Raw genomic sequence first — 576,716 nt, 5'->3', positions numbered from 1 at the left:
AGGGGCACCTGAGTCTCATCAGGGTCAGAATCTGGCTCTGTACACTGCGAGGACAATGTAGTGCTCTGAGTGAATGTACCAGCAGAATCATCCATCAGCGGCTGTGCATCAGTGCACTCCATGTCAGATTCATCTTGGCCTGGGTAATTCACCATTTCACTTGATAATCCAGGCATGGTATGTGAAAACAGCTCCATGGAGTAATCAGTAGTATGGCCTGCGTCATCCTTCAATCTTGGTTGGGGTGAAGGACACAAGGAAAGGTGTGGTTCATGAACATGAGCCTCCAATGACGACTCAGTGTTTTTACTTTTTACAACTGAAGAAGAGGAGGCGATAGAGCTGGAGGCTGAGTCAGCAATGTAAGACAAAACTTTTTCCTGATGCTCTGGCTTTAAAAGCGGTTTGCCAACTCCTAGAAAACTAAGCGTTCGAGGCCTTATGTAGCCAGACGATGACGCATGCTCAACACCTCCTGCATTCGGTCCTATTTTGCTCTTGCCACTACCATCAGATCCACCACCAACACCATCATTACCAGCTGCCAACCCCCGCCCAATTCCACGGCCTCTTCCACCAGCCTTCCTCATTTTTGGTAGAAATGTAGACAAAATCCAACAAACTATATAGTAATGTAAAACAAGGTACAAGGTGTCTATAGGACAGGGGAGATTTTGAATTTCTGCAGACACTTGTGGACACTGGACACTTTTGGATTGTGTGAGGCCCAATGAATATCTGAGCGCTATGTGACAGGCTCGATGGCACAGCTGTGACCAAAGTGACTAGAGGATAAGGGAGATTTTGAATCTCTGCACACACTTTTGGACACTGGACACTTTTGGATTGTGTGAGGCCCAATGAATATCTGAGCGCTATGTGACAGGCTCGATGGAACAGCTGTGACCAAAGTGTCTAGAGGATAAGGGAGATTTTGAATCTCTGCACACACTTTTGGACACTGGACACTTTTGGATTGTGTGAGGCCCAATGAATATCTGAGCGCTATGTGACAGGCTCGATGGCACAGCTGTGACCAAAGTGACAAGAGGATAAGGGAGATTTTGAATCTCTGCACACACTTTTGGACACTGGACACTTTTGGATTGTGTGAGGCCCAATGAATATCTGAGCGCTATGTGACAGGCTCGATGGCACAGCTGTGACCAAAGTGACTAGAGGATAAGGGAGATTTTGAATCTCTGCACACACTTTTGGACACTGGACACTTTTGGATTGTGTGAGGCCCAATGAATATCTGAGCGCTATGTGACAGTCTCGATGGCACAGCTGTGACCAAAGTGACTAGAGGATAAGGGAGATTTTGAATCTCTGCACACACTTTTGGACACTGGACACTTTTGGATTGTGTGAGGCCCAATGAATATCTGAGCGCTATGTGACAGGCTCGATGGCACAGCTGTGACCAAAGTGACTAGAGGATAAGGGAGATTTTGAATCTCTGCACACACTTTTGGACACTGGACACTTTTGGATTGTGTGAGGCCCAATGAATATCTGAGCGCTATGTGACAGGCTCGATGGCACAGCTGTGACCAAAGTGACTAGAGGATAAGGGAGATTTTGAATCTCTGCACACACTTTTGGACACTGGACACTTTTGGATTGTGTGAGGCCCAATGAATATCTGAGCGCTATGTGACAGGCTCGATGGCACAGCTGTGACCAAAGTGACTAGAGGATAAGGTAGATTTTGAATCTCTGCACACACTTTTGGACACTGGACACTTTTGGATTGTGTGAGGCCCAATGAATATCTGAGCGCTATGTGACAGGCTCGATGGCACAGCTGTGACCAAAGTGACTAGAGGATAAGGGAGATTTTGAATCTCTGCACACACTTTTGGACACTGGACACTTTTGGATTGTGTGAGGCCCAATGAATATCTGAGCGCTATGTGACAGGCTCGATGGCACAGCTGTGACCAAAGTGACTAGAGGATAAGGGAGATTTTGAATCTCTGCACACACTTTTGGACACTGGACACTTTTGGATTGTGTGAGGCCCAATGAATATCTGAGCGCTATGTGACAGGCTCGATGGCACAGCTGTGACCAAAGTGACTAGAGGATAAGGTAGATTTTGAATCTCTGCACACACTTTTGCACACTGGACACTTTTGGATTGTGTGAGGCCCAATGAATATCTGAGCGCTATGTGACAGGCTCGATGGCACAGCTGTGACCAAAGTGACTAGAGGATAAGGGAGATTTTGAATCTCTGCACACACTTTTGGACACTGGACACTTTTGGATTGTGTGAGGCCCAATGAATATCTGAGCGCTATGTGACAGGCTCGATGGCACAGCTGTGACCAAAGTGACTAGAGGATAAGGGAGATTTTGAATCTCTGCACACACTTTTGGACACTGGACACTTTTGGATTGTGTGAGGCCCAATGAATATCTGAGCGCTATGTGACAGGCTCGATGGCACAGCTGTGACCAAAGTGACTAGTGGATAAGGGAGATTTTGAATCTCTGCACACACTTTTGGACACTGGACACTTTTGGATTGTGTGAGGCCCAATGAATATCTGAGCGCTATGTGACAGGCTCGATGGCACAGCTGTGACCAAAGTGACTAGAGGATAAGGGAGATTTTGAATCTCTGCACACACTTTTGGACACTGGACACTTTTGGATTGTGTGAGGCCCAATGAATATCTGAGCGCTATGTGACAGGCTCGATGGCACAGCTGTGACCAAAGTGACTAGAGGATAAGGGAGATTTTGAATCTCTGCACACACTTTTGGACACTGGACACTTTTGGATTGTGTGAGGCCCAATGAATATCTGAGCGCTATGTGACAGGCTCGATGGCACAGCTGTGACAAAAGTGACTAGAGGATAAGGGAGATTGGATTGCTTTTAAAAAAGCAGTTTGCGGAGCAGTGGGTAAACAGCAATGCCAGCCTGTCAGGAAGCCTTAAAAGGCAGCCCAACAACCAACACCACTGATACACCACAATATAGCCTCCCCTTGCACTGCACACACAGTGACTGGTGTGTTGTGCAGGCCAAATTGCTAGCAGCAGAAGCAGTTTTTTTTTCTTCTCAGCAGGACAAAAAAAAAAAATTGGGATTGCTTTTAAAAAAGCAGTTTGCGGAGCAGTGGGTAAACAGCAATGCAGGAATGTCAGGAAGCCTTAGAAGGCAGCCCAACAACCAACACCACTGATACACCACTATATAGCCTCCCCTTGCACTGCACACACAGTGACTGGTGTGTTGTGCAGGCCAAATCGCTAGCAGCAGAAGCAGTTTTTTTGTCTTCTTCCCTGCCTAACGCTCTCCCTACGGAATCAGCAGCAACCTCTCCCTATACTGAGATCGGCAGAAGTAAGATGGCGGTCGGCGTGCACGCCCTTTTATACCCCCTGTGACGCCCACCAAAGCAAGCCAATCACTTGCATGCCCTTCTGAAAGATGGTGGTGACCCCTGCCTATGTCATCACGTTGCCCACAGTGTCCGTGGATCCTGATTGGCTGAAAAAGAGCGCAAAACAAACTTTTGAAACGCGACTTTGGCGCGTAAGTCGCCGACCTCGTGGCCGACCTCATCCTAGGGTCGGGTTTCGTTTCATGAAACCCGACTTTGCCAAAAGTTGGCGACTTTTGAAATTTTTCGACCCGTTTCGCTCAACTCTACTTGTAGATCAGTGTGGCACTGGTGCCTGCATGTGGTGGTGATAGCATAAGCTGCACTTGTAGATCAGTGTGGCACCGGTGCCTGCATGTGGTGGTGGCATAAGCTGCACTTGTAGATCAGTGTGGCACCAGTGCCTGCATTTGGTGGTGGCATAAGCTGCACTTGTAGATCAGTGAGGCACTAGTGTCTGCATATGGTGGTGGTGGCATAAGCTGCACTTGTAGATCAGTGTGGCACTAGTGTCTGCATGTGGTGGTGGTGGCATAAGCTGCACTTGTAGATCAGTGTGGCACTGGTACCTGCATGTGGTGGTGGCATAAGCTGCACTTGTAGATCAGTGTGGCACCGGTGCCTGCATGTGGTGGTGGTGGCATAAGCTGCACTTGTAGATCAGTGTGGCACTGGTGCCTGCATGTGGTGGTGGTGGCATAAGCTGCACTTGCAGGCACCAGTGCCACACTGATCTACATGTGGTGGTGGCATAAGCTGCACTTGTAGATCAGCGTGGCACCGGTGCCTGCATGTGGTGGTGGCATAAGCTGCACTTGTAGATCAGTGTGGCACCAGTGCCTGCATTTGATGGTGGCATAAGCTGCACTTGTAGATCAGTGAGGCACTAGTGTCTGCATATGGTGGTGGTGGCATAAGCTGCACTTGTAGATCAGTGTGGCACTAGTGTCTGCATGTGGTGGTGGCATAAGCTGCACTTGTAGATCAGTGTGGCACCGGTGCCTGCATGTGGTGGTGGCATAAGCTGCACTTGTAGATCAGTGTGGCACTGGTGCCTGTGTCAAGGGAGTTTCAGTCTTCCAATTAGAAATCGTCCAGACCTGAATAAGTAAAATGCTTCTTTATTGGACATGCCGGCATGGAGAGAGAATGACGACCACACAAGATGTGAGGAGTCCTCTGTCTCACTCAATACATATTCTTAAGAGTTTAAATAGCAAAGCCGAAAGGGTGTAGAAACATATTGCGTTTGCAAAAAAGAGTATATGGAATATGCTTAGCTTCTTAGAAATTCTTATCTACAGTTACCAGAGAAGTCACGCAAGATAAGGAAAGCCAGCTAACGTTCACAAAAAGTAACACTCAAAGGTAACACCCATGTATTACATCAGCTGAAAAGAGTGATTAGGGATAATAATGGCAGAATCATGTACGGTATATACTGTGCATATACACACACATACATTTATGTATATAGATATATAGATACATATATATATATATATATACATTTACACATGCACATAAAAGAACTTTATTACAATTATTATAACATTCCCTCATCTTGTAATAAAATCATCTATCTGTACACATTGGGGACAGATTTCTTTTTGTCAGATTTCACAGAAGATCTTCATATAATCTAGAGAGAGATTAATATGTTCAGTATATTTATCTTTAAGTCCCACAATTTTCATTCTTTCGTTGGATTCCAAGGTCTCCATTCCTTGATACATAGTTTTTGTTATGGCAGAGTCAATCAGTCTTTGAACAAGTCCTCTAAAGCATAGAATAGCACAGCGTCCACAAACAATCAGCACTCCAGCCACGATGGTAAGAGATGTCAACGCAGAAGTGAATAATCCGGACCATTTCCCAAACCATCCTTCAGTCCAGGAATATGTCGTCATATCCAGAGTTCTCTGCAATTCATTAGACAGGGCAGTCAGTCCATCAAGAGCTTTGGAGATACTTCCATCAAAATCTGTATTAAGGATAAAGGGTGCAACAAAAATCCTCCAAACATTTTATATACACCTCCCTTTTCTGCTAAGAGCTTGTCTAGTGCCATCCTATTCTACCAAGCCATGAGAGGAATTGGTCCTAATTGCTCAGCTATCCCTTTAACTGCATCTCGGGTATAATTAGCAAATCTCTGCTGGTTATAGTATAAGTAGTAGTATAGTATAAGTAGTTTATCCAATCTACATTCATTTTTATAATCACCCACCAAATTATGGATTCCCACCCGGCTGCTACCTGGTTCCTAGCCTTGTACTCGCTGGTCACTCCCCTGGGAACTCCAATGTCATCTCTGTAGATACTAGAATGGAAGGATCCTTGCAGAGTTTCACGCTTCTGTCTCTTCCACTACGTACCTTTTGCCATATCCCTGTTGACAACAGGTGGAATGGCATGATTGGCTGGACCACCGCATAATTCCCTCGGGAACCATGTGGTAGTCTGGCTCTTATGCTTTTATCACCGCATAACCACCATATATCCGCTCTCAGGGTAGTGTGATCTGACCATATGGCTGAGTATTTGGCCCTGTGGGAGACAATGATCCATTCTCTACAAGAGTCGCCTTGGAGCTCTCCGAAGTCGTGCCCATGCCCTGGAAGACTAAAACAAGTATAGTTACCAGGATTAGCAATCACCTGTTGTGGGACATCCGTTTTCTCAAGTGGAGCATATAAAAATGATAACATTTTACATTTACTTTCCCTTTCTGAGCAGTTGTAAGTTTTACTATACAACTTAATTTTTTAAACCTTTTTGCAATGTATTTAAGCCATTCTAACCATTCATTCTTCTCCTCACAGCCTCTCTCTAGAGCTAGTTTATCTTCATAAGTTAGGTTAGACAATCTAACTATGAGCCCTATGGACTCTGTTATGGTTCTCTCTGGCATACCTTCCTTGGGTCTATGTATGCTATTATTCTGAACTTCTATGTAGAAATATCCTATTGGCTCTAATTCTGACATATCAGCTCCTATAAACTTTGATCCCTCATCTTAGGGTTTTTTAAAAGTTCTCAGTAGCTGATTACAATTATTCTTATTTGTGTAAGGGGATCTCCTTTTTCCTAATGGAGAATCAGGCTTTAAATCTATGTAGCCATAAGGCTTATACCTATAGTCTCAGGCTACAATTGTCCATGCTGCTTTACTCCAGTCACACACATCCATCCCCTCTGCTATTAGAGCTCATAACACAAACACACTTATCAGACTCTGCTAGTTTCACAGCTTGTTCCCTATCTCTGTATCATTTATACAACAGACAGAAATCCACTAACATGGCGGCCTCCTGCCCGATTTCAAAAGTAAGATGTAAAGTCCTAAATCTGAAACCATTCTACCACCCTGGACTTTCCTCTCCTGCTGGGTCTATTACTCTCCAATCTCCCATCACTATGGTCACGAAGACCATACCTGTGACTAACCCTGATGTACACATCCTAGATCTGACCATCTTGTCCGGGTAGGGGGATGAATGGGAGACTTCACCAGTTTGAGACAAGCTTTCCCTTGTGGAAAACCTCCCTTTGTAGCTGGACTTTGACAAGCAAGTCAGATCCTACTCTGTCCCTACCTGTCTGACAAGTTTATAGTGTGAGAGATGGATCCAAGAATCTTGACTGCAGTAGGAGTCCACAGGACTTGGTAAGGACCTTCCCACTTAGGATGCTGCTGGTGTTTCTTCTTTATCACTTTCACAAGGACCCAGTCTGCAGGTTTCACGATCTCAGGTTTTGTTAGTGGGTTTCCTGGAACAAAACTACGAGTAGAAACTTCTTTGTGAGTTAATATCTTAGCCATATATTCTGCTAATGTACAATCACCTTCCTCATCTATCCTTCTAAAGGATTTTAGCTGAGGTAACAGAAAAGGTCTCCCATATATGACTTCAAAGGCTGTCAGCACTACCGATGTCCGTGTGACATACATATTTAGTACAACCAATAGGAGACAGTACAACCAATTTTTCCTGTTTCCTGCATGGTCTTTGTCAACCTCTTTTTCAAGCTCCCACTGTGTCTCTCAACCAGTCCGGCTGACTGAGGATGACGGGCACAGTGGTTTCCCAACTCAATTGACAATGTATTAGGTAATAATGACATTACTTAGTTTACTATATATTTTCTGGAACCCCAAATCTGGGTATGATTTCCTTTAGAAGGGCCTTCGGTACCATTAATGCACCAGGGTGGATGGCTTCAATCCACCTGCTGAAAGCATCCATAATAACAAGGCCGTACTTTTTCCCTCACACTTGTTCAATAAAATCCATACAAATGTGTTGGAATAAGTATTGAGGGTGAGGACATTGTCCTCTCTCTGGTCTCAGATTCCCTTAGGAATTATTTTTGCACAAGTAATGCAGATTAAACAAAAAATTTTAATAGTTAGTAAAGCCATACATCATAAATACGTAAGATATGATCTCTACCATCCCTCCTGTTGAGACATAGCTTATGCCATGGCTCAATACTGTGACATATCTTAGGAGGTCACTGGGCAGTTCATACATATAGGTCATCTATAAAGAAATAACCCAATTGGTTACCAATTTTTTTTTTTTCTTTTTTTTTTAAATGCCAATAGCATGTTATCCACATATAAGAGGATCTGGCTCCCTTCTGGTGACTCACATTGAGCTAGGTTAGCCAATTTTACCTGGAAAACAATAGTAGGTGATTCACAGTACCCTTGTGGGATCCTGGTGACTGTATACCTGCTCCCCTTATATGTGAATACAAACCAAACCTGGCTATCTGGATGTACCAGGATGCTGAAGAAGACATTACTGATATCACTGTAAAGACCTTATGTTCCGGCCTCCAGTCATTCAGCAGAGTATGGGGGTCTGGCCCTGTGGGGGCTCTTGTTATCACCGCCTTGTTTACAGATGTGGGCTCCCTCCCTACTGGAAACAAGGCTGTGTTACAAGGTGAGCTGGCACAGGGTACAATCACCCTATTATCAATCCCACATCTGCAGGTCATGAGAACCACAAAGATTCTGGGTATGTGGTCAATTCTTCCTCTAATTCTAGGAAAGGATCAGCATTTCGCACTCGTTCCCCTGCCTCGCTGCAGGTGGACACTGGGTTTAGAAATGGTGTTCCACTTTAGTACTTGTGAACATGCCTGCAGTCTGGCATTGTAAAATGAGCCATCACCCAAAACCTCCCATCGTTACTTTCCTTACACTCCAACAAAATCACCAAGGAATTTCCATGATCTACTTTACATCTGGAGAGGGAAATATGTGGCTTGGTGCCTTTAAAAAGCAAAAACAACAATTTAATTTGTTCTGACAGTTTACAACTGACGGCACAGTTCCCTTTATAATTCCAGTATATGGTGTGCAAAGAACAATCTAGAGCATGAAAATTCTCATATTTTACATCAGGACCCCTAAAATACCTGTAGTACATGGTGCAGTGTAGTTCTTCAGGTGTGTGAACATCTACATTTGTATACCTTTATCTATTGCTTCCTTGAGGAAGGACTCAGTAATAAAGGATGGTCCTGCAGTTATTAGATCTAGACTGTAATAATATCTAGATTCTCCATACCTCTGGAGCACCATTGTCTCAGCCATGGATTTCACCTATAGTCCTGCAGCAGTAGGAATTATTCCCAGGCTCAGGGCTTGCATCATATCCCTCCCACACAGCTGATAATATAATTTGTGTAATTACACTTTTACCTGTGCCGAGGGCCCGGTGTCTCCACAAGCATAGACAATGGCTCTCTGTGTCTTACCACTTGCTCCTTTTACCACTATGCAGGCAGCAGACAGTCCAATAGTCGGTATCTCTTCTGGATGTACTAAGGTTCTAGTGGCTCCTGAATCAACAAGAAAAGTGACCTCATGGCTTCCCACAAGGAGAGTTACTTCTGGAAATACAGTGTTCTATATACATTTCTACTTCATCCAAGTTAAATATTACTTCAGAAATCCCATTGTTTTCCTCTGGCAAAAAGGGATTTGATATTTGTGATGTGATGCTGTTTTTATCAGTTGCCTTTAGTCATTGGTTTTGTATATTTGGGGCGTATTGTCTATCTGGGCATTGTCGAATAAAGTGTCCAGTCTACCAACAATGCCAACAAGATAGTCTGTCTCCTGCTCTCTTACCTCTCCCTCTTCCTGTTCCTCTACCCCTGTCTCCTTGTCCTTTATTTGGATCTTTTTGGGCAACGAAGATCTCACACCTATCATCAACTAAAAATACTTGACCTTTTTTAACTTTTATTTTTATTTTTTTGTCTTTAAAGTACCGGTCTGCATGTCTGGCGTAATCTAAAACTTCAGTCAGTCGGGCTGTCTTATGTGTGACCATGTGTTTGGTAATATACACACTTATTTGGGACTGACAACCCTTTAAGAAGGCGTTTTTTAATTGCTGTTCATAGGGGGTATCATTCATCATATTAGCAGGTGGGGCTATGCCACTATGGATGTCAAATACCTCTTTAATTCTGTGATAATATCTATCAACATCCTCGTCATCCTGCTGTATAGTCGTATTAATTTCTGTCCAATTTGCTGTACCTGTGTACCTTGCCCTTACGCTATCCATTAAGTTCCCCATGTTCACAGCTTATCTTACAATCTCAAAAACTGTTAGTTTAGCTTGTACAGTACCTTCTACTGGTTATTCAAGATGAAAGGAACATCTGAATGTTCTATTTTCAAAGACACACAATTTTACTCTCTATATGGTGCAAAAGTTAGGCTTATAAGTCAATAAGCAAAAAGAACACATTGCACATTCGATCTGAAGACTGTTCTCTCTGGGCACCTGATGAAAAAGGACTATATCCAGTTTCAATCCAGGGATACCCTTTTGGTACAATCTTAATAACTTTCCAGCTTTCAGATGAAATGGAAAATAACAATTCTGCCTTACAATGAGGACAAGATATTAAAATATATCTGTGGGTCTACGTCCTGTAAGGATGTTACGTAAAATTCTTATACACAAGAAAAAGACAAACAACAAGATAAGGACTATACACAATATAAACCCTGGAGCACAATGGATTTCTACCCACTTATAAGAAGTTTGACAAATATCAATGGAATTAATATGTCAACAAGAAGATAAGAAACAATACAATTACTGCTACTAATATCCAGGATCTAAATAATCCTCACTGATTACACTATGTCCTAGATATTTACCAGCTTGTATCTCTATATCCTGCCATCTCCATCCAATGAAGGCCTATAAGGGGCGAGTGTGACAACACAGTGTAATAAACATGAAAGGTCCCCAAGAAATGGGGTCACGATGATAAATGTGGGAATCCATGCAAAGAGAAAAGGTCGCACTCATCGAGATGAAAGTTTCACTGATTTATTGACATATCATGAACATGTCAAGTCAGGGGAGTGACATAAGGAGTGCAAGGAAGGCTGACAACAGCCGTTTTGCGCTGCTCGAGTGCTTCAACGGGTCAAACAGTGGGGGGAAGTGCCGGGTTCATATGCAAATCACATCACTCCGTACCTCCTCCCTCCACAGCTGCTGTCTAAATGACATTGGTGAATTAAAAACATGCTGAGATGCATTACAACATACAAAAGCATAAATACAACTTACTGCACAAGCAGAAAAAATGGTTACATCGAGAGATAAATTACAATGCATATTCATATATCGAAGACTACTGTTATTTTCATATATCGAAAACTACTATTTTTTTCTTTTCTTTTTTCCTATGAAAAACATCTACAATCATATGTATTCAGAGACCAAACTGTCTCACTATTATTATAATGAACTATTAATATACTCACAGAAAAAAAAAAAAAAAATTTTCAAAAAAACTCTCCCAAAAAAATTTTTTTTCAAAAAAATTTTTCTTTTTTTATCTGAAATAAAAAATACAAATTGTGTGCAACTTAATATCTGTTTTTTCATAAACGACTATGTACATGCATAGCTGTGTCTTATTATGGATAAACACAAAAATGGACTATCAATGACAAATCTCAATCCTAGCGGACAGAAACCGCTGCATTGAAAACGCACAATGTATATGTGCACGTATATTAAACAAACAAGAAACAAGTCACTAAACGATTCAAATGTTACGGGAAAGAAAACCCACCAAATTCAAAAAGATGTCTATGCCTCAAATATGTGAAAGTTCATCAAACTACAATAAGAGACTCCAGAAAAAAGGTACCAGCTAGAAAAGCCACATGTATACATATGTGTCCTAATTCTCCTATCAACATCAAGGGAAATGAGGGAAAATATAAACTCCTTCATAAAAAAAACAGCCATGTCTATTCTATCATTAAAACCCAGCGGACCTGTCGCCTGTGTATTCATAATCCACCTGGATTCTCGTTTTAATAAGATTTTGTTTAAATGCCCTCCCTGCGGTGGTAAAACCACCTTCTCGATTCCTGCAAAGGAGAGAACATTAGGGTCATTTCCATGTGCATCTCTTGCATGGTTAATTAAACGTAGGACTCCTTTTCCCGTTCTAATGGACTTAAAATGCTCACGAAAACGAATGTATAGCGGACGTATGGTTTTACCTATGTAGAAAAACCGACATGTGCAAAAAATCACATAGACTACATGGTCTGTATTGCACGTGATCAAATCTGTTACTGTACGTGTGACCGCGCCCATATGTAATGTATGATCAGTACGATGAAATTTACAATAAGGACAATGGCCACACCTATAATTCCCTTGTAGTGTTCCTTTACTCAGCCAAGTGTCACGCTTAGTGACGATCCGATTTTTAACCAAAATATCTCTAATTCTTGTTCTCCGCTTACATGAGATAGGGGGCCCTCTAGATACTATGTCGCTTAAATCCCTATCTTGTTCCAAAATATGCCAATTTTTTCTAATTGCTGCTCTTATCTGACGATCCATGGGACTATATCGAAAACAAAAGGTAAATCTCTTATCATTTTCGACTCTTTTATTTTTTAGAGGCACACCTCCTCTAACATTATTACTGTGCTGAGATTTTACTTTTTCAAGTGTGGTATCTAATAGAACCTTAGGATATCCCCGTTGTCTGAACCTATTATACAACTCTTTAGATTGTGTTTCAAAGCCCTCCAAGGTATTATTTAAACGGTGGACTCTCAAAAATTGGCCATATGGCAATGAATTAATGGTATGTGATGGATGGAAACTATCATAACGCAATATGGAATTGGTAGCCAAAGGTTTCCTGTAAACTGACGTGCAGATTTCATTATCCTTTACTTCCAGCAAGACATCAAGAAATTCCAGCCGTGTCCCTCCAAAATTATGTGTGAACAGCATGTTCATCTGGTTCACCTCATTTAGGTGACTGACAAACTTGTCAAAAGAATCTCTGGTGCCATCCCAGACAATGAACACGTCGTCCACATACCTAAGATACAGTCTGATATGTTGAAAAAATTGTTTGGCATTGTAGACATATTTTTCTTCCAGGGCACCCAAAAAGAGATTGGCAAATGTACATGCTGCCGGGGTACCCATCGCGGTACCCACATTTTGACGGTACCACGTACAATCAAAAGTGAATGCATTGTGAGTAAGTATGAAATTCAAAGCTTCACAAACAAAATCCACAAAGCCCTGTTCTTTGCCTGTGGAGTTCAATATTTCTCTAATAGTATCCACACCCAACTTCTGGGGAATTCGTGTATATAAGCTCTCCACATCTATGGATGCCAGCATAAAGCCGGGTTGCCAAGCAAAGTCCCGTATCACATGCAGAAAAGCATTGGTGTCCTTTATATAGGACGGGATCTCTCCCAACAAAGGGCGCAGCAACCAATCAATATACTGGGACAGGGATTCCGTGACGGATCCTATCCCAGATACGATAGGGCGTCCTGCTTGACAAGAAGCAGACTTGAGGAATTTGGGTACGTGGTACCAGTGGGGGTGCGTGGGAAACTCCGGCAGCAATTTCTCTGCCTTTTTCTCAGAAATAACATCCATCATGACATATTTCCTGAGTAACGACCTTAATTCCCTGATGTACCTGGGAGTGGGATCAGTCTTCAATCTGGTATATGTTACTGTATCAGATAACTGTCGGTGTGCCTCAGAAAAATACATAACCCTGGGCAACAAAACCGTGTTGCCGCCTTTATCTGAGGGTCTCACTATGGTATCAGACCATTCTCTGATCTCCACCATGGCATTCCTTTCTGAGTCTGTCAGATTAGAAGGCACTACAGGATATACCAATGATTCAATGTCCTTTATAACTTGCATTTCAAACACATCAATAAGGTTACCTGGGGATATGGGAGGCATGTATTGTGAAGCAACCCCCCCCCCTGTAAACGGTCTATTGGTCAACTGTGATTCATTAATAGTTACCCTATCTGAGCCTGTGATACTGAGTAGTAAATTGGCATCTTCATGTAAATCAGCTAATGCTCCTGTGCCAGCCATGAAACCTAAAGGGCCCACCCTACATTGTGCTTCCCCAGATAATTTACTATCAATGGGGGGTTTTGCTGTAAAGTGTTTATGCAAATGAATCTTCCTGATAGACTTAAATAAATCAATTCTAAATTCAGTCATATCGAAAGGCTGTGGTATGCAAAAATTAAGACCTTTAGATAATAATGCAAAATGGGAATCATTCAAAACATGTCCTGTCAAATTGATCACTGAAAATGGTTGAGAGTCCGTTATTACTTCTGTCTCCACGAGACCTGTTTCCTCTTGCGGTACCGACCGAAAACTCTTCCTCCTTCCTCTTCTGACTCTCCGCCTAAAGGGACATTAGATCCAGCTCGGGCTAGTTCACATGCTGATTGCTGGTCGGATGAGGTAGTATTGTAACTGACCCCCTCCCCCACGCTGGAATCTGAATCTGTAGTGAGGTAATCTTTTTTTACTGGTGCCCGTTTCTGTTGGTGATAGAAACGTTTGTTTTTCCCTTTACCAAAATGCCCAAAGTTAGTATTAATATTGGATCGTTGTTTATTCCAATTAAAAATCTGACCACTGGCAAAATCATTTTTGTCCCGTAGAAATTTATCACGTTTTCTTGATTTAATTTCCGACTGTATCGGTAGAAGTTTACTGTCCATCTTTTTATTAAATAATGTCCACTGATTTTCTGTCAGTCTGGATTTTAATTCCTCTTGTGCTTTAACAAGATCATGTTTTACTGTCTCATAATTATGTAAATTTGTGGCCAAAACTAGTTGCAACAAATCCTGTGAGCATTTCAATAGAATCTTCTCCCATTCTGTACGGAACGAAGTGTTATCACTAGAGTTGAGCGACTTTTGGTTTTTTAGGGTCGAGTTTCGTTTCATGAAACCCGACTTTTCCAAGATCGGCCGATTATAGGGAAAAGTCGGGGTCGTCCCGAAACACGAAACCCAATGTAAGTCAATGGGGAATAAAAGTCGGCAGTGAGAGGAGGACAGGAAACACACCTACAGTGCCCATTTGAATGCCAAAAGCATCAATTCTTCTTACTTAAGCTTGTCAACCTTAATTAACTTCATAATACAAGTTACGCACTGAAAATGGGGGTTATTTGGCTAAAGTTGTGGGGGGTAGGGCTGGCTCCAGGTTTTCATGTGCCCTGGGCGAAAGAGCGCCCCTTTAACACATACCACAACTCATCATGCTCCGATACGGCAGAGAAATAGCGGTATAGTACAATGAAAAATACTTCACTTTTTACATCTCATGACGAGGCCCATCTATTTCTCCATACAGAATCATTGGTCCCATATAATGTTTGAAACAGTATATGATGAGCTCCACATAATGCTACAGTATATGTTGGTCCCCATGGATGAAGCTTCACTGTCTTATGGGCCCAAATAATGCTCCAAACATAATGGGCCCCATTTCTAATGCTCTAGTGTGTAATGGGCCCTGTAAATGCTGCTCCAGTGTCTGATGTCCACCTTTGGAATGTTCCAGTGTATGGTGGGCCCCATCTATCATTCTCAGATGGTGTTAGGCCCAGTATGGATTGCACGTGATTGCACAAAGGTTAGAAAGGGTACCGTATCCCCAGATAACATGTATGGATAGCGTACACATTCAAAATATATGTCTCAGGAGGCAGGCTCAGACGGTGTTAGGCCCAGTATGGATTGCACGTGATTGCACAAAGGTTAGAAAGGGTACCGTATCCCCGGATAACATGTATGGATAGCGTACACATTCAAAATATATGTCTCAGGAGGCAGGCTCAGACGGTGTTAGGCCCAGTATGGATTGCACGTGATTGCACAAAGGTTAGAAAGGGTACCGTATCCCCAGATAACATGTATGGATAGCGTACACATTCAAAATATATGTCTTAGGAGGCAGGCTCAGACGGTGTTAGGCCCAGTATGGATTGCACGTGATTGCACAAAGGTTAGAAAGGGTACCGTATCCCCAGATAACATGTATGGATAGCGTACACATTCAAAATATATGTCTCAGGAGGCAGGCTCAGACGGTGTTAGGCCCAGTATGGATTGCACGTGATTGCACAAAGGTTAGAAAGGGTACCGTATCCCCAGATAACATGTATGGATAGCGTACACATTCAAAATATATGTCTATACATCAGGAGGCAGGCTCAGACGGTGTCAGGCACAGTATGGATTTGACGGCCCAGATTACACAGCGGAGGAGCAGGGAGAGGTAAAGATTGCAAATGCTGGGGCCCTGCCCAAGCAAGGGGGGCCCACTCGTGGGCGTCGGTACTGGCACTGGGCCCCTCATAGTACAGCGGTGTGTCTGACGGCGGGTGTGCACCACCACCGTCAGAGACACTTGATTGCACTATGAGGGACCCTGTGCCAGTGCCCGCGCCCAAGAGTCGGCCTACCCACCTGTCCAGGGCAACGGCACTCGCACGGTGTCGTGTGCTAGGTGGTGACCCCGGCCATGGGGGGGGAGGCAGCACAGTTAGGGAGTTTTAGAAAGTGGCATATGTTGATGTTGGACATTCAGCTGATGCAAAAGGCGAAATAGGTGAAGTACCAGGAAGAGGTGGACCAAAGCAAGCCATTTTTCTGTCACCCTATGTGTCATCAGGGGAAGGTGGGACAAAATCCTTGGAAACCCATGCGTGGTTCATTTTAATGAAGGTTAGATCATCCACATTTTGGGTTGACAGACGGGTCCTTTTTTCTGTCAGGATTGATCCAGCTGCACTGAAGACTCTTTCCGATAGCACACTTGCAGCTGGGCAAGCGAGCTCCAGTAAGGCATATTGGGCCAATTCAGGCCAGGTGTCCAGTTTAGCGGCCCAATAGTCAAAGGGGAATGACCTGTGTGGGAGAACATCGATATGGGAGGAAAAGTAGTTTGTAACCATAGTTGACAACTGCTGTCTCCTGTCACTTTCCATCGATGCAGTATTACCAGTTGTGTGAGCGGTATTTGAAAACTCAGTCCACAACATTGTCATGAAACCCCTGTCTCCAACGCCACTTCTGCTGTGTGCACCACGAACACCTCTGCCAAGCTGCCCCCGGCCCGTACGGCTCGTGTGAGAACCATCACCGCTGCTGTGTGCTGGGAATGCCTCAAGCAACCGATTTACCAGAGTTGCTTGTTTATTAGCCAATATTAGGTCAAGGTTCTCCTGTGGCATGATGTTTTGTAATTTGCCTTTATAGCGTGGATCCAGGATGCTGGCCAACCAGTAGTCGTCATCGTTCATCATTTTGGCAATGCGGGGGTCCCTTTTTAGGATCCGCAAGGCATAATCTGACATGTGGGCCAATGTTCCCGGTGTAAATGATGCACTGCGAGTGCTGGGTGGAGGAGCACTTTCTGGCAAATCCACATCCCTCCAGTCACGCACAAACCCTTTACCAGACCTTGCCACGCCAACATTTTCACTTGCCCCACGAGATGCATCCTCCTCCCCTAAGTAATCATCCCCATCATCATCCTCCTCCTCCTCTTCTTCCTCCACCTCGTCCAGGAGAGGTCCCTGAGCAGACAATGGCCGAATGTCATCAAGGATTCCCTCCTCCTCTTCCTCCTCATCAACATTGGCTGGAGACGCCTGCTCCTTAAGGTGCGTCAAAGTTTGCATGAGCAGATGCATAAGTGGGATGCTCATGCTTAGGATGGCGTCGTCTGCGCTTACCAGCCGTGTGCATTCCTCAAAACACTGAAGGACTTTACAAAGGTCTTTCAGCTTCGACCACTGCACACCTGTCAACTCCATGTCTGCTCTCAAAGTGCCTGGCTGTGTATCCTCCCACAAATGCATTATGGCCTGCCTCTGCTCGCACAGCCGCTCCACCATGTGCAGGGTGGAGTTCCACCTTGTTGCAATGTCGATAATGAGGCGGTGGTTGGGAAGGTGGAGCAATCGCTGCAGCTTCTGCATACGAACGGAGTGTACAGGCGACCGGCGGATGTGCGCGCACAGTCTTCGCACCTTCTGGAGCAGGGCTGTTAACTCCGGATAATTTTTGAGGAAGCACTGCACCACCAGGTTCAAGGTGTGAGCCAAGCAAGGTATGTGGCTGAGTTTTGAAAGGGCTATGGCTGCCACAAAATTACGGCCGTTATCACTAACTACCTTGCCTGCCTCAAGATGTACACTGCCCAGCCATGACTCAGTTTGTCGCTTCAAGTACTCGGCCAGCACCTCGGCAGTGTGTCTGTCGCCCAAACACATCATCTGCAACACAGCCTGCTGGCGCTTTCCACTAGCTGCTCGATAGGGGGACACATCGTGTGCAACAGTGGCAGCTGCAGATGGAGTGCTCGTACGACTGCGCTCTGTGGACGAGCTTTGGCTTCTGGAGGAGGAGGAGGAGGAGGAGGGTCGAACGCCTACAGCCAACTGTTTCCTATACCGTGGGCTAGGCAGCACTGTCCCACCACCGCTGTCCCCTGTGGACCCTGCATCCACCACATTAACCCAGTGCGCAGTGATGGACACGTAACGGCCCTGGCCATGCCGACTGGACCATGCATCAGTTGTGAGGTGCACCTTTCCTCTCACTGACTGCTTGAGTGCATGGACAATGCGGTCTTTCACATGATGGTGGAGGGCTGGGATGGCTTTGCGAGAGAAGAAGTGGCGACTGGGTAGGTCATAGCGTGGTACTGCATAGGCCATGAGTTCGCGGAAAGCTGTGCTTTCCACCAACCGAAAGGGCATCATCTCAAACGAGATTAGTTTGGCAATGTGGGCGTTCAAACCCAGTGTACGCGGATGAGAGACTGAGTACTTTCTTGACCTACTCATAGTGTCTGGGAGGGTGAGCTGGACTTGAGAGCTGCATATGGTGGAAGTAGCGGTGGACAGGGCGGACTGAGAGAGGGTTGATGATGGTGATGGAGTTGGTGTTCTTTCTGATGGCCTAGAATCAGTCTTTCGTTGATATAACAGTGGGATTCCCTGACTGCTGTGGTCTTGCAACGACACCTCAACATTTGCTGCTTTGCTAACCGGTGGGCTTACAGTGGGGGAAACAATGTAGCGTTGCTGACTACCTTCATTGTGATCAGTTGCACATGTGGCACTTGAGGTTTGGTGTTGTGTCCACGCTTGCAAGTGCATGCTGGTTAAATGTCTAAGCATGCAACTGGTATTCAAATTTTTCAGATTTTTCCCTCGGCTAAAGGTCTTTGCGCACTTCTTACAGATAACCTTGGCCTGATCATGAGGATTTTGTTCAAAAAAGTGCCACACTGCACTCTTCCTACTTTGGCAGACATTTTGCGGCCTAGCACGCTGTGATCTTTTGACCCTCTGGACAAGCTGTCCAGCAACTCTTTTGATGTTTGGAACCTGTCTTTGGAGTGCTCCGGGCCTGCCAGATAACAGCTGTTGCGATGTCGATGTCTGCTGTGGATGCTCCTCATCTGAGCTATTGGAAGCAGCACCCTCTTCCCCCAATGGATGCCAATCTGGGTCAACAACTGGGTCATCCATCACCTCCTCTTCTATGTCATGTGCACCTTCCTCTGTGTCACCGTGTATGGTGGTATAGTGTGCGGGAAGGGGCACCTGAGTCTCATCAGGGTCAGAATCTGGCTCTGTACACTGCGAGGACAATGTAGTGCTCTGAGTGAATGTACCAGCAGAATCATCCATCAGCGGCTGTGCATCAGTGCACTCCATGTCAGATTCATCTTGGCCTGGGTAATTCACCATTTGACTTGATAATCCAGGCATGGTATGTGAAAACAGCTCCATGGAGTAATCAGTAGCATGGCCTGCGTCATCCTTCAATCTTGGTTGGGGTGAAGGACACAAGGAAAGGTGTGGTTCATGAACATGAGCCTCCAATGACGACTCAGTGCTTTTACTTTTTACAACTGAAGAAGAGGAGGCGATAGAGCTGGAGGCTGAGTCAGCAATGTAAGACAAAACTTTTTCCTGATGCTCTGGCTTTAAAAGCGGTTTGCCAACTCCTAGAAAACTAAGCGTTCGAGGCCTTATGTAGCCAGATGATGACGCAGGGTCAGCACCTCCTGCATTCGGTCCTATTTTGCTCTTGCCACTACCATCAGATCCACCACCAACACCATCATTACCAGCTGCCAACCCCCGCCCAATTCCACGGCCTCTTCCACCAGCATTCCTCATTTTTGGTAGAAATGTAGACAAAATCCAACAAACTATATAGTAATGTAAAACAAGGTACAAGGTGTCTATAGGACAGGGGAGATTTTGAATTTCTGCAGACACTTGTGGACACTGGACACTTTTGGATTGTGTGAGGCCCACTGATATCTGAGCGCTATGTGACAGGCTCGATGGCACAGCTGTGACCAAAGTGACTAGAGGATAAGGGAGATTTTGAATCTCTGCACACACTTTTGAACACTGGATGGACACTTTTGGATTGTGTGAGGCCCACTGATATCTGAGTGCTATGTGACAGGCTCGATGGCACAGCTGTGACCAAAGTGACTAGAGGATAAGGGAGATTTTGAATCTCTGCACACACTTTTGGACACTGGACACTTTTGGATTGTGTGAGGCCCAATGAATATCTGAGCGCTATGTGACAGGCTCGATGGCACAGCTGTGACAAAAGTGAATAGAGGATAAGGGAGATTTTGAATCTCTGCACACACTTTTGGACACTGGATGGACACTTTTGGATTGTGTGAGGCCCACTGATATCTGAGCGCTATGTGACAGGCTCGATGGCACAGCTGTGACCAAAGTGACTAGAGGATAAGGGAGATTTTGAATCTCTGCACACACTTTTGGACACTGGATGGACACTTTTGGATTGTGTGAGGCCCACTGATATCTGAGCGCTATGTGACAGGCTCGATGGCACAGCTGTGACCAAAGTGACTAGAGGATAAGGGAGATTTTGAATCTCTGCACACACTTTTGGACACTGGATGGACACTTTTGGATTGTGTGAGGCCCACTGATATCTGAGCGCTATGTGACAGGCTCGATGGCACAGCTGTGACCAAAGTGACTAGAGGATAAGGGAGATATTGAATCTCTGCACACACTTTTGGACACTGGACACTTTTGGATTGTGTGAGGCCCACTGATATCTGAGCGCTATGTGACAGGCTCGATGGCACAGCTGTGACCAAAGTGACTAGAGGATAAGGGAGATTTTGAATCTCTGAACACACTTTTGGACATTGGACACTTTTGGATTGTGTGAGGCCCAATGAATATCTGAGCGCTATGTGACAGGCTCGATGGCACAGCTGTGACAAAAGTGACTAGAGGATAAGGGAGATTTTGAATCTCTGCACACACTTTTGGACACTGGATGGACACTTTTGGATTGTGTGAGGCCCACTGATATCTGAGCGCTATGTGACAGGCTCGATGGCACAGCTGTGACCAAAGTGACTAGAGGATAAGGGAGATTTTGAATCTCTGCACACACATTTGGACACTGGATGGACACTTTTGGATTGTGTGAGGTCCACTGATATCTGAGCGCTATGTGACAGGCTCGATGGCACAGCTGTGACCAAAGTGACTAGAGGATAAGGGAGATTTTGAATCTCTGCACACACTTTTGGACACTGGATGGACACTTTTGGATTGTGTGAGGCCCAATGAATACCTGAGCGCTATGTGACAGGCTCGATGGCACAGCTGTGACAAAAGTGACTAGAGGATAAGGGAGATTTTGAATCTCTGCACACACTTTTGGACACTGGATGGACACTTTTGGATTGTGTGAGGCCCACTGATATCTGAGCGCTATGTGACAGGCTCGATGGCACAGCTGTGACCAAAGTGACTAGAGGATAAGGGAGATATTGAATCTCTGCACACACTTTTGGACACTGGACACTTTTGGATTGTGTGAGGCCCACTGATATTTGAGCGCTATGTGACAGGCTCGATGGCACAGCTGTAACCAAAGTGACTAGAGGATAAGGGAGATTTTGAATCTCTGCACACACTTTTGGACACTGGACACTTTTGGATTGTGTGAGGCCCAATGAATATCTGAGCGCTATGTGACAGGCTCGATGGCACAGCTGTGACAAAAGTGACTAGAGGATAAGGGAGATTTTGAATCTCTGCACACACTTTTGGACACTGGATGGACACTTTTGGATTGTGTGAGGCCCACTGATATCTGAGCGCTATGTGACAGGCTCGATGGCACAGCTGTGACCAAAGTGACTAGAGGATAAGGGAGATTTTGAATCTCTGCACACACTTTTGGACACTGGATGGACACTTTTGGATTGTGTGAGGCCCACTGATATCTGAGCGCTATGTGACAGGCTCGATGGCACAGCTGTGACCAAAGTGACTAGAGGATAAGGGAGATTTTGAATCTCTGCACACACTTTTGGACACTGGACACTTTTGGATTGTGTGAGGCCCAATGAATATCTGAGCGCTATGTGACAGGCTCGATGGCACAGCTGTGACAAAAGTGACTAGAGGATAAGGGAGATTTTGAATCTCTGCACACACTTTTGGACACTGGATGGACACTTTTGGATTGTGTGAGGCCCACTGATATCTGAGCGCTATGTGACAGGCTCGATGGCACAGCTGTGACCAAAGTGACTAGAGGATAAGGGAGATATTGAATTTCTGCACACACTTTTGGACACTGGATGGACACTTTTGGATTGTGTGAGGCCCAATGAATATCTGAGCGCTATGTGACAGGCTCGATGGCACAGCTGTGACAAAAGTGACTAGAGGATAAGGGAGATTTTGAATCTCTGCACACACTTTTGGACACTGGATGGACACTTTTGGATTGTGTGAGGCCCACTGATATCTGAGCGCTATGTGACAGGCTCGATGGCACAGCTGTGACCAAAGTGACTAGAGGATAAGGGAGATATTGAATCTCTGCACACACTTTTGGACACTGGACACTTTTGGATTGTGTGAGGCCCACTGATATTTGAGCGCTATGTGACAGGCTCGATGGCACAGCTGTAACCAAAGTGACTAGAGGATAAGGGAGATTTTGAATCTCTGCACACACTTTTGGACACTGGACACTTTTGGATTGTGTGAGGCCCAATGAATATCTGAGTGCTATGTGACAGGCTCGATGGCACAGCTGTGACAAAAGTGACTAGAGGATAAGGGAGATTTTGAATCTCTGCACACACTTTTGGACACTGGATGGACACTTTTGGATTGTGTGAGGCCCACTGATATCTGAGCGCTATGTGACAGGCTCGATGGCACAGCTGTGACCAAAGTGACTAGAGGATAAGGGAGATTTTGAATCTCTGCACACACTTTTGGACACTGGATGGACACTTTTGGATTGTGTGAGGCCCACTGATATCTGAGCGCTATGTGACAGGCTCGATGGCACAGCTGTGACCAAAGTGACTAGAGGATAAGGGAGATTTTGAATCTCTGCACACACTTTTGGACACTGGATGGACACTTTTGGATTGTGTGAGGCCCACTGATATCTGAGCGCTATGTGACAGGCTCGATGGCACAGCTGTGACCAAAGTGACTAGAGGATAAGGGAGATATTGAATCTCTGCACACACTTTTGGACACTGGACACTTTTGGATTGTGTGAGGCCCACTGATATCTGAGCGCTATGTGACAGGCTCGATGGCACAGCTGTGACCAAAGTGACTAGAGGATAAGGGAGATTTTGAATCTCTGAACACACTTTTGGACATTGGACACTTTTGGATTGTGTGAGGCCCAATGAATATCTGAGCGCTATGTGACAGGCTCGATGGCACAGCTGTGACAAAAGTGACTAGAGGATAAGGGAGATTTTGAATCTCTGCACACACTTTTGGACACTGGATGGACACTTTTGGATTGTGTGAGGCCCACTGATATCTGAGCGCTATGTGACAGGCTCGATGGCACAGCTGTGACCAAAGTGACTAGAGGATAAGGGAGATTTTGAATCTCTGCACACACATTTGGACACTGGATGGACACTTTTGGATTGTGTGAGGCCCACTGATATCTGAGCGCTATGTGACAGGCTCGATGGCACAGCTGTGACCAAAGTGACTAGAGGATAAGGGAGATTTTGAATCTCTGCACACACTTTTGGACACTGGATGGACACTTTTGGATTGTGTGAGGCCCAATGAATATCTGAGCGCTATGTGACAGGCTCGATGGCACAGCTGTGACAAAAGTGACTAGAGGATAAGGGAGATTTTGAATCTCTGCACACACTTTTGGACACTGGATGGACACTTTTGGATTGTGTGAGGCCCACTGATATCTGAGCGCTATGTGACAGGCTCGATGGCACAGCTGTGACCAAAGTGACTAGAGGATAAGGGAGATATTGAATCTCTGCACACACTTTTGGACACTGGACACTTTTGGATTGTGTGAGGCCCACTGATATTTGAGCGCTATGTGACAGGCTCGATGGCACAGCTGTAACCAAAGTGACTAGAGGATAAGGGAGATTTTGAATCTCTGCACACACTTTTGGACACTGGACACTTTTGGATTGTGTGAGGCCCAATGAATATCTGAGCGCTATGTGACAGGCTCGATGGCACAGCTGTGACAAAAGTGACTAGAGGATAAGGGAGATTTTGAATCTCTGCACACACTTTTGGACACTGGATGGACACTTTTGGATTGTGTGAGGCCCACTGATATCTGAGCGCTATGTGACAGGCTCGATGGCACAGCTGTGACCAAAGTGACTAGAGGATAAGGGAGATTTTGAATCTCTGCACACACTTTTGGACACTGGATGGACACTTTTGGATTGTGTGAGGCCCACTGATATCTGAGCGCTATGTGACAGGCTCGATGGCACAGCTGTGACCAAAGTGACTAGAGGATAAGGGAGATTTTGAATCTCTGCACACACTTTTGGACACTGGACACTTTTGGATTGTGTGAGGCCCAATGAATATCTGAGCGCTATGTGACAGGCTCGATGGCACAGCTGTGACAAAAGTGACTAGAGGATAAGGGAGATTTTGAATCTCTGCACACACTTTTGGACACTGGATGGACACTTTTGGATTGTGTGAGGCCCACTGATATCTGAGCGCTATGTGACAGGCTCGATGGCACAGCTGTGACCAAAGTGACTAGAGGATAAGGGAGATATTGAATCTCTGCACACACTTTTGGACACTGGACACTTTTGGATTGTGTGAGGCCCACTGATATCTGAGCGCTATGTGACAGGCTCGATGGCACAGCTGTGACCAAAGTGACTAGAGGATAAGGGAGATTTTGAATCTCTGCACACACTTTTGGACACTGGACACTTTTGGATTGTGTGAGGCCCAATGAATATCTGAGCGCTATGTGACAGGCTCGATGGCACAGCTGTGACCAAAGTGACTAGAGGATAAGGGAGATTTTGAATCTCTGCACACACTTTTGGACACTGGACACTTTTGAATTGTGTGAGGCCCAATGAATATCTGAGCGCTATGTGACAGGCTCGATGGCACAGCTGTGACAAAAGTGACTAGAGGATAAGGGAGATTTTGAATCTCTGCACACACTTTTGGACACTGGATGGACACTTTTGGATTGTGTGAGGCCCACTGATATCTGAGCGCTATGTGACAGGCTCGATGGCACAGCTGTGACCAAAGTGACTAGAGGATAAGGGAGATTTTGAATCTCTGCACACACTTTTGGACACTGGATGGACACTTTTGGATTGTGTGAGGCCCACTGATATCTGAGCGCTATGTGACAGGCTCGATGGCACAGCTGTGACCAAAGTGACTAGAGGATAAGGGAGATATTGAATCTCTGCACACACTTTTGGACACTGGACACTTTTGGATTGTGTGAGGCCCACTGATATTTGAGCGCTATGTGACAGGCTCGATGGCACAGCTGTAACCAAAGTGACTAGAGGATAAGGGAGATTTTGAATCTCTGCACACACTTTTGGACACTGGACACTTTTGGATTGTGTGAGGCCCAATGAATATCTGAGCGCTATGTGACAGGCTCGATGGCACAGCTGTGACAAAAGTGACTAGAGGATAAGGGAGATTTTGAATCTCTGCACACACTTTTGGACACTGGATGGACACTTTTGGATTGTGTGAGGCCCACTGATATCTGAGCGCTATGTGACAGGCTCGATGGCACAGCTGTGACCAAAGTGACTAGAGGATAAGGGAGATTTTGAATCTCTGCACACACTTTTGGACACTGGATGGACACTTTTGGATTGTGTGAGGCCCACTGATATCTGAGCGCTATGTGACAGGCTCGATGGCACAGCTGTGACCAAAGTGACTAGAGGATAAGGGAGATTTTGAATCTCTGCACACACTTTTGGACACTGGACACTTTTGGATTGTGTGAGGCCCAATGAATATCTGAGCGCTATGTGACAGGCTCGATGGCACAGCTGTGACAAAAGTGACTAGAGGATAAGGGAGATTTTGAATCTCTGCACACACTTTTGGACACTGGATGGACACTTTTGGATTGTGTGAGGCCCACTGATATCTGAGCGCTATGTGACAGGCTCGATGGCACAGCTGTGACCAAAGTGACTAGAGGATAAGGGAGATATTGAATCTCTGCACACACTTTTGGACACTGGACACTTTTGGATTGTGTGAGGCCCACTGATATCTGAGCGCTATGTGACAGGCTCGATGGCACAGCTGTGACCAAAGTGACTAGAGGATAAGGGAGATTTTGAATCTCTGCACACACTTTTGGACACTGGACACTTTTGGATTGTGTGAGGCCCACTGATATCTGAGCGCTATGTGACAGGCTCGATGGCACAGCTGTGACCAAAGTGACTAGAGGATAAGGGAGATTTTGAATCTCTGCACACACTTTTGGACACTGGATGGACACTTTTGGATTGTGTGAGGCCCAATTAATATCTGAGCGCTATGTGACAGGCTCGATGGCACAGCTGTGACAAAAGTGACTAGAGGATAAGGGAGATTGGATTGCTTTTAAAAAAGCAGTTTGCGGAGCAGTGGGTAAACAGCAATGCAGGAATGTCAGGAAGCCTTAGAAGGCAGCCCAACAACCAACACCACTGATACACCACTATATAGCATCCCCTTGCACTGCACACACAGTGACTGGTGTGTTGTGCAGGCCAAATTGCTAGCAGCAGAAGCAGTTTTTTTGTCTTCTCAGCAGGACAAAAAAAAAAAATTGGGATTGCTTTTAAAAAAGCAGTTTGCGGAGCAGTGGGTAAACAGCAATGCAGCTGTCAGGAAGCCTTAGAAGGCAGCCCAACCACCAACACCACTGATACACCACTATATAGCCTCCCCTTGCACTGCACACACAGTGACTGGTGTGTTGTGCAGGCAAAATCGCTAGCAGCAGAAGCAGTTTTTTTTTCTCCTTCCCTGCCTAACGCTCTCACTACAGAATCAGCAGCAGCAACCTCTCCCTATGCTAAGATCAGCAGAAGTAAGATGGCGGTCGGCGTGCACGCCCTTTTATAACCCCTGTGACGCCCACCAAAGCAAGCCAATCACTTGCATGCCCTTCTGAAAGATGGTGGTGACCCCTGCCTATGTCATCACGTTGCCCACAGTGTCCGTGGATCCTGATTGGCTGAAAAAGAGCGCAAAACAAACTTTTGAAACGCGACTTTGGTGCGTAAGTCGCCGACCTCGTGGCCGACCTCATCCTAGGGTCGGGTTTCGTTTCATGAAACCCGACTTTGCCAAAAGTCGGCGACTTTTGAAATTTTTCGACCCGTTTCGCTCAACTCTAGTTATCACTAAAATTAGAAATATCTTTCCATACTCGTAGTCCTCGTGGTACTCGATGAGTGCGATCTTTTCTCTTTGCATGGATTCCCAGGATTGACTGTTTCCAGGTCTGGCACCCGAGATTCCCAGCTGCTGGGCTTCTGTACGCCGCACATCATTTGAAGTCACACGGTAACAGCGGTGCCGTCCGCTTTTTATCTTGAGTTTTACGATGATAAATGTGGTCACTGATATGAACGAGATAAATATGCTCACATGGACTTCTAACTAACGTCACAGTGCAAACACACAACGTACAACAATCTTCACAGTTGGGGACTGGACAGACACGTACACAGAGACATAAGACAAGAGAGTAAAGTTCCCTCGTACTCCTAGACCTGAAGTGCTGAGATAAAGTCTAATGACACCGCCTCTTTATATCCAGTGACGTTCCCGTTCTTAAAATCAGGTATTCAGAGCACCACCGGCGCTGACTCTACTAACTCCTCAGTGATCGAGATAAGGTCCCATTTGACCGCCACAAATCTGACTTTGTGTTCACTTTTTAAACGAGGAGGGTTCAGGCACTCTGTGTTATTAAAAGAAAAACATACAACAAAACAACATAGAATATTCTCTATAGGGATCAGGTGGCATGTACCTAGGTGATTTATACCACTATAATAACCTATGATTTGTCTCCAGTCCACAGATGACTGTTGACCACGCCTACTGGACTCCCTTATACAGTCAGGATTTTATTTCAATCCTTATACATTCACTCGCGATAACATTCAAGGAGTCTTATGTGTAACATAAAACATATATTTATGGCGTTTTAGTTCTATGTAGTTTTAAAAGACAGACAAAACAGCACACTTAACAGAAAACAACATTCAACAAAGTACGGAAGACAAAACAATACCGGCAAAAATTCATCTTATACCGGATTCCTTAACCCCTTAGTAGCCCTTTTTAATAACAGCACCCCCTGACATATTGAAAACTTCTGTCAGATAGTTTATTAACCCTTCAGGTGATTTACAGGAATTAATGCAAAGTGGTATAGCAGGATACAGCAAGTTGTCAGCTATAGTAGACAGCCGACAGCTGCTGGATCGTCACCTGTGTGGGGAAGATATTCTCTTATATCTCAGGTCAGTAAAAAGACATATTGGCTGTCATTAAGGGGTTAATCTAACGAGAATCTCCCTCGATTCTCCCATCTAGATCAATTTAACGTGCACACGGAGTTTTTTATTCCACAGTAGCCTTCTCACACTGGCTTTGTACCCATTCAAAAATAAAGATAAAATAAATAGAGATTATTGTTATTTAGCGGAATATCTTAAAAGAACAAACAAACCCCAATTCTTTGGAGCTAAAATTGCATGTAAACTTCCAATTTACAGGAGCCTCTCACAAACCCCAATTGGAAAAGTCTACCAGTTCCCTATTCAATTCCTAAAATAACATTCATCCCATTCAAAAATAAAAATAAAGAAAAAAAATAAAGATTACTATTATTCTTCGGAATATTTTACAAGAACCACAAACCCCATTCCTATGGAGCTTAGCAACTTACAGGAGTTTCTCACAAACTCCAATTGCATGTAAACTTCCAACGTAGAGGAGCCTCTCACAAACCCCAATTGGAAAAGTCTACCATCACAGTTCCCATTCAATTCCAAGAATAACATTCATACTGGATTAACAAGGTTACAGAATATAATGAAAATTATTAAATGTTCTTACCTGTGTTCAGATACAGACGATTCCCAGAGATCCTTAGACTATACGAAATCCGTCACTTTCCCTCAGACCGGGATAACTGATTAATGCCCCTAGTGACGCCTAATGTCAAGGCGGAGGACTTACTTAAGGAGTCCCAGACTCCCCCGTGCATGGTTTACAGTACTCACCGGTGAGGGAAAGGTGTTGGATTCCCGGCCAACGCACCAAAATGTCAAGGGAGTTTCAGTCTTCCAATTAGAAATCGTCCAGACCTGAATAAGTAAGATGTTTCTTTATTGGACATGCCGGCATGGAGAGAGAATGACGACCACACAAGATGTGAGGAGTCCTCTGTCTCACTCAATACATATTCTTAAGAGTTTAAATAGCAAAGCCGAAATGGTGTAGAAACATATTGCGTTTGCAAAAAAGAGTATATGGAATATGCTTAGCTTGTTAGAAATTCTTATCTACAGTTACCAGACAAGTCATGCAAGATAAGGAAAGCCAGCTAACGTTCACAAAAAGTAACACTCAAAGGTAACACCCATGTATTACATCAGCTGAAAAAAGTGACTAGGGATAATAATGGCAGAATCATGTACGGTATATACTGTGTATATACACACACATACACATATGTATATAGATATATAGATACATACATACAGTGTGTGTATATATATATATATATATATATATATATATACATTTACACATGCACATAAAAGAACTTTATTACAATTATTATAACATTCCCTCATCTTGTAATAAAATCATCTATCTGTACACATTGGGGACAGATTTCTTTTTGTCAGATTTCACAGAAGATCTTCATATAATCTAGAGGGAGATTAATATGTTCAGTATATTTATCATTAAGTCCCACAATTTTCATTCTTTCGTTGGATTCCAAGGTCTCCATTCCTTGATACATAGTTTTTGTTATGGCAGAGTCAATCAGTCTTTGAACAAGTCCTCTAATGCATAGAATAGCACAGCGTCCACAAACAATCAGCACTCCAGCCACGATGGTAAGAGATGTCAACGCAGACCATTTCCCAAACCATCCTTCAGTCCAGGAATATGTTGTCATATCCAGAGTTCTCTGCTAATTCATTAGACAGGGCAGTCAGTCCATCAAGAGCTTTGGAGATACTTCCATCAAAATCTGTATTAAGGATAAAGGGTGGTGGTGGCATAAGCCGCACTTGTAGATCAGTGTGGCACGGGTGCCTGCATGTGGTGGTGGCATAAGCTGCACTTATAGATCAGTGTGGCAATGGTGCCTGCATGTGGTGGTGGCATAAGCTGCACTTGTAGATCAGTGTGGCAACGGTGCCTATATGTGGTGGTGGCATAAGCTGCACTTGTAGATCAGTGTGGCACTAGTGTCTGCATGTGGTGGTGGTGGCATAAGCTGCACTTGTAGATCAGTGTGGCACTAGTGTCTGCATGTGGTGGTGTTGGCATAAGCTGCACTTGTAGATCAGTGTGGCACCGGTGCCTGCATGTGATGGTGGTGGCATAAGCTGCACTTGTAGATCAGTGTGGCACCGGTGCCTGCATGTGGTGGTGGTGGCATAAGCTGCACTTGTAGATCAGTGTGGCACTGGTGCCTGCATGTGGTGGTGGCATAAGCTGCACTTGTAGATCAGTGTGGCACTAGTGTCTGCATGTGGTGGCATAAGCTGCACTTGTAGATCAGTGTGGCACTAGTGTCTGCATGTGGTGGTGGTGGCATAAGCTGCACTTGTAGATCAGTGTGGCACTAGTGTCTGCATGTGGTGGTGGTGGCATAAGCTGCACTTGTAGATCAGTGTCGCACCGGTGCCTGCATGTGGTGGTGGTGGCATAAGCTGCACTTGTAGATCAGTGTTGCACTAGTGTCTGCATGTGGTGGTGGTGGCATAAGCTGCACATGTAGATCAGTGTGGCACTAGTGCCTGCATGTGGTGGTGGTGGTGGCATAAGCTGCACTTGCAGGCACCAGTGCCACACTGATCTACATGTGGTGGTGGCATAAGTTGCACTTGTAGATCAGTGTGGCACCGGTGCCTGCATGTGGTGGTGGAATAAGCTGCACTTGTAGATCAGTGTGGCACTGGTGCCTGCATGTGGTGGTGGCATAAGCTGCACTTGTAGATCAGTGTGGCACCGGTGCCTGCACGTGGTGGTGGCATAAGCCGCACTTGTAGATCAGTGTGGCACTGGTGCCTGCACGTGGTGGTGGCATAAGCTGCACTTGTAGATCAGTGTGGCACTAGTGTCTGCATGTGGTGGTGGTGGCATAAGCTGCACTTGTAGATCAGTGTGGCACCGGTGCCGGCATGTGGTGGTGGCATAAGCTGCACTTGTAGATCAGTGTGGTACCGATGCCTGCATGTGGTGGTGGCATAAGCTGCACTTGTAGATCAGTGTGGCACTAGTGTCTGCATGTGGTGGTGGTGGTATAAGTTGCACTTGTAGATCAGTGTGGCACTAGTGTGTGCATGTGGTGGTGGTGGCATAAGCTGCACTTGTAGATCAGTGTGGCACTGGTGCATGCATGTGGTGGTGGCATGTGCTGCACTTGTAGATCAGTGTGGCACCGGTGCCTGCATGTGGTGGTGGTGGCATAAGCTGCACTTGTAGATCAGTGTGGTACTAGTGTCTGCATGTGGTGGTGGTGGCATAAGCTGCACTTGTAGATCAGTGTGGCACCGGTGCCTGCATGTGGTGGTGGCATAAGCTGCACTTGTAGATCAGTGTGGCACTAGTGTCTGCATGTGGTGGTGGTGGCATAAGCTGCACTTGTAGATCAGTGTGGCACTAGTGTCTGCATGTGGTGGTGGCATAAGCTGCACTTGTAGATCAGTGTGGCACCGGTGCCTGCATGTGGTGGTGGTGGCATAAGGTGCACTTGTAGATCAGTGTGGCACTAGTGTCTGCATGTGGTGGTGGTGGCATAAGCTGCACATGTAGATCAGTGTGGCACTAGTGCCTGCATGTGGTGGCGGTGGCATAAGCTGCACTTGCAGGCACCAGTGCCACACTGATCTATATGTGGTGGTGGCATAAGCTGCACTTGTAGATCAGTGTGGCACCGGTGCCTGCATGTGGTGGTGGCATAAACTGCACTTGTAGATCAGTGTGGCACCGGTGCCTGCATGTGGTTGTGGCATAAGCTGCACTTGTAGATCAGTGTGGCACTGGTGCCTGCACGTGTTGGTGGCATAAGCTGCACTTGTAGATCAGTGTGGCACCGGTGCCTGCACGTGGTGGTGGCATAAGCCGCACTTGTAGATCAGTGTGGCACTGGTGCCTGCACGTGGTGGTGGCATAAGCCGCACTTGTAGATCAGTGTGGCACTGGTGCCTGCATGTGGTGGTGGCATAAGCAGCACTTGTAGATCAGTGTGGCACCGATGCCTGCATGTGGTGGTGGTGGCATAAGCAGCACTTGTAGATCAGTGTGGCACCGGTGCCTGCATGTGGTGGTGGCATAGGCAGCACTTGTAGATCAGTGTGGCACCGATGCCTGCATGTGGTGGAGGCATAAGCTGCACTTGTAGATCAGTGTGGCACCGGTGTCTGCGTGTGGTGGTGGTGGCATAAGCTGCACTTGTAGATCAGTGTGGAACCGGTGCCTGCATGTGGTGGTGGCATAAGCTGCACTTGTAGATCAGTGTGACACTAGTGTCTGCATGTGGTGGTGGTGGCATAAGCTGCACTTGTAGATCAGTGTGGCACCGGTGCCTGCATGTGGTGGTGGTAGCATAAGCTGCACTTGTAGATCAGTGTGAGCCACTAGTGTCTGCATGTGGTGGTGGTGGCATAAGCTGCACATGTAGATCAGTGTGGCACTAGTTCCTGCATGTGGTGGTGGTGGCATAAGCTGCACTTGCAGGCACCAGTGCCACACTGATCTACATGTGGTGGTGACATAAGTTGCACTTGTAGATCAGTGTGGCACTGGTGCCTGCATGTGGTGGTGGCATAAGCTGCACTTGTAGATCAGTGTGGCACTGGTGCCTGCATGTGTTGGTGGCATAAGCTGCACTTGTAGATCAGTGTTGCACCGGTGCCTGCACGTGGTGGTGGCGTAAGCCGCATTTGTGGATCAGTGTGGCACCGGTGCCTGCATGTGGTGATGGCATAAGCAGCACTTGTAGATCAGTGTGGCACAGATGCCTGCATGTGGTGGTGGCATAAGCTGCACTTGTAGATCAGTGTGGCACCGGTGCCTGCATGTGGTGGTGGTGGCATAAGCAGCACTTGTAGATCAGTGTGGCACCGGTGCCTGCATGTGGTTGTGGCATAAGCTGCACTTCTAGATCAGTGTGGCACCGGTGCCTGCATGTGATGGTGACATAAGCAGCACTTGTAGATCAGTGTGGCACCGATGCCTGCATGTGGTGGTGGCATAAGCTGCACTTGCAGGCACCAGTGCCACACTGATCTACATGTGGTGGTGACATAAGTTGCACTTTGTAGATCAGTGTGGCACTGGTGCCTGCATGTGGTGGTGGCATAAACTGCACTTGTAGATCAGTGTGGCACTGGTGCCTGCATGTGTTGGTGGCATAAGCTGCACTTGTAGATCAGTGTTGCACCGGTGCCTGCACGTGGTGGTGGCGTAAGCCACATTTGTGGATCAGTGTGGCACCGGTGCCTGCATGTGGTGATGGCATAAGCAGCACTTGTAGATCAGTGTGGCACCGATGCCTGCATGTGGTGGTGGCATAAGCTGCACTTGTAGATCAGTGTGGCACCGGTGCCTGCATGTGGTGGTGGTGGCATAAGCAGCACTTGTAGATCAGTGTGGCACCGGTGCCTGCATGTGGTTGTGGCATAAACTGCACTTGAAGATCAGTGTGGCACCGGTGCCTGTATGTGGTGGTGGCATAAGCTGCACTTGTAGATCAGTGTGGCCCCGATGCCTGTATGTGGTGGTGGCATAAGCTGCACTTGTAGATCAGTGTGGCACTGGTGCCTGCATGAGGTTGTGGCATAAGCTGTACTTGTAGATCAGTGTGGCACCGGTGCCTGCATGTGGTGGTGGCATAAGCTGCACTTGTAGATCAGTGTGGCACTAGTGCCTGCATGTGGTGGTGGCATAAGCTCCATTTGTAGATCAGTGTGGCACCGGTGCCTGCATGTGGTGGTGGCATAAGCTGCACTTGTAGATCAGTGTGGCACTGGTGCCTGCATGTGGTTGTGGCATAAGCTGCACTTGTAGATCAGTGTGGCACCGGTGCCTGTATGTGGTGGTGGCATAAGCTGCACTTGTAGATCAGTGTGGCACCGGTGCCTGCATGTGGTGATAGCATAAGCTGCACTTGTAGATCAGTGTGGCACTAGTGCCTGCATGGGGTGGTGGCATAAGCTGCACTTGTAGATCAGTATGGCACTGGTGCCTGCACGTGGTGGTGGCATAAGCCGCATTTGTAGATCAGTGTGGCACCGGTACCTGCATGTGGTGGTGGCATAAGCAGCACTTGTAGATCCGTGTGGCACCGATGCCTGCATGTGGTGGTGGCATAAGCTGCACTTATAGATCAGTGTGGCATCGGTGCCTGCATGTGGTGGTGGTGGCATAAGCAGCACTTGTAGATCAGTGTGGCACCGGTGCCTGCATGTGGTTGTGGCATAAGCTGCACTTGTAGATCAGTGTGGCACCGGTGCCTGCATGTGGTGATGGCATAAGCAGCACTTGTAGATCAGTGTGGCACCGATGCCTGCATGTGGTGGTGGCATAAGCTGCACTTGTAGATCAGTGTGGCACCGGTGCCTGCATGTGGTGATAGCATAAGCTGCACTTGTAGATCAGTGTGGCACTAGTGCCTGCAGGTGGTGGTGGCATAAGCTGCACTTGTAGATCAGTGTGGCACCGGTGCCTGCATGTGGTGATGGCATAAGCAGCACTTGTAGATCAGTGTGGCACCGATGCCTGCATGTGGTGGTGGCATAAGCTGCACTTGTAGATCAGTGTGGCACCGGTGCCTGCATGTGGTGATAGCATAAGCTGCACTTGTAGATCAGTGTGGCACTAGTGCCTGCAGGTGGTGGTGGCATAAGCTGCACTTGTAGATCAGTGTGGCACTGGTGCCTGCATGTGGTGGTGGCATAAGCTGCACTTGTAGATCAGTGTGGCACCGGTGCCTGCATGTGGTGGTGGCATAAGCAGCACTTGTAGATCAGTGTGGTACCGGTGCCTGCATGTGGTTGTGGTATAAGCTGCACTTGTAGATCAGTGTGGCACCGGTGCCTGCATGTGGTGGTGGCATAAGCTGCTGTAAAATAATGTGTATCCTTATAAAATACTCAGGACTAGTTACCAGATACGATATGACAATGCAAATGTTCTTATAAAAATATTGTAGTGGTTTATTTGGATTTTTCCATCAAAGAAAAGATTATTACAGAAAAACATAAAAATAGGAGAAAGAGAGATTGTCCATTAGTTCACATATAAGCTTGTAACCTTCTTTCCTGGAACTCTGAAAAGACATGTGTCTTGTAGTGCGTAGCTTCTCTGGAGGTGAGTTGGATTAACATACCAGGTGTTCAGTTATGTCCGTGCAGAGATGACATCTTGCGTTTGTGTCTCATGATGGTGAAGGAAGGAACGAGCGACCTCTACAGTTAGCCATGAATTATATATGTCTCTTAAAGCACGTGATCTCGATATATATGGAGTTTGACATTTACCTCAAGCTCAACTTAAATATGTAGTGGAGCTGACATTTACCACTTGCTAAAATAGCACATGCAGTGTCAGTGGAAAGCAATGTCCCGTACAGAACTGAATGTGATAAGAATACAACTCCATAACTAATTTATAAATCTATAACTAATATAAATCCATAACTAATAATATTTAACAATTCCCCCTTTTGAGGGAGACAGACATTAATTGGAACCCTCAAAATATAATGAGATCTTTTTTCTTCTTTTCTTCTTCTTTGACAAAATAATTTAATATCAATAACATCAGATTATTGTTATACGTACATAATTGATGTGAATTCATGTTATGGTAAGCCGTGAACAATATTCATATGCAATATGTATAATTATACTTCCCTAAGTCTAAATTGAAGCATCTCAGGTCCAGTCATCATCATCTGATGTCATCTGGTCTTCATTTTGATGTCTTCTGTCTTCTTCTTGGTTCTTTTAGAAACACAGTTTTTCTATAGCATATAGATGTTGTAGAAATCGTGTTGTGTATCAAATCAAAGTCCATAAATTCAAATGTTAATACGAAAACAAAGTCTATGGATGAAATGCAGCTTTAATATCTGTGCAGTGTCAGCTTTAAAAACCTGGGCTTACATTGGCTCGCCTTGGATATTCTGGAATCCTTCATCGGTACCGGTCTTTGAACAGGTGTGACGTCTTTGGTCAGCAAAGCAAGGGTTAAAATGACTCTTCCTTGCTAAACATAGCACCATAACCAGTCCTTGTCCTAATGCACAGGACATATGTCAGGGTTGTAGCTTCCTGACAATTACCTTCATTGTTCACCAGCCATCATCGAAGCTTTACAGGTGATTGGAAACCTCTGGAATTCGATAAGAGCGTGATAACACAGTTCATCTCAGCATCATAGGATCATCGTCCTCTGGTTGTCAGGTTAGACACTTTAATTGTGATTGTCAGTGGTGGATACTGCACTTGTAATTGACTCAGTCTATTACTCAGTAATCATAGCTTTGTTACCTTCTGGGACTTCTGGATAGTGGCATTCTTCTTCATGCAACTAGTAAGAATCAATAAAGTTTAGAAATATAAAAAGTCTTTATTAACGTAATTTCAGTATCTTGCTTGAAGTCTTCATTCCCTAGTCTATACCAAATCTGGTAATTTTCCTATCCTATAATATCACATCGTACCATAGTAATCAGTAATATCCATATAATTATTATCAGAATTTGAACCATATATGGATTTCAATGTTTGAAATAATAAACCAATAATAAGTGATAATACATTATTATCCATATTTTTTTTCATGTGATAGAACATTTTTTTATGTCATAGGTGTAATTACCTTTTTCAACCCATAGGTGTCAGTGTGTTTTATGTAACCAGTGTTTTCATCTTTATTAATAAGGAATATATTTATTATATCAATAATATGTAGGAATGTATAGCCATGAACCAAAATAAGAATATATGAGTGAGTAAATGAATGAATAAAAGAATTGTTGCATATAACTCAGAAGTGAAACATTTTCCTTTGTAATAGAACCATATCATCATGATGAAAGAAAAAATAAAAATTTAAGAATTAAAATAAAAATAGATTAAAAAATTGAAAATTAAAAATAAGAATAAGAATAAAAATAAAAATAAGGCCTTTATGTTGATGCAGAGTAGTTATGTCTTCAGTAACATATACCCTTAATATTTCCATGATCTGGATTATTTCATAATTGTCATAAACTTGTGTTACCAAAATATTCAAATTATGCAACTTTGCATATAATATTCTTCTTAGTGTAAAGAAATGACTCTTTATAATACTTAATGTTATTATACCCAATACTTTTACCATTGTACCTTATTAATATTTCTTTTTTATTAAAATGTGTGAAGAAGAGGTATTAATCAAATGTGATGATGTGGTCAGGATCAAAAACACTTTTTCCCCCTTAATACCGAAAAATATTGTTCTATGAAATAATTCATTTATCAAAACCAAAATTAAAAATAATTAATTTATAAATTGTGTAAATATTATACTTGCTTATACCATTATTTGTCTGAAGATGTGTAACCATTAAAATTAATTTGAATGTCATAAAATTATCCTTTGGAAAATTAATTTAAATGTAGATTTTCTTCATAAACCATTTTGATGTGCGATTGCACTTATCCACAATTAACTAAATCAAGAAATAATAATTACTATAGAAATATAGAAATATATGTTGTGTAGATAAAATTTCATTATATATCCTAATATTCTAATAATTTAACTGATCTGCATATTTCTCCTAAAGATAAAGGCTTTTGGTTTTTTTTTCTCTCTCTTGCATTCAGAATCCTGAGGCCTCACACATACAACAAACGTATCACATTACTCGCTCAGCAGCTGCTCATACACTCAGTCACTGTCACTCAGACTGTGTCACATATTTAAGTTTAAACCAAATACCTCACATACGAAGGTGTGATGAATACACGTATTTTAACCCTAATTATCAATGCATTGTAAACTATTTAAATTTAGTCTTAATATTTCTTTGAATATTCCCCAAATACACATGACATAAATATATGTTGTATAGCTATACTTGACATTTAGGCCTGGAAAAAAAAAATTCCATTGGTTTGCAAAAGTTGAGACCCCCTTAAAATTATTTTCCTAAAGAACAGGGATGTAGTATACTGATATACTTATTATTAGAACAAGGTTCAAATTTCACATGCTTTAGTACCCATTCATGCCATGCAGTAAAGGCATACACAGAACACATTTTAAAATGCAGTTAGTTATTTCCTTTTAAGTGTTAAATATAAAATCATGCAATTATTGCAACTTCCTGTGTAAATAAAGGCAGAAATCCTTGTAAGAGAATTTTTCCGATTAAGTCCTGCTTTGAAATAAAAATTCTAAGGAAAAATAAAAGATAAGGTTAATATCATATTCATAATTCTAAATATTATTACTCAGTCTCTACTTCTACAAACACTCTATATATACTGCATGAATATGTATCTATCCACAAACCATAGAACTACAGAATTATACTCTATAAAATAATTACATATAACTGACTAATTGTATAATTCTTTTACACTATATATATATAATTACTTTTTCTAGCCAATTCCTACACCCATACTTATTTCTCTGCAAAAAATATCCTGAAAGGTTCTTGCCATTTTGAAGCTGATAGATTCTTGGAGCAGAGTATTCAGTTTACAGGCCATGATGTCACTCACCACCTGCTTCTGTCTGTCAAATTCGGCCATCTTTGTTACAGAAAGAAGATCAAAACTCATCATTTTTCTTAATTCAATCTGTGTCTTTTTGGTGATCCTTTGCATCATTCCATATGGCTTAAAACAAACATGTGATTTTCTTCGTTCTTCATAGATTTGATTTTGGGGAAAACTCATTTTAGAAGGCTTTGCTAATACAGGCTTCTGATAAGATTTTACTCTGCCTGTCTTCACAAAATTAGCACAATTTACGTTCCTTTCACGATTCTCGTGTTTTCTGGCAAAATCAAGGGATTGTGCACATTCAAATAAAGAATCTTTTTGTGACGCAATAACACGAGATGCAGGATTTAAAAACCAAAATTTGCTTACAAAAGTCTTTATGAGGGACTGTGTTTTGACGTTCTCACTCAGCATTTTGTACAGACATTCATATATGGACATAAACGTAAAAGTACATTCCTTCCGACCAATCCTTAATTTTTGAAGAATATCAATATCTGGATGATTTTCATTTGATGAACAAAAAATAAGAAATTTGAATCTGTCTTTCTCAGTTAAATTCTCATGTTTTTCACCAGATAACTTTAAAGTCAATCTCCTAGCAAAGTTTACAGGGATCCACATTTTGAACAACTAATACTTCTCCTCGTTAGATAAATCAAATTTGTCAACACAGCTGTCAAAAACCTCAGAGTTTCTGCAAACATGGATTTTGTTATCATATGCAGGAATGATTTTGCATATTTTTATCAAACTTTTCCTTACTTTACTTCGGAGTTGGGCCTGTGAGTCGTCTATTTTTAGTGGTATGTCTTTCCCTTGTACGTCCTCGACATCAGTTCTGAAGTCTCCTCCTACTTCTCCATCTTGTTCCACGTCTACAAGGTCACCTTCAATAGCTGCTGCTACTTGTAACTGTTTCTCCACATTACAGTGAATCTCGGGAACATCACTATTTTCCTTCACACAATCATTTTTGGATTTCTCTGACACAGATCTATGATATATATCTACCATCTGTAGAATATTTTTTAATTTATCTCTTTCTCTGTTGAAAAACTTAGAATCTAACTTCTGATTCTCCAGTTCACACTCTGCATAGAAGCTAAGCCATAATACTTCTGAATTAGACTTGTCTACAGACTTAAATTTCAATTTACTCTGCTTAGCAAGAGAATTAATGACATCCATTTCTCTTACCTTGAAATGTCTCAGCTTGATTCTTTGATGGACAACGCTGGGCTCTTGTCTTCACACGTCTGGCTTCAGCACGTCTGGCACTTTGGCACTTGTAGTACTTCTCAATCTATCTGGCAATTCTTAGTCCTCATTTCTAGGTTCTGTCTGATTCTTGTGAGTAGTGGAGTTCCTGATAACTTGCACATATGACTGACGTTAGCAAAGTTCAATCCCCCTTTTGGGCAAGTTGAGGGAAATCCGCAAAAAAGTACAAAAATGCAGATCTGGCTGGCTCTCCAATATAAAATAATGCGTATTCTTATAAAATACTCAGGACTAGTTACTAGATGCGATATGACAATGCAAATGTTCTTATAAAAATATTGTAGTGGTTTATTTGGATTCTTCCATCAAAGAAAAGATTATTACAGAAAAACATAAAAATAGGAGAGAGATTGTCCATTAGTTCATAGCTAAGCTTGTAACCTTCTTTCCTGGAACTCTGAAAAGACATGTGTCCTGTAGTGCATAGCTTCTCTGGAGGTGAGTTGGATTAACATACCAGCTGTTCAGTTATGTCCATGCAGAGATGACATCTTGCGTCTGTGTCTCATGATGGTGAGGGAAGGAACGAACGACCTCTACAGTTAGCCATGAATTATATACGTCTCTTAAAGCACGTGATCTCAGTATATATGGAGTTTGACATTTACCTCAAGCTTAAAATATATAGTGGAGCTGACATTTACCAATTGCTAAAATAGCACATGCAGTGTTAGTGGAAGGCAATGTCCAGTACAGAACTGAGTGTGATAAGAATACAACTCCATAACTAATAATATTTAACAAAGGCGTATAGTTCGATTCTTAGAGCATAGAGACAGGCTAAATATTAAATCATTTATTTTCCGAAAGAGGACAGTGATTACAGATGAAAGTTGCTATAAAATTGAGACATAAAATATGTACAGTACAAATATAAAATAAAGGGATTAAAAACAGAGGTACACTCACGGTTGTTCATGACTCTTTAGGCAAACCCATGCGGCTGAGGGGGGTGGAGCCACATATCTCCACTCATCTGGAGTTCTTGTCAGCACAAGGACTGGAGCTCTTCTGGGCTGGTTTTGCCAAGGGAATGCCTTATAGACTTTGCTATGTGACATCATGGAGAGATGCATTCTGGGTTAATCCCACCTCTCTCATCCCAGTTATAATTTGGCTACAAAACATAGATTAGCTATAACTTTATGGGAGAAGCTGGTATGGACTCATCGGTGGTATCATGTTTCCCAGCGTAATGAGCCCATCAAGAAAACATCAAACATCTATGCGATATGACCGTTCATTTGGGAGCAAATCATATCTCAGGTTCTGGACATGGTAGAACTGCGGAAGTGACACTGTAGCGGAGCAGGGACCGCTCAGATTACCAAAATATGATTTTCATATCTCTACTTTGTACGGTTTTTGCAGGGCAGGCTCTTAAAGGTTTACTTCTAACTCCTGATTTCAGACAAAGAGTTTTTTTCCCGCACTTTTTTCTCTTTCAGTTGAGGCTGAGAGAAGCCAAATGGTGTCACAGGAAGTGTCCTAGCTAATTAACATTCCTGCTCTGCCAGAGGAAGTGGCAGGGTTGATAACACTTGGGGGGAAGGAATTCCTACTACTGACAGTTTATAATGTCATAGGATGGAGGATTTCTAGCACAGTCCAACAGAAAACATATTTTGCAGACATTGTATATCACACCTCCCCCCTTAAGAAGGCGCTAAGGAGGCATTACCTCTCGGTAATCGGCCATGCGCACCTCAGCGGATTCGCCCCGGCGGGACAACCCATCGGCATTGCCGTTTTCACTGCACTTCCTGTGTTTTACAGTAAAGTCGTACTGTTGAAGGGCAAGGCTCCAGCGGAGCAACCTTCCATTGGTTCCGGACACTGTGTGAAACCAGCTCAGAGGGTTGTGGTCGGTTACCACCATGAAGGCGTGCCCGTACAGGTAGGGCTGCAAACGTTGCAGTGCCCACACCATGGCCAGACACTCCTTCTCGATGGTCGAGTATGCCACTTCCCTCGGCAAAAGTTTCCGGCTCAGGTACAACACGGGGTGCTCTTGGTCCCCCGAGTCGACCTGGCTAAGCACAGCACCGAGGCCAAACTCGCTGGCATCGGTCTGTACCAGAAATGGGCGACTGCTGTCGACTGCTCTCAACACTGGAGAGTTGCACAGGGCTGCTTTCAAAGCTTGGAAAGCCGCCTCACAGTCATCTGTCCAGTTGACTGTTTGGGGTAGCCTCTGCTTGGTGAGGTCCGTCAAGGGTTTTGCAATGGTGCTATAGTCCTGTACGAATCGCCTATAGTACCCTGCAGTGCCAAAGAAGGACTTCACCTGTTTCTTGGTCCTGGGGGTGGGCCAGGACACGATTGCGTCCACTTTTTCTGGCTCTGGACTCATGAAACCCCCGCCTACCCGGTGCCCCAGGTAGTGGACCTTGTGCATGCCTATCTGGCACTTCCCCGGCTTGATGGTCAGGCCTGCCTGGTGAAGACGCTTGAGCACCTCCTGGATGTGCTGAAGGTGTTCCTCCCAGGTGGAACTGAAGACGGCAATATCGTCTAAGTACGCCACCGCGTACTCCTCCAGTCCCCAAAGCAGGTGGTTGACATCCGCTGGAAAGTGGCAGGGGCATTCTTCATGCCGAAGGGCATGACCGTGGACTCGTAAAGTCCAAAGGGAGTGATAAAGGCGGATTTCTCCTGCGCCTCAGGGCTCAGGGGAATCTGCCAGTATCCCCAACTCAAATCCATGATGGATATGTAGTTGGCGTTTGCCAACCGCTCGAGCAGATCCTCGATGCGCGGCATCGGGTGAGCATCAGAGGTTGTGATGGCGTTGAGCCCCCTGTAGTCCACGCAGAACCGGGTGGTTCGATCCTCTTTAGGCACGAGGACTACAGGTGAAGCCCACGCGCTTTTTGACTGTCGAATTACCCCCAGCCTTAACATCTCATCGATCTCTTGGCGCATGACTTGTTGCACCGTTTCAGAGATCCGATAAGGTGTTCGCCGTAATGGGGCGTGATTCCCGGTGTCCACCTCATGAACCGCTAACTCCGTCCTCCCCGGTTGGTGAACATGGCCCGGAAGGGTTCCAGGGTGGCCATCAACTGCAACCGCTGGGATACGGTTAGCGAACCACTTATCTCCATGTCCTCAATGGACCCATCAGCCTTGGCTTCGGCCAGCATGTCCAGGAGGGGATCTTCCTCCCCATCCTCTGGCAGATTGCAGACCGGTAGGATGCAAGCTTCACGTTCATAGTGCGCCTTCAGCATATTGACGTGAAAGGCCTTGCGCCTACCCCGAGCATGGTCAAGCGTGACCACGTAGGTGACCGGGTTGAGCTGTTGGTGGACGACGTACGGGCCTTCCCAGGCTGCCTGAAGCTTATCCGTTGGCACGGGGACCAGCACCCACACCTTTTGACCCACTTGGTAGGTCCGCTCCCGGGCGTTCTGGTCATACCAGTGCTTCTGGTCAGCCTGAGCCTGCGTCATGTTGTCATGCACCAACTGCGTCAAGGTCTGCATCTTGTCACGGAAGCGCATGACATAATCCACGATGGACACTTCTGTGGGGTTTGGCTCATCTTCCCAGGATTCTCTTATCAACCCAAGGGGTCCCCGGACTCGCCTGCCATACAGGAGCTCGAAGGGGGAGAACCCGGTCGAGGCCTGCGGAACTTCTCTGTAAGCGAACAGCAGGTGTGGGAGGTACCGCTCCCAGTCGCGCCCTTGGGTCTCAACCAGTATGCGGAGCATCTGTTTGAGGGTACCGTTGAAGCGTTCACACCAACCATTAGTCTGTGGGTGATATGGACTCGATACCAGGTGCGTCACCAGCATTTTCTCACAGAGAGCCTCCATTAGGCGAGACTTGAATTGGGGCCCTTGATCGGTAAGCATCTCCCTGGGAAATCCTACTCTTGAAAAGATGGTCACCAATGCGTCAGCCACCTTATCTGCCCTGGTTGAAGACAAAGCTACTGCCTCTGGGTACCGGGTAGCGTAGTCTACCACGGTGAGAATGTATCGCTTTCCGGAGCTGCTGGGGACGGACAGCGGTCCTACAATGTCCACCGCGATTCTCTGGAAAGGCTCCTCTATCACGGCAAAGGAATAAGGGGAGCCTTAAGAGCAGGCCCCGCCTTACCCACTTTTTGACAGGTGGCACAGGAGCGGCAGTAGTGTGTTACATCTGACCCCATCCTGGGCCAATAGAAGTGTTGAGACAGCCGTGCCTTTGTTTTGCTGATCCCCAAGTGTCCAGCGAGTGGAATCTCATGGGCAATCCGCAACAACTCAGTTCTGAACTGATAGGGGACGACCAGCTGTCTTTCCCTAAACCACTCCTTTTTAGGATCTCCGGGTACTGTCTCCCGGTACAACCTTCCTCGTTCCCAGAACACCTTCTTCTTATCAGACTCGGAGGTGGGCGTCTTGGTGAGACCTCTCAATTTCTCCAGGCTGGCATCTGAGTGCAGAGCAGCCTGGAACTCCATGCTGGAGGCTGCCAGAAGTGACGTCAGGGTCCCCTCTTTACTGGGACCCTCTGGAACAAGCTCTGGGTTCACCTCTGGTTCAGTTTCTCCTGTAGCAGCAGAGGGTCCAGAAGACAGTGCGTTACCTGCGATCTGGGCACTCTGACTGCGTGTGACAGCTGCTATGTATGCTGCCTCCCTGGGGATTTCTACAGACCCACCAGCCGGTGCTGCCCTGGGCTCTACCTCCCCATCCACCCCCAACACTTGAGGAGCAGTGCTACTTATGGGCCAGTTACCTTCCTCGGTGGCACTGGTCAGCTGCATGGCATTACCTTCCTCATGGTCCCCATGCACCTCCCCATTTCCTTGAGCACCGTTGCTTGCTCCTGCCAGGGGTTCCTCAGCCGTCTCACTCTGCAGAGTGACGGGGCTGAGCACCTCGGTATCTGTGGACACATCTACCATTTCAAAGAAAGGGTTAACGGGTTCAGTCGGCACAGATACATCAACATCATCATCATCCTTCCTAGGAAAAGAATGGTTATCAGTTTGCTTTGGTACATTCACATCAGCATCAGCATCATACCTGGGAAAAGAATGGTTGTTAGTTGCATCATTACTCATCAAGGCATTAGCAGGTAACACATTCAGTTTCCCATCATCATCATCATCAGGGTTAACGTTACCCTTATTATCAGTTTGGGGAAGGGTGTCAGGGACGTAGTATGCAACCATCCGCCCCAAGTCAGTCCCCAATAAAACATCAGTGGGCAAATTTTCAGACACTCTCACCTCCCTCAACCCACTCCCAGCACCCCAATCAAGATAAACCCGGGCAACTGGCAAGGGACAACGGGTGCCTCCAATCCCGGTGACAGTCAGGGTTTTCCCCTCGACAAACTCTTCAGGGGCCGCCAGTCCAGGACGGATGAGGGTTCGTTCAGCCCCGGTGTCCTTGAGGCCTGTAGCAAGACGGGCCCCCACCTGGACAGGTTGAACGTTGTCATCAGCCCTCCCAACCACACCTCCCACCAAAAGAACAGAGGCGTTGGGCCCGGAGGCCTTGGCTGGGGGACTCTTCGGCTTTTCCGGACAGGTGTACGAGAAGTGACCAGGCCGCTGGCAGTGGTGACACAGGCGCCTGTCAGTAGCCGGCCTGCTGTTGGCAACAGGGACTGGGCCTCTGGAGGGACGGCTAGCTGGGGCACTGGGGTTGGTTGCAGGCTTACCCCCTTTCCAGCTGGTGGCGACTGGCCTCCACATCTCGGGCTTCCGGTTGGCCTCGTAGTTGTCGGCGATCTGTGCCGCTTTGTCCGCGTTCGTTGGTTCGCGGTCCAGGATGAACTGTCGGACCTCAGCTGGGCAGAGATGCAGGAACTGGTCTTTGATCATCAGGTCCCGTAGCTGCTCAAAGGATTCAACGGACAGTCCATGGATCCACTGGTCAAAGTGGGTCCTGAGTCCTTGCACCACATCACTGTAGCTATCATGTGGGCCACGTTGGAGGTGTCGGAACTTCTTTCGGTATACCTCAGGTGTCAGCCGATATTGGGCGATCAGCGCCTCCTTTATGGCGCGATAGTCATCATCATGCGCTTGCAGAAGAGAAGCAAACGCCTCCAGAGCTTTGCCTTTTAGCCCTGGGGTCAAGTACCTGGCCCATTGGTCTTCGGGCAGTCGGTACTGTCTGCAGGCTTTCTCAAAGGCTCGCACAAACGTGTCCAAGTCCCCGTCCTTTTCCATCACGGGAAAATGCTCTGGCCGGGGTTTAGGAGTCTGGACGCTGCTGGGCTCACCGCTTCGGGCTGTGGGGGCATTCCACCCCCGCTGGAGCATCTCCAACTCATGGGCCCTCTGAGCATCTGCTTGGCGCTCACGTTCGGCTCGGGCCTCCTGCCGATATTGCTGGATCAGCCCCACCCGTCCATCACTGTCTTCGGCGGGGAGTTCGTCCAAGGCCATTTGCAGATAGGGGTCCACCCCGTTCTGGTTGAATGTGGGGCCAGCGCTCATGAGTGGAGCCTCTGCTGCAGCCCCATTGTTACTTGAGCCCGCTTCTGCGTTCGCTGGGCTCTGGTTGTTTTCCCGTTGCACCAGAGCCGCGATCAGTTGGGCTTTGTTTTTGTTCATGGTGTCGATCCGCCACACCCCGCAGAGGGCAATAAGAGATGCCTTGTTATGCTGCTTATACCACTCTGCTCCCATCGTAGCCATGGTTGCCAAATAAAAGACAGAAAAGAAAAATGGAGACAAAGGGAGGGAATACTTGCAAGTACACACTAATGTCTCAGGACTAATAACCACTGAGTCTGTTCTCCAAAACCTATGATGCAGGATTCCCGCAGGAACCATGTAGGTTTTTAGTGAGAGGAATGATTGCTCAAACCAAATCACTAATGCTCTAGGATTATCCCACCGCTCTGCCACCAATATGTGATGAACAGCGGTAGTTATCCCGCCGCTGCCACCAATATGTGACGAACAGCCCACCGCTGTTCGTCCAAATACGGGCGACTGACGGGGGTCCCGCTGCCACCAAAACACGACGGACAGCGGACCGTGTCACCACTATGTCACAGTCCCACCACTGACACGGGTGTATCAGCGGACGGAGGGACGAGACACACTGCCGGCACACGGCTATCACAGGCACAGTGGGGGCTTATCTTAGTTATCCCACCACTGGCACCATGTGACCAAAAATATCCAGCAAGCTAATCTCGCTCTACAATTTATCGCAAGGGGGGTATTTTGGGTGCCTCACCACTGCTATCAATCTTCCAAGTACTGCAGGGATTTATGTATATCCCACTTTCTCAGTTCCACTTTGGATCTCGCAGCTCTCCGGCGTCCCCCTTACCCTCAGGTCAGTCAGGAAACTGCACCTAGGATAATTGGTTGCCGGACGGGCTGCCTGTTGTGAACCGGCAATTAGGCTTCTGCAGTAAGGGAATTATCAATGCTGTGGCCGCAGCCCCTCATTCAGAAATATAAGACCCTTCGGTACTGCCCGCAAGCCGCAATCACCATACACAACGCGCTGCCACCTGTCACGGTTACTTAATTCACAGTGTTAAATTAAGAGGGTCCGTGGCAAACCCCTTGAATTAGTAGCGATTATCTATCAAAGGCGTATAGTTCGATTCTTAGAGCATGGAGACAGGCTAAATATTAAATCATTTATTTTCCGAAAGAGGACAGTGATTACAGATGAAAGTTGCTATAAAATTGAGACATAAAATATGTACAGTACAAATATAAAATAAAGGGATTAAAAACAGAGGTACATTCACGGTTGTTCATGACTCTTTAGGCAAACCCATGCGGCTGAGGGGGGTGGAGCCACATATCTCCACTCATCTGGAGTTCTTGTCAGCACAAGGACTGGAGCTCTTCTGGGCTGGTTTTGCCAAGGGAATGCCTTATAGACTTTGCTATGTGACATCACGGAGAGATGCATTCTGGGTTAATCCCACCTCTCTCATCCCAGTTATAATTTGGCTACAAAACTTAGATTAGCTATAACTTTATGGGAGAAGCTGGTATGGACTCATCGGTGGTATCATGTTTCCCAGCGTAATGAGCCCATCAAGAAAACATCAAACATCTATGCGATATGACTGTCCATTTGGGAGCAAATCATATCTCAGGTTCTGGACATGGTAGAACTGCGGAAGTGACACTGTAGCGGAGCTGGGACCGCTCAGATTACCAAAATATGATTTTCATATCTCTACTTTGTACGGTTTTCGCAGGGCAGGCTCTTAAAGGTTTACTTCTAACTCCTGATTTCAGACAAAGAGTTTTTTTTTCCCGCACTTTGTTCTCTTTCAGTTGAGGCTGAGAGAAGCCAAATGGTGTGACAGGAAGAGTCCTAGCTAATTAACATTCCTGCTCTGCCAGAGGAAGTGGCAGGGTTGATAACACTTGGGGGGAAGGAATTCCTACTACTGACAGGTTACAATGTCATAGGATGGAGGATTTCTAGCACAGTCCAACAGAAAACATATTTTGCAGACATTGTATATCACAGTGGCACCGGTGCCTGCATGTGGTGGTGGCATAAGCTGCACTTGTAGATCAGTGTGGCACTAGTGCCTGCAGGTGGTGGTGGCATAAGCTGCACTTGTAGATCAGTGTGGCACTAGTGCCTGCAGGTGGTGGTGGCATAAGCTGCACTTGTAGATCAGTGTGGCACTGGTGCCTGCATGTGGTGGTGGCATAAGCTGCACTTGTAGATCAGTGTGGCACCGGTGCCTGCATGTGGTGGTGGCATAAGCAGCACTTGTAGATCAGTGTGGCAGCGGTGCCTGCATGTGGTGGTGGCATAAGCAGCACTTGTAGATCAGTGTGGCACTGGTGCCTGCATGTGGTTGTGGCATAAGCTCCACTTGTAGATCAGTGTGGCACCGGTGCCTGCATGTGGTGGTGGCATAAGCTGCACTTGTAGATCAGTGTGGCACTGGTGCCTGCATGTGGTGGTGGCAAAGGTGCACTTGTAGATCAGTGTGGTGCCTGCATGTGGTGGTGGCATAAGCTGCACTTGTAGATCAGTGTGGCACCGGTGCCTGCATGTGGTTGTGGCATAAGCTGCACTTGTAGATCAGTGTGGCACTGGTGCCTGCATGTGGTTGTGGCATAAGCTGCACTTGTAGATCAGTGTGGCACTGGTGCCTGCATGTGGTGGTGGCATAAGCTGCACTTGTAGATCAGTGTGGCAGCAGTGCCTGCATGTGGTGGTGGCATAAGCAGCACTTGTAGATCAGTGTGGCACTGGTGCCTGCATGTGGTTGTGGCATAAGCTCCACTTGTAGATCAGTGTGGCACTAGTGCCTGCATGTGGTGGTGGCATAAGCTCCACTTGTAGATCAGTGTGGCACTATTGCCTGCATGTGGTGGTGGCATAAGCTCCACTTGTAGATCAGTGTGGCACCGGTGCCTGCATGTGGTTGTGGCATAAGCTGCACTTGTAGATCAGTGTGGCACTGGTGCCTGCATGTGGTTGTGGCATAAGTTGAACTTGTAGATCAGTGTGGCACTGGTGCCTGCATGTGGTGGTGGCATAAGCTGCACTTGTAGATCAGTGTGGCAGCGGAGCCTGCATGTGGTGGTAGCATAAGCAGCATTTGTAGATCAGTGTGGCACTGGTGCCTGCATGTGGTTGTGGCATAAGCTCCACTTGTAGATCAGTGTGGCAATGGTGCCTGCATGCGGTGGTGGCATAAGCTGCACTTGTAGATCAGTGTGGCACCGGTGCCTGCATGCGGTGGTAGCATAAGCTGCACTTGTAGATCAGTGTAGCACCAGTGCCTGCATGTGGTGGTGGCATAAGCTGCACTTGTAGATCAGTGTGGCACCGGTGCCTGCATGTGGTGGTGGCATAAGCTGCACTTGTAGATCAGTGTGGCACCGGTGCCTGCATGTGGTGGTGGCATAAGCTGCACTTGTAGATCAGTGTGGCACTGGTGCCTGCATGTGGTGGTGGCATAAGCTGCACTTGTAGATCAGTGTGGCAGCGGTGCCTGCATGTGGTGGTGGCATAAGCTGCACTTGTAGATCAGTGTGGCACTGGTGCCTGCATGTGGTTGTGGCATAAGCTCCACTCCTTGGTCCCTGGTGGGGCTGGAGCGTCCAGCGGGAGCCTGTGCTGAGCCATCTCCAGTCGGTGCCGGCGCTCCGCAGCTTCACGGCGTTCAGTATGCTCACGCTCCGCTGCTCTCTCGACCGCCGCTTGCTCACGCTCCACTGCTTTCTCTGCTGCCTCTAGGAGTCTGTCATGGGCGGCGTCGTTACCAGCCTCGAGCTGTGTCATAGCTGCTTGGAAAAGGGCCTCCGACCTGGACAGGCTGGGGTGGGCAGGTGGTGGGCAGTCCACTGCGGGACTGAGCACGGGGGTCTGGCTCCTTGGGGAGCCCTGGCTGAGCTCCCCCTCGCCTTCATTGGTATTGTCCTCCACCACCTCCTCATAGACCATAGCATTGGCCTCCCCCTTTGTCCTACTCCTGGTGCCTTCCGCCATCTTGGAACCTCTGGTTACTGACACAGCTGCAACCCTGGCCTCGCACACAACTTATTATATTTGCACTCTGACCGTCTAGTGCTGGGCTGACCTTAAGACCCCAGCAGTGAAAGTTACCGCTGGTAGTCTCTAGTGTCTGGGAGTAGGGGTCCCACGCACACTATTTGTGATGGACTCAGCTCCTGCTGAGCCCATTTTTTGAGTGGACCCTCTGGGTCATGGCGCCCACCCACCGAGGGCGAGCTTACCTTGTGAGAATCCACCCAATGTACAGGGAGTGTCAGGGGCAAGACCAAGGGGGTGAGCCACCACGACTGCTGGGACCAGACGGCCGGCTCAGGGGACACTAGACGAGTGTCTGACGACAAGGACGAGCAGGAAGCAAGACGAGACAAGACGTAGGTGCAAGGTAACTTCATTAGGATAACTCAGGATCACATACAGTGTAAACAAGCAAACGTGCAAGGTGCGCGCGTGGGCACACCAAGGTCCATAGCATGGTACGTGCCAGGTGGCATGCCTAGGTACAGGTATCGGCAGGATGGCATTGGACTCCGGACTGCTGGCAACGATCGACATCATCAAGGCATCAGGCTGCGGACATCAGCTCCGGACGTCAGGCCGCAGTCATCCAGCTCATGATCTCTGGCAGCGATCGGCAGGTTCCGGGCATCCGGCAGGCAAACCAGGTTTCAGGCAAGGAGGCACGACAGATATCCAGGCATGGTGCGTGTTAGGGAACACGCCGAGGTCCAAGGATAGGTGCAAAGCAAGGTGTGTGTGTAGAGGACACGCCAGGGTTCAAGGCTAGGTGCAAGGCAAGGTGCGTGTGTAGGGGACACGCCAGGGTTCAAGGCTAGGTGCGCATGTAGGGGACACGCCAAGGTTCACAGACGAGACAGGGTGCGTGTGTGGAGACACGCCAAGGCACAAGGTATGAGACAGAGTGCGTGTGTAGAGACACGCCAAGGCACAAGGTACGAGACAGAGTCCTGAGCGTGCAAAGGGCACACCAGGGTCAGGCGAGGCAGAGTCCTGCACGTGCAGAGAGGCACGCCAGGGACAGGCGAGGCAGAGTCCTGCGCGTGCGGAGAGGCACGCCAGGGACAGGCGAGGCAGAGTCCTGCGCGTGCGGAGAGGCACGCCAGGGACAGGGTTCAAGGACCAGGTTAGGACCTGTGCGTGCAAGAGGGCACGACAGGGTACATGGCCAAACCTGCGCGTACTATTATAGAAGCACGGGGAGGTATGCCATGGGCAGGCGAGGGCCTGCGCGTGCTTTAAGAGCACGCAGAGCACAGTGCGGAAACAGCGTGAAGTGCAAGGGAGCACAGAGGGCACGGCTGGGGCACTGGCTAGCTGATCGGGCTGCGGCACTGACAGACGGGCAAGACTCCAGCGAACCCGGCTGAGGCATGGCAGGCGACACAGCTGTCACTGACCGACGAGCACGGCTGAGGCACAAGCAGGCGGGCACGGCTAGGGCGCGCACGGCTGAGGCACAAACAGGAGGCTAGGAAGGCCAGGCGCATGCAAAGAGCATACGAAGAAACAGAGCAAGGGAAGACAAGACGAGAAACAAGGCAGGGCTTAAGCAGAGTACAGAACCAGGAACGGAAGCAGATCAGAGCAAGAACAGAGCAACTAACAGAATGGTTTTTAGCAACTAACAGAATGGTTTTTAACAGGGAGAAATGCAAAGTACTACATCTGGGCAATAAAAATGAAAAAAGCATATACAGAATGGGAGGAATAGGGCTAAGTGACAGCACATGTGAAAAAGACTTGGGTATACTAATAGATCACAGACTGAATATGAGTCAACAGTGTGATGCAGCAGCAAAAAAGGCAAATGCAATTCTAGGATGTATTAACAGAAGCATACAGTCTAGATCACGTGAAGTCATTATTTCCCTCTACTCCTCTTTGGTCAGACCTCATCTGGAATATTGTGTCCAGTTTTGGGCACCACATTTTAAAAAAGACATCAACAAACTGGAGCAAGTTCAGAAAAGAGCGACCAGAATGGTGACCGGTCTGCAAACCCTGTCTTATGAGGAAAGGTTGCAGGATTTGGGAATTTTTAGTTTGCAAAAGAGAAGACTGAGAGGAGACTTAATAGCTGTCTACAAATATCTAAAAGGCTGTCACATTGTAGAAGGATCAACTTTATTCTCATTTGCACAAGGAAAGACTAGAAGCAATGGGATGAAACTGAATGGAAGGAGACACAGATTAGATATTAGAAAAAACTTTTTGACAGTTAGAGTGATCAATGAGTGGAACAGGCTGCCACGAGAAGTGGTGAGTTCTCCTTCAATGGAAGTCTTCAAACAGAGGCTGGACAGACATCTGACTGGGATGATTTAGCGAATCCTGCTTTGAGCAGGGGGTTGGACCAGATGGCCCAGGAGGTCCCTTCCAACTCTACGATTCTATGATTTCTATAGAGCTAGCAGCGGAGCGTAGGCCGAAGCCCAGAGCCGGGCCAAGGGAGAACCTTGGGACTAGCCTAGAAACGTGCAAGAGAGCATAATAGGAAAGAGTCTAGCAGCGGAGCGTAGGCGAAGCCCAGAGCCGGGCCAAGGGAGAACCTTGGGACTAGACATGGAAAAGAGAGGAGGAAGGGTGCGTGTGCCAGGGAGCACAACAGAGCACCATAGGAGAGAGCGAGGCAGAGCAAGCAAAGACCATAGGGAGGAACAAGGCAGAGCAAGGCAAGGTACGGAACAAGGCATAGCGAAAACAGGCAAGGCAGAGAAACAGAAGGACTACAAGTCCAAGCAGGACAAAGACGAACATGGCACAACAGACAAACATAAGACAAGGCACGGGACAAGAGCTGGAGTACGAGCACGGAGCGTGTGCAGAGACGCATGACAGGGCAGAGTGCAAGGGCACAGAATAGAGGGCGCGCCCCACAGACCAAGCAGCCATGCAGGGACACCACACAATACTCAGGCCCTGAGCATAGGAAGGGGCGGCCTGATATAGGGCATAGCACCTCCTCTTCCAGGTCAGGACCAGGGGAGCACTTCCGGGTTAAGATCCACAGGATAACAGAGCACAGTCACATGATCAGAGTTCCAGACATGACGAGACGACTGCAGATCCAGTGCTGAAACCTAGACAGGTCACATGATCATAGTTCTAGACATGACGAGGTGATTACCGAACCAGACAGTGCAGGATCTTTAGGAAACGTCACATGATCAGCGTTCCAGACATGACGAGATGATTGCAGAACCAGACAGTGCAGGATCCAGGCAGGGACACATGATCAGGGACTCTAGACAAGACGAGAAGATCACAGAAGGCAGAGCAGAAACGCAGGCATCCTGCAGCTCAGACATGAGGTGAGTGTGCACACTGCTCTAGCGAACATGCAGGACAGCAGACAAGATATGCACATGCACATCGCTCCAGGAGTTCTTGAGACAAAACAGACATGACAAACATGGTGGACATGACACTATTACTCTGATCCCACCGCTGCCACCAAGTGTGGAGGAACGCACACAGACCCGTTCCTCCCATGTCACCACCGTGGCATAACTACACAGGCACAGCTCTCCGGCGCCCCCTTTGTCTCTCATGTCTGTAAGGGAACTGCACCTAGAGCAAATGGTCGCCAGGGAGGAGGTCCTGTTACCCGCTGGGGGTTCTAAGATTCGTGATCAGAGTAAAAGCATCAGCCCAAGATTAAGTTTATAGTTTAATTGCCTTAAGGGCGCACTAGATAATTACAGAAATATACAGTAAATTTGCAGTCAGAGAAAAGATATAATAATAAGGGTACAAGACTTAAGATATTAAGCTGGAGGTCAATTTACCAGATTGTAGGGTCATGGGGGTGCTGGGGAGCTCTGCAGTCCACAGGTACAAGAATCTTAGTTGCCGGACAGACCCCCAAAGCATGGGCCGCTGCTCCCCTCGGCAGGTCTGTACCCAAGTCCTTCTTAGATCGTTATCGTCCGGATCTTCTGTGTGAAAGATTGAATGTCTGCCAGGGGCTGCTAGTCCTTAAACACGCTAGGTTCCTCCCCCTGTGTCAGAGGGTGGGCTAATAATCCATGCTCCTAGGATGGAGCCAAAGCGTCTGGGACACACAAAGGACGTATATTTCTGCGTCTGCTAGCAGGTACATTCTAATTGAAGCCCTAGGCTTTTTCCAGCCCCCTGCTGGCACGGCTCCGTACCTGAGCTTTGAAGCTCTGTTTTGGGCCTATCCTCATTATCACACCAATGGCCCTGGCTATTTAGCATTGGAACACTAAATCCTGCTTGTATTCACTAAGTACACAGCACCTGGGGGTATAGAAGCCGTTAGCTGCCTTTAATTCCTGAACTTAGACCAAAATGGATGCCAAGCTCAGACATGTGGCCCCATATCTAAGATGGCGGCTTCTCCTTCATCACATTCCCTAAGAACACACTGATAGCCCCCACTCACCACAGACCCAGATTTACAATCCAAAACTGGATTATGAGCTTGCAACCAGGGAAAACCCAGAGCAATAGTATCATGCAAATTATGCATCACCAGAAATTTACAATTTTCTTGGTGGTCTGGGGCAACTCGCATTATCACCTGGGTCAAAAACTGAGGTTTATTCTCCGCCAAAGGAGTAGCATCAATACCCCTCAAAGGCATAGGCGTCCGCAGAGGCGTCATGGAAAAACCACAACGTTTAGCAAAGTCCAAATCCATCAGATTCAACGCTGCTCCAGAATCCACAAAAGCCTTAGTCGAAAACGTGGATAAGGAGCAGATCAGAGTAATTGCCAAAAGAAACGTATATTGTACACCACCTACAGCAAATGTGTGTGCAAAACGTTTCTCTCGTTTAGGGCAGACAGAAATAGTATGAGAGGCGTCTCCACAGAAAAAACACAGCTTATTACGCCTTCTAAACTCCTGACGTTGCGCCCTAGACAAAACACCATCACATTGCATAGGTTCAGACATTTGTTCAAAAGGTGGCAGCGCCTCACGTGTAGTTTTACATTCACGTAAACGCCGATCAACTTGAATGGCTAATGACATAGAATTATCCAGACCAGAGGGAACAGGAAATCCCACCATAACATATTTTACAGTCTCTAATAAACCCTTCCGAAAGAGAGCTGCCAATGCACTATCATTCCATGTAGTAAGGACCGCCCACTTTCGGAATTTTTGACAGTATAACTGCAGAATCCTGACCCTGGCTTAATGCCAACAGGGTTCTCTCAGCTTGATCAACAGCATTAGGTTCATCATACAACAACCACAAGGCTTGGAAAAAATCCACATTAGTCAAAATAGGATTTTCAGGTGTCAGAGAAAAAGCCCAATCCTGGGGATCGCCACGTAGCAAGGAGATGACAATTTTAACCTGCTGCACAGAGCTCCCCGATGAGTTAGGCTTCAAGGCAAGAAATAATTTACAATTATTCTTAAAAGTCAAAAATTTTGACCGATCCCCAGAAAACACATCAAGCGTGGAATCTTAGGTTCAGCAGCATGTGACTGAATGGGGTAAATGGAAATTCCCTGCACTTCAGCAGCAAGTTGCTCCACACGATCAGACAATTGCTTAATCTCCATTGGGAAAAAAAAAATCCTCCTACAGCTCCAGAAAAAAAAGAGGAAATTAAAAAAAAAAATTCTGACACTTTTTTTTCTCTTTTTCTTTTAAACAATTTTTCCCTGCTTTTGAGTACCCTAGAATCTGCGGTATGGCTTGTGATTCTTTTATGAATGGGTCACCGAAGAGGACAACAAAAAGCTAAGTCCCAGAAAACCAGAGCGGTTGGTAACTATGCAGATTGCAGATCCCTGATCCTAACCACAACAACTAGCAGTAGCAGTGGAGCATCCCTACGATTTTCCTAGACGCCTCGTCACTGCCGGAGGACTACATAAGCCTAAAGCAAGAAAAGGGAAAAGTAACTGGATAGTTCAGCAGGGGCCCATCCATGCTTTATGCTGGAAAGGTAATAGAGTACCTTTTGTGGTCCCTGGCTTCGTAACATGAGAGGTGCTGGGGAGGTGGGTGGAGTTAGTATAAAAGAAGGGGAAAGTGTAGGATTGAGATCAGTTCAGTTGAGAGCAGTTCAGTTCAGGATGAGCTGAGATCAATTGAAGGTCAGTCTGCAGAAGAGAGCAGGCGGAGTAGGAAGGACAGTCACTCGGTGAGGAGTGAGGATCCCTGGAAGAAGGGATGGAGGAAGGAGTGCTGCAGCTGCCTCAGTGACCTGAGCCAGCAGGCATGGGAAGGAAAGTAAGGAGAAGAGACGTAGACCTGAAACTACAGCTTCCATAGAAAGATAGCACAGAAGGACGGTGGGAAGTGGGTTTGAGAGATAGATAACCCTTCCAGTCCAAAGCGCAAGGCTGGGGCCCGGTCCCCGAGGTTGATCGGATCTTTCATATCCAGCAACAGACACCGGTGGAGTAGTGAGCCGCTAACGCCTTACTCCCATTATAGACTTGGGACACAACAGCACCTTAATAGTGAGCCGGGACGCTGGAGATAGAGATCCCTGATCAGGCTACAGCTGTCTGTCATACAAGTGAGGGTCGTAGGAACCCGAGACAAGAGGTACTCCAGGGAACCACGGTACTGGGGTACTTCACACTCAAAGGCGCATTAGGAGACGTTCAGGAAGGTACATGTTGGTGGAGTGTTGGAAGGGAGAATCCTATCTTGCCTGGAGGTTGGCTGAGGCCCTGACCTGGAGAACACGGCATGGAGGCAGGCACCTGTGTGAACTGCAGACTGAGTAAAGCTTTGGAACCGCACACTTTGGTGTCCTCCAGTTATTCCAGCACCGCTACACCTGGGTACCAGCATCCGCGCCTCCCTGCCATTACCACATCTACACTGCCCTGGGACCACAGCTCCACCTGTGGGGAGCTTTACCATCTATGCTGCATACACCATCAGTCCCAGTGGAGCTGCACGCAGCGTTGGCTTAACATCACACTTGCTAAACACCACAGGTGGCGTCACAAACTATTCTACCATTAACTACATCTCCCCATTACTTGGGCACCAGGGCCACGTACCGGGTCACCATCACCGCAGCACATCCCCCTGACACCGGCCCGGTACCAAGTACCCCACAGCCCTGGGACGGGGCATCCCATAACCACACACCAGACTGGTGTATGTGCAGACTAACAGCAAACATAAATACCTGGTGCACCTTTCCTGTCACTCCTACCTTGTGTATGAAAAAGCTCTGTCGTTAATACTGTTCAGGTATAGCTATTCGATAGCGCTATCCACGAAGAAAGTGCACTGGTAAAGCTATCCCATAGCTCTATTCCTAAAGGAAATGAACAGGTAGAGCTATCTGATAGCGCCATCCCTCAATGTTCCTGAGCGTAAGCTATTTCACATGGTTGAGCGCACTTGGGATCTGCCCCCAAGGCCCTGCCCATGCCCAATGTTTGGTCCGTAGACCGCGGCTAGGAGTTAGTCCCGCTTCTAAACAGGTCCAGCAGTGATGGTGGATCTGCTAGACTTCAGGGTGCTCGATGCTTAGGTTTCCTGTCTTTCAGATGGTTCTAGGGCAACAGTGACAACCTGCAAATACTCGAGCAGCCCTGGATAATCCGCGTCGGCAGGATGATAAGATCCGTCGGAAGATGGAACCTATGAGAAGAGAAGTAAATATAAAGTAAGTGATGGGACTCCATATGACATGATACTACTGTGTGGTCACTGTGGCCGGACGGCAGAGGAATATTATCACACAGAGGTCAGGGATCATTGTCAGCCATCATTCATGTGATAATCCCATCACTGACAGATGACATCTGCTCCACACGAATGATTCTCACTGACATCACACAACATGGGGCTGATACACTTACCTCGTCTCTTTTTCCGCTTTTCTTCATTTTCTGATTTTTCTTCTTTACTCAGATTTTTTGGAGAATTTTTTCTTTCCGTCTGAGCTGGAAATTCTGATCAGAAAGTTAAAAAAACCCTCATTAATGACATATCCTAATGGGATCTGCTTTGTCTCCTGTATATAGTAGGATTGTTCTAGTCCTGTCTCCTGTAGTCCTGATAATCTGGTTTTATATCATAATAGGGCAGAATAAGTCCTATATAATGTACATAATCCCGTCTGAGGTGCATTAGATGAGTCACTGATATAGAGCAGTAAGCGCCCTGTGTGCCGCCATGTGGTGCATCACTGATGAGCGATATTCTATCATAGAAGACAATGTCTTCTTATGATGATGTAGGTCATTGGACGTTACAACGTATCTCACAGAATCCATAAACAAATTTGTACAAAATTAGTGAAATAGGGATTCAGTATGGGCCCATGGGCAACGTAATTGGGATCCATGAAACATGGATAACATAGGACAGGGGTCCCCAACCGCCGGTCCGCGGCCTAGCACCGGGCCGCTGCAGTGCCCTTGCCGGTCCGCGGACACAAGGGGAGCCAGGGGCGGTCAGTGGCGTAGCGGGGGCTGGGGCGGCGCGCAGCAGTTCTAGCGGCGGCCAGGGAGCGATCCAAGCAGCTCCGCTGCCTGCAAGAGGGAATAGCAGGAGCGGAGCTGCAAGGACCCGTCCACTGCGTCCAGCTTCCTGCCCGCCGCCCGCGCTTCCTGTCTCTGACTGACACAGAGAGGAGCGCGGCTGCTGTGTCAGAGCGAGGAAGCGCGGGCGGCGGGCAGGTGAGAGGAGAGAGGTGGTGTCTGTGTGTGTATGTATAATGTGTGTGTGTATGTATGTCTGTCTGTGTGTGTGTGTGTGTATGTATGTATAATGTGTGTGTGTGTATGTCTGTCTGTCTGTCTGTGTGTGTGTATGTCTGTCTGTCTGTCTGTGTGTGTGTGTGTATGTGTGTGTATGTATGTCTGTCTGTCTGTGTGTGTGTGTGTATGTCTGTCTGTGTGTGTGTGTGTGTATGTCTGTCTGTGTGTGTGTGTATGTATAATGTGTGTGTGTGTGTGTGTGTGTATGTATGTCTGTCTGTCTGTCTGTGTGTGTGTGTATGTCTGTCTGTGTGTGTGTGTGTTGGTCTGTGTTTGTGTAGCCTGGCCCTGGAGGAGATGGGGACATGAGGAGAAGGCCATGAGGGCAGTGATGGAGAGACGGCAGTGATGGGGAGAGGGGAGTGATGGGGTGAAGGCAGTGATGGAGAGAAGGGAGTGATGGGGTGAAGGCAATGATGGGGAGAGGGGAGTGATGGGGTGAAGGCAATGATGGGGAGACAGCAGTGATGGGGTGAAGGCAATGATGGGGAGAGGGGAGTGATGCGGTGAAGGCAATGATGGGGAGAAGGGAGTGATGGGGTGAAGGCAATGATGGAGAGATGGCAGTGATGGGGTGAAGGCAATGATGGGGAGAGGGGAGTGATGGGGTGAAGGCAATGATGGGGAGAAGGGAGTGATGGGGTGAAGGCAATGATGGAGAGACAGCAGTGATGGGGTGAAGGCAATGATGGGGAGAAGGCAATGATGGGGAGAAGGCAATGATGGGGAGACAGCAGTGATGGGGTGAAGGCAATGATGGGGAGAAGGGAGTGATGGGGTGAAGGCAATGATGGGGAGAAGGGAGTGATGGGGTGAAGGCAATGATGGGGAGAAGGGAGTGATGGGGTGAAGGCAATGATGGGGAGAAGGGGGTGATGGAGCACTTATTCAAAACCTATGGTGAGTTGAGTCACATTATAAATGTTATGTAATTATAAGTATGCACTGCTACACTACAACCGTGTCCATAGCCCCGCCCCCTTATGACCAAAGCCCCGCCCCTGCCACACCTCCATCCCCGCCCTGCCGGGCCATGGAAGAATGGTCTTGCTTGAAACCGGTCCCTGGTGCAAAAAAGGTTGGGGACCACTGACATAGGAGACCTATTACAGAAAAAACCATGTAGAAATATTTGAGCCTTGACATCAACATTCCCATTATTGGTGCTGCAGACATGGACATACCTGATAGTGGGGACGAGGATGGCAAGATGGTAATAACGTCGTCTCTATCACGTTCGGGGACAGATTCTTTCTGCCTGTTTGGAAGAAGGAAAACATGTAAATCACAAGTAAACACAGTATAAAAGGAGTTGTCTCCCTATAAGAACACCGACTATAAGGCCTAATAGGACATTTGATTGCCATAGTGGGGAAGGTCTTCTGCTCAAAACTACGTTTTATAGAGCGGAGCGGAATTAAGTTACCAAGAATGTCTGGCATGTTATACTGCACCTCTCCTACAGTGTGGGCAACACTAAAGATGCATGACCGGCCGCAATCATGCGCTGTTATCACCAATGGTTTCTGAAGCCAAATATACAATCACCACTAATTATGGGGCGGGGGATGCTGAATTTGATAAAATGTTATTTCTGCCCTATATTTGGTGTTGTGCACATATATCAGCCTGGAGCTCCCAGTAATGACCCTGTAATCTACTTACTTTTCTGAGACGTTTGTGCTGGAGTTTGGTGCACACTCTGATGGGGACTTGGGATCCTCCTCATCCTCTGAGTCCAGATGTTTGTTGATATCAGAGTTATCTACAAGACATAGGTAATAAAGTGTTATTACAGATTGTCAGTATAACATAGTTACCATTTATACGTGAAACATGGAAAACATAGGAGACCTATTAAAGAAAAAATGTGGAAATATTTGAGCCTTGAAGTCAACATTCACAGAGGTGGTGCTGCAGACATGGACATACCTGATACTGGGGACGAGGATGGTAAGATGATAATATCGCTGCCTCTATCAGATACGGGGACAGATTCTTTCCGCCTGTTTGGAAGAAGAAATACACGTAAGTCACAAGGAAACGCAGTATAAAAGAGTTTGTTTCACTATAAGAACACCAACTATAGCGCCTAATAGGACATATGACTGTCATAATGGGGAAGGCCTTCTGCTCAAAACTAACTTTCATAGAGCCTAGTGGAAAACAACTATCAATAATGTCTGGCATGTTATACTACATCTCTCCTACAGTGTGGGAGGGCATCACTAAAAATGCATGACCGGCCGCAATCATGGGCTGTTATCACCAGCAGTTTCTGAAGCCAAAAGCACAATGACCGCTAACCATGGGGCTGTGGATGCTGCATGTGAGAATATGGTATTTATGTCCTATATTTGGTGTTGTCCACATATATCAGCCTGGAGCTCCCAGTAATGACTCCATAATCTACTCACATTTCGCAGATATTTGTGCTGTCGTTTGGTGCACACTCTGGAGGGGACTTGGGATCCTCCTCATCCTCTGAGTCCAGATGTTTGTCTATATCAGAGTGATCTACAAGACATAGGTAATGAAGTGTTATTAGAGGCTCTCAGTATTACACTGTCACAATTTATACATGAAAAATGGAAAACATAAAAATCATGTGGAAATATTTGAGCCTTGAAGTCAACATTCATATTGTTGGTGCTGCAGACATGGACATACCTGACAGTAGGGACGAGGCTGGCAAGATGGTAATATTATCACCTCTATCATATACAGAAACAGATTCTTTCTGCCTGTTTGGAAGAAGAAAAATGTGTAAATCACAATGAAACAGTATAAAAGGTGTTGTCTCACTATAAGAACACCGACTATAAGGCCTAATAGGACATATGACTGCCATAGAGGGAAAGTTTTTCCACTTAAAGCTAACGTTTATAGAGCAGAGTAGACAACAACTACCAAGAATGTCTGACACGTAATACTACATGTCTCCTACTGTGTGGGGGGCAGCACTAAAGATGCATGACCGGCATCGATCATGGATTGTTATTACCAGCACTTTCTAAGGACAAGAGCACAATGACCGCTAACCATGGAGCTGTGGATGCTGCATGTGATATTATGGTATTTATGTCCTATATTTGGTGTTGTGCACATATATCAGCCTGGAGCTCCCAGTAATGACCCCATAATCTACTCACATTTCGCAGATATTTGTGCTGTCGTTTGGTGCACACTCTTGAGGGGACTTGGGATCCTCCTCATCCTCTGAGTCCAGATGTTTGTTTATATCAGAGTGATCTACAAGACATAGGTAATGAAGTGTTATTAGAGGTTCTCAATATAATAGTCACTATTTATACATGAAAAATGGAAAACATAAAAACCATGTGGAAATATTTGAGCCTTGAAGTCAACATTCATATTGTTGGTGCTGCAGACATGGACATACCTGACAGTGGGGACGAGGATGGCAAGATAATAATAGCGTCGTCTCTATGAGTTATGGGGACAGATTCTTTCTGCCTGTTTGGAAGAAGAAAAATACATAAATCACAATGAAACAGTATAAAAGGTGTTGTCTTACTATAAGAACACTGACTATAAGGCCTAATAGTACTTAATGTGAAGTAAATTTATTGCTTGACAGTGAGGAAGCGACATCAAACGACGTTTCGGCCACATCGGCCTTTATCACAAAGTCGCTGTACTAAAATACATACATAAAAATATCAAAAAATTGTAAACTTTATACAAAATATATACACATAGTATCCAGAGAGCATGGAATATAAGCAGTAGAATTATTTAGAAAGATGTGGAGACATCAGACATCTCTTTATTTTTTATTTTTTATTTTTTACTTTTTATTTTTTATTTTTTACTTTTTACTTTTTATTTTTTGTTTATTTTTATTTTTATTTTTTATTTTCTACTATTCTCATTTTATATCTTTATTTTTCCCTTTATTATTTTTCCTTCTTTATTTTTCCTTTTTTGTAATCTTCATAATTCATTTGATTTGAGTTCATAACCTTCTCCATTCTCTCCCCTAGGTCTGACATCACTCTTTTCATTTCTTTTATTTTTTATGTTTGTTTAAGTTTGGACTCCTACGCAATTCAAATGCTGTACATTTACATGTATGATTTGCAATAATACTGTTCGTTTATATTTGTTTCCATATGTTAATTGCCCAGTCTCTTTATATATAGCACACTGCACCTCCCCCCCTGATGCGTGTGTCCCACTCAGAGCTACAGCAGTCTCTGCATGGCCTCATTAGGTTTTCTTTGATTGCGCTCTACTGCGCATGTGTGAACAGCCAGCGCCATCTTTTTGGTGGGGATCACTGTGAGACACTACGGCCGTGCTCCAATGCACACGCCCCGGCGTCTGATGTCACTTCCGGTCACATGACCGGACCAGACAGGATAAAAAGCACAGCCTGTGATCCAGCGCTCACTCACTGCTCTGGCACCATTGTGCAGACTTCACACTCCACTGAGCCACCAATAATAGTAAGTACTGTCCCATTGGGACCACTGCTGTACCACCAACCTTACCATGGTCCCTACCCAGGACCACCGCTGCATCACCAACTTTTGTATGGTCCCAATCCAGGACCACCAATCCTGCCACATCTCTAATGTACCCCCTTTTTCTTTGTTTAGCAGTGGCATATTTACCAGTCCACCACCTCTTCAAGGAACAGGATTTAGTGGCAACTTTGGTATATTTCTTTGTTTTCCCTAAATAGAATACAGCTTTTGTCTGGACAGCTAGATACCTGGGCATATTTTTACAGTCCCTCACTGTCTTTTTTGTATACAACTAGCTACGCCACTTATGCTGGTTAATCTGTTTTATCCATCTGTCCTCCAGACACCCAGTTCAGTACTTGATTTTTTTACTCTATTTTTTATTTTTCATTTTTTTATTTTTTTTCTTTGTCACCCTAATGATATGTTCATCTATCCCTACTTACAGAATATGCTATCAACTCATTTATGCCTAGCAGTGACACTATCGATTTGGTGAAAACAGACCCTACATTCAATTGAAAAGGGTATGACCACGCTCCTTCATGTTTCTTATCTACCGCGTTATCTCTCAGTTTCACGTGTTTGATGTCTCCACATCTTTCTAAATAATTCTAGTGCTTATATTCCATGCTCTCTGGATACTATGTGTGTATATATTTTGTATAAAGTTTACAATTTTTTTGATATTTTTATGTATGTATTTTATTACAGCGACTTTGATAAAGGCCGATGTGGCCGAAACGTCGTTTGATATCGCTTCCTCACTGTCAAGCAATAAATTTACTTCACATTAAGTACAATCAGCGTGTGCAGTGACTATACATTGTTTATGCGATTCTGGGACTATCCGTTCCTTCTCACTGGCACCGCGAACTCGAACCCTCTGGCCGAGTGCTAACCATCTGTATTACCTAGTATAAGGCCTAATAGGACATATGACTGCCATAGAGGGAAAGGTCTTCTGCTCAAAGCTAACTTTTATAGAGCGGAGTAGAAAACAACAACCAAGAAGGTCTGGCATGTAATACTACATCTCTCCTATAGTGTGGGCAGCACTAAAAATGCATGACCAGCTGCAATCATGATGGGTTGTTATCACAAGCACTTTCTAAGGGCAAAAGCACAATGACTGCTAAACATGGGGCGATGGATGTTGCATTTGATATAATGGTATTTATGTCCTATATTTGGTGTTGTGCACATATATCAGCCTGGAGTTCCCAGTAATGACCCCATAATGTACTCACGTTTCTGAGTTGTCAGTGTTGGATGTTGGGGTACACTCTGGAGGTGACTTGGGATCCTCATCGTTCATCATCCCATTAGTGGTGGTATAGAGCTACATGCGGAAACAACAAGATATGAAATCATTTTATGTTTAATTTTATGGGGCTTTTTTATACATATTTTGGATTTATTAATAGCATACTTACTTTAGAATGCCTTTCAGATGATGAAGTAAAATTTTGGAAGTCAAACAACTCATTGTCCTCTCTTGTGCTCCGCTCATCCTCTGAGTCCAAATGTTTGTTTATATCAGAGTGATCTACAAGACATAGATAATGAAGTGTTATTAGAGGTTGTCAGTATAACACAGTCACAATTTATCATTAATATTAATAGGAACCGATTATCACATAATATGGAAGGCGAGACAAGCATACACTTAATCTAGATGACGGCTTTTTCTACTTACTGATAAATAAACTGGTGTCCACATCTAATGTATGCTGAGGAACGTAGAATGGCTTTTGACTTAGAAGGTTACCAAAGTCTAAATCTCTAAGGAATGCATGACCCTTAACCTCAAATGCTCCTCCTGGATAAAGAAAAACAAAACAAGTCAGAGACAGCTCCACACCAACAAATTAAGGAAAGCGCTTAATCCAGTAGGCTGGGACCATCTCATGGTAACTGGGGATTCTGACCATAAATGGGGCATGTTTAAGGATATGCTACTAGAATCTTGTAGAAAATTTATACCCTCTGGTAATAAAATGTCCAGGAATAAAAAGAAACTATTATGGATAAATAAGAAGCTACAAAGTTTAATCAGACTAAAACAAAGGGCATTCAAAATCCTGAAAGCTGATAATACAAAAATAGCATTTCAGGAGTATAAAGATCTAAGCAAGAAATGTAAAAAAGAAATCAAGCTGGCAAAGTTATCCACAGAGAAACAAATTGCCAGTGACAATAAAATAAATCCCCCAAAATGTCATAAATACATCAATGCCAATAAGGAAAAAAAAAGATGGTATAGGTCCCTTAAAAGGTAATAATAGCAAGATAATAATAGAGGACAAAGAAAAGGCTGAGATATTAAACAGGCACTTTTCATCCGTGTTCACCAATGAACTAACGTCCACGGATCATTCAACAAGGCAAAAATCAAAGATCACCACCGGAAATAACACAAGAAGAAGTATGTCTGTGCAAATTAAACATTGACAAATCCCCTGGCCCAGATGGTATTCATCCACGGATACTGAGGGAATTGAGCTCAATAATTGATATAATGCTGTATCTTATATTCTTAGCCTCTCTTGTAACAAGAGTGGTGCCACAGGATATTTAAAAAAGGTAAGAAGGTGGGCAGGCAAATAGCATCCGGTAAACCTTACATCAGTAGTGTGCAAAATTCTTAAGGGTAGTATAAGAGATGGCCTGCAGAAATATATTGCAAAGAATAATATAATAACTGACAAACAGCACGGATTCATTAAAGATAGGCCGTGTCCAACTAACTTGTTGGGTTTCTATGAGGAGGTAAGTGCAGCTGGTTTGATTTATCTGGACTTTATAAAGGCATTTGATACTTTTCCACATAATATCCTTATACTGAAGCTCCATAAGCAGGGACTGGGGTAATTATATGCAGATGGATAAGGAATTGGCTAAATGACAGGAAACAAAGAGTCGTCATAAATGGTACATTCTCTAAATGGGATATAGTCAGAAGTGGGGACCACAGGGATGTGTACTGGGGCTGCAGGGATCTGTACTGGGAGCCGTGGAGTACCGCAGGGATCTGTGCTAGTGCCAAATCTTTTTAACCTCTTTATTAATGACCTATTGGATATGATTGGGAGTAAAGTGTCAGTCTTTACTGACGATACCAAACTATGTAGGATACTAAGATTTCACCTTGACATTACAAATTTGCAAAACAATCAGGATAAGACGTCTGAATGAGCAAACACTTGGCAGATGACGTTTAATGTAGATAAATGTAGAGTAATGCAGCTAGGACTGAGTAATCCTATTGCTGCATACACATTAAATGGGAGAATACTTAGGAGTACAGAACAGGAAAAGGACTTGGGTGTTCAGGTTACAAGTAAGCTGAGCAGCAGTACTCAATGTCAATCAGCAGCCGCAAAAGCAAAGATTTTAGGATGCATGAAAAGAGATAAAATCCCAATGAATTTTTAATTTATAAATCACTTGTGAGGCCACATCTAGAATATGGGATCCAGTTTTGGGCTTCACATTTAAAATAGGACGTTCAGAAGTTAGAGTCAGTTCAAAGGTTTTTATCTAGATTATTGCAAGGGATGGAAGGACTCTCATCGGATGAGAGGTTGGAAAAGTTTGGCTTGTTTTGCTTAGAAAAAAGACGCCTCAGAGGAGATCTCATTTATATGTATAAATATATGTGTGGTCAGTAGAGAGGACTGGCACATGTCTTATTCCTTCCAAGGACCATACTAAGAACCAGGGGGCACTCATTTCTGGTGGAAGAAAGGCGATTCCAGCAGTTAAACAGGAAAGGGTTCTTTACAGTAAGAGCAGTCAGGCTGTGGTATGGCCGACACTATGACAGCTTTTAAAAAAGAGCTGGAAGATTTCCTCACTGCACATACAGTGGGGAAAAAAAGTATTTAGTCAGTCAGCAATAGTGCAAGTTCCACCACTTAAAAAGATGAGAGGCGTCTGTAATTTACATCATAGGTAGACCTCAACTATGGGAGACAAAAAGAGAAAAAAAAAACAAGAAAATCACATTGTCTGTTTTTTTTTTTTTCATTTTATTTGCATATTATGGTGGAAAATAAGTATTTGGTCAGAAACAAAATTTCATCTCAATACTTTGTGATATATCCTTTGTTGGCAATGACAGAGGTCAAACGTTTTCTGTAAGTCTTCACAAGGTTGCCACACACTGTTGTTGGTATGTTGGTCCATTCCTCCATGCAGATCTCCTCTAGAGCAGTGATGTTTTTGGCTTTTCGCTTGGCAACACGGACTTTCAACTCCCTCCAAAGGTTTTCTATAGGGTTGAGATCTGGAGACTGGCTAGGCCACTCCAGGACCTTGAAATGCTTCTTACGAAGCCACTCCTTCGTTGCCCTGGCGGTGTGCTTTGGATCATTGTCATGTTGAAAGACCCAGCCACGTTTCATCTTCAATGCCCTTGCTGATGGAAGGAGGTTTGCACTCAAAATCTCACGATACATGGCCCCATTCATTCTTTCATGTACCCGGATCAGTCGTCCTGGCCCCTTTGCAGAGAAACAGCCCCAAAGCATGATGTTTCCACCACCATGCTTTACAGTAGGTATGGTGTTTGATGGATGCAACTCAGTATTCTTTTTCCTCCAAACACGACAAGTTGTGTTTCTACCAAACAGTTCCAGTTTGGTTTCATCAGACCATAGGACATTCTCCCAAAACTCGTCTGGATCATCCAAATGCTCTCTAGCAAACTTCAGACGGGCCCGGACATGTACAGGCTTAAGCAGTGGGACACGTCTGGCACTGCAGGATCTGAGTCCATGGTGGCGTAGTGTGTTACTTATGGTAGGCCTTGTTTCATTGGTCCCAGCTCTCTGCAGTTCATTCACTAGGTCCCCCCGCGTGGTTCTGGGATTTTTGCTCACCGTTCTTGTGATCATTCTGACCCCACGGGGTGAGATTTTGCGTGGAGCACCAGATCGAGGGAGATTATCAGTGGTCTTGTATGTCTTCCATTTTCTAATTATTGCTCCCACAGTTGATTTCTTCACTCCAAGCTGGTTGGCTATTGCAGATTCAGTCTTCCCAGCCTGGTGCAGGGCTACAATTTTGTTTCTGGTGTCCTTTGACAGCTCTTTGGTCTTCACCATAGTGGAGTTTGGAGTCAGACTGTTTGAGGGTGTGCACAGGTGTCTTTTTATACTGATAACAAGTTTAAACAGGTGCCATTACTACAGGTAATGAGTGGAGGAAAGAGGAGACTCTTAAAGAAGAAGTTACAGGTCTGTGAGAGCCAGAAATCTTGATTGCTTGTTTCTGACCAAATACTTATTTTCCACCATAATATGCAAATAAAATGAAAAAAAAACAGACAATGTGATTTTCTGGATTTTTTTTTCTCAGTTTGTCTCCCATAGTTGAGGTCTACCTATGATGTAAATTACGGACGCCTCTCATCTTTTTAAGTGGTGGAACTTGCACTATTGCTGACTGACTAAATACTTTTTTTCCCCACTGTAACATTGTGGGTTATAGGTAATTTAGTGACAAAATGAACAATTGGTGGAGAAAGGGAGAACTTAATGGTCCGAGGTCTTTTTTAAGTCTTTGTAACTATGTAACTATATCTGAACAGTTTATCTTAATCTGAACTAATTACACAACAAAGTAGGCATGTAGGAAATAGAGTGAAAATCTTAGTACTGAGAGCTATAAATGGAGAAGCTGATAGAGAAGAGCAGATCCTCATGGACATGAGCGATATGTTCTCGGTGTAATAAGGACATATTAATATTATATCCGTTACCTGTCCCAAGTCTATCCACGGGATTTGTTCTGAGCAGCTGAGTGATGAGATCCTGAGCATCGGGTGGAGGAGTGTTATCAGGATCCCATGTTATATCTCCTGTTATATAGAAAATTACAGAACATAAAACCTCTTTACTGGACTGTAAGATAAAGCAAAGGAAGGAACTAAACCAAGATAACCAATCAAGGCAATGATCACATTATTCTACTTACCAGTGATCGCTTTGTCAAAAATCTCCTCACTGGAATACCCATCAAATGGTTTATATCCCATGAGAAATTCATATAATATGATGCCCATTGACCACCAGTCAACAGGTCTTCCATAGCCTTCCATCAGGATGACCTCTGGGGCTATGTAACTCGGGGTGCCATACACCTGGAAACCAACAGAAGATAGAGATGAGAATCGATGAGACAATTATTATGACAAGTTCTTCACATAAAAACAGAATGACAGAGGATAACATATCAGTAAAAAAGCTCTCTAAAAATGAAGAATGTAGGGAAGAGAAAATAGAGTTATGAGATTTGTGCAGAGCAAGCCAAGTTCCTGTAGGTAATGCCAACCTCCTTGTCCAGGAACTCTCTGGAGATGTTCTCTGTTGATTGTTTGTAGATGTTGGTGTTTGGCATCATGACTCCAAGTTTTGAAAGTCCAAAGTCGGCAACTTTAATATGTCCAGCAGATGTTATCAGGAGGCTGTGAAAGAGAAGATGATTTTAGCTTCATAGACCGTGAGATAATAAAGGATAACTTTTCCCCTTTGTTTTGCTACAGGTATTCACTTACTTATCCGGCTTCAGGTCTCTGTGCACCACACCGTAACTATGCAGATATTCCACAGCAAGGACAGCTTCTGCAAAGTACAAGCGGGCCAACGGGACAGGTAAAGGACCCCTGGTCCTTAGAAGGGTCTTACAGTCTCCACCTATCGAAGAAAGGAAATATGACTGGTGAGGGGTTTATACAGCAGATCACCATGATGAGTGATGAGAAGTGAGCGGAAACATTGGGGCAGGAGACAATATATAAAGATATAAGGTACTGTATACTGCACAAATGAATTAGTCTGATGTCATGGTGAAATATAATCTATGTAACTAATGACATAAAGTGATGTCCCATCTCGTCTACAGCTGGAGATACTGACGTGCTCAGTGCGGACATACAGGGAGATCCCACACATCAATGATGTTCTGGACACCATGGTAAGAGATATCCTATACTAAATGCTGTGTGGGGATGTAACATCCGCGGGGACAAGTCTTAATGATGTGAGAGGTGATAAGATGTCAGCAGACACAGGCTGAATATAATACAATGTCCTACCTCCTACATACTCCATGACCATACACAGGTGAGATTTAGTTGAGAAGGAGCAGAGCGTGGAGACCACAAAGGGACAATCTGCGAATGTTAGGATGTCCCTCTCGATAAAGGCCAATTCTATTTTCTGTGGAGTATTCAGGAACCTCTTGGCCACTTTCTTCATAGCGAAAATCTGTTGTGATTCTTTATGGCGCACTAAGTGGACGGACATGGAGAGAAGGAGAATCCATGGTTTATAATGAACCCTTATTAACAGTCTGTATATACAAGTCATTACATGATCTTTTGTACTAATGTTTAATACCAGCAGTCCGGCCATAACTAGAAATCCATGAAATAACACTACATAGATCACCTATGGGGGTCTGCACAATGCCACGTCTGCCGGACCCTCACCCAGGTCACATTATAGATGAGAGAATCTACCGAAACTCATCTTGGGCTGATTCACTATAACCGACCAGTAGATACGATTCAGTCCAAATAAAAATTGGTCAAAATTGAAAATTCTCCAAATGTCGTAAGAAGATGTTTTTTAATCTTTCTCCACAGCCCAAGGCAGAATAAATGGAGGGGAGGGAAGAAGATAAAATATAATTAAACACATTACACCCCCTTGTCCTCGTCCCTCCCCGTCCATCACTGCAGTCCTCCGTCCTCTGCGCCCGTCTTTGGTTGTCCTCCCTTCTGCTGCTGAGGCCAGTGATCGGACTCACATGGTCATGGTGGAGGGTGGGGGTGCAGATGTCATTGGCGTCAGTATCGTGTCACCTCTCACGTGACCGTGTGAAGCCAATCACTATTATCAGCTCCATAATGGGGCCCCGAAAAATCCAAAGATCGGTGCGGAGGACGGGGAAGTGGTGGTGGAGGCGGCAGCATAAGAACAGATGAGGTCTAGGACCGGTGGGTGTAATGTATTATATCATCCCTTTCCTTACAGACTGATTTGTTACCAATCTGGTCGCTCAGCTGTATATAACTCAGCTGAATAGTGACATTGAGATGTGGACAGTGATGTGGACTCTGATCGTTTCCCTATGATAACACTGAATGGCAGAGCACAGAGGCAGAAGCATTGTTATAGGGAACCCTGAGAAACGGGGATTATGGGAACAGAAATCTCACCCAAAATGTCCCCTGCCGATCTGTATAGATGTCTCATAGTCGCTCATATGTGGCTCTCCTGCCGGGATCAATGATCTGATCACGTCCTAAAACAGAATAAGAAATAATACTAAGATATAGAAGCTGCAGGAAAACATCTCAGGATGTAAAATCTTCTCCTATATTATGTCCTAGCTGATTTACACTGATCTGATGTGGGGAATGATACAAGCCGGACGCTCCGCAGACACGGATGGAATATAAGGGGGGATCATCTGTATAACAGTGTTATTGTAATGTGCTGGATAATACGGGAGATCAGTAGGAGATTATCACTGGAGGACTATGTGTCCTGTGCCATGTAGTCTTATTGCTCTGTAAACGCTCCACCACCACTGAATAGCTGCTTTCTGCCTATGCACAGTGTACACGAAAAGCTGCCAATCAGTGGTGTGTGCGGGGTTATACAAGGCTCAGGATTCAGAGCTCTGCTAGATCTGCAGCACAAAAAACTGGGATTTTATCCCATCTGCTGGAATCAGGGTCTCTGTCCCTACATCATGCTCCTCTCAAATCAAATAGCATAAACCTGGTGACAAAGTCCATTTAATATAAATGCTTTTATCTAACAACTTATTGCCATACACATCCCATGGTAATATGGGGATAATACTGGAAGGGTCACTCACACCCCATGATCTGGTGATACACAGAAACCCCCTATATCTCCACAAGCCGACATTACTATACTGTACAAGGGACTTGTATGCACAATATTTCTGTAATGACGTCTATTATCTCAGCTGCAGCATTTACAAGTAGGAAGACTCTGATGGAGCGAGAAAGAGAGGAAAATACAGACTTCCCCCTGCTGAGCTGTGACTACATCAGCAGAATACAGACTGTCCTCATAGAGGAGGGAGCAGCACAGACAGGCGGTCATAAAAGCTCCTGTGCCTGCCGGGGACTGACAAGGAGGCCTGTAAGATCCAACACCAGATCTTCTGATCTCTGACTAGTGATCTGGAGAAGATCAGACAACAAGGACGTGTGATAGAGAAGATGATGGCTCCTTACCGGGCGTTCCGACGAGCGGGCCGGACGTTCTAGTACACACAGGACTATATCGGCCAAATCTTTAATATAATCCAAATCTTCTATTTGAGATCTTTTTTCAGCCTATAAAGAAGAAAAGAAACAAAAAGGAAAAATGTGAGATGAGAAAAGACATAATGGAGGCGGCCGTTGTATGTGACATCTGCTCCTCTCTGCAGATAGAATGACTCCATATCTGGGGACTCGTCGTGTTTTATATAGGAGGAAAGAAGAAGCTTCTCTCCCACCATTATTATCTATGACTAGCTGAAGAGCCCGGCGCTGCCCGGGCATAGTAACTAACTGTGGTTAGTTATAACAAATTAGAATTATCCTCCATCCCATAGTCCTGTGCCCATCATACATATCCATGATTCCATAGGCCCGTGCACATATACCCATCATACATATCCTCCATCCCATAGTCGAGTGCCCATATACCCATCACACATCCTCCATCCGATAGTCCCATGCCCATATACCCATCATACATATTCTCCATCCCATAGTCCAGTGCCCATATACCCATCATACATATCCGCGATCCCATAGGCCCGTGCCCATATACCCATCATACATATCCTCCATCCCATAGTCGAGTGCCCATATACCCATCACACATCCTCCATCCCATAGTTCCATGCCCATATACCCATCATACATATTCTCCATCCCATAGTCCCATGCCCATATACCCATCATACATATCCGCCATCCCATAGTCCAGTGCCCATATACCCATCACACATCCTTCATCTCATAGTTAAATGTCCATATACCCATCATACATATCCTCCATCCCATAGTCCCGTGCCCATATACCCGTCATACATATCCTCCATCCCATAGTCCCGTGCCCATATACCTGTTATACATATCCTCCATCCCATAGTCCAGTGCCCATATACCTGTTATACATATCCTCCATCCCATAGTCAACCATTATGACATCATAATGAGCGGCGGCAGGGCTTGCAACCTATGATGACATCAGCATCGCCATGGCAACCATTGTGACATCATAATGAGGGGTGGGGCTTGATACGCACACACTGCTTCCCCAGTATGCAAATAGGGGTATTATGACATCATAATGAGGGGCGGGGCTTGACACGCACACACTTCCCCCAGTATGTAGATAGGAGCAAAATTGTTTGGTGAATTGGAACGCGCGGGGTTAAAATTTCACCTCACAACATAGCTTAGGACGCTCTCGGGGTCCAGACGTGTGACTGTGCCAAACTTTGTGGCTGTAGCTGCGACGGTGTGGATGCCTATCCCGGACATACACATACACACACACACATACACATACACATACACACACATACATACACACACACTTTGAGCTTTATATATTAGATTATGGAAAAGTTTTGTGTGGAGCGTCCGCCATTTACCTGGTGTAGTAGTGTCCTGATGTTGTGACATAAATCCGTCAGATACTCTGACGTTAGTTGATCTTGTCTGTTTTTGTTCAGGCAATCCTTTACTAGCTCCACCACTAGCCGGTAAGTGAAGCAGAGGATGCCATCAGGTGGTAGAAACTCAATGTCAAGGTCATTGACGGTAAGAATCTCCAATAGTGCTTGTACCTGAAAATGGTGCAAACGTAATTCAGCCATAGTGAAAAATTGCAAATGCTCTCTGTCACTATAGAACCAAAAATGGCACCGATGATCCTGTGTACATTCTATAAGTAGTGACTGTGAGCTGTGATGTCACAATGGTCAAGAATCATCAGTGATGTCATAATGGCCGAGCATCACCAGTGATGTCATAATGGCCGAGCATCATCAGTGATGTCATCACGGAATCTTGTGATAGAATGTTGAAGGATCGCCTCTGCACAACTACAGTGGGGAAAATAAGTATTTGATACACTGACAACTTTGCAAGTTTTCCCACCCACAAAGAATGGAGAAATCTGTAATTTTTATCGTAGGTTCAGTTCAACTGTGAATCTAAAAATAAAACATTATCACATTATATGATTTTTAAATAATTAAATTGCATGACATAAGCATTTGATCACCTACCAACCAGCAAGAACTCTGGCTCTCACAGACCTGTTAGTTTTTCTTTAACCCCTTAGTGACAGAGCCAATTTGGTACTTAATGACCAAGCCAATTTATACAATTCTGATCACTGCCACTTTATGAGGTTATATCTTTGGAACGCTTCAACGGATCCCACTGACTCTGAGATTGTTTTTTTTGTGACATATTGTGCTTCATGTCAGTGGTAAAATTTGTTCAATATAGCTTGAATTTGGAAAGAAATTTTGGCGAGTCCCAAAAATAGATAAAATCCTCAAATTTATTTCACATATTTTAAAAGATCATATAGGTTGGGGATACATCTCAAGGCGTTTCTGGCAAAAGCCCTTATTCACTGAGATACAGATTCCTTATGATACATGGTAAAAAACAAATGGTAACCAACCATTGATCAATGAACACACATGTTAGCAACCAATCACATATTGAGAATTATTTGCATAATCACCAACCTAGATCCCCCCCCCAAAAAAAAACCTCCATAATCAAACCACCGGAACTTAATGTAGATAAAAAGTGTCATTTCTATAGTTCATACCATTGGGGCATTTTGTACAAAGTTTGATGATCCAAAATAGTTCTCTTAGGAGTTTTTCTTCCAATCACGGCCTCTAATAGGATTATCCACTCTTTCTATCCCATAGAATGAAAAATTAGTGAATTCCCCCTTGTGTCTCTCTACAAAGTGTTTGCATGTTCCTGAATAGGATGCATTTTTATTTTTGATGTTAGTAACATGTTCTGCCATCCTTTTCTTTAATTTACGTATTGTGCAACCAATGTATTTCATTTTACATTCTTTGCAAAATATGCAATATACAACATAGTTTGGCTGATAGCTTGAATTTATTTATGAAATAAATGGAAATATGGCAAAAAAATTTAAAATTTTGCCATTTTCAAACTTTTAATTTTTTCTACACTTAAATCAGATAGTGGCGTCACTCAAATAGTTAATATATAACATTTCCCACGTGTCTACTTTACATCAGCATAATTTTGGAAACAATTTTTTTTTGTTAGAACGTTATAAGGGTTAAAAGTTGACCAACGATTTCTAATTTTTCGAACAAAATTTGCAAAACCATTTTTTTAGGGGCCACCTCACATTTGAAGTGAGTTTGGGGGTCAATATAAGAGAAAATACCCCAAAGTGACAACATTCTAAAAACTGCACCCCTCAAGGTGCGCAAAACCACATTCAAGAAGTTTATTAACCCTTCAGGTGCTTCACAAGAACTAAAGCAATGTGGAAAGAAAAAATGAAAAATTTATTTTGGAAACAATTTTTTTATTTTCACAAGGGTATCACAAGAAAATAGACCACAAAATTTGTTGTGCAATTTCTTCTGAGTACGCTGATACCCCATATGTGGGGAAAAGCCACTGTTTGGGTGCATAGCAGTGCTCAGAAGGGAGGGAGCACCGTTTGACTTTTTGAATGCAAAATTGGCTGGAATCAATGGTGGTGCCATGTCGCGTTTGGAGACCCCCTGATGTACCAAAAGAGTGGAACCCCCCATTTCTAACTCCAAATCTAACCCCAACACACCCCTAACCCTAATCCCAACCCTAACCGCAACACAACCCTAACCATAATCCCAACCATAACCCTAACCACAAACCTAATCCTAACACAACCCTAACCCTAGTCTCAACCCTAACCCTAATCCCAATCCTAGCCCCAACCCCAACCCTAGCCCCAACACTAACTTTAACCTGAACCATAACTTTAGCCCCAACCCTATCCCTAACTTTAGCCCCTACCCTAACTTTAGCCCCCACCCTAACCCTACCTTTAGCCCTAACCCTAACTTTAGCCTCAACCCTAACCTAAACTTTAGCCCCAACCCTAACTTTAGCCCAACATTAACCCTAATGGGAAAATGGAAATAAATACTTTTTTATTTTATTATTTTCCCTAAGGGGGTAATAAAGGAGGGTTTGATTTACTATTTTTTTTTATTTTGATCAGTGTGATAGGGCCTATCACGGTGATCAAAATGAACCAATAAGAAAAATTTCCCATTGTTGCACGGTGCAGGATGGCAGATCTCAGAGGGCGCACTGCGCATGCGGCCACCATTTTCTTCTCGGAAGAAGACACCGACGACCGTGGGGGGGATGCAGGAGGGTCCAGGGACACCGGGAGGTTCTGGGGGAAATCGGGGATCCTATTTCTCTCTCTTCTGATGTGTGATCACATCAGAGGAGAGAGAAATTAAATGGAAAATCTGACTTTTATTTTTCCAGTCGCTGTTACACCGTTAATAATGGCGATCGCAACCCCAGGGTCAGTAAAAACCAACCTGAAACATGTTCTCTGGCATCTCAGCTACCCCCGGAAGTCGAGACCCTGGAGAAATTCTGACTTTGGTGGCACTATACCCTTATTCCTCAGCAACAGCACTGTGGTTTAAGTACGCTTAACTGCCGCCGTTGAAAGGCGATCCGGCGGTCGTTATAGGGTAAGAAGCCCTCCTACCCTGCACTCTGCACCTGTATTAATTGCTCCTGTTTGAATTTGTTAACTTAGTCACCAAATTTGTCCAGCAATAGTCAATATCCTATCACTTCTCAAATCTATACATCATCATTTATGTTGCAAAAAAAAATCAAAAGAATGGAAACAACAAGAAACATGTAATATTTTCATTAAAAGATATGAACTTTATTAGAACAAGTGAAAAAAGATATATACAAAAAGGTGCAATATAAAAAGGGACCAAAAACCAAGGCTGTGCTAAATAATACACGGACAGCGCTAACATGTAGATAGCACCAAAAATATAGAATGAGAAACCTGAGTTGTACACTCAAAGGGTAGCTATATAATGGTTTCTGCTATATAAATATGCTTGCCAAATACTATAACCTCCTACCCATAAAGCATAAAAAGAGTGCTTCCAAAATGACAGAAAAAATCCCAATATGAATCACCGGCTGTTAAACCAACATGCCCCCAGTAACATTGACCATAATGGGATATATAAAAGGGCTATACCTGTCACCAAAGGCGCCTGGCCTGGCACCAAAGACATGCAATGGAGTCCCTCTACATGTTAATGCTGTCCACAATGAAAATTCCCTATCGGTTTACTATCTGTTAGCCATGTAGATCTTTTTATATCAGCTGTAAATCTTTTCCTTATCAGTAGGTCGCCAATATTTTTCTTTCTTCTATAAGTAACTAACGGTTTATTCTGAGCTACAGTACTAAGGTCTCGCTCACTTTCCAATAAATGCCAGTTTTTTCTGATCGCAATCTTTATCAAACTCATATTTGGGTTATTTCTAAAAATAAAAAATAAATCTTTGTTTTCTATTAATCATATCAGTTCTTGGCTTTTTTATTAATTCTGTGTGCGTTTTTTCTTTAGGTCTATTTTGTGCCTCTTTTAGCTCTAAAGTTTTTTGTGAGTTTTATTGCTTGAGTTTCAAAACCTGCATCACTGCTGTTGATTCGTCTTAGGCCGCGGGGTCACACTTGCCAGTGCGATGCAAGAAACTTGCGCGAGTCTCTCAGGTCAATACCCGGCACTACCGCCGGCAATCAGGCCCGGAGTGTTGGGGCTGCATAGAAATACTCTCCTGTCCCGAGTGTCGGCGGCAATGCCGATGTCACAGGCCAGATTAACCCCCCCCACCCAGAATATACCCAGGGTTAAAGTGGCCTAGGCCAGATTATACCCCTCCGGGTCAGAATATACCCCTGCTTCTGTAGATCAGATTTTTCATGCTTTTGAGAAGCATTGAGTGATATACTCAACAACGGATCCCCAGGAAGCACACGGGGCTCCAGGCAGTGCACAAGAGGGCAGACACAGTGCACAGGGCCCCAGACATCGCACAGGTTTGAGTGATATACTCAAGAACGGGGCCACAGACAGCACACAGGGGGTCCCAGACAGCGCACAGGGGGGCAGAGACAGTGCACAGGGGGGCAGAGACAGCGCACAGGGGCCCTGAGTGCTGTCTTTTCCCCCTTGCTCACTGTCTCTGCCCTCCTGTGCGCTGTCTCTGCCCCCGTGCACGGTCTCTGCCCCCCTGTGTGCTGTGTCTGCCCACCTGTGTGATGTCTCTGCCCCCCTGTGCAATGTGTTTGCCCCCCTGTGCGCTGTCTGGGGCCCCGCTCTTGAGTATACCACTCAATACTGTGCGATGTTTGGGGCCCCTGTGCCATGTCTGGGGCCCCTGTGCATTGACTGGGGCCCCATTATTAAGTATATCACTCAATGGGTCTCAAAAGCGTGAAAAATCTGATCTAAACCAGGTGGGGTATATTCTGGCCCAGAGGGGTATAATCTGGCCTAGGCCACATTAACCCCGTGTATATTCTGGGTGGGGTGTTAATCTAGCATGTTACACTGAGTATTGATGCAAGAGACTCGCGCAAGTTTCTCACATCATACTCGTAAGTCTGACCCCGGCCTTAGTCTAAGGTACTGACTAAAAGGTCCCCCTTTTTTAGTATGACTGGAGTGTGCACTATTAGGGTATGTGCACACATTGTGGATTCTGGTGCGGATCCACAGCGGATTTGGCCCTGCGGATCCACAGCAGATTCTCATGCGGTATACAGTACCATTTTATCCAATGCAAATTTAAAAATGCTGTGCACGTGCTGCGGAAAATTCCATGTGGAAACGCAGCGGTTACTTTCCGCAGCATGTCAATTCTTTGTGCAGATTCCGCAGCGTTTTTACACCTTGTTCATTATAGGAATCCGCAAGTGTAAAAACGCAGGGCAAATCCACACAAAAAACTCCGAAAATCCGTAATGAATCCACAGGTAAAACACAGGTCATTTTACCTGCGGATTCTGCAGATTCTGCGCAGAAAAGTCCGCACAGAAATCCGCAGCGTGTGCACATACCCTTACTGTGCAATGATAACCTATGGAAAACAAATTGGCTATGCACATGCTGCAGAAAATTCTGCACGGAATCTGCAGCTGTTCACTTTCCACAATTGTCAATTCTTTGTGCGGATTCCGCAGCATTTTTACACCCATTCCATTATAGAAATCCGCAGGTATAAAGACGCAGACCAAATTCGCAAGAAATCTGCAGGAAATCTGCATAAAAACGAGTGGATTTTGACCTGCAGATTCTGCCAAGAGATGCAGATTCTGCATGAAATATTCCACACAACAATCAGCAACGTGTGCACATACCCTCATAGTGCCCATACAATAAATATATCATCCACATATCGATGATGCACGTGGATATATTTGATCTATGGGTTGCCAACACTGTAGATATAATCATTTTCAAAACTAGCCAAAAACAAATTTGCTGTACCCGTTACTTGCACATACCAATTATTGTAAAAGGTGAAGGCGTTATGAGATAATACAACATCTAGTCCTTCTGTCATGAATTTTATATTTAGTTCTGTATCCTGTGTTCATTCCAAAATCTTCGTAATAGAATCTATCCCCAATGATTGTGGGATCGTCGTATATAAACTTTCAACATCTATCGATGCAGTTTACAATCTTTTTGCCACTACAAATATGAAGGAATTTAAAAGAAAAACATTATTGTCTCTTATATATGCTGGTATTAATTTTAATAAAGGTGTTCTGTCCTCACTGAATAAGGCAGAACACTCCCCATCTGGCATCAACGGATGTCACTATTTCCTTCCTCTGAAGACAATAGGACCAGCTCAGTTACTGGTCTGAAAAATGTCTTAAGTTCATTCCCATGAAGTTAAGTTAAGTTCATTGGCCATCCTAAGTTCGACTTTGCAGATGTTGCCATTCTTACTTGGGAATGTTGCAGTCACTAGTCCAAGTGGCCACTGGTTTCAGTGGACTGGACAGTCTTTCACAAGGATGAGGTCACAAATCCTCAGATTAGGCCTAGTAGATTGCCACATTGTCCGTGGCTGCAGGGTAGACAAGTATTATTTGAACCACCTGTCCCAGAATGCATTGGCAAGACTTTGTACCTGTCTCCATTGGTGCTTGTAGAGGTCCTTGGCATCGAATCCTCCTGGAGGGGCACTGGATAGTCTTCTTTTCTGGGTGAGGAGAGTAGCTGGAGTCAATGTATGAAGTGTAGACACATGAGGTCAGATTTCAGCATCTGAGTCCTCTCCCACTAGTTCAAAGGTGTCTGGAAAATGTTCCTCAGTGTACAATAGTTTTGGTCCTGAGAGCCATGTTATGCTCCCTAGTTGACTTGCATCAACTGCTCTAGTTGAGTGATCAGCAGGATTTTGGTCCATGGGAATGTAATGCTGCTGTTTTGAATGAACTGATCTCCTAATTCGTAGCACTCTGTTGACATAAACATAGAATCATCTGGTTTCATTGTGGATGTATCCCAGGACTACCTTGCTGTCTGAGTAGAACTTGGCTTGTCAGGTCGATATCCATCTCGGATGCGATGAACTCAGCTAACTCGACTGCTAAGACTGCAGCACAAAGTTCCAACCTGGGTATAGTGTGCTCTGGCTGTGGAGCAAGTTTGACCTTCCCCATAATGAATCCAATGTGGCTCTGACATTTGGAGTTCACAGTTTTGAGATAGGCAACAGCGACAATTGCTTTGACAGAAGCATCTGCAAATACGTACAGTCTTTGGCTTTGAATTTCTGTAAACGGCACAGGGGTGTATGGTCTTCAAACATTCAGGTTGGAGAGGGCTACTAAAGAGTTCTTCCATACTTCCCACTGGATTCTCTTATCAGGTGGCAGAGGTGCATCCCAGTCAGATGTTTCCTTAGTTAAGTCTCTTAGTAAGGCTTTCCCTTGTATAGTAACAGGAGCTGCAAAACCCAAGGGATCGTACAGGCTGTTGATGGTAGACAGGACACCTCCGCGTGTGAAAGGCTTTTCTTCCTGGCTGACCTGAAAGGTAAAAGTGTCTGACTGTAGATTCCAGAGAAGCCCGAGGCTGCGTTGCATTGGTGTCGGGTCTGACCCCAGGTCCAAGTCTCTGAGACTGTTACATAAGTCTTGTGAAGGGAATGCTTCCATGAGTTTTTGGCTGTTTCAGGCTATTTTGTGAAGCCTGAGGTTAGAGCAAGCAAGCATCTCTTGGGCTCTCCTGAGAAGACTGATGGCAGTCTCATTTGAAGGCATGGCTTTCAGACAGTCATCAACGTAAAAGTCCTTTTCTATGAATTGTCTGACATCTGATCCGTATTCAGTTTCTCCTTCTTGAGCTGACCTTTTGAGTCCATAAATGGCGACTGCAGGTGAAGGACTATTGCCAAAGATGTGCACTCTCATGCAATACTCTGTGATCTCTTTAGTAGGATCATTGTCTCTGTACCAGAAGAATCTTAGGAAATTCCTGTCTCTCTCTCTCACAAGGAAACAATGGAACATTTGCTGGATGTTAGCAATGAAAGCAATGGAATCCTTACGGAAGAGCACAAGTACTCCAAGCAGTTTGTTAATAAGGTCTGTTCCTGTCAGTAGAACATCATTCAAGGAGATATCATCAAACTTAGCACTGGAGTCAAACACCACTCTAATTTGGCCTGGTTTCTTAGGGTGGTATACTCCAAACATGGGTAGGAACCAGCCTTCTTCAGAGTGTTTGAGAATGGGAGCTAGTTCTGCATGGCAGTTCTCAAAAATCTTTGACATGAAGGAGAAAAATTGATCTTTCATCTCTGGTTTCTTTTGCAGATTATGTTTGAGAGATGAGAAACGTTTTAATGCTTGTTTTCTGTTGTTCGGTAGACGTGGTCTGTGGGTTCTGAAGGGAAGAGGCGCAACCCAGCTGTTGGTCTCATCCTTTACAAGTCCCTTGTCCATTACCTCTAAGAACAGCTTGTCCTCTACCGACATTGCCACTTGGTTGTTTTGCTTAGTTTTCTGGAAGACTGTGCACCCTAACTGATCCTCATAGCTTCCTGACACAATACTGCTGTCATGAGTAAAGTCTATTAAATGATTAGACCGTTGGATGCTGTGTGGTAGTTCCTTGACATGGAACTCGTTGCAAGGTTGAAACAGAGATGGGCATACTTTCTCCAGTGTATTTGTTAGCATACTTGTCACAGAAGATGGGGCGTGCATATGTCCCAAGCATACGTTTCCTATTATGACCCATCCTAGGTCTAGCTTTTGGGCATAGGGAGCATTGTGGAGTCCATTGATATGACATCTCACTTTATGGACCTGTAGGATATCTCTTCCCAACAGCAGTATTATCTGAGCCTGATGGTCGAGTTACTGTATAAGGTGTACTATGCGTTTTAAGTGAGTGTGTTGGATTGCCATATCCGGCGTAGGTATTTCAGATATGTTGTCTGGGATCTGATTACACTCGATGATTGTAGGTAGTTGTAGGCAGAATTGTCCATCTAAGGACTCAATTTGGTAGTCAGTAGCTTTTCTAACTGCTGTTGTCACAGTACCTGCACATGTCTTTAATGAGTAGGGGGTGCTTGGCCCTTTGATGTTGAATAGGTCAAAGAATGCTGATCTGGCCAAGGATCGATTACTTTGATCATCCAAGATAGCATACAGTCTTACAGCTATGACCTTTTGGGTACACTCTGATAAGGCATATTTTTGAACAAGACCTACTGTTTGTTGTCCCTTTACAGTACATTATGAAGTGATCTCTGGCATAGCTGCATCAGTGTTCCTTTCCTTCCCGCCATGCTCACTGTGTCTGACTGGCATGTTTTGTGTACTCCATGGAGCTGGGCCAGGGTGTAGAGCAGTGTAATGATCTGTGGTGCCACATTCTGTGCATTTTACACTGACCTTACAATCCTTGGCGAGATGAGTTGCTTTTGCAATCTGGCATAGATTTTCCTCTGAAGGCTCTGCATTTCAGGAGAGGAAGAGGCTTTTGATGGAGCAGGCACTGCTTGTCAGCTTCTTGTACCTTTGTCTCTAATTGGGAGCATCCAGCAGACCTGTAATTGGAACTTGGAGAAGAAACATAAGTCTTGTGCACTGCCACAGATGTTCTGTGTGGGTTTACAGCTGGTGACGGTGTGGCACATGACATTGCAAAGTCAAAGCTGGGATCATTTCTGATTGTCGCTTGTTCGTGTATAAAGTCTACAAAAACGGAGAAGGGAGGTAATGGAACCCTTTTGTATTTGTACATGGAACCACATGTAAGCCACCTCTCATGTAGATTGTAGGGCAACTTTAGGACTATAGGGTAACACCTTTGGCTGTGTCAACAAATGCAAGTCCTTGCAGGTCACCTTCACATTTGGCAACTAGGACTTCCTTTAGCAGGTCACTTAGTTCTCTAAGTTTCTCGAGACCTTTGTTAGATATTTTAGGAAAGTCATTGATTCTTTTGAACAAGGCTCTTCTCCTAGGTATTTGACTAAGAGGTCTTTCTCTTCCCTGTGTTGTAGCCCCAAGTCTCTAGTGACATTTTGGAAGAATGCTTTTCAAGCTCTGTAACCTTCAGCGTGGTCAGTGAATTTCATGAGTCCCTAGGCAACCACATCACGTCGTGTGAAGAATTTAGCACAATTCTGTTGTGAACCGGTTGTCAGCAGAGTATACTGGTGATGGGTAACCCTGATAGTGATGTGAGGTGCGTTCATACTTGTTAGTATCCTCAGGGCAGCGTCATATTGCTTCAGTCTGACGTGCAGTGTGTCAGCAAGGTGATTCACGTTGGTTACTTGGTGAGGGGCAAGGTAGACATTAGCAGAGTTGTTTTGCTCCACGTTTTCCTGGAGCTGAGCCTCATGATGACTCTCACTCACTTCACTGGATGTGTCGTGTTCTTGGTTATAGTTTGGATCAGGAAGTTCATTTACATACTGAGATGTGTGTTGTGGTGAATCTTGCAGTGGCAATTTCAGACTTGACACACTGCTTCAGCAATGGAGCTCAGGGTTGTGCGCAGCTTCTAGTGACTCTGCTTTGTCTAGTGCTGCAGCAGCTTCTCTTTTTGCTGCTAAGCTCGCTAAGGCGGCATCCATGTGTGCCTTCTCTAACTGCGTGCTGCTCTCTAGGTCAGCTCTCTAATTTATGTTGCATCTCTTGATCAGCAAAGCTTGCTCGTATTTTGGCGGCCTCAGCATTTGCACGGGCAATGGCGCTGCTGATGGATACAGTCTTTGAGGAGACGGAAGTAACAGGTTTTGTCCTGTGTGATTTGTGGGGCATGGTGTCTTGGGGGAAAGCTTGGCTGTGCAGAGATTGCTGTAGCTGTAGTATGTCTCTAGGTAGCCAGTGACTTGAATCTCACTAGGTGGATTTCTGCAGTTTTACTAGTTCCTGCAGGATGGAAGGCAGTCTTTTCCCTGAATTCCCACTAGCTGGATGGCCGCTGTTTCACTGCGGTCCTGCAAGATGGAAGACTGTCTCTTCCCTGAATTCCCACAAGCTGGAGGGCCCCTGCTTCACTGCAGTCCTGCAAGATGGAAGACTGTCCTTTCTCTGAGTTCCCACTGGCTGGATGGCCGCTGTTTCACTGTTCTGTCCTCACTGAATTTATTTGCAGCTATACAGATCAGCTAAACCGCTATACCAGGGTCCAATAAGGAGACTGTAGGTTGAATCTGTGCTTTATTGAACGTGATGGTATATTGATGCGGTGAAACTACAATACAAACATATATACACTCTGTCAGTACGGGGTACATTGGAATACATATGTACATTATAAATCAAGATCTGCACTACTAGCTGAGCGGGGAAAACTAACTAAGCAGGCTAATATGGGACAGAAAATAGATACAGGAAGCAAGATTACATACCAGCGATGTGCTCACAAGGGGAGAAGAGAAATGAGATGCTTCCAGGATGCAGACTGAGGAAAAATGGTGGACTGGAGGGAAAATGGGGGCTGTACTAACCATAATCCTTTGCGAAAGCTTACCAGAATGCATTGCAACCTTACCAGAATACATTGCGATGGAGGGGAAAAAGAGATTCAGAAAGTGAAAGTAAAATAACACAATAACACTGCGGTTATGACTCTGGTCACTAGATGGAGCCAGAGACACTGAAAACATTAACAAGCAGGTAATAATGGATTATGAATTAAATGTCGAAGACAGAAAAAAAGGTTTTAATTTCCAATCTAGGGACTTGGAAAACGGTTCAGTAATAGATCCAACCTCTGAGATGATTGGACGTCCAGGGGAGCAGTCTTTATGGACTTTTGGTATTTCATACCAATGGGGTTTCAACGGGAACTCTGGAAATAATTTTTCTGCTATTTGTTTAGAAATTGCTCCCTCTTCTATGTAAGATCTTAAATGGCATTTGTAATTATTGATCGGATCCGACAATAATTTTTTGTAAGACAATTGTCTCAAAGCCTCTTGTTTGTGCAGTAGTAATCAGTTTTTAATAAGACGATATTACTGCCTTTGTCAGCTTTCCTTATAATTACACCTTTCCAACCTCTCAGATCGTTCAAAGCCTTTTGCTCAGCTGTAGTTAAATTCAGTGGCGTAACTACAAAGTTATGGGCCCCAGTGCAAACTTTGAAATGGGGCACCCCATGCCAAAATACACGCACATTTCAACTCCGTACACCTCATACACGCGCGGCTCCTCTCCGTACACCTCGCACACACCCGGCTCCACTCTGTACACTACGTAAACGCGCTTCTCCGCTCCGTACACCTGGTACACACGCAGCTCCTTTCCGTACACCTCGTACACATGCGGCTCTGCTCCGTACACCTCATACACAAGCGGCTCTGCTCCGTACACCTCGTACACAAGCGGCTCTGCTCCGTACACCTCATACACACGCGGCTCTGCTCCGTACACCTCATACACACGCGGCTCTGCTCCGTACACCTCATACACACGCGGCTCTGCTCCGTACACCTCGTACACACGTGGCTCTGTTCCGTACATCTCGTACACGCGACTGCTCTGTACACCTCGTACACATGCGGCTCTGCTCTATACACCTCGTACACACACTGCTCTGCTCCGTCCACCTAGTAGACACGCGGCTCAACTCACCTCGTACACACACGGCTCTGTTCCATACACCTCGTACACACGCGGCTCCACTCACCTTGTACACACAGGGCTGCACTCCGTACACCTCGTACACACATGGCTTCGCTCCGTACACCTTGTACATACACAGCTCTGCTACATCCACACTGTGAACCCCTTCTGACCCCACACAGAAAATGTACCTCATCCAGCACCATGACAACCAGCATAGCAGAGTCGTGCATACACTGAGACCCCTGATCACATGATCCCTGACTCCTCCCCTCCTGTGACCTCATCACAGGTCCTGTGCGCAAAGAAAAGAACAGCCTAGGACGTCATTGTAGGCTGTGGGGGGCAGTGGTAGGTCTATCTGGGAGGGTAATGATGGGGTGCATGGGGGGCGTGGCGGCTCAGTGCAGTGCAGGAAGACTAGACTCCCAGGTGGGACTTGGGTGGGGTCAAAAACGGGACTGTCCCACGAGAATTGGGACAGATGGGAGATATCATGGTCTGTGAGGTTTGACCTGCCAGGCCCCTGACTCCCCCCGGGCCCGGTCGCAGTGGCGACTGCTGCGACCGTGATAGTTGCGCCCCTGGTTAAATTCTTAGTAATGGTTTTATTCAGCAAACATTGCAGATCACCTCTCACTCTATCATAGAACAAGTCCACCACATTTCCCGGACTGATAGGGGGCATAAAGGTTGATTTACCCCTCCTGTGAATGGTAATGTTGGAGTTAATAAACTAAGTTCTTTATGTGCAGATTGCTCTTCATTCAGACTTAGTAGCAAATTGACATCTTCTGCTTCTGCCCTGTCCCCTGAGAATAAAGAAGAAAATCCTATAGGGTGTACTTTTGTAATTTCGGATCTTATGTCTTCTAGACTTGATGTTTTTGTATTCCCAAAGTTTTTATAGAAGTGAATTTTTCTAGTCGCTTTATATAGATCAATTTTGAAGTCTGTCATATTAAATTCTTCTGGTAAACAGTAATTTAGTCCTTGTTTAACACATTGAAATGATCAGAGTTCAGGATATGTGAACTTAAATTCAAAGCTTCATTATTAGAAGATTTTATTTCCTCCAAGACACATTATTATTATTATTATTATTATTATTATTATTACATCATTTATTCCATGGTTCTTTACAAGTGAAATGGGTTACCTAATGAAAACAAGTACAGTAATCTTAAACAATACAATTCAAGACTGGTACAGGAGGAGAGAGGACCCTGCCCGCGAGGGCTCACAATCTACAAGGGATGGGTGAGGATACAGTAGGCGAGGGTAGAGCTGGTCGTGCAGCGGTTTGGTGGATCGGTGGTTACTGATGGTTGTAGACTTGTCGGAAGAGGTAGGTCTTCAGGTTCTTTTTGAAGGTTTCGATGGTAGGCGAGAGTCTGATATGTTAATGCAGAGAGTTCCAGTGTAGGGGGGATGTGCAGGAGAAATTTTTGATGTGACTGTGGGAAGAGGAGATAAGAGGGGAGTAGAGAAGGAGATCTAGTGAAGATCGAGAGTGCGTGCAGGTAAGTATCGGGAGAAGAGGTCACAGATGTATGGAGGACACAGGTTGTGGATGGCTTTGTATGTCATGGTTAGGGTTTTGAACTGGAGTCTCTGGGTAATGGGGAGCCAGTGCAGGGATGGACAGTAGGCGTAACAACCGCTGCTGAGTAATGGCAGACTCGCTATATGGCGGTATACTGCGCTCGGGTTAAACGTCACCCGAGGTGCGCAGAGCGTACTCTGTTAATCTCACAGAGGCGCTTTAGTATAAATAAAGCATAAACGCCGAGCCTGTTAGCTTCACAGGTCTCAGCTGGCGTGCACACACGGTATATGGCCACAGGACACGGCCCAAGGCAGAGGTCGGTGTCCGTCTTGACCTACCGTGCGTGCTGCGTCGCTACCGAGGATGCCGGTAAGTGCTGCTAACTGCAGCGCAGCGGTAACTACTGCCGCTGTACGACAGTGCCGTGAGGCATAACACTATCGGACGCTAGTGTAGCAGTGCAGTATGCACTATGGCGTATGGCTTGCCACTGACTGGCGCTGACTATAACTCTAATTCCCTAACCGCATACGTAATATCAGAGGGAAGGGGTTTTATAAATAGTCAGTCACCAGAATCATACATCCTAGCAAAAAACAAGGAAACGGGCACCATCCATAAGAATCTATTAAAGTGGGATCACCATGTGCCTATAAATGGATAAACATTGAAACTCACAAGAAAAAAGTATATGCACAAAAGTAGGGATCACCAACAAGAAATATAGTCAAAAAATTCAACAATTTTTATTATAAATATAATGAACACAGCAGACAAAAACACTATGTTAAAAACAATTAAAAAGTCTGAACAATCAGACACAGATCACAAAACAAAGACAATGGGTCATATAATTGAATAGTGAAATACTATGAATCACAAGATTAGCCGTGGAATCAGTAAACCGCATATAATGACAAATATCTGTTAATTATCATTGCTCACATCACCTGCAATCACACTCATGATATCCTAGTGTTATTTATAATTAAACCTCTATAACCAGTGCTATGCAACAAACCTTATCGGTAAAGGCTGCAATTATAAAGCAATATACACAAACATTATGCCAAAATATAGCAGCTTATCAACATATTACCAGCGCTTTACCAGCAGACCAGATCCTGGGGGTTTAAGTGAAAAAACCTCCCTTCCCTAGCATAATACCAGCTGGTTCCCGGGAGTATACAGGCATACGGCTAAATTACATGTTACCCCTAAACACACGCGTATCGACACAGTGCTGTGTCTTTTTCAAGGTCAGTGTGGTAGTCTGCTATCGTCCTTAATATATATACACAAAAGATTGATAATTCTTACCAGCTGAGCTTTTTGTGGAGTCAAGACGGCGTCTTGCCGTTGGTAATGCGCAGGCGCCAGAAAATAATAACGGAAGTTCACTGAGTCACTCCTCACAAGACGTCATTTCTTAGTGCGCAGGCGCTTGTATATGGTGATGGGGATTCCCCAAATCTCCCCTAACAAGACGTCAGTTGTTAGTGCGCAAGCGCCTGGGTATGTCAGCGGAAGTTCTTCAGTTCTCCCCTCCAGGAGAACTAAAGCAAAGCAGTGTTAATGCGCACGCGCCAGGGATCTCTAAACGTTAGAAGTTACACTGCTAATGCAATGACATGTGTTTCCACCCTGACCATCAATGCGCAGGCGCTCAGACTTAGTAACCGATTTGGCTGCATTATCCTCCCAAAGACACTGCACTGCAACAGCACTCATGTAGGGGATATCACGCCGTCATGAGCCACTATGTAGGCACAGTCCCCAGTGCAACACATCAATGAAATAAGCATGAGAGCGCTTTGGAACTTTCAAGAGGCTATTCATATGCACATTTGTTGTATCACTGTGCAAACATACAGGGAACCCTGAAAAATCTATGCACAAACTGAAACAAAATTCAGCTAATATTCAGCTATTATGTGTCATATAATGATAGTACATAAATTTCTGTGTATATCAGTACAACTGTCCCATTATAAATAAAGGCATGCAACGCATATGCCTGAGTGATTATTCGCATATGAACCTTTGCTATTGCCATATGGATACATAATTATTTCTGTCAAATGGTCCTTATCATAGAGGCATCTAGCCAACATTTAGAAAGAGATTATGCTCATGTATATTGTCACACAATATGGCAATACTACAACTACCAAACATGATTTAATACATGAATTTCTTAATTTCTCCCATTATGGGTGAAATCTATTAGAATTACTACATACTGCAAGTAGTTCTGCGAAGGGGACCCCAAATAGAGTTACAGAGTATTACCATGCACATAGTCCATTTCTGTTTGTATTTAAAACATTGCTATTTAGACCATTTAGTGATCTCTCACTAAAGTCAGATGTTCTTTTGAATATCCTGGCATGCATGCACTCTTTCAGGGGTACCCCCATACAGCTCATCCATACAATATTCACCAATTTTCAATGAGAGACTTTCTCTCTCCCTGCCCGTTAGCACCCGATGCCTGTATGCTCCCTTATAGAACCTCCAAATTTTTGTTTTTTTATAAATGTATATATCATTCTGGAGGCTACATACTTATAGCCTATCTTTACCAGGCTGAGATGCCCAAGTGAAAGTTGACCCTCTACCAGGGGCAACTATACTCATCAGCAATTGATATATTTACAAATGGGACAATCCGAGAAAGTTTAGGCACTAAGAATGTTACAAATTTTATACATAAATATGAAAAGATATATACATCTCAGACCAAGAATAATTAGCAAAGTTCAAATGATGCATACATATCCAAAGTGTGGAACACTAGTAATTGCCACGTTGAAATCAGTTTCATTATCTCTTGTCTCTTAGAAAATAGTCTTCCAGCTTTATACCTTAATCCTAGAGTCCTAGGGACAAAAAGATGTGTGTGAGAAATGAGATAAAGGTGGAAGGGGAGGGGGGGGAGGAGAGGGGGAGGGGGGGAGAGAGAAAGGAACTCAACCAAATACTATTAGAGATCAACTGTAGACTGGTAAACAAAGGAATCAGAGAATTAATAAATCAAGTCTCTTTGTAAAACCCTGTGTGACGAACAGCCCACCGCCGTTCGCCACTTACGGACGACTAACGGGGGTCCCGCTGCCACCAAAACGCGACGGACAGTGGACCCTGTGTCACCACTTTGTCACAATCCCACCACTAACACCGGTGTATCAGCGGACGGAGGGACGTGACACAATGCCGGCACACGGCTATCACAGGCGCAGTGGGGGCTTATCTTAGTTATCCCACCACTGGCACCATGTGACCAAAAATATCCAGCAAGCTAATCTCGCTCTACAATTTGCCGCAGGGGGGCTTAATTTGGATGCCCCACCACTGCTATCAATCTTCCAAGTACTGCGGGGATTTATGTATATCCCACTTTCCCAGTTCCACTTTGGAACTCGCAGCTCTCCGGCGCCCCCCTTACCCTCAGGTCAGTCAGGGAACTGCACCTAGGATAATTAGTCGCCGGACGGGCTGCCTGTTGTGAACCGGCAATTAGGCTTCTGCAGTAAGGGAATTATCAATGCTGTGGCCGCAGCCCCTCATTCAGCAATATAAGACCCTTCTGGACTGCCAGCAAGCTGCAATAGCCGTACACAACGTGCTGCCACCAGTCACGGTTACTTAATTTACAGTGTTAAATTAAGAGGGTCCGTGGCAAACCCCTTGAATTAGTAGCAATTATCTATCAAAGGCATATAGTTCGATTCTTAGAGCATGGAGACAGGCTAAATATTAAATCATTTATTTTCCGAGAGGACAATGATTACAGATAAAAGTTGCTATAAAATTGAGACATAAAATATGTACAGTACAGATATAAGATAAAGGGATTAAAAACAGAGGTACACTCACGGTTGTTCATGACTCTTTAGGCAAACCCATGCGGCGGAGAAAGAAGGAGGAGCCACACATCTCCACTCATCTGGAGTTCTGGTCAGCACGAGGATTGGAGCTCTTCTGAGCTGGTTTTGCCAAGGGAATGCCTTATAGGCTTTGCTTTGTGACATCACGGAGAGATGCATTCTGGGTTGGTCCCACCTCTCTCATCCAAGTTATGTTTTGGCTACAAAACTTACATTAGCTATAACTTTATGGGAGAAGCTGGTATGGACTCATCAGTGGTATCATGTTTCCCAGCGTAATGAGCCCATCAAGAAAACCTCAAACATCTATGCGATATGACCGTCCATTTGGGTGCAAATCATATCTCAGGTTCTCGACAGGTTAGGACTTTGGAAGTGACACTATTCTGACTCATGGATATGTAGAACGTATGGTGCCTGAATAGACCTCTCTTTCTGGGCCCCTTCCGTATCGACCTGTACTCACGTTCATACCGATTAATCAGACAGCTTAACTCAGCCACGATCTCATGTAAGAAGACTCCAGGAAAAGAGGGATGCTTTAACTGAAATTCTTGTATTATGATGAAAGCAGCAGGTAAAAAGGAATATTCTTCAGAGGACATGCAACAGGATGCATACAGATGGAGGGACGATCACAAAATGGAGAATGAAGGAGGGAACAAACATACATCACAGGACTACAGGGAGAGTTAGAACAAAATACAGGGAAAGGCAAACTTCTGCCTAGCAACAGATGATGCAACACAAACAATGCAAATATTAAATGATTTCCCAAGTCGTGGGACATGACACTCCCCGTCTGAAATCCTTGGATTTCACGATGTCCTTAATTCTTTGAAGTCGTTCGAACCTGAAAAACAAGAGAAAAGAAAAACATGCATGCAATAATAAACATTTTTAAAGTCCAACTCGTTGTTGTTAACCCGTAGATCACACCGGAAGATAAGTCCAAGTCTATTAAACCCATCTTCGGATTGGGGAAGCCGCAAACATGCCAACTCTTCCACCAACCCAGCAATCCAATGGCAATGTTCAAAGTTCAATCCAATGGAAAATGTCAATGTTCAATAAAAAACTGGGGAATGAGGAGGAATGCTCCCCGCCGTGAGCAATGTCCAGGAGCAATGTTCAGTTCATGTGACGTCCTCCTTTGGTAGAAGCAGCACGAGATCGGTGACCGGACGGAGGAAGGTTCGGGTAGAGCCCCCTTTTGTCACCTTAATTTCTTTCTTACGAGTCTTTCCGTCCTCGCTGGGCATGACCTTGGTGATAAGACCCATTGGCCAGTCGTTACGATGAGCTTCTTTGTCTTTTAAGAGAACGAGGTCTCCTTCTTGGAGATTGGGACTGGGTGTCTGCCATTTGTGATGGTTTTGAAGCAGGTGCAAGTATTCGGTCTTCCAACGGTGCCAAAACACGTTGGCTATGTGTTGTACTTGCTTCCACTGACGTTTGTAAATGTCCTTGTTATCGAAATTCCCGGGAGGAACTGTAGCAGCTCCAATCTTCTGTGTAAGAAGTGTAGCTGGGGTAAGAATCATTGGAGAATAACAACGTGGGACTTGGAGTTGCTCTAAGAACTTCAAGGACTTCTTCCATGTCTCCCACCTTTGCTGTTTCTGAGTCGGAAGCGGGGTGTCCCAATCAGTGTTCTCGGCAGTGAGCTGTCTTAACAGTATCTTGCCTTGAATAGTGATGGATGCTACAAACCCGAGAGGATCGTAGATGCTGTTTATGACAGATAGGACTCCTCGTTTGGTAAAGGGTTTGTCACAGGGCGACACTTGGAAGGTGAAGGTGTCCTGTTTGATATCCCACAGTAGACCAAGGCTGCGCTGTGTGGGAGGAACATCAGAACCTAGGTTGAGGTCCTTTAGGTTCGTGGCATGGTCCTCAGATGGAAACGCGCTCATTACTTCTTGACTGTTAGATGATCTTGTGGAGTCTGAGGTTTGATGTGGATAGCATTTCCTGTGTCCTGGAGAGTAGGTCAATTGCCTCTTCACTTGTGGGCAAGGACTTGAGCCCGTCGTCTACGTAGAAGTTCTTCTCTACGAATTGACGAGCATCGGATCCGTACTCTCTCTCACCTTCCTGGGCTGTCCGTCTCAGTCCGTAGATCACCACAGCAGGTGAAGGACTGTTGCTGAAGACATGGACCTTCATCCGGTAGTCTATGACTTGATTGTTGACATTGTTGTCTTTGTGCCATAGGAACCTAAGATAGTTTCTGCTGTCTTCCTTCATGATGAAGCAATGAAACATCTGCTGGATGTCGGCCATTATAGCAACAGGTTCTTGTCTGAAGCGGATCAATACTCCAAGGAGGCTGTTGTTCAGGTTGGGTCCAGTTAGTAGCAGGTTGTTGAGAGAGAGGCCTTCATACTGAGCACTGGAGTCAAACACCACTCTGATCTGGTTAGGCTTGCGAGGGTGATAGACACCAAAGGATGGAAGGTACCAACATTCTTCTCCTTCCTTCAGTGGTGGCGCAGGTTCAGCATGATCTTTGTCAAAGATGTTCTGCATAAAGTCAATGAAATGCTTCTCCATCTCTGGTTTCCTCTTTAGGGTACGTTTTAAGGATGAGAACCTTGCAGTTGCTTGCTGCAGGTTGTTTGGCAACCTCGCTCTTGGGAAACGAAAGGGTAAAGGAGCTACCCAACTGTTGGAGTCATCTTGAACAAATTCTTTGTCCATAACCTTTATGAAATCTTTATCTTCCCTTATGGGTGCTAACTTGTTGTCTTCACTTGTGGAATCGAACACTGTTGACCCGAGGTTTTCGTCCCAGGGCTGGAGCATGTTCATGTTGTTGAAGGATTCCTGTTGCCTCTTGGTGTTGCTCACTTTCTCTTTCACCCAGTAATGATGTGGGCATGGCTGAAAATGAGTGCTGCGACCATTTGGCAAGATGTGTGTTTTGTAAGAGGAGATGTTATTAGGTCTCTTCATCTTGTGTATGCAAACATCGCCTATAATTACCCAGCCTAGATCAAAGCGTTGGGCAAATGGTGCGTCGTGTGGTCCGTTAATTTGCTGACGTACCTTGTGCAGCCGGAGAATGTCTCTGCCAAGCAGAATCAGGATATCTGCGCTGTTGTTGAGGGCTGGTATCTTGTTTGCTATCCCCTTGAGATGTGGGTGATGAAGAGCAGCCTCTGGCGTTGGGATCTCTTCTCGATTGGATGGAATCTGGTTGCACTCGACAAGTGTAGGTAAGGGTATCTCTACGGTGTTTTTGAGGAATGTCGCTATAAGACCACTGGCCCTTCTCCCAGAGACCTCTGTAACACCGCTGCAGGTACTTAAGGTGTAAGGGTAAGCATTTCCCTTTAAGTTAAACATATCAAAGAGTTCTGACCTTGCAAGTGATCGGTTGCTCTGATCATCCAAGAGGACGTACACCTTCACGGCTTTCTCTGGGTGACCATTGGGATATACGTTCACCAGACAAATCTTCGCACAGGACTTGTCCCAGAGACCTTCTCCGCAGACTTCTGTGCATGAAGAAGATATTGTGGTATGACTTGCAGTTTGAGCTGCGTCCTCCCCGCCATGGCTCGTGGTGGAGGAAGGAGTACGTGTAGAGTCAGGACGGTACGGGTGGAGTGCTTGTACGTGATCCTCGATGTCACACTCCATACACTTAATTGTAGTTTTACAGTCTTTAGTAAGGTGTTCAGTAGAAGCACAACATCTGTAGCATACCCCGAACTTCTTTAGAAGTTCCTTGCGTTCTTGGAGCGGTTTCTTCCTGAAGCCGATGCACTTTTTTAAGGGATGTGGCTTCTTGTGGATGGGACACTCACGATTTGGGTTCTCTATCTTTTCACCCTTGTTGCTCTTGCCTGGGGCTGATGTTGGTAAGGGAAGAATATCCGTCTTCTTCACTGAAACTGGACTCCTGCGGTTTCTGTCATTCAAGCGTGTGCTCACGTATTTAGAGGGAGGTGAAGCTGGGCCACTGGATTCTCCGTAGGAAAAGCTTGGGTCGTTCTTACGCTCTGCAATGTCTTTTATAAACTCACAGAAGTAGGAGAACGGAGGAAATGACACTTGATGGTCTTTCTTGTATTTTGACCCTATTGCAGTCCACTTCTCTTGTACATTGTATGGTAGCTTGGAGATAATGGGGTTTACTCCACGAGCAGTGTCCAGGTAGCTGAGGCCAGGTAGGTGGGTGTCTGCCTTGGCCAGCTGGAGCTCTAACAGCAGGTCACTGAGCTCTAGGAACTTTGAACTGTCCTTGCTTGATATCTTTGGAAAACTCTGTAGTCGCTTGAACAGTGCATCCTCTATGGCTTCTGGACTGCCAAAGTTTCTCTCTAGTCTTTCCCATGCAGCCATGAGACCAGCCGTTGGATTACTGATATGTACAGACCTGAGTCTCTTGACACGCTCTGTGGATTGTGGTCCTAACCATTTGATCAGCAGGTCCAGCTCTTCCGCAGCAGTGATGCCGAGGTCACCAGTTACGGTTCTAAAGGCACTTTTCCAACCTCTGTAATTTTCAGGTTGGTCGTCGAACCTTGTGAGACCGGTTTTAGTAAGTTCACGGCGAATCATGTACCTTGCGAAGTCGGACATGTCTGTTCTTTCTGACTTAGGATGCACAATTGTAGGCTGAGCGGTGTTGTACATAGAGGTGGAGACGTCTTGGCCTTGAAACATGGGGAAGTATGGAGTGGCATATGCATTTAGTCCAGCAACTGGTTTGGTGGGTATAGTTTCTGCTACATGTGGAGGTGGCACTGTGTGGTTGTCGAGGGTATAATGACCTGCCGGCATATTGGGTTGCATGTAGGTATTAGCCTGTGGAGTTTGGTGAGATGCAGGGTTTTGGCGCATACTGGAATATGAAGGAAGTTCAAGTTTGGAAGCATTGTACTGACCTTGAATGCAGGATTCTGTAAGTGGATCGGCATCCTGGTGCTCTGGAGAAGCGTCAACACCATCAGGAGTGTTAGTGATGATCTGCGGTTCGCCATCTTGGCTTAGCATGTAGTCTCTTGTGCGTTCGATAGGGTCTTCTGCCTCCATTTCACACAAACTGACGCTGTCTCTTTGACTCCCACTGATAGCCTGCTTGAGTACCTTTAATTCTGCCATGGCTGTTGCATGCTCACATTCCTTCTCTAGAGCTTCCATGCGTGCCGCTTCAGCATCCATTTCTGCTCTCTTTTGTGCAGCAGCTGCATCCATTTCTGCTCTCTTTTGTGCAAAGGCAGTTAGTACCTTAGTAGTTTCAGCCTTAGCACGTGCTCTTATAAGCTGCTCAGTAAGAGTAGAATATTTTGATGAACTTGACCTAGATGAACGTTTTGAGTGCTTACACGATTTGGATGTGCGAGTTGATGCATCTGGTGTTCGTGCGATTCTAGCCTCTATCTTGGCTTTAATGTCACGTACAGAGCAGTCTCTTTCAGAATTAAGCTGCTGGAAACCTTGCAATTCGTTTAAAGTCTCTGGGAGATTCAGTTTCTTCAGGAGAATAATATATTGGTCACTCTTCTCCATATACATTTGGTATGCTGTGCATAATTGTTCTAGGACTCCCTCTGGTGGTAACTCTTGAGAAGCAGGCCTTGATGCAGTGTCTATATGACTCAGCACTTTCTTCCATACTGAAGACACATCACTATATAATTCACATTTTGCAGTCTCTAAATTCTCCATGACTTTCCATGTGGGTTTGACTGTACGTTTTCCCCTTTCACTAGATGGTGGATGGGGGTCTGGGTCTCTTTCCTGTGCTTGTAAGTCTGGTAGGGACCTTGTATTCCTTGCTTCAGACATGATTAGATTGCAGGCAGGAAGAGTGGATGATGAGGGTTATACTTCTCACTGTTCAGCAACAGGAAATACACAGACTCTGCACAGAGTTGATACTTTGTATCTAATGCTGGAGCAGCTGCAGGGTCCTGTGTAATGATGGGAGTTATATTCCTCTCTGTTCAGCTGCAGTGTGGCTTCTATGCACTCTGGGGTCTGGCTGGAACTGGGTTACAGTCTAGTTACAGTCTATCTGGAAAATGTCCTTTTCCACTGAGATTCAGCACAGAACTTGAGTTACTGTCTCCGAAGGCAGGTCATTCCTTTTTACTATTCTGACTCATGGATATGTAGAACGTATGGTGCCTGGATAGACCTCTCTTTCTGGGCCCCTTCCGTATCGACCTGTACTCACGTTCATACCGATTAATCAGACAGCTTAACTCAGCCACGATCTCATGTAAGAAGACTCCAGGAAAAGAGGGATGCTTTAACTGAAATTCTTGTATTATGATGAAAGCAGCAGGTTGTCGGGATCCCTCAGATTACTCTTTCATCTGAAGGACCGATGTTCTTAGGTGTGAAGCACCATATGTCTCTAATCAATTGCTCCGTCGAGAAGGATAACACAGACACGGCTGTATGATACCACTCGGGATGCCTCCAAGACGCCTCTGGCTTATCAGTTAGGCTTCCGTCTTTTATAGTAAAGAATTTAAACATTTTACAGACATGCGCAGTACAAATGATTTTACAACTTGTTTTCGACAAAGAAAGTCATTTAGGCGAAAAAGCAGAGGTATTTGACCTTGGTTCACAAGGGAGATGTCTGAGACATCTCCTCGAAGAACAGATAAGGTTTTAAACAAGAGAATGCAACATAGACAGAACTCAATTTAACTCCTTCAGTTCCTATCATTCCCCCCTTTGACATCTTCATTTTCCACAATCTGGAACACTGGATCCTGCAACAACAGCGGATAGTGGCTCGTTCACCAGGTACTATCCCAGGCCGACGGGTTGCCCAAGGGAGACAGGTCTTCTACCTTCTCCATCCCCCAGATACTGAAGCCACGTCCATCATTGCAAGAGTACGCTCCTTCATGCCAGAAATGAGATGTCAATCTAGGACTCAAAGGAATAATAGTTAAATTCTTGTTGTTTACAGTCAAACTTCCTTATCTATTTCTACATCTTTTCTTGCATACAGAGATACACCAAAAAACAAGTTTCAATAGCACATATATTACGAAGATACAAACAACAATACGTAATAGACTTAGTATAATCCCAGTTATCCAGCCTCCAATACCCTTAAACCAATTAGCTGGATTAAGAAAGGAGAATGTATCTGACCACCAACTATCCTTAGTACGATCATTGTCTTTATCGTACTGATCTCTACGTTTTTGAACATCCTCTATTTTCAATTTTAACTTTATAATGCTGTTGGGATCTATATAATGACAGCAAGCTGGTCCGATGACTTGACACATACCTCCTTGCGCTGCAGTTAAATAATCTAATACTATGGTATGCTGATTAGTGGCTATGATGAGCTGATTTTGGACAGCAACGGTGGTGTTCAATATCTCCAATATATCCCATATTTGGTCATCTAAGTAATCTGTAGCCCTGACTAATTTATCCCACATTTGAGTAATCATAGGATAAATAAAAATAGAACTGACAATTTTATTAGCCACACTCATCTGCACTATATGTGGTCTCCCAGAGGGACGAGGTGTATTGTCAGCAGCTCTTTTGTACAACGTGTGTTTAGGTATGCTCTGAGTATTCAACTGGTCATTCGGAATAACAAAGGTAGCTGGAGTCAAACGACCCAGAGTACAAGCACCTTTTACCCCTACTGGCAACCATTTATATGCATTGTCTCCACATACCCAGTACATGTCACTAGGTAGGTCCCATAGGGCTGAATGTTGTAATACCAGTCTATGAACTAAATCTATGAACGCAGATACATTCTGAAGCATACACCAATTTGGAAGTTGTCCTAAAGGGCTACAGTACCCTACATCGGGATTTCCACAGGTGGGAGTTCCTTTCTCATATCCAGATGACTCGTTGCAAGGTATATTACTCTTATGCTCTGTTAATTCCTGTGGCTAGTTTGCAATGCGATGCGTGGATCCAGGTTGGTCGTCCTTCCAACTTAACAGAAGTAGGCGTTGTTAGGAGTACTTGGTAAGGTCCTTGATATCGGGGTTCAAGGGTCTTTCTGGAGTGTTTCTTGACATATACGTAATCACCAGGTTGTAGACAGTGAGTTCCTTCCACACTATCTGGATCTGGAATGGAAGAGAAAACTAGAGAATGCATTTGAGTTAAATGCTTTTGCAACTGGATTACATAACTTGTCAAATTATCCACATTGAGTGTTAAGACCTGTGGGTAGTACAACCCTGTGTTCGGTGGTCTTCCAAACAGTATCTCGAAGGGTGACAGTTTAGTTTTCCCCGTGGGTGTGTACCTTACTGAGAATAATGCTAATGGGAGACACTCTGGCCATGGTTTATGGGTTTGTTCCATGGTTTTCTGTATTTTCAATTTTAGTGTCCCGTTCATTCTCTCTACCTTCCCTGAACTCTGTGGGTGGTAGGGTGTATGAAATGCTTGTTCTACACCTATCATTTGCATTACATTTTGCATTACCTCAGCAGTAAAGTGTGTACCTCTGTCTGATTCAATTGTTTCAGGGACACCGAATCGTGGTACTAGTTCCATCACCAGTTTCTTTGCAGTGGCTCGAGCTGTAGCCGTTTTCACCGGGTAGGCCTCTGGCCATCCAGAGAAGAGATCTACACATACTAGGATATTTGCATACACTCCTACCTTGGTAGCTGTATGTCGTCAATCTGCCGTCTCTGAAACGGGTAGAGAGGCCTAGGTGTCGCTTTCTTAGGGACTTTTACTGTTTTACCTGGGTTGTGCTGTGCACAGATGAGGCATGATTGTACAAGTTTCGCGGCTGCGCAACTGAAGCCAGGAGCGATCCAGAAGGCATCTACCATGGCACACATGTGACTTTTTGAGGTGTGATTGGGGCCATGTGCTGCTTGCGCCATGATTGGGAACAGGGACTTTGGTGGGCACATTTTATCCTTATTCTCCCATACTCCATTTGAGTTCAGCTCAGCTCCCAGTCTCCCCCGGTGTACCTTCTCTGTTTGGGCAGCCTTTTGCTGGAGGGATTTCAGGACATCTAGACCCAATGTGGCTGGAATACGCTGACTCCCCGCCACCGTCCACTGCTCTCTCTAGGCCGCCTTGTGCTATTTTAGCAGCCTCGTTCGCCCTTCTATTGCCCTCTACCTCCACGGAGTCACCTTTGTGTGTGCTTTTACCTTGACAATGCCAACCAGGACTGGTAACATCAATGCCTCCATCAATTGTTTCACCAGCTCTGCATTTTTAATGGGCTTCGAATCTGTGAAAATATTAGCGACTTTACCTGCAGCGGCTCTACACGCCTCAGTGAGTGCCTTCAACTCTGCCTCCTGCGCCGACATGTGAGGAGAGAGTGGTTCCGCTCGGATTACCTCATGTGAGGATACTACTGCATATCCAGTGTAGAATCGTCCATCCTGGTGGTATCTGGGGCCATCTACAAAAAAGAAACTCAAAGTCTGCATTAGGAACAGGTTTTTCATGAATGTGTGCAAACCCAACTGTCTCCTGACTCATCAGTTCTATGCAGACATGTTCATGCGTCATGTCAAAGTATCCTTCCTCACTTGCCAATACGGTCACCAATTCCCCCTTTTCTGAATCCACAGGCAGGAGGGTGGCTGGATTCAGAACGTTACATCTTTTGAGGAGTGACATACTCAGGAATTAGTAGAGCACACTCAAGTCGGAGCTGTCTGGCCATAGACAGATGTTTTGGTTGAACTTGTAGGAGTATGGCATGGATGTCATGTGGGGAATAGATTGTCAAAAGAAACGTCAGTGTCATCTCACATGCCTTCCCTATTACGTCTCCACTTTTTTCCTTGTGCTCCAGCATACATGACAGGTCGTTTTATTGTCCTTGTTTGCTCAATTTCTTTAGCTACCTTAAGGAGGTCTTTCGGATCTACATGTCTCCATTCAGGTCTGGCTGTCTGTACTGCGTCTCGTAAGTCTTTGTTCATACCGTCAATGAATGCATTCACCAGTATTCTAACATCAAGTGGGTTTATGCAAATGTACCCCATGTCTGCCCATTTCAGCTGTAACCGTCCAAAGTACATCTCTACACTCTCTCCTCTTTGCTGTGTCACATTAGTCAGGAGTACAGACTGCTCTGATTGTTCCACTGCAGCCCATTGTCTTAGTGACTCACAGTACGTCTCCCCAGATCGTGCAGATTTATCATCCATGCCCCAAGCCTGATTCTTTGTCACATCTGTGTGTCTTAATTATATGATCTAGTGCGTCACCTGCCTTTAAACTCACCAACCTCTCTAGGTCTGACCAGGTACACTTATATGTCTGCTGTACTTCCTTTATGTGTCTGTAAAACGGGAATGGTTGGTCTTCAGGGGCAGGCAGCTGCTTCAGCAAAGCTAGCTGGTCAGAGGGGCTCCAGGGATAATACACCTGCATCTTTCTTATTCTAGTCACACTTCTAGGTCCTGATGGGGTTGGCCGTCTGATGTCTACTGTCAGCTTACTCCTCAAGGGCCAATGTCCCCACTACCCACTATCCACACTATTATGTCAGCTTCTTATGATCTTGTCTGGATAGGATTTAGTGCAATTCTCTTAGGTCAGTAGCACAGGTCACACAAGTAGCTATTCAGTCTGGGTTTGTCTGAGTCTGACCACAGTGTTTACAAGTCCATCTGTTTTGTCTGGGTCTCTGGTTACACTTTGTCAATCAAACATTCATAATACACCTTCCACACTGCTGCACATTCTCAAGCATCATTTATTCACTTGCTATTTTCTTCCCTTGTCTGTGCCTTTTTGTACATCCAAACATTCACACTCTGGTATTTTTGCCTTTTTCAATGTTTGTCCCACTTGTTTTACTGCTTCCTTCCTTCTCTGTCTCTTGTAATTTGACACAATTTGCTATACAAATCAATCACACAACTAGAAGCAGGTTCAAACACATTAATGACCAAGCAATCACTTACAATTCCCTTCTAAATTAGGCACCATATCTTACTTTTTAACTTCCAATCTTCAAATAAGTACTGTTGCTTTAAAATGCACAAATCTTTCAGCGCGTACCTTAAGGATAGAATTACAGAGAATTTTGAGCACAGCTCACACTCAGCAGAGATAAGAGCGAAGGGAGAAGAAAAACTACGCAGCGCCATCCTTCACCCCTCCCGTCAGAATGCAGCGTCGTCCTTCACAGAATTCTGTAGTTCTTTAGACTTATCAAAATCAATTTCTACAAAGAAACTCAAAATCACGGGATTTCACTGTAAGGGCAGATAGCTGTATAATGAGATTAACCATGCCTTGCCCTTTTTCTGGCCAAATGCATTCAGGAAACTTTACAATGTAATGCCACATATAACACGAACTATATCATTACTCAATTCATTCAGTCTCAGATGTAGATTTGAAATATCTATAACGCATCTGTCCGGGATTCCACCACAACTAGAAAGGTCACAAATCTCTTGACACAAAAACGATGTGTGATGATTCATTCATACGTGCTCATTCACTGATTTTTTTTTTTTTTTTTTTTTTACTCAATTACTCATCTCTCATCTTATTCAGAGGTTCTCATAGACATATATACAAGGATTCACACAGCCTGCCTATCTTGCACTTTGGATTTGATTAATACTTTTTCCAGGTTCTTTGCTGCACTACTTCCATATCTATCCTCAATTATATCACATAACCGGTCTCCTTCTTCAGGTGTCTTTCCCTGACTGTTCCCCATTTTATCTTTTATTCTTATCCTGTCTCTCTTGTTGTCTTCCTGTTAGTCCCCTGCCTTAGGTGGTGTATTGGGTAAGCTCAAGACTAGGCTCTACTATACCTCGTTACCTTCTTCCTAAGGTGCTAACAGGCTAAATGGAGTGTCTGTTCCTCGGTGTACTACGTGTTTCGTGTACTTATATGCTATGTAGCATCTGAACAGAAATACTCCCACAACACACAGGATTGTAAATAAAGTGTCCATCTACTGGGGTTCTTCAGTCATATCCTGTCACAGGCTCATTTCACGGTCCTGTGCTCATTCGGTCACACTCTTATCTGTCACAAGGTTTATTCGTAAAGGGTGTTGATTTAAGCTTAGGCGGTGACCTCCCCGAAAGGACGCTGTCACATGACCCAGTTAGGCAATATCACCACTCTTTGAACGAATACCTGCTGTGCAGCTTATTTGTCTACTTTTCACAGTCCTTCAAATCAAGGCAGTCACTCAACAACCTCCTCTATTCCTAGTGCGGAATCGTCTATTGTGAAAAACTTGTCCGTCCGGGCTGCGCAGTATGAACTGTTCACCCAGCCTTATATTCCATAATGTCAGACCTCTCCCATTTTGATTTGCACCAGCTCTTTTTCCAAAAATAGCTGTGCACAGACAGAACCTACAGTAACCTCTCATTCGAGCAGAAATTACATATGCGTGTCACACCCGATTTCCTCAGAGTTCTTATATGGACCTGATTTTACGGCCCCCTCCTCTACTAGATTCCCCTTTATACGGACCTTAGTTATAATGATAGATTATGAAGAGCAGAGAAGAGAAAAATTGATCTCTTACCTGGCCAGGTGTTTAGGTCTGCTGTTCACAATTTCATCAGTAACTGGAGTGGTCTGTAGATCGGGTAGTCTTGGAGAGGTGCCTATATCAGGTCCCTGTTCGGGCGCCAGGAAACTGTCGGGATCCCTCAGATTACTCTTTCATCTGAAGGACCGATGTTCTTAGGTGTGAAGCACCATATGTCTCTAATCAATTGCTCCGTCGAGAAGGATAACACAGACACGGCTGTATGATACCACTCGGGATGCCTCCAAGACGCCTCTGGCTTATCAGTTAGGCTTCCGTCTTTTATAGTAAAGAATTTAAACATTTTACAGACATGCGCAGTACAAATGATTTTACAACTTGTTTTCGACAAAGAAAGTCATTTAGGCGAAAAAGCAGAGGTATTTGACCTTGGTTCACAAGGGAGATGTCTGAGACATCTCCTCGAAGAACAGATAAGGTTTTAAACAAGAGAATGCAACATAGACAGAACTCAATTTAACTCCTTCAGTTCCTATCAAGGTAAAAAGGAATATTCTTCAGAGGACATGCAACAGGATGCATACAGATGGAGGGACGATCACAAAATGGAGAATGAAGGAGGGAACAAACATACATCACAGAACTACAGGGAGAGAGTTGGAACAAAATACAGGGAAAGGCAAACTTCTGCCTAGCAACAGATGATGCAACACAAACAATGCAAATATTAAATGATTTCCCAAGTCGTGGGACATGACAGACACTGTAGCGGAGCTGGGACCGCTCGGATCACCGAGATATGGTTATTATATCTCTATGTTATAGGGCTTTCGCAGGGCAGGCTCTTAAAGGTTTACTTCTATCTCCTGATTTCAAACAAAGAGTTTTTCCCGCACTTTTTCCTTTCAGTTGAGGCTGAGAGAAGCCAAATGGTGTAACAGCAGGGGGCCTCCTATTCCTAGTGTGAACACAGGCTGTAAAGGAGGGGGGGTGACACTGCTCTGTGTGTGTGAAGGGAGGAGGGGTGAAGCTGCAGAGCCAGCAGCCTGGATTGTCATATGAGCTGGATCTTTCTGGAAAGTTACAACAGAAAACATCATATTTTTGTAGGCAAAACCCCGTACCTCACAGACATTGTATATCACACCCTGTATACAGCAGTTCTTCGTTTAACCCCCCCCCCCAGGGCCAAGCTTTTAAGATAAAAGATCCATCTGGCCTCTTGTCTCAAAAGTTCACCCGTTTCTTTTTCCTCCCCTGATATTTGTGAGTACCCCTTATAATCCCAGGACCCTAAGGGTCCTGGGGCTGCTATTATGGAATTCCAAGAAATGCGCTGCTACAGACGTTATTTGTTTTCCTTTTGTTTTATCCACTCTAGCTGTAGCTATATTTGAAAGATGCTGTTGGACTCTCCTGCGCAGCTCCTGTGTGGTCTGACCCACAAATATCTTATTACACCCACAAATCAGTGCATAAACCAAATTGCGTGTACGACAATTGAAGTATGCCTTTGATTGAATTTGTGTGGCTAAACCAGGTATTGTGAGTCCATTACTTGAGATCATTAGTGGGCACACTGAGCAATTGCCACAAGGGAATGATCCCTTAATGGCATTTCCGCATCTTACTCTAGTTCTCGAACGTCTAAAGTGACTGTTTGTAAGATAGTCTTTCTGTCATGATCTGACAGTTTTAAATTGCACTGGGTGAATTTGTTTTACTTTGTAAAGTTCCAAGGTGTCTTGACTGTCCCCGGTGGTGGTTAGTGGTATTGCACTTTAGGTTTTTTGTGCACGTAATTATGGATCAGGTGTGACACCCTATAAAGGTGTGCTAGGGGTGTGCAATCACTGCCTGTGATATTGTGAGATTGTTTTCACTCTGAGTTGGAGAGCCAGGTGGAAGGATGGAGCTGGAGAGGAGTCCTGCGCAGCTTAGCCAGGGGGGACGTGTTTCAGCTATGGTGTCTGGACGAAGGGCTGGCATGGCGTGGTGGGGTCGCAGTGATGGTGTCGGCGGGAAGTGTCTGCATGGACTGGTGGAGTGGCGACTATGGAGAGTGGCACTCACCATGTGGGACTTGGCTGCTGAGCTGGACTCAAGCATGCTTGACTCCGTGGCAGAAGCTGGACTCATCTTGGGGACTCTGTTGCTAAGCAGCAGCAACTGGTGGTGGACTCTGCTCCAAGGCTGCACTAAGGTGAAGGATCCAGTTATGGTGATGGATCCGGGTGGAGGAGAAGATGCACACAGGTGGTGGGCTCTGTTGCTAGGAGCGTATGCAACAGAGCAAAGCTAAGTGGTGTTTCCCCTGTATTGTCTTCTTTCCTCATGTGTGTTGTTAGTGCAGTGGTGGGATTAGTCTCCGCACCGACCTATTCCCTAGTGAGGGTTTAGGGTCAGGGTGAGCAAGGGTTTTAAGGTACGCGTGCGGCGACAGGTGCGGAGCCTGTATAGGGAACGTAAGGAGTGCAGGGACACTGGCTCAGGAGAGCTTAGGAGGTCTCCACATCCCCCATTCCCTATCGCAGGGCCCACCATTGTTAAAGTTACCCAGGTTCCCCTTTATTATTTGATTATTGTATAACGTGTAATACCTAAATTCGCCAGGTGGAGGCGGCGTATCCACCTGCACATTTTATTATTTAAATGCGCCCCACTGGAGGCGGTGTATCCAGGGTCACGTGTGTTATGGGTTCACCTTGCGGTAACCGCTGTGTGCCCAGAGACATGTGACCATGACATTATCACAGGCCCTACAGTTTTTTTTTCTGGTGAGCCTTGGCCATGTGGAGACCTGTTAGTAATTGCTGCCGGGCCTCACTGAGGTGAGTGGGGAGCGGCATGGTGTGTTAGTGCCGCTGCAGCAGCAGTTATCAGGGTCTGGGGCCTCTGCTCAGCTAACCAGAAAATAAAAAAAAATGGCGGCTGCGGTCTGGCTAAAAGCCCCCTAGGGTCGCTGCTGGGGAGCGGGACTGGTTCATGCATGCGGGCGCACCCAGGCAGGTGGGAGGAATGGTGCCCCATGGAGCTGCCTGGTATTCCCCGAGGTGAAGGGGTACGCCCCTGTGGTGAGCTGACTGGTGTGATAGTCCACGGGGCTCATGCCAAATCTTCCATACTATCGAAGAAGCCGCCCCTCCTGGTCGTGTGGAGGCGACCAGCGAGTGTATATATTTTCCTCCATATTCCTGCGGCTCTGGTACTAAAGCCCCCTAGAGTCGCTGCTGGGGAGCGGGACTGGTTCATGCATGCGGGCGCACCCAGGCAGGTGGGAGGAATGGTGCCCCACGGAGCTGCCTGGTACTCCCCGAGGTGAAGGGGTTCACCCCTGTGGTGAGCTGACTGGTGTGATAGTCCGCGGGGTTTACGCCAAATCTTCAATACCATCGAAGAAGCCGCCCTCCTGGTTGTGTGGAGGCGACCAGCGAGTGTATATTTCTTCCATTTCCCGTCCCCTTCTCCTCCTGGTGTGTGCAGCAGGTGTGCTGCGGGGGAGTAGGGACAAATCTCAACCCTCGCCATTAACCAACCCGGGAGGCGCAGACCTCATGGTGAAAGGGTTGGAGGGTGGTGTCCCTTGGTGAATAGCGGGGGTGTGAGTGTGGTGACACAGGGGGACGCCTCTGTTGTCGAGTCCAGAATGGGTTCACCAAATTTATGACAAACGAATGTGTGCAATAAACGTTCAGGTCCGGACCTGCGTGTGAACGAGCATGTATGGGTGCCACCAAAAATCATCTTGTGGAAATGTGTTGTGGAGTCTGATCAGCTCTTAACAAACATACTTACATAAACTCGTTCCCCAGGTCGGCGCTGTGGAGATGAGTGGTGCCTCCAAAATGAACATTTATTGCCAATACCAGCGGTGCGTTTGTCATAAACCTGAAGTGTCAGGTAGTGGTGGGGTGAACTCAGGGTCTGGGCATCCCCGCTGTAGGTGTTTCCCTAATGAGGGGTGGTCTTGAGGGTCCAGAGGCCCCTCATTAAGGAGGGGGTACTGTCATGATCTGACAGTTTTAAATTGCACTGGGTGAATTTGTTTTACTTTGTAAAGTTCCAAGGTGTCTTGACTGTCCCCGGTGGTGGTTAGTGGTATTGCACTTTAGGTTTTTTGTACACGTAATTATGGATCAGGTGTGACACCCTATAAAGGTGTGCTAGGGGTGTGCAATCACTGCCTGTGATATTGTGAGATTGTGTTCACTCTGAGTTGGAGAGCCTGGTGGAAGGATGGAGCTGGAGAGGAGTCCTGCGCAGCTTAGCCGGGGGGGACGTGTTTCAGCTATGGTGTCTGGACGAAGGGCTGGCATGGCGTGGTGGTCGCAGTGATGGTGTCGGCGGGAAGTGTCTGCATGGACTGGTGGAGTGGTGACTATGGAGAGTGGCACTCACCATGTGGGACTTGGCTGCTGAGCTGGACTCAAGCATGCTTGACTCCGTGGCAGAAGCTGGACTCATCTTGGGGACTCTGTTGCTAAGCAGCAGCAACTGGTGGTGGACTCTGCTCCAAGGCTGCACTAAGGTGAAGGATCCAGTTATGGTGATGGATCCGGGTGGAGAAGATGCACACAGGTGGTGGGCTCTGATGCTAGGAGCGTACGCAACAGAGCAAAGCTAAGTGGTGTTTCCCCTGTATTGTCTTCTTTCCTCATGTGTGTTGTTAGTGCAGTGCTGGGATTAGTCTCCGCACCGACCTATTCCCTAGTGAGGGTTTAGGGTCAGGGTGAGCAAGGGTTTTAAGGTACGCGTGCGGCGACAGGTGCGGAGCCTGTATAGGGAACGTAAGGAGTGCAGGGACACTGGCTCAGGGAAGCTTAGGAGGTCTCCACGTCCCCCATTCCCTATCGCAGGGCCCACCATTGTTAAAGTTACCCAGGTTCCCCTTTATTATTTGATTATTGTATAACGTGTAATACCTAAATTCGCCGGGTGGAGGCAGCGTATCCACCTGCACGTTTTATTATTTAAATGCGCCCCACTGGAGGCGGTGTATCCAGGGTCACGTGTGTTATGGGTTCACCTTGCGGTAACCGCTGTGTGCCCAGAGACACGTGACCATGACACTTTCAAATTTGTCGCTCTCCTAGCTATCACTCTGGGTTTCTCAGTTATAAAATTTCTTAATTTACTCTCACTACGTAAAATATCCCAGTTGTTATTCAGTATTCTGTAAATATCTCTCCATTGATTATTGAAATTTGAATTATTAAATTATTTGAAGTTTGTTCTTACCCTTGGCTTCAGAACATCTTTTCTCATGCAACTCCTTGAATATTCATATGCTTTGGACACGATATTCCGCGGATAGCCGCGTTCCAAAAAACGATTTGTAAGTAGACGAGATTCTTTCTGAAAATCCTCCAGTCGACTGCAATTTCTCCTTAGTCGTAAGAACTGTCCCTTGGGGATGCCATTACGCAGGTGAGCTGGGTGAAAGCTCTTGTAGTGAAGGAAATTGTTCATTGCTGTACTTTTCCGATGAAGAGTGGTGCTTATCTTCTTATTTTCAAATCGAGGAAATCGAGGAAATGCAGCGAGCTGTTAGAAACACAGGAAGTCAAATGTATATTCCATTTATTATTATTAAGTTCTTTTACAAAGGATTCCAGTTCCATTTTTGAACCTGTCCATAGGATGAGGATATCATCGATAAAACGATACCATCTGTGCACATGGCACTTAAAGGCTGATTTCTCACGCACTTGGGTATCCTCCCACCACCCCATGTACAGGTTTGCATATGAGGGTGCACATCTGGCACCCATAGCTGTGCCCGAAACCTGTCTGTAAAAAACTCTGTCAAAAATGAAATAGTTTTTTTCCAATACTACCCTTAAGAGTTCAAGAATGAATGTATCATGACCTCTATGCCCTGTTGAGAACAAATCCAGAAAATATTCTACAGCTGAGATACCTGTATCATGCATTATGCTGGTGTAAAGAGCTTCAACATCTAGGGTTGCCAAGATAACATTATCCGGAAGCTCGAAAGTTTCCAAACACTGTATCAAGTGTGCCGAATCACGGATGTATGAGTCCAGTCTTTGTACAATGGGCTGTAGGAAGAAATCCACATAAACACAAGATCTTTCATAAAGTCCTCCTATACCCGATACTATGGGTCTCCCAGGTGGTGTTTGCAAGGACTTGTGGACTTTAGGTACCATGTAAAATGTTGGTACTACTGGATGCTTAACCGTCAAAAAATCCTTCTTTCTTTTGTCTATAATCCCATGATGATGTGCTCTAGAAAGCAATCTATCTAACTGGGACTTAAAAATCTCAGTAGGGTCAGAAGGTAGAGCCTGATAATGCCGAGTGTTGGTCAGTTGGCGTCTGGTCTCATTGATATACATATCCTTAGGCCATAGGACTAAATTTCCTCCCTCATTGGCCTGTTTGATCTCAAACGTATCATTATTTTTCAAGGCAGATAACGCTCTCCTCTCCTCCTTTGAGAAATTGTTATGTCCAAATTTATCAACTTTCAATTTTTGGATGTCTCTACTGGTTTTCTCAAAGAAGATTTGTATAGCTGGGAAGAGTGTAAATGATGGAGTTGCCTGAGATGGCAACCTACCTGTAAACTTGCGCCTACCTTGATTGCTTTCATTTTCTTCCAAGAGATCCAACAGATCCCGAAATACTTGTCTATCACTGTCGGGTACATCATTGATTATAGAAGGATTCTGATATAACAATTTGAAAGTCAATTGTCTACAAAAGAGAAAAAGATCTTTAGTTAACTCAAATTTATCTAGCGTATTCATTGGTGAAAATGAAAGTCCCTTATACAATACAGATAGCTCCACTGGTGATAACTTATATGAGGTAAGATTGATGATTCTTAACTCACCCAATTCTGTACTTTGTTCTGACGATTGTTGGTGATGATCTCCTATCAACGGCGGTTGTTGTACCGGGTTACTCTCTTGAAACTCGGTGACCACTCTCTGTAGCGTCCCATTTTCCTTTTGTGTCTTGACGTGCTTCCTCCTGCCCCGTCTGTGCCGCTTTCGTGGTCGCTCGTATCTGAAGACAAAAAATCGCTAGAGGCAGAGTTGGACTTCTCCACAGGTTCCTCCCTTTTCCTAGCTTGTTGGTTGGAACTGTTTCTATTCCGTTTATTTCCATGATGTGTCCATCTGTACGCTTTTTGATCTTCATAATCCGTTTTGTCTCTCTGAAATTTGGATTTTTTGCCCCGTATAATGTCTTTCTCAACTCTATCTATACTGAGTTTCAAACGTTCCTTGAAGGGATCAACCTTCTCTTTCTTATCATAAGTGGCAAGAGTATTTTCCTTAGTCCTAATCTCTTCCTTTAAGCGGGAGAGGAGAGCCCGGTCATGTTCAATCAGCATATCAATAAGTAAAAAAGAACATTTTTGAAGACCTTGTTCCCATCTTACCCTAAAATCTGGGGCTACCTCCCACGATGGAAAGATTTGCACTCTCAATCCACGAGGCACTAAGTTTAATTTTTTATACTCCTCTAGGGTTTTTACATTCCAAAAAGTCTTGGTCAAATTTTTATGCAAATTCATAATATCTGACGTTAAGCCTGAAAAACCATCATCATCTATTGCACTATTCCCCGAACCAGTATCTACTGGACCAAATATATCAGACAACTGTTTCCCCCAAGCTAGCTCCCTGGTACTCAAATCCATGATAAGTATAATGAATATAACAATCCAGGATCACTTAAACCCCCAAGATCTGGTCTGCTGGTAAAGCGCTGGTAATATGTTGATAAGCTGCTATATTTTGGCATAATGTTTGTCTATATTGCTTTATAATTGCAGCCTTTACCGCTAAGGTTTGTTGCATAGCACTGGTTATAGAGGTTTAATTATAAATAACACTAGGATATCATGAGTGTGATTGCAGGTGATGTGAGCAATGATAATTAACAGTTATTTGTCATTATATGCGGTTTACTGATTGCACGGCTAATCTTGTGACTCTTAGTATTTCACTATTCAATTATATGACCCAATGTCTTTGTTTTGTGATCTATGTCTGTTTGTTCAGACTTTTTAGTTGTTTTTAACATAGTGTTTTTGTCTGCTGTGTTCATTATATTTATAATAAAAATTGTTGAATTTTTTTACTATATTTCTTGTTGTTGATCCCTATTTTTGTGCATATACTTTTTTCTTGTGAGTTTCAACAGAATCATACATCCGTCACCATTCACACATAGCAAGTATAGTCTATACTAGCGCATGGCCGAGCGGCCATGCGGGCCTTTTATAGCCATGCGCTTCTGGGACCTTCCAGACCTCTGAGATGGGCCAATTAGATTAGGACAAGGACCTGAGCACATGACCCCCGATCTCCACTGGGAGATCGTCTTGTGGGCATGCCCAGTAGCGCGGCGAGAGGACTTAGCCTCTGGAGTGGTTTCCTGCAAAGCAGGTTGCGCTACCATTGCTGGTCCAGAGGTGGCAGCAACATCCAGACCCAGAGTGTTGGTCTGAGCAGGGCGCCTGGATCGCCGAGATTGCTGTGCAGGTCCCTGAGTGGTCGGAAAGGAATGGGAGACCGCTGGATGTATGGCTCTGGATTCCTGCTGTGCAGCTGCAGGAATCCGACGCCTAACATTACACCCCCTCCTAGGGCCCCCCTCTGAGCCTCGCTACGCTCAAAGGTTGCGATCAGAGGCGGAGCATGGATGTTCTCCACTGGCTCCCAGGTCAGGGCCTCTGGACCATGACCCTTCCAGTCTACCAAATAAGACTTTTTGCCACGCACAATCCTGCGTCCCACAATGACGTTAAACTCAAACTCGTCCGAAGACAAGTCTGATGACCCGGCAGATGACTCACAGAACCGGGCCATGTGAACAGGTTTGAGAAGGGAGACATGGAAAATGTCAGAAATGGCTAAATGTGGAGGAAGAGCCAGGCGGTATACCACTGAGCTGATTCGCTTGAGAATCTTAAAAGGTCCGATGGCGCGAACTTGGTGGACTCGGCCCGTAGCTTGATGTTTCGAGCAGAGAGCCACACCAAGTCGCCGGGGGAAAAGGTTGGAGCGGGTCGCCGATGTGTCGGTGGATGCCCTCATTCTTTAGAGGCACGAATAGCATCCTGAGTGCGATCCCAAATGTTGCGAGCCTCCACTGCCCAGTCTGCCACCCTGGAGTCAGCGGAGGACACTGGCATCGGGACAGGGACGCGCGGATGTTGGTTGTAATTTAGGAGTGGCGTCTGACCAGTGGAATCAGCTACTGCATTATTCAGGGCAAATTCAGCCCATGGTAGCAAGGATGCCCATTCATCCTGCCTGGCAGAGACGAAATGCCGCAGGCACGTGACCAAGGTTTGGTTGGCTCTCTCAACCAAGCCGTTCATCTCGGGATGGTAAGTGGAGGACAGGTTTAGCTCAATGCTGAGTAGGTTGCAGAGCTCCCTCCAAAACCGGGACACGAACTGGGGACCTCGATCACTAACAATTTTGTCCGGCATGCCATGCAGACGGAATACATGTTTTATGAACAGTGTGGCAAGACCACGAGCGGAAGGCAACCGTGCGAGTGGCACCAGATGCACCATTTTAGAAAAATGGTCGGTGACCACCCAGATGACCGTACTGCCACCAGACTTGGGCAGGCCAACCACAAAATCCATGCCAACCATCTCCCAAGGTCTATCCCCCACCGGCAGAGGATACAATAACCCAGCCGGCCTCTGCCTAGAGGATCTGTTCCGTGCACACGAGACGCATGCTTGTATGTGTTAGGAACGGCGGAACGCACCCCTCCTAGGGCCCCCTCCTCTCTGAGCCTTCCAATCCACTACCCTGTGCCCATCAGAGGCATAGGCCTCAGACTCGTCCGGAGGCAAGTCTGATGTCCCGGTAGGTGATACGGAAAACCGGGACACATGGAATGTATCAGAGGCGGCAAGATTTCCAGGTTTAAGAAGGGACACGTGGGAGACAACGGGCACGGCAAAACCGCCCGGAGCATAAATTGAAATGGAACGCCACAGTGTGACGGCGGACGTCTCCACTCTCTGCTTTTGGAGGCTAACCCGAGCACATGAGGCGCATGCCTGAATATATTTTTTAATGTCCCGAGCCCTGTGCAAGCACCAATACGCCATCGCCAGAAAATTTATCGGGCAACGGGAGGCGGGTAACTGTCGGCGCATGGGAGGACGTGGACATACGTGAAACCGCCTCTGCGATTGCCTGCACAGCAGCCTCCGAAGACTTCGCCGCTGCGATAACACTCTCAAGAGTAGCCAACCGGCCCTCTAGCTGGTGAATGCACTGAAGGAGTTGCTGCTGATCTGCCATTACTAGCCAGACCCTGGCGCTAGTATAATGTTAGGAACGGCAGAACACACTAAATAAAGATAAATAATAAAGTGCGTTCGCCGCTCGGGATCCACCGTGCGGTAGGTGTTACACCACTGCTAGGTAATGACAGAGGAGCAATATAGCGGTATGATGCGCATGGGTTCAACTTCACCCAGAGTGCACAGAGCGGGCTTTGTTCACACACAGAGGTGCCGCAACAAAAACATACAAAATGCTGAACCTGTTAGAGACACAGGCCTCAGGTAAATGCGCACACGGTATCTGGTCACAGGAGCAGAACCCAAGACAGAGGAGATGCGTCCCTCTAGACCTACCGTGTGTGCAGCGTCGCTTCTGCGAACGCCAAGAAGGGCTGCAACTGCAGCATGGCGTAGGACACTGCCGCTCGACGACAAAGCCAGAAAGCAAGCGCAATGTTGGACGCTAGCGTAGCGATGCGGTGTGCACAGTGGCTTAAGGCTTGCCACTGACTGGCGCTGACTGCTAAACTAATTCCCTATCCACATGTGTAATATCAGAGGGAAGGGGTTTTATAATGAGTCAGTCACCAGAACCATACATCCGTCACCATTCACACATAGCAAGTATAGTCTATACTAGCGAATGGCCGAACGGTCATGCGCGCTTTTTATAGCCGTGCGGGACCTTCCAGATCTCCGAGATGGACCAATGAGATCTGGAGCAGGACCTGGGCAAATGACTCTCGATCTCCAATGGGAGATCGTCTCGTGAGCATGCCCAGTAGGAGCACAGAGGAACTTAAGGTACTGTCACACTAAGCGATATCGCTAGCAATATCGCTATAACTTGTGACGTTATAGCGATATTGCTAGCGATATCGCTGTGTCTGATACTTCCCTACGACCCGCTCCCCCGCTGGTTATCGCTGATCGCGCGAGAACATCCAGAACCGTTTCTCGTCGTCAGCTTCCTCCGCCGCTTCCTGTGGAGAGACGAGCGTGGAGCCGGGCAGGAGGACGCAGGATCGCCTAGTGTGACAGGTAAGTAGCGACCCCCATCCCCAGCGATGTCGCTGGTGAGATCTGCCTGTGTGGCAGCTCACTAGCGACCACTTAGCGATGTACCAGCGACCCTGACCGCGTCATATCGCTGGTCGGGATCGCTGGTACATCGCTAAGTGTGACAGTACCTTTAGTCTCTGGAGCGGTCTGCTGGAAAGTAATCTTCTCTGCAGTAGATAGACAGCAGGAGACCGCGGAATGTGAGGCTCTGGATTCCTGCAGAGCAGACGCAGAAACCTGACGCCTAACAGTATGTATTCCTTAGTGTCTCGAGCCATGTGCGGCCACCAATGCGACCTTGACAAGAGTTCTGTGGTCCGCTTATTGCCAAAGAGACCACTCACCCTGGACGTGTGTGCCCAGGCGAGAACCTCCGGCCGTAGCTGAGGAGGCACAAAGGTCTTGCCCGGTTGCACTGACTAGAGAGCAACTGGAGCCATGGTCGTAAAGCTCTCTGAAGGGAGAATTAGCCATGGTTCAGCCTCCCCTTCCTCCACTGAGACCACTGAGCGCGAGAGAGCATCCGCACGGACGTTCTTCTCTCCAGAGAGATAGTGCAAGGTGAAGCGGAAGCGGGAAAAGAGCGACCACCTAGCTTGACGAGAGTTCAAGCGCTGGGCCGTTTGTAAATAGACCAGATTTTTATGGTCCGAATACACCTAGAAGGGAACCCGGGCTCCCTCCAGGAGATGTCTCCACTCGGAAAAGGCCAACTTCATTGCTAGCAGCTCCTTGTCCCCGATGGAGTAATTCTTCGCCGCCGGTGAGAGGGTCTTAGAGAAGAACAAGCAGGGATGCTTCCGACCTTGAGCATCCTTCTGGAAAAGGACTGCTCCTGCGCCGACGGAAGAGGCATCTACTTCCAGGATCAACGGTTTATCCACATCGGGACGGTGTAAGATGGGAGCGCCAGCAAAATGGGATTTTAGAGACGAGAAGGCCTTGGAGACCTGTTCAGACCAAGCGTTAGGATTAGCTCCTTTCTTTGTGAGAGCAACCAAAGGAGCTACCAGTGTGGAGAAGTGAGGTATGAACTGGCGGTAATAGTTGACGAACCCTAGGAAGTGCTGCACCGCTTTGAGTGTGGTTCCTGCCAGTCCATTACCGCTTGCAGTTTGGCCGAATCCATAGCCAATGCCTGGGCCGAGATGATGTAGCCCAGGAACGACAAGGACTCCTGCTCAAACTGGCACTTCTCCAGCTTGGCGAAAAGAGTTCGCCCTCAGACGGTCGAAGACCCTGCAGACGTCTCTCCGGTGGGAGGTCAAGTCTGGCGAGAAGATGAGGATGTCATCCAGTTAGACCACCACTGAGGTGGAGAGCATATCGCGGAGACGCCATTGATGAAATCCTGGAAGACAGCAGGCGCATTACAAAGGCCGAAGGGCATGACCAGATATTCGTAGTGGCCATCCCTAGTATTAAAGGCTGTCTTCCACTCGTCTCCTTCGTGAATGCGGATCAGGTTGTACGCCCCCCGTAGATCTAATTTCGTAAAGATCCGGGCCCCTCGCAACCTGTCAAATAGCTTAGAGATCAATGGGAGAGGGCATTTGTTTTTAACTGTTATGCGTTGAGACCTCTGTAGTCAATGCAGGGACGTAACTCTCCGCTCTTCTGCACGAAGAAGAACCCTGCACCAGCCGGTGACACCGACTTTCTGATAAAAACTCTAGCCAGGTTCTCCCGGATATATTGAGACATAGCCTCTGTCTCAGGGAGTGATAGCGGATACACATGTTGGGCCCCCAGGGGTATGGTTGCCATACTGGCTTTGCCTTCCTCCAGGGGAGGATAATGCCAGGCTTGGAGCCAATGATGGGTCTCTCTCGCAGTCAATCCATACATGCAACACAGTTCCACTCCAGGCCAGCAGGGGGAACTCTGAACCAGGATTAAGGGGAGGAGTGCTCTCTGAGGGCCAAGGGGAAGCAGTGGTCAGTTAGTCTGCGGAGGGTGAAGTGTGCAGACGTGGAGAAAGAAGCTGGAGGTTGAGCTAGGAAAGGAGAGCTCCCTCACAGTGAGTGCATGAACTGGAGTCTAGTCTCCACGGTAGTACGGATACTAACGGTCCTACAACAGATACCAGAGGGGTAGGAGGCTGTAAATGCCCTACTCTCATCTAAGACTTGAGGCACAACAGCAGTTTGGATAGAGAGCCAGTACTCAGAAGAGAGGAGCCCCTGAGATAGGCTACAACTGTCTGCCGTGCAAGTGAGGTTCTTGAAAACATCTGACAGGAGGAACTTCAGTGTAACTCCGTACTGGAGATCCCTTAAGTAAGCGCTAGGAAGGAGACCACACAGCCCATCTGCTGAGAGAGAATCCCTGAATTGCTTCCAGGCTAGCATGCTCCGTTACCATCTGTAATCAGGACCCTGGACTGCTGTTATCAAGTAAAGTTACAGAAATTGCACCCCGCTGTGTCTTGTCTGCTTCCTACCTGTCCGGCACTGCTACATCCCCGTGCCAACCGCATCTACACTGCCCTGGGATTACAGCTTCACCTGTGGGGAGCTTTTACATCTTTGCTGCGCCATACCACCAGTCCCAGCGGATCTGCATGCAGCATCGGCTTAACAACTCACTTGCCGAACACCACAGGTGGCGTCACGAACTATTCATCTAATTACATACCACCATTACATTCCCCTATTACTTGGGCGCTCAGGGCCACGGACCGGGTCACTGCTGCTGTGACACATCCCCCTGACACCGGCCCGGTACCGAGTACCCTACAGCCCTGGGAGGGCAGCCCAACTTGGCGTCATGAACAGGATTACGGAGCCCGGTACCCCCCGGGTCCTGTGTGCCATAGACTGTGTGTGAAATTGGCGCTAATTGCCACCATTGCCGCGCTGCTTGGCGCGTGCGGGAAGAAAGAGGGGCAGGCCTTCGTGGACGGAGCCTACCACAGAGCGCAAAGAGGTGCAGTGCCGCGTGGGAAGAGAGGACAGCGCGCGAGAAGGGGAGGAGCTGAGGCCTACAGCCCGGAGCTTTGGGCCTGTAAAGCGGCCGCCGGTGAGCTCACACAACCCCCGGCCCTGGCTAGCGTTAACTAGGGGGGAAGAGGATGTCCGCGCCACACGACAATGCAGCGGCGGACGCCGTAACCAACCCCGTAGCACCGCAAGGAGGAGCACCCACCGCAGCGGTCTCCATTATGCCGCTGTCCATGCCCTACATACCGGGAGCGGCCTGGCTACCGCAGTACTCGGGTGAGTCACATACCCTGAGTGAATTTAAAGAGAGACTGTGCAGTTTGTTTCAAGTATACCCTCTGTCTGAAATCCAGAAAGCGAATATCCTGATTGGACAGCTAACAGGTGCAGCACAGAGAGAGGTGAAAGCCTGGCAGGACACTGATAAAGAGACTGTTGCAAAGATCCTGGCCAAGCTGAGGAGCACCTTTGACACCCGCCCTGCAGCTGAAATCAAGATGAGGTTCTTTGGTTGTAAACAGAAAGTGCAGGACAGTATCAGGGCCTATGCTCTCAACCTGCAGGAGGCGCTGCGAGCAGTTAAGCAAGTTGATCCTGACAGTGTAAAGGAAGAAGATAAACTGTTAAAGGAGCAGTTCATTGAAGGGCTCCTGTCCAGTACCCACAGAGGACAGTTGCGTATCATAACCCTGCAAAACCCTGATCTGGACTTTGCTGATTTTAAGGACAGGGCTATTCGGGTACTGCAGGAATCCACTGACAGCCATCCAGCGCCCCCTAGGCGCCCAGCGATCACCTACCATCAGGAAGCAACATCTTTTACTTCCATCCCTGTGGAGGCTGATGCACAAACTCTGGATAAAGATCCAACGGAGGAGCTGCGGCTTCAGGTCCAGGAGTTGACCAAAGGAATGGCTGCACTTACTAAAACTGTGCAGTCCCTGCAGGTGTCCTCCAAAGAAAAGGTCCAGCTTGCTTCCAGTCCAGAGGATGTCCCGTGGCTCCAGAGGAGGAGAGCCCCGCCACTTCGAGGAAGGAACAACGATCGCTATGACCAGGACGGACGTCCCATCTGTCGTTGCTGCTACAAGGCAGGTCATCTTGCAAGATTTTGTCCTTTAAACGAGCAACCCCTGGGGCAGAGGGCCAACCCCCAGGAATAGGATCCCCAGGCCCAAGGAACTGGCGAGCCAAGTATGTGGGAGGGAGACCAATCCTTCCTGTGGTGATTGACGGCATCCCTATGAACGCTTTGCTGGACACCGGCTCCCAGGTGACCACTATGCCGTACATTCTTTACAAGAGGTATTGGGCTGATTCTGAATTTACCCGTGGCCCAACCGATGAACTGACAGTAGTTGCCAGTAATGGTCAGTCTTTGCCGCAGATTGGATGTAAAGAAATTACTGTTAAAGTGGGGCGGTTAGAACTAAAGTCTCAAGGTCTGATAGTTGTTGATATTGATCGACGTGAATGTAATCCCATGATGACTCTTGGTACAAATGTAATTGAAAACTGTCTGTCCGAGGTTATTGTCTTGTTGCAACAGGTGGCTGAGACTGCTGGTTCCGGAGAACAACGAGTCCTGCAGAAGGAGATCCGAGCCCTGGTGCAAAGACAACAGGTAGAACTCTCTGGTGGAGAGATTGGCAGCGTCAGAGTGAGTTATGCTTTCCCCATTGCAATACCCCCCCAGATGTGAAATGTTGGTTTGGTGTCGGGCAGCTATAGGTCTCCGAGGGAAGGATTACCAGGCATTGGTAGAGCCCGTATATTCTGATAGCAGGCCCACTGTCCTGACAGCCAGAGGGGTGGTTGATGTACGAAAAGGGAGAGTACCTGTCCGTCTTTTGAATTGTGGGGAGGAAGAGGCCACAATACCTCGGTACGCCACAGTTGCTAAGCTGCTCACCGTAATAACAACTCTTTGCAGGCAGCAGAGCCCTTGGTCTCATCCGAACAGGTGGAGGACAATGGCTCTGTGAAGCAGCCGGAGGAGTGGTGCCAGAAACTGCAGGTGGGGACTGACTCTACTCCCTCGTACCAGAAAAATGGGGTTTACAGAGTGACACAAGAGTATGAGCGGGTATTCAGCAAACACCCACTAGATTTTGGGCAGGCAAAAGGGGTTCAACATCATATCCCCACTGGAGACCATCCACCCATAAAGGAGAGGTACAGACCTATACCCCCAACACAATACCATTGTGCCAAGAGTATGTTGAGAGAGATGAAGGAAGCTGGGGTTATTAGAGACAATTGTAGCCCCTGAGCAGCTCCAATAGTTTTTGTAAAGAAAAAGGATGGTACCATGAGAATGTGTGTTGATTACAGGAAAATTAACAGCATTACACATAAAGATGCCTACCCATTACCTAGAATTGAGGAATCATTGGCTGCACTTAAAACTGCTAATTACTTTTCCACTTTGGATCTCATCAGTGGGTATTGGCAGGTTCCCGTGGCAGAGGCAGACAAGGAGAAAACGGCATTTATCACTCCAATGGGTCTCTGTGAGTTCAATTATATGCCATTTGGGCTCTGCACTGCCACAGGAACGTTTCAACGGCTGATGGAGTGCTGCCTGGGACACATGAACTTTGAAACGGTCCCGTTGTACCTGGATGATGTCATTGTTTTCTCCAAAACCTATGAAGATCATCTGGAACACCTGGCTGAAGCGTTTGAAGCTTTGTCCAATTTTGGCCTGAAGGTGAAGCCTTCCAAATGTCACCTCCTGATGCCCAAGGTACAGTACCTCGGTCATGTGGTCAGTGCAGAAGGTGTGGCTTCAGATCCTGACAAGGTCGCAGTCATCCGGGACTGGTCGCAGCCCAGCAACCTCCATGAAGTACGCCAATTCCTTGGACTGGTAGGCTACTGTCGAAGATTCTTCAAAGGCTCTACTGAAATAGCCACCCCTATGCAAAACCTTCTGGTGGGGCAGTCCAAGAAGACCAAACAGAAAAATTCCACCTTTGAATGGACTGAAGAGTTGGAGAAATCCTTCACTCGGCTGAAGATGGCTCTCACAGGTGACGAAGTTCTGGCCTACCCAGATTATGACAAACCCTTTGTGCTGTACACAGATGCCAGCAATGTGGGATTAGGAGCAGTACTGTCGCGGGTACAGAATGGAAAAGAAAAAGTGATCTCCTACGCCAGCAGGAAGTTGCGTCCCACCAAAAGGAACCCTGACAACTACAGTTCTTTCAAGCTGGAGTTCATTGCCATAGTCTGGGCTGTCACCGAAAGGTTCAAACATTACCTAGCCTCCCCCAAGTTCACTATCTTCACGGACAACAATCCGTTGACTCACTTGGACACTGCAAAACTAGGTGCACTGGAACAGCGATGGATGGCTCGGCTATCTAATTATGAGTTTACCATCAAGTACCGGGCAGGGCACAAGAATGCCACTGCTGATGCGCTGTCCAGGATGCCTAACCTACCAGATGCAGGAGAAGACCCGGAGGCTCTTGAAGAAATAGAATTGCCTCCCTTCCACCGGCCACTTGCGGCCCAACGTGCTCAAGGAGTGAGAAACAGACGGTTTGGCTTGAGGGAGGTCACCCTGAATCCATTGCTCCACCATGATTGGGCAGAAACGCAAGATAGTGACCCTGCAGTCCGCCTGGTGAAGGAGCTGCTGACACGAGCTGACTCACGTCCAAAGTCGGATGCTCCTGAAGAAACTCAGCAGTTGTGGAAAGAGAGAGGCCGGCTGTTCATGTATGAAGGGAAGCTGTGTCGGAGGAGTATCAATGCCCGCACTCATGAGCTGGTTTGGCAGGTGATAGTCTGAAAGAGAGAGGCGTCAATGGTCCTAGAAGCATACCACAATGGAGCTGGACACTTTGGATGGAAAAGTTGGAAGCATTGCTCTGAGAGAGGTTCTACTGGGCTGGTATGAGGAAAGCCATTGAGAGGTGGTGCCGGGAGGACAATGTAACCTGTGCAGAAAGGATCGGGACAGCCAGAGAGCTCCTCTGCAGCCAATCATCACCAAATAGCCCCTTGAGTTGGTAGCCCTGGACCATGTGAAGCTGGTACCAAGCCGGTCAGGCTACATCCATGCTCTTACCATTGTGGACCACTATTCAGGATTCCTGGTAGTTGTGCCTGTCAAAGATCAAACTGCCCGGACCGCAGGCAGAGCATTCCAGCAGCACTTCTGTAGACCACATGGGTATCCGGAGAGAGTGCTTACAGACCAAGGTCCAGCTTTCGAGGCAAAAGTGTTCCAAGAATTCTGTAACTTGTATGATTGTAAGAAGATCCGGACAACCCTGTACCACCCACAGACCAATGGCATGTGCGAGAAGATGAACCAGGTAGTGATTGACCTCCTGAAGACTTTGCCCTTGGAGGAGAGGAATCTGTGGCCAGAGAAGTTGCCCGACCTGGTAGACTTGTACAACCATATTCCAGTGAACTCCACAAACTGGACCCCAGCCTACTTAATGAGAGCAAGACCTGGTAAGCTGCCTATTACTTTGACATGGGAGTCCTGACACTTGAAGTAACGTCACCAGATGCTGACTGGGACACGGAGAGGCAGCAACAGTACAGGAGAGTTCAAGAATGTGTGGAGAAGAGTCTAGCCCAGGCAAGACAAAAGCAGGAGAAGCTTTACAATCAGAATGCACCTGCCGTTCCTTTGTTGCCGGGAGAGCAAGTCTTGAAAAGAAAGAGAAGATTGCACAAATTGGATGATCAGTGGGAAGCTGAACCTTATACCATTCTGCCCTCAAATTTTGATAATACTAAGGTATGCCTTGTGAGCAAAGATGGAGGAGAGACCTCAGCAGCGGTATCGAGAGATCATTTGAAGTAATACCCTGACCAGTTAAAAGAAAGGAAGAGGCGGATAACATCCAACCCATAGTGGAAGAAGAGGAGGTCAGCACAGTACTTGGGGAATTCCCTGCGAATTGGACTAAAGTAAACGATGCTATAGTGGTGCCAGTATTGATATTTCCCCAATTGGTAGCACAGGAGGACGTGACTCAAGAAAATCCTGAAGATCAGGAAAACCAGGCAGCAGATGCCACACCAGCAGTGGAGCCAGAGAACCCTCGCCCTGCCAGTGGTGAACCTGTGGTGCCCATGGTGAGTCTAAGAGTTCACAGACATTCTAGGATCCCTGTGCCATGCAGAACCCCCAGTAGTGTATCCAGTACATTACCCACTACACCAGTATTACGCAGGTCTACTCGCACCACACAAGGCATACCACCCATCAGATATCGTATCTAGATAAATAAATGTAAATGTTGAAATTGTACCTGTATATATGTAACTGTTTTCAAGTTTTGTGCCTACAGGTAACCTGTAAGAGTTTCCTTTGAATTTTCCAGTTTTTCCCTTGTTTTATGGACATTGTACAACAGGACTTGTGTGGACACCAATTTGTAAATAGTTTACCATTTGCCCAGGAAAGGACCATGGACATTGATGCTTGGACTTATCATCATAGGACCATTTTTGCAGCACTTGGTTTTTGTAACTTTTTCATTTTTAAATCTTGTACAATTATTATTGTTTAACTGTTTATATGTTTTCACGTTTTGTTCAGCCCAGGAGTGCTGACTTTCACTAGGGGGGAATGTGGCGCCCCCAGGGGTATGGTCGCCATACTGGCTTTGCCTTCCTCTAGGGGAGGATAATGCCAGACTTGGAGCCAATGATGGGTCTCTCTCGCAGTCAATCCATACATGCAACACAGTTCCACTCCAGGCCAGCAGGGGGAACTCTGAACCAGAATTAAGGGGAGGAGTGCTCTCTGAGGGCCAAGGGGAAGCAGTGGTCAGTTAGTCTGCGGAGGGTGAAGTGTGCAGACGTGGAGAGAGAAGCTGGAGGTTGAGCTAGGAAAGGAGAGCTCCCTCACAGTGAGCACATGAACTGGAGTCTGGTCTCCACAGTTGTACGGATACTAACGGTCCTACAACAGATACCAGAGGGGTAGGAGGCTGTAAATGCCCTACTCCCATCTAATACTTGAGGCTCAACAGCAGTTTGGATAGAGAGCCAGGACTCAGAAGAGAGGAGCCCCCGGGATAGGCTACAGCTGTCTGCCGTGCAAGTGAGGTTCTTGAGAACATCTGACAGGAGGAACTTCAGTGTAACTTCATACTGGAGATCCCTTAAGTAAGTGCTAGGAAGGAGACCGCACAGCCCATCTGCTGAGAGAGAATCCCTGAATTGCTTCCAGGCTAGCCTGCTTCGTTACCATCTGTAATCAGGACCCTGGACTGCAGTTATCAAGTAAAGGTACAGAAATTGCACCCCGCTGTGTCTTGTCTGCTTCCTACCTGTCCGGCACTGCTACATCCCCGTGCCAACCGCATCTACACTGCCCTGGGATTACAGCTTCACCTGTGGGGAGCTTTTACATCTTTGCTGTGCCATACCACCAGTCCCAGCGGATCTGCATGCAGCGTCGGCTTAATAACTCACTTGCCGAACACCACAGGTGGCGTCACAAACTATTCATCTAATTACATACCACCATTACATTCCCCTATTACTTGGGCGCCCAGGACCACGGACCGGGTCACTGCTGCTGTGATACATCCCCCTGACACTGGCCCGGTACCGAGTACCCAACAGCCCTGGGAGGGCAGCCCACACACAGCCTCTAGGAGGTTCCGTGCCTGGCAAAAGATCTATCGGGCAATCGTAAGAACGGTGTGGCGGGAGCGTCTCCGCAGATTTTTTAGAGAAGACGTCCACTTACTGGTGGTAAGGTTTAGGAAGCGTGGAGAGATCCGCGAGCACTTCAGTGGAAGCTAACTGAACACTGCCCCTCAGGCACCTTCCCTCACAGTCCTTGCTCCAACCCAGTATAATCCCTGAAGCCCAATCAAATATGATGGGAGTCACAATGGAGCCAGGGAACTCCGAGAAGCACCTGGTCGATGCCATCTGGCAAAATGAACAGGGACAGAATCTCACGATGAGAGGTTGAGATTGAGAGCCCAAGTGGGACTGTCTGGTGGGTCACCTGAGATGGTAAAGGTGCACCATTAACCACCCTGATGGTCAGAGGTTGGGGCAGTACCACCAGTGGAATAGCGTGTTTCTGGGCGAAGGTCGAGGACATAAAGTTCCCCTCAGCCCCGGAATCCATGGAAACCTCTACCTCCCAGGTGGAGGCCCCGCTATCTAAGGTCCCTCGGAATACCGTTTTGGGAGAAAAGGGTTTCATATTTATCTGACCACCACCTACGGCCACTGGACGTGATCGTTTTTCCAACCGCAGAGGACACGTGCTAGCCGAATGACCAAATTGCCGGCACTGGTAACAACGTGCGGAGCTTCGCACCGGATGTGGCTTGGGGCCAACACGAGACACCTCCATAGGTTCGGAGGATGTAGTGTTGTGAGTTCATTTTCCCCCCCCACCATTGAGGTCTGATGAACTCCCTCCTCTGGTGAAGGAAGGTAGTGAGGCTGATTATCAAACACCTGGGCAGCTAGATGATGACTGGGTGGCTGGAATTGAGGACTGGATATAAGGCTGCCGACGCCCTTCTTCCTGGCTGGTGATTTTCCTGCTGGATTCTTGGAGACCAGTCTGATTCCTGCATCTCAAAGCTAAGTTTTTCTGCTCTGCTTTGTACTCTTCAGTTTTGTTTTTGCTTTGCCTTGTTTTTTGGGAGTTCTGCCATCCCCGGCCGGGGGTGAGCTGAATTCCATTTTTGTCTCTGATCTGTTGATCTTTTGCTCTCTCTTCAGAATATACTTGAGTGCTGATATAGTCTTTTGAAGCCTAGCGACTTCAGGGCCTGTTTTTCCTATCAGTCGGTTGGCTCATTTTGATAGGGTTTTTGCGGATGGCAGACAGCAGCTTTCCTATCCTGTCCTATGTAGTTAGCTTGGGCCCCATCATTTGCTCAACCTATCTTTCTATCTGTGTTAGTGTTTTCATCTTGCTTCACCGTCATTATATGTTGGGGGCTGCCTATTGCTTTGGGGTCTGCATAGGGGCAGTTTAGTTTTTCCCCTTTCTGTCTTTAGGCTATGTAGTTCTCCGGCTGTGATCGAGGGGTCTAGGGCACCGTAGGAACCCCCCACGGCTACTGCTAGTTGTTGTGGATAGGTCCAGGGGTCTGCAATCCGATAGCTGCCAACCTCTCTGGTTTTTCTGGACTTAGCTGGTATTTTGTTTTTTCCTCCTTCGGTGACTCATCATAACAGAATCACCAGCCATACCGCAGATCCCAGGGTACTCAATATCAGGAGAGAATTGTAAAAAAAAAAAAAAAAGTGTCAGAATTTTTTTTTTGTGTGTGTGCATATTTTTTCCTCTATATCTCTGAGGCCGTAGGGGGAATTTTTCTCTCAATGGAGATGAAGCAATTGTCTGATCGTGTGGAGCAGCTCGCTGCTGAAGTGCGGGGAATTTCCGCCTATCTTGCTCATTCACATGCTGCTGAACCAAAGATTCCCACTCCTGATGTGTTTTTTGGGGATCGGTCTAAATTCTTGAATTTCAAGAATTGTAAATTATTTTTTGCCTTGAAGCCTAACTCGTCGGGGAACTCCGCGCAGCAGGTTAAAATTGTCATCTCTTTGCTGCGCGGCGATCCCCAGGATTGGGCGTTTTCTTTGAAACCTGATGATCCTATTCTGAATAATGTGAACGCATTTTTTCAAGCCTTGGGGTTGTTGTATGATGAACCTAATGCTATTGATCAGGCTGAAAAGACCCTGTTGGCATTAAGCCAGGGTCGGGATTCGGCAGAGTTGTACTGTCAAAAATTCCGAAAGTGGGCGGTCCTTACTACCTGGAATGATGGTGCCTTGGCAGCCCTCTTTCGGAAGGGTTTGTCAGAAACTGTAAAAGATACTATGGTGGGATTTCCTGTTCCCTCTGGTCTTGACGATTCTATGTCATTAGCCATTCAGGTGGATCGGCGTTTACGTGAACGCAAAACTACACGAGAGATGTTGCCACCTGTTGAACAAATGTCTGAACCTATGCAATGTGATAGAGTTTTGTCTAGGGCGCAACGTCAGGAGTTCAGAAGGCGTAATAAGCTGTGTTTTTTTTGTGGAGATGCCTCGCATATTATTTCTGTCTGCCCTAAACGAGAGAAATGTTGTGCACACACGTTTTCTGTGGGTGGTGTTCAACCTAAGTTTCTTCTGGCAATTACTCTGATCTGCTCCCTGTCCACATTTTCCGCCAAGGCTTTTGTGGATTCAGGAGCAGCTCTTAACCTGATGGACTTGGATTTTGCTAAACGTTGTGGATTTCCTATGACACCTCTGCGAACGCCTATCCCTTTGAGGGGTATTGATGCTACTCCTTTGGTGAAGAATAAACCTCAGTTTTGGACCCAGGTGGTAATGCGGGTCGCCCCAGACCATCAAGAAAATTGCAGATTTTTGGTGTTGCATAATTTGCATGATACCATTGTTCTGGGGTTTCCCTGGTTGCAAATCCATAATCCAGTTCTGGATTGGAAATCTTTGTCTGTGGTGAGTTGGGGTTGTCGGTGTGCCCTTAGTGATGCTCCTGTTTTCTCCACCTCTCCCCAGTCGCATGATGTTCCTGACTATTTGGCTGACTTTTATGATGTATTTAGTGAGAATGAGTCTGCGTCTTTGCCTCCTCATAGGAGTTCTGACTGTTCAATTGAGCTGAACCCGGGGTGTAAATTCCCCAAGGGTCGGCTTTTCAATTTATCTATACCCGAGCACGAGGCTATGCGATCCTATATTAAGGAGGCATTGGAGAAGGGTCATATTAGACCATACTCTTCACCCTTAGGTGCTGGGTTTTTTTTCGTGGCTAAAAAGGATGGTTCATTAAGGCCTTGTATTGACTATCGTTCCCTCAACAAAATTATTGTTAAATATCAGTATCCGTTACCCCTGATTTCTGATCTATTCTCCAGAGTTAAAGGTGCTTGCTGGTTTACCAAGCTTGACCTCAGGGGGGCGTATAATCTTATTCGCATTAAGCATGGGGATGAATGGAAGACGGCGTTTAATACTCCGGAGGGACATTTTGAGTACCTGGTGATGCCTTTTGGGCTCACTAATGCCCCTTCTGTCTTCCAGTGCTTCATGAACGATACTGTATATTCCGAGACTTTGTGGATAAATTTTTGATTATCTATCTGGATGATATTTTGATCTTCTCCAAGAATTGGGACTCTCATGTGGAACATGTTCGGACTGTGTTCCGGATTTTGAGGGAGAATTCCCTGTATGTCAAGGGATCGAAATGCCTTTTTGGGGTACAGAGGATTTCATTTTTGGGATTTATTTTGTCTCCGTCAACTATTGAAATGGACCCGGCCAAGGTACAGGCCATTTATGATTGGGTTCAGCCCACTTTTTTGAAGGCCCTCCAGAAGTTTTTGGGTTTTGCTAATTTTTATCTGAAATTTATAGCTAATTTTTCTGGTATTGCCAAGCCATTGACGGATTTGACTAGGAAGGGTGCTGATGTGCTGAATTGGTCTCCGGAGGCTGCTTCTTCCTTTCAGGAGCTGAAGCGAAGATTCACTTCTGCTCCGGTTTTGCGGCAACCTGATGTCTCACTCCCGTTTCAGGTGGAGGTGGACGCTTCTGAGATTGGTGCAGGAGCGGTGTTGTCCCAAAAAGATCCTGTGACATCTAAAATGAATCCTGGTGCTTCCTTTTCATGAAAGTTCTCCCCATCCGAACGTAACTATGATGTGGGGAATCGGGAACTGTTGGCCATGAAATGGGCATTTGAGGAGTGGAGACATTGGTTGGAGGGAGCCAAACACCAAGTCGTAGTCCATACTGACCACAAGAATTTGATTTACCTGGAGTCGGCCAAGCGCTTGAATCCTAGACAAGCTAGGTGGGCCTTGTTTTTCACACGTTTTGATTTTGTGGTCTCTTTTCTTCCGGGCACTAAGAATGTCAAGGCAGACGCCCTCTCTAGGAGTTTCCTTGGTGATTCTCCTGTTGTGACTAAGCCTGCTGCCATCTTAGGCGAGGGGGTAGTTCTTTCTGCCATTTCGCCCGATTTGAGACGTGCTCTGGAAGAGTTTCAGGAGGACAAACCTGAGCGTTGTCCCAGTGGAAAGTTGTATGTTCCTGACCAGTGGAGGAAGAGAGTGATGTCTGAAGTTCATTGCTCTGCATTGGCTGGTCATCCAGATATTTTTGGTACTAGAGATCTGGTGAGTCGGTCTTTTTGGTGGCCCGCCTTGTCTCATGATGTCAGGAATTTTGTGCAGTCCTGTAGGACTTGCTCCCGGTCTAAACCTTGTTCTCGCTCTAGTGGCTTGTTGATGCCTTTGCCGGTGCCCAGGAGGCCATGGACCCATATTTCAATGGATTTTATCTCTGATATGCCTGTCTCTCAGAGAATGACTGTTATTTGGGTGATTTGTGATAGATTCTCTAAGATGGTCCATCTTGTACCACTCCCTAAGTTGCCATCTTCCTCTGAGTTGGTGCCCTTGTTTTTGCAACAGGTGGTTCGCTTGCACGGGATTCCTGAGAACATTGTATCTGACAGAGGAGTTCAGTTTGTGTCTAGATTTTGGAGGACTTTCTGTTCCAAGCTGGGAATTCAGTTGTCCTTCTCCTCTGCGTTTCACCCTCAGACCAATGGGCAGACGGAGAGAACAAACCAGACTTTGGAGTCGTATTTGAGATGTTTTATTTCTGCCGATCAGGATGATTGGGTTTCATTTTTGCCCTTGGCCGAATTTGCTTTAAATAATAGAGCTAGTTCTGCCACTTTGATGTCACCTTTTTTTTGTAACTTTGGTTTTCACCCTCGATTTTCTTCAGGGCAGGTGGAGCCTTCTGCCTGCACAGGTGTTGACACTGTGGTGGAGAGAATGCACCAGATCTGGGACCAAGTAGTGGATAAGTTGTCTCTCTCGCAGGAAAAGGCCCAGCGGTTTTCCAACTGGCGTAGGACCGTTGGTCCCCAGTTTAAGGTGGGTGATATGGTTTGGTTGTCATCAAAAAATATCGCTATGAAGGTGGCTTCTCCTAAGTTTAAGCCTAGATTTATTGGACCATACAAGATTTTGGAGATTATTAATCCGGTCTCTTTTCAGTTGGCTCTTCCTGTCACATTTAAAATTCATAATGTGTTTCATAAGTCCTTGTTGAAGAGGTTTGTTGAACCAGTAGTTCCTGTGGTGGCACCTCCTGACCCTATATTGGTTGAAGGTAACATGGAATATGAGGTAGAGAAGATACTGGATTCCCGTCTGGCTAGACGGAGACTCCAGTATTTGGTTAAGTGGAAGGGTTATGGTCAGGAGGATAGTTCCTGGGTCTCTGCCTCTGATATTCATGCCGAAAGATTGGTGCATGCCTTTCATCGGGCTCACCCGGATCGCCCTGGTGGCATGGATGAGGGTTCGGTGACCCCTCCTCAAGGGGGAGATACTGTTGTGAGTTCATTTTTCCCTCCACCATTGAGGTCTGATGAACTCCCTCCTCTGGTGAAGGAAGGTAGTGAGGCTGATTATCAAACACCTGGGCAGCTAGATGATGACTGGGTGGCTGGAATTGAGGACTGGATATAAGGCTGCCGACGCCCTTCTTCCTGGCTGGTGATTTTCCTGCTGGATTCTTGGAGACCAGTCTGATTCCTGCATCTCAAAGCTAAGTTTTTCTGCTCTGCTTTGTACTCTTCAGTTTTGTTTTTGTTTTGCCTTGTTTTTTGGGAGTTCTGCCATCCCCGGCCGGGGGTGAGCTGAATTCCATTTTTGTCTCTGATCTGTTGATCTTTTGCTCTCTCTTCAGAATATACTTGAGTGCTGATATAGTCTTTTGAAGCCTAGTGACTTCAGGGCCTGTTTTTCCTATCAGTCGGTTGGCTCATTTTGATAGGGTTTTTGCGGATGGCAGACAGCAGCTTTCCTATCCTGTCCTATGTAGTTAGCTTGGGCCCCATCATTTGCTCAACCTATCTTTCTATCTGTGTTAGTGTTTTCATCTTGCTTCACTGTCATTATATGTTGGGGGCTGCCTATTGCTTTGGGGTCTGCTCTGGGGCAGTTTAGTTTTTCCCCTTTCTGTCTTTAGGCTATGTAGTTCTCCGGCTGTGATCGAGGGGTCTAGGGCACCGTAGGAACCCCCCACGGCTACTGCTAGTTGTTGTGGATAGGTCCAGGGGTCTGCAATCCGATAGCTGCCAACATCTCTGGTTTTTCTGGACTCAGCTGGTGTTTTGTTTTTTCCTCCTTCCGTGACTCATCATAACAATGTAGGCTCCTGAGCGGGAGATCTTAGCGGCTCAGTGAAGGTGGGAGCCAAGTTAACCCTTCGTCTGGATTGCGCACGTTCCAGCCCGCGCTTCGTAAACCGGAGATCAATGCGGGTGGAGATTGCAATCACTTCCTCCAGACTTATGGGGACCTCTCTGGTTGCTAGAGCATCTTTGACATGCTCTGCTAACCCTCTCCAAAACACAGGGATGAGTACTTTATCAGGCCACTCTAGTTCGGAAGCCAATGTCCGGAATTGGACAGCATAATGGCTGACCGAGAGAGACCCCTGTGTTAGGGCCAATAATTGGAGAGAGGTGTCGTGCGTGATCCGTGCTCCCAAAAATACCTGCTTCAGAGCCGCAAGGAACTGAGCAGCGCCCTGAACCACGGGATCATCACGCTCCCACAATGGCATAGCCCATTCTAATGCCCTGCCAGATAAAAGAGAAACAATAAACTCCACCTTAGCCCGCTCTGTAGGGAACCGTGCAGCCTGTAACTGGATAGAGCACTGGCTCACGAATCCCCTATAGGTGGCGCTGTCACCCGAAAACTTGTCGGGGAGCAGGAGGCGAGATATTGTCGGCATAGGCGTGAGTGTGGGCACGCGTGAGACAGCCTCTGCGACTGCCTGAGCAGTGGCTACCGTAGCATTCGCAGCTGAGGTGGAGCTCTTGATAGCCGCCAACCTGCTCTCCAGCTGCCGAATGTACCGCTGCAGCTGCTGCAGGTCCGCCATTACTAGCCAGACCATGGCGCTAGTATAATGTTAGGGATGGCGGAATGCATTAAATATAAATTATAGGAAGTGCGTTCGCCGCCCGGGGTCCACCGTGCAGTAGGTGTAACAACCGCTGCTGAGTAATGGCAGACTCGCTATATGGCGGCATACTGCGCTCGGGTTAAACGTCACCAGAGGTGTGCAGAGCGGACTCTGTTAGACTCACAGAGGCGCTTTAGTATAAATAAACATAAATGCTGAGCCTGTTAGCTTCACATGTCTCAGCTGGCATGCACACACGGTATATGGTCACAGGACACGGCCCAAGGCAGAGGTCGGTGTCCATCTTGATCTAACGTGCGTGCAGCGTCGCTACCGAGGACAGCGGTAAGTGCTGCTAACTGCAGCGCGGCGGTAACTACTGCTGCTGTACAACAGTGCCGTAAGGCATAACACTGTAACACTATCGGACACTAGTGTAGCGGTGCGGTATGCACTGTGGCATATGGCTTGCCATTGACTGGCGCTGACTATAACTCTAATTCTGTAACCACATACGTAATATCAGAGGGAAGGGGTTTTATAATGAGTCAGTCACCAGAATCATACATCCGTCACCATTCACACATAGCAAGTATAGTTTATACTAGCACATGGCCGCGCAGGCCTTTTATAGCCATGCGCTTCCGGGACTTTCCAGACCTCTGAGATGGGCCAATTAGATCAGGACAAGGACCTGAGCACGTGACACCCGATCTCCACTGGGCATGCCCAGTAGCGCGGCGAGAGGACTTAGCCTCTGGAGTGGTTTCCTGCAAAGCAGGTTGCGCTACCATTGCTGGTCGAGAGGTGGCAGCAACATCCAGACCCAGAGTGCTGGTCTGAGCAGGGCGCCTGGATTGCCGAGATTGCTGTCCCTGAGCGGTCGGAAAAGAATGGGAGACCGCTGGATGTATGGCTCTAGATTCCTGCTGTGCAGCTGCAGGAAGCCGATGCCTAACATCACCGAATTAGGAACCGCTATATATGTGGAGGGTAGTTACTATAGCAATATACCTTTTTAAGCATGTGACGAATGATGGGAGCAACTGAGACTGCCCCAATGGGCGGATTCTCTGGTTAAGTATTAATGGGATTACAGGAATTATACTTAATCGGATAAACCCACCCTCATTGGATCATGTGATCACCATACTCGGCCCATTGACCGCAGTTTACCCTTATAGGTAGAATTACCCTGTGTTCACTACTATATTCCATTAGTGCAATCATTGTAGCCGGTTTGTCTAAAATTGACACTGACAGTTTAGAATGTACACACAATGAAATGGACATGTGTTGTATGTCAGTGGGCAGGTCCCCGATAGACCTCCCCAACCGTCTCCATTGGCTGGTAGTTGCTTTTATAGCGATGATGCTTCCCACTCCGACATCCCCCCAGGAAGAAGCACTAGCGAAACGCGCATAGGGGTTTGATCCATACAGGTAATATGTACATCTCCTAGTTTTGCCAAACAGTGTTTATATATGACTAGATGGTGGCCCGATTCTAACGCATCGGGTATTCTAGAATATGTATGCAGTTTATTTTTGAAGATTTAAAAATAATGCAATAATGCACCCCCCAATCCTGATATGTATGGTTCTCTCACCCCCAATCCTGATATGTATGGTTCTCTCACCCCCAATCATGATAAGCATGCTACCCCTCAACCCCCTATCCAGGTATGCATGGTCCCTTCACCCCCCAATCCTGGAATGCATGGTCCTCTCACCCCCCAATCCTGGTATGCATGGTCCCCTCACCCCCCTCTCCTGGTATGCATGGTCCCCTCACCCCCTTTCTTGGTATGCATGGTCCCCTCACCCCCCAATCCTGGTATGCATGGTCCCCTCTCCCCCCTTTTCTGGTATGCATGGTCCCCTCACCCCCCAATCCTGGTATGCATGGTCCCCTCACCCCCAAATCCTGGTATGCATGGTCCCCTCCCCCCAATCCTGGTATGCATGGCCCCCTCACCCCCCTTTCCTGGTATGCATGGTCCTCTCAACCCCAATCCTGGTATGCATGGTCCCCTCACCCCCCAATCCTGGTATGCATGGTCCCCTCACCCCCCTTTCCTGGTATGCATGGTCCCCTCACCACCCAGTTTATTTTTGAAGATTTAATAATAATGCAATAATGCACCCCCCAATACTGATATGTATGGTTCTCTCACCCCCAATCCTGATATGTATGGTTCTCTCACCCCCAATCCTGATATGCATGCTACCCCTCAACCCCCTATCCTGGTATGCATGGTCCCCTGACCCCCAAATCCTGGTATGCATGGTCCCCTCACCCCCCTTTCTTGGTATGCATGGTCCTCTCACCCCCCAATCCTGGTATGAATGGTCCCCTCACCCCCCAATCCTGATATGCATGGTCCTCTCACCCCCCCAATCCTGGTATGAATGGTCCCCTCACCCCCCAATCCTGGAATGCAAGGTCCACTCACACTTTCCTGGTATGCATGGTCCCCTCACCCCCCAATCCTGGAATGCATGGTCCTCTCACCCCCCAATCCTGGTATGCATGGTCCCCTCACCCCCAATCCTGGTATGCATGGTCCCCTCACTCCCCTTTCTTGGTATGCATGGTCCCCTCACCCCCCAATCCTGGTATGCATGGTCCCCTCACCCCCCTTTCCTGGTATGCATGGTCCCCTCACCCCCCAATCCTGGTATGCATGGTCCCCTCACCCCCCTTTCTTGGTATGCATGGTCCTCTCACCCCCAAATCCTGGTATGAATGGTCCCCTCACCCCCAATCCTGGTATGCATGGTCCCCTCACCCCCCTTTCCTGGTATGCATGGTCCCCTCACCCCCCTTTCCGTGTAGCCGCGACCAATCAGTGTCGCGGCCCTCTGTCTGTGACCAATCAGTTTGGTATGGATATATTTAAAACTTAACTTTTAATCACAAATTAAAATCTACGGTATATAGTGCAAAAATAGTGCCAGATAAAACAGTGCCCGTGCAATAGTGCCAATAAGAGAAAAAGGCAGCCTGTGCCAAAACGCCTTACTATTATCAGAATAGTGAACAGATTATTTTTCTTTAGTGTCTATTTATCTGGGTATTATTATTCCAGATATACTGGCCAAACACCACCTCAGCATATATACCGACACTTATTAGAATTTTTGCAGTATCCTATTGGGAATTCATGCAATATTATCCCTAATTCTGTATCACATAGCATCCAATAATATTCAAAATAGGTGGATAAGACAGGAGTATCTGTTGCTCCACATCATTCAATCATGCTATACCAGCATATCTCACAGGTCAAAATGAACCATACATCGTACCCATGGAGTACAGTAAGTTATAGTGCATTACCCTCCGCATATTACTGCATAAAAAATACTCTCATGGTCAAACAATTGTATGTCCTTATACTCATCTTCAGGTGTATTAGTCCTATACACCAGTGCCTGTGTATACGCTCCTGAAAAGAGGGGGCCCCCAGCCTCAGCATATTCTCATGCCCTCATTCATCTGGATGGCCTTATTCCCACACCGTTCTCCCAACGCGTTTCATCTATTCAGGACTCATCAGGGGAGTTTATGGAATTCAATTGGAGACATAGCGCGCAGGCTACACCTTCGCTCGCCTTATATGTATCTGAGCACAGAGAGATATCCTCCCTATTTCCGGACGCCGGGTACGTCATTTCCGGTCCCTCCCTGTGTAATGGATCATCTCTATCTGCGTGCCCCACTTCCTGGGCTCAGCTTTAGGTCCATTCACGTCACGTCCGGTCTATAATAATACAGCGTCATTGCAACACTGTTCACGTGACCTGCAGTGTCTATGGCAACCTGACGCTGCATTATCCTTTGCCCGTATGTCTAAAAACTTATATTATGAATACACCGGGTCTCAGCAATTGTCCCCGTATTAACCATATAATAGTGTGGCTTAATTCTCCACACTCTTGGAAACAACCGCATCTAGATAATATAAAACTCAGCTTAAATCAACTCATTAGATTGCTGAGTACCCTAGTGATGGACACCTTGCGCGGATTCCATATCCAATTTATTAACGTTCAAATTTGCAATAGAAACAGGACAAAAAAGGACGTATCAATAGTGACTTTCACCTATATAATTGAGGGGATCATATTCATCTGGTATGTATTTGCATGTAAAATAGGGACACCACGGATCTTCTTACTTAATGGGAGTATAGTAAACATAGAAAGGGTGCTCACTAGGTCTCTCCCTATTATTCCCTCACTACCTGCTCCCTACCTCACGCGGAGGTTGGCACCCTAAAATCCTGCGCAAGTGGCTCCCCCACTCGTCGGCGGCTCTCCCTAAATTAACTAGCCCTAACTAGTCTACAGAACACTATAGAAAAATTTCAATATCATCTGAAGGAAAGAAAGCATAAATATTTTATTAGAGACCTACAAGAGTTTCGAGATAATAAGGCATAACACAGTCACTAAACCGAAACCAAATAGACAACAAGACACGGATATTTCCTCATCTGAGGCTGAATATTCTGATTCTGAACGTAGGTTTAAAAACAATAGAGGGAGAGTTAGAGGTAGAGGTGGTCCACGAGGGGGTAGAGGGGCAGGTCGAGGCTCACCACAGAGGGAACATTTTTTAGACTCGAGCTACCCCCTAAGAATCCGCTTCAACATCCGGAACCCCAACTGAATAACCAAATTATTAATATCTCCTCAAAACCTCTTAATAAAGAACAAATGGCAGTACTAAGTAAAGGTATGTCATTTGTTCCAACCTCAGATTTCGTATGCTTCGAAGCCATAAAGGACCTTAATTTGTTCATACGTAGATTAAAGTGGAGGAAACATTATATAAATGCCGATAAGAAAAGCTGCACTGAATTAGGTATTGATGAAGACCTTTTGGGGGATGTCAGGTTTTTATATCATCTGGGAGATATAGATCCCAATGAATATGGCGAAAGCCCATTTACGGATTTAAAGAATAAAAGTAAACGCATGCCACCAACTAATAACGATATAAGTGCCATAGATGTTTTCTCTAATCTGGTATCTAGAGATTTGATGGAATTGGAAAAATCTCAAAAACGGAGACCCCGTAATTTGACCAAATCAGAAATGGATGGTCTACTTGACCTAGAGAGGGATACCACTAGGATAATCAAACCATCAGATAAAGGTGGTAACACAGTAATAATGGATGTTGCCCAATATAGAGCACTGTGTTACTCTCTGCTGCAGAAATCTATGGGGTACGAGATACTTGAATGTAATCCTACAGAATCATATCTTAGAGAATTAAAAACAATGGTTGATGGAGCCTTTCGCTCAAAATTAATTGATAAAAATGAGACTTTTTGATTCCTGTACATCCGGTACGCCCTGCCCAAAGTACATAAGGGCCTAGTACCACTAAGAGGAAGGCCCATAGTCTCTGGAATTGGGAGTCTAACCCAAAATTTAGGGTTATATGTTGACAAAATTTTGAGACCTTTTGTAATTTCTTTGAGTTCCTACACGCGGGACACCACTGATCTCTTATTGAAACTGGATAATATTGAGTTGGATGCCAATATGATAATGGGCTCGATTGATGTAGAAGCTCTATACTCATCGATCCCCCACGAAAAGGGACTAATGACTGCGGACTACTATTTAAGAACGAGGGGTCTACAATATGTCGAACATAATCAATTTGTAATGAGGGCCCTTGAATTCTGTTTAACAAAAAATGTTTTCCTCTTTGATGGCAAGTACTTCCACCAGCTCAGGGGCACCGCGATGGGTAGCCCTTGTGCACCATCTTACGCTAATCTGCTCCTGGGCTGGTGGGAAGAAAATACCATCTTTGGGGAGCATTCGGAAGTGGCGGAAGAAAACATTGTCTTGTGGCTTCGCTACATGGACGATGTGTTCATAATATGGAAGGGCAATGAGAGCGGTTTCTGTAATTTTGTTAAAGGCCTTAACAAGAATGATCTGGGCCTCAGCTTTACAAGTGAGGTCAATGCGTGCAGATTACCGTTCTTAGATGTCCTGATTGAACGGGGGGAGAATGGGCGCCTTCTAACAAGAACATATAGAAAACCTACATCTTCTAATTCACTTCTGAGATGGGAGTCAAACCATCCAGTTTCTCTGAAAAAAGGGATTCCGAAACGGCAATACCTTCGTATGAGAAGGAATTGTTTGGATGAGGATAGTTATAAGACACAAGCTGATGACTTGAGATCCCGTTTCTTGGAACGGGGATATCCAGATGGAATATTGAGGAATGCCTATAGGACATCTTTGACTAGAGATAGAAAGGACCTACTCATCCCAAAGCAGAAAAACAAGGATGAAGAAACCATTAGATTCATTACAAAATATTGTAATGGAGCAAACGACATAAAATAAATAATAGACACTGGCCAATTCTATGTATGGATCAGGATCTCACAAGAGTTATACCTAGTCATCCACAGATTACATACAAGAAAGGCCGTTCGTTGAAAGATAGGTTGGTCCGCAGCCATTTTGCCCCAAAAAGTGTTGACAGCGCCACATGGTTAGGCACCCAACAAAAAGGATGCTATAAATGCGGTCGCTGTAAATTCTGTACCTCGATTGAAAAAAATAATGAATTCTGTAGTAACATCACAGGAGAAATATACCCCATTCACCAGTTTATTAACTGTAGATCAGTAGGGGTAATATATAAGATGACATGCAGATGTGGTTTAGAATATGTGGGCAAGACAAAGAGAGAGTTTAGAGTAAGGGTAGGAGAGCACCATAGCGATACCATCAATAAACGCGATACCCCAGTAGCCAATCATATTAACCAGATCCATAAGGGAGATCTCAAGATGGTCAGCTTCATAGGGATTGAAAAAATTCCCAGAAATCAGAGAGGAGGCGACTGGGATAAATACATCCTCCAAAAAGAAACCTTCTGGATCTCCACTCTGCAAACATTGCACCCTAAGGGACTTAATGATATACTCTCCTTTTCTTCCTTCTTGTAGGGAGGGAGTAATAGGGCTAGTTAATCTAGGGAGAGCCGCCGACGAGTGGGGGAGCCACTTGCGCAGGATTTTAGGGTGCCAACCTCCGCGTGAGGTAGGGAACAGGTAGTGAGGGAATAATAGGGAGAGACCTAGTGAGCACCCTTTCTATGTTTCCTATACTCCCATTAAGTAAGAAGATCCGTGGTGTCCCTATTTTACATGCAAATACATACCAGATGAATATGATCCCCTCAATTATATAGGTGAAAGTCACTATTGATACGTCCTTTTTTGTCCTTTTTCTATTGCAAATTTGAACGTTAATAAATTGGATATGGAATCCGTGCAAGGTGTCCATCACTAGGGTACTCAGCAATCTAATGAGTTGATTTAAGCTGAGTTTTATATTATCTAGATGCGGTTGTTTCCAAGAGTGTGGAGAATTAAGCCACACTATTATATGGTTAATTCGGGGACAATTGCTGAAACCCGGTGTATTCATAATATAAGTTTTTAGACATACGGGCAAAGGATAATGCAGCGTCAGGTTGCCATAGACACTGCAGGTCACGTGAATAGTGTTGCGATGACGCTGTATTATTATAGACCGGACGTGACGTGAATGGACCTAAGCTGAGCCCAGGAAGTGGGGCACGCAGATAGAGATGATCCATTACACAGGGAGGGACCAGAAATGACGTACCCGGCGTCCGGAAATAGGGAGGATATCTCTCTGTGCTCAGATACATATAAGGCGAGCGAAGGTGTAGCTTGCGCGCTATGTCTCCAATTGAATTCCATAAACTCCCCTGATGAGTCCTGAATAGATGAAACGCGTTGGGAGAACGGTGTGGGAATAAGGCCATCCAGATGAATGAGGGCATGAGAATATGCTGAGGCTGGGGGCCCCCTCTTTTCAGGAGCGTATGCACAGGCACTGGTGTATAGGACTAATACACCTGAAGATGAGTATAAGGACATACAATTGTTTGACCATGAGAGTATTTTTTATGCAGTAATATGCGGAGGGTAATGCACTATAACTTACTGTACTCCATGGGTACGATGTATGGTTCATTTTGACCTGTGAGATATGCTGGTATAGCATGATTGAATGATGTGGAGCAACAGATACTCCTGTCTTATCCGCCTATTTTGAATATTATTGGATGTTATGTGATACAGAATTAGGAATAATATTGCATGAATTCCCAATAGGATACTGCAAAAATTCTAATAAGTGTCGGTATATATGCTGAGGTGGTGTTTGGCCAGTATATCTGGAATAATAATACCCAGATAAATAGACACTAAAGAAAAATAATCTGTTCACTATTCTGATAATACTAAGGCGTTTTGGCACAGGCTGCCTTTTTCTCTTATTGGCACTATTGCACGGGCACTGTTTTATCTGGCACTATTTTTGCACTATATAGATTTTTATTTGTGATTAAAAGTTAAGTTTTAAATATATCCATACCAAGCTGCTACATTTATCTTGATCGGAATTGGTGAAATAGACCCCTGCTTACCGCGACCAATCAGCCACGCGACCCTGTAGCCGCGACTAATCACTACCGCGGCCCTCTAGCATGTCAAAAAATAATATTAAAAAATAAAAAAAAGTTATTCTCACATTCCGACGGCCTCCTGTCTTCTTTCCACACGCCTGGCCTCGCGTTCCCAGTAATGCTTTGCGGCTTAGACCGCTGATGACGTCGGTCTTCTTTCTCGCTCTCGCGAGATTGACATCAGTCTTCTTTCTCGCTCTCGCGAGAGTGATGTCATCAGCGGTCTAAGCCGCAAAGCATTACTGGGAACGCAAGGCCGGGAGCGTGGAAAGAAGACAGGAGGCCGTCGGAAGGTGAGAATAACCTTTTTTTAATTTTAATTCTCTTTTTTACAGATTAAGGCCCGCGCCCGATTGAGTGCTACGCCCGACTGTGCTTGCCGCTGATTGGTCGCGGCCTGGCGGCCGCGAACAGTCAGCGGCAGGCGCAGCTTACCGTTACAAACAGCTGCGCCTGTCGCTGATTGGTTGCGGCCTAGCGGGGGTCTGGTGGCCGCGACCAATCAGGGACCCGCTATTTTGGTTACAGACAGACATAAGGCGTTTATATATATATATATACTGTATAGATTATTTCTACATTGCGTTGCTACGCATATCATTTTGTGATGTGACCTCTATTAGTATTTATCCTCAGATGGAAATTTTCCCACAGCACTGTCTATCTGCATAGGTGGCATACCTTATGTACAGGTGCTTCTCACAAAATTAGAATATAATCAAAAAGTTAATTTATTTCAGTTTTTCATTACAAAAAGTGAATCTCATATTATATAGAGTCATTACAAACAGAGTGCTCTATTTCAAGTGTTTTTTCTGTTACTGTTGATGATTATTGCTTACAGCCAATGAAAACCCAAAAGTCATTATCTCAGTAAATTAGAATACTTTATAATATCAGCTTCAAAATTAATTTAAAATCTGAAATGTTGGCCTACTGAAATGTATGTTCAGTAAATGCACTCAATATTTGGTTGGGGCTCCTTTTGCATCAATTACTGCATCAATGCGGCGTGGCATGGAGGCGATCAGCCTGTGGCACTGCTGAGGTGTTATGGAAGCCCAGGTTGCTTTGATAGCAGCCTTCAGCTCATCTGCATAGTTGGATCTGGTGTCTCTCATCTTCCTCTTGACAATACCCTATAGATTCTATATGGGGTTAAGGTCAGGCGAGTTTGCTGGCCAATCAAGCACAGTGATACTGTTGCGTTAAACCAGGTATTGGTACTTTTGGCAGTGTGGACAGGTACCAAGTCCTGCTAGAGAATGAAATTTCCATCTCCAAAAAGTTTGTCGGCAGAGGGAAGCATGAAGTGCTCCAAAATTTCCTGGTAGGCGGCTGCGCTGACTTTGGTCTTAATAACACACAGTGGACCTACACCAGCAGATGACAAAGCTCCCCAAACCATCACTGATTGTGAAAACTTCACACTAGACCTCAAGCAGCTTGGATTGTGACCTCTCCACTCTTCCTCCAGACTCTGGGACCTTGATTTCCAAATGAAATGCAACATTTACTTTAATCTGAAAAGATGAGAAGAATCGGATCCCTGGAGCACGTGGTATGACCTTGGACCTGGTGAGGCATAAGTGTTGGACAGTCTCAGGCGGAGACGGATGTCCTGAATAGCACTCGCCGAACCCCTGGACCTGGTGAGGCCGGTGTGTTGGGAAACCCTGGGAGGAGGGTCAGCTCCCTGAATAGCACCTGGTGCGCCCTGTGTGTTGGACGGTCTCAGGCGGAGACGGAACATCCTGAATAGCACACAGACAGGACACGTGAATTTTGTGTAGTGTGTTTTTTTTCTCTTGTCTCAACTCAGCTGCGGTGGCTCAGGAGAGTCAAAAAGATGACAAGCGGCTTGCTGTAACTCGGCGGGGTTACAAAGGGGACAAGCGGCTTCCTGTAACTCGGCGGGGTTACGAAGGTGACACCAGCAGCGGTGTGTAACAGCAGCCGGAGGTGTCGAAGATTGGTGACAGCAGGAGCTGTAGTGGTGTCAGCAAGGACTTGTGTGGTATCGTAAAAGACATAGAATCATAGAATCGTAGAGTTGGAAGGGACCTCCTGGGCCATCTGGTCCAACCCCCTGCTCAAAGCAGGATTCGCTAAATCATCCCAGTCAGATGTCTGTCCAGCCTCTGTTTGAAGACTTCCATTGAAGGAGAACTCACCACTTCTCGTGGCAGCCTGTTCCACTCATTGATCACTCTAACTGTCAAAAAGTTTTTTCTAATATCTAATCTGTGTCTCCTCCCATTCAGTTTCATCCCATTGCTTCTAGTCTTTCCTTGTGCAAATGAGAATAAAGTTGATCCTTCTACAATGTGACAGCCCTTTAGATATTTGTAGACAGCAATTAAGTCTCCTCTCAGTCTTCTCTTTTGCAAACTAAACATTCCCAAATCCTGCAACCTTTCCTCATAAGACAGGGTTTGCAGACCGGTCACCATTCTGGTCGCTCTTTTCTGAACTTGCTCCAGTTTGTTGATGTCTTTTTTAAAATGTGGTGCCCAAAACTGGACACAATAATCCAGATGAAGTCTGACCAAAGAGGAGTAGAGGGAAATAATGACTTCACGTGATCTAGACTGTATGCTTCTGTTAATACATCCTAGAACTGCATTTGCCTTTTTTGCTGCTGCATCACACTGTTGACTCATATTCAGTCTGTGATCTATTAGTATACCCAAGTCTTTTTCACATGTGCTGTCACTTAGCCCTATTCCTCCCATTCTATATATGCTTTTTTCATTTTTATTGCCCAGATGTAGTACTTTGCATTTCTCCCTGTTAAAAACCATTCTGTTAGTTACTGCCCACTTCTCCAGTTTATTTAAATCTTTTTGAATCCTCTCTCTCTCTTCTCTAGTATTAGCTATCCCTCCTAGCTTTGTGTCATCAGCAAATTTAATCAGTTTACCCTCAATTCCTTCATCTAAATCGTTGATAAAGATGTTGAACAATACAGGGCCCAGGACAGAGCCCTGTGGTACCCCACTTGAGACATTCTTCCAACTGGATGTGCAGCCATTTACGACCACTCTTTGGGTCCGATCACTAAGCCAGCTATGAATCCACCTAACAGTTGCCTTGTCCATTCCATACTTAGTCATTTTTTCAATAAGGATTGTATGAGAGACTTTGTCAAATGCTTTGCTGAAGTCAAGATATACTATATCTACAGCATTTCCTTGATCCACCCAATCAGTGATACCGTCATAGAAGGAAATTAAGTTAGTCTGACATGACTTATTAGTTACAAACCCATGCTGACTCTGTTTAATCACTTCATTCTTATCCAGGTATTGACTTACATGTTGTTTAATAATTTGTTCAAAGATCTTTCCTGGTATAGAAGTCAGACTCACCGGCCTATAGTTGCCTGGGTCCACCTTCTTCCCCTTTTTGAAGATAGGAACAACATTTGCTCTTCTCCAGTCTTCTGGCACTTCTCCTGTTCTCCAAGAATTTTCAAAGATTATGGAGAGTGGTTCAGAAATTTCTTCTGCTATCTCCTTCAGTACTCTGGGGTGTAATTCATCTGGACCTGGAGACTTGAATTCATTTAGGTTAGCTAAGTGTTTCCTCACTATCTTTCTGTTTATAGATATCCTGGATTCTTCTATTCCCTTAATAGGACAGTGAATAACAGTTGGTGTTACATTTCCTTTCTGAGAGAAAACAGATGCAAAATAGGAATTTAAAAGTTCAGCCTTCTCAACATCCTGTCTTACCATTTCATCATTTTCATCCTGTAAAAATCCTATAGCATCTTTGACTTTTCTTTTACTTTTGACATATCCCCAAAATCCTTTATTATTGCTTTTGACATCTCTTGCAAGCCTCAATTCATTTTCAGCTTTAGCTAATCTGATTTGTGCCCTGCAGATTCTGCAGACAGCATTATATTCTTCTTTAGATATGCCTCCCTCTTTCCATTTTATAAACATTTTTTTCTTCCTTTTTAGCATGTGCTTAAGTTCTGTGTTCACCCATCCTGGTTTCCTTAAATGCTTCCTATTCTTCCCTCTTTTCGGAATTGTTAACAACTGTGCTTTGAGAATTTCATTTTTCAAGATTTCCCATCCTTCCTGGACATTTTTGTCTTTAAGGATATCCAGCCATTGGATCCCTCCAATTATCTTTCTGAATCCCTTAAAATCTGCCTTTCTGAAATCTAACCTTGACGTCTGAGTCTTCACAGGTCTTCCGCCTCTAGTTATCCAAAATTCTAAAATAGCATGGTCGCTACCTCCTAGGGTTCCAGCCACTTTTACCTCCTCAACCATTTCCTCCCTGTTTATAAGGATTAGATCCAAGGTAGCAGTTCCCCTTGTTTTCTCCCCTACCTTTTGGAAGATAAAGTTGTCAGCGAGAGAGGATAAGAATTTCCTTGACCTGTTAGTTTTGCCTGAGAGAGATTCCCAACAAATGTCTGGATAGTTGAAATCTCCCATGACAACTATGTCATATTTTTTGGAGAACTTGGCCATTTGATGCATAAAGAGTTCATCCATATCTCCAGCTTGCACAGGCGGCCTGTAGTAAATGCCTACAATGGTGTCCTTTCCATTGTTCTGTCCTTGTATTCTTACCCAAACAGTTTCCACAGAACTCCCAGTCTCTGAAGCTTCAATCTCTGTGCAGATATACGCATTTCTAACATACAATGCGACACCTCCTCCTCGTTTATCAAGTCTGTTTCTTGCAAATAAGTTGTATCCTTCTAGTCTTGTATTCCAATCATGTGTATCGTCCCACCAAGTTTCAGTGATTCCAATGACATCATATTTCTTTTCCTGTGTTAGTAGTTCCAATTCTCCTTGTTTGTTGCCCATGCTTTGTGCATTAGTATAGAAACATTTTAGTTTGTGATTGGTTTCTCTTTCTCCAATATTTTTATTAATTAGATTCTTTCGTCTTTGTTCTTCCTTTCCACTTCTATTAGCAGAGTTCTCAATAGCATTTGTCAGGTGTATGGCTTTTTCTGGTCTTTTGCTTCCCTTCCCATGTTGTTCTAGTTTAAAGCTCTCCTTACAAGTGTAGCAAGGCGACTTCCAAATACATGCTTTCCAGTCTTCGTAAGGTGCACCCCATCTCTAGCAAGTAGTCCATCGTATAAGTAGTTCACTCCGTGATCCAGAAATCCAAATCGTTGCTGACGGCACCATCGACGTAGCCAGTTGTTCACCTGCAGAATCTTATTCCACCTCCTTGTTCCATGGCCATCCACTGGAAGGATGGAAGAGAAGACCACCTGCGCTCCCAGTTCTTTCACTTTCTTGCCTAAGTCTTCAAAGTCTCTGCAGATGGTTTCCAGGTCGTTTCTTGCGGTGTCATTTGTCCCCACATGTAGTAGCAGGAATGGGTAGTCATCTGTAGGTCTGAAGAGTCCTGATATCCTGTCAGACACATCTTTAATTTTTGCACCTGGAAGACAGCACATTTCTCTTGAAGTTATATCCGGTCTGCAGATAGCGGCCTCTGTTTCTCTCAACAGGGAATCCCCCATGACCACCACTCTCCGTTTCTTCTTCACAACATTTTTCTTTCTCCATCCAGGAGGACTCTGAAGGCGTACAAGGTTGCTGTTTGTTGGCAAAGTCTTATCCTGATGTATTTCTTCATCATTTTCCTGCGTGAGAGCCTGGTACTGGTTTCTGAGCAGTATGGGTGCTGACTGCCTCCTGATCCTCCTGCTTCTCTGGGTCACATGTCTCCATTCCTCTGTTTCTTCAGGTGCACTTCGAATTTCTTCTCTTTCTGTAACATGAAGAGATAATTCTGCTCTGTCCAAGAACTCTTCACCTTCCTTAATGATCATAACCTGTGTTGTGTGAACTGCTGTCTAAGGAGACCGGTAAAACGGACATGGTGAAATCCCGAAAGGGGGTGGAGTCCCAGAAGAAGGCGGTAGCCCAAATCGGAGTGGTAGCCCAAAAGGGGGTGGAGTCCCAGAAGGGGGCAGTGACCCAAATTGGGGTGGTCCAGAAAGGGGCCGGGTTGACCCAGAAAGGGGTGGTAACCCAAAAAGGGGTGGATTCCCAGAGGGAGGCGGTGGCCCAAATTGGGATGTTGGTCCAGAAAGGGGCCGAGTTTGCAAAAGGGGCAGCACTGGGTACCTCAGTGGACATGTCTGGGGAACTGCAGTGTGTGTGTGTATGTCTTTTGAGGAGTGCGGCATGTATTTTCCAGATAACGACGGGCCACAGGTGTGTACTGTGATGCTGCACTGGGAAGGAGTCTCTGGTAGGCTTGACTCAAAGAGTCAGGTGACTCTGACAGGAACTCCGCTCGTTTTATCTCTGACCGAGAAAACGTCAGGGTTTGCTGCGACCACGGGGTCATTGTGAATTATACGGTGGAAAGAGTAGTGATTGAGATGACAAAGGGGGTTAATTGTCAAGGTGGTTGTATGCCACCAAACTTAGTGCATACCTTTGAGAGGGGTCAGGACTTTGTCTTGTTTGATGATATATGGCAGGAGGATGGAGACGTTCCTACTGTTGGGTTAGCAGACATGGTGACGGTGACGCCTGCTAAGCTGGACGGGTCGGATGTAGAAGTGACTGGAAGAAGGGGTACGTCTGCCCAACGTACGGACCTGATGTCTCATGACATGATGGATGGTGGGCTGGGAGATGAGACGACTGGAGTGGACACACGGTCAGAGGGTAACTGGAGAGTTCTCTTGGATGATCGGCGTGACTCAGACTCTAGGGGGTGACTGTGGCTCTGAGAGAGAGAGGGAGCACAGACTAGATGAGCTAGAGAAAGAAGTCTTCGAGCTCAAAGGTCACCTGGCATCATGGCAAAGTCTGAATAAGTCCCTCAGAGAAGAGGTAGGAGTACTCACAGAAACTGTAAGAGGTCTTCTGTGGGAGAAGTGGGACGAAGACTTACAGCGGCCAGGCCTGAGTGATGAACAGTGACGACAAGAAGAAACTGGAGAGTATGGAAGCAGAGATGATCCATATGCAAGAGAAGCTTGCTGCTGCAGAGCATGCTAAAAGGCAAGCACAGCAGGAAAGAGATGAACTGGCTGATGTGATTGCCAACAACAGTGGTAAAGATGCTCTGGCTTTGGAAGAAAAGAGGCGGTTAGAGTCTCGCATTGTTCAGCTGGAAGAAGTGAAGGAAGAACAAGGCAACGTTGAATTAGCCAATGACAGGCTGAGAATGGCTACACTTCAGGTTGACCAGATGAATGCTGATCTGAAGACAGAATGTAGTAATGCTCAGAAGAATGAGAGTGCCCGTCAGCAATTAGTTCGCCAGAATAAGGAGTTAGAAGCAAAGGTTGCGCTACTGGAGAAACAGCTTGATGCGGAAATTAAAGTGCGACAATCTGCAAGCAAACAAGTACGTCGTACGGAGAAAAAACTGAAGGTTGTACTAAGGCAAATGGATGATGAAAGGCTTAGTTCTGAGCAGTACAAAGACCTGGCGGAGGGAAATGATGTGCGTCTGAAACCGCTGAAACGCCAGGTGGAATTAGCAGAGAAAGAGGCTCAACATGCCAATACGTTGCACCGTAGATTACAGTGTGAACTGGAGGATGTTACAGAGACAGCAGGTGCAATGAACCGTGAGGTTAATGCACTGAAAAGCAAACTTAGACGTGGTGGGGTACCATTTGTTACAAGACACTTAGATAGAGAAGGATGGTGACTAAACAGTGTCTGACGATGCAGACAGACCATGACTGGAGGGTGAAAGACAACGACCGATATTCTGACCGCTGGAGGTGGGAGAGGCCTAACGTAGGGATGAGGCCATATGACAGAGGGAGACGGTTCTCTCGAACTGTGGGGCAAGGTGTAATGAGTGCCCGGTCTCGAGATCCTGGTGTAATGTTGTGTGTTCAACCCCACAAGTTTGAACAGAGGGGGGCGGTATGTGGTGTAGTGACCACTGTGTCCACTAGGGGGCGCTGTGTGGATGTCCCAGGAGAGAGGATGAGTGGCAGAATACTGAATGACCATTATGTATCTCAAGGTGGGTGGCCTTGGGATGGAGACTTGTGTGTGTAGATCAGCATTGATACTGCTGAGGTGCTGTTTCAATGTGTTTGGGAAGTCTCCAGGTAGCTGATGAGACGGGTGGGACCAGTTATCTACAAACCCACCCAGGGGGTGTGTTTAAGAACGCTATTATAAAGTGTGTATGAGTGGTTGAAGGACCTGTGATGGTGATAGCCATGTGACCCAATGGACGTGGCTACGGACCATATAAGGTGGCCAGGGTAGGTCACATGGAGTGAATGCAGGGACCCGGTTGGTCCGTTTTGGAAGGTCCCGTCTGAGAGAGATGGGGCTGTCTTCCTCACAGCAAGTGAACGCTGTGTTAATGGCTGCACGTGCCTGATAATTCCCTGAAGGGAATGAATGTCTGCAGTATGGAGAAGCGGCCATGAGGTAAACCCGGAGAGGGGATATAACTGTGAGGCTAAGAGAGCCTGTGTGCTGGACATGGCACAACCTGTGTGACCACAGGGATAACAGAGAGAAGCTCTGTCATGGACGCTATGCTGTTGACATGAACTGTCTATTGCTTTGAGGGTTTATGATGCCTAAATAAACCGCATGGACTGTGATTGTTTTATGGAAAACCTGTGTCGGATGTGATTTATTGGCTGCCAAGCGAGTATCCCCTACCCGAATGACAACGCTACCTTACAAAAGATACAAATTTTAAAGAAAACATACAATACAAAAATAATACATTAAGAAACCAAAGTATTTACATGTATAGAAATGGTCATTAGTAGAAAAAATATGATTTTCAAAGCATCTTGAACCACAATCAAACAAGGTACAGAGAAAAGGTGCCAAGGTGGTAAAGAGATAGATGGTGGAAAATATAGTAGTGCCAACACATACCATACTATAGCAAATGTAGGATTTTCTATGGAAGCTTAGTTAAAGCGAGTATAGATGTCTCAGCATCTAAGAGAAGAAAGTGTTTTTACTCAGTGTAAGGTAATAACGTGGTTATAACGGAATGGTACACCTACCCGTGGGAGTAAGGAACTAAAAGAGGCTGGTTAGCCCTAGTTAGTGGATTGCCTATGGACACTTAGTTGAAGTACATCTAAGATAAAAAAGTATTTTAAATCAGTGTAAAGATAGTCACATATGGCTATAACGGAATAGCACACTTACATATGGGGGTGAAGTACTAGTAAAGGCTTGTTAGTCCTAGTCCTAGGATTACCTATGGATGCTTAATGGAAACAAGTATGGATGTGTCAGCATTTAAGATAAGGAGGCAATTTTACTCAGTAATTATGAGTGCTAGTGTTAGTGGGGATGCTGTGGGCATTGGTGGAACCCCTGCAAGGACACGCCCTATGGGCACCATATATAGTGTGCTTCCAAAGTTTAATGGCAATAATATGCCACTGTCTGAGTGTCCCGGCTGCAAAGCACCCTGAAGAGTTATAACATCAGCACAGACCTTGAAGTGAACATTGCGTTGATTTCCTTGGAGGGAGAGGCCCGTAAAAACGTCTGTCTACAGCTGGAACTCACTTATAGTACCCTGAAGGAGTTAGTGAAATTCTTGGAAGAGATCTACGGCGAGACTGCTAGCGCGGGACACCTTTGCGCCAAATATTTCTCTAGACTGCAGCGGGAAGAGGAAGGGATCTCTCAGTATGCGACAGCACTGCAAGAAGTGTTGGCAGAAGTGCAAATGAAAGAGACGGATAGGCTCGGTGGCATGGGCTCCAAAGACCGGATACTCCGGGAACAATTCATTCTGGAACTGCACAACACATCCTTGAGGAGAGCACTGTAAGAACGGGTCTGTGTAGATCCGGCTCTTTCATTCCGTCAAATCCTGGCAGAAGCAGTGTCCAGAAGCAAGGAAGACAGTTGCGCGTCTGGGGTGATGCGTGTCCAGGGTGCCAATACCAGAGGGGACCCAAATCATCAGGAGGCACTGGTCCAGGTACTGCAAGGTACTGCAAGACTTGCAGCGGTCTCTTGTCAGTATGCAAGACAAATTAACCCGGATGGAGCAAAGAATGGGAGAATAACAGTCAGACCCATCCTACTCATATAACCACTCTTCGGCCCGACCCATAAGGGATCAGTTGGTGCAAGCTCCCTTCCGTCAGGCATCGGAGGCACGAAGACAGGCTCGGGGTGCCCCTCGGCAGAGAGGAGGCATCCAATGCTGGGAATGTGGAGGACAAGGGCACCTTGCCAGAGACTGCCGAAATTATGTTCAAAGCCACTGTTAAACTACCAACTCCCGCAGTAACGCGGCACTCTACGGGGAGGCAAGAAAAGAGGCCCCTCCTTATCATAATGAACATTTGATTGCTGGGAGTCCCATCCTGCGTGCCAAATTTGAGGGTGTTCCAGTGGATTGCTTGATAGATACCGGGTCACAAGTGACAACAATGCCAGAATCATATTTCAATCAGCATGTTCAGGCCCTGGCCAAGCCAGAGAAGGAGACAGTGATTCGGTTGTTTGCTGCCAATCAACAACCGATCCGGTCACAGGGGTCATGTGGATGAACATTTGAATCTGTGGGCAAGAAGTGGGAAAGAAAGGGATCCTGCTAGTCCCTGAGTCCATCAAAGAAGATGTGCCTGTAGTACTGGGAATGAATATCCTACGAGAACTCAATCAGATAGTGTTTACCAAACGGGGACCCAGTTATTGTAAAAAGGCTGCCACACACAGCCTACTCAAGAAGCCCTTCAGCGATTGATCCGCATCTGTGGGACACAGAAGAGTGTGCTGTGTTATGAATGAGTCACCGGAGGAGGAAAAAACAAAAACACAAGCTAAGTCCAAAAAACCGGAGAGGTTGGTAGCTAGCGGATTGCAGACCCCTGATCCTATTCACCACAACTAACAGTAGCCGTGGGGGGTTCCTACGGTGCCCTAGACCCCTCATCACAGCTGGAGAGCTAAATAAGCCTAAAGACAGTAAGGGTCTAATCTAAACTGCCCCAGAGCAGACCCCAAAGCAATAGACAGCCCCCAACATGTATTGCCGTTGAGAAACAGATGAAAACACAAACGTAGACAGAAAGACAGGCTGAGCAAATGATGGGGCCCAACTAACTAGATAGGAAAGGACAGAAAAGATGCTGCTGCAATCACGCAAAAAACCCTGCCAAAAATAATGTCCAACACGTCTGATAGAAAAGGCCCTGAAGTCACTAGACTTCAAAATCTCTATATCAGCACTCAGGTATATTCTGAAGACAGAGCAAAGAGATCAACTGATCAGAGACAAAAATGGAGTTCAGCCTGTCCCAACCAGGGCAGGCTGAACACAAACACTAAGTACACAGACAAAATCTCAACGGAAAATAGCAGAGCAAAAACTTAGCTTTTAGTAGACAGGAACTAAACTGGATGCCAGAGCTCAGAGCAGAAAGGATCACCAGCAATTCCTGCAGGGCGTCGGCTGCCTTATATCCACTCAGAAATTCCGGATGTCCAATTACACTCCACCTGTTCAGATGACAGGTTCTTCCCATCCAGATCAATTTCACTACCTCCTTTCACCAGCAGAGGGAGTTCATCAGACATCAGAGGTGAAGGAGAAAATGAACTCATAACAGTACCTCCCCCTTGAGGAGGGGTCACCGAACCCTCATCCACGCCACCAGGGCGATCAGGATGGACCCGATGAAAAGCACGAACCAATCTTTCGGCATGAATATTGGATGCAGAGACCCAAGAATTATCCTCCTGGCCATAACCCTTCCATTTAACCAAATATTGGAATCTCCGTCTAGCCAGACGAGAGTCCAGTATCTTCTCAACCTCATATTCCACATTACCTTCAACCAATACAGGGTCAGGAGGTGCCACCACAGGAACTACTATCTCAACAAACCTCTTTAACAGAGACTTATGAAACACGTTATGGATCTTGAATGTAACAGGAAGAACCAATCAAAAGAGACTGGATTAAGAATCTCCAAAATCTTGTAAGGTCCAATAAATGTAGGTTTAAACTTTGGAGAAGCCACCTTCATAGATATTCTTTGATGACAACCAAACCATATCACCCACCTTAAACCGAGGACCAATGGTCCTATGCCGGTTGGAAAACCGCTGGGCCTTTTCCTGGGAGAGAGACAACTTATCCACCACTTGGTCCCAGATCTGGTGCATTCTCTCCACCACAGTGTCAACACCTGGGCAGGCAGAAGACTCCACCTGCCCTGAAGAGAATCGAGGATGAAACCCAAAGTTATAAAAAAAAGGTGACATCAAAGTGGCAGAACTAGCTCTATTATTTAAAGCAAATTCGGCCAAGGGAAAAAATGAAACCCAATCATCCTGATCAGCAGAAATAAAACATCTCAAATACGACTCCAAAGTCTGGTTTGTTCTCTCCGCCTGCCCATTGGTCTGAGGGTGAAACGCAGAGGAGAAGGACAACTGAATTCCCAGCTTGGAACAGAAAGTCCTTCAAAATCTAGAAACAAACTGAACTCCTCTGTCAGATACAATGTTCTCAGGAATCCCGTGCAAGCGAACCACCTGTTGCAAAAACAAGGGCACCAACTCTGAGGAAGATGGCAACTTAGGGAGTGGTACAAGATGGACCATCTTAGAGAATCTATCACAAATCACCCAAATTACAGTCATTCTCTGAGAGACAGGCATATCAGAGATAAAATCCATTGAAATATGGGTCCATGGCCTCCTGGGCACCGGCAAAGGCATCAACAACCCACTAGAGCGAGAACAAGGTTTAGACCGGGAGCAAGTCCCACAGGACTGCACAAGATTCCTGACATCACGAGACAAGGCGGGCCACCAAAAAGACCGACTCACCAAATCTCTAGTACCAAAAATACCTGGATGACCAGCCAATGCGGAGCAATGAACTTCAGTCATTACTCTCTTCCTCCACTGGTCAGGAACATACAATTTTGCAATGGGACAACGCTCAGGTTTGTCCTCCTGAAACTCTTCCAGAGCACGTCTCAAATCAGGCGGGATGGCAGAAAGAACTACCCCCCCACCTAAGATGGTAGCAGGCTTGGTCACAATAGGAGAATCAGCATAGAAACTCCTAGAGAGGGCATCTGCCTTGACATTCTTAGTGCCCGGAAGAAAATAGACCACAAAATCAAAACGTGTGAAAAACAAGGCCCACCTAGCCTGTCTAGGATTCAAGCATTTGGCCGACTCCAGGTAAATCAAATTCTTGTCATCAGTAAGGACCACAACTTGATGTTTAGCTCCCTCCAACCAACTCCTCAAATGCCCATTTCATGGCTAACAGTTCCCGATTCCCCACATCATAGTTACGTTCGGATGGGGAGAACTTTCGGGAAAAGAAAGCACAGGGATTCATTTTAGATGTTACAGGATCTTTTTGGGACAAAACAGCTCCTGCACCAATCTCAGAAGCGTCCACCTCTACCTGAAACGGGAGTGAGACAGCAGGTTGCCGCAAAACCGGAGCAGAAGTGAACCTTCGCTTCAGCTCCTGAAAGGAAGAAACAGCCTCCGGAGACCAATTCAGCACATCAGCACCCTTCTTAGTCAACTCAGTCATTGGTTTGGCAATACCAGAAAAATTAGCCATAAATTTACGATAAAAATTAGCAAAACCCAAAAACTTCTGGAGGGCCTTCAAAGAAGTGGGCTGAACCCAATTAAAAATGGCCTGTACCTTGGCCGGGTCCATTTCAATAGTTGACGGAGACAAAATAAATCCCAAAAATTAAATCCTCTGTACCCAAAAAAGGCATTTTGATCCCTTGACATACAGGGAATTCTCCCTCAAAATCTGGAACACAGTCAGAACCTGTTCCACATGAGAGTCCCAATCCTTGGAAAAGATCAAAATATCATCCAGATAGATGATCAAAAATGTATCCACAAAGTCTCGCAAAATATCATTCATGAAGCACTGGAAGACAGAAGAGGCATTAGTGAGCCCAAAAGGCATCACCAGGTACTCAAAATGTCCCTCCGGAGTATTAAACGCCGTCTTCCATTCATCCCCATGCTTAATGCGAATAAGATTATACGCCCCCCTGAGGTCAAGCTTGGTAAACCAGCAAGCACCTTTAACTCTGGAGAATAGATCAGAAATCAGGGGTAACGGATACTGATATTTAACAGTAATTTTGTTGAGGGAACGATAGTCAATACAAGGCCTTAATGAACCATCTTTCTTGGCCACGAAAAAAAAAACAGCTCCTAAGGGTGAAGAGGATGGTCTAATATGACCCTTCTCCAACGACTCCTTAATATAGGATCTCATAGCCTCGTGCTCGGGTATAGATAAATTGAAAAGTCGACCCTTGGGAAATTTACACCCAGGGCTCAGCTCAATTGAACAGTCAGAACTCCTATGAGGAGGCAAAGACGCAGACTCATTCTCACTAAATACATCATAAAAATCAGTCAAATAGTCAGGAACATCATGCGATTGGGGAGAGGTGGAGAAAACAGGAGCGTCACTAAGGGCACACTGACAACCCCAACTCACCACAGACAAAGATTTCCAATCCAAAACTGGATTATGGATTTGCAACCAGGGAAACCCCAGAACAATGGTATCATGCAAATTATGCAACACCAAAAATCTGCAATTTTCTTGATGGTCTAGGGCGACCCGCATTACCACCTGGGTCCAAAACTGAGGTTTATTCTTCACCAAAGTAGTAGCATCAATACCCCTCAAAGGGATAGGCGTCCGCAGAGGTGTCATAGAAAACCTACAACGCTTAGCAAAATCCAAGTCCATCAGATTCAGAGCTGCTCCCGAATCCACAAAAGCCTTAGCGGAAAATGTGGACAGGGAGCAGATCAGAGTAATTGCCAGAATAAACTTAGGTTGAACACCACCCACAGCAAATGTGTGTGCAAAACGTTTCTCTCGTTTAGGGCAGACAGAAATAATATGAGAGGCTTCTCCACAAAAAAACCACAGCTTATTATGCCTTCTGAACTCCTGACGTTGCGCCCTAGACAAAACTCTATCACACTGCATAGGTTCAGACATTTGTTCAACAGGTGGCAACACCTCTCGTGCAGTTTTGCGTTCACGCAAACGGCAATCAACCTGAATGGCTAATGACATAGAATCGTCAAGACCAGAGGGAACAGGAAATCCCACCATAGTATCTTTTACGGTTTCTGACAAACCCTTCCGAAAGAGAGCAGCCAGGGCACCATCATTCCAGGTAGTAAGGACCGCCCACTTTCGGAATTTTTGACAGTACAACTCTGCAGAATCCTGACCCTGGCTCAATGCCAACAGGGCCTTTTCAGTCTGATCAATAGCATTAGGTTCATCATACAACAACCCCAAGGCTTGAAAAAATGCGTTCACATTAGTTAGAATAGGATCATCAGGTTTTAAAGAAAACGCCCAATCCTGGGGATCGCCGCGCAGGAAAGAGATGACAATTTTAACCTGCTGCGCGGAGCTCCGCGATGAGTTAGGCTTCAAGGCAAAAAATAATTTACAATTATTCTTAAAATTCAAAAATTTAGACCGATCCCCAAAAAACACATCAGGAGTAGGGATCTTTGGTTCAGCAGCATGTGAATGAGCAAGATAGGTGGAAATTCCCCGCACTTCAGCAGTGAGCTGCTCCACACGATCAGACAATTGCTTAATCTCCATTGAGAAAAAATTCCCCCTACGGCCTCAGAGAAATAGAGGAAAAAATATACACAAAAAAAAAAAAATTCTGACACTTTTTTTGTTAACAATTCTTTCCTGCTATTGAGTACCCTAGAATCTGCGGTATGGCTGGTGATTCTGTTATGAATGAGTCACCGGAGGAGGAAAAAACAAAAACACAAGCTAAGTCCAGAAAACCAGAGAGGTTGGTAGCTAGCGGATTGCAGACCCCTGATCCTATTCACAACTAACAGTAGCCGTGGGGGGCTCCTATGGTGCCCTAGACCCCTGGTCACAGCCGGAGAGCTAAATAAGCCTAAAGAAAGAAAGGGGAAATCTAAACTGCCCCAGAGCAGACCACAAAGCAATAGACTGCCCCCAACATGTATTGTTGTTGAAAAACAGATGAAAACACAAACGCAGACAGAAAGACAGGCTGAACAAATGATGGGGCCCAACTAACTAGATAGGAAAGGACAGAAAAGATGCTGGCTGCAATCACACAAAAAACCCTGCCAAAAATAATGTCTAACACGTCTGATAGAAAAGGCTCTGAAGTCACTAGACTTCAAAATCTCTATATCAGCACTCAGGTATATTCTGAAGACAGAGCAAAGAGATCAACTGATCAGAGACAAAAATGGAGTTCAGCTCGTCCCAACCAGGGCAGGCTGAACACAAACACTAAGATAGCAGACAAAATCTCATGGAAAAATAGCAGAGCAAAAACTTAGCTTTTAGTAGACAGGAACTAAACTGGATGCCAGAGCTCAGAGCAGAAAGGATCACCAGCAATTCCTGCAGGGCGTCGGCTGCCTTATATCCACTCAGAAATTCCGGATGTCCAATCACACTCCACCTGTTCAGATGACAGGTTCTTCCCATCCAGATCAATTTCACTACCTCCTTTCACCAGCAGAGGGAGTTCATCAGACATCAGAGGTGAAGGAGAAAATGAACTCATAACAGTGCTGTCTTATCAGACAGTAGGGGTCAACAGGGCCCCAGGGAAAGAGCCTGTAATCCTGCCTCCCAAGCGAGAAAGTATATTACACCTTCCAGTGGGGATTCATCGCAACCTTGACGGGCTGAAGGTGATTGTTCAGCCTGTGGTAGGCGGAGGAGCAGACCAAGAAGTCATGATAGCTTGTACGATAGCGGTGGTCCAGCGAGGACACGTCTCCATAAGAGCTTTTAACGTGGGCCCCGGGGTGGTCACCTTGCCACGAGGGACAGATCTGGCCCGTGTGTACCTACACAAGGGCGAAGTGATGAGTCATCAGATGTCTTTATCGCCGATAGAAGGTACGGGGTGGACTCTGGCAGTCGCTGTGGGGCCCGAAGAGACTCCATCCCCGGAGTGGAATGGGCGGGTCATCCTGGATCAAATGGAAGTGGATGTGAAGGCCCTAGGCCCTGAGCGTGTGCAGGCGATAGAAGCTATGCTGTGGGAAAATCAGGCCGCATTCACTCGTCACGCCGAAGATTTTGGCTGTACCGAAGTGATCACACACGAGAAACCAACCGGGGACGCTTGTCTAATTCGAGAACGATACCGGCAAATCCCACCCAAAATGTATCAAGAGGTAAAGACATTACTCGGGCAGATGCTGCATTCAGGAGTAGTGCAAAGTAGTCAGAGCCCCTGGGCGGCCCCGGTGGTGCTCGTCAAGAAGAAGGATGGGACCATCTGGTTCTGTGTAGATTACAGGAAACTCAATGCTTGCACTGTGCAAGACTCATACCCGATACCCCGCATCGAGGAATCCTTGACAGCATTGGGGAAAGCCAAGTACTTACTTCAGCCCCGATTTTGGCCTACGCAGATTTCGATCAACTGTTCCTGTTGTGCACAGATGGTAGCCTTCATGGACTCGGTGCAGTTCTTTCCCAAATACAGGATGACATGAGAGAGTCATCAGGTATGCTAACAGGTCCCTGTGAGACAGCAAAAGAAACCCCCAAAATTACAGCTCTTTCCGGTTAGAGCTCCTGGCCCATGTGTGGGCCATGACAGAGAAGTTTGCGGGATTCCTGGCAGGGACCAAGATTCAAGTTCGACCGGACAATAACCCCCTGGCCCACCTTGAGAATGCTAAATTGGGGGCCTTGGAACAACGGTGGGTGGCTCGCCTGGCCAAGTTTGACTTTACCATCCGTTATCACTCTGCCACTGAAAATGCAAATGCCGAGGGCCTGTCACAAGTGACGGTGGAAACACCAGTGGGGGATCTCGATGAACAACTTGAAGAGGAAGAAAACCCAGACTTCTGTAAGTTCAGGACCCCAGTGGCTGCGGTCCAGTTAGGTAGGGAGGCCTGCGAACTACCCCGATCTCTGGGGAAAACCAATGAAAAATGGTGATATGTTCAAGATGAAGATGAAGGGCTGAGACAGATGAAATGCTGGTAGCGCAGAAGCGGAAGCCAGGCAAACAAGAGAGGGATAATCTGGACGCTGAGATGAAGAGTGTCTTACAGAAGTGGGATAGGCTGGAGGTGCGAGAATCGGTGTTATATCGCAAGAGACAACAGCCGAAAGACACTGAAGTAAGGTGGCAGGTGGTCATCCCAGGAGGAATGGCTCAAGAAGTGACTAAAGAAGCCCACGAATTCGGAGCCCACTTCGGGTCCACAAAGACCTACCAGTGGTTACAGCGGTAGGTGTACTGCCCCCAGTTGGAGTCCGTGGTAGAAGAGGTTTGCCGGCAATGTCGGGTATGTGACCTCGTTAAGAGTACTGAACAAAGGGCACCAATCCAGACCATACATACTAAGGAACCACTGGAAGTCTTGATCTCCTTGTGGGACACTCAGAAGGCATGCTGGCCAGACTACCTGCCAGCGTTGGTCTGGACCTACAACAATCGGGTCCATTCCACCACGGGTTACACCCCATATCTGCTGCTGTTTGGAAGAGCTGGACGAGAGATCATTGAGTTAAAGTTAGAACAGCCAGAAGAGCTGATGGAGCGAACCGTCACTTCATGGATGAAAGAACATCGGCAACGATTGCAAACGATACGGCGGTTTGTGGGTCAGCAGCTACAGGAGAAAGAACATATGGGCCGTAAACCGATTCAGGAGATACCGCTCTGGCTCGGGGACCGAGTATTAGTCAGAGAGACATGCCCCAGGCGTAAGCTAAGCGAGGGATGGGAAATACAGCCTTACAAAGTAATCGAGCGAGTGTATGCTGACGGCCCGGTCTACAAGGTGTAGGCTGAGAATGGGGCGTCCGCCCCTAGAGTGCTCCACAGAAATATTCTGCGGCCATGCCGGTCCGAGGCCCGTCCTGTACCAGTGCCGCTTGAGGGTCATGCTCCACTTCCTGAACCTGTCTTGCCTGCTGGTGAAATCAATGATGAATGGTGGATCGGCCCTGACACTGTGGGGGGCCCTCAGGTGGATAGAGATGGTAATCTTCTGGAGGTACCACTGCCGCCACGTGACGATGAGTCCAGACAAGAGCCTACTAAAACTCCTGAAGCAAGTATTCCTCTGGAAGATAGTCAAGAAATCTGGAGATCCCAGAGGTCTACTGCAGGGGTTTCACCAGCCCGATACATGTAACAGTGTTCATTGTCTGTTTCTCTGCTTGTGTTTTCTCCCCTATAGGTGCTGTTCCGCATTGCAAGTGTCTCTATCCCACTGCAACCATGATGCTGTGATGGTCGAGGACAACCATCTTAAGTAGGGAGGCATGTAAGGGGGTGGCATTGCTATGGACCGTAGAGACAAGCTGCCACTTTAAGAAACAGTACCCCCTTGGTTAGAGCAGTGGGACATTCTGCTCTTCCCTGCAGGTAAAGACTGTGTGGCTTCTTCTGCCAGCACTGGAAATGGGCTGCTTTTCTGTGCGTGAGGGGAGAGCCGAGATTTCTGCAGGAAGGAGACGTGCCTGGAGCTGTGAAGAAAGACTTTGTAAATTCTTCTGGGGATAACAAGGTGGCTTTCCTGTGTTGCCGTGAGGAGCCACGAAGAAACACAAGAAAGGAATCAAGGGGAGGGAATCCACCATTTCTACAAGCATCACTGGACCTGCACACAAGGAGAAGACCACGTTGCACAGAGCTTCCGGGAAGACGTGTGCACTATCTTGCAAAGCTGCAGGGGCCCTGGGATTGGACTGAGATACCAATGCTACTGTGAGTGCTAACCCCTTCTGTGCACATGCTAGCGTTTAGGATAGGCTGCAATAGACAGAGCATGGCAGCCACATGGCCTGGTTAGCAAAGGCAGGATAGGCTATAGTTAGCGTAGCATCATACATTACTTTACTGTGTTGTCTTGCCAGTTGGATAAATACACTGAGCTGTGATAGTTGGTGCTCCGTGCTGTTTGACGGCCCAGCTAAAGAATACTATCCTTGTAAATTGTCTGTTTTCATAGCATACCCGTTTTTGCATTATCCTAAACACTGCATTCCTTGCCTGTAAATAAATTAACCCTTTGTTGTTTGCACCTCATCTTGTGTACCGTAGTCGCCCTGCATTGTGGTGGTCCCCCGGCCATCGCTTCAATTACGCATCTAAAAGGGTATATGATTGGGGCACATGGGAGAACGTCCATAGAACCCCTAAATCTATTCTGAAACGTGATAATTATTACAGGAGGACAAAGAATATGAAACCGCAAGTGAATGTTACTTCATCTGATCCTGATTCATCAGATACAAATCTTAGTGCTTCTGATATTTCTTTAAATGAATCGAAAAAAAACTGCAAAAGTCGAGGCGGCAGGAAACATAGGAAACGTGTTGAGCATGCCAACTCGTTACCAGAAAACACCTACGGTATAAGCTCTCCTGTTAATATATTGTAGATATCTTCTAGGAATTTTTCCAAGGTGTAATTGGATGTCCTATCGCAGTGGTCCCCAACCTTTCTGACTTTGAGAGCCACATTCAGCTCCCACCCCGCAAAGCCCCCATTACAGGTATATTGATAACCAAAGGTTTTCCCTCAGAAATCACTCCAAAGCAGTACACTGAGATCCAGGGGTTGTTCCCACATTACCCTCATTCATTAGTCTCCCATCAAGGACTCCCAACACACTGTCACATCCAGCTTTGAGCACCTCCTCTAACAGGTAGTACCATCCTCCAGCGTACCATCCCTAAATCATATCTAATCCCCAAGACAGTTTATGTGCATCTAGATCTGCTCCTCTCTGCAGGGCTACTCACACAATTCACCATTTTGAGATGTTCTCTTCATACTTGTTTGCTAGACCTGGAGATAATGCACCAAGCTGGCAGACAGCCCCGAGCCACAATTAATGAGATCGCGAGCCACATGTGGCTCCCGAGCTACGGGTTGGGGACCCCTGATCTAGTATATAATATCTAATTAACTCAATTTCTGGGCTCTAAACTTAATCTGGGCTCTAGTCTTTTGTAGTGAAGAAAGTGCACAAAACCAGATGCAAAAAAAACAAACACATTTAATAACCATAAATGTAATAAAACGAAAAGTACCCAAATTTCACAACTACCGTCAAAACCCTATTTGTAAGAAAACCCTAGTTATTTCTATGAAATATCCACAAACTTTCCATTATTCATTCATAAATTGAGCAAAATAAACAATCGTGATGAAAAAAAAGACAAAAAGTACAAATCTTCAAAAGTGAGAACCTTCAGGCGCAATGAGCCTGAGAGGCCACACCTGCTCTCCGCAAGGACAGCGGTAAAACAGAGTGGGGTGTGAAGTTCAAACAGACCCTAAAAATGAAGGTCGTGGGTGTTCGGGACCCAGCACCGCCTTGGAGAGGAGGGGACTCAAAAATGCGTGTGAGGGCCTGTGAGGCCTACTGCGCCAGGAATGTGACCAGGTGAGACTGACAGGGTGATCGAGGTGTCCACACTACACATGCTGCAGCCTGTCCCTCCTGTGCTCTCTGCCCTCCTGTGCCCAGTGTCCGGCCAGCGCTGCAGACACGGGAGTGCTGTGTATATATATATATATATATATATATATACCAGTGTCCGGCCATCCCTGCAGACAGAGGAGTGCTGAGTATATATAGATCAGTGTCCGGCCAGTGCTGCAGACAGGGGAGTGCTGTGTGTATATATATATATATATATATATATATATATATATATATATATATATATATATATATATATATACCAGTGTTCGGCCAGCCCTGCAGACAGGGGAGTGCTGTATGTATGTGTATATATATATATATATATATATATATATATATATATATATATATATATATATATATATATATATATATATACTGTATATATACCAGTGTCCGGCCAGCGCTGCAGACAGGGGAGTGCTGTGTATATATATATATATATATATATATATATATATATATATATATATATATATATATATATATATATATATATATATATACCAGTGTCCGGCCAGCCCTGCAGACAGGGGAGTGCTGTGTGTATATATATATATATATATATATATATATATATATATATATATACCAGTGTCTGGCCAGCGCTGCAGACAGGGGAGTGCTGTGTGTATATATATATGGGTCAGTGTCCGGCCAGCCCTGCAGACAGGGGAGTGCTGTGTATATATATATATATATATATATATATATATATATATACTGTATATATACCAGTGTCCAGCCAGCGCTGCAGCCAGGGGAGTGCTGTGTATATATATATATACCAGTGTCCGGCCAGCTCTGCAGCCAGGGGAGTGCTGTGTGTGTATATATATATACCAGTGTCCGGCCAGCCCTGCAGACAGGGGAGTGCTGTGTATGTGTGAGTATATATAGATCAGTGTCCGGCTAGCCCTGCAGACAGGGGAGTGCTGTGTATGTATGTGTATACAGTTGTGGCCAAAAGTATTGACACCCCTGCAATTCTGAATTCTGTCAGCTAATACTCAGTTTCTTCCTGAAAATGATTGCAAACACAAATTATTTGGTATTATCTTCATTTAATTTGTCTTAAATGAAAAAACACAAAAGAGAATGAAGCAAAAAGCAAAACATTGATCATTTCACACAAAACTCCAAAAATGGGCCAGACAAAAGTATTGGCACCCTCAGCCTAATACTTGGTTGCACAACCTTTAGCCAAAATAACTGCGACCAACCGCTTCCGCTAACCATCAATGAGTTTCTTACAATGCTCTGCTGGAATTTCTTCTTTGGCAAACTGCTCCAGGTCCCTGATATTTGAAGGGAGCCTTCTCCAAACTGCCATTTTTAGATCTCTCCACAGGTGTTCTATGGGATTCAGGTCTGGACTCATTGCTGGCCACCTTAGAAGTCTCCAGTGCTTTCTCTCAAACCATTTTCTAGTGCTTTTTGAAGTGTGTTTTGGGTCATTGTCCTGCTGGAAGACCCATGACCTCGGAGGGAGACCCAGCTTTCTCACACTGGGCCTACATTATGCTGCAAAATTTGTTGGTAGTCTTCTGACTTCATAATGCCATGCACACGGTCAAGCAGTCTAGTGCCAGAGGCAGCAAAGCAACCCCAAAACATCAGGGAACCTCCACCATGTTTGACTGTAGGAACCGTGTTCTTTTCTTTGAATGCCTCTTTTTTCTCCTGTAAACTCTATGTTGATGTCTTTGGCCAAAAAGCTCTACTTTTGTCTCATCTGACCAGAGAACATTCTTCCAAAACGTTTTAGGCTTTTTCAGGTAAGTTTTGGCAAACTCCAGCCTGGCTTTTTTATGCCTTGGGGTGAGAAGTGGGGTCTTCCTGGGTCTCCTACTATACAGTCCCTTTTCATTCAGACGCCGACGGATAGTACGGGTTGACACTGTTGTACCCTCGGACTGCAGGGCAGCTTGAACTTGTTTGGATGTTAGTCGAGGTTCTTTATCCAATATCCGCACAATCTTGCGTTGAAATCTCTTGTCAGTTTTTCTTTTCCATCCACATCTAGGGAGGTTAGCCACAGTGCCATGGGTTTTAAACTTCTTGATGACACTGCGCACGGTAGACACAGGAACATTCAGGTCTTTGGAGATGGACTTGTAGCCTTGAGATTGCTCATGCTTCCTCACAATTTGGTTTCTCAAGTCCTCAGACAGTTCTTTGGTCTTCTTTCATTTCTCCATGCTCAATGTGGTACAGACAAGGACCCAGGACAGAGGTTGAGTCATAGAATCATAGAATCGTAGAGTTGGAAGGGATCTCCTGGGCCATCTGGTCCAACCCCCTGCTCAAAGCAGGATTCGCTAAATCATCCCAGTCAGATGTCTGTCCAGCCTCTGTTTGAAGACTTCCATTGAAGGAGAACTCACCACTTCTCGTGGCAGCCTGTTCCACTCATTGATCACTCTAACTGTCAAAAAGTTTTTTCTAATATCTAATCTGTGTCTCCTCCCATTCAGTTTCATCCCATTGCTTCTAGTCTTTCCTTGTGCAAATGAGAATAAAGTTGATCCTTCTACAATGTGACAGCCCTTTAGATATTTGTAGACAGCTATTAAGTCTCCTCTCAGTCTTCTCTTTTGCAAACTAAACATTCCCAAATCCTGCAACCTTTCCTCAAAAGACAGGGTTTGCAGACCGGTCACCATTCTGGTCACTCTTTTCTGAACTTGCTCCAGTTTGTTGATGTCTTTTTTAAAATGTGGTGCCCAAAAGTGTACACAATATTCCAGATGAGGTCTGACCAATGAGGAGTAGAGGGAAATAATGACTTCACGTGATCTTGACTGTATGCTTCTGCTAATACATCCTAGAATTGCATTTGCCTTTTTTGCTGCTGCATCACACTGTTGACTCATATTCAGTCTGTGATCTATTAGTATACCCAAGTCTTTTTCATATGTGCTGTCAACTCGCCCTATTCCTCCCATTCTGTATATGCTTTTTTCATTTTTATTGCCCAGATGTAGTACTTTGCATTTTTCCCTGTTAAAACCCATTCTGTTAGTTGCTGCCCACTTTTCCAGTTTATTTATATCTTTTTGAATCCTCTCTCTCTCTTCTCTAGTATTAGCTGTCCCTCCTAGCTTTGTGTCATCAGCAAATTTAATCAGTTTACCCTCAATTCCTTCATCTAAATCGTTGATAAAGATGTTGAACAATACAGGGCCCATGACAGAGCCCTGTGGTACCCCACTTGAGACATTCTTCCAACTGGATGTGCAGCCATTTACGACCACTCTTTGTGTCCGATCACTAAGCCAGTTATGAATCCACCCAACAGTTGTCTTGTCCATTCCATACTTAGTCATTTTTTCAATAAGGATTGTGTGAGCTACTTTATCAAATGCTTTGCTGAAGTCAAGATATACTATATCTACAGCATTTCCTTGATCCACCCAATCAGTGATTCCATCATAGAAGGAAATTAAGTTAGTCTGACATGACTTATTAGTTACAAACCCATGCTGACTCTGTTTAATCACTTCATTCTTATCCAGGTACTGACATACATGTTGTTTAATAATTTGTTCAAAGATCTTTCCTGGTATAGAAGTCAGACTCACCGGCCTATAGTTGCCTGGGTCCACCTTCTTCCCCTTTTTGAAGATAGGAACAACATTTGTTCTTCTCCAGTCTTCTGGGACTTCTCCTGTTCTCCAAGAATTTTCAAAGATTATGGAGAGGGGTTCAAAAATTTCTTCTGCTATCTCCTTCAGTACTCTGGGGTGTAATTCATCTGTAATTCCTCACTATCTTTCTGTTTATACATATCCTGGATTCTTCTATTCCCTTAATAGGACAGTGAAGAACAGTTGATGTTACATTTCCTTTCTGAGAGAAAACAGATGCAAAATAGGAATTTAAAAGTTCAGCCTTCTCAACATCCTGTCTTACCATTTCATCATTTTCATCCTGTAAAAATCCTATAGCATCTTTGACTTTTCTTTTACTTTTGACATATCCCCAAAATCCTTTATTATTGCTTTTGACATCTCTTGCAAGCCTCAATTCATTTTCAGCTTTAGATAATCTGATTTGTGCCCTGCAGGTTCTGCAGACAGCATTATATTCTTCTTTAGATATGCCTCCCTGTTGTGAGTTCATTTTCCCCTTCGTCACTGAGGTCTGGTGAACTCCCTATTCTGGTAAAGGAAGGTAATGAGCCTGATTATCAGGCACCTGAGCCTAATGATGATGACTGGCTGAGTGGAGTCACGGACTGGATATAAGGCTGCCGATGCCCTTCTGCCCTGCGGGTGATTTCTCTGTGGACTTCTTTGAGACCAGTCTGATTCCTGCTCCTCTAAAGCTAAGTTTTCTGCTTTGCCTGTTAGCTTTTGTGTTTTGTTTTTGTTTGCCTTGCTTTTCTGGATTCTGCCATTGCCTGCTGGGGTGAGCTGAATCTCCTTTTGCCGGTTGCTCTGTCTTCAGAATATTCCTGAGTACTGACATAGCCTTTTTGAAGCCTAGCATCTTCAGGGCCTTTTTTCACTTTCAGTTTGTTGGCTCTGATTTTCATAGGGTTTTTCACGGATTGCAGACAGCAGCCTTCCTGTCCTTTCCTATCTAGTTAGCTTGGGCCCCGTCTTTGCTCAGTCTATCTTTCTGTCTGTGTTAGTGTTCTTTCTTCTTGCCTCACTGTCATTATATGTTGGGGGCTGCCTTTTGCTTTGGGGTCTGCTCTGGGGCAGTTTAGATTTCCCTTTCTGTCTTTAGGCTATATAGTCCTCCGGCTGTGATCGAGGGGTCTAGGGCATCGTAGGAACCCCCCACGGCTACTGCTAGTTGTGTTGATAGGTTCAGGGGTCTGCAATCCGATAGCTGCCAACTTCTCTGGTTTTCTGGACTTAGCTAGCATTTCTGTTTTTGCCTCCTACGGTGACTCATTCATAACACCTCCCTCTTTCCATTTTATAAACATTTTTTTCTTCCTTTTTAGCATGTGCTTAAGTTCTGTGTTCATCCATCCTGGTTTCCTTAAATGCTTCCTATTCTTCCCTGTTTTCGGAATTGTTAACAATTGTGCTTTGAGAATTTTTCAAGATTTCCCATCCTTCCTGGACATTTTTGTCTTTAAGGATATCCAGCCATTGGATCCCTCCAATTCTCTTTATGAATCCCTTAAAATCTGCCTTTCTGAAATCTAACCTTGACGTCTGAGTCTTCACAGGTCTTCCTCCTCTAGTTATCCAAAATTCTAAAAAAGCATGGTCGCTACCTCCTAGGGTCCCAGCCACTTTTACCTCCTCAACCATTTCCTCCCTGTTTATAAGGATTAGATCCAAGGTAGCAGTTCCCCTTGTTTTCTCCCCTACCTTTTGGAAGATAAAGTTGTCAGCAAGAGAGGATAAGAATTTCCTTGACCTGTTAGTTTTGCCTGAGAGAGATTCCCAACAAATGTCTGGATATTTGAAATCTCCCATGACAACTACCGTATTTTTCGGACTATAAGACGCACCGGACCATAAGACGCACCCCAATTTTCAGTAGGAAAATAGGGAAAAAAAATAATGTGTCAAATGGAGGTCCGTCTTACAGTCCGAATTCAGCTTACCTGGGAAGGGATCCGCCACAGGTGGATAAGTAGTCACAGGGGTCATTCAGTGGTCCAGGCTCGTGCGGTGGCTGCTCTGTGCTGGGGCAGGTTGGTTGTGCTGGGGCAGCTGCGCTTGGGTAGGGGCAGCTGTGCTGGGGCAAAGGCAGCAGTGCTGGGGCAGGGGCAGCAGTGCTGGGGCTGGGGCAGCAGTGCTGGGGCAGCAGTGCTGGGGCTGGGGCAGCTGTGCTGGGGCAGGGGCAGCTGTGCTGGGGCTGCTGTGCTGGGGCAGGGGCAGCAGTGCTGGGGCAGGGGCAGCAGTGCTGGGGCAGCTGTGCTGGGGCAGCTGTGCTGGGGCAGGGGCAGCAGTGCTGGGGCAGGGGCAGCTGTGCTGGGGCAGGGGCAGCTGTGCTGGGCCTGGGGCAGCTGCGCTGAGGCAGGGGCAGCAGTGCCGGGGCAGCTGCGCTGGGGCAGGGGCAGCAGTGCTGGGGCAGCAGTGCTGAGGCAGGGGCAGCATTGCTGGGGCTGGGGCAGCAGTGCTGAGGCAGGGGCAGCTGTGCTGGGGCTGGGGCAGCAGTGCTGGGGCTGGGGCAGCAGTGCTGGGGCAGCAGTGCTGCCGCAGTGCTGGGGCAGCAGTGCTGGGGCTGGGGCAGCAGTGCTGGGGCAGCAGTGCTGGGGCTGGGGCAGCAGTGCTGGGGCTGGGGCAGCAGTGCTGGGGCTGGGGCAGCTGTTCTGAGGCAGGGGCAACTGTGCTGGGGCAGGGGCAGCTGTGCTGAGGCAGGGGCAGCTGTGCTGGGGCTGGAGCAGCTGTGCTGGGGCAGGGGCAGCAGTGCTGGGGCTGGGGCAGCTGTGCTGAGGCAGGGGCAACTGTGCTGGGGCTGGGGCAGCTGTGCTGGGGCAGCTGTGCTGAGGCAGAGGCAGGAGCAGCTGTGCTGGGGCAGGGGCAGCAGTGCTGGGGCTGGGGCAGTGTGGCACTAGTGCCTGCATGTGGTGGTGGCATAAGCTGCACTTGTAGATCAGTGTGGCACCGATGCCTGCATGTGGTGGTGGCATAAGCTGCACTTGTAGATCAGTGTGGCACCGGTGCCTGCATGTGGTGGTGGCATAAGTTGCACTTGTAGATCAGTGTGGCACCGGTGCCTGCATGTGGTGGTGGCATAAGTTGCACTTGTAGATCAGTGTGGCACTGATGCCTGCATGTGGTGGTGGCATAAGCAGCACTTGTAGATCAGTGTGGCACCGGTGCCTGCATGTGGTGGTGGCATAAGCTGCACTTGTAGATCAGTGTGGCACCGGTGCCTGCATGTGGTGGTGGCATAAGCTGCACTTGTTGATCAGTGTGGCACCGGTGCCTGCATGTGGTGGTGGCATAAGCTGCACTTGTAGATCAGTGTGGCACTGGTGCCTGCATGTGGTGGTGGCATAAGCTGCACTTGTAGATCAGTGTGGCACCGGTGCCTGCATGTGGTGGTGGCATAAGCTGCACTTGTAGATCAGTGTGGCACCGGTGCCTGCATGTGGTGGTGGTGGCATAAGCTGCACTTGTAGATCAGTGTGGCACCTGTGCCTGCATGTGGTGGTGGCATAAGCTGCACTTGTAGATCAGTGTGGCACCTGTGCCTGCATGTGGTGGTGGCATAAGCTGCACTTGTAGATCAGTGTGGCACCGGTGCCTGCATGTGGTGGTGGCATAAGCTGCACTTGTAGATCAGTGTGGCACCGGTGCCTGCATGTGGTGGTGGCATAAGCTGCACTTGTAGATCAGTGTGGCACCTGTGCCTGCATGTGGTGGTGGCATAAGCTTCACTTGTAGATCAGTGTGGCACCGGTGCCTGCATGTGGTGGCATAAGCTGCACTTGTAGATCAGTGTGGCACCGGTGCCTGCATGTGGTGGTGGCATAAGCTGCACTTGTAGATCAATGTGGCGCTGGTGCCTGCATGTGGTGGTGGCATAAGCTGCACTTGTAGATCAGTGTGGCACTAGTGCCTACATGTGGTGGTGGCATAAGCTGCACTTGTAGATCAGTGTGGCACCGGTGCCTGCATGTGGTGGTGGCATAAGTTGCACTTGTAGATCAGTGTGGCACTGATGCCTGCATGTGGTGGTGGCATAAGCAGCACTTGTAGATCAGTGTGGCACCGGTGCCTGCATGTGGTGGTGGCATAAGCTGCACTTGTAGATCAGTGTGGCACCGGTGCCTGCATGTGGTGGTGGCATAAGCTGCACTTGTTGATCAGTGTGGCACCGGTGCCTGCATGTGGTGGTGGCATAAGCTGCACTTGTAGATCAGTGTGGCACTGGTGCCTGCATGTGGTGGTGGCATAAGCTGCACTTGTAGATCAGTGTGGCACCGGTGCCTGCATGTGGTGGTGGCATAAGCTGCACTTGTAGATCAGTGTGGCACCGGTGCCTGCATGTGGTGGTGGTGGCATAAGCTGCACTTGTAGATCAGTGTGGCACCGGTGCCTGCATGTGGTGGTGGTGGCATAAGCTGCACTTGTAGATCAGTGTGGCACCTGTGCCTGCATGTGGTGGTGGCATAAGCTGCACTTGTAGATCAGTGTGGCACCGGTGCCTGCATGTGGTGGTGGCATAAGCTGCACTTGTAGATCAGTGTGGCACCTGTGCCTGCATGTGGTGGTGGCATAAGCTTCACTTGTAGATCAGTGTGGCACCGGTGCCTGCATGTGGTGGTGGTGGCATAAGCTGCACTTGTAGATCAGTGTGGCACCGGTGCCTGCATGTGGTGGTGGCATAAGCTGCACTTGTAGATCAGTGTGGCGCTGGTGCCTGCATGTGGTGGTGGCATAAGCTGCACTTGTAGATCAGTGTGGCACTAGTGCCTACATGTGGTGGTGGCATAAGCTGCACTTGTAGATCAGTGTGGCACCGGTGCCTGCATGTGGTGGTGGTGGCATAGCTGCACTTGTAGATCAGTGTGGCACTGGTGCCTGCATGTGGTGGTGGCATAAGCTGCACTTGTAGATCAGTGTGGCTCCGGTGCTTGCATGTGGTGGTGGCATAAGCTGCACTTGTAGATCAGTGTGGCACCGGTGCCTGCATGTGGTGGTGGCATAAGCTGCACTTGTAGATCAGTGTGGCACCGGTGCCTGCATGTGGTGGTGGCATAAGCTGCACTTGTAGATCAGTGTGGCACCGGTGCCTGCATGTGGTGGTGGCATAAGCTGTACTTGTAGATCAGTGTGGCTCCGGTGCCTGCATGTGGTGGTGGCATAGCTGCACTTGTAGATCAGTGTGGCACCGGTGCCTGCATGTGGTGGTGGCATAAGCTGCACTTGTAGATCAGTGTGGCACCGGTGCCTGCATGTGGTGGTGGCATAAGCTGCACTTGTAGATCAGTGTGGCACCGGTGCCTGCATGTGGTGGTGGCATAAGCTGCACTTGTAGATCAGTGTGGCACCTGTGCCTGCATGTGGTGGTGGCATAAGCTTCACTTGTAGATCAGTGTGGCACCGGTGCCTGCATGTGGTGGCATAAGCTGCACTTGTAGATCAGTGTGGCACCGGTGCCTGCATGTGGTGGTGGCATAAGCTGCACTTGTAGATCAATGTGGCGCTGGTGCCTGCATGTGGTGGTGGCATAAGCTGCACTTGTAGATCAGTGTGGCACTAGTGCCTACATGTGGTGGTGGCATAAGCTGCACTTGTAGATCAGTGTGGCACCGGTGCCTGCATGTGGTGGTGGCATAAGTTGCACTTGTAGATCAGTGTGGCACTGATGCCTGCATGTGGTGGTGGCATAAGCAGCACTTGTAGATCAGTGTGGCACCGGTGCCTGCATGTGGTGGTGGCATAAGCTGCACTTGTAGATCAGTGTGGCACCGGTGCCTGCATGTGGTGGTGGCATAAGCTGCACTTGTTGATCAGTGTGGCACCGGTGCCTGCATGTGGTGGTGGCATAAGCTGCACTTGTAGATCAGTGTGGCACTGGTGCCTGCATGTGGTGGTGGCATAAGCTGCACTTGTAGATCAGTGTGGCACCGGTGCCTGCATGTGGTGGTGGCATAAGCTGCACTTGTAGATCAGTGTGGCACCGGTGCCTGCATGTGGTGGTGGTGGCATAAGCTGCACTTGTAGATCAGTGTGGCACCTGTGCCTGCATGTGGTGGTGGCATAAGCTGCACTTGTAGATCAGTGTGGCACCTGTGCCTGCATGTGGTGGTGGCATAAGCTGCACTTGTAGATCAGTGTGGCACCGGTGCCTGCATGTGGTGGTGGCATAAGCTTCACTTGTAGATCAGTGTGGCACCGGTGCCTGCATGTGGTGGTGGTGGCATAAGCTGCACTTGTAGATCAGTGTGGCACCGGTGCCTGCATGTGGTGGTGGCATAAGCTGCACTTGTAGATCAGTGTGGCGCTGGTGCCTGCATGTGGTGGTGGCATAAGCTGCACTTGTAGATCAGTGTGGCACTAGTGCCTACATGTGGTGGTGGCATAAGCTGCACTTGTAGATCAGTGTGGCACCGGTGCCTGCATGTGGTGGTGGTGGCATAGCTGCACTTGTAGATCAGTGTGGCACTGGTGCCTGCATGTGGTGGTGGCATAAGCTGCACTTGTAGATCAGTGTGGCTCCGGTGCTTGCATGTGGTGGTGGCATAAGCTGCACTTGTAGATCAGTGTGGCTCCGGTGCCTGCATGTGGTGGTGGCATAAGCTGCACTTGTAGATCAGTGTGGCACCGGTGCCTGCATGTGGTGGTGGCATAAGCTGCACTTGTAGATCAGTGTGGCACCGGTGCCTGCATGTGGTGGTGGCATAAGCTGCACTTGTAGATCAGTGTGGCACCGGTGCCTGCATGTGGTGGTGGCATAGCTGCACTTGTAGATCAGTGTGGCACCGGTGCCTGCATGTGGTGGTGGTATAAGCTGCACTTGTAGATCAGTGTGGCACCGGTGCCTGCATGTGGTGGTGGCATAAGCTGCACTTGTAGATCAGTGTGGCACCTGTGCTTGCATGTGGTGGTGGCATAAGCTGCACTTGTAGATCAGTGTGGCACCTGTGCCTGCATGTGGTGGTGGCATAAGCTGCACTTGTAGATCAGTGTGGCACCTGTGCTTGCATGTGGTGGTGGCATAAGCTGCACTTGTAGATCAGTGTGGCACCGGTGCCTGCATGTGGTGGTGGCATAAGCTGCACTTGTAGATCAGTGTGGCACCGGTGCCTGCATGTGGTGGTGGCATAAGCTGCACTTGTAGATCAGTGTGGCACCGGTGCCTGCATGTGGTGGTGGCATAAGCTGCACTTGTAGATCAGTGTGGCACCTGTGCTTGCATGTGGTGGTGGCATAAGCTGCACTTGTAGATCAGTGTGGCACCTGTGCCTGCATGTGGTGGTGGCATAAGCTGCACTTGTAGATCAGTGTGGCACCTGTGCTTGCATGTGGTGGTGGCATAAGCTGCACTTGTAGATCAGTGTGGCACCGGTGCCTGCATGTGGTGGTGGCATAAGCTGCACTTGTAGATCAGTGTGGCTCCGGTGCCTGCATGTGGTGGTGGCATAAGCTGCACTTGTAGATCAGTGTGGCACCGGTGCCTGCATGTGGTGGTGGCATAAGCTGCACTTGTAGATCAGTGTGGCACCTGTGCTTGCATGTGGTGGTGGCATAAGCTGCACTTGTAGATCAGTGTGGCACCTGTGCCTGCATGTGGTGGTGGCATAAGCTGCACTTGTAGATCAGTGTGGCACCTGTGCCTGCATGTGGTGGTGGCATAAGCTGCACTTGTAGATCAGTGTGGCACCTGTGCTTGCATGTGGTGGTGGCATAAGCTGCACTTGTAGATCAGTGTGACACCGGTGCCTGCATGTGGTGGTGGCATAAGCTGCACTTGTAGATCAGTGTGGCACCGGTGCCTGCATGTGGTGGTGGCATAAGCTGCACTTGTAGATCAGTGTGGCTCCGGTGCCTGCATGTGGTGGTGGCATAAGCTGCACTTGTAGATCAGTGTGGCACCGGTGCCTGCATGTGGTGGTGGCATAAGCTGCACTTGTAGATCAGTGTGGCACCGGTGCCTGCATGTGGTGGTGGCATAAGCTGCACTTGTAGATCAGTGTGGCACCGGTGCCTGCATGTGGTGGTGGCATAGCTGCACTTGTAGATCAGTGTGGCACCGGTGCCTGCATGTGGTGGTGGCATAAGCTGCACTTGTAGATCAGTGTGGCACCGGTGCCTGCATGTGGTGGTGGCATAAGCTGCACTTGTAGATCAGTGTGGCACCGGTGCCTGCATGTGGTGGTGGCATAAGCTGCACTTGTAGATCAGTGTGGCACCTGTGCTTGCATGTGGTGGTGGCATAAGCTGCACTTGTAGATCAGTGTGGCACCGGTGCCTGCATGTGGTGGTGGCATAGCTGCACTTGTAGATCAGTGTGGCACCGGTGCCTGCATGTGGTGGTGGCATAAGCTGCACTTGTAGATCAGTGTGGCACTGGTGCCTGCATGTGGTGGTGGCATAAGCTGCACTTGTAGATCAGTGTGGCACCGGTGCCTGCATGTGGTGGTGGCATAAGCTGCACTTGTAGATCAGTGTGGCACTGGTGCCTGCATGTGGTGGTGGCATAAGCTGCACTTGTAGATCAGTGTGGCACCGGTGCCTGCATGTGGTGGTGGCATAGCTGCACTTGTAGATCAGTGTGGCACCGGTGCCTGCATGTGGTTACCCTGTAGCAGTGCCCCCCAGTGACAGAGCTGTCAGTCCCTCCGCACACCAGGCTCCTCCTATGGAAGGCTGAGGAGGAGGGCAGTCACAGGCAGGACCCAAACAAAGCTGCGGTGCCCTGCACGGCTCCCTGTGCCAGCCGGAGCACTGGAGGCCGCCATGACCTAACCGAGCCCAGCCATCACCGGGCAGCACCGGATACAGAGCGGGCAGAGGCGGCGGGGGAGAGAGCGGAGCTCCAGCCGCGGCAGCCAATGAGCGGCCCGTCTCCGGCGGTGACATCTGCAGCAGGCAGAGCAGCGAATAAAGATGGCAATGTCTCTGATCCAGGCATGCCGCAGCCTGGCGCTCTCCACCTGGCTCATCTCCTGCTGCTTCGTGCATCTGCTCTGCATGGACTTCACGGTGGCGGAGAAGGAGGAATGGTACACGGCCTTCGTCAACATCACCTACCATGACCCGGCCAGCGGCACCAACCGGACGGAGAAGAGCGAGTGCGGGCGCTACGGGGAGCACTCCCTGAAGCAGGATGCCTGGGGCTGGGCGGTGATGCCCTCCCCGCAGGACAGACTGGCCTGTGACCCGGCCGCCAAGTTCCCGGTGCCGGCCCATGCCGGGAGATGGGTGGCCCTGATCCCCATAGGGAACTGCACGTGTAGGGAGAAGATCCGGCATGCCGCCCTGCACAACGCCTCGGCCGTGCTCGTCTACAACGTGGGCTTCGGCAATGACACCATCACCATGTCCCATCCAGGTCAGTGTCTGCCCTCCACCAGCTCTGCCCACATGGCACCGAGACTGTCACTGCCAGGGGTGCTGTGCATGCCTCAGTAATGTGTGCCAGGGGGCAGCACACAGCTGTATACACAGGTGACAGCACACAGCAGTGCCAGGGAGCAGCACACAGCCACATATACAGGTGACAGCACACAGCAGTATACACAGGTGACAGCACACAGCAGTGCCAGGGGGCAGCACACAGCTATATACACAGGTGACAGCACACAGCTGTATACACAGGGGGCAGCACACAGCTATATACACAGGTGACAGCACACAGCTGTATACACAGGGGACAGCACACAGCTGTATACACAGGGGACAGCACACAGCTGTGCCAGGGGACAGCACACAGCTATATACACAGGTGACAGCACACAGCAGTGCCAGGGGACAGCAAACAGCTATATACACAGGGGCCAGCACACAGCTGTATACACAGGGGCCAGCACACAGCTGTATACACAGGGGACAGCACACAGCAGTGCCAGGGAGCAGCACACAGCCATATATACAGGTGACAGCACACAGCAGTATACACAGGTGACAGCACACAGCAGTGCCAGGGAGCAGCACACAGCCATATATACAGGTGACAGCACACAGCAGTATACACAGGTGACAGCACACAGCAGTGCCAGGGAGCAGCACACAGCCATATATACAAGTGACAGCACACAGCAGTATACACAGGTGACAGCACACAGCTGTATACACAGGGGCCAGCACACAGCTGTATACACAGGGGACAGCACACAGCTGTATACACAGGGGCCAGCACACAGCTGTATACACAGGGGCCAGCACACAGCTGTATACACAGGGGACAGCATACAGCTGTATACACAGGTGACAGCACACAGCAGTGCCAGGGAGCAGCACACAGCCATATATACAGGTGACAGCACACAGCAGTATACACAGGTGACAGCACACAGCAGTGCCAGGGGGCAGCACACAGCTATATACACAGGTGACAGCACACAGCTGTATACACAGGGGCCAGCACACAGCTGTATACACAGGGGGCAGCACACAGCTATATACACAGGTGACAGCACACAGCTGTATACACAGGGGACAGCACACAGCTGTATACACAGGGGACAGCACACAGCTGTGCCAGGGGACAGCACACAGCTATATACACAGGTGACAGCACACAGCAGTGCCAGGGGACAGCAAACAGCTATATACACAGGGGCCAGCACACAGCTGTATACACAGGGGCCAGCACACAGCTGTATACACAGGGGACAGCACACAGCTATATACACAGGTGACAACACACAGCTGTATACACAGGGGCCAGCACACAGCTGTATACACAGGTGACAGCACACAGCTGTATACACAGGTGACAGCACACAGCTGTATACACAGGTGACAGCACACAGCTGTATACACAGGGGACAGCACACAGCAGTGCCAGTGGACAGCACACAGCTATATACACAGGTGACAACACACAGCTGTATACACAGGGGCCAGCACACAGCTGTATACACAGGGGACAGCACACAGCTATATACACAGGTGACAACACACAGCTGTATACACAGGGGCCAGAACACAGCTGTATACACAGGTGACAGCACACAGCTGTATACACAGGTGACAACACACAGCTGTATACACAGGGGCCAGAACACAGCTGTATACACAGGGGACAGCACACAGCTATATACACAGGTGACAACACACAGCTGTATACACAGGGGCCAGCACACAGCTGTATACACAGGTGACAGCACACAGCTGTATACACAGGGGACAGCACACAGCTGTATACACAGGGGACAGCACACAGCTGTATACACAGGGGACAGCACACAACAGTGCCAGTGGACAGCACATTAATGTATACACAGGTGACAGCACACAGCTGTATACACAGGTGACAACACACAGCTGTATACACAGGTGACAGCACACAGCTGTATACACAGAGGGCAGCACACAGCTGTATACACAGGGGACAGCACACAGCTGTATACATAGGGGACAGCACACAGCTGTATACACAGGTGACAGCACACAGCTGTATACACAGGTGACAGCACACAGCTGTATACACAGGGGACAGCACACAACTGTATACACAGGGGACAGCACACAACTGTATACACAGGTGACAGCACACAGCTGTATACACAGAGGGCAGCACACAGCTGTATACATAGGGGACAGCACACAGCTGTATACACAGGGGACAGCACACAGCTGTATACACAGGGGACAACAAACAGCAGTGCAAGGGGACAGCACATTAATGTATACACAGGTGACAGCACACAGCTGTATACACAGGTGACAGAACACAGTTGTATACACAGGTGACAGCACACAGCTGTATACACAGGTGACAGCACACAGCTGTATACACAGGGGACAGCACACAGCTGTATACACAGGGGACAGCCCACAGCTGTATACATAGGGGACAGCACACAGCTGTATACACAGGTGACAACACACAGCAGTGCCAGGGGACAGCACATTAGTGTATACACAGGTGACAGCACACAGCTGTATACACAGGGGACAGCACACAGCTGTATACACAGGTGACAACACACAGCAGTGCAAGGGGACAGCACATTAATGTATACACAGGACACAGGTGACAGCACACAGCTGTGCCAGGGGACAGCACATTAATGTATACACAGGTGACAGTACACAGCTGTGCCAGGGGGCAGCACACAGCTGTATACACAGGTGACAACACACAGCTGTGCCAGGGGACAGCACATTAATATATACACAGGTGACAGCACACAGCTGTATACACAGGTGACAGCACATTACTGTATATACAGGTGACAGCACACAGCTGTGCCAGGTGGCAGCACATTACTTACTGTATACACAGGTGACAGCACACAGCTGTGCCAGGGGGCAGCACCTTACTGTATACACAGGTGACAGCATATTACTGTATATACAGGTGACAGCACACAGCTGTGCCAGGGGGCAGCACATTACTGTATACACAGGTGACAGCACACAACTGTATACACAGGGGGCAGCACATTACTGTATATACAGGTGACAGCACACAGCTGTGCCAGGGGGCAGCACATTACTGTATACACAGGTGACAGCACACAGCTGTGCCAGGGGGCAGCACATTACTGTATATACAGGTGACAGCACACAGCTGTGCCAGGGGGCAGCACATTACTGTATATACAGGTGACAGCACACAGCTGTACCAGGGGGCAGCACATTACGGTATACACAGGTGACAGCACACAGCTGTGCCAGGGGGCAGCACATTACTGTATGTACAGGTGACAGCACACAGCTGTGCCAGGGAAGCAGCACATTACTGTATATACAGGTGACAGCACACAGCTGTGCCAGGGGGCAGCACATTACTGTATGTACAGGGGGCAGCACGCAGCTGTGCCAGGGGAGCAGCACATTACTGTATATACAAGTGACAGCACACATCTGTGCCAGGGGGCTGCACATTACTGTATATACAGGTGACACCACATAGCTGTGCCAGGGGGCAGCACATTACTGTATATACAGGTGACAGCACACAACTGTATACACAGGGGGCAGCACATTACTGTATATACAGGTGACAGCACACAGCTGTGCCAGGGGACATCACACTACTGTGTACAGGTGACAGCACACAGCTGTGCCAGGGGGCAGCACATTACTGTGTATACAGGTGACAGCACACAGCTGTGCCAGGCAGCACAATATTGTATATACAGGTGACAGCACACAGCTGTGCCAGGGGGCATCACATCACTGTATACACAGGTGACAGCACACAGCTGTGCCAGGGGACATCACACTACTGTGTACAGGTGACAGCACACAGCTGTGCCAGGGGGCAGCACATTACTGTGTATACAGGTGACAGCACACAGCTGTGCCAGGCAGCACAATATTGTATATACAGGTGACAGCACACAGCTGTGCCAGGGGGCATCACATTACTGTATACACAGGTGACAGCACACAGCTGTGCCACGGGGCATCACATTACTGTGTTTACAGGTGACTGAGGACACCACACAGCTGTATAAGGGGGCATCACATAACTGTATGCAAAGGTGACTGAGGAGACTACACAGCTGTATAAGGGGGAATCATATTACTGTATGTACAGATGACTGAGGACACTACACAGCTGTATAAGGGGGCATCACATTACTGTATGTACAGGTGACTGAGGACAGCACACAGCTGTATAAGGGGGCATCACATAACTGTATGCAAAGGTGACTGAGGAGACTACATTGCTGTATAAGGGGGCATCACATTACTGTGTTTACAGGTGACAGCACACAGCTGTGCCAGGGGGCAGCACATTACTGTGTATACAGGTGACAGCACACAGCTGTGCCAGGCAGCACAATATTATATATACAGGTGACAGCACACAGCTGTGCCAGGGGGCATCACATTACTGTATACACAGGTGACAGCACACAGCTGTGCCAGGGGGCATCACATTACTGTGTTTACAGGTGACTGAGGACACCACACAGCTGTATAAGGGGGCATCACATAACTGTATGCAAAGGTGACTGAGGAGACTACACAGCTGTATAAGGGGGAATCATATTACTGTATGTGCAGATGACTGAGGACACCAGACAGCTGTATAAGGGGGAATCATATTACTGTATGTACAGATGACTGAGGACACTACACAGCTGTATAAGGGGGAATCACATTACTGTATGTACAGGTGACTGAGGACAGCACACAGCTGTATAAGGGGGCATCACATAACTGTATGCAAAGGTGACTGAGGAGACTACATTGCTCTATAAGGGGGCATCACATTACTGTATATACAGGTGACAGCACACAGCTGTGCCAGGGGGCATCACATTACTGTGTTAACAGGTGACTGAGGACACCACACAGCTGTATAAGGGGGCATCACATAACTGTATGCAAAGGTGACTGAGGAGACTACACAGCTGTATAAGGGGGAATCATATTACTGTATGTACAGATGACTGAGGACACCAGACAGCTGTATAAGGGGTAATCATATTACTGTATGTACAGATGACTGAGGACACTACACAGCTGTATAAGGGGGCATCACATTACTGTATGTAAAGGTGACTGAGGACAGCACACAGCTGTATAAGGGGGCATCACATAACTGTATGCAAAGGTGACTGAGGAGACTACATTGCTGTATAAGGGGGCATCACATTACTGTATATACAGGTGACAGCACACAGCTGTGCCAGGGGGCATCACATTACTGTGTTAACAGGTGACTGAGGACACCACACAGCTGTATAAGGGGGCATCACTTAACTGTATGCAAAGGTGACTGAGGAGACTACACAGCTGTATAAGGGGGAATCATATTACTGTATGTACAGATGACTGAGGACAGCACACAGCTGTATAAGGGGGCATCAGATTACTATATGTACAGGTGACTGAGGACACCACACAGCTACAGTTGTGGCCAAAAGTATTGACACCCCTGCAATTCTGTCGGATAATACTCAGTTTCTTCCTGAAAACGATTGCAAACACAAATTCTTTGGTATTATTATCTTCATTTAATTTGTCTTAAATGAAAAAACACAAAAATAATTGTCCTAAAGCCAAATTGGATATAATTCCACACCAAACATAAAAAAGAGGGTGGACAAAAGTATTGGCACTGTTCGAAAAATCATGTGATGCTTCTCTAATTTGTGTAATTAACAGCACCTGTAAATTACCTGTGGCACCTAACAGGTGTTGGCAATAACTAAATCACACTTGCAGCCAGTTGACATGGATTAAAGTTTACTCAACCTCTGTCCTGTGTCCTTGTGTGTACCACATTGAGCATGGAGAAAAGAAAGAAGACCAAAGAACTGTCTGAGGACTTGAGAAACCAAATTGTGAGGAAGCATGAGCAATCTCAAGGCTACAAATCCATCTCCAAAGACTAGAATGTTCCTGTGTCTACCGTGCGCAGTGTCATCAAGAAGTTTAAAGCCCATGGCACTGTGGCTAACCTCCCTAGATGTGGACGGAAAAGAAAAATTGACAAGAGATTTCAACGCAAGATTGTGGGGAAGTTGGATAAAGAACCACGACTAACATCCAAACAAGTTCAAGCTACCCTGCAGTCCGAGGGTACAACAGTGTCAACCCGTACTATCCATCGGCGTCTGAATGAAAAGGGACTGTATGGTAGGAGACCCAGGAAGACCCCACTTCTTACACCGAGACATAAAAAAGCCAGGCTGGAGTTGCCAAAACTTACCTGAAAAAGCCTAAAACGTTTTGGAAGAATGTTCTCTGGTCAGATGAGACAAAAGTAGAGCTTTTTGGGCAAAGGCATCAACATAGAGTTTACAGGAGAAAAAAAGAGGCATTCAAAGAAAAGTTTACGGTCCCTACCGTCAAACATGGCAGAGGTTCCCTGATGTTTTGGGGTTGCTTTGCTGCCTCTGGCACTGGACTGCTTGACCGTGTGCATGGCATTATGAAGTCTGAAGACTACCAACAAATGTTGCAGCATAATGTAGGGCCCAGTGTGAGAAAGCTGGGTCTCCCTCAGAGGTCATGGGTCTTCCAGCAGGACAATGACCCAAAACACACTTGAAAAAGCACTAGAAAATGGTTTGAGAGAAAGCACTGGAGACTTCTAAGGTGGCCAGCAATGAGTCCAGACCTGAATCCCATAGAACACCTGTGGAGAGATCTAAAAATGGCAGTTTGGAGAAGGCACCCTTCAAATATCAGGGACCTGGAGCAGTTTGCCAAAGAAGAATGGTCTAAAATTCCAGCAGAGCATTGTAAGAAACTCATTGATGGTTAGCGGAAGCGGTTGGTCGCAGTTATTTTGGCTAAAGGTTGAGCAACCAAGTATTAGGCTGAGGGTGCCAATACTTTTGTCTGGCCCATTCTTGGAGTTTTGTGTGAAATGATCAATGTTTTGCTTTTTGCTTCATTCTCTTTTGTGTTTTTTCATTTAAGACAAATTAAATGAAGATAATAATACCAAAGAATTTGTGTTTGCAATCATTTTCAGGAAGAAACTGAGTATTATCTTACAGAATTGCAGGGGTGTCAATACTTTTGGCCACAACTGTATATAAGGGGGCATCACATAACTGTATGCAAAGGTGACTGAGGAGACTACATTGCTGTATAAGGGGGCATCACATTACTGTATATACAGGTGACAGAGGGCACCGCACAGCTGTATAAGGGGGCATCATATTACTGTATGTACAGGTGACTGAGGACACCACACAGCTGTATAAGGGGGCATCACATTACTTTATGTACAGGTAACTGAGGACAGCACACAGCTGTATAAGGGGGCATCAGATTACTATATGTACAGGTGACTGAGGACACTACACAGTTATATAAGGGGGCATCACATTACTGTATGTACAGGTGACTGAGGACAGCACACAGCTGTATAAGGGGGCATCAGATTACTGTATGTACAGGTGACTGAGGACATCACACACCTGTATAAGGGGGCATCATATTATTGTATGTACAGGTGACTGAGGACACCACACAGCTGTAGAAGGGGGCATCATATTATTGTATGTACAGGTGACTGAGGACACTACACAGCTGTATAAGGCGGCATCACATTACTGTATGTACAGGTGACTGAGGACACTACACAGGTGTATAAGGGGGCATCACATTATTGTATGTACAGGTGACTGAGGACACCCACCACACAGCTGTATAAGGGGGCATCACGTTACTGTATGTACAGGTGATGGCGGACACCACACAGCTGTATAAGGGGGCATCATATTATTGTATGTTCAGGTGACTGAGGACACTACACAGCTGTATAAGGGGGCATCACATTACTGTATGTACAGGTGACTGAGGACAGCACACAGCTGTATAAGGGGGCATCACATTACTGTATGTACAGGTGACTGAGGACAGCACACAGCTGTATAAGGGGGCATCAGATTACTACATGTACAGGTGACTGAGGACACTACACCGCTGTATAAGGGGGCATCACATTACTGTATGTAGGGGTGATTGCGGACACCACACAGCTGTATAAGGGGGCATCACATTACTGTATGTACAGGTGACTGAGGACACTACACAGCTGTATAAGGGGGCATCACATTACTGTATGTACAGGTGACTGAGGACAGCACACAGCTGTATAAAGGGGCATCACATTACTGTATGTACAGGTGACTGAGGACAGCACACAGCTGTATAAGGGGGCATCAGATTACTATATGTACAGGTGACTGAGGACAGCACACAGCTGTATAAGGGGGCATCAGATTACTATATGTACAGGTGACTGAGGACATCACACACCTGTATAAGGGGGCATCATATTATTGTATGTACAGGTGACTGAGGACACCACACAGCTGTATAAGGGGGCATCATATTATTGTATGTACAGGTGACTGAGGACACTACACAGCTGTATAAGGCGGCATCACATTACTGTATGTACAGGTGACTGAGGACACTACACAGGTGTATAAGGGGGCATCACATTATTGTATGTACAGGTGACTGAGGACACCCACCACACAGCTGTATAAGGGGGCATCACGTTACTGTATGTACAGGTGATGGCGGACACCACACAGCTGTATAAGGGGGCATCATATTATTGTATGTACAGGTGACTGAGGACACTACACAGCTGTATAAGGGGGCATCACATTACTGTATGTACAGGTGACTGAGGACAGCACACAGCTGTATAAGGGGGCATCAGATTACTATATGTACAGGTGACTGAGGACACCACACAGCTGTATAAGGGGGCATCACATTACTGTATGTACAGGTGAGTGAGGACACCACACAGCTGTATAAGGGGGCATCACATTACTGTATGTAGGGGTGATGGCGGACACCACACAGCTGTATAAGGGGGCATCACATTACTGTATGTACAGGTGAATCAGGACACTACACAGCTGTATAAGGGGGCATCATATTACTGTATATAGGGGTGATTGCGGACACCACACAGCTGTATAAGGGGGCATCAGATTACTATATGTACAGGTGACTGAGGACACCACAGCTATATAAGGGGGCATCACATTACTGTATGTAGGGGTGATGGCGGACACCACTCAGCTGTATAAGGAGGCATCACATTACTGTATGTACAGGTGACTGAGGACACCACACTTCTTCATGTAAAAAAGTTTCCCCTATGTAGTTGTGAGTACCTACCAAAAATGGCCAAAGGAAAGAAAACTAGCATTGTGATGGGCGCTTAGGACTCATTAAAGGGAACCTGTGACCAGGTTTGACCCTTATGTTATACGGCAACCACCTTTTAGGCCTGATATGCAGCGCGGGAATATAAGGACTTTTATTAAGATTCTATTAAATAAGATATACAGTATTTACAAATTAACAATCATACATAAAAAGACTGAATAACTGGTTTGGGATAAAAAAAGGCCTCAGTGCTTTATTAAGGATAATGAATAAATAGTAACCAACTAAAAACCAACAAAACTTTATAATAATATAACAATAATAACGACTCAGTCCTTACTCAACTCAAGTCGCCATCCAGTCCAATCGTTGAATACTCCATACAAACCACCAAGCCAGAAGGCTACAGTATGTGTTACCTCCCTTTAAAGGGAACCTGTCAGCTGGTTTTACCGCTATAAGCTGCGGCCACTGCCTTTTGGGGCTTATCTACAGCTTTCTGTAATGCTGTAGATAAGCGCCCGATCTAACCTGAAAGATAAGAAAAACACGTTTTATTATACTCACCCAGGGGCGGTCCAGTTCGATGGGCGTCGCAGGTTCGGGGTCGGCGTCTCCCATCTTCATGCGATGTTGTCATCTTCCTTGCTTCATGTTGCGGCTCCTGCGCAGGCAGACTGACGACATCAGACATGCAAGGAAGATGACAATATCACATGAAGATGAGAGACGCCGGCCCCGGACCGTGACACCCATCGGACTGGATCGCCCCCCTGGGTGAGTATAATAAAACTTGTTTTTCTTCTCTTTCAGGTCGGATCGGGGGCTTATTTACAGCATTATAGAAGGCTGTAGATAAACCCTGAAAGGCCGCGGCCGCATCTTATAGCGGAAAAACGAGCTGACAGGTTGAATAAAAGAGAGGTGAGTTGGTGGTAAAAAATTTTTCTTCAGGGTTCCTGTCAGAATTCCTGTCAGAATGACATCATATCATCCTGTGCCCAAGGTTAAGTACAGTCAGAAACTGCCTGGTGACTACTTCCACCAATCGGAAGTCCAGGTCCAGGCGGGAAACCATCTCCAGGTTAGTATACTCTGCCCAGCAACCTGGGAAGTTTTCTCCCGCCGTTTTCTTAACCCTTAATGTACCTCAGAAGAAGAAAACTATAGTTAGCAAACGTTTATTATAACAGGGTCTAACAACTCTCTGTCCCATATTTCCATGAGCCACCTTTTAGTCAACTATCGGGGGCTTTAATTCTATAATGTTGTGTATATCTGCCCCCAACCTGATCTATAAGAGAAGAAAGAGGTTTTATTGTACTCACCTGCGGGGTGTTCCGGTCGGAGGGGTGTCGCTTTTCTTGGTCCGACGCCTCCCATCTTATGATTGCAGCCCTCCATCTTGCTTTGTGTGGATGACGCGTCCCTATGTCATCCATACAGTTTCCCCGGCATTGCGCTTCTGGGCTGGCGTACTTCTCAGCCCTGACTAAGGTAGAGTAATGTACTGCAGTGCGCATGTACCGGGACTTATTGACCTTTCCCAGTGCCTGTGCACTGCAGTACATTACTCTGCCCTCAACTTTACTTTACCCTCAGGGCAGAGAGGTACGCCTGGGTAGCAGCGCGATGCCGGGGAGTCTGTATGGATGACGTAAGGACGCATCATCCACATGAAGCAAGAAGGAGGGCGGCCATCATAAGAAGATTGAAGGGGTCTTACCAAGACCAGTGACACCCCTCGGACCGGACAGCCCCCGCAGGTGAGTATAATAAAAGCTCTTCTCTTACAGGTCGGGTTAGGGCAGATGTACCGCATTATAGAATGCTGTATATCAGCCCTGGAAGGCGGTGGCCATATCTCATAACGGTGAAACCTGGTGTCAGGTTCCATTTAATGAGGATGGGGAATTAAGCCCAACTGGTTCACAGAAGAACTTCTGTAGTGTAGACTGATCAAAAACTTAATGCTGACTGTGATTAGTAAAGAGGGATGAGTGCATTGCAGCTTTTTGTGGTATTATTGGGAGAAAGTAAGCTGGTCTGATATTCAGATCTGTTCTTTTAACATTGTTTGTATTAGTTTTACATGTTAAGTGGTGAATAATCATGCACCATATTTACTGTAGGATATTGTACATTTCAGTAGTCCATAAATATGAGTTTTATACAATGTCTATATACTATAACAGTATTATTAGTCCTATTATAGCATAAAGTGAGGCAGAACATACCAAAGGGTAAAAGGTTCAGAGGATGCCATGAATCTCTTGTGTAAGGTAACAGCTTGTGTGCAAAGACTTTCCAGAAATGTTCTTCTGGGAAACCGTGTATTCTGGCTTCATGTGGAAGTTACAGTAGGTTGATAGGTACCACCTACCTATACATTGTTGCAGTCTTGAGTATTCACTAATGGCTACAGTACTCCCTATAGGCTGTGGCGATTCTCAGCAGGATAACTTGGCCTGTCACAATGGAAAGTAGTTTTGATAACATGACAGCGTTCAAGGCTTTGCTTGGAGTCCAAATTCCCCAGATTTCCATTGACTGCTCTACATCAATTTTGCTGACTACAAACAAGATAACGTGACCTTTGTGAATTTTTTTGTGCTGAATCCAAAAATCACATCTGTTTCTTACAGTCAATGCTTTTCACTAAGGAGCTCTTAGGGTATGTGCCCACGATCTGGAGCTGCTGCCGGCTAGACGTGTATTTATGCAGCGTCAAATCCGCAGCGGCCAAATGTTACAACATAGTGGATGAGATTTCAAGAAACCCCACGTCCACTATGTGTCCACAGACGCAGCGTGAAAACCGACAGCAGCATTCAGTCGATGAAGAGACTCACAAGAACAAGGAAAAAGCTTTCCAAGACATGAGGACCTTGGAAGATAAGTGTCAAGGCAGATGGGGCACAAACATGACAGCAGACTGCTGCTGGTGTTTACGGCGCGAAATCCTTGATCGTAACTAGTCCAGAGCATCCAAAAAGAGAAAATTTCTCCCTAACAAGTAAAATTGACACAACTGTAACTCTCTTGGTTAGACAATAGACTATTTTTTTTACTTAAAACAAATATATTATGTGCTATCACATCTTCAGAATTTCTTATTACCCCTTATATTCGACTTTAAAACCTTTAATCAAACATTTCTTATTTGTGAAAGAATTTGACGTATTACTATTTTTTTTACTTCATATCTAGAATCAGCAACTTTCTTTTGGGTAAAATCAGCATAAATACTTAGGTCAGCAGAATTTTTTTTTCATATGTAGACCAGATAGTCCTGGGAGATGCAGTTCACTAGTTCTGTCCATTGCTCCCCTTCATAAAAGCCATAGCCCAATTTGTGACATCATGTTTACCACATTTCTTCTGTTTATCCTTTTTGGTTTATGTAGTTGTTTATACTGTATTGTCTTGGATATTTTTATAAACAGTGTCTACTTTTTGGATTTAATACAGTGGGTACGGAAAGTATTCGGACCCCTTTAAATTTTTCACTCTTTGTTTCATTAAAAGTTCATTTTTTTTCTCATGAATGTACGCTCTGCACCGCTTCTTGACTGAAAAAAACTGAAATGTAGACATTTTTGCAAATTTATAAAAAAGAAAACTGAAATATCACATGGTCATAAGTATTCAGACCCTTTGCGCAGACACTCATATTTAAGTCATATGCTGTCTATTTCCTTGTGATTCTTTTGTGGCTTACCCTTCTTGTGGAGTGTGTCAGTGACTGCCTTCTGGACCTCTGGCAAGTCAGCAGTCTTCCCCATGATTGTGGAGTCTACTGAAACAGACTAAGGGACCTTTTTAAAAACTTAGGAAGTCTTTGCAGGTGATTTTTGTTATTAATTATAATTTACTGAGATAATGGTATTTGAGTTTTCATTGGTTGTAAGCCATAATCTTCAATATAAACAGAAATAAACACTTGAAATAGATCACTCTGTATGTAATGACTTTATATAATATGAGTTTCACTTTTTTTATTGAAGTAAATTCACTTGTTGATGATATTCTAATTTTGTGAGAAGCACCTGTAGATATCCCCCATTCTAGTATATATGCGGCCATTATCCTGGGCCTCATCTTTGTATTTATATCACCCATACTGGTATATGTCCCCCTTTCTGCTGCTGTTCTTTGATGTATAGATAAAAATTATACCATTTTACTCACATTCCCTTTGGTCCCCCGCCTTGTGGCGTCCTCTTCTGAAGCTGGCAGCTGACTTCAGCGTACAAGCGACGGGAGCACTTGACGTCAGTGCCATGTGCCACCAGTCATGTGCACGCCGACATCAGCTGCTGGCGTCTGATTGTGCCATTTGGTAACCTGAAGAAAGTCCACCATTATAGAGATCATTGTGCATATTCCTTGTCCATTGTTCCGTGACATATTAACACTTCACGTTCTCTGAAACTTCAGTAGCCGTTTTGCATTGAAGATCTGTCCCCAACATATAAATAGGGGCCATAGAGCTCTCATTATAGAGCGGCCCTCCTGTATGTACTGGCCATAAGGGCCTTGGTTAACCATTGTGGTGGAGACTACCTTCGTACACAAGGATCCCAATGGAGCATGACTCATTTCATGTTGGAGGCATACAGAGGTACTCAGCTACTGCAATTCCCTGCACCTGGGGCATGCAACATAGCTTATCAGAAGAACTATACTACACTTCTAATTGGAGGCATTTGCTAATATAATTATTATTATTACGCCTACTACATATTAGAATAGGGTCTTGGAGATGAGAATACCTCTTTAAGTGTTATCAGAAGGCTTATGTGTGAAATATGCCATGTGTATGGGGCCTTAAGACTTAAAGTGGTTCCCTTTCAATTAAGCTTCTACCCTGGCTGCAGTTTGTTATATAACAACAAACTGGCCTGTACTTACCTTCCCCAGGTCCACCACTGAGTGTGGCTTTAGCAGCGGCACTGACGTCACTTTGGCAGTGCTGCAGCCAATCAGTAATCAGCAATTCTGGCAGGGTAGACGCCCACAATGCCTGACACCGGGAGTAACACTGGTGGACCCAGGAAGGTGAGTACGGCACAGTTTGTATTTTCCTACTTCTTATGTAACTGTACTGTAGATTGGAGAAGTTATTCACTTTGCAGTGATGTACTTGTATTCTCTCACATTTTGGTGTTTGCCACCAGCTACCCCATAATGCCCGTGTAAATGTGGTATTAAAGTCTCACCTCTGCCAGGGTTTGCAGGCATCTGTCTTCTCAATCTTGTTATTTAGGCTCTGTGTCATTGTCAGTGCTTATCTGAGTCTTCCTAGACTTACACACAGCAAGCCATTAATACTCTGCTCCTCGTATATCATCTTCTCAGTGCTGTCTGTGGCAGTGAAAGCTGAACTCTGATCGGTTGACGTAAATCGCAAACTACTAAAGTTCATGTCTGAAGCCCAATTACCTGTCCCACCACCCTATAGGGATGTACGGTTTCTGTTGGAAAAAGATCATTTTCACCAGTAGCCAAACTCATCTTAAAAAAAACCTCAGGACGTACTGTTGTACTAACAAAAAAAAAAGTTCCCCAGGGCTTGCAGCTGTAAAAGATAACAAACTAATTGATGCTCACCTAATACCTCCTTCGCAGGTACTCCATTGTGTGAACTGACAAAAGGAGACACCACTGTTCCACAGCAGCAGGACAGCTCCGACTTGTGATTGGCTACATTGGTCAGTGCATCGTCGAATGTTTTTCTGATGCATGCTTCGCAAGTCACCCTACTGCTGCAGCCAATCACAGCCTGCAGCGGTTCTGTTTCTAGTAGAATGCTGAAGTCTTCTCTTCCAGAGTCAGCACCGACCACAGAGCAGTCTGCGCTGAATCCAAGTGGGTGCTGGTAGGTGAGCATGATTTAGTTTATTTCTTCCAGCTCTAACCTCTCTCTTTATTAGCCCACAACCCATTTCACTTATACTTAATTAATCGTGCAATTTAGTGCAGTGATCTGTAGTTATGTTTGGCTCAATGATCGTTAGTGTTGTGCTTGTGGTTCATAAGGTAAGCCATATTATTAGGCCAAATCCTAAGAATATAGGATGTCGGCAGTGCCCACTAACCTAATTGGGGCCTATCTGTTCAGGTGCCCATTAATATTGTTGAATTCAGCTCTATTTTTTCCATCAAATGTGACAACAATTGTGACAGGCACTGACGTAGATGTGAACACAGCCTTATTATACTTTAATAATTTTACACTTTGCAATGAACTGTGTGCTCACCTTGTATGCACATGACAAGAATTCCCAATCAGTGCATGGTCTAAAGGCAAAGACATCACACCTCCAGGCAAGGTGTCCCAGACTAGGTCTTGAGTGAAAATTAATTGTAGAGATGTTGGGGGTTTGAGTAATGTCTTAACACTAATAACACTAGTAATGGAGTCACCCACTGCCAACAATTAGAGATAAGGGACTTACCACCTATGGAAATCATACTAGCACTGTACACTTTAGTGGTACAGTGTCTGAGAATATTACTTTTAATGCAAATGAAGAGGTTTGGTTCACTCTTGGCTTAGTTAAGGGCCCGGGGCACCATCACACCCCCAAAATTTTCATTTTGGGAACTTCTTCTTCTAATAGTCAATACTCGCTTGTCGGGAGCAAGTACTGCCTGGATTCAGCCCTTGTGTGCGCACACAGTGTGAGCAGGCACATTTTCCTCCCTGGCTCCTGTCTGCAGCCATGCTGAAACCACTGATACACCCAGAAGTGTAGAGAGCAAGCGGCTACAGACAGGAGCCAGAGAGAAGAATGTGCCTTCTGACACAGTGTGCGAGTGGCCGGGCTCAGGCAGTGTCAGTGTGCGCTCATACTGTATATATGCAGGCAAGTGACCCGGTCAGCAATCAGTCTGAAAAGTCATGCTCTATGGGTGAAAAGTATGCAAAGGAGCTCTGTTGGAGACCAAAAGTAAATATCTCATACAACCTAGGGGAGAGAGGTTGGATTTTGGCATCTGTCTCAAAAATAGTGTTTCCTTACTAGATGCCATGAGTAATACAACATTTTAAATGTTTATTTGCATTAAATGTTAAAAATGTTTCTTATAATTTTCCAAAAAATACACCTCTATGTGCCTCTGAATTTGTGCGCACATGGTGTAGTATAAGACCATAAAGTACCATAGGTTCCCCATTGTGTGTGCATTATACGGCCATGTGCATAAACCCTCTATAATAAAACTACCACCACAGCCTCACGCCAGATGTAATGCAGCGACTCATTGATCAAAATCCCATAAATTGCCCGTGAAAGCTAATCAGCAATATAAATCTATCATCGATGTGAACGTTTCTGTAGTGTGACAGAACCTAAGGCATGTAACCTGGGATATCAACATCTACCATGCTTCGTACAGGAGGTTCCAGAAAACCCATGTAATACTTGGTGAAGAATACGTTCCTACTTTATGCCTCAAGGTCCCTCTGCTAATAATGGGCTCCTTGTACCAACTTTGTGCCTTTATAAAATAAGTGTCTCGTTGAGGGTATATGAACATAGTAATCAGTAGCCTTTACCGGGCTGTGTACACTGAAACCTCGGCTGTCTTTCATGTAGGCCGTGACTGTGTTAGCAGCCTCCATGGTGTAATTCACAGAATATTCAATGGGGTATTATAAAATAATAAAAGGGACAGAAGCTGCGTTTTATGTTGTACCAGTTTCTGTTAAATGAAACTACACAAAAGCCATAGCGTGTGGTAGAAATTATAATACCAGTGACCCAAGAAAATGTCTCCTCCGTGATGTTTCCTCTGAAGCAGTCTCCTTGTGCTACATTGTTTGATGACATTTTGTGCTATAACGTACAAAGTCAGGATTTCTTTCTTGTCTGTTGCTAGGCTCAGTATGGGAATTCTGCTCATTACTACATTTACTTCTCTTACATACTCTCTGGAAGAAACTTTAAAGGGAATCAGACAGTAACATTTGCCCTAGGCAAGCAGGGATACTGCAGGATAGGACAGTGTAAAACATTTCCAGACCTGTTTCACTGCTCTCTTGCTCTGAATTTCATCCTTTACTCATAAAAATTCACCTAACAAGTCTTCCGATGGGTGTATCAGTGCACGTGCAGTCCTCCGCTCTTCTTCACTTCTGCCCTCTTTTTGATTGACAGTGGAGAACAGTGGTGACATAATACAGCAGAGCCTTTGTCTCCACGGTCATTGAAGAAGATGTGACAGGGCAGGCTGGGAGAAGCTAAGAGGAGCAATAGACTGCAAGTGCACTGATAACACTTACCAGTGCACTTGAAGTGCTAATTTGCATATGAATGAAAGACAGATTTTAGTGCAAGGAGCACCAGATAATGTCAGAACCGGTATCCTAAAGCCCCCGTTACACATAGCGATATCGCTAGCAATATCGCTGTAACGTCACCGATATTGCTAGCGATATCGCTATGTCTGATACTTCCCTCCGACCGGCTCCCCCGCCGCTCATCGCTGGTGACATCATTTTTTCTGGTGATGGTGTAGACCACATGGGGCCTGCACTGGATCCACAAAGGTGACGTTAGAAAAGTATGGCAGATTTTGTTATTTTAAGAGAATTTAAGTTGAAAGTTAAGTTCCCTTTTAAAGTACCATAATCATGGCTGCAGTCGTCATGCTATTCTGGCAGTAAGTTTTTACACATCTCATTATCTCTGACAGGATGCTTCAAGTTTGCTAGTCATTTTAATCATGATTTTCTGCTGATAAGTGTTTAATCAAAACTACAGCAAGCACCCCAGCACGGGCTCATTTACACAGCTATATATAAGCTGATGAATGGTCGATTACTGGCCTGTTTAGACAGGTTGAGCAGGATTCTATGTACATATAAAAATCATTAATGCTATTATTCTGTGCACGTGGAATATCTTAGTTATCGGCAGCACATTACCTGTTTACACAGGATGATGATCTGTCGAGTACAATGATTTTTAAGCTTGCTTAAAAATCATCGCAATTGATGAATAAGCATTTTGCTCATTCATCAGATATTTTTGGCCTGTTTAGAACTCAATAATTGGAAACAAGCTTTCCTATGCCGTCTGAATGGGCGCATAGTGACCCAGCACTGAAATCGGGGTCTCTGCTCTTACAACATGCTGCTCTCAGATCAGGTAGCAAAAAACTTTGTGTTTTTAAAATAAGGTTTTAATTGTTGGAAAAAACCTATATCACCTGTTTGGGAGTCGTCAGCTGTTTAGGCACTAAGTTATTACACATCTCAGATTTAGTCCCCGGATGTAAGGCTGGTTTCACATTAGCGCTTTTGTGCGCAGCGCATCGTGCGCATGCGCACCTATGTTTAACATGACGTGCACATGGTCTTGTTGCACACTTGCGTTTTCGTGCGCATGCGTTTTTTTGTCTTTCGCGCCAGACGCAACATGTTGCATTTTTTGGTCCGCACTGTCTCGTCAAAAAACGCATGCACACGCTTGAGCACGGAATGCGCAAAAACAACACATTGAAGTCTATGGGAACGCATGCGTGCGCATGGTTTTGCGCACGCTTGCGTTTTTTTGCGCATGCGTTTTTGAGGTAAACAAGTCTAGAATGTTCTCTAGACAATGGAAAAAATGTCACACCTAAAAACGCATGTGCATACAAACCGCAAACGCATGCAAAAACGCATGTAAAACGCAAGCAACGCTGCGTTTTTTTGACGCATCAGCGTGCGCATGACGTTAAAAAACGCGCGTTTGTTTTGCGTTTTTCTTTGCGTTTTCTATGTGCCCGATGCGCTGCGCAAAAAAAACGCTAATGTGAAACTAGCCTAAGGCTACCTAAGCTGAATAGTTTATAGACTGGAGATAAGGTGGACGTCTCTGACGTTTATACACAGGATGCAGCAATTACTAATATGCGGAAATAACGAGAAAAGCTTACTTCATGTCAAGTGTGTCCTGTGTGTTAGGAGAAAGCCATTAATGAGACCCGCTTACTTAAAGGTCATTGTCTATAGTTTTCCAATCAATGATCATTTGTGCCTGACATGATAATAATCTATCACTTATTAGCAGAGTGTATCAAACATAAGATTTGTTCAAACGTAGCATTTTTTGATAGATTTCTTTATTCAAGGGGGGGTCAGCAAAATTAATGTGATACCTAAAATCTTTCACACGTGTTTTTTGACTTGTGGTGGTTTTTTTTATTTTTTTCAAACCACAGCATTTCAACTCTTTCACCATTTTTTTTTTCTCTGTTGAGATCAAAATGGCCTAACATAAAAAAAAACACATACAAAATGCACAGGATTTACGCTGCATTTATCTGGCGTTAACCATAAAAATGCAATTTGTTAACATACCCCTAGGCATGTGTGATTTACTATTTCTACTTGTAATAGGAACAGAAATACGAAAATACTGTCAGTGATGGAGCATAGCGATGACAGACATCCGCCACGTCTGACAGACTCCATTGAATAGTAAAGAGTCTGTAAGGTTTTTGTTATGGTGGTCGGTGATGAATTAAAAATGAAAAATACAATATGTGAGGGATCCTTACATCAGTGTGAACATCGCCAGAACTGGTGGTCCGACATCATGCCAAAATAAAGGTAGAATGTATTACCCATTCTATGCATTTTTTATTTTTTAAGTTGTGCAGAAATGTCCATCATAGACCAACATCGTATCTAATTGCGGGGATAAATGTGGGATAAATATTAGGATAGCTTTAATGTGAGGGTCGAAACCATTACAGTGATGCCCTATTTATACAATTTTATTGCATTGTACATTTTGCTGCTTTTGCACAAGAAAATCACTTTTTTTCCCCAAAAATCTACGGTATCTGAATTTTTTTGCCTCATATTCTGAGAATCATAACTTTTTGATTTTTTGGTTTACAAGCTCCTCGAGGACTTGCTTTTGTGTAACAAGCTGTAGCTTTCTTTGATACCATTTTTGGATCCATGCAACCTTTTCTTCAGTTTTTTTTTTGTGAGGTGGTATAAATTATTGCAGCACTACTGGCATTGTTTCTCTTCTTTTTTTTTTTTTGCAGCCTTCACCATGTGGCATAAATAATAATAGAGTGTTATAATACGTGTTGTTATGTACTAAGTTATATAATCGTTATTCCAAATGTGTGTCACGGGGTTACCTCGACAGTATGGAGCTAGACGACCGCAGCGTCTGATTGCTCCTACTCCGGCGCTGAGAAGAAGCACTTCTTCATTTTAAATGTGTTTATTTCTGACAGAAGAGGGGTTAATCGGTCATGTTGGAAATCCCTGTGTTCACAGCTGAGCTCGGTTAGCCACTCCTTTCTCCTTTATAATCTGGGCTCTGATACTAATCCTTGTCAGAGCTAGCATTTGCTGCATGGCTAACGGAGGGAGAGGAGTTCATATGAGAAGAAGAGTTGGAGGTGTTATTAGTGACTGTTGCTTGGTTTGTATGCGTGTTATTCCTTATCCTTCTTTATTTTGTTTTTTTTCCTCTACCTTCACACCCCGGTGCATTCCTCTGTTATATGTGAGTGAATATTTTGTATGCCTAGAGTTTTCTGTTAAACGTTTGTTTGTGTTGCCTAGTTTGTCGGGTTGGTGTACTACGGTGCACAGTAGCTCCTCTTCCCTGGGTGGGGGAAGAGAACAGACAGAGGGCTAACGCAGGAGAAAAGGCAAGGGCGGAGGCCCCAGCATCTTCTCCATCTGTAGTATCCCGGGGAGCAGGGTGATCTAGGGCGTCCCCTAGTGTTAGGGCCAGGGAAGGGAACCCCTGGTCCCAGGTCACCCGACAGCTGTGTTGTGACACTATGCATAGTTTTAAATAACATTTTTTATGTTAATATGCAGATGACCTGACAGAGGGAGCTCTCTCCCTCTGTCAAACTGCTCATTTGCTGATGTCCATTATTGACAGTGCCAATAAACTGCTAGAATGTATAAGAATGCCAATCCTAGCAGTTATGATCGGAGCCCAGCTGTGTATACCAATTGGGCTCCTGCAGTGATTGTCAGTGTAGAAGATGGGCTATGCGATCAGCATAACTTACATATCTCTCATGGAGCACAAAGGTACAGGAGCTCATCACTGATGTGTGTAGCTATAAGGAGTTAAAGGGAATCTGTCACCTATTTTTTCGAGTATCAGCTGTCGGCACTGCCATCAGGGCTTATCTACAGCATCCTGTAATGCTGTAGATAAGCCCCCGATGTAACCTGAAAGATAAGAAAAATGAGTTATATTATACTCACCCAGGGGCGGTCCGGGTCCGGTTTTGGTCCGATGGATGTCGGGGTCCGGTCCGGCGCCTCCCATCTTCTAACAGTGACGTCCTCTTCTTTGCTTCCCGTCGTGGCTCCTGCGCAGGCGCCGGGAAAGGTCAGAGAGGTCCAGCACCACGATGGGAAGCAAAGAAGAGGACGTCACCGTTAGAAGATGGGAGGCGCCGGACCGCGACACCCATCAGACCAAGACCGGACCCGGACCACCCCTGGGTGAGTATAATATAACTCATTTTTCTTATCTTTCAGTTTACATCAGGGGCTTATCTACAGCATTACAAAATGACACTTTTTTTTTTATTTAGCAAACGTTGGAATTTTTTTTGCCCCAGTTAGGTAAAGAAAGAACCTAGACATGTTTGGTGTCTATGAACTCGTAATGACCTGGAGAATCATAATGGCAGGTCACTTTTAGCATTTAGTGAACCTAGCAAAAAAGCAAAACAAAAACATGTGTGAGATTGCACTTTTTTTGCAATTTCACCGCACTTGGAATTCTTTTCCCGATTTTGAATACATGACAAAACCAATGATGTCTTTCAAAAGTACTACGCGTTCCACAAAAAATAAGCCCTCCCTTGGCCATATTGACGGAAAAATAAAAAATTATGGCTCTGGGAAGAAAGGGAGCGAAAAACGAAAATGCTAAACCGAAAAAAGCTGGGGTCGTTAAGGGGTTAAGATCTATGGCCCAGACACAGATCTCCATGGGACTCTCCTTCCACGGCTTATTTTAAATGAAGGGGAAAGTTACCAGTGTGAGACATATAAATGTGTAGATCAGACTGTCAGCCATTACACGCCTCACACTGGTAACGCCCCTTTCATTTAAAATAATCTGTAGAGGCCGATTCTCTGGGAGGTCAGTGTTTGGCCCATGGATCTTATCAGCCCATTTACATATATAAAATGTGGATTTCTCTGGGATAAGACATCACAGCTCACAGATATCAGTGTATCATTGCATTCATCTTCCTATGACCTACATGTCCATATAGACAGCTTAGGAGGGTTGATTCTATTGACAGAACTTTAAAAAAAGTTCTGCAACTTGCTCTTGTATTTTTGCCTTGATAATACTTTTTCAAAAGGATTCTGCAGTCAACACAAAATGACCGTTCTTACCAAGCACATGCATTCGGTGCACCCTTGGCGTGGCCGAACAGTTCAGTGCATCTTCCCACCTACTAGTTTTTCATCTGCCTCAGCCTTTTATGAATCCAGGCAATCAATTAAGGAAGAGACACGACAGGGGTAGATGAACAACAAGACATTGGACGGTGCACTGAAACAGCTACCCCCAGGGTGCAGGTACACTGAGCACCAAATAAGCTTATTTTAATAAAGAATTATTTCTGACACATACAACAACGAATTTGAACATTGCTGTGTTTGGTCTGAACAGTCATTTTGTGCAGACAGATTCCCTTTATCTATTGTTACAATTTATAAATCCATATAATCTTCTATGCACATGACCTCCATGGATTACGGATCAGTACTGTGAAATATGCTGCAAAGGAAAATCTCTGACATGTTCAACCATATGGCATGTAGTTAGAAATGCCCTACGTGTTATAAGAAGAAAACATATACCTGGTGTTTTTTTTCTTTTGTTGGGACTAGAGTTGGTGCGTATCGATTCATGGAATACGATAAAGAGGTCAGATCTGTAATCTGGGACTGTTCGACAAGAGCTCCAAGAACCGCCTCCTACCTCTCAACTCTTCTTTTGCTTAACCTGACTAGTATGATGCACATGTTACTTTACACCAGGCCGGCTTATCAAAAGAAGAACCGCAGATGCTAGGAGGCGGTTCTCAAGTTTTTATGGCCACATACTGACAAGGCCAATGAAATGGGACTCATTAACTCTATGGCGGGGGCGTATAAGATTTGCCGTCAATCAGGGATTCTAATTTGCCTCTCTAGTAATCCTATGAGCAGCTCTCACTGAAATGGATTTATGGAAAAGGAGTTAATGCATTGTGTGTAATATGTAAAATTCAGAAACTGCAGAAAATGCTGCTAAACTAATAATTTTAATACTTGTAATCAGTAAATAAGTGAAATAATTAAAAAATACTGGAAGTATCTAAATTATCCTATGATTTCAGTGACACCCCCTCCCATCTAGGCTTTCGCATGTCTTTGATAGGTATGTTCCTTTTGCAGTTTGGAAGGGGGGAGGATCCAAACTGCTAACAGGATTCGGCTTCCGTCGAGTTTATGAATAAATATCAATTGCACATAGATGGCGTCCTTCCAGGAATCGAAAATTGGATATATTGTCGTAAAGATAATTTTTAGCACATTTTTGTTTGCATAGTACCCAGCGTATTCAGTGATTTCCTATTGAGTAATTCCAAACATGGCCATTGTTCAGAAGTTTTCCGGTCCTAAGGCTGGAGTCACACTACCGTATAAAAAAATTGGTCCATTGTTGGTCCAGAAAAGTAGGATGAGTATCATGTGAGTAGAATGCGATTTTTCTCAACTAGCATCTGTATGACATGCATATGCAATCTGTATTCCATACATTTTTAACATAATCTTTTACATATTGTAATTCTGTAGGTAATTTAAATGTAGTTTACAAACTAATAAAGCAATCTTATATAAAGATGTAGATAAATAGAATATATAGACATCCACTATACATAATGTCACAAGACCCCTACGTATAATAACTTTCAGCCTTCAGTGCCTTTCCTGTGGCACTAAAGGGTGTTTAGCCTTATTAAACCTATTAAACAAATCATTAAAAAAAAATGTGCCCTCCCCATTTTTGCTGACCAGTCAAGGTAAGGTAGACAACTGTGGGCTTATATTATCAGGCTAGGAAGGTCCCTGGTTATTGGGCCCTTCCTAGTCCAAAAATACAAGAGCCTGCTTCCGCCCCAGAACTGGCGCATCTGCATGACAGCGCGAGAAATACCTGCCGATATGAATGGCGGTAAGAGTAATACCTCAAGTCAGAACTCTGCGGTTCTCAGTGGTGAATATTGCAGTTCACCATGAGAAATTTCTCACTTGAATGTGTGACCGTGGACTAAGGCTACGTTCCTACGATGAGTATTTGAGTTTTTAAAGTTGCAGATTTTCTGCAGCATTTTTGTTCCTTTTAGGTAAGTTAGGTCACTTGCGTTTTTTTTTTTTTCATTTTGTTTTTTGCAGCTATTTTTTTACATGAATATTTATTGCAGTTTTGACACTGCGGTTTTTTTCTGATCTGGTTTTGGTTTCTCATGTTTTTTAAATAAAACTGTTTTGTTTTTGATACTTCCAAAAGTTTATTGATAAAATTAAGTGCTGATAATATGCAGTGGAAATACCCTAAAAACATACAGTATGCATTTTTTATCAGCAGATTTTCTGCCTCTGATGCCATAATGCAGGTGTCTTGTGGCTCAAGGATGCCGGAAACGTCCTTTGCAGTAGAAGGGAAAATCCACACATAAAACTCGTATTCATTTTTTTGGACGTTTAGAAACATATGTTTTTAGTGGCACAGTGACGTGGGGAAATCATGCTTTCTGCCACCTTTGTGCCCCATAATATGTGAAAGAATATAATGTGTCTGTTCTGTAAAATAAGTTCCTCTAGTGTTTTCTATACGAGATGTATAGAACAGTCTTATCTCTGTTTCGGACACAGCTGACTGCTGTTCTTGGCACAGAGCCTACACATACAGGACAAGTGTGCATTTTGGCAAGTACTATATACTTGATATATATGAGCTGTTGAATATATTGAGGCTAAAAGAATATAATTTGTCACTGTACAGAGGAGCAGTGTTCCAAATAACTGCTCGGTCGGCCCAGCTTCAGCTCCAAGCTTCCCGATATAGTGCGATTTCCATATGACATAACACTTGAATGTCCCAATGTAACCTTTTGGTTCATTTTCTTTGCAATGACTATATGGTGAAGGGAACCTGCAGAGATCCAGGGACAATGTTTGGGAGAGAGACATATACAGAACTAAAGATGTTGGAAGCACTGGCTGTGATGGGCATAACTGCGCGTGTTGTGAATATGCCCTGTGTTTCCAGATGCACCAGATATCATGACATTAGTGGCTTGCTGTAAGTGCTCATCACATTCTCCTAAGACTTAATTTTAGAACCTTTGCATTTCCTCCCATCCTCTCTTGCTACTATGATACTATAGCAACCATCATGTTCTTCTCATGGATTGCGTAATATATGAGGCAAAAAGTCCAAGCACAGCACAGGAAGGGGGGGGCTGATTCTAAATGCCTTTTTTGATGTGAGGTACGGTAATTTTAAACAGTTTTTGGGGTGTACTTACTCAGTTGCTGCTGCTCCTCACGTGGCCGATCAGCAAAATCGTGGAACATCTGGCGACATATGCGACTTCATGACGCCTCCTTTGTTGCCTGGTTGGCATAATGGGCATCACGTTGGTCCCAGAGTTCTGGCCGCTCCTGCACTAGTACAATCAGCATCTCCACATTGAGGAAATATGGCGCCATGACGCTGCAGGACTCCATGGAGGCGTACTTCCTGGATGTCTGGAGCGCTTTTTGAGCTAATTAGCATGTCTAAGCTTTCTGATGATGGATTGGCCCATTTCCAGTCACCTGCCAAAAGACCTGCGTGTTTCTCGCAAGTCACACATCTGGTCCGTGTGTAATGCGTATTTTTAGCGCACCCATAGACTTGCATTGGTGTAGTACGGGCGTAGTACGCTGACAATCGCAGCATGCTGCAATTGGCACGGACCGTAGAATACGGACGAGAAATATACGGCTGTTGGGAGCTGCCTCATAGAGAATCATTTGTCCGTGTGTAATGTGTGCTTTTAATGCCTCTCACTCGTCCGTATTCCTCTCTAGTGTGACTCCGGCCTTACTCTGAAAAGCTGCAGTTGAAAGAAAATAAAGTTTAAAAATGAGCCAAGAACAGGGAGAAGAGTCACGGGTCGGCTCTCTGCTGGATTCTCCCCACCCAACTCGGCTTGATTGACAGGTCTTTATATATTTCTGATAATGTCGGTGATATATAGATCATGACATATTCTCTTTAATCGTTAATTGTTGGCGTACTAGTCCTGTCTCTTTCCAGTCTTGTAGTGCGACATATATGTGACATTGTGTAACTCAGTTATTCACATTTTTGGTTTTATTAAGCTAAGAAATTGAAACAAGAATTTACTCAATGTTGTGTTGTAAGATGTAGAGGTGTTAGAAGAAAATTGTTAGATCATATCCATTTTGGCAGAAAATTTAATGGATATGTGCTATAGGAGGTCCAATAAAATTCTAAGGGTCTGCATTATGGGTCTACAAACAGACCACTCTGCCACCATTGCTGTGGGTTCAGTTAGGCACCACAAGTGTAGTGACAGGAAGAGTTGTCTCAGTGACTGGTTGACGGAAAGCTAACATGGAAAGATAAGAAGCCAGGAGTCATCTTGTACACACTCAGATGTGTGTTCTCGGTTACTGACTACCGGACTGAACTGGCACAATATACGGCTCTGGAAAAAATTAAGAGACCACCACATCAAAACCCTGTCATGGGCAGCCCATTCTCCACACCTGAACCCCATTGAAAACGTCAGCAATGTAATCAAGAGGATGGACAAGCCATCAAACAAAGAATTGCTTAAATTTTTGTGCCAGAAGCAGTGTGAAAGACTGATGGCAAGCATGCCAAGACGATGAAAGCTGTGATTAAAAATCATTGTTATTCCACAAAATATTGATTTCAGAACTCTTCCTGAGTTAAAACATTAGTATTGTTGTTTCTAAATGATTATGAACTTGTTTTCTTTGCATTATTTGAGGTCTGAAAGCACTGGGTTTTTTTTTTGTTTGTTTTTTTTTTACCATTTTCCTTTGTCAGAAAAAAATACAAAATTTATTGCTTGGAAATTCGGAGACATCCTGTCAGAAGTTTATAGACTAAAAGAACAATTTACATTTTACTCAAAAATATACCTATAAAGAGAAAAATCAGACAAACTGAACATTCATTTTTGCCAGATCTGTATATCGTTTGTGACTAACAGAAAGTAGCTTCTCTAGAAACTAAATACACTGTGATTATGAAGAGTTAACAGCTGAAAGAAAACACTCCAGGTATTACCCATAAGTGTACAGGAAAATATGTGCAAAGGGCTAAATCTTTGGTACCCGATACAATGGCTATTAGATTTCAGATACACCCCTTTGGCATTTTTCCTATTTTGCTGTTTGTAAAGAACATGTCTACAAATGTGAACATTAGTTTTCTTTTTATTATGTTTATTATGAAGCAAGCCACAAATAAGACATAATAACTGAAAACTTCAGTGTATATAACTATTCACCACCCTAAAGTCATTACTTTATAGAGCCTCCTTTTGTTGCAATTACAGCTGCAAGTCACTTTGGATAAGTCTCTATGAAATTTCCACATCTTGCCATTGGGATTTTTCCCATTCTTCAAGGCAAAACTCCAGCTCCTTCACATTAGATAGTATCCTCTGGTGAACATCTTCAAATCTGACCACAGATTCTCAATTGGATTAAGGTCTGGACTTTGATTAGGCCACTCCAAAACATTTTCGTGTTTCCCCTTAAACCACGCAAGTGTTACTTTATCAGTATACTTTAGGTCATTGTCTTGTTGGAAGTTGAACCTCCGACCCAGTCTCAAATCACTGCCAGACTGAAACAGGTTTTGGTCAAGCATATCCCTGTATATCTTACCATTCATCTTCACCTCGAGTCAGACCATTTTCCCTGTCATTGCGGACGGAAAGCTTTGGGGTGTTCTTGGGGTGATGAGCTGTGTTGGTTTGGTGCCAGACATAGCATTTACCTTGGTGGCCAAAAAGTTAAATTTTGGTCTCCTCTGACCACAGCACCTTCCTCATACATTTTTGGGGTTTCCCACATGTATTTTGGCAAACTCAAAATGAGTCGTACAATTATTGAGTGTAAATAAAGGCTTTTTTTAGTCCATTCTATCATACAGGCCACCACTATGAAGTGTACATCTTATTGTGTTCGTATGGACAGATACTCCAGTCTCTGCTTGGTAACTCTGCAACTCGTTCATGTTTACCTTTTGGTCTTTATGCTGCCTTCCTGACTAAAGCCCCCGTCACACATAGCGACGCACCAGCGATCCCGACAACAATATGACCTTGTCATGATCGCTGGTGTGTCGCTACATGATCGCTGGTGAGCTGCCAAACAGGCAGATCTCACCAGCGATCAGGACCTGCGACGACGCGGGTAACAAGCGCGCACGTCACTTAGTTACCCGCTGTGTACCTTAGATACCAGCATGCTGGCGCAGGGAGCTGGTATCCAAGGTAAACAGCCGTGGCCTTTCAGAAAAGGTGTGTATATACTGACAGTCCATGGGACACTAAGATTACACACAGGGGGACTTCCTTTCTCTAAATATATGACTTATGTAATTGTTGGCACAGAAATTCTTAGGGGCTTCATGGCAAAAGGGATGAATACATATGCACATGGTTATTTGATCCCATAAATTTAATTTATGCCTATATTTTTCTCATTTCACTTTTCCAGCTTGACTATTTAGTGCTGATGCTTTGCACACAAATCGGATTACAAAAATACTTAAAACACAATTTGAAATGTAACAAAATAGGTTAAAAGCTATGGTGGGGGTTACTTTTGCAAGCCACTGTACTTACTTTACAGTCTGATGTTTTAGGACAGGGATATAGTCACAGTGGCTCAGTGGATAGCACTGCAGCCTTGCAGTTCTGGGGTCCTGGGTTCAAATCCCACCAAGGATAACATCTGCAAGGAGTTTGTATGTCTCCCCTTGTTTGCGTGGGTTTCCTCCGGGTTCTCCGGTTTCCTCCCAAATTACAAAGACATACTGATAAGGAATTTAGATTGTGAGCCCCATCGGGGACAGTGCCAATAATTTCTGTAAAGTGCTGTGGAATTAGTGGCGCTATATAAATGAGTAAAATAAATATAGCATTTTATTCCCTGAAAATTCCAAATTAGCAGAGTTGTTCACTCCGAAAGTGTGAATGATAGCACATTACCTTAGGTCATGTCCACTAGAATCCAACCGTAGATATTGTGAGTTATATTTCACTAGATGTGTGCCCAATGCTATCACATCAGGAGGGCAGTAACATCACGATGGGGGCAGCTTTGTGGCGCTGGGGGTGGCGGCCCACCCACTTCCATGCAATCACAACCGGCAGGAACGATGGTGTTTTGCGGCCTGTGCTGGAGTTGGTGTGCGGTGCCACCAGAGGGTGGCCGCACCCAATCTTCAGCACAGGCCTCAAGGCGCGGTCTTTCCTGCCGGCTGTGACTGCACAGGGGTGGGTGGGAAGGCAGCGGAGGGATCCGGGGTGTGTAGTCAGGCGGTGGGTCCTGTCGGGGGTCCGGCGGCGGCATCCCTCTCATTACTCCCCCCTCATTACACCCTCTCGCTACACCCCTCTCACAGCCGGCTGGAAATACGGTGTTTTGCGGCCTGTGCTGGAGATGGTGTGCGGCGCGACCAGAGGGTGGCTACACCCAATCTCCAGCACAGGCCTCAAGCCGCGGTCTTTCCTGCCAGCTGTGACTGCACGGAGGTGGGTGGGCAGGTTCTTTTTTTTATTTAAGTGGTGAAAAAAAAAACAAAGTTTGATTAAAAAACATTTTTTTTTTACATTTTCCGAGACCTGTATCGTCTCCATTTTTCATGATCTGGGGCTGTATGAGCGCTTATTTTTTCGTGCTGAGCTGACAGTTTTTATTGATACCATTTTGGTGTAGATACGATAATTTGTTCGCTCATTGTTTCATTTTATTGAAGTTTAGTGGAGGCTAAAAAAACAAAAAAATACGACAGCGACAAAAGCGGCAGCAAAAAAACTTAATTCTGACTTTTTAATTTTTTTTTCAAGAGATTGACAGCTGCATTTAACTAGTTAACAGCCATGGGTGGATTGCGATTCCACCCGTGGCTGTTGTGGTCACATGTCATCAACTGTATAGATTATGTGCCCGGAAAGTTGCGGGCTCAGCACCAAAGAGGGAGGAGTCCGTCATCGTCATACTATTATGCCCAATGTTGGAAAGAGGTTAAAAAGAGGCAGCTACATGTTGAAGAGCTGTAATTCCTAAACCCCTTATGCTAATTAGGATGTGATTACCCTTAAATTAAAGCTAAGCGTCTGCACTTTAAACCCACATAGATTATATAACTGTATCTTGAATGTTGTGGTAAACAGCTAAAATTCCAAAACTTGTGTCACTGTCCAAATATTTCTGGTCCTAATTGTACGTTGTAAGGTTGAGCTATGCTGGCCTTTATGTGTATGGGTATCTGTCATTGTTGGCAATTCTGTGAGTTCTTACCAGAGGTATGGAGTAGCTGTCACACCTAGGCCCTTGTACCATAGGTGGTGTAAAGGTCCATCTGCAGTGTAAAAACACCGGTATTTAACATGCCACACATAGTATGAGGAGAGCAGGTTTCAGATTTCCCATTAGGGTCCAGGAGCTTCAAGTTCCACTTCTGATTTTTCTCTTCCTTTGGAATCTGTTTCTTTTCTCAGATATTAAAAGAATGCATGAAAACCAGCTGGTGCTTGTACGTACTTCCGTATATAATGTGTATTTGTGTCATTTTTGCAGTCAATTTTTTAGCTAAAAAGTTTTTATCTTAAACATATTAAAAATGTATTTTTCATTAATTACAATGTATTTATTTTATTCACTATTACAAACACGGGGAGTCATACAACTCTTTGCAGATGTTATTCTTGTTGGAATCTTAACCCAGGACCCCAGCTCTGCAAAGCTAAGATGCTAACCACTGAGCCACCCTACTGCCCAACTATAACTAATATGTCTTGATATCTCACAGGGACCTGCCACTTATTCCCTGATCGTCGCATGCGCATTTGTTTTCTACAAAAGGATCTTCTGCCAAGTTAAAGTTTTCTCCTGGGTCCCTCTCATGTCTTGGTTTCCTTTTCTTAAGAAAACAAACCTAAGATGCGCATTAGATCGGTATGAAGCGTGCCATTGAGATTGTGATCCATGACAGGATATCTGTTATTCTGCAGGCAGAATATGCAACTGAGGATCTCAGAGAAGCTTAGGATGTAGATGTGACAGCGCCTCGGCCTTCTCGTGTCTTGTGGCGCCTCCTGCAGATGATGTCTACTAAGTAATTCGTGCACTTTGTCGTGAGAAGTGTTTCTAACTTCCAAACATTAATATTTATATGGATATAAAGTGCACCTATGGAAAAAGGCATTTAAGTATTTTTCCGGTTTCAGTAATCTGTTGTCCTAAGGCGCAGTTCAGTGCAAAAAGAACTGAATATTACTTACCCTGCGGTGCCTGTTGTTTAAAGGGAATCTGTCAGCAGGTTTTTAATTCCTCATCTGAGAGTAGCATAATGTATCTAAAAAGAAGCTGAATCCAACAATGTATTAGTTAGATTACTGGGTGCAGCAGTTCTGACACAATCAGAGCTTTTATATTTAAAATGAAGCAGAGCTGAGAAAGCTAGCCTCGCCCACACCAGGCTCTGTATGTAGAAAGTCCGTAGACAGTGAGGTGCTTATCATAGGAGAGGGTGTTGCCGGACTAATCCAGCAATCTTAATCTCTTAGTGATAAATCTTTCACAGTTAGTAAACAGCAGGCACTTAAGGGGGTTTTACACATAGCGATATCGCTAGCAATATCGCTAAAGCGTCACCGATTTTGTGATGCAGCAGAGATATTGCTAGTGATATCGTTATGTGTGCTACTTACCTCCGACCGGCTCCCCCGCTGTCTGTCACTGATCGCGCGAGATTGGCCGGGTCCATTTCTCGTCGGGCCCTTCCTGGCACCTTCCTCAGGGATCAACTGAGGAAGGTGCCAGGAAGGGCGCCGAAACGCGTAGGAAGGAATAAAGAAGTACTTTGTTACTACATCTTGCATCCCAGGTGATTTTGTGGATTCAGCAGCGCGGACTGTGGCACATCTTGCTTCCCATATTCTCTGGTAGTCTTATCATCCGGCGCCTGAGCTCAATTGTAAAAAAAAAAAAAAAAAAATCAAAACATTTACATAATCACATACATATTCACATACAATGTATATACTCACCGAACACCTAATCCCCGACGCGCGCATCTCCTGCAAGCAGTCAAAAATAATAAACCAACATATACTCCCTGTCCTCCGTAGCCCATTTAATACCGAGTGTCCCACGTCGATGTCACCCGGCCGCTGGCAATACACTGACAGGAGGTAATCGCTCCCGCTTTGAGAGTTCACCGGTGTGCATCAGCTGATCAACTCCGGTGCTCTCACGTATGGTACCGCTGTGTAAGAAAGTTCTCAGCGGTAGTGCAGTAAGTAAGAACACTGGAGCTGATGAACTTCGGAGGCAGGGTAGAACGGTTACATCTCTCAATGTAACTGTTCTACAGGTTAGATTACCATGGGACATGGTATTAAATGGACTACGTCAGACAGGATAGTATAATATGTTGGTTTATTATTTTTTGATTGTTTGCAGGAGACAAGGGCGTCGAGGATTAGGCATTAAGTAAGTTTGGTTAATTTAGATTCATTAAAGGAGTCTGATTATTTCAAATACAGGATTTTATTCTGGTTGTATGTTTTTTTACCATATTACGATAGGTTTAAGGATTATGTACCGTAACTATAGGATTAAGGCTGCATGTATTTTTATGCAGCTGAACGCTACAGTCCTGTTTGCCGGTGTCAGTGCCGGGTATTGAGGTACGAGACTCGTGCAAGTTTCTCACAAGTCTGACCCCGGCCTAATAATAGATAGGTGTCTTATAGACGCCACTCCATTACTAACCTGTGGGTTTGATGTCACCTGACAATACAAAGGTGATAGCAACCCCACAAATATGAACCCCACTTGCCACCGCTACAGGGCAAAGTGGGAAGAGGGAGGCTAAGCTCCAGAATTGGCGCATCTATAAGATGCGCCATTTCTGGGGCGGCTGAGAGCTGATGTTTTTAGCCTGGGGGCTGCCAATATACATGGCCCCTTCCCAGGCTATTAATATCAGCCCACATCTGTCTGCCTAGTATTTGATGGTTAGATTTTATAGGGGGACCTCATGTCAATTTTGTTTTTGGGGTTCCCCTGTAAACTATCCAGTAAAGGCTAAGGAAACATCTGTGAGCTGATATTAATAGCCTGGGAACCTTTATGGCTATTGGCTCCTTCCCTGAATATTAACATCAGCCCTCTGCCGTCAGCTTTCCCTCTGCTGGTTATGAAAATTATGTGGGAGTCCACTAATTTTTTTTTTTAATTTTTTGAAAAATAAACAGATATTGCGTTTCACGCAGATTTCTGACAGTTGCTGTTTTGATACAGCATATGTAGGTTAATTATGTTAATACTCCTACATAGTGACTGTGTGTGTGTGTCCTTAACTCTTTATGTACCATTATATTAACCCCTTTCCTACATTAAACGTACTATTCCGTCCATGTGACCTGGGACCTAAGTCCCAAGGACGGAATAATACGTCTAGCGTGATCAGCTGCGCTCACGGGGGGAGCGCAGCTGATCGCGGCCGGGTGTCAGCTGATTATCACAGCTGACACCCGGCACTATGTGTCAGGGGCGGTCACGGACCGCCCCCGACACGTTAACCCCTGGCACACCGCGATCAAACATGATCGCGGTGTACCGGGGGTTAAAGGAAGCATCAGTAGGGAGGTGGCTCCCTCCGTGCTTCCCTGAGACCCCCACAGCAGCGCATTGTGCAGCGCTGCTGCGGGGGCCTCCCTCCCTGCAGGTCCCCGGATCCAATATGGCGACGGGGACCTTCGGGGGCCTGCAGGGAGCTGGCTTCCTCACTGCCCACAGAGCGCAGGCATGAGGAAGCCTGCAGCAGTGCCTGTGACAGATCGCTGATCTGTCACAGCGATCTGTAGTGTGACAGATCAGCGAACTGTCACATGACAGTGATGTCCCCCCTGAGACATTATAATAAAGTTAAAAAAAGTGTAAAAATAATTTTAAAAAAAATCGCTAAATAAATTTAAAAAAAAAATATTCCCTAATAAATTCATTTTTTGAAAATAAAAAAACAATAAAAGTACACATATTTGGTATCGCCGCGTCCGTAATGACCTGCCCTATAAAACTGTCCCATTAGTTAACCCCTTTAGCGAACCCCTTAAAAAATAAAAATAAAAAACGAAGCAAAAAATAATGATTTATTATCATACCGCCAAACAAAAAGTGCAATAACGCGCGATCAAAAAGATGCATATAAATATCCATGGTAGCGCTGAAAACGTCATCTTGTCCCGCAAAAACGAGCCACCACACAGCGTCATCAGCGAAAAAATAAAAAAGTTATGGCTCGCAGAATAAAGCAATGCAAAAATAATTATTTTTTATATAAAATTGTTTTCATTGCATAAAAGCGCCAAAACATAAAAAAAGACATAAATGAGGTATCGCTGTAACCGTACTGACCCGAAGAATAAAACCGCTTTATCAATTTTACCACACGCGGAACGGTGTAAACGCACCCCCCAAAAGAAATTCATGAAACGCTGGTTTTTGTTCATTCTGCGTCCCAAAAAATCGGAATAAAAAGCGATCAAAAAATATCACATGCCCGAAAATGGTACCAATAAAAACGTCAACTCGTCCTGCAAAAAACAAGACCTCACATGACTCGGTGGGTCAAAATATGGAAAAATTATAGCTCTCAAAATGTGGTGATGCATAAACTATTTTTACAATAAAAAGCGTCTTAGCGTATGACAGCTGCCAAACATAAAAACCTGCCGTTTAAATTGTAAATCAAACCCCCCGTTATCACCCCCTTAATTAGGGAAAAATAATAAAATGAAAAAAATTATTTATTTCTGTTTTCCCATTAGGGCTAGGGTTAGGGCTAGGGTTAGGGTTGGAGTTAGAATTGGGGGGGGGTTCCACTGTTTTGGCACATCAGGGGCTTTCCAAATGCGACATGGCGTCCGATCTCAATTCCAGCCAAAAAAGTTAAATGGTGCTGCTTCCCTTCCGAGCTCTGCCATGTGTCCAAATAGTGGTTTACCCCCATATATGGGGTATCAGTATACTCAGGACAAATTGTACAATAACTTTTGGGGTCCTGTTTCTCTTAGGAAAATAAAAATTGGGGGTGAAAAGATCATTTTTGTAGAAAAAATATTATTTTTTTAATTGTACAGTTGTACGTTATAAACTTCTGTGAAGCCCTTGGGGGTTCAAAGTGCTCACCACATATCTAGATAAGTTCCTTGGGGGGGTCTAGTTTCCAAAATGGGGTCACTTGTGGGGGGTTTCCACTGTTTAGGCACATCAGGAGCTCTCCAAACGTGACATGGCATCCGATCTGAATTCCAGCCAATTTTGAAGTGAAAAAGTCAAACGGCGCTTCTTCCCTTCCGAGCTCTGCCATGCGCCCAAACAGTGGTTCCCCCCCCACATATCAGGTATCGGCGTACTCAGGACAAATTGCACAATAACTTTTCCAGTCCAATTTCTCCTGTTACCATTGGCAAAATAAAAAAATTGAACCTGAAGTAATTTTTTTTTTTCAAAAAGTTAAATGTTCATTTTTTCTTAAACATTCAAAAAATTCCTGTGAAGCACCTGAAGGGTTAATTAACTTCTTGAATGTGGTTTTAAGCACCCTGAGAGGTGCAATTTTTAGAATGGTGTCACTTTTGGGTATTTTCTATCATAAAGACCCCTCAAAGTGACTTCAATTGTGATGTGGTCCATAAAAATAAAATGGTGTTGTAAAAATGAGAAATCGCTGCTCAACTTTTAACCCTTATAACTTCCTAACAGAAAAAAAACTTTGTTTCCCAAATTGTGCTGATGTAAAGTAAACATGTGGGAAATGTTATTTATTAAGTTTTTTGAGTGCCATATCGCTGTGATTTAAGAGCATAAAAATTCAAAGTTGGAAAATTGCGAAATTTTCAAAATTTTCTCCAAATTTCCGTTTTTTTCACAAATAAACGCAAGTTATATGAATGAAATTTTACCACTAACATGAAGTACAATATGTCACGAGAAAACAATGTCAGAATCACCGGGATCCATGGAAGCGTTTCAGAGTTATTACCTCATAAAGGGACAGTGGTCAGAATTGTAAAAATTGGCCGGGGAATTAACATGCAAACCACCCTTGGGAGTAAAGGGGTTAATGAGGGTATCTGGCTGACACCTGTCCATTACCAAACCGGGAAAGTATTCAGACCCCTTTAATTTTGTCACTGTTTGTTTCATTGCAGTCATTTGGTAAATTCAAAAAAAGTTCATTTTTTCTCATTAATGTACACTCTGCACCCCATTTTGACTGAAAAAAAGCAGAAATTTAGACATTTTTGCAAATTTGTTAAAAAAGAAAACTGAAATATCACATGGTCATATGTATTCAGAACCTTTGCTCAGACACTCATATTTAAGTTACATGCTGTCCATTTCCTTGTGATCCACCTTGAGATGGTTCTACTCCTTCATTGGAGTCCAGCTGTGTTTAATAAAACTGATAGGACTTGATCTGTAAAGGCACACACACCTTTCTATATAAGACCTCACAGCTCACAGTGCATGTGTTATGGACGGCGGAACACGCTAAATAAAAATATAAATAAAGCGTGTTCGCCGCCCGGGGTCCACCGTGTGCGGTAGGTGTAGAAACCGCTGCTAGAGAGGCAGAGCACAATGACGGTAGTGTGCACAGGGTTGTAACTGCACCCAGTGTACTAAAGCAAGCTCTGTTAAAGTCACAGAGCTGCAAGCTTTAAAGCATACAAAACCGCTGAGTCTGTTGTAGGTCACAGACTTCAGCGGAGCAGACACGGTATTTAAGAGTCACAGGAGTAGCCTTAGACGTCAGGACTACTCCGTCTAGACCTACCGTAAACTGAGAAGCGGGACGTCGCAACTGCGCACGTCCGACAGACTGCAACCGCAGCGCGGCGAGAACTGAGCCGCAGGAAAAGCACCGCTATGCTGCAAGCACGATGCAGGACGCTTAGCTGCTGGAAAGGTGGAGCTTGTGCGTGCTGGCGCTAGCGCAGATACTGACTGAATACCACACACTCACACAGATGTATTATCAGAGGGAAGGGGTTTCTTAATGAGTCAGTCACCAGTCCAAGCATCCATCACCATACACACAGTAGCAGTAAGAAAATACTAGCGCATGGCGGAACAGCCATGCGCACTTTTTATAGCGTACGGGACTTTCCGGGAATCGCCAGAGCACAGAGCAGAACCAATGAAATCAGGAGCAGGACCTGAGCACCTGACTCCTGAACTCCAATGAGAGCTTGTCCCGTGAGCATGCTCAGAAGCTGGGAAAAAGGACTTAGCCTCTGGAGATAAATGTGAGAATCTGGGTTCCTGCATAGGCATAGAAGGACCCAGATTCCTAACAGCATGTCAGACCAAATGAGAATCATGAGGTCAAAGGAACTGGCCAAGGAGCTCAGAGACAGAATTGTGGCAAGGCACAGATCTGGCCAAGGTTACAAAAGAATTTCTGCAGTACTCAAGGTTCCTAAGAGCACAGTGGCCTCCATAATCCTTAAATGGAAGAAGTTTGGACCACCAAAAGTCTTCCTAGACCTGGCCATCCAGCCAAACTGAGCAATCGTGGGAGAAGAGCCTTCGTGAGAGAGATAAAGAAGAACCCCAAGATCTCTGTGGCTGAGTTCCACAGATGCAGTAGGGAGATGGGAGAAATTCCACAAAGTCAACTATGAGGCTGCGTTCACACGTAGCTTTTTTTTGCATTCTTGCGGCGTTTTTTAACGCCTGAAATTTGCCGTGAAAACGCAATAAAAAGCATCCCATTAGAGTTGAGCGACTTTGGTCGGATCGGGTTTCATGAAACAAAATTTGTTTCGGATGAAACTGGTCCGACTAGGGCCAAAAAAGTCGGAGTTTAGTCCGAAACCCGACCCCAATGTAAGTCAATGGGAAATAAAAGTTGGCTTTGAGCGCATGACATTCATCCACTCAATGCCGACTTTTATTCCCCATTGACTTGCATTGGGGTCGGGTTTCGGACGAAACTCCGACTTTTTTGGCCCTAGTCGGACCAGTTTCATTTGAAACAAATTTTGTTTCATGAAACCCGATCTGACCAAAGTCGCTCAACTCTACATTCCATGTAATCCTATGGGATTCCGCAATGCTGCGGATTTTTCCGCGGCGGTATCGCATCGCGGAAAAATACGCAGCATGCTCATTATTTTTGCGGAATTGCGGGAATTCCGCACACATAGGATTACATTGTTCCGCTTACTTTCCGCATGTGGCTATGCCCGATGTGCAAAGTAAGCGGAAAGTTTGCGGATGGTACCCATGTTCTGGAGTAGAGGAGATTCTTCTCCAGGCTTTTGGTACCATATCCCTGTGTAAAAAAAAAGAATTAAAATAAAAAATCGTGAAATTTTCACCTTCCGGCGTCCCACGCAACGTCTCCAGGCCTCAGCGATGCTCCCAGCATCTTCCGGTCCCAGCAGTGCCTTGCGACAATGACCTTTGATGAGGTAGCGGTCTCGCGAGACCGCTACGTCAGCAAAGGTCATTGTCGCAAGGCATCCCTGGGAATGGGACTTGCCGGAAGCATCGCGAGGATCGGGAACGCTGCGCGGGACGCCGGAAGGTGAGAAAAACACAATTTTTTATTATTTTTAACTTTATATCTTTTTACTATTGAGGCTGCATAGGCAGCCTCAATAGTAAAAAGTTGGTCACACTGGTTAAACACTATGTTTGACCAGTGTGACCAACCTGTCAATCAGTTTTCCAAGCGATGCCACAGATCGCTTGGAAAACGCTAGTATTCTGCAAGCTAATTAAGCTTGCCAAATGCTATTTTTTCACAGGAAATACACGGAAATTAAAAATGTGGATTTCTTGCGTATTTCCCGCTGCATGGAATTCCGGAATTCCCGTGGAAATTTCCGCGTGAATTCTGGACGTGTGCACATAGCCTCACTGTAGCCCTCCACCAGTTGGGTCTTTATGGCAGAGTGGCACGACGACAAACCTCTCCTCAGTGCCAGAGGAAAGCCCGCCTAGAGTTTGCTAGAAAGTACATGAAGGACTCGCAGACTATGAGAAGTAAGATTCTCTGATCTGATGAGACACAAATAGAATTATCACCAAAAAGTTCTAAGCGGTATGTGTGGAGAAAACCAGGCACTGCTCATCACCTGCCCAATACAATCCCAACAGTGAAACATGCTGGTGGCAGCATCATGCTATGGGGGTGTTTTTCAGCCACAGGGACAGGACGACTGGTTGCAATTGAAGGAAACATGAATACGACCAAGTACAGAGATATCTTGGATGAAAACCTCTTCCAGAGAGCTCTGGACCTCAGACTTTGCTGAAGGTTCACCTTCCAACTAGACAATGACTCTAAGCACACATCTAAAATAACAAAGGAATGGCTTCAGAACAACTCTGTGACCATTCTTGACTGGCCAAGCCAGAGCCCTGACCTAGACCCAATTGAGCATTTCTGGAGAGACCTGAAAAATCGCTGTCCACCAACTTTCACCATCCAACCTGACGGAATTGGAGAGGATCTGCAAGGATGAATGACAGAGGATCCCCAAATCCAGGTGTGAAAAACTTGTTGCATCATTACCAAGAAGACTGATGGCTGTACTAGCTCAAAAGGGTGCTTCTACTCAGTACTGAGCTAAGGGTCTCAATACTCATGACCATGTGATATTTCATTTTTTCTTTTTTAATAAATTTGCAAAATTGTGTACATTTCTATTTTTTTTTTCCAGTCAAGATGGGGTGCAGAGTGTACATTAATGAGAAAAAAATGAAGTTTTTTGAATTTACCAAATGGTCGCAATGAAACAAATATTCACTTATATTTCTTTTGTGTGTGTAAACATTATTAATTTGAACATGATATGTAATGACATTATGGTCTTCAATGGAGAATGAAAAAGAAGAGGTTGAACAAGGAAATTACATCACAATATTTTTTAATAATATCTTTATCTCTATGGATTTACAAAAATGCATGAAAAAACGCATAAAAAATGCGCATATTTTCCACTGCGTTTTTCTGCCAAGAGATGAAGAAATTTCTGCAAGCAAATATGCAACGTACGCACATAGCCTTAGACTCCTGTCCCAAACCTCCTCACCTTCAGAGGTACCTTTGGAAGCAGGGATAGTAAGGGCACCAGCCCTAGCGACGGTGCAGGGCCCCTTTCCCTAATCATTTACAGTCACAGCATGGCAAAACCAGACTGTGTAGAAAATCACCAATGGTTATAAGTTGCATAGTTAAAAAGCCAAGATGCTACAAAGGCTCATAATAGAAAGAAGTTCCTCTAATATTATATTAGGAAAAAACAGCTGCTTGAACCAAAGCGCCTATATCCAACGTTTCTAAAGCAAGGTATCAATGTGAAATAGCAGGCAACAATGTTTTAAAAAATATGAGCGTCTGTAACTGATTTATTTCTGTTGAAATCTAATTTTTTGAGAAAAGAAAGTCCTAGCTAGATGCTGAATGTATTTGCTATGTTTCAGATGTCGATCAAAGAAGAGTAGGTTCAGAAGGAGAGCTGTGTGACTCATGTATGAGCTGATAGTGTGTGAAAAAAAATACCATACTCCCCATTCAAAGGAGAAAATCTAAATTGAAGATGCAGATACCATCACTTGAACAGATGAAGATAGCTGTGCTGTCACAAATGTCTTTTAAATTGTCAATGCAAAACGCATGTAAAAAGTTATTCTTTTATTTCTGGTTCTTTCAGATTCAAATCAAGTAAATTGGATGATTTAGCATTCATCATAAACTTGATCGATGACGTGGTCAATCTCATTTAATAAAGTAGACTTCCTGAGGAGGCAGGCCGGTCTTCCTTTGTCCTGTGCAAATCAAACAAAAGAAACAGTTCTATTTAATTTGGCCCTTCCTGTATTTTAGGAAATAAATTTATATCTATACATTACAAGTTATGCTATTTCTTTCCCCACAAATCTCTATATCAGTCTGTTCAACTACCCCTGTACCAAAACATGCTGTCTGCAGAATTCACTGCGTTTTAAAATTGACATTTTAAAATATTAGATGTAGCTTTTGAACCCTGGCCTCAGATTTTTTTATTTTTTTTTTACTAACCCCAATTCCGCTTGTACTTTAAATGAACAGAAAATAAAATGTTAACAGACTTGTGCCATTTAAATGGAATCTGTCAGTAGGATCAGCCCTCCTAAGCCATCTACATGGGCCTGGGTCATAGGAAGCTGAATAAAATGATACTTGGATATCTGCAATCTGATGTCTTATTCCAGAAAAATCCACATTTTTCTTAATATGTAAATGAGCTATTAAGATATATGGGTGAGACACGGATCTTCCTGAAAATCTGCCTCCAGAGCTTATTTTTAAATAAAATGCGGTGTTACCAGTGTGAGACATGTAATGACTGACAGTCTGCTCTTCTGGTCTGAATGTGTCAGACTACTAATGTCCTTTCATTTAAATCAATCTCTGGAGGCTGATTTCCAGGGAGATCAGTGTCCAGCCCATAGCTCTTAACAGCTCATTTACATATTAAGAAAAATGTGGATGTAGCTGGAATAAGACATCAGATTGCAGATATCAAGGTGTCATTTCTTTCAGCTGCCTATGACCTACATTCCCAGACGGCTTAGGAGGGTTGATCCTACTGACAGATTCCCTTTAAAAACAGTTTCATAAAGATGCTGTGCCCTGTATACAGTGGTAATCTGGCAGGCAGATGCTATTTATAGGTTGTCTCTAAACTTAGTAGTGACCATGAACTCGATTTGGAGCCTATGCAAAAATGTAATGAGATTATAAACACTGATGTATGACATATCACTAGATATAGAAATGGTTTGCACAATTTGAAACATTGTTTCAAGTAAGATTTTAAAGAAATGAGTAAAAGGCAAATACTTATCAAACAGCATTTTATACATCTCAAACAATCATCATAATTAACTGAAAGAAAACAAGGGGCCGTTTCTCCCCTCCATGTTTGACACGTGAAAAACCTGGAGTTGGAGTTTCTCTTGATGATTTCAACATGCCTGATCATTTGGTCATCTTGAAGCTTGGCAGCTGTTTTTCTCCATTTTCCTTAATGCACCACTAGATTTTTTTTTTTTAGTTGGTGGTACAGGCAGATGAGATATCAGAGCATCATATGAGGAGAACTGAGTTTTGCTGCTTAGAATATTTGGGCAAACCACCACTAAAGAGTGGTGGAGGCCCCGTAGGGTCTAAGTTGGTGAAGTTGTCAACCTTGTGCTCTTTGTTGGGTGATGCCAGTTGGGGATGCAGTATGGTATTCTTAGGCTACTTTCACACTTGCGTTTTTTTTGCGCTGCGCAGCGTGCGCAGTGCAAACGCACATAAAAAACGCATCATGCGTTTTTTTGCGGTTTTGGGTGCGTTTTTTTGCTCATACGTGCGCATTACCATGCGCACGTATGCGCACCCAGAGACTATAATGGGTGTTTGGCTGTAAAAAAAAACGCATTGCGTGCGCATGCATTTTTTGGGGGCAAGTCGGACGCACAAAAAATGCAACAGGATGCATTTTGTGCGCCCGAGCGTACACTACAAAAATACGCATGCGCATACAAACGCGTACAAACGCATGTGTATGCGCATGCATTTTTTTGCGCTAAAAAACAGCGCAAAAAAAGCAAGTGTGAAACCAGCCTAGCAGCTGTTTTATAGCCAGAGATATGCCTAAGGTAGTTTCACAAGCCTAATATTGGCCTATTTTTGTGCCAATGAAATGTCCTCAAATCCTGGCCCAACTGTGGGTTTAATACCCTGGTCTCCTGTAATACAGGGGTGCTGCTACTACGCTGTAGTCTTCAGTCTGTATTAGGCTGGAGTCACACTAACCTGCGCAAAATACGCTCCGTATTTTACATGCGTAATACGGATGACAGACCCCTAAACAGTGCTCCGTATGTCATCCGTAATCAAGGTGTGGTCGCGTATTTTGCTCATGTAAGCATCCGTATGTAATCCCTATGGCATCCGTATGGTGAGATTTTCTCGCAGGCTTGCAAAATGGACATATAATGGAGCCCTATGACAGTTTTAATAAAGAAATGAAAGAATAGATATAGACACATAGAATGCATATATATATATATATATATATATATATATATATATATATATGTATTCTATGTGTCTATATCTATTCTTTCGTTTCTTTATTAAAACTGTCAGTGTGAGTTTACTGTATAGCGCACTGAATTGCCGGCTTTGCTAAAAGACACCGGGTGCGTATTTCTTGCAAGTCACACGTGTGGTCCGTGTGTAATCCGTATTTTTTGCGCACCCATAGACTTGCATTGGTGTATTACGGCCGTAGTACGCTGACAATCGCAGCATGCTGCGAGTGGCACGGAGCGTAGGATACGGATGAGAAATATACGGCTGGTGCGAGGGACCCCATAGAGAATCATTGGTCCGTGTCTAATGCGTGCTTTTAGCGCCTCTCTCTCGGCCGTATTCCTCGCCAGTGTGACCCCGGCCTTACAGTTAGTTTTAGCACTAAAGGGGAGAGCATTGATGATTAGAAGCCATGTCTTAGCCATTCTAATTTTTGGGCAGTGGATAAGCTATGAATTAATTGCTGCCCCGTGTTATCAGTTAGGACCAGCATGGTGAAATCAAGGAAGTGTTAGGGTACCGTTACATTTAACCAGCGATTCCGACCACGATACAACCCGGTCAGGATCGCTGGTGCTTCGCTAAATCGTCGCTAGTGAGCTGCCACACAGGCAGATCTCGCCAGCGACATAGCAGCGGTCGGCGGTCGTTACTTACCTGTCAGACACGGCGATGAAGACGTCCTCCTGCCCGCGTCGCTCGTCGGTGCCAGCAGGAAGCCCAGCAAGAAGTGGCCAACGAGAATCGGTCCAGGACGTTCTTGCGCGATCAGCGATAGAAAGCGGGGGAGCCGGTCGGAGGTAAGTATCACACATTATTATTATTATTATTATTTATTGTTATAGCGCCATTTATTCCATGGCGCTTTACATGTGAGGAGGGGTATACATAAAAACAAGTACAATAATCTTAAACAATACAAGTCATAACTGGTACAGGAGGAGAGAGGACCCTGCCCGCGAGGGCTCACAATCTTCAAGGGATGGGTGATAATACAGTAGGCGAGGGTAGAGCTGGTCGTGCAGCGGTTTGGTCGATCGGTGGTTACTGCAGGTTATAGGCTTGTCGGAAGAGGTAGGTCTTCAGGCTCTTTTTGAAGGTTTCGATGGTAGGTGAGAGTCTGATATGTTGTGGTAGAGAGTTCCAGAGTAGGGGTGATGCGCGAGAGAAATCTTGTATGCGATTGTGGGAAGAGGAGATAAGAGGGGAGTAGAGAAGGAGATCTTGTGAGGATCGGAGGTTGCGTGCAGGAAAGTACCGGGAGACGAGGTCACAGATGTATGGAGGAGACAAGTTGTGGATGGCTTTGTATGTCATGGTTAGGGTTTTGTAATGGAGTCTCTGGGCAATTGGGAGCCAGTGAAGGGATTGACAGAGGGGAGAAGCTGGGGAATAGCGGGGGGACAGGTGGATTAGTCGGGCAGCAGAGTTTAGAATAGATTGGAGGGGTGCGAGAGTGTTTGAGGGGAGGCCGCAGAGCATGAGGTTGCAGTAGTCAAGGCGAGAGATGATGAGGGCATGGACTAGGGTTTTTGCAGATTCTTGGGTGAGGAATGAACGGATGCGTGAAATATTTTTGAGTTGAAGTCGGCAGGAAGTGGAAAGGGCTTGGATATGTGGTTTGAAGGAGAGATCAGCATCAAGGATTACTCCGAGGCAGCGGGCTTGTGGGACTGGGGAGAGTGGGCAGTCATTTACTGTAATTGATAGGTTCGTAGGGGGGGTCACGTGAGATGGGGGAAAGATGATGAATTCTGTTTTGTCCATGTTGAGTTTCAGATATCTAGTGGAGAAGAAGGATGAAATAGTGGACAGACATTGAGGGATTCTGGTTAGTAGGGAGGTGATATCTGGTCCAGAGATGTAGATCTGTGTGTCATCAGCATAAAGATGATACTGAAAGCCATGAGATTCTATGAGCTGTCCCAGGCCAAAGGTGTAAATAGAGAACAGCAGGGGCCCTAGGTCTGAACCTTGTGGGACTCCGACAGATAGGGGGCGAGGTGAGGAGGTGGTGTGTGAGTGGGAGACGCTGAATGTCCGGTCTGTTAGGTATGATGAGATCCAGGAGAGGGCCAAGTCTGTGATGCCGAGGGATGAGAGGGTCTGTAATAATAGGGAATGGTCCACTGTGTCAAAGGCAGCCGACAGGTCCAGGAGGAGGAGGACAGAGTAGTGTCGCTTGCTCTTGGCAGTTAAGAGGTCATTGGTGACCTTAGTAAGGGCAGTTTCAGTGGAGTGGTGTGACCGGAAGCCAGATTGTAAGCGGTCGAAGAGGGAGCAAGAAGAGAGATGGGAGGACAGTTCAAGGTAGACGTGTTGTTCCAGTAGCTTGGAGGCGTATGGGAGAAGTGATATAGGGTGACATAGCGATATCGCTAGCAATATCGCTGCTGCGTCACAAAATCGGTGATGCTTTAGCGATATCGCTAGCGATCTCGCTGTGTGTAACGGGGGCTTTAAGGCCCCGTCACACTAAGCGATATCGCTATAACGTCACTGGTTTTGTGACGCAGCAGCAATACCGCTAGCGATATCGCTATGTGTGATACTTACCTCCGACCGGCTCCCACGCTGATTATCGCTGATCGCGCGAGAACGGCCTGGGCCGTTTCTCGTCGTCAGCTTCCTGCTTTGGAGACGAGCGACGCGTGGACGCGGGCGGGAGGACGTCTTCATCGCCTCGTCTCACAGGTAAGTAGCGACCGCCGACCGCTGCTATGTCGCTGGTGAGATCTGCCTGTGTGGCAGCTCACTAGTGACCACTTAGCGATGCATCAGCGATCCTGACTGGATCATATCGTCGGGATCGCTGGTGCATCGCTAAGTGTGACAGTACCTTTACACATGGATTCAGTTTGCACGTGTGATCAGAATCTACTTCTGATGCTGCTTATCTTGAGTTTCCCGGAGTCCCTGGCTTTCTACTTGATTATATTGTCTATTTCACTCAGCTTAATAGTCTGTGAGATCTCTGTTACATGGATGCATTCCAGTTGGCAGTGTCACTACTTGGCTGCATCGTGGGTATCCCAAGCCACAGAGAGGAAGTTTCCTATCCATATTGACACAGTGGAGATTTGTTACTCATTGTGCGTCGTCTTCTAACTCTAAACTCCTGAACTTGCTATGATTTATTATTTCTCATATTGTTGATTTTATCGGATGGGAGTACCGCTGGTCTCCAGTGCCCAAGGAATAAATCTGTTTTCTAAATTTAGTTGATGTGGTATAGACCAATGTCAGCCATACACATTAGACTAATGATGGCTGAACCAGCCAATATCAATGGATTTGGCCAACAGTTTAATGAAATTTCCCCTGACAGATGATGTCGGATGATGCTGATCCTTTTGTACACTATGTGATAAGCCACTGCCAAAGATGTCTGACAGTGGCTTTCTCATAGAGGACACGAGATCTCAGCAGAGCGAGCGTTCCCATGCATGATTGAGTTGACTGAGGCTGTGTGCCCACGTTGCATTTTTTAAGCTTAAGAAAAGCATCCCATGTTATCATAATTGAATCCGCACATGTTGTGCTAATGGTGCGTTTTTTTCCGCTGCGGAAATGCTTAGCGGAAAAAAACGAAGCATGTTCATTAATTTTGCGGAAACGCGTGCGTTTCCGCATGCATACAGTTGTATTGCAAAAACGCATAGGAAAATGCATGCTAACACGTTTAACAAAAGCGTCAAAACCGCTTACAAAGGCGCGTCATAAAATCCATGCGTTTTCCCGGGAAGAGGGTGTGCGTTTCCACTCAGGAATATTCTGCATCAAAAAAGCAACATGGGCACATAGCCTAAGATGGCTGCTGGCCAAAAGATCATCAAACACTGATCATCTGACAGCTATCTAAGATGTATGGGTTCTTAAGTTTTGTTTTAAAATTCCTTTCTGTCCAGATGAAGCTGCCCAAGAAACCCCACTACCCTTTATTTACAGGTAGAGAGTCATAAATAGCGCACAAGCTGACACATTACAGCTTCTCTTTTTAGTTAATATAGTGCAGAAAAGTGAAGAAAGTCGATAGAAAGGCTCCTGTAATATGTACATAAGGCTACAGGAATTGTGAAGGGTGGAGTGGTTCCTTTACTTTGGTCTCCTTGATCTCCATTGCTACATACGTCGAGCACTAGATTAAAATTGTATACAACACTAATGGATACAAGGTGACTGCGTACCAAGCATGGGAAGACCAAAACACCTATGTGATTAGATAATACAGGTGCCTGCACAATGCAGTATAAATAGAGCCCCTAATGTGTCACACGTAATAGAGGGATATATTATTCCATATACAGTCCATGGGCTGCTAATGCAGAGTAAAAAAGGCAACACTTACATAGTAACAGAGTAACATAGTTTTGAAGGCTGGAGGAAGACCTTATGTCCATCTAGTTCAGCCTATTTTTAGCTCAGCTGTTCTGCATTGTTGATCCTGGGGAAGGCAAAAAACCCACAGAGTAGAAGCCAATTTTCTCCATAGGGAAAAAAATTCCTTCCCCTAAGCTGGGTCAACCATCTACCTATAATATTATGTTATTCGTAACCTTCTATACTGTTACTCACAAGAAAAGCATCCATTCCTTTCTTATATTCATTGAGTGAGTTGGCCATCACCACTTCCTCAGGAAGAGAATTCCAGAGCCTCACTGCTCTTACCGTGAAGAACCCTCTTCTATGCTGGTGCAGAAATTGTCTTTCCTCCAATCGAAGAGAATTCCCCCTTGTTCTTGTCACAGTCCTTGGTACAAACAGTTCATTGGAGAGATCTCTGTATTGCCCTCTGATATACTTGTACATATATATTAGGTCTCCCCTAAGTCTTCTCTTTTCTAGATTAAATAGACCTACTTTTGATAACCTTTCTGGGTATTGTAGTGAACCAACTCCATTTATCATTTTAGTAGCCCGCCTTTGAACCCTTTCAAGCTCAGTAATGTCTTTCTTGAGCACCGGCGTCCAAAATTGCACACAATACTCCAAGTGTGGTCTGACGAGTGATTTGTTCAGAGGGAGAATGTCAGGAACACCGCACTGTACTTGCTCACTGAGCCAGTGCGCGTGTCCTGAGTGTCAGCGCCGGCGTGCAGCCTCCGCTGAGCAGTGACTCACCCGCAATGTAGGGGTACCGGGGTCAGGTACAGCCAGAAAGTACCGATGCACAGGACCTGTGGATGCTGAAGTTTAGGAAGCCAGCATAGGACCTATGGTCATGTGAATGGTCATGTGACTGCAAGGGGGCGGGGCTTAGCGTCCTACACACAGAGAAGGAAGAGAACTCAGAGTCCAAGCAAAGCAGAGGTTATGCACAGTACAGACCAGCGAGGTACAGGAGAGATAAACAGATGGGAGGTCAGACAAAGCCAAAGGTCATACACAGGATCACAGTACAGTACCAGGGAGGAGACAGAGCGGATAATCAGGGCCAAGCAGAGATCAAAACCAAACAGACATATAAGGTACCAGGCAGAATCCAAAGCGATATCCAGAGAACAGACCGAGTCATACACAGAGAATCAAGTAACCAGAACACAGCACTAACACACTCAGGGGTCACCACACAATGCCAAGGGCGAAAGTATAACTGACAGGGATGGGAGCGTCCTGAGGCTATAAGAAGCCTCCCCCAGAACCAGGGAGAGGCCACAATCATAGCCCCAGGTGTGCAGGTAAGCCTGCACCGGGATCACAACCTTTAACCCCAGAAATGCCAGTCATCAGCACTGGTTCCAAACATTAACCCCACGTGTGCGAGTCAAACCCGCACTGAGATCATGACAGAGAATTATGTTTTCATCTCGTGTCCCCAGACCTCTTCTAATGCATCCCATGACCCTATTTGCTTTGGTGGCAGCTGCCTGACACTGGGCACTCCAATTTAGCTTCTTATTGACTAAGATGCCTAAGTCTAAGTCATGAATACAGCAGTTGTGTGTGGTGTCCCCGCCGCCCCAATGCACGTTTCGCTTCTTCGTCAGGAGGCGCCTCCTGACCTCTCAAGGTAATTGCATGATGAAGTAGTATCTCTATACAAATACTATGCAGCATGATGTAATCTCATACAGTGGAAGTTTGCAGGTTCAAATATACTTTTTACATTGGCCTTTACTATATGCTACTCCTTCTTGCACAGTGCTTTTGTATGCAGGAGGATGATGGGTATTGAGTTAGAAAAACTTTTTGTATAATATATAAAATTATAGTGGTTTGAAAAAACACTATATTGTAATCCGAACGCTGCTAACTTATTCTTCTTCTTATTATTATTAAGTTGATTTCCGCAATCAATGCGGCCCGAACCGCTACACGCACAGACGCCGTTGAGGTGTCGTTTCGAAGCCAGCGTCCACGAGAGGTGTGCTAAGTATTTTTCGTGTCGATCGGATTTTTAGTTTTTGCGCAATTTGCGTTTGAAATATTTTTTTCCCGTCATTGGAATGCACTGTCTCAAATGCTTTTCAATGGGAAATGGCAAAACGTGGCCTGAGGCGATTGAAATGGCTGTTAAGCTCATTGATATGCGCAGGCAGACTCAGTTACTATGCCAACGCCTACGAACGTCACATGACGCCCCAAGGACAGAGCTTCTGCCACATAATATCAGCTCTTAAAGCGAAACCCACAGCACAAATGCAAATCTAGCTTCATCACATGACGCATGCCCCTGAGAGAGAATGTCCGCCAAAGTGGATTTAGAAGAAGCCCAGTGAGCCAAACTAGCTCTTAAAGGGCAGACGCGCCAAAGTGATTGTTAAAGGGCCGGCGCACCGAAATGAGTCTTAAAGGGCCGACACGCCAAATCGAAAGCTGACTGACCCCAGGCTCCAAATCGGAGGCTGAGCCACCCCGGCCTCCAAATCAGAGGCTGAGCCACCCCGGCCTCCAAATCAGAGGCTGAGCCACCCCGGCCTCCAAATCGGAGGCTGAGCCACCCCGGCCTCCAAGTCGGAGGCTGAGCCACCCCGGCCTCCAAATCGGAGGCTCTGAGCCACCCCGGCCTCCAAATCGGAGCCTGAGGGGCCCCGCCCACCAAATCGGACCCTGAGGGGCCCTGCCCACCAAATTAGACCCTGAGGGGCCACACCCACAAAATCGGACCCTGAGGGATCCCGGCCACCAATTCAAGCCCTGAGGAGCCCAGGCCACCGAATCGGATCCTGAGAGGCCCCACCCACCAAATCAGACCCTGTGGCCAAAGTGGCCGCTGAGAGGCACCCACAGTTAAAATGGATCCTGAGTTGAAAGTCTTGCAGGGGCAGCAGGCAAGTCTCTCTTAAAGGGGCAGCCCGGGCACCATTTCAAAGCACTATCTGTACTTCCTTCAGGAAATACACATCTAGTTATATTTTAAAACTTCATAAAAGAACATGGCAGGCCTGCAGTCCTATGATAATGATAGCAAATTATGGTACAGTATGTGCCTACTACAGCTAACTCTTTCCAATCCTGCACATTACATCTTTACACGTCAATAAAAAACAGATACACAAGGATTTGTCATACACTAGAGTTTACTAGTTTTTCCTAGTGTACTGAGATTACTTCATGTTGCTTTAATTTTTCCTACAACTTTGGGAATTTCCCATACGTCATTTAGTCACCACAGAGACATTGGCATATTTTAGCTCTCATGGCCTTCTAGGAGGGAAAAAATGATTCAAGGATCTTATGTTTCATTGTAGAGTCTTCAGCCTTGTAAACATATCTGGAATTTTTCCTGTACGCCACTTGCACTTCCATCCCAATATTTTTTATATTTTTTTTCTGTTAGAGTTCTGAGGGTATGTGCAGGCGATCAGTAAACGCTGCCGATTGGACGCTGTGTATTTGTGCAGCGTCCAACCCGCAGCGTCCAGATGTTACAGCATAATAATAATAATAATCTTTATTTATATAGCGCCAACATATTCCGCAGCGCTTTACAGTTGAACAGTTTCAAACACAACAGTCATAAGTAAAAACGTTAACAATACAATAATTAAAGCGAAATAAGACGACCCTGCTTGTGGAGCTTACAATCTACAATGAGGTGGGGGAGATACAAAGCACAGGTTTGTATTTACAATGATGTATTTACAATGACGGTCCAGCCATCTTCAGGGGGTGGGGGTTAGATGGAGATAGTGAATGGGCTACACACACACAAACATAACATGACTTTGATTACTGAATGTGATAGGCCGCTCTGAACAAATGCGTTTTGAGCGAGCGCCTAAAACTATGCAAATTGTGCATAGTCCTAAGACGCCCGCGGTTCACGCACGGAGACTGACATGCGGCACGTCTCCTGTGGCAATGCGACGCAAGCCGATAAATGTCACCCATACAATGTATTGGACACAGTGAATCCTCACGGTTCAGTAAACACATGCGGATTCACCTGCATTCAATAGTCGGCAGCACTTTGGACACAGCGGACTTGCTGTTGCCAATTCCTGATCGTGTGTACATACTGTGATACTCCTTACTATTGGAGAGGTTGTTGGGAAAGAGATGTCCTAGATCAGAGGTGGGCAATTAAGTTTTCCAAGGGGCCACATGAGAGACCGTACCTGTTATAGAAGGGCCAGCCAATAGTCTGAAATTAATTCTGCTCAATATTAATGTTAACATATTAATTATGACTATTATTTTATATTAATATTAATTGAATCACTTAATATTAAGGAGAATGACGTATGCTGACATCTTCCTATATACTGTATGAGCAAACAGCCCCCTTGCATACCATATGAGCCAGAACACAGCCCTCTATATAGAGTATTAGCCCCCACAAAGTCCCCTACATGCGGTATGTGCCCCCATATAGCCCGTTTATATACAGTATGAGCGCCCACATAGCCCTTTATATACAGCGTGAGCACTCACATAGCCAGTATGAAAGCCCCACATAACTCCCAATATACAGTATTAGCTCCCACATAGCCCATATGTAGCAGAGCCGATCGGATTGCGCATGCTTCTAGCCTCCTATGGAGGCTATTGAAGCATGCCAAAAGTAAAAAAAAAAAAAAAATGATTAAATAAAAAAAAAAATTAAAAAAGCCTAAAAGTTCAAATCACCCCCCTTTCGCCCCAATCAAAATAAAACAGTAAAAAAAAAATCCCACATACACATATTAGGTATCACCGAGTTCAGAATTGCCCGATCAATAAAAAAAAAAGCATTAACCCGATCGCTAAACGGCGTAGCAATAAAAAAATTCAAAACGCCAGAATTACGTTTTTTTGGTCACCAAGACATTGCATTAAAATGCAATAACGGGTGATCAAAAGAACGTATCTGCACAAAAGTGGTATCATTAGAAACGTCAGCCCGGCACGGAAAAAATAAGCCCTCACCCGACCCCAGATCATGAAAAATGGAGACGCTACGGGTCTTGGAAAATTGCGCAAATTTTTTTTTTTTTTTTTTTTTTAGCAAACTTTGGAATTTTTTTCACCACTTAGATAAAAGAGGACATAGACATGTTTGGTGTCTATGAACTCGTAATGACCTGAAGAATCATAATGACTGGTCAGATTTAGCATCTAGTGAACCTAGCAAAAAAGCCAAGCAAAAAACAAGTGTGGGATTGCACTTTTTTGGCAATTTCACCGCACTTGGAATTTTTTTCCCGCTTTCGAGTACACGACATGGTAAAACCAATGGTGTCACTTAAAAGTACAACTCGTCCCACAAAAAATAAGCCCTCACATGGCCATATAAACGGAAAAATAAAAAAGTTATGGCTCTGGAAAGAAGGGGAGGGAAAAATGAAAATGCAAAACCAAAAATACCCCTGGTCGTTAAGGGGTTAAGGGGTTTATAATATACATCCTCTAGGTGTACATAGTATGTGTAAAGCATTGTACAGGACATACATTGTATTTCTTCTCTTGAACTTGTCCAATTTCACACCTTGTGTGTTTTTTTTTTTGTGAAAATCACCAGCATAAACTCTTTGCAGACGTTGAGCTAGAAATGAAGGCTGAGAGAATTCAGCTCTGAAGTGCAAAGTGCAGTAAATGCAGCTAGCATTGGAGTTGAAGTACGTTCATGAATGGAAACATCCTTGCCAAAGCTGCTCCACTGATTCACCTGCCTGCAGCAAACATTATGCCACCATGCTCCAATACTTTCTCGAAGTATATGTCAAGAAAACATGACCATATTTCTTTTAATTATTGTTACTATTTAAATTGTAATTTGCAATTAATTACGTAGAAGTTGTGTGCAGAAAAACAATTGAAGCTTACCCGTGTGTGAAATAATCCATAGAAATTCGGTCTGAGCATTTAATGCGCTGTTTATGCATGGGTGCTGATCGCATCTGGGTGTATTAACATTTTAAGTGCCTTTTAATTAGCCAAGTAGTTGTTATATTAACGTAAGGTCTAGATTATTGTCAATAGAGCATGTCTAATCTTTCAGATATGTCCGTATTCCGAAATTCTGCACACATTTCATTATATTACCCTTATCAAGCATTGCCAGAAAATGTAGAACGGGATGTGTGTCAATGGAAAATTAGAAAAGTAGGTGCCCAAAACTGCTGGCTTAGATATTATTAAGAAATTGCAATTATGCCAAAAATTAGCTTAAAGAACTTGGCACAATAAACTGATAAAAAAAAAAGCAGCTACATGATGGGTGTGGGGGGTGGACAAGGAATGATAAATATGAATAATGATTGACAACAGTTAGGGCCCCGTCACACATAGCGACTCACCAGTGATCCCAACAACGATATCAACGTGTCAGGATCGCTGGTGAGTCGCTATGTGATCGCTGGTGAGCTATCACACAGACAGCTTCACCAGCGATCAAGACCAGCGACGCCAAGCGCGCGGCGTCACTATCTACTTTAGTTACCAGCGCGCTGATGGAAGGAGCTGGTAACTAAGGTACACATCGGGTATCTAAGGGGCGTGCGTCACTTAGAAACCCAATGTGTACCTTAGTTACCAACTCCCTGCATCAGCGCGCTGGTAGCTAAGGTACACAGAGGGTTTGTAAGCACAGCGCTGTGCTTAGAAACCCTGCGTTTACCTTAGTTACCAGCTGATCGCTGGTCTCCCGCCTGTCACACGCAGCGATGAATGAGGGCCAGCGGGAGACCAGCGATCAAAAAAATGTCCAGGGCTTTCCTACAGCGATCAGCGATACCGGCAGGGGGGCCGGTCGCTGATCGCTGTCACACACAGCGATCTCGCTGGTGAGATCGCTGTTACGTCACAAAACTTGTGACTCAGCAGCGATCTCGCTAGCGAGATCGCTATGTGTGACGGGGCCCTTAGATTGTAGTTGTCACCTTTCCTTCAAGATGTTGACATTGAAATAATTGATGCGTGGCCTGAACAAATGACAGGAGGCAGGTAATGCAACCCACATTTTTGAGGGTTCTATTGTATTGATGTGTATTTGGCATAGTTCACATGTTGCAGCTGTTTTGCTCTTTTTGCTACATTTTTGTTTATTTTTTTTTTAATCTTGACAAAATGTCATGTTTGTTGTAGTTGAAAAAAAACCCAGCAGCTTCAAAGGCTCGCTCACACTGGCGAGAAACCAGCATATAACTCGGACTAGTGCTATCCGATGTTTCAATTGGCAGCGTATATCAGACTTGTATGTATGGGTGCTGTAAGGCAGCGCTCACCAAGTGTATTAGGGAACACTCCCTTGGCAGCGGATTCACGGCACACAGGAACACTTTCCGTTTAACAGTCTATGTGGTTTATTAAACAGCATGAACCATGTTAGGCAACACAAAGAAAACAGTCTTGCATCAGACAGATTAATCCTTAATGTCCGTAGTAGAGCTTCGCTCTCTCAGTCCTGTGGCCAAACAGGATGTGCCATGTCCAGTAACAGGCTCTATTGCCTCAACACAGTTATTTCCCCCTGTCCGGGGTTACCTCTGAGGAGCTCCTGCTCCAGATGCCGACTCTTGGTTAGTCTTTTCTCTCGGGGAAGTGGCACTGAGCTCACCGATCTGGACAGTGCCTTATTCACTAGGCCGCCCCACAGTTCCAAAACCACAGCCGGGCAGTGGCTTCCCCAAACGCAGGCCGTCACAGACTCTGCTCACACACGTGGCCGGTCCGGGTGCTGTTCAGGGATCCGACCCTACTCCTTGGGTCTCCCAACACACCGGCCTCACCAGTTCCAGGGCCTCAGCGGGTGCTATTCATGACGTCCGTCCCCTCTTGAGACCGTCCAACACTCACGCCTCACTGGGTGCTATTCAGGGATCCGTCCCTACTCCCAGGGACTCCCAACACACCGGCCTCACCAGGTCCAAGGTTGTAGCAGGTGCTATTCAGGAAGGCAGCACACCTTCCAACACCTAGACCTTCCAGGACCTTCCACCCTGAACCATTCAGGTACACACTCTCTCCCCATGTGACCAGACCTCAGGCACCTTATATGGTCCATAACCACACCCAGAGGTGAGGTATGGATCACATGGTTATGACCTCACTAAAGGTCTTCTTTCACAGAGCCACACACACGTAGGCTTTATCCTGGGCGTTCAGACACGCCCCTTATTGGGTTTGTAGGTGACTGGTTCCACCCATCTCACCAAGTCTACTGGAAGCTTTCCCTGATGCACTGCAGCAAACCCTCAGCAGTACCTCTTCTGATCAACACATGTTCCAGCTTCCATCACAAGGCACCCACACTTGTGATACATATCGGCCATTCACAACCCTGCCGGTCACCATTTTCCCTATTACAATGAGGGAACGCCTGCATGCATGTGCCATACAGCGCCCCCTAGCTGTCACATGGGTCACTGCATCACAGTGCATACAAAATATTGGATTGCACTCTGATGTCATCCGAGTGCAGACTTGTACCCCCAAGCTTCGACAACCCCTCTAATATCTACACAACCTAAGGGTAAACCAAAAAACATCACCAGCAAAACATGCTATTATTCACTCTGAATGCTTTGTGGGTGGTGTGGTAGTATAATCCCGTATATACTGCCTACTAATCATCTATTACCGCCATGAGAAGCTGTGAGATTTCTTATCCCATATTTATTAGTCTATATCTACGAGTTCTGACACATTTTTACCACACTTTTACTTTCTCCCACTTGCGGCTTTAGTGATTGTACAGCTTGCCCAGCTTTGACAGACAGTGTACTCTTACCGTTACATAGTGGAAAATAATGGTGTCACCGGAATGATTGCTAACATAGAAAAGGAACCGTTGGGTGCTGGAAACAGCGGTGCGGTCGCTTTTTGTTTTTCAGGGTCACAATTCCCTCTCTCCCACTAGGTGAGGTGCTTTGTGTGAATGATAGGTTTACAAAAGTGCTCTAAATCCTGTAATGTAATGCGAAAAACACAGGCCGGTATTGATTGTTTCAGATAAGTGGTAATGAGATTAGCTGAAATGTTCTGCAATTTCTTATTATGGCTTGTTTTTTGTAATATCCAGCTACTTCAGAATACCATTAGTGTGAATGAGAAAACTGCACTAGCTGCTCTATGTCCCTCGGCTGTGGCCTGCACTAAGCACTACTCCCACTGCCCCACCGTGTGCGTTACCCGCGGCTGCCGTCTGGGCCGTTCCCAGAACCTTGTTTCTAATGTAAGGAGACACACATCGCATAGGACTCTCATGGTTTTATTCCAGGCAGTGCTGGCTTATGGGGGACGGCAGCAAACAGCTGGCCTGTCATTAAGACACATGCTTTTATCGGAGCTTGGCATGGCTAGATAAATTGCACTTACGTAACTGCCAGTCTGGCTAGCTAACATATCTGAGGAAAATGAGAAAAAGCGATGTGCAGTTAGATAAGTAATAAAAATGTGTCATGGAGCAGTGACAGATAGCAGAATAAGTGGACTTCTTCCATCGCTTGTTCTCCGAAGCACGAGGTGCTGGAGAACTGGTGGCCATCATCATCATGCATCACCAGGCTTGTTACTGCTGGTCAGTCTCGTACTGCTGCGCCGCCTGTGCTTTGCCGGACAGAGCGAGAGTACAGTATTCAATAGGGAATCTGAAGGTTGGCTTAATCAGTAAACACAATGCAAAACTTGTGCTACTGATTTTGTTTTTCAGATACCGACAGGAAATATGTACATGATCTTTTCATGTATTTTAAAGTGAATCTATCAGTAGGATCAAGCTGTCTATATGGGCATACAGGTCATAGAACCTTGAATAAATGATGCCTTGGTATCTGTTATGCAATGTCATCCCCATTTTTCTTACTGTGTGCAGAATTATTAGGCAAACGAGTATTTTGATCACATCATCCTTTTTATTCATGTTGTCCTACTCCAAGCTGTATAGGCTTGAAAGCCAACTGCCAATTATGTAAATCAGGTGATTTGCATCTCTGTAAAGAGGAGGGGTGTGGTCTAATGACATCAACACCCTATATAAGGTGTGCTTAATTATTAGGCAACTTCCTTTCCTTTGGCAAAATGGGTCCGAAGAAAGATTTGACGGACTCTGAAAAGTCAAAAATTGTGAGATGTCTTGCAGAGGGATGCAGCAGTCTTGAAATTGCCAAACTTTTGAAGTGTGATCACCAAACAATCAAGCATTTCATGGCAAATATGGGATGGGTGAACACAGAACTTAAGCACATGCTAAAAAGGAAGAAAAAAATGTTTATAAAATGGAAAGAGGGAGGCATATCTAAAGAAGAATATAATGCTGTCTGCAGAATCTGCAGGGCACAAATCAGATTAGCTAAAGCTGAAAATGAATTGAGGCTTGCAAGAGATGTCAAAAGCAATAATAAAGGATTTTGGGGATATGTCAAAAGTAAAAGAAAAGTCAAAGATGCTATAGGATTTTTACAGGATGAAAATGATGAAATGGTAAGACAGGATGTTGAGAAGGCTGAACTTTTAAATTCCTATTTTGCATCTGTTTTCTCTCAGAAAGGAAATGTAACACCAACTGTTATTCACTGTCCTATTAAGGGAATAGAAGAATCCAGGATATCTATAAACAGAAAGATAGTGAGGAAACACTTAGCTAACCTAAATGAATTCAAGTCTCCAGGTCCAGATGAATTACACCCCAGAGTACTGAAGGAGATAGCAGAAGAAATTTCTGAACCACTCTCCATAATCTTTGAAAATTCTTGGAGAACAGGAGAAGTGCCAGAAGACTGGAGAAGAGCAAATGTTGTTCCTATCTTCAAAAAGGGGAAGAAGGTGGACCCAGGCAACTATAGGCCGGTGAGTCTGACTTCTATACCAGGAAAGATCTTTGAACAAATTATTAAACAACATGTAAGTCAATACCTGGATAAGAATGAAGTGATCAAACAGAGTCAGCATGGGTTTGTAACTAATAAGTCATGTCAGACTAACTTAATTTCCTTCTATGACGGTATCACTGATTGGGTGGATCAAGGAAATGCTGTAGATATAGTATATCTTGACTTCAGCAAAGCATTTGACAAAGTCTCTCATACAATCCTTATTGAAAAAATGACTAAGTATGGAATGGACATGGCAACTGTTAGGTGGATTCATAGCTGGCTTAGTGATCGGACCCAAAGAGTGGTCGTAAATGGCTGCACATCCAGTTGGAAGAATGTCTCAAGTGGGGTACCACAGGGCTCTGTCCTGGGCCCTGTATTGTTCAACATCTTTATCAACGATTTAGATGAAGGAATTGAGGGTAAACTGATTAAATTTGCTGATGACACAAAGTTAGGAGGGATAGCTAATACTAGAGAAGAGAGAGAGAGGATTCAAAAAGATTTAAATAAACTGGAGAAGTGGGCAGTAACTAACAGAATGGTTTTTAACAGGGAGAAATGCAAAGTACTACATCTGGGCAATAAAAATGAAAAAAGCATATATAGAATGGGAGGAATAGGGCTAAGTGACAGCACATGTGAAAAAGACTTGGGTATACTAATAGATCACAGACTGAATATGAGTCAACAGTGTGATGCAGCAGCAAAAAAGGCAAATGCAGTTCTAGGATGTATTAACAGAAGCATACAGTCTAGATCACGTGAAGTCATTATTTCCCTCTACTCCTCTTTGGTCAGACCTCATCTGGAATATTGTGTCCAGTTTTGGGCACCACATTTTAAAAAAGACATCAACAAACTGGAGCAAGTTCAGAAAAGAGCGACCAGAATGGTGACCGGTCTGCAAACCCTGTCTTATGAGGAAAGGTTGCAGGATTTGGGAATGTTTAGTTTGCAAAAGAGAAGACTGAGAGGAGACTTAATTGCTGTCTACAAATATCTAAAGGGCTGTCACATTGTAGAAGGATCAACTTTATTCTCATTTGCACAAGGAAAGACTAGAAGCAATGGGATGAAACTGAATGGGAGGAGACACAGATTAGATATTAGAAAAAACTTTTTGACAGTTAGAGTGATCAATGAGTGGAACAGGCTGCCACGAGAAGTGGTGAGTTCTCCTTCAATGGAAGTCTTCAAACAGAGGCTGGACAGACATCTGACTGGGATGATTTAGCGAATCCTGCTTTGAGCAGGGGGTTGGACCAGATGGCCCAGGAGGTCCCTTCCAACTCTACGATTCTATGATTCTATGATTCTATGAAATAGCCAACAGGGTCGCAAGAAGCGTGTTGATAACAAAAGGCGCAAAATAACTGCCCTTGAATTGAGGAAAATCAAGCGTCAAGATGCCTTTTGCCACCAGTTTTGCCATATTTCAGAGCTGCAATGTTACTGGAGTATCAAAAAGCTCAAGGTGTGCCATACTCGGGGACATGGGCAAGGTAAGGAAGGCTGAAAAATGACCACCTTTCAACAAGAAACTTAAGATAAAACGTCAAGACTGGGCCTAGAAATATCTTAAGACTGATTTTTCTAAGGTTTTATGGACTGATGAAATGAGAGTGACTCTTGATGGGCCAGATGGATGGGCCCGAGGCTGGATCAGTAAAGGGCAGAGAGCTCCACTCCGACTCAGACGCCAGCAAGGTGGAGGTGGGGTACTGGTATGGGCTGGTATCATCAAAGATGAACTTGTGGGACCTTTTCGGGTTGAGGATGGAGTGAAGCTAAACTCCCAGACCTACTGGCAGTTTCTGGAAGACACCTTCTTCAAGCAGTGGTACAGGAAGAAGTCGGTATCGTTCAAGAAAAACATGATTTTCATGCAGGACAATGCTCTATCACATGCATCCAAATACTCCACAGCATGGCTGGCCAGTAAAGGTCTAAAAGAAGAAAAAATAATGACATGGCCCCCTTGTTCACCTGATCTGAACCCCATAGAGAACCTGTGGTCCCTCATAAAAGTGAGATCTACAAGGAGGGAAAACAGTACACCTCTCGGAACAGTGTCTGGGAGGCTGTGGTGGCTGCGGCACGTAATGTTGATCGTTACCAGTGTGAGACATAAAATGATTGACAATCTGCTCTCGTGATCTACATGTCTCACACTGCTGGAAGGGGAGCATAATTATACTAATCTCAAATGAGATTCATAAATTAATGTGATGAATAGTAATGTCATCAATGTGCCCTTTTCCCAAATAAATGGATGGCAGACCATCCGGTAATAGATGAAAAACCAACTGAAGATGGTGAGTGGTAGGGATTATATGTGCAATAAAATAAAAGTGAGAATAAATTTGCTTTGTTAAAACAGCCTTTATTGTACAAATAGGCACACCAACATAAAATATTAGAAATAATAATGCAATATTAGTGTATAAGGCAATTAAACAGCTTTAATAGAGAAGAGATATAGGATCTTGCAAATGCAAATAATGGATCCACAAATATGCCAAGGTAATACCTATACCTCACAAGCTTGATGCAGGAAAAAATAGAAGGCCAAAGGTTCAGCAGCAATAAGCAAAAATATATATATGTATGGATATTAATTGATGCAAAAAATACAGAAAAAAACACAAAAAAGTGTGTGCATAAAGTGCAAATTGAACAAACCTATTTAATATTATAAGATGATGTAAAATGTGCAAAAACGCAAAATAGAATGGTAAGTATCTAAAAATGTGCAAAAGAGGTAAAAAGTGCAAAATGAGCAAGGAAATGCAAATTATAAATGAACCATAAGAGGTATATACGATAATATAAAATTTGCACAGAGTGCAAAATATGCACAGTGTGCAAAATGTCCAAAAAAAGTGCAAAATAGACCATAAAAAATGTGATGTGCACAAAAGTGCAAATAAATAAGCCACAAATATAGTGATGTGCATGCAAATACAATATATAAAGATTATAATAAATATGTGAAGTTTTCCAAATGATAAAAGACCATCAAAGTGAGAGTCAAATATGCATAAATGCGCTGACAACCAGGCCAAATGTGAAGCTGATGATAACAGCAAAGAAAAATACCTGCAGACCCAGGGCACGTGAGTGAAGTGGTGTGCCGATGTAATGCGCGTATTTGCATGCACATCACTATATTTGTGGCTTATTTATTTGCACTTTTGTGCACATCACATATTTTATGGTCTATTTTGCACTTTTCTGCACATTTTGCATAATGTGCATATTTTGCACTCTGTGCAAATTTTATATTATCGTATATTTGCATTTCCTTGCTCATTTTGCACTTTTTGCAACTTTCGCACATTTTTAGATACTTATCATACTATTTTGCGTTTTTGCACATTTTAGATCATTTTAAAACATTAAATAGGTTTGTGCAATTTGCACTTTATGCACACTTTTTTGTGTTTTTTCTGTATTTTTTGCGTCAATTAATATCCATACATATACACTCACTGGCCACTTTATTAGGTACACCTGTCCAACTGTGTGTTAAGACTTAATTTCTAATCAGCCAATCACATGGCGGCAACTCAGTGCATTTAGGCATGTAGACATGGTCAAGACAATCTCCTGCAGTTCAAACCGAGCATCAGTATGGGGAAGAAAGGTGATTTGAGTGCCTTTGAACGTGGCATGATTGTTGGTGCCAGAAGGGCTGGTCTGAGTATTTCAGAAACTTCTGATCTACTGGGATTTTCACGCACAACCATCTCTAGGGTTTACAGAGAATGGTCCGAAAAAGAAAAAAAATCCAGTGAGCGGCAGTTCTGTGGCCGGAAATGCCATGTTGATGCCAGAGGTCAGAGGAGAATGGGCATACTGGTTCGAGCTGATAGAAAGGCAACAGTGACTCAAATTGCCACCCGTTACAACCAAGGTAGGCAGAAGAGCATCTCTGAACGCACAGTGCGTCGAACTTTGAGGCAGATGGGCTACAGCAGCAGAAGACCACACTGGGTACCACTCCTCTCAGCTAAGAACAGGCATCTGATGGCTACTTTCAGCAGGATAATGCGCCATGTCATAAAGCTCGAATCATCTCAGATTGGTTTCTTGAACATGACAATGAGTTCACTGTACTCAAATGGCCTCCTCAGTCACCAGATCTCAATCCAATAGAGCATCTTTGGGATGTGGTGGAACGGGAGATTCGCATCAGGGATGTGCAGCCGACAAATCTGCGCCAACTGTGTGATGCCATCATGTCAATATGGTCCAAAATCTCAGGAATGCTTCCAGCACCTTGTTGAATCTCTGCCACGAAGAATTGAGGCAGTTCTGAAGGCAAAAGGGGGTCCAACCCGTTACTAGCATGGTGTACCTAATAAAGTGGCCAGTGAGTGTATATGTATATTCTGCACCTTTTTGCAGTTTCTGCATTTTATTGCTGCTGAACCTTTGGCCTTCTATTTTTTCCTGCATCAGGCTTGTGAGGTATAGGTAGTACCTTGGCATATTTGTGGATCCATTATTTGCATTTGCAAGATCCTATATCTCTTCTTTATTAAAGCGGTTTAATTGCCTTATACACTAATATTGCATTAACAATAATAAATAATAATAATCTTTATTTACATAGCGCTAACATATTCCGCAGCGCTTTACAGTTTAGATATTATTATTAATATTTTTTATGTTGTTGTGCCTATTTGTACAATAAAGGCTGTTTTAACAAAGCAATTTTATTCTCACTTTTATTTTATTGCACATATAATCCCTACCAGGTTTATCACTCACCATCTTCAGCTGGTTTTTCATGTCTCACACTGGTAATACTCCCCTTTCATTTAAAATAAGCTCTGGAGTCAGATTCTCGTACAGATCTATGTCCATCCCATAGATCTTAACAGCTCATTTACATATTAAGAAAAATGTTTATTTCTCTGGAATAAGACATCGGATTGCAGATATCAATGTATCATTTTATTCAGCTTCCTATGATCTAGGTGTCCATATAGACGGCTAAGGATGGTTGATCCTACTGATAGATTCCCTTTAAAAAGTAACACCACCTCTGTGTTGAGATATAATCACTTGAAGTTTCAGGCCTAAAGCTTGAGGCAGCACTACTGAGATATTTGGCTTGCATGTTCCTTGTAAGTGCTCTCATGGAGCCTGTGCGTGAATTGACAGCCACTGAAAAGGTACCAACGCACACGCTCATATTTCCTATGATGCACTGAGTGAAAAGTATTTTTTTAAATCCCATTTCCCTTTGTGCGTTCCAATCCAGATTCTTCGGAAACCGACTAGAGGTTCTTAAATTCCCGCACTGCCCTATAGTAATTGCTGCTTTTGACTACTTTTTTTCTAGCCACCAAAAATAGCATCCCGGGCACTTGAATCACTGCGTTGACACACACTGCACCACATGTGCAAATTTCATGCCAAAGTCGCAAGCCAGCCCAGTGCTCGTCATTCTTTAATAGGGTAATGCCACCTCATACATACAGGGTATGCCATAAATGTATATTGGATCCTGGTAACACCAAACTTGGGAATGAAGCCCCATTGTGTACTACTGTCACCGTGGAGGTGGTTTAAATTCACAGGCAGTGGTACGCATCAAGGACCAATTCTCAAGTCTCATTACTGGGACTGAATATACAATACATTTATGGCATATCCTAGGAAAGCGCCGTAAAGGTACAAGATTGGAATACTTTGTAAATTAAATTTCCCTATAAATCATACAAAATAGGGTCTATTTGATCACACTCTGAACTCTTAGTCTGAGTAAGGTTCATAGCAAGGAGTATAAAGTATTAATCTGTTGCTAAAAATGTGCCTACACCAGACAAAAGTCAATAAAGCTTTCAGTTGTGTCGGTTTGATGCTACTATGACGTGTGATCGGGGTACTTATTAGTAGCTGAAGCCATAGTTAAGTATCTAATAAAGAAAATAATGCACAATAAACCTGGGAAAGTGTGTTGTGTAAAAGTGGCAGTCGGAGGGCAGGGTGGGTAGTGCTGCGAGGCAGAGCTTTTATCTCGCGTCATAGTGACTAAGTGCTTATGATGTGCTCAGACAGACAGTTTGCCTACAGCACAACTCATCAGCTGTGTGTGAGGCCGGGGACTGACGTGTCCTACTTTACACGCTGCATGATGGCCCTGGTCAGATGAAGATTAGCCGTATGCCACTAGACAATACACTGATTTCCAATATTGCCTGCTTCTGGGCATTTCAGATGTGCAGGTCATCCTAGAGTGTGACACGGCAACTTGTAGATCCCCAGCTGTTGCTGTACTGCGACTGTCTGCTGGAGGCTGTTACCGGTGACTATATTGTGCAGGCAATAGCTAATGGAGGGGAAGAAAAACTGATCGTTAGAAGCAGAGCAAATGCCCAATGTAGCCATAATAACCCCCATATATCAAGTTAATAGCCAGCAAATTCATTTGTATATTTCCATTCGAAGCAGTGTGACATACAATATGGCCAGCATAAGTCACTGTTTTCAGACTTTCCAGTGGAAAATAGAGGCTAGTGACTCTGTGAAGACTACAGATCTTTTAAAAAAATTGAGTTTCTAAAGCCACCAGTAGTCATCTGGGCAGTGCGGCAGCGGTGGCTAGTCATGATTTGGCATACCCACACTGCCTTGATTAACATGCTGTCCTGTGCTTGATATCAGTACTAGGTCTACCCAGCAGTACTTCAGACAAGGCAGGGTGGGCATGCTATCAGCGTGGTCACCACTGCAGAACCACCCAGATGACTCTGGGTGAGTTGTGTGTAAAGATTTCATAAGTTCTTTTTCTGCTCTGTAGTAAAACTGAGGCTTGAAACATAGTCTTGGTTACAACCTGATTCAGAAGTTGTAGCAGCGTGCCAGTAGTTCGATAATCTTTAGTGTGGTGACCGGTATCCTCTAACTACTAGACTTGGGATGGCATCAGCACCAGGGAAAGCTGGTTTGACACAAGAGCCTACTGGGCATTAGGTGCCTGATAGTGATGAGCGATCGTGCTCGTATAATACCTCATGTGCTGATAGTATTCAAGCATGCCGACGATACTCTATGTTGTTATGTATGTAGATATTGTTGACCAAAACCTGTTTCAGACTGTCAGTGGTTTGAGACTGGGACGGAGGTTCACCTTCCAACAAGACAATGACCCAAATCATACTGATAAAGCAATACTCGAGTGGTTTAAGAGGAAATGTGTAAATGTGTTGGAGTGGCCTAGTCAAAGCCCCGACCTTAATCCAATTGGGAATCTGTGGTCAGACTCGAAGATCGCTGTTCACCAGAGGAAACCATCTAACTTGAAGGAACTAAAGCAGTTTTGCCTTGAGGAATGGCCAAAAATTCCAAAGGCATGATGTGGAAAGGTCATGGAGACTTATCCAAAGCGACTTGCAGGTGTGAATAGTTATGCACACTGAAGTTTTCAATTATTTTGTCCTATTTGTTGTTTGCTTCACATAAGAAAGGAAACCAAAATTTTCACAGATGTAGACATGTTCTTTACATGAACTAATGCACACTAGTGTAATGACAAAAAAAATTTTTTTATGAAACCATGTGCAGTGGAGGAACTTTTATGGGTTATTTAAGAATAAGTATTGCTTTTTTTTGTTTTTTAAAAAAAAGTTCCCCCTTTCATTCAAATGAAATAAGGCAAAAATTGTTTTTTCCCCCCAAAAAAGGACATGCAATTTTGCATTATTGAAACGATAATAGTAATAACTAAGAAACTTTTATTATTAGTTTTTTAACAAATACGGTATAAAACAGTTAATTATAAGTACAATTTGTACAAAAGAAGTGTTTAAAAATTATTTTTTCCTATGAATTTTAGATTCAAAAATTCAATTTGTTTCGATTTCGCATGTAGTTCCTCCATCAGTTTTACAGCACGTTCAGCATTTTGGTTAGATCTGGGAATGTCAATTAATGACTCCTCGACCAACCAGTGCGCCTTCAAACACTTAATTGCCTTCTTCTTCTGCCTTCGCCGTTTCTCGCTGTTGAACAGAAAACTGAAGTTTCCAAGAATTTGGCAGTTCATTGGCATCCGCGTGAGATTGGAGAGCTTTTCAACATATGGAATACTTGGATCCCTTTTATGTTGAGAATAGGAGGGCAGATTCCTCATCCAGATAGACCTGTTTGCCTTTACACTGTTGCTGGAATTTCTAGAAGACATTTTCTGAATGACCTGTCCTGCACTTTTTGATCGTAAAACTTGAAGCTTTGCACTGAAAATGAAAAGATAATACTAAATTACAAAATATTTTAAAATATTCCAAAATGTTCTAGATGTGAATAAAATACCACTTTTTGTTACAACTTAGAAAGATATTTTCTTTATAGATTTAAATTAAAACACAAAAAATCTTTTTTTGAAAATTTTGAAATGAAAAAGAGGGGGAACTTTTTTGAATATTTTACAAATTTGATGATACTAATGTCATTTGTATGGAATTGGTCCACCAATGTAAGGGGTTTCATTTTCGTTTTGCAAAATTTTTAAAATAGTCATCACCCTAATGCACACCCTTAACAGAAAGGAAAAAAAAGTGAAATTCCAGGTTGTGAGGTAGCAAAACATGAAATATGCCAAGGGGGTGAATATTTTTGCATGTGCCCGTACTCCAGAGAAATCTATGTTTTTGTTATATGCAGTGGGGAAAATAAGTATTTGATACACTGTCGCTTTTGTAAGTTTTCCCACCTACAAAGAATGGAGAGGTCTTTAATTTTTATCTTAGGTACACTTCAACTGTGAGAGACAGAATCATAATAAAATTGTCATGATCCAGGTTGGATTATGACAGATAAAAGCACTAGTAACCTTTTTTTTCCTTAAGCTGTGTGCTTAAAGGTAGTTTTGCCCCCGGTGGCCATTAGGGTCATTGCACTCTGGTTACTTTAGTTTAGTGCACGTGATTATCACTAACAGGTGTGATTGCTCTGGTTTAACTATATAGGAGTGTCTTGTTTCTCTCACTCACTGTTGGTGATATTGGTCATTTCAACCATCCTTGGTGGAGCAAGGAGCTAGAGAGAGTTCCTTGCAGCACAGTCAGAGTCCTGGTGTGGAAGTACCCATAGTGAGGAGTTCCTTGCAGCTCTGACAACGCTTGGTGACGTTGCAGCTATTCAGGAGGAAAGCTGCATTCTGGTGCTGGTCTCTGTTGCTGGGAGCAAGAGCAACAGAGCAAAGCTAAGTGGTGTTATCCCTGTTTGTACCTTTCCTTTTGTGTGTTTCAGTGCAGTGGTGGGATTAGTTTCTGCACCGTCCATTTCACTAGAAAGGGCTAGGTGCAGGGCGAGCTAGGGTTTTTAGGTATCCTTCTAGGCGACAGGTGCGGAGCCTGTATAGGGACTGTTAGGAGTGTAGAGACACTGACTCAGGGGAGTGCAGGAGGTCTCCACGTCCCCGTTCCCTATCAGAGGGCCCTCCACTGTATCGGTTTCCCTGGTGTTTCCCTTTATTATTTAAATTCACACTGCTGGAGGCGGTGTATCTAGTTACACGTGTAATTCTGAAATTCGCCTACTGGAGGCGGTGTATTCGGCTGCACATTATATTATTTAAATTTGCCCTACTGGAGGCGGTGTATCCAGGGTCACGCGTGTCATAGAAATTCGCCCTGCTGTAGTCTGTGTGTCCAGTCACGCGTGACCATCACATTATCACCAACCTTACATTTTTGTTCTGCTGAGCCATGGACTCAATGCAGACCTTTGCCCAAATGCTGCAAATCTTTACGGATGAGATTAGGGGGCTGCGCGGTGAGTTGGTGCAGCAACTGCAGCTGTTGGTGGGCTTTGGGGGCTTGGTTCAGAGACAGGCTCAGCCAGAACCCAAGATATCCCTCCCTGACAGGTTTGCTGGAGGGAGAGATCAATTCTTGGTATTTCAGCAAGCCTGCAAATTATATTTCAGGCTGCGCCCTCGTTCATCAGGGAGTGAAGAGCAATGGGTGGGAATCATTATGTCCCTTCTTAAGGGGGATTCCCAATCCTGGGCCTTCTCCCTGCCGGACGATTCACCATCATTAGAGTCCGTGGACGAGTTTTTTGCGGCTTTGGTGCTAGTGTATGGGGATCCTGATGGCGTCTCCCTGGCGGAATCTCGACTCCGTAGGTGTAAACAGGGAGCTCGGGTTGCTGAGGAGTACTGCTCAGAGTTTAGGAGGTGGGCCACTGACACTCAGTGGAATGACCCTGCACTTAGGAGTCAATTTGTGCAGGGTCTGTCTCCAAAGTTGCAGGATACTCTGGTGCAGTACACCGCCCCCAGGTAGCTGGAGGCCGCCATGTCCCTTGCTATCCGGGTGGATAGACACCTTAGGGAGAGACAAACACAAAATGTGCCCCCTGTAGTCCTCGCTAGAGAGGAGGACCCACCAGTGCGGATGGAGGAACCCAAGCAGCCCGGTGTTGTTGGTACAAAAAAGGGGTTGTCTGCGGTTCGCCGTGGTGGGGGGTATGCTTTTCCTGTGGGAAGCCGGGCCATTTCATGAGAGCCTGCCCAGTGCGTGCCAAGTCTCCAGATGAACCTATGCAAGTAGGAGGAGCTAGTTTGTGTTCAGGCCTGCCTACGGTTCAGGGAGTGGTGGAGGCATGTTTTTACTGTCGGCAGACTGGTCATGTCCTTAAGGCTTGCCCAATGCACGCCAAATTATCTGTGTCATCTCAGAAGCTGCATCCCCCTGGTCGTTTGGAGGGAGACGACCAGGGAGTGTATATTTCCTCCATATTGCCCTCCCAAGGTACTGTGTCAGCAGAGGTGTTGGCTGGTGCTGTACCGGAGGTGATAGATTGGCGGACGAGGGAAATAGTCAGCTGGGGGCAGTCGTGTGAGGGCTGCTTCCTAGGGACTACTGTCTCTGCCATCTCTCTTCAACCGACCCCTTTCCCTAGTGAGAGCAGCAGATGTGCTGTAGGAGAGTAGGGGCAAGTCTCAACCCTCGCCATTAGCCAACCCTGGGAGGCGCAGACCTCGTGGTGGAAGGGGTTGGAGGGTGGTGTACCCCTTGGTGATTTGCGGGTGTGTGAGTGTGGTGACACAGAGGGACGCCTCTGTTGTCAATCCAAGAAAGAGTTCACCGAATTGTGACAAACGAATGTGTGGCAATAAACGTTCACGTCTGGACCTGTGTATGAACGAGTATGTATGGGTGGCCACCAAAAAACATCCAGTGGAAGTGTGTTGCGGAGTCTTACCAGCTCGAGTTACCCCTAAACATACACATACACAACTCGTTCCCCAGGTCGGCGCTTCGGAGATGTGTGGTGCCTCCAGAACATACTTTGCCAATACCAGCGGTGCTTGTTTGTCATAAACCTGAAGTGCAGGTAGTTGCTGGGGTGAACTCTGGACCTGGGCGTCCCCGCTGTAGGTGGTTCCCTGATGAGCAGCTGTCTTGAGGGTCCAGAGGCCCCTCATTGAGGGAGGGTACTGTCATGATCTAGGTTGGATTATGACAGATAAAAGCACTAGTAACCTTTTTTTTTCTTAAGCTGTGTGCTCAAAGGTAGTTTTTCCCCCCGGTGGCCATTAGGGTCATTGCACTCTGGTTACTTTAGTTTAGTGCACGTGATTATCACTAACAGGTGTGATTGCTCTGGTTTAACTATATAGGAGTGTCTTGTTTCTCTCACTCACTGTTGGAGATATTGGTCATTTCAACCATCCTTGGTGGAGGAAGGAGCTAGAGAGAGTTCCTTGCAGCACAGTCAGAGTCCTGGTGTGGAAGTACCCATAGTGAGGAGTTCCTTGCAGCTCTGACAAAGCTTGGTGACGTTGCAGCTATTCAGGAGGAAAGCTGCATTCTGGTGCTGGTCTCTGTTGCTGGGAGCAAGAGCAACAGAGCAAAGCTAAGTGGTGTTATCCCTGTTTGTACCTTTCCTTTTGTGTGTTTCAGTGCAGTGGTGGGATTACTTTCTGCACTGTCCATTTTACTAGAAAGGGCTAGGTGCAGGGCGAGCTAGGGTTTTCAGGTATCCTGCTAGGCGACAGGTTCGGAGCCGATATAGGGACTGGACTGTTAGGAGTGTAGAGACACTGACTCAGGGGAGTGCAGGAGGTCTCCACGTCCCTGTTCCCTATCGCAGGACCCTCCACTGTATCGGTTTCCCTGGTGTTTCCCTTTATTATTTAAATTCGCCTTGCTGGAGGCGGTGTATCTAGTTACACGTGTAATTCTGAAATTCGCCTACTGGAGGCAGTGTATCCAGCTGCACGTTATATTATTTAAATTTGCCCTACTGGAGGCGGTGTATCCAGGGTCACGCGTGTCATAGAAATTCGCCCTGCTGGAGGCGGTGTGTCCAGTCACACGTGACCATCACAAAAATTACATAAAATTACATTCTATGATTCTGTAAGACAGCGCTTAGGCTAGTTTCACACTAGCGTTTTGGAGCGCAGCGACGGCCTGCGCACGGCCGCCGCTAAGCCCCGCCCCCTGCCGCGCCGGTAGCTCCGCCCACCGGCGCATGACGCTGCATGCGCCCTGCGTCCCCTATCTTTATCACAGAGGGCGCAGGCCGTGCGCAGTATGCGTTTGGCGGCGCATGCGTCCTTTTGATGGTGCGCCGACCTGCGCCAAACGCAACCTGCTGCATTTTGGTTGCGTCGGCGCACCGTCAAAAAGGCGCATGCGCCGCCAAATGCATACTGCGCACGGCCTGCGCCCCCTGTGATAAAGATAGGGGACGCAGGGCGCATGCAGCGTCATGCGCCGGTGGGCGGAGCTACCGGCGGGGCGCGGCAGGGGGCGGGGCTTAGCGGCGGCCGTGCGCAGGCCGTCGCTGCGCTCCAAAGCGCTAGTGTGAAACTAGCCTTACTTCATGTGTTGGGGGACACTCGCTTGGCAACGGGATGAAGGCACACAGGCACTTTTTTCTCACAAAACAGTCTATTTGGTTTATTTAAACATCTTAAACCACACCGTAGGCCATGTTACACTTCACAGACCTAACCCATAGTCCATAGCACTTCACAGCTCACGGCTTAATTCGCAGTCACTAAACACGCCGGACTTCTCCCTTCGTCCCGTTACCGTGGGTGACCGCATGCCGAAAAGTTCATTACATATATCAACGGAACATAATAACACAACAGTCTTTCAATGGCAGATACTTCTATGCCGTTACAATAACCTCCTTTCCTGGAGTTACCTTCCTGGAGCTCCTGTTCCACATGCTGACTCCTTGTCATTCCTCACTCCTGGGGAAGCTGCCTTACTGGGATCACAGTCCTTGTGACCAGCGCACTCCTGACAGTCCAGACCCTCAGAAGGACGGTAGCTTCCCCAACGCAGTGCCGTCACAGACTCTACACGTACGACCTCTCCATGTGCTCTTCAGGAAGTCCACTCCCAGGACCTTCCAACCCACAGGCCTGGCCTGTCTTGAAGGACCTTAGAACACAGAACTGTCAAGGTCCACAGCCTCACCATGTGCTCTTCAGGAAGTTAGGACCTTCCAACACAAAGGCCTTCCAGGACCTTACATCGCAGACCATGTGACCCAGAACCTGGTCACATTATGTAGCTGTTACTACCCCCATAGGTGGGTGGTGTGTGTGTGGTTAGCCAGTCTCACCCAGCTCTCCGACTAACCCTGTAAGACCCCTTATAAGTAAATACTTGTGGAACTGCAAGTCCCAGAACAACATTACTGGCTTACAGCGCAGAGGTCCTCCTCTGCGACACATACCGGCCATTTACAATAATGCCACTGTCTCCCCATCACAGTTTCGCCTCCATTCCTATCCTGAGGAGGACATACAGTGCCCCTAGCTGTAGCAGGGGTCACTGCCTCACAATTCTTACATAATTTGCATTTCATTGCAGGAAATAAGTATTTGATACAATAGAAAAACAGAACTTAATATTTGGTACAGATGCCTCTGTTTGCAGTTACAGAGGTCAGACGTTTCCTGTAGTTCTTGACCAAGTTTGCACACACTGCAAAGATTTCAGTTGTGTTGGTTTGATGCTGCTATGACATGTATTCGGGGTACTTATTAGTAGCTGAAGCCATAATTAAGAATCTAGTAAAGAAAATAATGCACAATAATTATTAATAATTAATAATGCTCCTCCACCATCGGCCATTTTGAAAACTGTATCTCTTAGTAGTCTGTGATGAAAACTGTATTGACAAGTGCAAAGGGAGAACCTGTAATACGTATAGATTAGTAAGTGCAACAAAATCATGTCCTCAACACATTTGGTAACATAAAGATAATGTGGACAATCCCTTTAAGAACCAGGAAGCTCAAAAAGAACATTGTAATTATACAGAAAAAAGATCAGAAAGCATTACTGAACCTGAGGTTGCTCTCTGTTGTGTCTCTTAGCATTAGGGGCCCCTTTTACAAAAGATTACATTTTATTGGATACTGGATACTATCCGACAGATTACCAGAATTGTGCTGTAGAATTTATCGCATATGGGAATGTAACTGGTGACATATCTGCCACAGATAACCATAAATGGCAGCCAGACAGATCCCTTCCTCTCACTGTGGGATTATGTTTCTCACTAAAAGCAAATTGCTAAACTCTACAAGGGTAAAAGTCTTTAATCTGGGAGAATTCGCTGCAACTACAAAAGTTGACACAGGATGTTCATATTAATGCTCTCTCTAATGAATAACACGTCCCCTTAAATCTGCAACTCAGCAAGATTGTGCAATGCCATCTCCTGCTCTGTGGTCAATCTGATTGCCACAATCTCTTGGAAAAATCAATATATTTACACACTCCAGTTAAACTCTTCCTCTGTGTGCATTCAGTGACCACAGCAAATTTAGCAACTTTGGCTCACTCCTACGTACAGATCTTCAGATCTTTCAGGTTTCGGGGTTGTCGCTGGGCGATATTGAGTTTCAGCTCCATCCAAAGATTTTCTATTAGGTTCAGGTCTTGAGACTGGCTAGACTACTCCAGAACCTTGAAATGCATTTTACAAAACAACTCCTTAGTTGCCCTGTGTGTGTTTCGGGTCATTGTCATGCTGGAAGACCTAGCCAGGACCCAACTTCAATGCTTTTACTGATGGAAGGAGATTGTTGGCCAAAATCTCACAATACGTGACACCATCTATCCTCCCTTAAATACGGTGCAGTAGTTCTTACTCCTTTTCAGAAAATCACCCCCAAAGTATGATGTTTTCCGACCATTCTTTACAGCTGGAAAGGTGTTCTTGGGGTTCTACTTATCCTTCTTCTTCCTCCAAACACTAACCACATGACCTTCTCCCATGCTTCCTCTGGTCATCCAAATGATCATTGGCGAACATTAAATGGGCCTGGACATGTGCTGGCGTGAAAAGGGACTTTGTGTACCCTGCAGGATTTTAATCTATGATAGTGTAGTGTGTTACTAACAGTAATGTTTGAAGCTGTGGTCCCAGCTCTCTTCAGGTCATTGACCAGGTCCTCCAGTGTAGTTCTTGGCTGATTCCTGATCTCTTTCAGAATCATCCTTAGCCCAATAGGCAAGACCTTGCATGGAACTCCAAACCAAGGAAGATTGGCAGTCTTCTTGTGTTTTTTTTTACATTTTCTAATAATTGTGGCAGCAGTTGCTTTCTCACCAAACTGCTTGCTTATTATCCTGTAGCCCATCCCAACCTTGGGCAGGTCTACAGTTTTGTCCCTGGTGTCCTTAGACAGCTCTTTGGTCTTGGGCGGCCATGGTGGAGAGGTTCGAGTGTGATTGATTGACTGTGTCGACAGATGTCTTTTATGCAGAAAACAAGTTCAAACAGGTGCAATAAATACAGTTAATGAGTGCAGAGTAGGAGGGCTTCTTAAAGAAAAACTAACGGGTCTGTGAGAGCCAGAATTCTTGCTGGTTGGTAGGTGATCAAATACTTAATTCATGCAATAAAATGCAATTTAATTATGTAAAAATCATACAATATGATTTTCTGGTTTTTTTTTTTAGATTCTGTCTCTCACAGTTGAAGTGTACCTATGACAACAGACCTCTCCCTTCTTGTAGGTGGGAAAACTTGCAAAATCGGCAGTGTATCAAATATTTATTTTCCCCACTGTATATGAGCTATTCCAGGCTATGGACCAGACACTGATCTGAATGAGAATCTGCCTCCAGAGATGATTTTGTATGAAAGTGGAGTTACATTGTAATGTGTTTTGGGCGCTTTCTGCTCTCCTGATCTCATTGCAGAGCTGTGTGTGCTTATAACAGACACAGCTGCAGGTTCCTCCCTCTCAGTGTTTCAGCTTCTATCTCACATGCAGACAGGGTTGCATTAGTGTTGTATTACAACAGAGCTGCAGCTGCTAACATGTTTGTAAGGAGACAAAGCTCGGGTGTGCTGTTCTGTGTTAGTTACTTGTCTCACACTGGTAATTCCTAGTTTCATGTAAAATAATCTCTGGAGGCAAATTCTCATGCAGATCAGTGTCCAGCACATAGTGCTGAACAGCTCATTTACATGTAAGAAAAACATGGATTTCTCTGGAATAAGACATTGGATCGCATATATCAAGGTATCACTTTATTCAGCTTCCTATCACTTACTTGCTCATATAGACGGCTTAGGAGGGCTGATCCTATTGATAGATAGATTCCCTTTAAGCTTAACATTACAATACAATGATAATTCTGCCTGCAGTTCTCATAGACTGTTCTGCATTTAATGAATTAGGGAATTATAAGGCCACTTCTTTATTACCAGGAGACAGCATGTACACTGAATACAAATGTGTAATCACAGAATTTCTGACTTATTTCTCTGCCTGGAAATACAAATGCCCTGTTTCGCTCCTAAGAGTTGACATTTAGACTCAAGCTTTTAAAGACCTCAATCTTAGCACATGGCAGGCATTTTTACTAGGAGCCACATAAAAATGTATTACAAAACTTAAGGACTGCTCTCTCCATGAAATAAGTGAATTTCCAGAACCCCTAATCAATGCCTTTTATCCATACCTAACTGTATAGGGGAGAGCTGTGCCCAGCAATCTTCTAGCATTGCAGACTGTACTTCTAGTACCTGGTCATTAAAGGGAATCTTTCACCCTTTTTTCGACTATGAGCTGCCACCACTGACATCAGGGGCTTATGTACAGCATTCTGTAATGCTGTGAATAAGCCCCCGATGTAACCTGAAAGATAAGAAAAAAGAGTTAGATTATACTCACTGGGGGGGCGGTCCGATCTTGGTCCAATGGGTGTTGCGTTCCAGCACCTCCCATCTTCTAACGGTGACGTCCTCTTCTTTCCTTCCTGTCGTGGCTCCGGCACAGGATCATTGCTCTGCCCTGTTGAGGGCAGAGCAGAATACTGCAGGGCGCAGGCCCAGGACCTCTCCCGGCGCCTGCGCACTGCAGGACTCTGCTCTGCCCTCAACAGGGCAGAGCATTGTGCCTGAAAGGAAAGAAGAGGACTGCATTGTATGAAGATGGGAGGCGACGGACCGGATGGCGACACCCATCGGACCGGACCAAACGACGGAGTGAGTATAATCTAACTCTTTAAGGTTACATCAGGGGCTTATCTATAGCATTACAGAATGCTGCAGTAAGCCCCTGATGTCAGTGGCGGCAGCTCATAGTCGAAAAAAAGGGTGACAGATTCCATTTAATAGATACAGCAACACACTTCTCATACTGGAGCATGTCGGAGTCCAATATGTCTTACTGATGGCACTTGCCCCTTTCACCTCTTCTGCAGTTGAAGTTGATCTTAGCATTTAGGTAAGTGCCAGATTCAGTAAGTGTTGATTGGATTTTCGGGAAATTGAAAAATCTGCTGAGCATTTAAATGCTTTCAAGTCGAAAGTCTATTTAAGGATGAATTCACACGCTGCAGATTTTGTTGCTAAAAAATTTACTACTGAAGATTCATCTGAATTAATCACACTTAGGGTATGTGCACACGGTCAGAAAACACTGTGGGATGGACGCTGCATACTTGAGGAGCGTCCAGATGTTACAGCGCAGTGGATGGGATTGTAAGAAATTCCATGTCCACTATATATTTCCACAGACCCCCGCAGCTCACATTCGGAGACGGACATGCGGTGTGTCTTTCCAGACTGCAGCATATCTCCTTATTTTGCGTTCAATAGAGGTCAGCACTTTGGACACAGCGGACATGTGTATATATAAAAAATCCTAGAGGGACAGCAGATCGTTCCGTCAACTCTGAGGCCAAGTTCACGAGTTGTGGATTTAAGTTGCACATTCTGCACGGCAAACTTGCAGTCCAATACAAGTTAAGAGGGTTTTCAAGACCCCATTCACATGTTGCATATCTTTTTATTGCAAATTTGGTCATGTGTTGCAGATTATCGGCAGATTTTTGCCATTAACATCAAATGCGATTTGAAATCCACGTTGAAAATGGAGATACAAATGCAGGACTTTAGGAAGATGAAGGGAGTCACATTGACTAACAATAAGGCTAATGATTTTGAATGACTTCACTATGTGAAACACCAAATACGTGCAATACTTATATTCAGTACATTAGAAAAACAATTGCTCTTAGTAATATACATTACTATACAGTGTACACAGGACGCACAGTGATTCACTGCATAGCACTGTAGCCGTACAACACTGTAGCCCTGGGTTCAAATCCCATCAAGGACAACCTCTGCAAGGAGTTTGTAGATTCTCCCCGTGTTTGTGTGGGTTTCCTCCTGGTTCTCCAGTTTCCTCCCACACTCTAAAGACATACTGATAAGGAATTTAGATTGTGAGCCCCGATGGGGACAGTGCCAATAATGTCTGTGGATTATGAGGGATCCACATAAGGGGTTAAGAATAAACATTTGTTTTGTTTGTAAGAGAAACTAAAAAATGGATGTGAACTGTTGCATTTCACTTGATGATTTCTCCTGTCGTCACACCCATTAATAATGTTATGGTAATACCGGATGCATAGCGGCTTAATAAATACAAGGAGATCTCATCGGATGATGCGCTCAGCTTGAGGCGATATGTAAATACTCAACCAATGCTGAGATGGAGAAAGCAAGCAAACATGTACTTTATTGGAAAACACACTGTCACCGCTATGTCATTTTTTATCCCTTTGTGCTCAGAAATCATAGTAATCTGCAGCAGATTTCTCTCCGCGGACATCTTACCCCCCGTAGTTGTATTGTACGATAATGTGCCCACTGGGTGTTCTTGCATTTAACTAGAAGAAGCTGTTTACGTCTTTACTAAAGTTGTTTTGCGGTTAACATCTTAGTCTGTATTTAAGGCGGTTTTGTAATCCCCCTTAAATCTGAGAGTTTGTCACAGTGACTTGTGATTAGAGGAAATGACTTTAAAGTAAGACATTTCCTAAATGAAATGTATTTATTGCCTATTGGTCCGAGCTGGCGTAACTCACGCAGTGTACATAAGCCCGGGGACTCATGCTTGCTGTCTAATTTTGATGTCTAAGTGTTTATAAACTAATAGGTGTAAACAGCCCTTTAGGGATGAATAATTCTTACTAACAAATTACCCATAGGAGTAAATAAGCTCTATTATAGGGGATGTAATAACACATGACTTTTATTAAGTTTTAATTAAAAGGTCATCTATAACATTTAAAATAGCTGAATTGATCTTGTAGTATTTTATATTTAATTGGATTTCTATGTTAGAAAGTCCAACCCATTCTGCTAGATATCCTAAACACGTTGTTAGAACTAGACTAACCACGGCTGAAGTCCACGGCTCAACGGAAGGCGTCAGTGTGAGTATCATTAGTATTATAGAAAAGAGTCACTGGAGCGAATTAAAGTAAATGATGGTTAGGTAGGTTAGTCTCGTTCTAACAATCAGTTGGACTTTCTAATGTAGAAATCCAGTTTAATATAAAATAATACAAGAACACTTCAGCAAGTGTTTATAATGCACCGCGTCCCAATTAGTGCTCACAAGCAGAAACGGTTCCAGTGGGCCCAGACATACATGAAGACTCATTTTAAAACGGTCTTGTTTACTGATGAATGGCGTGAACCCTGGATGGTCCAGGTGGATGGAGTAGTGGATTCTTGGTGGATGGCCACCATGTCCCAACAAGGCTGCGTCATCAGCAAGGAGGTAGCTGAGTCATGTTTATGGCTAGAATCATGAGGAGACAGCTTGTATGCCCCTTTAGGGTCCTTGAATGTGTCAATATGACGTCGGCAAAGTATATAGAGATTCTGAACAACCACTTCCATGTTGTAAAAAGAAGAACCGTGCCATCCATAGCAAAATCATCTTCATACATGACAATGCACCATCTCATGCTGCAAAGAATACCTCTGAGGCATTGACTGCTATGGGCATGAAAGGAAAACAACCTATGGTGTAGCCATCATCTTCCCCAGACCTCAACTTGTATTGAGAACCTTTGGATTATCCTTAGACAAAACCTCTATGAGGGTGGGAAGCAGTTCACATCAAAATAGCAGCTCTGGCAGGCTATTCTGACATTCTGCAAAGAAATTCAGGCAGAAACTATCCAAAAACTTAGACGTTCAATGGATGTGAGAATTGTGAAGGTGATATAAAAACGGGCTCTATATTAACATGTAACTTAGCCTGTTAAGATGTTTTTGATTGAAAAAGCTTTTGATTTCAGTAAATGTGTTTTCTTAAAGAAGAACTCCCATCAAAGTTTTTATCTTCTTAATATATTGCAATCGTCATATTATACAGCACTGTGTACTTACAATTTCTCATTTTGCCTTTCTACCCAGCTAATTCTTCTCTTTTCTTTGCTCTATGTATAGGAAGTTTCATGTCTCCTCATTTATCATTCCCCTCTTCAACTCCTGACCTAGCTGCTCCGTTCCTTCCCCCCTGGCAGGGACTTTTGCAGTGACTCCTGACTTCTACAGAGAAAATTGACCTTGTGTTTCAACATAGAGCTTAAAAGGATTCAGCTCGTCAGTTTTTAATCACGTGATGTCATAGACCTAATGGAAAAAAGAATTACCGTAACTGGGTAGAAGGGCAATGTTGTCTCATTCGCATCGACCATTTGAGAAAATGAGAGAAAAATAGCATTTGCCTAATAATTTGGAACGTGGTGTAGAACAACTACTTGAAAAGTTAGGAGATCACTGATTACTTCATGAATCATTAACCCTTTCGCGCGAGAGCCTGTTTTCACCTTTGTGACCAGACCAGTTTTTTTCAACTCTGACCAGCGTCACTTGATGTGGTAATAACTCTAGAATGCTTCAATGGATCTCCATGATTCTGAGAGTTTTTTTCATGGCATATTGTACTTCATGTTATTGGTAAATTTAGGACGATTTTTTTACATTTATTTGTGAAAATATCGTAAATTGGTTGAAAATTTTGGAAATTACGCATTTTTTAAACTTTTATGCCCTTTTACCAGAGAGTTACAGTATGTCACACAAAATAGTTAATACATAACATTTACCACATGTCTACTTTACATAAGCAACAGTTTTGTAAGTTAATTTTAAGGGTTAAAAGTTGATCAGCAATTTCTTATTTTTCCAACAATCACTTGATGTGACTTTGAGGGGCATTGACACAAAATACTCAAAAGTGACACTATTTTAAAAACAGCACCCCTCAAAGTGCACCAAATCACATTCAAGATGTTTATTAACCCTTCAGGTGCTTTGCAGGAATTAAAGCAATGTGAAATTTTACTTTTCCCCATAAAAATGTTACTTTAGCCTCAAATTTTGCATTTTCACATGGGTAACAGGAGAGAGTGCACCATACAATTTGCTGTGTATTTTCTCCTGAGTACGCCAATACCACATATTCTGGAGGAATACTAATGTTTGGGCACACGGCAGGACATAGAAGGAAAGGAGCACCTTTTGACCTTTGCAATGCAAAATTGGCTGGAATAGGTAGCGGACTCCATGTTGCATTTCGTCATCGCGGTCATTCTCGCAAAAGATTACTGGGACCGGGAGTGTGGAGAGAGGCGGGAAGGCTGTGCGGGACGCCGGAAGGTGAGGATAACAATATTTTTTAGTTTAATTCTATTTTTTACAGGGATATGGTGCCCAGAGCCCAGAGGACAGTCTCCTCTCCTCCGGACCGTGGGTACCTTCAGCAAATGTTCTGCTTACTTTTCGCATGGTGGGCACAGCCACATGCGGGAAGTAAGCGGAACAATGCAATCCTATGTGTGATTCCGCTAACTTAATGAGCATGCTGCGTTTTTTACCACGAAGCGATTCCGCCGCGGAAAAAAATGCAGCATTAGCACAGCATTGCGGAATCCCATAGGATTGCATGGGATGCTTAGTTTTCGCGGCAAAATTACACATTTAAAACCACTGCGAAAACGCGAAAAAAACGCGACGTGTGAACTCAGCCTAAAAGAAGAAAATGGACCCCACAATCAATGCAATTTTTCCTGTGTATGCCAATACTCTATATGTGGTTGGAAACTACATTTCAGCCACAGTGCAAAGCTCAGAAAGGCTCAGAAAGGAAGGAGCGCCATATTGGAGAGTAGATTTAGCAGGAATGAGTGCCATGTCACATTGGCAAAACTCCTGAGGTGCCAGAACAGCTGAAATCCCCCATAGATTTCTCCGTTTTACAACCTACTCCCCTGAATGAATTTATCTACTGGTGCAGTGATCATACTGAAACCACTGCTGCTTCATAGAATTTTATACTGGTGAGCAGTGAAGACAAAATAATTACATTTTTACCACTAAAATGTTGTTTAACCCCAGATTTTAATTTTTTACATGGGAAAATAGGTAAAAGTGGGTCCTTAATTCATCTCACAATTTTTGCAATACCACATACAGTATGTAGCTGTGGAGTATTGTTTGGCAACACGTCAGGACTAAGGAAGGAAGGAATGAGTGCTGTTTGATTGTTGGAGCACAGATTTTCCTAGAATAGTTTTCGACTCCATTTGCAGAACCGCTAAGTGCTAGAACCGCAGAATCTGACCCTGGACTGACCATATTTCGGAAATGACACCGCTCTGGGAATTCATCTATGGGTGTAGTGAGAATTTTCAGTCCATTATTATTATTTATTATTATGGCGCTTTACACTCCATGATTGATTTCCAAACACAAGCATGCAGTGGATGTTTTCGAGCAAAAATTGCAAATATGCCATTGTAGTGCCCAATATGTGCCCAGCTTGTGTCTCTGGGACATCCAACTTGGAAATTGTTAAGCAAGCTCTACTCGAAAGTGGCTTTCACTAAATAAACCATTTGCTTGACTGACAAAATGGGATAAATTAAAACCATTTAAAAACGTGGTTCTGTGTGGAAGATTTTAAAGCAGTCAGTGAGGCATAAGGCTGGCAATGATAGGCAATGTGGTCAATAATAGCAGGTATCACCTCATTCCTCTCTTCATACATACACAACATCTTCTCTGGGGGTTCTTTCTTGTTTCTGTTGCTGGAATGAGTGCAATAAAATGCGAGTCTTTTGACATCTTCAGATTCTAATGGGTGAGCGGGGCCAATATTTGCAAAATTATAAGTGGCCACCTAAAACAAGTAAATGACTAACTTTTTCATATCAGTTATATAATTTTCTTGATACCTGGTATGGTGTAGAACCTGGTCTGCAAGGTCCACACCCCCCATGTATTTTTTGTAATCAATGACTGACACAGGTTTTTGCTTTGGAGTAGTGGATCCTAGTTCTACAATGGCCCCTTGTTCCTTCTTTGTGGATCAAGCGGAGGATAAAAATATCTTCCTTATACTTGAGGGCAGTCCTTTACTGCCCTATTTGTCACTTTAGTTGACCAATGATCGTGACAACCCCTGGCTGCTTTTATGAATGGTCCCACAAGCCCTTATGTTGCATTCAACCAGTCTTTTAAATTGGTGTATAATGGTGTAATAATTGTTTACATATAGGTTATAGCCTTTTTTCACAGTCCCAAACTATTTCTCCACATATCATCAGATAGTAGGGTATCCTCTTCCTATCTGTTAGTCCTGCAAACATAATTTCTTGTGTTGTTTGCGGCTCCTTTGTCTCTGTGCACCCCATAGTGTTCCTCACGGATTTAACCAAGTTGTCCATGTTCTCTAAGGGGAAACATGAACGCCCCTCCATATCTGAGGAAGATGATGATGTGGATGCATTGGAACTATCAGAGACTATTGCTTCGTCCTCATCAGAGTCTAAAGGCCCCGTCACACTAAGCGAGATCGCTAGCGAGATCACTGCTGAGTCACTAGAAAAGTGACGTTATAGCGATCTTATCAGCGAGATCGCTGTGTGTGACAGAGACCAGCGACCAGGCCCCCTGCCGGGAATCGCTGATCATGCCCGAAATGTCCGGACATTTCTTTGGTTGCTCTTATCCCGCTGAGTCGCTTGTATTGTCACGTTTGACACCAGCCTAACGACCTCGTTAGCGACTCACAAACAAGAAAAGGGGGACGGGATTAGCGTTCCCATTTCCACGCCTACCTCAGCTCCGATTGGTGGTCACTACAGCGTCCTGATTAGCGAGTTTCCTTTAAAAGTAGCTAAACAAACTAGCGCTTCACTTCTTTGTTCCTGACCCGGGTGTGTCCCAGTTGAGATCCTGTTTTTTGTCCGACGGCTGCGACTCCATTTTAGATCATCTGCTTTGCCATCTTCGTAGCTTCTCTAAACAGTTAACGGTAGGTTTTTTTTGGGGGTCTCAACAGCGATTCCACATACAGTATATATGTATATATATATATTTTTTTATATATTTTTTTTTGGGGGGGGGGGTTTATTTTATTTTGTGTTTTTTTTTCCTTTTCCTTGTGCGAACAAAGAGCCATATCTGGGTAGCCATTTTAGGCTATAAGACATAGCAACATATTCCGCAGCACTTTACAATTGTCCCCGCTTAATTGTAAAGTGCTGCGGAATATGTTGGCGCTATATAAATAAAAATTATTATTATTATTATTATTATTATTATTATAAGAAGTGAACACTCCCAAGACCCTGTATTTTTTTGTTATTTTTTTTGTCAAATACCTTAATGTTCCATTGGTGTTCATGGTTTGTAAACCGTATTTTCCTCTTTGCAGATGTCTTACAACAGCGAGGAGTTCATTCGGGAGATGATCGAGCTGTATCGATCTCTTCCTTGTCTTTGGAAGATAAAGTGCGCAGAGTACAGCAACAGGATTAAGAAAAGGGAGGCGTATGAAAAGATGATTTGCCTATTTAAGCGTCACAACCCGAGTGGACGGTGGACGAAACCGTAGTACGGAAAAAAATACAGTCTCTCCGCACTGTATGTAAAAAAGAGCTCAACAAGGTCGAGAAGTCGAGGAAATCGGTTGCCGGCACAGATGAGGTTTATGTGCCCACGCTGTGGTACTACGACCTTCACTCGTGGCTTCACCCGCGACCAAGAAATTCCAAGGAAAACAGTGTCTTCAATACGGCCAAATGTGCACCTTGACACAGAGATCGTGAATGATCCAGACGCCCCAGTTGTAGATGTAAGTACCATATTGTTTTTAAAAAGTTAATGAATAATTTAATTGCATATACATTACATATTTTTAGTGAAAAAAATGTTAACATTACCCTATGGCCCAGAAGTCTTTGAAATTTGCTCCATATATGACAGTGTTTGTTAAACATCTAATGTTTTGTTTTCTTTGTTACCACAGCATCAGCGTGAACAAGATTCGTCGACGCAAGGGAGTGACACCATAATGGAGTGTGAACGTAGTTTGGATGACGCATCTGAGGGCTCAAGTCAACAACCTGCTCCCCAATGCCGACGGCAAAAGACTCCCAAGAGGAAGGAAACTTTGCCCACATCCCCAGACCTTATGTGTTTGGCCAAGCATATAATGGCAAGCTCGGCCATGGACACCTTTGCCCAATTCATGGCTGATCGCCTGGGAAAGCTGGATGCTAACCAGCGTAAACATGCTGAACTGGTGATATTTGAAACATTGAGTGAAGCTGATTCTGGTCGATTGGATGAAACCTCAACCGTAAAAAGATCGATCGCCCGTGAGCCTTCTTGGCCAGAAGTTCAAGAGCCCCTTCGGAGCACACCAGTGCGGAGGATTGGGCCACAGCTAAATCATCTGCAAACCCCACCCAACCACCATTTTCCTCAATACTCGCAGTCTTTTATTTCCCAACTTGCTTCTCCGCCAAGACGTTTTTTTTTTCAAATTCTGAAAATCAGTGTCAAGAATTGTAACTTTTTTAATTTATGTTCAACAATCTGTGTAAAAGTTATTTAATTGTTTAATAATTTTTTATATAATCTAAACAATGTTATTCTTTATTGGTTGTTGTGTTTTAATAAACTTTTCCTGTGTTTCTACTTTATTGGAATGAATTCTTCATTTTTCTTGGACGTCTATTAACAAAAATGTGTCGCAATAGGAGTGAAAAGCGTTATCATGCATTACAGCGAGGGTATTCTTTTTTTATACAGAAAACTCAAACAAGTGTTGATGTTTGTAATTTTTTTTTTATCGCCGTCTTTTCGGCAACTGTGATGAAAGAAGAACTTACATAAAAACAACAACAAAAAAATTATCGTCTTGCGCCACGTGCTTGGGCCGCCGCCGCCCTTAACAGCAGTTGTTTGTGGTCCTCCACTGCTTTTGTCACTCTCCTCAGTGACTGCAGGAGCTCTTCAGGTGTTGGGGTTCCTATGGTGTGAAATTTTGTAACTTTACAATACAAAACATGATACATATTATCGGTTACTTTATTTGTTTAATAAACTCTTACGGTTTCTCCCTGCCTCCGATTCTTCAGAGGATGAGGGGCTAATGTTCCAACCGGATCCTCGTGCATCCTCTCCTCCGTTTTCCGGTGTGTCTGGCAGTGGCTCTGGCTCTTCATCATCTGTTCCCACTTGGTTCGCGATATCTGGATGCAAAAACGAAAAAAAAAACAATTTCAGGGACTATATTGGGGTTTGTGTGTCTGTGCTGGTAGTGTGCGGGTGTGTGCGAGTTCTGGGAGGGAGTTTTCAGCGACTATTAGGGGTTTGTGTGTCTGTGCTGGTAGTGTGCGGTTGTGTGCGAGTTCTGGGAGGGAGTTTGCAGCGACTATATTGGGGTCTGTGCTGGTAGTGTGCGGGTGTGTTTCAGTTCTGGGAGGGAGTTTTCAGCGACTATATAGGGGTTTGTGTGTCTGTGCTGGTAGTGTGCGGGTGTGTGCGAGTTCTGGGAGGGAGTTTTCAGCGACTATATAGGGGTTTGTGTGTCTGTGCTGTGGTAGTGTGCGGGTGTGTTTCAGTTCTGGGAGGGAGTTTTCAGAGACTATATAGGGGTTTGTGTGTCTGTGCTGGTAGTGTGCGGGTGTGTGCGAGTTCTGGGAGGGAGTTTTCAGCGACTATATAGGGGTTTGTGTGTCTGTGCTGGTAGTGTGCGGGTGTCTGTACAATGTGCACTTACCACACTGGGAGACCATCTGGGCACGGACACGGGCAATACGATTGCTTGAGCGGTAGCGCAGATCAGCAAGCTTTTTCCTGATCTGTCTGGTTGACCAATCCACTCCAAATTGTCTGGCCAAGCCCCGCCTAATACAACGGAGTACTGCCTGCTTATGAAGTACAGGGTGTGGATGCAGCTGTGTGCATGCATAATCCAGCTCATCCACCTCCCTGATTAGAAACCGCACCTCTGCATCACCCCAGTGACTTGAGCGCCGCCTGGTCGCCATGTCAAAAAGTCTAGGCCGCAGTTAGGTCATAAAACACGCCCACGACGCTACAGCTCCACCCTGATTTATTGTTGCCATGCGGCTGTTTATAGGACGCTTTAGCGACCTAAAAGTTTTTCACTGCGCCATAAAACCCCAGAATGGGACGCTTTAGCGTTCCGAAAGCAAACCACATTTCACAGTTGCATGTACCTTTATCTGCTTTTTGAAGAAATATACACAGCAAACTAATATTTGTGAATACAAATTTATTTTATTACGGCAGAATGTATAAAAGAGTTTATTTATAAACATGGTACAGCAAAAAAATTAAAGCAATTCACTGCTGATGCTGCCAAGGAACAGCGCCAGGACCATTGAAATAATGGCAATACTCTTCACGGCAGGCCTTGGCATCCTGGGTGTATCTGCCTGGTCCAAGAGGTCTAAGGTCCGCTATTGCGGGTGCGTTCGAACGCCATTCACCCAGCTGAACTTCGCCATTTGTTGCGTCCACAGAGTCCATGAACCCTGCCGGGCAGTACGAACTGGAATCTCGCCAACGGAGAAAGTTGTGTAGCACACAGCAGGCCATCACCACAGAGTCAATTGAGTCTAGTTTCATGTTCATTGGCGTGTGCAATACACGTAACCGATTGGCCATGATCCCAAAGGCATTTTCAACCACTCGGCTTGCCCTTGACAAGCGGTAATTGAAAATACGTCTTTCTGGCGTTATAGTTTTTAGGGGGAACGGTTTCAGCAAATGTGGATTAAGTGGGAAGGCCTCGTCGCCCACAAACACAAAGTTCTTGTTTCCTCGAGTCTCCGAGTTTGAAGGCAACTGAAGGGCAGAGCCAAATAAACTTTCTCCGAAATGGGTATGTTCCAAAACCCCCCCATCGAAAACCCTTCCGTTCATCCCCACGTCAACATACAGTGGGGCAAAAAAGTATTTAGTCAGTCAGCAATAGTGCAAGTTCCACCACTTAAAAAGATGAGAGGCGTCTGTAATTTACATCATAGGTAGACCTCAACTATGGGAGACAAACTGAGAAAAAAAAATCCAGAAAATCACATTGTCTGTTTTTTTTTCATTTTATTTGCATATTATGGTGGAAAATAAGTATTTGGTCAGAAACAAGCAATCAAGATTTCTGGCTCTCACAGACCTGTAACTTCTTCTTTAAGAGTCTCCTCTTTCCTCCACTCATTACCTGTAGTAATGGCACCTGTTTAAACTTGTTATCAGTATAAAAAGACACCTGTGCACACCCTCAAACAGTCTGACTCCAAACTCCACTATGGTGAAGACCAAAGAGCTGTCAAAGGACACCAGAAACAAAATTGTAGCCCTGCACCAGGCTGGGAAGACTGAATCTGCAATAGCCAACCAGCTTGGAGTGAAGAAATCAACTGTGGGAGCAATAATTAGAAAATGGAAGACATACAAGACCACTGATAATCTCCCTCGATCTGGTGCTCCACGCAAAATCCCACCCCGTGGGGTCAGAATGATCACAAGAACGGTGAGCAAAAATCCCAGAACCACGCGGGGGGACCTAGTGAATGAACTGCAGAGAGCTGGGACCAATGTAACAAGGCCTACCATAAGTAACACACTACTCCACCATGGACTCAGATCCTGCAGTGCCAGACGTGTCCCACTGCTTAAGCCTGTACATGTCCGGGCCCGTCTGAAGTTTGCTAGAGAGCATTTGGATGATCCAGAGGAGTTTTGGGAGAATGTCCTATGGTCTGATGAAACCAAACTGGAACTGTTTGGTAGAAACACAACTTGTCGTGTTTGGAGGAAAAAGAATACTGAGTTGCATCCATCAAACACCATACCTACTGTAAAGCATGGTGGTGGAAACATCATGCTTTGGGGCTGTTTCTCTGCAAAGGGGCCAGGACGACTGATCCGGGTACATGAAAGAATGAATGGGGCCATGTATCGTGAGATTTTGAGTGCAAACCTCCTTCCATCAGCAAGGGCATTGAAGATGAAACGTGGCTGGGTCTTTCAACATGACAATGATCCAAAGCACACCGCCAGGGCAATGAAGGAGTGGCTTCGTAAGAAGCATTTCAAGGTCCTGGAGTGGAGTGGCGATCTTCCTCAGCCAGCAAGGCAGCCACCACTACCGAACACTGCGCCTTGTTCATGATGGAGCGAACTGTAAAAAATAAAGTTGAAATATGTTTACTATTTACACAGTAAAGAAGTTACAACAAGCTACGTGTAACCTTGCATAACACCCTATTACCCAGGCGTGGCTTTAACAACAAATGCAATTCTATACCATCGTATTACCGGGCATGCAATATACGTGCTTTTACACAGATTGCTGATCATTCCATTGCATATGGGCGAGCCAGATATGAACCCACCAACTAAAATGGCTTCCATATGATAGGCGATTAAACCAAAGCCCACCCTCAAGTACAGCAAAATATACCCCAAAGATACATACCGTCAACACTGAGTGGGCGTCTGGTATCTATCTGGAATCACAGCCCGTGAACGCTATTTGGACAGCCGGTGAACGCTATTAGGCCAGGCGCTGAACGCAAATAGGACACTTCTGCTAACCAAAAAACGTGTTCGAGAACAATGAAATGAAGCTCTAGTACGTCACCTTCTTTTAAATGCACGGCCAATCAAGACGCGGTAGCGTCCACCAATCACAGCTGAGAGGGCGTGAGAAAGGGAGCGCAATCCACGCCTGTGTAAATAGAGCGTCACACAGTACATCCCTCGTCGAGATGTGAATCGTCAATGGAACATGTAATGTGACAGAGTCCCAACGACCACCAACATCGTTACAAAGGTCGCTATGACACGCTAGATCGTTGCTCCGTCGTTGGGTAGATTGGACTGTCTGACATCTCTATAGCGACCACATAGCGATGCGGCAACGATCCTTGTCGTGTCGTATCGCTGTCGAGATCGTTATAGCGTGGCTAGGTGTGACGGGACCTTAAGCTGACCGCAGTTGGTTTGTTAGTCTTAGTACTTATGAGTATACTGCTAGGCTGGGTTAGGGCCTGTAACTCTTCCCTTATTATGGCCCTTATGTCTGTGGCTGATGTTGATGCATGTTTTGCTGTTTCATTAATGCATTTTTTGCATAGCCTTTTTGTGTAAGAGTCCGGTAGGGGACGTGTACAAAGTGCACATTCTTTATTTTTTGATTTCTCTTTTTTCTTAGCCTGAGGTGGAGACGTAGCGAAGGAGAGAGGGAGAAAGAGAAAGGTATTTATCTACTTGATAGGCAGAGAGTCGTCCACTCACCCAGAGAAGCTGTAGGTACCCGGATCAGGAGGCTGAGAAGGAGGCTTGTTGGCGTGGCTTCTGTGGCTTCTATCCGAGGAACCTCGGCACGAGTGATCCTTGGATGCCGCTGTATCACCTGCCTGGGGATGCGTGTCTTGTCCTGGGGAAGACATGCTTGCACTCAATAACCATATTCCCGAGGTTTTTTGTAAGCCCCTTCATTACGCCGATACCTCCCCCTCCAGGTGCGCCTGTGTCATGTCGGACGCTATTCACACCACAGCGTCCGGCAGGCAGCGGTAGTTCCATCTCCGTCCACTATAGCCTCAGTGGTGCCGGCTTGATTTTACTCAGGTTATTGGGGGTTAATCTAGCTGGAAATCAGGTGGGATGTTTGGTCACGCCCACAGTCTTTAACTAGTCTTGCTGGCCTATGGGCGTCGCCGATTATAGCTTGTGTTCTATGCCAAGTGGTTCCGGTCTGGAGAGGAGGTGTTGGAGAGAGAAATTCATATCTGGTGGCGTATGATCCGTTGTTACCTTTTCGCCTTCCTATATTTGTGTTTTGTTTTGCCCTGTTCACATTACGGTATTGTCCTGTGTGTATGCGGCGCGGTGCGGTTTAAGTTCTCCCTGTCTGTCATTACTGTGTGGGCTTTGGTGGTTTGACGACTCACTGGGTGGAGGGTTCAGCTTAGTGCTGAGCAGGAGATAAGGAAAGGTTGGAGGCTCAGGCATTTGCATCATTAGCAAAAACCCTGGGTTGAGGGTCAGACAGGGTTTTCCCTAGTTGGAGGGACTCCGCAGGGGCCCCGGGTATTTCAGCCTTCTTTGACCTAAGCCCCGCGTAACATTATAATCGGCCCACAATATTTTGGTAGTCCATGGATTCCATGATTTCCATAAACCGCCAGTTGGCTGCGCTGTCCTTACAGGTCACCGAGTTGAAGGGGGCAGTTCAGCAGCAGGGCCTGGTTGTAGCTAATGTGCAAGCGGCTTCTGCAGGTGCAGGTGCAGAGCCGAAGATTCCGCTGCCTGAACGATTTGCTGGGGAACGCAGCAAATTTGTCATCTTTCGGGAGGCTTGCATGCAAGTTATACTTTAGCATGTGCCCTGTCTCCTCAGGTAATGAGGCTCAGCGGGTGGGTCTGGTGTTATCCTTACTGAGTGGGGACCCCCAAGCATGGGCGTTTTCTTTACCAGCTGACTCTGCTACGTTTCATTCGGTTGAGAACGTTTTTCAGCACTCGGGCTCATTTATGATGATCCCGACAGATTGGCTCTAGCGGAATCTAAAATCCGCGCCCTCCGTCAGGGGGAACGTATGGCGGAAGACTATTGTTCAGAATTTCGCCGTTGGGCAGTAGACACACAGTGGAACGACCCAGCGCTGCGGAGTCAGTTTATTCATGGGGTTTCAGGAAGAGTTAAACAGGCCCTCCTGATGTATGAGACTCCTGCATCGTTAGAGTCTGCCATGAGTTTGGTTATTCGTATTGATCACCGTTTGCGTCAGGGGGCTCAGGAGACGCTGCCCCTGGGGGAAAGCAGGGGTGCAAGTGTGGTTGCTGCAGGTGAGCCCACGGAACCTATGCAAATCGCTGGGGTATCACATGTTAAGCGTCGCGTTCCTGGGTTCAGAAAGCAAGGAGCATGTTTTTACTGTGGTAAAAGAGATCATTATGTAAATGCTTGTCCTGTGCTACCTAAGAAAGTTGCACCGGCGGAAAACTGGTAAGCTCAGAGGGTATGGAGGAGGCCCAACTGAGCGTATGCATATCCTCCATGATGGTATCTCAATGTATGCTCCCTGCCAGGGTTATTATTGCGGGCAGAGAGCTACCAATATCAGTGTTTGTGGATAGCGGTTCCACCACCAATCTCATGGATGAGGAGTTTGCACGCACGGACGGTTTTAAGATCGAAAAACTCCCTCATCCTATTCGCGTGGTTACCATTAATGCCGCTCCCCTCCCACAGGGGGAGATTACTGAGTTTGTAGCTGAGGTTAAACTCCACATTGGGGTCCTACATTCTGAGTGGGTTACATGTAGGGTACTCAATAATCTCCCAGCACAAATGGTCCTGGGTTTCCCATGGTTGTCCAAGCACAACCCGGTGATTGACTGGAGAACCCAGGACATAGTCCAGTGGAGTGGTTTCTGCCAGGAAAATTGCTTGGCCACATGTGTGTCCGCCGTGAAGTCCAGCCTTCCGGAGGCATTGCTGGATTTTGCGGACGTATTCTCTGAGAGGGGTTGCTCAGAACTACCTCCACATCGAACCTATGACTGTGTGATTAGGTTAAAACCCGGGGCCAAATTGCCAAAGGCTAGGATGTTTAGTATTTCTGGTCCGGAGAGACAAGCTCTTAAAGACTACATCGCGGAGAGTCTAAGTAAAGGGCACATCCGGCCTTCATCCTCGCCTGTAGCGACGGGGTTTTTCTTCATTAAGAAGAAAGATGGGGGGTTACGCCCGTGTCTGGATTTCTGGGAGTTAAACCAGATTACGGTCCGTGATCCCTACCCGATGCCTCTTATCCCTGATTTGTTCAACCAGGTGGCTGGTGCGAAGTGGTTTTCCAAACTTGACCTCAGGGGGGCGTACAACCTCATAAGGGTCCGTCAGGGGGATGAGTGGAAGACGGCGTTTAATACCCCTGAGGGTCATTTTGAAAGCCTAGTTATGCCATTTGGGTTGACAACCGTGCCTGCTGTTTTCCAACATTTCATAAATGATGTATTCGCTCATGTGCTGGGGAAATTTGTGATTGTCTACCTGGATGATATCCTCATTTATTCGAGCGACCGGGATACTCATTTAGAGCATGTCAGGCAGGTGTTACAGTTGCTCCGTGAGAATAAGCTCTATGCTAAGCTTGAAAAATGCATATTTTTTGTTCAGGAGTTGCCTTTTTTGGGATATATTGTGTCCACCGCAGGGTTTAAAATGGACGCCGCGAAGGTGCAAGCGGTGCTGCGATGGGAACGGCCTGATAATCTAAAAGCACTCCAGCGGTTCCTTGGGTTTGCCAACTATTATAGGAAGTTTATTAAGAATTTTTCTACTATAGCCAAACCGCTCACGGACATGACGAGAAAAGGTACCAATCTCGCTATCTGGTCTGAGGTGGCGGTGCGTGCATTTGAGCTTCTGAAAAAACGTTTTGCTTCAGCCCCCATTCTGGTGCAACCGGACGTGTCTAAACCTTTTACTTTGGAGGTCGATGCGTCTGAGGTGGGAGTGGGGGCAGTACTGTCACAGGGCTCGTCCTTGAGCAATATGCGTCCATGCGCCTACTTCTCCAAGAAGCTGTCGCCTGCCGAACGGAATTACGATATCGGCAACAAGGAGTTGTTGGCCATCAAATTGGCTTTTGAGGAATGGCGACACTTCTTGGAGGGGGCGGTCCACCAGGTCACAGTCATCACCGACCATAAAAACCTGCTCTATCTGGAGTCGGCCAAGCGTCTGTCTCCCAGGCAGGCTCGCTGGGCATTGTTTTTTACTCGATTTAACTTTCTGGTGACTTACCGTCCTGGGGCTAAAAACACCAAGGCGGATGCCTTGTCCAGGTGTTTTCCAGGGGGAGAACCTCGGGAAGATCCGGTACCCATCCTCCAGGAAGGTGTAGTACCTCACGACTGAGGTAGAGGCAGAGATTGCCGAGGCCCAGGAGGAGGTACCGCCAGGACTTCCCGCTAACAAGTCATTCGTACCCCTTCATCTTCGTCTTAAGGTGTTGGGGGAACACCACGACTCTGTCCTGGCCGGTCATCCAGGGGTTAGGGGCACCTTGGAGCTGGTATCGCGCCGCTTCTGGTGGCCAAAGATCCGGCAGGACGTGGTCTCATACGTGGCAGCTTGCATCACGTGCGCCAGGGCCAAGTCGCCCAGATCCCGTCCTGCTGGCACTCTACAGCCTCTGGGGGTACCTAGTAGGCCATGGACAGAAATCTCCATGGACTTTATCACGGACTTGCCTGCCTCGGCGGGGAACACGGTCATCCTGGTGGTGGTTGATCGATTTTCGAAGATGGTGCATTTTGTGTCGTTGCCTTCCTTGCCCAACGCGAAGACGTTGGCTCAGGTTTTTGTGCAGGAGGTGGTCAGACTACACGGAGTTCCGTCGGACATAGTGTGTGATAGGGGTACCCAGTTTGTGGCAAAATTTTGGAAAGCTTTTTGCTCACGATTGGGGATCAAGTTGTCTCATTCGTCAGCGTTTCATCCGCAGTCAAATGGTCAAACTGAGCACATGAACCAAAATCTGGAGCAGTATTTGCGATGTTTTGTGTCTGACAGCCAAGAGGAGTGGTCAACATTCCTTCCCTTGGCCGAGTTCGCGTTAAATAATCACCGCCAAGAATCATCGGGAGAGTCTCCGTTCTTTTGTGTTTACGGGCACCATCCTCAATTTTGTACCTTGTGTCAGGGTGGCTCTGGGGGCGTCCCGGAGGAGGACCAGCTAGGAGTTCAACTATCATCGGTCTGGAGGAGTGTGAAACAGCGATTGCTGAGCATGAGTGCAAGGTACAAACCAGGGCTGTGGAGTCGGAGTCGTGGAGTCGGAGTTAGTTTTGGTTGGAGTCGGAGCCGGAGTCGGAGTCGGTAGAAATGTACCGACTCCGACTCCAGCTTTAAAAAAAATGTATTAATATTTCATAATTGAACTTTCATATGAATTTTATAAATGTTACTCAAATATATATGTTCTATCAAACTATGTACAACAGTGATAAGCAGTTCTGCTGGAGACATTTCTTACTTCTTGTGTGTCACTGTTCTCCACTGCCCTTATCTAATCTTATACTTGGTTAACCTCATGCTGCCCCAACCCCCCTACTTACAATGTATGAAACTGAAAGTGAAAATGTGTTGCAAATTCTTAGTAGTAAAGCTCCTCCTCTAGACTAGATCATACTAGGTGTGCGTCTTCCTAGCATCTCACAGCTGCCTGCTACTCAGAAGAGGAAGACTGTAAGAAGTATTATCCTTTCAACAAACTTTGCATCAGTTAACTGTGAGTACATGAGGAATAATAACAGTATTACTGACCACTATATCAGTTGTACGACCTGGCAATAATTTTGTACAATTGTTTTTAGGAAAAACAATTGTCATTTGGATTGTGAATGCAGAATTAAAAACCTGAGAATGTCAAAGAAGCATCACATTAAATCAGCTGTATTTGAACATTTCACCATCACTCAAGATAGAAAACATTATGTCTGTCAGTGTATGACAAATGATCCAGACGAAAACAAATGCTGTGAAGCCAAGATGAGTGCATATTCAGGCAAAGATAAAAATGCTCCTACCAGAGCTTCTAATCTAAAGAGACATTTACAGCGCTTTCATCCTGAAGTACTGAAAGCAGTGGATGAGAAAGACTGCATCCAAACCAATGAACCAGTGCCCAGCTCTTCCAGCCAAACAAAGGAGCAGAGAACTTTGCAGCCATCAGTTGCAAGATATTTTGTCAGTGACAAAGTTACTGTGACAATGACAGTAGATACATTTAAAAAACAGATCATAGAGCTTGTTGTAAAGGATAGTGTGCCTATTTCATTATTTTCACGACCAGCTTTTATGTGTCTGAATGGGGAAATGGCCCGCAAGCTTGGTGTTTCTCTGGAGAGAGAGAGTATTAGAAAATTAGTAATCGAAGAAGCTTTTAAACAAAAGGAAGAACTTAAAAAAACTCTCAAGGGACGCTTTCTGTTTCTTAAAATGGATGCCTGCACACGTCACAGAGTGAACTATTTTGTCATCAATGTCCGATTTGTTTGTGACAAAAATGAAATAGTTACCAAGACATTGGCAGTAAAAGACACCAAAGCTCATCACACCAGTGAGTTTCTCCAGGTCTTGGTGGAAAAGGTTCTGCAAGACTACGAACTTAAAAAAGAGCAAGTTCTTTCTGTCGTAACTGACAATGCTTCAAGTATGATAAGTACTATTAAGCTAATGAATGAGAGTAATGATGGTGACCAGCAGCTAGAAGAACATTCTGGGTCCACAGACACAGAAATGTTTGAAATAGAGGAACACAGTATTGTAACTGAGGAGCAAACTGAAGTTGCTTCAGATGAACAGCAACATGATAGTTTAGATGATCTTGTTGAAACTGTGTCAATATGTTCTTTCATTCATCACATGCGCTGTGTTGTGCATACGCTACAGCTGGCTATAAGAGACAGTCTGCAAGAAGGACATGCTGCTGCACTGATTGGCAAGGTGAGAAAATTGGCTACTGTTGCCAGAACCCCTAAAGTTGACTCAATTTTGAAGAGACGTGCTGGAAAAGGGGCAATTATTGATCAAGCCACACGATGGGGCAGTACTTAATGATTCAGCGCTTGGTTGAACTGAAAACCTTTCTTGTAGATATGGCTAACCCTCAACTGATGCTAAATGAAAGTCAGTGGAATCAGGTGACTGAGCTGGAAAAATTGCTAGAGCACCCATTTACAGTGACTAAAATATTACAAGCAGAAGACTTAACTCCAGGTATTTTCTTAAAGGAGTGGAAGAACCTGATGTTTTGCCTGTCCCAAAGAGGAGGGTTAATTGCAAGTGGCATTGCTACATCAATGAAATGGAGAGAGGAGCTACTATTACAAAATAACATTCTTTTGGCAGCTGTTTATGTAGACCCAATGCATCGGATTCTTCTAGATGATCAACAGCTAAGTAAATGAAAAGAAGCTCTGTTTGAAATAGCAGTAAGGATGAAAGGGTTGCAGAACAGTCAGGAGGAACAAGAAGAATTTGGTCGTCCTGCCACATCTTCACCTCATCATCAACTGATGAAGAATTTAATTTCGAAAAATATTTGGATCACAAGGACCGTGCAAAGCGTTCCCGCATAGAAGAAGAGTCATCCCCATCAAGGAACACAGCCAGTACATTTCAGCAGAATTTTTCATGTGCGCTAAAAGAAATTGAGAAATTTGACCGTTCATCAAAAATAACAGTGCAACAAGCGATTCCTCTGTATCCTGACATTGTCAGAGATGTTGCCCGAGTGGTTACTGCTTTGCCACCAACACAAGTTAGTGTAGAGAGGTTGTTCTCTGCTCTCAAAATAATTAGATCAGATTTGAGGGCATCCATGAAGGAGGATCTGACAGAGGCAATACTTTTTCTGAGGACAAATTTATAGATTTCTTATTATTAACTGCATAAAAGTGTTTATTGCATATTTACTTACAGTTTAGAAAAGTTTATAAAATAATAATAATAAATTTTATTTTTATAGCGCCGACATATTCCGCAGCACTTTACATTTCAGAGGGGATTTGTACAGACAATAGACATTACAGCATAACAATAATCACATACAGTAGATTATAACAAATACCAAGAGGAGTGAGGGCCCTGCTCGCAAGCTTACAGTCTATGAGGAAAGAGGTAGACACGAAAGGTGGGTGGTAACAGTTGCTCTGATTGTATGGACCAGCCATAATGTTAAGTGTGTAACAGTACAGACACAGAGGGCTAATGGATGCATAAAGCATGTGGAAACATGATGCTGGGAACCTGGTTATGGTAAAACTTTTGGCTCTGCCACACAGGGATAGGTTAGGTTAATGTGTTGAGGCGATAGGCCAGTCTGAATAAATGCGTTTTCAGGACACGCTTAAAATTGTGGGGATTGGGGACTAATCGTATTGACCTGGGAAGTGCATTCCAAAGAATTGGCGCGGCACGTGTAAAGTCTTGGAGACGGGAGTGGGAGGTTCTGACTATTGAGGATACTAACCTCAGGTCATCAGCAGAACGGAGGGCGCGGGTAGGGTGGTATACTGAAACAAGGGAGGAGATGTAGGGTGGTGCTGAGCCATGGAGGGCTTTGTGGGTGAGGGTAATAAGTTTATACTGAATTCTGGAGTGGATGGGTAGCCAGTGTAATGACTGGCACAAGGTAGAGGCATCGGTGTAACGATTGGTGAGGAATATGATCCTGGCTGCAGCATTCAAGACAGATTGGAGAGGGGAGAGTTTGGTAAGAGGGAGACCGATTAGAAGAGAGTTACAATAGTCGAGACGAGAATGAATAAGAGAAACAGTAAGAGTTTTTGCAGAGTCAAAAGTAAGAAAAGGTCGAATTCTAGAAATGTTTTTGAGGTGCAGATGACAAGAGCGAGCCAGTGATCGAATGTGGGGGGCAAAGGAAAGCTCGGAATCAAGTATGACCCCAAGACAGCGGGCATGTTGTTGGGGAGTAATAGTGGAACCACACACAGAAATAGCAATGTCGGGTATAGGTACATTAGTAGCAGGAGGAAACACAAGGAGTTCAGTCTTTGACAGGTTCAGTTTCAGATATAGTGAGGACATGATATTAGACACAGCGTTTAGACAATCGCCAGTGTTTTCTAGAAAGGCTGGCGTGATGTCAGGAGAAGAAGCGTATAATTGGGTGTCATCAGCATAGAGATGGTACTGGAAACCAAATCTACTGATTGTTTGACCAATAGGGGCAGTGTACAAGGAGAAGAGGAGGGGGCCTAGAACCGATCCTTGAGGAACCCCAACAGTAAGGGGAAGGTGAGAGGAGGAGGAACCAGCAAAAGAAACAGTAAAGGAGCGGTCGGAGAGATAGGAGGAGAACCAGGAGAGAACGGTGTCCTTGAGGCCAATGGAATGGAGCATAGTGAGGAGGAGCTGATGATCCACAGTGTTGAATGCTGCAGAGAGATCCAAGAGAATTAGCATGGAGTAATGACCATTTGATTTAGCTGTTAGCAGATCATTAGAGACTTTAGTGAGGGCAGTTTCAGTGGAGTGTAAAGAGCGGAAACCGGATTGGAGAGGGTCGAGAACAGAGTTTTCTGAGAGATAGCGGATAAGACGGGAGTGGACCAGGCGTTCCAGGAGTTTAGAGATGAAGGGAAGATTAGAGACAGGTCTATAGTTAGCGGCACAGTTTTAGTCGAGGGATGGTTTTTTAAGTAGTCGATGTATGATGGCATGCTTAAATGAGGAGGGAAAAATACCAGAAGAGAGAGAGAGGTTAAATATTTTAGTTAGGTGAGGGGAGACAGCAGGGGAAAGGGACTGGAGGAGATGTGACGGAAATGGGTCACTGGTGCAAGTAGTTGGGCGAGAAGATGCAAGGAGCCTGCTTACTTCTTCTTCTGTGACTGGTTCAAAATCAGAGAGTGAGTTAGATGCAGTGGGGGAGGGAGGACAGTGCATGGTATGAGGGGATTTGGAGATAATTTCCTGTCGGATCTGGTCAATTTTTTCTTTGAAGTAATTGGCCAGATCCTCAGCTCGGAGCTCCGTGGTTGGGGCCTGTACTCTTGGATTGAGTAGAGAATGAAAAGTGTCAAAGAGACGTTTAGGGTTATTGGACAGTGAGGTGATGAGGGTGTTGAAATAGGTTTGTTTTGAGAGGTGAAGGGCAGTGTTGTATGTTCTAAGCATAAACTTAAAATGGATGAAATCTTCGTGTAGATTGGATTTTCTCCACAGACGTTCGGCGCACCTGGAGCACCGCTGCAGGAAACGTGTTTGCACCGTGTGCCAGGGTTGTCGCCGTCTGTGTTGTGGTGTTCTATGTATAGGAGGTGCAAATTCATCCAGGGCACTTTGAAGTGTTTCATTGTAATGCTTCAATGCAGAATCAGGACATGAGAGGGAGGAGATAGGGGCCAATGAAGACTGCAAGTTCTTCAGAAGTTTCTGGGTGTTAATGGCCTGTATGTTTCTATAAGTCTGGACAGTGGGGGTGACCTGAGCAGCCTGGCAGTTCTTTATAGAGAATGAAAGAAGATTGTGGTCAGAGAGCGGGAGAGGGGAGTTTGCAAAATCATCCACTGCACAAAGCCGAGAGGAGACCAAGTCGAGGGAGTTTCCGTCTTCATGCGTTGGAGAATTAGTAAGCTGCGAAAGGCCAAATGAGGAGGTTAGAGATAAAAGGTGAGTAGCAGATGGGGAGAGGGGAAGAGCAATGGGGATGTAGAAATCTCCCATGATGAGGGTAGGGATGTCACAGGAGAGAAAATGTGGAAGCCAAGTGGCAAAATGATCCAGGAACTGATGGGAGGGGCCGGGAGGACGATACACCACCGCCACTTGCATGGAGAAGGGGGTGTAGAGTCTGACGGCATGGACCTCAAAAGAAGGGAAGACAAGTGAGGGTACTTGAGGGATAACCTGAAAGGTACATTTTGGTGATAGGAGCAGACCAACGCCTCCACCAGCTCTATTGTCTGATCTTGGGGTATGAGAGAAGTGTAGCCCCCCGTATGAAAGAGCAGCAGCAGCGGTAGTATCTGACTGCTGGATCCAGGTTTCAGTAAGAGCCAGGAGGTTAAGAGAATTAGAAAGGAAGAAGTCATGAATGAAGGAGAGTTTGTTACACACTGAGCGAGAATTCCAAAGTGCACAATTAAGAGAGACAGATGGCATGCAGGGAATATTAATACGATTAGAGGGGTTTCTGAGTGTAGCAGTGGGGGGGTTTGACTTTCTATAACATGGGGGACCAGGGTTGGGAGCAATGTCTCCTGCGACTAGGAGAAGGAGGATAGAAAGAGTGAGCAGATGGTTAAGTGATTTGTGAGAGCGTCTCTGGTGTTGAATGGTGGGACTGCCTGGATCTGTGCAATTTAACAATGTGAAAAGAGCGTGAGTGTTATACATAGGAGAGGAAAGAAGCGAGGGGCTAATATGGATGGAGTGTAGAGAGTTAATGCCAGGGCGGTGGATGTGTGTGAATGCAGTGGCCAGGATATAAATTGCACAAATGCATATGGTATATATTTCTTGTACTCCAAATGTACAGGGAGTAGATGTATATAAATGTCTTACCTGTCTCCTGCCCTGTCTAACTGCCATGTTATAACTGCCAGAAGTACTTTGATACATGTATTTCGATTACATGTGCATAAATGCCACCCCTGCATAAATGCTCCCCCTAGCTATGTCTGAATATATAGGAGGTTAAGGCTGTTTTTTTTTTTTTTTTTGGTTGGCTCTCTCTTCTCGTTAATCAATCACACCAAATTGAGACCCCAGGACCCAATAAAATGTTGTGGTCAAATAAACACATGTCCAGCACTACATGGATCATAAAGCACTTTGAAAAGTTTCTTGACCTCACAACATAAGGGGACAAACAGAGTAAGTTGAAAAAAAAAAACTATATACCAGATATAAGCTTGTAGAGTTGAAATCACATAGATAGCATTCAGGATTAACTGCTTGCTGACATTGAATGGAGACACAGGAGTGGATTCAGAGCAGAGATTGGAAAAGCTGGTTACCAGATATAAGCTTGTAGAGTTGAAAACACATAGATAGCATTCAGGATTAACTGCTTGCTGACATTGAATGGAGACACAGGAGTGGATTCAGAGCAGAGATTGGAAAAGCTGGTTACCAGATATAAGCTTGTAGAGTTGAAAACACATAGATAGCATTCAGGATTAACTGCTTGCTGACATTGAATGGAGACACAGGAGTGGATTCAGAGCAGAGATTGGAAAAGCTGGTTACCTGTATGAAGAGAATAGAGATGCGTGTCACATTCATCCATGTTATAACTGCCAGAAGTACTTTGATACATGTACTTCGATTACATGTGCATAAATGCCACCCCTGCATAAAAGTTATTTGCTATATTCTAATTGTATTCTAATAAATGTAGTTTTTGCTCTAAGTGGTCTGATTACTTATATGATGGTGAGAAACTGAATAAGCACGATGTTTAATATTTTACAACAGTAAATTTGTTGTTATGAATTGGCCATTTATGAAGGAGTCGGAGTCGGAGCCTGATAAAATCAAGGAGTCGGAGTTGCAACTGTGGCTTACCGACTCCACAGCCCTGGTACAAACGAGTGGCTGACGCTAGAAGCGTGCCAGGTCCGGACCTGTGTGTGGGTGATTGGGTGTGGTTAGCTACTAAAAACATAAAACTCAAAATTCCATCATTGAAATTGGGTCCAAGGTTTATTGGCCCTTTTAAGATTGCTGCCATCATTAACCCAGTTGCTTATCGGTTGGAACTTCCTGCGGTATACAAGATACACAACGTGTTTCACAGGGCTTTATTGAAAAAGGTGGTAGGCTCTGTGGACACGACGCCGATGCCACCTCCAGTCATGGTGGATGGCGATTTAGAGTTTGAAGTCTCCAAGGTGGTGGACTCTCGAGTACTGCGCCGTACTCTTCAGTATTTGGTACACTGGCGGGGGTATGGTCCGGAGGAGAGGTCTTGGGTACCAGCCACGGACATACATGCGGATCGGCTGGTCAGTTCGTTTCACCGCCGTCATCCGGACAAGCCGGGTCCTATGAGTCTTGTGGGCCCTGGAGTCCCTCGTAGAAAACGGGGTACCGTCATGTCGGACGCTATTCACACCATAGCGTCCGGCAGGCAGCGGTAGTTCCATCTCCGTCCACTATAGCCTCAGTGGTGCCGGCTTGATTTTACTCAGGTTATTGGGGGTTAATCTAGCTGGAAATCAGGTGGGATGTTTGGTCACGCCCACAGTCTTTAACTAGTCGTGCTGGCCTATGGGCGTCGCCGATTATAGCTTGTGTTCTATGCCAAGTGGTTCCGGTCTGGAGAGGAGGTGTTGGAGAGAGAAATTCGTATCTGGTGGCGTATGATCCGTTGTTACCTTTTCGCCTTCCTATATTTGTGTTTTGTTTTGCCCTGTTCACATTACGGTATTGTCCTGTGTGTATGCGGCGCGGTGCGGTTTAAGTTCTCCCTGTCTGTCATTACTGTGTGGGCTTTGGTGGTTTGACGACTCACTGGGTGGAGGGTGGAGGGTTCAGCTTAGGGCTGAGCAGGAGATAAGGAAAGGTTGGAGGCTCAGGCATTTGCACCATTAGCAAAAACCCTGGGTTGAGGGTCATACAGGGTTTTCCCTAGTTGGAGGGACTCCGCAGGGGCCCCGGGTATTTCAGCCTTCTTTGACCTAAGCCCCGCGTAACAGCCTGCTTGTCTTAGGTGCGGCTAATTAGTATGCGTCCGGCCTGGAATGCAGCCGCCGGCCCGCTGTGTAAATTAACATCGTTCTTTCATTTTTTTCTAGGAGGGGGCGGGGAGCGCTCCTACATGCCCGCGAGTGGTCTCGCGATACTTCCCCTGGAGCCGCGCGTGCGTCCTGCGCTGAGGAACCTCTGGTAACCCGGAAGTTCCTTCTTACCCTTTCCTGTCGGCGCTGCATGTGCGTCTCCTGGACTCTGAAGCCTTTAGGAACGCCGGAGGCTACCACAATCTTCTCCGGTTCTGCGCTCCCTCACGGACCGGGATGGTTCCTCCCCAAACCCCGATGGCGTGTAGCTCTGCAGGGGAACCCCGGTTGGCCTCACCCGGAACCGGCGTTTCTGCCCGTGCTGCTGCGGCATCAGTCGAGGAGGGAGCCGGATCACAGCACTCCCCCGTCGCTGCTTCTGGACCGGAACCCCTGCCGTTCCCGCAGACACTGCACAGGCGGTTCATTGGCCCAGGTATGAGCTGTAAGAGAATTCTGCGGTTTCCCATAGGAACAGGAAACCAACTGAGGAGGAGAGGCGGACCGCCCTCTTTTATCTCTGTAGGTTTCCTGTTCCTATGGGCGGATCCTTCTCTCCAAGTGGGTGCTGTCGTGGCGAAGGGTAAAAAGCTGATGTGCATCCTGTTGAACTCTCGCACATTTTGTAGAGTTTTATTCCAAACCTTGCCTTCTTGGAATAAATTGCTTGAGGTGCAGTCTTCCATTGAACTTTACGAGGGACTCCTTAATAAAATTTACAAGGGACTCCTTAATAGAAATATCTTGTGTTGGGATGTAAAGCCTTAAGAACATTTCTGCTAACTGTTCGATGATGGGTCTGATTTTATATAGTCTGTCATGTTCTGGGACATTTCTGGGCAGGCATTGACTATTGACGTTAAAATGTCAGAATCTCGTGAGCATTTCAAATCGGGTCCTAGGAAGAATGAAAGAAAACATAGGGGTGTTTGGACCAGTAAATGCAAATGCTCTTTTTTTTTTTTTTTAACAAGCCCCATGGCAAATGTAAGCCTTAATTCAACTAATTGATTAACCCCTTTAACCCCTTAATGACCGATTACATATATTTGTCATTCTCCCTGTCCTTCATGCGGGTTCCGGCGATGAGCCCACATCTTTTCCCACACTTAATGGCTCATTTAATCAGCCATCAACAGCCTCTAAGAGCCGTGGATGGATCTGTAATCCATCCGCTGTTGTTATCCAGTTAAATGCCGCTGTCAATCACTGAGAGCAGCATTCAACACATGCCTGCCGGAAGCCCGTCACAAATCCCTACCATCGGTGCTAATGTCAAGTGATCGCGAGGCACCAATGGGTTGTTATCAGTAGCGTAGCTACCGGGGGGGGGGCAGATTGGGCGGTGGCCCACCCGAGCTATGCTATGTAACTATATCGGCATGCAGATCGCGCCGATACAATTACATGCTGCAGCAGGGAGTGAGTCATGTGACCGCTCTTCTGCAGAGGAGAGGGGGAGGGGAGGTCACTCACCCAATCCTGGCTGAGCGCGCTCTCCTTGAAAGCTCCCTGCTGCAGAGAAGACATCAGCTCCAGCAGCAGCCTGGGCGCAGGGGGCTCTGCCTCTGCCTGTGAGCTGAGTTCACTGTCTGCTCTGCACTTGATTGCTTCTGACTGAGAGGAGCCTGAAAGCTGAGGAGCGTGCTGCTCCAGGACCAGTGGACACTGCACACAGCATGCGAATTGATGAGTATCTATGTTAATTACTATTTGAAGTGTCTAATCTGTTGCTTTGGATATATACATACAACTTACTGCTATTTGGGTGTAATATTCATTACATGATGCTCTCCTTACGTGTTACATAGTTTTCAGGCACTTTGCAGCGGTCACTTATGCGCTATATGGCGATGCTTTGTCTTGGCCTGGGAATTTACTGCACTTTGGGACTGAGAGAAAACCAGGAAAAGTGCAAACTAGAGATCTCACTGCTGGCTGCAGTCATTGAGCTGTGCAGAGAAAGTGGCGCATCCTCCCTGGCAGGCAGAGGGAGGGTTAAACCAGTGTATCGATCACCTTATCTCGGCTGTTTGTGCTGGCGTGTAATTATTAACCTACCTGTTACCAGGCTGACAGCAAGTCCTAGAGGATTAGGGTATGTGCACACGTTGTGGATTACTCTGCAGATTTTTCCGCACGGATTTGGCCAAATCCACAGGTAAATCCGCAGGTTAAATGACCTGTGTTTTACCTGCAGATTTAGTGCAGATTTTGTGCGGATTTCCCCTGCGTTTTTACACCTGCGGATTCCTATAATGGAGCAGGTGTCAAAACGCTGCAGATTCCGCACAAAGAATTGACATACTGCAGATTTAAATCTGCAGAAAATCTGCAGCATGTGCACTGCGTTTTTCATTTCTCATAGACTGTACTGTACAACGCAGCAGAAACTGCTGCAGATCCGCAGGACCAAATCCACTGCGGATCCGCAGCAGAATCCGCAACGTGTGCACACACCCTAACTACTGTTTGCTGCTCCCAGAGTGCTCCTACTGGGAAGTTAAGTCTTGCACTTGTAGTGCCACAGCAGCAGTTAGTGCTTGATGACAAATAGATGTGGAATAGTGTTTTTCTATACAGCGATTGTTAGTGGCATGGACATTCTACTAGTGTGATATAATATATTAGTATCAGTAATGCAGGTGACTTATTGTTGGAGTGAATCCTACAATGTGGTGAGCTACAGGGGGGAGGGAGGTCACCCCGGGACCAGCGCTTTGAGGGGACCCACCCACAGCACGCCGATAGTGTTACATTCTGCGGCAGATCAGGCAGAATCGATCTCCCTCATCTGCCACCCGGCCGCTATGGGGCCCGTGAGCAGGCGCAGGGGCCCTGCGCCAGTAGTGGGTCCCCACCTGTCATTGCAAAATCAACTGTGTTGGCTGGATGCCATTTCAGCCGACTACATTGATGAGAGGAGCATTACGCTCCCTCTCCCATCATCCCCCTCTCATCAGCTTCTGATGTCACTAACGCCAACACTGACAGGGGGTCGCAATGACGTCACTACTCGGAGCCTACAGTCCGGAGATGTGCGGGAGCTCACAGCAGTGAAGAAACCAGGAGGAAAGGTGAGTTTTGGATTTATTTTTTATGAGGCTGCTTATGGGGTGCATTATATAAAGGGCTGCATTATTCTATAGGGTCTGCCGATGGGGAGTGCATTATACTATATTGAGGACTATAGTGAACTGTCTGGCACATTATACTATATGGAGGCTATCTAGCGGGCCATCATACAGTGTGGAGATTACAGTGTTGGAGCTATCAAACAATTTGGGGAATACTAAGCAGTCAGTGTATATACAGTGAGGGGTGATTAGACTGTGTATAAGAGAGCATCATACTGTGTATAGGGGAGCATCATACAGTGTATAGGGGAGCTGTACAGGGGGGAGACTCATGACATTAAATGTAAAGTGGGCACTTATTGTTATAGGGAACTCAGGTAACTGTGACTGTCAAAGGGGCACAAATGGCGCTATTACTTTCTAGGGGACAAAATATGGGCACTGTTTTCGAGAGTTGCTTTAGAATTTAGAGGGCACAGAGAACCACACAGCAGATACAGTTAAAGGGACACATACAGCAGCAGCGGCTCAGCATTGGGGTATCAGCAGGGTAAGGAGTTTGTGCAGGTAGGGAGTAGTCCCATTGGTGACAGTGCTGAAAATATGAGACATGAAATGTATCTTTGTTGTAATCTCTGCAGACGAGTCCTGGCTGAAAGAAGTTGTCATGTTGGTCTGGGCCAGATGGAAAAGTGAACGATTCCATCAGAAAGAACGTCAGCTGTAAGTTACCATCTGTAACTGTGCTGTGATCTCTTATACGGTATGTTGTGTAGGACGGGTATCTACCACTCACTATATGGCAGTAATATCAATATTGGTCTTTATTTAGAAATTATATTCAGCAACAGCGCGGTCCTCTGCTGAATTCTCCTCCACTATTATTGTGCGTCACCGAGTTGTAATCAAAGTTACCTGGTTGGGGGCCCACTCAGAAGTTTCGCCCCCCCTGAACCAAAACCCTAGCTACGCCTCTGGGTGTTATGATGGCTGGGGATCTGCAGAAGACCCCCATGCCTGTCATCACGATAATCCTGTGATTGTGATTTTTCTATACATAGCAGTGCTGAAGCTGGGGGCGCCTCTCCAGCCCTGAAAAAAACAACAACTCCGGAATGGTGCTTTAAACTGTGTGGCTGATATTGCTACAACAGTCAATTTGTCCCTTATAGTCAATAATCTTTGTTCAAAGACTACAGTAACCAAATCAACAATCAGAAGTGGTGCAGTAGTTTTCTATGTGTTCTCTATACAAGCTTCATGAAACAGACAGTCCTCCTTTGTGACCCCAAATGTGCGAAACCAAACAAGACCGGAAATACACTAATAATGTGCACACCTTAGTAATACAAATCTAAGTTTTATTGAATAAATAAATGTGTGAAAGTCTCCTCTTCTGCGGGATGGCCATCATGTAATCTCACAATTGCTGTTATGGGCTTCCTCCAGAAATAACAGCTGATCACTGGGGAGTATGGAGAGCCATACTTGCTTCCTTTTTAAATAACTTGTCTCCATTAGTCAACCCTTTTCATCTCTTTAGCTGTGACCTCAACTGTGATGAGTTTTACAAGACAGGTCGAGAGGCGTTGCTTGAACTCTACATAACAGTTGACTTATGAACTTTTTAGGATTTTTTTTATTTTTGTTATACTAATATTTATATACACTTGTATACAAAATGAATCATGTTTCCAAGTCATTGGGAATAAACTCAGAGATAATTAAAAATGTGTATCCACCCAAGGAAGCTGAAATTTGTGATGTTTAACAGAGTGCTCACTTCAGAGAGCTTCTTAAAGGGAATCTGTCAGTAGGATCAACCCTCCTAAGCCGTCTATATGTGCATGTAGGTCATAGGAAGCTGAATAAAGTGATATTTTGATATCTGCGATCTGATATCTCATTCCAGATACATCCACATTTTTCTTACATGTAAATGAGCTGTTAAGATCTATGGGCCGGATACAGATCTCCCTGAGAATCTGCCTCCAGAGCTTATTTTATATGAAAGGGAGCATTACCAGTGTGAGACATGTAATGGCTTTACAGTCTGATCTCCAGATGTATTTTTCGCACGCTGGTAACGCTCCCTTTCATTTAAAATAATCTCTGGAGCCGGATTCCAAGGGAGATCAGTGTGCGGCCCGTAGATCTTAACAGATGTACATATTAAGAAAAACATGTATTTTCCTACAATTAGACATCATATCAAATATATTAAGTAGACATTTTAGTCAGCTTCTTATGACTCTCATGCCATATAGGAGGGGTGACCCTACTGACAAATTCCCTTTAGGGATATGTGCAGACAACTTCTTTTATACATGCACAAACATGACAAATTTTTAAGGCGGAAGAAATGTCTTGTCTGCATCTTTTTGATCATTTCCCGAGCACTTTTTACCACGTCTTTGGGCAGCAGAATTTTTTTTTTACTTGGATTGTATAAACTAGTGACTTCTTGTAATCAGAATCTACTTGTAGAATAAGGCTAGTTTCACACTAGCGTTTATGAGCGCAGCGACGGCCTGCGCACGGCCGCCGCTAAGCTCCGCCCCCTGCCGCGCCCCCGCCGGTAGCTCCGCCCACCGGCGCATGACGCTGCATGCGCCCTGCGTCCCCTATCTTTATCACAGGGGGTGCAAGCCGTGCGCAGTATGCGTTTGGCGGCGCATGCGCCTTTTTGACGGTGCGCCGACGCAACCAAACTGCAGCAGGTTGCGTTTGGCACAGGTCGGCGCACCGTCAAAAGGACGCATGCGCCGCCAAGCGCATACTGCGCACGGCCTGCGCCCCCTGTGATAAAGATTGGGGACGCAGGGCGCATGCAGCGTCATGTGCCGGTGGGCGGAGCTACCGGCGGGGCGCGGCAGGGGGCGGGGCTTAGCGGCGGCCGTGCGCAGGCCGTCGCTGCGCTCATAAACGCTAGTGTGAAACTAGCCTAAGTCACCTCTTTTGACCTTCCAGTTTATTGTGGAAGGGAGATCCTCCTTGGTGAACCTAACACATCCATGTAATGCATAATTTTCATTTAAATAGTCACCTCATTCTATAGGCAAAATGTTTTGCTGGCCTCTTGCCAACAGTGACCAATGGAGGCGAGAGAATCCGTATTCATGACAATGAGCTCCTAACTAGCAAAATAGTGCCTCTGATGGGTAAGACCTTTTGGGGTAATTCTCTGGTGATCATCTTGATCAGATACCATTCTAAACAGCATGGCAAACTATAATAGTAGCAGTACAAAACACGTTGTCTGGGCAAATGACTTCAATGGGTGATCACAAATGAAAGGTACAGAAGGTTGCTAATAACTAAGACGTAGCTCTACCAAGACGTTAGATGAAGTACACCGGTATCTAATAAACGTGCACAAGGCAGATTGAGCACAGTCTTAAGGGGGCTTCACACGTAGCGATATCGCTAAAGTGTCACCGATTTTGTGACGTGATATTGCTAGCGATATTGCTAGCGATATCGCTATGTCTGATACTTACCTCCGACCGGCTCCCCCGCTGATTATCGCCGATCGCGCAAGAACATCCTGGACCGTTTCTCGTCGGCCGCTTCCTGCTCGGCTTCCTGCTGGCGCCGACGAGCGACGCATGGACGCGGGCAGGAGGACGTCTTCATCGCTGCGTCTGACAGGTAAGTAACGACCGCCGACCGCTGCTACGTCGCTGGTGAGATCTGCCTGTGTGGCAGCTCACTAGCGACCATTTAGCGATGCACCAGCGAATATTGACCGGGTCATATCATGGTCGGGATCGCTGGTGCATTGCTAAATGTGACGGGACCCTTAGAATAATCACATGACAGCTACCTAACATCATCAGGCCATCCAGGCATTCATAGGAACAAGTCTCTAATTAGCCCTTGACGAGACGGTTTGCGTCAGAGTCTTCCAACACCTTGATAATGGAAAGAGCAGGCTGCAAGGTCTGATTTAGGTGATAGATTTTTCTTATGTCTTCACACTCACCGGCTTAGAAACGGAAGGTGTAAATTAAAATTTAATTGAATTTGTAGTTTTAGAGTAAACTGATCCTTCAGTACCTGCTGGATGGCTTGTGCGCATTGCAATGTAATTCTAACATTGCTCTGTGACATTTCTATTAAAACTGGTGAATATTGTAAAATATGTTTTCTTTTATATCTTAGATACTTTTGTTATTGTGATGTGGTGAGTCCAAATTTACTGACCTAAAATTACTGTTTGGTTAAATGCTGTGTGAGCAGCGAGGTGGCTCAGTGGTTATAACTGTTTCCTTGCAACGCTGGGGTCCTAGATTCAAATCCCCACCAAGGACAACATCTGCAAGGAGTTTGTATGTTCGACTAACTGAAAAAAACCCTATTAAAATATAACTTTTATTAAGTACAAAAATAACAATGTAAAATTGCACAGATGTCCCCTATTATAAAGCCTAGTAAAAAACGGGCTATTGTATTGCTGGAAAGAGATAAGGTATAACAGTTAAACCAAATCTAACCAGCTAAATCTGCCAATCCAACCAATCATGTTTCCAAGTCATTGGGAATAAACTCAGTGATAATTAAAAATGTGTATCCACGTGTTTGCATGGGTTTCCTCTGTGTTCTCCAGTTTCCTCCACATTCCAAAGACATACTGAAAGGGAATCTAGATTGTAAGCCCCATCGGGAACAGTGATGAATATAATGATGCTATATAAGTAAAGAATAATAAGAGTTCCTACTGCATTTGGTACACGTATAGACGGCCACGTAACACCTCTTTGCCTATACATTCCCGTACATTGCCTGCTCACTGGTGTTTTGACACACCTTTGCCATTTAAAGTCTTTTAACTCAGTGTGAATGTAACTTTAATGGTGATAGGGTTGGCAATGATACTTCGATACAGATGTAACGTTTCACATTTTGGCAAAAGAAGGACTCGGCACAGATAACATTTGTAATATTTCATTGGTCCATGAAACAAAGTTTGTGCTGAGATCACAATGTTTGCCCTGACCTCCAGATGTCCTGACCCGAGCTAGTTCCCTCCTAGGCATTTTTGAAGCATTTAGTTCAGGACAGAGACCCCGGCAGTCAGGAAGGATTTTGCGATCTGAAGAGGGCCCATGTTTCACAAATGTGTGTATCTTAGGGGAACTCCAGCCTTACGTATTCATGCTTTTGCATGAAATGAATTTTCCTCTTACAACTTTTTATGAAAGTGTTAAAGATAATAAAATCATCCGGTACCAATCTTCCCGGGTCCAGCGCTGTATCTCCACCACGGCTTCAATGTACAGATTGCAATAGTATCAATATCAATAGCGCTGCAGCCAATCATTTGTGCCAATATAGACGACACGAGCCACTGAACACAGTGATTGGCTGCAGCGCTGTAGACGTGATGTCACCTCTGCAACTTGTGCCCAACCACAGGAGCAGTGGCGAAGACAAAGCACTGGCCTTTGGGGAAAGTAAGTATCTGATTTTATTATTTGCGAAGAATTAGTTAAAAAAGTTGAGATGGGAAATCTTTGGTAAATGCCAAAATACACGCAAGACTACTCTCATCACAAATAATTGTACACATTAAAAAAATCTGATGCATAGGCATTTAACCCCTTCAAGTTAGTATTTAATAGAGGTTACCATACTTTCACAGTATTTACCACATTAAAATAATGGAACAAAGGAAGTTAAAAGAAAATGTATTTACTTCCTGGAGCAGTGCCACCCTTTGTACTCAGCAATGTGTCCTCCGCCCCAGTGCTAAGATCACATGAGCGCTGCAGCCAATCAGTGACTGCTGAAATGTGATTGGCTGCAGCGTTCACATTTCATATTAAAGGAAGCAAAGTGTTCTCCCAGCAGTGACAAAATGTGAACTCTGCGGACGCTTATTGGCCAGAGTACTATCATGAAGCCCCCGCTAGGGGTTGATGCCAGATATGCTAATCTTCCCTGGATGACAAAGGATTAGTATGCTGAAAAACAACATGCCCAATCTTAAGCCCCCGTTACACACTGCGATATCGCTAGCAATATCGCTGTAAAGTCACCGATTTTGTGACATTATAGCGATATTGCTAGCGATATCGCTGTGTCTGATACTTACCTCCGACCGGCTCCCCCGCTGGTTATCGCTGATCGCGCGAGAAGCTGCTGGACCATTCCTCGTCGGTCACTTCCTGCGGCGCTTCCTGCTGTGGCGACGTGTGGAGCCGGGCGGGAGGACGCAGGATCGCCGCGTCTGACAGGTAAGTAGCGACCCCCGTCCCCAGCGATGTCGCTGGTGAGATCTGCCTGTGTGGCAGCTCACTAGCGACCACCTAGCGATGCACCAGCGATCCTGACCGCGTCATATTGCTGGTCGGGATCGCTGGTGAGTCGCTAGGTGTAACGGTACCCTTACTTTCCCCCAAATATTGCAGGCAAGGAAGAGATGCCAGGCCTTAATATACACTAGATATTTTACTGATCCCACCAAAACCTGCGCATTCTACCCACATACAGTATATCTCGTATCTATGACCAACTTAAAAAGTGCTTTACTGAAAGAAGATTGGACGTTGAAAATGATTCCTGACATTGAATTCCTTTTCCTGTTTTTAGCAGTGCACGGCTTATCATTCAGTTAGGGAACAACTTGAAGAATAATACGGCTCAGTACATTCTCTCATCCTTTTTGACATTACAAGTAATTGCCTTTGTTTTTCTAACACTGTCTTTTTCTCTCCGGCAGGCACTGAAGATATTGTAGCAATAATGATTCCGGAGCCTAAAGGGAAGGAAATAGCAAGTTTACTAGAGAAGAACCTTAGTGTGACTATTTACATTACCATTGGAACACGGAACTTACAAAAATTTGTCAGCCGTACCTCAGTGGTCTTTGTTTCCATCTCCTTTATTGTCCTGATGATCATCTCTCTTGCCTGGCTTGTATTTTACTACATCCAAAGGTTTAGATACGCAAATGCTAGAGACAGAAATCAGGTGAGTAACATTTTCTTAGAATTTCATTCTCATGGGGACATATGGAGGGGTTTTGGATGGTCCGGCTCGGGTTCAGGTGTATATCAATGGTGCCCTAGGTACAGGGGACAAAGAGGGTGTTAACAAGACCCCTTACCTTCAAGGGTATTTACAGACAGAGCTAGGACAATGAACTAAACATTTTTCATGGGTACAAAATTTATTGCACCAGCATTCAACGAAGTTGTCATCTATTAACTTCCCTTTCCAATCGATAAGTCAACTTTGGGACTGGTTGTTGTTGGCTAACCAAGTGCGAAAACATCCATGTAATATGCAGTAATAGTCTACGCTCTAGCGCTCTGCTCACTGTCCAACGTCCCTTTAAAGAGAACCTGTCAGCACATTTTTACATACAGAAGCAGTGATTTGATGGTATAGGTATTTATCCCCCCTCCCTACAAAAATGATACCTCTTGTGTAGATATCTGACTTGCCAGTCATGAGAAATCTACTATATAAAGCCATGTGCAAATCAGAGTGATAGTACACTTGGGAGAAGCAGTCAGAAGTGCATTGACACACCCCCTGTGCACTTTCAGCCTGATTTTCAAAAGGCTTCTATGCTAAATTTCTGATGACCATCACATCGAATATGTGCAAAAGAAGTATAATTTTTATTGGTTACAAGCGCCTATACAGCCATATCACTACTTCAATATGCAAGACCTATACGAGAATCTACCAGCAGGATTTAATTTACCAAATTATTTATACAGTATTTGCATGTTGCTCTTTCAAAGAGAAGTCCAGCAATATCTTTACATGGCCAGTCCATTCATCTATTACTGAGAAATAACCTTTTGAATTGATATGCAAATGAGGCTGTAGAGCGGAAGCCTGTGTCACTCCAGCTCTATGCTTTTGTTTGACTGACAGTCTTTATGCTGAGTGATTTCAGGCAAAGGAGTTGTTAGTCAAGCATGAGGAAGTGGTGCTGGGTGGCGAATAGAGCTGGAGTGACAGCTGGAATTGGTATGCAGTTGAGACTGCAGAGCTATGGAAGAGCTGAAGCTTCTATCACTCTAGCTCTATTCCCTACTCAAAGCCGCCCACTCCTGCTTGAGTGACAGCCTCTATGCTGGGTAACTTCAAGCAAAGAAGCCATCAGTCAAGCAGAAGGAGGCGGCGTTGGGCAGCTAACAGAGTTGGAGTGACAGAGGCTACAGATCTTTCATAGTCCTTGAACCTCATTTGCATATCAGTTGAAGCGCTGATTCCTCAGTAACAGAGGAACGGACTGGTTATGCAAAGGTATTGCTGCACTTTTAGAGACCTACATACACCTATACAGATTAGCTTTAAGAAATACACAAAACATTTTACAGAATCTCTAAAAAAGGGTAAAGCTTTTTCTTTATGTTCCTGGGTAGCATACACATTTGTATTTTTTGATAAGTTTAGAAGAAGCGTTCATTACAGAGTAAATTCTTATGTCATTTGCTTTGGGTTTTTTTTGTTCTTCATAACCTTCTAATGGCAGAAGCACGTTAAAATTTCAACCAGATGTGGATTCTGCAATAAAACCTCTTTCCCTCCAAGGTATCGCTCTGAAAACTTTGCAGCCAGTGTCATTAAACAGCAGGAAGAAAACATGTTTCCCTGTAAGTTGAAAATGGAAAAGGTTGTAGTAAATCCGTGCGTGGTGAGACACTAGGGCTCTGTGCGCTGCTAATGGAGGGGCACAAGGCACGGTCTGTGAGGGGCTGGTTTTAATAGCACTCGGCTTTATGGCTTAGGAAGTGTCCGGTAGAGAAACCTCAATCTTAACACATTGGCTATTTCACTGAGCAAGAAAATATTTCTGCTATTTAGGGGAGGAGATGTTTGGAAATGCCATCGTGAACAAATATTGGTGCATCAGAAAAAATGCTTTAGAAAATACGTAAACTGCATATTTACAAAAAAACATTTCTTTAAAGGGGTTTTCCATTTTAATAAACCCTCCAGTGTCAACTCTCTATTTCTACTCCGGTCACTGTGTTTACGCTGCACTGGTAAGGTCATGACTACAGCACGCAGCAGCGGTGCAGCCAATCACTGTAGATGACATGAGCCGCTCAGCTCAGTGATTGACTGCAGCAATCCGAAGCAGCGGCAGGAAGCGACGGCTGGATCCGAAGAGGGTGAATACTATCTGAGATTTGTCGTATTACAAGTATTCAATCATTTGGGAACAGGTTTTGTTAAATTGTGAAGTGCCTTTAAAATTTGAATGTTGTATGACAAAATTGTAATATTGGAATATATTTACCATGCTCTTTCTCTATTTTCCAGTCCACCTGCTATAAATGAACACCTCCTATACTACATATAGTTTTTCTGATTAGCTATGTATTTTTCCTCATGTGCAGACATTGCAGGACCTTAGGTATCCATGGTTACGATCACTGATATAGTGACAGCTAGTTGTTGTAACCATGGATACCTAAGGTCCTACAATACCTGCACATGTGGAAAGGTACATATCGAATCATAAAAACTATACTACATTACTAAATGGAGGTATTTACTGATATTTTTATTATTACAGCTACTACATATTGGGATAGGATCTTGGCTTTTCTCATTTTTCACAACTTAACATTATTATTTTACAGCTACAGCTTGGCATAGTAGCATTTTCTTTTCATGTGAACCAGATCTTCTCTGTTGGAAATTATTAGAACTTTTTCCTGTGCAGCATTGTTTCTTGAAACACTGAGCCATTGCTACAATGAAACTTCATTTCTACATCCACCAGAAGTTTCGGTGACCTCATAGCTGGGATTTCCCTGTGACTTCTGCCGTGGAAAGTCAGCACAGTAAAGTTGAGAATGAGTAGCTGGCAAATGGTAAAAGGGGTTGTCCAGTATGTAAAACCAGTTTTCATTAAAGAGTTAGGGTACTGTCACACATAGCGACTCACCAGTGATCCCGACAACGATATCAACGTGTCAGGATCGCTGGTGAGTCGCTATGTGATCGCTGGTGAGCTGTCAAACAGCGTCACTTAGAAACCCGATGTGTACCTTAGTTACCAGCTCCCTGCATCAGCGCGCTGGTAACTAAGGTACACAGAGGGTTTCTAAGCACCACCTGGTGCTTAGAAACCCTGCGTTTACCTTAGTTACCAGCTGATCGCTGGTCTGCCGCCTGTCACACGCAGCGATGCATGAGGGCCAGCGGGAGACCAGCGATCAAAGAAATGTCCAGGGCTTTCCAAGAGCGATCAGCGATACCGGCAGGGGGGCCGGTCGCTGATCGCTGTCACACACAGCGATCTCGCTGGTGAGATTGCTGTTGAGTCACAAAACTTGTGACTCAGCAGTGATCTCGCTATGTGTGACGGGGCCCTTATTCCGCTGTTCTTAGATGAACATATTTGCATAGTGCCTGTAATAAGAGCAACTTTGCAAATAACTCTGAGTTAAAATTTGCAGCTGTTCAAATGTAATATTCTAATATTTACATCTCTTTGCCAAGTGTGCCCGCAATGACTGTGGTCTATATGAGTGCTTACAAGCGCTTTACTAGTGAGCTTGTATGCGCTACCCGAGGTTCGCCAGCATTGCTAGATCCTAATTCTGAACAGATGCAGTCTCACTGTGCTTCCAATGCTACAGAGACAAGAGCGCCTCATATAGCTGCATCCAGAGCGCACACAGTTCAGGATAGCAATACTGCTACCCAAACCTTATTACTCTTATTACTCATGAGATAAAGGGAAGCTATCATCAGGAAAAGACCTATTGATTAACATAAGGTGTGTATTATATATATTTTTCATTTTTTGGCAACTTTTTTTTTAGATAGCATTATCTCTATTAAAATTCAAAATAGATACCTTGTAATTTTTACATTGGCCACTAGGGCTTTTTTTTGGCTCAAACCTTCCTTTTGTTTCAGGAAACAACACATGTACATTAATCACAATGAGCAGACTCTGACCCCATTATCTTTATTTAAGCGACTAATGAGAATGAGCAGAGGTCATTGTGAAGGGAGGGAGAGCAGGACAGCTGTGACATCACCACATTCTGATCCTGCCTCTGCTGATAAGAAAACTCCTGTGTTGTACTTTGTGTATTTTTGGAAATAATTTACAAGTCTAAAAAGAGATGATCAGTGTTAAAAATTCTTCTTAAAGATTATTATTGCAGTTTTTTCATAAAGATAAATGTGCGAAAAAAAAAATATTCCATAAAAAAGTAACTGAAAAACTTGATGTAAACAATAGGTAACTTTCTAATGATTGGTTCCCTGTGAGGGGGTGGTCATTTTAGAAAAAAAACTCTACAAAGAACTGAGTATTTTCCCATAAAAAGTTTGAGTTTTATTCTTCTAGTTAGTCCAAAATAAGTTCCTTACTTTTAGGAACTTCTTCAAACCCTTTGTCACTATCAATCTTTCCACCTTTTCATCACTCATCTGGATTGCCAGCTCTAACCTTCTGCCGCCAAATTTGGCAGCATAACTGTATTTTTCTTTCAGAACGTTACGGAACCTGGTTTATGACCCCTGTAAGGCTAAGTTCACACGTAGCGGAACTCCCACGGAAGTTACCGCTGGAATTCTGGAATTCCATTCCGCGGGAAAATTGCATTTTAAATTCCCGCGATTTTCCTGGGGAAAAACTAGCGATTTGCAAGCGTAATTAGCTTGCAGAATGCTAGCGTTTTCCAAGAAATCTGTAGCATCGCTTGGGGAACTGATTGACAGGTTGGTCACACTCGTCAAACATAGTGTTTGACCAGTGTGACCAACTTTTTACTATTGAGGCTGCCTATGCGGCATCAGTAGTAAAAAGATCTAATGTTAAAAAAATAAAAAATCGGTTTATATTCATCTTCCGATGTCCCGCACAGCGTCCCCAGGCCTCCGCGATGCTCCGGCAGGTCCCATTCCCAGTGATGCATTGCGGCAATGACCTTTGATGACGTCGCGGTCTTGCGAGACCGCTACAGTATCGCGAGACAGCGACGTCAGCAAAAGTCATTATTGCAATGCATCACTGGGAAGGGACCTGCCGCGTGTACCGCTGAAGCCTGGGGACGCTGCGCGTGACGTTGGAAGGTGAATATAACCCGATTTTTTTATTTTAATTCTATTTTTTCTACAAGGATATGGTACCCAGAGCCCGGAGGACAGTCTCCTCCCCTCCAGACCGTGGGTACCATCCGCAAATGTTCTGCTTACTTTTCGCATGGTGGGCACAGCCACATGCGGAAAGTAAGCGGAACAATGCATTCCTATGTGGGCGGAATCCCCGCGATTCCGCAAAATAACGAGCATACTGCGTATTTTTCCGCGATGCGATTCCGCCGAGGGAAAATCCGCAGCATTAGCACAGCATTGCGGAATCCCATAGGAATGCATGGGATGCTGTTTTTTGCGTTTTCGCAGCAAAATCGTGCGTTAAAAAACGCCGCAAAAACACCACGACGTGTGAATGCAGCCTAAGGAGTACATTGGTTGTCAGCCAGCGTTCCAAAAACAAAGCTATGGAAATTAAGAAATGTCAAATTGACAAAGTATATATAAATAAAGCGAAGGGTGCACTACTATAAGTAATTCATGAAAGTATCAAAATGGGGTGCAGTACCTAGTCTGTATATCAACCTGAACTTGAAAAGAAAAAAGACTAGACTAATGATGCACATCCACACAATAGTAAAATATCAAAAACCTTTATTTCAACTCAAACAAGACAAGCATTAAAAAATTTAAAACACATTTGAAACATGACCAATAACCAACACCCCCAAATATAAAGCCATATAGGCCATTAAGTGGAAGTCCACCATAAATCAAAATGTAGGCCAGCTAATGGAAAAGGCGCATGTCAGAACTGGATCATAACTGATCAGAACCAATATAATTGTTACATACATGTAGAGAAAACATGTGCTAATGGCAACCCGCAGTGCATCCAAATTATGACATGACAACACATATTACATCGTTATGATCCGGTTGTGACAAGCGTCTTTTCCATTAGCTGGCCTACATTTTGATTTATGGTGGACTTCCACTTAATGGCCCATATGGCTTTTTATTTGGGGGTGTTGGTTATTGGTCATGTTTCATATGTGTTTTAAATGTTTTTAATGCTTGTCTTGTTTGAGGTGAAAGAAAGGTTTTTGATATTTTACTATTATGTGGATGTGCATACCATCATTAGTCTAGTCTTTTTTCTTTTCATGTTCAAGTTGACAATGTAAGGTTTTACTTTATGAATTTCAGTGAGACTTGTCTTTTATCATTACAAGTATGAGTAATAATTTCAATAACCTGATATTATTAATAAATCTTCCACCTTTGCTGATCTTTCACATGCATTATGGCATCAGCATCAGAGTGTTTTTTATATATATATATATATATATATATATATATATATACAGTGGGGCAAAAAAGTATTGTCAGTCAGCAATAGTGCAAGTTCCACCACTTAAAAAGATGAGAGGCGTCTGTAATTTACATCATAGGTAGACCTCAACTATGGGAGACAAACTGAGAAAAAAAAATCCAGAAAATCACATTGTCTGTTTTTTTTTCATTTTATTTGCATATTATGGTGGAAAATAAGTATTTGGTCAGAAACAAGCAAACAAGATTTCTGGCTCTCACAGACCTGTAACTTCTTCTTTAAGAGTCTCCTCTTTCCTCCACTCATTACCTGTAGTAATGGCACCTGTTTAAACTTGTTATCAGTATAAAAAGACACCTGTGCACACCCTCAAACAGTCTGACTCCAAACTCCACTATGGTGAAGACCAAAGAGCTGTCAAAGGACACCAGAAACAAAATTGTAGCCCTGCACCAGGCTGGGAAGACTGAATCTGCAATAGCCAACCAGCTTGGAGTGAAGAAATCAACTGTGGGAGCAATAATTAGAAAATTGAAGACATACAAGACCACTGATAATCTCCCTCGATCTGGTGCTCCACGCAAAATCCCACCCCGTGGGGTCAGAATGATCACAAGAACGGTGAGCAAAAATCCCAGAACCACGCGGGGGGACCTAGTGAATGAACTGCAGAGAGCTGGGACCAATGTAACAAGGCCTACCATAAGTAACACACTACGCCACCATGGACTCAGATCCTGCAGTGCTAGACGTGTCCCACTGCTTAAGCCTGTACATGTCCGGGCCCGTCTGAAGTTTGCTAGAGAGCATTTGGATGATCCAGAGGAGTTTTGGGAGAATGTCCTATGGTCTGATGAAACCAAACTGGAACTGTTTGGTAGAAACACAACTTGTCGTGTTTGGAGGAAAAAGAATACTGAGTTGCATCCATCAAACACCATACCTACTGTAAAGCATGGTGTTGGAAACATCATGCTTTGGGGCTGTTTCTCTGCAAAGGGGCCAGGACGACTGATCCGGGTACATGAAAGAATGAATGGGGCCATGTATCGTGAGATTTTGAGTGCAAACCTCCTTCCATCAGCAAGGGCATTGCAGATGAAACGTGGCTGGGTCTTTCAACATGACAATGATCCAAAGCACACCGCCATGGCAACGAAGGAGTGGCTTCGTAAGAAGCATTTCAAGGTCCTGGAGTGGCCTAGCCAGTCTCCAGATCTCAACCCTATAGAAAACCTTTGGAGGGAGTTGAAAGTCCGTGTTGCCAAGCGAAAAGCCAAAAACATCACTGCTCTAGAGGAGATCTGCATGGAGGAATGGGCCAACATACCAACAACAGTGTGTGGCAACCTTGTGAAGACTTACAGAAAACATTTGACCTCTGTCATTGCCAACAAAGGATATATCACAAAGTATTGAGATGAAATTTTGTTTCTGACCAAATACTTATTTTCCACCATAATATGCAAATAAAATGAAAAAAAAACAGACAATGTGATTTTCTGGATTTTTTTTTCTCAGTTTGTCTCCCATAGTTGAGGTCTACCTATGATGTAAATTACAGACGCCTCTCATCTTTTTAAGTGGTGGAACTTGCACTATTGCTGACTGACTAAATACTTTTTTGCCCCACTGTATATATATATATATATATATATATATATATATATACATACATACTAGCTGAAGAGCCCGGCGATGCACTGACATAGTAACTAACTGCTGTCCTGCTCTCTCCCTCCACAGCCCAGCTCTCCACCCACCGTCCCGCATTTTCCCTCAGCAGCCCTGCTCTCCATACATCGTCCCACTCTCTCCCTCCGCAGCCCCTGTCTCCACTGGTCGTCCCGCACTCTTTCTCAGCATCCCTGCCTTTGCTCCGCTGCCCTGCTATCTCTTTCCGCAGCCCAACTCTCCATCCACCGTCACGCTCTCCTTCCACAGCCCCACTCTCCAATCACCGTCCTGCATTCTCCCTCCACAGCCCCGCTCTCCCTCAGCAGCCCCTGTCTCCACTGGCCGTCCTGCTCTCTCCTTTTGCAGCCCCGCTCTCCACTCGCCATCCTTCTCTCTCCCTCCACAGCCCCTCTCTCCACTCGCCGTCCCGCTCTCCAGTTGCTGTCCGCAGACCCTGTCTCCATTGGCCGTCCCGCTCTCTCCCTCAGCAGCCCAGCTCTCCACCCGCATCCCACGTTCTCCCTTAACAGCCCTGCTCTCCACCAACCATCACGCTCTCTCCTTCCACAGCCCCGCTCTCCGCTCGCCATCCCACTCTCTCCCTCTGCAGCCCCGCTCTCCATGCGCCAGTCTGTTCTATCCCTCCGCAGCCCCGCTCTCCATCCGTGTCCTGCTCTCCCTCCACAGCCCCACTGTCTCCCTCCACAGCCCCGCTTTCCACATGCTGTCCCACTCTAACCCTCTGCAGCCCCGCTCTCCATCCGTGTCCCGCTCTCTCCCTCACAGCTCTGCTCTCCACCCACGTCCCACACTTTCCCTCTGCAACCTCGCTCTCCAGCTGGCGTAGCTTAATATACACACACACACATACATACACTCAGCGTCGTGTGTGTGTGTGTGTGTGTGTGTGTGTGTGTGTGTGTGTGTGTGTGTGTGTGTGTGTGTGTGTGTGTGTGTGTGTGTGCGCGTCTCACAAAATTAGAATATCATCAAAAGGTTAATTTATTTCAGTTCTTTAATAAAAAAAGTGAAACGCATATTATATAGAGTCATTACATGCAGAGTGATCTATTTCAAGTATTTATTTCTGTTAATGTTGATGGTAATGGCTTACAGCCAATGAAAACCCAAAAGTCATTATCTCAGTGGCTATTGTGGCTAAGGCCTTTTTCACACATCAGTTTTTGTGATCAGTTGAAATCCATCAAAGATGAAAAAAGCGAATCCATTTCCGCTTTGGAATAAACGGATGTCAGCGGAAGGTTTTTGGACGGATCTGACGATTAAAGGAAGCACAGTCTGGAAAAGGAGAGAGAGAGAGAGAATGAATATTCAGGGCTAAAATGCTTCTCTGAGCAAATCTTCCGGACATGCGCACTTGCAAAAAGCGGACCGTCGCTACAAAAAAAGTTTCAAAGTCCGTCTGCTCCGCCCAGGATCCGTTACAATTCAAATGGATCCGTCCAAAAACGGATGCAGTGGACGACTGTCAGTCAAAATCCGCCGCTAATGCAAGTCTGTGGGGGAAAAAAACGGATCCGCCAAAAAAGGGGCGGATCCGTTTTTTTCTAAAAACTGGCGGATTTTGACTAACGTCAAAAAACTGAGGTGTGAAACAGGCCTTACCCTCTTTGTGGAGTGTGTCAATGACTGCCTTCTGGACATCTGTCAAGTCAGCAGTCTTCCCCATGATTGTGGAGCCTACTTAAACAGACTAAAGGACCTTTGTAAATGCTTAGGAAGCCTTTGCAGGTGTTTTTTGTTAATTATTCTAATTTACTGAGATAATGACTTTTGGGTTTTCATTGGCTGTAACCTATAATCATCAACATTAACAGAAATAAACACTTGAAATAGATCACTCTATTTGTAACGACTGAGTTGAGTTTCACTTTTTGTATTAAAGAACTGAAATAAATTAACCTTTTGATGATATTCTAATTTTGTTAGAAGCACCTGTATAAATATAGTGGGGAAAATAAGTATTTCATACACTTCCGACTTTGCTAGTTTTCCCACCTACAAAGAATGGAGAGAACTGTAATTTTTATCACAGGTACACTTCAACTGTGAGAGACAGAACATAAAAAAATCCATTAAATCACATTGTATGATTTTTACATAATTAATTTGCATTTTATTGAATGAAGCAAGTTTTTGATATTCTATAAAAATAAAACTTAATATTTGGTACAGAAATCTTTGTTTGTAATTACAGACGTCACAAGTTTCCTGAATTTCTTGACCAAGTTTGCTCACACTGCTGCAGGGATTTTGACCCACTCTTCCATACAGATCTTCTCCAGATCGTTCAAGTTTCTCTTTCCCTCATGACGGCACCACGGAGGGATCCGTCCTCAGGGACAGGAAACCTACAGATGAAAAAGGCGGTACCTCTTTCCCACATCAGTTGGGTTCCTGTCCCTGATGGGGAACCTACAGCACGTACCTGCAGATCGACGTGGGATGCTGGGGGCCGAACCAGTGCAGTAACAGGCAGTGGGGCTCCCTGCCTCGGCTGGGTTGGGATCATTCTCTCACTTCCCCCGAAGCACCGCCGCCGGGGTCGGCGGACCTTGTGGGTGAGTGGGGAGAGGCAGCGAAGACGCAGAGGAAAACAAGCCTGCCGATCCAGAAAAAAAAAAAAAGAGAGATGGTGCCTCCTCCAGGTATAATGGCGGCGGTCACTAAAGAGGAGCCTCCCGCCGAGTGCTGGGAATCCATATTTAAACCCCACTAATGGGACAGAGGGCAATCACCATGTGTGACAAGCCACAGAAGGAAAAAGAGACGCGGCGGCAGTCCCCGAAGCAGGGGCCACGACAAACGCTAGAGCAGCGCCAGCATTCACAGCGCCAGCGCACCTCTTCCCAACAGCGCAGCAGCAGCGGTCACTCAGGATTGCGGCACAGCCAGAAATAGATTCAGCGGTAGAAGTAATCCCTACGCCCGAGACGGTATCTCTCGTTCCACAAGGAGGGTGAGTGATCTCCGTGAAACTCCGCTCGCTAATGTGCGGTTATTGATTTCTTTCAGGGGCGTAAATGCACAGCCAAATCCAAACACATGGTATGTGCCATATGCACGGAAGAGCTACCCCCTACGTGAGAGAAAAAGCTCTGTGCGGCTTGCATAGAACAAACAATCCAAGAGGAATCCCCGAGGTTCGCTTCAGACTTCAAAGCACTGATAAGGACCCAGGTCGAAGACGCCCTTAAGGGCGCTAGAACCTCAAAGAAAAAGCGTAGATCCAAACATAGGTCTCCAGAGTCCAGTGTTAGCGAGTCAGAAAGTGAACTATCTGACTCAAGTAATTTGTCATCCTCCCAGTCCTCCTCATCATCCTCTGAAGGGGGACGCAGCTGCTTCCCTATTGAAGAAACAGACGCCCTGGTAAAAGCCGTAAGGACAACTATGGGGCTGGTAGATGAATGCCCTAAGAAAACGGCCCAAGATTAAATGTTCAGGGGACTGGAACAGAAAAAACAGAGGGTCTTTCCAATAAATGAGAAAATCCACTCCCTAATTAAACGAGATTGGAAAAAGCCAGACAAGAAAGTCCTACTAACACCGAAGAGGAAGTAGCCCTTTGACGATCCGGCCTGCTCCCTACGGAGTAAAGCACCTAAACTAGACGTAGCGGTTGCAAAAGCTTCTAAAAAATTCACCCTGCCCTTCGAAGACATGGGCACCCTGAAGGACCCAATGGATAAAAAAGCAGAAACTTTTTTAAAAAATGCTTGAAGCGGCAGGAGGGGGACTAAAGCCAGCCATAGCAGCCACGTGCAAGGGCACTTGCCCTGATGGTCTGGCTGGATCATTTAGATTCCCAAATAAAAGAAAAAGTCTCAAGAGAAACAATACAAAGATCGGTTTCTATCATGAAAGGAGCAGCAGCTTTTCTAGCGGATGCGTCAGTGGACTCGACTAGGTTGGCAGCCAGAGCAGCCTCCTTCTCAAATGCCGCGACACGCGCCTTATGGATAAAAACCAAATTGTGTGCAATCCCGTGTGAAGGCGAATTCTTATTTGTCTCAACGCTAGACGACATCTTGGACAAGGCGTGGGACAAGAAAAAGTCCTTTCCCGGTTTCCCTAGTCAGTCATACAAACGGCCTTTTCGGAACAGAAGATTTATGCGACAAAGGCCCCCAAAAGGAACAAAGAAGGATGGGAGGATAAAAGAAACAAAAACAAAGGCTTTATGTTTAACAAAACCCCCGACAACGAAAAAGCCACAATGAAGGTGCTCCCCGGGTCGGGGGAAGGTTGTCCTACTTTCTCCAGGCCTGGGAAAAAATATCCGTGAGTCCGTGGATTCTGAGCATAATAAAAGAAGGTCTAAGACTAAAATTCAATACCCTACCAAACAATTCCTTTGTGATAACGCCCCAAAAGACATCACAGGAGCAGTTGGCTCTTCAACAAGAAATCACGAATCTAAGGGAGAAGGGAGTATTACAAAATGTCCCCTTCCAGGAAAGAGGCAAAGGCTTCTACTCCCCTCTCTTCCTTCGCAGAAAGCTAGACAGATCGTACAGGGCGATCATAAATCTGAAAAGGCTGAACACGTTCCTGGAAATTCAGCATTTCAAAAGTGGAAACAAAATCTTGTGTAAAAATGCTTTCTCCGTCATGCTTCATGACCGTATTAGACTTGAGAGACGCATATTACCATGTACCCATTCACAGAGACCACCTGAAATACCTCAGGATAGCGGTGACGATCCAGGGGGAGATAAAACATCAGTTCAGAGCTCTCCCCTTTGGGCTAGCTATTGCTCCAAGGGTATTTAAAAAGATAATGTCAGAAGTAATGGCCCACATAAAAGAGCAAAACATCCTGATAGTCCCATACCTGGACGATCTCTTAATGGTAGGCGTCTCCTTTCACCACTGCAAACAACAATTGGACATGGTCATGAGATCTCTAGCGAGTCTAGGATGGATGCTGAATTTACCCAAATCCAGACTTGTGCCCACTGTACCGGTGGCATGCAGGCTGTCATTTATCCCAGTAGAGACATTGCTTTTCTCAGGGTAGTGACCGGGGAAGCTATCATTTGTGACACCATCTGTGCCATTTTTTGAACCTTCGTCTGTGGAAGATAACATTTCTGTTTGGTTGAGTCTAGTATTATCCCCAAGTACAGGAGTACTTGGGAGTTACCAGCGACAAAGATCCTAACCACAGACGCAAGTCCCTGGGGGTGGGGTGCACATCTAGGCAGCCAGGTGGCTCAGGGACCCTGGACTCAGGGAGAAGAGTCAGCTTCCTCAAACATGAAAGAGTTGCTGGAAGTAAAACTAGCTCTCATTCATTTTCTGGATTCACTTCACTCCAAACACACACAGGTTGTAACAACCCTGCTGGCATCACTGCATGGCCTCCCATCCCCCGCACACCAACTTACTTTCTGCTTCAAGCCATGCTGTGAATTCTGTCTGTTGCCAGCTCTGTGCCTCTGCTCTCTATGCTTCCAGACTGTGTGTATAGGGGGGCGGCGCCTGAACTCTCTGGTTCTTATGCAGTCAGGGTGCACCTGTGTAATATGTCCCTTACTAATCACCTGGAGCCCTTGACTATTTAGTTTCGCCACTCCCACTGAAACATTGCCTGTGCAATGTCTATACTCAGTTAGTATCTTGCTGCTGAGGAAGCTAGGCCCTGTTCTGTGTATCTCCTTCTCTGTAGGAATACTCTTTGTCTCGCTTTGTACCTTGTCCGCCTGCCAGGAGGCAGAATATCCTGGCCCTTGAGTCTTGTTCCCAGTACCTTGTCTGTACTCTGTCCGCCTGCCAGGAGGCAGAATATCCTGGTCCTTGTGTCTTTGTCCGAGTCTCTGTCTGAACTCGGTTTTACCTCTGTCTGTCAGTCTCCTTGTCTGTGGTTCCTTCTCTGCCGTGTCTTTCTTTGTGTCCTCCCTATCTGTGCGTCTGCACGCTAGCCGCTCTGTCTGCACGGCTCCCTAGCCGCTCTGTCTGCACGGCTCCCTAGCCGCTCTGTCTGCACAGCTCCCTAGCCGCTCTGTCTGCACGGCTCCTTAGCCGCTCTGCCTGCTCGGCTCCTTAGCCGCTCTGCCTGCTCGGCTCCTTAGCCGCTCTCTTGCCGGCCAGCCTACTCCACACTCCTGCCTGTATCCATACCTGCACCTCCTGTGTGAACAGGTCCAAATCCTGTTCCATCATACACCACACTCTCCTGCCTACACCTGCTGTGTGAACAGGTCCCTACCTGTCCCTTCTCATACCACGCCAATCTGTCCTGTGTCTCCAAGCCGTGCCCGCCTGTCCTGTGTCTCCAAGCCGTGCCCGCCTGTCCTGTGTCTCCAAGCCGTGCCCGCCTGTCCTGTGTCTCCAAGCCATGCCCGCCTGTCCTGTCCTGTGTCTCCAAGCCGTGCCCGCCTGTCCTGTGTCTCCAAGCTGTGCCTGCCTGTCCTGTGTCTCCAAGCCGTGCCCGCCTGTCCTGTGTCTCCAAGCCGTGCCCGCCTGTCCTGTGTCTCCAAGCCGTGCCGGCTTGACCTGTGTCTCAGCCTGCTTGTCACTCGCACCTGTCCAGGTGTCCTGTTCCCGAGTGGGATCAGCAGCCACAGCCAGACACCACCCTGGAGTGGCACCCGGCAGCTACCTGCCGCACAAGCCTGACCTCACCATCAGAGGCTCCAGTGAAGACCAAGGTAGCTGCTGTAGTTACGCCCCTTCCAGGGTAGTCTGCTTTGTGGCACAGTGGGGCCACAACCCCCCGGCTCACACCATTCAGCCAAGGCGCGAGCGTGACAGTTTGCACAGGCCATGGTCCCCGCTGAGTCCCATGTCCTTCCGCTCGCAGAGCATGATAAACTCTCTCCCTGCCAGTGTGAGCCACCGGAAGAGTTTGTTCCTCCTTGTGTGGTTCCAATTGTTGAGACTTCTGAACCACTCATAGTCTCCAAGGCCATCTATGAGCAGCTCCTGGCCTATGAAGAGCACGACCCAGCAGACCCGCCTAGGTTCTATGACGACCCCAAAGAGTGCCAAGGGTTCCTGAAAAAGTGCCTGCACTACATCCTGCAGAATGCAGCTTGTTTCCCCTCTGACCGGGTCAAGGTGGGATACATCATGTCCTACCTAGCTGGTGATGCCTTGATGTGGATTTGTCCCCTTTGGGAAGTAGAGGACCCTGTTGTCTTGAGCCTGAGGGCCTTCCTGGTGGCCTTCCGTAAAGTCTTTTGATGTGCCTCGACCAGTTGCTCCTGAAAAGTCTTCCTCTCCAAGCTTCCAGAGACAGACTAGACAAGAGGAACCTGTGGGTGAAACATCTCAACCACCTATGACCGTCCAGCCATCACCTGTTCCACAGTCTGCCGATGCGGCCTCCCGTGCAAGATCCAAGAGGTCTAAAAAGAAGCGGGCCAAGTTGCAGCTGGAATCTGGCCTCTGCCCTGTGAAGCCTGTACTCCAGAACCCTGGGCCAGTAGAAGAGGCTGCCCCTGGCGAGAGTACTCCCTCTCCATTAAACTCTTTAACTGTTTCTCTGCCTTCAGGGAGCTTTGGTGTGTTTAAGTCACCAGTCTTACAGAGTCAGTGTGTGGTCTCTGTCATACAGCTCCCGAAGCCGGCGTGGGCGTTGTCTCGAGGTGGCCGAGCCCTATTGGAGAACAGTCTAGTCCTGCAAGGACAACTACAGCTCCAGGTCGGAGCTTTGTATACGAAGAAGTTCGTCTTCCATTGGCTGTCTGGTATGCCCATGGGTCATTCTGAACCAGAGATCCTGATGCCCATTTATGTTTGGAGACCCAGCAAGGCACCACACTTGAAACAACCAAGTGACAAGAGGTGCCTGGTTCCCTTGCGTCGCATTCAGTCAGCAAGGTCGTCTTCTTCGCCTGGTTTGCTAGTCGCCGAGTCAAGGTGTGAGGATGCCTCTGAAGAGGGGGAGGCGGTCTCAGTCTCCTCACACATCCCCAGCGACTATACCAGTGTTCTGCTCCCAAGAGCACCCCTGCCTCTTGATTGTCTTCCCCAGGATAAAGGGCTGAAGATGGATCCAGAGTGTATGCCTTCAGCTCCCCTGTGGCCTAGGGGTGAAGGTCCCAAGACAGAGCTTCACTCATCATCTAACCAGGAAGATGTGGTCCAGTTTTTTCAGGGTAACAGGCTGAAGTGGCTCCCTGTATGTATGCCTCCAGCTTCCATTTGGCAGGTGGTGAAGAGGTTGGAACAGTGACCTACGTATCTCCGTTTCTCACCAACCGGGAGGAGGAGGTCCAATTTTTCTGGCATGTCGGGCTGAAGTTGGGCTCAGTGAAGGTGTCTTCTGTTTCTAGCTTGCCGGCTGATGTAGGGGTCAAGTCTGAAGCTTCCAGGTCCCTGCCTTCTGCCAATCAGGAGGAAGAAGTCCTTGTACCCTCTGTGTTGGAAACTGTTGGGCACCAAGAAACTTGGCACTCGGTGATTCCAGATGGCACACGTATTCCACCCTACCTGAAGGATGTCGTGTCAACCTGGACTGTGTGTGGTCCCGTACTCCTTCTTCTGGTCATTCTGGCAGGCTTGAGGAAGAGGGGCCGTAAAGGGGGGGGTACTGTAACAACCCTGCTGGCATCACTGCATGGCCTCCCATCCCCCGCACGCCAACTTTATTTCTGCTTCAAGCCATGCTGTGAATTCTGTCTGTTGCCAGCTCTGTGCCTCTGCTCTCCATGTTTCCAGACTGTGTGTATAGGGGGGCGGCACCTGAACTCTCTGGTAAGGGACATATTACACAGGTGCACCCTGACTGCATAAGAACCAATCACCTGGAGCCCTTGACTATTTAGTTTCGCCACTCCCACTGAAACATTGCCTGTGCAATGTCTATACTTAGTTAGTATCTTGCTGCTGAGGAAGCCAGGAACTGTTCTGTGTATCTCCTTCTCTGTAGGAATACTCTTTGTCTCGCTTTGTACCTTGTCCGCCTGCCAGGAGGCAGAATATCCTGGCCCTTGAGTCTTGTTCCCAGTACCTTGTCTGTACTCTGTCCGCCTGCCAGGAGGCAGAATATCCTGGTCCTTGTGTCTTTGTCCCTGAGTCTCTGTCTGAACTCTGTTTTACCTCTGTCTGTCAGTCTCCTTGTCTGTGGTTCCTTCTCTGCCGTGTCTTTCCTTGTGTCCTCCCTATCTGTGCGTCTGCACCCTAGCCGCTCTGTCTGCACGGCTCCCTAGCCGCACTGTCTGCACGGCTCCCTAGTCGCTCTGTCTGCACGGCTCCCTAGCCGCTCTGTCTGCACGGCTCCCTAGCCGCTCTGCCTGCGCGGCTCCCTAACCGCTTTGCCTGCGCGGCTCCCTAGCCGCTCTGTCTGCACGGCTCCTTAGCCGCTCTGCCTGCACGGCTCCTTAGCCGCTCTGCCTGCACGGCTCCTTAGCCGCTCTGCCTGCTCGGCTCCTTAGCCGCTCTGCCTGCTCGGCTCCTTAGCCGCTCTGCCTGCTCGGCTCCTTAGCCGCTCTGAATGCCCTGCTCTCTTGCCGGCCAGCCTACTCCACACTCCTGCCTGTATCCATACCTGCACCTCCTGTGTGAACAGGTCCAAATAATGTTCCATCATACACCACTCCCTCCTGCCTACACCTGCTGTGTGAACAGGTCCCTACCTGCCCCTTCTCATACCATGCCAATCTGTCCTGTGTCTCCCAGCCGTGCCCGCCTGTCCTGTGTCTCCAAGCCGTGCCCGCCTGTCCTGTGTCTCCAAGCCATGCCCGCCTGTCCTGTGTCTCCAAGCCGTGCCCGCCTGTCCTGTGTCTCCAAGCCGTGCCGGCTTGCCGTGTCTCAGCCTGCTTGTCACTCTCACCTGTCCAGGTGTCCTGTTCACGAGTGGGATCAGCAGCCACAGCCAGACACCACCCTGGAGTGGCACCCGGCAGCTACCTGCCGCACAAGCCTGACCTCACCATCAGAGGCTTCAGTGAAGACCAAGGTAGCTGCCGTAGTTACGCCCCTTCCAGGGTAGTCTGCTTTGTAGCACAGTGGGGCCACAACCCCCCGGCTCGCGCCATTCAGCCAAGGCGCAAGCGTGACACAGGTCTTCTCAGACAACCAAGTAGTGGTAGCATATCTTCATTAAAGATTAAAGGATTATCTTATATCTAAACCACCAAGAGGGCACCAGGTGTCGAGCACTGATAGAAGTAACAAAATCCATCTTCCATTTAGTAGAACACAACCTAGAATCGCTGACAGCCCTCCACATAAAAGGTTCGGAAAACCGAACAGCGGACTTTTTAAACAGAACACGCCTAAAACAAGGGGAGTGGGAACTAAATCAGTTAGTCTTCAACCAGATTGTGAAGCTCTGGGGCCGGCCAGAAATAGACTTATTCACGAACTGTCAGAACCGGAAGCTGGAAACCTTCTGCTCGATCGATCCCCGAGGGGGCCCAGTAGCTCTAGACGCCTTCACGATACCCTGGGATCACCAGCTAGCTTATGCTTTCCCACCAATATCTCTCATCCCCTTAGTACTGAGAAAAATACGAGGGGACATGGCAATGGTAATTATGATAGCAACCTTCTGGCCTCGGAGAATATGGTTCCTCTGGCTGAGAAGAATGTCCGGTAGGGACCCCTGGGTCCTACCAGAAACTCCAGACCTTCTATCCCAGGGACCATTGTATCACCCCCACATAAAAAACTTACACTTGACAGCTTGGCTTTTGAAAGGAAACTCCTAAGCAATAGGGGCTTCTCGGCAAACTTGATATCCACGCTACTGCAAAGTAGAAAGCCAGTAACCACTAAGGCATATGGGAAAGTATGGAAAAAATTCATTTCAGTATCAGGTTCTGACGTTCTGACCCAACGGGAGAAATCCCAATAGACAGAATTCTGGAGTTCCTACAGAAGGGGTTGGAAAAGGGGTTAGCTACCAGCACCTTGAAAGTACAGGTGGCGGCCTTGGGAGCTTTGTATAACCATGACACAGCCAAAAATCGGTGGGTTATGAGATTCATTAGAGCCTCAAGTAGGTCCCCCCCCCCCGGGATCTAAACCTAGTGCCAGACGCACTAACCAAATCTCCCTTTGAACCACTAGCGGAGACTCCCTTAAAAATATTATCCCTTAAGACCTCCCTCCTCGTAGCCTTAACTTCTGCCCGTCGCATTAGTGATATGCGAGTTTTATCTGCCCACTCATTCACTCAAGTACTGGAGGATAGGGTAATTCTCAGAACCGACCCAGCCTATCTCCCCAAGGTCTCGTCACAGTTTCATAGGACTCAGGAGATCTCTTTGCCCTCCTTCTGTCCCAATCGCAAGAATAAAACAGAAGGGGTACTGCACACTTTAGATGTAAAAAGGTGCCTGGTCCAATACTTGATAACCACAAGGGAGTTTAGGAAGGATAGGGCTTTGTTTGTCTGCTTTCAGGGTCCACGGAAGGGGCAAAAAGCATCGGAGGCCATCACCCTATCCTACTCCTCTTGCGGGGCGGTCATCCCGGAGGACGTAAGGGCCCATTCAACCAGGGCAGTGGTGTCATCCTGGGTGGAGAAAGCCGGCGCTTCAATAGATTAGATATGTAGAGCTGCCACTTGGTCTTCCCCCTCTACACTCTTCAGACATTACCGTCTAGACTTGACCTCCTCCTCAGATCTCACCTTTGGGAAAAGGGTTCTAGAGGCGGTGGTCCCTCCCTAGATGTACAATCTTTGTAATTCTCTCCGTGGTGCCGTCATGGGGGAAAGAGAAAATCGTAGTTACTTACCAATAACGGTATTTCTCTGATCCCGTGACGGCACCCGTACATCCCCTTCTTTTCACACACAGGTGTGCACATTAGAGTGAGTTACTTAGCTTTAGTACTTAGCCACGCGGTGCCTCTATTAAGCTTAATTTGATTCATTTTGGATTTTTTATAACCATTTGAGTTGCAGCTGAAAGTTCTGTATAATGCTCTTTAAACCAACTGATGTGGGAGAGAGGTACCGCCTTTTTCATCTGTAGGTTTCCTGTCCCTGAGGGCGGATCCCTCCGTGGTGCCGTCATGGGATCAGAGAAATACCGTTATCGGTAAGTAACTACGATTTTCTTGGCTGTCACTGGGCAACATTGAGTTTCCGCTCCCTCAAAAGATTTTCTATTGGGTTCAGGTCTGGAGAGTGACTAGGCTACGCCAGGACCTTGAAAAGCTTTTTACGGAGCCACTCTTTATTTGTCCTAGCTGTGTGTTTCGGGCAATTGTCATGCTGGAAGACCCAGCCATGACACATCTTAAATGTTTTTACTGGGGGAAGGAGGTTGCTGACCAAATTATTGCCATACATGACCCCATCCATTCTCCCTTCAATACAGTGCAGTCGTTTTGTCCCCTTTGCAGAAAAGCTCCCTTACAGTATAATGTTTCTCCCACCATGCTTCACGGATGTGATGGTGGTTTGGGGGTTGTACTCATCCTTCCAAATACGGTGAGTGGAGTTGATATCTAAAAGTTCTATTTTAGTCTCAGCTTACCACATGACCTTCTCCCATACCTCCTCTGGATCATCCAGATGGTCCTTGGCGAACTTTAAACAGGTCTGGACATGTACTGATGTGAGCAGGAGGACCTTTGCGTACCCTGCAATATTTTATTGCATGACAGTGTAGTTTGTTACTAACGGTAATGTTTTAGACTATGGTCCCAGCTCTCTTCAGGTCATTGACCAGGTCCTCCAGTGTAGTTCTGTTCTGAATCCTGACCTTTGTCAGAATCATTCTTACCCCACAAGGCGAGATCTTGGATCTACAAACCAAGGAAGAGTTACAGTCATCTTGTGTTTCTTACATTTTCTAATAATTTTGCAAACAGTTGTTGCCTTCTCAACAAGCTGCTTGCCTATTGTCCTGGAACCCATCCCAGCCTTGTGGAGGTCTACAATTTTGTCCCTGGTGTCCTTAGACAGTTCTTTGGTCTTGGCCATGGTGGAGAGGTTTGAGTGTGATTGAGTGTGTGGACAGGTGTCTTTTATACAAGTAACGAGTTCAAACGGGTACAATTAATCCAAAGTGCAGAGAAGGGCTTCTTAAAGGAAAACGAACAGGTCTGTGAGAGCCAGAATTCTTACTGGTTGGTAGGTGATCAAATACTTATTTCATGCAATAAAATGAAATTTAATTATGTAAAATTATTTAATTATGTAAAAATCATAAAATGCGATACTCTGGATTTTATTTTTAGATTCCGTCTCTCACAGTTGAAGTGTACCTACAATAAAAAATACAGACCTCTCCATTCTATGCAGGTGGGAAAACTGGCAAAATCTGCAGTGTATCAAATACTTATTTTCCCCTCAGTATAAATCACACTATCACCATCTTCAGTCTTTCCAGACCACCTGCTTTTCTCGGCAGCCGGAGACTGCTGGGCCTGTTCAGCAAACACTCCATTACAACATCTGTGCCTCTGTCTACCCGTGGCCCCTCGTGGCTCCATTATTTGATTAAGTCTGTTTTCTCACTTTGTCCTTTGACCCATATAACAGGAATCCAGACACTTACAGGCTACCCAATAATTCTGTGCTCCCAAGGGATCCCTGTCAGGGGAATCTGTGTTCTTGGTTAACTACTTATTTGTAGTTTCAAGCGCAAGAGCTATGTAAATACTTTTTTGCTCAAAAAGACAAAAATATTCTAAAAGTGGAATCTTTTTTGGTTAAACTGGAAAATTTGATTTGCAAGCTTTGAAAGCACAGAGGCTCCTTTATCAGGTCAGTGATGCCTCCTAAAAGTATTGTAAGACAAGGTTATAAAATTAAGGTTTTTATTACAAAGGTAAATTTGGTGGAACTTCAAGCTCAAGAGCTATAGTTTCCTATTGTACTTGTATTAGCCATGTTTATCAACAAATCGTCTATTCGTGAGCTCTTACACCAAGCTTTGTGACCAGAAAGACAAACTTTGGGAAATAACATACGATTGTCTGTGATAGAATGGAGAGCAGCATGAATTTATGGGTTAATTTGTTGCCCACTTTGTCAGTCTTCATGTCCAGTGATGCACCGAGGTAGGGCGGGAGGGGCGATGCCCACCCATTACCACATGTTTAACTGTGGATGCCGATACAGTTGAAAGCAATGACGAAAGAGAAGGCCTTCCGCTCTCTCCGCCATCATTCTCCCTCAGCATCTGAGGACTGTTGTCTCAGCCCAGCGGGCGCGATGACATCATTACATTGCGCCCGATGCACTGAGATGAATGGCGCTTCAGACCACATGCTATAGAGACCAGATCATTGGAGAATGATGAAAAGGTGAGTATTTATTTGTGTTAGGGACGGCGGAACGCACTAAGTGCGTTCTCCGCCCGGGGTCCACCGTGCAGAGGTGTTAAACTGCTGCTATATAATGGCAGACGCGCAATATGGCGGTATGGCACACACGGGTTGAACGTCACCCGCGAATGCTGGCGAGCTCTGTTATAATCACATAGGCGCCTAAGGCATAAACATAAATGCCGAGCCTGTTGACCTTACAGGTCTCAGTGGTGTGCACGCACGTATACGGACACAGGACTAGGCCAAGACTCAAGGTCAGCGTCCGTCTAGACCTACCATGCGTGCGGCGTCGCAACCGTGGACGCCAAGAGAAGCTGCTGACTGCAGCGCAGCGACAGACACTGCCGCTATACGACAATGCCCGGAAGCAGGCGCACTTTCGGACGCTTGCACTGTGGTGAATGAGTACTGTGGCCTGTAGCTTGCCACTGACTGGCGTTGACTCTATTACTAGATCCCTATACACACTCGTAATATCAGAGGGAGGGGAATCTTAATGAGTCATTTGCAGTCCATACATCCATCAACATTCACACAGTAGCAATTAGAGTCTATACTAGCGCATGGCCGAGCGGCCATGCGACCCTTTTATAGCCGGGACCTTACGGAAGCTTCCAGATCTCTGAGATGGACCAATGAGATCTGGAGAAGGACCTGAGCGCGTGACTCCCGATCTCCAACGGGAGATCGTCTCGTGAGCATGCCCAGTAGCGCAACGGGAGGACTTAGCCTCTTGAGTAGCTTGCTGCAGAGCTGACTGCGCTACTATTGCTGGCCCAGAGGTGGCAGCAACAACCAGACCCACAGAGCTGGTCTGAGCTGAGCGTCTGGAACGCTGGGATTGCTGTGCAGGCTCCTGAGCAGTCGGAGGAGAATGGGAGACCACTGAATGCAAGGCTCTGGATTCCTGCTGTGCAGTTGCAGGAACTTGACGCCTAACAATTTGTTAATCAATGAGAACATTGTGGGGCTCATTATACTGAATGGAAGACCATACGGGCACATTACACTGAAAAAACACAAAAATTGAGCTTGGTTTGAGTTGGTACACATGCAGCATATAAATGCATGTTCACATGGCCAAAAAGCATACAAAACCTAGAAAAGACAAAGTGAAAAAAACCCTGCTGTAATTAAATAAGTATAAAGCAAAAATGTATTTAAATCATACAGAGTTCTAGGACCGCCCCGACCACAGAGTGACCTTGTCAATGGTGGGATGGCTTTTATGCTATGTTTGATCAAATACAGTATTACTAAGAACTCTGTATGATTTAAATACATTTTTGCTTTATACTTATTTAATTACAGCAGGGGTTTTTTCATTTTGTCTTTTCTAGGTTTTGGGCACATTACGCTGTATAGAAGGCAATGGGGGCCCTTTATACTACATGGAGGACTATGTGTGGCTCATTATACTGTATGGAGGACAATATGGGGCACATTATACTGTATGGATGACTATGTGGGACCCATTATACTGTATGGAGGACAATATGGGGCTCATTATACTATATGGAGGACAATGTCGGCCCCTTATACTGTATGGAGGACTATGTAGGGCCCATTATACTGTATGGAGGACTATGTGAGTCACATTATACTGTATGGAGAATAATATGGGGTACATTATACTGTTATGACTCTGGATTCAGTCCGGTGTTGTTCTGTCGGCATCTATGTCGGCTGAGCCACAGGTGTTTTTCATTTGTTATCTAGCCTGTCCTATCACACTGCAGGTGCTACTATATAAACCTATCCCCTGCTGGTCTTCTGTGCTGGTTTCTCGTCAGCTTCTTCTGGGGGTGACAACGCTCGTCGGGGTTTTTGCATCTCACTCCCAGGTAATGCACTTAGCACTTTGCTTGTATCTGATTATGTTTACATGCATGTGGCACTTTATATTATTCTAAAGTGATTATATGCATGCAATTTTTACTGTGGACCTGCTGCCCTATAGTTAGAATTTCTGCTTTATCATCTATAATGGGACAATTTTAAGGAACTATGGGACTATATGAGGCCACAAGGCTACTTATACTGTATATAACAATATAAATCCCTAGATCATTGGAGCTTTTTTTGACTGTTTATTGGATCTACATACCCCTTATATTTTTACTTATTTGCTCTGGCCCCGTTTGATGTTCTATTACTAATATTGACATTCCTTTTATATATTATATTATTTTGTTTGCTTGCATGCTGTGTAACTTTTTTTGTGCTCCTGGCTTTGTGATGCTTTTTGTTTCTTCTCCTTATTTTACGTTCAATATTTTGGATTAATAAAAAAAAATTTTTGTTGTATATAAATGTTTGCTTGATTCTTTCTTTTGTTTTGGGCTTATCTAAAAACTCTTGATTGTATTAGAATGACCCAATAATCTAAGTGATACATCATTGGATTCAGGGTCTCTTTTCTTACACCATGCTGCTCTCAGATGAGGTAGCAAAAACCTGCTGACAGATTCCCTTTAATATACAACTTTATTTAGCTGAACAAGGCATTATTACATTGCCATTATAAATAAACCATGAATGCCATTGAAGTAAACATCTAAAAATCTCACATGCCTTTTCATACCTTGAGGCCTGTGCAGAAAACTACATGATTTTTATATTACGTTCAGTGAAAAAAGGAAAATGTGCTCTGACATGTCCAAAAGTAACAGATGAGAATGTCTTATGCCCTGAATTTGCCCTTTTGTGCTTTTCAAAGATTTCCTTATCCAAGAATCTACCTGTTTGCTAACAAAATGCAGTCTGCCGTGATGCTTGCCTTGCCTGACTACAATTTCTGCATGCCAGCTTCATATATCGCATCTTGGTGCCATCAGTCCAGCTTATGACATCTGCCAAATATTTCAGAAGTAGTGACGTATAGATTTCATATGGGATTCCTCTACATTTATTTTAAGTGGAGCATTAAATTGATCAACAACCCAGTGAGCTCTCCCCTCCTGTAAGCCACCCAATGAGTTCTCCTCTCCGGTAAGCCATCCAATGAGTTCTCCCCTTCGGTAAGCCACCCAATAAGTTCTCTTCTCCGGTAAGCCACCCAATGAGTTCTCCTCTCCGGTAAGCCATCCTATGAGTTCTCCTCTTCGGTAAGCCACCCAATAAGTTCTACTGTTCGGGAAGCCACCCAATAAGTTCTCTTCTCCGGTAAGACACCCAATGAGTTCTCCTCTCCGGTAAGCCATCCAATGAGTTCTCCCCTTCGGTAAGCCACCCAATAAGTTCTCTTCTCCGGTAAGCCACCCAATGAGTTCTCCTCTCCGGTAAGCCATCCTATGAGTTCTCCTCTTCGGTAAGCCACCCAATAAGTTCTACTGTTCGGGAAGCCACCCAATAAGTTCTCTTCTCCGGTAAGACACCCAATGAGTTATCCTGTCCGGTAAACCACCCAATAAGTTCTCCTGTCCGGTAAGCCACCCAATAAGTTCTCCGGTAAGACACACAATGAGTTATCCTGTCCGGTAAACCACCTAATGAGTTCTCCTCTCTAGTGAGCCACCCAATGAGCTCTCCAGTAAGCCAACCAATGATAGCCTTTTGTGACATTTGAAATGGTAAAAGCATGTAGAAATCTCCTTTTAGATCGGAGCTAGTTGACAACTTTTGCTGCTCCAAACGTCACACAATCAATGATCTCACAATTCAGATATTACATCACAACATAATTAAAGTGAATGTAGGATCGTTGTGACCAGCATTCACTTTCATTATGGTGCAATGTGGCATCAATATTGCAAACTAGCCTGGACTAGTCAGGCAGGGCATTGATTCCCCTGGGCTAGTCCAGCCTTAGATCCTGTATCTATATCACAGTGTGGGAATGCACAGTGTGATTGGCAATGAAGCCGGGGAGTGTGCACACGCCATGTGTATGACCATTGAGGCTGAAGATTGTGCGATGCTTGCAGGCACCCAATGGTCTAATGGGGGGAATGCTTACAAGGTCCAAGACCAGACTATTCGGTGCCTCGCCGGACCATTCCTGGCTTATTTGCATAGTGCCAGCCAGGCTTCTAATTGTATTTTACACACATACCAATACATGGGACATCTAGGAGCTTGTTGTAATTCAACAGTAGGTTAATATAAAGTCATGGTGGCAGTTTAGGGGAGCTGATAGGATCCCTTTAAATAAATCTGTATTACCAGACATTAAAGTTTACTCAGAGAGAACGTGTGATGACAATGATTATAAGGGGAAATATTCTATACAGCACTTTGTAAAGCTATTGCTAAACGACTGTTACGTAATCTGTTATCCGGCACAGGAATGTCATGAGTTTCACATCACCGAGAATGTCAGTCTTGTCACAATACCTTCTCCCACGTGTGTTACCTGAGATTGCAGCATTTCTAGTGCAGATTTGTGCATGATAGCCAGGCATTGGCTGGTGATAATGGAGAGACTCCACTTTTCCTTGCCTCTTTCATTTGGCTGGAAACACACAAGGGCTTACTTGTGGCCCTAATCAGCCCCTGCAGCATTGTGGAACAGCACAGCGCCGCTCTGTTCATAGGTTAGAAGCTGGATTTTTGCACTATTTTGAGAAATTGCTGTAATAATTCACGCACAGTAGTGTTTCCACCACAAAGTGAATAGTAAGCATAAACAGCGATATCCTGAGGGTGACGCAAGTCGCAGTATGCCGATACACTGTGTACATTACAGCCTTCTGCAAAAAGTATTCTGCCAGAAATCATTCATACAGTATAGCTCAATACCACAGCTCATTCAGGCAGGTAGCATTGCAGTATAAAGCATGGTGGAGGAGAAAGAGGAGGTCCGTGTCCATGGCTCTGCCTTTTTAGCAAACTTTTGTTTTTTTATTTCAAAACATATTTGACACATTTTAACTATTGCAAATTCACAATTGCACGCAAACATTGGAAATCTTACAAGTGATATATAGCAAGGTATTGAGCAGGGAGCTCCTGGATAAATGCCTTACAGAATCATGGGTGTTGCATGAAGAAACAGGCTCCCAAGCATTGAACGTTAGGCTGCGCGCACAGGGCACAGGTAGAGACTGTAACTGTCACAATGTACAAGAGCTACAGGGAATTCGTGTGAGGCCATGCAATATCATAGCATATCCCATCACTTCTAATGGTGGGAAAAACATTTATATAATCATATAGACACTCTGATTTGTGGTCCGTATGATATGAATCCTGTGGGAGAGCATGAATTCATTAAATAGTGCTTTATCTATGGGATGCACATGAAAAATCTATCTATAACACTATATTCTGCATCAGAGTCTATAGGTATACTGCGTGACATGCTGAACCATATGGATAGTAGAACTATTATGTGCTTACTCAGTAATAAACATTATAATGTTTAAAGGGAATCTGTCAGCAGGTTTTTGCCATCTCATCTGAGAGCCTCATGATGTAGGCAAGGAGACCCCGAATCCAACAATGTATCACTTACATTACTGGGTGCAGCCGTTCTGACACAATCAGAGCTTTTATATTTAGCAATGAAGCAGAGCTGAGAAAGCTAACCCAACCCACACCAGACTCTGTATATACAATGTCCATAGACAGTGAGCTGCCTATCACAGGAGGGAGCGTTTCAGACCAGGGCTCACATGAACAGCTAGTCACAGCTATGATAAGCTCCTGGTGGTAAAACAATCATTGCAACTGAACAAAACCTTGGAGCTTGATAAGAGAAGCATCATAGAAATCTGTGTTTTAACACCTACCTCATGCTGTCTTCAGATTACATAACATAAACCTGCTGACAGATTCCCTTTCAAAGGATTTGTCTTGTTGACAGACGTCCCTTTGATATTAAATAATATTAAAGTGGTGTACAGCCCCTTATTAATGGCCCACGAGTGCTTCCTAAGCGTAAAGACAGTCTATATTGACCTCCAGGACTTGCGTCACTCCTCTGTTCTCAGCCCTGTGTCACCCACCGGTCTCCTAATATAAACAATGCCATCTGACTGTAGCATCGAATCAGTGACCACCAATTGGCTGCAGCGATCATATGACACAGGTTATGCTAAAAGACTGTCAGGGGATACAGGGATGATAGCGATGGAGTGGAGTCAGTCTTTGAGGTAAGCAAACAATTTTTTTTTATTTATGGACGTAGGAATCTGGAGTTGTCCTGTAGTGGATAACCCCCTTTAACTCTTTAGCATATATACACTGCGTTGCGAAAGTATTCGGCTCCCTAGAACTTTTCAACCTTTTCCCACATATCATGCTTCAAACATAAAGATACCAAATGTAAATTTTTGGTGAAGAATCAACAATAAGTGGAACACAATTGTGAAGTTGAGCTAAATTTATTGTTTATTTTAAATTTTTGTGGAAATTCAAAAACTGAAAAGTGGGGCGTGCAATATTATTCGGCCCCTTTAACTTAATACTTTGTTGCGCCACCTTTTGCTGCGATTACAGCTGCAAGTTGCTTGGGGTATGTCTCTATCAGTTTTGTACATCGAGAGACTGAAATTCTTGCCCATTCTTCCTTGGCAAACAGCTCGAGCTCAGTGAGGTTTGATGGAGATCGTTTGTGAACAGCAGTTTTCAGCCCTTTCCACAGATTCTCGATTGGATTCAGGTCTGGACTTTGACTTGGCCATTCAAACACCTGGATACGTATATTTGTGAACCATTCCATTGTAGATTTTGCTTTATGTTTGGGATCATTGTCTTGTTGGAAGACAAATCTCCGTCCCAGTCTCAGGTCTTCTTCAAGAATGGTCCTGTATTTGGCTCCATCCATATTCCCATCAATTGTAACCATCTTCCCTGTCCCTGCTGAAGAAAAGCAGCCCCAAACCATGATGCTGCCACCACCGTGTTTGACAGTGGGGATGGTGTGTTCAGGGTGATGAGCTGTGTTGCACTTTATGCCAAACATATCGTTTGGCGTTGTTGACAAAAAGTTTGATTTTGGTTTCATCTGACCAGAGCACCTTCTTCCACATGTTTGGTGTGTCTCCCAGGTGGCTTGTTGCAAACTTTAAACGACAATTTTTATGGATATCTTTGAGAAATGGCTTTCTTCTTGCCACTCTTCTATAAAGGCCAGATTTGTGCAGTGTATGACTGATTGTTGTCCTATGGACAGACTGTCCCACCTCAGGTGTAGATCTCTGCAGTTCATCCAGAGTGATCATGGGCCTCTTGGCTGCATCTCTGATCAGTCTTCTCCTTGTTTGAGATGAAAGTTTTGAGGGACGGCCGGGTCTTGGTAGATTTGCAGTGGTATGATACTCCTTCCATTTCAATATGATTGCTTGCACAGAGCTCCTTGGGATGTTTAAAGGTTTGGAAATCATTTTGTATCCAAAACGGCTTTAAACTTCTCCACAACAGTATCATGGGCCTGCCTGTTGTGTTCCTTGGTCTTCATGATGCTCTCTGTGCTTCAAATAGAACCCTGAGACTATCACAGAGCAGGTGCATTTATACGGAGACTTGATTATACAAAGGTGGATTATATTTATCATCATTAGTCATTTAGGACAAAATTGGATCATTCAGAGATCCACAATGAACTTCTGAAGTGAGTTTGCTGCACTGAAAGTAAAGGGACCGAATAAAATTGCACGCCCCACTTTTCAGTTTTTGAGTTTCCACAAAAATTTAAAATAACCAGTAAATTTCGTTCAACTTCACAATTGTGTCCCATTTGTTGATTCTTCACCAAAAATTTACATTTGGTATCTTTATGTTTGAAGCATGATATGTGGGAAAAGGTTGAAAAGTTCCAGGGAGCCGAATACTTTCGCAAGGCACTGTAACTTCCATATAGAGGATCTACACATTTTTTAATCCAACATATAATCTTTCTTCTGCTATAAATGTGCCAGTGACACAAAGTGTTTAACGCGTCTCAACATGTCCTTCTGTGAGTTTTCTTTCCAAAAAATATTGGACAGATAAACATTAAAATTAATTAGCTGCCTGTCGTCACGGAGAAGACTTGTCACACATTGGATTAAGCTGTATAATCACATTTACTGTACAGCAGAGGGTTTATGTTCTGGAACAACTCTATCTGATGTTAAAACGTTATGGTGTATTTTTCCAGAATTTTTTTAAAAACCTATTTTTGTCCTTGTCTTCCATACTACTTGCCATGCTTGTGCGGCTTCCTGTGGCTTGTCTCCTTGCCCAATTTCCCTAGGCTCTCAGAGTTCACTCCCACAGATGGCTGCTCATGCTTCTCCTTCTTCTCTAATGGGAATTGTTTTTCTCACTACACTCTGTGTAGGGACTCGTGATAATGTCAGTGTGGTTCTGCGTAGATGGGGGATGTTGCCATCACCGCCTTTTTATTTATGTTATTTGTGTAAGAAGAAGTAGTGAAATAAAAAAATGTGGTGCATTTATGCATTAGGCATTCATGTGACAGATTTTCTGAACATATTACACTGTGCTTACCAAGGTTTTGTCCCTCGGACAATTTTGAGTGTTCCTGATAGATTTTTTCATGCTGATATCAGAAATGACTTCAGATTTTTCCTATCATGTAAGGTTTTTGAGAAATGACACGAAACATTATAATATTCTGTTATAATTCTAAAAACTCATATATGAACTTTTTCTGAAACAGTATATTCTGAGTTTTCCACTGAAATAACATACCGTATATACTCGTGTATAACCCGCCCCGAGTATAAGCCGACCCCCCTAATTTTGCCACAAAAAAACTGCAAAAACTTATTGACTCGTGTATAAGCCTAGGGTGGAAAATGCAGCAGTTACTGGTAAATTTCAAAAATAAAAATATATACCAATAAAAGTAAAATTAATTGAGACGTCAGTAGGTTAAATATTTTTGAATATCCATATTGAATCAGGAGCCCCATATAATGCTCCATACAGTTCATGTTGTCCCCATAGGATGCTCCATACAAAAAATATGCCCCATATAATGCTCCATACAGTTCATGATGGGCCCTATAAGATGCTCCATACAAAATACACCCCATATAATGCTGCACAAAGGTTAATAATGCCCCCATAAGATGCTCCATAGAATAATATGCCCCATATGCTGCTCCATAAAGGTTATGGCCCCATAAGATGTTCCATAGAATATGCCCCATATGCTGCCCCATAAAATGATCCATAGATTATGCCCCATAAGATGTTCCATAGATTATGCCCCATAAGATGCCCCATAAGATGCTCCATAGATTATGCCCCATAAAATGCTCCATATATTATGCCCCATTAGATGCTCCATAGATTATGCCCCCATAAAATGCGCCATAGATTATGCCCCCATAAAATGCTCCATAAATTATGCCCCATAAGATGCTCCATAGTTTATGCCCCATAAAATGCTCCATAGATTATGCCCCAGTAAAATGCTCCATAGATTATGCCCCAAAAAATGCTCCATAGATTATGCACCCATAAGATGCTCCATAGATTATGCCCCATAAAATGCCCCATAGATTATACCCCATAAAATGCCCCATAGATTATGCTCCAATATGCTGCTCCATAGATTATGCCCCCATAAAATGCTCCAAAGATTATGCCCCCATAAAATGCCCCATAGATTATGCCCCCATAAGATGCTCCATAGATTATGCCCATATGCTGCTGCTGCAAATAAAAAAAAAAACTACTCACCTCCGTCGCTGCCTGCTGCTCATCAGCATTGCCGGCTCTGCAGTGACTGTTCAGGCAGAGGGCGCGTACTAACTACGTCATCGCGCCCCCTGACCTGAACGTCACTGCCAGAAGACGCAAGAAAGCAGAGCGACGTGCAGCGGTGAAACGGGGACAGGTGAATATGGCTCTCCTCGTCATACTCACCCCCTCCTGGCACAGGTCTCTGCAGCCCCCCTGCTTGTTCCATGTTCTCGGCGCCGCTGCTCTTCTTTCCTTCAGCAGTCACGTGGTACAGCTCATTAAAGTCATGTATATACGCATATTCATGACTTTAATGAGCGGTACCACGTGAACGCAGGAAAAGCAGGGGCGCCGAGAACATGGAACAAGCAGGGGTGTTGCAGAGACAGCGCCAGGGGGGGTCAGTATGATCTCTGACACCCCCGCTCCCCCTCCCCGGCCGACCCCCGGTATATGACTCGCGTATAAGCTGAAAGGGGGACTTTAGCCCCAAAAAATGGGCTGAAAATCTCGGCTTATACGTGAGTATATACAGTAAATTAGTGATCTATACGTATGCAAGCACTTATGCGAATTCCACGCAAGCGCAGTGAATCATTCGGCTGACCGTGTATGGAGCATACCACATCTCCTGGGCAGGGGAGGAATCAAAAGACAATACTGACTTACTTACAGCATGGCTGAATGGATCACGACCTTCAATGCCGTTCGCTGTCCCAATGATAATAATAATAATACATTTTATTTCTATAGCGCCGACATATTCCGCAGCACTTTACATTTCAGAGGGGATTTGTACAGACAATAGACATTACAGCATATCAATAATCACATAGATTATAACAAATACCAAGAGGAATGAGGGCCCTGCTCGCAAGCTTACCGTCTATGAGGAAAGAGGTAGACACAAAAGGTGGGTGGTAACAGTTGCCCTGATTGTATGGACCAGCCATAATGTTAAGTGTGTAACAGTAGAGACACAGAGGGCTAATGGATGCATAAAGCATGTGGGAACATGATGCGGGGAACCTGGTTATGGTAAAACTTTTGGCTGTGCCACACAGGGATAGATTAGGTTAATGTGTTGAGGCGATAGGTCAGTCTGAATAAATGCGTTTTCAGGGCACGTTTAAAATTGTGGGGATTGGGGACTAATCGTATTGATCTGGGAAGTGCATTCCAAAGAATTGGCGCAGCACGTGTAAAGTCTTTTAGACGGGAGTGGGAGGTTCTGATTATAGAGGATGCTAACCTCAGGTCATCAGCAGAACGGAGGGCACGGGTAGGGTGGTATACTGAAACAAGGGAGGAGATGTAGGGCGGTGCTGAGCCATGGAGGGCTTTGTGGGTGAGGGTCATAAGTTTATACTGAATTCTGGAGTGGATGGGTATCCAGTGTAATGACTGGCACAAGGTAGAGGCGTCGGTGTAACGACTGGTGAGGAATATGATCCTGGCTGCAGCATTCAAGACAGATTGGAGAGGGGAGAGTTTGGTAAGAGGGAGACCGATTAGAAGAGAGTTACAATAGTCGAGACGAGAATGAAAAAGAGAAACAGTAAGAGTTTTTGCAGAGTCAAAAGTAAGAAAAGGTCGAATTCTAGAAATGTTTTTGAGGTGCAGATGACAAGAGCGAGCCAGTGATCGAATGTGGGGGCAAAGAAAAGCTCGGAGTCAAGTATGACCCCAAGACAGCGGGCATGTTGCTGGGAAGTAATAGTGGAACCACACACAGAAATGGCAATGTCGGGTATAGGTACATTAGTAGAGGGAGGAAACACAAGGAGTTCAGTCTTTGACAGGTTCAGTTTCAGATATAGTGAGAAAATGATGTTAGACACAGCGTTTAGACAATCGCCGGTGTTTTCTAGAAAGGCTGGCATGATGTCAAGAGAAGAAGCGTATAATTGGGTGTCATCAGCATAGAGATGGTACTGGAAACCAAATCTACTGATTGTTTGACCAATAGGGGCAGTGTAGAAGGAGAAGAGGAGGGGGCCTAGAACCGATCCTTGAGGAATCCCAACAGTAAGGGGAAGGTGAGAGGAGGAGTAACCGCCAGAAGATACAGTAAAAGAGCGGTCAGAGAGATAGGAGGAGAACCAGGAGAGGACGGCGTCCTTGAGGCCAATGGAACGGAGCATAGTGAGGAGGAGCTGATGATCCACAGTGTGGACTGCTGCAGAGAGATCCTAGAGAATTAGCATGGAGTAATGACCATTTGATTTAGCTGTTAGTAGATCATTAGAGACTTTAGTGAGGGCAGTTTTATTAGAGTGTAAAGAGCGGAAACCGGATTGGAGAGGGTCGAGAAGAGAGTTATCAAAGAGATAGCTGATAAGACGGGAGTGGACCAGGTGTTTCAGGGGTTTAGAGATGAAGGGAAGATTAGAGACAGGTCTATAGTTAGTGGCACAGTTTTAGTCGAGGCATGGTTTTTTAAGTAGTGGATGTATGATGGCATGCTTAAATGAGGAGGGAAAGATACCAGAAGAGAGAGAGAGGTTAAATATTTTAGTTAGGTGAGGGGTGACAGCAGGGGAAAGGGACTGGAGGAGATGTGACGGAAATGGGTCACTGGTGCAAGTGGTTGGGCGAGAAGATGCAAGGAGCCTGCTTACTTCTTCTTCTGTGACTGGTTCAAAATCAGAGAGTGAGCTAGATGCAGTGGGGGAGGGAGGACAGTGCATGGTATGAGGTGATTGGGAGATAATTTCCTGTCGAATCTGGTCAATTTTTTCTTTTAAGTAATTAGCCAAATCATCAGCTCGGAGCTCCGTGGTTGGGGCCTGTACTCTTGGGTTGAGTAGAGAATGAAAAGTGTCAAAGAGACGTTTCGGGTTATTGGACAGTGAGGTGATGAGGGTGTTGAAATAGGTTTGTTTGGAGAGGTGAAGGACAGTGTTGTATGTCCTAAGCATAAACTTATAATGGATGAAATCTTCGTGTAGATTGGATTTTCTCCACAGTCGTTCGGTGCACCTGGAGCACCGCTGCAGGAAATGTGTTTGCAGGGTGTGCCAGGGTTGTCGCCGTCTGTGTTGGGGTGCAAATTCATCCATGGCACTTTGAAGTGTTTCATTGTAATGCTTCAATGCAGAATCAGGACATGAGAGGGAGGAGATAGGGGCCAATGAAGACTGCAAGTTCTTCATAAGTTTCTGGGTGTTAATGGCCTGTATGTTTCTATAAGTATGGACAGTGGGGGTGACCTGAGCAGCCTGGCAGTTCTTGATAGAGAATGAAAAAAGATTGTGGTCAGAGAGCGGGAGAGGGGAGTTTGCAAAATCATCCACTGCACAAAGCCGAGAGAAGACCAAGTCGAGGGAGTTTCCGTCTTCATGCGTTGGAGAATTAGTAAGCTGCGAAAGGCCAAACGAGGAGGATAGAGATAAAAGGTGAGTAGCAGATGGGGAGAGGGGAAGAGCAATGGGGATGTTGAAATCTCCCATGATGAGGGTAGGGATGTCACAGGAGAGAAAATGTGGAAGCCAAGTGGCAAAATGATCCAGGAACTGATGGGGGGGTCGGGAGGACGATACATCACCGCCACTCACATGGCAAAGAGGGTGTAGAGTCTGACGGCATGGACCTCAAAAGAAGGGAATAATATAATATAATAATAATAAATTTTATTTTTATAGCGCCGACATATTCCGCAGCACTTTACATTTCAGAGGGGATTTGTACAGACAATAGACATTACAGCATAACAATAATCACATACAGTAGATTATAGCAAATACCAAGAGGAAAGAGGGCCCTGCTCGCAAGCTTACAGTCTATGAGGAAAGAGGTAGACACGAAAGTTGGGTGGTAACAGTTGCCCTGATTGTATGGACCAGCCATAATGTTAGGTGTGTGACAGTACGGACACAGAGGGCTAATGGATGCATAAAGCATGTGGGAGAATGATGCGGGGAACCTGGTTATGGTAAAACTATTGGCTCTGCCACACAGGGAATTAGGTTAATGTGTTGAGGCGATAGGCCAGTCTGAATAAATGCGTTTTCAGGACACGCTTAAAATTGTGGGGATTGGGGACTAATCGTATTGACCTGGGAAGTGCATTCCAAAGAATTGGCGCAGCACATGTAAAGTCTTGGAGACGGGAGTGGGAGGTTCTGACTATTGAGGATGCTAACCTCAGGTCATCAGCAGAACGGAGGGCGCGGGTAGGGTGGTATACTGAAACAAGGGAGGAGATGTAGGGTGGTGCTGAGCCATGGAGGGCTTTGTGAGTGAGGGTAATAAGTTTATACTGAATTCTGGAGTGGATGGGTAGCCAGTGTAATGACTGGCACAAGGTAGAGGCATCGGTGTAACGATTGGTGAGGAATATGATCCTGGCTGCAGCATTCAAGACAGATTGGAGAGGGGAGAGTTTGGTAAGAGGGAGACCGATTAGAAGAGAGTTACAATAGTCGAGACGAGAATGAATAAGAGAAACAGTAAGAGTTTTTGCAGAGTCAAAGGTAAGAAAAGGTCGAATTCTAGAAATGTTTTTGAGGTGCAGATGACAAGAGCGAGCCAGTGATCGAATGTGGGGGGCAAAGGAAAGCTCGGAATCAAGTATGACCCCAAGACAGCGGGCCTGTTGCTGGGGAGTAATAGTGGAACCACCCACAGAAATGGCAATGTCGGGTATAGGTACATTAGTAGAGGGAGGAAACACCAGGAGTTCAGTCTTTGACAGGTTCAGTTTCAGATATAGTGAGGACATGATATTAGACACAGCGTTTAGACAATCGCCGGTGTTTTCTAAAAAGGCTGGCGTGATGTCAGGAGAAGAAGCGTATAATTGGGTGTCATCAGCATAGAGATGGTACTGGAAACCAAATCTACTGATTGTTTGACCAATAGGGGCAGTGTACAAGGAGAAGAGGAGGGGGCCTAGAACCGATCCTTGGGGGACCCCAACAGTAAGGGAAAGATGAGAGGAGGAGGAACTGGCAAAAGATACAGTAAAGGAGCGGTCGGAGAGATAGGAGGAGAACCAGGAGAGAACGGTATCCTTGAGGCCAATGGAACGGAGCATAGTGAGGAGGAGCTGATGATCCACAGTGTCGAATGCTGCAGAGAGATCCAAGAGAATTAGCATGGAGTAGTGACCATTTGATTTAGCTGTTAGCAGATCATTGGAGACTTTAGTGAGGGCAGTTTCAGTGGAGTGTAAAGAGCGGAAACCGGATTGGAGAGGGTCGAGAAGAGAGTTTTCTGAGAGATAGCGGATAAGACGGGAGTGGACCAGGCGTTCCAGGAGTTTAGAGATGAAGGGAAGATTAGAGACAGGTCTATAGTTAGCAGCACAGTTTTGGTCGAGGGATGGTTTTTTAAGTAGTGGATGTATGATGGCATGCTTAAATGAGGAGGGAAAAATACCAGAAGAGAGAGAGAGGTTAAATATTTTAGTTAGGTGAGGGGTGACAGCAGGGGAAAGGGACTGGAGGAGCTGTGACGGAAATGGGTCACTGGTGCAAGTAGTTGGGCGAGAAGATGCAAGGAGCCTGCTTACTTCTTCTGTGACTGGTTCAAAATCAGAGAGTGAGTTAGATGCAGTGGGGGAGGGAGGACAGTGCATGGTATGAGGTGATTGGGAGATAATTTCCTGTCGGATCTGGTCAATTTTTTCTTTGAAGTAATTGGCCAGATCGTCAGCTCGGAGCTCCGTGGTTGGGGGCCTGTACTCTTGGATTGAGTAGAGAATGAAAAGTGTCAAAGAGACGTTTCGGGTTATTGGACAGTGAGGTGATGAGGGTGTTGAAATAGGTTTGTTTTGAGAGGTGAAGGGCAGTGTTGTATGTTCTAAGCATAAACTTAAAATGGATGAAATCTTCGGGTAGATTGGATATTCTCCACAGACGTTCGGCGCACCTGGAGCACCGCTGCAGGAAACGTGTTTGCACCGTGTGCCAGGGTTGTCGCCGTCTGCGTTGTGGTGTTCTATTTATAGGGGGTGCAAATTCATCCAGGGCAGTTTGAAGTGTTTCATTGTAATGCTTCAATGCAGAATCAGGACATGAGAGGGAGGAGATAGGGGCCAATGAAGACTGCAAGTTCTTCATAAGTTTCTGGGTGTTAATGGCCTGTATGTTTCTATAAGTCTGGACAGTGGGGGTGACCTGAGCAGCCTGGCAGTTCTTGATAGAGAATGAAAGAAGATTGTGGTCAGAGAGCGGGAGAGGGGAGTTTGCAAAATCATCCACTGCACAAAGCCGAGAGAAGACCAAGTCGAGGGAGTTTCCGTCTTCATGCGTTGGAGAATTAGTAAGCTGCGAAAGGCCAAGCGAGGAGGTTAGAGATAAAAGGTGAGTAGCAGATGGTGAGAGGGGAAGAGCAATGGGGATGTTGAAATCTCCCATGATGAGGGTAGGGATGTCACAGGAGAGAAAATGTGGAAGCCAAGTGGCAAAATGATCCAGGAACTGATGGGAGGGGCCGGGAGGACGATACACCACCGCCACTCGCATGGAGAAGGGGGTGTAGAGTCTGACGGCATGGACCTCAAAAGAAGGGAAGACAAGTGAGGGTACTTGAGGGATAACCTGAAAGGTACATTTTGGTGATAGGAGCAGACCAACGCCTCCACCAGCTCTACTGTCTGATCTTGGGGTATGAGAGAAGTGAAGCCCCCCGTATGAAAGAGCAGCAGCAGCGGTAGTGTCTGACTGCTGGATCCAGGTTTCAGTAAGAGCCAGGAGGTTAAGAGAATTAGAAAGGAAAAAGTCATGAATGAAGGAGAGTTTGTTACACACTGAGCGAGAATTCCAAAGTGCACAATTAAGAGAGACAGATGGCATGCAGGGAATATTAATCAGATTAGAGGGGTTTCTAAGTGTAGCAGTTGGGAGGTTTGACTTTCTATAACATGGGGGACCAGGGTTGGGAGCAATGTCTCCTGCGACTAGGAGAAGGAGGATAGACAGAGTGAGCAGATGGTTAAGTGATTTGTGAGAGCGTCTCTTATGTTGAATGGTGGGACTGACTGGATCTGTGCAATGTAACAATGTGAAAAGAGCGTGAGTGCTATACATAGGAGAGGAAAGGAGCGAGGGGCCGATATGGATGGAGTGTAGAGAGTTAATGCCAGGGCGGTGGATGTGTGTGAATGCAGCGGCCAAGATATAAATTACACAAATGCATATGGTAAATATTTGTTGTACTCCAAATGTACAGGGAGTAGATGTATATAAATGTCTTACCTGTCTCCTGCCCTGTCTAACTGCCATGTTATAACTGCCAGTACTTTGATACTTGTACTTCGATTACATGTGCATAAATGCCCCCTGCATATATGCTCCCCCCCAAGCTATGTCTGAATATATAGGAGGCTAAGGCTTAGATTTTTTTTTGTGCTCTCTCTCTTCTCGTTAATCAATCAAACTAAATTGAGACAGCAGGACCCAATAAAATGTTGTGGTCAGATAAACAGATGTCCAGCACTACATGGATCATAAAGCACTTTGAAAAGTTTCTTGACCTCACAACATAAGGGGACAAGCAGAGTAAGTTGAAATAACTATATACCAGATATAAGCTTGCATAGCTGAAAACACATATATAGCATTCAGGATTAACTGCTTGCTGACATTGAATGAAGTGGAGAAACACAGGAGTTGATTCAGAGCAGAGATTAAAAGAGCTGGTTACCTGTATGACGAGAATAGAGATGCGTGTCACATTCATCCATGTTATAACTGCCAGTACTTTGATACATGTACTTCGATTACATGTGCTTAAATGCCCCCTGCATGATATGGAGAGCGCACTGAGATCATGTAATAGAGTGCTACTTCTGTCTTACAAATGTAACAGGATGTTCAGCAAAGAACAAGAAATCAATAGAATATCCTTATATTCCTTCAGCCATAAGACCAGTGCCACACGATGAAAGTCTTCATGTTCCAAAGCCGCCCAAAGTATAGACAATGGAGGACGATGAAGATGAAATAACAATGGCAGTGGAAAATGAAACTGCTGCAGACCCAGACTTTGAGCCTTCTACATCTAGTCCACATCTGTTCAGTCAAGCTGATCTGAGTGACTTGGTCAGAGATTTGAAATTGTCAAAAAGGCAGGCAGAATTATTGGGATCAAGACTACAAGAACGGAATCTCTTATTACCAGGAACAAGAGTTTGATTTTCGCAGTCGTCAAGAAGACCTTAATCAATTTTTCAACCATGTCGACAGTTTAACCTTTTGCAACGACATCTTGTGGTTGTTTGGTGCTCTTGGATGCGAACATGACCCGAAGGAATGGCGACTGTTCATTGATTCTTCAGTTTTAAGACTAAAGGCTGTTTTACTACACAACAGAAATACCATCCTTCTATACCTGTTGGACATGCTGTACAAATGAAAGAAACGTATGAGAATATGGAGTTACTGTTCACCCACATTAATATAAATTATAACTGGAACATATGTGGTGATCTAAAAGTTGTTGCACTTCTTCTTGGACTGCAGCTTGGATATACCAAGTATTGTTTTATTTGTGAGTGGGACAGTCGTGCACGAGAAATGCACTATTTCAGAAAGGACTGGCCACTCCGCGAAAACCTGGTTGCTGGACAGAAGAATGTTAAACATAATTCTCTCATTGATCCAGCAAAAATATTTCTCCCTCCTTTGCATATTAAACTTGGGCTTATGAAGAATTTTGTCAAAGCAATGAACAAAGAATCAGAAGCCTTTTCTTACTTGCAACAGAAATTTCCAAGAATAAGTGATGCAAAGATTAAAGAAGGTATTTTTATTGGCCCACAGATCAGAGATATAATGAATGACAGTAGCTTTGATGGTCTTTTGCAAGGTGCTAAGCAAGTGGCATGGAGAGCCTTTAAAAATGTGACCTTCAAGTTCCTTGGCAACAGCAGGGCACCGAAGTTTGAACAACTCGTGGACAACATGCTCGCAGCATATCATTTGATGAAATGCAATATGTCACTAAAAATGCATTTTCTACATTCTCACTTGGACTTTTTTCGAGCCTTGGTGCCGTTAGCGATGAACACGGTGAAAGATTTCACCAAGACATTGCGCTGATGGAGAATAGGTACCAGGGAAAGTGGAGTACGTCAATGCTGGCTGACTATTGCTGGAATCTTATTTGATAAGCATCACACACGGATTATAAACGAAAGTTGTCTGCAAAACACTTTTGAACAATTTCTTTTGCTACTGACATCGATGCACGTGTATGTAGTGTCTCCGGACATCATAATGTAGAATATGAACTGTTGTTTCTTAAAAACCTTACGTGATACAGACTTTTGGAGCACATATTCGTGTTCAGCATATCAAAATCTATAAGATACAATAAAATTTTCTCAGGGGACAAGAACTTCCCTGAAATTTGTTGCGCAGTGTTATTTAAATTAGATTACTTGTGTTTTTCCATTGCTTTTTTAGCACATTTTTTGATGCTGACCTTTTTGTCTTTGTTGTTGTGTCATGTTTTATTAAAGCTGCTTTGGTTTTGATACTAGTTGGTATTTGGCTAGTCATGTGCGGATTACATACGCTTTTTATGAATTTCCATTGTGCGTTTTTTACCTGCGGATTTTCTGCATCCAATACAAGTCAAATCTGCACATAACTTAGAGTTCTGCAAGAGAAATTGACATGCTGTAGATGTGAAACACACACCGCAGGTCAGTTTACGTTGAGCAAAAAAGAATAGCAGAGGGTATGAGATTTCTATAAATCTCACTGGAACTGTAAGATTCTTTGTTTTTGACATGGCAAAATATGCAGTGTCAAAAACGCATCGTGAGCACACAACCTTTGGCTTTATATTTATGGTAGAGCCCTATGCATGTATGCTCATTCACTCCACGACCTCTGTGTGCAGCCATAATGGCTTTAAAGGGAATCTGTCAGCAGGTTTTTGCTATGTAATCTGAGGACAGCATGATGTAGGAGTTAAAATAGTGAATTCAGGGATGTGTCACTTATCAGGCTATGTGCTGTGGTTTCCATACAATAAAGTTTTAATCACCAGAAGATCATCACTTCTGGACTAGGTCTCACGAGCCTATTAGACCAACCATGTCTTCTTCTCTGATAAGCAGCTAACTGTCAACAATGGTACATAGATAGCGTGGTGTGGGTGGGGGCAGCTTTCTCAGCTCTGCTCATTCGAGGTAGCAAAAAGCTGCTGACAGATCCCTATAACCCCATAACGACCGCCAGTATGCCTTTTAACGGCGGCAGTTAAGGGTACTTATTCCTCGGTGTCGCTTTTTAACGGCGCTGAAAAATAAGTTTATAGCGCCCCCCAACGTAGGACAATCTCTGAGGTCTCGGCTACTGGGGGTAGCTGAGAACCCGGAAAACATGGTTCGGGTCGGTTTTTACCGTCCCCAGTGTTGTGATCGTCGTTATTCACCGAATAACGGCGACCGCAAAAAAAAGTCAGATTTCCCATTTATTTCTCTCGCCTCTGATATGATCTAGCACATCAGTGGAGAGAGAAATGGGGTCCCTTGAGTCCCCCCCCAATATTTCCGTTGTCCCCCAGTCCCTTCGGCTCTGTCCCTCGGCGTCTTCTTCCGGGAATAAAATGGTGGATGCATGCGCAGACCCTATCACAGTGATCAAAATAAAAAAAAGGTAAATCAACCGCCCCCCCCTTTATCACCGCCTTTAGGTAAAAATAATAAAATTTAAAAAAGTTTCCATTTTTCTGTTAGAATTGGGGTCAGAGCTAGGGTTAGAGTTAAAGCTAGGGTTAAGGTTGGGGCTAAGGTTGGGGTTAGAGCTAGGGTTAGGGTTGGGCTAGGGTGGTGCCAAGGTAAGGGTTGGGGCTAGGGTTAAGCTTGGGGCTCGGGTTGTGTTGGGTTTACGGTTGGGGTTATGATTGTGGTGTTGGGGTTACAGTTGTAGTGTCGCAATCCATTTTTGGATCTGTGTCAGATCTGCATTCTCACATTAAAACTTTTTTCCTGTCAGGCCTTCGGGAGTTAATATCAGTTTTCCCCCCCGGTGGCTGCTGGTGTAACTATATGGCTGGTGAATTTGCTGAGGTAGGTGGTGACCTCTCCCACCTTCCTTTAAGAGGTCATCAGAGGCATCAGCTGGTGTTGGTGATACACTTCCTTTTGGATACCAATGGTGGTGAAGACAGGAGCTGGCTGAGTGCAGTGGTGCTTCAGCTGAATTCTGATCTGGTGCCTTACTCTGCAGCTAAGTGTTGTTTGTCTTACCTTCTCTGTTATCTTTCCTTGGTGTTATATTAGAGCAGCGGTGGGACCAGTGTCCGCACTTACCAATTCCCTATTAAGGGATAGGTGCAGGGCAAGTGAGGGCTAAGGTATCCTGCTCGGAGACGGTTTGAAAGAAACCGTATAGGGACATCAGGATAGACCAGGGCACGGCCTCTGGAGAGTGCAGGAGGTGTCCATTTCCCCGTTCCTTATCGCTGGGCCCACCGTTGTAATTGTGTCCCCAGTGTTCCCTTGTTTGTTTGCTGTTCTGTGACCGACCGATTGCTGGGTCGTGTCACACAGGACCAGTCACTTTGTGACATATAGTGTGGGGGATATGGGTGTGGGGTTGGGGTTAGGGTTGTGTTGGGATTAAGGTTGTGTTGGGGTTGCGGTTGTGTTGGAGTTACGGTTGTGTTGGAGGTACAGTTGGGATGTTGGGGTTAGGATGCTGGAGTTATAGGGTTAATGTTGTAGTTAGGGTTGGGATTAGGGTTAGGGTTGGGATTAGGGTCAGGGGTAGGGCGGTGTTAGGGTTGGAGTTAGAATTGGGGGGTTTCCACTGTTTAGGTACATCAGGGGGACTCCAAACGCGACATGGCGCCCACCATTGATTCCAGCCAGTTTTAGGTTCAAAAGGTCAAACATTGCTCCCTCCCTTCTGATCCCTGCCTTGTGCACAAACAGTGGCTTTCCCCCACCTAGGTGTACTCAGGAGAAATTGCATAACAAATTTTGTGGTCCATTTTTGCTTATTATCCTTGTTAAAATAAAAAAGTTTGGGTCTAAACTAAATTTTTTGCTAAAAAAGTAAAGCGTTCATTTTTTCCTTCCACATTGCTTTAGTTCTCGTGAAGCACCTGAAGAGTTAATAAATTTATTGAATGTGGTTTTGAGTACACTGAGGGGTGTAGTTTTTAGAATGGTGTTACTTTTGGGTATTTTCTGTCATAAAAATTCTCCATTAAATGTCACCTGCTTAACTCAGCAGGAAGTACGGCGGCGTCTAAAAATCACTAAAATTGACAAATCCCCAGACCCGGATGGGATACACCCCCGAGTACTGCAGAAATTAAGTATAGTCATAGATTGACCATTATTTTTAATCTTTAAAGATTCCATAATAACACGGTCTGTACCACACGACTGGCGTATGGCAAATGTGGTGCCAATATTCAAAAAGGGGACAAAAACTGAACTTGGAAATTATAGGCCAGTAAGTTTAACCTCAACTGTGGGTAAAATCCTGGAGGGTTTTCTAAGAGATACTATACTGGAGTATCTGAAGAAGAATAACCTCATGACCCAATATCAACATGGGTTTACAAGGGACCGTTCCTGTCAGACTAATCTGATGAGCTTTTATGAAGAGGTAAGTTCCAGACTGGACTAAGGGAATGCAGTGGATGTGGTGTACATGGACTTTTCAAAAGCTTTTGATACGGTGCCACACAAAAGGTTGATACATAAAATGAGAACAATGGGGATAGGGGAAAATATGTGTAAGTGAGTTAAGAGCTGGCTCAGGGATAGGAAACAAAGGGTGGTTATTAATGGAGCACACTCGGACTGGGTCACGATTAGCAGTGGGGTACCACAGGGGTCAGTATTGGGCCCGCTTCTTTTTAACATATTTATTAATGACCTTGTAGGGGTCATAGAGAATAGAATTTCAATATTTGCAGATGACACTAAACTCTGCTGGGTAATCAATACAGAGGAGGACAATTTGATATTACAGGAGGATTTATGTAAACTAGAAGCTTGGGCTGATAAATGGCAAATGAGCTTTAATGGGGATAAATGTAAGGTTATGCACTTGGGAAGAAATAATAAGATGTATAATTATGTGCTTAATTGTAAAACATTGGGCAAAACTGTCACTGAAAAAGACCTGGGTGTATGGGTGGACGACTAACTCACATTTAGTGGCCAGTGTCAGGCAGCTGCTGCAAAGGCAAATAAAATAATGGGATGCATTAAAAGAGGCATAGATGCTCATGAGGAGAACATAATTTTACCTCTATATAAGTCACTAGTGCGACCACACTTAGAATACTGCATACAGTTCTGGTCTCCGGTGTATAAGAAAGACATACCTGAACTGGAGCGGGTGCAGGGAAGAGCGACCAAGGTTATTAGGGAACTGGGGGGTCTGCAATATCAAGACAGGTTATAACACTTGGGGTTATTTAGTTTGGAAAATCGAAGGCTAAATATATGCTGGGACAGTACAAAGACCTTTCTAATGATCTTTTTACTCTTATACCTGTGACGGGGACAAGGGGGCATCCTCTACGTCTGGAGGAAAGAAGATTTAAGCATAATCACTGATGCGGATTCTTTACTGTAAGAGCAGTGAGACTATGGAACTCTCTGCCATATGATGTTGTAATGAGTGATTCCCTACTAAAATTTAAGAAGGGCCTGGATGCCTTTCTTGAAAAGTATAATATTACAGGGTATATACACTAGTTTCCTTAATATTGCGTTGATCCAGGGAGCTAGTCTGATTGCCGTATGTGGAGTCGGGAAGGAATTTTTTTCCCCAATGTGAAGCTTACTGTTTGCCACATGGGTTTTTTTTTGCCTTCCTCTGGATCAACATGTTAGGGCAAGTTAGGATAGGATATGGGTTGAACTAGATGGACTTAAAGTCTTCCTTCAACCTTAATTACTATGTTACTATATTGACCCCCCCCAAACTCACTTCAAATGTGATGTGGTCCCTAAAAAAATGTTTTTGTAAATTTTGTTGGAAAAATGAGAAATCACTGGTCAACTTTTAACCCTTCGAACGTCCACAAAAAAATGATGGGAAATGTGGGAAATGTTATGTATTAACTATTTTGTGTGATACCGTATGACTGATTTAAAGGCACAAAAATTAAAAGTTTGAAAATTGTTAAATTTTCAAAATTTTTGCCAAATTTCCATTTTTTTTCATAAATAAATGCAAGTCATTTAAGAAATTTTACCACTAACCTGAAGTAAAATATGTCACGAAATCAGTGGGATATATTGAAGCGTTCCAGAGCTATAACTTCATAAAGTGACAGTGGTCAGAATTGTAAAAATTGGCCTGGTCATTAAGAACAAAATTGGCTCTGTCACTAAGGAGTTAACGAACTTCATGTGTACAGACTTATTCTTCCCAGTAAGGCCTCATTCAGACATCCATTTTTTGCGTAAGAGTGCTATCCGTACTATTCACGGATAACACTATGGGGCCATTCATATGTCCGTGTCTATGATGGTCTATGGGGCCATTCACGGAGTGAGCAGTCTGCAGAATCGCAGAGACATATTCAGTTTTGATCCGATGGTCGGATCAAAATCACCAATGCAAGTCTATGGGTCTGTGAAGAAAATCTGACTGCAGTAGGATGACATCCAAGTGTGGTCCTATTTTCACTGACTGTCACAAAGGAGAAGGTGGAGAAACTTTTTTCTCCAAGTACAAGAAAACAATGATGTTTAGACCATGACCAGACCATGATCAAATAAAAAAAAATACTCTGATCAAAGTCTGATCAAAATAATCAGTCCATATTTCTCGGATGTTTGAGGACTAAGAAAGCCTCCTTACCCCTGTCCGCCATGTGCATGAGCCAAAGGATATAGCAACCGTGTTAGTTCGCTCTGTGGCACATTTAAATGGGTTATCACTTATGGCACATTCAGTCCCCAGATCCTTTAAGCTTCTATTTGTAAATTAGTGGCCAAATGCTAAAAGTGAAATGAACAATGCATTTATAATGATATAGACCTGATGGTCCTGAAATTGGGGACCTACAGGGAAGCAGATTGGGGGCTTTCTCTCACTGTGGTACGTATTGATGCTCGTTTTTCTCCTCCTGTAGGATACTGCCCATCAAGGCTGCTGGCACTCGTGGAAGAGCTCGGACCACATTAGTACATTGCCTCTGTAGCTTCACAAATATCTGCTGGTGATATGACTGGATTCCAAAGCGATACATAATGCTGTGTAGTTCTGAGCGATATTGGGAAGAGGCACTCGTATTCAAAAGTATAATAAGGAAACTCAATTAAAAATAATTTCATTAATTAGTAAGAGATTAATTTTAAAGTCACATGCAACCTTGAACACAATACAAATATTATATTAGGAAAACACATCTTATCTCTAGCAGCAGTTCCTTAATATGGATTTATTATCAGTATTTGATGTTCTCCTTGGAGGTGGAGGTATTAGATAAGATCAGATCCTTTATAGGGCATGCAGCCTTTGAAGGGAAAGTGGTGATATATTGTGATGTGGGCTTATGTTGGATTGTGCCCTGTTCAGTACCATTCTTTACATCCCTTGATAAATAACACATTGTGAGGGGTTGACACACTTGGCTGCTTCCTCAGGTAGACAAAGGAACTGCTCTGGTAAAGAATCACCTGCTGGTTTATTGCGGATAGCATAAATCTTGGCAGGGTTCAACACAGTTCATATTAGTCCATTCCCTGCAGGGTTCACCTGCAGTAATCCCGCACAGTCCTTTAGCTCCTTCGGGAGCTATGTGGGAGTTCCTGCTCTCCCAATACACAACCCACACTGACTCTCGTGGCCAGGTATTTAACACCCAAGTAATGGTCACATGACGTTGTCCTCACACAGGTCCTGGCAGGACTCTGCATGTGGAGATACGGTGGACCTCCGCCCACCCGCTCTATGAAGGACCACTAAAACCAGCCCAAAACATACGTTCCTATTAACCCTCTCAGCACATAGGGTGCTGGAGAAAAAAAAACACTCTGGTTTTATATCACTGACCGCAGAAGGCGCAGTGACACGTTTCTCCCTTCACATACTATGCCAGTGACTCTGTCACATCGTACTGCCGTAAAGTTCACAAAAGTCCCACAAACACTGCCTAAGGCTTCTTTTACACTTACCGGGTTTTTTGCGGGCCGTATTGCTGTGATTTTTGCGGTCTCCCGCAAAAACGGACCGCAAAAAACCTCGGCTACCGTTGTTTTTGCGGTACCATTGAAATGTATTGCGGCTGTGTCCATGAGCCGTGAAAAATATCGAGAAAGCTTGATATTTTTTCACAGCCGTATATACGGCCCTAACGGTCATACGGGACACGACGCTCTGATGAAATAGAAATCTATTGGGGCCGCAAAAACGGCCCGCAAAAACACGGCAAGTGTAAAAGAACTCTAAGTATCGGCATACGTAGCACTGACTAACGAAGTAATGTCCATATTGGTGCTTAACGGGAAGCTATACTTTCAAGTAACTTTTCAAAATTAGCTGTCCTGTGTACATGAGGACTAACACCATTTCTGACTTATCCTACATTCTCACCAGTTTTCCCCTCTGTACGCTCTAGTCTTTAAATAGAACCTGTCAGGTGCCCCATGCCCTCCAACCCAGCAGCATTCACTTATGTATGGGTACATTCCCTGCCTAACCAGCCCTATATACCGTTTTCTGGAAAAATTACGTTTAAAAAAAGCATTTATAACCTCCGCAGTTTCTATGCTAAATAAGGCTTTGACTAGTCAATGGGGCTTCAGTTTGCCCAGACTCGGAAGCGGGGGCAATGTAAGTGCTTTTCTAAATGTAATTTTTACCAAAAAGTGTTATACAGGGCTGGCAAGGCAGGGAAATGTCACGATGACCCGTCCTGTGTGACGCGACCCGCAGGCCGGTAACTGAGACAACAAGACGCGACACGTGAAACTATCCTGTGTGACACGACCCGCAGGCCGGTAACTAAAACAACAAGACACAGGGAAACAGTTACAACAGTGGGCCCTGCGATAGGGAAAGGGGACGTGGAGACCTTCTGCACTCCCCTGAGTCAGTATCCCTAACGCTCCTAACGTTCCCTGTTGTGAGTTCATTTTCCCCTTCACCGTCGATGTCTGATGAACTCCCTCTTCTGGTGAAGGAAGGTAGTGAGGCTGATTACCAAACACCTGATCTGGTAGATGATGACTGGGTAACAGGAAATTCTGACTGGATATAAGGCAGCCGACGCCCTTCTGAGTCGCTGGTGATTTCTCTGCTGGATTCTTGGAGACCAGTCTGATTCCTGCTTCCCAAAGATAAGTTTTTGCTCTGCTATTGAACCTATTAGTTTTGTTTTGTTTACCTTGTTTTTTGGAGTTCAGCCATACCCGGTCGGGGGTGTGCTGAGTTCCATTTTTGTCTCTGATCAGTTTGTCTCTTTGCTCTGTCTTCAGAATTTACCTGACTGCTGATATAGTCTTTTTGAAGTCCTAGCGACTTCAGGGCCTGTTTTTCCTATCAGACAGTTGGGACATTTTTTGGTAGTGTTTTTTACGGATTGCAGACAGCAGCTTTTCTATCCTGTCCTTTTTAGTTAGCTTGGGCCCCATCGTTTCCTCAACCTATCTTTCTATCTGTGTTAGTGTTTTCATCTTGCTTCACCATCATTATATGTTGGGGGCTGCCTATTGCTTTGGGGTCTGCTCTGGGGCAGTTTAGATTTCCCCTTTCTTTCTTTAGGCCTATTTAGTTCTCCGGCTGTGTTCGAGGGGTCTAGGGCATCGTAGGAACCCCCCATAGCTACTGTTAGTTGTTGTGGATAGGATCAGGGGTCTGCAATCCCATAGCTACCAACCTCTCCGGTTTTCTGGACTTAGCTTGTATTTTTGTTTTTTCCTCCTTCGGTGACTCATTCATAACAGTTCCCTATGCCGGTTCCGCAACGGGCGCCGATCAGGAACCTGTCGCCCTAGCACACCCTACACCTATCCCTTGCTAGGGAGCTGGGTGGCGCAGGCACTGGCCCCACCGCTGTACTAATGCACACTAAGGAAAAACACAAACAGGGAAACACTTAGCTTTACTTTGTTGCTCTTGCTCCCGGCAACAGAGTCCACCACCAGCATGCAGCTTTCCTCATGAATAGCTGCCACCAAGCTCTGTCAGAGCTACAAGGAAATCCCCTCTGACTCCTTCCACACCAGGGCTAAGACAGTGCTGCAAGGAACGCTCTCCAGCTCCTTCCTCCACCAAGGATGGTAGAAATGAACACTATCACCAACCCTGATTGCAACACCTGTGACTCTTTTATAGCAGAGCCAGAGCAATCACACCTGCATTTTAATCATGTGCACTTAACTAAAGAAACCAGAGTGCAATGACGCTCACCACCACCGGGTCACACTTAGAACAAAAGACACCACTGTGTAATAATCCTGACGGCCACTGGGGGCAAAAACCAAACTTAAGCACACATTAAGGAAAAAAAAAGATTACCTTTGCTTTTTATCAGTCATGATCCAGCATAAGTGAGTGCTGCTGGGTTGGAGGGCATGGGGGACCTGACGGCTTCCCTTTAACTTGCAGTCCACAGGTAGCTGGGGGGGAGGAGACGAGCTGCAGGGATTTCTCCTTGTGTGAATGCAGCCTAATAGCTGAGAGTTGTTAATTAAAGGGGTTGTCCAGTTAAAATAAGTTATCCACTGGACAGGTGATAATTTACTGACTGTGGACATGTAACTGCTGAGATCTGCATTGATTTACAGAATTGGGAATTTTTATCTCAGTCGGGGTACTTTTATCGCTATTACAAAATGGAGTGGCAGGTGAGATGCTTCCAATGAGTCTCTATGGGGTTGTCAGAAAATGCCGAGTGCAACACTTAGCAGCTCCATAGGGAATGAACAGAGCTGCAGTCAAACATGCACTGCTGCTCCATAGTAACAGGGATAAAAGTTCCCTGTTGTGATGGATGCGAGTCCCAGCGATCGGACCCCCCCTGATCCGCAACTTATCACATCCTATGGGTAGGTGAGATCTTAGTTTCACCTGACAACCCCTTTACGTAGCAAATCTGAGATCCCAGTTTTAAATGGTAAGTTTTACTCCTAAAAAGCTTCATTTTCTTCAGCTGGAGTAATGATTTTGTATGCACTTGTCAATATTTGATCTGTTGAATGGAAATAGTAAGTCTGTGATCTCTTTTATAATGTTGCTACCAGACAAGGCATTCTGAGACTTGTAGTGCAGCAGCTCCGTGGCCTCCTGTCTTTCATTTCTGTAGTTTTTTTAAGTACATCTTGCACATTTCTAAGAAGTCTTGGGCTTTTGACGCTTTGCTGTTTGGTCTTATTCTTTAAGGGTTTGCATGCTGAGGACTATTAATAAGACCGGTTTGATTACTTCCCGTCACCGCTGGAGAGATCCAGCATCTGAACACAATGTTCTCAGTTTTGTCTTTTAGCACCTTGACGTGTTGGCTGTTTTAGAAATATGTCCAGAGATGAGGAAGAAGCCTGCTGTTTGCCATTATTGTAAGGCCATTCCACATAATGGACTGGCTATTGTTGTTGCTTCTCATTATGTGGAGCGCTCTGTGGTCTTCCCTAATTGTGAACTTCATTGTATCTGGAGGGACAGAACACCTCATGTTTCTTCTCCTAAGGAGATAAAAGACTGGAACACACGACTGAGTCTTGAATAGGTTCTCTGTATTCCTAGAAACATAGTGGGCTCTAAAAATCCTATATATTCTAGTAGTTCTTAACACATACCTGTAGGGTTCCAAAAACCTATGATTTGTATAGAGAATCTGGTTCTACACATCAGCTCTGCATCATCAATTTTTCAGTCATTTTTCCATTTTGCCTTTCTGTTTTCCCTCGTGGACTTTGAGCCAAATTAATAAAAATAGCACAAAATGTTTGATTAATTTGAAGCAAATTATATGATTTTTTTGCTACTCTGCACCTGTCACGCTCAGTGTGGGAAAGAGTAAGTGCAACATGAAGGGATGAGGGGAAGGAAGTTCAAACACTAGGGAATGGGGGAGTGGAGACTCCTAGGCAGATCTTATAACACCCTGCCTACCCTACCGTCCCTAAATTGGTTTCGCTTCAGCAAGCAGGAAACCTAAGCACTGTATGTCCCTAGAGGTAGGCACTGAATAGGGAAGGGAGGAGGATGAGCACTGGTCAGTCCCCACTGATAATAACTAAAGACGACAAGGGAGAGAAACAAGGAGAGAGAAACTTAGCTTGAGCAGACTCCTGCGAGATTACACCAAACGTCCTCCACGAGCAACAGGGAAGAATTAGCTGATATCTACAGCTCCAAGCCTTCACAAGGGAAAACGTGAATATCACCCACGACTCCCTCAAGTAGGCTGGGAGTTTATAAACACCGAGGTCCAGGTGTGTCAAATAGAGCCGGAGGGAGGTTGCCGTTGGGTCCAACAGTCAGAAGGATTAAGAAGTCGTCTGCAATGCTAACCGCGGAGACCTTCTGCAGCCAGATGTAGAGCGACTGTTTGTTGCATCTGACACACCCGTGACAGTACCTTCGCAGAGTGTAATGGTGCATGATGGTTTCAATAAAATTTAAAAGGTCCCGCGTTAGTCTTCAAATGCGCAAAAAAAAAAAATCTGCAGATTTTGTACTCCGCTAGGACACTGGAGAGCAATTGTACACATTTTTTGTGATAAAATTGTGATATTTTTACAAATTGCAAATGATGAATTAGTCGAGAATGTCTGGGTGATGGAAACCATTTCCACATTGTTGAGCAAAACCCAAAAATTGACAAGGACTGAAAAAATAGCACAAGAACCATAATGAATTTCAAGCAAAAATAATAATAAAAACTAAATAATGAATCGGGGCCTTAATGATTTTTGCTGTAATCTGAAATGTATTCTAGTAATGATTGTATCCACCAGATCTAATAACTATATGCTCTCTGTGAAAATCTTTCACATTTGATCTATGTTTGCCTGTTAACAGTTATCAAATATGGGCCTCTGTGTGCTTATATTCTTGATAAGTATTTTCCGTATCTCTCTTTGTTTTGTCCTTTCAGAGGTTTTTGTAGTACATTACATCTTTTGTGTCATAGTACACACACCGATAGTGACTGCTGTCTGTCAAAGCAGAGTTCTGTCTTCTTACATGGCCACTTAGCTCACATAGCGTTACTTCGCAAACCTTGTGTCAGCCAAGTGTCAACTTAAATCATTGGGTTTGTCCATTTCAGTCCTCTTATATCCAGTGACCGTCCTGGCAAAGACAACGTGCAAAAATGAGACTGTAAATTGTAGCTTACATTTGCTATTTATTTATTCTGCAGACAATGAGGGTGATACATTGTAGTCGTAACATTGGAATTGTTTAATGGGGCAAAATTGCCAATGTCCTTGTACCCAGTTATTGGTAAGGAACACAGGCAACAATCGGTGCATATAGTATCACATTTTATACCTATTTATTCTGTGTTTAAGGCACTTTTTTGTGGCTCTTAAGACAAATCCATGTGGCATCATGAAAAAGGCTTAGCTAAAAGAAGTTAAAAATGTGCTCACATGCATCAAAAATTAGGAGCAAAAAAAGTGGTGCAAATTATGCCAACATAGAGGTGGTGTAAAGCTAGACCAAAGTATCTGATGAAGCCCAAATTTATCTTCCAGCATGACCCACTGAGATCAAGTTGGAGCAGTTGCAGACTGTATAGCGTACACAAACCAACCGGCGGTGCTAAACGACTGACAATCGGCAAATCTTTACTGATCGTCAGTCGTTTAATATCTTTTCTACACAGGCAGACTGCTGTAAATGAAGCACATCTAGCGATGTATAATGGATTGCTCAGTGCACATAGGCTAGTCATCGAGTCCTGTTTACAGAGGTTGATGCATCGCTGAACTTTTGTGCTGTGCAAAATATAATTACAGTATGTTCATCGGATGATTGGCAGCCTGTTTACACTGACAGGTAATCTTGAAACATCGTTCACGAATATCCTGCAGTGTAACTTTGCACTGTTTAAATAGTGGACAGAATTACCTAGAATAGTGGATAATAAACCCGCCCCAATATGTATTTCTATGTTCAGAAACATATATGAAAATCAGTGTATCAAACTCACGTGTGGCCCTTGTATGTATTTTTCAGAGGCGGCTTGGGGATGCTGCAAAAAAAGCCATCAGCAAATTGCAAGTCAGAACCATTAAAAAAGGAGATAAGGTAATAATATTATTTCACCTTACACTTAACGATTGATTAAGTCTGGACGTGCGCTTAAGCTTTATTCCCATCGTTAAAAAAAGGATTCTCGTGTATGCATGTTTTTACCTGACCATGGATGTATTGATTTTCCAGCCAACATGACAAACAAGTGTCATCGATAAATATTAATTGAAATGACCGATTCCAGGTGATGAACCACTGGTTGATGTTGTCGCTAATGTCATGACGTTAGTAGAAGAACAAAATTAGTGCCAACATTGTTCACCCCAGTTATCTTTTAAAGGGAACATGACAGCTGGCTGCATGAAAGCTGCCCATGAATCCACGACTTGAGTTCTAATGACTAATATCGTGCTAAAGTTGAGCGGATTTAACCCCTTAACGACCGCGATACACCTTTTAATGGCGGTATTTAACGGTACTTAAACGGAAAAAGTTTATAGCGCCCCCCAAAGTCGGATTTCCTCCGGGATCTTGGCTGCCGGGGGTAGCCGAGACCCCAAAGAACATGATTCGGGTCGGTTTTTAACGACCCCGCTTTTGCGATCGCCATTATTAACCGTATAACTGCGACCGCAAAAAAAAAAAAAAAAAAGCTATGATTTTGCATTTACTTTCCCTTTCCTCTGATGTGATCACACATCAAAGGAGAAAGAAATAGGATCCCCGATCCCCCCAGTACCCAGGCCCTGGGCGCCGCCATCTTTATCTGGGAAGAAAATGGCGGGGGCATGCGCAGTGCACCTGCCGAATCTACCGGCCGGCAGATTCCATTAATTCATTCAACATACATTTTGATCACTGTGAAAAACTCTATCACAGTGATCAAAATAAAAAAAATAGTAAATAACCCCCCCCCCCTTTATCACCCCCTTAGTTAGGGAAATATAATGAAGTAAAGAAAATATATTTATTTTCATTTTCAGTGTATTTTAGTGAAGTTCATCTGTAAAATCCTGATGAAGTTTTGCTTTTCCTGACTATCTGATGCGATATTAGATTTTGTTGGGTCTTGTATTTCCGTACGGAGATAGACGTCGCCCTTTCTCTCACCTCTCCATGTGGACACACCAGAATGAGCCACTCATTTCATAAACACTTCTAATTGTTGCTGTCTTTGTTACAGGAGACGGAGCCAGATTTTGATAACTGCGCTGTATGTATTGAAGGATATAAACCTAATGATGTTGTCCGAATTTTGCCGTGCCGGTGAGTTGATGCATTGCTGGCACGGCTTATGCCAGCATGTGCCCTGGAAAGTATGCCAAGCTCTGACATGTTTTATGAGCTGAAACAGTGCAGACTTTGTAAATAATAAATTGAGGATGCCATTTGCTTTAGAACTATTGCTGACTGATTTGGATGCCATTTATCAGTTTTCACAGGAAAGCAACTTGGAATTGGGGAAATGGCAAACTGCTGCAGCAAATAAGATTTTCACCTCAGTCTGATCATAATCTTATTATCCTTTGTGCGGCATTGAATTGAAATGTCTATTTCAGGCAATCAATAATAGTGTGTTTGCCACATGTGGAGTCGGGAAGGAATTTTTCCCTTACTATGGGGCAATTGGCATCTGCCTCATGGAATTCTTGCCTTCCTCTGGATCAACATGTTAAGTTATAGGTTAAACACAATGGACTTGTGTCTTTTTTTCAACCTTATAACTATGAAATATAATTCTAAAGTTGCTATTTTAGATCTAAACTGTGTTCCAAATTATTATGCAAAAAGAGTTTAGGAGTGATAAGGTTAGAATTTTTTTGTTTGTCATTGAAACTCATTGATGGTGATGTGTGTCAGGGCTCTTTTTATCACTGAAAGCAATTGCAGATACCTGTGCAAATTAGTTTGGCAGGTGTGTCCAAATAAAGGCAAGACTACTTAAGAAGGCTGTTCCACATTATTAAGCAGCCTACATTTGTTGCCAAAATGGGAAAGAAAAAGGATGTGTCGGCTGCTGAGAAGCAACAAATTGTGGAGTATTTAGGTCAAGGCATGACTACAATCAACATTGCCAAGACACTTCATCGTGATCATCGCACAATCAAGAAGTATGTAGCTGATTCCCAGCACACACGTGTGCGTGCTGATAAGGAAAAATTGAGGACTCTTTCCAACAGGCAATTGCATCAGGTTAAAAGAGCAGCTGCAAAAATGCCTTGTCATAGCAGCAAACAAGATTTTGAAGCTGCTGGTGCCTCCAACGTCCCCCGAACAACAAGATGCAGGGTCCTTCAGAGGTTTGCAGCTGTGCATAAGCCATCCTGTCGACCACCTCTATCCACTGCACACAAGCAGAAACGGCTCCAGTGGGCCAAACGATACATGAAGACTGACTTCCAAGCTGTTTTGTTCACCGATGAGTGCCGTGCAACCCTCGATGGTCCTGATGGATGGAGTGGAGAATGGCTGGTTGATGGACACCCCATGAAAACACGGCTAAGGCGCCAACAAGGAGGAGGTGGAGTAATGTTTTGGGCTGGAATCATGGGGAGATAGATTGTCGGCCCCTTTAGGATCCCTGAAGGGGTAACGATGAACTCTATAATCTATGTGGAGTTTCTAAAACAGCACTTCCTGCCATGGTTCAAGAGGAAGAACCGTGCTTTCCGCAGCAAGATCATTTTCATGCATGATAATGCACCGTCTCATGCTGCAAATAACACATCTGCATCTCTGGCTGCTATGGGCATAAAAGAGGACAAACTTATGGTGTGGTCAACATCTTCCCCTGACCTCAACCCCATTGAGAACCTCTGGAGCATCATCAAAAGGAGTGTCTATGATGGCGGGAGGCAGTTCACATCTAAGCAACAGCTCTGGGAGGGTATTCTGTCCACATGCTAAACAATTGAAGCACAAACTATCCAAAAACTGATAAATTCAATGGATGAGAGAGTTCAGAACCTTCTTTCGAACAAGGGGTCCTTGGGGAAATGTAACATCACCTAGAATAAAGTTTTGACTTGAAAACTGTTTGATTTCATTTTGTAATAAGCTGATAATGCTTATAATTTCACAATTGACCATTTTTTTGTTCAAATAAAAATAAAAAGTTTGAAAACTCTGCTGTGCATAATAATTTGGAACATGCATTTTGAGTGTTTCTTATTTTTAAAAATATGCTGTTTTCATAGGCAGTTTGTTCAAAAACATTGCAATTATACTAGAATAGTAGATGACTGGAAAATAACAATGACTGCAATTCATATAGGTAATTTAGAGAAAATATGAGGAAATATTTTTTGCATAATAATTTGGAACACAGTGTATATAGACTAATATCAGACCACTGCTGACATACACACTTGAGAAATCTCCATACAGATATGCCGATTCATTTGCAAGTACTTGCTAATAAGCTGTCATTGTGGCATACACAGGTGGTCAAAATTGTTGGTACCCCTCGTTTAATGACAGAAAACGCACAATAGTCACAGAAATAACTTGAGTCTGACAAAAGTAATAATAAATCAAAAATCTATGAACATGAACAAAAGAAAGTGAGACATTGCTTTTCAACCATGCTTCCACAGAATTTAAAAAAAAAATAAAACTCATGACAAAGGCCTGGACAGAAATGATGGTACCTTTAACTTAATATTATGTTGCACAACCTTTTGAGGCAATCACTGCAATCAAATGATTCCTGTAACTGTCAATGAGACTTCTGCACCTCTCGACAGGTATTTTGGCCCACTCCACAAGAGCAAACTGCCCAAGTTTTCTCGTGTTTGAAGGTTGCCTTTTCCAGACGGCATGTTTCAGTTCTTTCCAAAGATGCTTAATAGGATTTAGATCAGGGCTCATAGAAGGCCACTTCCGAACAGTCCATTGTTTTCATCTTAGCCATTCTTGGGTGTTTTTAGCTGTGTGTTTTGGGTCATTATCCTGTTGCTAGATCCATTACCTGTGACTGAGACCAAGCTTTCTGATACTGGCCATCACATTTCACTCTAAAATCCCTTGATAATCTTGAGATTTCATTGTACCCTGCACAGATTCAAGACACCCTGTACCAGATGCAGCAAAGCAGCCCCAGAACATAACAGAGCATCCTCCATGTTTCACAGTAGGGACAGTGTTCTTTTCTTGATATGCTTCATTTTTCCGTCTGTGAACATAGAGCTGGTGTTACTTGCCAAAAAGTTCCATTTTTGTCTTATCTGTCTATAGGACATTCTCCCAGAAGCTTTGTGGCTTGTCAACATGTAGTTTGGCAAATTCCAGTTTAGCTTTTTTATGATTTTTTTTCAACAATGGTGTCCTCCTTGGTCGTCTCCCATGAAGTCCACTTTGGCTCATACAACGACTGATGGTGCGATCTGACACTGATGTTCCTTGAGCTTGAACTTCACCTTTAATCTGTTTAGAAGTTTTTCTGGGCTCTTTTGTTATCATTCGTATTATCCGTCTCTGATTTGTCATCAGTTTTCCTCCTGCGGCCACGTCCAGGGAGGTTGGCTACAGTCCCATGGAGCTTAAATTTCTGAATAATATGTGCAGCTGTAGTCACAGGAACATCAAGCTGCTTGGAGATGGTCTTATAACTATTACCTTTAACATGTTTGTCTATAATTTTCTTTCTAATCTCCTTAGACAACTCTTTCCTTTGCTTCCTCTGGTCCATGTTGAGTGTGATACACACCATGTCACCAAACAGCACAGTGAGTATCCGGAGCCCCCTATACAGGCCCACTCACTGATTCCAAGATTGTAGACACCTGTGATGCTAATTAGTGGACACACCTTGATTTAACATGTTCCTTTGGTCACATTATTTTCAGGGGTACCATCATTTCTGTCCAGGCCTATTTCATGAGTTTTATTTTTTTTTAAATTCTGTGGAAACAAGGTCGAAAAGCAATGTCTGACTTTCATTTATTCATTTTAATAGATTTTTGATTTATTATTACTTTTGTCAGATTCAAGTTATTTCTGTGACCATTGTGGGTTTTTCTGTCATTAAATGAGGGGTAACAACAATTTTGACCACATGTGTATGTACATCCAGAATAAATCGGAATCCTGCAACCGAAAAAATGATTGTGTTATACAAAAAGCTTGCCGTACAGAATGGTATACTATTTTTAAGTTATGTTAGTTTATGGTTGGAAAGCACATCAAATGTTATATCTATGTGATCTTCACAGTCCTCTTTTTATGATCATTTACTACTTTTTCATTTGTGTTTTTTCACTTAACGGGGTTTTCTGGTCTTCTTCAATACTTCACAGAGGTAAACCATGCTTGTTAAAAATTAAAAAAAGAATTGCAATTCTGACACGCTTCATCTGGCCAGATGAGCATTACTTCATGACCACGTGTCACCTGGCCATGCAGCTCATCAGTGGCCTCAACTATCGGTCACTGGTGGTCCGCTTATCGTCTCTTTTGGTCCAGTGGAGATGTAGTGGTGGGTGAATTCCAGATATGAGTATGGTTCTTTTTTGTTTCATTTACAAGTATGGCTTCTCTCTCTGTGAGGTTTCAAAGGAGACAAAGCACCTTGTCCTCTTATCTTAGCAAGCCATGCATTTATCTAAGAGATGAAGAGAAATCCCTTATAGAGAACCTTCAGTATGGTCTGTGATACAAAGTTAGTGTCAATATATTCCATTTTTTCCCACACTTGTATATAAAAGTAATTTAATTTGTGCACACCATGGTCATAGCTCATCTGTTGGTCGCTTTCATTAGAAATACAGTACATTTGTATTCCATCCATATTTCAAAGGTGTTTCTCTTCACCTCTTGTCCACTAGAAGAAGCTCATCAGTATTACAGATTCACGAGTATGGATGTTATTTTAATCCGTATTCTGAATACAGAGGCTTAGGCCTGTTTCACACTTCAGTTTTTTTGTGTCAGTTAAAATCTGCCAAAATGGCGGAAAGTGGATCCGTTGCTAACTGATGTGAACGGATGCCACCGGATCGTTATTTTGACGGATCCAATGAATGAAGAATTTTAAAGGAACCGCAGCCCGGGAAGGAAAGAGAGAGAGAGAATGAGAATTTTTTCTGTCCGCCAGAAATGATTTCAGGGTTAAATTTCCGGCTGACTTCATTCCTCCGGGCATGCGCACTATAAAATGCGGATCCTGCGGGAAAAAAAACGTTACATGGTCCGTCCAGGCATGTCGGCGGACGCAAAAAAATTGACGGATCCGCAAAAAAAACCGGCCGGTAATGCAAATCAATGGGGGGAAAAACGGATCCGCCAAAAAAAATGGCGGATCCGTTTTTTTTTGCAAAACGGCGGATTTTGACTGATGGTCAAAAACGGAAGTGTGAAACAGGCCTTATACGAAACTGGCCTACGATCATTGGACATCCCCTAGTGAGGGATGCACTTCAAATTTCTCTTCCTATTTTCTAGTACACTGAATTGTAAAATAAATGATGTCATTCCAATGACCAACTAATGAATAACACAGATCATTTGCCGGCGATAAGGCAGGCTCAGTCTCTGAGTCTGCTTGAAAGAAAGAAACTCAACATAGGTATAAATGTATGTCCTATGTTGGGAAAGGGTTATAGGGGACCTGTCAGGACAATTTTGGAAATCAATCTCATGGTATGGCTGGGTAGGGTATAGAACAACAATAAAAGGGATACCGGTTTTGTAGTAATCCAAAATGCCATGCCTGAGAATTCAAGTATTGACACAACATGCAAATAGCGTGTAAGTGCATTGGGGGTATTTTGATGCTTTCCAATTTCTCAGCACTGCTATATCGGAAACTCGTATGTACATAGTTTATTGATAGTAAGCTGCTTATCAGAGAAGGGAACATGGTTGGTCTAAAAGGCGTGTGAGACCGAGTTCCTGCAGTGATAATGTCTTGGTGTCTTTGTAATAAAGCCTTCATTGTAAGTAAACAGCTACACACAGCCTGATAAGTCACACATCACTGAATTCAGTGTTTTAACCCCTACCTCATGTTGTCCTCAGATTACATAGCAAAACCCTGATGACACATTCGCTTTAAAGCCTTGATGGCTGCACAAAGGTTGTGGAGTACAGGAGCCATACAACCTACGTACTTAATAAATCCTACATACATAGGGCTCTCCAATATTCATGCACATAGCGTTCACAATGAATTTTTTACTCCGCATATTTTTGCTGCGTTAAAAAATCATCATCTAACAATTCCAGCAAAACGGACAGGATTCATAGAAATCCTATGCCCACTGTGCTTTTTCAATAGTGTAAAATCACTCTTGGTGTGTGTTCGAAATCCGCAACACGTCAATTTCTCTTGCCGCTACGCTCAGTTTTATCTGCAGATTTCCCCATAGGCTTGCATTACATGAGCAAAATCTGTAGGTAAAACGAAAACGCTTGTGCATTTTTAGTACGTTTCCACAGCGTAATGGCATTAAAAACGCATGTCATTCACACATGAAGTTTCGTCAGAATCAAATGCTAGGAAGTATAAAAAACAGAACAGCTTTATTTAAAACATGACATACTAAGACGTGGCAAAAATCACAGAGTCAAAAACACCAAGAACCGCATGCATGGATATGAAACTAAGTCATCAGTATGTGAGGCATGTAACCTAATTTACATAATATGTGCAGAAATGCTGTATAAAATCTGCACCATCAAAAACTCACCAAATACTCATCTTGGGAACGTAATCTACAGGAGTATTCTAGTTTTAAGGATTTCTCACCTACAGTATGTGCTGGACTGTGTCTAAGAGTATGCTCAATAGAGCAGTGGGCCCATGCTACTGGGTCATTCCATGGTAACTTACGTTACAACACAGTTAGTAACTTACGTTACAATAACTTCTCATACAGTTGTGGCCAAAAGTATTGACACCCCTGCAATTTTGTCAGATAATACTCAGTTTCTTCCTGAAAATGATCGCAATCACAAATTCTTTGGTATTATTATCTTAATTTAATTTGTCTTAAATGAAAAAACACAAAAGAGAATGAAGCAAAAAGCAAAACATTGATCATTTCACACAAAACTCCAAAAATGGACCAGACAAAAGTATTGGCACCCTCAGCCTAATACTTGGTTGCACAACATTTAGCCAAATTAACTGCGACCAACCGCTTCCGGTAACCATCAATGAGTTTCTTACAATGCTCTTCTGGAATTTTAGACCATTCTTCTTTGGCAAACTGCTCCAGGTCCCTGATATTAGAAGGGTGCCTTCTCCAAACTGCCATTTTTAGATCTCCCCACAGTTGTTCTATGGGATTCAGGTCGGGACTCATTGCTGGCCACCTTAGAAGTCTCCAGTGCTTTCTCTCAAACCATTTTCTAGTGCTTTTTGAAGTGTGTTTTGGGTCATTGTCCTGCTGGAAGACCCATGACCTCTGAGGGAGACCCAGCTTTCTCACACTGGGCCCTACATTATGCTGCAAAATTTGTTGGTAGTCTTCAGACTTCATAATGCCTTGCACACGGTCAAGCAGTCCAGTGCCAGAGGCAGCAAAGCAACCCCAAAACATCAGGGAACCTCTGCCATGTTTGACTGTAGGGACCGTGTTTTTTTCTTTGAATGCCTCTTTTTTTTCTCCTGTAAACTCTATGTTGATGCCTTTGCCCAAAAAGCTCTACTTTTGTCTCATCTGACCAGAGAACATTCTTCCAAAACGTTTTAGGCTTTTTCAGGTAAATTTTGGCAAACTCCAGCCTGGCTTTTTTATGTCTCGGGGTAAGAAGTGGGGTCTTCCTGGGTCTCCTACCATACAGTCCCTTTTCATTCAGATGCCGACGGATAGTACGGGTTGACACTGTTGTACCCTCGGACTGCAGGGTAGCTTGAACTTGTTTGGATGTCGAGGTTCTTTATCCAACATCCGCACAATCTTGCGTTGAAATCTCTTGTCAATTTTTCTTTTCCGTCCACATCTAGGGAGGTTAGCCACAGTGCCATGGGCTTTAAACTTCTTGATGACACTGCGCACGGTAGACACAGGAACATTCAGGTCTTTGGAGATGGTCTTGTAGCCTTGAGATTGCTCATGCTTCCTCACAATTTGGTTTCTCAAGTCCTCAGACAGTTCTTTGGTCTTCTTTCTTTTCTCCATGCTCAATGTGGTACACACAAGGACACAGGACAGAGGTTGAGTCAACTTTAATCCATATCAACTGGCTGCAAGTGTGATTTAGTTATTGCCAACACCTGTTAGGTGCCATAGGTAAGTTACAGGTGCTGTTAATTACACAAATTAGAGAAGCATCACATGATTTTTCGAACAGTCCCAGTACTTTTGTCCACCCTCTTTTTTATGTTTGGTGTGGAATTATATCCAATTTGGCTTTAGGACAATTCTTTTTGTGTTTTCTCATTTAAGACAAATTAAATGAAGATAATAATACCAAAGAATTTGTGTTTGCAATCATTTTCAGGAAGAAACTGAGTATTATCTGACAAAATGGCAGGGGTGTCAATACTTTTGGCCACAACTGTATGAAGTAATGTTATTGTAATGTAAGTTGCCATCAGCTTTGTAACATAAGTTACTACATTGTGTTGTAACGTAAGTTACCAAGTAATAACACTGTATTTTGTATTTAATTTGTATTTTTGAAAAATCAAACTGTGTTGAAATCTATTGAGAATAGTTTAATGTACAATATACATTCACTCATTTTTGTGCTTGCCTTCAAAGAACAGTCTGTAGCCATTATTAACTCAGTTTTTGGCTTGTGAATGTAACGTAAGTTACCATGGAATTACCCTACTGAGGATAACTAACATACGTTTTTCCAATGGTCAGACCCTCACCAGTCTAGTATTTATCACTTTTTCAATAGTACACCCCCTTATTAAACGGAAGTATACAGGGTGGGCCTTTTATATGGATACACCTAAATAAAATGGGAATGGTTGGTGATATCAACTTCCTGTTTGTGGCACATTAGTATTTTGGATCCAACTTTATTTTTTCCAATGGGAAGAGGGTCATGTGACACATCAAACCTATTGAGAAATTCACAAGAAAAACAAGTGTGCTTGGTTTTAACGTAACTTTATTCTTTCATGAGTTATTTACAAGTTTATGACCACTTATAAAATGTGTTCAAAGTGCTGCCCATTGTGTTAGATTGTCAATGCAACCCTCTTCTCCTACTCTTGACACACTGATAGTAACATCGCAGAAGAAATGCTAGTCTAAGGGGGTCAGATTCCATGTAGGAATGCTTGGACCTGACACCCATAATGTGGTGGTGCACCATCTTGCTGGAAAAACGTGCCATCTTCAGTGCATAAAGAAGGCAACACATCATCATGTAGCAATTTCAGATATCCAGTGGCATTGAGGTTTCCATTGATGAAGAATGGCCCCACTATCTTTGTACCCCATAAACCACACCATACCATCAATTGTGTGTGTCAGGTCCGAGCATTCCTACATTTGAATGGCCACCAAGGTCTCCCGACCGGACCCCCTTAGACTTTTAGGTTTCGAGTCATCCGAAGGCAATTGTCTATGTTGTGAAGATACGAGATGTGCTGCATCTGAAATAACGGATACTGGAAGCCTGTGCTAGCATTTCTTCTGTGGTGTTGCTATCAGTGTGTCAAGAGTGGGAGAAGAGGGTTGAATTGACAATCTAACACAATGGGCAGCACGTTGAACACATTTTATAAATGGTCATAAACTTGTAAATAACTCATGAAAGAATAAAGTTATGTTAAAACCAAGCACACCATTGTTTTTCTTGTGAAATTCTCAATAAGCTTGATGTGTTACATGAACATCTTCCCATTGAAAAAAATAAAGTTGGATTCAAAATGGCCGCTATGGTCACCACCCATCTTGAAAAGTTTCCCCCCTCCCATATACTAATGTGCCACAAACAGGAAGTTGATATCACCAACCATTCCAATTTTATTTAGGTGTATCCATATAAATGGCCCACCCTGTAGATATTGTTACAAAGAAATATGATTTGATTTTTTTACATGCCGAAATTCTAGAAGTATATAAAACAATAGGCTTTTTAATTAGTTTACCATCGTTACCAGGCTTGGACTGGCCCACAGGAGAACAGGAGAATCCTCCGGTGGGCCCCTGGGCAAGAGTGCATCACCACCCTCTTATATGAGCAGCACTATGTCACTATGTACAGATAAAGGAGATATTTATCTATAAATCTACCAAGTTCATTGTGATTGAGGAAAATGTCACATTTACATAAAGCTGAAAAGTGGGGCCCTGGAGCTGGTTACTGGGGGGCCCTTGGCATCCCAGTCCAACACTGATGGTTACGCATTACTATCCCGGGTGATTTGTGTGCCGCTGCGTCAGCATATACTAGGCAGATTGTGGCGGCTACTGGTTAATACAGATTTGCTGCTATCTACAATTTTCCGAATTACAGTAACTAATTGTATGCCGCGACTCCGATGCAAGCGTACGCGGAAAGTGCTGAAGTTTACAGCGTCTCCACACCCAGACTGTAAATGTGTGTGTTACTGGTTACACTGAGCTCCCTGTACATAAGTCTGGTTTTCATTTCCAAGCTATGCGGGGCTGGCTTAGAAAGGAAGTGGCTGAATGAATTATGTGTTTGTCTGTATCCACTCCTAGCTAAAAATACCGCCAGCAGTTCAGGCCTTCATTTTGTAACACTGCAAATGAATGAGGCTTAAAAGTGATTGAGTTTCAGTGCAAATCGCTATAAATATGTGCGATGTAAAAAAAAAAACAGAAAATCATAAAGATGTCTCTGTGCAGAACAAAAATGTAAAGTTAAGGATAGATTTTATTAATATTGATACAAACATTTTTTTGCAAAGGGGAAAAATGCTTCTATATAACTAGAATCCAATATAAATAGTAACATAGTTAGTAAGGCCGAAATTAAGACATTAGTCCATCCAGTTCAGCCTATAAAATTCTGTCGGAATAAATCCCCAGATCTTCGTCCTTCTAAAGAACCTAACAATAACTGTAAGATACAATATTGTTACGCTCCAGGAAGACATCCAGGCCTCTCTTGAACCCTTCGACTGAGTTCGCCATCACCACCTCCTCAGACAGGGAATTCCAGATTCTCACTGCCCTAACAGTAAAGAATCCTTTTCTATGTTGGTGGAAAAACCTTTTCTCCTCCAGACGCAGAGAATGCCCCCTTGTGACCGTCATCTTCCTTGGTATAAACAGATCCTCGTAGAGATATTTGTATTGTCCCATGATATACTTATACATGGTTATTAGATCGCCCCTCAGTCGTCTTTTTTCTAGACTAAATAATCCTAATTTTGCTAATCTCTCTGGGCATTGTAGTTCCCCCATCCCCTTTATTAAATTTGTTGCCCTCCTTTGTACCCGCTCTAGTTCCATTATATCCTTCCTGAGCACCGGTGCCCAAAACTGTACACAGTACTCCATGTGCGGTCTAACCAGGGATTTGTAGAGAGGCAGTATAATGCTCTCATCATGTGTATCCAGACCTCTTTTAATGCACCCCATGATCCTGTTTTCATTGGCAGCCGCTGCCTGGCACTGGCTACTCCATGTAAGTTTATCATTAACTAGGATCCCCAAGTCCTTCTCCATGTCAGATTTACCCAGTGGTTTACCATTCAGTGTGTAATGGTGATATTGATTCCTTCTTCCCATGTGTATAACCTTACATTTATCATTGATAAACTGCATCTGCCACCTTTCGGCCCAAGTTCCCAACTTATCCAGATCCTTCTATAGCAGAATACTATCTTCTCTTGTATTGACTGCTTTACATAGTTTTGTATCATCTGCAAATATCGATATTTGCTGATGACCTGAGGTTAGCATCCTCAATAATCAGAACCTCCTTCTCCCATCTCCAAGACTTTACACGTGCTGCGCCAATTCTTTGGAATGCACTTCCCAGGTCAATACGATTAGTCCCCAATCCCCACAATTTTAAGCGTGCCCTGAAAACGCATTTATTCAGACTGGCCTATCGCCTCAACACATTAACCTAATCTATCCCTGTGTGGCACAGCCAAAAGTTTTACCATAACCAGGTTCCCCGCATCATGTTCCCACATGCTTTATGCATCCATTAGCCCTCTGTGTCTGTACTGTTACACACTTAACATTATGGCTGGTCCATACAATCAGGGCAACTGTTACCACCCTCCTTTCATGTCTACCTCTTTCCTCATAGACTGTAAGCTTGCGAGCAGGGCCCTCATTCCTCTTAGTATTTGTTATAATCTATGTGATTATTGTTATGCTGTGGAAAGAAAAAGGGGGAGACAGGGCGCTTCCAATGCGTAGGTCTGTATGGAAAGTAGATGAGTGCACAGCAAATGTTAGGCTCACCTGATAGGGTTGTGAGAGTCACAACACCTATAATCGCATAAAACAGCTGCAGCAGTCTGCACGATGTCCAAGGACTTGGTACAAAGAAAAGGCTGGTAGTGCAATAAGAGACTGCGCTGCTGTAGTAGAATTCAAGATATCGTTATTGCCAACGCGTTTCCTGAGCCAGTCCCAGCTCACTTCATCATGAAGTGAGCTGGGACTGGCTCAGGAAACGCGTTGGCAATAAAGATATCTTGAATTCTACTACAGCAGCGCAGTCTCTTATTGCACTACCAGCCTTCATTATTGTTATGCTGTAATGTCTATTGTCTGTACAAATCCCCTCTGAAATGTAAAGTGCTGCGGAATATGTCGGCACTATAGAAATAAAATTTATTATTATTATTATTATTATTATTTTACTGTGCAAACCTTCTACCAGATCGTTAATAAATATTTTGAAGAGAATAGATCCCAACACCGATCCCTGCGGTACCCACTGGTCACAGCGACCCAGTTAGAGAATATACCATTTATAACCACCCTCTGCTTTCTATCACTAAGCCAGTAACTTACCAATTTACACACATTTTCCCCCAGACCCAGCATTCTCATTTTGTGTACCAACCTCTTGTGTGGCACGGTATCAAACGCTTTGGAAAAATCAAAATATACCACATACAATGACTCACCTTGGTCCAGTCTATAGCTTACCTCTTCATAAAAACTGATTAGATTGGTTTGACACGAGCGATTCCTCATAAACCCATTCTGATATGGCGTTAAACAGTTATTCCCATTGAGATAATCCAGAATAACATCCCTCAGAAACCCTTCAAATATTTTACCAACAATAGAGGTTAGACTTACTGGCCTATAATTTCCAGGTTCACTTTTAGAGCCCTAAGTTAAATATCTGCACCATTTAATTCCACAATATTGGTGCAATGAATTCCAAAAACTCTATTTCCAGAGCTGTACAAAAGTCTGTACGAACAAACATGCTTACATAGAAATTAATATTGGCAGCCTTCCCCTTGTACAGTCAGTGGCTTGTAGACACATTATAGACCCAATGCATGTAATATATCATAGAATGGTAGAGTTGGAAGGGGTCTCCAGGGTCATCGTGTCCAACCCCCTGCTCAATGCAGAATTCACTAAATCATCCCAGACAGATGTCTGTCCAGCCTCTGTTTGAAGACTTCCATTAAAGGAGAACTCACCACCTCTCGTGGCAGCCTGTTCCACTCATTGATCACCCTCACTTTCAAAAAGTTTTTTCTAATATCTACCGTAATCTGAATCTTCTCCATTTCCGTTTAATTCCATTGCCTCTCGTGTTTCCATGTGCAAATGATCCCCGTACACTGCAATATCCCATCAGATATTTGTAGACAGCTATTAAGTCTCCTCTTATCTTTATTACAAGCTAAACATTCCCAGATTCTTTAACCATTCCGTGTAGGACATACTTTGCAGTCCACTTACCATCCTGGTAGCTCTTCTCTGAACATTCAATATATTTTTTTAATATGTAGTGCCCAGAGTTGGACACAGGATTCCAGATGAGGCCTGACCTAGGAGGAGTAGAGGGGGATAATTGCTTCACGTGATCTAGACTCTATGCTTCTCTTAATGCATCCTAGAATTGTATTTGTCTCTTTTGCTGTTGCATCACACTGTTGACTCATGTTCAGTCTGTGATCTATTAATATACCCAAGTCTTTTTCACACGTGCTGTTGCTTAGTTCTATTCTTCCCATTTTATAGATGTGATTTTCGTTTTTCTTGCCGAGATGTAGTATCTTGCATTCTATATCTCTCCTACATCTCCACGTGTCCCTGTGAGTGTCACTAAATGACTGTACGTTAGTAGACTATGTTATACATTTGCTGACATTTTATGAGATTTTTGGGAACCGCCCAAACATCCGATATTATGGTTCATATTATGGCTGGACCTCTCTCTAGCACACATAGTTCTATTCATACCTCATTATTTTGTAATAAAATGAAGGATCTGGAATTGACTCCAAGTGTGGAATTAGCATTTGGTAGGGGTTAAAAAGAGAAAAATCTACTGTTGAGCTAAGTAGCACCAGAAGGCCTAGAAGATCACTGAAGACAACTCAAATTTAAACTTTGCAATGGCATTTGATACCTTGTACTGAGCTCCAGAAGCCGGGACTAGGGGACACTATGTGCACATAGGGAAATAGCTGATTAGTTAAGCAAAGAGTCTCTAACGGAATAGACAGCAGTTGGGAACCACAAGGATCAGTGTTATGCACATTTTACACATCTGCTTTTTGCAGTCAAAGTACTTAACTGACCAAACTCGATAGCCTCCTAGGCATTTATGAGACTGTAGGGTACAGGTGAGAAGAACCGCGACCAGTCTGTGCATCGCCGTCCAAGGTGATTCTGACATCGAAATGTTTAAGGGTTCTTTACAGTAATAAGACTGTGGAATGCCAGACCACAAGGGATAGTGACAGCTGTTGGAGTTTCAACAGCTGATCCTTTTTGTTTTCAGGTGAGATAAGCCGCTGATACAGGAGTCAAAAAAAAATATGAAAGTCCACATTTTAATCACATATTGATGACTTTGTTCCATATCCATTGTGCTGAAGTGCAGAGGAAAAAAAAGATAAAAATTGGACACTGCCTACATATCATTTAGTAAGATTCCTTGGAGGTCAGTATGAATTTGTATGTGGGTCACAGAGCTTCTGCTTGCAGATCACACTATACCGATCCTTTATCAGATATGTACAGTGTAATTTTGTTTGCAAAAGTGGAACCTCAGCTGCGCTTCTGTTGCCAGTGTAATACTGTTAATGGCTGTATAGTATGAGATCATTGTCTAATGAAAGCCATCCTGCAAACATACAAGTTATATGGACCCCACCTCGTGGAAATGTTGGCCGGCTCGGAGTGAGACGTTACAATGAAACTGCTTGGAATGTTGGCGATGCTTGGATGTTAAGCCAGAACATGGAAGGTAGTGCTGGAAACTGAGAATTTGCTCAGCTGCTTCCCTTCCAAGGAAGACCCACATAGTGTATTAGTGAAAAGCAGACGTCTCCAAGGAGAGCTCATTGTAACTAGCAGCAGCCACATTTGCAGTGTGTGCGGAGATACTGTATTACGTAAGTCCCTTCTGTACAGATGTAGGATGTAATCGTTGGACGATGCAGTACAATGGCTGATGACAAGTGTGCTTAGTCATTGGATGAGAGTGAATGCTCGGTCACAGTGCACAGCGATATTAGACTTTCTGCTTATTTCACCAATACTTAGCAGTCATTATAAAGGAAAGCCTGGTTTGACATTTCATTTACGCAAGTCATTTGTATGAAGGTTTTGATCTCGCATCAGTAAACTGTTTAATGGTGGTAAATTGGAATTTAGGAATCCATATTGGCATGTTATTATTATACATTTATATAGTGCCATTTATTCCATGGCGCTTTATATTTGAAGATGGGAAATATAGACAAGTACAATAAACATGTGAAAGACAAGCAACACACAAGTACAGAAGGTGAGAGGACCCTGCCCGCGAGGGCTTACAGTCTATAGGGAAGGGTGAGTGGGTGAGGATACACTAGGAGAGGGTAGAGCTGGTTGTGTGGTGGTTCAGTAGACTGAGGATCATTGCAGGCTGTAGGCTTGTCGGAACAGGTGGGTCTTCAGATTCTTCTTGAAGGTTTCTGTTGTTGGTGAGAGTCTGATGTGTTGCGGCAGAGAGTTCCAGAGTATTGGGGAGGCACGGGAGAAGTCTTGTATGCGGTTGTGGGAAGAAGAGTTGAGGGGGGAGTAGAGAAGGAGATCTTGAGAGGATCGAAGGTTGCGTGCAGGTAGGTACCGGGAGACCATGTCACAGATGTATGGAGATGACAGGTTGTGGATGGCTTTGTATGTCATGGTTAGGGTTTTGAACTGGAGCCTCTGGGCAATAGGAAGCCAGTGAAGGGCCTGGCATAGGGGGGAGGCTGGGGAATAGCGGGGGGACAGGTGGATTAGTCGGGCAGCAGAGCGTGGGATGGACTGAAGTGGTGCCAGAGTGCTGGAGGGGAGGCCAGAGAGTAGGAGGTTGCAGTAGTCGAGGCAGGAGATGATAAGGGTGTGCACTAGTGTTTTTATGGTTTCATGGTTGAGGAATGCGCGGATCCGGGAAATATTTTTGAGTTTGAGGCGGCAGGAGGAGGCAAGGGCTTGGATATGTGGTTTGAAAGAGAGGGCAGAGTCGAGGATCACCCCAAGGCACCGAGCGTGCGGGACTGGGGAAAGCAAGCAGCCATTGACATTGATGGATAGGTCTGGTGGAGGGGTAGAGTGAGATGGGGGAAAGATGATGAATTCTGTTTTGTCCATGTTCAGCTTCAGAAAGCGAGCAGAAAAGAAGGCTGAAATAGCAAACAGACATTGTGGAATTTTGGTCAGTTAGGCCTGTTTCACATTTCCGTCTTTCAAGGTCAGTCAAAATCCACCAAGTGGCTAAAAAACGGATCCGTCTCCGTCATGGGCCAAACTGATGCCACTGGATCCCCGCTGCAGCCGGCAAGAGGGTGAAATTTAAAGCAACCGCGGCCTGGAAGGAGAGAGAGAGATTTATTTTATTTTCTTCTTCACGGCCTTCCCGGAACGCTATTCAGGGTTAAAATCCCTGCCAGAGCAAATCTGCCGGGCATGCGCAATACATAATAGCGGATCGTCGCTCTGAAAAAAACGTTTCAGAGTCCGTCTCCTCCACCCAGGAGTCGCTAAAATTCTAACGGATCCGTCAAAAAGCGGATGAGACGGACGACCGTCAGTCAAAATCCACCGCTAATGTAAGTCTATGAGGGGAAAAAATGGATCCGCCAAAAAGGGGCGGATCCTTTTTTTCTAAAAGTGTCAGATTTTGACTAACGTCAAAAAACGGAAATGTGAAAAAGGCCTAAGGAGGTGAGGTTAGGTCCAGATAGGTAGATCTGCCTGTCATCGGCGTAGAGGTGATGCTGCAAGCCGTGGGGTTCTATGAGCTGTCCCAGGCCGAAGGTGTAGATGGAGAAGAGTAGGGGTCCCAGGACTGAGCCTTGAGGAACACCGACAGACAAGGGGCAAGGTGAGGAGGTGGTGTCTGAGAGGGAGACACTAAATGTTCAGTCTGTTAGGTATGATGAGATCCAAGATAGGGCCAAGTCTGTGATGCCAAGAGATGAGAGAATCTGTGGCAGGAGGGAATAGTCCAAGGTGTCGAAGGCAGAAGACAGGTCCAGGAGAAGGAGGACAGAGTAGTGTCGCTTGCTCTTTGCGATTAGTAGGTCGTTAGTGACTTTAGTTAGGGCAGTTTCAGTTGAGTGATGCTGTCGGAAGCCAGATTGTAACCGGTCAAAGAGGGAACAGGAGGAGAGGTGGGAGGGCAGTTCAAGATATACATGCTGTTCCAGTAGTTTTGAGGCGTAAGGGAGAAGAGATATCGGGCGATAGTTAGATACAGAGGATGGGTCGAGGGAGGGCTTTTTGAGGATGGGTGTGTATGAGGCATGTTTGAAGGATGAGGGAAAGACACCATTTGTAAGTGAAAGGTTGAAGAGGTGGGTTAGGGTTGGGATGAAGACTGGCAAAGTTAGGGATGAGGTGGGACGGGAGCAGGTCAAGCGCGCAGGTGGTGAGGTGTGATCTTGACAGGAGGGTGGAGAGCTGATCTTCTATCATGGTAGAGAAGCTGGTTTTGGAAGAACAGGGCTGAGAAGCTAAGAGGGGCATTGGGGGCTGCTGGCCAAAGCTTTCTCTAATCGTATCGATCTTCTGCTTAAAGAAGGAGTCAAAGTCTTCAGCAGAAATGAGAGGAGAGGTACGAGGAGCTGTGGGACGGAGTAGAGAATTGAAAGTGTTGAAAAGCTGTTTAGGGTTGTGAGACAGGGAGGATATGAGAGATGCAAAGTAAGTTTGTTTTGCGGCAGAGAGTGTGGACTTGAAGCTAGCAAGGGACTGCTTGTATGCATTAAAGTGTACAGTAGAACGGGTTCTCTTCCATCTCCGCTGAGCTGCCCTGGAAACCCGTCTCAGTTCTTTGGTCTGGCTGGTCAGCCAGGGCTGCCTGTTGATTGTACGAGTTTTGCTCTGCGTGAGGGGGGTGGCCAAATCAAGTGTTGCTGTTATTGTGGTGTTATAAAAAGTGGCAGCAGCATCTGTGTCATGAAGGGAAGCTATGTCTGTGAAAGGGAGAAGGGACTCAGAGAGTGATTGTAAATTGAGGTGTTTGAGATTTCTGCGAGGGTGAGCGAGTTTGTGGAGTGGGGGTTGTGCAGTAGGAGAGGAGAGGGAAGAGAATGTCAGTAGGTTGTGATCAGACAGGGGGAGGGGTGAGATTAGTGAGGGAACAGACGGGTGAAGATAAGGTCCAGCGTGTGACCATCTTTGTGAGTGGTCGCAGATGACCATTGAGTGAGGCCAAAGGAGGCAGTCAGTGATAAAAGTTTAGAGGCAGCTGAGGTGGAAGTGTCAATGGGGACGTTGAAATCACCCATGATGATGGCGGGGATGTCAACACAGAGGAAATGGAGTAGCCAGGTGGTGAAGTGGTCGAGAAAGGTGAAGATGGCTAGTTCTGGGGGGGCGGTAGATGACAGCCAGTTGGAGGTTGGAGGGGGAATAGATGCAGACGGAGTGCACCTTGAATGAGGGAAGAGTAGCGGAGGGTGGAAATGAATTGGGGTAAAGGCGCACATATCAGGCAGGAGAAAGCCAATTCCTCTACCACATTTGTTGCTGGGGCGAGGGGTGTGAGAGAGATGGAATCTGCCATAGGAGAGCACAGCTGGAAAGGCTGTGTCAGAGGGAGTGAGCCAGGTTTCAGTGATGGCAAGGAAGGAGAGTTTGTTAGTAATAAAGAGGTCATGGATAAATGACAGCTTGCATATGTGATAGATGTGAGTCCCAACTCGAGGCTCCACATCCATCCTGACTTACCCCTTACCACCTTCATTAAAATGGGTTGTGAACATTTATCGTCTATGCAAAGAAGGAGAAAAACACTAAAGTGTCCTAAGAGTAATATTTGGCACTTCAACCACAATTATATACACTTAAGGGCAAAAGAACGTCACCAATTAGCCCCAAATGAAGCGAACCAACAAATATATGTAATAAAATCACACAATTTTATTGGGTATCAAAAAATAGAATAAACGGCTACATATCCATATCCTCATAACATACCACAAGGGGGCAAATACTTGGTCTGTGCATTTGCCCCCTTGGGGTATATTATGAGGATATGGATATGTAGCCGTTTATTCTATTTTTTGATACCCAATAAAATTGTGATTTTATTACATATACCATATTTTCCGCTTTGTAAGACGCACTTTTTTCCCCCAAATTTGAGGAGAAAATGGGGGTGCGTCTTACAAAGAGGATATACCTTTCTGCGCTGCCGCTGAGAGTGTCCAGTACTTGCCGCGGCGCTGTCCCCCGGTGCTGCCGCCACGCTGTCCCCCGGTTCTTACCGCCACCGCCGCGCTCTGTCCCCCGGTGGTTGCCGCCACCGCCGCGCTCTCTCCCGTTCAGCGTGGGGGGTCTCTGCCGCTCCATGCCTGCTTTCCTGTGGATTTCTTCCTGGAAAATGGCCACCACGCATGCGCAGTTGGAGATCTCGGCACGGAAATCTCGGGAGATGAGATTTCAGCGAAGGGAGACAGAGCGCGGCAGTGGTGGCAAGCACCAGGGATAGAGCACCTCGGCGGCAAGCACTGGGGGACAGAGCACGGCGGTGGTGGCAGGCACCGTGGGACAGAGCGCGGCGGTGGTGGCAAGCACCGAGGGACAGCGCCGGGGCAGCAAGCATCAGGGGACAGAGGGCGGTGGCAGTATCAGACACCGGCAGAGGCACGCTGCACATCAAAACACCCCCTCATATCAGCAGCAATGTTCCACTCCGGCCTCCTCCATTACCACCCCCAGTAAGCAATAAGACGCATGGATTATAAGATGCACCACCATTTTATTAAAAAAAAGTTTTTTTCCTATTTTTCTCCTCAAAATTTGGGGTGCGTCTTATAATCCGAAGCGTCTTATAAAGCGAAAAATACGGTATTTCTTGGTTCGCTTCATTTGGGGCTAATTGGTGACGTTCTTTTGCCCTTAAATGTATATAAAGGAGAAAAGTTTGTTCAGCTCACCCCTTATTGTTATTCTGAGTCTATGAGCACATAGTGCTCGAAACACATATAGAGCCTCTCTGGGCAATCTCCATGCGGCAACCCCATGCCAGGGTATACCGCTAAAATTATTATAGCAGCCATGTCAATGTTTTATTGATATCAATAAAGAATTTGGATTTTATTTCCTGGAGCTGGACATTTCTTCTTTTGGAATATTTATCGTCTATGCACAAGAAAGGAGATCAATGCCTCATTGCTGAAGGGCTACCATTGGAACCCCCACTGATAACTAGAATGGGGGTCTGGAGCCCCTGGTTCTCCTCAATACAAGATCCCAATGTGGATGATTTTTGAGTAGAGCAATATTTGAGCATAGGGCTGACCGAAACATCCAAATCCAGCGCTCACTTTTTCAGTCGGCTCATAGGCATTGAAACATAATGTCCATTATGTGACACTCCTTTAAGTAGTCTATTCTCAAATTATCAAGAACCAAATAGAATCCAAATTCCTCATTCAATGACTCTTCCCATTATATAGGGTACTCATGGCGTTCCAAAGCGCTCTGCGGTACCTATGTTCACACGTTGCGTTTTTGCTGTGGTCTTTTTTCATGTAAAACTTGCTCTCTTGTCAGTAGAGAAGCTGATTACAAAAAGGTTTTGCTGTGTTTTTACTGTTTTTTTTCGGTATCCCAAAGTTCAGCTTTGCTTCCACCACAGAAGCATGAACATAGGTAACCAATGCAAGACACATGTGAAACCATAAAACCAGGTGAACTGGTCAGGTATAGTTTACCTAAGACATGGACAGAGAGATGATTTTGTAGGACACTGTTTACTTTCACACTTTGGCCACAGGCATTGAATTTAACACCTTGGTCGGCCAATGTTTACTTTTGACACATCCTAATTTTATTAAACTACTAATCCCAACTGCCATGGTAATGTGAGGAGACCAAGATATTATAGTTTAAACTTGGGAAAATAACAAAATTAAATGGTTTCACATACTGCTGTACCTGCTTTTTTCACTAAAAACTCAACAAAACCTGATACCTGCGTTTTTACTGCGTTTTTGCACTTTTGCATTGCTTTCTATGGGTGAAAAAAGCACTGAAAGAAGTGACATGTTGCAGTTTTACAAATCATTCCGTAACAAAAAAAACAATGTGTGTGAAATTTCTGAAATCTCTTAGAGTTTGCTGGTACTGTAAAGCACAGCTTAAAATTTTCATTAAAAAAAACCCCAAAAAGCAGCAAAAACGTAACATGTGAACATAGCCTTAGTGTCATACACAGATATATTTCTGGCAGAATCCATATACCGGTAAATCCTTTTGAAAAAAATGTTGGCTTGCTCTATCATGCTCCATCTGATGCTGTATTGCCTTGCTTCTCACATACCGTATATTAACTCCACATTAATATGCTGTACAGAGCACCATACATTGCCACTCAGAAACCTAATGATTATGTTATTTTTATGTCAAAGGCTATTTTCACACAAAGTGTTTTTGCGTTTTGTTTTTTTTTCTGTCAGTAAAAATGCTTTGTTCAAATCACAGGTTTTGCTACATTTTTGCTCCTTTTTTATTTGTGTTTCTGCTTCATTTTTGGTGCCAATTACATGTGTGATTTTGTCTACCGTATATGTCTAATAAAGTTGTTAATTTGAAAAAACATGCTGGCACTTCCTACCAATTCAGAAAATACCTACAAAAACTTGGAAGTATATACCAAATATGAACAAATCATGATCCATCTTTATTTGAAAAAACATTCTAAAAAGTTAATAGCGGAGATACACATGCAAATGATCACTGCTGATTACAGGTCATGCTGAATAATAAGTGACTCCCATTGCATATAGTACTGCATTAAATATCATAATATTAGGTGCTTTTGGTTAAAAAACCTACATAGCATATGCTCTATGCAATGAATCAATTCATTTGTACTGATATGCAAATAGGTGCCATTAAGGTAACAAATTTATAATAAATGCGTATTTTAGGTACATACAAAAGTGCTTGGTGCAATAGTAATACAACTTTAACAGATTGTAAAACAGGATTGCTCAAGCAATGTTAATCATTGGGAATTCAGAATTGGTGTGCACATGCTGTGGAAAATTCCGTCCTGATTCGCAGTGTTTTATTTTCCGCAGCATGTCAATTCTTTTTGCAGATCTGCAGCGTTTCTATACCCGATGTGACTGTTCTACATGTGAGATCGTCGTGGGACACTCGGTAATGGACTATGTCAGACAGGGAGTATTATATATTGGTTTATTATTTTATTTTTGTTGCAGGAGATTAAGGGGATTAGGCGTTCAGTAAGTTTGGTTAATTAAGATTCAATAAAGGAGTTTGTGTGATTATTTCAAATAAAGGACTTTATTCTGGCCATGTCTTTATTTACCATGTAAATATCGTGTTAGTTTATAGACGCCTCTCCATTACTAAGCTGTGGGTTTGATGTCACCTGACAATACAAAGATGACAGCAATCCCACAAATATGAACCCCACTTGCCACCGCTACAGAGCAACTGGGAAGAGCGAGGCTACGTGCCAGAGTTGGCGCATCTATAAGATGCGCCATTTCTGGGACGGCTGAGAGCTGATGTTTTTAGCCTGGGGGGTACCAATATCCATGGCCCCTTCCACGGCTATTAATATCAGCCCGCAGTTGTCTGCCTAGCCTTTGCTAGTTCGATTTTATAGGGGGACCCCATGTCAGTTTTTTTCTGGGATTCCCCTGTAAACTAGCCAGTAAAGGCTAAGCAAACATCTGTGAGCTGATATTAATAGCCTGGGAACCTTTCGGGTGTGTGCACATGCTGCGGATTCTGCTGCGGATCCACAGCGGATTTGGCCCTGTGGATCCGCAGCAGTTTTTGCTGCGGTGTACAGTACCCTTATTTTCAATGGAAAACAAAAACCGCAGTGCACACGGTACGGAATTTTCCGCGCGAATTTGCAGCATGTCACTTCTTTGTGCGGAATCCGCAGCGGTTTCACACCTGCTCCATTGTAGAGGTGTCAAACCGCAGGGGAAAACCGCAGGCTAATCCGCAGATAAACCGCAGGTCTTTTGACCTGCGGATTTTGCAAAATCCGCGCGGAAAATTCCGCAGCAGAATCCGCAGCGTGTGCACACACCCTTATGGCTATTGGCTCCTTCCCAGAATAGTAACATCTGCCCTCAGCCGTCGGCTTTCCCTCTGCTGGTTATTAAAATTGTGCAGGATATTGCATTTCACGCAGATTTCTGACAGTTGCTTTTTTATTACAGCATATGTAGGTTAATTATGATAATGCTCCTTCATAGGCTGGTGTGTTTGTGTCTGTCTTTACTTAATATTAATGAGGGTATCTGGTTGAAGAGGTTGCACAAGGAAATGACATCACAATTTTTTTTTTTTTAATAATATATCTTTATTTAGCTCTATGGATTTACAAAAACGCAAGAAAATCTGCATGCAAATCCGCATAAAAAACGCATAAAATCCACACGGATTTTCAACTGCAGTTTCTGCCAAGAGAGGCAGAAATAGCTTTATAGGCCATGCAAACATTTTCTAGAGACACCTGTTAATTGAGTTCATTTTTATTTCTTATTTTCTACCCACTTAAGAGTGAAATTAAGATAATTTTTAATTTCCATTGCAAAACCTGTGACTTTCAAGTGCATCAGTTATATGCTCCAGCTCAGGGTTACAGCAAAACTATACCCAATAGTAGCAGAAATGTGCTGTGTCTCCTCTGCCTGCCCATTTTATAGATCATCGTTAGATTTCTGTTATCTCCTTAGCTAACGTCTGTGGTAACCTGATTTCTCACTGAGAAATAACACTGAACTAATGATTTGATGTCATGGTTCTGGATGGAGAGAATAGTATCACCTGGATCTTAGAGGGATTTTCCCCTACTTTGAAACTATTGTACAGTATATTGGCCTTGGGTTGGAAAGTAAAAGCATAAACCTTTACTGTCTTCCACACGGACTTCATTGTCCCCCGCCCGGTGTCCTCTCATAAAAAATGTAATGCGATTGCTGCAGCCCATCATCAGCCATGATGGGCTGCAGCCTTCACATTCCATCCAGACAGGACACAGTAAGTTTTGAAAGTAAGAGAAAACTCCTTTAACATTAATGAATATATAAATACAAGTGTAGGTGCATTGTAGGAAACATAATCGATACTTAATGTTTTGATTTAGGCTTCTCTTAGGGAATGCATATGGTTAAATAAATGAATGTTATGAGATGTGTGGTCTCCTTTGAAGTGTTACTTCTTGCCATTGAAATGCCATCTTTTTGTGGCTAGTGTGAACTGCGGCAAAAGTTCAGTGAATGTTTAGGTAATGAAAGGCAGCTTGTCAGTCTGTATCAGCATCAAATGCCATGATTGGTATATTGCAGTTTGCATCCCACATCCCGCTGCAAACATACTTCTAAAGAGCAGCAATGATCGCTATCGCACTCTCATTTTGACACCACCAGGAATCTGCTAGCGCTGTGTTCCATCACCAATGATTACATTTTATGAGACATAAGATACAGTTTTACTTAAAGGGGTTTTCACATCTCTAAGATCTTATCCCAATATGTAGTAGGCGTAATAATAATAATATTACCAAATACTTCCAATTAGAAATGTATAGTTTTTCTGATTTGCTATGTCTCTTTCCTCATGTTCAGGCATTGCAGGACCTTAGGTATGGTTATGACCACTAGCAACTAGCTAACTATCTGTAACTATATCAGTGCTCATAACCATGGATAGCTAAGGTCCTGCTCACGCCGAGATCTGCCGGTTGGTACCTATCAACAATAGGAAATTTTTCCTATTGGTTCATTTTGATCACTGTGATCAAAATAAAAAAAATAGTAAATCAAACCCCCCTTTGTCACCCCCTTAGTTAGGTAAAAATAAAATAAAGTATTTTTTCCATTCTTTGCAGTTAGGGTTAGGATTGGGGTTAGGTCAAGGGTTAGGGTTGGGCCTAGGGTTAGGGTTAAGGTTAAAGTGCACCTGTCACCTGTTTTGGCCTCTGCCTTTCAGGGCTTATCTACAGCATTCCAGTGTCTCCCATCTTCGCTGTTGAGGGCAGAGCAGTGCGCATGCGCTGGGCCTCTCTGACCTTTCCCAGGGACTGCACACTGCAGTACTTTGCTGTGCCCTCAACAGGGCAGAGAAGTACATCTGCGCAGAAGTGCAATGCCGGGAGCGATGAAGCAAGCAGGAGGGCGACATCGCAAGAAGATGGGAGGAAACGGACCCAGACCTGCGACACCCATCAGACCGGACCCACCCCCCACCTTCCCCCGGGTAAGTATAATAAAACTTTTTCTTATCTTTCAGGTCAGACCGGGCGCTTATCTACTGCATTATAGAATGCTGTAGATAAGCCCTGAAAGGCAGTGGCCACAGCTTATAGCGGCGAAAACAGGTGACCGGTTCCCTTTAAGGCAGAGGTCCCCAACCTTTCTAACCTTGAGAGCCACATTCAGCTCTGAGAGAGGGTCACAAGCCACAGTCAGCTCTGAGAGAGGGTCGCGAGCCACATTCAGCTCTGAGAGAGGGTCGCAAGACACATCCAGCCTTGAGAGAGGATCACAAGCCACATTCAGATCCTGCCCCCCTCACAATAGTGGAAACCAAATCCCCCATTACAGGCATAATGGTAACCAAATATTTTCCACAGAAATCACCCCAAAGCAGTATATCAAGATCCAGGGGTTCCCACAATACCCCCATTCAATTCTCTCTCATCAAGCACTCTCAACACACTGTCACATCAAGCTTCAAGCACCTCCTCTGACAGGTGGTATCATTGTGTCTCCAGCGTACTATGCTTAAATTATCTCAAAATCCCTAAGACCAGTATATATGCATCCAGATCTGCTCTTCTGTGCAGGGCTGCTCACAAAATTCACCATTTTCAGATGTGCTCTTCATACCTGTTTTCTAGATCTGAAGCTAATGCGCCAAGCTGGCAGATAGCCGCGAGCCACAATTCATGAGCCCGCGAGCCACATGTGGCTCCCGAGCTACAAGGTGGGGACCTCTGCTTTAAGGTTAGGGTTGTATTAGGGTTAGGGTTGTGGTGTTGGGGTTGTGGTTATGGTTAGGGGTGTGTTAGGGTTGGAGTTAGAATTGGGGGGTTTCCACTGTTTAGTTACATCAGGGGGTCTCCAAAGAGACATGGCGCCCGCCATTGATTTCAGCTAGTTTTGCGTTCAAAAAGTCATATGGTGCTCCCTCCCTTCTGAGCCCTGCTGTGCGCAACAGTGGCTTTTCCCCACATACGGGGTATCGGCATACTCAGGAAAAGTGGCACAAGAAATTTTGTGGTCCACTTTCTCCTGATACTCTTGTGAAAATAAAGAAGTTTGGCTCTAAAGTAAATTTTTGGTATAAAAAAAATGAAATGTTAATTTTTTCTTTACACATTGCTTTAGCTCTCATGAAGCACATGAAGGGTTAATAAACTTCTTGAATGTGGTTTTGCACGCCTTGAGGGGTGCAATTTTTAGAATGGTGCCACTTTTGGGTATTTTCTGTTATGACCCCCCAAACTCACTTCAAATGCGAGGTGGTCCCTAAAAAATGGTTTTGTAAATTTTGTTGGAAAACTGAGAAATCGCTGGTCAACTTTTAACCCTTATAACGTCCTAATAAAAAAAAAAAATTGTTTCCAAAATTGTGCTGATATAAAGTAATAAAAAATCACAGAGCGCCTAGTTCAATGGCAACTTCCAAAAAGTCAAATCATCATATAGAGGAATCAAGAAGTCATATTGCCATAAAAATACAAATTTTATTTAATAAGATTAAAGTGGTACAATAAACCTACTAAAAAGATGACAAAGCAGAGAAAAACGGCTTTTGGAGGGATGAACTAACCAGAAAATATGCACTAATGAAGAAGTTACGGACCATATAAGTCAGCCCCACAAAATGGCAATGTCCATAAATGAGCATATCAAACAGCCTGAAAGGCTTACATATAAAACACTTGATGCATAACCAAATCAATAGACAGTTTTTGCTCACAATAAAGCATATACTATATTAAATGTTAGTAGAAAAAGTAGCTTTTATACATGCATAAATATATCAAGCAGCCAAATAAGGCCTACAAATGAAGTGCATAGTGCATAAATAAACACATATTATGTCTGCTAGCAGTAGCAAAAAAGTTTTTTATATATCCATGTATGAACCATGTTAAGTAATATAATAAGGACTCGATATGGAGGGCAGGTGAAAAAATAAATGACAAAAGGCAGCTGAATGCCAGGTATCATACCTCCAATAAGCCGTGGCACCCCCGACGCGCGTTTCGCGTGATGCTTCTTCCAAGAGGGCGTATGCAGATAATGTCTTCTAAATACGAGTATTTATAGGGCGCGTGTATCATTGGTGACAGCGGTATAGTAGCGGCGCTTCCATTCACATGACCCGCCTGACATCAGCGCGGGTCTGCGTCATGTGAGATCTGGCTCCTCCTCCGCTCGACGCGTCAGAGCTGGAGAGGAGACCACGACGCCCATAGAGACGCGTTGCCGCGGCGACGTGTATAGGTAGGAGGTGGGCGGGCGCACTCACCGCCAAAATGTGTTGTCATGGTGACCTCTACAAAGTGGATAAAGAGCGGCGAACCCTCACTAATGGGAGAATTGTTATCCTAGCTAAAAAAGTGGCTCAATGGACCAGCGATTATGGCTCAGTGAGAATAAAGTCCATAACTAAGCAGGATTATGCCCATAACTATGGCACATACATGGATCTGTATATGAGCAAAACCAAATCTGCTAAATATAACACATATATTAGCTAATCATGTCACCTAAAAAAAAATACAAAAGAGGAGGAATATGCGTGTATATATATCAAAAGTTATACATGAATGAAGCACATATAAAAATAACATGGAAAAAATACCTTAATATATAATAACTGTGCTATAATTATACACGTGAAAAAATATGAAGTGAAAAAGACATATAAAAATGACATAAAAAACGTATCAAAAATTAAGTGAATGTAATAAATATCAATATTTATACTTTTATTACTGAATGTGCCATACTAAATACTAAATAGGTCACATATATTGTAAATATAGTAATATATAAATATATAATTAAATTATGAGTGACATAAAAAGTGATTGATAAAAATCAAATTACAAAAATTAGTAGTAAGATGTGTCGTACTTCAATATATGTGACAATATGCAAAAATTTATAAAGGTAAAGTGAAAGAAGAATACAAAGTGAATAATGAAAAAAGATTAATATATAGGTATATACCCCCAAAAGATATAAATAAACCCCCAAACAAATAGACCCAGGCATTCGCATAGGAATTTTCTCAAGTTGTATGGCTATTTAATCTTCCGTTTGTTTTCTTCCCATTCCGATATTATAGAAATTTCTGGAGGGCTCCCGAAACCAATCAAACCGCAACCAGCCGCCGTAATCTTCCATGATACACGCCAAATATAAATATAATATACTGAAAAAGAACATGTAAAGTAAAAACAATTAAAATCATATATACAACAAGGAGCAATTTCACAGAAAAGGGGCATAGCTTAATATTTCATTGAGCCCCAAAGGTTGGACAGATTGAATTTTGTAAATCCAACGGGACTCAAGCTGGGCTAAAGTCTTTCTCCAATTCCCACCCCGCGGATTTATATGGACCTTATCAATACCCATGACTTTGAGGGCTGTGGCGTCGGAGTTATGGTACATTTTAAAATGTTTAGGCACAGGTTTTAAAGTAGTCCAATCATCAACATTTTGAGCATTAAGAATGTTTCAATAGTGTTCCCTCACTCTAACCCTCAGAGGTCTCGAAGTAAGACCCACATACATTTTTGGGCAAGGGCATACTGCTTAATAAATTATGCCAATGGTGTCACACGTGATATGTTGTGTAATAACAAATTCCCTCTTACCGTCACTTGATTGAAAGGTATTGGCTCTCGACATATTAGGGCAAGCTATTCATGTTCCACAAGGGTAAAATCCCCATTTAGGTCCTTTTGATCCGAAGGCTTTATTCAATTGCGGTCCAGGACAATAGCTGTGAACTAATTGGTCCCTCAAATTTGGTGATCGTCTATAGGTGATGGATGGTTGTTGAGGAATATGCTTGACAAGTGTGCGATCCATTTGAAGCATTGGCCAATATTGACTTAGGATATTCTTCATTTCCATCCATTGGTGATTATAAGTCGATATAAATCATACCTTTAAGTCATTTGAAGGCTTGATCACAGGTTGCAACAGATCAGCTCTTTGTGCCATCTTTGCCCTCTTAAGCCCCTTCTTAATGCTTCTCTTGGAATATCCCTGTTCCTGAAATCTATCAGACAAGAGATAGGCCTGTTCAGAGAACATTCGTTCGTTGGAGCAAATTCTTTTAGTTCTCAAAAACTGTCCACTAGGAATCCCATTTATAAGGGGTTTAGGGTGTGACGATTTGGCATGCAGGAGTGAAATGACCGCAGTTTCTTTACGGAACACATTGGTTTCTAAAATTCCATCACTGCCTTTAGAAATTAGGAGGTCCAAAAAGTCAATACTGTTTCAACTGTACTTACATGTCAATCTAATGTTTAAACTGTTATCATTCAAAACAGCTATGAAGGAGAGGAGATCCTGCTCTGAGCCCTGCCAGATGAGCAAAATGTCATCATTATAGCGGGCCCACAGCAGGACCCCTTCAATGAAAGCCACCGGATTGATGAAAAAGATGGATTGTTCCCACTTTCCCAAAAAAAGATTCGCTTAGGAGGACGCAAAAGCCGCCCCCATTGCGGTACCCTGCTTTAGCAGGTAAATACCTTCTTTGAATGTAAAATAATTGTGCTCCAAAGAAAAACTAAGGAGCTCCAAGAGAAAGTTTATTTGCCCAACCTCATAATTAGGGGAGTGCAAAAAAGTTTCGACCGCCTGTATACCATCCTGATGGTGTATTGAGGTATAGAGGGACTCAATGTCCATAGTGACCAGCCATATATCATCTTCTATTGGTATTCCTTCGATTTTTTGTAATACATCTCCCGTGTCTTTAAGGTATGATGGTAAGTCACTTACTAAAGGTTTAAGATAGAAGTCCAAATATTTGCTGATGGTTTCGCATAGATTACCATTACCTGAAACTATAGGGCGACCCGGGGGAGTGGTTGGATCTTTATGGATCTTAGGAATAAAGTAAATACAGGCCATTCTCGGATACTCAGGGATCAATTGATTCTTAAGATCTTTATTGATGACTCCATTGTCAAAAGCCTTATCCAAAATTTGCTGTAATTCACCCTGAAATTTAGATGTAGGGTTAAAGTTTCTTATAACACTTGGTATCCCTGAGTTGCCGGAAGGCCTCTTTCTCATGCATTTTGTGTTGCCAAATGACCACATTGTCCCCCTTATTGGCGGGTTTTATTACCACCTCTTTGACATCCTTTAAATCCTTTAGCGCCCTCCTTTGTTCGCGTGTAAGATTATCCTGAGTGATATTGTTAGGGATTTTTTGAAAAGCCTGGGATACCAAATTAATGAACATTTCAATATTGGGATATAAACCCAATGGTGGAAACTTTTTAGGAATAGGGGGAGAGAATTTACCTGTTGTGGATTCCCTAGGTTCATTTTGTAATTCCTCCAAGGTAGCGATGGCCTGTAATTCATTTTCAGTCCAGAACTCTTCCGTGCAAGGTTTTTCATGCAGTTTCTTCAGAACTAACTTGCGTACAAATAATTGAATGTCTTTTATCGCTATAAAAGAATCAAATGATGAAGTCTGCACAAAAGATAATCCCAAACTCAATACTTCAATTTGTGTTGGTGTTAATTGAATTTCTGAAAGATTTACTACCTGTAATTTAGAAGTAGAGGGATTATCGTATCGCCTGTCCTCTTCTTGGAGTATCATTTCTCCTTCCAAATTTATTCTTTCGTAGATTATAAGCACGTTTCTGATTATCATCCTCTTCTCTGGATGATATTGATGAAAAGGAGGTCGATCTGGAGGCTCCACGTTCATCTCTACCCGGAGATTGCCAATTGTATACCGTCCCATTTTTGAAATCTAATAGGTCTCTCTGGAACTTTTTAAATTTAGTCTCTTTAATTTCTTTTTCCCAAATCAAAGATGGGGAATCAATGTCTTTATTGAAAATTTCCATTTCAACAGCGGACAAATTTTGCTGAAGTTTTTGACGTGTGCCTTCAATTTCTTTATCTATTTTCTCTAGGGTCTTCCTATTATTACCAATTAGGACCTCCATAAATGATTTCGAACAACTAGTGCGGTCCACATAAATTTGCGCGGTGGGAATTGGAGAAAGACTTTAGCCCAGCTTGAGTCACGTTGGATTTACAAAATTCAATCTGTCCAACCTTTGGGGCTCAATGAAATATTAAGCTATGCCCCTTTTCTGTGAAATTGTTCCTTGTTGTATATATGATTTTAATTGTTTTTACTTTACATGTTCCTTTTTAGTATATTATATTTATATTTGGCGTGTATCATGGAAGATTACGGCGGCTGGTTGCGGTTTGGTTGGTTTCGGGAGCCCTCCAGAAATTTCTATAATATCAGAATGGGAAGAAAACAAACGGAAGATTAAATAGCCATACAACTTGAGAAAATTCCTATGCGAATGCCTGGGTCTATTTGTTTGGGGGTTTATTTATATCTTTTGGGGGTATATACGTATATATTAATTTTTTTTCATTATTCACTTTGTATTCTTCTTTCACTTTACCTTTATTAATTTTTGCATATTGTCACATATATTGAAGTACGACACATCTTACTACTAATTTTTGTAATTTGATTTTTATCAATCACTTTTTATGTCACTCATAATTTAATTATATATTTATATATTACTATATTGACAATATATGTGACCTATTTAGTATGGCACATTCAGTAATAAAAGTATAAATATTGATATTTATTACATTCACTTAATTTTTTATACATGTTTTTTATGTCATTTTTATGTCTTTTTCACTTCATATATTTTCACGTGTATAATTATAGCACAGTTATTTTATATTAATGTATCTTTTTCCATATTATTTTCAAATGTGCTTTATTCATGTATAACTTTTGATATATACACGCATATTCCTCCCCTTTTGTATTTTTTTATGTGACATGATTAGCTATATATGTGTTATATTTAGCAGATTTGGTTTTGCTCATATACAGATCCATGTATGTGCCATAGTTATGGGCATAATCCTGCTTAGTTATGGACTTTATTCTCACTGAGCCATAATCGCTCGTCCATTGAGCCACATTTTTTAGCTAGGATAACAATTCTCCCATTAGTGAGGATTCGCCGCTCTTTCTCCGCTTTGTAGAGGTCACCATGACAACACATTTTGGCGGTGAGCGCTCCCGCCCACCTCCTACCTATAGACGTCGCCGCGGCAACGCGTCTCTATGGGCGTCGTGGTCTCCTCCAGCTCTGACGCGTTGAGCAGAGGAGGAGCCAGATGTCACATGACGCAGCCCCGCGCTGACGTCAGGCGGGTCACGTGAATGGAAGCACCGCTACTATACCGCTGTCACCAATGATACACGCGCCCTATAAATACTCATATTTAGAAGACATTATCTGCATACTCCCTCTTGGAAGAAGCATAACACGAAACGCGCGTCGGGGGTGCCACGGCTTATTGGAGGTATGATACCTGGCATTCAGCTGCCTTCTGCCATTTATTTTTTCACCTGCCCTCCATATCGAGTCCTTATTATATCACTTGAACTTCACTGAGGACATATAGATATTGAGGCAAATTACTTGTTTTAGGTAATTAGGCTGGGTGCTTCTAAACATGGTTCATACATGGATATATAAAAAACTTTTTTGCTACTGCTACCAGACATAATATGTGTTTATTTATGCACTATGCACTTCATTTGTAGACCTTTTTTGGCTGCTTGAAATATTTATGCATGTATAAAAGCTACTTTTTGTACTAATATTTAATATAGTATATGCTTTATTGTGAGCAAAAACTGTCTATTGACTTGGTAATGCATCAAGTGTTTTATATGTAAGCCTTTCAGGCTGTTTGATATGCTCATTTATGGACATTGCCCATTTTGTGGGGCTGACTTATATGTTCCGTAACTTCTTCATTAGTGCATATTTTCTGGTTACTTCATCCCTCCAAAAGCCGTTTTTCTCTGCTTTTTTGTCCCCATTCTTTTCATCTTTTTAGTAGGTTTATTGTACCATTTTAATCTTATTAAATAAAATTTGTATTTTTATGGCAATATGACTTCTTGATTCCTCTATAGGATGATGTGCTGATATAAAGCTGACATGTGGGAAATGTTGTTTATTAACTATTTTGTGTGACACCACTCTGATTTATGGGCACAAAAATTAAAAGTTTGAAAATTGCTAAATGTTTAAAATTTTTGCCAAATTTCCGCATTTTTCATAAATAAACAAAAGTCTTATCAAAGAAATTTTACCACTCACATGAAGTGCAAGTTGTCATGAAAAAACAACCTCAGAATCGGTGAGATAAGTTGAAGCGTTCTAGAGCTATAACCTCATAAAGTGACAGTGGTCAGAATTGTAAAAATTGGCTCGATCACTAAAGGGTTAAAGGTAGAGAATGTGGGCCAAGCAGCTCCAAAGCTGCATATCACTGTCATGATGTGATAGTATAAATGTCTGGTTTGTTTTTTTGTTTTTTTTTTTTAAACCTGTTTATTTAAAGAATACTCACAGAGATATCATAATGTTGTTGTAGTTTTTTTCCTATGGGGAAAAACAAATGTTTGTAAGATGGCCAAAAGTATTTTCCTTTAATCTACTTACAAAAGGTCGGACTATGTGGTGATACAGTAACTAATAGCTCCAATGAGATTACAAGGTTAGTTTAAAGCTGACCAAAGTGCACAGTTTTAACTGAAACAATCATTTATCAGCGAAATTTAACCACGAATGTTTATAATAGGCAACCAATGACAAACCACCGCTATCTGGTAAGAAGTTGCCATGTCAAAAAATTTTCGACAGCAGTCACTAGTCCACAAATGAACTTTCTGTGAAAGAATGTTCCCAGAATATTCTCAGATTTTCAAGATTGTTTGTTCTTTGCCTGATGCCATTGAACATGTATAGTATGAATCACCCTTATGGCTAATATAGACTAAAATGTGTATGGCTCAGTGGGAAAAATCATGGTTTATTTAACTGTTAATCAGTATTAACATGTAGTTCTGTCTAATGTGTATAGCCACCATCAGGGCCCCATCACCCGAGCGTATAACGTGGCCAAGTGCCATGCAATGTTTTATCGGATATCACTCGGACCAGTGTTATACTATGGGGCAGTGCCGATTCGGCATGAGAAAATAATCACAGCATGTTTTGGGTGCATCCGATATAATTGGGTCATGCGCACCCATACAAGTCTATGGGTGCATGTGAAACATCGGATTGCAGTCGGATTCCATTAGCATAATGGGCCCAATTCTCCTACATGACCCTGGCCTAGTAGTGAACTAGCTACAAGGCCTAAAGCATGCGTATCCCAGTCTTGTACTTTGCAGTCAAGTTGTAAATATCCTAACATTACAGTCATAGTTAAAATTCTGAGGAACCTCTTACAGTTTTACAGTGTCCATGTGTTGACAGTCTATATGATATCATCGCTTTATACTGTAGTGGTTTCATATTTTACTATCTGTTCATTTTTTGCAGACATCTGTTCCATAAATCTTGCGTGGACCCTTGGTTATTAGATCACCGCACGTGTCCAATGTGTAAAATGAACATTCTGAAAGCTCTGGGTATACCGGTAAGACTGTAGGACATCGGGAATGTATTGGTTGCTGCACATTGGTTATATACTGTATGTCTATCATAAATCATTTGTTGACATAGAGAGAGTGTTGAGTCATTTATCACCTATATACACACATGCTAGGTAATAAACGTCTGATCGCTGGGGGTCCCACCCCTGGAGAAACCCAGATAGCTGTGTCTTGTGGTCAAACTCCTGTAAGACTAGAGTTAAGTACATTGAAGGTATGTTCTTGTTTTAGTCTTGTTTTGCCTTTTTCTTTACCCGGGCAGATAGCGAACGATTATATAACAAGTCGATTGACTCCAGTTTACAGAAACTGATGTAAAGTGTATTTGGAGCAATTGATTGTTAAAATGCCCATTCACATTGAGTATTGTCTGCAGCACATTCACTATGTACACAAGAAGACATGAAGCCAACAATAGTGATTTTCGGACCTGCATGAAAAATCCATTCAGCCGGCTAACAAGTGCTTTGCTCATTCATCAGCTGATTGCGGATATGTTTACGTGGGCAAATGATCTTGCCGATTATCAGCTCATGTAAAGGGTCTTAAATGCTAAATCTATCCCACCTGTCAGATAAGTGGTGGCATGAGATGTCTTTACAGTTTGTAAAGCAGGGCAATCTGATAGCACAATGAAGCAGTGTAAGTCATCTGCATTGTGTAACTCAAGTATTTTACCCTAAGGCTTCAGCATGTGGTTGATCAGTCGGCCACTGAATAAATGCGTAATAGTTTCATAACTAACATTTAGAGAGAAATCTGTATGCAAACACTATATAACACCACTCTACAATTAATGAATGCATGAACTATAGATATAAATGTAAAAACTTGAAGTAATCAGTGTACATGCTTGATCAAAAGTGTGCAAGCCCACTTACCAATGACTGGAAGAACCTGACTCTACAGACTCATCTCTCCAAGTTATAGAGAAATAATATTCTATAGTTCAGTACCATAGAGCAGTGACGGTCCCAAGTCAGTATGTGTTGGCCTAAAATAGTATCTCTATAAAAATAATGTGTATCATGTAGGCGATTTTGTCTTCCCTCTAGTCAGTATTTTTATTTATTATTATTGCACCATTTATTCCATGGCACTTTACATGTGAATGGGGGTATACATAGTAAAAAAACAGGGACAACAATCATGAACAATACAAGTCACCAACTGGTAGAGGAGGAGAGAGGACCCTGCCCGCAAGGGCTCACAGTCTACAAGGGATGGGTGAGAATACAGTAGGCGAGGGTAGAGCTGGTCGTGCAGCAGTTTGGTGGATCGGTGGTTACTGCAGGTTAGGGTAGAGCTGATCGTGCAGAGGTTTGGTGGATCGGTGGTTACTGCAGGTTATAGATGTGTCGGAAGAGGTAGGTCTTCAGATTCCATTTGAAGGTTTCCAAGTTAGGCGACAGTCCGATATGTTGGGGTAGAGAGTTCCAGAGTAGAGGGGATGCATGGGAGAAGTCTTGAATGCGATTGTGGGATGAGGAGATAAGAGCGGAAGGTCTGAGGTTGCGTGCAGGTGATTATCAGGAGACTAGGTCACAGGTTTGTTTCTATAACATAGCTGTTTATGGTTGTGGTTGATAACAAACATTTCATTGACAAAATGAGAAGATTTCTTGCTTACATCATCTTGCACAGATTCATCACTACAAAGAGAGTCGACCAATTGCACAAAGACTCTCCCTAAGGAAAGACTTATTTTTTCCTGTTCATGTCAGTGAGAGGAACATCAAAAACCCAAGTTTCTTTTCCCTTCTTCAGGGAGATCTCTCTGTGATGCCTCTTTCCCATTATAGACATACCGTGGTCTCTGTGAGAGTGTATATGAAGCACCTAGAATTGCACACGCTGTGATTTTGCTCTTTTACAACATTTGCTCTTTCACCGTACACTACATCCTAATTAAATATTATTTGGTGTCTACCTAGCCCAGACAATAAGGTATGTGATCCTTCTTGGTTGAGGTTATGTTCCCTACTTCATTTGCATTCTTACAGGTTGCCATTTAGTTTCATGAATTTAAACCTGAAAGACATGAAGTATTACTGATATCACAGTACAGTTATGTTGAAGGGTTATTCCCATCTTCATAAATGGATATTGTCTGACAGTAATTGTAAAAATAGGCACTTTTGTAATTTACTGCTTAATAAAATTTGCAGCCATTTTTGATATATTAACACTTTTGTTTATAGCTCGTTGCCTAGGAGACTGACCAGCCCTGCAATCTAGCTTGTAAGAACTGCCCTGATTCTAGCTTGGATTATAAAGTTTGATCCTGGTCATCTTTGAAACATTGAGTACAATGTCACTAGAAAACAGCTTGCAAGTACTGCGCAAATTTTGTTGTTTAGCATCGGTGGTCTGTCTCCAAGGTAACGAGCTGTAAACAAAATAAATGTTTTAATATCTCAAAAACGGCTAGAAATTTTAGTAAGCGGCAAATTTCAAAACAGCTTGTATTTACCAAGGACTATCTTACAATATCCACTTATTGAAATGTGAATAACCCTTTCAATATAGACTTTATTAGATTTTGAAACTAACGTCTTGTATATTTTTCCTAACAGCCAAATGCAGATTGCTTAGATGACATCACTCCAGACTTTGATGGTTCAGTAGGTCCACCAACCAATCAAATAACAGGAGCCAGTGACGTCACGGTGAATGAGAGTTCAGTAGGAATGGATGCAGCTGTCCGTACCATAGGTGTTTTACAAATCATCCAAGACGCTGATGTACTTCCACAGGTCGGAGAGGTCAGCTATACAGCAAGCAGTGAGTACTCCTGTACATTCGTTATTTATTAGGCTTGTGGGGTAATTAGCAGAGAAAATGATTAAGATCTGAACTTGTAGAACGGTAAATGCTCTATTACGCTAGTAACTGGAAACCACATCTTATTGAATACATCTTTTCCCGATGAGGAACAGATGCCTCAAAGTTGGGCAATTTCTTGAGTGCGATCAGCTACGGTGATTATGATTTTCTCCATATTTATCCATTTTCATTTATTATTCTAATACTTTGTGAGTGAATGTGAGCTGAGCTAAGTTGGATGGTAGAAAAGAAGGGTGATTTGTACAGTCCCTATTTAGCTATTTTTTTTTCATCTTGGGAGATAATATGAAGTTCAGCAACCATGTTAATTAGGGATCAGAAAGTGGTCAGACTACAGAGACTATGAGCCCTTTCAAATAACAAAAATTAAAAAATAAAAAAATGTGAAAAAACACTATTGTGCAGTTAAGGAGAAAAATGAGAAAATGAGGTGGCAGGAGGATGAGATGTTCCTCTTCTCCTTCTTCCTGCTTTTGCTGGTATATCCATCACGATGCTGTGGGCGTGATACCAACGCACGGCAGAGATGAGTGATGGCACTGCGGACTTGTCCGGGTACTGGCGGGCTGGGATTAAACATTATTTTTACGCACAATGCAGCAACTCTTAATTGCAATAAAGAAATCATTATATGTTTTAGTAGTAACAGAAGTTCAATGAAAGTAGCAATGGAAACTGTAAAATAGATTTATTAGGTACTGAGTGCAGATGATTTGTGAAATCACTATAATAAATATCTTGCCTGTCACCGAATATAATTCAGCTGAATTTTAACATAACATCCACGTAGCAGAATTTGGTCACCCCCACTCAAGGTAAAGAGGCTCTCCAGGGATGCATGAATGATCCTGCAAATGTTGTGCCAAGAATTCCTAATATGCTTTTGGTCAAAAGTGCTTTCAACACTGACTTTTTGCTCCACAGAAATGTAATTCATTACTGAGCTCACAACACACAAGCTGTTACAGAAGGCTACTTTCACACATCAGGTTTTTTCCGACAGGCAGGATCCGGCTATTTTTAGAAAAACCTGATCCAGCGTAAAATTTGGAGAACTGAAGAAACGGATCAGTTTTTCTGCCGGATCCGTCTAGTAGGTTTATATCTGTTTCCTGGGGGCTGGCCAATTGGATCTGAGCATGCGCAGACTTAAAAAACCGGATCCGGTTACCGGATCCATCTTTTTCCGGATCCGGCATATTTCGGCGCCCATAGGATTCCATTATAGCGAAAAAAAACGGAAGCGCCGGATTCGGCGCTGTCTGGTTTTTCGCCGCAGACAAAAAAACGTTACTAGAGATGTTTTTTCGAGATGCCGGAATGAAACATTTAGCCGGATCCGTCAAAAAACGGAAGAAGCAGAAGGCCATGCGGCACGATCCGGCGCTAATACAATTCAATGAGAGAAAAACGGATCTGGCAGCAGCTTTCGCCGGATCCGGTTTTTTAACAAATAGCCGGATGCTGCCTGTCGGTAAAAACCTGATGGGTGAAAGTAGCCTTAACGTACTATTGAAAAAGGATATTTTGTTTCAAAAGAGTTACTAAATGCCTAATGGAGTGTCTGGCTCAGAAGAACCTTTTTTAGTTACCTTTACTTGAGCATACTGGGGTAATACAGAGTCTTGTCCCCTGATACTTGGGTTTACTGAGGTAATAGGGACTGGGTCTTGTCACCTATTGCTTTGTCCCCTCATATTTGGGCATACTGAGGTAATAAAGACAGGGTCCTGTTCCCTGAAACTTGGGCATACTGCTATTCTGTCCCCTGATATTTGGAAATACTGAGGTAATAGAGACAGCGTCCTGTCCCCTGAAGCTCTGTTTTAACCCCTTCACCCCGAATCCTGTTTTCACCTTCCTGACCAGGCCAATTTTTACAACTCTGACCACTGTCATTTTATGAGGTCATAAATCTAGAACGCTTCAATGGACCCCTCTGATTCTGAGATTGTTTTCTCGGGATATATTGTACTTCATGATAGTGGTAAAATTTCTTTGATATGACAATTTGTGAAAAAAATAGAAATTTGGAGAAAATTGTGAAAATTTCCCAATTTTCAAACTTTGAATTTTTATGCCCTTAAATCACAGACTCATATTGCACAAAATAGTTAATAAATAACATTTCCCGCATGTCTACTTTACATCAGCACAATTTTTGAAACTTTTTTTTTTGTTACGAAGTTATAATGGTTAAAAGTTGACCAGCGATTTCTCATTTTTACAACAGAATTTGCAAAACCATTTTTTAGGGACCACCTCACATTTGAAGTGATTTTGACTTGCCTATCTGATAGAAAATACCCAAAAGTGACACCATTCTAAAAACTGCACCCCTCAAGGTGCTCAAAACCACTTTCAAGAAGTTTTTTAACCCTTCAGGTACTTCACAGGAATTTTTGGAATGTGGAAGGAAAAAATAAACATTTACTTTTCTTTCACAAAATTTTTATTTTAGACCTAATTTTTTTTACTTTCGCAAGGGTAACAGGAGAAAATGGACCATACAATTTATTTTGCAATTTCTCCTGAGCATGCCGATACCCCTTATGTGGCGGAAATCTACTGTTTGGGCACACGGCAGAGCTTGGAAGGGAAGGAGCGCCATTTCACTTTCTTGTATGTAAAATTTGCTGGCATTATTAGCGGATGCCATGTCACGTTTGGAGAGCCCCTGTTGTGTCTAAACTGTGGAAACTCCCAACAAGTGACACCATTTTGGAAACTAGACCCCTTAGGGAACTTCTCTAGATGTGTATTGAGCACCTTGAACCCACAGGTGCTTCACAGAAGTTTATAACGTAGAGCCGTGAAAATAAAAAAAAATCACATTTTTCCCAGATAAATCTTTTTTAGCTCAAAATTTTCTATTTTCATAAAGATAACAGGAGAAAATGGACCCCAAATTATGTTGTGCAACGCCTCCTGAGTTCACCGATACTCCATATGTCGTCAAAAACTACTTTTGAGGCACAGTGCAAAGCTCGGAAGGGAAGAAACGCCATATTACAGTACATATTTTGCTGCACTTGTTTGAGGGTGCCATGTTACATTGGCAAAGCCCCTGAGGTGCCAACACAGTAGAACCCCCGTTAAGAGACCCCATTTTACAAACTAATCCTCTCAATTAATGCAGTGATTATATTTACACCACAGGTATGTCACAGACTTTTATACCATTGGGCAGTGAAGATAAAATAATTTACATTTTTACCACCAAGATTGTGTGTTAGCCCCAAGTTTTACATTTTCATACTGGGAAATGGGTAAAAATGGCACCAAAATTTGTCCCACTATTTCTATTGAATGTGGCATACCCCATATGTGGCTGTACAGTACTACTTAACTTGGCCATACGGAGAGACTCAGGAGGGACGGAGCGCTATTTGCCTCCTGGAACGCAGATTTTCCTAGAATAGTTTGCGGACTCTATATGCAGAGCCTCTAAGTGCTAGTAAAGCAGAATCCCCCCTCAAGTGACCCCATTTTGGAAATTATAACCCTTTGGAAAATTGTCTACAGATGTAGTGACGATTTTGACTCCATGGGTGTTTTCCAGAAACAAGCAGCAGTGGATGTTGTTTGAAAATTGCAAACTGCCGCTGTAGTTACCAGTACATTATGCCCAGCTCATGCTTCTGGAGACACGCACCTGTAAATTAGGCTGGCTCTCATCACTACAGAAATGCCAAACATGTGGGCCTTAAATGTGATTTAGGCACACTAGAGCTCAGAATGGAGGGGGCATTTGGATTTGGGAGCTGAGAATTTGCTGAATTTATTTTGGGGGTCAAGGAGCAATTTCGCTTTTCCGTTAACAGATGACGGACCTCAGTGAGGGCTTCCATTTTTTATGGAATAAAGTGAACCTGTCAGCAGTTTTGTCCGATATAAGATACAGCCATCACCTTTCAGCATTCTATAATGCTGTGTATAAGTCCCCAACCCGACCTGGAAGAACTGAAAGATAAGTTATAATACCTGCGGGGCGGTCCGATCCGATAGGTATCGCTGGTCTTAGTCCGGCACCTCGCATCTTCTTATGATCGCCGCTCTCCTGCTTGCTTCTTGTGGATGACGCAACCCTGCATCATCCACACAGGCTCCCCGGCATCGCGCTCGCTCGCAGGCGTACTTCCCTGCCCTGCTGAGGACAGAGCAAAGTACTGCAGAGTGCAGGTGCCGGGGCTCTTTGACCTTTTCCGACACCTGCGCACTGCAGTACTTTGCTCAGCCCTCAACAGGGCAGAGAAGTACACCAGCGCAGGAGCGCGATTCCGAAGATCCTATGTGGATGATGTAGGGCTGCGTCATCCACAAGAAGCAAACAGAAGGGCAGCGATCATAAGAAGCATTATAGAATGCTGTATATAAGCCCTGAAAGGTGATGGCCGTTTCTTATATCGGCCAAAACTGCTGACAGGTTCCCTTAAATTTGAAGCTTTTATTGGGAACATTTTACATATCATTTATGATTACATTTAACCGTCGCTCTCCACTGAGTACTTACATCAGGGTTTCCATCTAAATCTCCGAGTGACGTGACAGTGAATGGATCCATCTGGGGTTTCATCTATAATAAGGCAGCATAGTTACTCTGTACTCCATCTGATCTCTGTTCAGCTGTGTCATTCTTTTCAGAATAGTGCACAAAACTGTGGCCGTCGGCAGTTTTATGCATTCCTAAAAAAGACAGACAACGCTGGATCACAGGTCCTATGGCATCCACAGTGCCCCCGTCTGCCTCATTATAGGGAATCGTCCACCAGGGGGTTTTGTCTGAATCACTTATTTCAGAGATTTACACGGAAACCCCTGTGTAATTGCTGAGTGTACAGCGCAAGATAAATGTGCGCCGAGCCGTATTGTGATCTTTGGGAGGCAGAATTAAAACATCAACAGCATGTGAAGAGTTGGTTTTATTTATTTTTTACGCCGTTCCTCCTGTGGTATAAGTGATATGGCGACTTTATTCTTCGGGTCACTGCAATTACAGCTATATCAGATTTATATCAGGTTTGTATGTTTGTCTGATGTTACACACCAAAAGACGCTTTTTATTGCAAAAACTAGTTTTTGCATCACCATATTTTGAGAGCTATAATTTTTCCATATTTCAGCTGACAGAGTCATGTGAGGGCTTGTTTTTTTGCGGGACGAACTGACATTTTCATTGGCATCATTTTCGGGCACATGACATTTTTGATCGCTTTCTATTACAATTTTTGGGAGACAGAATGAACAAAAACCAGCAATTCAGGAATTGCTTCTTGAGGGAGGGGGTTATACCTTTCAGCGTGTGGTAAAATTGGTAACTCAGCTTTATTCTTCTGAACAGTACGATTACAGGAATACCCAATTTATATGTTTTTTTTTTATGTTTTGGCACCTTTACACAATAAAAACTATTTTATAGAAAAAGTACCGTATATACTCGAGTATAAGTCGACCCGAGTATAAGTCGACCCCCCTAATTTTGCCAAAAAACTGGGAAAACTTATTGACTCGTGTATAAGTCGAGGGTGCACAGTGAGTGGCCTCAGTTATCTGCATAGTATGTGGCCCCAGTTATGATGCACAGTGAGTGGCCCCAGTTATGCTGCACAGTGTGTGGCCCCAGTTATGATGCACAGTGTGTGGCCCCAGTTATGATGCACAGTGAGTGGCCCCAGTTACGATGCACAGTGTGTGGCCCCAGTTATGATGCACAGTGAGTGGCCCCAGTTATGATGCACAGTGAGTGGCCCCAGTTATCATGCACAGTGAGTGGCCCCAGTTATCATGCACAGTGAGTGGCCCGAGTTATCATGCACAGTGAGTGGCTCCAGTTATGATGCACAGTGAGTGGCCCCAGTTATGATGCACAGTGAGTGGCCCCAGTTATGATGCACAGTGTGTGGCCCCATCATGTTGCTGCTGCCGCTGCCTCTCTTACAGAAAAACCCAAAAACCTGTATACTCCCCTCAGTCGCTGCCCCCTGCTCATCAGCGTTGCGCTCTGCAGTGACTGTGCAGGCAGAGAGCGCGATAGCGCCCTCTGACCTGAATGTCACTGCAGAGGACGCAAGACAGCAGAGTGCAGGGACAGGTGAATATGCCTCCCAACCCCCCGTTCATACTCACCGGGTCCTAGCGCTTGTCTCTGCAGCTCCTCTACTTGTTCCATGTTGTCGGCGCTGCTCTCTTCCTGGTTCAGCGGTCACGTGGTACCCGCTCATTAAATATGCGCATATTTAATGAGCGGGTTCCATTTGACAGCTGAAGCAGGAAAAGAGAGCAGTGCCGACAACATGGAACAAGCAGTGGAGCTGCAGAGAAGGGTGAGTATGATCTGACACCCCAGCTCCCCCTCCCCCGCCGATCCCCCCCGGTATATGACTCGTGTATAAGTCGAGAGGGGGACTTTCAGCCCCAAAAAATGGGCTGAAAATCTCGACTTATACACGAGTATATACGGTAAATATTTTTGCATCGCTTTATTCTGAGATCTATAACTTTTTATTTTTGGCTGATGGAGCTGTATGACAGCTTGTTTTTTGCAGGACAAGATGACATGTTCAGCGGTACCATATTTATCTGCATTCATCTTTTTGATCGTGTTTTATTACAAATTTTGTTCGGCGGTATGATGATGAAACATTGTTTTTTGCCTCCATTTTTTTTATTTATTTTTTTTACGGTGTTCACGAAGGAGGTTAACTAGTGGGACAGTTTTATAGAGCCGGTCGTTACAGACGCGGTAATACATAATATATGTACTTTTATTGTTTATATTGTATTTATTGGAAAAATATTTGTTGCTTTTTTGTTCTTTATTTGTGGATTTTTAAAAAAATCATTTTTACACTTTTTAATATATATATTTTTTTACTTTTTTACACTGTCACTGTATAGAGTCAGATCGCTGAGCTGATATTCTGTAATACTTCTACGCTGCAGAGCATCGGAGCAGCATCTGACAGGCAGGGAAGCAGGCGTATCAGAACCTGCTCTCTGCAGGCACTGCGGAGCCACCATCCCTGAAGGACCCCGCAGCCATCTTGTGGCCAGGGGTCTCCTTGGTGACCATCAGGACAACGCGATCGCATCGCGTTGACATGATGGAAGCGCGCAGCGAATGAGTTCCTCTATGTTGCTGTCTCTACTGACAGCGGCATCAGAGGGGTTAAGTGCCCGCGATCGGTGCTAGCACCGATCGTGGGCTTTGCTGAGGGATGTCATCTCTCACATAGAGCTGACACCCACACCCGATCACTGCGGCGCTCAGCGTGAGGCTGCGAGATTGCGGTGCTTTCCATATACTTTTGTTTGTGGGAACGGAGATCCTGCAGAGCAGTATATGTATGATGCATGTCAGGAAGGGGTTAAAGGGAGAGCAGCTACAAAGAGAATAGCTTGCTCTGGAGGACTCATCACATTGCTTTACATGAACATCCAAATAATTTCAATGAGGAGTGAGATAGGAGATGGCGGCTGATACTGATAAAATTCTATCTCAGTAATGGGAGAGTCTGTCCTCACTGAATACAGATTTTACCCCAGAATTGAGAATTTTAGTAATGACTGATCAATTCTGGCAGAGAAAGATGCATAACATATATTACATGTTGCTTATTTTCATGTGTACTGTTGATTTATGAAGTAAAAATTAAAATGACGGTTACTCTTTAACTTCCATGGTAGATCTTGTTGAGATTATCGGTATGGCCACTGTTGTCCAGGCCGTGTAAGGACAAATGTGAGCAGAAAGCAAGAAAAGGGATATGATGTGTCACTTAAATGCTCGAATCTGCATAGACTTCTCTTTGCTTCTAGTTCATAAACTAAAGTAATGGTAAGGTCCAAGTATGACTTCATTGTGGATTTTTCCCAGTGACTCATGTTTCGGAAGTATGCTTTCCAAGCCTTTCTTAGGCCTGTTTCACACATCCGTTTTTCCCCATCAGTCAAAATCTGCCGTTTTGCAAAAAAAACGGATCCACCATTTTTCTTGGCGGATCCGTTTTTTTCCCTATTGACTTGAATTAACGGCGGATCTTGACGGATGGTCATCCGTTCGATCCGTTTTTTTACGGATCCGCCAAGATTTTGCCGGACAGGACGGACAATGAAACGTTTTTCCCGTCCGGATCCGCATTTTCTATTGCGCATGCCCGGGAGAAATGCCTGTGTCGGAAATTTAACCCTAAACTCAGTTCTGGCATCTGAAAAAAATTGTCTCTCTCTCTTTCTCTCTCTCTCTCGTGAAACAGGCCTTAGACAAAACCTGGCCATTGAGAGTAGCGTCAACCAGTTTTGGAACTGGTCTGTATGAAATGGCAGAACTACCATTTTCGTCTGTTTGTATAGATAGATGGCTTAGATTAAACGATGGCGTTTTCCTGTTGGGAGAACAATGATTCTGTCAGGTTAGTGTACTGTTTTGAGGTACCTTTTTAACATTGCTGATGTTTTAGATCTGTCACTGTAAGGGTGGTTTCACATTAGCGTTTCAGGGCGCAGCGACGACCTGCGCACGGCCGCCACTAAGCCCCGCCCCCTGCCGCGCCTTCTCCAGTAGCTCCGCCTACCGGCGCATGACGCTGCATGCGTCCCCTATCTTTATCACTGGGGATGCAGGCCGTGCACTGTATGCGTTTGGTGGCGCATGCGTCCTTTTGATGGTGCGCCGAGCGCAACCAAATTGCAGCAGGTTGTGTTTGGCGCTGGTCGGCGCACCGTCAAAAGGACGCATGCGCCGCCAAATGCATACTGCGCATGGCCTGCGTCCCCAGTGATAAAGATAGGAAACGCAGGACGCATACAGCGTCATGCGCCGGTAGGTGGAGCTACCGGAGGAGTCGCGGCAGGGGGCAGGGCTTAGCGGCGGCCGTGCGCAGGCCGTCGCTGCGCCCTGAAACGCTAATGTGAAACAACCCTAAGGCTGTGCACACGTTGAGTATTTGTTTGCAGAAATGTTTGCAATGTTTCTGAATCTCTAGGAATTTGTTGGCAGCAAAAGCGCAACGGAAAAAACGCACAGAAGTAACCTATATAGGCTGTAACCAAACAGCAACTGGCAGAACTCAGCGCGCACCGCGATACCTGACGGCGGTGACACGCATAGGGTTATTAGGGCTCATACTCATCTGTGAAAAAACAGACGAGAGCAATGTGATAAATAATCGGATTGCACTCTGACCAGTGTTAATCTATGCATTACAGCTCATCTGTGATTTTTTTTCTTTCAGCTGAATTCGGACTGAGAAAAAAATCGCAGCATGCTGCTATTGTCCTCTTATATAGGGTGACACTCGCCAATGCAAGTCAATGGGTACGAGGAAAAAATTGCATGTCACTCGGATCATGCGAGTGCCGTCCGATTTTTACACACCCATGTCCTTGAAAACCCGACATTTCTTCTGCCGCATAAAGTAAAATCACAGCGTGACCCAACAGAATAGAATAGATATATTCACCTGAAACAGACAGATATAAAGATGTCATTCATAATTAGTACAGTGAGTGTGCAGCGTACTGTAATAAATGATTATTTTTCTGAAAAAAATGGCATGGGCTCTCGCGTCATTTTCATAATCAGCAGAGGGAAAGCCAACAACTGGGGCAGATGTTTATAGCCTAGGAAGGGGTTAATACCCATGTAGCTTCCCTGGCTTTTAATATCAGTTCAACAGCTGTATATTTAGCCTCTCCTGGTTATTGTATGGATGAGAGGGCCATGCATACCACCATAAGGATGAGGGGGCCATGCATACACAGATAAGAATGAGGGGTCCATGCACATCAGGATAGGGATGAGATGGCCATGCATACACGGATGTGGATGAGGAGGCCATGCATACACGGATGTGGATGAGGAGGCCATGCATACCACGATAGGGATAAGGAGGCCATGCATACCACGATAGGGATAAGGAGGCCATGCATACCACGATAGGGATAAAGGGACAATGCATACCCGGCTTATACTGGAGACAATAAGTTTTCCCAGTTTTTCATGGCAAAATTAGGTGCCTCGGCTTATACTCGGGTGTTCTTCTACTCAGGTATATATGGTATATTATATACTATACCTTACAAGATTGTTCTATCGTTGCTAAGTTATTCACATGATAGGGACAGGAATTAAGGCTGAAAATGAACTGTGAATCAGAAGAACCAAGGAGTCTGTGATATTTGGGTGTTGCAAAGAGGATAAGATTTGTTATATTTTTCTTTTTCCCTGTGTTAAGTTTTACAAAGCCTGGGGGGGGGTAATAAGTGGGACATTTACACAACAGTGATAATACTATGTGAGTATGTGAACTTCACATCATTTCCTGTATTCTGATATGTTCCCATTCATGCTGTTTTATAATCAGAAGTCACCATAGGCTGTGTCTGCTTCTCACATGCTATGTGATGTCCATTCAGTCTTTTGACCCTAGATGCTGATGAAAAAGAGGATCCAGCTCTTATCTTTCTTGGAAAATAAAACCCAAACTGTGGCTGTATGAGAGCACACATATTAATCTGCTTATGTAGTGGATTGTTGACTACTTAGCTCTTGTTTTGAAAGAAAGTTTCCAATTTCTGTATTTGAGACTTGTAAAGGAGTTGTCAGGGAATGTTTTGGGTTTTTTTTTTTAAAGCTTGCACATGTTGAAAATAATAAATACACCTATGTTCACAGACAAAGCGCTGCCGCACTGCCACTGCTTCGGTCTTTGATTACAGCTTTCACATCATGTACACGAGTCTGGTCACCTCCTGCTCAAACCTGAGCCTGTCCCTGCACTCTCCTAGCGCCCTAAGAGGGTCCTTCCCCCCACCGCCATCAGGAACCTCATCCCTCGCTGTCACCTAGCACTGCCGTGGCTAATGCACTGGCCGACAAGAGCGCAAGATTCACCACTGCAGATGGAACAACACAGGCGACAGTGACAAACACGAAACAGATGAGGTAAAAAGACAAAACTTAGCTTTACAACTCTCTGCTGCAAAGCACCGCACAGCAGAAGAAAGGCACCAGGATCACAAACTCACAAAACCAGAGAGCCCCTTACTCCAGGCTTGCTCAATTTATAATGGGTGACTATTTAAAGGATGGTGGGAGTGGTCACCACCCACATCAGCTGACCTAGAAACTCTGAAATTGCAGCAAGGGAAACTGACATTAACCCCTGCTGGCCTGAAAGCAAAAAGCTACATTTAAAACATAGTAGAACCAGAGCTGCCACAAATCCAAAAATGGATCGTGACACCAGCCCTCAGATTTGGTTTCCGTTGATTGTTAGTACCTCATGTTGTCAACAAATTACACAATTTATACTGTTGATCTGGAATATTTTATTCATCAGCATGTGTGATTTAAAGGGGTTTCCCCTACTTACAAATGTATTGTGAATGAGCTCAGGGTCAGAAAAAAAAAGCTATACTCACATATAGCCCAATGCTGCTCCCTCATGCTGGATAGTGTGACCCCTGCTGGTCTCTTGGCATAAACACATGACAGCTGCATCCAATCAGCATCTACAAATCAGCTGCACCCTTTACATTCCGTCCAAACATTCTGCCTTCCTAATTGGTGACTGACAGCACTGGGTTGCCTGACCTTTCTCTGCAAGCAGAGCTCGCTTCAGGCAAGCCAGTGCTGTCAGTCATCAGTGAGAGGAGGGGCATGCAAAACCAGGGGGCAGAGCACTGAGCCAGGGGAGCACCAAACACCTTTATTTAAATAATTAATTCAACTTCAGTTTGGGATAACAGACTCCCTTTAAGGAAAATCTACCAACTTCTCCCTGTGATTGTAATTTTTAACGTATTGTGCAAGATAGTAGATAGCAAAATATTTCATCCAGAAACAAAATATAAAGTTAGAAAACAAAATGAGCATATACTCTACTGTAAGAAAATAAACAGTAATAATGCATATAAATAAAATAGGGTACTTGGTAAACACTGTTTTTGAGTAAAAGCCATCCCACTTTGATGAGGTATACCCAAATGGGGACAATCCTCTCCTCTAGTATTAAAATCCCACCTTGTGTCATTCAACCTCAAACTTTGCCAACAAACAGCAACCTTGTACGCCTTCAGAGTCCTCCTGGATGGAGAAAGAAAAATGTTGTGAAGAAGAAACGGAGAGTGGTGGTCATGGGGGATTCCCTGCTGAGAGGAACTGAGGCCGCTATCTGCAGACCGGATATAACTTCAAGAGAAATGTGCTGTCTTCCAGGTGCAAAAATTAAAGATGTGTCTGACAGGATATCAGGACTCTTCAGACCTACAGATGACTACCCATTCCTGCTACTACATGTGGGGACAAATGACACCACAAGAAACGACCTGGAAACCATCTGCAGAGACTTTGAAGACTTAGGCAAGAAAGTGAAAGAACTGGGAGCGCAGGTGGTCTTCTCTTCCATCCTCCCAGTGGATGGCCATGGAACAAGGAGGTGGAATAAGATTCTGCAGGTGAACAACTGGCTACGTCGATGGTGCCGTCAGCAACGATTTGGATTTCTGGATCACGGAGTGAACTACTTATACGATGGACTACTTGCTAGAGATGGGGTGCACCTTACGAAGACTGGAAAGCATGTATTTGGAAGTCGCCTTGCTACACTTGTAAGGAGAGCTTTAAACTAGAACAACATGGGAAGGGAAGCAAAAGACCAGAAAAAGCCATACACCTGACAAATGCTATTGAGAACTCTGCTATTAGAAGTGGAAAGGAAGAACAAAGACGAAAGAATCTAATTAATAAAAATATTGGAGAAAGAGAAACCAATCACAAACTAAAATGTTTCTATACTAATGCACAAAGCATGGGCAACAAACAAGGAGAATTGGAACTACTAACACAGGAAAAGAAATATGATGTAATTGGAATCACTGAAACTTGGTGGGACAATACACATGATTGGAATACAAGACTAGAAGGATACAACTTATTTGCAAGAAACAGACTTGATAAACGAGGAGGGGGTGTCGCATTGTATGTTCGAAACGCGTATATCTGCACAGAGATTGAAGCTTCAGAGACTGGGAGTTCTGTGGAAACTGTTTGGGTAAGAATACAAGGACGGAACAATGGAAAGGACACCATTGTAGGCATTTACTACAGGCCGCCTGTGCAAGCCGAAGATATAGATGAACTCTTTATGCATCAGATGGCCAAGTTCTCCAAAAAATATGACATAGTTGTCATGGGAGATTTCAACTATCCAGACATTTGTTGGGAATCTCTCTCAGGCAAAACTAACAGGTCAAGGAAATTCTTATCCTCTCTTGCTGACAACTTTATCTTCCAAAAGGTAGGGGAGAAAACAAGGGGAACTGCTACCTTGGATCTAATCCTTATAAACAGGGAGGAAATGGTTGAGGAGGTAAAAGTGGCTGGGACCCTAGGAGGTAGCGACCATGCTATTTTAGAATTTTGGATAACTAGAGGTGGAAGACCTGTGAAGACTCAGACGTCAAGGTTAGATTTCAGAAAGGCAGATTTTAAGGGATTCAGAAAGAGAATTGGAGGGATCCAATGGCTGGATATCCTTAAAGACAAAAATGTCCAGGAAGGATGGGAAATCTTGAAAAATGAAATTCTCAAAGCACAGTTGTTAACAATTCCGAAAAGAGGGAAGAATAGGAAGCATTTAAGGAAACCAGGATGGATGAACACAGAACTTAAGCACATGCTAAAAAGGAAGAAAAAAATGTTTATAAAATGGAAAGAGGGAGGCATATCTAAAGAAGAATATAATGCTGTCTGCAGAACCTGCAGGGCACAAATCAGATTAGCTAAAGCTGAAAATGAACTGAGGCTTGCAAGAGATGTCAAAAGCAATAATAAAGGATTTTGGGGATATGTCAAAAGTAAAAGAAAAGTCAAAGATGCTATAGGATTTTTACAGGATGAAAATGATGAAATGGTAAGACAGGATGTTGAGAAGGCTGAACTTTTAAATTCCTATTTTGCATCTGTTTTCTCTCAGAAAGGAAATGCAACATCAACTGTTATTCACTGTCCTATTAAGGGAATAGAAGAATCCAGGATATCTATAAACAGAAAGATAGTGAGGAAACACTTAGCTAACCTAAATGAATTCAAGTCTCCAGGTCCAGATGAATTACACCCCAGAGTACTGAAGGAGATAGCAGAAGAAATTTTTGAACCCCTCTCCATAATCTTTGAAAATTCTTGGAGAACAGGAGAAGTGCCAGAAGACTGGAGAAGAGCAAATGTTGTTCCTATCTTCAAAAAGGGGAAGAAGGTGGACCCAGGCAACTATAGGCCGGTGAGTCTGACTTCTATACCAGGAAAGATCTTTGAACAAATTATTAAACAACATGTATGTCTATACCTGGATAAGAATGAAGTGATTAAACAGAGTCAGCATGGGTTTCTAACTAATAAGTCATGTCAGACTAACTTAATTTCCTTCTATGACGGTATCACTGATTGGGTGGATCAAGGAAATGCTGTAGATATAGTATATCTTGACTTCAGCAAAGCATTTGACAAAGTCTCTCATACAATCCTTATTGAAAAAATGACTAAGTATGGAATGGACAAGGCAACTGTTAGGTGGATTCATAACTGGCTTAGTGATCGGACCCAAAGAGTGGTCGTAAATGGCTGCACATCCAGTTGGAAGAATGTCTCAAGTGGGGTACCACAGGGCTCTGTCCTGGGCCCTGTATTGTTCAACATCTTTATCAACGATTTAGATGAAGGAATTGAGGGTAAACTGATTAAATTTGCTGATGACACAAAGCTAGGAGGGATAGCTAATACTAGAGAAGAGAGAGAGAGGATTCAAAAAGATTTAAATAAACTGGAGAAGTGGGCAGCAACTAACAGAATGGTTTTTAACAGGGAGAAATGCAAAGTACTACATCTGGGCAATAAAAATGAAAAAAGCATATATAGAATGGGAGGAATAGGGCTAAGTGACAGCACATGTGAAAAAGACTTGGGTATACTAATAGATCACAGACTGAATATGAGTCAACAGTGTGATGCAGCAGCAAAAAAGGCAAATGCAATTCTAGGATGTATTAACAGAAGCATACAGTCTAGATCACGTGAAGTCATTATTTCCCTCTACTCCTCTTTGGTCAGACCTCATCTGGAATATTGTGTCCAGTTTTGGGCACCACATTTTAAAAAAGACATCAACAAACTGGAGCAAGTTCAGAAAAGAGCGACCAGAATGGTGACCGGTCTGCAAACCCTGTCTTATGAGGAAAGGTTGCAGGATTTGGGAATGTTTAGTTTGCAAAAGAGAAGACTGAGAGGAGACTTAATAGCTGTCTACAAATATCTAAAGGGCTGTCACATTGTAGAAGGATCAACTTTATTCTCATTTGCACAAGGAAAGACTAGAAGCAATGGGATGAAACTGAATGGGAAGAGACACAGATTAGATATTAGAAAAAACTTTTTGACAGTTAGAGTGATCAATGAGTGGAACAGGCTGCCACGAGAAGTGGTGAGTTCTCCTTCAATGGAAGTCTTCAAACAGAGGCTGGACAGACATCTGACTGGGATGATTTAGCGAATCCTGCTTTGAGCAGGGGGTTGGACCAGAAGGCCCAGGAGGTCCCTTCCAACTCTACGATTCTATGATTCTATGATTCTAGATGGGGCAGAGCAGGACCATGGTCCGACTGTTCGGACACCTGGCCATGTGACGCTATATAAATGAAATGCCTAGCTCAAAAAGGGGGCCACACCCCTGTTTGTACAAAGTACAAGAAACTACCGCAACAGCTTCTTCCAAGAACAGTACCATTGTTGTCTATGCTACATTCTGTTTGAGCTAATCCCCATTCAAGTAAAAACCAAACAATATACAAGTGCTTCTCACAAAATTAGAATATCATCAAAAGGTTAATTTATTTCAGTTCTTTAATACAAAAAGTGAAACTAATATAATATAGAGACATTGCAGAGTGATCTATTTCAGGTGTTTATTTCTGTTAATGTTGATGATTATGGCTTACAGCCAATGAAAACATAAAAGTCAATATCTCAGTAAATTAGAATTCTTTATAACACCAGCTTGAAAAAATGATTTTAATATCCGAAATTATGGCCTACTGAAATGCATTCAGTAATGCACTCAATTCTTGGTCGGGCTCCTTTTTCATCAGTTACTGCATCAGTGCGGCGTGGCATGGAGGTGATCAGCCTGTGGCACTGCTGAGGTGTTATGGAAGCCCAGGTTGCTTTGATAGCAGCCTTCAGCTTCTCTGAATTGTTCGGTCTGTTGTCTCTCATCTTCCTCTTGACAGTACCCTATAGATTCTCTATACCGACTTGTTCACTGTGTGTGCATGGCCCATGCGTTTGTACTTATTTTTTTCATTGCAGATTTGAAGCAGTTTCACATCTCTGCAGCATGTTAATTCTTTCAGCGTTTTTGCAGCGTTTTTTACCCATTCACATGTTTTGGAAAAAAAACACAAACAATGTGGCAAAAACACACATATTTTACGAAGCGTCCTTCCAGCTAACATTCCAGTATTTGCAGCAGATTTTGCTGATACAGATATGTGCACATACCCTAAAGCCTCTAATGTTATGTAATGAGTGATTTGAAGCAGTTGTCTCAGAATACACATTGTTGCAGTCAGTGTCATGGTCTGACTGCTGAAAAAACAGAACCGAGTGGCAGCAGTGCTAGGGAGATCTGGCTGGTCACAAAATTCAATATTGGCTATGAGGTTACATAGGAAAGTATAAACAGGGATACTCTAACAGCGCTCACACTGTGGTAACACGCCTTTATATCATGTTTTACAATCCAGCCCCCGAGACTTGATCTTTGCAATCTCCACAACAGCCAAAGACTATTTGTTCAATTATACAGAAGGCGGCAATGCTTTCTGCATGGAGCTAGCGCCAGTAGAAGACAGAGCGATGGTATCAGATCTCCTGTACACAAGGCACAATGTAATATGCATGATGTAGAAGGATCCTGTTTCACTGTTTTCCTCTCGTATTGCACCCTTGTGCTCCTCCATGTATAACCTCAATTTACAAGATGGAAAGCAAGTAAATTTTTATATTGCAGATTGGAAACAAGGCTTTTTTGTTTATAAATCCTTTGTATTTTATTGATTGTCTATTTGGGGGTCACAAGGTTTAAGAATTTTGAGTTGAACAAATAAAAATTATTATTTAAAGAGGACCCGTCACCATGTCAAAAGTGACCAATTTGTCCTCTTAGTTTATTCCCACTGCTCCCCTCACTATGTGTTCTTTTTTAACCCACCATATAGTTCCAGAAATTTGAGTGTTCATTTTTATGGTCTTTTCCAAAGGGGCCTTGCTCACAGGATAATATCGTAGAAGAGCTTGAAGACACGTCGCAGAGAACTCGCCATTTTTGTGAACGGCCATCAAAATGTTAAAAATAACAAAAGACCTTATACTCAGCTCTCTGGCCCCTCTGCTTCTCACCGTCATCCATGGGGTCCTCGCCAAATCTTAGCATCGCCGCTAGCGCTGAAATCTCTTGGAGGGTTTTGTGCATCTGTGCAAGGTCACGGCACACATCGGGACATCATGATCTCAGCGTGAGCGATGGTACCAAGAAGATGTGGCGAGAACTGGACGGGTGATGGTAAAGAGCGGAGGATTCGGTGAGGTAAGTAGAAGAAGGATTATTTTTTTCCAACATCTTACATTTGTTATTTCCAAAGCGTAATAAGGGGCATTAAATTCACTGAAAATAGCTTCTCTGCTAATCAAATTTGCCCAGAAAATCCACTTGAATAGGCAAATTTGAATTTTGTCTGTTCCACTCATCTCAAGTTAATATTAATAGTTCATGTAGAAAATGCTATGGATAGTGTGGCTGTCTTATCATAGGGCAGCGTTAATATAAACTTTTCTTCATTTTTTAAAACTCTTGTAAAAACATTGTGAATTTCATGCATTTTGTTAGTTTTCCTTTAGTGTCAATTTGTAGGCGCGATTTTCCTGCCATACTTCCAGACCTATAGAGAAGCCTATGGAAAAACACAAGATACAAACACCATACCCAGAGAATTCTGCACCTTGAAAAAGACACCAGTGACCCCAAAAAGCCCCAAACCAAAATGCATTGCTTGTATGTAGCTGATGCAATTTTTTCAATATAAATTGCCAGATTCAGTTCTATAGCTCTCTGGTGTACGTGGGCAGCATGGCAATGTTGACTCTAACCGTACACAGCTCTGTTCTTCATCAGTGAGATTACACTGCACAGAACGTGGCTCTTTTACATAATATGCAATATGGGATTGAACTATGACAGATGAGGAGCACAGAGGAGCTTTCGCTATTAAAATCAGCCGTCATCACACAGGGCTTAAAATCTCCTGTAAACCTCTAAACTTTGTCTGGTGATAGGTTCACAGGAAGTCTCTGCAGCTCATCCTAAGTGCTCATTCAGACAAGCATACGGATAAGTGCTGTCTGAGAAAAAAACGGACAGCGCACCGACTAATATTATTCAATAGGGCTCCTCAGATGAGTTTCTTCACACTGACCGAGTGTCCGTATAAAAAACTGTAGCATGTATTATCCACTTCCATAAATCAGTTAAGGCCTGTTTCACACTTACGTTTTTCTTGTCATTTGTAATCCGCCAAAAAGGCGGAGAACGGATCCGTAGGCGTCGAAATACCAATGGGAGCCACCGGACCGTTGGTGCGCCGGGATCCGCCGATCTGGGAAAGTTAAAGGAGCCGCGCTTAAAAAAAATACTGCCAATGTAGCAGACGAGAACTGGGATATCACGGGACGAGGAGAGCCGGGATATCGCGGGACCAGGAGAGCCGGGATATCGCGGGACCAGGAGAGCCGGGATATCGTGGGACCAGGAGAGCCGGGATATCGCGGGATCAGGAGAGCCGGGATATCGCGGGACCAGGAGAGCCGGGATATCGCAGGACGAGAGAGAGAGAATTCTCCAGCGGCCAGATTGGATTTAGGGTTAAATATGTAGCAAGAGGCAAAAATGCGGATCCGGCTCCCAAAAAAACGTTGCATTGTCTGTCCGGTGATGTCAGCGGACGCCAAAATTTTGGCGGATCCGCAGAAATACGGATGCAACGGACGACCGTCAGTCAAAATCCGCCTCTAATGCAAATCAATGGGGAAAAAAACATCCGTTTTTTTGGAAAAAACGCCGATTTTGACTGATGGTGACAAACGGATGTGTGAAACAGGCCTAAGACTCGCCCATTCAGGTGGGCAAAAAAATTGGATCCCATACAGAACATCCATATTGCACCCAATTTTTACAGATACATTGTCATTATTCACCTAGGAAACTGTATTTGATCATGTAGTTTTTAAAATATTAATGTATAGTATAAATACACATGTCACATGGAGATAAAATTCAGACTCATGGTCGGCAGACATATGACAATACAAATGAGAATCGTCTGAGATTTCTGAATGAAAAACGGACAATTTTTTATATTCTCGTGCACCCCTGGCCTAAGCATGGGGCCGGGTTCAGACAAGCGTACTTTACATTCTGTATATGGAACGCAGTGTCGAACATGGGAGATCTGTGGTCAGTCCGCGCATTGTATTTTTTTTCTTTTTTCGCTTTGGCACATATACCACAATGAAAGTAAATATTCGTTGGCGTTTATGAAGCCATGGATGTTTCTTCTATGGACTTGAAAACTGCATCATTAAGTAGTAAATGGGTTTTATGCTATTGATCAGCCCCTTATCAATGGCACAAGGGAGCTCGATGAATGACAAAGACTTCTGCTCCTCCACTCTCTGCTCTGTGTGTGTCCCTCCACTGATCTTGTGACATAATGTCATGTGACTGATGTGGCCTAGCGGCCAATGGTCATCTGTGGCATTAACATTTATGTCTTTCCACTTGGACATAACTTTAAAGGCTGCAGCCAATCAGTAGCCACTGATTGGCTGCAGCATTCATGTGACTTTATGTTACAAGCAGTGTCAGACTGGGATACCAAGGGCGCCCCGGTAACATTGACTTTGGGGGGCTCACTTTTCACCTTCATACAAATATTACACTCCCCTCGTTCACGAATTTACCTATATGGTAATAAACTGGGTTCTTTAGTTAATGAATGATGAGATGCTGCTTTTTTGTGAACAGAGTGAATCAAGGAGGTTATGCCAAGTACTGCCCATACAGTGGTGTTTGGAGCCCAGATCTGCACAGGGGCCCACCGGGGGATTCCCTTGTTCCCCTATGGGCCAGTCCGATCCTGGTTACAAAACCAGCTGGGGGAATCCGGGCAGTAAGCAGAGCAGCAGTGCAAGTCAGGGAGGTATTTGTGCATTTAATTTTACTTGATCCAGCACCCTCAGGACCAATGAGATGGGATTCTGCAGTGGTAGAAAATCCCTTTCTAGTGGTTTCAGTGGCAGGTTGCCACAGGTGGATTAGCCAACAATTGGGACTAATCCTCATGCTGAGCCACTGCAGTTCAGACATAAAATATGGGGCAGAAATGGATCAGCCTTGGATTTTTTCCTGAGATTTTCTGTGACATCAGCATTAGGTTTGTTTTTTGTAAATCTCCATGTGAACTTATCTGCTCCCCCGAAAAAAATTAATAAAACTATTCATTCTTAATCACGTCTGATATGATCAGCCGCAGAAATCTGCATTTTATAATTTACAATATTGTCAAAATTCATAACACAAACCTATGAAGCAGATGTATTGTCAGTCTAACGCCATATAACCGCACTGAACGCTATTTCCTTGTCACATTTGAAAGGAACAACTCTAACTAATCCTCGTCATGCCTATAAAATCACTGTCGGCCAACTGCAATCCAGTCTCTATCTAGTATGAATTGTTTTTTAGCCAGTTTATCGGGGCATTTGTATCAACAAGAGGAAAGCGAGATCTCATGGGCTTATTTTTATTGGTGATTTTATGTTTCTAGATAGAAACTCTTTATAATGAATGCAATTCTTCCAGTTGGTCATTCCTTCCATTTAAGCACAGTCATGCTAAATATGTACTTGTTGTTCTTTCCATTGACTCCTACACGCACATCTGTCTTGCATCTGTCTCCAGTCTCATCTCTGATTTATCTCTGGCATCTGTTTGAATTACAGTTCTCAAGAATATCTTAACATAATAGTTTTTCTATGCAGGAAGTGAACATTTTGACCTATAAACACTTGCCTTAATACTATAGGGGATGATTTATGTAGAAATGGCAATAGAGCATTGTGTAAGCCATATAAGAGCACTCAGTTGTGTAAGTTGCGGCTTTGAATACTAAATGTGCCAATAAGTTAAAGGCATGTGCGCAAAAAGGTTGACTAGTGGGGGTGCACTTATTTATTTAACACATTTATATAGCGCCATTAATTCCACAGCACTTTACAGACATTATTATCACTGTCCCCATTGGGACTTACAATCTGGATTGTCCTTGGAGTATGGGCGGAAACCCACGCAAACACGGGGAGGACATACAAACTCCCTGCAGATGTTGTCCTTGGTGGGATTTGAACCCAGGACCCCAGCGCTGCAAGGCTGCTGTGCTAACCACTGAGCCCACCATGCCATCCACTTAATTTTTTTTTGTAGAATTATGGTCTGTCAGCTGATGCTGCTACATTAGAGCTGATGAAGATACCAACGTGGCATGGACTGAGTGTCTTACCGATAAAGGAACCTTGACTACTTCTGGTGTTCTCTGAATAGTCATTATCAGCAGTACCCCGTCCTGTAATTTCTGCTAGATCGCTGATAAAAGTGAATGGGATTCTGAATCTTTGTGAGGAATAGAATTGCCACATTTTCAATATCTTCTTCTGAGCAGTTGTTGGCAGCCATTAGGTTAGTGACATGTCAAGGAGATAATTGACTAATGTAGGCAGAGACAACATGGCTGTCCTACTCCTAGGTAATCCATTTCTGTTTCAGCTTCATTATTTATGTGGCACCTATATGTGCGCCTTGTACATTATACACCACCATGCGAAAAGTAAGCAGAACATTTGCGGATGGTACCCACGGTCTGGGGGAGAGGAGACTGTCCTCCAGTCTCTGGGTGCCATATCCCTGTAAAAAATAGAATTAAAATTAAAAAATCGTCATATCCTCACCTACCGATGTCCCTCGCAGCATCAGCAGGCCTCAGCGATGCTCCCGGGCATCGCAATGATCAGGAACGTTGCGCGGGACGTCGGAAGGTGAGAAAAACTTGATTTTTTATTTTTTTATTATTGTTTTTAACATTAGATCTTTTTACTACTGATGCCGCATAGGCAGCCTCAATAGTATAAAGTTGGTCACACTCGTCAAACACTATGTTTGACGAGTGTGACCAACCTGTCAATCAGTTTTCCAAGCGATGCTACAGATCGCTTGGAAAACGCTAGCATTCTGCAAGCTAATTACGCTTGCAAATCGCTAGTTTTTCTGCGGGAAATAGGCGGGAATTAAAATGCAGTTTTCTCACATATTTCCCGCGGAATGGAATTCCGGAATTCCCGCCAAAATTTCAGCGGCAATTCCGAAATGTGTGCACATAGCCTTAAAGTGAACCTGACATCTGATACATGCTGCCCGATCCACAGGCAGCGTGTAATAGGCACCGGTTGCATGGTATCCGCCAGGTATGTTTGCCTCTGGAATGCTGCGGTGTTTTCAGAGAAAGATATACTATAAAAGCCGTCTCCCCCCGCTCGCTATCGTGCCTATACACGCACGTAGGCAGAGACCTGTCAATCCAGGGCAGCAGGCGGGGAGAAAATGCCAGGGACCCGCCTGTCCAACGAGTTTCAAGAGCGACCTTGGTCACCGGCAGCTTTTAAAGTACTGGCATGTTTTTTTCTGAAATACCACAGCATTTCAGAGTCAAATATACCTGGTTGCTGTCATACAGCCAGTCCTGATACATGCTGCCTGTGGTTTGGGCAGCATATATCAGGCCGCAGGTTCCCTTTAACGTGTAAATAATATTCAAGCCATGTTATTATTTTTAATTCATTAGGTAATGAATACACTTTTCCAGTTTGCAAGCATTGTTTTCCCTAGAGATGACCAACAAAGAAAATTTAGTGCATCTTGTACATATTGTGCAACTATTACAATTAACACTTCTCTTTCCTGGACTTGTTTAGGGAATCATGCTTCATATATGTCCCTTATACGTAATGTTACTTCTTGTATTAACACAAATCTCTGATATATTATTTGTGCATTTCTATTTCTACAGAAATACATTGTGTATATTGTCATCCTGACTTGTACTACAATAAAAGAAGCAGAAAGATAAAGGATTATTCTCACAATATCCTTAGTTATCACATAGCACAGTTAAAGCCACACATATTGTTAATGTACAGACCAAGTTCAGCATAAAGATTCTTAAACCTTTTTTTTATGTCCATCTCCCCTCTTCTCTCTATTCGTCTGTCCACTGTATGCTCCTGTACACAACTCTATCAGCCTGATTTTATTTTCTGTGATCTACATTAATATAGCTGGCTGTGTGTTTTTCCAGTACTCTAATAGCTTGTTTCTAGATGAGTTTACCTGTCCTTCTCTGCCTGCCCAAGGGAGCATGCAAATCTGTAAAGTGAAACTACAAATAAAGCTCTGGTGATGCATATGGCAGAGGATTATCTTCTGCCATATGCACTAACAGAACAGCATTTTCAGCTTCAGAGCACTGATCTATCTGCTGCAGGTAAAGCAGAACTGAGTGTAGTACAATTGAGCTACGCTGGAAACCAGCTAACAGAGAAATAATGTCAAAAACCACAGGTCTACACACAGCTATACTGATGTAGATTGCACAGGCAGAGGACTGTATAGGACTGTACAATGCACAGAAAATAGAGTGTATTCCGAATGTAGAATATTATGTCAGTGTTGAAGTGGAAGGAAGCCAGCTAAGGCCTGTTTCACACATCCGTTATTTGCCATTAGTCAAAAGCCGCCAATTTTTTTAAAAAAACGGATCCGCCAAAAAAGGGGTGGATCCGTTTTTTTTCCCCATAGACTTACATTGTTGGTGGATCTTGACTGAAGATCATCCGTCTTACCCGTTTTTTTACGGATCCGCCAAGATTTTAGCGGCTCCCGGGTGGATGTAACGGACCCTGCAACGTTTTTTATCTCTGACGGACAGTCAGTGTGAACCGCGTATGCCCGGAATCTTAGCACCGGGAAGCAATTTAACCCGTTACTGCCGTCCCGGGAGCCGCTAAAGTTCTCTCTCTCACCGCGGCCCCGCTCTCCTCTTCTCGCGGCTCTTCTCTCCGGGAGCATGAAGCCGCGGCCCGCTCTCCTCTTCTCGCGGCTCTTCTCTCCGGGAGCATGAAACTGCGGCCCCGCTCTCCTCTTCTCGCGGCACCGCTACATCGGTGGTTCTGTTTTTTCAACCCTGCGGTTCCTTTAAGATTACTAAATCAGCGGATCCCGTCAAATCAACGGTCCGGTGGCACCCGTTGGTGTCTCGACGGACACGGATCTGTTCTCCGCCTTTTTGGCGGCTGGCAACTGACAAGAAAAACGTATGTATGAAACAAGCCTAAGAGAGACAGCACTGCACATGATCGACCAGGAGCACTGGAACTATAACAAAAATGGTACAATGGTAACTGCAGTATAATTAGCGCCTGGAGGGATGTCCTATGGAGAGTGACATGTAGAACAGAGCAGATTTAGATATGAATTATATTAACACAACCAAATAAATAGTTGTGTACATTATTGTAAAACTTTATTGTGATTTTGGGAATAAGCAGATTTATACAGATGCTTGTAATATATTCCAAACCTGAAAAAAACCATTAATAGTAAACTATGGCACCTTAACATATTTATTAGCCACATTTCTTATAAAAACTTATCATTTTCCATTAAAGAAACTTGTCTAAAGTCCTTTTTTGGTCACAATCTTACTGTTTTAATTAGCTGACATTACAACTATTATATTTGTTTAAAAAATGAGGACTATTTCCATGATTACAAATATATACATCTAGAATTTTACTCATTAGAACCAGATGCTGATGCATAGTCTTTTTTGTAATGCATTTTTTGTATTTCTGATTTTTTTTTTTTTTTTTGTATTTACACTAAATGTTAGAAAGAATATGTCATAAGATTTTTGCTACTCCACCTGGCAGCAGCATAAATGTAGTGGCAGAGACCATGATTCCAGCGATCACTTGCTAAAGTTATTGCTACAGTTTGGATGAACTCACTCTTTAATCTGCCTGCAGACCTAGCAGTGCTCTGAATGCTGAGCTCTGTATAACCACGTGGAATCAGGGTCTCCGCCGCTACGTCATAGATAATAATCTGCTCATAGATTAGGTAGCAAAATCTTGGTGACAGTGTCCCTTTAAAGGGAATCTGTCACCTCATTTTTGCCCTATGAGATGTGTCCACCGCTATCAGGGGCTTATCTACAGCATTCTGTAATGCTGTAGATAAGCCCCCGATGTAACCTGAAAGATAAGAAAAACGAGTTAGATTATACTCACCCGGGGGTCCGGTCCAATGTTGAGGGCAGAGTAAAATACTGCATTGCGCAGGTGCCGAACCTCTCTGACCTTTCCTGACGCCTGCGCACTGTAGTACTCTACGCTGCCCTCAACAGGGCAGATATAGTACCAAGTACGCCTGCGCAGGAGCCGCGGCAAAATTAAGGAGGAGGACGTCATCGCTAGAAGATGGGAGGCGCCGGACCGGACCCACGGGTGAGTATAATCTAACTCGTTTTTCTTATCTTTCAGGTTACATTGGGGGCTTATCTACAGCATTACAGAATGCTGTAGATAAGCCCCTGATGGCGGTGGCCGCATCTCGTATCGAGAAAATGAGGTGGCAGATTCCCTTTAATGGTGTGGCTATCTTCCCTGAGCTGCTGCTCTTTTAAAATTGGTTTTACAGCAGTCACATGCAAAGTAGGCACATGTAATCTGGAGAGGACTTGTTGTCTAGGTCAATTGGTTGGGGATTTGCACTGAGGCATAAGCAGAGAGAATTTTGCAAGTACGGAAGGAGGTGAGCTGTAACTTATTGTGGATGGATGGGTCCTGTATTCTCTATGTATAGGTCGTAACGTCCATTGTAATATTTTAAAGAGAATCTGTCAGCACAAAATAACTGTTCAGACCAAGCACAATCACATGGAGCACCCTTGGCATGGTCAAGAGGTTCAGTTCCCTTACTTGTTTTCATTCATCACTACCCTTCTTTGGCGCCTGTAAAGTCCGAGCTGTCAATCAAAGAAGAGGATGGGGCATAGCTAGGTAGAAAACAAGTAGCAAGCAGGGGTGAAGGCACACATAACTGCTCACCTATGTCAAGTAAAGTATGCAAGTCAATGTGCATTTTTCAAACAATAATTTTGTGCATGATTTAGGGACAAGTTCATTTTTTAACAAATACCAATGTTTTACTCTGAAATGATGTGTATTGGGCCAGACCTGTCAATCATGTAGGACAACCTCGGTGACCAGTCATCTCAGTCACCTCATTCCGGGCTTCCTGTGTACCTCAGAAATGATGAAGTGTTTTGGAGTGAAACATGGGCTAATAATATATTTAGTCTGTCCATGATTCATGCTGCCCAGATTTTGGGCAAGATGCATCACATGACAGGTAGGCTTTAATGAAAACACTACTGAAAAGTTATCTCTACAGAACATGAAGTGTCAGTCTATTCCGAGGCTCAGCAAGAAAACTACAATACTTCAGGAATAATTTCTGCCTAATCTAAATTAAAAAAATGAGAAGTTGCTGAAAGTGATGACACAACATTCTGCTTTGTGCCTGAATATTATAGGAATATTGCAAAGCTAACATGTCTCTAATATGTAATTGAGTTACACTGTTCCAGCTCCACATAGTTTCTGAAATATGTAATCATAAATTATCTCCAGTTAACCAGAATGTTTCCTTCTTCTAGGTGAGCACGAGCCAGTCATCAGCAGCGACTCGGATATCTCTCTCATCATGGCAGTAGACGTTGGACTCTCAGATGTAGATCTTTCCACTGACCAGGACTGTGAGGAAGTGAAGTCATGAGCAGGTCTGTTGCTGTGCTCTATAGGAAAGATATTAAAGGTGTAAGGCGGTCCTGGTATGGATCATTCCAAAAAGCAAAAACCACTCACCATCACCATAAGTCTCCAGAGCACTTCATTATGGGATGATCATGAAAAAAAAGCAATAGCGCCAGACGCCTGCTGTTTCAGCACAGTTCCTCACCCGCAGGATTTTGTTGTTGTGTTGATATGGGAGCCGTGGCCTCCTCATTTCCTGACACGTGCAAGACATCAGTCCGCAGGCTTCCCTGACATAGACCTGATCTAAATTGAAATCTTTGATGCTGTTTTTAAGGAGAGCTAGAGACTTTGCAATCCCTTTTTGTTGTTTACTCAGTGTATTCAATCACCAATATATCGGTCACGATAGAAAAGGTTTTTGTATTTTTATTTTTTATGTAGCGGCTTCTCTCCCCGTGTACATGAAGAGATTGTGATGGTCATGAATGAATACCCGGCTCTTATCTGAAGAAAGCTATGATTACCGGATGGGCACCCATCCCAGAAGCACTTGAGAAGAAAATGTCTTTAGAGGGCCTGTGCCAGTTGCATGTGATCTGGCATTTCTCATGAACCGCATAAAGAATGTTAGGTACTAAAATTACAATCTGTTGCTCTGAGAGCCAGACGTGTGCAAAGTAAGACCCATATTATGTTATTGCACCATCTATCTTGCATCCATCGTTTAACAACATGTTTCACACCGTGAAAATAGATTTTTTTTTTTTATGAATTCCCCACTTATTGTTGGGAATCAGTCTTTTTGACTCTTAATGGAAAAGTATGCAGTATTGTGCTTACCCCACAGAGTGGCATATGTTTTTTTCAATAATAAATATATATTTTTTCAAATGAAAAGATAACTATTAGTCGACGATTAAAAAAACAAAGGTTATTAGGTGCTCTGACGTTGTGCAAGATATCATACTTGCTCATGACATTCCATTATGCCATTATTTATGAACTCATTATATTGACCCCATATTTTTGCTAAAAAAAAAAAATGAATGTATTCACATGAGCTACTCTGATCTCTCATATATTTTATATAATGGAAACAAGGGTTTTATTCTTTCCACATAAAAGTAGCTACTGTTTCTTAACATGGACATTAATTGCTATACTATAATAATTCAAACAGATTGGAAGCCAAAAATGGTCATATTGTAAAGATGTTTTTCAAAAATGTGTTAATTTATAAAAATGTTCATATATTAGAAGGCAGAGGTATTGGCAGGCATGTGAAAGTATGTAGAATGAGAACTTTTCATCAATGTATCTGATATTTCATACTATTCAAGACCTTGTTTTACCAGATGTGCAGGCGAACTCCTTCGATCCTGGTTGGGTCTGTACGGCTGATGAGAACATTGGTGAGAGCCAGCAATTGAGAAATTTATATATATATATATATATATATACATCAGCCGCTCTATTTGTAAAGTTGTATGTCTTATAATTGTTTCCCTATAGGTATTTATTACCACAGTGCAGGGTTTGTCTGATAATCAATGTTTATAAAAGCTAGAAATTTTGTAATTTAGTCCTTACTAAAACTCTTTTTTGTTCTAAAGAACAGAGATTTTTAATTTCATGGTTTATGCCTTCTTGCCTGGGTTACTGGCCACCGCTTCCAGGCAAGGAGTGCAGCCCTTACAAGTTCTTATCTGTGGAGCTTGTAAAGGCTGGTCTGTGGCTAGGTGTCTCCAGTCAACTTGAACTCCCCTGCACTGCTCTGATGCATCAGTGCATCAGAGACAGATCTACCTCTGCTTGCGGCATCTTACGCCCCATTTTTGGGCCAGTGGTGCAACAATATCACTGATCTGTACAGTCAGTTAAGCAGGAGCACATTGCCCCCCCAGCAAGCAGGAAGGCAGAGCTGTGCGCTTCTGATTAACAATTTAGGACAACCCCTTTAATTCTGAATCACCCAAGAGGAAGAGATTGTTGATGAAAGTACGTGTAAGAGAGTTGAGTAGAAAGTCTACCACCCCTCCCAGATACAGCACCTCTCTTGTCCATGGTTGTTATTAGTCCTACTCAAAGTAAAATGAAGTATGGCCCAGGTGCCATAATAGCCCCATCTTTAGCCCCATTTTGGGGGGAAAAAGCAGACTTTTTATCTCCTTTTATACAACTCCATTAAGCCTAATTGTTGTAATAGGAAGCAACCAAGAGTAGCAAATTTATATTACATCAGACGGAAAAGAAGAAAACAGTTGGGGACAGTAATTCACCAATTCTACTGTTGCAACTTCACCAATCCCAGAATTTTGATAAAGTTATTACACCTTTGTAACCAATTTTCTAATCTTAGATCATATGGTAGTCATACCGTTTACTCTCTTAAAGGTAACTATACAAGTTAGATGATTTCTATCAAATATGAGAATTTCAGCAAGCCCACCATATAACGTGTATGGGGGAGTTCCAGCTTTCTGCTGTCAGTTGATGTTGGATTTCCATATGACTGATCCTTTGTTTACATGGGTAATAAGCCGCTGCCAGAGGTGTCCTTCAGCAGTTTATGATACCCTATATGTTAGGCTAAGTTAACATTATGTATTCTGGTTTTTATTCTGACAATTGAGAGAAAAACTGAATTTATTGCCTTGACAGGTCAGTCATATGATGGAAAACAATGGCTGCTGATGGTATTATTGGGTTCTGTCTAGTTTCCGTCATGTTATCTGAAACAAAAGTACACAATACTGCGTTGTTTTCCCCATCATTTGTGACATGTTCATAGGAGAGCCTTCAATGTGGGTATAAATGAATGAATCCTTGTATAAAACCGCACCGCTCCAATAAAATGTCCTACACTAGATATAGGTGCACAGCCCCAGAATTTCCTACAGAGCTGCAACATTGGTGCTTGTTTCTCCAGTAAGGACATAAACCGTGTCAGTCCATCAATGGAGCGTTAGGAAAACCTCTGCTACACCAGCCAGATTGCTTCTTCATGAGATGAAGCAGATCTAGAGCCCCAACTAGATGACGTGAGAAGGAGTTGTTCATAATCACGACCTTCTTTAAACCCCAGTCAGTAATGAGTTTTCTTTTTGATGGATTTCACTTTGTGCTGAACAAATTTTGAACCAACCAGACCATAGGTGAAAGGTATGAACTATTTTGACCAAGGTGTTATTTTGTCTATGTACATCACTTTTCTCAGAGCAGCTTTTAGTAAAAGGCCATTGAGGATGTCCATCACTGCTCCAGGATTTGCAGAAGATGTGGCTTTCTGTAGAAGGCCAATCCTGCTCCAAATTACATAAAATGCAGGGGTATATAAATAATATTGCTGGTGAATGTCGAATCTTTTTTTCAGCAGGGTCACTGTTCTGGGAAGTTATTGATTCCCATAGAAGGAAGACACGTTTCCAACACAAAGATTTAAGTTAGAGCTGTACAGTGGTGTACATCATTCATCATTATTAGAAAAGGGAAGTTAATGTGACTATGCCCATTACATAATGTCAGACGAAAACGCTGAATTCATGGGGAAAGATTATCTAATGTGTAGAGCGATGACCCATCTCTATCACTAAGGCTAGGTTCACATAGCGTTAATGCAGTCCGTTCAATGCATGCGTTAAGCGGACTGCGTTAACGCTACTCTCATATTCTGATCGCATTAGCGATCGCGCTAGCACAGATTCTCCATCTGCGCTAGCAGTGACGGACCCCCAAACGCTGCAGACCGCATCCGAGGGTCCGTTACAGAATGACGGCACATCGCTAACGCATGCGGCTTATGACATGCGTTAGCGATTCGCTCAGTAATGGGAGTGTATGGCAGCGTTAACGGATGCATTACATCGCGTTAATGCCGCAGTGTAATGCAATCTGTTTAAAGGACTGCCATAATGTTATGTGAACCCAGCCTTAAGCTGGATTTACACTGACTGATTATTGTGAGCAGGATTAATCGAACAGTGTACACAGGCTACTGACCGCCCAACGAAGGAGCAAGACGCTCTTTTATTGCCTGTGTAACCGGACATGTGCTGTCAGGAACAATGCTCACAGTACGATCCACTACTCATAGGAAACGTATCGGAAATGTGGTCAGCCAGTCCAAGTAGACTGTTAAACGACCGTCAAGCAGGCCTTATTCACACATCTGTGAGTCAGGTACAAGTTCCATCCATAGAACGCATACCCATTATATGCAATCTGGCTGTTCATATATCCACTTTTTTGAGGATATGTGTCCACGACAAAATCATGGAGACATGTCTGTTTTCAGTCGCAATTTTTAGAGCAAAATTACAAACACGAAATCTATGAGTCCATCAGTTTGCTCTCCGTGACATGATTGACATTGCAATGGATAGGAGAAGCTTTGCAATTAATTTATTTACAAATTACTGATAAACCAATGATGGAAAATAATTTTATTAAAGTAAGGATTGAAAAATATCGGTTATCACCTTTCTTCAAGGGCATTCCTAATGCTACAGCGATGCTGTGATGGAAAGCACCTTTTATCGAATTGACAGGCAGGGATACTCACCACCGTACTAACAATGATGAATCTCATTGATTGAATGGACAGTGAGGTGTCATGGCAGGCTTGGCGGAACTGCAACGACACTCTGTAGTGCACAGCAAATAAGAACATCTCTCATGGGGTCATATGCTCCCTGTTGTAGATGGAGGCGATATAAACCTTCGTGTTATCAGTAAATCTACAAACAATTATGAATGCACTGGTTATATTGGATCGCATTGTGTTATCAGGGCTTCTGCTTTACCCAATGCACATTTCACTCTTATACCCAATAGAAGGTTTGGATTACCTTTATCAAGATACCTACAGTGCAGGCTTCACTTATCATTTTTTCTGTTCGGTGCAGCTACAGTTACTACAGTTAGTTAAAAATAATCCTTCAGTTTAATAAATTACGAGACAGTCAAGAAATAGAGGGCCGAATCGTTAAGACCGCCATTGCAAGCACCAGTCTTAATGAAGGGCTCACTGGAGTACAATGCTCCAAATTCATTAAGAATTTCCACTTAATGAATTTGGTGCATCTTGTCAGTGACTTGTGGATAGACAGGAATGCTACTGCAGTCCGGGATTGAAGGAGCATTTCTGGCGTAAGAAACACCGACACGTTTGCTGAATTTGACAGGCAGACCATGCTGCCCCGACTCCTCCGCAGCTTTACCCATTTTGGCAAAGCTGCTCAAATGTTGCATCTTTTCGTTCCGTTGTATGCCTGTTTTCTGGCAAAAAAGCCTTTGATGAATGCGGGCCATAGTGTTTTACCTGTCATAAAACATAACAAGACGCAGTGGCATTGGTGATTTGTAGATCACTTTATCCATAAGTACAGAAGAATTTGGTGCAGGAAATATATTTTTCATTTTAAAAATTTTAGATATTTAGCAAGTTCTGTAACCCTACTTTTTATTTTTTTAGTTCTTGTGACAGAACGCCTCTTTTATGTAACACCACAAGTCATTTCAAGAAGCAAACAGTAAAACATTATACAATTCCTATAAATCCTACAGATCCTCTTTAACCCCTTAACCCCCGGAGGTATTTTCCATTTGCATTTTCATTATTTGCTCCCATTCTTCCCAGAGCCATAACTTTTTTTTTTCCGTCAATATGGCCATGTGAGAGCTTGTTTTTTGCGGGACAAGATGTACTTTTGAACGACACCATTGGTTTTACCATGTCGTGTGCTAGAAAACGGGAAAAAAAATTCCAAGTGCGGTGAAATTGCAAAAAAAAGTGCAATCCCACACTTGTTTTTTGTTTGGCTTTTTTACTAGGTTCACTAAATGCTAAAACTGACCTGCCATTATGATTCTCCAGGTCATTACGAGTTCATAGACACCAAACATGTCTAGGTTCTTTTTTATCCAAGTGGTGAAAAAAATTTTCGTTATCTTGGTTTGGGTGAGGGCTTATTTTTTTGCATGTCAAGCTGACTTTTTTAATGATACGTTTTTGCTGCAAATACTATCTTTTGATCACGCATTATTGCGTTTTAATAACTTTTTTCTCGCTACGCCATTTAGCAATCAGGTTAATCCTTTTTTTAATTGATAGATCGGGCGATTCTGAACATGGCGATACAAACACAAATATGTGTTTGTTTGATTTTTTTTATTGTTTTATTTTGAATGGGGCGAAGGAGGGTGATTTGAACTTTTATTTTCTTTATATTTTTAAAAACATTTTTTTTTTACTTTTGGCATGCTTCAATAGTCTCCATGGGAGGCTAAATGCTGCCATAACTTGATCGCCTGTAGGTAGTAGAATTACTCACTTGCTCTGAGCGCTGACCACTGGGCGGCACTCACAGCAAGCCGGCAGTAACAACCATAGAGGTCTCCAGGAGACCGCTGGTTGTCATGCCAACCCACCGGTGACCCACAATCACGTGACATGGGTCACCGGTGGGTGGATTTCCAGTGCAATTGCCAGATGCGCTTGTTAAATGCCGCTGTCAGTTTGACAGCGGCATTTAACGGGTTCAAAACAGCTGCCATGTGCCGGGAAAGATGTGGGCTCACTGCCGGAGCCCACCTCAAAGGGAGGGAGTCCAACATCGGCATACCATTACGCCTGATGTCGCAAAGGGGTTAAAGTATGCTGTTAGACTTTATTCATGCAATATAATTTTAGCATTTTTTTTAAAATGGGATGTCCACATTTATTAGTACAACTCCAATTGTAAAAAAGTTACGATGTATAAAACATAAAGAAAACAAGAATGCAATATTTGTTAATCTCTTATAGCCATAATTTATTCACAACAGAACACAGATCAGAAGGTGAAAATTAAACATTTTTCTATTTAATTTTAAAAAAATTAGCTCATTTAGAAATTGATGGCAGCAATACATCTCAAAAAAGTTGGGACAGGATTAACAAAAGTCTGGAAAAGTATATTGTACTAAAGAAAAACAGCGGGAGGGTTTACAGCTAAATCACATGACAGCATAAAAGAGCATGTTAGAGAGGCAGAGTCTCCCAGAAGCAAAGATGGTCAGAGGTTCACTAATCTGTGAAAAACTGCATCAAACAATTGTGAAACAATTTCCAAAAAATGTTCTTCAATGTAAAATTGTAAAGAATTTGAATATCCCACCATTTACAGTACATATCATTGTAGGATTCAGAGATTTTGGAGGGATCCATGAGTACAGTGGAAAAGGCAGTCACTATTGGATGCTCGTGATTAACGTGTCTTCAGGTAGCACTGCATTAAAAGCAGACAAGATTCGGAATGATTCACTGTATGGACTCAGGAATACTTTCAAGAGATCATTGCCTCTGAACAGTTTGCCATGCAATCCAGAAATGTTAGTTAAAGGTCTATCATTCAAAGAATCCATAACAATCCCGAGATGCTGCTGTCTTCTCTGTGCCAAGCTCATTTAAAATAGGCCGAGGCAAAATTGAAAACTTCTGTGGTCAGATGAATCAAAATGTGAAATTCTGTATGGAAACCACGGACGCCGTGTCCTGTGGACTCGAGGAGATGGACCCACCCAGCTTAGCGCACCGTTCAAAATCTTGCAACTATTAGTATGGAATTGCATTAGTGTCTATGGCATGGACAGCTTACATTTTTAAACTTACTATAAATGCTGAGCATAATAAAGAAGTTTTAGAACAACGTATGCTCCCATCCAGGCCACGTGTATTTCAGGAAAGACCTTACATATTTCAACAAAACAATGCTAAACAACATACTACATGCATCACAACAGCATGGCTTTTAATAAGAAGAGTTCGGGTGATGAACTGGTTTGCTGCAGTTAAGAAAACATAGAAAACATTTGGTGCATTACCAAGCAAAAAATCAAAGCAGACCCAAGACTGTTGAGCTGCTAGGATCCCACATCATACAAGAATTGGACAACATTCTTCACCCAAAACTCTAGCAATTGATCTCCTTACACCCAAAACTCTAGCAATTGATCTCCTTACTTTCCAGATGTTTCCAGACTGTTGTAAAAAGTAGAGGGGATTCTGGACAATGATAGACATAGTCCAGTCTCAACTTTTTAGAGATGTGTTGTTGCCATCAGTTTTTAATTGAGTTATTTTTTCAAATGAAAGAAAAACATGTCTTACTTTCAACTATCTGATCTGTGTTTTATGTTTTATGATGAATAAAATAGGGCTATAACTGATTTCCAGATCACTGCAATCTTGTTTGCATTAACATTTTACACAGCGTCTCAACTTTTTTTTTTTTTAATTGAGGGTGTTTCGGCCTATTGTGTCCAAAAAACCCCTACCGAACTGAAGAAGTAAGCAGGCTCCCTGCATCTTCTCGCCCAACCACTTGCACCAGTGACCCAATTCCGTCACATCTCCTCCAGTCCCTTTCCCCTGCTGTCACTCACCGCCCACCTGACAAAAATATTTAACCTCTCTCTCTCTTCTGGTATCTTTCACTCCTCATTTAAGCATGCCATCATACATCCACTACTTAAAAACCATCCCTCGACCAAAACTGTGCCGCTAACTATAGACCTGTCTCTACTCTTTTATATACAAAAAGGGTTGAGCATAAACCGACTTACTGAAAAGAACCCTATTAAAATGTAACTTTTATTAAGTACCTTTAAAAAACCTTAATCCTGATTTTTGATACAAATATCCCCTGTTCCATGGGCAAACTGGGCTTCCAGCATTACTAGAAAATAGAAGATAACTTACAGATGAAACTGATCTACCCAGTCAAAAAGCCAGTTAAATGTATCTGGCCAGATACAACAAACTGCAACAGGAAAAAATTCCTGCAAGAACAGCCCATAAGAGCCTCAAAAAAAGAAAAACGAAAAGGGGAGGGACAAAAAAAATATGCACAAGATTGATATGTAGTGCTGCACACTAATTACAATTACACTCAGCCGATGTGTGGAAAAGAGTGATCTGGCCCTATAGAAAGCTTGACCTAACTGAACACCTACCTAGGTGCGGAGGTTGGCACCCTAAGAAATACGAGAATGGCGTATGGCGAATGCGTCGGCTGTCCCTATTCTCCTATATCTCCCTGTAAGACGCAAGATCAGAAAAAGAGAGCCATATGGCCTGTATCCACTTGTTTATGAGATCTTCATGAATGCAATAGAGTATTTTATACAATCAGATATAGGTGTTCAGAAAGAGTAAAGGGTCCATTCAGCCTAAGTTACTTCACACCACTCACATTAGATAAGTATTAGATAAATTGTATGATACAACCTCAAAGTCCCTACCCCCAAAAAGAAAAATCCACTAAAAGATATGCAATATATGATTAGTCACAGCAAAATATGTCTATTGATCCATCATGTTGCTACAGTGATACCATTTTTGCGTGCTAGGGTAATGATACCAACATATCTGCTGACATACACACATGAAGATGAACTAAAGCCTCGATCCTGGACTCTAGACAACAGCAGTATACCCTCAAAACAAATCCGTAGACACCAAAAATGAATCACATAAGGTAACAAGTTCACATACTGATGAATGTATACAAACAGTCAGTGGCTAAACACCATTATCGATACCTTAGGCAGATATACAAATGCCCATCTATGCATAAATGTGAACACACACATCAAAAACAAAATTTTGTACTTATCTGTGACCATCAGTTACTGCATAGTATAAGCCCATAAGTACATGATAGAATGATCACTCAGATGGAGTCCGCCCACTCTCAACGCGTTTCCCCCTCTGTGGGTTCATCAGGAGAGACTCATTGCGGTCATAGCGGTCTGGCAGTGGAACGTTGTCCAATTCATGAGGCTGCCAATTCATATGGTTTTTCTTTTTTTGAGGCTCTTATAAGCTGTTCTTGCAGGATTTTTTTCCTGTTGCAGTTTGTTATATCTGGCCAGATACATTTAACTGGCTTTTTGACTGGGTAGATCAGTTTCATTTGCAAGTTATCATCTATTTTCTAGTAATGCTGGAAGCCCAGTTAGCCTATGGAATAGGGGATATTTGTATCAAAAATCAGGATTAAGGTCTTTTAAAGGTACTTAATAAAAGTTCCATTTTAATAGGGTTCTTTTCAGTAAGTCTGTCTCTAATCTTCCCTTCATCTCTAAACTCCTGGAACTCCTGGTTCACTCCCGTCTTAGCCGCTATCTCTCTGATAATTCTCTTCTCGACCCTCCCCAATCCGGTTTCCGCTCTTTACACTCTACTGAAACTGACCTCACTAAAGTCTCTAATGATCTACTAACAGCTAAATCTAATGGTCATTACTCCATGCTAATTCTCTTGGATCTCTCTGCAGCATTGGACACTGTGGATCACCAGCTCCTCCTAACTATGCTCCGCTCCATCGGCATCAAGGACATCGTTCTCTCCTGGTTTTCCCCCTTTCTCTCTGACCGCTTCTTTACTGTATCTTTTGCTGGCTTCTCCTCTCATCTTCCACTTACTGTTGGAGTTCCTCAAGGATCGGTTCTAGGCCCCCTCCTCTTCTCTTTGTACACTGCCCCTATTAGTAAAACAATCAGTAGATTTGATTTCCAGTACCATCTCTATGCACATGACACCCAATTATACGCTTCTTTTCCTGACATCACGCCTGCCTTTTTAGAAAACATCAGCGATTGTCTAAATGCTGTCTCTAACATCATGTCCTCCCTCTATCTGAAACTGAACCTGTCAAAGACTGAACTCCTTGTGTTTCCTCCCTCTAATAATGTACCTATGCCCGACATTGCCATTTCTGTGTGTGGTTCCACTATTACTCCCCAGCAACATGCCCGCTGTCTTAGGGTCAAACTTGACTCCGAGCTTTCATTCGCCCCTCACATCCGATCACTGTCTCGCTCTTGTTATCTGCACCTCAAAACCATTTCTAGAATTCGACCTTATCTTACTTTTGACTCTGCAAAAACTCTTACTATTTCTCTTATTCATTCTAGACTATTGTAACTCTCTACTAATCGGTTTCCCTCTTACCAAATTCTCCCCTCTCCAATCTGTCCTGAATGCTGCAGCCAGGATCATATTCCTCGCCAATCGTTACACCGATGCCTCTACCTTGTGCCAGTCATTACACTGGCTACCCATCCACTCCAGAATTCAGTATAAACTTATTACCCTCACCCACAAAGCCCTCCATGGCTCAGCACCACCCTACATCTCCTCCCTCGTCTCAGTCTACCACCCTACCTGTGCCCTCCGTTCTCCTGATGACCTGAGGTTAGCATCCTCAGTAATCAGAACCTCTCACTCCCGTCTCCAAGACTATACACATGCTGCGCCAATTCTTTGGAATGCACTTCCCAGGTCAATATGATTAGTCCTCAATCCCTACAATTTTAAGCGTGCCCTGAAAACTCATTTATTCAGACTGGCCAACCGCCTCAACACATTAACCTAATCTATCCCTGTGTGGCACAGCCAAAAGTTTTACCATAACCAGGTTCCCCGCATCATGTTCCCACATGCTTTATGCATCCATTAGCCCTCTGTGTCCGCACTGTTACGCACTTAACATTATGGCTGGTCCAAACAACTGTTGCCACCCACCTTTCGTGTCTACCTCTTTCCTCATAGACTGTAAGCTTGCGAGCAGGGCCCTCATTCCTCTTAGTATCTGTTATGATCTATGTGATTATTGTTATGCTGTAATGTCTATTGAATGCAGATACAGTATCTCTTAAACAGAAAAACAAAAAAAAACACCAAAAATCTCCTTTGATTTAACAAGGCTTAAAAATTGTGTTGCATCTAGTGACATGGAATTGAGATTTCCAGACTTCATTTAAATACTTTTTACGTTTTAGATCCTTTTATATTAGATGAGTGAAGTAAAGGTTTAACTATACATTAAAAAGAAAGGAGCTTTGTAAGGATTGGATCGACACTATTATAGTTAAAGAGAACCTGTCTCCAGGTCAAAAATGGCCACTTTTTGCTCATCTTTTATTTCTGCTGCTCCCATGAGTGTTCCATTTTTTATCCAATATGTAGTTCCAGAGATGTGGGCCTTTTTACTTGCTGCTGTTCTTATGGTCTTTGCCAAGAGGGCATGGCTCACAGGATTCCCTGGAGCACGTCTTTAGACTGCTGTGCATGATTACCCTGGGAGTTGCACCCCTTTGGTAAAGACCATAAAACTTACCACTAAATAAAATGCCTATATCTCTGAAACGGTATGGCAGATTAAAAAAAAATGTAATACTCAGGGGAGCAGCAGGAATAAAACAAGAGTAAGAACTGGCCATTTATGACTTGTTGATAGGACCTTTTTAAAGGGATTGTCCACTACTAGGACATCCTCCTCTTAAACTAAATGTTTGGCTCTGATAATATAATAAAACCTGTACTCACCCTCTTACGCCGACACCATTCCCGTGGTGTCAGCACTTACTCAGGGCTGTGAGGCAGTGTTGTGACATGTGACGCCGGTGCCAAATCAGCACTGGTGTCACTATCTCCGCCTTCGTACAAACTGAGCATGAAGCGGAAGCCAGGACTGCAGCTCGTCCCGGTCTTCCTCTTCATGTTCAGTTTGTCTGAAGGTGGAGACAGGGACGCCAGTGATGATTGAGCTCCAGGCATCACGTGTCATCCCACCACATCACAGCCTCGGGCCTGTTAGTGCCAAAACCGCGGGAATGGAGCCGACACGGGAGGTGAGTATAGGCTTTATTATTTTATCCGGGTCAAACATTTAGTTTAAGAAGGGGTTGTCCAAGTAGAGGAAACCTCTTTAAGTCTCTACAAAACTCTCTGCATGTCAGAATAACACATGAAAACTATGCAGGTGGAAATAGTAAACCATGCCTTCCTTTATAAAAAATGCAGCAAATCATGTTTATCTCCTCTGCAATGGATATGTTCACATCTATGTTGTGGTGTTTTCAGACTCCAGCATTTTGATGCTACAACTTCCATCAAAATGAATGACTTCTCATTGAAAGTCAGGTTGGGTCCTTTTGGGTGTGATGCTGTTCATCATGCGATGGCGGTGTGGTTTCTATTTTTAATGGACACACAGCACTCGTGAATAAATCCTAAAAGGTTATAAAATGAGTTGTGATATAAATGTCGAATGATTCTTTCCGAAGTACTCCTCTGCCCCTCTAAGGGCATCAGAACATGGCTTCTTTACATGCCATCATACCCGCATCATTTTTGAAGCATAAAATGGTTCATGACAACACCAGTGTTGGTTTCCCTGAAGCGTCTTTTGTTATGTTTTTTCGTACATCTTTTGCACTGCCGCCTGCCCCACTTTATTTTTTTACCTCCATATAAAAAATGATGGCAGCTTCCAAGTGAAAGCAGCCTGAAAAATGGATCAGTCGCTTCTTTTAGCTGCTTCTCAACCTTTTCAAGCCTGAAGTGGTTTAAAGAAGTTGTAGAAGATGAAACATATGCACAGTCGTTTTGAAACTGCTCTGTATATATTTATCTTCTTTGGAATCTTTTAGCACTTTTTAGGCAGAATGTGGACCCGGCAGAATCCGAGTGATAAAGAAACCGTGTGCATATACTCTAACACCATCAATGTAGTAGCATCAAAGCACCAAGTTTTTCTCTAGGTAGTGTTGAGACTGTATAATAAACAGCAGCCATTTAACCATAAGGAAGGCTGGGGTTTCAGAGCTGTAACCTAAATCAAAAGTTAAAAATCTTGGTAAACAATAGGTACCGAAATAAATGTAATTCTTTTTAATCAGTCTGTTAAAGGGAATCTGTCACCGGAAGTTGGAGGCCTATTTAAATGGCCTGGGTCCGATCCGATGGGCGGTGTTTATTCTTTCTTCTCCACCCCATCCATGACTCCCGTCCGCGCTCTTCTCCGGTATTCTTCATCGTTCGCGCGTGCGCAAAGCAATCTTGCTTCGCGCACACGCAGTATGCTTTGCACAACTGCGGGCAAAGCTGAAAATTATTACTGCGCATGCACCGGTACACTATGCCCCGTAACACAGCGAAATACTTCTGGGACATAGTGTACGGGCGCATGCGCAGTAATGATTTTCAGCTTTGCCCGCAGTTGGGCAAAGCATACTGCGCGAAGCAAGATTGCTTTGCGCACACTGAACGATGGAGAAGAGCGTGGACGGGAGCCACGGATAGGGTGGAGAAGAAAGAAGAAACACCGCCCATCGGACCGGACCCAGGCCATTTACATAGGCCTCCAACTTCCGGTGACTGATTCCCTTTAAAGGGGTTGTCTGGTCATAATATACTGATGACCTCACATAAGTGGGGGTCCAACCCCCCACAGCTCCAGTTAGCTGCTGTTTGCTGTGAACAGCTCCTCTAAGAAAGTACCAACCGGCTGAACCGCGAATGGAGTTGAAGCTTCATATTAAGTTACATCTGGTGGCCTCTGGAGCGGTTTTCAGTTTGTGTGTGGGGGATACCAGGTGTCAGACCCTCACCAATCTGATATTGATGACCTATTATATGGATAGGTCATAAATATGTTGCGACGAAATAAACCTTTTAAGTTGTGTTCAGCTTTCTAGTACAGTGAATTAATTGCACACTGCAAGCATCCCAACTGCCATATAATTGCTTCCATGACCTGCGATATTTGAGTCCAATTTTGAAAAGGGCCTAATGTTGACAGAAAGCCGAAAATTGAAATCAGATTTTAGTGTGAACTGTATTTTGGTATTTATATGTTCCAGACTTCAAGTACAGTGTTGGGCGCCAAGTTTGTGCCCAGTGTTGCCATTTTATTTCTAAAGATATGGAGAGTAAGGCAGCACATCTAGTGAAATGAACCAACATTTCAGCGTCAATGAGAAAAGCTGTAAGGACTGTTGGATCAAGTCCTTAGGCTTTCAGATTTCTTGGCCATGACCTGTGTGACCTGGAGTCACCACATCGATTATGTAACAGGATGGACAAGGACCGTGCTCTCTGATTTTCCTATTGATGCGTATACACTGACTATGAAACACATTTTTGATATCCGATGTCCAATCTAGGTTTGAATAATTCTTTCATTGTTTGGTTTTTTTTTTTCGAAGGCAAAATCTATAAAGCATTTTAAGCCGAGCGCAGAGATACAAGGCCCTGTCTGATGTACGGTCCTCAGGTTGTTGTCCTATACAAGGCCCTGTCTGATGTACGGTCCTCATGTTGTTGTCCTATACAAGGCCCTGTCTGATGTACGGTCCTCAGGTTGTTGTCCTATACAAGGCCCTGTCTGATGTACGGTCCTCAGGTTGTTGTCCTATACAAGGCCCTGTCTGATGTACGGTCCTCAGGTTGTTGTCCTATTTGGGCAGTTGCTTTTCATGTCTGGCAGGTTTATTGTCGTTTTTACTGAAAAGAACGGGAAAGTCAGCGATGCTGAAATATAAAGGCTGCAGAACAGAAGATCGGAGGATTTACTAGTCCTTTTACAGGACAGGTCTCTGCTTGGCCTTCTGGCCATTGATGCCATGGTGCTTGGTTGGTGAAGCATAGGAGTATATCTGACCAAAGTAGTTGGCGTCCATTATTTAGCTTACTTTGTCCCCGACCGGCCATTTTAACCAGTGTTACAGCTGCTCCTGTGTTTGGAGCTTCCTAATATTCCCTTTGCTTCGATAAGTTATGATAAAATCACTGCTATGTTAGGCTGGTTTCACACTTGCGTTTTTTTTCGCGGTGTTTTAGCGCTAAAAAACGCATGCGTTTTTTTTTCCTTTACTTTGCATGGGATGCGCTTATGTGCGCATACACATGCGTTTGTATGCGTTTTTCCGCGCATGCGTTTTTTTGCGGTATGCGCTCGGGCGCACAAAATGCATCCTGTTGCATTTTTTGGGCGTCCGACTTGCTTCAAAAAAACGCATGCGCACGCAATGCGTTTTTTTACAGCAAGACACCCATTATAAGTCTATGGGTGCGCATATGTGCGCATTGGCATGCTTATGTATGCGTTTTTTTGCGCATGCGTTTTTTTTTTTACCATTAGTTGGACAATGGAATTTAGGGGTTTGGGTTAGAGTTAGGGTTAGTTAAGGGGGTTTAGGGCTAGGGTTAGGGTTAGCTAGGGTTAGGGTTAGTATGGTTTGGTTAAGGGTTAGGGTCAGGGTTAGGGTTAGTATGGTTTGGTTAAGGGTTAGGGTTAGGGTCAGGGTCAGGGTGAGGGTCAGGGTTAGGGTTAGTAAAGTCATGGTTTGGGTTAGTGTGAGGGGCCACCTAATGTTGGAAAAAAATGCAAACGCGGTAAAAACGCACTAAAAACGCATACAAACGCATAAAAACGCTGCGTTTTTTTCATGCATGCTCATAAAAATGCTTGAAAAAAACGCAGCATTTGTATGCGTTTGTATGCGTTTTTTCAATGTGTTTTTTTGCGGGAAAAACGCGCTGCAAAAAAAAGCAAGTGTGAAATTAGCCTTAGAGACAGAATAAATGCGTTCAGTAATTCAGAGATATTCTGTGGTGCTTTGTGTGTTACATTTCCATAGATTTACGGGTGTTCTTTAATTTGTTTTCCCATTTTAATCAGCAACCACCATAACCCAGAAGCAGGTTTAGTCCCAAAAACTCAGAAATCAGAAGGTTTTTCTTTATGCAAACACTAGGGCAGAATTATGAAAGCTGACTGATGGATAAACTCTGTTGCCCATTACAACCAATCACAATGCAGCTTTCATTTTACCAGAGCAGTTTAAGAAATGAAGTCTGCATGGTGATTGGTTGCTGTAGACAGTAAGGCCCATTTTACTTGTTTTGGGTGGGAACTGATGCATTTTTTTAGGAAAAATGTATAGGTCTTGGCATAAAAGAAGATAATCTGTTAATAGTTTTTTTTCACCTAATCTGAGAGCAGCATAATGAATGGACAGAGACCTTGATTCCAGTAGTGTATCACTTGCTGTAGTTTTGTTTAATTGTTTTATCATAAGGTCATTATCGCTAGAGGACTAGTAAATCTGCTGTCATGTAGTCCACCAGATTTATGAGCTCTGTATAACCCCAGCACTGATTGGCCGCTTTCTGTCTACACTGTGCATAGGCAGACAGCTGTCAATCAGTGGTGTGGGCGGGGTTATACAGAGCTCAGCATTCAGAGAACTGGTAGATCTGCAGCAGGTAGTGATTTTATCAAAACTGCAGCAAGCAGCCCAGTAAGTGACACATTGATGGAATCAGGGCCTCTGCCCATACAACTCTTAGATGGAGTAGCAAAAACCTGGTGATAAATTCCCTTTAAAAAGAGAGTTTTTATTTAAATTGGTTTTCAGTGGATATTGGGATCCAATAGGATCTTAGGCAATTATAAAAAGATTCAAACACGTATGGTAAAACATTACAATGACAGCTCCTCTGTAATATTCTTCTAATTTGTGAAAAAATAACTTTCTGTTTAATAGTCTGGATGGTAATTCATAAAAATGTTAATGATGTATAAAAATAAGATTCTGCCCCCAAATCTACTGGAATTTGCATCAGATTTTTCTCACATGACCATTTGACCATTGAAATAATGTTCCTCTATAGAAAGCTCATGTTACAACAGCTGTACAAGACCTGCCACACCAACAGATCTGTCCAATCCATGTGCTAGATATTCTCCTGTCATAGCATGGGAAATGTTCAGACATGGCTAGAGAAGCCAGAACTGTGTTACTAGTCAATACCATATTTGATGGATTACAAAGATTTCTTAAATATAAGGACTCTGGCTCCAATTCATTTCATACGCCAGTCTTACTGATGGATGTGCAGAAGTAAGATGGACCCAATTAATTAAAAATCACCACGTAATGGATTAGGCACATCTTATCTCTGTTGTGCGCCTCCCTGCCCGGAATGTACTCCAGTCAAGGACATGAGTACATTTCTGGCTCAAAAGAGGCCTAAGTTTTGGAGAATTTGTCAGGTGGGCTTCGCCATACCCCGTACCGACCGTTATCCACCTAATTTTAAAAGATCTGGTCAGGACTGGGTGGAACACGCCAAAAGTAAACACAAAAGTTTTGTAACTCTTCAAAGTTTTGAAGCCAGAAATCTGTAGAAAAACACTTTGATGAATCATGTATACAATTTGGTAAATGTATGGTTATCTAAATGTTGCACTTCCTTCCCCGTTTCCATGATCTTTGATGCAGTCTGGTATTGACATGAAGGTTGGTCTACAAGTGGCTCATTTATATGTCCTGATGCAAGAGTTTAGGATGCCAAAGGCAATTTTTTTCCCATCAATACAATTTTTTTTTTACATTGTATGTCACATTCTGTTTAGGCTGAACAGTTCTGCAACTTTATAATAACTGTATTATATATGTGTATTTCATTTCTTTGCGATTGTTAGTACATATAATTGCTGTCTAGAGATGGAAACCTTCATTCTGTGGTTACATCCACAGGCTGAAAACTAGCCATGATCATATCCGTTCTCACAGGTCCATAGCATGTAAGGAGATTGTCTGTCTGGAACAAGAATGCGTCTGTTCATAGACTGCGGGCAGAGTTTGTGATGATTGGGTGGAGTTTCACACGTTTGGCTGCACCAGTGTTTTCATCAGCGCGTATTGGAGAGGAATATAACAGATCAGATGATATCACACATTCCAGTCACCTATGCAGATTTTTTTCACTGCTTGAAAATTTTTCAAAAAATTAAATGACGCTTTATCCTATAAGCTTATTTCCATCAAACACCAATGACTTGTGAACTGCCGAATTTGAATTCTTACTACAATTATTATGTTTTGCTTATATAGCACTAACATATTCCACAGCGCTTTACAGACATTATCATCACTGTTTCCATTGGGGCTCACAATCTAAATTCCCTATCAGTATGTCTTTGGAATGTGGGAGGAAACCCACGCAAACACGAGGGAGAACATACAGACTCCTTACAGACGTTGTACTGGTGGGATTAGAACTCCCATCCCCAGTGCTGCAAGGCTGCAGTTCTAACCACTGAACCAGCATGCTGCCCATAATTTATTGTAGTTTCATCCAAAAGCTGATCTCACTATGATGATGTTTTTGAGCTAAACATGGAGTGGATACAAAAGGAAGAAGTATCAACTTTTCCTTACTTTTTTCTTTTTGAATCCACTCCTGAGTTTTACTCAAATACAATCAAACTTAAATTTCGAATGCAGAAAAAGGATGTTTATTTTTCTTTTTTGTTTTCCATTATGTGTTATTTTATATTTAGATAATATTGTCGTGCTTATCATCTTATCTGTAAATTTACTTTGCCATGTACATCTGGTATCTCTGCCTCTAAAATCCAAAACATGCTGCATGCCGGTTTTAATCTTTACACTATAATGTTTTCTTTTATATATTTTTTTTTTGTTAGGACAAAACTCTGATTTGTGGTTTAGACATTTTTTTGTCTAAGACAAGTCTCATCTTTTGTATATTCCAGAAACTAGATTGATGTTCCCTGTTTTTTACATATGCTCCCGACATATCCCTTGATGCACTTTATATCTCATTTATATTGTTTTTAAAGGGATTAAATCAATTCGTTTCTTCTGTGTTTTATTGTATTCTATCACAAGGGTTTGTCTGTAGGTGAAAACAGACCAGACTACAAATTTTTATAGCACTACTGAATCAGACCCTAGATAGTCTTATTACAATTTGGCCTCCTTTTAGCGTATATTTTTCAAATTTGTCTTCTAAGAAATCAGTGGACCTGCCAATTACATACTGGTAACATGGACTGATCATGTAATTACTCACTAGGAACCAGCGTAAGGAATATATATATGACTTATATGTGACATCAGCCAGGCAGTGCCTCACTGATGGTAGTCCTCAGAAAAAAAGCCTCCCGTGTGTATGTGGGCTGTCTTCAGGAACGCTACACTGAAGCTGATAACGTTTAGAATAGATTATAGTCTCAAAGTAAAAGGACAAATGTGTGGCTGGAACTTAGAAAAACGTTAGTAAAACAACACGGCTACAGTATTTTTGTTATGTAGAGAATATAATGTAAATATGTGCAATTGTGTTACTATGTATTAGTAAAATATTGCAAACATTAGTACATTTTATTGCAAGTTTTATAATAAAAATAAAATTATGAAATGAAAAACTGGCTGAAATGTTCTTACTTCCATTCTATTTTGTTTTGTTTTTTTCTTTAATTGAGGAATTTTTTTATTTTTTTTCACTTTCAAGTAGGTGTGTGCATCACAATTGCTGATGAATGCTGGAGTGGTGTCAATGTATTGCAAGGAGTAAATTATTTTTTACAAGGTGTTCTTCTGTGTTTTGCTTGGCTTAGACTTTCTGCCACGGACATGACTGACTTCATGCAAAATTCCATTAAGACATTTATTAGTTTAAATTGGGTGCACTTCCGTTTATCACAGGTGGTCAGTTTCTTAGTAATAGAGAGTGCGCTTGCTAGCTCTTTGCTAAGAGTTTGTAAGCACTGCACTGAAGCCGGCTGGATCCATCCAGGTTTAGTGTCACTGTGCTCTTCTGATACTGGCACTATTAGAAAGTGCACAATTCAGTATTTCAGGTAAGTCACTGGCCTCCTAAACTATTAATCTTTAGTAGCATACCGCCCCTGGGCAAGCAGGAAGCAAGGAGGCAGGGAAGTGCTGCTCTCCTGATGACAAGTAATGATAAAAATCATTGAAACACAACCAAATGAAGAGACCACATTTTTTTAAAAGGTGGTTTGCACGTTAATGCCCGGGCCAATTTTTACAATTCTGACCACTGTCCCATAATGAGGTCATAACTCTATAATGCTTCCATGGAGCCCGGTGATTCTGACATAGTTTTTCTCGTGACATATTGTACTTGTACATGTTCGTGGTAAAATTTCATTCATATAACTTGCGTTTATTTGTGAAAAAATGGAAATTTGGCGAAAATTTTGAAAATTTCACAATTTTCCAACTTTGAATTTTCATGCCCTTAAATCACAGAGATATGGCACAGAAAATACTTAATAAATAACATTTCACATATGTTTACTTTACATCAGCACAATTTTTGAACCAAAATTTTTCTTTGTTAGGAAATTATAGGGGTTAAAAGTTGACCAGCGATTTCTCATTTTTACAGCACCATTTTTTTTACGGACCACATCACATTTGAAGTCACTTTGAGGGGTCTATATGATAGAAAATACCCAAAAGTGACACCATTCTAAAAACTGCACCCCTCAAGGTGCTCAAAACCACATTCAAGAAGTTTATTAACCCTTCAGGTACTTCACAGGAATTTTTTGAATGTTTAAAAAAAAAATGAACATTTAACTTTTTTTCACCAAAAATATTACTTCATGTACAATTTTTTTTATTTTACCAAGGGTAACAGGAGAAACTGGACTGCAAAAGTTATTGTGCAATTTGTCCTGAGTACGCTGATACCTGATATGTGGGGGAACCACTGTTCGGCGCATGGCAGATCTTGGAGGAGAAGGAGCGCCGTTTGACTTTTTCAACGCAAAATTGGCTGGAATTGAGATCGGACGCCATATTGCGTTTGGAGAGACCCTGATGTGCCTAAACTTTGGAAACCCCCCACAATTTACCCCATTATGGAAACTAGACCCCCAAAGGAACTTATATAGATGTGTGGTGAGAACGTTAAACGTACAGCCGTACAATTAAGAAATATTTTTTCCACAAAAATGATGTTTTCACCCCCAATTTTTATTTTCCCAAGGGAAACAGGACCCCAAAAGTTATTGTGCAATTTGTCCTGAATACGCAGATACCCCATATGTGGGGACAAATCACTGTTTAGGCGCATGGCAGAGCTCAGAAGGGAATGAGCACCGTTTGACTTTTTCAACGCAGAATTGGCTGGACGCCATGTCGCTTTTGGAGAGCCCCTGATGTGCCTAAACAGTGGAAATCTCCCACAAGTGACCCCATTTTGGAAACTAGACCCCCCCAAGGAACTTATCTAGGTGTGTGGTGAGCGCTTTGAACCCCATAGTGCTTCACAGAATTTTATAACGCCCGTGCGTGAAAATAAAAAAATCATTTTTTCCACAAACATGATCTTTGAGTCCCCATTTTTTTTATTTTCCCAAGGGTAACAGGAGAAATTGGACCCCAAAAGTTGTTGTCCAATTTGGCCTGAGTACGCCGATACCCCATATGTGGGTGAAAACTACTGTATGGGCACACGTTGGGGCTCGGAAGGGAAGTAGTGACATTTTGGAATGCAGACTTTGATGGAATGGTCCACTGGTGTCATGTCACGTTTGGAGAGCCCCTGATGTGCCTAAACAGTGGGAACCTCCCACAAGTGACCCCATTTTGGAAACTAGAGCCCCCATGGAACTTATCTAGATGTGTGGTGAGCACTTTGAACCCCCAAGTGCTTCACAGAAGTTTATAACATAGAGCCATACAAATAAAAAAATCATTATTTTCCACAAAAATGACATTTTTGCTCCCAATTTTTTATTTTTCCAAGGGTAACAGGAGAAATTGTGCCCCAAAAGTTGTGCAATTTGTCCTGAGTAGGCTGATACCCCATATATGGGGGTAAACCACTGTTTGGGCGCATGGCAGAGCTTGGAAGGGAAGGAGCATCGTTTGACTTTTTCAATGCAGAATTGGCTGGAATTGAGACCAGACGCCATGTCACATTTGGAGAGCCCCTGATGTGCCTAAACAGTGGAAGCCCCCCAATTCTATCTCCAACCTTAACCCCAACACACCCCTAACCTTAATCCAAACCCTAACCCTATTGGGAAAATGGAAATAAATACATTTTTTTTATTTTATTATTTTTCTCTAACTAAGGGGATGACAAATGGGGGTATAATTTACTATTTATAGCGGGGTTTTATGTTTGGCAGCTGTCACACGCTTTTTATTGCAAAAATAGTTTTTGCATCACCACATTTTGAGAGCTATAATTTTTCCGTATTTTAACCCAGTCATGTGAGGTCTTATTTTTTGCGGGACAAGTTTATTATTAGTTATTTAGGAATTTTTTAACACATTTTTTTTTTACTTTATTGTCCCCTGGGACAATATATGTTTGATTGCAGTGTGCTGGGGTTTAATGTGCCGGGATCGGTCCGTGACTGCTCCTGGCACATAGTGCCAGATGTCAGCTGTGATAATCAGCTGACACCCGTCCGCGATCAGCTGCACTCTCCCCGTGAGCGCAGCTGATCGCGTATGACGTACTATTCCATCCATGGGACTTAAGTCCCAGGTCACATGGACGGAATAGTATATCCAATGTAACAAAGGGGTTAAAACAATTGTACTACCAACCTAAAACCTGATGTACAGGGTGAGCATGGTAAGCAGCGATAATCATCAGCGGAAAGACTACAAAGTAAGCAAGAAGCAAAAATGCCTCATGCACAATGACAGTGGTAACACCCTGTTGTCATTTTACTCATATTTTCCCAGGAGGAATAACAGAGGAATGGCAGAATGTAATGATCACAGAAAATATAGTTTAGTTTTAATGGAAATGCAAGTATTAACTAAAAAGATGAATAAGAAAAGTAAACAGTCCACTAAAAAAATTGGAAAGCTGTTGGCCAACGCTGTCCCAACTCCTATATACACATAGCCACATGACTAATCCAAGCATTCATGTTTTCTCTATAGAGAGAGCAAAGTATACAGCTGCCAGATGCGTCTTGTCTACAGTGTATATCCAAAATTCTTCACACTCCTGTTAAAATGCCAGATTGTACAACAATCTGTACAAACCTATTGAGAAGCAAACTGTAATCATTTTGCGAAAGATAAAGTAATGTGGTTGCATAAGTGTGAACACTTTCTTATAAATGGGGTTATGGATGTTCTCAGAACTAGCCAATCGTATTTAAACTAATATTCAGTACACAGCTGCCATTATATAAAGTGTTTTACATAACAGAGGAAACAGAAAAATAATTAAAATTAAATTAACGGATTCAGCTCATCGTATAACCGGTGCCGATCGATCATTGGTAACGGTGGGGCGCAGCTTGACAGTAGCAAACGGGTTTTCCCCACTCAAAAATGGGTGTTTCATAACTCCATTTGGTGTTGGTTTCTTGTAATTCCAAGAATGAGCATTAGAGGGCAGCACCGGTGATCCGTTACTTGCTGCGGGGACAGGTTCTTTGGCAATAGATGGGGTGAAGGTAGCTGGAGCCTCCCTAAATGAAGAGGACTCTAAGTAGTCAGGCTCAAGTAGTCCTCTTCATTTAGGGAGGCTCCAGCTACCTTCACCCCATCTATTGCCAAAGAACCTGTCCCTGCAGCAAGTAATGGATCACCGGTGCTGACCTCTAATGCTCCTTTTTGTAATTACAAGAAACCAACACCAAATGGAGTTATGAAACACCCATTTTTGAGTTGGAAAAAATCTGTTTGCTACTGTCAAGCTGCGCCCCACCGTTACCAATGATCAATCGGCATCGGTTATGCGATGAGCTGAATCCGTTAATTTAATTTTAATTATTCTTCTGTTTCCTCTGTTATGTAAAATAATTTCTTCCCATTTTTGTTTTTGATCATTATATAAAGTGATTGTGTTTAACCCCATATAAAGTTTAGCTGTTTACGGCAACACCTTTCAGTCTTAATGGGAATTCCCTTATGTTCTAAACTAATTTTGTTGGTATATAGTCTCATGGTGTCACGACACAGCTGTCGGGTGACCCGGGACCAGGGGCTCCTTCCCTGTTCCTAACACTAGGGGGCGCCCTTGCTCGCCCTATTTCCCGGGATACTTCTGAAGGTGAAGATGCAGGGGCCTCCACCCTTGCCTGATCTCCTGAGTTAGCCCTCCTTATGTTCTCTTCTCTCACCCAGGAAAGAGGGGCGCTACTGTGCACCGTAGTACACCAACCCGACAAACAAGGCAACACAAACAAGAGTTAACAGAAAACTCCAGGCATACAAAATATTTGCTCACATATAACAGAAGAATGCACCAGGGCATGGAGGTAGGGGAATAAACCAAAATAAAGAAGGATAGGGAATTACCACACATACGAACCAAGCAACAGTCACTGTTAACTCCTCCAACTTTCCTCATATGTATGTACTCCTCCACTGATAGCCATGCAGCAAATGCTATCTCTGATAAGGATTTGTATCAGAGCCCAGATTTTAAAGTGGAAAGGAGTGGCAAACCGAGCTCAGCTGTGAGCACAAGGATTTCCAAAATGGCCGATTAACCCCTGTTCTGCCAGAAGGAATAAACACCATTAAAATGAAGGAGAAGTGCTCCTTGTCAGCGTCGGAGTAGGAACAATCACACGCTGCAGTCTTCTGGCTTCACACTGTCGCTGTAACCCCGTGACACATGGACTGAGATGTGAGGAAGTTTATATGTTTGAATGGTATAAGTAAGGCTACGTGCACACGCTGCGGAATGGGGTGCGGATTTGGCCGTGCGGATTTTGTAAAATACGCAGGTAAATCCACTGGTCAAAAGACCTGCGGTTTGGCCCTGCGGTTTCACCATCTCCACAATGGTGGAGATAGGAATCTGCAGAAAGAATTGACATATCAATTCTTTCTGCGGTTTCAAAACCGCAGGAAAACAGCGCGGAAAAATCCACACCGTCTGCACTGCGGTTTTTTATTCCCATAGGGAATAATGGTACTGTACACAGCAAAAACTGCTGCGGACCCGCAGCGCCAAATCCGCTGCGGAACCACAGCAGAATCCGCAGCGTGTGCCCCAGGGCTGTGGAGTCGGTAAGCCAAACCTGCGACTCCGACTCCGACTCCTCAATTTCCCTTACACCGACTCCAACTCCGACTCCACGACTCCGACTCCGACTCCCACACATATTGCTTATATTTAAGTGAAAAATTTATTGTAGTACAATGTGAACCTCAGACATTTAATCATTTTTATGATCCAATAATCAAGATATTTAGATAGAACAGAATATATATTGGTGTACTACCCAGCTTTCATTCTTTTTGGTACAGATATGATATGGATGGACAATTATGGATAAATGGATATATAGATAGAGCAGATTTCTAATCTGCTTTTGCTATTGAAAACATTATCTATGAGCTCAAAAACCTTTCAGGTGATGCAGTTTTTTAAAAAGATGATCAGCTTTTGCAGCTGAAAAACGTATCCTCAAAAAACGCAGGAAATACGCTGTGTGTGAATGTAGCCTTAGATCAGGAATAGAACAGTCATTTATAGGACATTTCATAACTTTCCCAAACTCCTATGAAAAAATATTCAGCACATCCTGCATTGAATTACTGTACCCAATTTATTATATATTTTAGGAGTCGGAGTCGGTCCATTTTAGACCGACTCCACCAAAATGAGCACCGACTCCGACTCCACGACTCCGACTCCACAGCCCTGGTGTGCACACACCCTAAGACCCTGTTAGGTCTACAACTTTTTTAATGGTCTTACAGTTACATGGTTGTAATTGCCTCTTGTTTCTGTTTGTTCTACACAAAATTCTTAATAAAGTCTCAATTTGAAAAAAGTTTAGCTGTTCTACTGAAATTTTCCTGATATTTTCTCAGTTGCATTTAACAGAACAAGCCAAGGTTTGTAAACAGCTTACAATACAGCAAAGGGATCTCATTATTGAAAGTTGTCAGTCAGGAGAAGGGATTTCGAAGGAAGGTATTAGATATACCATGGAACACTGTGAACATGATCACCAAGTAGTAGCTTATATTTTGCACAACAGTAGCTTAGACCTGGATGTCCCTCAAATATTGTTGAAAATACAAGCAGAAAATTGGTTTGGAAGGCTGCCAAGAAGCCTACAACAACATTAGAGGAACTAAACGATTTACTGGCAGGTACTGGTTATGTACAGTCATGGCCAAAAGTTTAGAGAATGACACAAATATTAATTTTTACAAAGTCTACTGCTTCATTTTTTCTAATGGCAATTTGCATATACTCCAGAATGTTATAAAGAGTGATCAGCTTAACAGCAATTACTTGCAAAGTCAATATTTGCCTAGAAAATGAACTTTATCCCCCAAAACACATTTTAACATCATTGCAGCCCTGCCTTAAAAGGAACAGCTAACATCGTTTCAGTGATTGCTCCATTAACACAGGTGTGGGTGTTGATGAGGACAGGGCTGGAGATCAATCTGTCATGATTAAGTAAGAATGATACCACTGGACACTTTAAAAGGAGGCTGGTGCTTGGCATCATTGTTTCTCTTCTGTTAACCATGGTTATCTCTAAAGAAACACATGCAGTCATAATTGCACTGCACAAAAATGGCCTAACAGGGAAGAGTGTCGCAGCAAAAAAGATTGCACCTCAGTCAACAATCTATCGCATCATCAAGAACTTCAAGGAGAGAGGTTCCCTTGTTGCCAAAAAGGCTCCAGGGCGGCCAAGAAAGAACAGCAAGCGCCAGGACCGTCTCTTAAAAGTGTTTCAGCTGCGTGATCAGCAGTGCCGAGCTTGCTCAGGAATGGCAGCAGGCAGGTGTGAGTGCATCTGCACGCACTGTGAGGCGGAGACTCTTGGAGCAAGGCCTGGTCTCAAGGAGGGCAGCAAAGAAGCCACTTCTCTCCAGAAAAAACATCATGGACAGACTGATATTCTGCAAGAGGTACAGGGAGTGGACTGCTGAGGACTAGGGTAAAGTGATTTTCTCTGAAGAATCCCCTTTTCGATTGTTTGGGACATCTGGAAAACGGCTTATTCGGAGAAGACCAGGTGAGCGCTACCACCAGTCTTGTCTCATGCCAACTGTCAAGCATCCTGAAACCATTCATGTGTGGGGTGGCTTCTCGGCCAAGGGAATGGGCTCTCTCTCAGTCTTGCCTAAAAACACAGCCATGAATAAAGAATGGTACCAGAATGTCCTCCAAGAGCAACTTCTCCCAACCGTCCAAGAGCAGTTTGGCGATCAACAATGCCTTTTTCAACATGATGGAGCACCTTGCCATAAAGCAAAGGTGATAACTAAATGGCTCAGGAAACAAAACATAGAAATTTTGGGACCATGGCCTCGAAACTCCCCAGATCTTAATCCCATTGAGAACTTGTGGTCAATCATCAAGAGACGGGTGGACAAACAAAAACCTTCAAATTCAGACAAAATAAAAGCATTGATTTTGCAAGAATGGACTGCTATCAGTCAGGATTTGATCCAGAAGGTGATTGAGAGCATGGCAGGGAGAATTGCTGAGGTCCTGAAGAAGAAGGGTCAACACTGCAAATATTGACTTGCTGCATTAACTCATTCTAACTGTCAATATAACCTTTTGATACTCATAATATGATTGCAATTATATTTCTGTATATGATAAAAACATCTGACAAACAAACATAAAAACCAGAGGGCAGCAGATCATGTGAAAATATAATATTTGTGTCATTCTCTAAACTTTTGGCCATGACTGTACTGCATGTGACAACAATCTCATGTATCCTTCATTTGACTGGAGCGGGATAGGGTGGCAAGACAGAAGCATTTTATTACAAAGAAAAAGATCCAAGCCCAGCTATATTGGGGCTCTCCCAAAAGGGTCTGAATACTTATGACCACGCAATATTTCAGTTTTTCTTTTTTAATAAATTTGCAAAAATTTCTACATTTCTGTTTTTTTTCAGTCAAGATGGGGTGCAGAGTGCACATTAATGAGGAAAAAAAATGAACTTTTTTGAATTTACCAAATGGCTGCAATGAAACAAAGAGTAAAAAATTTAAAGGGGTCTGAATACTTTCTGTACCCACTGTAGATCACATCACCCCAGGCAATTATCAGAAAATAATACAGAGGAACAAAATCCTACCAAATACAAAAAATACTATGTACACCTCAACCTTCTATATCAATCCTTTTTAAGGATTATGCATAGAGACCCATAAGTGAAGGTGGTGAAACAAAGTCCTATCCAATAGGCATAAAATAATCCAGGTGGAAAGTGGGGGAACATATTTTTTATAGATTAGAAAGAGACTGATCATATGCCAAAAGGGTTAGTATATCCAGATGCAATATATATACATACACATGAAGAATCATGTGAAGTTCCAACCCAGAAGAGGGCAAAGAAATAACCGTAGTTTAGGGGAAGTATAAAGACACAAGATGCATACCTAAAGTGTCACAAGTAAAATCATGGTAGCAAAATAAAAGTTAACCTGTGTGGCCGCCAAAAGGAACACCCCTGACGCGCGTTTCGCGTACAGCTTCATCCCTCGGATGGCTCGTCTGACGGGTTAGAGTCATGATGCCCACGCACCAGTTGATTATAATCTAGTGTGCGTGGGGGCAAATTATGTATTCTTGTATATTAAATACGGAATCTTGAGAACCAGTGCACTGGTATCTACTGACTCTACTAGTGGTATGCGTACCACTTCTTACATCGGCATGACATATAGAACACACTGTACTTTTGCAGAAGAATACTGGTTTACTTCCTGTGAATTGACATGATGCTGTTCTCTTATAATGATTATAGTAATAGTCAGCTTAGATTCCCATGCTTCCTGTCATTTGTTCTGGGGTTAATAGTGTACAGGACTGTATTGTGTGAAACCTGAGCGCAGGATCTCCAGAACACAGGAATCCATGCTGGTTACTATGTAAACTAAACACACAACACAGCTGTCACTGATGCTACATTCGTTCTGGGATCATAGATTCCCTAGAATCTATGGAGTGTAATCTCCAGCCACCATGCTTGGCATCAATATAATGGCATAAACAAGACGAGGGCTCATATAATTAATGAGAGCTATTAAAAATTATTTTCCATAACAAACAACTGGTAACTCTTATCTGCTTCTATGACAACAATACTGTATGTAGGTACCAGCATTAGCACTGACAAATGCAAGTAGTGTATACCCAGTAATGTGCAGTGTAAGGGTCTGTTCACATCACATTTGATGCATTCTGTAATGGTTTTGTATGTTACCATGGATTTGGGTTACCCCCGGGTACTGTTTTATGAATTTACTACTAGATGTAACCAGGTTTCTTCACACTAGAAAGAAATACAATACTGCATAACGTTTTATACTTTTGCACGTTACGTAAAAAACAGTAGTTTACTCTTATTAATTCCTCCCCATATTCCCTATCTATAATAATAAATGCCCTAACCAGCTTCCGATTGTAACAACTTCCGTCCAGTTGAAACCGGTGACGTCACCACACACACACGCACATGTTAACCCTCAACACACCACACCGCCTCAACACACACTCCTCTCACCTTTCACCTCCACTCATGTCCACTCACTCTTTCACTCCACATACGTTCCTTTCTCTCACGCCGTTTCTCATACTCACACCGTCATCGTCGCTGCCCCGACATCTTCCTCCGCCGCCGCGATCCAGGATCCAGACGTTCTCCAGGCCGCCGACATGTTCTTGCGGGACGCCATCTTGGATGTCGTGAAGTCCCGCGAGATTCAAGATGGCGTCGCCGCAACAATATGTCGCTGGCGTGGACGACATCGGGATCCAAAAAGATGGCGTCGGCGAAATCTCGCGAGATTACGCCAACACCATTTTGGATCCCGATGTCGCCCATGCCAGCGACATGTTGTTGCGGCGACGCCATCTTGAATATCGCGGGACTTCACGACATCCAAGATGGCGTCCCGCAAGAATATGTCGCTGGCGTGGGCGACATCGGGATCCAAAATGGCGTCGGCGTAATCTCGCGAGATTTCGCCGATGCCATCTTTTTGGATCCCGATGTCGTCCACGCCAGCGACATGTTGTTGCGGCGACGCTATCTTGAATATCGCGGGATTTCACGAAATCCAAGATGGCGTCCCGCAAGAACATGTCGGCGGCCTGGAGGACGTCTGGATCCTGGATCGCGGCGGCGGAGGAAGATGTCGGGGCAGCGACGATGACGGTGTGAGTATGAGAAACGGAGTGAGAGAAAGGAACGTATGTGGAGTGAAAGAGTGAGTGGACATGAGTGGAGGTGAAAGGTGAGAGGAGTGTGTGTTGAGGCGGTGTGGTGTGTTGAGGGTTAACATGGCAAGAGGTGTTAACGACGTCGGCGAAATCTCGCGAGATTTCGCCGACGCCATCTTGCATTCGTGAAATTGCGTCATTTACCTCACGCCGACTTGCTGTGCGGACGCTTGGCATTGCCTGTACCACCATAACTACTGCTGCCTTGGTCCTATGCCTGTTTACTGCCGGTGTCTAATTACTGGACCAATTTGCCTGTACCGCCATAACTACTGCTGCCTTGCTCCTCTGCCGGTGTCTAATTACAGGACCAATTTGCCTATACCGCCATAACTACTGCCTTTGTCCTCTGCCGGTGTCTAATTACAGGGCCAATTTGCCTATACCGCCATAACTACTGCTGCCTTTGTCCTCTGCCAGTGTCTAATTACAGGGCCAATTTGCCTCTATCGCCATAACTACTGCTGCTTTGGTCATCTGCCTGTTTACTGCCGGTGTCTAATTACAAGGCCAATTTGCCTCTACCGCCATAACTACTGCTGCCTTGCTCCTCTGCCGGTGTCTAATTACAGGGCTAATTTGCCTCTACCGCCATAACTACTGCTGCCTTGCTCCTCTGCCGGTGTCTAATTACAGGGCCAATTTGCCTCTACCGCCATAACTACTGCTGCCTTGCTCCTCTGCCGGTGTCTAATTACAGGGCCAATTTGCCTCTACCGCCATAACTACTGCTGCATTGCTCCTCTGCTGGTGTCTAATTACAGGGCCAATTTGCCAATACCGCCATAACTACTGCTGCCTTGCTCCTCTGCCGGTGTCTAATTACAGGGCCAATTTGCCTCTACCGCCATAAGTACTGCTGCCTTGCTCCTCTGACTGTTCACTGCCTGTGTCTAATTACAGGGCCAATTTGCCTCTACCGCCATAACTACTGCTGCCTTGCTCCTCTGCCGGTGTCTAATTACAGGGCCAATTTGCCTCTACCGCCATAACTACGGCTGCCTTGCTCCTCTGCCGGTGTCTAATTACAGGGCCAATTTGCCTCTACCGCCATAACTACTGCTGCCTTGCTCCTCTGCCGGTGTCTAATTACAGGGCCAATTTGCCTCTACCGCCATAACTACTGCTGCCTTGCTCCTCTGCCGGTGTCTAACTACAGGGCCAATTTGCCACTACCACTTCATAACTACTGCTGGGCAATTACAGGGTCAATTAGTATCTGTTTACTCTACAATACTCCAGGACGCCTTCTTCACTGCCAGATAACTGCCAAATAGACTCCTTTACCTGTGCCAACATGAGTCATAACAAAAAGTATGCCAATGCCAGTGAAAGGAAAGCAGCTTTAGCACTACGACAAAAACAACGCCGTGCTAATGAGACTCCTGAGGAAAAACACCATCGCCTTGAGAAGATTAAGGCTTATAAACGCCGTCGCCTCACACACGAATCCCCTAACTCTAAATCCATAAGATTGGCTGAAGAAGCCTCTGCACGCCGTCACCGCCGACAACAGACGGCCTCTTCCTCATCATTATTATTAGACTCACAACAGGATGCTTCCACATCAGCATGTGGAACAATTTACTGCTACACTTCATCCCATATGCCGTTCACTGACATAACTAATCAGCAATCTGTTTCTGCCCTATCAATACCACCATTCAATACCGATGCACAGTATGCCAATGCCAGTGAAAGGAAAGCAGCTTTAGCACTACGACAAAAACAACGCCGTGCTAATGAGACTCCTGAGGAAAAACAGCATCGACTTGACAAGATTAAGGCTTATAAACGCCGTCGTCTCACACACGAATCCCCTAACTCTAAATCTATTACATTGGCTGAAGAAGCCTCTACACGCCATCACCGCCAACAACAGACGGCTTCTTCCTCATCATCTATAATAATAAATGCCCTAAGCAGCTTCCGGTTGTAACAACTTCCGTCCAGTTGTAACCGGTGACGTCACCACACACACGCACATGTTAACCCTCAACACACCACACCGCCTCAACACACACTCCTCTCACCTTTTACCTCCACTCACGTCCACTCACTCTTTCACTCCACATGCGTTCCTTTCTCTCACTCCGTTTCTCATACTCACACCGTCATCGTCGCTGCCCCGACATCTTCCTCCGCCGCCGCGATCCTGGATCCAGACGTTCTCCAGGCCGCCGACATGTTCTTGCGGCGACGCAATCTTGGATTTCGTGAAATCCCGTGAGATTCAAGATGGCGTCGCCGCAAGAACATGTCGCTGGCGTGGACGACTCGGGATCCAAAAAGATGGCGTCGGCGAAATCTCGCGAGATTACGCCGACGCCATTTTGGATCCCGATGTCGTCCACGCCGGCGACATGTTCTTGTGGCGACGCCATTTTGGATCGGCGAAATCCCGCGATAGTCAAGATGGCGTCGCCGCAAGAACATGTCGCCGGCGAGGACGACGTCGGGATCCAAAATGGCGTCGGCGAAAACTCGTGAGATTTTGCCGACGCCATTTTGGATCCCGACGTCGTCCACGCCGGCGACATGTTCTTCCGGCGACGCTATCTTGACTATCGCGGGATTTCACGATACTCAAGATGGCGTCGCCGCAAGAACATGTCGCCAGCGTGGACAACGTCTGGATCCAGGATGGCACCGGCGGAAGAAGATGTCGGGGATCGTGGAGCAGCGGCGATGACGGCGTGAGTATGAGAGACGGAGTGAGAGAAGGGGTCGTATGTGGAGTGAAAGAGTGAGTGGAGATGGTGAAAGGTGAGAGGAGTGTGTGTTGAGGAGTGTGTGTGTTGAGGGTTAACATGGCAAGAGGTGTGATGCTATCGCATCCTCCCGATGCGATAGCATCGGGCCATAATCTAGTTATTTAATATGCTGTAAACTAGTACAGCATTTGTTTCATTCTAGTGATAGCATTCTTTATCCGGGAAACTTTGGGATTCATATGAAAACTTCCACTTGTGTGATTTTAATGATCTTTCATTTTATATTATACAGTCAATATTCATTTAGAATTTGTGTAATATTGCATTTGCAATACTATTTTTCCCCTGAGATCAGCAGGTTTGGCCAGCAAGTCTAATGTGTATGACCAACTTACTACACATAGAATGGAAAATAATTTACCATATATACTCATGTATAAGCCGACTCGTGTATAAGCTGACCCCCCTTTATTTGCCACCAAAACTGGGAAAACTTATTGACTCGCATATAAGCCTAGGGTGGAAAATGCAGCAGCTACTGGTAAATTTCAAAAATAAAAATAGATACCAATAAAAGTAAAATTAATTGAGACATCAGTAGGTTAAATGTTTTTGAATATCCATATTGAATCTGGAGCCCCATATAATGCTGCATACAGTCCAAGATGGCCCCATAAGATGCTCCATACAAAATACACCCCATATAATGCTGCACAAAGGTTAATAATGCCCCGTATGCTGCCCCATAAAGGTTATGGTCCCATAAGATATTCCATAGATAATGCTCCCATAAAATGCTCCATAGATTATGCCCCCATAAAATGCTCCATAGATTATGGCCTATATGCTGCTCCATAAGATGCTCCATAGACCTTAGGGGGCGTATAATCTTATTCGCATCAAGCACGGTGATGAATGGAAGATGGCGTTTAGTACTCCTGAGGGGCATTTTGAGTACCTAGTGATGCCTTTTGGGCTCACTAATGCCCCTTCCGTCTTCCAATCTTTCATGAACGATATTTTCCGGGATTTTGTGGATAAGTTTTTGATCGTATATTTGGACGATATTTTGATTTTTTCCAATGATTGGGATTCTCATGTGGAACATGTTCGGACTGTATTCCAGATTTTGAGAGAAAATGCTCTGTATGTTAAGGGATCAAAATGTCTCTTTAGCGTACAAAAAATTTCGTTTTTGGGATTCATTTTGTCCCCGTCCGCTATTGAAATGGACCCGGTCAAGGTCCAGGCCATTTATGATTGGGTTCAGCCCATTTCCTTGAAGGCTCTCCAGAAATTTTTGGGTTTTGCTAATTTCTACTGTAAATTCATAAGTAATTTTTCTGGTATTGTGAACTAAAAGCAGAAATATCTACAGGTAACTAGGACATAGTTGGAATAACCGAGACATGGTTAGATGAAAGCTATTACTGGGCAGTTATCTTACAGGATTACAGTCTGTTTAGAAAGGATTGTAAAAATCGGAAAGGAGGAGGGGTTTGTCTTCATGTAAAGTCTTGTCTAAAGTCCTCTTTAAGGGAGGATATTAGCGAAGGGAATGAGGATGTCGAGTCTATATGGGTCGAAATACATGGAGGGAAAAATAGTAACAAAATTCTTATTGCGGTCTGTTATAAACCCCCAAATATAACAAAAATCATGGAAAGTCTACTACTAAGGCAGATAGATGAAGCTGCAACCCATAATGAGGTCCTTGTTATATGTGACTTTAACAAACCAGATATTAACTGGGAAACAGAGACCTGTGAAACCCATAAAGGTAAAAGGTTTCTGCTAATAACCAAGAAAAATTATCTTTCACAGTTGGTGCAGAATCCAACCAGAGGAGCAGCACTTTTAGACCTAATACTATCTAATAGACCTGACAATAACAAATCTGCAGGTCGTCGGGCATCTAGGAAATAGTAACCACAATATTTTACAGTTTCACTTGTCTTTCGCAAGGGGGACTTGTCAGGGAGTCACAAACACACTGAACTTTAGGAAGGCAAAGTTTGACCAGCTTAGAGATGCAAAGGGGAAATGTTTAAGAACATCCTTAATAGTCACTGTAAGCGGTTTATACCTTGTGGGAATAGAAGGACAAGAAATAGGAAAAACCCAATGTGGCTAAACAAAGACGTAAGAAGGGCAATTAACAGTACAAAGAAAGCATTTAAACTACTAAAGCATGATGGCACCATTGAAGCTCTAAAAAAACTATAGGAAGAAAAATACTTTATCTAAAAAACTAATTTAATCTGCCAAAAAGGAAACAGAGAAGCACATTGCTAAGGAGAGTAAAACTAACCCCAAACTGTTCTTCAACTATATCAATAGTAAAAGAATCAAAAGTGAAAGTGTAGGCCCCTTAAAATATTGTGAGGAAAGAATGGTTGTAGATGACGAGGGAAAAGCTAATATATTAAACACCTTCTCCACAGTATTCATGGTGGAAAATAAAATACTAGGTGAAATGCCGAGAGACAAAGAAAACCCTATATTAAGGGTCTCCAATCTAATCCAAGAAGACATGTAAAACCGGCTAAATTAGATTAAAATAGATAAATCTCCGGGTCCGGATGGCATACACCCACGAATACTAAATGTCAGGAACACCACACTGCACTTGCTCACTGAGCCAGTGCGCATGTCCTGAGTACAAAAACAGTGCTCAAAGATACCTGTGGAGCGGTACAGCAGCGGTGACGATGCGTGCTTCAGACTATCAGGACCTGAAGCACGTGACTGCTGGGGGCGTGACCTAAGCTCCACAGAGCCAGGAGCTGCAGGGAAACTCCTAGAAAGGTAATTACGGGACAAGTTACCAAGGGGCATAGACAGAGACGTAAAACAGATCAAGCCGGGGTCAAAGCACGAGATAGCCGGACAGTACCAAAGGGTTAGACAGAGCGAATAGTCAGGACGTAGCAATAGATCAGAAAACCAGAACGGGCAATGGACAGTACAATAGGGACAAACTGTAACGGAGTAACAATAGCCAAGCCAGGAGGTCAGAACCGGAGAAGACAATAGTACCAAAACGAGAGACGGAGTTCAGAGTGAGGGGACAGACCGGGTCATACACGGGAATCAAACAAGCAATGCAGTATCCACGCACACCAGGGGGGGTCAGACACACAGCCAGAATAACAGTATAGCTGACAGGGAATCCTAGTCTGGAGTGAGTATAAATACCCCTCCCAGATCCAAAGAGAGGCCGGCAAGTTAACCCTGTGAGAACAGGACATTAACCATGTCCTAACCATAACACTAAGAGAACTAAGTAATGTAATAGACAAACCATTATTTCTTATATTTAGGGACTCTATAGCAATGGGGTCTATTCCACAGGACTGGCGCATAGAAAATGTGGTACCAATATTCAAAAATGCCTCTAAAAGTGAACTTGGAAATTATAGGCCAGTAAGTCTAACCTCTATTGTTGGTAAAATATTTGAAGGGTTTCTGAGGGATGTTATTTTGGATTATCTCAATGAGAATAACTGTTTAACTCCATATCAGCATGGGATTATGAGGAATCGTTCCTGTCAAACCAATCTAATCAGCTTTTATGAAGAGGTAAGCTATAGATTGAATCAAGGTGAGTCATTGGACGTGGTATATCTTGATTTTTCCAAAGCGTTTGATACCGTGCCACAAAAGAGTTTGGTACACAAAATGAGAATGCTGGGTTTGGGGGAAAATATGGGTAAGTAACTGGCTTAGTGATAGAAAGCAGAGGGTGGTTATAAATGGTATATTCTCTAACTGGGTCGCTGTGACCAGTGGGGTACTGCAGGGGTCGGTGTTGAGACCTATTCTCTTCAACATATTTATTAACGATCTGGTAGAAGGTTTACAAAGTAAAATATCGATATTTGCAGATGATACAAAACTATGTAAAGCAGTCAATACAAAAGAAGATAATATTCTGCTACAGATTGATCTGGATAAGTTGGAAACTTGGGTCGAAAGGTGGCAGATGTGGTTTAACATTGATAAATGTAAGGCTATACACATGGGAAGAAGGAATCAATATCACCATTACACACTGAACGGGAAACCACTGGGTAAATCTGACATGGAGAAGGACTTGGGCATCCTAGTTAATGATAAACTTACCTGGAGCCGCCAGTTCCAGGCAGTGGCTGCCAAGGCAAACAGGATCATGGGGTGCATTAAAAGAGGTCTGGATACACATGATGAGAGCATTATACTGCCTCTGTACAAATCCCTGGTTAGACCGCACATGGAGTACTGTGTACAGTTTTTTGGGCATCGGTGCTCAGGAAGGATATAATGGAACTAGAGTGAGTACAAAGGAGGGCAAATTAATAAAGGGGATGAGGGAACTACAATACCCAGAGAGACTAGAAAAGCTAGGTGTCAGGGTCCTGACAGCGCCGGCGTACAGCCTCCGCTAAGCAGGGACTCACCCGCACCGTAGGGACCCCTGGGGACAAGAACAGCCGGAAAATAAAGATGCACAGGACCTGAATGTAGAAGTTTAGAAAGCAGGCACAGGACCTACGGTCATGTGAATGGTCATGTGACTGCAAGGGGGAGGGGCTGAGCATTCTGCTTTCAGAGGAGGAAGAAAACTCAGAGTCAGGCAAAGCAGAGGTCAAGTACATTACAGGCAAGCGAGGTACAGGAGGGATAAACAGACGGAAGGTCAGACAAAGCCAAAGGTCATACACAAGATATCAATACAGTACCAGGGATGAGACAGAACGGATAGTCAGGGCCAAGCAGAGATCAAAAACCAAATGACATAGAAGGTACCAGGCAGAACCAAAGCGATATCCAGAGAACAGACCGAGTCGTACACAGAGAATCAAGCAACCAGAACACAGCACTAACACACTCAGGGGTCACCACACAATGCCAAGGGCGAAAGTATAACTGACGTGGGATGGGAGCTTCCTGAGGCTATAAGAAGCCTCCCCAGAACCAATGAGAGGCCACCATAATAGGTCCCAGGTGTGCAGTTGAGAGTCTGCACTGCGATCAGAACATTAACCCCAGAAGTGCCGGTCACCCAGCACTGGTATCATGACACTAGGATTATTTAGTCTAGAAAAAAAGACGACTGAGGGGCGATCTAATAACCATGTATAAGTATATAAGGGGACAATACAAATATCTCTCCGAGGATCTGTGTCACGCTGCTGCCGCCACAGCCCCCGCCGATACCTTCTCTTCTGCCGCAGTCTGCCCTCTCTCTGGCGGCCTCCACGCCGCGGTCCCGGCTGCCTCGGCCTTCCCCGCGCTCCTCCTTTCCCCCTCTCTCGTTCCCGGCGCCCGCTCCTGCCTGGTCTCCTGTGTCCGTCGCGCACACTGTGGTCAGGAGCACGCGCGCTCTCTACCCCTCCTGAGGCCGCGCGCTCTCCTCACCTTGCGCTGGGAGGGGTCATGACCCGGAAGTTCCAGCCACGACTCTCTATATCAGGTCGCCTCTTCCTGCTGGCGGTGCCTGATTATCACTTGTGCCCTGCTAAGTGATTCTGGCCCTTGTCTCTGTGTGCACCTCCGATGCCTCCCTGCCTGTAGCTTACCCGTCTTCTCCACTGTCTTCTCTCCTAGGATCTGGAAGTCTGAGCTTGTGCTCCGGTCTGTCCTGGTCCCCTGGCTGAGTTCTCCAGTTCGTGCCTGCTTCCCTCCGTCTCGCCTGTGTTCCTGACCTGTCTGCCATCCGTGTTCCTGTTTCTGGGGAGGTCCTCCGCCAGCGTCTCCGGCCCCTTGCCAGCTCTCCTGTATTCTCTCTGGGTACCAGCTGCCGTGGTTATAGTTACCCTCGGGCCTGCCCCAAACTCTCCCTGTATAGGGGGTGGTCCACCTGGCCAGCTCACCCGTGGGAGGTTCGTTGCCACGGTCCAGCGGGTCCACTCCAGGAGATCTACCAAAGTGTCACATCACAATCTGTTTATTTCAAGGAAGGTGATGGTCACAAGGGGGCATTCTCTGCGTCTGGAGGAGAGAAGGGTTTTCCATCAACATAGAAGAGGATTCTTTACTGTTAGGGCAGTGAGAATCTGGAATTCCTTGCCTGAGGAAGTGGTGATGGCGAACTCAGTCGAGGGGTTCAAGAGAGGCCTGGATGTCTTCCTGGAGCGTAACAATATTGTATCTTAGGCTGCGTTCACACATTGCACTTTTTTCGCGGCAGTTTTTAACGTGCGATGATTTTGCAGCGAAAACGCAAAAAAACAGCATCCCATGTAATCCTATGGGATTCCGCAATGCTGTGCTAATGCTGCGGATTTTCCCGTGGCGGAATCGCATCTCGGAAAAATACGCAGCATGCTCATTATTTTGCGGAATCTCAGCGATTCGGCCCACATACGAATGAATTGTTCTGCTTACTTTCCGCATGTGGCTGTGCCCACCATGCGAAAAGTAAGCAGAACATTTGCGGATGGTACCTACGGTCCGGAGGAGAGGAGACTGTCTTCTGGGCTCTGGTATCCCTGTAAAAAATAGAACTAAAATAAAAAAATCGGGTTATATTCATCTTCTGATGTCCCGCGCAGCGTCCCCAGGCCTCCGCGATGCTCCGGCAGGTCCCGTTCCCAGTGATGCATTGCGATAATGACCTTTGCTGACGTCGCGGTCTCGCGATACTGTAGCGGTCTCATGAGACCGCGACATCATCAAAGGTCATTGCCGCAATACATCACTGGGAACGGGACGTGCCGGAGCATCGTGGGGGCCTGGGGACGCTGCGAGGGACATCGGAAGGTGAATATAACCCGATTTTTAATTTTTTTTAATTATTTTTAACATTAGATCTTTTTACTACTGATGCCGCATAGGCAGCCTCAATAGTAAAAAGTTGGTCACACTCGTCAAACACTATGTTTGACAAGTGTGACCAACCTGTCAATCAGTTCTCCAAGCGATGCTACAGATCGCTTGGAAAACACTAGCATTCTGCAAGCTAATTGCGCTTGCAAATCGCTAGTTTTTCCGCAGGAAAATCGTGGGAATTTAAAATGCGATTTTCCCGTGGAATAGAATTCCGGAATTCCCGCGGTAACTTCTGCGGGAGTTCCGCAACGTGTGCACATAGTCTTATAGTTATTAGGTTCTTTAGAAGGACGTAGATCTGGGGATTTATTCTGACAGAATATAGGCTGAATTGGATGGACAAATGTCTTTTTTTCGGCCTTGCTAACTATTTTACTATGTTACTATGAATTTTAAACGTGGCGAACATATGTATTGTAAATGCTTACATAAGCCTAACTCAATACAACTGAAAGTATAACATGATGTAAAACAATTAATTTGTTAGGGCTCGTTCACACCACCATATACATCAGATGAGTGCTACCCAGTGTTTTTTCGGATAGCACTCGGGCCAATGTTATTCAATGGGGCAGTGCTGATGACTTTTTTTTTTCACTGACAGAACCTGCCTCTATCAGACCTGTCACACTGGGCAGATCAAGCCTCCTGTCTCATCCAGAGCAGTGTTCCCTCTGCTGCTCTCCAAAGTCCTGTGACTTCATCCCCATAACTGCCCCCCCCTGGAGCTGACACTAGAAGTCGCTCTGCTCACTCAGTAAGGAGGATGCTATGTATGGAGGGCATCCTCCTGTCTGCAGTGCAGCCGAGCTCCTCTTCCCCACAGTGAGGGAAAGGAAATCACACAAGGATCACGGCAGTGGGACGGCAGCGATCAGTGCACAGAGTAACTTTCACCTGAGTTGCTGTCGCCCCCACTACAGTCTAGAAGGAGAACTGGGGCTCTGAGCAAAATATTTGAGGCCTAAGCCCCCGATCTTTGACATTAGCAATGCCCCTGGAATTGAATCACACCTATGGTGACACATATCAAACTCTGATCAGAATGTCAATTGCATAATTGGCTGGATTTTCTTGGATGAGATTATCTATGGTCATGTGACCACTGCCCTAAAACATTCTGATACAGGTCATGTTTTGTCCATTTTCATATCGTCTTGATATAAAATGTAGGAAACATTTCAATATGCAAGAGGTCACCACATTTGTTAGATCATATAAGAAATACTACTACTTAAATGTGCAGGTATTGAATAGTTAAAGTATTACAGATTGATTGACACAACTTATAAAGAAATAAGCAAGATGCGTAATAAAGATTTGGGTGCTTTGGTACTCAAAGGAATTTTGTCAGGTTAAACAGTTAGTTGGTACTAAGGAACTAAATATTAGGAAATATAGTTTTAATACATAATTCATTCAATCTTTCTTTTAAACTCATGTTGACTCTGAGCTTGAGTCTGGTGGGTAGTCCTACTCAGTGATAGCCTTTCTTATGTAAGCATGCATTCTGAGATAGCTGTGATCAGTAAGTAAGACCACCCACTAGACTCTTATCTCATCCACATTTTGGGGCAAATTAACCAATTCGGATCTTAAAACCTCAGCATGTCACCTTAAAATCTGCAACAGAAAATGTTTATGTATGAACGTACTGTAGGGATTTCACTCGCTTAGGTGCAACGGGTGGCAATCAGAAGGCACGTTCCTTTTAAAATTCATAGGGTTTATTGCGGCATAACCCATGAAGCAGCACAAAACAAAAGAAATAGCCTTTAGCTCAGGCAAAAGAAAGCACAAGAATGTCCATTACTTCAGGCTCAGTCCTGGAGCCTCAGCACACACAGGAGGCTTATTCCTCCCCTCTGTGTTTCAGGAGTAGTCTACATTGTAAAGGTATAGCCACACCCACGAACTCAGCAGCTGACTGGTCACGTGATTGTGACCTCACCACAGGTCCTTGCAAAATATCAGAAGTATAATGCTATCCATTAGGGCTTATGTGTACTAAAGAAACACTCTGGGCTTACATAACAGAGACAAGCCATCTCTGAGACACATACCTCCCATCGACTATACGACCCTTAGCCACGCCACAGTACTCTTTGCTGCTGTCTGTCAGGAAGTTGAGAAGAGCTTTCAAGTTAATGCGCACAGAATCCTGTGCTGGGCAATGATAGACGTTTATATGTAAAAAACTATAAGAAAGCAAAAAAAGATTCTAAATGAAAAATTCAGAGAACTGAAGAAATTTACAATGAAAGATTCACCATGAAGTAGAGAAATGTTTTGCATTTAAAGGTATCTATAATTGGAAAGAGCTTGAAAAAATAAGTTATTTTACAATTAACGTCTTACTCTTAAAACCATGTTAATGGTCAGCGCATGCAACAGTGGCCAAACAAGCATAGTGCTTACAAGTAGAGTTGAGCGAATCTCTTCGGGTCCACGATTATTCGGCAAGCTATAGCGCTTGCCGAATAAGCTACAGAAGGAACCCGGCTTCTTGGATCGCGCCGGCTGATCGGCACCGCAGCTGCATGTGTTGCGGCTGTGTCACAGTACATGCATGGATAGCCCAACACACAGGCTGTTCATGCATGTGCTGTGACAGTGACACAGCCGGGATTCATGCAGCTGCGGTGCCAATCAGCCGGTGTGATCCAGGAAGCCAGGTTCCCATTGTAGCTTATTCGGCAAGCGCTATAGCGTGCCGAATAAGCAGGAATCCAAAAGTATTCGCTCAACTCTACTTACAAGCTCTTTTCTATTGAGCTTGTAAGAACTGCACTGCTTACCACTATGCTCCTCTGATGCCTCATTGTAAAGCAGTATCGGAGAAAGCACAGTTTGGCCCAGCAGTACAATGATACTGCTTTTCCAAGCTGTAAGTCAATCAGGAACACCATCCCCCAAGCAAGCAGTAAGCCTGGAGGCCGTGGAACAGTGCACTCCAGAAAACACGTTGGGTCCAACCCTTTGATTCATCATTCCATACAAAGCTTTACTTGTTCATTTAGAAGATTTTTTTATTAATAAGAAGCTCCTGAAATGTATTAAAACATATCAGAATCATTGATATCTTGTCAAATTCTTGTGGACAGAGCACTCTGCAGACAATTAAATATATTAAAATCACTTTAAAATTTAATTTTGCCTGCAGAAAAACTAATAACCAGAAACAGTCAATCATTTATTGGACATGAATTCAATGGATTTATTATAAGTTAATTTCCATAAATAATAAATCTTCACAAGAGTAGTAGCTGAATATTTCTGTTCTAAGGCTGTTATGGCGCTATGGATTTTGCCTGGTATTAAAGGGAACCTGTGAAGTAATTCATACTGCACAAACCAATCAGATTTTAATTGCACAGTTGAGGTCAAATTCAGCATTCTCTGAAATGCTATGTTATTTCAAAGAAAATATAGTTTGAAGATCCGGCTTGTAACCTTAGCCAGAAATGAGACTATCCCAACTCTATTCCGGACCGGATTTTCCCAGCACCACTCCGGGTGATTGGCAGGTCCCTTGCAATGGGATAAATCTGTCCATCATCAGTAGCAGCACTGGGGGAAGCTGGCAGGGGGCCCTAGACTAATCTCATCTCTGGGTCTGGTCCCCATTCAAATATTTAAATGATATTTTCTCTGAAACACCAGACTTTCAGAAAAAGGTACTCAAACAAAAAAAGAAACCACACTGTAGCACCATAACATGCAAACATGAAAAATGAATTGCATTACTGCATTAGAAGTATGAAAAATTGAGAAAGTTTAGCGCATAAAATGGCCAAGTTATGTGTACCTGGACGCCATGGTAAGGCATCTTCAGGGCCTCATTGAATGGTTAAAGGATGCATTAGCAGTATATGAAACTCCTGTGTCACTGGAGGCTGCTATGACATTGGCTATTTGGGTGGATAAAAGCCTGCAGGACAGATGGGTAAGACCACCTGCTTCTGAGCCCTCTTTCCGGGACAAGATACCGGTGTTGGAGCAAAGGACCGGGGGTGGACGGGTGGACCTATATTTGCGGAGTTAGAGGAACCCATGCAGTTGGGAGGTGTGTCCACGTCGTATGTTTCTCCCAACATTTGCAAAAAAAAAGAGGGTATGATTTTTTTGTGGGATAAAGAGACATTTTATTGGGGCCTATCCTGTAATTCAAAAGCAAAAAGAAACTCGATTAACCCTTTGGAACCTTGAGCTTGATAATCAAGGGATGTGTTAGTTTTTATCCCGCAATTCTCGTTTTGTCCTGACAGCAGAGGTTGTGCTAGAGAGCAGGTCTGAAAAAAAATTTCTGTGTTTGTAAACAGTGGAGCTGAAGTCTGTATGGTGGATGCTGAGTTTGCTAGAACTCATGGTTTTGTCTTCCCTACCTTGGCTAAACCAATTCCTATTTGTGCCATCTACTCAGCACCACTTGCACAGACAACACTGACACAGATTGTTCATAATATAAGACTGAAGGTGGGGTCTTCGCATTATGAAGTAATCTCTTGTTATGTCCTGAAGGGTCTCTGCACTCCAATGCTTCTGGGTTTGCCCTGGTTGGTGAAACATAATCCAACTGTGGATTGACAATTCAGAGAGATTGTAAAGTGGGGAGATTACATTCATGGTAACTGCCTAAATGATTCCCCTTCTGCTGCATCTACAGAGACCTTACTGACATTTTTGTCTGGCTTTGAGGACCCTGCACCAATTTTGCAGAAGGGGTTAGGCATTTTGGCCTTGTACACTGACCTGGAGTGTGTGGTGTTGGAGGACGCCCCTGCTTCCTGTCCTTCGGGGAGGTTGTTTGTACTGTCTAAATTGTGCCGCAAAATACCTAGATAATATTATGACTCTGTTCTTGCTAGCCACCCACGTGGTAAGGCAACCACGGACCTCCTTTCTTGATGTTTATGGTAGCAGGGGTTGCGTCTAAAATACCGCATACCCGTCTATCTGGTCCCGTTTCGCCACTACCTGTTGCTAACCGGGTCAGGAGAGACAGGTATAAACGTTTGATAGTAAACGTGTGCCAGGTCCGAACCTGGATCTGAATGATTTTGTGTGGTTGTCTACCAGGATTTTCAGGTCCCTATAAGACAACCGCTGTTATTGGTCCATCAGTGTTTCGTCTTGAGCTACCTCTGGCTCTTAAGATCTACAGCATTTTTCACAGGTCTTTGCTCAAGAGATATGTGGAACCCCTTTAGTCCTCACCCCTACCACCTCCCCCAATAATGGTTGATGGAAACCTAGAGTTTCAAATATCGAGGATTTTAGATTCTCGCCTCCAACATCGTTCCCTACAATACTTGATGCATTGGATGGGTTAAGGTTCAGAGGTAAGGATGTGGGTTTCTGCATCAGAGGTGAATGCCCCCAGGCAGGTTCCATCATTTCACACCTCTTATCCAGAGAAATCTGGTCTTGAGTGTTCGGAGGCCACTCGTAGAAGGGGGAGTACTGTCATAGGTGTGTCCGAGGCTGCAGACCATTGCACTGCATCTGACTGCAGAAGGTCTCAGCAGTTTGCTTTGCAGACTTCTTCCTGGTCCGTCTGACTATAGGACCCAGTGGCAACCTTCAATCTACTCTAAAGGATACACGAGGGACCGGGTGTTTATAACTCCAAGCTTGCTGCTGGAAGTTGCCGGTGATATTTCCATTTCCATGTTGAGGCTTGGAGCTATAGCAGTCGGCAATCTTCTCCTTGGTGTTTGGTGGACTTCTGTGTTTCTCTCTGAGTCAACTTAAGCTAAGTGTTCCCATTGTTTGTGTATCCCATCTGTCTTTACTTATACTGGGGATTGACTTAGTGCCCATCCTGTCCTTCCCTATTCAGGGCTTACGGCTAAGTGCAGGCAGGGATTAGGTATCCTGTGCTATGATAGGTGTAGAACCTTTATAGGGACATTAGGGCAGACAGGGTGATGTTAGATCTGCCTAGGGGTCTCCACTCCCCAATTCCTTAGTGTTGGGTTCCCTTCCCCTTATCCCTTCGTGTTGCACTTAGTCTTTCCTACATTGTGCATGACGGCTGGTGGTTAAGACAGCATGAAATTGAGAGACAGTTTTCCTTTAAAATAATGTTTATACTTTAAGAGGTGATAAATTCAGAATCACAACAGAGTTAAAACTTATAAAGGGTGCCATTGCTGTGGAGTGGAAAAACACATACCTACATGCATTTTTTTGTTTTGGCTTTACATCTAATAGATGCGCCTTTTCTGGGCGGCTGCCGTCTGCTATTTTTTGGCTGGGGGGCAATATTCATGGACCCCTACCAGCCTGAGAATACCAGCTCCCAGCTTTCTTCTTTAGCAAGGCTGGTTGTCAAAAATGAGGGTACCCCACGCTGTTTTTTTAAATTATTTAAATAAATTTTAAAAACAGCATGCAAAGCCCTCTATTCTTGATAGCCAGTCTTGCTGAAGCTGAAAGCTGAGGATTGTCAGTTTTGTCTGGCTGGTCAAAAATTCAGGGGAACATTTCCCAGTTCATAGGTTTGTTTTTTTTCAGTCTGTTTGCATCATGTGCATATAAAGGTGTGACCTGACTTTCCTTTGAGCTGGGCATTATATTGATGTGGTTTCCCATGGCTATGTGTCCACTAGCTGGACCCAGTCCTACTCAGCCCTTGTCCACATGCATGTCATTTGACAAACGTTATGGTTTTCAATAGTAGAGTTTGGACTGTCTCAATTACAGTCACCGTGAAGTGGTGGGATAGCTTTTGCATTTTTTTTATAAAAAAAAAAACATGTCGACTAAGTTATTTTCATGCACAATTTATTATTTTCATACACTATGTTATTTATTTACTTCAGTTTATTCAATCATTATGTTTCTGTCTTTGTTTTTTCCCTATATCCTCTCACTCTATGACTTCTTTCCTTTTCAACTCAATTCTTCCAGATAGTACTACCGGAAATATTTTTCACCGAGTAATCAGTAGTGAGTGCCAGAAAAGAGTACTAGATCACCGACTAAAGCACTGTATATAGAGTATAACTTGATTAAAACTTCACTTTTATTAAAACACAAAAAATCACCAATGTACAACTAAATAGACATAAGACATAGAATAACCTTATCACGACACTTTTGTCTCCCTACCTTGCTGAGGAGGTTGGCACCCTAAAATCTGCACTGATAGCACCCCCACTCACCGTCAACTGTCCCTAATACACCCTATTATGAAAAATTAGTGGACAAAATTAGTCATTAGTGGTTATTTATACAGCCATTTTTCTTTGACTTTTAATTGTTTTTATGAATGTGTTGTTTAGTTGTGTTTTTTCATAAATAAATAAAATATGAATTTGATGTGATTACATTTCGGTGATCTTGACCATTAGATACACACTTATTTTCTTGTATGTTTTTTTATTTCGCCCTATTAGGCCCTTAAGTGAAAAAGGAGCGGCATGGGGACAGTGTACATATAACAAACAGCAGAACAAAGTACAATATAGGGTTTGTAATATATCTCAAAATATTGGAAATAGTAGGGGATGTCATAAGAGTACAGTTTTGTCCAACCATATTTATAGTTGTAGTAATATATCAAAAGGGCCCCAATGGGAAACATACCAAGTGACACAGATATAAAGACGAAACTTCTGGACAAAAGTGGTAAATCATAACAAAATCTGGATATTGCACTTATTCCCAAATTAATAACATAATCAGTAACCTTCTATATCCATTCAAATGAATATAATGTCCAGTTGGAGGTTACTTCAAGTTACACAATATAGAGGTCAGAAATCATACCTCTATTTCTAGAAAATTGGGAAATGACAACCTTCCGGATACCACTTTGTCAATTATTCAAATATACCCTCCCTCAAGACACTATACCCAGACTGTAGTTATATAGTAACTAATCACCCCAGTATTCAAGAGCATATAATTATTTCTCGCTTAACGGGAGGTTCTTCCACCAGCTTAGGGGCACTGCGATGGGGAGCCCTTGTGCAGGACGCTGCAGTTTTTGGTGAGGATGAGGCATTCTGGTGGAAACCCATTATATTGTTCTGAGAAAGGTACTTAGACAATGTACTAATATTGTGGTCCGGGGACGCCTGATCCTTTGCCAATTTTGTCAGCGATCTCAATGACAACGCGATTGGCTTGAAATTGACCTTTGAGATTGATTACAAATCTATTAATTTCCTAGACATTAAGATCTCCAGGGATAGCGCAGGACACATTGTTACCGAGACCTTTTACAACCTGACTTCTGCGGTGGGAGAGTCATCACCCCCTCAGCCTGAGAAAGGGGATATCGAAGGGTCAATACCTCCACATTAGGAGAAATTGCTCTTTGGCCTCAAGGCATCGGCACGGGAGGTGTGGGTTCTATTATTTTATCAGGGTCAAACATTTAGTTTAAGAAGCGTTGTCCTAGTAGTGGACAACCCCTTTAATTCAACCTTACTGGATAGAAGTCCAACAACTTATTTCAAGGGTATTGAATCTTCTATGTTTCCTTCTCCACTTTTTGACAGCTGCAGTCTTGCATTAAATACATTATCTCACAGCTTTACTTCAAAATAGAGTGGATGCTTTCAATAGCATTTGGACTCTGTGGGACAACTATTGGGCTGAACGTGATCTATAAATAACTGATCAAGTGATCCATGTAGTCTCCCTGATAGTCATGAATATTGTGGAATTGATTACCATCTTTTGTGCTCTTACAATACTTTTACCCCTTTTATTTATCCTTTTGTTTGTGTCTTGTCTGTCTTGTCTAGTATTATTTTATTTTACCGTTTTACCTTTTATTTTCTTGATTTTTGTAATATTCTTACATTAGTATAAAGTTATTCAGTTCAACTTTTGAGCAAATTTTGATCATATGTGAGGATTTTGCAATGATTCAGCATTGCTTGTTTTATTCTTGTATTTGTGAAAAAATGTAAATAATAACACACTAATTAAAAAAAAAGATTTGCAATTAAAGTGTGAGTTTTTACCTAAAAGTCATTATACGATTAAAGAAAGGATGGCCAATGCTTTGCTCTATCCCAGACCTTGATCACTGCCTGTGACCCAGTCAGCTTTCTAACTATAGAACGCATTGCGGCAACACAGGCCATGATCAAAGTCTGGGATAAACTGAAACATTGGTCAATCCTTTCTTTAATCACATGTTGGCTTATCATTAAAAACTCACATCTTATAGGGAACCTGTTACATCCAGAAATGCTATTTCCATGGAGAAATAGTGGTAATCTGCAGGTAAATATAGCTTAAATTCCGTATTACCAGCTTACTGGAGGAGCAGCTCCAGGGAGAAAATTAAGTTATGTTCTTCCTGCAGCAGCTTGCTTCCAGTCTTTTAAGACGTTTTCCCAGGAACAAAAGTTACTTTTATTCACTAGATCTTGGAATGAAAATAAGGTCCACAATAGGAAGTGATTTAAAAAATGGCCCTGTGATGAGATAATCTTATAAATAAATAAGCTTATTTTTATTCCAAGATCTAGTGAATAACATGAACTTTTGTTCGTGGGAAGACCCTGTTAAGGCAGGGCAAGGAGATGCTACAGGCTCCACTTAGTACATAGTGAATGCACTGCAATAATTTCTCAGCTCTTTGATTGACAGCCTGCTCCACGTCATGAATGTTCACAGCTGGCTATCCATCTGCTAGTGAGTGATTACAGCCGCTCTCGCTGTGTAGAGAGCGGTGACTAACATCTCCCTGCACTGACCCGATGACTGTAAGTGAGCGGCTGCAGGGATAGAATCAAGTGGTGTGTAGCTAGCATTTGTGATGAGTGCCATGGAGCCAGCCCATATCAGTATGTGATCTCATGATCCGAGACATCATAATTTCAAGAGAGAATACAGGTCTAAATATAAAAAAATGAAGTCTATCAGTGAGTTGTATGCTTCCAGTTACAGAATCAGTTAAACTGTATTTTACACCATTGATTAATCCCTTTAATTGGAACAGTCATATTCAAATTTCTATTAAGTGAATGGATCTCTAATGCATAGCTTCAGATGTATCTTTTCAGCCATTTATTCACATGAAGGACCCTTGTTTTTTTGCCAAACCCAAATTGTATGAGAATGAATATTCAAGCGTTGTCTCATGCTTTCACAAGTCTGACAAATACTCCTCAAAATAACTTCTTCTAACAAGTACTTGTCATTTTACATTCTCATCTCTGGATCTCGTTACTGTAAAAAGTCAGGAAGGGCAATCTAAATATACCTGCAGCTCTACAAGCATGGGAGACTAAGCCTGGGTCAGCGCATTTATTAAGCACTAGGCACAGGAATAAAATGTGTATTATATCAGCTATGATACTATGTAACTAATTGATAATAATTGTTATTCTTGGCGTCTATCTGGCATTATACCTGCCTGCAGAAACAGAATAGCTTATTATATTTCCTTTCCAATTACTGGGCTACAAAGCTCAGTACAAATGAATTAGCATAGAATATAATATTCAGTGGCATAAAACGTAACAAACTTCATTGGACCATTTCATCTTTTATTGTGTTACAACACTGAATCACAGGAACTTTAATTAGGATTTTGACACTAATGAATGAAAAAGTGAAATAAAATGAAAAGTTAAAGTAAAAGCAAATCTCTATGAAATGATTGACAATAATAAAACGTATTACATGCCCAATAATTAGGATGAATGTATAACTATTCACGGCCTTCAAGTCCATGCTAAGTACAAGTGGAAATTAAAGTTTTCAGTCAATGTGTTTATAGGTTTCTAATAAGTTGGCACATGATATAATTTCCTCATTGTTTTTTTATTTTTTTTTACAAATCTATTTTTCATATTCAGCTACACAATTGTAGATAAATTTGGATTTGACTTTGCCAGAAAACTAAGGCCCCGATTCATCAAGATCAATGAAGAGTGCGCTGACTAAGCTGTGTCATATTTATCAAGAGACGACTGGAAGGACTGAATAAGTTTTCTGTTGTAATTTACTACATTTTTTTGCATAAATTATGATGAATTAGTTGGTGCTCGGCCATGCCACCCTTCAGCTAAGTACTGTACATTTTTTAAAAAGAGAGCAGAGTTAACCGAGACAGGCTTAGCTGTGAGTTGAGCAAAACTATTTGTAGCATGGTTTAGTACCACAATTCTGTGTAAAACTGTTTGCTCCATCAGCCCCACGGGGGCGTTGGTATTGTCTTACAGTTTTCTTGTGGGTTGGATTGTCACGGGAAGGGTTGCAAGTGAACCCACCGGTGCAATCTCCCGGAAGATGGATTCAGAAGACAGCCCCAGGCTCCTAGGAACGCGGGGTGAGCAGGACAGAAGAGAGATCGCTTCAGGCCAGATAGGACCTGAAGCACCTAACTGTTGGGGTGTGGCCTAAGCTCCGGAGAGCTAGGAGGTGAAGGAAAACTCCTAGAAAAGGTAACTACAGGACAAAGTTACCCAGGGGCATAGACAGGGACATAAACCAGATCAGGCCGGGGTCAAAGCACGAGATAGCATGACAGTACCAAAGGATTAGACAGAATGGATAGTCGGGGCCAGGCAGAGATCAATACCAAACGGACAGAGAAGGTACAGAAACAGAATCCAATAAGCAGTATCCAGAGATCAGACCGAGTCAAAAACTAAAGTATCAGGCAAACCAGCACATGACACAAAACACACTCAGGGGTCAACACACTCAGCCAAGGGCAAAAGTATCACTGACAAGGGAAATTCCAAAATGGAGGCCACCCAGGGTCAGAGTGAGGCTTCAGGAATTAACCCTAGAATAACCTAGCCAGACAAACCATAACATGCATGCTGCTTACTTGTGCAGCGTCCAACACACAGCATCCTGATGTTACAGCATAGTGTATGGGATTTCAAGAAATTCCATGCCCACTATGCATCCACAGACGCCTGCAGCTGTGGAGATGGAGATGTGCCCTGTCTCTCCAGACCGCAGCATGTCTATTTATCTTGCGGAGACAAATTACCTGCAGGTAGCAGCACACTACCCCAAAGAACACTATCACAAAGCTGCTTACAGGCATCACAAACAAATCCAGACATTTGCCTTTGGGTCTTTCCAGCTTGCTCAGATGCTTACTTCACTGCAGGTGAGTAACATATGCAAACACATTTGTATACATGCACTGCTTTTTGGTGATTACTTCACCCCACACACACAAGTGATGAGTCACATATGCAAACACATTTGTAAACATGCAATGCTTTTTCGCTGATTACTTCACCCCACGCACACATGTGATACAGCATTTGAAAGGTAAACTTGCTCCCTTCAGCAAGAAAAAAGCCAAAAAAAAACATTCACGATTTTATCACTAAATACAGTTTAAACATTCATTTTCATAAACCTATAAGAAATAAAGATAGCACATACCAACATGACTAATATATTGGGGTAAAGAGTATAATATAAAATACCAACAAAGAAAGTAATAATAACCCCATAGTATACATGGTGTTATGGACTAGGTAAAGACCATTTGTCAATTAAATATGAACAAGGGGGAGGAAGAAAGAAAGACTTCCTGACAACAAATAGGTCAAATTAACATTGCTTTATTTAAGATACAGGGCAAGGAGCTATACCATTAAAAGTATTTTTTGTATAAGTTGAAAACTTGTCATAAACAAAGATACCAAGAAATCCTCACATATCAATAATGCATAACCCAAATGAGAAGGACAAAATGAATGGCCACAGAGATGTAGTCCTCACTAATTAAAGTGTGGAATAGAAACATTGAGCATTCAATGTGGCAAAACTACCGTCATGAAATCTGGGACAAAGTGATAACACATGAAGAAAATGTGGGGCTAAGATCCAAAAAAAACAATAATTCCGTCAAAGTAGACTGCACAGAATCATGACGCAAAAATGTATAACTGTCCTACATTACCAGATAACCATTTGGGTTATGCATTATTGATATGTGAGGATTTCTTGGCATCTTTGTTTATGACAAGTTTTCAACTTATACAAAAAATACTTTTAATGGTATAGCTCCTTGCCCTGTATCTTAAATAAAGCAATGTTAATTTGACCTATTTGTTGTCAGGAAGTCTTTCTTTCTTCCTCCCCCTTGTCCATTTTCATAAACCTGCAGAAAGACACAATAACCTGCAGGTGGACCTCAACTGAAAGACATTTTTTGGCCTCTACTTATCAAACCAATTTATTTTATTTCCAATCTACATATATAAATACCTGTCTGTGTCCATCATCTCATGAAATACATTTAGATTTGACCAACTTGCTTTTTCTGAAATTGCCTGCTCCCCTGACGACCAATGTGCGAAAAGTTTGCACGGGCCAAGCTAGTCTTCTTTAGTGGAATCATATTATATCAAATTATACCTTGTTGTCAAAGTGTGGAAACATATGACAAGTCTAATAAAGTAAGAATGTGTAACTATAATTTGTTCAGTAAGGAAAACCTGTTTGAAGAATGGGAGGCACCTATTTGACTATAAGGACAGTAAAAAATGAGTATGTGCATTTACTACCCTCTTCTGGTCATTTCCATTATTTCTTTTAAGTGTGTCAAGTATCACTGATATAGAATCAAGGATACCTCAAATTCCTATTACAGCTAAAGGAAACCCCACAACCAAAACTAGTATTGCTATATGATGCTATTACAAAACGTGAACTAACGTTTTTGACAAATTCCATTGGTACTATCAGAGGCGTAGCTAGGGGTTCAGCTCAGGGGGAAGGACATCTGAGTGGGCCCTTAACTGGTAATCCTGATTACAAGTACGGTGGTGCAGTCTAATTGTGGGTATAGGCAGGCTCGGACTGGCCCACCGAGGTACCGTTGGATCCCTTGGTGGGCCCCGCCCCCGAATGTCACTGTCACTCACTGGTCGCTCATACCCAGGGGCAGGGACGGCGTCAGCACCCGGCGAGATGGGAGGGCCCACTCACGCTGTCTGGGATACCCACCGGCCGCCGCCACGCCCCCCATGTACTGACCCCATCCTGCGCCCTCCGCGAGGGACCCACGCAGTGACGCAGCCCCTTACAGCCAGCAATGATCATCGCTTCCTTCGGCTGTAATCTTGTGTGCGGTGCCAGCACAGGACCTGTGATGAGGTCACAGGAGGGGAGGAGTCGGGGGTCACATGATCAGGGTGGCTACAGGACTCTGCTGTGCAGGTCGCTTTTCATTATGGTGCTGGTCTGGATGGATGAGGTAACGTTTATGTGTGGGACAGTGGGGTCAGGGAGGGGTTTAACAAGGTGGATGTAGCAGAGCCGTGTGTGTACTTGTCTGGGGTCAGGAGCGGTTTATAAGGTGGATGTAGCAGAGCCGTGTGTGTACTTGTGTGGGGTCAGGGAGGGGTTTAACAAGGTGGATGTAGCAGAGCCGTGTGTGTACTTGTGTGGAGTCAGGAGGGGTTTACAAGGTGGATGTAGCAGAGCCGTGTGTGTACTTGTGTGGGGTCAGGGAGGGGTTTTACAAGGTGGATGTAGCAGAGCCGTGTGTGTACTTGTGTGGGGTCAGGGAGGGGTTTAACAAGGTGAATGTAGCAGAGCCGTGTGTGTTTTTGGGTGGGGTCAGGAGGGGTTTACAAGTTGTACGGAGCAGAGCCGTGTGTGTGCGAGGTGTACGGAGCAGAGCCGTGTGTGTACGAGGTGTACGGAGCGAAGCCGTGTGTGTACGAGGTGTATGGAGCAGGGCCGTGTGTGTACGAGATGTACGGAACGGAGCCCTGTGTGTACGGAGCTGAGCCGTGTGTTTATGGAGCGGAGCAGAGCCGGGGGTGTACGGAGTGAAGCTGCGTGTGTACAAGGTGTACGGAGCGGAGCCGTGTGTGTACGAGGCATACAAAGCGGAGCCGTGTGTGTATGAGGTGTACGGAGCGAAGCCGTGTGTGTACGAGGTGTATGGAGCAGAGCCATGTGTGTACGAGGTGTACGGAATGGAGCCCTGTGTGTACGGAGCTGAGCCGTGTGTTTATGGAGCGGAGCAGAGCCGGGGGTGTACGGAGTGAAGCTGCGTGTGTACAAGGTGTACGGAGCGGAGCCGTGTGTGTACGAGGCATACAAAGCGGAGCCGTGCGTGTATAGAATCATAGAGTTGGAAGGGACCTCCTGGGCCATCTGGTCCAACCCCCTGCTCAAAGCAGGATTCGCTAAATCATCCCAGTCAGATGTCTGTCCAGCCTCTGTTTGAAGACTTCCATTGAAGGAGAACTCACCACTTCTCGTGGCAGCCTGTTCCACTCATTGATCACTCTAACTGTCAAAAAGTTTTTTCTAATATCTAATCTGTGTCTCCTCCCATTCAGTTTCATCCCATTGCTTCTAGTCTTTCCTTGTGCAAATGAGAATAAAGTTGATCCTTCTACAATGTGACAGCCCTTTAGATATTTGTAGACAGCTATTAAGTCTCCTCTCAGTCTTCTCTTTTGCAAACTAAACATTCCCAAATCCTGCAACCTTTCCTCATAAGACAGGGTTTGCAGACCGGTCACCATTCTGGTCGCTCTTTTCTGAACTTGCTCCAGTTTGTTGATGTCTTTTTTAAAATGTGGTGCCCAAAACTGGACACAATATTCCAGATGAGGTCTGACCAAAGAGGAGTAGAGGGAAATAATGACTTCACGTGATCTAGACTGTATGCTTCTGTTAATACATCCTAGAATTGCATTTGCCTTTTTTGCTGCTGCATCACACTGTTGACTCATATTCAGTCTGTGATCTATTAGTATACCCAAGTCTTTTTCACATGTGCTGTCACTTAGCCCTATTCCTCCCATTCTATATATGCTTTTTTCATTTTTATTGCCCAGATGTAGTACTTTGCATTTCTCCCTGTTAAAAACCATTCTGTTAGTTGCTGCCCACTGCTCCAGTTTATTTATCTTTTTGAATCCTCTCTCTCTCTTCTCTAGTATTAGCTATCCCTCCTAGCTTTGTGTCATCAGCAAATTTAATCAGTTTACCCTCAATTCCTTCATCTAAGTCGTTGATAAAGATGTTGAACAATACAGGGCCCAGGACAGAGCCCTGTGGTACCCCACTTGAGACATTCTTCCAACTGGATGTGCAGCCATTTACGACCACTCTTTGGGTCCGATCACTAAGCCAGTTATGAATCCACCTAACAGTTGCCTTGTCCATTCCATACTTAGTCATTTTTTCAATAAGGATTGTATGAGAGACTTTGTCAAATGCTTTGCTGAAGTCAAGATATACTATATCTACAGCATTTCCTTGATCCACCCAATCAGTGATACCGTCATAGAAGGAAATTAAGTTAGTCTGACATGACTTATTAGTTACAAACCCATGCTGACTCTGTTTAATCACTTCATTCTTATCCAGGTATTGACTTAAATGTTGTTTAATAATTTGTTCAAAGATCTTTCCTGGTATAGAAGTCAGACTCACCGGCCTATAGTTGCCTGGGTCCACCTTCTTCCCCTTTTTGAAGATAGGAACAACATTTGCTCTTCTCCAGTCTTCTGGCACTTCTCCTGTTCTCCAAGAATTTTCAAAGATTATGGAGAGGGGTTCAAAAATTTCTTCTGCTATCTCCTTCAGTACTCTGGGGTGTAATTCATCTGGACCTGGAGACTTGAATTCATTTAGGTTAGCTAAGTGTTTCCTCACTATCTTTCTGTTTATAGATATCCTGGATTCTTCTATTCCCTTAATAGGACAGTGAATAACAGTTGATGCTACATTTCCTTTCTGAGAGAAAACAGATGCAAAATAGGAATTTAAAAGTTCAGCCTTCTCAACATCCTGTCTTACCATTTCATCATTTTCATCCTGTAAAAATCCTATAGCATCTTTGACTTTTCTTTTACCTTTGACATATCCCCAAAATCCTTTAATATTGCTTTTGACATCTCTTGGAAGCCTCAATTCATTTTCAGCTTTAGCTAATCTGATTTGTGCCCTGCAGGTACTGCAGACAGCATTATATTCTTCTTTAGATATGCCTCCCTCTTTCCATTTTATAAACATTTTTTTCTTCCTTTTTAGCATGTGCTTAAGTTCTGTGTTCATCCATCCTGGTTTCCTTAAATGCTTCCTATTCTTCCCTCTTTTCGGAATTGTTAACAACTGTGCTTTGAGAATTTCATTTTTCAAGATTTCCCATCCTTCCTGGACATTTTTGTCTTTAAGGATATCCAGCCACTGGATCCCTCCAATTCTCTTTCTGAATCCCTTAAAATCTGCCTTTCTGAAATCTAACCTTGACGTCTGAGTCTCACAGGTCTTCCGCCTCTAGTTATTCAAAATTCTAAAATAGCATGGTCGCTACCTCCTAGGGTCCCAGCCACTTTTACCTCCTCAACCATTTCCTCCCTGTTTATAAGGATTAGATCCAAGGTAGCAGTTCCCCTTGTTTTCTCCCTTACCTTTTGGAAGATAAAGTTGTCAGCAAGAGAGGATAAGAATTTCCTTGACCTGTTAGTTTTGCCTGAGAGAGATTCCCAACAAATGTCTGGATAGTTGAAATCTCCCATGACAACTATGTCATATTTTTTGGAGAACTTGGCCATTTGATGCATAAAGAGTTCATCCATATCTTCAGCTTGCACAGGCGGCCTGTAGTAAATGCCTACAATGGTGTCCTTTCCATTGTTCTGTCCTTGTATTCTTACCCAAACAGTTTCCACAGAACTCCCAGTCTGTGAAGCTTCAATCTCTGTGCAGATATACGCGTTTCTAACATACAATGCGACACCCCCTCCTCGTTTATCAAGTCTGTTTCTTGCAAATAAGTTGTATCCTTCTAGTCTTGTATTCCAATCATGTGTATTGTCCCACCAAGTTTCAGTGATTCCAATGACATCATATTTCTTTTCCTGTGTTAGTAGTTCCAATTCTCCTTGTTTGTTGCCCATGCTTTGTGCATTAGTATAGAAACATTCTAGTTTGTGATTGGTTTCTCTTTCTCCAATATTTTTATTAATTAGATTCTTTCGTCTTTGTTCTTCCTTTCCACTTCTAATAGCAGAGTTCTCAATAGCATTTGTCAGGTGTATGGCTTTTTCTGGTCTTTTGCTTCCCTTCCCATGTTGTTCTAGTTTAAAGCTCTCCTTACAAATGTAGCAAGGCGACTTCCAAATACATGCTTTCCAGTCTTTGTAAGGTGCACCCCATCTCTAGCAAGTAGTCCATCGTATAAGTAGTTCACTCCGTGATCCAGAAATCCAAATCGTTGCTGACAGCACCATCGACGTAGCCAGTTGTTCACCTGCAGAATCTTATTCCACCTCCTTGTTCCATGGCCATCCACTGGGAGGATGGATGAGAAGACCACCTGCGCTCCCAGTTCTTTCACTTTCTTGCCCAAGTCTTCAAAGTCTCTGCAGATGGTTTCCATGTTGTTTCTTGCGGTGTCATTTGTCCCCACATGTAGTAGCAGGAATGGGTAGTCATCTGTAGGTCTGAAGAGTCCTGATATCCTGTCAGACACATCTTTAATTTTTGCACCTGGAAGACAGCACATTTCTCTTGAAGTTATATCCGGTCTGCAGATAGCGGCCTCTGTTCCTCTCAACAGGGAATCCCCCATGACCACCACTCTCCGTTTCTTCTTCACAACATTTTTCTTTCTCCATCCAGGAGGACTCTGAAGGCGTACAAGGTTGCTGTTTGTTGGCAAAGTCTTATCCTGATGTATTTCTTCATTGTTTTCCTGCGTGAGAGCCTGGTACTGGTTTCTGAGCAGTATGGGTGCTGACTGCCTCCTGATCCTCCTGCTTCTCTGGGTCACATGTCTCCAGTCCTCTGTTTCTTCAGGTGCACTTCGAATTTCTTCTCTTTCTGTAACATGAAGAGATAATTCTGCTCTGTCCAAGAACTCTTCACCTTCCTTAATGATCTTCAACGTAGCTAACCTCTCTTCGAGATTTTGCAACTTTTCCTCCAACAGGGACACAAGCTTGCATTTGTGGCATGTGAAGTTTGGCTTTACCACTGGTAAATCTGTGAACATGTAGCAAGAAATGCAGCTCACCAAATGGCTCCTGGCCTCTTCCATCTTGAGATTTCTTAAAAACGATGAAAGATGAGCCAAAATCTCCTCAAGACTCTTCCCCTGGTTTTCCGATTTCCTCTTTTCAGCTGCAACGGCCAAAACCCAGTGATCGTTGAGCTCGCGGAGACTCTTCACTTATCCCAGAAGGCACTGGGAATATGCAAATGATCTCCTCAAGACTCTTCCCCTGGTTTTCCGATTTCCTCTTTTCAGCTGCAACGGCCAAAACCCAGTGATCGTTGAGCTCGCGGAGACTCTTCACTTATCCCAGAAGGCACTGGGAATATGCAAATGATCTCCTCAAGACTCTTCCCCTGGTTTTCCGATTTCCTCTTTTCAGCTGCAACGGCCAAAACCCAGTGATCGTTGAGCTCGCGGAGACTCTTCACTTATCCCAGAAGGCACTGGGAATATGCAAATGATCTCCTCAAGACTCTTCCCCTAGTTTATACCTCCCGAGTCCCAACTGTCCCGGATCCAGAGAGACAGTCCCGATTTTGAGAGACTGCCCCAGCCGGGAGCTTACTTTCCCCGCGGGACACAGGAGTACACAGCGGAGCCCCACGGAGCAATTTAAAACTTGCACGTAACGTTCTACCGGAAGTGACATGCTGGAAGCTGACCAGAAATTAGGTCATTTCAGTATGAGATTGTGACGGAACCATGGAGGCACTTCAGGGAATGCTTCAGATCCATCACCGTGTCCTCCTCTGACAGCGGACAGCGAGATCGCCTTGGAATCGGGGATGTCGGCCATGTGAGCGGATCATGATATGTCCTGCACCAGGAGGCTCAGGTAAGCACTACAATGGGAGCTGGGCTGCTATAGTATTTTTATAGAATTATTCTTTCTCTGTTTCTTTCTCACTCTGTTCTTTCTCTCTAATTTTTTTTTTTCTCTCTCTCTGTTCTTTCGCTCTGTTCTCTTTCTTTCTTTCTGTCTCTGTTCTTTCTCTCTCTCTGTTCTTTCTTTCCCCTCTTTCTTTTTCTCTCTACCTCTCTGTTCTTTCTTTCCTCTCCTTCTTTTTCTCTCTCTCCCTGTTCTTTTTTTCTGTCAACTCTTTTTCTCTCTCCGTTCTTTCTTTCCCCTTTTTTCTCTCCCTCTCTGTTCTTTATTCCCTTCTTTCTTTCTTTTTCTTTCTCTCTCTGTTCTTTTTTTCTGTCCACTCTTTCTTTCTCTTTGTTCTTTTTCTTTCTTTCTTCTTTCTCTCTGTTCTTTCTTTCCCCTCTTTCTTTCTCTATCTGTTTTTTCTTTCTTTACCCTCTTTCTTTCTCTTTCTCTCTGTTCTTTTCTTTCACTTCTGTTCTTCCTTTCTTTCTCTCTGTTCTTTATTTTCTTTCTTTCTTTCTTTCTTTCTTTCTCTGTTCGTTCTTTCTATGTTCTTTCTTTCTCTCTCTGTATCTTTCTCTGTTCTTCCTTCCATTCTTTCTCTTTCTTTCTCTGTTCTTTATTTCCCCTCTCTTCTTTCTTTCATGCATACACTACTAATCAGTAGCCTCCATCACATGAACGTGTTTTGCCACAGAGCGAGTGTCCGTGTGGATCACATGCGTGTCCGTGTGATCCACACAGAGAGAAGTCCGTTTTTGGCCGTCACCACGGATATCACACGGCATGAGTCGTGGTATGTGTTAAGGGGGGGACAACTGAGACTTTTTCACCCGGGGCCCTCAAAAACCTGGAGCCGGCCCTGCCCAGGGGTGGGATTCAGCGGGTTCTCCCCGGTTCGGTGGAACCGGTTGTTAAAAAAGCAGCCAGTTCCCCGAACCGGGGAGATTCACAGCCGCGATCCGGTACTTTGATGTTCCTGCAGTGCAGCCTGCAAGGAGCAGGAGCAGAGGAGGACTCTTGCTCTGCTTCCTAGTCCCGCCCGCCGCGCCGGATACCACGCATTGATACATCGGGTCGTTCTCTGCTCTGTCTCTGACTACTGGACAGAGCACAGCACACCCCGGAGGCCCCCGCCCCGCGCACTGATTCCTGCGTGCAGTGCGGCATTGGCGGGTAACTGGAGCTCGCTGGAGGAGTCACCGCCACTGCCCAGACTTGTCAAGTCAATGTGAGCTGAGCCCAGGCAGCGTGACAGACCGGTGATTTGCGCACACCCGGAGGCCGGAGGAGCAAGACGGGCGGTGCGGGGCCTGGCCATCCAGGAGGCCTCAACCGCGGCCGCGGGATTACAGTGACAGTCTTCTTCTTCTTCAGAGTCAGACGCGTCGCAGCCTGTCGCCTGTGTATCTGGTACACAGGCCAACGCCGGGTCAGTGAGTTACTGTCTGTATGTGCTGCGTATTGGGGACCTGTGCTGCCTACTAGGGACATGTGCCTGCCTATTGGGGACCTGTGCCTGCCTATTAGGGACCTGTGCCTGCCTATTGGGGACCTGTGCCTGCCTATTGGGGACCTGTGCTGCCTACTAGGGACCTGTGCCTGCCTATTGGGGACCTGTGCTGCCTATTAGGGAACAATGCTGCCTATTAGGGACCTGTGCCTGCCTATTGGGGACCTGTGCTGCCTATTGGGGACCTGTGCTGCCTATAGGGACCTGTGCTGTCTATTGGGGACCTGTGCTGCCTATTGGGTACAATGCCACCTATTGGGGACCTGTGCTGCCTATTGGGACCTGTGCTGCCTATTGGGGACCTGTGCTCCCTATTTGGGACCAATGCTGCCTATTGGGGACCAATGCTGCCTATTGGGAACAATGCTGCCTATTGGGGACCTGTGCTGCCTATTGGGGACCTTTGCTCCCTATTTGGGACCAATGCTGCCTATTGGGGACCTGTGCTGCCTATTGGGGACCTGTGCTGCCTATTGGGGATGTGTGCTACCTATTGGGAACCTGTGCTGCCTATAGGGACCAATGCTGCTTATTGGGGACCTGTGCTGCCTATTGGGGACGTGTGTTACCTATTGGGGACCTGTGCTGCCTTTTGGGGACCTGTGCTGCCTATTGGGGAGTTGTGCTGCCTATTGGGAACCTGTGCTGCCTATAGGGACCAATGCTGCCTATTGGGGACCTGTGCTGCCTATTGGGGCAGCTAATCGCACGGGTACCGGGAGGCTTTCGCCACTAAGACCGGCAGGCAGCAACGCTGCCTGGCTGGTCCGGGCGAATTTTAGCCACCCCTGCAGATACGAACGCTTCGATTGGCTGGGCTGTGTAGCATCTACCATGGAACTCTTGTTGGGACAAAGTGATCACTATACCCCCTACGTCAATCCTTGGGGGTGTAGATTCCAAAATGGGGTCACTTTTTAACTTCAAAGTAACACAGGTCAGATTTGCAAAAAATGGCCTGGGCATTAAGGTGAAAACAGGTCTGCGGCCCTAAAGGATTAAATGAATCGTAGTGCGGAAAGATCTGCAGCATATGAACAACAGTGCAGCTTTTAGTAGAATTAGGATGCTGAAATGATGCAGATTTGGCGTGGGATATATACGGCAAAAGAACCCATGGTGTAATTCCGCCGTCTCAAAGCCTAAATGTTGAGTTGTACATTACTGTAGGTGGGCCCCTAAAATTAATTCCCTTGGTGGGCCCTAGACACCCCAGTCTGACCCTGGGTATAGGGAACGTCAGGAGATGACTGCTCTGTTAATGGAAAAAAAATCTGCGAAGATCAAGATCTATATTACCGCCATATGGTGACAATATAGTGGTAAATACTAGTCCTGTAAAACATATAGGAGATTCGATATCTGTATGCACATTTGACGGTTACATTACTCTGTGTGACCATAGAATGCTTCTCAAGTGCCCACTTAGCATCTAATAATGTCCCCTGAGTCACCAATGTACAGCTTCTCTATATGAAATATGATGGGACCACAGCTGACCTATGCATTATTATTATTATTTATTTATATAGCGCCATTAATTCCATGGTGCTGTACATGAGAAGGGGGTACATACAAAGTTATAGATATCGTTAACAGTAAACAAATTTACGATGACAGACTGGTACAGAGGGGAGAGGACCCTGTCCTTGCGGACTTACATTCTACGGGATAGTGAGGAAGGGACGGATTCTGGAAATATTTTTGAGTTGGAGGCGACAGGAGGTGGGAAGAGATTGGACGTGTGGTTTGAAGGACAGGGCAGTGTTATGAATGGGTCACCGAGGAGGAAAAAACCTAAACAAGCTAAGCCCAGAAAAACCAGAGAGGTTGGTAACTATGCAGATTGCAGATCCCTGATCCTAGCCACACAACTAGCAGCAGCCATGGAGCGTACCTACGATGAACCTAGACGCCTCGTCAAAGCCAGAGGACTAAATAAACCTAAAGCAAGAAAAGGGGAAAATTAACTGCCCCAGAGCAGACCCCAAAGGAATAGACAGCCCCCACACATGTATTGACGGTGAAACAAGATGAAAACACAAACACAGGCAGGAAAATAGGCTGAGCAAACTATGGGGACCAAACTAACTAGAAAGGAGAGGAAAGGAAAGACACTGTCTGCAATCTGCCCAAAACCCTACAAAATAATGTCCAACACTTCTGATAACAAAATTAACCCTGAAGTCACTAGACTTCTCCCACTATATCAGCACTCTGAAATATTCTGAGACAGAGCAAAAAGAGGCCAATGTAATAAGGGACAAAAAGCAAATTGGCAAATACAGATAAATAAGAGTGGAAATTCAGCACAGCCCCAGCCGGGGCTGGCTGACCACACAAAAAACTGAATAGAACAACAAAATAACAAAATCAAGTGTGAACATTAGCAGAAAAACTTAGCTTGAGCTGACTGGAACAGAGCTGAGAACTAAGACCTGACAAGCAGAAGGAATCACCAGCACCAGAGTAGGGCGTCGGCTGTCTTAAATCCAATCTGAGATTCCTGAGGTCCAATCATTATCAGGTGGCAGATCTCTACTGATTAAATCAGCCTCACTACCTCCTGATACCACCAGAGGGAGCCTGGAAGGAGAACTCACAACTGGTAGACCAGAAAATGAACTCACAACAGTACCCCCCCCTTGAGGAGGAGTCACCGAACCCTCATCCACGCCACCAGGCCGATCATGATGGGCCCAATGAAAAGCACAAAACAATCTATTGGCATTAATATCAGAGGCAGAGACCCAAGAATTATCCTCCTGGCCATAACCCTTCCATTTGACCAAATACTGGAGTCTCCGTCTAACCAAACGAGAATCCAATATTTTCTCTACCTCATATTCCACATTGCCTTCGACCAACACAGGGTCAGGAGGTGCTGCCATAGGAACCACTGGCTCAACAAACCTCTTCAACAGAGATTTGTGAAATACGTTATGGATCTTGAACGTAACTGGAAGAACAAATCGAAAAGAAACAGGATTAAGAATCTCCAAAATCTTATAAGGCCCAATAAATCTTGGCTTAAATTTTGGAGATGCAACCTTCATAGGAATATTCTTAGACGACAACCAAACCATATCACCCACTTTAAACCGGGGACCAATGGTCCTATGCCGGTTGGAAAATCGCTGGGCCTTTTCCTGAGAGAGTGACAACTTATCCACCACTTGGTCCCATATCTGCTGCATTCTCTCAACCACAGTGTCCACACCTGGGCAGGACGAAGATTCCACTTGCCCTGAAGAGAATCGAGGATGTAACCCAAAATTACAGCAAAAGGGTGACATCAAAGTGGCAGAACTAGCTCTATTGTTCAGCGCGAATTCGGCCAAGGGTAAAAATGAGACCCAATCATCCTGATCAGCAGATATAAAACATCTTAAATAAGACTCCAAGGTCTGGTTTGTTCTCTCAGTCTGTCCATTGGTCTGGGGATGAAACGCGGAGAAGGATAGCTGAATTCCCAGACTGGAACAAAAGGCTTTCCAGAATCTGAAAACAAACTGAACTCCTCTGTCGGACACAATGTTCTCAGGAATTCCATGTAACCGAACCACCTGTTGTGAAAACAAGGGCACCAACTCAGTGGAAGATGGCAACTTTGGGAGTGGTACAAGATGGACCATCTTCGAAAATCTATCACAAATCACCCAAATAACAGTCATTCTCTGAGAGACAGGAAGATCACAAAAAAAATCCATTGAGCTATGGGTCCATGGCCTCTTGGGCACCGGCAGGGGCATCAGCAACCCATTAGAACGAGAACAGGGTTTAGACCGAGAACAAGTCCCACAGGACTGTACAAAATTCCTGACATCACGAGATAAGGCAGGCCACCAAAAGGACCGACTCACCAAATCTCTGGTACCAAAAATACCTGGATAACCAGCCAATGCGGAGCAATGAATTTCAGACATCACTCTCTTTCTCCACTGGTCAGGAACATACAATTTTCCCATAGGGCAACGCTCAGGTTTATCCTCCTGAAATTCCTCCAGGGCGCGTCTCAAATCGGGCGAAATGGCAGAAAGAACTACCCCCTCACCTAGGATGGTAGTAGGTTCGGTCACATTAAGAGAATCGGCAAAGAAACTTCTAGAAAGGGCGTCTGCCTTAACATTCTTAGTGCCCGGAAGAAAAGAGACCACAAAATTAAAACGCGTGAAAAACAAGGCCCATCTAGCTTGTCTAGGATTCAAGCATTTGGCCGACTCCAGATAAATCAAATTCTTGTGATCAGTGAGGACCACAACTTGATGTCTAGCTCCCTCCAACCAATGTCTCCGCTCCTCAAATGCCCATTTCATGGCCAACAATTCCCGATTCCCCACGTCATAGTTGCGTTCAGATGGGGAGAACTTTCGAGAAAAGAAGGCACAGGGATTCATCTTAGAAGTCACAGGGTCTTTTTGGGACAAAACAGCTCCTGCACCAATCTCAGAAGCATCTACTTCCACCTGAAATGGAAGTGAGACATCAGGCTCCCATAAAACCGGAGCTGAAGTAAATCTCTGCTTAAGCTCCTGAAATGCTGAGACAGCCTCAGGAAACCAATTCAGCACATCAGCGCCCTTCTTGGTCAGATCAGTCAGTGGTTTGACAATACCAGAAAAATTACCTTTAAATTTACAATAGAAATTAGGAAAACCCAAAAACTTCTGGAGGGCCTTCAAAGAAGTAGGCTGAACCCAATCATAAATGGCCTGTACCTTGGCCGGGTCCATTTCAATAGTCGATGGAGACAAGAAAATCCCAAAAATGAAATCCTCTGTACACCAAAGAGGTATTTCGATCCCTTAACAAACAGGGAATTCTCCCTCAAAATCCAGAACACAGTCCGGACGTGTTCCACATGAGAATCCCAATCACAAGAAAAGATCAAAATATCATTCAGATAGATGATCAAAAACTTATCCACAAAGTCACAAAAAATATCATTCATAAAGGACTGGAAGACAGAAGGGGCATTAGTGAGCCCAAAAGGCATCACCAAGTACTCAAAATGTCCCTCCGGAGTATTAAACGCTGTCTTCCATTCATCCCCGTGCTTGATGTGAATAAGATTATACGCCCCCCTGAGGTCAAGCTTAGTAAACCAGCAGGCACTCTTAACTCTGGAGAATAAATCAGACATCAGAGGTAACGGGTACTGATATTTAACCGTCATCTTGTTAAGGGAACGATAATCAATACACGGTCTTAATGAACCTTCTTTCTTGGCCACAAAAAAAACAGCACCTAAAGGTGACAAGGATGTAATATGACCCTTCTCCAATGACTCCATAATATAGGATCGCATAGCATCATGTTCGGGTACTGATAAGATGAAAAGCCGACCCTTGGGAAATTTACACCCAGGCATCAACTCCATTCCACAGTCATAACTCCTATGAGGAGGCAAAGGCGCAGACTTACTCTCACTAAATACATCAGAAAAATCGGCCAGATAATCAGGAATATCATGAGACTGAGGAGAGGTGGAGAAAACAGGAGCGTCCCTAAGAACACACTGACAACCCCAACTCACCACAGACCCAGATTTCCAATCCAAAACTGGATTATGAGTTTGCAACCAGGGAAAACCCAGAACAATAGTATAATGCAAATTATGCAGCACCAAAAATTTACAATTTTCTTGGTGGTCTGGGGTAACTCACATTATCACCTGGGTCCAAAACTGAGGTTTATTCTCCGCCAAAGGAGTAGCATCAATAACCCTCAAAGGAATAGGCGTCCGCAGAGGCGTCATGGAAAAACCACAACGTATAGCAAAGTCCAAATCCATCAGATTCAACGCTGCTCCTGAATCCACAAAAGCCTTAGTGGAAAACGTGGATAAGGAGCAGATCAGAGTAATTGCCAAAAGGAACTTAGGTTGTACACTGCCCACAGCAAATGTGTGTGCAAAACGTTTCTCTCGTTTAGGGCAGACAGAAATAGTATGAGAGGCATCTCCACAGAAAAAACACAGCTTATTACGCCTTCTAAACTCCTGACGTTGCGCCCTAGACAAAACCCCATCACATTGCATAGGTTCAGACGTTTGTTCAAAAGGTGGCAGCGCCTCCCGTGTAGTTTTACGTTCACGTAAACACCGATCAACTTGAATGGCTAATGACATAGAATCATCCAGACCAGAGGGAACAGGAAATCCCACCATAACATCTTTTACGGTCTCTGATAAACCCTTCCGAAAAAGAGCTGCCAAGGCACCATCATTCCATGTAGTAAGGACCGCCCACTTTTGGAATTTTTGACAGTATAACTCTGCAGAATCCTGACCCTGGTTTAATGCCAACAGGGTTCTCTCAGCTTGATCAACAGCATTAGGTTCATCATACAACAACCCCAAGGCTTGAAAAAATGCATCCACATTAGTCAGAATAGGATTTTCAAGTGTCAGAGAAAAAGCCCAATCCTGGGGATCGCAGCGCAGCAAGGAGATGACAATTTTAACCCCTTCACGACCCATGACGCCTACGTAGGCGTCATGAAAAGTCGTGCCCAAACGACCTATGACGCCTACGTAGGCGTCATGCTATAAATAGCCCCCCTGCGGGTCGGGTGACCGGGGTCACTGAAAGGTCACCCGACCCGCACACAAAGGACACTCTACAGTTAATCCCTGGGGGCGTGGCTTAGCCCCCACATGCCTACGATCGCTCTGATTGGCTGTTAAAAGTGAAACAGCCAATCGGAGCGATTTGTAATATTTCACCAATGAAATTTGGTGAAATATTACAATCCAGCCATGGCCGATGCTGCAATAGCATCGGACATGGCTGGACACTGACCCCCGACCCCCCCACACACCGACTGGCGGGGCCGATCGGCCCCCGCCACCGATGGACGGCGGCAATCGTTCGCCGCCGTCATCATCTGCTCCCCCTCCCCTGTCTATCGCTCCCTCCCACCTTCCGATGCCCCCAGGACCTCCGATCGTGCTCCCGGTGTCCCGCCGTGGCTCCCGGCGTCCGGATCATGGGCGCCGCCATCTTGCAAAATGGCGGGCGCATGCGCAGTGCGCCTGCCATTGTCCAAGATGGCGGCGCCCATGAATTTGCCGGTTGTCCGTTCATTTTTCATTTTGATCACTGTGATACACTCTCACAGTGATCAAAATGAAAAAAAAAAGTAAATACACCCCCCTTTTATCACCACCATAGCCAGGTGCAAATAATAAAATAAAAAAAATATTTTTTTTTCCATTTAGGGTTCGAACTAGGGTTAGGGTTGGAATTAGGGTTAGGGTTGGAATAAGGGTTACAGATAGGGTTAGGGTTAGAAATAGGGTTAGGGCTAGAATTAGGGTTAGGGTTGGAATTAGGGTTAAAATTAGGGTTAGGGTTAAAATTAGGGTTAAAATTAGGGTTAGGGTTGGAATTAGGGTTAGGGCTAGAATTAGGGTTAGGGTTGGAATTAGGGTTAGGGCTGGAATTAGGGTTAGGGCTGGAATTAGGGTTAGGGCTGGAATTAGGGTTAGGGCTGGAATTAGGGTTAGGGGTGGGTTGGGATTAGGGTTAGGCTTGTAGTTAGGGTTAGAGTTGGGATTAGGGTTAGGGGTGTGTTGGCGTTAGGGCTGTGGTTAGGGTTATTATTAGGGTGGGATTTTGGTTAGGGGTGTGTTGGAGTTAGGGTTGGAGTTAGAATTGAGGGGTTTCCACTGTTTAGGCACATCACGGGGTCTCCGAGCGCGACATGGCGCCACGATTTATTCCAGCCAATTTTGCGTTCAAAATGTCAAACAGCACTCTCTCCATTCCGAGCCCCGACGTGTGCCCAAACAGTGGTTTACCCCCACATATGGGGTATCAGCGTACTCAGGAAAAATTGCACAACAACTTTGGGAGTCTAATTTCTCCTGTTACCCTTGGGAAAATAAAAAATTGGGGGCTAAAAAAATGATTTTTGTGAAAAAAAATGATTTTTTTTTTTTCACGGCTCTGAGTTATAAACTTCGGTGAAGCACTTGGGGGTTCAAAGTGCTCATCAAACATCTAGATAAGTTCCTTGGGGGGTCTAGTTTCCAAAATGGGGTCACTTGTGGGGGGTTTCCACTGTTTAGGCACATCAGGGGCTCTGCAAACGTAACATGACGCCCGCAGATCATTCCATTAAGTCGGTATTTCAAAACGTCACTACTTCCCTTCTGAGCCCCGATGTGTGCCCAAACAGTGGTCCCCCCCACATATGGGGTACCAGCGTACTCAGGACAAACTGTACAACAACTTTTGGGGTCGAATTTATCCTGTTAACCTTGTGAAAATAAAAAATTGCGGGCTAAAAAATCATTTTTTGAGGAAAAAAATGATTTTTTTATTTTCACGGTTCTGCGTTATAAACTTCTGTGAAGCACTTGGGGGTTCAAAATGCTCACCACATATCTAGATAAGTTCCTTGGGTGGTCTAGTTTCCAAAATGGGGTCATTTGTAGGGGGTTTCCACTGTTTAGGCACATCAGGGGCTCTGCAAACGTAACATGACGCCCGCAGACCATTCCATCAAGTCGGTATTTCAAAACGTCACTACTTCCCTTCCGAGCCCCGATGTGTGCCCAAACAGTGGTCCCCCCCCACATATGGGGTACCAGCGTACTCAGGACAAACTGGACAACAACTTTTGGGGTCGAATTTATCCTGTTACTATTGTGAAAATAAAAAATAGCGGGCTAAAAAAATCATTTTTTGAGGAAAAAAAATATTTTTATTTTCACAGCTCTGCGTTATACACTTCTGTAAAGCACCTGGGGGTTCAAAGTGCTCACTATGCATCTAGATAACTTCCTTAGGGGGTCTAGTTTCCAAAATGGGGTGATATGTGGGGGAGCTCCAAAGTGTAGGCAGACAGGGCCTCTCCAAACACGACATGGTGTCCGCTAACGATTGGAGCTAATTTTCCATTCAAAAAGTCAAATGGCGCTCCTTCCCTTCTGAGCCCTGCCGTGCGCCCAAACAGTGGTTCCCTCCCACATATGGGGTGCCACCGTACTCAGGACAAACTGAACAGCAACTTTAGGGGTCCAATTTATCCTGTTACCCTTGTGAAAATAAAAAATAGCGGGCTAAAAAATCATTTTTGAGGAAAAAAAATGATTTTTTATTTTCATGGCTCTGCGTTTATAAACTTCTGTGAAGCACTTGGGGGTTCAAAGTGCTCACTACACATCTAGATAAGCTCCTTGGGGGGTCTAGTTTCCAAAATGGGGTCACTTGTGGGGGGTTTCTACTGTTTAGGCACATCAGGGGCTCTGCAAACGCAACATGATGCCCGCAGAACATCCCATCAGTCTGCATTCCAAAATTGCGCTCCTTCCCTTCTGAGCTCTCCCATGCGCCCAAACAGTGGTTTCCCCTGACATATGTGGTATCGGTGTACTCAGGACAAATTACACAACAACTTTTGTGGTCCAATTTCTCCTGTTAGCCTTGTGAAAATAAAAAATAGCGGGCTAAAAAATCATTTTTGAGGAAAAAAAATTATTTTTTTATTTTCACTTTTCTGCGTCATAAACTTCTGTGAAGCACTTGTGGGTTCAAAGTCCTCACCACACATCTAGAAAAGTTCCTTGGGTGGTCTAGTTTCCAAAATGGGGTCACTTGTGGGGGAGCTCTAATGTTTAGGCACACAGGGGCTCTCCAAACACGACATGGTGTCCACTAACGATTGGAGCTAATTTTCCATTCAAAAAGTCAAATGGTGCTCCTTCCCTTCGGGACCCTGCCGTGTGCCCAAACAGTGGTTTATGACCACATATGAGGTATCTGTGCACTCAGGAGAAATTGCCCAACAAATTTTAGGATCCATTTTATCCCACTGCCCATGTGAAAATGAAAAAACTGAGGCTAAAAGAAAATTTTTGTGAAAAAAAGTCCTTTTTTTTTTTATGGATCAATTTGTGAAGCACCTGGCGGTTCAAAGTGCTCACTATGCATCTAAATAAGTTCCTTGGAGAGTCTAGTTTCCAAAATGGGGTCACTTGTGGGAGAGCTCCAATGTTTAGGCGCACAGGGACTCTCCAAACGCGACATGGCAACCGCTAAATATTCCAGCATATTTTCCATTCAAAAAGTCAAATGACGCTCCTTCCCTTCTGAGCCCTGCCGTGCGCCCAAACAGTGGTTTATGACCACATATGAGGTATCGGTGTACTCAGGAGAAATTGCCCAACAAATTTTAGGATCCATTTTATCCTGTTGCCCATGTGAAAATGAAAAAATTGATGCTAAAAGAAATTTTTTATTGGAAAAATTAAAATGTTCATTTTTTCCTTCCACATTGTTTTAGTAGCTGTGAAGCACCTGAAGGGTTAATAATCTTCTTGAATGTAGTTTTGAGTAGCTTGAGGGGTGCAGTTTTTAGAATGGTGTCACTTTGGGGTATTTTCTGCCATATAGACCCCTCAAAGTGACTTCAAATGTGAGGTGGTCCCTAAAAAAATGGTTTTGTAAATTTTGTTGTAAAAATGAGAAATCGCTGGTCAACTTTTAACCCTTATAACTTCCCAACAAAAAAAAATTTTGTTTCCAAAATTGTGCTGATGTAAAGTAGACATGTGGGAAATGTTATTTATTAACTATTTTGTGTCACATAACTCTCTGGTTTAACGGAATAAAAATTAAAAATGTGAAAATTGCGAAATTTTCAAAATTTTCGCCAAATTTCCGTTTTTTTCACAAATAAATGAAAACATTATTGACCTAAGTTTACCACTAACATGAAGCCAAATATGTCACGAAAAAACAATCTCAGAATCGCTAGGATCCGTTGAAGCGTTCCTGAGTTATTACCTCATAAAGAGACACTGGTCAATATTGCCAAAAATGGCCAGGTCATTAAGGTCAAAATAGGCTGGGTCATGAAGGGGTTAACCTGCTGCGCAGAGCTCCCCGATGAGTTAGGCTTCAAGGCAAGAAATAATTTACAATTATTCATAAAATTCAGAAATTTAGACCGATCCCCAGAAAACACATCAGGAGTAGGGATCTTAGGTTCAGCAGCATGTGACTGAATGAGGTAGGTGGAAATTCCCTGAACTTCAGCAGCAAGTTGCTCCACACGATCAGACAATTGCTTAATCTCCATTAGGGAAAAAAATATCCTCCTTCGGCCCCAGAGAAAAAGAGGAAAAAATGCATATATAAAAAAAAAATTCTGACACTTTTTTTAACAACTTTTTACTGCTTTTGAGTACCCTAGAATCTGCGGTATGGCTGGTGATTCTGTTATGAATGGGTCACCGAGGAGGAAAAAACCTAAACAAGCTAAGCCCAGAAAATCCAGAGAGGTTGGTAACTATGCAGATTGCAGATCCCTGATCCTAACCACACAACTAGCAGCAGCCGTGGAGCGTACCTACGATGAACCTAGACGCCTTGTCACGGCCGGAGGACTAAATAAGCCTTAAGCAAGAAAAGGGGAAAACTAACTGCCCCAGAGCAGACCCCAAAGGAATAGACAGCCCCCACACATGTATTGACGGTGGAACAAGATGAAAACACAAACACAGGCAGGAAAATAGGCTGAGCAAACTATGGGGACCAAACTAACTAGAAAGGAGTGGAAAGGAAAGACACTGTCTGCAATCTGCCCAAAACCCTACAAAATAATGTCCAACACTTCTGATAACAAAATTAACCCTGAAGTCACTAGACTTCTCCCACTATATCAGCACTCTGAAATATTCTGAGACAGAGCAAAAAGAGGCCAGTCTAATAAGGGACAAAAAGCAAATTGGCAAATACAGATAAATAAGAGTGGAAATTCAGCATAGCCCCAGCCGGGGCTGGCTGACCACACAAAAAAACTGAATAGAACAACAAAATCAAGTGTGAACATTAGCAGAAAAACTTAGCTTGAGCTGACTGGAACAGAGCTGAGAACCAAGACCTGACAAGCAGAAGGAATCACCAGCACCAGAGTAGGGCGTCGGCTGTCTTAAATCCAATCTGAGATTCCTGAGGTCCAATCATTATCCTCATTATCAGGTGGCAGATCTCTACTGATTAAATCAGCCTCACTACCTCCTGTTACCACCAGAGGGAGCCTGGAAGGAGAACTCACAACTTGTAGACCAGAAAATGAACTCACAACAGAGCAGAGTCGAGAGTTACGGATTTCAGGTGCGGGAGAGAGCGTGATGCCGTTTACCATAATAGATAGATTGGGTAGGGAAGATAAGTGAGATTGAGGAAAGATAATGAGTTCACTTTTGTCTACGTTGAGTTTTAGGAAGCGAGAGGTGAAAAAGGAGGATATGGCTGATAGACACTCCGGGATTCTGGACAGCAGAGAGGTGACATCTGGGCCAGAGAGGTAGATCTGAGTATCATCTGCATACAGGTGGCACTGGAAGCCATGGGACTTTGAGTTGTCCTAGGCAAAGTGTATAGATGGAAAAAAGTAGGGGCCCCAGGACAGAGCCTTGGGGGACTCCAACAGAGAGGGGGTGGGATGAGGAGGTAGTGTGGGAGTGGGAAACGCTGAATGTGCGGTCAGAAAGGTATGAGGAAATCCAGGACAGGGCAAGGTCTTTGATGCCAAGAGAAGAAAGAATCTGTAGCAGTAGGCAGTGGTCAACTGTGTCAAAGGCAAAGGACAGGTCAAGAAGGAGAAGGATGGAGAACTGTCTGTTAGCTTTGGCTGAGAGTAAGTCATTAGTAATTTTGGTCAGGGCAGTTTCAGTGGAGTGGTGGGGGCGGAAGCCAGATTGCAGGATGTCAAGGAGGGAGTTAGATGAGAGGTGGGAGGAAGGTTGAGCTGTTCAAGGAGTTTGGAAGCAAGCAGAAGCAGTGATATGTGGTGATAGCTGGGCATAGCAGTTGGGTCAAGGTTTGATTTTTTGAGAATAGGTGTTATGGTGGCATGTTTGAAGGCAGAGGGGAAGGTACCAGAAGTTAGGGATAGCTTGAAGAGATGGGTTAGGGCTGCAATGATCATGTTAGTGAGGTTGGGGAGCAGGTGGGAAGGGATGGGGTCAAGTGCACAGGTGGTGAGGCATGATTTGGAAAGGAGATGAGTAAGCTTTCCTTCAGTGATGTTGGAGAGGGAGGTTATTAGGGAAGGGCAGAGGTCTGGTGTGTGGAGTGGTTGGGGTGGTGGAACTGTAAAGGTTTGCCTTGTTTGGTCAATCTTGTTTTTGAAGTAGGTGGCAAAGTCCTCAGCAGAGATGAGGGGAGTTGGAGGTGGCAGTGGTGGGCGGAGGAGAGCGTTGAATGTGCTGAACAGTTGTTGTGGGTAGTGTTGAGCATTCCGATACTGCAAATATTGGGTATCGGCCGATATTCGCTGTATCGGAATTCCGATATCGAGTACCGATATTTTTACAGTATCGGATACCGGAATCGGAAGTTCCCATAATGCAATGAGCCAGTGTTGTGGCTGTGATTGGCTGCTGAAATGATGTCATCATGATGCGCGGTCTGTGCGCATCATGATGCGTGGTCTGTGTGGGCCTGCCGGGGGTCTGTGCGGACTGCAGGGGGTCTGTGCGGGCCTGCCGGGGGTCTGTACGGGCCTGCCGGGGGTCTGTGCGGGCCTGCCGGGGGTCTGTACGGGCCTGCTGGGGGTCTGTATTGGGCCTGCCGGCGGTCTGTGCGGGCCTGCCGGGGGTCTGTGCGGGCCTGCCGGGGGGTCTGTGCGGGCTGTCCGGGGGTCTGTATGGACCTGCAGGGGGTCTGTGCGGACTGCCGGGGGTCTGTGCGGGCCTGCCGGGGGTTGTGCGTGTGTGTGCAGGCATCGTCCGATGGGACTACAAGTCCCATCGGGCTATGCCTGCTACAATGACAGTGATTGACACATTAGTCAATAATGGGGCAGTAGTAGTCCCATCATCCGGCTAATGTGTTGAATGTAAAAAAAAAAACAAAAACCCCATACATACTACATACATACTACATATATACAACATTCATACTACATACATACATACATACTACATATATACTACATTCATACAACATACATACATACATACTACATGTGAAAACATTTTATTTTAATATCTGTGTGCAATAGAAATAACCGATTATCATTACTTTTGAATCGCACCTCGTATACTGCATTCATACAACATACATACATACATACTACATATATACTACATTCATACAACATACATACATACTATATATATACTACATTCATACAACATACATACATACATACTACATATATACTACATTCATACAACATACATACATACTACATATATACTACATTCATGCAACATACATACATACTACATACATACTACATACTACATTCATACAACATACTGTACATACATACTACATACATACTACATATATACTACATTCATACAACATACATACATACTACATATATACTACATTCATACAACATACATACATACATACTACATATATACTACATTCATACAACATACATACATACATACTACATATATACTACATTCATGCAACATACATACATACATACTACATACTACATACTACATTCATACAACATACTGTACATACATACTACATACATACTACATATATACAACATACATACATACTACATATATACTACATTCATACAACATACATACATACTACATATATACTGCATTCATACAACATACATACATACATACTACATACAATACATTCATACAATACATGCATACATACTCACCATCACTTGTCTCTTTGATCCCCGAAGCCAGTGTCATCTCACTGTAAAAAATATTAAAATAACAAACAAGCAATATGCTCCCTGATCTGCAGAAATCCATGAGTGTCCCACGACGATCTCCTGCAGCGCATCACTGAGAAGTTACTATAGTTCACTGGTCTCACTTTATGGCAAAAGCTGCGTGGGAACTTTCTCACACAGCAATGCCAAAAGTGAGACTAGGGACTATTTTTTTAAAGTGGTGGAGGAATACAGTGCGGAAGGATACCTACCTCCCGTCATTGTATTCCTGGGGCCCCTAGAGAGCGGTGACATCAGCTGATGCTGCTGTTCTCCACGGGAGATCGTCGTGGGACACTCGTGGATTTCTGCGGATCAGGGAGTATATCGGTTGTTTGTTATTTTAATATTTTTTACAGATGACACTGGCTTCGGGGATCAAAGTGACAAGAGATGGTGAGTATGTACTCTATGTTATATGTACTACTGTATGTCTATATGTATGTATGTATTGTATGCATGTATGAATGTATTGTATGTAGTATGTATGTAGTATGTATGTATGTTGCATGTTTTATGCATGTTGTATGTATGTAGTATGTACTATGTATGTATGTTGTATGAATGTAGTATATATGTAGTATGTATGTTGTATGTATGTTGTATGAATGTAGTATATATGTAGTATGTATGTAGCATGTAGTATGAATGTAGTATAAATGTAGTATGTATGTTGTATGAATGTAGTATGTATGTTGTATGAATGTAGTATATATGTATGTTGTATGTAGTATGTATGTATGTTGTATGAATGTAGCATATATGAAGCATGTATGTAGTATGTATGTATGTTGTATGAATGTAGTATATATGAAGTATGTATGTAGTATGTATGTAGTATGAATGTAGTATATATGAAGTATGTATGTAGTATGTATGTATGTTGTATGAATGTAGTATATATGAAGTATGTATGTAGTATGTATGTATGTTGTATGAACGTAGTATATATGTAGTATGTATGTAGTATGTATGTAGTATGAATGTACTATATATGAAGTATGTATGTAGTATGTATGTATGTTGTATGAATGTAGTATATATGAAGTATGTATGTAGTATGTATGTATGTTGTATGAATGTAGTATATATGTAGTATGTACTGTATGTAGTATGTATGTTGTATGAATGTAGTATATATGTAGTATGTATGTATTTTTTTTTTTTTTTTTTTACATTCAACACATTAGCCGGATGATGGGACTACTACTGTCCCATTATTGGCTAATGTGTCAATCACTGTCATTGTAGCAGGCATAGCCTGATGGGACTTGTAGTCCCATCGGACAATGTCTGCACACACACACAACCCCCGGCAGGCCCGCACAGACCCCCGACAGCCTGCACAGACCCCCGGCAGGCCCGCACAGACCCCGGCAGGCCCGTACAGACCCCCTGCAGGCCCATACAGACCCCCGGCAGGCCCGTACAGACCCCCGGCAGGCCCGTACAGACCCCCGGCAGGCCCGCACAGACCCCCGGCAGGCCCGCACAGACCCCCGGCAGGTCCGCACAGACCCCTGAGAGGCCCGTACAGACCTCGCCCGCACACACAGACGCACAGTGTCCGCCCACGCACCGCCCACACTCTTCCCCCCTCCTGAACTGGATGTGCAAGTAAAGAAAGGGTTTTTTTTAATTCCGATATTTCTGTCCCATTGACTTGAATGGGGTTTCCGGTATCAGAATCGGCGATACCCGATACTTTTTGGGTATCGGTCCGATCCAATCCGATATTTCTCAATATCGGAAAGTATCGCTCAACACTAGTTGTGGGATAATGAAGATACAAGGTTTGTGAAATAGGTCTGTTTAGCAGAGGTGAGGGCTGATTTAAAGGCAAGAGTAGCTTGTTTGAAAGCAGTGAAGTTGTCTGGCAGGCGTGTTTTCTTCCAATGCCGCTCCGCGACCCTGGATGCTTGTCGAAGTTTTTTGGTGAGGTTGTTGTGCCAGGGTTGCCTATTGGTTTGTCGCACTTTGCCATGCATGAGAGAGGCGACTGAGTCTATGGCTGATGTGAGGGTGGCATTGTAGAAAGCGGTGGCACTGTCTGTGTTGTGGAGTGAAGATATGGAGGACAGAGGTAGAAGAGAGTCTGAGACTTTGTGGATGTCTAGATGTGTGAGGTTTCTGCGAGGATGAGCTAGTGGCTGGACATCGGGGGCAGGTGAGAAGGACAAGGATGAGAAGGTGAGTAGATGGTGGTCAGATTGGGGGAAGGGAGAGGTTGTGAGATTAGTTAGGGAACAGAGGTGGGTGAAGATGAGGTCTAATGTATGTCCATCTGTGTGGGTGGCTGTGGAGGACCACTGAGTAAGTCCAAAGGATGAGGTAAGTGATAGGAGTTTGGAGGCTGCTGGCTGGTGGGTGTCAATGGGGATGTTGAAGTCCCCCATGATGATGGTGGGGATGTGAGCAGAGAGAAAGTGGAGGAGCCAGGTGGAGAATTGGTCGATGAAGGCAGTGGCTGAGCCTGGTGGTCGGTATATGACAGCCATTTGAAGATTAGATAGAGAGTAAATACGGACAGAGGGAACCTCGAAAGAAGGGAGGATAAGGGAGGGTGGGGGTTGGATAGGGTTGAAGGAGCAGTTTTTAGAAAGGAGGAAACCCACTCTTCCACCATGTCTGTTGCCAGGGCGAGGAGTGTGGGTAAAGTGGAGGCCGCCATACCTCAGTGCGGCCGGGGAGGCTGTGTCAGGGGGTGTCAGCGGGGTCTCAGTGAGCGCCAGGAAGGAAAGCTTGTGGAAGGTAAAGAGGTCGTGGCTCACGTGGAGCTTGTTGCAGATGGAGCGAGCATTCCAAAGTGCTCCAGAAAGTGGGTGCGGGAGGGAGGGGGTCAGTGGCATAGGTTTTAATTGTGAGGGATTGCGGTAATTTCTCTTAGTGTGAGAAAGATGGGGGTGAGGATTAGTGGGATGTATGAGGCAGGGGGGGCCAGGATTGGGGGATATGTCACCAGCAGTGAGAAGAAGCAGAGAAAGGGAAAGCAGGTGGGTGAAGGAGAGTGATCGTCTTGTATTGTATTTTAGTAGGAGAGGTCTCAGGTTAAGGAGTATGTCTGCAGATAAAGCGAGGTAGGGGGGTGAGAGGGGGAAATAGTTATTTGGTTCGAGGGTCCTGGGTTTTGGGGATAGCGAAGGAAAGTGAACATTAGTGGAGCAAAAACGGTGATGGCAAATGTGAGCATGGTTAAAGAGCAGGGGAAAAAAACACAAGTAAAGTAAGAAAGCAGTGGTTAGTCTTACCGTTTGACCGATTTCTGGACTATTTCTGATATATTTCTCATGTATCACTTTAAAAATGTCACTTCAAATGATGTCACATCTGTCCAAGGTCATATCTGACCTGCTCTGTTCAACTTATACCATTCAAATGTCCATGAAATGAAGCCAATATGCTTATGCATAGTATAATGCACCCACAGCTCCTCTATATACAATATGATGTTCCCGCAACTGCCCTTTACACAGTATAATGGGCCCATAGCTCCCCTATACACAGTATGGTGGGGCCACAGTTCCGCTATACACAGTATAATGAGCCCACAGCTCCGCTATACACAGTATGGTGGGCCCACAACTTTGCATACTACACATAGTATGTATGTATATTCCCACTGCTCCACCAAAATACAGTATAATGACCCCAACAGTTTGTATTCCTCAGACTGTACCATGGCCTCCACATTAGTCCCCAAGCTATATAATGGCCCCTGCATTTGCCTTCAAGCTGTAAAATGACCCCCAATAATTCCGCAAGCTTTATAATCACCCCCACATTGGTCTCCAAGCTGTATATTGGCCACTGCATTAGTCCGCAAGCTGTATAATGGCATCTGCATTACTCCCTAAAGTGTATAAGGGCCCTCCAAAAACTGTTAAAAGGGTCCCCAACACAATGTATAAAGGTCCCCCATTGTTTTTGGTGCCCTCACATCACATCACAAGTTCAGCGGCAAAGCAACGCGCTGTCATAGCGCTGATGCACACACAAAACATCAGAATCCTGACATGATGACGTCACCGTGCTGGGACTCTGACATCCTGAGCATGATTCGGTGTAGTCAGCAGGCTTAAAGGGACTTGCGATCTACAGAGCAGAGAGTGGTAGTGCAGGAAGATCATGTTTCCCTGCTCTAGTTATCTTCTGTAGGACCCTTGCTAGCCAGTCTGACACTCTTAGGAAGTATGGTAATTCTGACTAGGTATTAGCCAACATTAGACATATCCATACATCATGGTCGGCTGGTACTTACTGACCTATGATGTATGGATACGTCATGGCGATTTTGCACGCACAGAGGCTGTGCGCACACGATCACCGCCGGGTGTCAGCTGTTTCTGACAGCTGCCACCCGCCACTCAGTGTAGGATCAGTGCCCACACTTTAACACTCTAAATACTGCGATCAATATCAATCACAGTATTTGGCTGGCAATCAGAGGAAGGGAGCCCTCTCTGCTCTCCAATCGGTGTCCCTGTGACGTCATCGCGAGAGGCCGATCGTTGTCATGGTGACCTGATGTCATCATGACAACATCCAGGTCACCAAAGCTAGCAAACTGGCTAGATCATGCTCAGAGCGTGATGTAGCACATTTGTCAGTGCAGAGCTGTAAGAGGGTGACAGGACTTAGTCCTGACTAATTTGCTGTCATGGTTTACCTTGTTATTATTGCCATGTTTGAGTGCATCTTATGTGACTTGTGTATGTGTGTTTGTGGCCACATGACATCGGTTGGATAGATAAGCGTAGTGTGGGTAAAGGGACACTAGATGGGGGGCACTGCGTACACTAGGATTGGTCCATACTGGAGGACACTAGAGGGTTAAGATTAGAGGAGTGGCTAGCCGGGAGCAAAAGGAGAGAGATTTCCTGGTTACAGGCAGAGCAGGGCAGAGCAGAGCAGAGAAGAGCAGTGTAGCCAGGGTTAGCCTCAATTATCCAGAGTGAAGGCAGAATAACAGAATAGAGACGTGGAGAAGTGTTCTTATAGCAGTAGTCGTGGAAGAACACAGCTAGAGTATGAAAGATGTTGAGACAGGGATGAGAATAGTGGAGTCCCTGTGGAAAGGGCAGCCAGAGTCTGGAAACTGTTAAGGCAGGGTGTACAGAGTCCCTGTGGAGAGGACAGCAAGTGTGTGGATCGGAAGTGACACTGAAGCCAGTCTGTGAAACCAGCCCGGGTATGGTAGTGGTCAAGCCAGGGAGGTCAGTGAGTGAGTCCCTGTGGAAGTGACAGAGAGTACGGGAGCTGTTCCAAGAGCCAAGTGAGCTACAAGCCTAGTACATGTACAGGAGCAACAGTGCCGTAAAGGGGTGAACTATAACGAAGTAGACAGGTACATTCGTGGGCTGAAGTCGGTCACAGGAAGAGGGGTCGAAGTACCGTGTTCCGTGTGGCGTGCTCGGATGCTTGTGTGGTCCACTCGTGTTTAACAGAAGAAGTAGTGTGCTGCTGTAGATTAAACAAGGGAAACAAGGGGAACTGCTACCTTGGATCTAATCCTTATAAACAGGGAGGAAATGGTTGAGGAGGTAAAAGTGGCTGGGACCCTAGGAGGTAGCGACCATGCTATTTTAGAATTTTGGATAACTAGAGGCGGAAGACCTGTGAAGACTCAGACGTCAAGGTTAGATTTCAGAAAGGCAGATTTTAAGGGATTCAGAAAGAGAATTGGAGGGATCCAATGGCTGGATATCCTTAAAGACAAAAATGTCCAGGAAGGATGGGAAATCTTGAAAAATGAAATTCTCAAAGCACAGTTGTTAACAATTCCGAAAAGAGGGAAGAATAGGAAGCATTTAAGGAAACCAGGATGGATGAACACAGAACTTAAGCACATGCTAAAAAGGAAGAAAAAAATGTTTATAAAATGGAAAGAGGGAGGCATATCTAAAGAAGAATATAATGCTGTCTGCAGAACCTGCAGGGCACAAATCAGATTAGCTAAAGCTGAAAATGAATTGAGGCTTGCAAGAGATGTCAAAAGCAATAATAAAGGATTTTGGGGATATGTCAAAAGTAAAAGAAAAGTCAAAGATGCTATAGGATTTTTACAGGATGAAAATGATGAAATGGTAAGACAGGATGTTGAGAAGGCTGAACTTTTAAATTCCTATTTTGCATCTGTTTTCTCTCAGAAAGGAAATGTAACATCAACTGTTATTCACTGTCCTATTAAGGGAATAGAAGAATCCAGGATATCTATAAACAGAAAGATAGTGAGGAAACACTTAGCTAACCTAAATGAATTCAAGTCTCCAGGTCCAGATGAATTACACCCCAGAGTACTGAAGGAGATAGCAGAAGAAATTTTTGAACCCCTCTCCATAATCTTTGAAAATTCTTGGAGAACAGTAGAAGTGCCAGAAGACTGGAGAAGAGCAAATGTTGTTCCTATCTTCAAAAAGGGGAAGAAGGTGGACCCAGGCAACTATAGGCCGGTGAGTCTGACTTCTATACCAGGAAAGATCTTTGAACAAATTATTAAACAACATGTATGTCAATACCTGGATAAGAATGAAGTGATTAAACAGAGTCAGCATGGGTTTGTAACTAATAAGTCATGTCAGACTAATTTAATTTCCTTCTATGATGGTATTAATGATTGGGTGGATCAAGGAAATGCTGTAGATATAGTATATCTTGACTTCAGCAAAGCATTTGACAAAGTCTCTCATACAATCCTTATTGAAAAAATGACTAAGTATGGAATGGACAAGGCAACTGTTAGGTGGATTCATAACTGGCTTAGTGATCGGACCCAAAGAGTGGTCGTAAATGGCTGCACATCCAGTTGGAAGAATGTCTCAAGTGGGGTACCACAGGGCTCTGTCCTGGGCCCTGTATTGTTCAACATCTTTATCAACGATTTAGATGAAGGAATTGAGGGTAAACTGATAAAATTTGCTGATGACACAAAGCTAGGAGGGATAGCTAATACTAGAGAAGAGAGAGAGGATTCAAAAAGATTTAAATAAACTGGAGAAGTGGGCAGCAACTAACAGAATGGTTTTTAACAGGGAGAAATGCAAAGTACTACATCTGGGCAATAAAAATGAAAAAAGCATATATAGAATGGGAGGAATAGGGCTAAGTGACAGCACATGTGAAAAAGACTTGAGTATACTAATAGATCACAGACTGAATATGAGTCAACAGTGTGATGCAGCAGCAAAAAAGGCAAATGCAATTCTAGGATGTATTAACAGAAGCATACAGTCTAGATCACGTGAAGTAATTATTTCCCTCTACTCCTCTTTGGTCAGACCTCATCTGGAATATTGTGTCCAATTTTGGGCACCACATTTTAAAAAAGACATCAACAAACTGGAGCAAGTTCAGAAAAGAGCGACCAGAATGGTGACCGGTCTGCAAACCCTGTCTTATGAGGAAAGGTTGCAGGATTTGGGAATGTTTAGTTTGCAAAAGAGAAGACTGAGAGGAGACTTAATAGCTGTCTACAAATATCTAAAGGGCTGTCACATTGTAGAAGGATCAACTTTATTCTCATTTGCACAAGGAAAGACTAGAAGCAATGGGATGAAGCTGAATGGGAGGAGACACAGATTAGATATTAGAAAAAACTTTTTGACAGTTAGAGTGATCAATGAGTGGAACAGGCTGCCACGAGAAGTGGTGAGTTCTCCTTCAATGGAAGTCTTCAAACAGAGGCTGGACAGACATCTAACTGGGATGATTTAGCGAATCCTGCTTTGAGCAGGGGGTTGGACCAGATGGCCCAGGAGGTCCCTTCCAACTCTACGATTCTATGATTCTAAGATGTATTGTTGGTACCATGTAAAGAGTCCTGAAGCCGTTGTGGATGTGCTGTGCCCTGAGGAAAATAAAGGTGAACTGTTTAAGCTTTTCCCAGCCTCTGCCACCAGTTTTTTGAACCCCAGATGTGAGCAGTGTATCTGGGATGAAGCAGCGTCCACCACAGTGAGTACTGGAGCGGCTGAGGAGGCTACCCCCCAGCGGCCATGGTTTTACAAGTGGCGTAGTCGGCAGGATCTCACTGCCCAATATGGCGGCGACACCACAGCGGAGGTGAAGAAGGAACAAAAACTGAGAGTGATTGCAGCGCCCTATAAAGTGCAAATTGAAGAGTGTGGTGATGGGCAAGTGAAATTGACTAAAATACCGATTGTGACTAAAAGAGAGCTGGAAAGTAAGACCAAAAGACTGCGACCAAAGAAGAAGATCTGCAAAGTGACCCTGTGGATCCTAAGATGGCGGCCACCAAGATGGAGAATTCTGGCACCAAACAGGATTGTCCTTGTCAACAAGGAGCACTTCGTGGGCGTGACAGCGTCTGGATGGCGCCTAATGAGTACTGTCAACATTGTTGGGTCCGCCCCTGGAAGGAGTTGTATGTGCAGATGGACAATTGTCCTTTCCCACTGAATGCTGAGAATTGGGTGGAGAGGCCGGCGAGGGCCCCGCCCTGGAACAGGAGTGGCCCTGTGGAATGTGCTGAGTGCGGCGGTCTGACATCAGTAGAACACAGGTGCTTACCGGTAGCGAAGATCCACAGCAGGAGCCTGATGTCAGTCTGGAGTTGCATCTGTCCACAGAACAGGCCGTGTTGGAGATACCGCAGGACGAATCACCCATTACTCACCTGGAGGAACCAACAAGCCCAGAGGTTCTTCCTGCCGTATGGCAGGAGGAAGAACCCCAGCGTACCCCGGAAGTCAGTTTCAGTGGCAACGGCGACATGGCGGAGCCCATCCGGCAGGAGGAGACCGCGGGGCCGGAAGAGACCCCGGCCTACCGTATGCAGCAGTACCTAGAGGAGATGAGGGCCAGTCTGAGCAGAGCCGCGGAGAAGAAGGAGGTGAGGACGTCTCAGCCTCTGCCAGTGGTGGACCATGTAGCCCCAACCCTGTCCCACTGCGGGGACACGAGGACCAAGGTCCGTGTCACCGAGCACCCACGCTCCTGCCAGCCATCCCCTGAAACCACTGAATCCTCCGGAGCTGATGTGCATCCACGGGCAGAGGCAACCGATGACACCTCTGCCCCTGATCATGCTTTTCACCCTGGAAACTCTGCGGCTGCAGAGCCCTCTTCGGCCCGCGTCAGGGCCTGGGCTGCAAGTAACGGTACCACGCCAGATGCGTACCGCTGAACTCACTTGGCCCTTTCCCTTTTAAGTGCCTGTTGCACCATTTGGGACTGTTCCGCGTCCCTTCAGGGTAAGGGAACCCTGCAACGCTCTTTTGGAGAGCCTATGATGGTTTATGGGACCTTTTTTGTGAAAATGTTTTTTTTTTCCTTTTTCTTGTGTTTTTCGAGGGAGCTCTGATGCACTGTCAAGTTTGGGAGCAATGCGGCCGGTATGGCCTAAAGAACATTATTTTGTATATCTGTTGTTGTGGCCCTTCTACTGAATCTGTTGTTGTGGCCCTTTGTGGGGCCATGGTCCATGCACTTTTTGACCAAATGCGGCTGCAGCAACAGACTGTGTTTTATTTCCAGGCAGCCCGCACAGGTAGCACCGGACTGTGCTGTACATCAAGGAAGGGGGTGTACCCCTTTAAGGTTTGCTGAAATGTAGATATTTTGTAAAGATGGACTGACTGTGTGCCTGGGAGGACTGTTTCAGCACACCAGCGTGTGGTATGAAAATAATTTGTGCGTCATCGTATCACCAAAAAGTGGACACTACTGTTTTTTTCCAAAATGAAGCATGGACAGATGCGGTGCTCCCCTCAAAGGAAGGGGAGGAGGCATCTTTTTACAAGAAGTTTTTATACATGGACTTGTGAGTTGTCATAATAAGAAAATGGACATTATTATTTTTCAAATTGCAAAGTAAAAATTGCACTCTGATGTTTTTCCTGTGAACAGTATCTTTGTAGAAGTGATAAGAATTTTGATGTGAGAAAAATGTACAGAATAACTGAGTTTTATAGTAAAAAGAATTTGATATATTTGTAGAAAAAGAAGACAGACAAACGTAAAAATGTAAGTGATGTATAGAGATATACTGTATGTGTAGACTACGTTTTGTGAATTGTTCATAATGTTTTTGCATTGCCAGGGACTGCAATGATTAAAGGAAGGGTGTATGTAAGAGGGTGCCAGGACTTAGTCCTGGCTAATTTGCTGTCATGGTTTACCTTGTTATTATTGTCATGTTTAAGTGCATCATATGTGACTTGTGTATGTGTGTTTGCGGCCACATGACATTGGTTTGATAGATAAGCGTAGTGTGGGTAAAGGGACACTAGGTGGGGGCACTGAGCACACTAGGATGGGGCCATTTTGGAGGAAGCTAGAGGCTTAAGATTAGAGGAGTGGCTAGCCAGGAGCAAAAGGAGAGAGATTTCCTGGTTACACGAAGAGCAGAGGAGAGCAGTGTAGCTGGGGGTAGCCTCAAGGATCCTGTCACGATCCATTTTTGGATCTGTGGTAGATCCGGACTCTCATATTAAACCTTTTTTCCTTTCAGGTCATCGGGGGTTAATATTAGTTTTTGCCCCCGGTGTTACTGCATCATTAGTTGGTCTTCTGGTGAGTTTTTTCCCCCCGGTGGCCGCTGGTGTTACTGCATCGTGATTAATTATGCAGGCGGAAACCACCCCCACCTTCCTTCATAAGCTCACCAGGTGCACCAACTAACTGTTGGTGATATTGTTTGTCTTTGGAGACCAACCAAGCTGGAGTTCAGGAGCTGACAGAGTTCTGTGGATCTTCAGTTGTCTGCTGTTTTCAAGTGGCTAACTCTGCTATCCTGGAGCATTGCCGCAGAGCAAGCTAAGTCTTGTCTTTCAGTTTATTTAACCCCGAGGTATCTGTATTACCCTTTCCCTGGTTTTTGGTGCAGTTTACTTTATTCCCTGTCTCACTTCCTGGGGAGAAGGTTGGGTGTTTAGCTCAGGGCTGAACAGGAGATAGGGACAGGTCGGAGACTTGGGCCTCACTACCTTTAAGTGTACCCCCAAGTTAAGGAAAGTTAGAGCACCCCTCTTAGGGGCAGTTCAGGGGCCCTGGTTCCCCATCCCCTGTTTTCCCCTTACTGCCCGTGACAGATCCAGAGTGGAGGCAGAATAACAGAACAGAGAAGTGGAGAAGTGTTCTTACAGCAGTAGTCGTGGAAGAAGTCAGCTTGAGTCTGAGAGCTGTTGAGCCAGGGATGAGAATAATGGAAAGGACAGCCGAAGTATGGAAGCTGTTAAGGCAGGGTGTACACAGAGTCCCTGTGGAGAGGGCAGCAAGTGTGTGGAACAGAAGTGACACTGAAGACAGTCTGTGAAACCAGCCCGTGTCTGGTAGTGGTCAAACTAGGGAGGTTAGTGAGTGAGTCCCTGTGGAAGTGACAGTGAGCGTACAGGAGCTGTTCCAAGAGCCAAGTGAGCTACAAGCCTAGTACACCTACTGGAGCAACAGTGCCGTAAAGGGGTGAACTATAACGGAGTAGACAGGTACCTTCATGGGCTGAAGTTGGTCGCAGGAAGAGGGGTCGAAGTGCCATGTTCACCGTGTTCCGTGTGGCGTGCTCGGATGCTTGTGTGGTTCACTCGTGTGTAAAAGAAGAAGTAGTGTGCTGCTGTAGATTAAGATGTATTGCTGGTACCGTGTAAAGAGTCCTGAAGCCGTTGTGGATGTGCTGTGCCCTGAGGAAAATAAAGTTGACCTGTTTAAGCTTTTCCCGGCCTCTGCCTCCAGTCTTTTGAACCCCAGAAGCGAGCAGTGTACCTGGGATGAAGCAGCCTCCAGCACAGTGAGTACTAGAGGCTACCCCCCCCGGCGGCCGTGGTTTTACAGAGCTAACAGTTTTTAAAGCATAGCAATGCACCTGCATCACTATGTTTTACAAGTGATCAGACTGCAAAAAGTACACCATGTTCCAAATTATGAAAATTGTTTTCATAGAATCGTAGAGTTGGAAGGGACCTCCTGGGCCATCTGGTCCAACCCCCTGCTCAAAGCAGGATTCGCTAAATCATCCCAGTCAGATGTCTGTCCAGCCTCTGTTTGAAGACTTCCATTGAAGGAGAACTCACCACTTCTCGTGGCAGCTTGTTCCACTCATTGATCACTCTAACTGTCAAAAAGTTTTTTCTAATATCTAATCTGTGTCTCCTCCCATTCAGTTTCATCCCATTGCTTCTAGTCTTTCCTTGTGCAAATGAGAATAAAGTTGATCCTTCTACAATGTGACAGCCCTTTAGATATTTGTAGACAGCTATTAAGTCTCCTCTCAGCCTTCTCTTTTGCAAACTAAACATTCCCAAATCCTGCAACCTTTCCTCATAAGACAGGGTTTGCAGACCGGTCACCATTCTGGTCGCTCTTTTCTGAACTTGCTCCAGTTTGTTGATGTCTTTTTTAAAATGTGGTGCCCAAAATTGGACACAATATTCCAGATGAGGTCTGACCAAAGAGGAGTAGAGGGAAATAATGACTTCACGTGATCTAGACTGTATGCTTCTGTTAATACATCCTAGAATTGCATTTGCCTTTTTTGCTGCTGCATCACACTGTTGACTCATATTCAGTCTGTGATCTATTAGTATACCCAAGTCTTTTTCACATGTGCTGTTGCTTAGCCCTATTCCTCCCATTCTGTATATGCTTTTTCATTTTTATTGCCCAGATGTAGTACTTTGCATTTTTCCCTGTTAAAAACCATTCTGTTAGTTGCTGCCCACTTCTCCAGTTGATTTATATCTTTTTGAATCCTCTCTCTCTCTTCTCTAGTATTAGCTATCCCTCCTAGCTTTGTGTCATCAGCAAATTTAATCAGTTTACCCTCAATTCCTTCATCTAAATCATTGATAAAGATGTTGAACAATACAGGGCCCAGGACAGAGCCCTGTGGTACCCACTTGAGACATTCTTCCAACTGGATGTGCAGCCATTTACGACCACTCTTTGGGTCCGATCACTAAGCCAGTTATGAATCCACCTAACAATTGCCTTGTCCATTCCATACTTAGTCATTTTTTCAATAAGGATTGTATGAGATACTTTGTCAGTTGCTTTGCTGAAGTCAAGATATACTACATCTACAGCATTTCTTTGATCCACCCAATCAGTGATTCCATCATAGAAGGAAATTAAGTTAGTCTGACATGAATTATTAGTTACAAACCCATGCTGACTCTGTTTAATCACTTCATTCTTATCCAGGTACTGACATACATGTTGTTTAATAATTTGTCCAAAGATCTTTCCTGGTATAGAAGTCAGACTCACCGGCCTATAGTTGCCTTGGTCCACCTTCTTCCCCTTTTTGAAGATAGGAACATTTGCTCTTCTCCAGTCTTCTGGGACTTCTCCTGTTCTCCAAGAATTTTCAAAGATTATGGAGAGGGGTTCAAAAATTTCTTCTGCTATCTCCTTCTGTACTCTGGGGTGTAATTCATCTGGACCTGGAGACTTGAATTCATTTAGGTTAGCTAAGTGTTTCCTCACTATCTTTCTGTTTATAGATATCCTGGATTCTTCTATTCCCTTAATACGACAGTGTAGAACAGTTGATGTTACATTTCCTTTCTGAGAGAAAACAGATGCAAAATAGGAATTTAAAAGTTCGGCCTTCTCAACATCCTGTCTTACCATTTCATCATTTTCATCCTGTAAAAATCCTATAGCATCTTTGACTTTTCTTTTACTTTTGACATATCCCCAAAATCCTTTATTATTGCTTTTGACATCTCTTGCAAGCCTCAACTCATTTTCAGCTTTAGATAATCTGATTTGTACCCTGCAGGTTCTGCAGACAGCATTATATTCTTCTTTAGAAATGCCTCCCTCTTTCCATTTTATAAACATTTTTTTTCTTCCTTTTTAGCATGTGCTTAAGTTCTGTGTTCATCCATCCTGGTTTCCTTAAATGCTTCCTATTCTTCCCTCTTTTCGGAATTGTTAACAATTGTGCTTTGAGAATTTCATTTTTCAAGATTTTGCATCCTTCCTGGACATTTTTGTCTTTAAGCATATCCAGCCATTGGATCCCTCCAATTCTCTTTCTGAATCCCTTAAAATCTGCCTTTCTGAAATCTAACCTTGACGTCTGAGTCTTCACAGGTCTTCCTCCTCTAGTTATCCAAAATTCTAAAATAGCATGGTCGCTACCGCCTAGGGTCCCAGCCACTTTTACCTCCTCAACCATTTCCTCCTTGTTTATAAGGATTAGATCCAAGGTAGCAATTCCCCTTGTTTTCTCCCCTACCTTTTGGAAGATAAAGTTGTCAGCAAGAGAGGATAAGAATTTCCTCGACCTGTTAGTTTTGCCTGAGAGAGATTCCCAACAAATGTCTGGATAGTTGAAATCTCCCATGACAACTATGTCATATTTTTTGGAGAACTTGGCCATTTGATGCATAAGAATTCATCCATATCTTCAGCTTGCACAGGCGGCCTGTAGTAAATGCCTACAATGGTGTCCTTTCCATTGTTCTGTCCTTGTATTCTTACCCAAACAGTTTCCACAGAACTCCCAGTCTCTGAAGCTTCAATCTCTGTGCAGATATACGCGTTTCTAACATACAATGCAACACCTCCTCCTCGTTTATCAAGTCTGTTTCTTGCAAATAAGTTGTATCCTTCTAGTCTTGTATTCCAATCATGTGTATTGTCCCACCAAGTTTCAGTGATTCCAATGACATCATATTTCTTTTCCTGCGTTAGTAGTTCCAATTCTCCTTGTTTGTTGCCCATGCTTTGTGCATTAGTATAGAAACATTTTAGTTTGTGATTAGTTTCTCTTTCTCCAATATTTTTATTAATTAGATTCTTTTGTCTTTGTTCTTCCTTTCCACTTCTAATAGCAGAGTTCTCAATAGCATTTGTCAGGTGTATGGCTTTTTCTGGTCTTTTGCTTCCCTTCCCATGTTGTTCTAGTTTAAAGCTCTTCTTACAAGTGTAGCAAGGCGACTTCCAAATACATGTTTTCCAGTCTTCGTAAGGTGCACCCCATCTCTAGCAAGTAGTCCATCGTAAAGGTAATTCACTCCGTGATCCATAAATCCAAATCGATGCTGACGGCACCATCGACGTAGCCAGTTGTTCACCTGCAGAATCTTATTCCACCTCCTTGTTCCATGGCCATCCACTGGGAGGATGGAAGAGAAGACCACCTGCGCTCCCAGTTTTTAAGTGTCATAGCGTGTTTTTTTTTTTGTTTTAATAAAACCCATTGATGGTATTGTGTCTCAGGGTTCTTTGGATCACTGAAATCAATCTCAGATACCTGTGATAATTAGTTTGCCATGTGAGCCCAATAAAAGGAAAACTGGATGTTCCACAATATTGAGCATGACACAGTTTTCAAGGATTGCTACCTCCAAGAGGTGGCACTAGAGTTCTAGTCCTCTTCCTCTCTGAAGAGACAATTTGCATAATTAGCATATTTCCCAGAGGAGCATTGCGGCTTTAAGTCTCCTCACCTCGACATGCTTAGCATGTCATTCTCCGCAAGGAGAAATGATACTTCTTGGATATCGGTCAGACGCCTCTCTCACAGCCAAACCAGATCTCCCACTTTGCACTGATGAGGGGCAGTACCCCGAAACACAGTGTCTGCAAATGGAGATTCTGGCTTGGATTTTATCCTAAGTCATGTAACTAGGCTCGTTAAAGGGTCAACTTTGACTTTTAGGATTACTACCTCCAATAGGTGGCACTAGAGTTCTAGTCCTCTTCCTCTCTGAAGAGACAATTTGCATAATTAACAGTTTTCAAGTAACATGGGAAAGAAAAGGGATCTCTCTGCTGCTGAAAAGCATCAAATAGTGCAATGCCTTGGTCAAGGGATGAAAACATTAGATATTTCCCGAAAACTTAATCGTGATCATCTTACTGTTAAGAGATTTGTGGCTGATTCTGAACACAAATGTGTTTGTGCTAATAAAGGCAGAATGAGGAAGGTTTCTGCCAGGCAAGTTCATCGGATTAAGAGAGCAGCTGCTAAAAAGCCATTACAAACCAGCAAACAGATATTTGAAGCTGCTGGTGCCTTTGGAGTCCCTCGAACCTCAAGGTGTAGGATCCTTCAAAGGCTTCCTGTGGTGCATAAACCTACTATTCGGCCACCCCTAAACAGTGTTCACAAGCAGAAATGGTTTCAGAGGGCCCAGAGATACATGAAGACTAATTTTCAAATAGTCTTGTTTACTGATGAGTGTCGAGCAACCCTGGATGGTCCAGATGGATGGAGTAGTGGATGGTTGGTGGATGGCCACCATGTCCCAACAAGGCTGCGACGTCAGCAAGGAGATGGAGGAGTCATGTTTTGGGCCGGAATCATGGGGAAACAGCTGGTAGGGCCCAATAAGGTTCCTGAAGGTGTGAAAATTACCTCAGCAAAGTATATAGAGTTTCTGACTGACAACTTTCTTCCATGGTAAAAAAAAGCAGAAACGTGCCTTCAGGAGCAAAATCATCTTCATGCATGACAATGCACCATCTCATGCTGCAAAGAATACCTCTGAGTCATTGGCTGCTATGGGCATAAAAGGAGATAAACTCACGGCGTGGCCACCGTCTTCCCCTGACCTCAACCCTATAGAGAACCTTTGGAGTATCATTAAGCAAAAGATCTTTGAGGGTGGGAGGCAGTACCCATCAAAACAGCAGCCTTGGAGGCTATTCTGACTTCATGCAAAGAAATGCAAGCAGAAAATCTCCAAAAACTCACAAGTTCAACGGATGCAAGAATTGTGAAGGTGATATCAAAGAAGGGTTCCTATGTTAACATGTAACTTGGCCTGTTAGGCTGTTTTGGAGTTAAATAGCTTTTTTGTTCAGTGAATATGACTTCCTAATTATAATACTTATGTATGGTATAAGGACTTCAATGGTGTAGGGAAATGACGGCAGATACACGCTTAGTGAAGCAAGTGATTTATATATAATTGTGCACAATAAACGTGGAAATACGTAACGGGTTCAGAGCACAGACATACAGCAGCACATAGCAAAAGGTACAGCAAGGATGGTAAGTTATTAAGAGTCACTGAGTACGGAATATAACTGGGTATTGCAGGCAAAGTCCAGAGTATAACAAATGTCCAGCAGGATAATGTTCAGCGGGCACCGGGTAACAGCTACTAACCAGTATAGCAAACAGAAGTCCAGTTGTAGCGAGCCTCTGGTATGATGAGTCCGGTGGAGATCCAGTAAGGGGACCTTCAGTGGGCACAAACACTAACCGGGTACGGTAGCCAGAAGTCCAGCGGTATCCAGAGAGGTGAAGTTTCAAGCAGGAAGCAGGGTTGTTCCAGAGTCACAAGATCTGGAAGAGTGGCAGCGCAGGAGCACACCAGGAATCAATATACTCAAGCGATTTGCTTGTGCATAGGGGCGGGTTTTTATGCAGCTGGGGAGAAAGTGATGTAAACGAAAACTCCATCTTAACTAAGGGCAGCTAAGAGGAAGTGATGCGACAGGACCGAAAACTCCATCTTAACCAAGGGCAAAAGTTCATTCAAAACAGACCGGAAAGTCCTAGGATCCTGACAGTACATCCCTCCCAAAAAACGGCCTCAGGACGGAACAGGACCGGGCTTGTCCGGGTACCTCCGATGGAACTGAGCAATCTTCCTAGATGCGTTGATGTTGTCAACGGGTTCCCAGGAGTCGTCCTCGGGTGAATAGCCTTGCCAGCGAACCAGGTATTGCAGCCGTCGCCGATGGAGACGGGAGTCGAGAATGGCCTCAACGACAAATTCTTCTTGGCCATCTACCATCACCGGGGGAGGAGGTGGTACAACACGTCCCTGAAAGGTATTAGGAGTTACCGGTTTGAGCAGAGAAACATGAAAGACCGGGTGTACCTTCATAGTCCGTGGTAACTTCAGCCGACAGGCCACGGAGTTCACAATCCCGGAGATCCTGAATGGGCCGATGTATTTTTGCCCCAGCTTCTGTGAAGGGACACCAAGCTTCAGGTTTTTGGTGGACAACCAAACAGAGTCCCCTACCTGGTACAAGGGTGCCGGTCGCCTGTGAGCGTCTGCCGAGTCCTTGTAACGTCGCTGAGCAGTTGTCAAGGTGTCTTTCAGGACCTCCTGAACTCGTAGCAACTCCGTCACCCTGTCTCCAATCGCGGGTACAGGGACTGCGACCGGTGACCTAGGCAGAATACTTGGATGGTAACCCAGGTTTGCAAAAAAGGGTGTTACCTTCGTGGAACTACTCTGGGTGTTGTTGTAGGAGAATTCTGCCAGAGGAAGGAGCTTCACCCAATCATCCTGTAGATGGCTCACGTAACATCTCAGGTATTGTTCCAGGGTCTGATTGGTCCGTTCCGTCTGTCCATTCGTCTGAGGATGGTAGGCAGAAGATAGACACACATTAATTTGGAGTGCAGAACAAAACCCCTTCCAGAACCTAGAGGTGAATTGAACACCTCGGTCAGAGATGATCTGATCCGGGACCCCGTGTAAACGAAATACGTTCCGTACTACCAGGTCAACAGTCTCTGCGGCCGAGGGGAGGCCAGTACAGGGGATGAAATGGGCGGCTTTGGTCAACCGGTCTACCACTACAAGGATAGTAGTGCTGCCACTTGATGGAGGCAGATTCACAATAAAATCCATGGAGATGGACCCCCAGGGGCGAGACGGCACGGGTAAAAGCTGGAGGAGGCCTGTAGGAGCCATACGAGGGACCTTGCACCGGGCACAGATCACACATGATGTGACGTAGTCTCTCACGTCTTTCATACAGGTAGGCCACCAGAAGAACCGGGTCAAGAACTCCTGAGTTTTTTGTACCCCCCTATGTCCTGCCACCGTGGAGTCATGAACCAATTTAAGGACTCGAAGTCTTACAGCCTCCGGGACATACAGGCGACGTTCTCGTAACCACATACCATTCCGAAGAACAAGTGCCACGTCGCTCGGGGGGGCAGCAAGGAATACATCACCATCATAGGCCTGCTTGATGTCCTTCCATAAGTCCTGGTCCTGGATCACTCCGATGAAGTTGGAATCAGACAACACGGTTTGAGATGATGATGAAGGCACAGGGTCCGAGGTGTGGAGACGGGATAAGGCATCAGCCTTTCCGTTACGGGAACCTGGTCAATATGTGACAACAAAATTAAATTGATTAAGAAAAAGGCTCCACCTGGCTTGCCGTGGGGACAGACATCTGGCAGATTTCAGAAATTCCAGGTTGCGGTGATCTGTGAGTACCACCACTTGTTGTGCCACTCCCTGTAAGTGGTGCCGCCATTCTTTGAAAGCAGACACGATCGCCAGCAACTCCTTGTCTGCAACATCATAATTCCTCTCCGCAGGGGACAACCGTCGAGAAAAGAAAGCACATGGGTGCAGTAAAGCTTTGTCCCCAGTTCTCTGGGACAGAACTGCTCCCAGAGCATAATCAGAGGCATCGACTTCTACAAGGAACGGAAGTGAGGGGTCTGGGTGAATCAGAATTGGTGCTGATGTAAAACAAACCTTGAGATGGTCAAAAGCCTCTTGAGCCTGGACGGACCACACAAACCTCTGACCCTTCTTGGTTAATGCGGTAATAGGGCGGACAATTTCTGAGAAATTACGGATGAAACGCCTGTAGAAGTTGGCAAATCCGACGAATCGTTGCACCTCCTTGATGGTACCCGGTACCGGTCATTCCAGTATTGCTTTTATCTTGCTGGTTTCCATATTTAGACCCTGTGGAGAAATGACATACCCTAGAAATTGAATATTAGTACAATGAAATTCACATTTCTCAAGCTTGATGTACAGGCGGTTATCACGTAGGCGAGCAAGGACCGTTTTGACATGCTCTTGATGTTCCTGTAAAGAATTAGAATAAATCAAAATATCGTCCAGATAGATGACCATGAACTGGTCCATAATGTCCCTGAATATATCGTTCATCAAGTGTTGGAATGTTGCGGGGGCGTTGCAAAGGCCGAAGGGCATGACTAAATACTCAAAATGTCTGTATCTACACCTGAATGCTGTCTTCCATTCGTCCCCTGGACGGATACGGAGCAGGTTATACGCCCCTCGGAGATCTAACTTGGTGAAAATTGTAGCCTGTTGGACCCTTTCTAATAATTCGGGGATCAGGGGCAATGGGTACCGGTTCCGGATGGTGATCTTGTTGAGCTCCCGGTAATCTATGCAAGGGCGCAGAGTTCCTTCCTTCTTCTTACAAAGAAGATGGGTGCCCCTGCGGGTGAGGTAGAGGGACGAATGAAACCCTTGGCAAGATTCTCATCAATATATTCTTTTAGGGCGTGTAGTTCAGGGGCCGCCAACGGGTACACATGTCCAAACGGTATCTCCGCTCCGGGTAATAAGTCTATAGGACAATCATAAGGTCTATGTGGGGGGAGCTGATCAGCATTCTGTTTATTGCAGATGTCAAGAAAGTCATGATAGACCGGGGGCAGAACGGGTACCTGTACATTGTCCTCCATAGCATGCGTTGTTGGAGCCGGTTCAGTTGGTTTTACGGCAGGAGCAGTCTGGGAAGGGAAGGAAATCTCTTTTGTCTCCCAGTTGATGACTGGATTGGTAGCCCGAAGCCAGGGGATTCCTAAAATGACTGGAAAATGTGGAGATGAAATTAACATAAAGACAAGGGTCTGCTGCTGACCTGGTTTGATCATACATTCGAGGGGTACAGTCTCTTTATCCACGGGTCCGGAAGTCAATGGGGACCCGTCCACGGTTTCCATGGTAACTGGTGATGCTCTCTGTTGAGACGGGATACCGTGTTTCCTAGCAAAAGAGATCCATGAAATTCCCCCCAGCGTCAATCATTGCAGCCGTAGGAATTAGCTGTTTCTTCCATTTTATTTGTATAGGGAGTGAGCAGTGGGTGTATCTCCCTTCAGAGTCCTTAGCTGCAGTGGATAGTACTGTGGAGGGAAATACCGCATCCAGGTGGGAACTAGCTTCGGATTCTATGTCGGTATTATCATATTCGGCTACAGCCGCCAAGATCTTATTGGAACGATTAGGACGCCTTGGACAGTCAATAAGGAAATGGTCTGATTTGCCGCAATAAAAACATAGCCGTTCACGGAGCCGATGTTCGTGGCGTTCCTGGTTCTCTCGGTTTTGTACAGAGTCCACTTGCATGGGAACCTCCGCAGGCTCTCGTGGTGTCTTAGGAACAGGTTCCCTGGTAGGTGACGGAAAGTCAGGTACCCGGTTAAGTGCTGCCCATTTTTCCTGTCTGCGCTCTGTTAAACGGGTATCAATGCGCACACAGTGTTGAAGGAACAGGTCAAGATCATCGGGTGATTCGGCACGGGCTAACTCGTCCTTGATGGCACCGGACAGTCCCTTTTTAAATACCGACAACAACGCATTGTTACCCCAGTCAGTGTCCACCACCAGTCTTTTGAAGTCGGTGACATATTCAATCACTGGCCGCTTGCCTTGCCGTAAAGAAAGGAGAGCCGTTTCAGCAGTATTACGGCGGTTCGGATCGTCGAACATCAGTGCCATACCTGTTAGAAAATCCTCTAAGCAGTTCAACCGCACGTCCCTGGTCTCAATCATCGGGTTAGCCCAGGCCAGGGCACGTGAAGTCAGCATCATGATTATGCATAATACTTTAGATCGATCCGATCGGTAATAGTCAGTATTCACATCAAAGAATAGCATGCACTGATTAATGAAGCCACGGAACTGACTGCGCTCACCATTAAAGCGGAAGGGAGGTAATTTAGGCATACTGGGAGCAAATCCGGGCGAGGTACGGTCGGCCACCTGAGCCTCCACCTTGCCTTGTAGCTCCTGCATAGCTGTACCCAGGAACTGGTGGTTATGATTCAACCGTCCCTCGATATCTCCAAGCCTGGCGTGCACAGCATCCACGTCCTGCTGTAAGGAGTGGATCATGGAGTATAGCTGATCTAATCGTGCCTCTGACATTGCCCAGCGAAGTCCTCTAAAAAGGGCTTGAGTATAATATAATACTTATGTATGGTATAAGGACTTCAATGGCGTAGGGAAATGACGGCAGAGACACGCTTAGTGAAGCAAGTGATTTATATATAATTGTGCACAATAAACGTGGAAATACGTAACGGGTTCAGAGCACAGACATACAGCAGCACATAGCAAAAGGTTCAGCAAGGATGGTAAGTTATTAAGAGTCACTGAGTACAGAATATAACTGGGTATTGCAGGCAAAGTCCAGAGTATAACAAATGTCCAGCAGGATAATGTTCAGCGGGCACCGGGTAACAGCTACTAACCAGTATAGCAAACAGAAGTCCAGTTGTAGCGAGCCTCTGGTATGATGAGTCCGGTGGAGATCCAGTAAGGGGACCTTCAGTGGGCACAAACACTAACCGGGTACGGTAGCCAGAAGTCCAGCGGTATCCAGAGGTCCAGAGAGGTGAAGTTTCAAGCAGGAAGCAGGGTTGTTCCAGAGTCACAAGATCTGGGAGAGTGGCAGGGCAGGAGCACATCAGGAATCAATATACTCAAGCGATTTGCTTGTGCTTAGGGGCGGGTTTTTATGCAGCTGGGGAGGAAGTGATGTAAACGAAAACTCCATCTTAACTAAGGGCAGCTAAGAGGAAGTGATGCGACAGGACCGAAAACTCCATCTTAACCAAGGGCAAAAGTTCATTCAAAACAGACCGGAAAGTCCTAAGATCCTGACACTAATGCTGCAAATTCCACAAATGAGCATTTTCAGTTCTTTAAAATATATCAAATGTTTAGAAATTCTACTGTGCCTAATAAATTTAAACAGTGCATTTTGAGTTTTTATTCATGTTGGAGATTATACTGTTATCATTGGGAGGTTTCTTCAATAAAATACGATGTATACTCTAACGGGTGATGACTTTTATTAGACTGACTGTCATTTGCACTGAACATTTAGGAAAATCAGAGAAAAATATCACTTGCATAATAATTTGGAACTTGGTGTAAAAGTCCCACAGTGGGACAAACTAAAAAAGTGAAAAAAATTGTAAAAATCTAAAAAAAAAAATAAAAAGATTACATAATAATGCCAAAAAAATCTATATTGTACCCATAAATATTTTTCTGAAAAAAGCTAAAAATAAGCAAAAAAAAGTGCACATATTTGGTATTGCCGCGTCCGTAACAACCCAACCTAAAAAACTGCCCTAGTCGTTAATCCCTTTAGTGAATACTGCAGAAAACAAAAAAATAATAGAAAATGAGGCAAAAAACGATGCTTTATCATCATACCGCCAAACAAAAAGTGGAATAAAACGCCATCAAAAAGATGAATGAAAATAAAAATGGTATTGCTGAAAATGTAATTTAGCCCCCCCAAAAAAAAAACTGAGATACAGCTCCATCGGAGGAAAAATAAAAAAAATTATAGCTCTCATAATAGATTGCAAAAATAATTATTTTTTCAATATGCTGAAAAAGAGAATGGACAGCACCTCCAAAAATCATGCACTGATCTAATGCCGCTAGTCAAAGATATATATAACTGAACATGAGGTTCTTAGTTAACATTCTGATCAGACTGTATGACGCCCACTGTCATGTCACGGCGAATCTCTCTGTGGCTGCCACACAGCACCAACACCAAATGAAAGGAGCATTGAAACTCACGTCGGCGAAGGAAGAGACGGCAGTGGATTTATCCTATAAATGCACAGAGATTGACCCTTGGAGTTTATTTCTACACTTTATCTTGAATTGAGGGATAACCCGGAGAAGTTCTTCAATTATGTGCGGATGAGACAGGACCTGTTTGAGATTTTGATGGAGAGTGTTGGAGCACAAATCCAGAGAAGGGACACCTACTTGCGCTTTTCAGTTATCACCGGCGGAGCGTCTGATGGTGACCCTTCGGTAAGTTATCTTTTTTTTTAAAGTTTTCTGATTCTGCCGACTTTTATTGTCATGTTCTTGCTCGTAGTTTGTATTAAATTTCTTTTTTCCCCTTTTTTTAACAGATTCCTGGCAACTGGAGAATCCTTTACCTCCCTCCATTACCAGTTCCAGCTTGGGATATTTACAATATCTGGAATAGTCCAACAAACCTGCCAGGCATTGTGGGATTGTCTACAGGAGGAGTACATCCCACAGCCAACACAGGACATGTGGCTTGAGATTGCTGAAAAATTTCAAGAAATATGTCAGTTTCCTAATTGTGTTGGTGCAGTGGATGGGAAGCACATAAGGATTGTGAAACCCATTGGATCCAGATCAGAATATTTCAATTATAAGAAATTCTTCTCAATTGTACTGATGGCAATTGCTGACTCAAAATGCAAATTTATTGCGGTCGATATTGGTGCGTATGGTCGATCAAATGATTCACAGGTTTTCAAGATGTCTGCAATGGGCCGTCGTTTGTGTGGCGCCCCTGAGGGTTCAGTTGCCACAGAGGTACTGCACCTCCTCCTGAGGTGTGGTACCCCACCATCCAGGTGAGCTGGAGGCTCCTAACCATGCTCCAACACTCGCATCGCACACCACACGGTAGTTCAGCAAAGCCACGTTGTGGCTCCCTGCCTAGAGTGTAGCAAAGCACCTTTGGTGGCTCCCTGCGTGGAACACGAAGCGTGCTGGGAGGCGGGTGGAGTTTAGAATGCATAAAAGAGGGGGAAGGTTTAGAATTTCAGTCAGTTAGTAAGTCAGTCAGTCGGAGAGTCACTCAGAGAGGAGTGAGGAAAGAAGATCCCTGAGAGAGGGATGGAGGAAGGAGTGCTGCAGCTGCCTCAGTGATCTGAGCCAGCTGGCACGGGAAAGGAAAGAAAGAGAAAGACATTGAACAGAAACCTGATCTTCCATAAGAAGGAAAGACTAGTACGGAACGTAGGAGTAAAAGTGAACAGAGGACGTGGGGTAGAGGAAGAACCCTGCCTAGAAGTTCTAAGCGCAAGCCCGGGGCCCGGTCCCCGAGGTTGTATGGACACTAATGGTTCTGCAGCAGACACCGGTGGAGAAGTGGGCTGTAAATGCACTACTCCCATCTAAGACTTGGAGGCACAACAGCAACATTGATGGTGAGCCGGGATTCAGGAGTAAGGAGTCCCCGAAGCAGGCTACAGCTGTCTGCCATACAAGTATGGTTCTTGGGAACATCTGTCAGGAGGAACTCCAGTGAAACTCAGCACTAGGAGATCTTCACACTTAAAGGCGCTATAGAGGAGACGTTCAAAAAGGCACATATTGGCGGAGTGTTGGAGGGGAGCATCCTATCTTGCCTGGAGGTCGACTGAGTCCCTGACCCGGAGGACACAGCACGGAGGCAGGCACCTGTATGTACTACAGACTGTGAGTAAAGCTTTGGATCTACAAGCCCCAGTGTCCTCCATTCAGTCTTGCGCCAACACACCTGGTACCGCTACATCTGGGTACCAGCTTCTACACTGCCTGCACCTCTCAGCTACCCCTATATCTACACTGCCCTGGGACTACAGCTCCACCTGTGGGGAGCTTCACCATCTTGGCTGCAACACACCACCAGTCCCAGAGGATCTGCATGCAGCATCGGCTTAACATCTCCCTTGCCGAACACCACAGGTGGCGTAACGAACTATTCATCAATTCTATTTCATTGTTCTTTCACCCCCTTTTGCCATGGAGCCCCAGGGCCACGGACCGGGTCACAGCTTCCGTGACAACTCCCATTGAGATCAACGGGCCCGGTGCCGAGTACCCCGATAGCCCTGGCTGGGCGCCCCAGTTTGTATGGAGACAATTTTGATTTCCCACCTCCAAGACCATTCCCTGGAACAACAGGCCCACCAATGCCATTTGTGTGTGTTGGTGACGACGCATTTCAACTGTCTAAACTTCATCTCAAGCCATATGGAAGTCATGGATTGACACACAGTTAAAAAATCTTTAACTATCGATTAACAAGAGCGCGAAGAGTGGTGGAGTGCGCTTTTGGGATTTTAACATTAAAATGGAGAGTGCTGTTAACTGCCATAAAAATGAAAACTGAGACTGTGGATGAGGTGGTGAAGGCATGTGTGATCCTGCACAATTTTGTAATTTCAAAGGAACCAGTTTCCATTGAAGAAAATGTTTGTGAAACCATCTTGTAAGATTATCACCAGACAATACTCTTTCAGTTACAAAAATGAGGGACACATTTGCTGATTATTTTGTATCACCGGAAGGAAGAGCTGACTGGCAAGATGACAAGGTTTAATTTTTTTTAATGTTATACCAAGGTTCCTTTTTTGTATAGCAAAAACTTTTGTAATTTTTCAATTTTTGTTTCATAGTTTTGGTACCTTTACACCAATTTTGTGTACTAAAAGTGTGGTGTTTTTTCCATGTCCACCACTGTTGTTTCTTGACCCCTTTTGTACCTTTCAAAAAAGGTTGTGTATTTAACCTGCACACCTCTGGTGTACCTTCACCATTTTTGTACCTTTACCAAAAAATCGTTTCTTTTACTTGTACACCACCGGTGTACTTTGAACCTTTTTGTACCTGTATGGAGAACTTGTGTATGTTACTTATACACCACTGGTGTACCTTGAACCTTTTTGTACCTGTATGGAGAACTTGTGTATGTTACTTATACACCACTGGCGTACCTTGACCCTTTTTGTACCTTTACAAAAATGTGTGTTTAACCTGAACACCACCGGTGTAATGTTTTTTCATTTAACACTAAAGAAAAAAATTAAACACAATATAATTCTTTTGAACCAAAAAATATTTTATTTATTTTATCAATTTGGTAAAATTTTTTTACAACTGCCGGTATTGTTGGGTGGAGATATCATCGGAGGGGTTAACAGGGCTGACCACATTGAAAGGGGGGGACTGGAAACAAGGTTGGTGAGGATCAGAAGTGGAAGGGGGGTTTAAAACATGAGGTTGGGACGGGAGTTGATGGACAGAGGAGGTTTGAGGGAACATTGAAGATGTGGGTGGGGGTGGGTACGGTGAGGTCATTGGGGTATAAAGCAATGGGGAAGGAAGGTATGGGAAGAATGGAATGGTGAAATCGAGAAAGGAGAAGGAGTGGTAGGAGGATGGACGCTAGGAGGATGGACTCTAGGAGGATGGACGGTGGGAGGATGGATGGTGGGAGGATGGACGGTGGAAGGAGAAGGTTATGGAATAGGTAGATGGGTAGGTTAGGAGGCCTGGGAGATTGCAGTCACTAGAGCATTGTGACAGCTTTGCATCACATGCATCTGCAGGTGAGGATTTAGCTTTTCCATGTGCCGGACAACTGATTGGAAAAAAATATGTCTCGGCGCCTGGTTTGCCTCTGAATGCATCCTCTCCATATAACTTCTGAGTTCCATGATATTTTGATTTATCATGTTCAACCCACAAGTTATCTGTTGCCCTAAAAGTCGGAATGCATTCTGGATGGATGCATTCAGATTAAAACAGTCAGACAAAAACATCCTTTCCTGACCTCTCAGACACGGCCATCCAGAACCAAAAGTCGGTAGAGATGTTGCAGCAGTGTCAGAGGGGTGGGGTAAAGGGTACTCTAAATCATCACCTGCAGCTTCATGTGATGAAGACTGCCCTGCTGCTCCAGTGCTGGTGGATGGTAAAGAGGGACGAGACAAGAGGGAAGATACAGAGGGGTCGCGTACCTCGACGTGGTCCCCGGTGGCGGTCTCCGAAAGGATCCCTCCAGAGGGAGCCAACTCAGAAGCAGGCTCCCGAGTGCTGCAGATGGTGCTGTAAAAGAGAAAAAAAAATATATATTAAAATTTCATTCGCCTTGCTGAAAAAAAAAATTAGGTTAACCATGTAAACATTTGTACTACAGAAATGGTGTGTGGAATATTTACCTTCTGCTCACCATCGTCGACCGGAGGAATGACAGGGCTCTGTAGTATTTATACCGGCTGCTCCTGCGTCCTCCCAATCCACTCGGGGCCTGCATCTCTTTGTTGAAGTCCCTCTTGAAGCGATCCCTGAGTGACCACCACCGCGTGATAACCCTGTCACCTGTGAAGCAAAAAATCAAAGTGGTTAATATTCAACACTTCACATGCTGTAACATAACTTACTGAAATCTGAATACTTACGCGCTAAATCCTGGGCCCTCTCATCGAGCTCCTCCCAGTTTTCTATAACCACCAAGCACACTTCATCCCAATGACGCCGGGTGGTTGGATGGTCAGCATGGCGGCGGTCCGCCATATTCCACAGCGGCTCCCGCTCTCGCACCGCCTCGATGAAGGTGTCGACATCATAATCTCTGTCGGGAGCACGCTGTGAAACCTGTGAAAAAAAAATAATAAATTCATACACATGAGGTTAATTAATCAAACACCCAAATAAAGTGTTATTACTCTTCGATGACCGCCGCAAGCATCACCTTGACGACGCTGGGATGTCCTGAGAGTCGCTCTAGTGCGGGCACCAGATTGAGAAGACTTTAAAAAATAAAAACATGATTAGGTGCTTGGATGGATGCGTAGTTATTGTGTGTGCTGTGATGAATGTTTGTGTTGGGTGTAGCATTATGTATGCCAGTATTTGTATCTGCTAAACTTACACTCTGCGCGCCCCTCCTTGCATTTCTCCACCCTGCATGTCTCCTCCTGGAAGCTCCTCAGATTCAGCTTCCTGTGAAAACAGAATACATGCATATAGGGTTAAAAAAAACTGTCAAATAAGAGTAAAAAAAACTATTCATATTACCTCAGTTTGCTGAAGCTGTGAGGGGGGGCTCCCAGAAGAAGACATTAGTACCAAACTGCTGCGGCCTGGCTGGCGGTCTCTGCTGCGGCCTGGCTGGCGGTGCTTCCTGAATGCATCTGCAAGTATAAAGACACTTGTAAGCTACTATACAAAGGATCATAACAAGCTTTCAGGCCTTTATACTTACAGGGAAAATAGAACTGGTTGCCTAGCGGTGTAGGCTGCGGCCTGGCTGGCGGTCTCTGCTGTGGCCTAGCTGGTGGGTCTCTGCTGCAGCCTGGCTGGCGGTCTCTGCTGCGGCCTGGCTGGCGGCGCTTCCTGAACGGATCTGCAAGTATAAAGACACTTGTAAAGCTACTATACAAAGGATTATAACAAGCTTTCAGGCCTTTATACTTACAGGGAAACTAGAACTAGTTGCCTGTCGGTGTAGGCTGCAACCTGGCAGGGTCTGAGATCTGGCGGTGTCTGCTGAGGCCTGTGTTGTAACTGTAAAATATTAAAGTATAAATACACTTGTGTTGTCTAGTGTTAACAAAAGCAAAAAGGTATGTTCAAATATATTTTGATTGAAAAGCCACCCCAAAAAAATTTATACCAAAACCACAGAATAATATTAACTACTTGACTGTTTCCCACTCCTCTTTAAAGGTTAACGTTGAATGTTGATATGCGCAATACGCAACCTTCCCAACCCTACACCTCCTGTTCCCCTTTAAAAAAAAACAAAAAACCTTGGTATTGTATGTATACCCACACTTTAAAAGTGGCCTGGTTTTGGTATTGCATCTATACCCACACTTAAAGTGACCTGGTTTTGGTATTGCATGTGTAACCACACTTAAAGTGACCTGGTTTTGGTATTGCATGTGTAACCACACTTAAATTGACCTGGTTTTGGTATTGCATGTATACCCACACTTTAAAAGGGACCTGGTTTTTAAATGATACTACGGACAGTTTTTGGAGACAGTTTTTATTTCTTTTTTTTTTTTAAATTTTTTTTAACAAGTAGGAGCTACTCTGCTCTTTATTTTAAATACAACTACAGTACATGAAAAAAAAATGGCTGAACACATGCTACACAGTCACACCACATGCAATACACACATAACACACAATCACAGCACAGTTGCAAATATTCAAATAAAATTATAGTAGTATGAAAATAAAATGCAGTACACATGCAACAACAGAAAAACAAGTAAAGTATGAAAAAAAAATGCAGAATAAAAAAACACACACAGACATGCAACACTGGCAGGCCACACACACACAGGCGGGACACACACACACAGGCAGGCAGACCACACACACAGGCAGGCCACACACAAGCAGGCCATACACACACACACACACACACAGGTAGGCCACACACACACAGGCAGGCAAGCCACCGGCACACACAGACATGCCCCACACAAATAGGTTATACTCACACTTTGCTGGCAGGCTGTTGGTGTTGGCACTGACAGGCCTCTCGGTCCTGGGTTGGTGATGGCAGGCCTCTTGGTCCTGGCTTGGTGGTGGCAGGCCTCTTGGTGCTGGACAGGTGCAGGCAGATGCTGGCAGGCTGTGTCTCTTCTCTTCTATCTTCTCTCTTGGTGCTGCTGTCTGGGCCCAATATTAATTAGGCCTCCTTATATACTTCCGCTAAATGGCAGATCCCGGCGGATCCGCCAGCCCATTCTATCAAATGCCGTGATCCGCCATTTTGACTCAGACAAAAAACGTTACAAAGTCCGTCCACCTCAGACAAGATCCGTCAGAAATCTGGCGGATGTAATGGACGACCATCTGCCAAAATCCGCCACTAATGTAATTCAATGGGAAAAAAGGGCGGATCCGCAAAAAAAAGGCGGATCCGCTTTTTTCAAAAACTGGCGGCTTTTGACTTATGCCAAAAAACTGAAATGTGAAACAGGCCTTAGGGTGATTGGAAGGAACCCACTAAGAGGTTCGCCTTGAAGTGGCAGTGGGCTTCATACAGTCTGATCAGATTGTTAAACTAAGAACCTCATATTCAGTTTTATATATATATATATATATATATATATATATATATATATATATATATATATATATATATAGTAGGGATGTGACTCACTCAGGTGCAGCGGGAGACAATCAGGAGACAGGTTCTTCCAAAGTTCATAAGGTATATTTCTGTCATAAACCATAAAACAGCGTGTCACCAAAAATAGCCTCTAGCTTAGGCAAACAAAACATAACCGTTCGTGGTTGCAGACTCAGACCGCGAGTCTCAGCACCTGCTGGGAGGTGTAGTCCTCCCCACATACAGCTCCCTGGTTCAGGAGCAGGCCACATTATAAGGCTGTAGCCACACCCACGAACCCAGCAGCTGACTGGTCACCTGACTGTGACCTCACCACAGGTCCTTCAAACAACAACAATAATAATATCCGGTAGGCTTTACATTATAGAGACAAGCCATTTATGAGGTACATATCGCCCATCGATTACACGACCCTTAGCCCTGCCACAATATATATATATATATATATATATATATATATATAGCATCATTAGATCAATGTATGATTTTTGGAGGTGCTATCCATTCTCTTTTTCAGCATAATTATGATTTTATTTAGTATAGTTTTTGTGTAAAATTGCCAAACATAAAAAATGACATAAATGCGGTATTGCTCTAATCGTACTGACCCGAATATTAAAGCTGCCTTTTCAATTTTATCACACTCAGAATGGCATAAAAAACAATTTCTGAATTGCTGTTTTTTGTTCATTCTGCCTCCCAAAAATCGGAATAGAAAGCGATCAAAATAAGTTAATGTGTTCGAAAGTGATACCAATAAAAATGTCAACTTGTCCCGCAAAAAACAGGCCATCACATGACTCTATTGGCAGTAATATAGTGAAATTATAGCTTTCAAAATATGGCAATGCAAAAACTAGTTTTTGAAAAAAAAGCATTTTTTAGTGTGTGACAGCAGCCAAACATAAAAACCAGACATAAATCTGGTATCGCTGTAATCACACCGACCCAAAGAATAAAGTTATCTAATCACTTATACTGCACAAAGAATGGTGTAAAAAATAAATAAAACCAATTATTCATCAGCAGTTGATTTGTTCATTCTTCCTCTGAAAGATTGCAGTAATGCTCGGCACACATTTATCCTGCGCTCTGTGCTGAGTGCTTACACCGGGGTTTCCATATTTTCTCTGAAATACGCGGTTCAGACGGAACCCCCAGAGGAAAATTCCCTATAATGAGGCAAAATGGAGACACTGTGGACACTGTCGGGCCTATGATCCAACGGTGACCATATTTTTAGGCGTGCATAAAAACGCGGTCCGCCACCATTTTGTGCACTTCTGAAAAAAAGGACATCGCTAAACAGAGGCCAAATGGAGTCCAGAGGAACTCTGCTGCCTCATTATAGTGAGTGGATCCTTTGGGGTTTCATCTGAATCACGTCACTCTAAGATTTCGATGGAAACCCCAAAGTAAGTGCTCAGTGTAGAGCGCCAGATAAATGTGATCCCAAATGTTATGTAAAATGTTCCCAATAAAAGCTTTACCTCAATCCACAAAAAAAATACCCATTCAGGTCTGTCATCTGTCAATGGAAATATAGGAGACTTCCACATTACTGGTAGCACAAAGGCTCTGGAAAAGTGAAAATAAATTCAACAAATTCTGCGTGCCCAAATCCAAATGCCCCTCTCTCTTCTGAGCCTCACAGTGTGCCTAAAAACATTTAGCATCCACATGTTTGGCATTTCTGTAGTGATGACAGCTCTCCTAATTTACGAGTGCATGTCTGTAGAAGCATGAGCTGTGAAGATGAGGATGAATGAACTCATGGAGATCAACATCCAACACTGCGGAGACACCATCACGTGTTTCTCAACGCAGTGATTCTAGAGCACTGACCCCATCCCTTATGGGAAATATGCAAAACATGCAAAACAGAAGCCGCGGAGACACCATCACATGTTTCTCAACGCAAGCAATGACCAGCCAGTTCTTTCCCCGGGAAGGAACAACCACGGGAAGGGCAGTCTCCAATGAAGGAAACCACCTTTGCCAAAACATGGTATCCATCCACAGACAGCTGTTTCGGGTGTGCCTAAAAACATTTAGCATCCACATATTTGGCATTTCTGTAGTGATGACAGCTCTCCTAATTTACGAGTGCATGTCTGTAGAAGCATGAGCTGGGCACAATGTACTGGTCACTATAACGTACTGGTCACTACAACGCCAGTTTGCAATTTTTACTCAGCAACATCCACTGTTGCTTGTTTCTGGAAAACACCCATGGAGTCAAAATCGTCACTACATCTGTAGATAAATTCCCAAGGGGGTCTAAGTTCTAAAATGGGGTCACTTGAGGGGAGGATTTGGCTATTCTAGCACATAGGGGCTTTGCATATGGAGTTTGCAAACTATTCTAGAAAAATCTGCACTACAGGAGGCAAATAGTTCTCCGTCCCTCCTGTGTCTCGCTCATGGCCGCCATCAGGGCATTACTACTCTTACTGATGTATGGGGCCCGAAGAGTAGAAGAGGCCCGCAGTGGATTCTGCCAGCTCATTAACTGCCCGAGCAGCCTCACAAATAAACGCAAGTCATATTGAAGTAATTTTACCACTGTCATGAAGTACAATATGTCACAAAAGCAATCTCAGAATCAGTGGGATACGTTTAAGCATTCCAGAGTTATTATCTGGTCATGAAGGTGAAAACAGGCTTAGGGGGCTGAAGAGGTTAACTATAAAGTTCACTCTAAATGCTGAAAACTCACCTAAAAGTATTCTATAATGGGCTGCCATGTATCAACATGAATATATGGCAACCCGTCTACTTCTGGCAGCCCTCATAAATACAGCCATACCAACATATAACCAATCAAGCTAATTGCTTTCTACAGTATTTGTGTCAGGCATGTGATTACAGTGGTCAGTGACTGACCGGAATAGTTATATGCCACTAAGACAATAATGCAAATAGTGTGTGTATATACAGTCGCCACTAGATGTCAGCACATGCCTATTATATCAGGCATTTTCTGCTGGAACAGGTTGAAACTAAATATCAATACTCTGCATATAGCTAAAGAGGAAGCCCTGTGTGTCATGTTCTATATAACAATCAGCCTCATAGAACTCGGTATATTAATGAAACTAAGCTGGACTTAAATGTAGAGATAAGTGACTTTATTGTACAACCATGTTTTTCCTAGAACAATCATTCTGGAGTAGATATACATGGATACACTACTGTACTTAATTAATAATGAATTTCGTCTTGATGCAAATTCAGGATTAATGATTCATAGATGGTCAAACTACCATGCACATGTCGGAGATCCAAATATGAGATGAACTAGAGTGGAGTAAACAGACGTGCAGCTTTAGTGGGTGCGAAGGTAGTAGTCATTCCTGTGCCTCGATGCCTGAGGGGGTCCAAAGAGATCAATAATATAAATGCAACATAGTAGGCCAGGGGCTATACATTGTACACTCATCCATATCTACAAAGCAGGGGAGGCCTGAAGTTGTGGATAATCACATATAGATAGCTCTATGTGGTTTATAAATGAAGCATCACAATAAACACCTATCTTCTGAGTTCCTTCAAAAAGTGCTTAAATGTGCACATGTACCTAGAAGAATTGATGCTCTGATGTTTGAAAGCATGGGTCACTGACCCCAAATATTGATTGAAAAAAAAAAAACTATTAACATTTCTGTTTTGAAAGCATTTATATCTCAACCCTTCTAGCTGCCATACTGTGTCTATTTTAATTTTACTAACCAACATTCAACTCTTCATCTCTTTTCACTACACTATGGATCATGTGCCTACTCCTACTGACCCTGAACATCAAATACCATAATCTAGCAGAAAATGTGTGCCTGACATATGTTATCTACTTAATTGACACCTGGTAAACAATGAGCCCAACTTACCATACTTGAAGCTTGAGAGGTACACCTAGGAAAGACATGAATTCAATGATCACCTTGTTTGTAGTCATCTATTTTGAAGTTCATTGGGCTTGGTAGAACATCTACTGTAAGTCTTTTTCAGTTGAAGGCTAAGATACATGGATATTGTAAAACTTTCAACAAAATACATAAATCAATGGTTCAGGCAATTAATTGTAAGAAACTTTATAATTTATTCTATTATTTCTAAACACTGTTTTTCGGTGATTCCTTTGTATCCCCGTTCATACTGCACACACACACACAAATGATACACCATTTGAAATGTAAACTTGCCCCCTTCAGCAAGAAAGTAGCCAAACAAACCACACATCCACGATTTGATCACAAAATACAGTTTAAACATTAATTTTCATAAACCTGCAGTAAAGAAAAATGACCTGCAGGTGGCACCACAGTACCCCAAAGCACACTACCAACACATCTGTAAACACGCACTGCTTTTTCACCCCACACATACACATAATACACCATTTGAAAGGTAAACTTGCCCCCTTCAGCAAGAAAACAGCCAAACAAACCACACATTCACGATTTTATCACTAAATACAGTTTAAACATTCATTTTCATAAACCTGCAGAAAGACACAATGACCTGCAGGTGGCACCTCAACTGGAAAACATTTTTTGACCTCTACTTATCAAAACTATTGTATTACCAATCTACATATATAAATACCTGTCTGTGTTCATCAGCTCATGAAATACATTTACATTTGACCAGCTTGCTTTTTCTGAAATTGCCTGCGCCCCTGACGACCAATGTCAATCTCAATTAGAGAAATCAGCTTCCTTCCCCCAATTATCAGACACGTATTCACCTTACCACTTGAATTTACCATCCACTGTACGAGGAGCTGCTGATAAGTCTTTGGCTTTACCCAGAAAGAAACGAGATAGGAATATGAAACTTTACATTTATTCCACAAACTCTCCACTGATGTCAACACACTTCTTACACTGGTATTCCAAGTTCTGTAAGCCTTGCAAAAAGAAGGATTTCAGTTGGGCTTCAAACCAGGCATCCGTAACAGCAATGGCATCAGAAATGGTGTGAAATTTGGTACCCTTGAGGTGCTTCTTCCGGTTTGGAAACAGATGATAGTCGGAGGGAGATAGATCTGATGAATAAGGTGGGTGGTCAACTCCACCAGTTTTGCCTTGGTCACTTGTGCAGTGTGAGCGGAGGCATTGTCTTGCAGGAACAAGATTCCTTTGGACAGCTTGCAGCGCCTTTTGGCCTTCAGAGCTGCTTTCACTTGGTCCAAAAGTTAAATGTAATACCTTGCATTGATGGTGGAACCCTTTGGAAGGTAGTCCACTAGTAGCACATCCTCCTTATTCCAGAACACAGACATCTTCTTAGTACTGCCACCTGATGAAGACGGATTATTCTGTTGAAACGCGTTGTGGATAATAAAGAAGCTTTTCAGCTCCCCTTTTCCATTTTTGCGCTTCTCCATGACCGGGTTTGTTGTACTGTTTTTAATTTTCTTCCTCTCCTAAGGTGCCCGGCTGGAGCTGCATTCTCCCCTAATACACACACGGCTGGCGCTCCTTTTCTGACCGTCCATACACTACCCTGACATCTTCTTAGTGGCTGATTTTTGCACCCTGAACTTCTTTGGACAAGGAGAACCACAGTGCCTCCACTCTTTTGACTGCTCCTTGGTTTCAGGGTCATACAAATAAATCCAGGTCTCATCCATAGTGACCAGTCATTCCAGGAAGTTCTTATCAGTCTGGAAATGCTGACAAATGGACCAGGAAGTTTTCACTCGCATGCTTTTCTGATCTGTTGTCAAACATTTGGGGACCCACTTTGCAGATAACTTCTTCATGTCCAAATGTTCATGGATAATTACACAAACGCGTTAATGGGTAATCCCCATGATGTCTGCTATTGCTTTTGCTGAAATCTGCTGATTCTCCAGTATGAGGTTGTGAACAGCATCGACGATCTCCGGAACAACAACCACTCTCAGTCGTCCAGGGCATTCCTCATCGTTGGTGCTGAAGCGGCCTGTTTTAATTTTGGCAACCCAGTTCTTGAATATGAAGGGTATTGATCCCCCAATGTCTGCGACATATCACTGGATATCTTTTGAGGACTTTTCTTACATATACAACAATTTTATCACTCCACTGCTCTCATTTGCTGTGAATACCGCATTAGACTCCTCCATTTTGTTTTCCCGAGTGCGTATAACACTGTTGCCATAAGCTAAAAAACACAAAATTTTGAAAACATGTATTAGACACATAAGACTTTCATGTGATATAACATTTGTTATCATAGAAACAAAAAAAGATCACAAAGCCAAAGACTTATCAGCAGCCCCTCGTAAAAGCAGCACAAGTTCGTCTTACTCAGAGGAGACAGACTGCTGGTGCCATGTGACACAGCCCATTGTACTCTATGGAGAGGAGAGAGGGAGGAGTAAGGAGCAGGGATGGGGACAGAGGGAGAAAGAAAAACATGGTGCAGAGCTCTATAACAAGAGTTTTACTGCATAACAGAGCTTGATTCAGATCAACACAGCTCAGCTCTGCTGTATAATGTCCCCTTTACTGCTGAAACTTATCTGTGTGAGCTACAAAGTAAAATAAGAGCAGACATTCTCTTCTCTGTGCTGGGCAGTCTATGCGAGAGATCCCTGCATCCTTCCCATCCCGTCCCCTCTCGCCAGCTCCTAGTGAATTGAAAATGACAGATAGGGAATGTACAGGGAAAACTGGTAGAGTGCTGAGTAAAGTCTCAGCTGTGTCTCTCAATAGAACATTGTGAGACTCTAGTTAGCGCTTGACTGAAAGTATGCAAATTGCAAGTGTGCGGTCATGTGACCAGGCGCATGGGCAATACATTAGAATTGTGACAGTGTGCTCATCATATGCTGTCACATAGAGTCACTGCTGACGTCCTTCTTAGACTGGACAACCCCTGTAACATTATCGGTAATAAAAGACAGAGCTTTAGTATGTTTTGTGTCGGTGCCATCAGCCCTTGTGCATTTCCCATTAGTGCCGGGTTTGATCATATGCCCTAATCCAACCTCTGAATGGCTGAAGTTCAAATCACAAGCTGCCGCCTCTATAAATAGTCCCGAGAAATGTCAGCTGAATCAGCCAGTATCTGAGTAATAAAAAGCCTCTGTTTCCACATAGGAGCAGACACTGGCACCTCTTGTTCTCCACCACTGTATTTTATGACAGTGTCAAGATGGTGTCACTTATTTACTCACTTTAGACGCAGTGTCAGGCTTTAATGTCCTGTATACCATGACTGCAGACATTTATGGACGCTTATTACTGTGATGGGAATCTCTAATTACCAAAACACATTTTGTTCAGACCAATCCCACTTGTGGCTTACATTACATTGATACTATGCTCATAAAATGACTGTTTTTCACCAGACTCTGATGTTTATGACTGTACTATGATGTTGTGGCTCACGTATGGCGTCATTCATACAAGTCTGAAGCAAGAAATCCTGTTTTCATGCCTGATAGTGTTAGATACTTGGGTCACTTGTCTGTATTTTTCCCACATTTTGTTGAACTATTTAACCCTCATACACAGATGTGAAAAGTATTTGTCCAATTCCAGACATATCCTATTATTCCATGTGTTATACCATGCTCTGCCAGGGTAACCCCGAATAATCACATTACACAGCACAGTAATTGAATCAACCCTTTCCCTGCCAAGGACATATCTCGAACGTCCTTGTAGGGTTAAGCCCCCGTTACACACTGCGATATCGCTAGCAATATCGCTGTAAAGTCACCGATTTTGTGACGTAGTAGCGATATTGCTAGCGAAATCGCTGCATGTGATACTTACCTCCGACCGGCTCCCCTGCTGGTTATCGCTGATCGCACGAGAAGCTCCTGGATCATTTCTCGTCGGCCACTTCCTGCGGCGCTTCCTGTGGCGCCGACGAGCGACGCGTGGAGCCGGGCGGGAGGACGAAGGATCGCCGCGTCTGACAGGTAAGTAGCGACCCCCGTCCCCAGCGATGTCGCTGGTGAGATCTGCCTGTGTGGCAGCTCACTAGCGACCACCTAGCGATGCACCAGCGATCCTGACCGCGTCATATCGCTGGTGCATCGCTAGGTGTAACGGTACCATTACACTTCAGTAGCCAAGGATGTGTGAGATACCGTACATCCCGGCTAGTAATGACTGTATCTCAGCAAAAATAGCAGCTACTGAAGCAATGCAGATCTCTGAAATTCTTAGTTCATATGGCAATATAAATCGGTGCAATTTTAATCCAGAAAAGTGGAATGATTTTTTCTCACTATCCGTACTGTATGTAATCCGTTTTTTTACTTAAAGTCTACTAGTCATTTACATCACCATTTACAGTTTCCCATGTTACAGAATTGCAATGTATCTGTAAAAATCAGATGCTGTAGTGTGGCTCCAAGGTACTTCCAGGGGTTAAAGTGAGAGCGGCAAATGTTTGCAGCTTGCACTCCCAACTCCCATTTTATCCTATGATATCTTGAGACGCGACTATAGAGATTCTCAACATTACGCCATGTTCATACTTTCAGTATTTGGTCAGTATTTTAGTATTTTACATCAGTATTTGTAAGCCAAAACTAGGAGTGGGTGATAAATACAGAAGTGGTGACGTGTTTCTGTTATACTTTTCTTCTGATTGTTGCACTCCTGATTTTGGCTTACACATACTGCAGTAAAATACTGACCAAATACTGAATGTGTGAACATGGCCTCAAAGTGAGTTCTGGATCTCTTCTATAACTTTGATCCAGGATGAGATATAGCCTTCTAGAATACTATCCCCCACTTCAGCCAGTGTGCAGTAGGCGAGGGGTGAGGTTGCAGGGGAGCTTGCCGCCGGCAGCAGCAAGAAAACAAGGGAGGTGATGTGTAATCTCCACCTGTCCCTGTGTAATGCTAGGTGTGTATCATCTGCAAAGTAAATTAGAACTGTTGAGAAAAATTTAAAAAAAATGTAAATAACTTAAATAGCCCTTTTTTCTCTTTTGTTTTTTTCACATAAAAAATAAATGAAAAGTGAAAAAGTCTACTCAATCCCAAAATGAAATTAATTTACTACTTTAAAATGATTATTATATTTATGTGCTGCATGTCTCTGATATCTAAGTGGTATGTGTGTGCTGTGAGTGATTGATATGTAAGTGTACCACGTGGTCTGATAAGTTGGTGGTATGTGTGTATTGCGTATGTTATGTAAATGGTATGTGTGCTGTGTGTGTCTGATATATAAGTGGTATGTGTGTGCTGTGTGTGTCTGATATGCAAGTGGTATGTGTGTGCTGTGTGTGTCTGATATGTAAGTGGTATGTGTATGTCTGATACGTAAGTGGTATGTATGTGCTATGATACGTTAGTGGTATGTGTGTGCTGTGTGCATCTGATATGTAAGTGGTATGTGTGTGCTGTGTGCATCTGATATGTAAGTGGTATGTGTGGTATGTGTGTACTGTGTGTCTGATATGTAAGTGGTATGTGTGTGCTGCATGTGTTTGATATGTAAGTGGTATATGTGGTATGTGTGTACTGTGTGTCTGATATGTAAGTGGTATCTGTGTGCTGTGTGCATCTGATATGTAATTGGTATGTGTGTGCTGCGTGTGTTTGATATTTAAGTTTTTGTGTGTACAGCATGTGAAAAAATTCCTGATTGCTGCTCTAGTGGTGTTGTCAAAATATGGGGTACTCCAATGGACAGCCAGCCAATACATATACAGTACATTAACCCAGTGGCGTAGCAACTGTTTGTGGCGCCCGGGGCGGTCGAAAAATTTGCCGCCCCTTTGGTCGCTGATAATCCGGAAGAATCCGAAGAGCCCACACTACACTCGAAGATCTAATTTTTAGTCTACTACTAACTCTGCTGTTATTATTTCTAAATTTCTAGACTTTCATCTTCTTGCAGTTCTCTCTCTCTATATATATATGTGTATGTATTAGCGTGATGACACTACTGAACCTCCACCACTGCCCTGCCGAGAGCTGCACCATAAAACAGTGTAAGGAGACCCACGTGTCTTCCCCCTGCACAGACCCACAGTACACCCCCTACAGAGCCCTCATGTTCTCCCCTTGCACAGCCCCCCTCCCCCGTGTACCCCCCTGCACAGCCCCTCCATGTCCTCCCCTACACAGCCTCCCCATGTACCCCCCAGCACAGCCCCCCATGTCCTCCCCTGCACAGCCCCCCATGTCCTCCCCTACACAGCTTCCCCATGTACCCCCCTGCACAGTCCCCCATGTCCCTCCTACAGAGCCCCCCCATGTCCTCCCCTGCACAGCCCCCCATGTCCTCCCCCTACAGAGCCCCCTCATGTCCTCTCCCTACAGAGCCCCCCCATGTCCTCCCCCTACAGAGCCCCCTCATGTCCTCTCCCTACAGAGCCCCCCCATGTCCTCCCCCTACAGAGCCCCCTCATGTCCTCTCCCTACAGAGCCCCCCATGTCCTCCTCTGCACAGCCCCCCATGTCCTCTCCCTACAGAGCCCCTCCATGTCCTCCTCTGCACAGCCCCCCATGTCCTCTCCCTACAGAGCCCCCCCATGTCCTCCTCTGCACAGCCCCCCATGTCCTCTCCCTACAGAGCCCCCCCATGTCCTCCTCTGCACAGCCCCCCATGTCCTCTCCCTACAGAGCCCCCCCATGTCCTCCTCTGCACAGCCCCCCATGTCCTCTCCCTACAGAGCCCCCCCATGTCCTCCTCTGCACAGCCCCCCATGTCCTCTCCCTACAGAGCCCTCCATGTCCTCCTCTGCACAGCCCCCCATGTCCTCTCCCTACAGAGCCCCCCATGTCCTCCTCTGCACAGCCCCCCATGTCCTCTCCCTACAGAGCCCCCCATGTCCTCCTCTGCACAGCCCCCATGTCCTCTCCCTACAGAGCCCCCCATGTCCTCCTCTGCACAGCCCCCCATGTCCTCTCCCTACAGAGCCTCCCCATGTCCTCCTCTGCACAGCCCCCCATGTCCTCTCCCTACAGAGCCCCCCCATGTCCTCCTCTGCACAGCCCCCATGTCCTCTCCCTACAGAGCCCCCCCATGTCCTCCTCTGCACAGCCCCCATGTCCTCTCCCTACAGAGCCCCCCCATGTCCTCCTCTGCACAGCCCCCATGTCCTCTCCCTACAGAGCCCCCCCATGTCCTCCTCTGCACAGCCCCCATGTCCTCTCCCTACAGAGCCCCCCCATGTCCTCCTCTGCACAGCCCCCATGTCCTCTCCCTACAGAGCCCCCCCATGTCCTCCTCTGCACAGCCCCCATGTCCTCTCCCTACAGAGCCCCCCCATGTCCTCCTCTGCACAGCCCCCATGTCCTCTCCCTACAGAGCCCCCCCATGTCCTCCTCTGCACAGCCCCCATGTCCTCTCCCTACAGAGCCCCCCCATGTCCTCCTCTGCACAGCCCCCCATGTCCTCTCCCTACAGAGCCCAACTGTTTTGCATAATATCAGCTATATGAAGATGTAGGCAATCCAACTCCAAGGATTAGGGAGCCTCAACTTTAGAATTAGTAAATGGGGGAGAGGGAGTAATTACCTAGATGCCGCCCCCTGTAGCATAACATTACATGATGGAATGAAATTCAAGGGGCAATCACATACCGCGGTGTCTCCCTCCCCTCACAGACATCATGGGCAGGCTGGGCAGCGCTTCCCGCCGTCCCCCTCACTCACCGGCTCCTGTGTCCCGGGATCCGCTCCTCCTGCGTCACCTCAGTCACACGCCACGTGTTCTTCTGGCAGCTCCGACCGAACAACCAGCCCCGAGCGGCCAACACCTCCGCCCAGCACCGGCTCAGGAGCGGAAAGCAGCCGGGGCTCCGAGTCCGAGTCCAGCAAGGCAGTGGCGTAGAAGGTAGAAAGCGCCTGCACTGTGCCTCCGCGGAGTCCGCGCTGTTCTCCCAGTCAGAGGAGAGGAATTGAATTGCTGCTGCCGCCGCGCCGCCCCCACACACGTGCCGCCTGGGGCGGACCGCCCCCCCCGCCCCCCCCACGCTACGCCACTGCATTAACCAGATCCCCACACATCATGGCTGCATGTCCTTGACAGAAAAGCAGGCTCAGTAATCTGAAAATAAAAAGGAGAAATACAGTTCTTAGTTTTGGCAACAGTATCACAGTATGCTTTATATGTTCCCCACTCTCGACTTGACAAGTGTTAAAGGGAACCTGTCACCAGGTTTGACCGATATGAGATACAGTCACCACCTTTCAGGACTGATATACAGAATTCCATAATGGTGTCTACAAGCCCCCAACTCAACCTGCAAGACAATAAAAACAGCTTTTATTATACTCACTTGGGGGGCGATCCGTTTCAAGGATTGTGTTTGGTTTTGGTCCCACTCCTCCCTTATTCTTGCGATGCCGTCCTCCTTCTTGCTTCGTGTGGATAACACATCCCTCCATCATCCATACAGTTTTCCTCGGCATCGCGCTCCTGCGCAGGCGTACCTTTCTACAATGATTAGTGCAGAGGAAAGTAGTGCAGTGCTCATACGCCTCTTTGACTTTTCCCAGCACCTGCGTACTGCAGTACTTTGCACTGCACTCAACAGGGCAAAGAAGTACGCCTGTCCAGGAGCGCGGTGTCGGGGAGACTGTATGGATGAAGTAGGGATGTCTTATCTACTTATCTACACAAGCAGGAGGAGAGCATCGCAAGAAGAATGGAAGCGCTGGACTAAGACCAGTGACCCTATCGCCCCGCAGGTGAGTATAATGAAAGTTATTATTCTTCTCTTCCAGGTCGGGTTAGGGCAGATGTACCGCATTATAGAATGCTGTATATCAGGCCTGAAAGGTGGTGGCCGTATCTCATAACGGTCAAACCTGGTGACAGGTTCTCTTTAACCCAGATCACTATGGGCCCTGGCATATATATCAGATTCATGCTGCCAGAACCATGTGCAGCATGAATCGGATACTTGCTGCACTGTTGTGAATGAGTCACCGGAGGAGGAGAAAACAAAAATACAAGCTAAGTCCAGAAAACCGGAAAGGTTGGTAGCTATCGGATTGCAGACCCCTGATCCTATACACCACAACTAACAGTAGCCGTGGGGGGTTCCTACGGTGCCCTAGACCCCTTGTCACAGCCGGAGAACTACATAAGCCTAAAGAAGGAAAGGGGAAATCTAAACTGCCCCAGAGCAGACCCCAAAGCAATAGACAGCCCCCAACATGTATTGTCAGTGAAAACAGATGAAAACACAAACACAGACAGAAAGACAGGCTGAGCAAACGATGGGGCCCAACTAACTAGATAGGACAGGACAGAAAAGATGCTGGCTGCAATCCGCAAAAAACCCTACCAAAAATGTCCCAACCGTCTGATAGGGAAAAAGGCCCTGAAGTCGCTAGACTTCAAAATCACTATATCAGCACTCAGGTATACTCTGAAAACAGAGCAAAAGAGATCAACTGATCAGAGACAAAAATGGAATTCAGCCAGTCCCAACCAGGACTGGCTGAATACAAACACTAAGGAAACCAGACAAAATCTCATGGAATAATAGCAGGGCAAAAAACTTAGCTTTTAGTAGACAGGAACTAAACTGGATGCAAGAGCTCAGAGCAGAAAGGATCACCAGCAGCCCTGCAGGGCATCGGCTGCCTTATATCCACTCAGAAATTCCAGATGTCCAATCACACTCCGCCTGTTCAGATGACAGGTTCTTCCCATCTGTGGAGGAACACACACAGACCCGTTCCTCCCACGTCACCACCTTGACGTAACAACACAGGCACAGCTCTCCAGCACCCCCTTTGTCTCTCAGGTCAGTAAGGGAACTGCACCTAGAGCAAATGGTCACCGGGGAGGAGGTCCTGTTACCCGCTGGGGGTTCTAAGATTCGTGATCAGAGTAAAAGCATCAGCCCAAGATTAAGTTTATAGTTTAATTGCCTTAAGGGCGCACTAGATAATTACAGAAATATACAGTAAATTTACAGTCAGAGAAAAGATATAACAATAAGGGTACAAGACTTAAGATATTAAGCTGGAGGTCAATTTACCAGATTGTAGGGTCATGTGGGTGCTGGGGAGCTCTGCAGTCCACAGGTACAAGAATCTTTGTTGCCGGACAGACCCCCAAAGCATGGGCCGCTGCTCCCCTCGGCAGGTCTGTCCCCAGGTCCTTCTTAGATAGTCATCGTCTGGATCTTCTGTGTGAAAGACTGAATATCTGCCAGGGGCTGCGAGTCCTTAACCCCTTCACCCCCAAGGGTGGTTTGCACGTTCATGACCGGGCCAATTTTTACAATTCTGACCACTGTACCTTTATGAGATCATAACTCTGGAACGCTTCCATGGATCCCGGTGATTCTGACATTGTTTTCTCGTGACATATTGTACTTCATGTTAGTGGTAAAATTTAATTCAAATAACTTGCGTTTATTTGTGAGAAAAACGGAAATTTGGCGAAAATTTCGCAATTTTCCAACTTTGAATTTTTTTGCCCTTAAATCACAGAGATACGGCACACAAAAAACTTGATAACTAACATTTCCCACATGTTTACTTTACATCAGCACAATTTTGGAACCAAAATTTTTTTTTGTTAGGAAGTTATAAGGGTTGAAAGTTGACCAGCGATTTCTCATTTTTACAACACCATTTTATTTTTAGGACCACATCACATTTGAAGCCACTTTGAGGGGTCTATATGATAGAAAATACCCAAAAGTGACACCATTCTAAAAACTGCACCCCTTAAGGTGCTCAAAACCACATTCAAGAAGTTTATTAACCCTTTAGGTGCGTCACAGGAATTTTTTTGAATATTTAAAAAAAAATGAACATCTAACTTTTTTTCATAAAAAAAATACTTCAGGTTCAATTTTTTTTATTTTACCAAGGGTAACAGGAGAAATTGAACTGCAAAAGTTATTGTGCAATTTGTCCTGAGTTCGCAGATACTTGATATGTGGGGGGGAACGACTGTTTCGGCGCATGGCAGAGCTCAGAATGGAAGGAGCGCCGTTTGACTTTTTCAATGCAAAATTGGCTGGAATTCAGATTAGACGCCATGTCACGTTTGGAGAGTCCCTGATGTACCTAAACAGTGGAAACCCCCTACAAGTGACCCCATTTTGGAAACTAGACCCCCCAAGGAACTTATCTAGATATGTGGTGACTGGTGAGAACTTTGAACCCACAAGGGCTTTACAGAAGTTTATAACGTACAGCGGTACAATTAAAAAATCATATTTTTTCCACAAAAATGATCTTTTCACCCCAATTTTTATTTTCCCAAGGGTAACAGGACCCTAAAAGTTATTGTGCAATTTGTCCTGAGTACGCTGATACCCCACATGTGGGGGTAACAAACTATTTGGGCGCATGGCAGAGCTCGGAAGGGAAGCAGCGCCATTTGACGTTTTTGGCTGGAATTGAGATCGGACACCATGTCGCGTTTGGAAAACCCCTGATGTACCAAAACAGTGGAAACCCCCCACAAATGACACCATTTTGGAAACTAGACCCCCTAAGGAACTTATCTAGATGTGTGGTGAGAACTTTGAACCCCCATGGGCTTCACAGAAGTTTATAACATAAAGCCATACAATTAAAAAATCATATTTTTTCCACAAAAATGATCTTTTCACCCTCAATTCTTATTTTTCCAAGGGTAACAGGACCCTAAAAGTTATTGTGCAATTTGTCCTGAGTGCACTGATACCCCACATGTGGGGGTAAAACACTATTTGGGCGCATGGCAGAGCTCAGAAGGGAAGCAGCGCCATTTGACGTTTTTGGCTGGAATTGAGATCGGACACCATGTCGCGTTTGGAAAACTCCTGATGTACCAAAACAGTGGAACCCCCCACAAATGACACCATTTTGGAAACTAGACCCCCTAAGGAACTTATCTAGATGTGTGGTGAGCACTTTGACCCCCCAGTGCTTCACAGAAGTTTACAACGCCCGGGCGTGAAAATAAAAAATTCGTATTTTTTCCACAAACATGATCTTTTAGTCACCATTTTTTTATTTTCCCAAGGGTACCAGGAGAAATTGGACCCCAAAAGTTGTTGTCCAATTTGTCCTGAGTATGCTGATACCCCATATGTGGGAGAAAACTACTGTATGGGCACACGTCGGGGCTCGGAAGGGAAGTAGTGACGTTTTGGAATGCAGACTTTGATGGAATGGTCTGCGGGTGTCATGTTGCCTTTGGAGAGCCCCTAATGTACCTAAACAGTGGAAACCCCCCACAAATGACACCATTTTGGAAACGAGACCCCCTAAGGAACTTATCTAGATGTGTGGTGAGCGCTTTGAACCCCCAAGTGCTTCACAGAAGTTTATAATGCCCAGGCATGAAAATAAAAAAATCGTATTTTTTCCAGAAACATGATCAATTAGTCCCCAATTTTTTCATTTTCCCAAGGGTAACAGGAGAAATTGGACCCCCAAAAGTTGTTGTCCAATTTGTCCTGAGTATGCTGACACCCCATATGTGGGAGAAAACTACTGTATGGACACACGTCGGGGCTCGGAAGGGAAGCAGTGACGTTTTGGAATGCAGACTTTGATGGAATGGTCTGCAGGTGTCATGTGCGTTTGGAGAGCCCCTGATGTACCTAAACTATTGAAACTCCCCACAAGTGACCCCATTTTGGACAATAGACCCCCCACGGAACTTATCTAGATGTGTGGTGAGCACTTTGAACCCCCAAGTGCTTCACAGAAGTTTATAACACTCGGACGTGAAAATAAAAAAATCATTTTTTTCCACAAAAATGATATTTTTGCCCCCAATTTTTTATTTTCCTAAGGGTAACAGGAGAAATTGGACCCCAAAAATTGTTTTGAAATTTGTCCTGAGTAGGCTGATACCCTACATGTGGGGGTAAAACACTGTTTGGGCGCATAGCAGAGCTTGGAAGGGAAGGAGCACCATTTGACTTTTTCAACTCAGAATTGGCTGGAATTGAGATCAGACGCCATGTTGCATTTGGAGAGCCCCTGATGTGCCCAAACAGTGGAAACCCCCAATTCTAACTCCAACCCGAACCTTAACACGCCCCTAACCCTAGCCCTAACCCTAGCCCTAACCCTAACCCTAGCCCTAGCCCTAGCCCTAGCCCTAACCCTAACCCTACCCTAACCCTAACCCTAGCCCTAACCCTACCCCAACACACCCCTAGCCCTAACCCTAGCCCTAACCCTAATGGAAAAATGGAAATAAATACATTTTTTTATTTTATTATTTTTCCCTAACTAAGGGGGTGATAACGGGGGGTTTGATTTACTATTTATGGCGGTTTTTATGTTTGGCGGCTGTCGCACGCTAAAAGACGCTTTTTATTGTAAAAATAGTTTTTGCATCACCACATATTGAGAGCTATAATTTTTCCGTATTTTGACCCACCGAGTCATGTGAGGTCTTATTTTTTGCGGGATGAGTTGACATTTTTATTGGTACCATTTTTGGGCACGTGAAATTTTTTGATCGCTTTTTATTCCGATTTTTGGGACGCAGAATGAACAAAAACCAGCGTTTCATGAATTTCTTTTGGGGGGGGTGCGTTTACACCGTTCCGCGTGCGGTAAAATTGATAAAGCGGTTTTATTCTTCGGGTCAGTATGGTTACAGCGATACCTCATTTAGGTCATTTTTTTATGTTTTTGTCGGTTTTATGCAATGAAAACTATTTTATATAAAAAATAATTATTTTTGCATCGCTTTATTCAGCGAGCTATAACTTTTTTATTTTTTCGCTGATGATGCTGTGTGGTGGCTCGTTTTTTGCGGGACAAGATGATGTTTTCAGCGGTACCATGAATATTTATATGCGTCTTTTTGATCGCGCGTTATTACACTTTTTGGCGGTATGATAATAAATCATTATTTTTTGCTTCGTTTTTTATTTTTATTTTTTAAGGGGTTCGCTAAAGGGGTTAACTAATGGGACAGTTTTATAGGGCGGGCGGTACCTAATATGTGTACTTTTATTGTTTTTTTTTTATTATTTCCAAAAAATGGATTTATTGGGGGAATATTTTTTTTTTTTCTAATATATTTTAATTTAATTTAATTTAATTTATTTTTAATATATTATTTTTACCCTTTTTTTTATTTTTTTTTTACTTTATTAAATAGTCCCAGGTGGGACATCACTGTCCTGTGACAGATCGCTGATCTGTCACATCACAGATCACTGTGACAGATCAGCGATCTGACACAGGCACTGCAGAAGGCTTCCTCATGCCTGCGCTTTGCAGGCACTGAGGAAGCCAGCTTCCTGCAGGCCCCCGAAGGCCCCCGTCGCCATCTTGGATTCGGGGGCCTGGAGGAAAGGAGTCCCCCGCAGCAGCGCTGCACATTGCGCTGCCGTGGGGGGCTCAGGGAAGCACGGAGGGAGCCCCCTCCCTGCCGATGCTTCCCTTTAACCCCCGGTACACCGCGATCGTGACCGCCCCTGACACATTGTGCCGGGTGTCAGCTGTGATAATCAGCTGACACCCGGCCGCGATCAGCGGCGCTCACCACCATCATGTCCAGAACCTTTCATCATATATACGAGTCATCAGTGCAATGATTTAGAGTTCCTTAGGAACTTCAGACAGACTGGAAATAAGTACGAACTTTAGGGAGGTCACAAATTTCTAGATTATAAAACTCTGCAAATGCTAATAATAGATTTATCATATCAGGCTTTTTATTGACTTGAGATATAACATTTTGTTTGAGGCGCTGTGGGAGGAACGGCCCCCGTCGAGTGTCCAGGCCGGAACCAAGGGAGCCGTCATCTGGGTTCCGGGGGAGGGGGAGACAGATGGACTGGGGGAGGGACCAGGACAAAGGAGGCAGGGAATTCCCGGGACGATGAGTCAGCAGACCGACACAGAGACAGCAGGAGACCATGGGAGTGGCTGAAAGCGAGAGCGACTCACCAGTGCCAGGGGGGACGCTCACCGAGGACTCCAGAAGGACAGTACTGAGGCGGTTATCCGGGACTTGCTGCCCCGCTCCAGCCCGCGGCCACTGCGGCCTCAGTTCAACCCGCCACCCGCAGCCACCCTGTTCTCACCAGTGGCTGCGGCAAGTGCAATACCGCCGGCGACCACCACTGTCCCGCTCCAGTCCGCAGCAGGGGCCGGGCCTCCGCTGACCGCGGACCCCCGTCGCAGCCGTTAGCTGCGCAGGTGGCCTGTCATTCGCCACCACACATTGCTGCCTCTTGCCCCAGGCCAGGGGCTGCGGCCCAACCATCTGAGGACCCCACCGGAGCCTGTGGGGCTCCAGTGTCATCAGCGCGCCGGAGTGCGTGAAGACTTCGTCATTGTCTCAGCAACTGGGCCCAGCAACTACTACGCCGAAAGACCACCAACCCGAACGGCGAGGGACGTCTGGACGGCTAAGTTGACTTTATAATTAAGGACCCGTAGAGGGCCATACTGCGGCCCTATAGTGCTGTTGTCGGAGGTAGTCGTGTTCTACCTTTTTTGTGTGCCTGAATAGAACCCCTGCGAGAGCAACCCGTGTTACCCCTTTTTTTGATGATCAGACCGGGACTGAGGAAAGTTCCCTCTAGTCCTATAAACGTTGATACAGAAAGCACCTAATTGTCTCACGACTTGTCACTGCATCCTGCGTACCTGCGAACACCACATTTGGCGTAGTCGGCAAGATGCAGTCTCCGAGCGCAGATGGCGGTGCGCCTGACCAGAGTGGGGCTGCGGGCGCTGATGATGATGGGGGTCCCCGCTCCAGCATCTCCCTGGGGGCTATGGTAAGTAACTTGCCCCGGTTTTCTGGCTCCGATACCCTGTTGTGGAGCTGGACCGGAAATATGCGGGGCCTCTTCCGTATGCACCTCATGACCCCTGATTTAGAGGCTGAGGTGGCCCTTATGGTGCTAGATGGGGAAGCCCAGAAGTCGGTTATGCTAAGACCCCTGGGGCGTCGCAACACCTTCGCCAGCGTCTTACAGATCCTGGAAGAGACCCACGGTGAACCAACAGACGTGGGGGAGTTGAGAACCCAGTTGTTCAGTCGGATGCAGGGGGAGGGGGAGACCATCACCCAGTATATGAACGCCCTCCAGGAGCTACACACCGCCATAGAAAGGAAGGACGGAATAGGGGTAGGGCCCATCGACATTACCCTGCGTGACCTGTTAGTGACTGGACTCCGGGACCCGCTAATCAAGCAGGCATTGCGGGAACAGGTCTGGGTGAATCCACGGTTAGCCTTCTCCGAAGTGGGGAGGCAGGCCCGCGTGCGGGAGCAAGAGCAGGGGATGACGGCCCCTGTGGGGAAGGCCCGGAGCCTGGAGTCGTCCGTAAGCATTGTCGAAGAACTCGATGGATCTAGGAAATGAGACAAGAACTGAAGAGTATCCGGGGCGAGCTGGCTGAAGTGAAGAAAAGAACGGAGCCCGCGCCTGGCTGACCTGGCTACAATTCTGGGCCCTGGGGGCCTCGCAATGCCCGGGGTGGCCGAGCCTCACCGCCCCGGTGTTATGAGTGTGGAGAACTGGGCCACTTCGCACAGGAGGACATTAAACTAGAGGGCTCCGGGCATGGGGGATGCCTCTCGGAGCCGGAAGCCACAACGAGGGGTGGTGGAAGTCCCGAAGAACTGGTCGCTAAGTGCCCAATAGTATGGGCCGAAGTCGAAGGTCGTGCTGTACGGTGCCTAGTGGATACAGGGTCACAGGTAACGACCATGCTGGCAACGTTTTTCCGGCAGCATTTTCCGGAAGCGGCAAGGCCCCAATGGGGGCCCATGATACGACTAGTGGCCGCAAACCAACTGCCGGTACCTGTCGCAGGAGTGGTGTGGCTCCAAATGACATAGTGTGGTAAATCCCTCGGCCGCCGGGGAGTGGTCTTAACCCAAGGAGAGACTAACGACCGTCATCCGATCATCTTGGGCATGAACATTCTGCGGGAGTTCAGCAATCTACTCCTCAACGATATCACGCAGGAGACCCTAAGCCAGTGGGGTTCTCGCATGGCCCAGGGGCAGGTCTTCCAGCGGTTGGTGCGGGAGGCGCGAGTGCTCCAGGAGTGTCAGGAGGGTGAGGCGCTGAGCAAGGTCATCGCACCGGCAGCCCCTCCGCTCGTGCTTCCTCCGTGACAGACGGTGGTGGCTCTGCCGATCCGTGCCACAATACCAATGAAGGGCGTGGAGGTGCAGGTGGAACCATGTTACTCGGAGCGCCTGCACCCTGGCATCTTTGTGGCCCGCTCCCTGGCCACAGTACAGGAAGGGACCGTCTTGGTACGTTGTGTCAACCTGGAAGATCAGGATATCGCCCTGAAGCCCCTGGCTGAAATGGCCAGACTAGTAAGGCCATTGGAGGAGATGCTGCCGGACCCCGCAGTCCAGTTGAGGGTGCAACCCGAAGATCCCTGGGCAGTAACGGTATGAACCCAACTAGCTGCCGCATCCTCGGCCCGAGAAAAAGGTCAAGTCATCCTGGAGAGAATGTGGGCTGAACTCTCCGGCCTAGCGCCAGCCCAGCTTCTCCAGGTAGAGACACTTCTTGGACAATTTTACAGTGTCTTTGCCAGCCACGAGGATGACTTAGGATGTACCACGGCCATCACGCATGAGATCCCCACGGCAGGAGCGGCCCCCATCCGGGAGCGATATCGGCAAATACCACCGCAGATATACCAGGAAGTGAAAACTCTTAGCATAAATGCTCCGGAAGGGGGTCATATGAGAAAGCCAAAGCCCATGGGCAGCCCCTATTGTCCTGGTTCAGAAAAAGGATGGCACTCTGCGTTTTTGCGTAGATTATCGGAAGTTGAACGCCTGCACCATCAAGGATTCGTATCCACTACCCCGCATTGAAGAGTCTCTGTCCGCCCTGGGGAACGCAACGTACTTTTCAACCCTTGACCTGGCCAGTGGGTACTGGCAGGTGCCAATGTCGGAGGAAGACAGAGCCAAGACGGCATTTATCCTTCCCATGGGACTGTTCGAGTTCAATCGGATGCCGTTTGGGCTGGTCAACGCCCCAGGAACTTTCCAGCGGTTGATGGAGCGTTTCAAGATCTCAAAGCTGCTCTCTCGGACGCCCCAATATTGGCATATGCGGATTTCTCACAACCGTTCATCCTGCATACCGACGGGAGCCTCCAGGGACTAGTAGCTGTGTTGTCACAGGTGCAGGACGGCCGGGAGAAAGTGATCGCCTACGGTGGCCGGTCGCTGCATGACTCAGAACACAACCCGGACAAATACAGCTCCTTTAAGCTCGAGCTCCTCACGGTAGTGTGGGCAATGACGGAGCGATTTGCAGAGTACCTGGCGGGCTTCGAAGTGGTAGTGCGGACCGATAACAACCCGTTAGCCCATTTGGAGAATGCCAAACTGGGGGCCCTCAAGCAACGGTGGGTGGCTCGGATGGCCAAATTTAATTATAAGATCATCTACAAACGGGGAGCTGAAAACGTGCACGCCGACGCGCTCGCCAGAATCCAACACACCACCCCAGGGAGAAGTTGAGATGACGAATTAGAAGCAGATGAGACACCGTTCGCCCTCACCCCCGCCGTGCTTACAGTCAACACGCAAGAAGCACCTCATCCGGGACTCCTAGGAGGGATGCTGGAACAGCCCCGTGACAACTGGATCCAGCAGCAACAAGAAGATACAGAAATTGGACTCCTGCGCCGATGGGTGACCACCGGTAAATTGCCTATCTTTGTCCCAAGATATGTTGCTGATGTTGCGCCAGTGGGAAAAGCTAGTCATCAAAAAGGGACTTTGTGATGTTGTCACATCTCCTGCTGTTTGTGGGCTGTTGCCCTTGTTTGCATTCTTTGCCTAGTAACAGTGATGTAGGGGAGAGGAGGAGTCGGGGGAGGGACGTGGAGAGGAAGGAGGAAGTAAGGAATAAAAAAAAGCACGGCTTGGCAGCCAAGCACTAGCACATCCGTGTATGTCTCTGAATTCTTTATCGCCGACATCACGACACTACAACTGGCGACGAGGAAGCGTTCATTCATCAGCCACAGGTATTTCAGTCCCACGAACAGTCTACAAGGCTATCAGCACTCACTATAGCTTGTCTACCCGCATTTCCTGCTTTTGATGTGCATCAGTCCCAAGCAAACCTGGCAGTATCTTGGGATAAATGGCTAAAGCGATTCGAGATACTTCTGCAAGCCATGAATGTCTCTGATGATACCCGGAAAAAAGCCATGCTGTTACACTACGCAGGGGAGCAGGTTTACGATATATTCACTACTCTGCCGAATACAGGGGAGGACAAGGACTATGAGCTCAGCAAAGCTGCGTTAAGCAAGCACTTCTCCCCTCACAGAAATCCGGCATTTGAAATTTTTAAGTTCAGGCAGTCAAAGCAGTCGCCAACAGAAAGCATGGCTGAGTATCATGTCCGGCTACGACACCTTGCAGCGCACTGTGAATTTGCGGAAGTAGACAAAGAAATCCAAATGCAGATCGTACAAGGATGTATTTCCTCCAAGTTAAGGAGACAAGCACTCAGAGACCCCACCATGACGTTAGCGAAGTTGCTAGATACAGCGCGTATAAATGATGCTGCAGACAAACAAGCTAAACTGATAGAGAACATTGAGCATGAGCCAGACGCGACATCTTCTATAGCAAAGCTTACACAAAAACCAAATGTGCCTCGCACGCAGGCAGCCACATGTTACAACTGCGGTGGATCGTATCCTCACCAGAATGTCTGCCCAGCAAAGGGAGGAACTTGTCATAATTGCGGAAAGCAAAATCATTTTGCAAAGGTGTGTAGATCCAAGCCACAATCTCCTCATACCACCGCACAACCTAGGCCACCGAAGATCCAAACACTGCAGATTAATGACGAGTCCCACAGCACCTATTTATTCTCCGTGACGGAAGAGGGATCTAATACTGTGCACGCAGTTACTAATCCAAAACGAGTAATCCTAGTGAATGGCAATCAAATAGAAGCCCTGGTGGACATGGGGGCATCAGTCAACGTCATCAGTCATACAGTCTACAACCAGCTCCTAAACAAACCTACTCTACAAAGTACTAATATAAAGATTTTTCCTTATGACTCAGCAGCTGCACTGCCCCTGTGCGGAAAATTTCAGTCAGAAGTTGCAGCTGAAGGAAAGTCCATCACTGACACCTTTTATGTGGTAGAATGCTCTGCGGACACACTTCTCAGCTGTACCAGTGCAATATCTCTGGGCCTTGTGAACCTTGTCAACAGCATTACAGGTCCTTCGGCCCACCACATTATGCAGAAGTACCCAAATCTCTTTAAAGGCCTAGGTAAGCTAAAGGATGTTCAAATAAAGTTGCATATAGATCCGTCAGTACAGCCCTCTATTCAGCCCCACAGGCGCATTCCATTCCATGTCTGCAAGCTTGTGGAGCAAGAATTGCAAGACCTGGAGGCGTCCGATGTCGTCGAACGCGTTGAAGGCCCGACCCCCTGGGTTTCACCAATCGTTGTTGCACCTAAACCGAAGCAGCCAGGTAAAATCCGACTATGTGTGGATATGCGCCACGCCAATCGGGCGATCCAAAGAGAAAGACACATCACGCCCACTATTGATGACATTCTCGCAGACCTGAATGGTGCGAAGGTATTTTCAAAAATTGACCTAAACTCAGGCTATCATCAACTTGAATTGCATCCAGACTCCAGGTACATTACAACTTTTAGCACGCATGTGGGCCTGCGCAGATTTAAGAGATTGAACTTTGGCATCTCATCGGCCGCAGAAATTTTTCAGAATATCGTCAGCCAGGTTCTGTCTGGCATTGCAGGAGTCCTCAACGTCAGTGATGACATTCTCATTTATGGCACAACCCAAGAGGAACATGACAATCGCCTAGAACAAGTGTTTCAAAGACTCCAAGCCTGCAATCTCACTGTCAATCCGTCGAAATGTGAATTTAACCAAAAATCATTAACTTTTTTTGGATACATCTTTTCTGAACAAGGAGTTTCAGCTGACCCACAGAACGTGGCTGCCATAAAATCGGCTAGCCCACCGCAAAATGTGTCAGATGTTCGCAGCTTCCTAGGACTGGTCACATACTGTGGGCGATTAATACCTGACCTAGCCACTGTTTCAGAACCTCTGCGAAAGCTCACAAAGAAAGACTCTCCGTGGACATGGGGTACTGAGCAGCAAGCAGCTTTTGACGCATTGAAAACCAACCTAACCAGCGACACTGTCATGGCCTATTTTGACCCGTCAAAACCCACACAGCTACTGGTGGATGCTAGTCCAGTAGGCCTAGGGGCAATTCTCACACAAGTGTCTAGCGCAGGCGACATATCCACAATCTCATATGCCAGCAAGACACTAACGGATACAGAGCAGCGATATTCACAAACTGAGAGAGAAGCCCTGGCAGTTGTGTGGGGGTGCCTTCATTTCCATTTATACCTTTTTGGACATCAATTCACAGTGATAACTGACCACAAGCCACTCGTTCCAATTTTCAATAAGCCCTCGTCAAAGCCTCCCCCGCGTCTTGAACGCTGGTTGCTCCGCTTACAGAACTATCATCTCCAGTTGAGATACGAGGCGGGAGCTGGAAATCCCGCAGACTATTTCTCGAGACACCCAGCACCACAGCCCACCACAGACGACATCCCCGCGACGATTCTGGCGGAGGAGCATGTCAACTTTGTCGTCGCCCATTCGGTACCGAAAGCTATGACCATACAGGAAATTAAGCAAGCGCTGGATGCCGATCACCAACTTCAATTTGTGATAGAGACGGTTCGGTCCAAGAACTGGAGCAGTTTTCTCGCTGAGGCCCGCCTTCACCCTCCTGATCAGGCTGGGTACCTGGAGGTTTTCTTTAACGCGAGACATTCACTATCAGTATCAGACTCAAATATGCTCTTAAGAGATAATCGCCTGGTGATACCTCAGAAACTTCAGAGCAGGGTACTGGATCTGGCGCATGAAGCTCATCAAGGGGTCGTGAAAACGAAGCAGCTACTTCGGGAGAAAGTGTGGTTTCCCGGACTTGACAAAAAAGTAGAGGCACTCGTTGAAACATGCATACCGTGCCAAGCCACTACAGTTGCCCATAGACATGCACCATTACAAATGACACCCCTGCCAGCCGGCCCATGGATAGCTGTTAGCATCGATTTCTGCAGTTTACCAGATAGCTCCTATCTGCTGGTGATCATGGATGACTTTTCAAGGTTTCCAGTCATCGAACATGTTTCTACAACCTCGGCCAAGGCTGTTTTACCACAATTAGACAAGATCTTCTCAGCATATGGCATACCTGAGATCGTGAAATCTGACAATGGACCGCCTTTCAATAGCACAGACTTTCAGTCCTTCGCAACCTACCTGGGTTTCACACACCGGAAAATAACTCCTTGCTGGCCTCAGGCCAACGGTGAAGTCGAACGATTCATGCAATCGCTCAACAAGACCCTAAGGATTGCTACCATGGAGCACAAGGACTTACAGCAAGAGTTGAACGCATTCCTCAGACAGTACAGGGCTACACCCCACTCTATAACGGGAATACCACCTGTAACGGCACTGTTCAACAGGCCCTTACGGGTCAAAGTTCCAAGCATTCCAGCAATCTCCGTCCAGACCCCGATTTCTATCAATGACTCCATATCAAAGAAAAGATGAAACGGTATGCAGATAAGCGCAACCATCGAGGCAGACAGGTGGGCGATTGGGTCCTGGCACAAAGGTTAAAAGCGACTAGCAAGTTTGTGTCACCGTACTATCCGGAACCCTTTCAAGTTATAGACGTTAAGGGCACCATGGTTACTGCCCGGAATCAAAGTCGTCAGGTCACACGGAATGTGTCCCACTTTAAAAAACTCCGGGGCCACGTCCCAAAAACCACGCCTAGTGAGGAAGCGGAGAGCGACGACTCCCTGCCAGAGACTGGAGATGCCGTAAGCCTAACAGGGGATGTCTCCGGGGATACTCAGGGCTCATCTGGTGATGGGCTGTCTCACCGCTATCCGACTAGGACCTATCGAAGACCACCTGCCCACCTTACAGACTATGTTCTGCAGTGAGACTTAATGTTTGAACGACAATATTCTTCAAATGTTTCAGTTTTTTTTTGTTGTGAGAAAAGAAGAGGTGTGATGTTGTCACATCTCCTGCTGTTTGTGGGCTGTTGCCCTTGTTTGCATTCTTTGCCTAGTAACAGTGATGTAGGGGAGAGGAGGAGTCGGGGGAGGGACGTGGAGAGGAAGGAGGAAGTAAGGAATAAAAAAAAGCACGGCCTGGCAGCCAAGCACTAGCACATCCGTGTATGTCTCTGAATTCTTTATCGCCGACATCACGACACTACAGACTTTTATATCGAAAAGCCATGTCGCTAATCATGTCAGCTCTGTTATAGCAGGTGGTCGTACCCGGAGCCCATCTCAACCAACTGGCCTGGGAAGCCCATGAGAAGGGGGCTCATTTTGGTGCTCAAAAGACTTTACAATGGCTGCAGCAGATGGTGTACCATCCACGCTTGCACGCTGCTGTAGAAGAAGTTTGTCGAACCTGCCGCCCGTGCTAGCTCGCTAAACCCCCCGCGCAACGAGCCCCGGTGCAAACTATTGTAACATCAGCCCCTCTGGAGCTTCTTACGGTGGACTATCTGACCATAGGTCCTGCCTATCAGGGGTATGAACATTGTCTCTTTATGGTGGACCATTTCACCAAGTTCGCCGTGGTCACCCCCACCCGAGATCAAACAGCGGAGTCGGCCGCCTATGCGATTTGTAAGAACTTTATTCAAGTGTACGGCTGTCCACAACGAATACATTCGGACCAGGGAGCGTGCTTCCTAGGAAAAGTCATGGAAGAGCTACACCATCTTTACGGTATCGATAAATCGCGGACTACGCCGTACCACCCGCAGGGAAACGGAGCCTGCGAGCGATTCAATCGTATGTTAATCCAAATGCTGCGCACCCTGGAGAGCGACCGCAAGGCCCGCTGGCCTGAATATGTCCCCGAGCTGGTGTGGGTATATAACAATCGGGTGCATCGAGGGACTGGTTACACCCCCTACTCATTGCTGTTCGGACGGGAAGGCAAAGGAATTACGGAGGTGGAATTGAACCCGGAGGAACCCAAACCCTGGACCGGGGTATCCTCGTGGGTCCGAAACAACCGGCACCGGCTGCAGACCCTCCACCGTATCGTCCATACAAAGCTCCAGGATCTAGAACACCAGGGGGGGCACTTCCCCCACCCATTGACTTTCAGACTGGGGATCGGGTACTCGTACTTGATCAATGCCCCCAAAACAAGATAGAATCACAGTGAGAAGTGAACCCGTACCAAGTGCTGCGCCGAATAAGCCCTGACGGGCCTGTGTATGAGATACAATCTGAAGGAAACAACGCGCCTATCACTTGGGTTGTGCACCGTAACATGTTACGACCTTGTACGTCCACCGATCCCCCGTGGCTTGAACCAACCCTCCAGGTCCCCGACCCCCTGCCCCCGGTCTGGGACCTGGATGATGAAGAGGATTTCCCCGTCACATCTGCGGGTCAGCCTGCTAGTGGCACTACAGCAGACCCGGGCATTCCACCAGAACCAACTATCCGACCACCCTCACCACCCCAGACGACTCCACTACACCCAAGCTTCGACGCTCTGAGCGGTCATCAGCTGGCAAACCCCCTGAACATTACGAACAGGACCAGTTCGTATGGCGACAAGGACTGTCGTCCCAAAAAGCTAACCCGAATCTACAAAAACCCTCGCCCGAGGACTGGCGAGCATACAGGGCGGGGGAGTGTGGGAGGAACGGCCCCCGTCAAGTGTCCGGGCCGGAACCAAGGGAGCCGTCATCTGGGTTCCGGGGGAAACTGTCCCCGGGGGGTAGAATTCAGGGACGGACCATTGTGACAGACAGATGGACTGGGGGAGGTACCAGGATAAAGGAGGTGGGGAATTCCCGGAATGATGAGTCAGCAGACCGACATAGAGACAGCAGGAGACCATGGGAGTGGCTGAAAGCGAGAGCGACTCACCAGTGCCAGGGGGGACGCTCACCGAGGACTCCAGAAGGACAGTACCGAGGCGGTTATCCGGGACTTGCTGCCCCGCTCCAGCCCGCGGCCACTGCGGCCTCAGTTCAACCCACCACCCGCAGCCACCCTGTTCTCACCAGTGGCCGCGGCAAGTGCAATACCGCCGGCGGCCACCACTGTCCCGCTCCAGTCCGCAGCAGGGGCCGGGCCTCCGCTGACCGCGGACCCCCCGTCACAGCCATTAGCTGCGCAGGTGGTCTGTCATTCTCCACCACACATCGCTGCCGCTTGCCCCAGGCCAGGGGCTGCGGCCCAACCATCCGAGGACCCTGCCGGAGCCTCTGGGGCTCCAGTGTCATCAGCGTGCCGGAGTGTGTGAAGACTTCGTCATCGTCTAAGCAACTGGGCCCAGCAACTACTACGCCGAAAGACCACCAGCCCGAACGGCGAGGGACGTCTGGACGGCTAAATTGACTTTATAATTAAGGACCCGTAGTCGGCCATACCGCGGCCCTATAGTGACCGGCTGTTGCCGGAAGTAGTCGTGTTCTGCCTTTTTTGTGTGCCTGTATAGAATCCCTGCGAGGGCAACCCATGTTACCCCTTTTTTTGGTGATCAGGCCAGGACTGAGGAAAGTTCCCTCTAGTCCTAAAAACGTTGATAGAGAAAGCACCTAATTGTCTCGCGACTCGTCACTGCATCCTGCGTACCTGCGAACACCACATCGCATTGCTCGGTGATCACTCCTTCATGTACATTTTGCCCTAGATGGCATATTACTGTAGTTTTTACTGTTACTTATAGGCTTGTGTTTCCTCCATGTCCATTCTATAGCGTAAGATCTCCGATGTGTGTGTTTTATTGTATCACTATGATCTTATGTCATTCAATTGACCTAACTGATGTAAAAGCCAAGGATTCAGGGTGTGTGCACATGCTGCGGATTCTGCTGCGGATCCAGATCCGCAGCAGTTTCTGCTGCATTGTACAGTACCCTTTTAATCTATGTAAAATGAAAACCGCAGTATGTTAACTCTGCAATGTGCAAAAAGTTTGCTAATATTCATAGTGTTTTTCTCCAGTTAGAGTATCAATCACATTTTATTGGCCAAACCTTCCTATAACAGTAGTTTTTTCAAAATAAAAAAAAATCAAAATCCACTCTTCCAAATTATGCACAACAGTTTCCAAACATTTTATAGCTTGTAAAGAACTGAAACTGGTCATTTGTTGGATTTATAGCATTAGGCCGAGGTCAGACTTGCGAGAGCTATGCGAGAAACTCGCGCGTGTCTGTCGCATCAATACCCGGCACTGCCACCGGCACTCGGGACTGGAGTGTGCGGCTGCATGTTTCTCTATGCAGCTGAACGTTCTGGTTCTGAGTGGCGGCGGCAGTGGTGGGTATTGATGCAAGTTTCTCGCATAGCTCTCACAAGGCTGAGTTACATGTGAACATACAACCCCTTCTTTGATATCACCTTCACAATTCTTGTATCTATTGAGCTTGTGAGTTTTTGAACAGTTTCTGCTTGAATTTATTTGCAGGATATCAGAAAAGCCTCCTAAAGCTGCTGTTTTGATGTGATCTACCACCCACCATCATAGATCATTTGGGTGAGGATACTCCAAAGGTTCACAACAGGGTTGAGGTCATGGGAGGATGGTGGCCACACCATGAGTTTCTCTCCTGCCATGCCCATAGCAGTCAATGTCTCAGAGGTATTCTTTGCTGCATGAGATGTGCATTGTCACGCATGAAGATGATTTTGTTACAGATAGATAGCACAGTTCGTTTTTACCATGGAAGAATGTGGAAATGCTATATGCTTTTCCGAGGTCATTTTCACTCCTTCAGGGACCCTAAGGGTGTATGCACACATTGCGGATTCTGCTGCGGAATTTTCCACGCGGATTTATCTAAATCTGCAGGTAAATCCGCATGTCAAAAGACCTGTGGTTTATCTGCGGATTTTCTGCGGATTAGCCTGCGGTTTTCCCCTGCGGTTTGACACCTGTCATGTAGCAGGTGCTAAACCGCTGCGGAATCCACACAAAAAATTGACATGCTGCGGTTTTGAAACCGCAGCAAATTCACGCGGAAAAATCCGCAACGTGTGCACTGCGGTTTTCATTTTACATAGACTTATATGGTACTGTACACCCCGCAGGGCCAAATCCGCTGCGGATCCGCAGCAGAATCCGCAACGTGTGCACACACCCTAAGGGGGCTACCAGCACTCTCCACATGAACACGACCCAAAACTTGATTTCACTACCTCCTTGCTGACATCGCAACCTTGTTGGGACATGTCTGCATGTTTGCAAAAACATACATATTAATAGAAGTTTGCAAGATAGACCAGAAACTGCCAATTCAAAGTACAGTAACTCCTGAGTGTAATAATATGCAATAATAAATCTTTACTAAATATATACAAAAAATAATAAAATTGATTACAAAGGTTAACTGCAGAGACAAATATCCCAGTGGTATCCAATTAGTAAACCATTATGCTTCCATATAACATTCACTCCATGGCTAGAGATACCTCAGAACATATAAAAAATGTAATATAGCCTACATATGTACATAGAGAAATATAAGGGATTAGATAGCATAAAAAAGTTATCAATCTGGTACAGTGAATAATACAATCTAATATATAAAGCTCAGTGTGTGTGTGTGTGTATGTATGTATGTGACATACTAGGCCCTTTGTCTAGCCTTCGGTGAGTTCTTTTCCCCCCCCTCTCATGTACCTTTGTCCAGTTACAGATCATTAATAAAGTATTGATTTTTATGTGACATTTTGACTGCTGGCCGTTTCATTTTTGATGTATGTGTGCATGTCCGGGATTGGCATCCGCACCGTCACAGCTACAGCCACAAAATTTGGCACAGTCACACGTCTGGACCCCGAGAGCGCTATGTTGCGAGGCGAAATTTTAACCCCGCGCGTTCCAATTCATCAAACAATTTTGCCCCTATCTACATAATGGGGAAAAAGTGTATATGTATTGGCATCTGCACCGTCGTAGCTACAGCCACAAAATTTTACACAGTCACACGTCTGGACCCCGAGAGCGTCATAGGCTATGTTGTGAGGTGAAATTTTAACCCCGCGCATTCCAATTCACCAAACAATTTTGCCCCTATCTACATAATGGGAAAAAAGTGAAAGGAAAAGTGTTGGAGGCAAATTGACAGCTGCCAGATGTGAACAAGTGGGACTTAAAGAATGAGAGCGATGGCGCCAAACAGTATATACCGTACAGTTGCTAAGGTGGGGCCCTGACATGGGATACTCACCACACACGGGGATATGAAGACACACACAAAATGCGCCACACACTACCACGTGCTTCAACACGTATACCACCATCAGCACACATTTCACCTCACATACACCAACCTCGCCACATAAAAGTCGAAACACAAAAGTTGCCACTCAAAACTCGCCACAGTGTCCCAGAGCTGTTTAAAAGATGAAAGCTGAGCTGTGATTGGTTGCTATCAGCAACAGTTTTCTTTGTAGACAGTTGTGGTAACTGAGGCCTATTATTCTTATCATTTCTATTGTGTTATCGTCCTTCTGTAAAGCTGGAAATAGCACAATTTATTACCGTGCCAACACAGACCACCCTCTGACACAGACTGCAAGGGGAGCCCAGTATCACACAGGAAAGGATTAGATACACGGCTCAGCAGTCAGTATCACACAGGAGAGGATTAGACACATGGCTCAGCAGGCAGTATCACTCAGGATTGGATTAGATACACAGCTCAGTAGTCAGTATCACAGGATAGGATTAGATATGCAGCTCAGCACAGAGTATCACACAGAATAGTATTAGATACACAGCTCAGCAGACAGTATCACACAGGATAGGATTAGATACACAGCTCAGCAGTCAGTATCACACAGGAGAGGATTAGACACATGGCTCAGCAGTCAGTATCACACAGGATAGGATTAGATACACAGCTCAGCAGTCAGTATCACACAGGATAGGATTAGATATGCAGCTCAGCACACAGTATCACACAGAATAGTATTAGATGCACAGCTCAGCAGACAGTATCACACAGAATAGGATTAGATACACAGCTCAGCAGTCAGTATCACACAGGATAGGATTAGATGCACGTTTTTTATGTGCAATATAATCATTATAATTTGTTATAACTAACCACAGTTGGTTACTATGCCCAGGCAACGACGGGCTCTTCAGCTAGTAATAAATAAATCTATGTATATGTGCATCTCAGAGTAATGTCTCCCCCTAGTGGGGTGGTTAAAAATAACATCAGTTCACCTAAGCAATGATATTATATACAATGGCACATAAAAGTTTGGGCACCTCTGGTCAATATTACGGTTATTGTGAATAGTGGAAGTGCAAGTGGAAGATGAAATGATCTCTGAAAGGCATAAAGATAAAGATAACACATTTCCTTTGTGTTTAAGGCAAAAAAAAATATTTATATATATATATATAGTGTAACATCCCACACTATCTGTGGATGGGGATTACTCGCTTTGCTGGTCGTTGAGGCATACGCTGGGGCACTCAGGGTTAAAAAATAGTCCATCCGATTTATGAAAGTACAGCATAAACTGCTCCTCAGGAACCTAGTAGTATGACGCCGCCAGTATACTGTCCATTACACATTCGGCTCTGTAGCATAAACACAGTCTCTCACTGACCCCGGTCAGCATAACACGGATTCCTGTCCGTTACCTGTTGGTGTTGGCCACACAGGTTCCCAGATGCCTCTTCTCCTCAGAGGTATCCCACAAACAATTCTCACTGACCCCGGTCAGTAACACTCACGGTTGTCAGACCGTCCACTCCGTAGTGTCCAGCCACACTGACAGACTCCCAGACACTCACACCCATGTGCCAAACACACCTCCATTACATAGCTGTAACCACACCCAGGTACTTATCACATGGCTAGTCACGTGATCATGTCATCACCGCAGGTCCTTAAACACACAACCACACAGGCTTCTGCAGGGAAAAATGTAAGGTATATGGGTAGCCTGACCCTCCTATCGCTCAGAGCTACCCGTAACCCGGACAACTTAGGGCTTACATGCACTAAAGAAAAAATACTCTGGGTTACATCACAGGGAGCAGTCATCCCTGTGACACATACCTCCCATTACTTATGCGGCCATTAGTCACACTACTATATATATATATATATATATACACTCACTGGCCACTTTATTAGGTACACCTGTCCAACTGTGTGTTAAGACTTAATTTCTAATCAGCCAATCACATGGCGGCAACTCAGTGCATTTAGGCATGTAGACATGGTCAAGACAATCTCCTGCAGTTCAAACCGAGCATCAGTATGGGGAAGAAAGGTGATTTGAGTGCCTTTGAACGTGGCATGATTGTTGGTGCCAGAAGGGCTGGTCTGAGAATTTCAGAAACTGCTGATCTACTGGGATTTTCACGCACAACCATCTCTAGGGTTTACAGAGAATGGTCCGAAAAAGAAAAAAAATCCAGTGAGCGGCAGTTCTGTGGCCGGAAATGCCATGTTGATGCCAGAGGTCAGAGGAGAATGGGCAGACTGGTTCGAGCTGATAGAAAGGCAACAGTGACTCAAATTGCCACCCGTTACAACCAAGGTAGGCAGAAGAGCATCTCTGAACGCACAGTGCGTCGAACTTTGAGGCAGATGGGCTACAGCAGCAGAAGACCACACTGGGTACCACTCCTCTCAGCTAAGAACAGGAAACTGAGGCTACAATTTGCACAAGCTCATCGAAATTGGACAGTAGAAGATTGGAAAAACGTTGCCTGGTCTGATGAGTCTCGATTTCTGCTGCGACATTCGGATGGTAGGGTCAGAATTTGGCGTAAACAACATGAAAGCATGGATCCATCCTGCCTTGTATCAACGGTTCAGGCTGGTGGTGGTGGTGTCATGGTGTGGGGAATTTTTTCTGGGCACTCTTTGGGCCCCTTGGTACCAATTGAGCATCGTTGCAACGCCACAGCCTACCTGAGTATTGTTGCTGACCATGTCCATCCCTTTATGACCACAATGTACCCAACATCTGATGGCTACTTTCAGCAGGATAATGCGCCATGTCATAAAGCTCGAATCATCTCAGATTGGTTTCTTGAACATGACAATGAGTTTACTGTACTCAAATGGCCTCCTCAGTCACCAGATCTCAATCCAATAGAGCATCTTTGGGATGTGGTGGAACGGGAGATTCGCATCAGGGATGTGCAGCCGACAAATCTGCGCCAACTGTGTGATGCCATCATGTCAATATGGTCCAAAATCTCTGAGGAATGCTTCCAGCACCTTGTTGAATCTCTGCCACGAAGAATTGAGGCAGTTCTGAAGGCAAAAGGGGGTCCAACCCCTTACTAGCATGGTGTACCTAATAAAGTGGCCAGTGAGTGTATATATATATATATACAGGGGTTGGACAAAATAATGGAAACACCTGGATACATCAACAAAAGTTAGTTTAATATGGTGTAGGTCCACCTTTTGCGGCGATTACAGCCTCAATTCTCCAAGGTATGGATTCATACAAGGTGTGAATTGTTTCCAAACGAATTGTAGCCCATTCTTCAGTTAAAACACCCTCCAGTTCTTTGAGCGACGATGGCAGCGGAAATCGACGTCTAACTTGAATCTCTAAAATCGGCCATAAATACTCAATAATGTTGAGGTCTGGGGATTGTGGGGGCCAGATGAGATGCTCAACTTCATTACAATGTTCCTCGTGCCATGCTTTAACGATTCTAGCTGTATGAATGTATGAATTGGTGCATTATCATCCTGAAAGATGGCGTTCCCCTCCGGGAACAGTACTTGAACCATAGGATGCACTTGGTCGCCCAAAATGCCTAAATAATCTCGGCTGTTAATTCTTCCATGAAGGGATATCATTGGCCTGGTGTATCTCCACGAAATAGCACCCCAGATCATCACAGAACTTCCGCCATGTTTTACGGTTGGGAGAAGGCAGTCTGAATGGAATGCTTCTTTCGGCTGTCTCCAAACATACACTCGGCCGAAGGTCGGAAATAGGGTAAACGATGATTCGTCTGAGAATATCACATGCTTCCACTGCTCGAGGGACCAATTCTGGAGGTTTCTACACCACTCTAAATGCTTGGAAACATTTGTCATTGAGAGCAGCGGTTTTCGAATTGCAGCTCTTCCGTGGAATCCAGATTTGTGCAGCTCCGGACGAACAGTTTTCGTGGAAACTGGATTCTGTAGGTGTTCATTGAGCTCAGCAGTGATTTTCAGAGCCATGGTCTTGCGATCCTCTCTCACAATTCGCTTTAGAGTCCGACGGTCTCTCTCAGTCAACTTCGACTTTCGCCCGGACTTGTGCTTTGCTGTCGACGTTTTTCCTTCTCTTTCAAATGCAGTCATTACTTTGGAGACAGTACATCTTGACACGCCAAGCATTCGAGCACTTTCTGTTACACTAGCGCCTGCCATACGAGCACCAACAATTTGGCCTCTTTGAAAATCCGAGAGGTCTGCCATTGGTATCAAGTTTTCCTGAATGTTCTTACAATTCTGCAATTTACATACACATATCTCATAACACAAATAATCAACTAACAAACATTACCATATGTCACGGTTTGCATGTTTATAACATGTTCGAAGAGTATGATGCCAAAACGTTAGGTGTTTCCATTATTTTGTCCAACCCCTGTATATATATATATATATATACACACATAAATATACATATACACACATATATATATACATATATATATACATAGTCATTTTTTTACATTTTAAGAATTACAAAAAAAATTGGGCAATGCAAAAGTTTGGGCACCTGTGCAAATTTGTGTGGTCAGAAAACTTTGACCAAGGTTTCAGACCTTAGTTAGCTTGTTAGGATTTTGGCTTATTCACTATCATCATTAAAAAAGGCCATGTGTTGTGAATTCTCTCTCTGGCTTCCCTCGGGTGATTACTGAAGATAGTGGAGCTGGTCAGATTGAGAGTTCTCTTTCTGTGCTCCCTCATGTGGTTACTGGAGGTAGTGGAGCTGATCTGATTGACAGAGGCTTGCCACCTGATAATGAGGAAGACAACTGGAGATCTGGGGTTTCTGATTGGGATTTAAGACAACTGGTGATTTTTTTCCTGTGCCTCTTGAGGTCTGATGTCTCCTGCTCTTTCCCTGCATGTTCAGCTAAGTGGTTCATTTGCTATTCTGTTTGCATTTGATCTGGTTTTGTTTATCTCTGCTTTGTGCGGGTCAGCTAGCTCCGGCTGGGACTGTGCTGAATCACCGCCCATATGTTACTGCATGTGCCAGTTTGTTTTGTCCCCTTTTATATTGGTCTCTTTTTGCTTTGCTTTCAGAATATACCAGAGTGCTGATATAGTGGGGGGCGAAGTCGTGCGACTTCAGTGTTTTTCTGCATCAGGCGTGTTGGACTTTTTGCAGGGTTTTTTTTTTGGGATCCATTTTCTCAAGTTATCCTTGTGAAAATACAAGATTTGGAGCTAGAAAAGATTTTTGCGGAAAAAATGTGATTTTTATATTTTAACGGCTTAACATTATAAACTTCTAGATAAGTTTCCAAAATGGTGTCACTTGTGGGGATTTCCACTGTTTAGGCACATCAGAGGCTCTCCAAATGCAACATGGCATCCGCTAATTATTCCATTAAATTTTACTTTTAACCCCTTTCCTACATTGGACGTAATATTCCGTCCATGGACGGAATATTACGTCTAGCGCGATCAGCTGCGCTCACGGGGGGAGCGCAGCTGATCGCGGCCGGGTGTCAGCTGATTATCACAGCTAACACCCGGCACAATGTGTCAGGGGTGGTCACGGACCGCCCCTGACACGTTAACCCCTTGCACACCGCGATCAAACATGATCGCGGTGTACCGGGGGTTAAAGGGAAGCATCGGCAGGGAGGGGGCTCCCTCCGTGCTTCCCTGAGCCCCCCACGGCAGCGCAATGTGCAGCGCTGCTGCGGGGGGCTCCTTCCCTGCAGGCCCCCAAATCCAAGATGGCGACGGGGGCCTTCGGGGGCCTGCAGGGAGATGGCTTCCTCAGTGCCTACAAAGCGCAGGCATGAGGAAGTCTGCAGCAGTGCCTGTGACAGATCGCTGATCTGTCACAGTGATCTGTGATGTGACAGATCAGCGATCTGTCACAGGACAGTGATGTCCCACCTGGGACAATGCAATAAAGTTAAAAAAAAAGTGTTAAAATAATTTTTTTTAAAAATCGCCAAATAAATTGGAAAAAAAAAAATATTCCCCCAATAAATTCATTTTTGGAAATAAAAAATAACAAAAGCAATAAAAGTACACATATTTAGTATCGCCACGTCCGTAACGACCTGCCCTATAAAATTGTCCCATTAGTTAACCCCTTTAGCGAACCCCTTAAAAAATAAAAATAAAAAACGAAGCAAAAAATAATGATTTATTATCATACTGCCGAACAAAAAGTGCAATAACGCGCGATCAAAAAGACAAGTATAAATATCCATTGTACTGCTGAAAACGTCATTTTGTCCCGCAAAAAACGAGGCAGCACACAGCATCATCAGCGAAAAAATAAAAAAGTTATAGCTCGCAGAATAAAGCGATGCAAAAATAATTATTTTTTATATAAAATTGTTTTCATTGCATAAAACCGACAAAACATAAAAAAAGACGAAATTGAGGTATCGCTGTAACCGTACTGACCCGAAGAATAAAACCGCTTTATCAATTTTACCGCACGTGGAAAGGGGTAAACGCACCCCCCAAAAGAAATTCATGAAATGCTGGTTTTTGTTCATTTTGCGTCCCAAAAATCGGAATAAAAAGCGATCAAAAAATGTCACGTGCCCGAAAATGGTAGCAATAAAAACGTCAACTCGTCCCGCAAAAAATAAGACCTCACATGACTTGGTGGGTCAAAATATGGAAAAATTATAGCTCTCAATATGTGGTGATGCAAAAACTATTTTTACAATAAAAAGCGTCTTTTAGCGTGTGACAGCTGCCAAAAATAAAAACCGCCATCAATAGTAAATCAAACCCCCCCCGTTATCACCCCCTTAGTTAGGGAAAAACAATAAAATTAAAAGAAAATGTATTTATTTCAATTTTCCCATTAGGGCTAGGGTTAGGGCTAGGGCTAGGACCAGGGCTAGGGTTAGGGCTAGGGCTAGGGTTAGGGCTAGGGTTAGGGCTGAGATTAGGGTTAGGGGTGTGTTGGGGTTAGGGTTGGAGTTACGATTGGGGGTTTCCACTGTTTGGGCACATCAGGTGCTCTCCAAACGCAACATGGCGTCTGATCTCAATTCCAGCCAATTCTGAGTTGAAAAAGTCAAATGGTGGTCCTTCCCTTCCAAGCTCTGCTATGCGCCCAAACAGTGTTTTACCCCTACATATGGGGTATCAGCCTACTCAGGACAAATTGCAAAACAACTTTTGGGGTCCAATTTCTCCTGTTACCCTTAGGAAAATAAAAAATTGGGGGCAAAAATATCATTTTTGTGGAAAAAAAAAATATGATTTTTTTATTTTCACGCCCGGGCGTTATAAACTTCTGTGAAGCACTTGGGGGTTCAAAGTGCTCACCACACATCTAGATAAGTTCCGTGGGGGGTCTAGTTTCCAAAATGGGGTCACTTGTGGGGAGTTTCAATAGTTTAGGTACATTACGGGCTCTCCAAAGGCAACATGACACCCGCAGACCATTCCATCAAAGTCTGTATTCCAAAACGTCATTACTTCCCTTCCGATCCCCGACGTGTGCCCATACAGTAGTTTTCTCCCACATATGGGATATCAGCGTACTCAGGTCAAATTGGACAACAACTTTTGGGGTCCAACTTCTCCTGTTACCCTTGGGAAAATTAAAAAAATGGGGACTAAAAGATCATGTTTGTGGAAAAAATACGATTTTTTTATTTTCACACCCGGTCATGATAAACTTCTGTGAAGCACTGGGGGGTTCAAAGTTCTCACCACACATCTAGATAAGCTCCTTAGGGGGTCTAGTTTCCAAAATGGGGTCACTTGTGGTAGGTTTCCACTGTTTAGGTACATCAGGGGCTCTCCAAAAGCAACATGACACCCGCAGACCATTCCATCAAAGTCTGCATTCCAAAACGTCACTACTTCCCTTCCGGGACCCGACGTATGCCCATACAGTAGTTTTCTCCCACATATGGGGTATCAGCATACTTAGGACAAATTGGACAACAACTTTTGGGGTCCAATTTCTCCTGGTACCCTTGGGAAAATAAAAAAATTTGTGACTAAAAGATCATGTTTGTGGAAAAAATACGATTTTTTTATTTTCATGCCCGGGCGTTATAAACTTCTGTGAAGCACTGGAGGGGTCAAAGTGCTCACCATACATCTAGATAAGTTTCATGGGGGGTCTAGTTTCCAAAATGGTGTCATTTGTGGGGTTTTCCACTGTTTTGGTACATCAGGGGCTCTCCAAACGCGACATGGTGTCCGATCTCAATTCCAGCCAAAAACGTCAAATGGCGCTGCTTCCCTTCCGAGCTCTGCCATGCGCCCAAATAGTGGTCTACCCCCACATATGGGGTATCAGCGTACTCAGGACAAATTGCACAATAACTTTTAGGGTCCTGTTACCCTTGGAAAAATAAGAATTGAGGGTGAAAAGATCATTTTTGTGGAAAAAATATGATTTTTTAATTGTATGGCTGTATGTTATAAACTTCTGCGAAGCCCTTGGGGGTTCAAAGTTCTCACCACACATCTAGATAAGTTCCTTGGGGGGTCTAGTTTCCAAAATGGTGTCATTTGTGGGGGGTTTCCACTGTTTTGGTACATCAGGGGTTTTCCAATCGCGACAAGGTGTTCGATCTCAATTCCAGCCAAAACAGTCAAATGGCGCTGCTTCCCTTCCGAGCTCTGCCATGCGCCCAAATAGTGGTTTACCCCCAGATGTGGGGTATCAGCGTACTCAGGACAAATTGCACAATAACTTTTAGGGTCCTGTTACCCTTGGGAAAATAAAAATTGGGGGTGAAAAGATCATTTTTGTGGAAAAATATAATTTTTTAATTGTACCGCTGTACGTTATAAACTTCTGTGAAGCACTTGTGGGTTCAAAGTTCTCACTACATATCTAGATAAGTTCCTTGGGGGGGTCTAGTTTCCAAAATGGGGTCACTTTTGGGGGGTTTCCACTGTTTAGGTACATCAGGGGCTCTCCAAACGTGACATGGCGTCCGATCTGAATTTCAGCCAATTTTGCATTGAATAAGTCAAACGGTGCTCCTTCCCTTCTGAGCTCAGCCATGCGCCGAAACAGTGGTTCCCCCCCACATATCAGGTATCAGCGTACTGAGGACAAATTGCACAATAACTTTTGCAGTCCAATTTCTCCTGTTACCCTTGGTAAAATAAAAAAAATTGAACCTGAAGTATTTTTCTTGTGAAAAAAAGATAAAATGTTCATTTTTTTTAAATATTCAAAAAATTCCTGTGACGCACCTAAAGGGTTAATAAACTTCTTGAATGTGGTTTTGAGCACCTTAAGGGGTGCAGTTTTTAGAATGGTGTCACTTTTCGGTATTTTCTATCATATAGACCCCTCAAAGTGGCTTCAAATGTGATGTGGTCCATAAAAATAAAATGGTGTTGCAAAAATGAGAAATCGCTGGTCAATTTTTAACCCTTATAACTTCCTAACAAAAAAAATTTTGGTTCCAAAATTGTGCTGATGTAAAGTAAACATGTGGGAAATGTTACTTATCAAGTTTTTTGTGTGCCGTATCTCTGTGATTTAAGGGCATAAAAATTTAAAGTTGGAAAATTGCGAAATTTTCAAAATTTTCGCCAAATTTCCGTTTTTTTCACAAATAAACGCAAGTTATTTGAATGAAATGTTACCACTAACATGAAGTACAATATGTCACGAGAAAACAATGTCAGAATCACTGGGATCCATGGAAGCATTTCAGAGTTATTACTTCATAAAGGGACAGTGGTCAGAATTGTAAAAATTGGCCCGGGAGTTAACGTGCAAACCACCCTTGGTAGTGAAGGGGTTAAAAAGTCAAATGGCGCTGCTTTTCTTTATTAGCCCTGCCATGAACCCAAGCAGTTGTTTTCCTCCACATTGGGTACCTGTGCACTCAGGAGAAATTGTACAACAAATTGTATGGATCAATTTTCTCCTTTTACCCTTATGAAAGTGCAAAATTTGGAGCTAAAAAAGATTTATCTGGGAAAAATTTGATTCTTTTATTTTCACGGCGCTATGTTATAAACTTCTGTGAAGCACCTGTGGGTTCAAGGTGTTCAGTACACATCTAGATAATGCCATGGTCCAGTCCGGAGTTTATTTTCTCCTGTCTTCACTTCGGACTGGTCATGCGGGAGTTAATCTCCTCAGCCTCGTTCTAGAGCTAGCTGGGCTATTTCAGTCTCTCACAGCCTGCTGACCAGGGTTCGTGATAGCTCAAGCTTCCAGTTTAGAGCCTCTGACCCTTGTACCTTGGTGTTCCTCCTGCCTTTGACTGATATTCACGTGTATGACCCGGACTGATTTCTGACCCCGTCTCTTGGTATTTGTCTCTGCTGTTACGTTCCCTCTCTGGCATCTGACTCCCCGGCTTGTATGCCGGCCACGTATTTCGTCTCACGTTTTGGACCCGGTGCTCATGTTCTGGCTTTCTGACTCTCGGCTTGGTATTTTGACTATGTGTATTGCTGCTCCGTCTGGTACGTCTGCTCCTGCTAGTTTCTGACTCGGTTCATCTGACTATTCTCTCTCGTTACCTGTGGCACCTCTGCTGTTGCTCAGGGTTGCTGCTCTTAGTGTGTAACCTCTCTTCCCTCACCAGCTCCCCCTGGTGGAGGTTTCACTACATTATCACTAACCTATACATTTAAACGGGATTTTGCACTGTTTTCTCTTTGGTCATGAATCTGCTGCATAACTTGGCATCTCGGCCCAGGGGTTGGCTATGGATCCTGCCAAATTGCAAGCGGTAATGGACTGGCAGGAGCCCCATTCACTCAAAGCGGTGCAGCGCTTTTTGGGGTTCGTCAACTATTACCGCCAGTTCATTCCCCACTTCTCCACACTGGTAGCTCCTCTGGTTGCCCTCACTAAGAAAGGAGCTAATCCCAAGGCTTGGTCAGAACAGGTCTCCAAGAACTTCTCGTCTCTGAAGACCCATTTTGCCGGCGCTCCCAAGTTACACCGTCCCGATGTGGATAAACCTTTTATCCTAGAGGTGGATGCTTCTTCCATCAGTGCAGGAGCAGTCCTTTTTCAGAAGGATGCTCAAGGTCGGAAGCATCCCTGCTTTTTCTTCTCAAAGACCTTCTCACCGGCGGAGAAGAACTACTCCATCGGGGACAGGGAGCTGCTAGCAATGAAGTTGGCCTTTTCCGAGTGGAGACATCTCCTGGAGGGAGCCCGGTTTCCCTTCCAAGTGTATACAGACCATAAAAACCTGGTCTATTTACAAACGGCCCAGTGCTTGAACTCTCGTCAAGCTAGGTGGTCGCTCTTCTTCTCCCGCTTCCGCTTCACCTTGCACTATCTGTCTGGAGAGAAGAACGTCCGTGCGGATGCTCTCTCTCACTCGGTGGTTTCAGCGGAGGAAGAGGAGGCTGAGCCTCGGCTAATTCTCCCTACTGAGAGTTTCAGGACCGTGGCCCCAGTTGCTCTCAAGTCAGTGCCCCCGGGCAAGACCTTTGTCCCTCCTCAGCTACGGCCGGAGGTTCTCGCGTGGGCACACTCGTCCAGCGTGGGTGGCTACTTCGGCAATAAGTGGACCACAGAACTCCTGGCAAGGTCTTATTGGTGGCCGCACATGGCCCGGGACACGAAGGAATACATACAGGCGTGCGTCTCGTTTGCGGGGAACAGGTCCTCTAGACAGAGGCCGGCTGGGTTACTGTATCCTCTGCCGGTGGCAGACAGACCTTGGGAGATGGTTGGCATGGATTTTGTGGTTGGCCTTCCCAAGTCTGGTGGTAGTACGGTCATCTGGGTGGTCACCGACCATTTTTCTAAAATGGTGCATCTGGTGCCACTCGCGCGGCTGCCTTCCGCTCGTGGTCTTGCCACACTGTTCATAAAACATATATTCCGTTTGCATGGCATGCCGGACAAAATTGTTAGTGACCGAGGTCCCCAATTCGCATCTCGGTTTTGGAGAGAGCTCTGCAGTCTACTCAGTATTGAGCTAAATCTGTCCTCCGCTTATCATCCCGAGATGAACGGGTTGGTTGAGAGAGCCAACCAAACTCTGGTCACGTACCTGCAACATTTTGTCTTTGCCAGGCAGGATGACTGGGCATCCTTACTACCATGGGCTGAATTTGCCCTGAATAATTGAGGTTAACACCATTGTGGGACGCAGGATTTTGTGTGGCAAAAAATTTTATTTGGTGGACTGGAAGGACCATGGTCCAGAGGCCCGGACCTGAGAGCCAGTGGAGATAATCCACGCTCCGCATCGCGGTCTTTGAGCATAGCGAGGCTCAGAGGGGGGGTCCTAGGAGGGGGGTAATGTTAGGCGTCGGGTTCCTGCAGCTGCACAATGGGAATCCAGAGCCTTGCATCCAGTGGTCTCCCATTCTCCACTGACCGCTCAGACGCTCTGCTCAGACCAGCTCCGTAGGACTGGTTGTTGCTGCCACCTCTGGGTCAGCAATAGCAGCGCAGGCTGTCCTACAACAAGCCACTCCAGAGGCTAAGTCCTCTCATCCCGCTACTGGGCATGCTCACGAGACGATCTCCCATTGGAGATCGGGAGTCACATGCTCAGGTCCTTCTCCTGATCTGATTGGTCCATCTCAGAGATCTGGAAGGTACCGGCAGCGCACAGCTATAAAAGGCCCGTATGGCCGCTCGGCCATGCGTTAGTATAGACTCTTCTTGCTAGATGTGTGAATGGTGATGTATGATTCTGGTGACTGACTTATTAAGATTCCCTTCCCTCTGATATTACGCATGTGGATAGGGAACCACAGAAAGAGTCAGTGCCAGTCAGTGGCAAACCTTAGGCCACTGTGCACACCGCACTTCTACATTAGCGTCCGGTGGTGTCACATCTCTCACGGCACTATCGCATAGCGGCTGTGTCTGCCGCCGCGTTGCATTCAGCAGCACTTACCGGCGTCCGCCGTAGCGACGCCGCACGCACGGTAGGTCTAGACGGACACCGTCCCGTCTTGGACCCTGTCCTGTGACCTGATACCGTGTGTGTAATTTCGCTGAGACCTGTGAATCTAACAGGCTCGGTGTTTATGTTTATGCTACAGGACCTCTGTGAGTTAACAGAGTCCGCTCTGTGCACATCGGGTGACGTTGAACCCATGCGCATTATACCGCCATATAGTGCGTCTGCCATTGTCTAGCAGCGGTTTTAACACCTACTGCACGGTGGACCCCGGGCGGCGAACGCACTTTCTATTATTTAATATTTAGTGCGTTCTGCCGTCCCTAACAGCCTCCATGCCAAGATGCATTGATGCAGTAATTGATGCAAAAGGAGCCCCGACCAAGTATTGAGGGCATTTACTGAACATACATTTCAGTAGGCCAACATTTCAGATTTTAAAATCATTTTTCAATCTGGCATTATAAAGTATTCTAATTTACTGAGATAATGACTTATGTTTTCATTGACTGTAAGCCATAATCATCAACATTAACAGAAATAAACACTTGAAATAGATCAATCTGTTTGTAATTACTTTTTGTATTGAAGAAATGAAATAAGTGAAGTTTTTGATGATATTCTAATTTTGTGAGAAGCATCTGTACATAATTTGACACATCTCTTTATAACATCAATAACTTTATAATTTACTATGTGATATCATTTTTTTAACTTTAACATTTGTGACTCCTCCAGCATCACTTAACCCAAGGGAAAGTTAAGACCAAAGCAAAAGTTATTTTCTTTCCACTGTAAAGGTTACGGGCCCTTATTCTTGAGCATACGTTGTTATTTTGTGGCTATTCAGCACACATTGTAAGCCCCAGAACCCACAATAACATATAGATGAATAACTAATATTAGATCTACAGCTAAGGAACCTCCCAGGACATTTTACTTTGAGGTTTTTCTTACCTCAAAAACATTCTTACAGATTGCTTGTCTTCCTGTCTTAGCGGTAGGGCTTCACCTACTACATGTACATAATCTGTTATTTTTAACAGAGCGGAAAACATTTTTGTCAAAGTATGAATAAAGAAATATTAAAGATTTCACTGTAATTATATTAGTGTTTTTTGTGTTACAGAACCTTTGTCACCTGCCGGTCTATGGGGGTCTCCAAAATCATCTGACTTACAATATGAATCCTTAGTGGAATCGGCATGCTCCATAGGACTCAGTATTTATGAAGAAACAGCGTTGCTTCAGACATCGGGTACAAAGATTGGGCGCAGCAGCACACAAAGGGTGTGCCAATCCCTTGTGTAAAAAAGAATAACCTGACTGCAATGTGTGAACACGACCTAATATTCATGCTCACGCTTCGAGATCTTGACTTGCAATGCTGTTTGATGCCTTGCCCATTTGGCTCTGTATCCCATTGTTGGGTCTCCTGCACATTCCACTGATGAGTATTCTCTGACAAAATTCATCAGAATAAGGGAGGAATGGGGCTAATGTTTCTTTGATGTTAGTAACTCACTTGAGTACTGCCCTTGTTAGGGCAGGAGTCACTGCTGGGGCATGATAACGTTTGCATATATTACAGGGATGAGAGATATGCACCCTACTACAGGATTGGGTAAGATCTATAAAATGATTGTTTCTTTTTTAATCAAGGAAAGATGTATATCTTTGTACCGTGTTAGCCAGTGGATAGAAAAATATTCAGGATTGAGAGTCCTCAGTAGTTGATACCTTTTAATGGCTAACTGAAAAGATGGTAACACATTGCAAGCTTTCGAGACTACTCAGGTCTCTTCATCAGGCTAGACTAATACAAAATCTGAAGTCACATATTTATGCACAATACAGCCTAGAAAAAATGCAATAGATAAGACAAGTGACGTGAAGCAGAACTATCAATATGGGAGAGGGAGAAACATAAATATAAACATTGGACCAGTTCATAGATACAGTAAGTCCTTATCTATGAACTGGTCCAATGTTTATATTTATGTTTCTCCCTCTCCCATATTGATAGTTCTGCTTCACGTCACTTGTCTTATCTATTGCATTTTTTCTAGGCTGTATTGTGCATAAATATGTGACTTCAGATTTTGTATTAGTCTAGCCTGATGAAGAGACCTGAGTAGTCTCGAAAGCTTGCAATGTGTTACCATCTTTTCAGTTAGCCATTGAAAGGTATCAACTACTGAGGACTCTCAATCCTGAATATTTTTTTAATCAAGTCATTTTTATTGAAACCTCCAAATACAAATGTTCAATTATCATGTATGACATAATAATTCCATATCATCCATAAGCCTTTGCGGGCAGGGTCCTCTCTCCTTCTGTAACAGTCGGTGACTTGTCATGGCCAAGATTATTGTACTTGTTTTTTATTATGTATATCCATTTCAGATGTAAAGCGCCATGAAATAAACTGCACTATAATAAAGAATAATAATGTTATAAAACATAGACAAAACATCACAATGCAATTGTCTAGCCCTCGCTTTACCAAAATCCCAACATTCCAGAGAGAACCATTTTCATATTCACGAGAGTTCTAGAATTATAAAAAAGTATAAAATTCGTCTTTGATGGGGAGGTGGAGGTGAAAGAGAAAGGGGAAAAGGGGGCTAATAATAATTAGGTAATAACATAGAATACGATGTATTCTATCTCTAATTAGAAGATTTGCGGGTAGCCCTGGAGTATAAAGCCAAGGACGCCATATCTTTTCAAATTATGCAAATTGCGTTGCCTTTAAGATAGACTCCTCTTTCCATCCAGGTTATATTGATCATCTTTTGCTTTAGCTTTCCAATAGGTAGAGTTTGTTTGTCTCACCAATGAAATGCAAGAAGTTTACGTGCTTGAAGTGGGATACGAGGGATTCACTCCAACTTCAAATCTCAATATACAGTTGTGTGAAAAAGTGTTTGCCCCCTTACTGATTTCCGATTCTTTTTCATGTTTGTCACACTTAAATGTTTCAGATCACCAACCAAACAAATTTAAATATTAGACAAAGATAACACAAGTAATCGGAAAACGTAGTTTTTAAATGAAAGTCTTTATTATTAAGGGAAAAAGAAATCCAAACCTACAGGGCCCTAGGTGAAAAAGTGATAGTCCCCACACCTCCCTTAAAATGTAAATTGACTGCGGTTTATCACATCTTTGGGGAGCTGAGTTCAAATTCCATAGCAACATGCAGGCCTGATTACTACTACACATGTTCTCAACCAAGAAATCACTTCAATCAGATCTTTCTGACAAAGTAAAGTAGACCATAAGCTCCTCAAAAGGTAGAACTTTCTGCTGGTTGCTGTATGTCAGGCGGCCGGGGGATCTCACAGTATCTGTGAATTTCACAAAATACTTGCCTAACATTTGTTACAATTGTTATACTAATGTCATCTTAAATAAAGTTGTGGCGATATCCCCCCAATATAATATGTTGTATATGTTATTTGGGTCATACACTTACTGGAGTTTGGATCATTGGCTAATAAATGGGGGTCCATCCCATATCCAGTAGTCATACATCAGCAGCTCTTGTAGCCAATTAGTGTATGGCGGCAGATGCCCAATGCTACAGGCAGAAGTTCATTTGTTCTCATAGTGCAGGCGGCCTGGAATAATAAGCCAACTGGCCAAGAGCGGATTCTCTCTAGTAGAAAATTATATTCACAGCCTTTTATTCACAGTTCCAGCTTTGGAAAAGCATGGAGAGGGGGGAATGATTTGCCACTGACAGTTGTAGGACTATCCTTGTATTTAATATCTCTCACATCAGTGGATGAAAGGAACCCTGTATTCATCATTGATATTATTAGAGATCTTGAAACTAGTAATTTAAACACAAAGGTCCGATTCATCAATTGTGTTTTATTTTATTTTGTACAGTTTCTGTCCTTTATTTCGCTGGAGGATCGTACTCCATATTCACTTAAATGGCGCACAATGTCTGATGAATTTGGCACAAGTTAAAATCTGCTTTTTTTTTTACACCGTTTTAGAGGAAAATGTTGCTGGATAAACAAACTTGTCAAAGATGTCAAATGGTAGTCTTTTGTTGCACAAAAAAATAGATACATTTTGCAACTTCACTAGCGCACAGGAGTAAATTTTCACTATTTTTTTTACTACCCTTCTCCTAACAGCCATAACTTTTTCTATTGCCATAAAAGAATTAGGGTTTGTTTTTTTTGCAGAACAAGTTGCAGCTCTGAATGACACAGTTCACATTCTCATATAGAAGTGCTTCTCACTAATTTAGAATATCATCAACAAGTTAATTTAATTCAGTTCTTCAATGCAAAAAGTGACCTCATATTATATAGAGTCATTACAGAGTGATCTATTTCAAGTGTTCACTTCTGTTAATATTGATGTTTATGGCTTACAACCAATGAAAACCCAAAAGTCATTATCTCAGTAAATTAGAATACTCTATAACATCAGCTTGAAAAATGAATTTAAAATCCGAAATGTTGGTCTACAGTAAATGCACTCAATAGTTGGTCGGAGCTCCTTTTGCATCAATTACTGCATCAATGCGGCGTGGCATGGAGGCGATCAGCCTGTGGCACTGCTGAGGTGTTATGGATGCCCAGGTTGCTTTGATAGCATCCTTCAGCTTGTCTGCATTGTTGAGTCTGGTGTCTCTCATCTTCCTCTTGACAATACCCCATAGATTCTCTATGGGGTTAAGGTCAGGTGAGTTTGCTGGCTAATCAAGCACAGTGATACTGTTGTTTTTAAACCACGTATTGGTACTTTTGGCAGTGTGGACAGGTGACAAGTCCTGCTGGAGAATGAAATTTCCATCTCCAAAAAGCTTGTTGGCAGAAAGAAGCATGAAGTGCTCTAAAATTTTCTGGGAGATGGCTGCTCTGACTTTGGTCTTGATAAAACACAGTGGACCTACACCAACAGATGACATAGCTTCCCAAACCATCACTGATTGTGGAAACTTCACACTAGACCTCAAGCAGCTTGGATTGTGTGCCTCTCCTCTCTTCCTCCAGACTCTGGGACCTTTATTTCCAAATGAAATGCAAAATTTACTTCCATCTGAAAACAACACCTTGGACCAATGAGCAACAGTCCAGTTATTTTTCTCCTTGGCCCAGGTAAGATGCTTATGGCGTTGTCTATTGGTCATGAGTTGCTTGACACAAGAATGCGACACTTGTAGCCCATGTCCTGGATACGTCTGTGTGTGGTGGCTCTTGAAGCAATGACTCCAGCAGCAGTCCACTCCTTGTTCATCTTTCCCACATTTTTGAATAGCCTTTTATTTACAATCCTTTCAAGGCTGCAGTTATCCTGGTTGCTTGTGCACCTTTTTCTGCCACACTTTTTCCTTCCACTCAACTTTCCATTAATATGCTTGGATACAGCACTCTGTGAACAGCCAGCTTCTTTAACAATGACATTTTGTGACTTACCCTCCTTGTGGAGTGTGTCAGTGACTGCCTTCAGGACATTTGTCAAGTCTCCAGTCTTCCCCATTATTGTGGAGCCTACTGAAACAGACTAAGGGACCTTTTTAAATGCTTAGGATGCTTTTGAAGGTGTTTTTTGTTAACTATTCTAATTTACTGAGATAATGACTTTTGGATTTTCATTTGCTGTAAACCATAAGCATCAACAATAACAGAAATAAACACTTTAGATAGATCACTCTGTTTGTAGTGACTCTATATAATGAATTTCACTTTTTGTACTGAAGAACTGAAATGAATTAACTTTGTGACGATATTCTAATTTAGTGAGAAGCACTTGTAATGTACTGAAAAATGAGCAAAATATGTATAGTGTTTTTTTAAGTTTGTATTTAAAACAAAATTTGACATTTTGGTTTGTGTTGACATTTGCTGAGACCCATAAGTATATAGTAGAAATTAACGTTTAGAAAGCCCAGCTACAGCTGTGCATCATAGAAGTATACAAATGGCAGCAATGTGGGTCTTCAGTAGATTCCCAACCATCATGATAGCCCATTCGCACCCAGGAAAGATCCTGAGCCAGCTCTATATCCCTCCATATGACATAGGACTTACTAGTAATACATGGAAGGCATCTTTTCTTATGACTACTCAGTCAATCCTGTGTTTTTCCTATTGGACATATGTGACTAAACTTACAACTGATTGCTACTATTTGTCAGTGAGGCATGTCTTTCACAGTCTGATTTGGTCTATTCAGTGTAGACAAGGCCAAGAGCAATGGTAACACATCATTTATCTGTTATTATATTTCCAGGAGGAATTACAAAGGACCATCACAATGCAATGTTCTCAGAAAACATCCTTGAGAATTTTCATTTCTTATGAAAGTTACTCATAAAATAGACTTCAGGAGTACAAAGCGGGGGGGGCGTGGCCTGCACGCTGATGGCGACGGCTGCTTGAAAGGAGAGCTCTGTGCTTCAGCAGGATAAACCGGCTCTTATCAGCTCACAGATAACAGGATTACCAGCTACAGGAGGTGTGAGTAACCCCAGCCCTCAGCGATGCCTAAGTTGAGACCTAAAAAAACTGGCACTCCAGCCAAGCTGACAGACTTCTACCCCCGGGATAGGGAAGTCTCCTCACCAAGCAAGATGGCGCTGGCTTCCCACTCAGCGTCTTCCCACTCCTCACAAGGAGTTACAGGCCGCTTGAGAGGCAATACAGGCATTCCTCTGACAGAGGAAACAATGCAATCTCTGCTGAAAACGCTGAGGGCTTCCCTACAGGGTGATCTCAGAGAAATAGTCAGAGAGCTGAAGGAGGAAATCAGGTCTCTGGGTGATCGCACAGGGCATGTAGAAACTAAAATGGCTGAATTTGCAACATCACATAACAATCTGATAGATGCTAACACAGCTTTGGAAAAGGAGGTGGAGGCACTAAAACTTAAAATCAGTGATATAGAGGACAGATCCCGAAGAAATAACCTAAAAATCAGAGGGATTCCCTCATCTGTAGCAGATAAAGAGCTCCATGAATACTTCCACAAGTTTCTGCAGCTTATACTCCCTGGATGGGACGCCAGAGACCTGATAGTGGACAGAATTCATAGAGTCCCTAAATCCAAAGGCATAGATCCAGCTCTGCCTAAAGATGTCCTGGCTAGACTTCATTTCTATAAAACAAAAGAAGCTGTGCTGTACACACTGAGGGAAAGTCCAGCCCTGCCAGACACTTTCATGGGACTAAAAATCTTCCCATATCTTTCTGCTACAACTCTTAATAAAAGAAGAGAATTCGCCCACCTTTCTAAACTCCTTAGAGATCAAGACATCAAGTACAAGTGGGGTTTTCCGGTGAGGATGATAATTTTCAAAGATGGAGGCACTTACATATGTCATACTCCTTCTCAGCTGGGCAAATTGCTGGATGACTGGGGAATAGCCCACCCACCAAACCCTGGTGGGCGGGAGAATCAAAGAGGCTCTCCAAACAGGATTAACCCTGAATGGTCAGCAACTTAGCTGGGACTCCTTCCTGCTTATGGCACCTGCTGTCTCTGCTCCTGTGACACGGGATGTCACGTAGCCCCCCTGATGTTCTCGCCTATGGCGAGCGGTTATACTCCGGTCACCCTACTCGGGGCAAACCGGTGTTGATGGAACTTTTTTGTTTTTGTTCCTCTTCTCACAAATGTTCCTTAATTTTTTTTGGAAATTTCTTTCAATTCTTTGTTGGTCTAACCCTTCTCATCCCTGATGGCGTTCCTAGGAATTCAAACCCCCCTGCGGCTCCTATATGAGAATTAAGATATTGTCTATTAATGTGAACGGAAGCAAATCCCCAGCAAAAAGGTCAATGATGTGGAGAGAGGTGATGGCATCTAACTGTGATATAGCGTGCATTCAGGAGACCCACCTTCTTTCCACAGATAATAAACGGCTACTTCATCCCAGGTTTCAACACGCCCTTTTTGCTAATGACTCAAAAAAAAGAGGAGGAGTGGCCATTTTAATAAAGAACTCAGTGGCCTTTAAATTGATAAATGTCAGTTATGGAGCGGATGGAAGATATATTATTTTGTCTTGTTATATCAACAGCGTCCCTTATACTTTGGCAACGGTCTACTCCCCAAATTCATCACAATTGACCTTTGCTAGGAAATTTTTCAAAGCATTCAAAGATACTGCCACAGGGGCGGAAATCATCTGTGGAGACTTTAATGTACCTGTTATACGCTCCATGGATTGCTCCAACATCAACATCTCACATGCTAAGGAACTTAATCATCTCATCAATGAATTCCATTTTCATGACATCTGGAGATATTTACATGCATCAGAAAGAGACTATACATTCTTCTCTCCCAGGCATCGCTCGTACAGTAGAATTGATTTCTTTTTGGTCGACAGCAAATCTATAAGTAATTGTGTTGCAGCTGATATTGGTTTAATCACTTGGACAGATCATGCGCCGATCTCTTTGTCTGTTCAGGGTAGCTTTAATGTTCAAAATTCCCCCAGGTGGAGACTGAATACTAGCTTGCTTGGTAGGCAGAAGGTACATGATGAAGTAGAGTCAGTGTTAACAGAATATTTCAAACTTAATAATAATGGGGAAATTTCTGACGAGACCCTGTGGGCTGCTCATAAAGCAGTAGTCAGGGGGCAGCTCATAAAACTAGCCTCCATCCAAAAACAGAAAAAAGACGCAGATATTAAATATATATTAACCCGTATTCATCACCTTGAATCCCTGAATAAAGCCAAAGCAACCCCTAACTTGACTAAAGAAATTGTAACCCATAGATTCCAACTAAGATCCCTACTCCTGCAAAAATACGAACATAATCTTAAAAAAAATAGATCGACATTTTATGCTATGGGGGATAGAGCGGGGTCCTTATTGGCAAGAAGGACGAAAAAACGTGAGATCCAATCTAAAATAGAATTCCTGAGGGACCCAAACGGAACAATCACTAGACATCCCATTGAAATAGCAGAAGCATTTGCGAAATATTATGAGGCCCTGTATAATCTAAAATATGATTCCAACACGTCACAGCCGACTCAAGTGGATATACAGGGTTTTCTAGACACCCTGGATCTTCCCCGGGTCTCAGATGAGTAATTAGAGGAACTTAATCTTCCCTTTACTACACATGAAATCCTAGGTGCCATCAAAATGACTAAGTCTAACTCTGCCCCGGGCCCTGATGGGCTACCATACGAATATTACAAACAATTTACCTCCACTCTGTCCCCCTTTATGTTAAAAACCTTCAATTTTTGGCAAAATAAAGGGTCAATTTCCCCAGACAACTTAGAAGCGATTATTATCACGCTACCCAAGCCAGGGAAACCTGCAGACACCCCGGGTAATTTTAGGCCCATTTCACTCCTAAATTGTGATGTAAAAATTTATGCCAAACTAGTGGCGGATAGACTTCATAAAGTGATCCCGGCCTTAGTGGCTCCAGATCAAGTTGGTTTTGTGACAGGCAGGCAATCTAAGGATGGCACCAGACGGATGCTTGACTTGATTAGACTGGTGGAGATATCGGGTGAACCCAGTGCATTCCTGTCTCTTGATGCTGAAAAAGCCTTTGACAGGGTGCACTGGGGGTACCTGGAGAGAGTTCTAACAAAATTCGGGTTCTTGGGGAAAATCAAGTCATCCATTCTAGCTCTCTACTCTTACCCAAATGCGTCAGTGTTGGCATGGGGCTTTCTGTCATCTAAATTTCAAATAAGTAATGGCACTCGCCAGGGGTGTCCATTGTCTCCCGCTATTTTTGCTTTAGTGGTAGAACCTCTGGCGGAAGCTATACGAAAAAACATAGCCATTTCTGGTATAAGAGTTGGGGAATTTGAACATAAACTTGGTCTATACGCAGACGATGTGATAATTTCCTGTTCTAACCCTGTAGTTTCGATTCCAGCAGTGGTGAACACATTATCAAACTTTTCGAAAGTGTCGTATTATAAGCTTAATGCGGCAAAGTCTTTGATATTGCCGTTTAATGTACCGGTGGAGGCCAGGAGTGCACTGGAGGGGGCCTTTCAATTCAAATGGTGCGACAGGGGGATACCTTATTTGGGTATTAAGCTGACACCATCGCAGATGTTAATTAAAGAAAATTTGGAACCTCTGATCCAAAATTTAGAAAAGGAATTGGGAAGGTATGAAAAAATATCGTTGTCCTGGATGGCCAGGATACAGTCCTTTAAAATGGTTTTCTTACCCAAAATATTGTATGTGCTCAGATGCCTACCCATTAAAATTTCTCACAAAACCCTGATGAAACTTCAATCGTTGACTAACAAATTTGTCTGGGGTAATAAAAGGGCTAGGGTCGCAGGTAAAGTGTTATATCCCCCATATGACTTAGGGGGATTGGGCACCCCAAACATAACGGCATATTATAAAGCCTTACTAATTGAATCACTAAAGGAATGGTGGCGTCCAGGTAATTCACATAGATGGGCTCAGATTGAAAATTTCCTGTCCCGCCAGGGCTCGGTCAGAAGAATGATGGAAGCAGAATATTTGAGCCATTCACGGTTCTCCCCGTGTGTTCCCACCATGTCAGCCTCCCTGGAGGTCTGGCGAAATTACTTGATTCATAAGATTCAGATTCCTCTTTCAGAGATTTCCCTCAAGTCGTTGGAATCTCAAATACCCTTTTTGAATCTGGCCAGGTGGGAGGGATCGGGCATTACAGTGCTGGCGGATCTATACTCTGATTTGGGTGTTAACCCCTTTAATGAAATAGTACGGAAACACCCCTCTTTAAAGGGCTGTTTCTATCAACACATCCAAATTAGTCATTTTCTGGCCTCTAAATTTCCTCCAAAGTCGAATCCTCTGTTACCTACAACAAAGGCCTTGGTATTTAAAAAGATAATTAAATCCAAAGGTATCTCCTCAAAATACAAATGGCTCAATAACCCCCCTGAAGAGCAAAAATCTCCTTATATGAATAAATGGGACGTGGAGTTGAGTGTCTCTACCTCTCCTTCAAACTGGCACTCGGCTTCAGCAAATATCCAAAAATATTCCAAGTGTATAAATCATCTGGAGCAACTGAAAAAAGTACACCTGCGATGGTATCGGTCCCCAGCCAACTTAGCACAGTTCCTCCCAAATTATTCGCCACATTGTTCGAAGGGCTGCCTCCAAAAGGGTACTCTTGGTCACTGCTGGTGGGATTGTCCCAAGGTTTTCTCGTTCTGGTTGGAGGTGTTTGGCCTGATGGGTGAGCTGACAGGCAATCCTATTAATCCGAATCCGGGTCTGGCAGTGCTGAACGTGGGTATAGAGGAGTTCTCTTGGGAATCGAGGGGATTATTAGTTCACATTCTAGTTGCTGCCAGATATTGCATAAGTAGCTATTGGAAATCCCCAAAGACACCTACATTAGTTGAACTATATAACCGAATTAATCTCCAATGCCAATACGAGTTCTGTCTGGCTCACTCCATCCGCGCCAAAAACAAAATACTTCAGACTTGGGACACGTGGCTAAACTCTGTATATGCATCCCCTGTCAGGCATCTGTTTCCAGGGCAAACTGTCTGATATTAATAAAATGGGTCAAATAGGGTCAAAGAGAGTGTTACGCAGGGAGTTCACCCGTACCACATGTCAATATTCAAGGTGTTTATAACTCTGTTGTTGTTACTGCTCGGGCTACCCCGGAACGCCATCTAATTCCCTACCTCCCCCCTCCCCCTCCCTGGTTGCATCTTTGCAACCATCCATGGTTCTCCCCCCCCCCACCTCTTTCTCCCCTCCCTTTTCTTATCTTCCTTTCTTACTCTCTGGTTCTAGTTGTTTGGAACCCTCGTTTTGAGGATTAAAGAGTAAATTGGTAGGTTGACTCTATACGTATTGGGTGTTGATTAACCAAAAAAAAAGTTGCAACGGACATGATTGTTGGTGGTGTGATAGGAAATGTGAATCATAATCAAAGGATTTACTACCACGTGTTACAGCGTTGTTCTCTTTGTGTATTATTGCCAATGATACCTGAATTTCTCCTATTTGTAATGTAACTTCCTACAAAAAAAATTGATTGGAAAAAAAAAAAAAAAAAGGAGTACAAAGCGAGACAAACAGATTATTATTATTTGTTCTCTAGAAAGATTACCTAACATACAGTATTTGTGGCTGCACTTAAATTGAACCCGTCCTTTCAGAATAAACCGTCACATAATAAAATGTTGGGTAATTACCGGTATTTGACTGTATCCTGTATTTTTAACCAGTGATCCCCTTCGTGTTCGCTGTCTGTCATTTACATTCTCTCTGAGCTAGTGACTGAATGCCAGCAGCTATGGCTTCTTCAATACACAGTACTGTACACAGAAGCAGAGGAATTCCTTCTCTTCTTTCTATACCAGTACTAACCTGTATAGCTGTGAATCCAGCAGTGAAGAGGTAAAAGTTGCTTGAATCTGCAGCTCAATCTGTATGATATGAGTTGTATTGCTGTAAACTCACTGTGCTGGCAGTTTGTCTTTAACAAAGAACAATTTTGTGAGTACAAGAGGCAGGGGAAGAAGTGTCTCTTAAGTGGATAAAAAGCATGTTTCTCAGATGAAATATTTTACAGAGTTTCTTATATTAGTCTGTACTATTGCTTTAAGGAAAGTTTGTTGAAACAGTGACCATTTAAGACAAATGATCTAATGGTTCTTTATGTTTATCTCTCTCAACCTTCTTTCCTTTTCCTATGGAATTGAAGGGAACCTGTCACCTGTTTTGGCCCCTATAAGATGTGGCCACAGCCTTTAGGGCTTATCGACAGCATTCTATAATGTTGTAGGTAAGCCCCTGGTCTGACTTGAAAGATAAGAAAAATAAGTTTTATTATACTCACCCGGGGGGCGGTCCGGTCCGATGGGTGTCGCAGGTCAGGATTCGGCACCTCCAATCTTCTTGCGACGCCACCCTCCTCCTTGCTTCATCGCTCCCCGGCATTGCTCTCCTGCGCAGGCGTACTTCTCTGCCCTGCTGAGGGCACAGCAAAATCATGCAGTGCGCAGGCGTCGGGAAAGGTCAGAGAGGCACAGCATCTGCGCACTGTTGGAATTTACTCTGTCCTCAACAGGGCAGAGAAGTACACATGCGCAGGAGCGCGATTCCAGGGAGTGATGATGCAAGCAGGAGGGTGGCATCACAAGAAGATGGGAGGCACCGGACCCAGACCTGCGACACCCTTCGGACTGGACCGCATTGGGCCCCCCAAGTTAATATAATAAAACTTATTTTTCTTATCTTGCAGGTCGGACCGGGGGCTTATCTACAGCATTATAGAATGCTGTAGATAAGCCCTGAAAGGCAGCGGCCGCATCTTATAGCAGCCAAAACAGCTGACTGGTTCCCTTTAAAAGGTTAAAGGAATCGAAGATGGTTTATATGGGCACATATAAATATTAGTTAATTAGTATACATGTAAAAAGTACCATGGTAGTGTATATGTTATTATATAATCTATGTGTTCATGTATATATACAGGAATGTCAAAAGACTAATCGGTAATGAAACATAAAAGCAAAAAGAACCGATAAATTAGTCAACTTAACAAGCAGAAGACACATAAACATATAAATATAAATATTTACCTGGCCTGCAGAAGCATCTACGACGCGAAACAGCCGTCGTCCGGCTCTATCCTCGCTAACCTCCTGCACCTGCTTGTCCCATGAACTGTGTCCAAATACCTTGTATGGTTGAATAAAGGACTTCATTTATTACAGCTTATGGGTGAGTGCTGCAGTTCTTCTACCTTTTTCTAACACATTGATTCGCATCACTGTAAGGCCAGCAGCTCCCCTCCAACTTAATATTGGTCCGGTGGAAGTTGCAATCTGTGCCAAGTCTCATCTCTATAGACAGGTAAAATCACAATAAGAAACATGACAACAATATCGGCCACCTGGAGTGGTATCCACGGGTGGGCACATCACAAGAGAATTCCTGCTGCTATCTACATATGTTTTATGCCCATATCCATTATTATGTGCATCTTGACCAAATAATTATATTAATACATGGTATACTTCTACACCCCTATATACTGTCACTAATGTGGATTTCCTCTCCCACATTAGTGGTTCTCCTATGGTTTGTGCATATACATTTTGTTTTTGGCTACTGTTTGTTACATGCATAACACAGCAGGTTCTTATCCCCCCTTTTTCAGT

At 44.6% G+C, this 576,716-nt stretch overlaps 2 protein-coding genes and 1 long non-coding RNA gene across 4 annotated transcripts; 2 read left to right on the top strand and 1 right to left on the bottom strand.

The window, feature by feature from the left end:
- The first annotated feature begins 63,827 nt into the window (after positions 1–63,827).
- On the top strand, positions 63,828–76,230 carry LOC141052519 (uncharacterized). The gene is made up of 5 exons (XR_012220828.1): positions 63,828–64,230; positions 64,700–64,778; positions 70,802–71,065; positions 71,161–71,232; positions 73,264–76,230. It is a non-coding gene; the product is annotated as an uncharacterized lncRNA (long non-coding RNA).
- Positions 76,231–91,852: 15,622 nt separating this feature from the next.
- On the bottom strand, positions 91,853–170,867 carry LOC141052507 (uncharacterized). Its single transcript, XM_073549759.1, has 6 exons — positions 169,424–170,867; positions 112,346–112,521; positions 112,088–112,206; positions 110,722–111,027; positions 95,380–101,080; positions 91,853–91,982 (listed from the first exon to the last, which is right to left on the bottom strand). The coding sequence occupies exons 5-6, from the start codon at positions 98,790–98,792 to the stop codon at positions 91,853–91,855; spliced, it is 3,543 nt and encodes a 1,180-aa protein (XP_073405860.1). The 5' UTR covers positions 98,793–101,080; positions 110,722–111,027; positions 112,088–112,206; positions 112,346–112,521; positions 169,424–170,867.
- A 5,293-nt stretch (positions 170,868–176,160) lies between these two features.
- RNF150 (ring finger protein 150) lies at positions 176,161–564,261 on the top strand. Of its 2 annotated transcripts, XM_073549771.1 has the most exons (8): positions 176,161–176,832; positions 289,600–289,850; positions 343,956–344,027; positions 345,157–345,239; positions 380,250–380,346; positions 382,939–383,146; positions 410,150–410,272; positions 563,682–564,261. In XM_073549771.1, exons 1-7 carry the CDS (start codon positions 176,388–176,390, stop codon positions 410,266–410,268), a joined length of 1,275 nt encoding a protein of 424 aa, XP_073405872.1. In that variant the 5' UTR covers positions 176,161–176,387; the 3' UTR covers positions 410,269–410,272; positions 563,682–564,261. The 2 variants fall into 2 exon arrangements, with proteins under 2 accessions (XP_073405872.1, XP_073405871.1); XM_073549770.1 differs by lacking the exon at positions 563,682–564,261 and having other exon boundaries at positions 410,150–421,947.
- The last annotated feature ends 12,455 nt before the right edge of the window (positions 564,262–576,716 follow it).

The sequence above is a fragment of the Dendrobates tinctorius genome, unplaced genomic scaffold, assembly GCF_039654945.1.
Source record: "Dendrobates tinctorius isolate UK_male_01 unplaced genomic scaffold, ASM3965494v1 ptg000161l, whole genome shotgun sequence".
NCBI lineage: Eukaryota > Metazoa > Chordata > Amphibia > Anura > Dendrobatidae > Dendrobates > Dendrobates tinctorius.
Note: the sequence above shows the minus strand (reverse complement) of the source record. Positions and strands in the feature narration are given on the sequence as shown.

Excerpts from the sequence above, each read along its gene's own strand:
- LOC141052507 (XM_073549759.1), bottom strand. The coding sequence starts at position 98,792 with ATGTCTGAAGCAAGGAATACAAGGTCCCTACCAGACTTACAAGCACAG. Across the intron at positions 91,983-95,379 it reads GTGTTTGACTCCAGTGCTCA|GACTCTAGGATTAAGGTATA; the intron begins GTATGAAGGCCT and ends TTTTGTCCCTAG.
- RNF150 (XM_073549771.1), top strand. The coding sequence starts at position 176,388 with ATGGCAATGTCTCTGATCCAGGCATGCCGCAGCCTGGCGCTCTCCACC. Across the intron at positions 344,028-345,156 it reads CCATTAAAAAAGGAGATAAG|GAGACGGAGCCAGATTTTGA; the intron begins GTAATAATATTA and ends TCTTTGTTACAG. Across the intron at positions 345,240-380,249 it reads GTCCGAATTTTGCCGTGCCG|ACATCTGTTCCATAAATCTT; the intron begins GTGAGTTGATGC and ends CATTTTTTGCAG.